General features: G+C 46.9%; 2 protein-coding genes across 2 annotated transcripts in view; both read right to left on the bottom strand.

Moving 5' to 3' along the window:
* Positions 1–127216: 127216 nt before the first annotated feature.
* Positions 127217–400800, bottom strand: EOGT (EGF domain specific O-linked N-acetylglucosamine transferase). Its single transcript, XM_086936837.1, has 18 exons — positions 400676–400800; positions 382367–382462; positions 367391–367502; positions 344939–345163; positions 319566–319666; positions 266668–266776; positions 266497–266591; positions 266309–266413; positions 254149–254255; positions 235478–235581; positions 234534–234626; positions 233562–233633; positions 218208–218294; positions 213243–213311; positions 209512–209573; positions 197754–197873; positions 158176–158278; positions 127217–127471 (listed from the first exon to the last, which is right to left on the bottom strand). Exons 4-18 carry the CDS (start codon positions 345146–345148, stop codon positions 127325–127327), a joined length of 1584 nt encoding a protein of 527 aa, XP_086792963.1. The 5' UTR covers positions 345149–345163; positions 367391–367502; positions 382367–382462; positions 400676–400800; the 3' UTR covers positions 127217–127324.
* Positions 400801–475112: 74312 nt separating this feature from the next.
* TMF1 (TATA element modulatory factor 1) overlaps positions 475113–576716 on the bottom strand; it is a 311640-nt gene continuing 210036 nt past the window's right edge. The window contains exons 11-17 of the mRNA XM_086939038.1: positions 556113–556305; positions 552969–553038; positions 552786–552878; positions 544259–544378; positions 543403–543555; positions 510056–510181; positions 475113–477249 (exon numbers count right to left, since the gene is read on the bottom strand). Of these exons, the coding sequence (XP_086795164.1) occupies positions 477106–477249; positions 510056–510181; positions 543403–543555; positions 544259–544378; positions 552786–552878; positions 552969–553038; positions 556113–556305 (899 nt within the window). The 3' untranslated portion in view covers positions 475113–477105. The remainder of the gene's footprint in view (positions 477250–510055; positions 510182–543402; positions 543556–544258; positions 544379–552785; positions 552879–552968; positions 553039–556112; positions 556306–576716) is intronic.

The following is a 576716-nucleotide window of genomic DNA, read 5'->3' as shown; positions in this document are numbered from 1 at the left end:
TCACTGTGTGTTTGCTTAAGGCACGTGTTGGTATATTTATACCTGGAAGGTGCCGTGTTTGACGTAAGGTTGGACATAAGACGTCAATAAAAGATGTCACTAAGAACTGACTGTTCCTTTAGTGCTCGCAGGAGTTCAATGACAAATCAAAACAAAGACATGGGGAATTCCCAGGTTACTGAAGGTTTGGTGTGTCGAAAGAACTCGTTGTGCTCTCTAGGAATCTAAGGAAGTAGCCTTGCCGTATTTGGGCTGCGTGGGCTATGGCTGAATATGGGTAAGATTCGTATGCCTTAATTAGGACATGATTTATCATAACCGCAGAAGGGCATGAATCAGGAATATTTAATTAGGGTCCTAGATACATTCACAACAAGCCTAGTCAATATCCCCAGCCATTGAATGGATGATCATTACCAGAAGGTGCATTGTGATCTCTGCTTCTGACCTTGACTTTCCCTGGTATATAAAAGTACCCTCCTGCTGGTGCCCACCTGAGTTGGTTAATTCGGAGGTCTACCCAGAGCCTACTAATTACCACTACTTCTCCTAAAGGAGTGTCCGGTACTTAAAAAAATGGAACTGGGATTTTATTGGATTAGTGTCTTTACTGTATCCCCATTTCTTGTTGGAGTTAGCAGTAGCAGACACCACAGATTGCAGTGATGGTGGTAGAGGGAACCATAACGTAGGTGCTGTGTGGAGAGCGGGCACTTCCCTTATGAATGCAGCTCTGCTCTACACCACTACATTCCTTGGCTCCTACTGCTTGCTTCCTGAACTAAGGCAGCCTGCTCTCCCAAATACCTCTGAAGAACAGAGCCTTTCTTTCCTCTCTGCAGTATAAAACAGAATCTAGGCATAATGTACTTCTTCCCTCTGCAAGCCCCCACAAATTCCACTCTTTTAACCTCAAGCTGATTGTTTGTGGGCTGGAGACCCTTGGTCATGAACATCAATTCATCACAAAGCCTGGGGTAGCATATGTAACCTGATGCACACTTAGACCCACAGTGACATCATTGGATTGATCCCATGTCCCAACCTTAGGCAGGGTCGGATTGGTAATGCGGGCACTCAGGAAATGGCCGATGGGCCGGTAGCCAAGTTCTAGCTGTGGGACAATTTCTTTGGTCAGCCTGGGGGCTGTCTGTGCTGTTAGGATGCAGACATCGGCCCAGTGTGTGCCTGAGTGGCCTTTCTAGAGGCAGATGGGTGGAGGTATCACTCCCTTACTCTCGCTGGGCCGGCCCATTAATGTATGCTGATTGAGCAGGGACAGGGGGCCTGAGCAGAAGTGGTCTCACTTGCATTCATGTGTGGCTCAGCAGTGTGAACTAATCTTTGCATTTGTTTTTATTTAAGTGAAGTTAATAAGACATGCACCCCCACCCACTTTCTTTTCATAAAACTTCGCTGAAGCAGTGTTTTGCGGAAAGGCAAAATGCAAATGTGGCCCATTTTCTTTTTTGGTGTGCCCAGGCCTATTTTTTTCATCCCAATCCAACCCTGACCTTAGGCCTTCCCAACCTCCTATTTGATACTGAAATGCTAGTGGGATGGCAAGAGAAGGAAACCACAGAAAGTTAACAGGTCTTCCAGCTCACTTTGTGATTCTGATGCTGCTTTTTTTTTTTACATCGGAGACTATGGGTAAAAATGCCGGGGCCAGAAGTACCAAAGGACAAACTGGTGGTAGCAGCTCCTCTTTCTAGCTACCCTAAATGTCGTCTAACCTCCGGTTTGATTTGTCTAACAACAGATGCTATTGTTTGGGACCATCCTATGCACATGAAAGCAATCAACATCAACCCAAATCTACATGGTCAAGCCAAAGAATTGTCATTAAACAGATAATGATAATTATTTGAATAATAGCTAGTTTTTGTATGCAACATTTCTGTTGCTTCTGAGCGCTAACATTAAGAGGTGAAGCTGTTGCTTAATTTAATGGTACTCATTTTTCCATCCTCAGAAGAAGAGTCGTTGGGGATGTCCTTGTGGGGATGTTTTGCCTTCCATGTGCAGATGTCAGTGATGAGCAGAACCATCTTTCAAAAATGGCATACCAAAATCCTAAAAGTTGTGGTAACACAAGAAGAAGAGAATTATCTTCCTCACAGCCATCTGTTACACCTGTTTAAAAAGCATTCTTAATATCCCACACATAGAGTGTCGGGTCAATCAATCAATCAGGGTTGGTAAAGGGCAGCTACCCACCCGCAAGGGTCTCAAGGCACTGAGGGAGGGGGGGGCAGCTCCGTTGAGTGCTGGGTCATCCAAAAAGCCAGGTCTTCAGGTTCTTCCTGAACTGGAGCAGTGTAGGGATTTGCCGGAAGTGTAGGGGGAGGTTTGCCACCTTGCTATTCGACACGCTATGTGTGGGATATTAAGAATGCTTTAAACAGGTGTAGATGGAACAGGTGACTTTGACGGAGCTATTTCTCTTCTTCTTTGCTAATGTTTGCTAATACGATCAGCACAAAATGTGCACCAGAAGAAAAGGCTTGGAATTTCCAGTGGAAATGCTCTCCACAACCTCATTGGGAAATGTTGCTCTAAAAGCAAAAAGAGGGTGGATTTTGCAGCAACATTCGAAGAGAACAAAAGAGAGGTTATCAACATTTGTTACTCGTTTGCCAAAAGATCATCTGGCACTGTGAAATTCTTGGGATTTTTACTAGCCTTCACAGGCAGCCATTTGAATATCTCCAAGTGTAATCTAGAGAAGCTGCTGAGTTAAATGTAACGTTATAACGCATTATAACGCATTTACTTCTGAGCCCTTCAAGTATTGTTTGCCTACTACCATGAAGGATCACAATCAAAGTTTTCATCCATTTCTGTGTTATATCGCTCTTAAAGGATCAAGAAAAGCCACTGACACTGAGGTGAGAACTTTCAGGCCAGCTTTCTGGGACTGCATCTGTTGGCTCCAAAATACAAAAGAACCAAACACTCGGGTCATTTTGGGGTGTTTTCTGAAATTTACTATGGAGCCTCTTGCCGGTTGCCAAGACTCCAGTGTCAAACCTGGATGTTTTGAGGTGAAGTGAGATAAAAAAAGAATTCTAATGAATTGTCTTAAAATTCCAAATTGGGAAACTCTCTCTATGAATGTCTAGCAAGAAAAAACATAACCCGCAAACCATTACCTTAAATTAATGGAGACTTTATTTCAGAGAGGGACTTGGTTAATGCAGTTTGCACTGTATATTCTTTTTAGTGAAGACGTTTCAGCAAGAGTACTCAGTGCACCCCTTGTGGTGGTTCAGTTCCTCAAGTCTGCATTCTTGGACTGTTCAATTCAAGCTTTTACCCCGCATGCCGTTAAAACGCAATTCTTTAGCCCGACTTGCTGTCAGGATTGCGCTGGATGTTGAAATAGTATAATTTACTATTCCAACTCCAGTCTGTGCAACAGTAGGGAAGGTGTTGGAGTTAAATCCAACAGCTTATACCCCCTACAGCAAGCCATTTTCATTGTAATGACATGCGGGGTAAAAGCATGTGTTGTAAAGCATGCTGAGCAACAGTTGTTTCCCTTTCTTCAAGATTTGAGCAGGACAGTGAAGTTTTAAACTTGAGTGTGAGGTTTGGAGCATTGCCTCCCTCAAACAAGCATCTCAAAAACCCAATGGTCAATGCATCCCTTAGCATTGAACCCTTTTAGCCAGCCTGTAGGTGGCAATGCAGTCTGTCACTTGGTGCCTCATTGACAGAGGGCCTCCATGCTCATGGCGAGCAGGCACCATACTTGTAGGGCAGTCTCCGCACTCGGGCAAAATCTTCGCAATGAGAGCTCCTCCGATATGGAGGAGGAGTGTAACCCCTGCCAGCAGCAGCAGCTGCAAAATCTAAAAAATAAAACAATAATAAAGCAGGTCGAAGATCATTTTATTTTTCTTTCCTGGCCAAGTCTTGGGGTGGGCCTAATCAATGATCATCATGGAAGAGGAGTAGTAGGTGTACTGCTATGAGTGCATGTGGGAGTGCGGCCGGATAAACAGACGAGGAGGCTGTATGTAGTGTGCCAGTTGGGAGCGTTTATTAACAGGTTTTAAGACAGTAGACTTAGGTATGGAGCTATTGGGTTTCCAGGCTTCCTCAGGATCTTTGGGTCTTTGCTTTCCCTCAAGGGGAGACGTCGCCTTCCGTATACTCCTCCTCAATCCGGTCTCCTTCTAGGTTAGGGCTTCTCCCACGGAGGCTCATGAGAGGAAAAGAAATAAGGAGCCGTCAGTCCTGTCTACCATCCTATGCCCATATACTAGGGCTAACCCGTCACCATGCACCGCTGTGATTCACGCTGCTTTGAAGGGGAAATTTCGTGGGGTAAGGGGTTTTTATCGTGGCTAAAGAAACGAGGTTAGGGATTAGAACCAGGCTTTTATATTGGCACCAGGTCGATGTAGACGTATACACAATAACGGAGATAACGTTTCAGATAGGAGTCGTGAAAAAAGGGGTCGTGCAAGCCAAAAGAAACACTTGTGCCCGTGCTGTCCCCACTGCATCTTTACCACCCCCTCCCTAATCACCCCACTCTCTCCCCCTCCCCTTCCCGACCAGAATGGCTCAGCGGCTCTGCCGCAACTCTCCAGAGTTGCGGCCGCTCTCCAGCCTCCTCCTGTGGGGTCCACCAATCCTCACACCATGTCTCGTCTTCTTCTCTGTCTTCTTATTTGCTTCCTCGGGGTTCCTCGATGTCCTTCAGCTCCGCGTCTTCTCATCTCTCCGTCTCTTCCGGCATCTTCCTCTTCCCTCCGGCTTCCTCGCGCCTGCTGAAAGTTGATTTGATCCTTTTCTCCGCCCACGGGTCATTCCTTCCGGGGTAACTCCCTCCTCGTCCAGTGAGGTCACGCGGAACTAGTTCCTGTGTGGGCAGAGTACGGAGGGGTGTGTTTAGCCTCCTGGAAATCGATATCTGGTCCCTAGAGTCTATAGGTAAGCGGGTTTCCTTGAAACGTGTGGGCCAAGGACGTGTCTGGTTTGGTGTCCCCTCACATCCCCTTTCCCTTGCTGTCTTTCTACCTTGAGGGTAACGGGAGAAGAAGTCCACATTAACCTGTTCAGTCCCTTTCCGATGTTTGGTCTGGAATCTGTAAGGCTGTAAAGCTAGGAACCATCGTAATACCCTCTCATTGTTTCCTTTGTTACGAGCCAACCACTCCAAGGGTGCATGATCGGTATATAGTATGAATTTGCGTCCCTCCAGATAATATTTCAGCGAGTCAATCGCCCATTTAATGGCCAGTGCTTCTTTTTCAATTACTTCGTAGTTCCGCTCTCGGGAAAAAACTTTCTACTGATATTAAATATGGGCTTTTACTCTCCCTGTCTATTTCTTTGTGAGAGCACTGCCCCTAACCCTTGTTCAGAGGCGTCCGTCTGTAGGACAAAGGGCAAGGTAAAATCAGGGCTAGCCAGTACTGTGTCAGAGGTTAAAGATGTTTTTAACAACTTAAATGCTCTAGTCACTTATGGGGCAGGTTTTTTCAGTTTCTCTTCTGATTTTACTGTCTTGTGTAGGAGATCCGTGAGAGGGGCTGCCATTTGGGAAAACTGTGGTATAAATCTGCGATAATACCCTAGCAACCCTAAAAAGGCACATAGGTCCCTTGCAGTCTGCGGAAAGGGTATTTGGGATATTGCATTCAGTTTCTTGCTTTGGGGTCGTATGACGCCTTCCACCAACAAGTAGCCTTAATACCTCACAGTTTGGGCAGCTAGATGACTCTTTGCAGGGTTGATTTTTGGACCATGCCCTCCCAAAGCTTGGATGACTTGATATAAGTGGGCAAGATGTTGTTCCCACTTCTCAATATAAATGACGATGTCATCAATATAAGCCCCAGCATACTTTTCATGGGGCCGTAAGATTATATTCATGGCCCTCTGAAAAGTAGCAGGTGCCCCATGTAACCCAAAGAGTAACACTTTAAAGTGGAACAAGCCGTCAGGATTAGAGAATGCTGTTTTTTCTTTATCCTCAGTTTTCAAGGGTATCTGCCACTAGCCATTACACAAGTCTAGGGTACTGATTTATTTAGCTCTCCCAATCCGTTCTATCATTTCATCTACCCTCGGAAGAGGGTAGGTGTCAAATTCAGAGATTTTGTTCACCTCCCTGAAATCAATTCAAAAACACACTGAAGATTCTAGTTTAGGTACCAGTACTATTGGGGAATTCCACTCATTAGTAGACGGTTCTATAATATTGTAACGGGGTGTCCCCGACCGGGCTCCCCGTTCCAGGATCTGGTCACGTACCCATGCTAGAGACTACGCCACGTACTGCCATTAATTCCTCTTCTGTCCCGCAGCAGACGGACTATCGTGGGTCAGGTGACGAGGTGACAGCGATCCAGGAGAGTGACTGTGACTGGCCATTTAATTTCCAAGGAGCGGACGAGTGGGCGGAGCTACGGAGTGACGGAACACCGACAAAAGCGGAAGTCCGGGACGAGGAGGCGTGCTTGTACACCTGGAGCGGAGATGAGGTAAAGGAACGGCGAAGGAGTGAACAGAGCGAGACGGAGGAAACATATCGTGGTGGACGAGGAGCCCCGACTGCCGAGGATACGCCTGGAGGCCAACGATTCCACGAGCCGCCCAGCCACTCACCCGGGGGAGGTGCGTGGCTTGCTCAGGTGCGTAATCGTTTCAGGGGCTGGGTGGGACGGAAGGGCGGTCCTGTAGCAAAGTAACGGACACCATAGTTCCATGCTACCCCTATCCCGAGCACAAACCCCCCCCTCACAACCCCCTCACTGAGATAGGAGGACAAGAGCACGTGTGGGTTTGTTTCCTCACTCCCTTTCCCGGAGACCGCTGTCCGAGAAGGACATCCCTCTCACGAGTGCCTTTTGTTTGTTTTCCCGCCGGTACTGGGGACGAGCTGGTGGCAAGACGGACCCCGACGACAGCACAGCCCGACGGAGCCAGTCCGGCTATCGGAGGATTCAATACTTAGATCGTCGAAGAAGAAGGTCCCGGAGCCGATCTCCCCGTAGAACCCCTGTATTAAGACAGACCTGTTCAGACCACCTATTACGGTCAATAAAACCTGTTGTAACTAAAACCCGCTTGTTGCCCTTCTCTGGTAGCATGAGGAGCCTGGAAAAGGTTACAGTGGTGGAGAATGCGGGCATAAAACCCATCTGCTCGCAGAAGATGGAAACAATTATCGAACAGTTAGCAAAAGGTCAAGCACGACTGGAATGGGTGGCTGAGCAGCAGCTCAACGCAGCACAAGCCAATAGGGATTTACTGAAGGAGGCGCTAGCCACCCGGGACCCAGCACCGTGGGTGGATCCTGTACAAACCGGAAGTGGCCCTGAGAGAAGGATCCCCCATGGTTCAGCCGCCATAGCCCTACAGAAATACCAGCCGGGAGAAGATCCAGACGCAATCCTCCTGAATTATGAACACGCCGCCCGGGCTTGTGGATGGCCGGTGGTGAAATGGCAGTTTTTCCTGGCCCCCCTCCTGGTGGGTGAAGCCCAGGCCGCTTATCAGGTGGCAAACCCCAATGGAGATACCCCTTATCAGGACGTGAAGAAAGTCATTTTGGATCATCTCGGGCTGGACGCAGAGGCGTATCGGCTACGATTTCGAAAAGAAAGGGGAGCCCCTGGGGAGAATCCTAAAACACTGTTCGTGCGGCTACGAATGGCGGCAGATAAATGGTTAACCCCTTCCATGAGCACAAATGCGGAGATAATGGACCGCATCTATCTAGAGGAATACTTGGAAGCGCTCCCCTATCCCACTCAAAGGTGGTTAAGGCAGCATCACAATCTCACTGCCGCTCAGGCCATCGAAATGGCCTCCTCATTTGCAAGGGCACAGCCTCGGAATCCGGGATGGGAACACGAGAAGACACCCCGGCCTACCCTCAAACCCGAGAAGAAAACCCTCCGTCCAGGAGAACCCCCTAAACCCCGGTCCTGGCAGCCCATGAGTCCGGGGACAGCCGGTCCTCAATGCTTTGACTGCGGGAATTGGGGGCACATCGCTACACACTGCCCAAAGAGACGACCCCAGGATGAACCAATGGAAGTTGGATATCTTCCAAAATCCGTACTCTTCTCGGCTGAGATGGGAGGCTCATACAGGGTAAGTGTCAGGGTAAACGATACCTCTATTCCTGCCTTATTAGACTCAGGGTGCAGTCAGTCCGTGATACAGACCAAACATGTCACCCTGTCCCAATACATTCCTCGACAAATGATGAGCATTCGCTGTGTACATGGGGATGTACGACCCTACCCCGTAGCCAATATTCCCATTCAACTCAGAAAAGGGGACACACAGACAGTGAGGCTGGGAGTGTTAGCATCCTTGCCCGAGGACCTTATAATAGGTACAGACAACCCCCGGTTTCTATCCATGTTTAAGACCAGTGCAGAAAGCCCAGATAGGACACCAACCCCGGTTAAGGGTACCTGTGCCCCCTGTCCCGCAATGCTCACCCCTGAACCTTGGCTATTAGACAGGAGCTTCCGTTATGCCCAGTCAAACGACCCCACTCTTTTTAATGCCTGGGAGCAGGCTCATCAAGGTCAGGGGCATAACCCGGACAGGTTTCCCCGATTTATCATTAAACAGGAGTTATTATACCGGGAAGGGAGCCCCAATGACGAAGCCCAGCTATTAGTACCAGTGTCTTTCCGCAGTCAGGTACTCTTTTTTGCCCATAGTCACTTATTAGCGGGCCACACGGGCGGCGAGAAGACTACCCAAAACATACTACGACACTTTTACTGGCCAGGGATTTATAAAGACACAGACGTGTACTGCAAGGAGTCTTGCATTTGTCAGAAAAAGAACATGACAAAACCCCCTCAAATCCCTCTACAACCTCTTCCAATCATAGGGAAACCGTTCGAAAGAGTCGGCATGGACATTATAGGCCCCCTCCCGAAGACTCGAAAAGGGTTCCAACATGTGTTGGTGATGGTCGATTACGCGACCCGATTCCCGGAGGCCTTTCCACTGACATGGGCCACTACTAAACAAGTTGCAGAACGGATGATTGAGGTATTCAGCCGAGTGGGGTTCCCAAAAGAAATCCTTACGGACCAAGGCACCCCTTTCGTATCCAAACTAATGGGGGAAGTATGTAAAAACCTAGACATACATCAGATCCGTACTTCTGTGTACCATCCGCAAACGGATGGCCTGGTGGAGAGGTACAACAGGACCCTCAAAACAACTCTTCGTAAGATGTTGGAGGTCAGCAGAGCTGAATGGAATCACCTCCTGCCCCTGGCTCTTTACGTGATCAGAGGTCAACGACAGAGCAGTTTAGGCATGTCCTCCTTTGAACTTCTATATGGGAGACAACCTCGGTCACTGATGGAGATGACGAAGGACGCCTGGGAGAATGAGTTACCCAAAGAGACGGCTTCCGCCCTCGAGTATGCCCAAAGTCTAAAGTCCAGATTGGGAAAACTGCGAGATCTAGCCTATACCCACCTGGAAACGCACCAGAGACGGCAAAAGACCTCCTATGACAAAGGGAAAAGATGGAGACGGCTGAAAGTAAATGATTGGGCTTTGGTTCTCCTTCCTTCCTCCACTCAGAAATTTCGTGCAGAATGGGTGGGACCCCATAAGGTAGTTGGTACCATCGGTAACACCAGTTACAGACTGCAGACAGGGCCCCACAAAACTCAAGTGTACCATATTAATCTGCTGAAGAAGTGGTTGGGTCCAGCACCTTCAGAAGCCCATTTAGCCACCCCAGAGTCCACGCCATCTACCCGAGAAGAGCTGCAGAATAATGAAGAGCTTACGTCAAGACAGAAAGAGGAACTAACCCGTCTCTTAATGCAGCATGACAGCCTCTTTTCTAACCTACCAGGCAAAACCTCTATGGCTGAACATTGCATCGAGACGGCCCCAGGGAAGACGGTAAAAATCAAACCATACCGAGTACCGGAATCCAGGAGAAGGGCGATACAGCTAGAAGTCGAGGACATGTTAAAACTGGGAGTTATTAGGCCCTCAAAAAGCAATTGGTCCAGTCCGATCGTCATGATCCCCAAACCCGACGGATCACGCTGATTTTGTATGGACTTCAGGGCGCTCAATGAGATCTCCTGCTTCGACGCCTATCCCCTCCCGAGAGTGGACGAATTAATTGAGAGGTTAGGGGATGCCCAGTATATCAAGACACTCGACCTCACCAAAGGATACTGGCAGGTGCCCTTAAGGGAAGAAGACCGACGGAAAACCGCCTTCAGCACACATGAGGGTCATTACGAATTCACGGTCCTTCCCTTTGGCCTGCATGGAGCCCCTGCCACCTTCCAGCGTCTCATGAACACCGTACTGAAAGACGTATCCCAGTTCGCCTCAGCATACCTCGACGACATAGTTATACACAGTCCTTCCTGGTCAACCCATTTGCAACACATACATGAGGTCTTCCTAGCCCTGGAACGAGCTGGTCTAAGGATAAATGCAAAGAAATCAAGGGTCGCCTATCAAAAGGTAAAATATCTCGGGTATGTCCTGGGTCACGGGCTCATTGAACCCCAGGTAGAGAAGATCAGGGCGATAGCGGATACCCCTTTTCCTACCAACCGAAAACAGTTAAGAGCTTTCCTAGGGTTGGTTGGGTATTACCGACGCTTCATTCCCCAGTTCTCTCACATAGCGGCACCCCTTTCTGATGCTTTACGTCATCCAGGTAAATCCTCCACGTCCCTACATCCCACAGAGGCCATGCTATCTGCATTTTCCCACCTCAAGCATATCATCACCTCCACCCCCGTGTTGCAGTCCCCCAATTTCTCTAAACCTTTCATCCTGCACACTGATGCGTCAGAGTATGGCATAGGGGCTGTGCTGTCTCAGATAGGACAGGACGGGAGGGATCATCCCCTCCTCTTCGTCAGCAGGAAACTATTTCCCTGGGAGTTACGCTATGCCACCATTGAAAAGGAGTGTTTGGCAGTTAAGTGGGCGGTGGAAAAACTGTCTTACTACTTAGAGGGGCATCCGTTTACCCTGTTCACTGACCACGCCCCCCTACTCTGGATGGCCAGAAACAAGTCCAACAATGCGCGCGTAATGCGCTGGTTTTTTTCTCTACAGCCTTACACCTTCACTGTGCGGCACCGAAAAGGGATTGGCAATGTGGGTGCCGATTTTCTGTCCCGCCATCCGCTCCCCGAACGTGAGCGTCCTAGGGGTGAGGTATGTAACGGGGTGTCCCCGCCCGGGCTCCCCGTTCCAGGATCTGGTCACGTACCCATGCTAAAGACTACGCCACGTACTGCCATTAATTCCTCTTCTGTCCCGCAGCAGACAGACTATCGTGGGTCAGGTGACGAGGTGACAGCGATCCAGGAGAGTGACTGTGACTGGCCCTTTAATTTCCAAGGAGCAGACGAGTGGGCGGAGCTACGGAGTGACGGAACACTGACAAAAGCGGAAGTCCGGGACGAGGAGGCGTGTTTGTACACCTAGAGCGGAGAGGAGGTAAAGGCACGGCGAAGGAGTGAACAGAGCGAGACGGAGGAAACATATCGTGGTGGACGAGGAGCCCCGACTGGCGAGGATACGCCTGGAGGCCAACGATTCCACGAGCCGCCCAGCCACTCACCCGGGGGAGGTGCGTGGCTTGCTCAGGTGCGTAATCGTTTCAGGGGCTGGGTGGGACGGAAGGGCAGTCCTGTAGCAAAGTAAAGGACACCATAGTTCCACGCTACCCCTATGCCGAGCACAAACCCCCCCCTCACAACCCCCTCACTGAGATAGGAGTACAAGAGCACGTGTGGGTTTGTTTCCTCACTCCCTTTCCCGGAGACCGCTGTCCGAGAAGGACATCCCTCTCACTAGTGCCTTTTATTTGTTTTCCCTCCGGTACTGGGGACGAGCTGGTGGCAAGACGGACCCCGACGACAGCACAGCCCGACGGAGCCAGTCCGGCTATCGGAGGATTCAATACTTAGATCGTCAAAGAAGAAGGTCCCGGAGCCGATCTCCCCGTAGAACCCCTGTATTAAGACAGACCTGTTCAGACCACCTATTACGGTCAATAAAACCTGTTGTAACTAAAACCCGCTTGTTGCCCTTCTCTGGTAGCACGAGGAGCCTGGAAAAGGTTACAAATATCCATTCCCAACATCTGTTGTTCTTCCTCTCTAATAGTGTTTCTACGGGCCTCAGGGATTCTGTAGGGGCGGAGTCGTACTTTCTTACCTGGAAGAGTTTTAATGGAATGTTCCAATAAAGTGGTTCTTCCGGGTGTTACAGAAAGATCTCTTGTAATGGTGATAATGCTTCGACTAACTCAGTTTTCAATGAGTTAGGTAGTTCAGGGTCAATACATTGGTCATATAAGGGTTTGTTCACCCATATGCTCCTTACGATGGTCGGAAGGGGTCCCTCCCATTTTTTAAGGAGGTTAACATGATATACTTGTGAAGTCCCTCTATCTTTGTCAAGCTCTAATCTATATGTAACAGGGGTCACTTGTTCAAGCACAATATATGGTCCTTGCCATTGTCCTAGAGGTTTGTGATCGGAGGATGCCATCATTAATAACACTGCGTCCCCCACTTCAAAAGTTCTAGGCTTGGTTTTCTTGTCATATTGGGCTCTCTGTGCCTCTTGAGCTCTCCCCATATTATTCCTGACTATGATGCGGATCTGTTCCAAGTGTGTTTTGAGATGGCTTACGTATTCTACTAGGGGTGTAGTGGTGTTCGGCTCTGTCTCCCATTTTTCATGTACCATATCCTACAAAGATCGTGGTTGATAGCCATATAAAAGCTTAAATGGGGAATACCCCGTGCTTTTCTGAGTTTTACATCGAATGGCGTACAAAGCTAAGGGCAACATGTCTTCCCATTTTTTTTATTCCAAGGCTAGGAGCATTTTTTAAAGTCAGTTTAAAAATCGCATTATAGCGTTCGACCAGACCGTCAGTCTGGGGATGGTATGCTGCAGTTCGTATCTGTTTGATACCCAGCTGGGTACATACTTGTTTCATTAATTTAGATACGAATGGAGTCCCTTGATCGGTCAGAATCTCTTTAGGGAATCCTACCCGGGAAAAGACAGTGATCATTGCTTTGGCTATGCTAGACGTATCTGGATTCCTTAAGGCAATGGCTTCCGGAAAGCGCGTAGCATAGTCCACTAGGACCAGGGCGTAATGACATCCACTTCGTGAAGGCAAAAGTGGCCCAATAATGTCCATTCCTACCCTCCTGAAGGGTTCATCTATGATAGGTAGGGGCTGGAGTGGTGCTCTAGGAGGTCTATATCGGCTATTTTTCTGGCAAATTGTGCATTCCCTACAATACCGTTTCACTTGACTGTAGATTCCTGGCCAATAGAATTGGTCTGTTATCAATTGTTCAGTTTTGTCATTACCAAAGTGGCCACCTAATAAATGACTATGAGCCATATACAGTACCTTCTCTCGAAAAGGGCCAGGATCTAACAATTGTGGGGTTTTAGTGACTTCTGATTTTCGGTATAACAGCCCATTTTTAATAAAAAAATATGGACATACATGTAATGGGTATTCAGTGGACAGGGCCTGGTTATTGGTTGCAATTTGAACCGGTAGGGCGAATATAGGTTTCCTTTTCTCTTTTCTTCACTGATTTTTAGTTTTCCTCATTTTAGAATTGAGCCATTCCGGGTCGTCATCCTGGGAGAAAGGGGCTACAGTCCACCAGTTTTCTTCTCCCTGTCCGGTTTTGTTGATCAACCGTGATAGATGGGGATAATCACTCCCCAATATGGCTTGTTCTGGCAGTTTAGGCATAAGACCAACTTTTAGTCGGGATCCGGGATCAGTAGCATGTTTTATCTGAACATGCATGGTGGGATACTGCTTGGTGTCTCCATAAACACACCGTATGTTCACGATTCCCTCTGTTTCTCCCAATTCAGTACCCAGGTCCTGGGGTCGTACCACGCTCTGTCGACAACTGGTATCAGCCAACGCAGTCACAGGTTGTCCATTTACGGTGATACCATATCGATAAGAGGGTGATTGGTTATCCTGTGACAGGCAACAATAATTTCTTGCAATCCGTACTTCCATGGGTTCTTCCTTCTGTGGACAGAACCATGCTATATGTCCCATGGTTCCACAATTAAAACATTGGGGTCCAGGAGTAGGAACTCTGATTACCGGGACACTAGGCGCTCTATACACAGGTGGTCCAGGGACAATGGTTATAGGATCGGGTTTTCTTATCAAGGATGGGCGAGGAGGTGGTCTATGTATTCTGCTGACACCGGCTTTCCAAGGGGTTTCTTCCCGTCCTTTTTGGGATTCTTGGGCTCTACTATAGGCACTTGTAATCTCTACGGCGGCCTCAAGGGTAAGGTTAGCATGTTGTCTAACCAATTTATGAATGGGTGGGCGTAGTGATGATAAGAATTGTTCTAAATACACCTTGGCCATGATCTCTTCTTTGGTGGCAGTGGTGGCTTTTAACCACCGGTCGGCCATATCTTTTACCCTAAAATACAGAGCGCAGGGAGTTTCTTGTGGACCTTCCCTGATCTATCTGAACCGCATCCTATATGTTTCTGCATCTACCCCTAACCTCTCCAGAATACATTGTTTTATCTCTGCATATGGAGAGACTCCTTGGATATTAGCTGCTTGATAAGAAGCTTGTATTTCTCCAGACAACAGGGGTCCTCAATATTGGCCCCATTTATCCATTGGCCATGCAGCTGCTAAAGCTATCCTCTCGAAATGATTAAAGAAAAAATCTGGATCTTCTCCGGTAACATATTTTTGCAAAATAACGGAGGGTAGGGTACTTGGGGTTCTTTGTTGTCCAAGGGCGTCCGTGATTTTTCCCATGGCGGTGTCCTGTGATTGGCCTTGTTCAGAGATGACCTGCTGTAACTTTCATCTGTCTTCTTCCACTAATGATAGAAATGTTTCCATTGCCTTCCCTAGGCTTTTTTGATTTTCGGCCATTTTAGCGAGCACAACCTCCATGTCTCCAGCGTATCCCACTTCTGACACCACTTGTGGGAGTGCGGGCCGGATAAACAGACGAGGAGGCAGTATGTAGTGTGCCAGTTGGGAGCATTTATTAACAGTTTTTAAGACAGTAGACTTAGGTATGGAGCTATTGGTTTTCCAGGCTTCCTCAGGATCTTCGGGTCTTTGCTTTCCCTCAAGGGGAGACGTCGCCTTCCGTATACTCCTCCTCAATCCGGTCTCCTTCTAGGTTAGGGCTTCTCCCAGGGAGGCTCATGAGAGGAAAAGAAATAAAAAGCAGTCAGTCCTGTCTACCATCCTATGCCCATATACTAGGGCTAACCTGTCACCATGCACCGCTGTGATTCACTCTGCTTTGAAGGGGATATTTCGTGGGGTAAGGGGCTTTTATCATGGCTAAAAAAACGGGGTTAGGGATTAGAGCAAGGCTTTTATATTGGCATCAGGTTGATGTAGACATATACACAAGAACGGAGATAACGTTTCAGATAGGGGTCGTGAAAAAAGGGGTCTTGCAAACCAAAAAAAAAAATTTGTGCCTGTGCTGACCCCTCTGCGTCTTTACCACCCCCTTCCTAATCACCCCTCTCCCTCCCCCTCCCCCTCCCCACCTGAATGACTCACCGGCTCTGCCACAACTCTCCAGAGTTGCGGCCGCTCTCCAGCCTCCATCTGTGGGGTCCACCAATCCTCACACCACGTCTCCTTCTCTGTCTTCTTCTTTACTTCCTCGGGGTTCCTCGATTTCCTTCAGCTCTGCGACTTCTCGTCTCTCTGTCTCTTCCGGCATCTTCCTCTTCCCTCCGGCTTCTTCGCGCCTGCTGAGAGTTGATTTGTTCCTTTTCTCCGCCCAGGGTCATTCCTTCCGGGGTAACTCCCTCCTCCTCCGGTGACGTCACGTGGAACTAGTTCCTGTGTGGGCAGAGTACGGAGGAGTATATTTAGCCTCCTGGAAATCGATATCGGGCCCTAGAGTCTATAGGTAAGCGGGTTTCCTTGAAACGTATGGGCCAGGGACGTGTCTGGTTCAGTGTCCCCTCACATCGCACCTACCCATGTGGGTTTGGTCGGCAGTCTAAGGACAGCTAAACCGGCATGCGCACTGAGCTGTCTCCAACCCGAGCAGCGTTACTGGGTTGGAGACAGCAGGCCCAGGCTTCCAGCCTCTCAAGAAGTGCAAATCGAGGGCGCTCAGGCCACTTTTGACGCTGCTCTCATGCTGCCAGCAGCATAAGAGTGGTGTTAGGATCGGCCGCAGGGGAGTCTGGAAGCCTGTGCTGCAGTGGAGCAAGAAGTGTAGCGATGGGGCCGGCGTTCAGGTACTTTTTTTTGTGTAGTTTTTTGTGCTTCCCTCAAGTCCCCCCACCGCACCACTTTGCCACAACACCAGCCGGGACTGCTAACGAGTGCGGAGACTCCCCCACGTCTGCAGTGCCTCCGCCACGAGTGCTTAGGCCTTTTGTGAATCAAGCCCTGGAGTCTATCCGGAGTGATCGTGGGCCCTAAAGGGAGCTTCACCATGTCCTTAGAGATCAAAAGATCTTTGCAGATCTTTTGAAAACTGAGCACGCATGCCTTAATTCTTTAGATTGCCTTACCTTGTCACTTCCCTCCCCTCACCGAGCCTTCACCCCTTCCACCCCAACCCTCCAGCACATACATACCTTTCCTTAGAATCAATGACTAGTAGGCACTATTGCAATGTACTTGAGGTTCTATTGCATCTCTTTCAAAGTATAACCCACTTTTCGATTTTTAGGCACCTACTCCCAGTGTAACTTTTATATGCCACTTTATAACCCTGATGAGGTCACCGGAGCTCTCAGATTTTAATTGGGCTCCTGTGCCCCTTGTTTACATATATGGTAGAAACGGTGCGTGTAGTGGCTTGCCTACGTGGGGAAAATGGAGTGCAGTTCATGAGGTTTGGAGGCAGGACAGAATTGCTGCAGTGCATGAGCCTGTGTGTTGCAAGAGTGTGAGGGTAGGGGGGGCGTGGCTAGCAGCCGAGCATGGCGGCGGCTTAGAGGACGAGCTCCGTGATTAGAGCGGCCTCTCCTCAGATCCGACCATCCATCCGTACGAACAAATGCCTCCTTCGGGGCGTACCTGAAGCCCAGGACCGGGCGGTATCGATGGCAGTGACTCCGGTGTTGATCAAGAACCGGGAGGTCGAGTAATATCCGAGGGCTCCTGAGGCCTGCGCGAAGACTTGGATCCAGGGGCTCGAGTATCCGAATACCCTGACAGGAAGTGAAGGGTGCAGGGGCTAGCCGGACCGGAAGTGCCTGGTCATCGGGAAGCGGAGCAGCACCGAGCGGAGAACCGGCCGGAGGAGAAAGCCAGATCACAGCCGGAATTCCGAAACGAGAGCGGAGTTGTACACGGAGGTGAGGACGTCATAAAGTGCGGCCGGACGGAGGGCCTAGAACATCGTAGGTGACGCCGCCATTATAAAAATCACCACCAATCTCCGGGACCGGCGATCACCGCTAAGGGCGCGCATCCCCTACACAGGGTGTCGGACAGTGGGATAACATTGTCCTTTGCAAAAGGGAAGTTGCGGCCAAATTACGTGACAGCAAGCCCCGCCGAAGAGAAGAACGAAGCCCGAAGCTGAAAGCAGCCGCAGATAGGACCTCGCGATCTCCCTGGCGCAGCAGAGGATACGGGTGGTGGGGAACACCAGGTGCTTAAGGAGGGACCTCAAATTAAACAAATTGAAGCCGAACACCCACACCGAGGCATAGCGAAGCGGGGTGGCACCAAAGTTGAGGGGATAACAAAGAAGATGGAGAAAACGTACAGTTAGCCCCAAAGACCCACTGCACAGTAAGCCTGGCAAATCGTACGATGCACCAGCCGGCATAAAGACCCCGATAGGAACTGAGATAGTCAAGTTCGCCTGAGAGACATTTGACACACTGCCTCTGAGTTAAGAGTGAAAGAGCCTTGGCGAGCACCCTCTGAGTCCCAGATAAACAGTGACCCTACACTTTGCCACAATCGTGAGCAGACGGATTGGATTATGGTGGACCAACGGCACGACCGCTATCATATACGCGGCAAAGCCGGCGTAGAGCGGACATTAAGGAGTAACGCCGGGGGAAAACACTGGACACGACCGCATCTGCAAAGACAGCCACGTGAGAAACACGCCAAACTGAACATCAAAATGTCCGGGAAGGGGAACAGGGGGGGCACGATGCAGGCCCGCCTGGAGAAATATGCATACGATAAGGGTGCGTCCTCACCACCGGAGGGAAGGCAATCCGGAGGGAAATCAACAGATGGGGCTGGCGGGGGGAAAAAAGCGACGCTGGATGATGTTATGCAAACAGTGACACAGGTGCAAACCACAGTGGGCTCAATCTCGACCGAGATTACCCTACTAAGAGCAGACCTTCATAAAATATCGGAAAACGTGGGCTCGCTGGAGGTGGTCACGAAATCGCTGGTAGAGGATGTGTCGGAGCTACAGACGGCGATGGAACGTGTGACGGCGGAGAACAAAGCACTGAAAGAAAAGTTGGATGACCAGGAAGGGCGGTCTAGGAGAAACAACGTAAGGATCCTGGGAGTTCCGGAATCGGAAGGTACTGAAGCGACAGATTTATTCGTTGAAGATCTGATCAAAACAAACTTAAAACCCAGAGGACTGTCTGCCTTCTTTTCGGTGGAAAGAGCACATAGAGTACCGGGGGGCCGACCGAAACCGGGAGCGCCTCCGAGACCCATCCTAGCACGCCTATTTAACTTTCGAGACAGGGACGCCATCTTACAGGCAGCCCGGAAGTCACCTCCAATCCAAATACAAAATGCCACACTTGCCTTTTTCCCAGACTACATGGCGGAGGTCCCCCGTCACAGAAGAACGTTCCTAGATGTCAAAAGAGAGTTGAGGACACGAGAAATTCAATACTTTATGTCTATGATCTTCCCGGCCAGGCTGCGAATAGTAGCGGAAAACAGGACTTGGTTTTTTGATACTCCTGAGATGGCGCGGGAATGGCTGGAGGGTTGGAGGCCGGCCACTCAGCACCGTAGAGCGGGCAGGACACAGGGTGAACGCAACACGAAAGGTCGCGCAGGCTCATGGACTCCAGAACACGAAGTAGGGGAGCAATCACCAGTGATCGAGAGGGTGGAGGAAGACCCTGGACTGGGACAATGACCGACCGATGGATAAAGAACAATACTTGCAAGGGATAGCTGCCTAAAGAGACTGCCATTGGACACTGGGCGGAGGGCCCCCGAGGAGAGTATGAGAGGCCGCCGATTGTGGTGCATTCCTCACCTCAACAAGCAAGTATTCTGTTTGGGATAGGGGCTAAGCACTCTGCTAAGTTGGGGGGGCGGGCAGTTGTGAGTCCGTGTGGCATGAGGGCAGGGAGGGGGGGAGTTCAGGGGGGGTGGGCATGGTAGTTTGCACCTCAATACAGGAGGTTTGGTTTGTTGACGAATTGACTCAAAGTAAAAGAACACGATGCAAGGTTGTTATGAACATAAACACTGTCCTATTTGGGCACCCGTTTGGGGATTCCCTGGCGGCGGACAAGGGTGCTCCAATCCACGATAAACATGGCACACGATGTACAGGCTGACACCCCACGGATAGGCCCCCAAATGTTACCGGTGATGCCACTGCAGCTCATGTCCTGGAATGTAAGGGGACTGGGGGATAAAATTAAGCGGGGTCTAGTGGTGCAGTGCATTAGGAGAGAGAATCCAGCCTTGGTCCTTCTCCAAGAGACACACTTAGTAGGAACTGCAAGTCAGGCGTTGAATAGGAAAGGCTACCATATGATAGTGCATTCCAACTTTACCTCGGGATCAAGGGGACCGGAAATTCTACTGCGGAAATCATCCCCGTTCTTACTTAAATCTACGAAAACAGATGAACAGGGCCGTTTTGCGGCAGCAAGAGGACAATGGGAGGGTAAGCCACTGACTATAGTATCGGTCTACATTCCTCCAGCACTGCCTTACCGGATTTGGGAAGGTTTCTATTGGAACTACCGGAGGGTGACATAGTCATAGGGGGAGATTTTAATGCAGTCATACATAACACCCAGGATAGATTCCCGGTAGGAGCACATACTCCTGCCTCCTCCCGTTTCAGTGAGTTTATAGAGGCACAGGGATTGGTGGACATATGGCGAAGCATGCACCCCAACGAGCTGCAATATACCTACTACTCAGCCACGCACAATAGTCTTTCCCGCATTGATTACTTCTTCACTCTGGGTGAGGGCCGCCTCAGCATAGATGACATACAAATTAAACCAAGGGGTATATCTGATCATTCACCAGTGACTCTTACTCTGTCATGTCCGGAAAGGGCCTATAAGAGACTGTACCAGCTGCACCCAGGCTATCTCGCGATACCAACGATCAAAAAGGAGCTGAAAAAGCGACCTGGTACTATTTTAATGAAAATATAGCATCGGTAAATGCCCCCACGACCATATGGGAAGCGTACAAAACAGTCCTGAGGGGCAAGGCCATATCGACTATAGCGGGGTACAAATGCACACAAGGGAGAGAAACCGCACAACTAGAACTTAGCCTGGCTGAGGCACACAAAGCACACATGACAGACCCGTCAGTGGACACCCTACATTCACTTCAACTAAGTCAACAACTACACGAGGACCACTTAAGAAAGTGGGCTATGGAGCATATAGCGACAGCGTCACATACAATTTATGATGCTGGGGAGAAGGCCAGCAAGCTCTTGGCCTGGTTGGAAAAGAAGGAGGGAGAAGGCAGGAGTATATTGCAACTGAAGGATGCGGGTGGGGGGACGCACACACGTCCAGCGGCAATTGTAGAACTACTGGCGGACCACTTCCAGGAGGTCTATACCCCGGAAACTGTTGTCACAGACGAAATAGCGGTGGCAGCGCTTAACGATGTACCGACACCGACCCTATCACAGGACGCAGTAGATGGCCTTGACTCAGACTTTACAATAGAAGAAGTGCAAGAGGCCATTAACAAGATACACTCCCGGAAGGCAACGGGCCCCAGCGGCATTCCGATCTAATGGTGCAAGGCGATGTCTGAAACTCTGAGCCCACACCTATTGGCTATGTACGATGATAGTTTAGCCAGAGGGATATTGCCCCTCGATCAGCGACAGGCCATCATTGTGGCAATCCCGAAGCCGGGTAAGCCACCTGAGGTATGCGGGTCCTACCGCCCGATATCACTTCTCAATGTAGAGGCTAAAATATTAGCGAAGCTACTGGCCACCAGGTTGATGCCGCATCTCACCCAATTGATTCACCCAGACCAATCGGGCTTCATGCCACACAGAAGTACAGCATTGAACCTCCGCAGAATTCATGGAGCAATAGCACGTGCTCCGATGCTGACTGAACCGACGGCCATTCTGTCCTTGGATGCCAGGATGGCATTCGACATGGTGGAATGGCGTTACCTCTTCACAGTACTGGCTCATATGGGCTTCGGCCCTAACTTCATTTCCTGGATACGGCTGTTGTATACCAATCCGGTGGCAAGAGTGACGGCCAATGGGCACATATCCCGTGAGATACCACTGAACAGAGGGACAAGGCAGGGATGCCCGCTCTCGCCGTTACTGTTTGCTTTAGTCCTGGAACCTCTGGCTGCAGTCCTTAGAACCACTCCCCTGCTCAGAGGGATTACGTGGGGAAACAAATGGGAAGACAGAGTCTCCCTGTACGCCGATGATATGCTGATATACCTCACGGACTCTGAAAAGGGCATCCCAGTACTCCTTGCATTGTGCGAGGCACACAGACAGGCGTCTGGCTATAAAATAAACTGGACTAAATCTGTCATATACGAACTGAAGGGACCCTCTCCTGCTCTACCAGATGACTGCCCACTGGAGATGGCGGACACGTCATTCAAATATCTGGGTATACACGTCACACGGGACGCCTCGGCCTTCTATGAAAGGAATCTACTGCCACCACTGAATGGACTGAAGGGGGACGTCAGACACTGGAAGACCCTTCCACGGACATTGTTAGGGAGGGCAGCATTATATAAAATGATGGCATTGCCACGATTCTTGTATGTGCTGGAGAACACTCCAAGCTTGGTGCCGCCAAGCTATTTACGGAGGGTGAATGCAGTGGTAAATAGCTTATTATGGGGCGAGCGCCCGCCTCGAATAGCACAAATGAAACTCACTAGAAGTTGGTATGAAGGTGGGATAGCCCTGCCTAATATACAACTATATTATTGGGCGGCTCAACTTAAGGTCATCAATTATTGGATACATGCCCCGCAGGAGGATCCGGCCTACTTGGCGGACAGATCGCAACTAGGCACACAGAGTTTACTTGCACCGCTATATCACAGAGGCCTGGCGGGAAAACTACTGGGACCAACCAAGCATACAGTGACACTATGGCATAATGCACAGGCGAAGCTTAAATGGAGGGGAGTTATAACAAAATTAACACCTTTATGGGACACCAGGGCACTGGGGAGCCTGCGACACACCAAAGGTTTTACCCAATGGGACAACATAGGTATTTCCACAGTGGGAGACATGTGGGCAGCAGATGGGGTAGTCCTGTTTTCTCACCTCCAACAGACTTATAACCTAGGTCCCAATGAAACGTATCGATATATTCAAATTAGGCACGCGCTCATGGCGGCAATACCAGCGGGAACTAAAGTCCCGGAGTCATCTCCGTTGGAGGACCGACTGCTGACAGATTATATGCAAACTGGCGCCACTTCCCTCACCTACCGTAAGTTACTAAACAATATGCCAGACCCCCTGGTCAAGCTACGGGAGAAATGGGTAGAAGAACTAGGGGATATGGACGAGACAGACTGGAATGCGGCACTAGCATCCCCGAGAGAGGCTGGAATCTCAGCAAGGTTTCGTCTGGTGCAGTTGAAGGTCTTACACCGCATATACTTCACAAGGACTACCCTCCATAAACTACACAGGGCGGAACATCCGAATTGCTTGAGAGGCTGTGGTGGGGAGGGTACATTCCTGCATACACTTTGGGAGTGCCCTAGGGTCTCAGAATAATAGAGACGTATATTTCCCACCATCTCGCAACACTATATACTACACTGGTACCTGACCCCGCATGGCCTTGATACATATATGGGGACCTACAGAGCTGACAGGTCAGGGTCAAGTATGGACGACTGTGGGATTCATGGTGGCTAAACGGGATATAGCTCAAAAATGGGGGCGGTGGAAACTCCAACGTTGGGTCAATGGTGTAGGAATATGGATATGATTATGGTGACAGAAAGGGCGGTGTATGAGAAGAGAGCCAACCCGTGCAAATGGAATAAAGTGTGGACACCCTGGAATAAATACCGGGGAGACATATGCCAACCGCTGGCAGAGGATGACAATGAAAGTTCAGATGAGGAGGAGGAAGAGGGATAGGATGGGTGAGCTGTGGTAACTACAGGCCTATAGGGTATTGATGGTAAGCACTACGCAACAGAGCGAGATTAGAGGGGGAGAGCTAAACAGAGACATAAAATGAGGAAGCATTGAATGAACGCCGGTAGGGTAGTATACACGGGCGGGGCAGAGACATAGGATGTTCTTCGCATCAATGAGTCAAGGAGTTGGAGTTAAGTTAAAAAAAAAAAAGTAAGAGGTAATGTGATTTACCAATAAACAAGATATGATGACTAGGCCGTTTCAACTAATTCGCTGCCGGACCGATGGTTGTCGGCTAAACAGCTGTGTACAATATAAGTATCGCATATGTTCATGAAAAGCTGCCGGCCTCAGAGTTGTAGGCACTAAGCAGTGTATTTGTGACAAAGATCAATAAAACTCCTACGAACCAAAAAAAAGCGTGTGAGGGTAAAAGCGGCAGCACATGAGTACTTACCACCTTGGTTTATTGGTTGTCATATAAAGAGGTAGTCCTTAACTGTATGTGTATAGTTCACAGGCAACTACCCTATAGTTGCCCGCGACACAAACAGGGAACCTCCAGATACTTTGGGGTGCACCCAGTGGCACTCTGGACTTGCCCACAATGGTATAGAGTCAATCAAGCAGCATTTTGATGTATGTGACAAAGGAATAGCAGCGCCCTGCTGTACTTCATAAGAAGCTAATAGTCTTTAGTCGCCGATAACAGGTGATATTATCAACCATTTCAATTGTCTCATATGATCGACCTTGGAAGGGGGAAATACTAAGTGGGCCCGCCAGGATTCGGGCGCAAGAGCTTCACGTTGCCACAGAAGTCAGCAGAGCAGGACGCATTAACCCACTGAAGCATCCTGATGGATATGAATGAAATGTAAATCACGTTTACTATGTGCACATATATTCATTTATACGCGGGACATTATTACACATGAACTATTCCCCCGTGATCACGACAGAACTTTCTGTACGTAGATGAGAAGAGAGGGCGCCAAGTGCCATAACTGCGCAGTTGACCACGGGTAATGGCGCAGGTGGCTCGCTAATGGCGCATACATTTCATTTAGAGCTTCGAGCGGAAGGCACTATAGACCGGGAGCTGAAGTGATAGTGTTACAAATAAACCCCGACTGGCCCGCAGCCAAGCCGCGCGCAGGAACACAGATTGGAAGGAAGAGGAGGTGATCAATATTATAGCGTTCAGAGCCCCCCCGCCCGCAAAGAGCTCCGGTCATAACAGCTACTTCACATTTCAGGACATCTCGGAGTCCAACTTTCCACTAGAAGTCAGTTCAAATGCCTGCTGAAAGAAACGTTTGTATCTTATGCCATCTCAGAGCCGCTCAGCGAAGGAGAACACGCCTCGCAAATTATTATAGCACCGCTTCTATTCTACAGAGCCTTTGAATTTGCAGATAAGACATTGGGAGCTGCAGTATTGGGACCATTAATAATAATCAGAAGTGTTCTACTGCCATCTAGCGTTCTGGCTATTACAGGAGATCGGCTTCAATCAAAATACTGAGAAACTAAAACTCAAAATACAGCGATTCATCAAAATTCTTTCAGACTTATCAATCAGGAAGATTGCCTATAGAGTGACGCAATATTAACTTCGCATATAGGTTGCTCCACTATTTGTTCCAAACATATCAGCAGTATGAATGGCCCTCAGAATTGGACAAAGGGGGCAGATTTACTGGGACTTTACATCTGCTTAAAATCATGCAAAGTGATGCAAATGGGCGCAAAGTCTTGGAAGGGTATTCCATTCCAGTGCAAAAGGTATTTTGAGTTGGAAATAGCCCTTTTCTCGGTGCAAATAATGTTTCTGTCTAGGGAGCATTACATGAGCCTGAAAGGACTCACTGAACGAGGACTAAAAGGGGACCCTCCTTCTAGGACAGAGAACCAGGAACAAAGAAAGTAAAGGAGGAAAAACTTACTGGAAACCCCATAGGGTTATTGAAATTGCCCTCCCCCACTAAATAGTGGTATGCTTCATCATAGGGCTGCTAACGCACCCTGGCGCAGGCAAACGCTAAATTATAATTATCATGATCAGATATATGGGAGGATCAACATCTTTATTACCCTGTCTGCATGTACCGACGGAGGGAGCAGATTGGCCACAACAGCGGCACCCCACCTTGATGAAAGTGGGACTATAAAGAGAAGTTCCCACCCACTCTGGCCCCGGGTTTGGAGCATTAATGATGATACTCGGGTACGCCTTTTGAGTGTGTCTACTAAAGGCAAGTATTGCCATATACCTATCCCTACCACTTTCCTTAAACTAGGAGGAATCAGCAAAGTTATAAGGGATGTGTATCCTGAGGAAGGCCAGTGACACAGAAGGACGTTTGGAATAGGCTGTATCATGTCGGTACATGCGGACAGGGTAATGGAGATGTTGCTCCTCCCATATACCCGGTCATTATCATTTTTAATCCTGGGGGGGGGGGGGTCTATAATAAAAGACTTGTTTAGCACAAGAAATAACGTGAAAGTAACGGGAACCAGTGCATAGCGCTACTTTGCGTTACTTAGCACCGAGGGGGCGTACCATGGGTGGGGCATGGGCATTCTCATACAACCACCCAAGGTTTCTTGCCCCAGCGGCATCACTAGGGTTGGTGTCACCCAGTGCGGTAACTCATGGTGTCACCCATGCGGTCCGCATCCCTGCATCCCCCCTAGTGACGCCACTGTACACCCTCCAGCAAACTCTACACTTGTACTGTTAGTAACCTGCACTCTCCGTACTGCACAGCCATGGTTTAAAAAGGCCATACTTAACTAACTACTACTTTGAATTGACCTGCCACTACCTGCCCAGCGCTCTTGACTAACTTTTCTGCTTATGTATTGCACAACTCCCGATGGCTTATACTGCCTTCTAGGCACACAACACCCCAGGGCACGGGCATTCTTGTAACTGTTGACCAGCAGCCAGGGGCGGATTGGCAAGGCGGGCATTCGGGAATGGGCCGAAGGGCCGGTGTCTCAGTGCCCTCTGTGGGCCGTTTTTTTTCTCCCCTGTCCCAGTCCACAGAGAGTGGACTAAGAAAGGGGAGAAAAAAAAACGGCCCACAGAGTGTACGGAGACAGAGACACAGAAAATGAAAGCAGCCTCGCTGTGCGGCCAGACAGCGATTGTCAGCTGTGGGCTCTCCTTCACCCCTACCCTGCCAAGCAATCAAGCTGAGGCTGGGCTGGGGAGGGGTGATTGTTTGCAAGAATCGGCCTCCCTGGGGGCCAGGTGTTTCTCAGGCCTTTGAGCCATTTGCACCTCGGCCCCCTGGCGCCCATGCAGCCCAGAAACGGTGTTAGTCTTAACACCTCGCCCACAGCCCTTCACATTCAGGGCATAGTGGGCGAGGAAGAATGGGTCTTGCTGTGGGGGCCTGGTGATGTTTGGAATTTTTTTGTTTTATTTATTTATTTATTTATGCGATTTTATATAGCGCAGACTTTACCCGAAGGTGTCAGAGCGCTTCACACTAGGAACTGCAATAATACATGAGGAAAAAATTATAAGTGGACAAATTACAAAAGCTAACGTTAAGGTACATGAATCAAAAGTGACAATAGTGAGCAACCAAAATACAAGAGGAGCAAACGATACATTACAGGAGGAAAAAGTGATATGTGTGCAGGTTACAAAAGCGTACAAAAGACAAGTAGAGGTATAATACTGCAATTAATGGCAGACACTCCAGCACAAGAACAAATGTTACGTAGGCAATGGTGGCACTTGTGCAAGTATCTAAAGCAAACAAAAGTGAGAGGTAGCAAACAGTGTGTTACAAAAGAAAAGTGACTTGTGCAAGTTACAAAAGGGTACCATACACAGGTACAAGGGTAATACTACAGTAAATGGTAAATACTCAAACTGCCAGAACACACTGGGAAGGTACTTCCCATGCACCAGCTTCACCTCAGCCTCCCCCCTGGCTACCTGGCTACCTTGGATGACCCAGAAAGCTGTGTTTTGTGCTCCCCTGCCAGGACATTTTCCCAAGGCCTGGAGGGTTGATTAACTTACTAATTGCAGGGGCCTTACCTCTGTTCATGTGCTCCTGAGCTGAAGGTCTGGGGAGGGCTGAGTAGGTTAGTAATAGCAGGGACTTTGCTGATTTTCAGGTGCTCCTGTGCTGGAGGGCTGGAATAATTTTGTGACAAAAAGGGGCCTTGCTATTTTTTTTAGTTGCTCAGCATGTAGGCCATTGTCACCATGGCCCTGTGTCGTGTGCAAGAACAGTATCCTCCCACTTTCATTCCTTGTCTGTGCAAACGGTGTTTCATGAAAGGGCACGCCCCTTGAATGTGGGCCACGCCCCTTAAATATGGGCCGCGCCTCTTGAATGTGGGCCACTTTTTTCGTCAGTGCCCGGGCCGAATTGTGATCCCAATCCGACCCTGCCAGCAGCCCCCACTGCACTCACCCAAACACCGCCAACTCTTCTCTCACAATGTCTCCTTCCTACAGCACTGCGAGCCTGCTCTAATGTGTTATCACCCAGCGCTGCGTGCCTGTGAGGGGTCCGCTGCACGGGGGAGTCAGGGGGTGCGTGTGAGGGTCAGCTGCACGGGGGTCTTACCTGCACGGCACGGTGATCTCGATCTTGGTGACCGGCACAATGGTGGCCACCGGGTCGAAGTCCCCTATGGATGCCATGCTGTCCCTGCCTGGGCTCTGGGTGCGGGGCTCCCCGTGCAGGCTGGTCAGCGGGCGGGGCGGGCAGACGCACACCGGGTCTGTTACACATGTATTTTTTTCTGCCTTCCATGTAACCTTCCGCTGGAAGGAAGGCCGGGAATGTCTCCCTCAGTGGTGAAGAGGGTGGCGGGTGTGTGTGGCACTGTGTAGGGGTGCGTGTAGCCCCAATCAGGGGGGTGGTACTGTCTATTCCCCTCTGTGGCCTGCTGTCTGGTTGCTAGGCCCAGAGCCTGGAGTTTTCCTTTCCAGGTCACGGGGAGGAAGGGCAAGGGAGGCAGGTAGGCAGGCAGGATGATATCCTGGCTTGAAGGGAAGTGGGCCTGTGCCGGCTGCGAGAAGCCCTCTGCCCTGCGGCCCCTGCCAAAAGGTGCGCGCGGCAGCCTCCTGGCCACAAATGTGAGGGGAGGACGCAGCTCTGATGACGAAACTAAACATGACTGAGACAAGCAGAGACGGCCGGGGGCCGTCTGCTAGGGCGCTGGGCAGTTCATATCTCTGGGGGGGGGAGTGATGGGGGTGTGTGCGTGTGAGGGGTCCACTGCAGGGGGAGTCACGGGTGCGTATGAGGGTCAGCTGCACGGGGTCTTACCTGCAGGACACGGTGATCTCGATCTTGGTGGCCGGCACGCTGGTGGTCACCGGGTGGAAGTCCCCTATGGGTGCCATGCTGTAGTGTCCCTGCCTGGGCTCTGGGCGCGGGGCTCCCTGTGCAGGCTGGTCCGCGGGCAGGGCAGGGGTCCCATTATTTTGCATTTTGTTGTCACCCCATGTGATGGTGTCACCCGGTGCGGTCCGCACCCCCTGCACCCCCTTAGTGACGCCCTGTCTTACCCTAAACCCAATTTACTAAATAAAGTAGACAGGGTCTAGCGGCAGAAAATAGTGCACCCTTCAACCAGGCGCTATGAAGGAGAAATCCTTTTTTAGGTTTCGCCTGGCGTCCACTGTGCAGCAGTGTTCGCGCAGGCGAAATCATTTGAGTTTCAGTATGGGGCTTTAACCCGCCTCTCTGTTCCATTGGCTAGCTCCATAAATGGAGGCTAGCCATTGGAACAGAGATGCGTCGGTCATTGTCCGAGCAGATTCGTGGGCGTTCTGGCAATTTTTTCACTCTCCGCCCCTTTAACAACGTCATTGCGGCGGTGGGCGGATGTTTTTTTTTGCGGGGGGGCGGCATGTTGTGTTCAGTTCACCGTGGCTTTTGCTGGAGTGGGCTGCGCGATTTATGTTGCCGGGATGTTTGCGAGCAGGTAAGCAGCATTTTCTTCTAATTTTATTTTAACTTTGTACATCTTTCCGTTTTTGTCATCTCTGTGTATTGTTGTCCGTGGCTTCTTTCCGTCTTGTTGTTTCCGTGTACCGTACTGCTTGTCTGTTGTCTTTTGTCTTGTACCGTCGTGCGTGGCTGTTGTCTTTGTGTCCTTTACCGTTGTGCGTGGCTGCTGTCTCGTCTCTGTGTATTGTTGTCCGTGGCTTCGTTGGTGATGTTTTTGGCCGCCATTTTTTCAGGGAGCTGGGGCGGGCGGGTCGCGAGTGCCTGGCGTTGCTTGTTCAGTGTGTGAATGTGCCTATTTTTCTTTGGTGACCTTCGAAATAGGATTTCAGCTAAAGTGATTAAAAGAATACTTTTGCAGTTGTGTATCTGAAAGGCTCGTTCACTAGTGAGTAAATGTAGTGTGGATGACGTTGGATTAGGAAGAATAAAACTGCCTGCCCTGGCGCGATTCCTGCCAGCAATATTCACATCCTGTTTTTCCAACACTTTCCCCGCAGCAGCTAATTCCGTAGTTTAGAATTTAAAATGGCCCCTTCTGTTTTAAACAAAACACCCTGAATCTGCATTCCTGCCTTTCACTGTCAGAGACTCGTTTCTTCCGCCCACGCTTATTTCCGGTAGTTACCGCAATGTTGCACTGTTTGTTTCCTCGATATGAAAACTGGTGATTTGGACTTATTTTCTTTCTTTTATATGATTTGGGGGGGGGGGGGTGTATTTGGAATTTTAAACTGTGCTGCCTGTAACTTTTCAGTTACTTCAGAGCGCAACATGGCTTCAGCCATTGGGAATGCAGGAGAACGGCAGAGCAGCTGCCCCTTAGAATCTCTGTTGATGAGTGCTTCAGCCGTACTGCCCTTTTACAGCTGCCAAAGTAGATGAATATTCACATCCTGTTTTTGCAACACTTTCCCCGCAGCAGCTAATTCCATAGTTTAGAATTTAAAATGGCCCCTTCTGTTGTAAACAAAACACCCTGAATCGGCATTCCTGCCTTTCACTGTCAGAGACTCGTTTCTTCCGCCCACGCTTATTTCCGGTAGTTACCGCAATGTTGCACTGTTTGTTTCCTCGATATGAAAACTCGTGATTTGGACTTATTTTCTTTCTTTCATATGATTTGGGAGGGGGCGGGGTGTATTTGGAATTTTAAACTGTGCTGCCTGTAACTTTTCAGTTACTTCAGAGCGCAACATGGCTGCAGCAATTGGGAATGCAGGAGAACAGCAGAGCAGCTGCCCCTTAGAATCTCTGTTGATGAGTGCTTTAGCCGCACTGCCCTTTTAGAGCTGCCAAAGTAGATGTGGCCATTATGAGACCCAAGTCCCTGTAGTAACTTTTAAAGTGAAGTGTAGCAAGCCTTCGAGTCTGACCATTGCAGATTGCTTGTGCAGGATATCATTATCTTGGTCTCAGGTTTTCCCCTAAAATTAAATCTTAATAAATAAAAAATATATAAACATATGTTCAAGTGTGAGTCACATTTTGTTCCTGCTCACCACAGCACACAGCATGGTTCAGTGGGTCAGCCCACTTCATTCATAACCCCTTCGATGCTCATGACGAGCTCAGCTCGTCATGAGGCACAGTGGAGCTGTGCTGATGACGAGCTGAGCTCGTCATGAAACATGGAGTAAATGAAAAGTCAGCACAGTGGGGGAAAATGCACAGCAGCGATGTGGTTAAACGGTCTTGCACCGTGGGTGAAACCAGTTTGCCTGATCACGTGTGCACAGCTTCCTGAAACGACGTGCACTTGAGTACCAGAGATATAACGTTGCTGGGCTCATGAACCATTCCTTTATTTCAACTTTACCAAAACTTCACCATTATTTTTACATACTGAAAATGTTTGCAAAAATAATATATTGCACGCCAGACGAGGCCAGAACTCAGTGAGTGAGCTTTCAGAAATCTGAACAACCCAAATTACTTCACCCTACATATCTGGGCAGAACGCTTTATTGCCCCTGCCCTCCCAGGATGAACTTGATGGTGCACACTTCCCTAAGCCTCTCAAGGACAAAGGTAAAAATTCCAGGGGAATTTACACATGTTGGAAAGAATGTATAGACACGCCATTATGACACAGTGATGCATTCACCACACTCACCTCGCTGCTAAACATGGCACTGACACACCACTGAGAGAGAGAGAGAGAGAGAGAAAAAAAAAAACACAGACCTTACGAGGGCACCATTCGCACATTACTCAGGCGCCGTGACACACGGGCACACCCCAACATGATGCCATCTGCATGAAACGCCAGCATGGCGGGGGAGATCGTGGCCTTACTACTGGCCCTGTCGGGCTGGGTGCTGGTCTGCTCCACGCTGCCCACCAACTATTGGAAGTGTGTGGCTCTGTGTGTGTGTGTGTGGCTCTGCGTGTGGCTCTGTAGGTATGTATGTGTGTGGGACTCTGTGTGTGTTTGTGTGTGGCGTTTGCGAGAGATTAAGATATTTGCATTGTAAATTACAGTGCCATTTATTTATATATTTTCAAAGCCAACACATAAATAAAAATGTTGTCATTTACAAAGCCAATAGCTCTAACTTTTTCTAAGGCAAAACCGTTGCATTGTAAATGCTTGTTTCAATTGTATTTTAAGAGTTTGCATGTGTGCTGCACTACTGCACACAAAGTGGGAAAATGTGTAAAATTAGTCTAAGCATAGTATTTTGTACTGAAAGGGTATCCTTCCAGTACAAAACCTATGCTTGACTCAAGGCAGAGAGACACCCGTGTACTATAGCGCAAAGGTGTTTCTGTGACGCACGGCAGCTAATTTCAGCGCCGGAACTTGGGTTTGAAGTGTTAGCAGCCAATCGGAGGCAAGCTTGTGCTCGTGAGAGCTCAGCCAATCAGATTGCTTAATTTTGAAATATCGATATCTTTAAATCTTTAAATATCTTAAAAACTTCTGGACTGATTTGCAGCATTTTATAAAAGCGTGCTTTCTAGACTAAGACCTACCTTCCTGCCAAATGTGGCGTAATTTCGTTCATCAGTTTTACCTGTAGCCTTGTCTAAAGTTTCCTATGTGAATTGCATGGAGAAAACACGTTTTGGAACCCCCCTTTTTTCTCAGCCTCCCATTGACCAATCACCCCCAAACTTTCAGGATAGGAGCTGATCTGAAAAGAGAAACTTTTGGGAAAATTTCGTACAGATTCTTCAAACGACGCCAAAGTTATAAGCACATCAAAAAATGTTCTTCCTATGGAAACGTGGTCCTAACTAGAACTATCTACCGCCAGTAGAATATATATATATATATATATATATATATATATATATATATATATATATATATATATATAATTTTTTTATTTTTTTTTACTTCATCGTTGGTCTGTCCAAATGGATACTTTCTATGTGTGACTGCATTTATTCCTTGCACATACATCTAAAAAAATAGTTCCCCAAAAAAGAAACATTTGGACACTTGTACTTCCCAGTGACTGCTAGTCCATGCATAGTAGGGTTTCATCAACTATTTACATAACTCTCAAAACATTTATTGTAAGTTGCTATGTTGATTCCTCATTATAAACAAGTTTTGGAATATTTATTTGTCCTACAAAAAAGGAGCACAAGTCATTACATGTGTGGCCTCTGAAGACCTCTTAGCAATAATGCTGTGTGGGACTTTTTGGAGATACCATGAGAGGTAGTGCCCCCCAAAGATGTCCTTTGGGGAAACTACCCCCCTTTTACCTCCAGTAAGTCCCACACAGAAGGATTGCTGAGACCTGGTAGGAGTCCACGCTCTCTTTCTCCACCACTCTGCAACTGCGCCTCCTGTTGCACTACTAGTAGGGGGTTGAAGTCCCCTTGGCTATTGAGTGTCCTTGAGGGCCAACTACCCATCCTGTTACCATCAGCAAGTCCCACACAGTGGGTTTGCTGAGAGGTTTTCGGTAACCACGCCCCCATTCTCTGTCACTCTGCAAACGTGCCTCCTGGTGAACTGCTGCTTGGGGACCACTTTAGTCCAGAGGCCCTCAGGAGGCAAGGGGACCTCATCCCCCACCAGCAGTACGCCGAGAGGCACGTTTGTAGAGTAGTGGAGAAAGGGTGCATGGCCTCCAACCACCTCGCCGCAATCCCACTGTGTGGGGCTTACTAGACATAACAGAAGTCCTTGTTGGCCCCTAAGAACCCAAAGCTGCCAAGAGGACTGCATTCCCCACCCAGTAGCGCACCAGAAGGTGCGTTTGCAGAGTGGTGGAGAATGGGGCGGGGCCTCCGGCGAGATGGCGGTATTTTGTAAAACTTTTTTTCTCTATTTTTTGATCTGGGGAACCCCATCCTTGGGGCGTGACCCTTTTTAAAAAAAAAAAAGGGGAGACGAGCTGCGTGTCCCCCCTGCCGGGACAATTTTGTCTCCTGGATCTCCCTCGCCAGTGCCCTGACCTTTCTTTTTTTGAAGTGTTATTTTATTTAAAGGAAGAGGGGCACACGGCACCCCTCCCGGGCCATTTTGGGCCCCGGGGACCCCACCTCCAAGGGTCCGGATTGTAGTGTTGGTTCCCTGGTCCCAACCCAGGGCATCCACTGCCAATGTTGGGGACCACCGGGGAGCCTGAAGGCTACCGTGGTCCCTGCTGGCTCCCTGCCTCCTGTGGGAGTCAGCATTGCTTTGGGGACCAGGGAGCTGCTAACATGCAGCTCCCTGGGTCCCAAAAAAATGTCTGTTTCGCTGCTCGCTACACAGTGGACGGGGAAAAAGACCTGCACTGCTTTCAAAAAGTGAGAGCATTTATGAAATCGGAGTAATTGTTTGCTATGGCTTCATAGCAAACTGCAATGTCCTGGGGCAGGCTGGAGCCGGCCCTGTGGGGTGGTGGTTCCCAGGGCCATGTAGAGCTCCTGGAGAGGGGGGTGCAGCCCCCTCCTTTGTTAACATTTGCCCTGGAGATGTAGTGGTCCCCAGGGCCGCAACAGAAGTCCCTTAATTATTGTATTTTAGCCTCAGGAGGTGGTGGTCCCATGGGCTACTGTGGAGGCCATAGCACCTCCCCTGCTTTTTTCTTGTGATAAAGGATGTGCCCCGGGGAGGTGGCAATCCCCGGGGCAGGGGGGAGACCCCACAGCCTCCCGTGAATTAATTTGACAAAAAAAGTGTGCCCTGAAGAGGTGGCAGTCCTCTGGGCAAGGAGGAACCACAAAGCCCCCACACATAATTTTAATTAGCCCCTGGGAGGTGGCGGTCCCTGGGGCAGAGGGGGTCTGCGAGGCCCCACCACATAATTGCAATTAGCCCCGGGGAGGTTGAGTCCCCGTGGCAGGCAGGTCCAATTTGGCCCATCCGCATGCACAATTAAAAGTGCCCAAGGCGGTGGCGGTCCCCGGGGCTTTGTTAAGCCCAAAGTGGGGGGCCCCTGTGCCCTCCCTCCTATATTCACCATATGTCCCCCTGGGACCTGGCCTACCGGGGGGTTTTTGTAAAGCAAGAGCGGGAGCCTGTGCTTGCTTTAAAAAAAAAAAAAAAATCCTGCAAATTTTAAACAATGCTTTTATGCCATTGTGGGGTCCCATGGGGTATTCCTAACATGACCCCTTTTCTTATTTTCACTTTTTTGGTGGGGACTTGGTATAGCCGAGTCCCAAGATGGCTGCCAACAATTCCTGGTTGAAGTGTTGGCAGGCAATTAGAGCAGTACATTTCCCTGCACAAGCTCGTTTTTTTTCGGGAAGGCTTCGCGACCAGAGATATCACTATAATTTTCAACGTAAATGTCTGAAAAGTACTAAACAGATTTACACCAAATAGCAAAAAGCACAATCTGTGTAAGATCTACCATTCTGCCAAATTTGGTGCAATTCCGTCCAGCAGTTCGGGCTGTAGGTTCAACAATGTGTTACTACGGGAATTAACATTACAAACGCACCCTTATTTTGCACCCCTATTTCTCTGTGCTCACTGCACGGATCACCCCCAAACATTTCAAGATGGGCAGAATCTAATTTGACCCTTTCATTGGAAATTTTCATAAAGATTGGTGAAATTACGCCAAAGTAATAGGCAAGTCAAAAAATGCTTTTCATATGGTAACTAGGTCCTAACCATAATACGATATATATATATATATATATATATATATATATATATATATATATATATATATATATATATATATATATATATCCAACCACGACAAACAACTCCTTCTGGATCCCAACGACCCGTGAAAGGTGGCGCACGTGTCGGCGGAGTGAAGCCGACTTGAATTAATCAATTAGAACAACAAAGTCAGTAAAGTACGCTCTCAGGGCATGAACGATATGTCCGTAGTGCTGTTTATTCCACAACGCGTTTCGCCGTGAAGACGGCTTGATCACGTGGAAAACATGTTTGAAAGACATTGGTTATATCTATTAAATCATAGACATGAAAACAGGACTTGTCAACACCACTCAGTAATAAAGTAAAAACTGATATTAGACCATGTACTGATGACTGTAAATCAAGCGTAAAAATAATGATGGAATACATGTAAACACAAATGCCGGTACATTATGTGTATGAAATACCACAAAGCCAATCCATAAATCCGTAAATCAGTTGAAGTACCTTACTTAGTAAAACATTGCATACGATAGATACACAGCTGATCAAGCCGTCTTCACGGCGAAACGCGTTGTGGAATAAACAGCACTACGGACATACCGGTGTTTGTCTCGTTCATGCCCTGAGAGCGTACTTTACTGACTTTGTTGTTCTAATATATATATATATATATATATATATATATATATATATATATATATATCCTGAAAAAACAAAGGTTAAAGTCTTATTATAGTTAGTTGTTGGGAAAAATACTTGGAAATTCACTGAAAAAAACAAAGGTCAAAGTAACATTATAGTTAGGTGAATGTGTCAGTCACAACATTAACATTTGAACTACAAAAACACAGAAATTCACCAGTATATATAAGCTATAACTGGTGAATTTCTGTGTTTTTTAAATTCAAAACGTTATTGTTGTCACTGACACATTCACCTAACTAAAATGTTACTTTGACCTTTGTTTTTTTCAGTGAATTTCTATGTTTGTTTTTAAGGGGAACAGTCGGAACAACGCAGTCTTAACCATGCATGTTTCAACTACACAAGGGCCACCATGCTTGCCTTAAGCACGCATATGCCTAAACCACGCATATGCGTGGTTAAGGCAGTGCGCTGTGTAGCTGCTGGCTAGATGGAAGACGATGAAGATGGAAGTAGGAAGACACTGCAGTGAGGCGAGTGGGGGGTCGGGGTACGTTTCAGGGCAGTGGAAGGGGTTGGGGTAGTTTAAGAAACAGCGCACGGGTGGTGGGGTCGGGGTTGTGTAGGTAAATTGTAAGTTTTAGGGCAGTGGGAGGGGAATGGGTATTCAGGTAGATTTTAGGGGTGGGATAGGTTCCAATGCAGTGGAAGGAGTTGGGGTAGTTTAAGGGACAGCACGGGGTGGGGGTAGTGTAAATAAAGGGGTAGGATTTAGGGTCTTAGGGCAGGGGAGGGAAATGGGTAGGGTCAGTGCTTTTAGTGTTAGTAAAGGGGCAGGTTTTAAGAACAGCGCAGTGTGGCGGGCCTGTCGGGGTGGTGGGGGGGGGGGCTTCGAGGTAGTGGCGAACTTAGCCACACATGGCCCTTTACCATTCATGCCTACACCACGAAATTACGTGGTAAAAGCATGCATGGTAAAGGAATGCGTTGCTAAGGCGCATTCATGGTTTGGGCTGCGTGGTAGAGACACGTGTGGTTTAACCATGCATGCTTCTATCATATAAGGTTGTTTTAAACAAAAACAGATATTTTTATCACAACTAACTATGATGTTACTTTAAACTTTGTTTTTTTAAGTGAATAAATATATATATATATATCACCTCCACAACGGTTCCTGCTCGGGATTTGCGCAGCGCTCACGCATGTGCGTTGTCCAGCGGCTGAACCACGCCGCTCAATCTCTCCACAACTTTTCCCAAACGGGAAACAACGGGTCGCACAACCAACTGGAGTTTTGACAGCAATCTCCTTTTATTTTTCAGATAAACACAGGGCAAATAGCGCATTTGATCTACGCGTTTCGGTGTGTCGCCACCTTGCTCACGATCACCGGGTTTGCCCCACCCATGTACATTTATAAACAATCTATTTCAAATTTGTGTCACTTCCTGTTCCATGGTATACTAAGGATTCTGGTCCTTGTAGTTTCTCAAGTTGTTCGAAACAAAATGCCAACTTACTAGTGCACCAAAACAAAATAATTTGAACTAATTATTACTAAACATTTTACTAGTACTCCATTCAACTGTTTATATGATGGTGTCTAGCGCCTTCCAATAGGCTGATATCTATATTGTTGTTCTACCTCCAAGTAGGCACACTTTACCATCATACTTGCAAATTAGTGTTCATTGTTCATTGTGAGTTCCATTATGCTGCTTATTAGAGGTGCACATATAATTCCTCCGATTGATTCAACCCATTTGGGTGCAGGGTCCTCAGGTTGATGATGAATCTCGATTCTGCTTGCCTTAGTTTTCTTTCTCGATCACCTCCCCGCTCACCTTTGGCGATTGTTTGTATGCCATAAAATCTCAGTTTTTGCCAATCACCCTGGTGTTCATTTTCCTGGACACTGAAATCTATATCAAGGACCAGCACATACAAACCACTCTTCACAGAAAGCTAACATCGACTAATGCGACACTTGAAGCTACCAGCTTCCACCAAAAAACATTACTGAACAGCATACCGTACGGAGAGTTCCTGAGAGTCCGGCGGATATGCAGTGAACAAGATGAGTGGGACAAGAACAGCAAAAAAACAATGGAAAGATTCATAAAAAGAAAATACCCAGCTAAAATAGTCAAAAACAGTTTGATAAAAACCAGCACAAAGACCAGAGAGGAATGCCTCAAAAGGAAAAGACCAGAGGATGACACAGAAACAGGCAAAATCCGTCTGATCATGGATTTCTCCCAAGAAAGTGAAAAAATATCCAAGATTCTAAGAAAAAATTGGAAACTACTACAGTTGGACAACACAGTAAAGGAAATTGTTGGGACTCACCCAACCATAACTTACAGACGCGCAAAAAAACTTAAAGGATCATCTGATACACTGCCATTTCCAGAAAAAACGACAGGACGATTGGCTTAAAACCAAGGGCTTCGTGAAATGTCACAGGTGCAACATGTACCAAATAGCTAAGCAAACTAAGAAAATAACTTTGGCAAACAAAAAGAAATGGCAAATCAGACAATGCATCACATGTAAAACCCCATTTACTGTTTACGTAGTAGAGTGCCCGTGCCCAATGCAATATGTGGGAAGTACGACTGTAGAACTAAAAAATCGCATTCTGCAACACATGCGTGCAACAATTCATAAGGACCGCTCAAACGCCATAGCAAAACACATGGAACAATCACACCAGGGTGATTGGCAAAAACTGAGATTTTATGGCATACAAACAATCGCCAAAGGTGAGCGGGGAGGTGATCGAGAAAGAAAACTAAGGCAAGCAGAATCGAGATTCATCATCAACCTGAGGACCCTGCACCCAAATGGGTTGAATCAATCGGAGGAATTATATGTGCACCTCTAATAAACAGCATAATGGAACTCACAATGAACAATGAACACTAATTTGCAAGTATGATAGTAAAGTGTGCCTACTTGGAGGTAGAACAACAATATAGATATCAGCCTATTGGAAGGCGCTAGACACCATCATATAAACAGTTGAATGGAGTACTAGTAAAATGTTTAGTAATAATTAGTTCAAATTATTTTGTTTTGGTGCACTAGTAAGTTGGCATTTTGTTTCGAACAACTTGAGAAACTACAAGGACCAGAATCCTTAGTATACCATGTGACAGGAAGTGACACAAATTTGAAATAGATTGTTTATAAATGTACATGGGTGGGGCAAACCCGGTGATCGTGAGCAAGGTGGCGACACACCGAAACGCGTAGATCAAATGCGCTATTTGCCCTGTGTTTATCTGAAAAATAAAAGGAGATTGCTGTCAAAACTCCAGTTGGTTGTGCGACCCGTTGTTTCCCGTTTGGGAAAAGTTGTGGAGATATATATATATATATATATATATATATATATTCCAGAACTCTATCCTTGCGAATCCACTCACCAGCCAGGACTCAGATAGACAAACGCGGACCCATTTTTTCGTGCTTCATTATTTATTAAAGGTTATTTCGCCACGCATCAGTATGCCGCCATGACGCGTTTCGGTCCGACCTGGACCTTGATCACATGACGCGTTACAACAGACCCAAGCCAAATTTAAAGTGCCAGGTAACATATAATTGCAAACAGCTGTTACATTACAAAATGAAACTGGAAGACAGACTATGTAATGAACAAATTGTTGGTAAACCAGACTGCCGATAGGGTATATCGTAGATGTCAATAAAATGTACAATTAAAACAAGCATATTTACAAGTTAATTCATAAATGTACACCTTAATATTGATAAAAAAATATATATGCAATTTATAAAAAAATATATATATATACATCTCTCAATAATTTAAGACATCTTGAGTACTACGCTCCAAAATAATATAAGAAGCATTCCTCACATAATCCCAATGTAAAACCAGCTCACTGGTCATATAATATACAAAGTTCATACGCAGTCTGCAATGTGCTGTTTGCATTAATATAGCCCAAGTGGGCAAACACTTCCACAAAAATAAGGCAAAAGGATCCTAGATTTGAAAGATCGATATTATCAGCTGCCTGAAATATGTAGGCGAGAAATTGTGTGATAACAAAAACTGTGAATCAGTGAAACAATACTAATGAAATAAAGACCAAAGTATTCCATTTGATAAAAAAAAATTTATGACCATCAGTGTGTTACGTGAATTAAAAAGACAATGCTTGAAATCCTATAAAAGCGCAGGTGTTTTACAAGAGAGACCTATATATATATAGGGCATTGCTGACTCAAATAAATGGAGATTCAGAAATGCGCCAAAAGGTAATTCATTGAATAGTAGATTAAATTTCTTAAACCAAATGAGGTCTGCCATATCATGCTAAAGTTTTTACCAGGACAATGAGACAGCATTTATATACAGGTGTACAAATCCTCTGTGGTGTTGAGACCGTTAGGAACCTTGGAATTGAATTCCAGAATGTGTCTGGTCTCTAACACTCTCAGGGCACTGTCCCTATTGCCACCCTTGCGAGTTGGAGGTATGCAGTCAATGGCATAGTACTGTAGCAGGGTATTATTGCTATTGTGCTTGGCTTCGAAATGCCGTGCTACCGGATATGTTTGATCCTTGTTATTAATGGCCCTGAGATGTTGCAGGATCCGCATGTGCACGGGTAGCTTAGTACTGCCAATATAACGCAATGCGCAAGGGCATTCCAACACGTAGACGACGTATTCAGTTTTGCACGTAATACGTCGCTTGATTTTAACAGGTTGGGGCAAAAACGGAGTACTGTACTCCTTCACGTTTTTAGCATTTTTGCAGGCCTTACATTGGGAACATTTGAAAAAACCTTTTTGCTTGGACAGCCAATTCGAGGGAGGTCTAATTTCAGGATTACATCTATCTAAGCTGTTTCCCATGGATCTGGCCTTACGGAAAGTTACTTGAGGGGTAGGGTTGTCTTTAAGCAAATCCTTGCCCAAGACATGGTCCTTCAACAACAAGTCCCAATGCCTCCTAAAGATCTTTCTGATGGCCGCCTGTTGTTTATTGTAGGTTACAATAACTCGCACCTTTTTATTTTCTTCACTGGCCATGGCAGGGTTTTTAGGGGATAGAATACTCTCACGGCTCAAAGATTCAGTTTTCTTAATCGCTTTGTCAATAATCGCCGGTTTGTATCCCCTTTGGAGAAACCGCTCTTTACAGCTTTTCTGCGCCAGTTTACACTCCTCATTATCACTGCAGATGCGTTTGATCCGCAGCATCTCCCCATATGGGATGCTGTTGATCAAATGCTGGGGATGATGGCTAGAGGCATGGAGGATAGAGTTTCCAGTCGTAGGCTTACGGTGGAGTCTTGAGCATATTTTGTTGTTGTTAACATACACCTCCACATCTAGGAAGATTACCGAATTTTTGCTCATATGGGCAGTAAACTGTAAATTCAGTAAATTGTCATTGAGCCTTTCAACGAACTCCCTAGCTCCTTCTTCTGACCCTCTCCATAAAATGAAGAGGTCGTCAATGTACCTCAGCCATAAAGGGACATGTGCTTTCAAGATGGTTTCATGCTCCCTTTTCAAGACCTGCTCCTCCCACCAGCCCATATGGAGGCAGGCGTAGCTGGGGGAGAAGCAGGCCCTTATAGCTACCCCTCTTATTTGTTGGAAAATGGTGTTGTCAAATGAAAAATAATTATGTTCTAAGCATATTTTAACCATATCTACCAACGTCTTATTATGTAGAGAGAAGCATGCAGGTCTGCGATTGAGATAGTATTCAATCGCCCTGATCCCATCCTTGTGACTAATGGAAGTGTAAAGGGATGTAACGTCCATGGTTATTAGGATTAAATCATCAGACCAATGGTTATCACTAATTTTCCTTAAGAAATCAGAGGTGTCCCTGACATATGATGGAAGTTTGAGCACCCATTCTTGTAGGAAGAAATCCACGTACTTAGAGGTGTTCTCAGTTAGACTACCTATGCCCGATATTATGGGCCTGCCAGGTGGCTTTACCATGTTCTTATGCACCTTGGGAAGGAAATATATAGATGGTACCGCAGGGTAATCATTGTACAAAAACAGATATTCATCATTACTGATTAAACCACTGCTTTTCCATGCTAATAATTTGCCATAATAGTCCAACCAAGATGACTTCATAATTTGAAGGTTGCTGCGCTTGTAACATGCAACATCATTGAGTTGGCTGTAAGCCTCTTCCATGTACATTAGTCTGGGCCAAAGGACAATGTTGCCCCCCTTGTCAGAGTGTTTTATAACAAGATCTTCTTTGGCTTGTAATTTTTTCATTAGTTCTATGTAGCACCTTTGCTTACAATTCATTTTGGCGCTACTTTGATTGGTGACTCTGTACAAATCCTTTAAATCAGAGGCCACAAGTTCATGAAACCGATCTAAATTATCATGCATCATAATAGGCAACAAAGTCGACTTAGGTTTGAATGGAGTTTTAACTGTACAACCAAAATCCATACCTTCCAACCCCAAGGCCTCAATGGGTTCAGTTTGTTCCTCCTGAAGTTGTTGTACATCAAAGAATAGATTTACGTCACCAGCAGAGATCAATGGTGGACTAGTAGCATATTGAGGGGTTTTGTCACTGTCCTTATTGCCCTTCGTTTTATGAAATTTCTTCAATTTTAATTTCCGAATGAAACGGAACACATCCATTCGGGTTTCTGAGTAATTGAAATTACTTTCAGGGCTAAAAGAGAGGCCAAGGGAAAGTATCTGACATTCTGCTTTATTCAATTCAATTTCAGACAGATTGATCACAGTATTGGCACCATTGTCGCAATTTATTTGCGGTTCCATCTGCTCTTCGTGGTTTTCTTTTTCTGAGGTTTGCTTTCGTTTGCGCTGCCTGTTGCGCTGTCTCCTGGCCCCCCGCTTGGCGTTGGTACGCTTTTTTGCTGCTGCTGTTTCTTCCGGGGTCTTAATTTGTCTCTCCAGTCCTGGCAGAGCACGTTCATTTCTTCTGCCCGAGACATAATTAAAATTCCCTCTTTTGGCTGATTAGACGGACCAGCTTCCTCCTCATTTTCGCTCCCACTGACACCACTTTGCTCCGAAGTGGAGGTGAGCGAGGGTGTGCTATCACATGTAGTACCCTGTTTTTTGCGCTGAGTGGCAATGTTGCTTTTCTTCTTTGCAGCACCATATTTTCGGGCAAATGTGAAAACGTTCCCATTTAGATAATCCAGTCTATCTCTATTGAATTTGAATGCTTTGCGCTTTTTGATTGCATCCTCGTCCTTGCGCAGTCTTGTAAGCATGTCCTCTCTCATTTTTTAAATATTTTCAGTTTCCTCAATAGCAGATATCTCCACCTGTAATGTGTCGATTTGTGCTTGCAATTTTGCTCTGTCACTTGCTGCGTATTTTACCAATATTCTGAGCAGCTTCGCCGATGATTCCAGATTGGCATCTGCCCATTCTCCAAGCATGGCAGGGTCAGGGTTCTCATAACTGGGCGCTAGGGTAATCCGCAGCCCTCTAGGAACCCTGCCCACCTCCAAGTAACGAGTTAATGATTTTTCCTCCCACCACTTGGACTGTTCGGCACGCATTAGTTTCTCCATGCGCCTAAAAAGGTCTCTCGCGCTATTGTTCACTGGGGGTGCAGTACTCTGTTCCTGCACCGTCGCAGTTGATCCCCCAGCCGGGGAATCATCAAAAATGTCGATCGCCGCCTCCTCTCGGCTACGTAACGCCTCTGCGGCCATGATGCAGTAACGGGCGATTAAATTACAAGCGGCTGGAGTTTTAAATCAAACTTGTCACTCCGCGCCTTGCACTCTCCTAACTGGATAATCCGACGTGCTCCTACCTCGCCAGATATCTTCAGGTTTTCCGGATTCAAAACACTCCGGCCACCTCGATTCCGGCACCATAGGCAGGAACTTCTCCACGGTATCCAGGGGCTTCCAAGCGGCTCGCTCTTCACTAGAGCAAATGAGTACGTCCCGCCGAAACGAGACCAGCTGCTTCCAATGCCGCCACGCCCAGAGCAAGGAGGGGTTATCCGCTCGTGTCAAAGAAAGCAAGTTGACACCAATATTCCAGAACTCTATCCTTGCGAATCCACTCACCAGCCAGGACTCAGATAGACAAACGCGGACCCATTTTTTCGTGCTTCATTATTTATTAAAGGTTATTTCGCCACGCATCAGTATGCCGCCATGACGCGTTTCGGTCCGGCCTGGACCTTGATCACATGACGCGTTACAACGGACCCAAGCCAAATTTAAAGTGCCAGGTAACATATAATTGCAAACAGCTGTTACATTACAAAATGAAACTGGAAGACAGACTATGTAATGAACAAATTGTTGGTAAACCAGACCAGATTCCTTAGTATACCATGTGACAGGAAGTGACACAAATTTGAAATAGATTGTTTATAAATGTACATGGGTGGGGCAAACCCGGTGATCGTGAGCAAGGTGGCGACACACCGAAACGCGTAGATCAAATGCGCTATTTGCCCTGTGTTTATCTGAAAAATAAAAGGAGATTGCTGTCAAAACTCCAGTTGGTTGTGCGACCCGTTGTTTCCCGTTTGGGAAAAGTTGTGGAGATATATATATATATATATATATATATATATATATATATATATATATATATACATATATATGTGTGTGTGTATATATATAAATATACATATATATGTAGGTATATATATTTGTGTGTATAGCTATGTATATGTGTGTGTGTGTATATATATATATATATATATATATATATATATATATATATATATATATATATATATATATATATATATATATTCACTGAAAAAAACTACGCTTTAGTATCGCTCATAGCGATGAAGGAAGGATTGAGTTTACATTGGATTCAACCTCTGCTCGAACCTTTACACGAAGAATACCTTTCTATCGCTGAATAGCTAAGGACCAGCTATCCCTAGATGAGAACATTGACTTTGGGGCACACGACTATTCCATACTCCCCCATGTGGCCCCAAGATCTCTTCTCATATTCAGGGTGTTAGGAAGCAGGGCTGGAGGTATTTCTTATGATTTGGAACTTGCAGATCTTGGAGGAGTGATACTCCAAACCCACTCAGCTGAATCTTTCTCAGGGATGGAGAGATTGGCTGTCCATGCAGAGTGTTGGCCACTGTCTGGACTGAGGCTTTGCATGTGCAGAGAATACACTCTGCAATAGCGTACCAACAATGAATTACATTTCCCAGCAATCCTTGAACTCTGATGTAGTTTGGAAATGTGGCGGCCATCTTTGATATCTGGGTATACTTTCCCTCATCGCCCAGGCTGCCTTTGCTAGGCAACTGTGATAAAATATTGCTGCAGCCATGACCTTTCTATGTGGACCGACGATTTCCTTTACAAAAGACCATTTGCTTCCTTTTGGATTTCTATTAAAGGATGTTGGGAATCCAGAGAAGTATTGCTGAAAGTTCTGTTGTTTGGTGAGAATAAACTTTGAACTATATGAGCATTTAGTATGAACTTTCTAAGACTGTGTCTATTGAATTTTACTTAAGGATTTTCCTGTGGTAGAATAGGAATGACTCTTAAATCACAACTATGTTGCTCACTGTAAGAAATTGGAGTTTTAGTTGACGTGGGCGAGCACCCACTCAAATAATAATCACAATCCTTGTCAGGGTGAACCACTAATATTAGTGAATGAACCTGTACTTAGCCCTTACGTAGCTTGGTAAACAAGCAGTCAGGCTTAACTTAGATAGTATAAAGTACAATCCCAAACTAATTTACAAAACTAGAGTAAATTAAAAAAAATTGAAATCAAAACAACATAAATCCAATAAATAGAACCAGTGATATGAATTTTTTAATTTTGAATTAAAAATAGGGCTAAAAAGCGCAAAGTGGCAACCATGGTTATCTGGTAACGGTAGACCGGGTCAAAGTCAAAAGTTAAGGCTGACCACAATGGAGCGCGAGTCAGAAGGGACACAGTTAATACAAGTTGAAAGTTTACCTGCTGACTTAAAAACTTTTTTTAGAGAAAAAGTGGTAATTGATGAGTCATCGGCCGGGCAAGCTGGATCTGATGCAGCCTTATATAACAGCGGTTTGCTGACAAGTGGGGTTTTGGTGTGGTCGACGAAGGGGGGAAAGCTCCAAATGTGTGAAATCTATGCCCAGAGAAGACTCAACATACACTGGTTGCTGCTTTGCTTCGGTCCCTTTACGTTCAAACTTAGAAACTTTTGTAGAAGTCAGATCTCCTTCAGTGGGGCAAACCAGCAAGCTGAGGTCAATGGGGGATTTATCGTTGATGCCTGCAGATTCACCAGCAGTACTGGTTTCCAACTGTTCTCTGAGCAGAAAGATGGCTAAGTCCCACTTCTTGCAGATGGAGGACTAAAGTAGTAGACTCTAACACCATCCAGGGCCTATGATCTGGTGGGCACCACTTGGTGGTTATCACTCACTCCAACAGAGACCAGCAACAGGGTCCACGGCAGTTCTAGTTGGTACTGGATGGCTGGGAAGATGCAACAAAAGGCCTCTGGATGTTTGTTGTGTCCTTTTAGTATTAACAGGAGGTCATTTACCAACTGGTATAGACTATACTGCTATAATATAAAATCAGACTTGACCATTAACTTCGGATTTTTAATCACTGTTAAGCACTATACATTGTTATAGTGTAGCCCAGTGTTTTCCTATCGGAGAGCCAACCATGCCACAGTGAAAAATGACTTTTTCACTGCCAGGACATGTAATATTTTAATAATAAATGTCCCACTTTTTAACTACCATGCACAGTGCCCTATAGGCATTTAGAGCTTACCTTAGGGGTGACTTTTTAAGAATGAAAATGGAGGGTTTAGCCCTGGTAACATGTTTACTTTGCCAGGTTGAAATGTCAGTTTAAAACTGTACACACAGGATGCAAGGGCAGGCCTGGAAACATGTTAAACAGTGCTACATTAGAGGGTGGCACAGTGGGTGCTGCCGCCTACTTGTAGCATTTAATGTACAGGCCCTCAGTACATGTAGTACCATATACTGTGGACCTATAAGTAAGAGCAAGGAAATGGAGACATCAGTATGATGGAGGGAAAAAAAGGCCTTTAAAGCAAGTAGATAACAATACCAGCAGGCAATCCGCAAGGCTAAATTAAAGGACTTTGTAGAGAAGATTAAACAGACTGCTAATCCTGCAAGAGAAATATATAACATCGTAAACTCGGTTTTAAAACCCACCGTGACTGGCTCTACCGTCTCGCCCTTCAGGGAGCACTGTGAAAAGCTTGCCTTCTTTTTTCTAGAGAAAGTGAACAAGATTTACAAGTCCTTTGGGGAGGCACCAATGGATTCAGACATTTCAAAATTAAGAACAAGATGAGCATCAGTGGCATTTCACGGTTTGCAAGCTCTATTAAATCAGGAACTCCATTAGACCCAGCCGAAGTCCACATCCTATTAAAAGGAGGAAATACTATACTATCTGCTTCACATGGACTATACAATACCTTCTTGAAAGAAGGTTGCATTCCGGAACCCTGGAAGCACACGATTATCATGCCACTACGAAAAAAGGCATCTTTAGACCCAGACAACTGGGAAAACTGCAGGGCCATTTCGTTATTGCCTGGAATAAGTAATATCCTGGAGAAATGGCTGAATTGCGCTCTTTCAAAATTCCTGGACAGCAATAACCTGCTACATCAAACACAAACAAGCTTTCACTCTGGGTGCAGTATGGAAGCAGCCTTATTACTGGCAACGGAAGAAATAAGAATGACTATAGATCAAGAAGGGGTGGCTGCGCTAATCCTTCAAGACTTGAGCGCAGCCTTTGACACCGCCTCCAACTCAGTCCTGAGAGAAACGATGAAAGAAATGGGGATTTCAGGGCCTGCCATAAAGTGGCCATTGGCCTTCTTAACAAATAGAAGCTATCAAGTTAGTGAAGGCACTTTTGTGCCAACTGGATGCCGGCAAGCTGCCTTAAGTTGAACGGAGACAAAACAGAGCTGTTGGTGGTGGGTAAGAACTAACCCTGGGTGGACAACTACGCTACGCTTGCATAGTTTGCATAGTTTGTGCTACTCCGCGCTATGCGAATTGCACGTAGCACAGTGCAAAAATGCGTAGGGTAGTTGGCATTTTTTGATCGCTCGCGGTCCTCAACGTCAAGTTGGCGACTGCGAGCGAGCAAAATGACATCCCGGCGAGCCTTTTTCCTGGTTCGCGATCAGCAACATCAATGCGGGATGGTCAGGTTTCTCATTGCGAGTGGTCGCGTATGCTCGCGACGTCTTGCGATGAGAAATTACCAGTCCGCGTTCAGAAAGCTGCCGCTCGAGTAAAAATCTACTTGAGCAGCAGAAAATGACAGCTCGCACTGTGCATGATGCCGTTTTCAATGATTGCCAGGTGTGGACAAGCATCCGGCGCTGTGCAATCATCGCGAACACCACACTACGTAGTTTGTGTGCGCTACGCGTATCTCGCAAAGTGCACTTCGCGTAGCTGTGCGTAGCGCTACTACGCAAACTACGCCCACTGTTAGTAAGAACTCTTCTCTCTAAGGCCAAATTGCATGGATTTCTTGGCTAGGTGGACCTCCTATGCCAAAAGACGAGGTAAAGAACCTAGGAACGATACTAGATAAAGACTTGACAATGAAGATCCCAGATCAAGAACACAGCTAGGACCCGTTACGGCCTGCTCAGATCACTGACAAAACGCTGAGATGGTTGCCATTGGAGTGTCGTCAGATGGTGGCTCAAGGATTGACACTTTCACACCTTCACTACGCAACTCCCTTTATATAGGCAGTCCAGCCTATGTCATAAAAAACTACATGTAATACCAAATGCGGCAGCTCGAGTACTCTTGAATATCCCCAAAAGAAAGTCAGAGCAATTGGCGCTTGGACAACTACACTGGTAACCCATCAAAAATGCATAGAATTCAAAACCCTATTCATTGCACATAAGCTGAAACATGCACACAGGCCTCAGGCCCTACAATATCTCATTACCCCTCACAGCACTGGAAGAGCATGGAGATCGGACAATATATCTCTCCCCTGGCAGACCCAAATATTAAGTAGGGCTAGAGGAGGTGTAAGAACATGTGCTTTCCTCATGACCAAGCTACGGAATTCCCTTCCAGCACACCTCAGGTCCTACAATAACTTGCTAAGCTTTAGGAGACAATTCAAAACACATCTCTTTAGGCAATGATCATAGCCCATGATCTTTCTTGATAAATCACCTCCTCTGTGACCCAGACAGTGCTCTAGATATCTTGGGATCATTTCAATACACCTGTTTAGGAGCTCATGTTGGTTTTGGGGTCAATCAGCACCGGGAAGGCCTGTGTGGCTAGCTGTGCGCTATATAAAGAATCATAAAAATAAATACAAATTAAAAATTAAATGTGCATATTAGGTGTCTAACAATTTACCATGTTTAAAAGGGAGATCACAGGCACTTTACCACTGATTAGCAGGAGTCCTATGGTCAACAAAAATGGGCTCAGCTAAAGAAGGCAAAACTCTGGGGAATACTGCTCAAAAGATAGTCCTTTCCAAAAATAATAAACAAAATTGTCTAGTACCTGTTAACAAATTTAAAGAATTAGAAGTTACACCAATTATGAAAATTCTTGCTTTTCGTTCAACATATATAGCTTTCACAATATTTATAAAGATAGAACCAACTTTTTGTTTTTAATGACATACTTTTAAATAAACATTTCCACTTTACATTATCAAACACTCTCTTTGCATCTAAAGCCAGAAGAACAAGCGAGAAATTATACGAATTCTTAGACACTAAAACATGACTTTTAGTCCAGTATTGTATGATGAAAGTCTCCCTTTCATAAGCCCTGGTTGATCAAGGTTATATAGTAAAAAACCTTAGAAACTATATTTGTTAATACTTCAGCATCAATGTTACAATCTTAGTTGAAGAGTGAAATGGGCCTATAGTTAGATACATAAATATTATCACGTTTCTAATTGAATTATTTTACCTCAAACAAGTATTATTTTTGTCTATAGCTTCATTGTGTTCTGTACCATAATCACCGCATACCTTTAACAGCTGTTAAGCGTCTCCTGGTGACTCGAGGACCATGGTTTTGTCTTACTGCATATTACGGTTATATGTTGTCAATCTCAGCCCGGATGTGCAAAAGCTTCGCGAATCGCAAATCAGTCACAAACTGATTTGTGGCTGCAAAAAAGAATGCTATGGTGTACAAACACCATAAACATTAATTTTCAAAATTATCAGAGCACGCCGAATGTATAATGAATCTGCAAATCGCAACAAGAACTTAATGGGCAGATTTACAAGCACCTTGCGCCTCTTTTACGCCGCCGTTGTGTCACTTTTGTGACGCAGCGGCGGCGCAAAGCCAGCGTCATGCTGTGGGGTATTTACAACATGGCACATCTGAGAGATGTGTCACGTTGTAAAGCCCTGCGCCACATGTAGGCGTTCCTGTGCAGGAGGTGGCGTTCCGGCGCAGGAACGCCTCCTAAAAGTGGCTGAGTGAAATCTACAAGAGTTCACTCAGTCACTTTTAAGGTCATGCTGGGTCAAAACCCTGCGCCTGCTTGAAGCAGGTGTAAGGTTTGACGCAGCATGTTAAGGATAGGGCACTCCCGAGCCTTGCTGGAGCTGAGTCGCGCTTGCGACGCAACTCCAGCAATGCGCCGCCTTTCCGACGGGGGATGCCACACGCATCTGCCCATCCGTGTGCCACGGTGCGCCGCATTGTAAATACCAATGTAGAATCACTAAGTAAACAGGTAAAATGTAATGAACAAAAAACTGCTTTTGACTGGGACTCAGTTGCACTTTTAAGCCGGTTACAATGGAGTAGAGGTTTTCTAAGTGAAGGAGGGTCACACTGGTGACAGTTTTTACCTTCTGGCTTAGAAGTTTTCCTGGAGCTCCACGCCCTCTAGCAAGATAGAGCACCCAAAGGTCCAAATAGGACAAAGCAGGATTTCGTATCACAGAGGTTGCTTCACCACTGGAGTGGATTTTATGCTTGCCCCCATTCAAGATTTCACAGTTAGACTTAGTCAGACTTTCAGTAGATTGCAGTGAGGTAGCTGCTCTGCTACTTACGAAACCCTGACCCAGAATTAGGTGGTCTATAAATGATTTAGTAATGGGTGCCCCACAAACATGCTGTTCACTAAGGGCGATGAGGCGGCCCCCTTCCGTCCACGCACTGGTCTCCAAGTAAGCAGCTCTGCACACCAGCCCAGAGGCCAGGTCTCCCAGGCAAATTCAGGGTCCACGGCACTGAGGTATCATTACAGTTTAGGGGGGATTCCGACTTAGGTGTGTTCAGTCATAATGCCACAGATGGTAGCTTTGCCAATTTTGCTCCTCAGCCAAATGTCCGAACCTGCAGTTCCTCTCATACTGAGTAGGACTACTGTCGCAACAACACATCATCAATCGGGTAGAACTAACCTGTCTCACAATGGTCAAATCCCAGCTCACGTCCCCTATTAGTGGGTGTACAATCCAACGCTTGTTGAATTCTGCTTCACAACGACAGGAAGAGCAGACTTTGAAAGATCAAAAAAGCGACTATGCTATGAATGCTTGGCCAACACAAGCCTGTTATACCTGTGGTAAGTTTTCTGCCACATCCTGCTTGAACCTCAAAATGTCAGAAGGATCTTGAGGCCCCCACTTTCAAGGTCTGTATTCATGCTGAAAATCAAGATCAAGTGAGCTTTTGCTCTTCTGCTCCACAAGAGGTTTCTGTCCTTCCAGAGCTCCCTTTAGGACACCTGCTTTATCGTTTGACAGGTGTACCACCCCAGTCAAACTACCCACCTGCCACTGTCCCTGGAGCGAGTAGTGCCTAGAGTCAGAAGCAGGAGCTCCACTGGGCCCATCCCTTAGACTTACTGGGTAAGTGGAAAAAGAATAATACTTAGTCACTACTTTGGTTTTCAAAATCCTCAAGAGGGGCAAGGCTGTAAGCGGTACCTGGATACGGCTCCATGAGGCAAGACATCTTTTCAACGAGGTTCCAGTGAATCATTCTTCTTTGTCACTAAAATCTACAAGCAGGATTAGCCTGGATATACTGCCCACTCAGGGTGCACCCTCCATAGGTAAGCCTCGTCACCTTATTCAGGTTCTCAAAAGGGGGAGCAATGACCAAGTCCCAGTCCATTCTAGGTGCTGCAAAAACCACTCTGGCAAATAGAGCAGCCCACAGTGCAGGCTTCTAAGGACCAGGTATTTTTCCAGCTGGGGGTTCAGTCCACATTGGTCAGCTCATCCTTCTTGGAATCAGCAACCCGTCTGCCTTTTGTGGTCCTGTTACAACAGCAGGAGGCCAACCACTTGACCCTTGAATAGCTGTTCCAGTCCCTGGGTGCCAGTGGATTCCGGTGGCCTTGAGCCTTCGTTATTGCTGCTTCCAGACTGAATCTTCTTTCTCTAGGCATTGCCATTCCTAGTTCAATAAGGAAGTGGTGGTGAGATGTTAGTATTATCCTGTGCAATTGCCAGAGATTGGAGAATGCCCTACAATCAATCTGGACAACTTTCTCATAGGATACCCACCTCTGTTTAAAGCACTTAATTTATTTACTTCAAAGTGTCTCTTCAAAAATGCCTCTAGCTATTAGATGATAGAATTGATTCCTTTATACTGGGAGTGAAGACAAGAAGTCTAGGGAGACTTAGGCCCAGATTTACAAACATTTTGTGCTGGGTTTGCATCCAAAAAGTGACACAAACCAGTGCAATTTGCTTTAATCTACTTTCCAGTACAACACTTGTTTTGACTGGAAAGATGCCTGAAAGTAACACAAAGCAGAGTTAAGCAGTGCTTTGCATTTCTCTGCATCAAGGGGGCCATGCATGGGTGGTACATGGGCATGTCCATGCAACCATCACTATGAAAGGGTTGTTCCTTCAATGGCCATACACTTCAAATATTGGTATACATCCTACTTGTTAGAACTTGGTGACAAAGTTATTCTAGACAATATTTATTTCAACATTTCTTTTATTCTCATTTCATATGATTTCTTAATATTGGATTTGTAGAAAATTATTTCATCATGAATACATTTTTTTGAAGAATATTTTTTCTTTTATAATACTGTAAACAAATATCACAAAAATAGCTATAAATATGTGCAAAAACATGTGACACAGGTTATTTAAAAAGACACCACCTGATACCATACACACAAACTCAAAATCCTACCATTCTCACACCCATACGTCATTCAAACCACACCATCAAGGAAAAAGGGGAAAGCTGAGTTACAGTTGGCAAGATCTAAATGCCAATTCTAGGGTCTCAAGATGCAATTTGAGGCCCCTTGACCTGGTGCAGGGGCCTCAAATTGCATCTTGAGACCCTAGAATTGGCATTTAGATCTTGCCAACTGTAACTCAGCTTTCCCCTTTTTCCTTGATGGTGTGGTTTGAATGAAGTATGGGTGTGAGAATGGTAGGATTTTGAGTTTGTGTGTATGGTATCAGGTGGTGTCTTTTTAAATAACCTGTGTCACATGTGTTTGTACATATTTATAGCTATTTTTGTGATATTTGTTTACATGTATTATAAAAGAAAAAATATTCTTCAAAAAAATGTATTCATGATGAAATAATTTTCTACAAATCCAATAATACGAAATCATATGAAATGAGAATAAAAGAAATGTTGAAATAAATATTGTCTAGAATAACTTTGTCACCAAGTTCTAACAAGTAGGATGTATACCAATATTTGAAGTGTATGGCCATTGAAGGAACAACACTTTCATAGTGATGTTTTTCTTCTCCCCTCTGTTCCTTGGCCACAATTAATCTTGTTGAGGGGGTCCCATTGTACATGCTGCTAGCATGTCCATGCAACCATCCATGGTTTTGATGCAAAACCCTATTTACTAACAATAGTAAACAGGGGTTGGCATCAAAAAATATTGCCACTTAGGAGCAGGCATTAAAAAGAGAAATGCTTTTATTTCTCCTAATTTTCCACCTTTGCATGTGTGTTGTAATGTACAGCATATTTACGAAATGGGAAAAGTTTTAAGGTTTATATAGGCATATTATTTTGTAGAGGAAGGGTATCCTTCCAGTACAAAACCTATGCTAGGCATGATACATACAAAGTTTGTGTGTGGCACTAGATGGCATGATTCTGCATTAGCACTAGGTAGAGAGCAGGATAGGGCATTATCTCTTAGGCTATGGTGCTTTCCTGCTCTCTTTCTGTCACTCAACTTTGGGGGCTGCACTGCATTCTGTGACATCTTTCTAAGTCTGGGCTTCTGAGTGTAAATGGTTTTAGTTCCTGACAGACCCACTCAGCATTTTTGATTCAAAGAAACGACTGTGAAATCTGCCCTTTTGAGGTGAAAACATTTCCTGCCCCCTCCTCAAATGGCTAATCCCTACCAAATGGGTCCTGCTAATATCAGGTCATTATCTTCAGTGGATGGGTCATTAACAGCCAGTCAGCCAGGGATGTGTATTTTGTTTCTGGAGCAAGATTGTGTTGCAATCTAGTTCTAAACCAGTTTACTCTCACCCAACACAACATACACTAACTAAAGTTACTTTTTGACTAAAGTTCTCAAAAATCTTCTTTTATCATTGAAAGAGACTTTTAAAACTAAGGGGCAGATTAGGATTGCGGTTTTTCCGCATCCTCCGGGCCGGTGGAAGCCACCGCCGGCCCGGAGGATGCAGAAAAACCGCAGCGGACCAACCAAACACCCACTGCCACATTAGGATGGCTGGTGGGTCCTGGTTTCTGTCCGCAGCTTTTCCGCCGCGGTTGGCTTACAACCGCGGCGGAAAAGCCCTAATATGGTGGCGGTGTGTAGCAGACACCACCAGCCATATTAGGATGCCCAAAAAGAAATGCTTTTCCACTGCAGATTTTCCACCATGGAAAAGCATACGGAGCTTCACTGCGGGGGCCCGTTGCGGGCCCCCTGGGTGAAGGGGGTGGGGGTGCACATGGGGGGTACCTATGGTACCCCCCTGCATTTGTATGCAGTAATCCGCAGGCACAGCGCGGTGCCTGCCGCTTTCTGCATACAAATGCAATGTATGCATTTTTAACATTGCGGCGGGTGCAGCTTGAAGCCGCACCCGCCACAATGTTAAATATCGAGGATGTGACTGCCAGGGTGGCGGTCACATCCTAATTGGACAGGAGGGAACTCCGCAGGCCATGCAGAGGTTCCCTCCTCCTCGATGGTCGCGGACGGACTCAAGTCCGTCCGCGATCATAATGAGCCCCTAAGTGTCAAATAACTTTGACCACTCTATAGTTTTCAAGGCCAAGATACAATAAAGGTACTTTTATGTATGACTAAACCAGCAAGTAAAAAATGTAGCTTTATCTTCACACTGAAAAAATAGCTTTTTGTAGCTGTTCACTGTGGGACATACTGTCAGGATTTCGGCATGACACAGACATTTGATCACGGTTTGAGTTGAACAAGCATGGAGATTTTGGAGAATCCACCTCTGGGTTACTGGTTTGGTTCAACACGATAGTCGATAGAGATAATAAATACGAATAATTCAACAAGGATCATATGCCTGGCTATGTACCACTAGTTGTTGTGAGGAAAACAAAAAGGAAAGGCTGGAATTTTGAATTCTCATCCACTGGTATTTACTTAGAGCCTTATACCGGCTCCATCTTATGTGCCCACCATGTCACTCCAAACAAAGACCAGGCATGGGCAAATCAATCTTGGTCCTGCTTCAATAGGAACAGCCCAGGCTCCATACATGGGATCACAAACAACCACTAGTATCGGCATACTTAGGCCTTATCAATGAGGTAAAGCTTTATTCCAATGGCACAGTGAGTACAGGAACCAGGTCCAGGCATACCAGTCGCACTTGGAGTGTCATACTGTTGCTGAGCCCAAGGAGTTAAGCATGGAGAGGGGATATCTCACCAAGAGCAACACCAGAAAGTCAGAGCTCCAAAAGTCACTGATTGCCTGGGTGGAAGTCCACCAGTCACTAGTTACAGAAACAGAAGGAGATGATGATGATGTGGAAAGGCAGGGAGAGAATTTGGATACCAGAATTGAGATGCAGCATTCAGCTGGGGAGGATGAACTGTCTTTGGAGTTGAAGCCCCCTGCCAGAGCGAGAGCAGTGTTTCTGCCCAAGGTCTGTCCCCAGAGGATCTGGCAGACAGGAAATCTGACAGGCAGTTAAGACTGCAGATAGCCAAGCTTAAGATGGAAGAAAAGAGACTGGTCACAGAGGCTAAAAGAGCCTTGGAGGAGAGGAGAATGGCCCATGGGTACACTTGCCAGGGCAACATAGCAGTTTACAACTGCGCACAAAGACACTGCAGTGACAGGTCTGAGACACATTTAGAGGGCTACTCCTGTGGGTGGAACAATCAGTGCTGCAGGCCCAATAGTAGCATTTGGATTTACAGGTCCTGGCACACTCAGTGCACTGGCCTAGAGACTTATCAGTAAATCAAACATGCCGATCAGGGATGACCAATCATAATAACAATTTAAACAGGGAGCACTTGCACTTTGACACTGATCAGCAGTGGCAGAGTGCCGAAAGCATCTAAGCCAGCAGAACGAATTCCATCACACAGTCAAAAATGCAGGATGTAGAGGCAAAAACTCTGGGGAAACCACGCCAAAGATGCCACGTCTAACAGTAACACACATGCATTGCTTTATTCATCTTTACTAGATTGTGCTGCACCGCTTTGTCGAACTGTACTTTCATGAACAATACCACATACAATACAACCGTGGTAACTGGCCAGATTAGATCTCTTAAAAGGTCATTTACAATCGAAGATATTGCGTGGAAAGAGTATCTGCCTTCAAATGACTGTTGTTAATTGTGTTAGCATCCTGAACTCCTTTCTGGTATTCCGACTGTAAGAATAAAGACCAGAAGTAGACATGGGCTCCGTAAATGACCTCTTCTTGTGGCTATATCTTATCCTCACTGAGTCTTTCCCAGCAACAAAGTCAAGCGATAGTTGCAAACATTGCATTAGCCCATCCACCTGAACTGCACACTTTGGTGCAGATGTGCTAACTATTATAGCAACGCAGTGCCGCTCCCAAATTTACTGCGCTGCATTGCCCTAGAAACGGAGAGCAGTGGAGACCTATATTTGATAAATACAGCCTGCTGCTCTTCTCTTCCCCTGTGCTGGTGCACAAACAGGCTGCATAGCACCAAACGCATTTCTTTGCACAATAGTGCAAAAGTTTGTGGGGGATATTCTCAAGAATGAGTGATATCCATTGCAAAAGTAACTTAACACAACACTCAACATCGCAGTGTATCGCGGGAAAATTATGCCGGGTTAACTAAGTATTCACAACACGAGGGTACCATGCCATAGGCTCCAGACAACGCATCAAATGACCGCGTTAAAATCAACGCCACGCTGCAAAAATGCCAAACACGAACACAAAAAAAGTTGCGATGAGGCCAATCGTGATACAAAAAGCAGCGAAAACCAGCGGCAGGCCTGCAAATCCCACGTGTCTGGCGGGAAAATGCACTATAAAAGCTACAAAAACAACACACCACAAACAATCCAAAGTGCGTAGCAACATGGATGCACCCAGACAGAGCGCAGAGGCCAACGCGAACCCCACAAGCCGCACAGACCACCAGCAAGGAACAATGGGGTCGGGGAAGGCCAAGGAAAAGAGGGAGAGGAAGACGGGGTGCAGTCCGCAGGAAAACCAGATCAGCGTCACAGAGGTGACAGAACACTACCATCAACTGACCCACAATTAGACTACAATGAATGAATGCAGTTGGAATGTCAAGGAGGCCAATGGAGGAGGCCAAGAGGTGCTGGAATGATGTGAAAACCCAAACCAGGCACAAAGCCGCTGCCAACAGGAAGGCAGCAACGGTGACGGGAGGTGGGAGTCCTGTGCCACAAGAGAACCTGGAGGAAATGGAGGCCACAGTAATCAGTGTGGAGTGGGTACAAGGAGTCGGGAGTTCGGACACTGCTCGGAAGGACCTGACACAACAGTGTGAGTAACGACTAGGGGGATGGGTGGAGATGAGCACAATGGCACACATGCACAACGATGTGTAGCACACTGCACACCCACAATGACCCAGGATCATGTCCCTGATCCCCGTGGCACACTGCAGCACACACACATAGCAATCACAGCACATCCAGATTGAGCACAATGTGATAGAATGCGCAAACCCGACACTGCAGAACAGAGGACACAACTGGCTCTGCATACGCTGAAACTGGCCAACTACATCTGGCAGAGCTGGAAACTGTGAAATGGAAATGTATGCATACAACCTCACATTCGTCAGGTAGTCCAAATGTCCACTGTCCCGCATCTAAATCCTGCACCTCCCAAACAGTCACAATGTACATTGTCAAACAGTCTGCATGCAAACAAGAACAATGCACCAACATACATGTCAACACAATGTCAACATGCATCTCCCCTTCACATTGCAGAGGGACACAACACCTCCAGCAGAGCAGAGAAGATCACTCATCAGTGATGCTGGAAAGGACCACCACACCTTTGACACCGATGCCCTACAACAGCCCATGGACATACCGCGCAACTCACCATCAGGACCAGGGCAGCCAAGGTACATAGAGGAGAACACAGCTCCTGCAACAGACCACACAGCAGGAAGCACCAGCAAGCACGGCTGGCTCCCAGCACCTCACCGACCCACAAATGGCATCCCAATACCAGGTCTCAGAACGCCAAAAGGAGGTGGCTGGACAGATGCGGGTGGGGTCCGAACCCATGGAAGCCGAACTAGATCACATACGTGGGTGTCTAATACCCTTCAGGGACCACCTACATCCCACAAAGGAGACCCACACTGCCACAGAGACACATGCAGATGTACATTCCCAGTACAGAACCACGCCCAGGGGTACGCAAATATCACTCACACATCCATGTTGCCTCTGCGTACGATGGCCCAGTCCACTCCTCTTACGTATTGAGTGGGTGACGACAAAGCTACATGTCCAAGGTCTAACCTGCTTCCTGCGGTGACATGTATGCGTCCACTGTGCACAGCACAATGTAATGTCGTAGGGCCCAGGGCCCTCGTGCATACAACAAGACCACAGGGACACATGCAGCTAATATGTGGAACTGGCTACGTGCACCCCGCCCCTTTATTGGCAGGGCCACATGTACAGTGATGCCTGTGTTGGATGTGTGTGGGGTGAGTGTAAGCCAGCCTGCACGGAGTGATTGCTGCTGGCAACAACTTGAACTGTGGACACCATTGAAACGGAAAAAGAAAACACCAGCAAAACAGAGTTAACTGATGAGCAACATGGGGGGAGCCGGAGCAAGTACAGAGGTCACCAAATATACACACAGAAGTGTCAGTGAGTTGCAGTGCACTGAGGTTGGGGCACCAGAGCTGAGCGCGCTCATGTGAAGAAAATATCTAGGACTGTGTCCCTTCAAGATATTCCTGATGCAGATGCAGTGGGGTGTGTTAGACCTGCATCATCTTCCTCATCAACTACCCAGGTCTCCCACACTGCTTGAGGTGACATTGCTGTGCAACCTCTCCACAGCACAAAACTCAATCAGTAACAGTCCATGGCTGCGGAGCACTGAGTAAGTGGCACCTGGAGTGCTGAGCAAGGGATCAGGCAGATGATGGCATCCACGACAGGTGTGAGCAACTCCGTCAGTCTGCCAGTACCACTGTATCGACTCTGGCAGATGGCGGTTGGAGGTGGTCCTGCAGATGGTGGCGTGTGCCTCCTGCGGTGATGCCACGTCTGGGCCGGTCAGGACTCAATTGGATGTGTGAGCCCTGGTGGACCGCAGTTGAGGAAGCGGACAGCGCAGGGCCACAGACATGGCGTTGACGACCCCAAGGCCATTGTCTCCGAGGCCATCCAATATTCATTCAGACATGGTCCCTGACTTGAGCTGCACAGAGTTAGAGGCCCTGGATGCACAGCGGATGGCACAGGCTCACCACCATGGGACGGTGACTTGCGGTGCACTGAGATAGGGCCACGCATAATGAGCGGGTCCTCGATGATGTCCAGGGGGCCTGTGGTGGAGGCTCACGGGGGACAGTGGAAGGTGTCCTCTAAGGCAGTGGTTCCCAAACTTTTAACACCTGAGGACCCCCATTGAGTCACCACTGGTAGCCGGGGACCCCCAAGCAAAATTTCAAATATTAAAACAGTAATTAAAAAAAACACACGTGTGCACACAAATCAAATACTCAAAGTACTAAGGATTTTGGGGCCAGATGTACGACCATTTTATTTAGCGCCTCGCAATTGGCGACCCATTGCGAGTGGCAAATTGCGAGTCGCTAAATAAAATGTACAACAGTGTGTTTAACACTGTTTGGGATTCCCAATGGGGTTGCAAATTGCGAGGCTCATTAATATTATTGAGCCTCACGCAATTTGCCAGCCCTCCCAGGGATGGTGGCCTGCTGGGCTCAGCAGACAACCATGTCTGGGACTGCTTTTAAATAAAGCAGTTTAAAAATAAAATGCAGCCCGTTTTCCATGCATTTAAAAAGAAAAAGAAAATAAAACATTTTCGTTTCATTTTTTAAGAGCAGGCAGCTTAAAAAATTATTTTGCATGCATGCATGCATTCGCAGAGGGGAAGGGGTCCCCTTCCCATTTGCGAATGCATTACTATCTACTTGAAGTAGGTGATAATTGCAAGTGCTTTGCAACCGCAATTGCAGTCGCAAAAAACATTTGTACATGGTTTTGAGACTCACTATTTGGAAGGGAATGACCCTTCCAAATAGCAAGTTGCAAAACCTATTTAGCAAGTCGCAAAAAAATTGTGACTCGCGAAATAGGCTATGTACATGGCCCAATAGGTTTTTGCATGAGCAAACGGGTATGCGAACCCGTTTGCGCATATAAAAACGGGTCGCACATCTGGACCTTAGAATTTTATATGGAAGGAATACCCCCTCTGTCACATGTATTTCCTTTGTTTTATAGCATCTCTCATACCATTGTAGGATGTCAGAGCACTTTACATCACACACATATAGAGACAATGAATCATACTTATAAATCAGTGTAGAGAAAATGTTACATAAGGCTAAGGGGACTACAAGGTGTAGGATTTCCATGTCTTTAATACTGGTAGGCATTTTTTAAAGAGTGCTTGGTCTGGAAAAGCACAAACTCAGGATTCAGAACATAACACAGTGGCTAGCACTGACTTTAACATTAAAAATGTATTTCTTCCTAAATAAATCTTTTTAGCAGCATCAGGGTAATGAATGACTGGGAAAAAATCATAAGTTACTAACTGGTACCATGCAGTTAACAAGCAGCTCCTTGATGACAGCTTATAGGTCCCTCTGCTAGATTACGATTGTCACTTATGAAGTGCACAGTAACAAAATAATCTCTGTGACAAAAGCAGTAACCACGGACCTATGCACATAAAATCTGCTTTTTAAAATGCATGTTACATGTTCTTTGCAGTAGGCACATTAACCCTCTGTGCTTCATTAGTTAAGTCAAAGCTGCCACTGAACAAAACTCTCCTCTCTCTCCGGCATGTACATTAATCACTGGCATTATCTTGACACTTTTATTGTTGCTCGAACTCTGCAAATTATACAAGAAACTTTGCTGTGCTTTTAAAACTCCTGCCTACGGACCCCCTGGGAATGTGTCACGGACCCGTGGGGGTCCACGGACCCCAGTTTGGGAAACACTGCTCTAAGGCATGATGCATAGGGCAGTAGCCGACCGGAAGCAGCAAATGGAGGAGTGGAATACTACAGCCTCGTTGCCACCACCAATTCGGTATCAGCTGCATGAGGATCAAAACTACCCCCTAGTCCATAGACTCAGACGCCACCAAAGTTCAACCAGAGAGTGTCCATGAATGTCGGGGAACAGACTTAGTGGCACTGGGGCTGAGAGGGGATGCAGTCTGCGATGATGCCGGTACAATGAAATTACCTACTGGACCGTAGTGTAGGCTGGAGGTAGCGGTCAACAGTGACCCACAGCCACGTGTCGTTGGCTCGAGATGCACAGAGTTAGTGACACCAGGGCAGTTGTCGGTAGTGTTCGATCACCACCATAACAATGATCATTTTTTCCTCCTGACTGCAAATTCCTCTTACACCTCCTATTGCGTGCAATGATATGTACTCTGCCATTGAAAAATCGATGCTCAGTTCCAATTGTGCACCTACCCGAGCGCTGTGTGGCCCGAGGGCAGTAGTACACGTGGGCCCACAGACACGTGTGGTTGTAATGCTATGCACAGACTTGGTGGCACCACAGTGAAGGGAGTATAGTGACAAACTCTGCCTTAAATATTGTTCACTGCCATGGTGTAATCAAGACTCAGTTCCAAATGTGTGACCTACTAATCCGCTGTGTCAGCCGGTAGAGTACGCCAACAAGAAAGGAGTACTGCGGGCCTTGCTCGCGGAGGCCGTGATGGTCGTAGCAGGTTGCCAGGGTCACGGGCGTGGAGCTTGCACCGGCACGTTGTGGGACCTCTTCGACACACGTCAGTGTCGGCATGTTGGCATTGAGGCCTGGGTGCGCAGGGGTAGACAAGACTGGTTCAGGGACCAACATCCCGGGGTGCAGCAGGCGCACAGGGTCGCAGGCAACACCGCTCACGGTAATGACCTCGTGGAGGGGTGACAGGCACCACCTTGGCAGACACGTTGGGCATTCCAGAAGAGGACCACGCCCAGAGTTACGTGCCTTTTATTCACACCCCTACGCTGGCCTGGCATACTGCATGCCAGCCCACTCTGCTCACGAGGGAGACATAACAAGCTGCATTTCCGTGATCTTCCCCATCGGCTGGGGTGAGATGGTTGCGTCCACTACACTCCAAACACCAGCGGTATATGTCGACATGGACATGTCCGTGGTCTGCATACTGCAGTCTGGCCCGCACATCCACGCCACACTTGGCATTGTGTGCATTCTTATTCATGGGTCACTTGCCTCCTTCGCACATGCCTGGGCCCCACCTCTTCCCACAATCTGCTATTGTGTGGCTGAGGTGCAATGTTATTGATGACTTCTGTGCATGGCTGGCCCAGGTTCCCAAAGTAAGTTGTGTATGGTGTGTGTGCATGTTGTTTAGCATGTTGTATGTGAGTTTGTGACGTGTACATCCCCAGAGTTTTGAGTTGCATGATTGTGGTGTTGAGGTGTGTGGTGTGTACATTTGGTATGTGCCAACGGGCAGTGCCTTTCCGTGGGTGCCATCCTGGTATCGCTGGTTGGTGATGGACTGTTGGAAGATATAGGGATCATGCACACTGCCTGGGTGGTTGGCGTCGACATTGGTGGAGATTCCCCGGTGGTCCGCTATTGCCTGGACATTGATGGTATACGTGTGCTTTCTGTTGCGGTTATTGTGTGCAGTGTTGCCAGGGGGCACAAGTAGGACATGTTGTTGTAATCGAATCTAGGCCCCTAGTGTAATTTTCCCGATTCATGCCCTTATATAGGTATACTTTATCATATCCTTATATAGGCATAGAAATCACTACCCTATTTGGTCTAAGCTACACAGCCCAAATACGGCATGGCTACTTCCACTAGGTTCCGAGAATTAACAACGATTTCTTGGAAAAACCTGCCTTCAGCAGCTAGGAACTTCCCCCTGCTTGAATATTAAGTTCTCCAAGAACTCCTGGAGTTTTCCAAAAATTTAGCCTTTGAGTGACGATATTAAGTCCAAACATGCGTCAAACTCAGCACCTTCAAAGTATAAATATGCCCAGGTTTGCGCAGTCAAACACACGGTGGTTTGGAGCAGATCGACTATCTACTTGCCCGACGCCCTGCAGCAGCAAGTGCTGGAGGAAGCCGACCCTCCAGCTGACGCACTGAGAGAGATGCTGTCTTTTCTCTTGCCGAGAAATCCAGCTCCAGTGTTTCCGGCTAACCCTTGCAGGTATCTGGGAAATCGAGTCCTGAGAGAGAGATACAAGACCTCCTTCATTCTAAAACCAAGGTACGGAGCTGATTAGACCTCTTAGAGAATTCTTGGAATAGATTCCTGGCAGAGAATGACTAAACTTAGGCTACTCCTCACTTACTTCCTCCCTAGTGCTAGACTTAGGTTAGGTACACCGGGGTAGGCGTATTTTAGAAGCACCAGTTGAGTACTTTTAGTCATTATTTAGTACTGTATGTATTTTATACATTTTATGCACTTTTATGGCTTAGAAACCATATCATGCTTTTACAGTACTACTGTATTATACTGTTTGTATTATATGCATTGTACTTTATAACTTTATAACCAGTAGCAGTTCATTTCCAATGCCTGAGAAAGAAGACTGTTCAATAAATACTTGTATTGAAAACGCCCCTCTCTCTATTTCTCTGCATCTCTGGTGAAACGAAGCATGCACGATTGACTGAGTAAAATAGTTATCTATTGTTTCCACGACTCTAGAGATTTGATTTTTTATTCTTGGGAAACAAAAGTTGTCGTGTTTATGCGGTTGTCAGAAACTAATCCCTTCTTGTGAATTCGAGAAAGTTTCTAGTGACCTCTGAGCTAGCTTGCACTCACTATTAAGTTTAATATATTCGGTAGAGACCTAGTAGACCTCAGTCCTACGTCTAAACTACAGTATATATTATTCCAATGCGCAGAGCCTATTGGCAATATAGGAAGTACACTACAATGTGTGCAGTCAATTGGCCCATAACACGTGCGGGTTGCCTGCTGTGGCTTAGACTCCTTGTTCGGTCTCTGGATGTTCCAGCGCAGTGTGGGGGAAGCATAGATAGTGTGGTACCAAGCTGATGGTGTCATCCATAAGCGTTGTGAGGGACTTGGATTGGGCTGGCTGTGAGACTACTCCGACTCAGGAGATTGTTTGGTGTAGGATACCAGGGGCCAACAGGTGCAGCACAGCCAGCAGCTTTGTCTAAAGTGGGATGTTGGTTGTCAGCTGTGTTGGTACCGTCAGCCTGTGGACAGTGGTGGTCAGGATGCAGAGGATGGTTGTCCTTTTGAGTCTGTGGTGGGCAATGACATTCTCTGGTGTTGGGTCTTTGAGGGTGCTGTCTTTGCGCTGCCTCTGTGTTGGTCCAGGGGGTGGGGGGTTGGGGGGGTGGCGGTAGGTGTTGTGGCCCTGTTGGGGCTCCCATCAACATGGTCAGTGGATCCATGGCATCTGTTGCCCTTCATGTGTGTCTCTGGCCTTGGCTCCCTTTTCTGGTACAGGCTGTCTTATCGCCTGTTTTGGGTTCTCATTGCCGATCTGGCTGGTTGTTGAGAATGTTGCAGAGCCTACTCTGCATCTCATTAGCGATAGTTGCGGGGTCATCTGTGGCGATGTTTTTTGCGTCTGCTATTGCGGGTAAACCGGTGCTATGTGCTGTTAGATTTATCTCAACTTTTGCTGCAATAAAGTGCAGATAACTTGGTGATAACTCCTTGAGAATATGCCCCTGTGTGTAATGTTTAGCATAGGATTTGTACTGGAAGGATATCCTTCCACAACAACATTATTTGCCTATACAAACTTTTAAACATTTCACAAATTGGATGTGTGCCCTGTAGAACAGCACACATGCAATGTGTGAAATTTTACGAGAAATAAAAATATTTCTCAAACTTTACGTACGCCTCAAGGAGGCAATATTTTTTTAATGGAAAGCCTTGTCAAACAATTTCTGTCAAAAACCATGGGTGGTTGCCCTAGAATGCCGAAGTACGACTCATGGAATGACCACTTGATGCAAAGTAACATAAAGTGCTGTTTGCACTAACAACAATTGGGGCAGTTTTCCAGTGTAAATACCCTACCAAGACTTTTCCCCAGTTTGAGTCACTTTCCAAGTCCAAAGTCTTGATAGAACTGCCCCGTTGGGACCTGATGTTTTGCTCAGGTTTGCCTCCCTGCATCGACTAAGACAGGCTTTGGGTACTGTCAAGGGAAGAGCTTGGAAGTAGCAATTAAAAAGACAGTAGCTCACCTCCTTTTCTTCTGTCTTTCTACAAATGTTGAAGGGCAAAGAGGTTAGAAATTGTGTTCTTCAGCATTGTAATATTCCTTGCTGCTCAAAGGCTTTATTTGTGTGCTACCGAACAACTCCCTTGTCTCTACAGTATGCAGTGGTCAAAAGCATGGAGAAAGAGGTGGGATCATAGGAGATTTCAAGCAACTAGTTATGAATAGATTTCCTAATTTTTTATTAACGTCTTATTTTATTTTCGATTGTAGGCACACGTACAATAAAATGAACCACGTTTTAATAAATGAGAATAAAGGTTACCACAGACAGCATCGCACCATTACTACATATGTACTTCTTTTAAAAGATTATGAGAGATATGGGACATCAGACACATTTATAAACGAGTATTCGAACATATTCTATATATTAAATACTATGCACTTTTTATTACATTCTCTAAGGTAAATGATGGGTTTTATTGTATTCCGGAATGTATGTTCCTTATTATTTATATTTAGTTATTCAGTTGTATAAATTGCATGTTTGTTTCAAATGTTTTTTTGTATTTCTGCTATAACTGTTGTCAATACAATAGTGAAAATGAAAATATATGATGCCATTTCAAATCGGTATTTTCATACATTTTATTCTCTTGGTAGTTAGGAAATGGTCACTCTGGCGAGTCTTGCTGCTGTTATACATCTTTATATCCATATACACACTGCTTATTTTTTATGTTCAATACACAATATTCAGATTTGAATACAAAAATATACAAGTTTCATCCATCTTTCGCAAGCTTTCTGTTTATGATTACATATAATATGGAATTTAAACAATGATAGAACAGTGTGTGATTATTGAAACCAAAAATAGAAAAAAAAGGTTAGAGCAAGTTTTAAAATGTGAAAACTCAAGTTACATTATGTCTGCTGTCAGCTAGAGGCTTCTCTTCAGCCGTCAAATGCGCCTTTAAACTTGCGTTATGTTTGGCAGCGCGATCTCCGCTCGTTCCTTGTGTAAGCAACAGTGACACTCAATTTTGCACTTTACGTATTCCGAGCTCCGGGTACCCTGGAGTGAGTTAGTTCGAGGTTGAATCACCTCGCATCCGCAGTGTGTATAATATCAGTAGGTCAGCAAAGGCCGTCTTCGGAGATGCATTTAGATAGGATATTTCAGCATTTCCCGGTGCCCATCTTAACGGAAACAGTGCTCATAAATAAATGCACTTTAGGTCTTGGCTAAAAACAGCTTTAGCTGTCCATTGTCTAGGACTACTGTTTCCAATACATTACATATACTGGGAGTAGGCTTTGTGTCAACCCTTTCTTCATGATTGGACACATTTGTTTTCTATCTAAGTTGTAAGAATTTCGGTTGTTGGTTGACTGGAGTGTGAGCCCTGGTCAAGCAGCAACTACATTCCTTGTCAATGTGCAGCACAACCCAACCCTACATTATCCTGTGCTCAACCCTCTGGTAGCTTGGCACAGAACAGTCAGGCTTAACTTAGAGGCAATAAAGTATTTGTGCATCACTTCAAACAGCAACACAGTATAAACACACCACAAAAGGATCCTACAACAGATTAGACAAATAGAGTAATCTTTAGTAAATAAATCAAGACCAAAACAGGCAAAAATCAAATCAGTAGTACCAGAGATATTCAATTTTAAAGATTTAAATGAAAATAGCACCAACTGTGGATTTCTGGTTGTGCCAGACCGGGACAAAGTCAGAAGTTCAGGCTGACCACATTGGAGCGTGGGCCGGGTAGAGGGTCCCAGTTAGGCCCACTAAACAGAGTACCTTAAATTCCGGTTTGCGAAGCGATACAAGGATCCAAGGCGAAAATGCGCCTTGCAGCCAAAGTGATGTGTAGGTTCTGAGATGCCATGAGGTGCGTAGTCCTGCGTCGTCGTCGAGGATCCCATCAATGAGGGATTGCAATGTGAAGTCCAGAGTCAATGATGCATCGCGCATGCAGGGCGATTCGTCAGTTCCGATAAGCAGTGAGGCTATGATGCATTGTGCAGTGGCTGTTCTAATGCGGCTATGGGCTGCGATGCTAGTCTTTGTGGTGGTTCCAATCCAAGCAGTAGCAGCAATGCAGTCATTCTGCTCGGGATGCGTCATGCAACATAGGAGATGTGTTGGTTCTGCTGGATCCACAGAGGCTGGAAGAGCATCTTAGACCCACTTCCAAGAGTGCAGGACTGGGGTGGCACCACTTGGTAGGGCGGACTCACAGATGACAAAGTCCAGGTGCAGGAACAAGGTTGTTGGAAGCCTTTTGTGTCCCTGAGACTTCATATCAGGAGGCTAGCCAACTAGACCTTGGAATCTCTCTAGGGTTCTGGGTTCCACAGATGCAAGTCCAGTCCTTCTCACCAAGGCAAGAGGGGAGAGGTCAGAACCAGAAGGCAGTAGTCCTTCAGAACAGCAGTCGAGCAGAGTGGCAGCCCATTAAGCAACACATGGGTCCTTCTTCCTGGCAGAGAATCCACAGATCCAGAAGTGTACTCAAGAGTTGCTGTCTGAGGTCCAATATTCATACCCAGTTCTGCCTTTTGAAGTAGGGGAGGAGCTTCTGGAGGCAGAGGTGCCTTGCCTCTCCTGCCCTGGCTCCAGAGTAACTACAGGGGGGGGGGGGATGCAGCCATTTTCTGGAGGCATGACACAGCCTACTCAAGTGGAAGTTGGGCTGTGCCCAGCTCCGCCATCCCATACTGCCAGTGATGGCCCATCCAGGCACACCTAATTTCTGTATTGTGTGTGGCAGTCTAGGCGGTTTACACAAAGCCCAACTGTCAACACACCCAGTCATGTGTCATGTGAATGGGTGACAGGCTACAGGCACTAAGGGCTAGATGTATGAGCCACCAATTTGCGACTTGCAAATTGTGTTGCATTTGCGACTCGCAAATTGGGATGTATAACAGTGTCTCAGACACTGTTAGGGATTCCTCATGGGGTCCCAAATTGCATGCCTCATGTATATAAATGAGGCTGTCGCAATTTGCACCCCTATTAGGAATGGCTAGCACTCCCAGGGATGGTGGCCTGCTGAGTTCAGCAGACCACCATGTCTGGGACAGCTTTTAAATAAAGCATTTTTTTTAATGCAGCCTGTTTTCCTTATAGGAAAACAGGATGCATTTAAAAAAGAGAAATTATACTTTTCAGTTTTATTTATTTAAGGGCAGGTAGTGGTCCTGGGACCACTGCTTGCTCTTAAAAATATTTTCTCACATACACACAAAGGTGAAGGGGTCCCATGGAGACCCCTTACAGTTTGCGAGTGGTTTACTACCTACTTTAAGTAGGTGGTACACTGCAAGTGTCTTGCGACAGCAAATAAGATAGCAAAACAATTATACATGGCATGGTGACTCGCTATTAGGAAGGGATGCCCCTTCCTAATAGCGGGAGTCACAAATGCTATTTTGCGAGTCAGTGACTCACAAAATAGAATTGTACATGCCATTACCCTTTTTTGCGATCGCAAAAAAGGGCGGTACATCTGGCCCTAAATGGCTAAGACAGAAAAATGCTAGCTTTCTAAAAATGGAAAGAGCAGAAAGACAGCTTTGTTGCACTCATGTAAACAAAAAAGTAACACAATGTGTACAAGAGAAACAAGTTAGATTTCTAAAGAATGCACCCGTTGAGGTGGCTCTGCCCACCCACCCTATTCAAACAGAGGGGAAGAACTAAGGCCTATGCCCTTGACACAAGGTGAACTACTGTTGTTCACTCAAAAGAGTGTCAACCAATTTATGTTCTGATAGTAAGCTAGTTTAAACAATGTGCATACAAAAACTCAGAACAAAAAGCAGTATTCTAATGTGGAATAGTCCATTAATAAATAATCTCTGGAACGCTGAGTATAATTCCTTCGCCGTCTAATATACAAACGCAGGTGCTTCATAGGAAAACCATTCCATATTAAATTAAATGATGTTTTAGCAGTTCCCGCGTAGATAACACCAGTTCCAATGCATTTCGGGCATAAACAATAGCCTTTCTTCAGGGGAATCTACAAGCAAATGATGATAAGAATAAGAATGCGTCATATTCAGCTGATCAAAACATTAGGTTCTTAATAACGGCCACTACCTTCTCTGAGGCATAAGAATTAAACATTCACAAATATCTTTCAACAAGAATAAGAAAGACAGCCCTGCTTATTAAAATTCGGAAAAGTATGAAAAAGAAAAGACTTAGGATGAAGGACCAGATGATACCCTATCTAAGTGTGTTGCCGATTAAAAATGTAATCTGTGGAAACAATGCTTTCGCACTTGGTATGTGATAAAACTAACTAATATCCCTAAACCAGTGGTTCCCAAACTTTTTTGTCCCGTGGCTCCCTTGTCCAAATTGGCAGTTGGCCGTGGCTCCCCACCATTTTTTTACCCGCGCACCGGGGTGCCGCAGCGCACACTTTGGGAACCACTGGTCTACATGAAGAATCAAGCCTAGACGTGATGAAGGATTCAGAGAGTAGCCATCACCATAAAACTTTATTTGCAATCACAAAGATCTTATAAAGTACATGTCAATGCATACAACACCATCATAGAGTAGTATAAAGCACTCCCACTAAAAGTAACCAGGCTAGAGAAAGGCTCAAGGAGTTCTGTGGCATTACAAGAAGTGTACGTGGGGTGGGCTCTGATCATGGGCGTCCGCAGAAATGTTTCCCGGGGTCGCAAATTTTTAACTTCATCACCATCCCCCTTGCACCCTTCTCCCCTCTGCCTTACACCCTTCTCGCCCTACCCCTTGCACCCTTCTCCCCCCTGCCTTGCGCCCATCTCCCCTCTGCCTTCAACCCTTCTCCCCTCCCCTTGCACCCTTCTCCGCTCTGCCTTGCACCCTTCTCCGCTCTGCCTTGCACCCTTCTCCGCTCTGCCTTGCACCCTTCTCCTCTCTGCCTTGCACCCTACTCCCCTCTGCCTTGCACCCTTCTCCCCCTCCGCCTTGCACCCTTCTCCCCTTCTCCCTTGCACCCTTCTCCGCCTTGCACCCTTCTCCCCCTTCGCCTTGCACCATTCTCCCCTCAGCCTTGCACCCTTCTCCCCTCTGCCTTGCACCTTTCTCCCCTCTGCCTTGCACCCTTCTTCCCTCTGCCTTGCACCCTTCTACTCCCTCTGCCTTGCACCCTTCTCCCCTCTGCCTTGCACCCTTCTCCCCTCTGCCTTGCACCCTTCTCCCCTCTGCCTTGCACCCTTCTCCCCTCTGCATTGCACCCTTCTACCCCCTCTGCCTTGCACCCTTCTCCCCTCTGCCTTGCACCCTTCTCTTCTCTGCCTTGCACCCTTCTCCACTCTGCCTTGCACCCTTCTCCCCCTCCGCCTTGTACCCTACTCCCCCTCCGCCTTGTACCCTTCTCTACCTTGCATCCTTCTCCCCTCTGCCTTGCACCCTTCTCCCCCACACAGGACGCACTGGCGATCCAGGGGGGGGCAACTAATCCGCCTTGCCCCCCTCTGCGGAAGCCCCTGGCTCTGATGAACTAAAGATGGCTCACCAGATCCCATCGACCCAGTGTTTTAAGTGGGCTGGGTCCCTATCAAGCTCTCCATTTTTGCCTTCAGCCTCAAGATGAAAAAAACTATCTTAACTCTGTAGCAGTCACTTCACTGCCTTTGAGGTAACACCAAAGAGACTTGTTTTAGTTATTTCAGTCTCATCATAAGGTTTCTAATAAAAAATAATAATAATAGTTTTTAAGTAAATCGTCGTGGAAGAAGAAACGATACGCCCATCTCTGAAAGAGTTGTTTGTCTTCAAGGAAAAATGTCACTTGCTGAATCCCGTTCCACCACGAATGAAGGACGTGTCTCTCAGTAAATGTATTTCTGTCAGAGACCTGCAGGTGTCTCATGGCGCTCAAAAAACAATCCTCCACTTGCGAGGGGGGGTGGGATGGGGGGATGAGCTATCCCCAAGGAAGGGCTACAATAAAATAAACTTAACACACCAGAGACCCCAGGACCCTGCCCTGCTCAACTCCCATCCTAATACTTTACACTGCCCCTGGGGGTGCTTTCTCCCACCGGAGTCTAAACATCCAGTCATAGGCTCAAGGTGGTATGACATAGCATTGAGGACCCCGAACAGTGTTGAGGGACACATGTTTCACCATCAGACATTCATTTCACGGGTCACCAGGAGAGGATGTGGCTAAACGACTAGAGCGGCCGAATTTAAAGCTGGGGAACTGGGTTCGAGTCTCGACAGGGATGCTCAACACCGTGTGATTCTGGGAAAATCACTTAATCTCCTGTGCCTAAAAATGAATGTGTCCGTCTGTAACGCAACTGGTGCTAATGTAAAGTGTTCTGATGCCTTTGGATGGAGTTAGCGCTATATAAAACTGCAAAAAAATACTTGGTAGGGTGCCTTGTGCTGCTTTTGGGGAGCATTGAATCAGATGACGTAGTAAAATTACAAAGAGCACGGCGCAAGAGGCTTTTCACATCACCATAAATTCATAAACAGCCTCTGAAGACGTTTAACCAGTAGGCGCTTTATACACCGCTATATATGAAGCTGTTTGTGTTCCGCGGTGCACATTGTGCCTACATGAAACAGTGGAGCTGGCAGAGTGCGGCTGCATCAGGGCCTAGGCCTCGTCCTGGGCCGAGCTCTAGAGGACATAAAAAGAAGCACTTCAAGAATCTGTTTGAGGTCACCTACCAAGAGTCAAAAGTCAACTGCAGCTGCGTTAGTTCAGAATCACCTCGTGTAAGGAAGGCTAAGGGACCCCTAAGCCTTATGAGTGACCACTCATCTGGGCCCATTAACAGTAATTACAGAGTCCCCCACCCCCAGACATTGCCAGCACGATGGACCTCCCTTCCTACAGATTTACGACCCCCCCCCATCAGCGCCCCCCTTTCAGGACAGAGCTAGGCTCATGTCCTCCACAGCGCCTGGATGTCCACAATTCTATTTTTTTTTACCTTTTATATTTTAAATCAAGATTCAAACTGAGGTTCACGTTCTCATGACCTGCATTGTATGCAAAACTACGTATCTGTACAATTTAATGTATTGTTTATCATTTATTGTTTAAAAGTTATTTCGATTTTACTTGAATTTTTCTGTCCCAGGAAACGAGTCGATTTACAAAAAGGGGGTGGTGATGAACAGAGTGTCTGAGTTAAACAGACCACTCTTACCCAGTCCAAAGATCAGGGCTTGATCCATCACCGTTATTTATCTCACTGCCCCATCCCAGCTCAGAACCTGGCTATATGCAAATCAGTCTGTCCCTGGCCCAGTGCATCATGGGAACAGGGCAGACTAAACTACCAAGCCAATTCTTCACCAGAAAGGAGACAAGCTACCGGGGACCGGTTTCTGGCATTTCAGCCTTCTTCGGCCCGGCTTGCTTGAATCCTGATGGAGCAGTGAGAAAGGGACTCATGTCTGAGTATACCCTGCCACACCTATAGTGGCCAAAAACGATTTACAAAAAGGGGGTGGTGATGAACAGAGTGTCTGAGTTAAACAGACCACTCTTACCCAGTCCAAAGATCAGGGCTTGATCCATCACCGTTATTTATCTCACTGCCCCATCCCAGCTCAGAACCTGGCTATATGCAAATCAGTCTGTCCCTGGCCCAGTGCATCATGGGAACAGGGCAGACTAAACTACCAAGCCAATTCTTCACCAGAAAGGAGACAAGCTACCGGGGACCGGTTTCTGGCATTTCAGCCTTCTTCGGCCCGGCTTGCTTGAATCCTGATGGAGCAGTGAGAAAGGGACTCATGTCTGAGTATACCCTGCCACACCTATAGTGGCCAAAAACGATTTACAAAAAGGGGGTGGTGATGAACAGAGTGTCTGAGTTAAACAGACCACTCTTACCCAGTCCAAAGATCAGGGCTTGATCCATCACCGTTATTTATCTCACTGCCCCATCCCAGCTCAGAACCTGGCTATATGCAAATCAGTCTGTCCCTGGCCCAGTGCATCAGGGGAACAGGGCAGACTAAACTACCAAGCCAATTCTTCACCAGAAAGGAGACAAGCTACCGGGGACCGGTTTCTGGCATTTCAGCCTTCTTCGGCCCGGCTTGCTTGAATCCTGATGGAGCAGTGAGAAAGGGACTCATGTCTGAGTATACCCTGCCACACCTATAGTGGCCAAAAACGATTTACAAAAAGGGGGTGGTGATGAACAGAGTGTCTGAGTTAAACAGACCACTCTTACCCAGTCCAAAGATCAGGGCTTGATCCGGGAGCTTGTTTCCTTCCCAGTGTAAGAATTGGCTTTTGTAGTTTGGTTTGCCCTGTTCCCATCATGCACTGGGACAGGAACAGACTAATTTGCATACAGCCAGGTTCTGAAACTGGGATGGTGCAGTGAGCTAAAAAACGGTGTTGGATCTAGCCCTGATCTCTTGACTGGGTGAGAGCTTTCTGCTTAATTCAGAGACTCTGTCCCTCACCACCCCTTTTTGTAAATATTTTTGTCCACCCTAAGCGTGGAAGGGTATTCTCAGATGTGAGACCCTTGCTCATTGCACCATCAGGATTCAAGCAAACCGGGCCGAAGACGGCTGTAATGCCAGCAACCGGTCCCCGGGAGCTTGTTTCCTTCCCAGTGTAAGAATTGGCTTTTGTAGTTTGGTTTGCCCTGTTCCCATCATGCACTGGGACAGGAACAGACTAATTTGCATACAGCCAGGTTCTGAAACTGGGATGGTGCAGTGAGCTAAAAAACGGTGTTGGATCTAGCCCTGATCTCTTGACTGGGTGAGAGCTTTCTGCTTAATTCAGAGACTCTGTCCCTCACCACCCCTTTTTGTAAATATTTTTGTCCACCCTAAGCGTGGAAGGGTATTCTCAGATGTGAGACCCTTGCTCATTGCACCATCAGGATTCAAGCAAACCGGGCCGAAGACGGCTGTAATGCCAGCAACCGGTCCCCGGGAGCTTGTTTCCTTCCCAGTGTAAGAATTGGCTTTTGTAGTTTGGTTTGCCCTGTTCCCATCATGCACTGGGACAGGAACAGACTAATTTGCATACAGCCAGGTTCTGAAACTGGGATGGTGCAGTGAGCTAAAAAACGGTGTTGGATCTAGCCCTGATCTCTTGACTGGGTGGGAGCTTTCTGCTTAATTCAGAGACTCTGTCCCTCACCACCCCTTTTTGTAAATATTTTTGTCCACCCTAAGCGTGGAAGGGTATTCTCAGATGTGAGACCCTTGCTCATTGCACCATCAGGATTCAAGCAAACCGGGCCGAAGACGGCTGTAATGCCAGAAACCGGTCCCCGGGAGCTTGTTTCCTTCCCAGTGTAAGAATTGGCTTTTGTAGTTTGGTTTGCCCTGTTCCCATCATGCACTGGGACAGGAACAGACTAATTTGCATACAGCCAGGTTCTGAAACTGGGATGGTGCAGTGAGCTAAAAAACGGTGTTGGATCTAGCCCTGATCTCTTGACTGGGTGAGAGCTTTCTGCTTAATTCAGAGACTCTGTCCCTCACCACCCCTTTTTGTAAATACCAGGAAACGAGTCAGCACAATGCTTAAACATATCTTTAAGTCTTGTCTCACAGCTTAACAAACATATTGATACTGATAATCATGCCGTCTTATGTCTTGCTCATGTACCACCATTGTTTTGATCTCTATGTCTACCTTAATCTGTAAAATTTGTGAAGCGCTCTGATGCCTTCGGGTCAAGTTTGCGCTATATAAAACTACACAAATTAGTGCGCCATATTCTCTTCGAAGACTTTCTCTCTCACACACTCCCTATTTTTGTCCTAATCTCTCTGTTTTTCTGTGTCGTTGCCTCTCTCTCTCTCTGTCACACTTACCTAGCTCTTGGTTCCTTTGTCTTTTTATTTTCCATCTCTCTCTCTCCTTCTTATGTGCGCTCACTCTCACAGTTACACGTTAAGTGTGTGTCTCACTCCTGTCCAAGCCGAGCCCGACGAATGACGGACGACTGAGGGCTGTTGGTAGCAATTTCCCACAGTGTGCCCGCGGCGCCCCAGGCACCTCATTACGGCGCACCGGGGAGCCGCGGCTCACAGTTTGGGAACCACAGCCCTAAACTAAAATGCAAACCACAGTAAACTCCCATGAGTGAGTAAGAGGCACACCAATGCAAAAGATTAATGAAGATACCTCAAAACTGCACGATCCGGGGGTGAGTGGCCGACTGAGAAATCGACAAGTGCTTTAAATCGTCTGAAACCAAAATGAGGGTGAAGTTACCCAAACGCATCCCCATAAACGCAAATTCAGCGAAAATTCTTCATAACAGAGTTGTGAGTTGCACTTATCCAACCTATGCTGCCAGCTCAAGAAGTGGAACGTAGTCAGTCCCTTACGGCATCTGCTCCAATATGTAACTGTCCCTACAGTTACGTATGGCAGGCTCCCCGGCAATACGGGGATGCACAAGCTGTAAAGTAAAAAAATGTGGACTCACTAACACACTCCCACGAGAAACATAGGTACTCAATGTGACGAGTTGAGAAAGGTGTCAACGCCACTTACCGAACCTCCGATGCAAGCTCAAAAAATGGAACGCGGTCAGCCCGTTCAGGCGCCCGCTCAATGAATTTTCCAACAAGTGCTGCAAAGTGAAAGCCTCCCCGCCACCACAGATGTTGCTCGAGCTGTAAAAAATAACACGTGGGCTCACTAACTCGCTACCACTAAAGACGTACTCTTTCCATTTTTAGTAAGCTAGCATTGTTCTGCCTTAGCCATTTAAGGCCAGATAAAAAAAAATGTAATTTAATATCCAAATTCACCATGAATTAGATTTTTCATTGCAATTCCAAAGGCACCAAACATGAAAGAGTCACCTGTTCCCATTGGGCAGTTACAGTTTATTAAACAAAATAAAGGAACTCCAATATTAGCCCATGGGAGAGGTAGGCCTTGAGGTAGTGAAAACTCAATTTAATGTGTTTTCACTACCAGGACATGAAAAACCTAAAGGTACAAGTCCTACCTTTTAAATACCTTGCACCCTGCCCCCTGCCCCCTGTGTTGTCCGGGGTCTACCCTAAAGGTGACTTTTATGTATTAAAAAGGCTTACTTTGCCAGGTTGACATGGTAGTTTAAAATTGTACATACGCAGTCTGCAATGGCAGGCCTGTGTTATGTTTGAAGTTCTACTTAAGTGGGTGGCACATTCAGTGCTGCAGGCCCATTAGTAGCATTTAATTTACAGGTCCTATGCACATGAGATACCACTGCACTACGAACTTACAAGTAAATTAAATATGCCAATTGGGGATTAGCCAATGCTATCATGTTTTAAGGAGTGAGCTTGTGCACTTTAGCAATAGTAGCAGTGGCAAGGTGCCCAGAGTGCTAAGGCCAGCAAAAACTAGATCAGTAAAATTAAGGGGAGGAAGGCCAAAGGGTTGGAGGAAGACAACCTTAACCTCATAGCTGCTATGGAACGTCCAGCTCCAGTGCTGGACGTTCCATTGCGCAGGTGAGGTTTGAGGTGCCGTCGGCCGCCGAACGTGCGCAGCACCTATGGGGCTAAGACTGACAGGTATAACAGTGGTCTACTTGATTTGATGTTCTTCGTCCCTATTCTTGAGTTTATCTCATCCAGGAGCATTTTGGTTTTACAGTTTTCTGAGTGGATGAGTTGAATCCTTTCACTGGATTCTTGAGGTGTGGCTTGACAGCAGAATTGTTGCCAGACGTAATTTGATCAACCAAATAAAAGTGCTTTCAGAAGTATTACAGAGAGGGGATTTGGCTCCTCCCACATGTTCGTAGCCAGAAGAACATGTTTTGATTGGGCCGAAGTTGCGTGCTTCCCTTCCACACAGCTGTGACTATTTTGTTTTTTTATCTGGCTGCCTGAACCAGCAGCAGTATGGCTGTCTGAGCTTGAACTTTCAAGACACACACCTGTCATTGTAATGCTCTAAAAGTGCCTTAGGTAACTAGATAATTTACAGTGTTTGTTTTTCTCTGGCTGCAGCACAGATCCCCTCATCTTCCATTATTATCTTTAGACTTCAAAGGACAATTTTTAGTTTGAGAGCAGTGTGGGATGACCAGGGCAACACTAAAGTACATGTATTTTTAGGTCTGGCTTGATAGTGCAATTGTTGCCTGACACCATGTCATCAACAAACAGCCTTTGGCAAAGCCAATAGGTTTCGCCTCTGTGATAGCTATTGGCTTTGTCAATTAAAAGAAAACAATATGATGCAGCCAGTGTTGACCGTATCATAGCGCATTTTTGCCTTTACACCATGTTGCACAGCAGCCCGTGCAGCATGTAAAAAACAGAACAGATGTTTACTGGGGCAACAAATCAGAGAGCGGGAGAAGGGCAATTAATGGTTGAAAAACAATGGAGTTATGAGGTGGGTAAAAACACAGGTGGGATGAAGGAGAGTTACTTTTTGACAGGCAATCAATAACAGTGCATGTTCAAAAGTAACTAATGAGTAACTGTAGGAGTCTGCCACCAGTGGAAGGACACTGGCAACAGGAAGCTGTAATTGGTCCGTACTTCGCAGCACCATCTAAGACTCAAAGCCCAGAAGGAAGCCAGAGGTGTAAAGGAGGCGATGACCAATTGTCAAGGAACAAGGGTGACGTGTAATTTTGCACAAATAAGCTCTTGCAAATTAGGTGGAGTAGATGAAGAATAATATTGATGCTGCAACCGTTTGATATCCAGTAAAAGAAATGGATGCTGTTTAAGAAGAGATTTATTTTTCAGAGATACAAAATCAATATTATGACCTCAAGCAGAAGCTTTAAAAAAAAACTAAGTAATTGGGGAGAAATAGGAGGGTCTGCATGAACGTCAAAGAATTCCTCAGAAAAAAAAACAAAAAAGAAGAAGAAAATCAGGGTTGATTAAAAGAGAATTATTGAATTTCCATCTATTGAACTTGGAATGCACTTGGAAACAGATCAAGATCTGTAATGACAAGGGCATGATCAGAAATTACAATTGGCTCAATAGAAGAGAGCAGTTTAGAGACAAAGATATGATCTAATCTGGATAGGGAACCATGAGGAGGGGAGAAGAAAGAAAATTCTTTACTAGAAGGATTGCAGATTCTCCATGAGTCTATCAAAAGAGGTTGAGATATAAAGGAAAGAAATTGTATATACATAGTTTGGGGAATAAACTTAACTGGGGATTGACGATCAAAAAAGGGATCCATTACTTGATTACAATCACTGTCCAAAATAAAAAACTCATCAGCATATTGCATCCATTTTTGGGAAATGTTAGGTCAAAAGGAATTATCAACTTGGGTAGGATCGTAAATATTACAAAGAGTTAAGGGGATATCATTAACAATTAAATTAACAAAAAGCCCTCAGAATCAAAGTCTTGAGAAACAGTTACAAATTTTAAATTCTTATGGCAATTTTTCTTGTTTAAGGAAGGAGAAACAAAATCAGAACCCACCTACCCTCATTTAAATTTCAAACCTTCAAGCTAAGAAAGGTGAATTTCTTGGAGGAGAACGAGGTCAGGAGAATGTTGGGTACTGTTCTGTACACGAGCTGTCACGAGCGTGGTGATTGTCTGTCACTGCTCGTGACGGTCTCGTGTTTTTGAAGAATGTTATCTTTTAAAATGGTGGAGGTTTGTGTTTGGAATGCCGTTATGTGATTTAGTCATTCCCTGACTGGACCTCTACATGAGAAGTTGTGACTAATAAACCTCGTCACTCACCTTGCTGTTTCCAGTGTTCATTCCGTCTTCCTACAGAGAATATTTAGCCTAATGAGACAGAATTCTCTGCCTCTTTATAGGGTTAATTACTCCATAACGTTCCAAGAAATAACTCTGAATGAGGTAACAAATGTAAATATATACACAAAGTCGGTCATTTAAGACAAAAAATACATCAAACACGAAAACATCAAAAAGATAACAGAAAGAAAGGAAAGAAAAAATAAATCAGAGGAAAGAAAAGGGAAGGAAAGAGAAGAGAAGATAAAATCTAAAAAGAGAGACAGTACATGTCAAAAAATGATGACTGCAAAAACATAACTGATGAGGATGAGCACCGGGGAAGAGTCGACAACAGCACTTGGTAAGATAGCACAGCAAAAGAGATGTGTTGACAAACAAATGGAACATGACAAGTTAAATGACTGGATAAAAACATCAAGGATCCTGAAAAGAAAAATAAGGTTAGTCAGTAACCACAAAGAGCATAATAGCCATAAAAGAAGCATAAAAGAGTGAGCATAAGACTGCATTAGAAAAATAACATCAAAAACTAGGATATTATGCGGGGGGCCTCCAACACAAAGAGAAATCATCTTGACGAAGAAGCAGAAGTCTCCATGGAGCTAGAAGAAAGTAGATGAAGAAATTCTCGTAGGTCTGCAGGAGCAGTGAAGGAGGAGGTTTTATTCTGAAATGTCACTTTGAAGAGCCAGGGTGAAACAAACCAAAGCGGGCACCCAAAGAGCGGAGCTGAGGACGGAGATCAAATAACTCCTTCCACCTAGTAGCTTTAGCTCTTGAGACAGTTGTGAAATAAAAATGTCACACCCCTGCCATAAAAGTTGCCTTTTTGATTTCGCTGCATTGAGGACTTCAAGTAAATCAGTAAATTCCAGAAAAAAAGACACCCTTGGGCTTGGATGAGGAGGAGGAGGATGAAAGAGGGTGACCCAGACAATGAGCTCTCTGAATATTCAAGTGTGTGGAGGAAGGTAAGTCCACCAGCTGAGGTAAAAAAGAAGTAAAAAAAGGAAATAGGTCAATTCCCTCCAATCCTTCCTGAAGAACATAGAGGCACAGGTTATTTCTTCCTATTTATATGTAGGTAAAATAATAGCGAACAATATGAAGAATAAACTTCATATTGAACATAGTTCTTGTAAAGCTATGTCCCACACTGATGGTGTGTGCACTTTTTTATAGTGCAATGAGCAGTAGGCACTTTTTCCATCTGCTGACTGTTTTTAAAGCAAAAATTCCACAAAATCTGCTCTATGCTATTGAATTAATCCCTGTGAAGTACTGGAGTTTTTTTAGATTTGATTATAGGCCAGATTTTACGCAAATTGTGCGATTTTAACACGTTAGTTTCATCAGCTGCTATTAGATTGGAATTTGGCCTGATAAGCACCTATATCCAAGGTGTTTCCAGAGTCTTAAGTTGGGGATACCAGTTAAAAAATAGCGAACCCCATTCATTAGGAGATTTCATGTCTCAGGAAATCTTTGGGGGAAATATTCCCTATATCGTGATTTCTCTTGGCACTAAAACTCTTCTGTGTACAGGAAGAATCAGTGATTACCCTCTCGCCATTAGAATTTAAATCCTTCTTAAAAAACTTAAGTGGTCGCCGTCCGCCGTGACGGGCTTTGGAGGTTGAGTGGCGGAGCCCGGTGGATCTGGTGGCATTGTAGATAGCGGCTTCCCTGGTTGGCTGGTGCCCGCAGGGCCCGGTGGCTTCGGGACAGTGACCGGGGGCCTGGTGGTGGCCGCAAGGCTGCCCTGCGGGTGGCATAGGCCTAGAGGAGGCCCTGGAGCGATGGAATCCGGCCACGCAGGTGAGGAGCGGAGTGGGCGGTGGGGCTCGTGCGGTGTCCCGTGGTCCCATCTCGGCTCTGGTGTCATCCTTGCTGAGTGTCGGGGGAGTGTGTTGTGCCTGGCGGAGATTTCGGAATAGCTGGCAGACGACAGGTGGATTGCGGGCCCTTGATCAAGGGTGCCTTCCAGTGGAGTGCGGTCAGCGCTAAACGTGGGGGTGTTTGTACTGGTGAGATCTGGTGGGACGGTATACCGGACTTGAGTTGCGTCAGTGCAGGGCCTGCTGCAGGTGGCCGTGATGCAGGACAAGGGCAATAGTGGAGCCACAAAACATGGGCCCATTGATAAATTTACCGGTCCTGGCGGCGGGGCTGGAGCAGCCGGGGGGCAGCAGGAGCCCGGTCCGGATAATGCGGCTTTGATGGTGGCGATCACTCAGTCCCGGGACATGTTGGACGCCAAGATTGGTGCAGTGGGCTCAGATGTCATGCTACTGCGTCAAGACCTACGGAACGCCATGACCCGCATTAAGGAGGCTGAGACCCGGATCTCCGGGGGCGAGGACGACGTTGCGGCACTGAATCGTCAGGTGGCAAGTATGGCCAGTGCTCAGAATGGCCTGGTGCTGTGTGCTGAGGACGCGGAGGGGCAGGCGCGGTGGAACAATTTGCGCTTTGTCGGCTTTCCAGAGGGCTACGAGAAAGGCAACATGGAGAGCTTCTTAACCAGGTGGCTGGAAAGCTGTCTCCTCCCTGATGCTATGTGCCGGTGCTTCGTGATAGAGCGAGCTCACAGAGCTCTTATTCAGAAACCTCCGGTTGGGGCCCATCCGCGGCCGGTGATCGCAAAACCTTTGAATTACCATGACCGCGATGCCATACTGAAACAGGCCAGAATCAAGGAACCCTTGCTGTATGAAAACCAGCGCATCTTGATTTTTCCAGACTACACATGCCTGGTGCAGCAGCAGCGCCAGTCGTTCATGGCCGCTAAAGCCAGTCTCAGGGATCTCAAGCTTCCTTACGCCTTGCTGTTTCCGGCCCGCCTGCGAGTGGTGTTCCAATCACACACTCATTTCTTTGATACACCGGAGGAAGTCTTCAAGTAGACGGATGGGTCCGGCAGGTGAACTCCGTCCTAGGGCAATTTTAGTGGGGGGTTGGAGCGGTGCGTGTGGCATTACGCACATGCTTCCTCTCCACGTATTGTGGAGGGTTTGCGACCTTGGACATCCTTTCCTATTACCAGGCCTCCCACCTTCTGGTCCTGAATGAGTGGTGGTATGGTGACAGGGGGTATCCGGCATACGCCATGGAACGCTATCTTATTGGATCCCATACACTTCACACAATTCTCTACACGGCGTCGGTGCGGAGTGCGTCACCAGCGGCCACTCAGCTACTGTTTCACATCTGGTGAATACCCTGACTGGATGCTCTGTTTAATTCAAATAAACAACAGAAAGAACAAAAGTTGGTCTGCGTAACGAAGCACTCTCCTCTAAATGCCACAGTCAGACAGATCATCAACTCTAACTGGCATTTACTAAATATAGAACCAACACAACCTAAACTGCCAAAACCTATGTTTGCGCACCGACGCAACAAAAACTTGAAAGATCTAGTGGTTAGATCACGCTTCAATGGAACCACTAATACTGTTCCCTTTATACAGAAATCACTGAATGGAGAAAATGCCATTAAGGGCACCTCCAGATGTGGAACATGCCAATCTTGTGACGGCATAATATCAGGTGAAACATTCACATTTAACCAAGTACGAATACAAGCTAAGGAGCTATGGACATGCAATACAACCAATATTGTATATCTGATATTGTGCCCATGTAACTTAGGTTACGTTGGAGAAACCGCAAGAACCATGAAACTCCCTCTAACGGAACATAGATCGGCAATCAAAACAAAAAAACTGACAGCACCACTGGCATCCCACTTTTCAGAATTCCATCATTCTCCATCTCAAATTCGATGGTGCATTTTGGAGAAGATTCATATAACCAATAACAATGGTGGAGATAAAATTAGGAAGAAAAGAGAGGTTTATTGGATCTTTACCCTCAATACATTTACCCATGGTTTGAATAATGATCTACCGTGGATAAATGCTATCTTATAAGATGGATATCTTTGTCTGCCAACCTCTGAAAACTGAGCAAATGACAGAAGCAGACCAACAACATTGAGTATCCCGTATAAAGAAGACCTCCTTATGCATGACCGCAGCAGCTGGCATATGCGCTTTATTTATGGTAATTATTCACTCAAAGAACAAAGCAGCGAATATACCATAAATAAACCCTAAATGAACGGTAATAGATGACAGGGTAACCTCGTGTATCCAGTGATATGTAGGCCTGTTGGTTTATGGATGTATATCACAACCGGTAAACTAGAAGGCCTGTCGCTTTAAAAATGCACGGAAAAAATTAGTTGAACCAATTAGCTGCTCTTATAAATAGACCAGTAGGAAAGCACGATACTAATTCTTTGCCCGAATATCGGAAACGCCGGGACGCCGCCTGAGCTGGTCCGCTGAAGAAAACAGGAATATAGGTAAAACATTTGTAGCCTCGAACTAAGTGCGTGTAGTTCTCCTCTAGTCTAAATAGGCGAGTCACGTTATAACGTTAGCTTTTGTTCGTCTCTATTGTTTCAGCTGTTTTGAAAGCGCCAAACAACCCCTGCGCCCGAACAGCAGACACCACTGAGACGTTGCCCCAGTCAGTTTGTTTTTTTCAAATAATACAAACACAGGTAAATCTGTAGCGGACCTACACCATATGTGTTAAGCTCTGTCCTGGTTTTAAATATGCTGGCCGGAATACAAATGCTCGTTTCTTGACGTTTCAGATTAAACAAATCAGTAGAAATACTGGGATTAATCATTGACGCATATTGCAGCAGGTCGTCCACTTTGAGAGACTATTTAGGTAAATAATGAAGTCTCCGTTGAAACCATAGTGAAATTGTAACAAACCTTAAATGTGCAATATGAATGGTGAATAAAATTTGTTTTCCCTATAGATATATGACCGCATGTACTCTTAATCATGTCGGATAAATACCGAGTAATGTATCTTGAAAACAGCGAAAACTAACGATCGTCTTACAAACACGGTAAGGAACGCTTTAAAGTTATAGCAATGACATACATATATAAACAGGAATCAGGGACCTAGGTTATGTAAACAGCAAACAAGAACCAAAGTTATACTATAAACGCTGTTTCAGATAAAGAAAATGTAGGTAGCAAAAAACCATCTCTGACCCATTAAAAGATCAACATCGGCCCCACATACTTCAATGAGAGGTATAAAAGCTAAAAAAAAATTAGTATGTGCACAGAACATGTACCGTTATTAAATACAGTTCCTAGATGATCAGTTTATAATTAGCGAATAATGTTTTCACATTACAGATTTGGCCTACAACGATACTTATATTAATCCTTGCGGTATCTTGCCATCTATCTGCTATGACAATTGATTTCTATTCGTTTCTGTCCAAATAATTGGTAAGCATATATGATATATTTTTAGACATGAATGCTGAATACAATAGGTCTATATTAGAAAGAGACTCTATATACCTTGATAGTATGCAAAAAATGTACTTAGACATAATAATTTATATATTGTGTAATGCAATTGATATTAGGCCAATGTCTCTAGACAGTAATCAAGGAAAACAAAAATAGCCAATAATCTCCAGTGAATAGCCAGTATATGAGCCAAACAAGCAACTGTATAATACAAGTTAAACACCTACTTCCGTATATATATATATATTTTCCTGTTATCTTTTTATCAACCTGGCCCCTAATCCTGATCATGTAATCCTTTTCTCTCTTTTCTTTACCCTTTTCTATTCTGGTAGAATTAGGTTATCTATATATGGATCAAAAATTACCAAATGAATTAACCAGTATGCTTCTATATAATTGTAATGAGTTGCAATTGAAGAATTGCCATCTATGTGTAAAGAAAAACTCATGTCATTTGTAGAAACCATGGCAACGTTGTATAGGATAGACACTATGATATATGTAAGCGGTAGTATCAATTTATGAAGAAACTAGTATCTAGCACATGTTGTAAAATTATAACACCATTTGTTATGTACATTGAAATATAATATTGTAAAAATATCCTTTTTATAAATGTCTTTTACAGCACGATGGTACAGTCCTGAGGAAAGCACTTTAATAGTGTCGAAACGCTTAGACAGGAGACAGGAAACCATCCAACAATTTAAAAAAAAAAAGATTACTTGTATGATTGAAGTTATGCATATGCTATAATGCTTTTTTATCTTTTGTGTAAAATGATGTATCAATTTTATCAAATGTGATTATAATATGTATTAAATCTGTATTTTGATATATACAAGCAATAGTGTAATATATTTTTTCTTCTTGTGGTTCAGCCACCCTTAATGTGCTAGCTGTTTCTAAAAATTTGCCTGGGTATTTTACTCACATATGCTTTTTGCCCTGACCCAGGAAATTGAACTGTATCAGGGGGTCCTTGTTGTCTCGCATATTGTCGGTGCGGAGTGCGTCACCAGCAGCCACTCAGCTACTGTTTCACATCTGGTGAATACCCTGACTGGAGAAACCCCCTTGTGGAACAATGGACGGTTACCCAACCTTGCGACGTTGCAGGGCTTTAGGGGATGAGACAACATAGGCATCTCGATCTTGGGAGATGTTCTGAGGGGTACGACTCTTAAGTCCTTTCAGGAACTGTGTGTAGAATTTGATATGCCTCGTTCCCAGTTCTTTAGATATCTCCAGTTTCGTCACACACTGTCCCCCAGCCTGGAGGTTCTGGAGGCCCTCCCTGAGTTTAGTCCGTTGGAAGCGAGAGTATTCATGGGGGACTTAGAGACGAAGAAAATTTCCCACATCTATCAGGCACTGGTCACACACTGTTCCCCTACACTGCAGAGGCTCCGGGAGCTATGGGAGGAAGATGTAGGCGAGTTGGACTGGAGGGAAGCTCTAGCCACCCCCAGGGGCGCGGCCATAGCAATGCGTCTCCGTCTCGTCCAATTTAAATACTAAAACAGAGTATACTTTACCAGGGTTCCGCTTTGGCGGGCTTTAGCGGGCTTTGGCGGGCGGGACTGATTGCCTCACCGGACTGCCTCCACTGTAACAGGGAGGATGGGATGTTGTTACATACAGTGTGGAGTTGTGAATCCTTGGCTCGGTTCTGGAGGGGGGTCCTGGCCTGCTTATCTGAAGTATTGGGATGGGTGCTCCCTCGTACGCCACAGTTTGCCTTGCTGCATGTTATGGAAGGGGTGGGGGGCAACCTCTACAAAAGGCACCTGATGCTACCTGCCCTTACATTGGCCAAAAGAGACGTTGCTAAAAGGTGGAAAGATTCACAGGCCCCGTCAGTTGCAGTCTGGAAGAAGGGGTTAGGTTTTTGTATGGGGTTGGAGCAGCCGATCTTCGTGGCCAGGGGGTGCCTGCGAAAACATTATAAAATCTGGAAGCGCTGGGCGGACTATAGGGGTCTGTGGCTTGAACCGCCCGTGGAGCAGGCGGATCTTCCTGGGGAGAGATGATGGGTGCGGGTGTTACTGGGCAAAGGAGTATAGGGGCCTGGGAGGCGGGTGTGCATATACTGAGGTTTTGTGTTTCCTGTGTACTCACCACTGTGTGTGGGTAGAACCTGGTGGGTTTGTGCGACTCTGGAGGAGGGAGTTGGGGGGGCAGGGGTTGTGGGGAGGCGGGGGGGGGGTTCAGTATTGTGTGGTCCTCAATTAGCCTGTTTGTGCTTGTAAAGCAAAAAGTTGATTGCCTTTTAGATGCTGTAATGTTTTTCACCTGCAGATGTTCCTGGAGTACAGGGCCCTGCATTGTATGTGCAGTCTGACAATAAAATCTGTTTAAAAAAAAAAAAACTTAAGTGGTAAGATCAGCTTTAATAAAGATATTAAGTTCTGTAACACTAAAGAGAGATTAAAGATAATAGCCAGGACAAGCTCCCCGGGAATTTCCCAGAAATAGTTATCCTGAAACCTAGAACATGGAATTCAACACTGGCTCTCTTTATTTCGCATGAATCTTTTACCTCTAAATGATTTGACAGTAAAATGGTCCCAGAACATGAAAAATGGAAGAATTTTTTTTTTGTGAACTGAGCAAAAAGAACCTGAATCATGTCATGTTTGTCTGTCCCGCTTTGGTCTTAAGTCGTCGTCACTGGCTCCGGCCGATGTTTTTGCAAAATGGTGTTAAGGATGTACCTTCAGCCCGCGATTTTCTCTTTTGCCCAAAAAACGAAGCAGTCCCTGTAAAATTATTCAACTTTTTTAAGGAGCTTATGTACATATTTTAATGTTTTACATAATCTTTAAATGGGCTGTTAGCCCTGAGCCTGTCACCCTATTATGCAGTTTTAATATTCTCTCCTTTTCCCGAATGTATTTTGCACATGTTTGGACTACTACTTAATTGCTCTTTGCACAACTGGGATATGTTTTATTTTTCGCCCACTGTCTTGTTGCAAATTTTAAAACTTGATTCTCTATTGAAGTTGGATTTTGAATTGCTTTCTGCACATGACTCTGCCGTAACACAACTTCATTTTCTGAGTTAACACTCTGCTGAAGCTGGAATTTTTTTTTGTATTTTGCACATGAACTGGCTGCTATCTAAATGCTCTTTGCACAATTCAAGATATGCTCTGCTATCTCAATCCTCTTGCTGTTAATCCCAAACGTTATTTCCCGAAACTGCTATGCATTGAAAAATTTGTACTTGGAGTTGATGTCATTAATGCATTTCTGCATGTTTTATTATATTTTATGTAATAATTTGTATGTATCCTTTTAAGTGGACCTCCTTGGAGTTCCAAATCTTTAATAAATATTGAATTGAATTGAGGTTATTTCTTCTATTCCTTTTTACCAAATCTTCAGAATGAGCCTTTAATACCGCCACCGCTTTCTCCAAAACTGCAATCTTCAAAGACTCATCATGCACATCACTGACACGTTGTTCAAGAACCGCGACTCTAGTTTCCATTTGAGACCATTTGTCATCCAAGTTCTGAATGCGCATATTGGTTTCCTCCACGAAAGGACGGAGCCCACAAATTTCCTCAAGTACCAGGTAAAGAGAAATAGGAGAAGAGGATTTCTCATGAGAGGGAGGGTCCTGTTGTGATTAGACGAGGACGCAACCAGAGCAATTCTAGCAGAAGAAGATGAGGATGACATATTGGTTGTAGATGAAGGACACCTCAATGGACAACTGGCAGGCTTTAAAAATGACAGTTTCTGTGAAGAGGAGGCTGCGTGAAGAGGAGACGCCTTAAGTTACTTCATTCTGCCCATAAAGCGTGCAAGGGAGCTTTCCCGAAGAATAGAGAGGAGAACTGGTCGGAAACAACAGACCCCTGCTTCTAATACCAGAAAAATAGAGTGTCACAGAAGGGCTAAGAGGAAAACATTTCCTCGGTGTGATGAGCCTCAAATAAGCAATGCAGAGTACAACAGGAAAAGCATAGGTGTGCATGGCATCAGAGGAAATCCATGAATATAGCATAATGCAAAGTCAATTAACTTCCTGGATAAATATAGCAGAAAAAGCAGCAGAAGAAAAACCTCTTCAGACAGAAGCTGAATGCATTTAAAGTGGCCGTTGCAATGAAGAAAATAGAGAAGGACCTAATACATGTCGCAAAAAAACCAAGAGGCCGGTTCAGCATATATAATGGCTCACCCTAAAAAGCAGACACAAGCTACTAAATTTCAAATTTTTGCTCAGAATTGACATCACCCCGGCAAAATACCACAGACTAGATCAGTCCAGACCCCACACCTGCCGCAAATTCGCGGCCCCTCAAGCCGATTTTGCACACCTTGCATGGACCTGTCCACTCTTACAGCCGTATTGGGAGGCAGTACACAAGGCACTGGGCGAAATTATCAATTTGTCCCTGGTTCCCACCCCGTAGGTGGCGCTGCTGGGCTATGTGGTAAACTTTCCCAAAAAGGTGCAAAAATTTGCAGCCCTAAGTTTGTTATTAGCAAAAAGAGAGATTGCAATTCACTGAGGCCGTAGGACAGTACCCACATTGCAGACCTGGAGAGGTAGCTTGGCATCACGCAACACGAATAGCGAGATATATTCCACTACTTTACCCTCCTCTTTTCATCCCAGAGACATTTGGGGTCCATTTAGGACATATGTTGAATCCCATCGGCGGCCCTCTACCTCGCAACTGGAGGAAGGCATAGTCCCAGCAGGGGTAGGGTAATCTGACTATTGCTTTCAAATATAATTTAATTAATGTTATAACCAATGTTTAATTGATGATGATTTATTAGCAATGTTTCAGCTCTTATGTCTACGATGCTCCAGAAGAGATTAACGCCGAACAGGCGGGCCGTGACGACACTTGCGTTAAGGTGTTTGCCGTGACTATGGGACTCAAACTTTTGCTATCAGCTGGGACTCTCCGATATCAGTATGCAAGGCATGTTTGTAAATCCTTGACTATATGTTATTCAATTGTGCGGATGGTGACAGTAAATACTTATGCTCATGTTGTTCATATGTGAAAAATCATAAATAAAGTTTTTTTTTTAAATAATGGCTTATCCTGCTTTCCAGGGTTCATAATGACAGCCTATGCAGTAAACTGATTAAATAATCTGCTCAGTTCGTCCGTCAACATGAGGCGCTCCTGAGCTAGGCGGCCATCTTGTTCGGCGGCCGCGCATGCTCCATCAAACCTTATACTTGATACAGCAGAACGGAGTCTGTCATAGTGGCGAGCCAATGATCAAGGCTGATCTGTTTACTGTGAAATGTTATAATACCAGCACTACGTCCAACATATTTATTGGGAAAAGTATGCGTTAAAGTCAATTGCCATTTAAGTGTGGATTGTTATTAATCTATATTAAAGCCTACAGATATATGTTTTGTTACTTGGAATCTCACAGATTGTCATAGTAGGTAATGGTTTTGGTGCTGGTTACCCCTCTGACAAACCGTGGGTATAGACTTGCACTGTCAGAATTCTTTTTAGGACATCTTAAGAGAAATAATATTTTGCTTTACTAACTGTAATTTTCTATACTGTGAAACCTTTTGAATATTCCTGAGGCTTGCCTTGCGGGAATGCTTAGGCTCATTACAGGGGCCATCAGTTGGTTATAGTGACAAGTCAACGACAACCACTAGAGGCCTGATTGAATGTTTATTATGATAACGGCATTAGTCCTGACATATTGTTTGTGAAAAACCATACAGTAAATTCAGTAGGTATTTAAGGATGGATTGTTATTTCTCTGTATAAAAGCCTAGAGATAGTTATTTAGTTTCATGAAATGCCACAGATGACATTTGTAAGGAAGGATTTTGGCATTGGTTACTGCTTCTGACAATCCACAGGATGGAGGTTGAGGGTAATTTGCACTGCAATAATTCTTGCTAGAAACTCTTCTTAACTGCCTGCCAGAATCTTGTAATAAAAAAGTATTAAATAATTCAGCCCCGTTCCTTGAGCCACCAAAGGTCTCGGGGAGCCCACCCCGAGGCCGACATTTGTTTATATGGGGACAGGGGCTGTGCAGCCCTCCTCTCCAAACCGTCCAAAGGCCCCAGGAATCCCACCCTGGGCTCGAAATTTGACAAAATGGGGAGGGGGCTGCATGTCCCCACTCACTGATCTCCAAATAACTCTGAGACTCCAATTTGACAAAATTAGGAGGGGGCATTCTGTCCCCTCCCAGAGCCACCAAAGGCCCAGGGGAACACACCCCAGTGCCAAACGTTTACAGAATGGGGGAGGGGGCCGCATACCCCCTCCCCGAGCCTCCAAAGGCCCCAGGGAGCCTACAAACATGCCAAAATGGGGAGGGGCCATGCTGCCCCCTTCCAAAGCAACCAAAGTTCACTGTGGCCCCCGTCCCTGAGCCATTAATGTATCCAGGGACCCCCATACCCAGGGTGGCTCAGTAGCTATGTCCTGGGGAGCCCACCCCTACGACATAGCAGTTTCCATGACCGAAGCGGTGCAGGCAGGGCTATCTCGGTTTTCTCTCACTGGGCGGGAGCATTTTTGAATTTCCTGCCAAGCAGAAGCAAACCCAAAGTCTGCTCCCAGCAAGTAGGAGCTTTCAAAATTTTCCTACCTGCTGGAAGCAGACTTTTGGTCTTTTTCCCTGCCCGCACTGAGGCGGCAAGAAAACAGATCAAAATATTGCTCTCACCTGCAGGGAGCAGCATTAGCAGCTGCTCCCTGCTGGTGGGAGAAATGCTGCCTCCCACTGCATGGAGGCAGCTGGCTGATGCCACAAGGGATTTGGGGCTGGAGGTAACAGGAGAGATAGTTGGCGCCCAAAGACGTCCTTTGGGGCCAACTACGCCCCCATTACCTCCAGTAGGCCCCCCACAGCAAGATTGATGAGAGGTGGTTGGAGGCGGCGCCCCCTTTGATTGGGACCATGGGGGGGGCCTCAAGGCCCCTGCAGTCCTTGCCGGCTTCTCACATCCTGGGGAAACAACAGGGAGCATGCTGGAAAGGCAGCTCCCTGTCTGTGAAACCAATTCTGCTTCGCTTTCACCAAGAGAAAATGCTCTCGCTTGTTGAAAGCGGAGCAGTGTTTGCTATGGCTTTCCGGGAGCAGTGCTCCTTTCAAGCCATAGCAAACTGCAATGCCCCTCATGCCACTCATTGCTGGAGCCGGTCCTAGGGTGGCGGTCCCCAGGGCCATCAAGCGCTCCACGTGGAGGGCCCCCCTCCTTTGTTTCAAATTTTACCCGGGTAGGTGGTAGTCAAAGGGTCCTGCAACGGATCACCTGCATATATATTATTTGAGCCCTGTGGAGGTGGAGGTTCCTGGGGCTGCAGGGGGTGCCTAGCAGGTCCCCCGCATTTCTGGTAATCCTTGGCCCGGAGAGGTGGGGGTCCCTGGTGCTGCATTTTTATTTATTGTCCCAGGGAGGTTGAGTCCCCTGGGCTGCGGGGGGCCTAGTGCCCCCATCATTAATACATTATTAGCCTTGGGGAGGTGGCAATCCCTTGGGCTGCGGGGGAGTAAGCATGGGCGAATTTTGCGAATCTCGCGTTCGCGAATTTTGCGGATTTGCGAACTCGCAATAAGCAAAATCCGCGAATTCTTGCGAATTTGCGGATTTTTTTTTTGTGTGTTTGCGCGGGTTTCTGCCAGTTCGCGAGGGTTTTGTACAATGTCGCAAATTGCGAACTTACCTGTCGGGTCGCAAGTTTCGCGAACTTGTTGTTTTCTACGTGTCCAGCCTGTTGGGACACTCTTCTTCATCACTGCCACTCTCTGTCACCACTGCCACTCTCTGACTACTCATGCCACCCTCTGGCCCACCCATGCCACCCTCTGTTTCATCACAGCACCCTCTGGTTGTCCAGTCAGTGTACATTATTGTGGCAACGCAAGCACACCTTCCCTGCCTCAAGTGACCTGAATTAATTTGGGGCTGATTAATGTGTCACAGAATATTTTTTTAGCTGGCACCTGCTTCCTTAGTGCTTCCTGATTAGTGATCTTTTGAACTTGCTAAGTGCTTTCATTGTTGCAAAATTAGTTACAACACCTGCCCTGCCCCAACTGACAATAATGAATTAGGGGCTGATTAATGGATTTGAACCTCCAGCCTGGCTCCTGCTTGTCTCCCTTAGCTGTAATTCAGGACCTTTGTGGCATATGTGTAACTATTCTGAGGTTCAGAGCAGGGTCACATAATAGTTGCAACTGGCAACTGAACTCTGGAGGGGCCCCTCAGGAAGCACTACAGGAAATGGCTACTAATGATGAGCCTGAACTTTTGAACCTGGTAAGTAGTTTCAGTTTTGCTAAAATCGTATTTCTGCAATTTTGCACTTATTCGCGGGGCGCGAAGTTGTACTGGGAAGACGCGAACTCACGCGAACAGTGCGAGCAGTGCGAGCAAAATCCGCTGCTCGCGGATTTGCGGATTTTGCGGGAGATTCGCGAATCTCGCGGATTGCGAATTTACCGAAAATCCGCAAAATCCGCGAGCGAAACGGATTTTCCGCCCATGCTTACGGGGGAGTCCATATAGGCCTCCCTCACAATAATTTGAATCAATAGCCCCGGGAGGTGGTGGTCCCCGGGGCTTTAGGGGGCCGTATGGGGCCACCTTCATCAGTTCGCTTATCTTTGCCCCAGGAAAGTGGTTGCCCCTGGGAGGCGGGTGATGCACAGGCACCCCCTGCAATACTATAAAAGATGCCCACAGGACCTGGTCCACCCGGGAGCTTATATTTAAGGAAGCGCAACAGCTCATGCCTTGGTTTTTTTTTTACATTTCCTGCGGAATTCGCGGATCCAGCGCGACTCTTGACTCCTGCTTGACAGATCACCCTGAAACTTTCAAGATAGCAGCTGAAGTGAGAGTCATATCAGTTTTGAAAATTTTGTGAAGATTCGTCAAACGGCGCCAAAGATATTGGTAAATGAAAAAACGTTCTTCCTATGGAAACTAGGTCCTAATTATAACTACCTACTGGCTAGTAGGTAAAATAAATATACTTCATAGAGGGCCTTTGAGTCATCTCTCTTCAGCCTGTGGTTGGTGAGGGTCATTTACATTCTGCTTCCATTCATGATAGTGTACTGCACTGGGTAAACGTTCAGTCCACATTAGTCATTGCTCTTTGAATTATGGCATTTTCGGATCATATTCGTACATCCACCTGAAAATCAGTGTGCTTCAGTCCCAGAGTTGTTTGGCCAGTCCTTTAGTTTTAAATTTTCACCTATTATAATTTCCCATTCATTTCTTTGCTTTTCCACTTTTTATTTTAATGTTTCTGAAGAGAATACTACAACTATGCATGCACTGCTAAGAAGTAGTTTGCTTGCCGATCATGTCTTCGGAAATGCACCCCATCTAACAAGGCCTCTAAACCAGGAGTGTGTGTTATGGAATGCCGTTGTCCATAGAGTAGCAATGTTTTACTATTCCAATTTTTTGTTCTAAATGTAGCATCCATGCTGGAACTTTAAAACAACAATGAACAGATTGCTCACATTCGGCCTTTTCAGGTCGCGACTATCTAAACGCAGATTCCTCACACTAGAATGGGTTCAGAAAACTTTGAAACAATACCCCTCCGCACCAGAAGGTGGTGCATGTGGCTTCACATCAGTGTCATTCTTGAAGGATATGATGTGCGCAGGCCTATATCGGCCTATATAAGCCCCACCTAGGAACACTGAAGTCAGTAGCTTTACAACTTTTCCGAACCTACAGATGCAGAGTGAAAATCAAATTGGTCACGACTAATGTGCAGATTCCTAGATTGGGATCTTTTTAGGAGAAGGAGTCCAGTTCACAGAACAGGGAGGATGGCAGGGTTGGTGAGGAATCAGCAGTTAGATACTCTCTAACAGAAAAGGCCTTTCCAAAGATAAGAAACTTGTTCTTTTGTTAGAGACTTCTAAAATGCAGATTCATCACCTTAGAATAGATACCAGAGCAGTACCTCCCAGAAGTGGGTCTGTGAACTGGCTCAAACCAAAAAGTCCTGCAGAGCCAAATGGGAAGAATGTCTGGTGCGCATGATCTGGCTGTCCATGCAGAAGTGCTTTGTCAATGTATGGAGTGACGCCCATGTTGGAGCCTGTCCGATGTCCAGGACAGGCACTCCATTTGCCGAAGCAGTAGTAGCAGTATTGGCTCCGGACAAATGAGCCTGCAAGCCCTCGGGATGCTCCTTCTTAGCTAAAACATCACAGATCCTGATGCAGAGCAGAATTCAGCAGGAGATAGTCCACTTCTGCACCGCTCTGCCCGTCTTCGCCCCCCACAAACCTGATAAAGAGCTGATCGTCCACCCAGTGTTATGTAGTATGATCAATATAGAAGGACAGTGTCCTCTTTGGGTTCAGATAATGGAACACTCCTCCTCCTTAGAGGGGTGAGGCAGAGCAAAGAATGTTGGCAGAGGGATGGTTTGACCAACGTGAAATAGCACATCCACCTCTGGCAAGAAAGAAGCATGAGTCCAGAGAACAAGCTTGTCTGGATAGAAGGTAGCGTAAGGATCGTCAAAAAACAGATCTTGAAGCTCACTCATCTCCCAGGCCAATGTTATGGCCTTCAAGCATACAGTCTTAAGGGTGAGAAACCCGCATGCACAGATGTGCATGGGTTCGTAGGGAGAACATATGAGGAAGGTCAAAACCAAATTCAAGTCCCACTGGGGCATAACTAAAAGAGAGGGGGCAGATAAATGTTGAAGCCCTTTGAGGAAACACATCACAACTAGTGATTTAAACAACAATGGATAGTCTAACATCAGCAAAAAGGGAGAAATAGTTGAAAGAGAACCCTTAACAAAGTAATTCCTTGCCAGACAAAGGATAATACAAACAAAACCACGGACAGCTTGGCATAAAGCAGGTCGATCTGTTTGGCTGCGCACCAAGCAAGAAACTTGTCCCAATGGCAGGAGTATACGGATTTGGTAGAGGGACACCTGGCTGTGACTATAACATCTACAACCTCCAGACGAAGGTCTAAAGCAATAAAAGTTCAATCTCCAAGCATAGAGGTGTAGATTTGGGTGCAAAACCCTGCCTTGCTACTGCGAAAGGGAGTCCTCCTGAATGGGCAGCCTGATCGGAGGACAGATGTTCACCCTCAGAAGGTAAGGATACCAAACTCCCCTTGCCTACTCCAGTGCCACCAGGATGATTTGGGCCTGCCTGCCTTGATCTTTTTCAGAATAGGGGGCAGGAGTGGTATACGCGGAAAGGCATATAGGAGTTCTGACTTCCACTCTTCACGGAACATGCCTCCAAGCAAGACCCTCTTTAGACACTCCAGTGCACAGAAGCGCTGACACTGCACATTCTCAGTGGTGGTAAACAGATCGAGCCAAGGCTCTCCCCAGTCACGGAAGAGACCTTGCACCCGCTCCAGATGTAACCGCCATTCCTCCGCTAGGCGTCAATGGCTAAGTTTGGCCACCCTGGCATTCGAAGATCCCTCCAGGTGATGTACCACTAGGAAAATTACCTGGTGCTCAATTAACATCCAGAGGCATAGGGCCTCCTGGCACGGGGGCCAATACCCCACCCTACTTGTTGCAGTACCACATGGCTGTGGGGTTATCTGTGAAAATTTGAACCTACCTCCATCAAATGGATGGCAGGAAAGCTTTCAACAGCAAGTGGACGGCTCGCAATTACAGTAGGATGATGTGGAATCGAGCCTCTGCTGGAGACCAGAGGCATTGATCTCCACTTCTCCCCGATGTCCGCCCCTACCCAGAAGCGATGCATTGATCACCACGGTCAGCTCTGGGTGGGGAAGGTAGAGAGCTGGTCAAGAGATTAAAGCATTGTCAGTAGTCACCTGTGCAGGTCTTTAGCAGTCCGCTCCGAAATCTGGACTAGTGTAGACAGGTCCCCTTGATATTACTGCTACTGGAACTTCCGATCCCACGGCAGAGCCCATATATACTGTCTCAGCAGGATGCAGGAGGCCATGAGCCCCACTAGCCTCAGAATCAACCTGAGTGAGTTGCCTTAGCTCTTCAGCTACTCCCAGCCAGTGCTCAGCATTTGAAAGAGGCGTGAAATTCCTCCCTTCCCAGAAGCACACAGGGGCAGATTTATGAGGCCGTTGAGCCTCTTTGCGCCGCAATTGCGTCACTTTATTTGATGAAACTGCGGTGCAAACAATGCGCCCTATTTACAACGTGACGCATCTAGGAGGCCTTTTTGCAATAAAAAAGACAAAGAGTATTGCAAAAGTAGGTAGGTCAGGGCATGAGAACCTTTACTCCATAGGTCAGAGAGGAACTAGAAGTGTCTTAGGGTGACCCCCTCCCCTCCCCCCTCCATCACAAGCTGGTGAACCCAACAAAGCTGGACCTGTAAAAGAATATTAGGTGACTGAACCTTCTGCACTTGGCATCTTTTACCTGTGAGAAAGACCTGAGGAGGCAAGACGTCATTCTACTTGAAATTCAAGGACAAAAGTATCTTGGTGGATAATAAGGCTGAATCCCTGGGTGGCTTCAAGAGCACAAAAAACTGGAGGACATTCTTTTGAAGAGTCCAGCTAACCAGTGGCAACTTGACCTGGACTGGATTTTGCTATAGTTCCCTGTTTGAGACGTTCAGAGTCTCTAGGTTCTCCCCATGATGTCCTGGGGACCAAGGAAATGTACTCTGGTGGTTGTTTGTGACAAAGACCAGCTCACAAGGGCATCCTGGTTTTGTGGGAGCAAAGATAGTTCTCTAAGTCCCTTACAGAGTGACCCCAACAGTTGCACACAAAATTAAATGTTGGAGGGAAACCTCCTATGGGAAAGTGGGATTTGGAAAACACAAAAAGGAAGATCTGGCTTGGGACCTCTATACAGCTTGTGATACTGTCTCTCAGACAGATCACTTTGATCAGAAGGGTTCTTGGATGTCTGGTTAGTTGCCTAAATAGACATAAAGTAAGAAAAAAAATCAAGTTATTTGTAAAAGGATATACTGTATCTCACTTTGCACAAACTATTGCTACCAAATGCATCAACAACAACAAACATTTATTAACCCTGCACTCACCCAAGTGCTTCCAGTGAACTGCCTTGATTCAATTTCAATTCAAATGTATTGTTTGATTACTAAAAACCATAAAAAAATGTTAAAACCATTTAGCTCATTTGTACACAGACAGTTTTAAAAGAGAGAACCCAAGTTAATACAAAAACAGTGCGGGAATCTTGCTGTAAAATGGGTTATGATTAAAAAAAAAAAATGACCGAATGTTGGGGTACTTTGCCTGTATAGTTCGTGGTCTTGGGTAACAAAACACCCTAGGCGCAGTTTTAAGAAAGTCTAAAATGGAGACGAATGCATGCAAAAAAAAATTTTTAAAGCTGAAAACAATGTTCAGGTGGGACACGCTGGATGAGCCGGAGGCTGCTAAAATTTTATTGCGAAGAGGTGACGCGACCAACTGGCAGAGGGTTTGCTGCACTATCTTTCCCCAGCGATTTAGCTGCTCTGATGACAAATTTGGTGAACCGAATGTTCAACTTTGTATTTTCTGGGTTCATAGCAGCTATTATGGCCTGACGACATGTGCGGGCACCTAGTTTGTATCACTCCTCCCGCAATAAAATCCTTCTGTCGTTGATCAGAGCGGGGCATGTGCAGGCTATATGCTCAATGATTTCGGAGTGGTAGCCGCACTCCCTGCATTTCATACGGACACTGGGGCGCCGCCATTGTGACAGATGCTTTAAAAAAGGACACTAGCCCAACCTCAGGGCCATGAACTTGACCTTCCAAAAAAGTGAGTATGTACTTGATAGATAGGATGACTCAGCCCCCGGTTTGAGAGCGGAGATCTCAGCCCAGGCGTGTTTCCCTCTAGATAGTTTTGCCCTGACGGAATAAAAAAACCAAAGCCGGACACTTCGCTTGATTATGATCTTCAATGCCTGTTGTGATGGGTTTGTTCCCCAATATTCCATAACTCTCAGTAGCTGTAGGGAGTGTGCCAGGTGATGCTGATATTTTTGCTGGTCGATATTTAATTCCAAAGTTTGGCCTCCAGACTGCCATCCCGGAGGTTGGGCAGTCTGTTGCAGTGCTTGATAAACGCGGATTCCTCAATGACGTTATGATCTAGCAGGCCAAGTTCTAGTCTGACCTGTGCTTGGGATGAGGACCTAGGCAGGCACCATGCTCGTTTGAAGATTTTGGTGGTTGATTTGTTTAATAGTATGTCTGCCTTCTCCATCAAAACGGTTAGTGTTAGTAGGTTGCTGGTTGTGCCTGAATTAGCCACAAGGCCATTCTGATTGAAGGGGAGGCGCTGTGCTGATTCGGCCCAGGTTGACAGCAATTCCAGTAAAATGCTGGCATAGTATTTAGATTCGATGTCATGGAGGGCTATCCCGGGGGCGTGGCTTGGACGCCGATTGGGATGGCGGCGTGAGCTTGCAGCTCCGCGCAGGGTCCCGCTAATTCTCCTGAAATCAGCACCCGGAGCGACCCCTGGTCGGTCTAACTGGCCTACGAAGAAGTGGGGAGCCACTGGGGAGTGGTGGAATGCACTTTTGGGGTTCGCTGGCCCCGTGGAGACATCGTAAGTCGACGGCCGAGGTGTTGCCCGGAGTGTGAAGAAAATGGCGGCGGCACGGACCGCTGGCCTCGGAAACCGAAACTGAACGGAATTGGCTTCAACTGGCGGGGTGGCCCGCTTCTACGAGATCGGAGTTGTGGGAGCTGAAGATGCGGTCCTGAAGGCGGGGAGATTGGTGCTCTGCATTTGTTCGGGGCGATTGGGGGCGACCACTCGTTTCTACTCCTTCTCCCCCTCCCCCACCCACCGGACCTGGCGGCAGTGAGGTGAACGACGCCGGTCCTCCAGCTCCCTGGAGCTGCGGGCATTGTGGTGGCACTCTGTCGAGATCATTGCTGAGACGCACGTCCCAGTGGACGGTTTTAGTGGGGATTTGGCGAGGCCCTCTGCCCTGGCAGAGGCAACGGAGCAACCTAAGATGGCGGCTGCTGGGGGAGAGACTACCGAAGAGCAGGGCCAGGAGGAGATGGCCGCACTAACCCAGGTCGGCGAGGGCCCCCCGCCTATGATGGAGCAGGAGCAGAGGCTACACCGACGCTTGGATGCCATACTAGAAGCTATCACCTCGACCAAGGAGGCATTGCAGCAGGACATTGCGCAGGTTGCTACGGGAATGGGGCTCCTGCGAGCGGATCACGCCAAGTTGGCGGATAAGGTGAAGGATCATGAACAGCTCTTATTGGACCTGAAACCGGCGGTGGTGACCGCGGAACATAAGATAACAGATATCCTGACCCGGCTGGACATGCTGGAACGACGGGCGGAGGATGCCGAAAGCCGTAACAGACGGAACAACGTGCGGGTCGTAGGCCTGCCGGAATGGATTGAGGGGGAGGACGCAGTGGCCTACATGGAGGAATGGTTCCGGACTGTGGTGGCGCCGGAGGGACTTACTTCCTTCTTTACATTGGAACGGGCTCACAGGGTGCCGGCTCGCCCGCCAGCGCGTGGCCGCCCCCCCCGGCCGATGGTGGTGAGGCTCCTTCATTATAAGGACCGGGACCTCCTAATCCAGAGAGCTCGGGCATCGGGCCCATATGAGGTGGAAAACAGCAGGGTTACGATCTTCCCGGACTACACTCAGGCGGTCCAGAAGAATAGGGCATCATTTCTGGCAGTGAAAAAGGAACTGAGGGAGGAGCACATTCAGTACTCCTTGCTCTTCCCGGCCAAGCTGCGGATAATCCTGGAGGGGGCCACGCACTTTTTTCAGACCCCGGATGAAGCGTGGCTGTGGTTGGAATCATACAGAGCTGGCACGGACAGGAGTCACAAAAGTCGGCGAGATCAACCTAAACCGCCTCGGGTCCGGCAGTCCCAAAGGATCCGCTCCCGCAATAGGCGCCAGCGAGAGAAGCGGGAGGCCCAAATGGCTGCAGACAAGAGAGAGGCGCTCGCAGCGACGGCGGCCATTACAAGATCGCAGCCGGAGAGTGAACTGGCAGCGACGGACTCTGGCGACGACGGCAGCAGGACCGGTGAGGAACTTTCGGAGGTGGAAAGCTTGAAGGGGCCGGTGGTCACCCCCCAGACATCTGATGGGATTTTTCATGGCTGATTTTTCATTGGGACTTGGACATGATTTTTGGTAGGGTGGCAATCCTGTTGGATCTGGGTGGGTTGCAGGGTAGGGTGCAGCGTTGGCAGGGCGGGATGGAGAGCGCGGGGCGCGGGCTCCGCTAGCCGGGGTCGGCGATAACTCACCCCCCCTGGGTCCTTAAGGTCTTCTGTGGTGGCGACCACAGGTTAGTCGAATGTGTGTTTGGTTTCAGGTTTGGATCGGGGCTGACACCGGGTTTGTGGGCTCTGTCCTGGGGAGTGGGGTTCGGGGAGTTTTTTTTTCAATAGTTTGTTCTGGGGGGGGGGGGCAACTGCTATGGTGTGGACATTGACCGGCTGCATTTGAACTGGATCGCTCAATGCTGGTATGGGGACGTTACCTAATTTGAAATGCCTGACGTGGAATGTCCGAGGGCTGCGAACTATGGTCAAACGCCGCAAAGTGCATGCATATTTGGCGAGGAGGGGCTTCAGGTTGCCATGCTGCAGGAGACTCATTTAACTAAACAGGAATGCACCGCACTACAGAAGAAGTGGCGGGGTCAGGTTTTTGGCACCACTTACTCAGCGTTCGCTAGAGGGGTACTGATATGGGTGAGGGCGGGGATACCGTTTCAGGTGCTGAATCAAGTGGTGGATCCCGAGGGCAGATATGTGGCGGTGGAGGGGAGGTTATATGGTCGGGATGTGGTTCTAGGCTGTGTATATGCTCCAAATGTTGATCAGGCCCGCTTTTTCGATGGTTTGTCCGGGTCCTTGGCCTCCTTCCTAGCGGGCCCTGTGATATTGGGGGGGGGGACTTTAATTCGATCACGGATGTGGCCTTAGACAGATCTCACCCTCCCTTGGTTGATTCACCGGTACGCAAGCTAGCCATGCGTAGGAAGGACTGGCAAGATAGGTGGGGGCTGTTGGATGTGTGGCGGGAACAACACGGGGATGTTAGGGACTACTCCTTTTTCTCAGCACTCCATGCTCTACATGTTAGAATTGATTCGGTATTGTGTAGCGGGTCCTTAGCCCCATTGGTCTCTCATACGGAGTATCTGGCCAGGACCATTTCGGATCACAATCCTCTGCTGGTGCATGTCCAATGGCAGCGATCCCAACATGGCGGCTCAGGCCCGACACGCTGGAGGACTCGGTGTTCAGTGACGCAGTCCAACAGGGCATTGATCAGTATTTCAGTGGGAATGAGGGCACAGCTACATGCAGGTCCACTGAGTGGGATGCGATGAAAGTGGTGGTGAGAGGTGTATGCTTGGGTAGGTTTTCAAATGCGCGATTGTCGTGTGCTGAATGCGCTTGCCAGTGCGGAAGAGAAACTGAGGGAACTGGAGCGGCGGAGGCCGACCCGACCGGAATTGCAGGCCCGGTTGATGGAGGCGAAGGAGGTGGTAGCCACCGAAACGGAACGGCTCCGGAGCTATGACTACAGGCAATATGCCATTAGAGCACATGATGAAAGGGATAAGGTGGGTACGCTCCTGGCCAGACTTGCTAATCCCGAACTCAGAGGCTGCCCGGTCCTAAGCATCAAAAATGCGCAGGGGGAAACGGTGTATTCCCAATCGGCGGTGCTGGAGTGCTTTCGGGCCTATTATGCGGAGCTGTACGAGAGTCAGCTGGGAGTAGAGGCCCACGAAATCGCGGCATATCTGGAGCCAGGGCAGCTTCCGGTCCTGGACGATGACGATGCAAAAAACTTAGGTGGGCCTATCACGCTGGCCGAGATCAGGGCGGCCATTAAGCACATGGCGCGAAATAAAACGCCTGGTGTGGATGGCCTGCCTATAGAGTTCTATCAGAAGTACGTTGATAGTTTGGCGCCCAGACTGTTGGTGGTGTACACGGAGGCTTACAGGTTGGGGGGTCTGCCCGGGTCAATGAGGGAAGCACTGATAGTGCCGTTGCTAAAGCCCGGCCATTGTCCATGCTGACGGTCGACTACAAGATATTGAGCCGGATCTTGGCCACCAGGTTGGCCCCACACATGACCGGCCTGGTGCACGGGGACCAGGCGGGGTTTATCCCCACGAGAAGCACGGCGTTAAATATTCGTCGCCTGGTCGTGATATTGGATGGTACAGTGGATACGGATGGTGCCCAGGCGGTGTTGTCTGTAGACATTGAGAAGGCTTTCGATAGTTTGGAATGGGTCTATCTGGATGAAGTGCTAGTGAGGTTTGGTATTGGTGAAGGGTTCCGCAGGTGGACGAAGGTGCTGTATTCCTCGGCAACGGCGTGAGTGCGCCTGGGCAATTTGGTGTCCGCGTCTTATCCAGTTGGTAGGGGAACGCGACAGGGGTGCTCCCTTTCCCCTCTTTTGTTTGCACTGGCGATGGAACCCTTGGCGGTGCGTGCCAGATCGGGAGACGGGTATGCAGGGATTGCAAGCGGTGGGCGGCTGCACCACATTTCGCTGTACGCGGATGACCTGCTGCTATATCTGGAGGACACGGAACGGGCTCTGGAAGGGGCGATGGGAATGCTGTCTGAGTTTGGCCGGTTGTCGGGCCTCAGGGTTAACTGGGCGAAGACCTGTGTCTTTCCGCTCCGCGCGGACACACCTTGCCCCGCACATGCCTTGGGGGTGGTCTGGGAACCATCTTGCTTTACTTATTTGGGAGTCCGTATCTATCACGAGGCCGCGGACCTGTTAGAGGGCAATATTGGGCGGTGCGTACGGGCCTGAGAGGTTGTATGTCCTTTTGGGCATCCCTCCCCCTGACGGTGTTAGGTAGGATTGCTCTGTTGAAAATGGTAGCGCTCCCACGACTCCTGTATTATTTTCGAACGCTGCCCGTTTGGATTCCTCAGAGGATCTTTTGGGACTTGCGGACGATGGTTATTGACTTCCTTTGGGGGCATGGCTGCCGTAGAGTGGCACTTAACACGTTGCTTCGCCCCAAGATTGAGGGGGGAATGGCTGTCCCTGATTTTGAGTTGTATTACCTGGCGGCGCAGCTTCAGGTTCTTACACAGCACGTGGCTAGGGTGTTCAGAGGGCCGGAGTGCGACCGAGAGTTGGGGATACAACGCCATGTCCTGGCCTATATCGTTATGCAGCAGAAATTGGAGCTGCGAGGCCTCACTATGGAGGAGCGGACGCTCAGGTCGTGCTGGCAGAGGAGTCTGAGAAGGGCGAAGGCGGCCCGACCGTATGCACCGGAGATACCGATAGGCATGTTGACTGCACTGCCGCACGGGGGCGATTGGTCCCCACTGTCGGATTGGGAAGAGTTGGGACTGCAAGTGGTGGGGGACCTGTATGTTGACAGGACCTTGGTGCCCTTCGGGGTGCTGCAGGAACAGTTTGGGTTGCCGGAGGGGAGCTTCCTCTTGCATGCGGCGGTGGTGGCGGCCGTTCAGAAGCACTGGAAAGGGGGGCTCATTGAACCAGACACGACTATGGCATGCCAGTACGTAGTGATGGCCGCTGGCACTTTTAAGGCGGTGACCTGCCTACATAATAGGATGCTGCATGATTATTATTATTATTAAAACTTTTATAGCGCGCTCTATTACCACGGGGTATCCTGGCGCGGTGAGTAATTTGACAGCAGGAGTGATGGATCAAGCCAGAACGATCTGTTAGAGTGGAGCATTAAACAGATGAGTCTTAAGTTCCTTCTTAAAAACAGTAATGGTCGGCGAGGCTCTAAGGAGCAAGGGGAGGGCATTCCAAGCAGAAGCTGCCTTAACTGAAATTGATTGACCTCCCAATCAGGCGTATTTGTATTTAGGAATGGTCAATTGGCATTGATTGGCCGATCGTAAGGCACGGTTGGGAGTATAAAATGAAAACCTTTTCTGCAAATATGTCGGTCCCTGGCCATGAACTGCTCTGAATGCCAACACAAGAATTTTAAACAAAATTCGGTGTGGCACTGGGAGCCAATGCAGACTTCGTAAGTGGCTTCGCACACTCGACCTCCTGGGGAGAGAGAAAAGCAGACGTACTGCAGCGTTTTGTATCACCTGAAGGCGATGAACCATGTACGCAGGTAGGCCACTAAATAAGGCATTAGCGTAGTCGAGCCGAGATAAGATCAGGGCTCGAAGAACAGTCTCCTTGGCTGCCCTGGGAAGAAGAGGGAAAAATCTTCTCAAGGCTCGCAAGGTACGAAAGCAAATGCCGGTCAATTTTTTTATATGATCCGAGAACTTCAGATCCTGACCGAACCAGACCCCCAAATTCTTGGCTGGGCCTCCCATCACACTAGGGCAGGGCAGGTCCGGGGGCCAAATCTGATCCTTGAAGTTGTCAGGAAAAGAGCCAAAGAACAGGACCTCGGACTTGTCTTCGTTGCACTTAAGTTGGACTTGTGCAAGCCACCGAAATACTTCCGACAGACAATACTGGACTGCTGATGGATCAGACACACCCTTAGCCAGGTGAATAACAACTGAGTGTCATCTGCGTAAGCTATTATCTTGGCTCCCAGCTGTTCCGCCAGATAAAGTAGAGGGGTCATATAGACGTTAAACAATAGAGGGCTTAACGTAGAACCCTGCGGAACTCCAGTTGTCAGTCTCTTCGGGGCCGAAGAGTAGGGGGGCATCCAGACCTGCTGAGTTCTATCGCTCAAAAACGATGACAACCAATCAAGGGCCAACCCTGAAATGCCGACGGCTCGCAGTCTTTCAATAAGCAAGGCAAGGGGGCACCGTATCGAAGGCGGCAGAGAGGTCCAATAAAATCAGGACAGCTCTGCCACCCCCGTCCAAGCACTCTCGAACTGCCTCCGAGACCTCAACTAGTGCTGTCTCGGTGCTGTAAGCCGCTCTGAACCCTGACTGGGCAGGGTGTAAGGCGTGGGAGGACTCAATGAAGCTATCCAGCTGTTTAAAAGCCACCTTCTCGCACACCTTCGCCAGAGCTGGCAACAGTGAGATGGGCCGATAGCTTGATGGCATTGCTGCGTCTAAACCAGCCTTTTTTAACAGAGGGAGCAGTTTTGCCTCCTTCCAACTTCTCGGAATCAAGGCCGTAGAAAGGGAGAGGTTAATGATTTGAGTCACCTCTTGATTAATAATATCCGCTATCCCTCCCAAAACCCTGGCTGGGCAAGGGTCTGAAGGAGATCCGGACTTTAATGCTGCCAGGATTTGTCGTATGTCCGATTCCGAGGCCGGCAGGAAAGCAACAAACTGATCCTCTAAACATCGTCTATCCGATAATAAAAGGGCAGATGGAATCAAAGAGGACTTTTGAGCCACTTCTAAGTCCAATTGAATTTTTGCAATTTTGTCCGTAAAGTAGCAAGACAATTCTTCACACCATTGAGCGGAAGAGGGGAGCCGGGGTTGGGCAGCACAAGGAGATAGAAAATTTTGGACGATTGAGAAGATCTCTTTGCTGTTGTTATCCGCCTTCTCGATTCTGTCCGAATAATACCTGCTTTTGGCTGTCTTAATCGCAGCGTAATAGACATTTTGAGCTGCGCGTAAGGACTTCTTTTCGGCTGGCAGATAAGCTTGTCTCCAGACTCGCTCTAATTTCTTACAGAGCAGCTTCTGTTCCCTCAGATCATGCGTAAACCATGGTTGTGAGGGTCTTGATCGCATCCGACGGACACCCCCCACATTAGTGGAGGCAGCGGCACCATTCGCTATCCAAAGATTGAATGCGTCAACAGTCGCTTCCAACTCTATCGTTGGAACCGGACGGGTGTCGGAAAGGGACTCAGATAGGGACACCAGATTGATCCGTGGGCGATGTACCAGAGAAGGAATTTTCCTGAGATCCTCATCTAACTGCCAAGTGAACTTAATCAGGCAGTGGTCGGACCACAACATAGGCATCGGGGGGGACAGACTGATGTCAAAGTTGGTACATATCAAGTCAAGAACGTGACCTCCCGCATGTGTGGGAGCATCCACCCATTGAGAGAGGTGAGCCATGCTAAAAGTCTCACTGAGACGAGTAGCTTCAGTGGTATTCTCAGAATCCACATGAATGTTAAAATCGCCCAACAGTAGATAACGGGAGAACCGTAAAGCTCGTGGCACGATAACCTCCTCCAGGGATCCGATAAAATTTCTAACATAGCCTGGGGGGCGGTACACTAACGTGCTACCTAAGGTAAAATGCGGACTAAGCTCCAAGCAAAAATGAAGAAGTTCTGCCTCTTTCATGTCATCCAGACGTTCGCAGGTAAGAGTCCAGTGATCCCGATAGATCACGGCGACCCCTCCACCTCTTCCCACATCTGCTCTGCGATCTGCTCTGCAGATCCTAAAACCACGGGGGATAGCTAACTCGACTACCGGTGAACAGGAGTCGGTCATCCAGGTCTCGGTGACAAAGAGTAGATCAAAATCATTTTCTGCTAATAGGTCAAAGACCTCAGCCGTATGGCACACCAGTGATCTAGCGTTGATCAGGCCCACCTGAATGATCTTAATTTCATTACAGGGTTGAGTAGGTGGGGGTACAGGACTATTAAGTTGAAAATTACAAAAAGGGCAAGATCTAAACCGACTGTCAGTGACCACCCAGGAATGCGCAGCCTCACAAGAGGGGACATTTAGAGTCCTAAGATCTGCAGATGTATACCTAAGTGTTACCGGAGGGACAGAATTGGAAGACAAACGGCCAGGAGTCATGGCCCTGTGCCCGGCCAGAGCATGGACGGGCACAGACGGGCCCTCCTTTGGCGCTCCTTCGGCGCGCAGACGGCGCGCCCGCTGCGCGTGTCCGCTGCGCGCACGCCTCATCACGGCGTTTAATACGGGCGGGCGGACAAAAGGCTAGAGCGTCAACCCCGGTGCAATGCGGCCCGCCTCACTTCCGGTGACCGCTGGGGCCGAACGCTAAGGGCACATAACTAGAATCCTAACAATGTAAGTCAAGAAAATGCTCACACAATGTCAGCGCTATGATTTTAAAAATATTGCACAAACGAATTTAATAAAAAGCGGCAAATTATATTTAAAAGAGCTAGATCAGAGCTATAAGCCAGCGCAGTTTCAAACAGGACTAGGAGCAAGATCGTGCGTCAGATACTCACATACAGCTGCGCTCGCCTCCCAGCTCCAAATTAATACGGGCGGGCGAGCAAAAGGCTAGAGCGTCAACCCCGGTGCAATGCGGCCCCGCCTCACTTCCGGTGACCGCTGGGGCCGAACGCTAAGGGCACATAACTAGAATCCTAACAATGTAAGCATGAGGGGCTGGAGCCGCTCCTGGGGCTGAAAGCGAAATGGGAGGCGAGCGTAGGTAGGCCCATTCCGGACACGGTGTGAAGCCATATTCTTAGGCGCACGTGGAAGGGCACGAGGAACGCGCGCTTCCAGCAGGTGCACTTCTTTGTATTACATAGGGCCTACTTGACTCCGGAGAAGATCAAACGGTACTTCCAGGTGCAGGAAGCGCGGTACCCGAGGTGTTTGGCGCCGGAGGCGGATATGGATCACCTGCTCTGGGGCTGCCCGAAACTAGACGCTTACTGGGCGGAGGTAGGAGAACTTCTCAATGCAGTGACCGATAGGGAGGTGGAGTTTGATATGGCGGCGTGTTTGTTGCTCTGGTTCCCACACACCAAACACACTAAGGTGACAAGCACGTTTATTGACCTAGGGCTAATACTGGCGCAGCGAGAGATTACGTGGCACTGGAAGTCCAGGGAGGGACCGTCTGTGAGGAGGTGGACGAATGACTTGTTGAGGTGGTCCGAGTGCGAGAGTGTGCTCCGAATGAGGCAGGCTGTCAAGCTTGATAATGAAAAGGCCTTGGAATCGGCGCGTGCATGGGAATTGATAGTGCAGGCCTTGCGTGATTCATTGGTGGAGGAGGAGGACTGAATGGATAGGACTCAAGGACACCGCGAGGCTTACGGGCACGGAGGTATCATCGGATCTGTAGTGAGACCCAAGCAATAGTCAGGAACATGGCACACACCATTAGCGGTTGCAGGCGGGGTGGGACTAGGGGTTGTTTAGGGGTTGTAGAGGGGTGGGCTAGGAGCCGGGAGGCAGATTGGATACGGCAACGATTCTGGATTGGGACTGCTCACTGGGCCTGTGGAGAGTGGGGGGATAGCGGGGGGCAGCAGGGGAGCATGAGACAGACGTGACGAGGCCCTTGTAGGGAACGGGGAACGGGACTGCAGCGGCTCCGTAGCACTGAACTGGTGGACTAGGATGGCTGATGTTGGGGATAGGTTAGGGGTTGGGGGGGTAAAATGCAGATACGTAAAGCGATTTCGACCATTGTCCCTCAGGGACGCTCACCATGATGTCTTGCTACTAACTAGGACACTGTGCCGCCCGGCCTCCGGGATGCGGGCTGAATATGATCTAAGCTCTTATGATTGATGTGGGGGGGCACCGTGGGTGTACTGGTTGTGCAATTGTATGCAATGGTTTCTAATTCTGCAATAAAAACATATTTAAAAAAAAAATAAAAAATGGAGGGCTATCCCTCTATAATTTTTCGGGTTGTTTCTTTTACCGCTCTGGTCGATGGGGTGGATGATAGCACCTTTACAGGAATCCGGGATGTGGTGGTTGTGCATGCAATGTAAAAACAGGGGTCCGAGGAGACCTGACCATGACGCTACTTCTGACTTGAAAAAGGCATGGGGTAGTCCATTGGGGCCAGGAGCTCCGTCTGACCTACCTTTCCTGATTATCCGAGCGATGGTGTTTCTTATAACTCCCGGTGTCGTCAGCTCCTCAGGATCATTTCGTGCCTCCATTCTCTTGATTATTGTTTCATCCAGGGTTTCTTCGTCTGGGGTGATAGACCCGGTTTTACCTGTGAAGCGGGCTTCAGTGAGAGCTTGCCTTGAAGAAGCGTCCTTCCTTAATGCAGGGCTTCATACAGTCTCCAGGAAATTCAACAACGGTACCCTGATAACTTCTCAAGGACCCATAATGTAAGCTCACATTTCCTTAGTGTCGATTTATGTTAATTAAATCATGACAGCACCTTTATAAGAAGTCTGTAACCATCCTTTAGCAGGAGAGATATCCAATAGTAATGTACTCTTGGCTCAGTGCACTGATCTTTATAGTTGGATATGTTATTCACTTCAATAGGTATCCATAGCCATAACCATCTACTTTGTCCCTAGTCAATTAGGGCCCATAAACGCCAGACACAGCCACCAGCGTCAGAACAGATGAGCTGCCATAGACACAGGTAAGGAGATTGGGGCGTGTGCTGGTGAGACCGCGTTCACACGCAGGAGTGAGGAGCGTGGGGACAGGAGAGCCAGCCTGCACATGCAGGTGAGAGAAGTGTGACAACAGGAGAGGCAGACTACACATGCAGGGCTGAAGAGTTTGGGGCTGGAGAGGCAGACTTAAAAAACAAGAGAGGGAGTGGGCTAATGTCCAGAAAAGGACCTGGCTAGTCAGCTCAAGCGGGGAGCAGGAGGATGAAAGTGGAGAAAATGCACAGGAAAACAAGGGAACAGCCGCAGCAGTAAGCCAAGCGACGTTCAAGGTAATGGGTGTGGTCTTTGTAGACTGCGTCCACAGGTTACTCCAAAACAGAGTGCCAGTTTGAGCACAAAAAATAAAAATAAAATTCCCCAGAAATGTTGTTCTTGAGCTTAAAGGGACTGAGCACCAAAAGTATCCAACTGGTAGTTCCACCACGTCTGACTGAATTTGAGATCTGGCCTGCTCGGAGAAGAGTTTGTCTTCAGAAAAAACTACAAAGTCTCTTTTCAGATTGGGGCTTAATTTTTTTCCGAACTTCCCTACGTACAGGCAGTAGCAAGATCATCTTTTTGGTATATCCAACTCGCATTCCATCGCGATCGGCCTCAAATTGCACCAAGGTCCTGGTCTACTGTGATTGTTGACTACCATTGGAAGGTGGAGATTTTTGGCACTATTTTCTTAAATCTTAAAAAATTCATATCTTCAGTTCCTCCTACTTGGATTTTTGTAATTTTGGCGTCATGTTGTTTAATAAAAACGCTGTTTAACTAAATTGGAGTGGGATTTTATTGTGTTGTGTTTTTGGCTGTTTAGGTACTCATTAATGGTTTACACATTTTATCTAAATTAAAACGGCCTGCTCTGTGTCACAGGTGCCAGCGGCTAAGTGTAGGTTTAAATAACTGAAATCTTTGACTTGGCCTAACAAGATAGTGGCTTTATTACTTGCGGTGGTCCCCAACACCCCTGCTACTGACAGCCTCCCTCCCAACTAATAAAACACTTTGTCGCACCATTAAAGTCTAATAATTTGGATTGCCTCTTGTTGTGCATGTAGGCATGTACATAATGTATTATGGGTAGGAAGATGTCCAGTTCAGAAGCTGCAGAGCATCTGTATATCTGTATTCCTTTATTGTCATCGTATCGTAAATTCTCATATCTGTCTGCTGTGCTCAAGTGATGACCAAAGGCTGCAGTTTCACCCATGGTATACAGAGGTCATTACCCTCAGTGACACCATGAACGCAGGCTGCAATCCTGCTGACACAAGTCAAACTATGATTTTATTGGCAGAGAGGCAAGTCCGATTACGAACTAATGTGACGTTTTCTTGTACAAAAGAAAATTCCATGAGGAGAATTAAACTCTATTACAGTACCTGCTTCAAACTGCCCTCTGTTTCACCCAGATTATCTTACTATGCTTTATAGTGAATATAAGTGTATCATTTCCTCAGGGTGTATAAAAATACAACTAAACTGTTCCTAATGGAACAGGACCAAGATTGATTTGCACATAGCAGGTCTCTGTCTAGAGTGGCTTAATGGGTAAAAAACGATGGTCTGGAATGTTAGTGGCAATCGGCTTTCAGTTAGATAAATCAAACATATGAGACTTTTTAGTAAACAACAGAAGAAATGATGGCAAGATACAAGCACATACTTAGAGTGGGCTTGTTATGATTGGATTGCTATGTTTCCCATCTCAGTTATTTGCGCTTGAGTTCATGGTTTCCTCCCTATTCTTTTGTTTATCCCACCCAGGAGTAACAATTTGTCAAAAGGTTCTGATTTAATTCGTTGCATCCTTCCCCTGCATACTGGAGATGACTTTTTAGGTCAAGCACTCGAGACCTCTTGTACATACTTTAGTATATATACTTTAAGTAATATACCTAAATGTGTATGCACTTTGTGGGCTCTGGAGATCAGCACTAGGACTTGTCTGCTTCCGCTTAGGGATTTTTTTCTGTTCAACATCCTCCATTTAACTGTCTTGATAGAAAACGACCAGCAGAGGTCAGTAAAATACCAGACTTGCTTTCTGCTGACGGACTTTCTTTTTTTATTTTTCTGGCAACTGCCTCTATTTAACGTTCTTGATAGAAAACGACCAGCAGAGGTCAGTAAAATACCAGAATCACTTTAGCATTCTCTAGATTCCAGTCCATAGAAATTGTCTTCCTCAAACACCCGTAGACAATAATATTTTTTTCAAATCCTGTATTTTCAGATATATGACCACCGAAGACCCTGCTTTTATATTAAAAACAGAGCTTTGGACTATACAATTTCCGGCTGAAAGGCAATATTTCTCTCCATGTGTTCCCAAACTTGGCGTGCCATGCATTTTGGTGCATACTTTCCCACCATGTTAAGAAACAGTAGATGTTTCAGCACCCAGGCTAATGTGCTGCATAGCTAAATACATATAAGGTCCTAAAGGCGAAACCAATTGCATTGCAAAAGCTTGTTTTATTTACTACTAAGCACTCCATGGGAGTGCGTGTTTCCTCTATCTCTCATATTTTGTTGTTTTTATTCCGCCTCCCCGTGTGCTCTTTTTTCACTCCCGCCTTCCCCAACAAGTTCCTCATGTTAATTTGTAAACATTATTTATTCTGTGAGGGCAGGACTGCACGCTTCCTTTTTTACCTGCACTTCTTTTGATTTTCTTTTTAACATTTTATATGACTGCCTTCTTAGAATATAAATTAAAAAAAGGATGCCAGGTGTCATGATGCAAGAAGATTTCAATTGGCGTGCGTGCAAGCTTCACAAGACTGCCGGCCAAGTGTGTCCGCGTGTCTTAACACATATATTCACTTACATTATTGTATGGCTTTGTTTATGTTTTTGCTAACACTCAATAAAAATTTCTTAAACAAAAAAAAAAAAAAAAGAAAAGCCAACAGCTCCGCCTTTTACGGCCTAGATATTTGGCTTTGCCAGTGCTTGTTTTCCTATGTTATTTTTACATTAACAAGTATATTTAGCTGCCAAGGCCATTTTATCTTCAAGCGAAGAGTTCACAAAAGCAGATATCACACAAGCGGTACTTTGACGAAATGTCTCTTTGTGTAGTTGAGAACCTGTCCCAGTTCAACAAAGTCTGCAAAAAATCAACCTTATGACATTTTCTCAAACGCAGCATTACCATTATGTTTTTTTATTATCACTATGTACCATTGTATAAAAAACAGAAGATATAAAAAAAAATCTCGAACAAGAAAAAAATGTATGCTTTGGAGAACCATTAAGATGAATGATGGAAATAAACGCCAGTGGAAAAATGTATGGAAATAGAAATTTTAATGTTATTTTAAATAATGCGTTTCATGGTTATAGATATTAACAATTCAGATAATTGTCTGTGTTTATTTCTGAGAAACAGAGGAACATTTAACCATAGCACATCAGAGTTCACAGACGATTGCCACTTCGTCCCCACCACTCATCCCTAATCCTTTCGCCATTAAAGTGACAAGATCCTTGAACTGAGCATGCAGTTGCCTGCATAACAGTTAGTTCCTAACATTTAGTTCATCCGTTCATTTTATTCCAGCTACTTCCTAGGGACTGTGGCAATGGTAGTTCCGAATAGCTCCGGAATTTGGCAGCCAGGGCCAGATTTAGCACTGGTGGCACCCAGTGCGACTACCATATCTGGCACCCCAACACCCGATAACCACCTCCTCGTATTCTCTCACTACCACCTGGCAAAAGTGCCCCTCCTCTCTCCAATCATAAGTTATTGCTAAACACAGCGCCTCCATGAGGTCAGCACCCACCTCCACAGGTCAGCACCCAGTGCAGCTGCACCAGTCACACTGCCCTAAAGCGGCCCTGGTGGCAGCATGCTTAACAAAGGAGTCTCTTCACAGTTACATCTAAGGCCAGTGATGAGTGCAACTACCGCTGAGTTAAGATTTTTTTCTCAAGGAAAATGTGAGGGCAGAAATTGAGAGCCCGATAGGGACCCGTCTCAGCTCCTCCTTTTGAAAACTGCAGGTGCTGAGCACCGGCTGGACCCGGCCCACTTACAGCCCTGGCTCTATTCAACAATAGCACAATTTCAGTTTTGAGCATACCAAGGCCCTGATCCTCCCTAAATGAACTGTTCTACTCTCACCAATATTTAGCAGTCAATTTCACTAAATGAACCTATTGCTCCTCCTCCCAATCTAGAAAGGGTGAGGTGAAAAGAGGGTGAATCAAACTGTTCTTCAGCAGGTGGGTGCTGGACATTGTTCAACAGAGATACTTACATCAGAGTTCAAGAGACCCTCTCGGGACTTAGGCTATCAGCAAGGCAGCATGGTCCAAACAGTAACTGGAAATGCTGGTACCTCTGAGAAGCATCCAGGAACTTCTTGCAAATGAGTTCATCTTCCCCATTCCTCCCCAAAAAACTGTGTACCTGAACCTTTCCTTCCAATTTTTTTTGTGTTTAGTCCTAAAACCATATAGGGACTAGAAACCTGTCATTGATTTAAAATGGGTAACAAAAGGCATCCAGACCACGTCCAGTCAAATGGATACATTAAATTGCATGCTCCCTCTGGTTTCCTTATAGGCTTTCATTTCATCCAATGTTTTTCTTGCTGCAAACCACGGTTAAAGGTGGTCAGCTCAACATTCCAAACTGAAACAAATTTAAACAATTAAAGTGCACTTAAAATACACTATTTGAGACCAGAGACGGACTGCGCGTCCTATCGTCCAATCTCTCTGATAAATGCAGAACCCAAGATCCTTGCCAAACTACTAGCGTTGCGGCTGACCCCTCACCTCTCCTCCTTAGTGCACCTGGACCAGTCTGGATGTATGCCGCACCGAAGCACGGCGCTAAATTTACGAAGGCTTTATGCGGTCCTGGCACGCGCTCCGTCTATTCGGGAACCTGCAGTCATTCTCTCCTTAGACTCCACTATGGCATTTGATACCGTGGAATGGCCATACCTGTTTGCGGTACTCCGCCACATGGGCTTTGGCCCGAAATTCTGCACTTGGGCTCGCCTCCTTTACAACAAGCCCCTGGCTCACGTGGCAGCTAATGGACATGTTTCCCGAGACTTCCCACTGGGTCGAGGTACGCGGCAGGGATGTCCGCTATCCCCGTTACTCTTCGCGCTTATCCTAGAGCCGCTTGCAATCTGGATCAGATGGGAACCCTCCATTAAGGGACTTTCTTGGACTAATACATGGGAGGACCGCATATCCCTATATGCGGATGATATCCTGCTATATCTTACCTCCCCTAAGAAATCCATCCTAGAATTGCTAAACGTCTGTGAAAAGTTTGGAAGGGTGTCAGGCTATAGAATAAACTGGTCCAAGTCCGTTCTACATGTACTGACCGGCCCTCCTCCTCTTCTACCCGTGAGTTGCCCCTTACGCATTACTGAGACGGCATTTAAATGCCTGGGTATTTATATTACATCTGACCCTACGAATTTTCGGCTTTGAATCTTACTCCACATCTAGAGCGCTTTAAGCGTGACGTCAAGGTATGGCGGACTCTCCCGCTTATACTTCTGGGTAAGGCGGCTTTATACAAAATGATGGCGCTCCTACGATTTTTATATGTCCTCGAGAATACACCATTTATGGTTCCTGATTCCTACTTCAAGACTTTTGCTGCAGCTGTTTCAAACCTCTTGTGGGGTGGGAAACCACCTCGCATCGCGCAGGCTAAGCTAACAAAGAGTTGGTATGATGGGGGAATAGCACTTCCTGATATGGAATTATATTACTGGGCGGCCCATCTTAAGCAGATAAATTATTGGTTACATGCCCGCTGGCTGGACCGACATATCTAGCTGATAGACAATGCTTGGAGAGCAACAGGCTGTTGGGTAACCTCTACAGCCGCCGCATGCCCTCAGACCTACTCGGGCCCACGCGCCACTCTGTTCAACTTTGGTATAAGGCGAATAGACGTCTTAAATGCGCTGGGACGATCACACAAATTACACCACTTTGGGACTACTTCAAGTTGGGCTCCCTCCGCAACAGTACGGGGTTCCGGAACTGGGATAATATAGGCATCTCAGTGGTAGGTGATCTTTGGAAGGGAGGAAGGGTGGTGGACTTCTCACATCTCCAAACGCATTACGAAATGACGCAGACAGAAACGTTCAGGTACCTACAAATCAGACATGCACTCCAATCAGTCATACCTGCAAACGCCGAGCTACAGGACTCCTCCCCTCTAGAAGATAGGCTTCTGACAGAACATATGACAGATAGGGCCACTTCATTGACCTACCGGAAATTGATAAACAATCTTCCTGACGTGTCGTCCACATTAAGGCAGAACTGGTCCAGAGAAGTGGGCGATTTTGATGAATCTGAATGGCAGGAGGCCCTTTCCTCCCCCCGAGAAACGGCCATACCCTCAAGACTCAAGCTGGTTCAGCTTAAAATATTACACCGTACATATTACGCTAGAACGACATTATTTAAGATAGGGTCAACCTCACATAAATATTGCTTACGACATTGTGGAGATGAGGGGACATTCTACCATACCATATGGGATTGTAAACACGTAGCAACATATTGGACGGCAGTCATGCGTACAATTTCTCAACCTATAGATATCTCCCTGGTGCCTGAGCCCCGTCGTTGTTTGTTAAATGTATGGGAGCCGAACGACTTGAATCACCGCCAGCAGGATTGGGTAATGTTAGGTATGATGGTGCCAAAACATAACATCGCCTTATTGTGGGGCTCCGAGGCGTTACCTTCCCTCCGTAAGTGGTGCAAAGACATGGATGAAATGATGATGGCAGAGAAGTCAGTGTTTATACACCGTGGGTGCCCCAAGAAATGGGAGAAAATTTGGGGAGCTTGGAATAAGTTCCGTGGTGACATTTGTGATCCCCCAAACTTTACGGACGATGACAGTGCCTCAGAATAGTATAGATTGTACAAGTACAGATTGGTAATAATGATGTCTCAATGCCAATGTTTTTCATGTACACCTGTAACAGTGATCAAGGCTGCTTTGTTCTCATGATCCACACAATGCATATTATTTCAGCTGCATGTATCATTGCCCTGTTTGTTCTTTTATTAAAAATAAAATAAAAATAGACTATTTGATGGATACCAAGGTATGGTTGAATACCTGAAATACTGTTCACACCAGTAACCTAAGAATGCTAGACATTCAAGTGCAAGTGAAACTAAACACTGCATTAATGTTGTTGATAACTTATGACATAAAAATGCTATTTGCACCCCGGTCAACAGTGTCAGCTGATCTATCAATTTCCCATGTTTATTGTCTTCCATTTGGATATGAACCCAGGTCAACGCTGCTGAAATTTACTTGTTACATTTCAGGATATCATCAGCATTGAAAAATATGGTAAATGCTCTAGAGCAGTGGATCTTAACCTTTTGACTTCTGTCGACCCTCACTTAGGTGCTCATTAGGATAGCGGACGGACCTGCGTCCGTCCGCCACCCCAGAGTAGGAGGGACCGTCCGCAGGGGCAGCGGCGGTCCCTCCGTGCAGATTAGGATGTGACTGCCACCCTGGAGGTCACATCCTCAATATTTAGCATTGCGGCGGGTGCTGCTTGAAGCAGGCCCCCAAAGAAATCTCTGTATGCCTTTCCACGGCGGAGAAGCCGCCGCGGAAAGGCATCAGTTTTCCCACATCCTAATATGGCTGGCAGTGTCTGTTAGACACCGCCTCCATATTAGAGCTTTTCCGCCGCTGTCTTAAGGCGACCGCGGCGGAAAAGCGGCGGACGGTCTTCCTGACCCCCCAGCCATCCTAATCTGGCGGGGGGTTTTTGAAGTGTCCGCAGCGGTTTTTCCGCATCCTCCGGGCCGGCGGACACTTCCGCCGGACCGGAGGATGAGGAAAAACCGCAATCCTAATGAGGGCCTTAATCATTACAAAAATTTGGGGACCCCCACTGAATCATTATTGGAATCTGGGGACCCCCACTGAGTCATTACTAGAAGCTGGGGACCCTGGCAAAGAAATTTCTATGATTTGAACTGCGAAACAATACACACACAAAACAGACGACTGATGACATATTTTATTTAATTTGCAACTAAATATAAAAAATTCTAAATTGTAATTTTAATGGGAAGGTTGGAGTTTTTCTACATTCAGCTGAGGCCTCCAAATTCACATTCCTTCACACTAAGAGAACGTTTTAAAGTTTTTACATTTTACTTCTTATTTACATAACTTTATTAATCTGTTTATATTATAACATTTTGTAAGCAGTAGGGGACCTGCTTAGTATGCTTTGCGTACCCCCCCGGGGACCACAAACCACAGATTAATAATCACTGCTCCAGAGGTGAGAGCTGCAGATGCAAGTTTTACAGGGCAGATCTTTATGGATTTTGCAGCTGAGGCTGCTTAGTTGCTCTAAGACTGTTGCTGGTTGATCCCAGAAGTTCAGAAAACTGGGTCATAGGTGACTTTTTCATAATTTCAATCGTTTAGTTGTATTGTAAAGCCCTACATTCACTCCAGAAGGGTATCATGGTGCTAAGAAAATAACTCAGACCTCGAAACACAGTACACGCAAAAGGAAACCATAAAAGAACACCTAGAAATTACATCTAAACAACAATATCCTCAGCTCATTCCAAAATTTATGGAGGTCCACAATATGATTAAGTTTGTGCAAGGAATCCCACTCAGTTGCTAAAACAGAAAAAGCATGTCACATCCCCAAATGTTGGCAGTGAACCTTCGAAACCATGAGTAATTTGTACTGTGACCGTAACAATCTAGCTAGCTGATAAAGACTAAATAGGGGGCTCAAAATAGAGCCCCAGGCATAGAATTGAAGAGGGTGCTACACTGTCTCTCATCTTTAATCTATGCAGCAGGTTAGCTACATTATTTGAATGCATTGAAGCTTGTGCATACTCTGGGAGACCAAGGTCGGTCGAATTACAATAATGAAGACACAATGAAAGTAAGGCATTGGTAATTTTGAGAGAAAATTAAAAACGATATAAGATATGCTCCAAAGAGTGCAACTGAAAGTAACATCTTTCAGAAGGGAGCTCAGTCAATTTTTACATACCAATTTCTTCTTTTTTTTATGCAGGTGAACAATGCTGGTTTCGAACCAAAGGAGGGTGTCCAGAAAAGGATGGAAGAGCTGAACACAGTATCTCAGTCATGTCCCCATTCTACATGAGATGAATAGAGCTCATTAATCCTTCAACCTTCAACCTGCAATAAGTAATCATAAAAAGCAGGTGCTGTCTTGTAAAAAATCTTGGATACTTTCAGTACAATCTGAGGGTTGTCAGCATTTAAAAATAGGTTAAAATCATAGGCGTGTCTCCGGTTGGCTAAAGTGACCAGGTAGAGATTGAATAGAAGGATAAACAAGATCCCTGAGGGAATCAACCATTTAAGGTTCTGACTGATAAACTAAATGGTGCCTCTCACCATTACAATTCGGTACTAAGCAGTTGAGTGAGCTCTTGGAATGGTCCATTTGCACCAGATCTTCACTCCATCAACTTTGGTTGATGCAAGAAATAACATGAGTGTCCTTTCCAGCAGTCAATGCTCAGCTGCCCAGTTCTGCTCACTCAGTCGTGTGTCAGTCTGTGGGTGACGGGAGCAGGTAGTAAATCTGATGATTCAGCGGCAGTCAACAAACACATTAAAATCAAGTGGACGATTATCAGAAGGCAGCGCACACATTTGGTGTTTGTTCGCATGATGCCTCGGCCAACATATACAGCATTTGGAGTGTGTTAGACCTGTATTCTTTAGGATGGTATTCTCATAACGATTTTGCCTTCCTCCTCCATTTTTGCTGATCTCGTTTTGCTGGCCTTAGGACTCTGCACACTTTACCACTGCTAACCAGTGCTAAAGTGCATGTGCTCACTCTTTAAAACTTGGTAACATTAACTTGCACCTACTTGGCATATTTGATTTACTTCCAAGTCCCTAGTAAAGAGCACTACATGTACCCAGGGCCTGTAAATTAAATGCTACTAGTGGGCCTGCAGCACTGATAGTGCAACTCATTTAAGTAGCCCTTTCAAACATGGCTTAGGCCTACCATTGAAGCCTGTGTGAGTAGTTTTGAACTGCAATTTCGACCTGGCTAAATAACCTCTTGCCAGGCCAAAACCTTCCTTTTTAACACACATAAAAGTCACCTCTATTGCAGGCCCTGGACAGTCTATAGGTTAGGGTGTGGTGTATTTAAAAAGTTGGACATGTACCTTTAAGTTTTACATGTCCTAGTAGTGAAAATCTCTCCAATTCGGGTTTCACTACTGCAAGGCATACCTCTCACATTGGATAAAATTAGAGCATTCGGTCTTTAAGGGTCTAAATAGTACATGGAACCATCCTCAGGATGAAGTGTCGAATTCTATATAGACCTTTATAAAATAAACAACCCTGAAATTAAATCACTGCAATGAGCACATAATCCACAGCACTAATGCAGTGAATCTTTGAAAGGAGTATGCTACCAAGGAAAGCAAGAAGTGGATCAAAATTGCGAATAAAGCCAAACAAAGAGAAGCACCTGTGAGGAAAGACAAATGCAACCACTGACACCAAAATCATTACTACGTACTCACACAAAATGTAAAAAATGGGGGCAATGGTCAATCTCTAACCTCCATCAGTATCAATTCTCAAAATCGATATAACAAAGAACCTAAAAAATGGAACAATAAAGATTACTCTCTATTTAAAGCAAATGCTAGTACAACAATAAATGTTTTCAAAACATTTTTGATAAAACACAGGCTAGTGCAACATAATACTAAGCCAGGTAAGGAGGACGAAATGCACCAAACCAACACCAAAATCATCCATGAAGTACTCACTTAAAGTATGCAAAACGGGGGGTAAAAATAATTCTCAATCCTCCATCCATATCGATTCTCAAAGTAGAAAAACCTAACAATGGAACACACAACAATTATTCTCTATTTCAAACCAATAATCGTACCATGACAAGGGATATCAACATATTTAAAACATGACTACGGATGTATCAATCAAGTTAATATCACCTCATCTGTTAGTGAATCCAAAGATCCCTACTGTAAACAATACCAATACGACCAGGTATCCACACATAGTGCTTTGTGCTTTTAAGCACTGCTTCTACGGAAATCTTCAAATTTGCATATCTCTGGTTACACCGATTGGATTTTAGTGGTTTTTATCTTGTTTTATTTATGTTTACTATACTTTAGGTCGAGCCTAGAGTCCGCGCGCAAGCGCTGCTCTAGGGAAGATCTGGGGTAGTTCAGTACGGGAGAGAAGCCCGCCCATACTTTTCATTGGCTTGTGTCTTTGTCCTTCGTAACGCTGGCCTCTGATTGATTAGGTTTTTTAGTCCCTCTTAGTACAGCTGTCATCATTTCTATCCTCCCATGCCTACTGGCTTCTTTACTTGGTTGTTACACGGTGTGTACTATTTATTTATTGAGTTTTTTTCTAGTTAGGCAGGATGTGCTTTGCTTTTTTAGTCCCTCCTTAGTACAGCTGTGTCATCATTTCTATCCTCCCATGGCTACTGGCTTCTTTACTTGGTTGTTACACGGTGTGTACTATTTATTTATTGAGTTTTTTTCTAGTTAGGCAGGACGTGCTTTGCTTACATTTAGCAGGCCACGCACGCTTCCACTTTCAAAGCAGGAAGCTGCCCAGACAATGTTGGCTTTGGCATGGCGGGATGCAGGGCTGCTAGGATCCTGCCCGCTCCCTGCATTTATGACCACAGGAGCACCATAAAAGCGGCAAGCCCACGAGCATCTCTGGGCGACACTGGATGAGGAGATAAGAGACGGGACATTAACGATAGATATGCAAGTTTGGCTCATACTCTTGGCTGTACTAGCCCGCTGCACAATGTAACTGAGTAAGCCCTAAGTCTTGTCTTTGCTCCTCGAGGTTCATGTGTGCACGTTAACGTTTAGCCTCCATAAAGTTAAAAGAAACTGAACGTTGCACAGTAAAATCCGCTATGTGTTCTGCACACACACCTTTGCTGTTGGCTCATGTAGCCTTTGTGTTATTGTTTGAATAAATTCGTGTTTTTGAAAAGTGTCATTCAACTACATTTTAATGGGAGGTTTTTGTCTTTAAATCTTAGTCCTCTGTTCCTCGTTTGAGGTGCTGGTTATGGGATGCGTTGGTTGCATGGCTCACTGCTTACATCTGTGCCACGCTTCGATAACCTGGAGAAAGGAAACCTATCAAATTGTGAGCCAGGCGGTGACAGTTAATTCAAGATCAATACATGTTACATTTTGGAGAAAAGCAGTCGAAAAAGTGAGTCACAATAAATAAGTAGAAAGCTAATTACATGTTGCAGATCGAACATTTTGTATTGCTTGAGTCGCAACAGCTTTGTTGTCTTACCCCTACGTTCAACATAACTTACAATACTGTATGTAAAAGATAACGATTGCTGCGTTGGTTAACAGTAACATGCTTCTGCAGGGATTGCGCAGTCTCAGGGATAAAATATTATCGAGAGATTATTTCACGCCATGTTTCATTTGGTTTTGTTTCAGTAAATGCAGGTCACACAGCTTTACTATATGTTTCTATTACGTAATAATTTCAGCACATATGTTCTCTTGTTTGAAGTCCGAAAGGCCGGAGTAGAAGTATCCATAACATGGACCAGTTCACAATAGCATCAAGAGGGTGTAAACACGCGTGATACCCGTTTTGTGTGTTTATTTTCTTCACTTTTGTGTGAAATTGTTCCACCTAAAAGGGACACATGTTGTTACGTGCCAGCAACTCCATAGATTGTTAGTAATTACATGGGAGTTGTCTTTCCTTGGTAATGTACATTGCTGTAAACGTGTTTTGTAATTGATGCGGGAAGAATGGCATTTTCTGAGTATCCCTACTCAGATCAAAGCATTATCAAGTTCTAAAATATATTACCAGCATCTGGATTAGTTAAGCTAGGATTTCGCCTAGAATTATCGTATTGAAGTGCATTGCCAATGTTGGCAAAATATCACTGGGGCTTTATGTTGTTGAAAATTCTAGCGCTGTCCTTCAAAGCCTGTTTTATTTTGAGGGGGGACGGGGCAAGAATATATTAACCAGAACCTTGCATCCCTGCAGATATTTTCGGGACACTGAAATATACATTGGCTATGGCCTGTTAAACAATGGGAACGCATTTTGCTTTTAACATGCTACAACGGGATTTCAGTCTGATTTGAATAGGCAGTGTTTTGGGCAATCCTTCAAATAGTATATATAAATAGTTCTGCAAACTTTGTCAGAATGACCCTCGTCGGTTTCTTGACTATGTCTTCATATATATCAAAACAAAGAGAGAGAGAGAGGGAATTGTTACTCCACTCTTATTCCCCAAGGGTAAACAAACAACAAAAGACTGAAGCCGAGTTGAAGAAAGGCTAAGACGTGGAATCACTCACGTTTTTAAGAAGGGTCCTCACTCACCAACCTAGTTGGTGACATGCTTCATCATAGGAACCCCCACCAGAGAGGCCGAGTGCCTCCCCGGTGTGCTACGATGCCTGGTTACAGCGGAGCAGGATTTTGTGAGTATTGGGTGCAAGTGCTGGTGCAATAAGTGATGTTAAAATAGCATATACTACTCCTTCAACATTTTTTAATAATAGGGTAGTATGACTAGAGTAAAAAATAATGCATGGTGGACGTTATAACTGATTAGATTGGTCAGTTACATCCGTATTCATAAAGCAATGGGTGAACATGTTTCAGCCTCTGTATGGAATTGGCGAGGCTTTCCTCATGACCGCGGACCATGGCGGTATACGCATGCTAAGGCGCATCCTGACCTATGGGCCAAATTAGAACTGGTCTACTCACGGTTCTCACACTAAAGCCCCTTCAGTGCTTCTGAAAGCGCAATCAATATGTAAAGGGAGGCGGACATACCGCAAAGGTCCTGGCGGGGGACGCAGACCAAACAACACTTGTGTTTTAGAGTCAACCGTCCGCTACGCCTATGTGAAGCCCGTCTCCAGAACCCGTCGCTCATTAGAGTTGGCTCCCAATCATCTCTCCCTCTCTGTCTCACACACACCTCTCTCTTGCTGTCTCACGCACTCCTCCCACCTCTCTGGTATGGTTCACTTCAGGTCTTCAAGCAGTTTCTTTCCCATGCCTTTTCAAGACTTCCATTGCTGAAACCCACGCTCTCCTTCTCTTCTTAAGGTGTCTTTTGTATACACATAAGCTATATCTTTATGCATCTATAGCCTACTCTCCCCTTCTTTCGCTCATCTTTCTGCTTCTTTGTCTGGAGTTCATTCACCACTTCGTGCTCAAATTACCTATCCTTCTGTATCTTACTTTCTGTCTATTCTGTGCAGCTCTCACCCCATCTATCCACCATGCCACATAATTGCACTACATAAATGCACTACACACCACACAATTCAACAACTAACAATTACAATTCAACCCACATAAATCCACTTCACGTCACATACACCCACTCAAAAAAAAAAAGGGGCAAAAGACAATGTTGTTTACAAAGCCAATAGCTCAAACTCTTGTAAATGCAAGACCTATTGCATTTCAAATGTTTGTTCTAATTTGGTGTGGGATCCCTTATTGTGGTGTGTTTTCATGTTATTACTGTTTGAAGTGTTGCACAAACGCTCCGCAGGTTACCTCAGAGTGAAGCCTGACTGTGATTTGCCAAACTACTTGAGAGTTGAGCGCAGGCTAATTTAAGGTTGCTTGTGACTACACCCTCACAAGGCTTGTGGTTCCTGCTAGAGTACGGTTTCACCCCATTCAATCAGGTATTCAATTTGTATCAGAGTGCATGCATAGTGGAGAGCTTTTGAAGTCAGCTACCTTCTCTTTACTCCATTTTTTTTTTAAGTTGAATAAACTTTAAAAAATTCCCTATGGTTTACTATAGGGAGATCTACACTTACCTGATGTAGAGATATCCACCCCCATTGGAAAAAGTAGAAAAGTGTATTCATCTTAAACATAAAATAGCGTACTTATTTATGTTAAATATAATTGTAATGTCAATTAATAGTATTCTTCTGAAGTTTAAAATAAAGTCCACAACTAGTTTAAATTAAAATCCACAACTAAAGTAAAACAAATATAGCTTTTTCACGCATTAAAAATTATTTAAATTGATGTATAGAGTTAAAAGTAATGAATAATATTAAATAAAGATGTTACATTAACTCTGAATTAAAAAAAGTTAGCATTTTAAAATAAAATAAATGTTATTTTTAGAAATATATTTTTCAATAAATTAAATGTGTTTATATTTTAACTTTTTTAAATAACAATTGAACATTCTTTCCTATGAGGGTTTATTTTATGATCTTATCGAAATTATTTACTAAGAGAAGGTGTTGAAATATCAGTGGTTAGCCATGTGTGGTGCTGGGCGTACGCAATCTCCGAGATGGAGTACATTTACATTTGTTTTGGGGTCCTTTTTGACTGTAGTAACTTTAGAAGTGGTGTATGTGAATTGCAATAGGCTTACTCTTTTGTGGGTGGGTCCCTGCCTAAACCCATCACTAACTCTCTCTAAACCCCTCTTTGCTTCACCCTAAAATACTTCCATTTAGAAGTAAGCATGTCTCTTTTTTGATAGACACTCCCCATGGCCCATCCCATAATTACTACTAAGTAGAAAACCTACATGTGTGATGATCGATCCAGAGGAAAGATAGGAGAAGTGGAGATTCACAGTCATCAGCTTGCGCGTGAGGTTTTTGCTGGCAATCTCTGTAATCAACCTGACTGCAGTTGGGAAAATCTCATTAGTATACAATGCATACAACTTTTTCATAAGAGAAGCGACATCTTCTTGAAAGGATATAATCTGTGAATGAACACAATCAAAATGCATGTTGTGAAACAACATTTTAAGACACTGTTGCCTGAGTTACTTCCACATCTGAAGTATCACAGATAGGGACATCTGTTTGTATGTATGTAGCGAGCAAAATATCCGGACTGCTTTCCACCACTTCCTAGAATCAGCTGTGTGATGCAAGCGATCTTTCAATCTCTCATACATGTTAAACATGCCAATTCGAACTCCCTACACATTAAGGGTGCGATTGACAGATGGGTAGCAATAGAAAATCCCCCGGTTTGTGGAAGATGTGCTATATACCCAGAGGAAAATCCCATAGCAGGATTTACAGCAATGAATGAGTAATATCCACCAATGGATTTTGTTCTGGATTCAGCATTCTCCCACAAATCGAAATCAGTTCCAAGTGCCCTTTCCATTTCTGTGGCCTCTTATCTATACTGCGTACATGTGTTATCAGACCTACTTTCCTCGGTCGGTAGCATAAAACTCGAATTTTCCTGTTGCATGGCGACTGGCATTTAGCTTTTTTTTTCTGTCGAAATTACTATTTCATTACGGTTTAATGTTGCACTGTTGGTTCCACTGCTTAAACTATTCGCAGCGCCCCTTTTTATAAAACAAAGTTGACAAATGACCTCACTCAACAACACCGAAAAAACATACAATAAAGAAATCATAAAATATAACACACAATGAAAAAAACACAAAATAAACGCAGTGGTGGTCTATAAATAAATATTTTATGTAAATGATAAATTTAAAGGAAAGTGTCTGCAGAGCCAGTCTACATCAGGGCTTTTCACAAAAAGCCGCCTTATTTCAACACAATTCATAGTTCATCACGATTTGTCCTGCATGGCCACTTCGGATGCTTCGATACATGATCTGCTGCCAGAAGTACAAGATTCATAAATTCTTCGACATCAAAAGAGTAATTTGTAAATTTAGGGTGTTCTCCTAGTGTAGGATGATGACCCTGCAAAATGAAAACATCACTGTAATTAAGGAGGGCATTTGCTGTAATACAAGTATGCACGTCATATATGCTCTGATAAAAACATAAGTAAAAACTATTTATGGCACTGCCAGTACAATAACCTTTTCAGTTAAAATGACAATTTAATTTGCCAAGTCATGTAAATGTTCACTAGTTTCATGCTTCCTAACAACGGGTATTTCTGCAAAGTAACTCCTTCAAAAAAACATAGCAACTATGAAAACTATGCCATGAATTTGCATATACATGTATACGGCATATGCATGTCTATATGTTGAATGCAATATTTTGGGAGACTTTACTATCTACATTACATTAGGTACACCTAAATTCCTGGTCTCTGACAACCACAGCTACATGCAAAGTGGGCGGCATTTCTATGTTGAGGTATACCTCATGTGGACTAGACATGCTGACAGTTGTGGCTAATTGTATAGTTGCATATATGTCTAAAACCTCTAGTGTCTGTAAAAGAAAATGCATAAAATATTGAGCCACTACATGTTTGCCAAGAATCCTTTGAAATGCTATAACAGTAAACAAGCATTAAACCAGGGTTAGGCACTCTTTCGCCAAGTAATCACAATAAGTCAAGCAGCCACACCATTGTTGCAGAGCAAGCATACGCATGAGCGGGTACCCCACAATGACCAGAAAGCCCACCATCTGATGAGAATGTATATTTGGGTTTGCCTAGCCACTCATTATTCCTCAATGCATATTCATCTTGGATGCGTGTTCAGATTTGCATTTAGAAAATGTGAGAATTAAGCAAGAGCTGGTCCATTACTGAGAAGACATGGCTCCATGAGCCCATTTGCACCATCGCTCAATCAAAAGCCTGCATGTTCTCATTAGCACCATCACTCAATGATAAGACTGCAGTTCTCATTTGCACCATCACTCGATGATAAGACTGCAGTTCTCATTTGCACCATCACACAGTAATCTTTAGTGTATGTTGAGATGTTCACCATACCTCGCTAATCCTCACACCATACCCATAGCGAACCCCATTACCCAGTAATACTGCCATACTCCATCAACAAATACATCCCATTTGTTAATATTACAATAAGCTATTTTCATATGGCAATGACCTAATGGTTATGCTGCAGACACTGCACCCATCCCCCCACCAGTGATTTGCTTAGTTGCCTTGTCCTCCATATGCTTTTTTGTGCTGCAAGGGTGCAGCACCCCATGTCACTACTAGAGGTCTCTCTGAAGTCGGCGACGGGGTGAAGTGCGTCCGGTCCATACTAGATGTTTCTCCGAAGTCATAATGAAGGGAGCAGTACATCAGTTACTAACTAGATGTCCCACTAAATTCAGCAAAGGGTATAGGTATAGCATATATTATGAGGGAGGCACGCTCGCGAGAATACTATCTTCCATCTAAGTTAGGGATCATGACAAAAAGACGAGGGAAGGGGTCTCTAATAAAGGTTATGGGCAAATATATTCTTAAGAAAGGCTGCTCTGTAAGGGTCTGATTATGATCTTGGTGGATGAAATACTCGTCACAAACGTGACGGATATCCCATCCATAATATAACAAGTTCCCTGGATATAATGGAATTGGAATTTGGCGGATAGGATATCCATCGCATCTATGATGGAGTAACCCTGTCTGTCAAGATCATAATCAGGCCTGAAGTCACTGACCGTATTTCAAATAGGATTTTTGGTTGTAGACTGAAGTTCCAGCAATTCTCAAATGTTTTAAAAAGTAAGCAGTGAATAAAAAGGAAAACTGCATCCCAAATCGCTGCACGTTTTAAAATGGCAACTATTACTAATGTTAATTTGCTAATCAGACTGATTTTTATACATTAATTTATACTGTAACTTTATTTGGGACATGTTCATCTAGTTTTCAGAGACTTACGTGAGTGCCCACTACAGTGTTACATGTTGCCTCAGCTCATACTAAGATCTAATAAAAAGGATTTACTAGCTTTTCAAGAAGGACCACTACTAAGCCAAATGTGAGAGGTGTATTGCACTTTCAGGGTGTAGCTGCAGGAATAGTAATGTTGGATTGGCTCTAATGATCCTGTAGCATCTACCCCTTGAGAGAACGTATCTTGAGCCATCTGTCCATTGTCGGCACCTATGGCAAGCCCGCAGGGTCGATCTGAGTAGCTCCAGCAAACCAGGAAGTACTGTACAAAAAAAAGCTTCTATGAATATGTTTATTCAGGAGCCCTGGGGAAGGTTAAGTCTGTCTTTTCTCAAGTTTAAGACAGCTGCTCATAAGGTACGAGAAGTAGAATCCAAATGTCATGATCATTTTATCCGAATTATTAAATAGACCCCACCAATCTAAAATTAAGGTAGTCAATCCTAACACCTGCTGTAAATTCTGTTGCTCTCAAGAGTAGACAATAAGCATCCTAGGCAGAGGTCGATGCAAATACTTATGAACCAGACAAGAGCAAAATTATATCCAACTGTACATTCAACTAGATTGCTTTTTTTCAAACTGAAACTTCATTTGAAATAGACTACAACCACATTCTGACTGGTCTAACCTCCTTGCTAAGTCTTCTGTAAAACAAAAATAATAATAAGGATTGAATAAGAAGGTGATGTTCGTATCATAGCCAGATACCATACTACACTAAAAGAACGGCTTTATGACCTATCAACGCATGCCTTTACCATGCATCTATTACCACGCAATGCTTTTACAAAGCATTGTCTTTAACACACATATGCCTTCACAACCCAAGGTAAGTATATGGTAAGGTGAGTGAAAATCCATATTAAATATATATATATATAACTTTTTTTATGGGGGTAAACCGCAATTTTTTTAAATTATCTTTACCACCCTATACCCCTACCCACTCCTAAACCCTAGGAACACCCTTAAAATAACCCATCCCTAAACCCCGAAAACACCCTTACACCAACCAAAAACATTACTTCCCCTAATCCCTGAAAACACCCTTACACCAGCTAATAACCTTACCCTCGCCTACACCACAAAAACACCGTTACCACCCTATATCCTTACCCACCCCTAAAACACCCTTCTCACCCTATATCCTACCCACCCCTAAAACACCCGTCTCACCCAATACCCTTATCTACCCCTAAACGCACCCACTTGCCATATATATATTTACTAAAACAGCCAAAGGGTGCAGGGACGTTATGGTTAGACTCACATTTTACTCGTACAAAACCTGTGAAATTCAACAGTTATAGTTACCTGAGTTAACTATAACTTGCGCCCCCGCAATGAACTGCTTATGACCTCACATATTACATCACTCACGACATGATCGGTGACATCACTCATGACATTTCAAATGACACAGTTGATGACATCATCTCATATGCACCCACTCACACCCCTCTAGAATCTTTTATACACCCACTGCCACACAACCATTCACAAACCCATTGCAGAGCAATACCAGTACCCACACAACCACTCACTAATTCATAGATCTACACACACATCCACTTGCTCACCCATACTGCCACTCATACACCTGCTGAGTCACCAATAAAAACATTGACACTGGGGATCTGCAAGATGGCCGACATGTGAGGAGCTCCTGCCGGGTACTCCCGGCTAGGGATTGCTCTTTTGGCTTGAGTCCCTGGATTTCTACCTCCTCCTTGGACCCTCTTTCTCACCTGAGGTCTTTTTTGTCTGCGGTCCTTGTTGATCCGGACTCCCGCTTGTGGGCTCGACATTTCTGGAGATGGACGGGTTCGATGCTTTCTTCTGCGGAGACCGAGTGTTCATGGCTGATGCACGGTAGAACTGTCCAGACAGCGTCCGTTACCTACCCAGCCGGACATCGGGCACAGCTCTCCTCGCCTCTCCGCTGTGTCTCCCTCTTCCCTCGCCTACCTGGCGAGGCAATGATGAGTGTTTCCTTCTTCCTAGGTGGCTGCTGGGTAGCTGCCTGCCTTCCGGACCTGAGATGTGGTTGCCTGAAATCCTGCTGCGTGGGATTGAGAAGCTACAAGAGTGCTACAGGAAAAACTGTGCATTGCTGCTGCCCTGCACCACTGAGCTTGCTTTCCTTTTTTTCGGAGTTGCTCGCCTTCCTGACTCCGCAGCTGCCTTCCTCTTCCTAGGACTGCTTCCTGGGCGACAGCGCTGACCCCCCCTTGTCGTGGACTGCCCGGGAGAGATCAGCGAACTTCGGCCTTGCCTCCCTTCGGAACCATCTGCTGACTTCCCCCATTCGGCTATGCTTTTGGGGTAGGTTTTGAATGTTGGCTTTTTCTTGATCGGATTTTCTGTTTGCCTGCATTTCGCGCCATCTTGTTTGCTTGGCTCTTGAGGTCCGTGTCTCCCCGTGCTGACTCCCCTGTCGTGGATTGCCCGGGAGAGATCAGTGACCTTCGGCCTTGCCTCCCTTCGGAACCATCTGCTGCCTTCCCCATTCGCATACAATAACAAGGGGAGCTCAGAGGGAAAAACGGGTACCACAGGGATAGCCCTCCATTCAAAGCAATTCAAACACAAAATCCCTGTACCCGGGACTTTAGTTAGCAATCATCTAACAGGCATGAGAACATCCCATACTGGAATCCTCTATCGTAAAATTCAGGATTTACCCCCTCTCACTTCTATGGTTGGGTGTATATTCTCTAATGCCCTACTGTCCATGCCAAACCACTGTTTGTGACACTAATAGGAAGTTCAAGTGTGTATTCAACTCAACATAACCTATGATGTCTGCCCTGCTGGGACAATACATCCATCCACACAAAGACAGTCAAAAAACGAAAAAATGTGTGGCGGAGAGGAAGGCACCTCACGGGCGAACACCCTCGGGGAAATTGGCAGATGTTACCAATGCTTTACCCCTTTCTCATCATTGGTTGCCATTCCTTTTCCAGAAGACAATGGTGTCACAACACAAAACAGTGTGAAACAAAAAATGTGAGACAAAAGGTGCTAAAAACGGAGCTCAGAGCATAGCTCCCTAACGTGACAAACAATACAGAGTGAAAGTAAAATCAGCATACACACCAACCATACCACTTTATTACTGAATAAGGTATGCACTGCTAAGTTAAAAAGGCTGGTAGCTTACTGTCGCATACCACTACCTGTAACCAACATGTTTCACTGCCCAATAAGTTTTATGGCAGATTCATCAGGGTTAACACTCTGCACCAGCGTTGGACATCTTTAAATCAGGAAACCTCAACCAGCCATGTCCACTCGTACCAGCCGGTCAGGCAATTCTCCACCCTACTGTCGATTGTGGTATCAATCGTACAGATATCGTAACGGGACCTTAAATCATCCCAAGAGGGATGATTTAAGGTCCCGGTATGATATCTGTAAAAAAATTTACAAGGTAAAAACGAGTGACACAGAGGGCAGAAGGGCACAAAAAACGAGTGGGAAAGTGGGCAGAAAGGCACAAAAAACGAGGGAAAAATGGGTGGAACAGAGGGCAGAAAGGCACAAAAAACAAGGGAAAATCGGATGGAACAGAGGGGAGAAAACGAGGCACAATAGGGGGAGACAGTGGCACAGAGCAGATATGAGGCATAAGACCGGGAGACAGTGGCACAGAAGCAAAAGGGACCGAGGACACTTACCAGCGGCAGTGGCAGCGGCAGCAGGAGCACACAGTCGGAGATGCGTGGAGGGGGGCGACCTACCAGGAGGGTCAGCGTTCGCTCACCTCACCGCGCAGCGTCAGGCATATATGGGGAGGTGGGAGGGAGGAGCAGCTGGGAGGCGGGAGCAGCGATTGGGCAGTGGGCAGTCAGGGGGGCAGGGCTGTAGGGGGTGTAGTGTAGTTCCTAGTTTCCCACTAGGCCCTGCGCATTGGAATAACATAAACAGTAGTATCGACGTGGAACTGCAGATATTCCAGGCCTCCACTGACTATGCTAAACTTAATTGGGTGTGTTACCAACTAGCTCAGAGGTCACTGGAAACTTTCTTCTCTGCATGGGAAGTGATCAGCTTCCCTGGCACAGACAAGAAGGGATTCAGCTTTCCAACAACCGTGCAACATGACAACTTTGCTCCTCAGATCAAGAGTCAATCTCTAGGGTCGTGTGAAACAATAGACATGTATTCACTCAGTCAGTTTAGTGCAGTTTACTTTCACGAGATGTAGAGAATAGAGAGACGGGCGTTTGTCAATAAAGGGTTAACATTTATTGAACAGTCTTTCTTCTCGTACAAGAGAAATGTATTGCCACAATTGCAAGACTTGTTATTATAAAAAGTACGTACAGTGAGATAAGGATTGCGAAATAGAACTGTAAAAGCATTGATATGGTTTCTTAGCCATACAATGGTTTTAAAAGTAATAAAACATATATACAGTCATATTATACATTAGGCTAAAATACTCAACTGGTGCTTCTAACTAAGCCTACCCCAGTGTGCCTGACCTAAGCCTAACACGTGGAAGGGGAGTAAGTAAGTAGCTTTAAGTTAAGTTGGTTTTGCCAAGGTTTGCTTCAAGAATTCTCTTCTAAGGGTTTAGTCGACACCATACCTCTGAATAGAATGATGGAAGTCTGGTATTTCCTTCAGGGGGCACTCGATATCCCAGTCACCCGCGAGGGCAGACCGGAAACGCTGGAGCTGGATTTCTCTGCAGGAGAAAGGCAGCGGCTCTCTTCTCAGCGCCTCGGGAGGAGGAGGCGGGGGACAGCGTCCGCGGCAGCTGGAATCTGCTGGGCTTCTTTCGCAGAGGGACGACTGTTCAGCTCCTAAGCATACCGCACCATCGTTTGCGCTTTAGCAGCGGTAATGGTATCAGTAGCTTCACCACCAAGGGACAGCAGGAGCGTACTGCCTGCAGCAGCAATGGGATGCACAACAGGGTGCACGGCAGCATACAACAGCACGACAGCTCTCATTGCTTAAGGCAACGTTGGTAATATTTATACCTGACAGGTGCCGGGTTTGACGCAAGTTTGCTGGACATAAGACGTCAATTAAAGATGTCACTAGGAAGTGATAGTTATCAGTTGCTCATTAGAGTTCCATTACTAATCAAAACACAGCAAGCAGGGATTTCCAGGTTTGCTGAGTTTTTATCTTGTTGAAGAACTCGGAGTGTTAATCTAGGAATATCAGATAGTGACTTCTGCTCTGTCATTGCACTAATTGGTTGCAAAGGAAGTGGCAGAGAACTATGCTGGAATGTGGCTCTGTTCGTGTGAGGCCAGAGATGACTTTTCTGAAAATCGCACTAGAATGGTTATGCCAATATAGGGAATAAATGGATTTATAGCCGAATAGGGGCATAAGGTCACAGTATCGATTAGGAACCTAGATAAACACGCAACACCCACTCCACGTTTTCATGTCCATCAAATTACTAAAACTAGAGCAATTAAATGCATGTGTAACATTGCCCACCCCAAAATACATAAATGCATTCGAAATAGGCGTATATTGTAATACGTGAAATTTAGGTACTGTACGTTTTTGAAGCATAGAAATCATTCAAAAATTATTGCATATGAAATCAATGAACGATTATGCAGAAAGAATTACACATGAAGTATCTCTGACAGAAGAAGGGCGAGATAAATCATCACATATAAATGCATTGTAATAACATGTGCTAGAGGCTGATGTAATGTTGTTATGTCTCTAGATGTGATTTTAGAAATAGAAGTTTGAAGCTTCTGTTCTCTAAGAATAGTTTTTACGTTAAGCAAAGTATTGTTCGTGCCAAAAAAGGTCAATATTAAAAATGTCCAATTCAAAAGAATTAATGCTTGAACGGGGAAAAATAGAGTTCCAACGCTTTTAGCAGTTTTTGTTGATCAAAACTGAAGGCCGAATTCAGAGTTCTTGGGAACGCTGTGTGTCGGAAAGCTTTTCCAAAGTTATTTTTTCTGTACGGGTGAGAACATCGTATCAGACAGGCTCTCAAAGAATTGGTCTACAAAATCAGGTGACAGTTCAACCAAATTCGATAGCGCTGTAACTTGGCAGGTGTGAGAATGATTGCTGTCATCGTAGTCAGGAGCAGCAATGCTCACAGATGGTCGTACCTGGGTGATGTTGCTTTTGTCACTCGCTCCACTGTTACCACCTAGTCGTAGTACAGGTGTCTCAACGAATGCCGTCATCAGGATTGGTAGCCGCTGGGGACAACACAATGCGTGAGCCGTTATTGGACTGAGCAAAGTATCGACGTCCATTGGTACTGCTGATGGAAGTGAAAGACAGATGTCCAACACGCATTCATCGCCGCAAAGCATACATCTTAGTACCGGTAAGATACAGTTCTGCCATATAGGTCTGAATGAAAGGAACCAGGTCATGTTTAGATCTCTCAGCCTGGCCAATCCAAGGACGTTAGTTATCCTGTCCCGGTAGCGCATTGCTAGGATTGTCTCTTCCATTCCCATGGGAGCTATGTCTGAGTTTCGGCTTGCCATAACGAAGCAGGAGGGTCAAAAATAAAATCCCTGCTACAAGTCCCAAAAATAATGGTATTCCGCCAAAAACAGAGTGAACAAAATTAGGAATGATTCCCAAAATTGCCTGGAAAGGTGTTAGCAGTCCCGTAAAGACTGTTGTAAATATGCCTGGGATGCTTGTGGCACTAGACATATTAAGGAGTTGGCTCAACATTTCTACGAAATGCACGGGGCAATTTGTTGATAAAAGGTCATGAACTTCAGTAGCTGTCCTTGCAACTAGAAGATCATACGTCTCTTTTGATGACGTTATAGGCACTGTTGTCTGTAAAAGTACAGATTTCATTTTGCTTAATGTATCAATTCGTATAGAATAGAGATTCAGACGGGGCCAGATGGGAGTCACTGTGTCTGCAGGCCCATTCGGGACAATGCTTGCATACAGCATTTGACCATGGATGTTACTCTTACTAGATAACTTTTCCCTGGCACAAGGCCACAACATCTGTGATCCTTTCTAAGAATGTAACTCCCGTTTGAAAGTTGCATAAAGAAGGGCTCTATCTGAGTTGCAGGTGTGACTAGCTGGTGGCATGAAAGGTTGTTTGAATTTCCATCACATGCTCCGTGTAAATTAATACCTTGACACAAAAGTATACCGCTTAGTGAATGTTTACAGTTCTCACCACTAAGAAATACATTTTTGTCGCTGTCACTATAGCAAGAATGTGTGTATGGTAATTTCCATTCAGATTTTACATATCCTTTACCCAATTGTTCATACTGGCCAGCAGGTATGTACTCAAGGCACTTTTTAAATCGGAAAGTTGTTATCGGAATTGTGATAATCCCGTGTATTATCCATTCAATGACAGGACTCTCTGACATTGTCAATGGTAATCTCTCAAGTTTTTCGATGCTCAGGATTGTATAGTCTGCTCCTTTCTGTGCCAAACTGATCTGTTTATCAGTAAGGTTAAAAATGGAAAATAATGACGTTGTGTTGATTAAACGCCAAGGCACATAGCCTGAACGAAGATTTTGCAGCGTCCAGCCTAATTCTATAATAGAGCGTAATTGAGACTGGCCATGTTGTAACATTAGCAAGTCTCTGTCTATCACATCAAAGGCAGAGGATACAATATTGTCCAACGAATATATTCTGGAAGACAGAGTCATTAACCCATTGTCTACTACAGAAAGTGATTTCTCCAGATTAATACGATCAATTTCTCGTATTTTTTCAGCTGTTTCAATTTGTTTGACTTTCCAAGCCTCGTTGTAAGCAGCATAGATACTGGTCGCTATGAAACGCTTTTGACGCTGTTTGCGTGGTCCAAGAATGAAATCGCGCAAATCAGCACCATCTTTTAGTAAAGACAAGTGTTGCTTAATTTCAGCCAGTGTGGATGTTGTTAGCCATTCAAGGCAGAGTTTCCCTACACTGTATGTTGTTATTATCCCTGGATGTTGTCTCTGGGAATATCTCGAGTCTAATCTGGTCATTTTTAACCCCTGTGTTTTATTCAGGAATCTATCTTGACAGCTGTTTGTGTCTGTAGGCCAGATTAACCACTTTTTCCAATCAGGATGTGTTCTGTTCAAATGTAAAATTTGTGATACGTCTAACTCAATATCTGCAGTTATATTTTCTGGTATTGGCTTTGGTATAGACGGTGTTTTAAGGTCTTTGATCTTAGCTAGGCCAAGACAGGATGTTTGGTGTATTGTGTCATTTAAAAACAACATTTGTTCTGGTATCATGCAGGTTCTAAATAGTGCTTCAATGCCTTGTACCTGCCAATCTTTTGTACCCCAAATTGTTTTCGTTTCAATGTTATTCTTCCAATAATCAAAACCAAATGTCATCATTTTGTCATAAAATGCTTCTGAATATATCAATTTAGAATTTGTCAGCATTGTTTTCATTCCTGTTTTATCTAACAGTTTGTAATAAAACGTTTCTGTATTACTGGTGTTAAACCCTGAGAAGTACTTGAATTTTTTAAAAAATGCTTTAGAACTGCTTTTAGGTGGTGTAGCACAATGTTCCCATTGATTATACATAAAAACATTTCTAGGCTGTGCATATTTATGCAAGTAATGATCACCATAGTGTGTGTAACAGAATAACTGCTCATAACTAGATGAACCTTGTAAATAATCATGATCTGTGAATCTAGCTGACATTACTAAATCAGACATCATGCCATTAATACTGTTAAAGTCCCAATCATCAGAGAATGTACTAGGTGTTACAAAGTCACTTAAGGAAACCTTTAGTTGATGAGGATACTTCAGGATTTCGACCGGACCATATATCTCATAGTCTGTTTTCTCCCATACTACCCCACCAGGTATTGGAATTGCTGTGACATTTACTGTTGACAGTTCTCTTTTCTTCACGTGGGATGATCTGTGTGGTTTCAGGACTAGGTTGATGTTCTGACTTGCTGTGTCCATTGTAATATATTTTCCCTCAAAGAATTTTCCCAAGCAAAGTACCATGATGAGCCAAAGCAGGAGGAAAAATACACCTAGACCGAACCAGAACTCTAACCAAGGGGAAATAAGGTAGATTTCCTTCAGTTGATGAAAGAGTTCTGTTGCCTTTTCTTTAAAAGTCTTTTTTGTTTTTGGCATCACTTCGGGGTCGATTTGATCTTCAGAGAAGTTGTCGAAGTTGATGAAATAACCAGAGGCAGTTCTGTCAATTGATGGGATTGTTCTTTCAATCTGTCTCTCGGTAGCACTTTCTGATGCCACATCATTGTAGACTGGTGTTGTTTCTTGACGAACTGTTTCAATCTGTGTCTCAAGAGGCACGAGTTCCATGGCATTATTGCATAGTCCTTCATTGTGCACTGCAGGCTGATCGAATGTGATTAGTCTTTCAGTTTGAACCTCTTGGATTGTTGCAAGTTTGGGTATTCTGTTGTTTCTTGGGAGTCCACTGGGCCTACTGTTGATTATAGGCCACATGCTTGTGGTTTTACCAGGTCGATGGACACGACTCTGTTCTCCTTTTTACCAGCAAGGGGCGGTAGCACAACTGATCTTGTTCCGGTGACTGCCAAGACAGGTACTGCTTTTCTGTAAGAAGGCCCAAATTCCTTCTTAACCGCGATCTTTTCTCTGACTAGATCCCCAATCTTTGGAATCCAGACAGGCCTTGCTGAGGCTGTTGCTGGTGGTGCCTCGTCAGTGGTACTTGGCTGTTGCTTTAATTTTATGTTGCTTAAGGATTTTCTTGTTTCATTTAGTTCCTGTAAAACAGCCAAACGATCTTTGATGTCAAAGTTTGTTGTTTTCTCTTGTACCACTGACATCTGACTATCGAGGTCCTGAATACGCATTCTAATTCCGAACAATAGTTCGTATGGGCTGAAACCTTTTAGAGAATTTCTTGGCATGTTGTTAAGACTAGTCTGGACACTTATTAAATGTTTGACCCACCCAGCGCCTGAACCTAATACCTTCGCTGTTATAGATTGCTTTATGTCACGGTTTTTTCTTTCTACCACACTGTTCCCTTCGGGGTGCGACGGACAAGAATACCGCAACCCAATTCCCATGCTGGCCATGGCCTCCTTATAAGCTCGAGAGCTGAAAGCAGGACCCTGATCAGAATGGAACGTGGTAATTGCGTATTTGCCGATAAAGACTCGCAAATCTTTTATAACCGTTCTAGCGTCAGCCGAGCGCTGGTGGCCTCATTTTTTAAGTGTGTTTAGCCTTAACTATTAATAGGACGCAGGATGGGGTGTAGGCAGCGTTACGCTTTTTCTGATTGGTAGCCGGTAGCATGGTTCACTACTGCGATCCCTGTTGCAGTTTTCACAGTTGTTTGCATATATTTGGTGTTCTACACTCATTCCCGGCCACCAGTACACTGATTGTAGTTCAGTCAGTGATTCCTTGATCTCTCTGTGCCTAGGACCCAAACCCATGTGTGCGTCCGCTATTAAAAATATTCTCCTGTTCATGTTTGGAATTACTCTGTCCCCCACTCCAGGGATTCGAGCAAAAGGAACGGAGTTTGCATCGATTATGTATGCATAATTGAGTGGATATTTTACGGGTAGTGCTGCACAGTCGCCTTTTACGGTCGTTTTTACTGCCAGCATGGTTTCCCCGTCTATGTATTTATCTGTACGCTTTTTTGTGGCTACGGAAGCCGCGTTAGTTGCTTCCGCTTTGGCTGTATTAGCCAATGAATTCCCTGCAACGTGAACGCCATCACGTTGAAGACTCTGTGCGTGAATCACGTGAGTCTTTTGTAGTTCTTTGTGTAAAAGAGCTACCTCGTTCCAGAGCAATTTATGCTTTATTGTGGCACCTGTGTCATCTTTGTAGTCGTTTTCAATTCAACTCTGCAGTTTATTGTTGTAAGAGTTGACGCAAAAATGAGAATCGCACACTATAAGTGTCGGGAATTCACGTTCTGCATTTTCGAGCGCCATCTTTAAAGATCTGATTTCAGTTCTCTGAACCGAACAGTTTCTTACAGATTCAGTTTTTGTTACTTTCGGTCTGAATTTACTGCACAGCCAACGACCTTTAATGATCGCACATGCTGCATTGTAGGATTTGCTCTCTACATTGAAATGCTGTAAAAAACTATCTGTGTAGATTATACAGGCGTATTGTGGGAGAGGCAGAACTTCGATTGGCAGAGGATATTCTTCTTCATATTCTAAATCATTCAGTTCTTTAAATTGTGGGGCGAAATAGTATTTCACGTCTTCCGCTCCTAGAGAATCTATGCACTGTATCCATTTCGGATCCAGTGACACTGTAGGCAGGTTTACTGGGCTGAATAGCGCCTCGAAGGCGGATTCCGCTGTGAGGATGTTAATCCTTTTACCATGTGCTAGATCTCGTTCATTTGCTAATGCGATTTGCACTGCTTTCACAGTTCTTTCTGTGTGACTGAATGTTTTTTCTACTTGTGTGTACAAGTGGGATTTGATTGAAATTGGTACCTTTTCTCCCTCATTAGAGGTCAGGTATGTGAATCCGCATCTTCCTGGGATGACTCGGATTACAAGATCGATCGTGTTGTCACGTGTATCTAATTTTGTTTTAGCTAACATGTCTGTTTGCAGTGATCTCAAAATTTGTGTGTGTTTTTGAGTCCAATTGATTTGTTTAAAATCAGGTTTTATTAGTTCGTAGAGCGGTTTAACCCTCTCTGCGTAATTTAGAATGTATGTTCTTCCGAAATTCAGGAAACCTAGTATGGATTGTAAATTCTTCAGCGTTTTTGGAGCTTGGAGTACAGCGCACTTCTCTAAGAAGTTGTCCGCTAGGCTTTTCCCTTCACTTGATAATTCGTACCCTAAAAATAGTACCGTCAGATGGGCAATTCGAGACTTTTTAAAGTTGAATTTGTAACCCTCTGCTGCGAACCCAAGTATAATGGTGTTCACTCTTTTCATGTGAGTATCCAAGTCGTCGTCTGTGAGATAGATATCATCTACGTAAGATAATGCCTCATCATCATAGATTTGTAGTAACTCTGTTACTCTAGCTGAGAATAGTCCTGGCCTGTTCTTGAACCCCTGTGGGAGTCAACAGAATTTTTTCTGCGACCCAAATGCAGGGAAAGCGGTCAAATATCTGCTTTCCGGTGCAATGTTTTGACAAAAGAAACCATTAGATATGTCTAATGTCGTTTTATATTTTTTCCTAACTATGTTATTCATTAGGGCTGCACTATGCGAGTTTTGTACTGCAAAAGTTTTGCAACATGTATTAAGATGTCTGTAGTCCAACACTAGACAATATGAATTGTCTGGCTTGGAGACAGGAAACAAAGGATTGTTCATTTGAGAGGTGCATGTTTCAATCACCCCCTGGTATTCAAGTTGATCTAAGATCTCCCTGACTTGTTTTTTAGCTTCTTGCTTAATGGGATACTGCCGTTGGGCAGTTGGTTCACTTTTTAATTGGATTTTGTGAGGAGGAGAGTCCTCATCCCATCCTACATGATTTTTATATAATGCAGGTGCCTGGGCTACTGCCCATTTCCTTGCATATGTATATTTTTTGTGAATCGGAATGTGATTCGAGAAGGCAGGCATAATCACTTCTTCGCCACGAGGGCACTCCCTGACAAACTCTGGGGGCCAATCTTTTTCAGCTAACAGAATATCATAGCCTTTTGAGAGCTTATCCCAAAATAGACCTCTTATTTTCCTAGACTTATCACCCTCTATACGCAATGTTATTTCGTATATTTTATGGGGCTCGCTAAGTCTGGTGTCGGCAGTTTCAACCTGAATGTATTCATTCGTGTCCACTGTCTCCAGATGACTCATCAAGATCTTGCGCGCTATACTGATTTCTGCTGCACTGTCCAACATTGTCAATGCCCACTCCCCGTTTTTCAACTGTGTCCTCAGTATTCTCGGGATGGTTGATTACTCTAATACTAGCTACCTTCTTTTTCTGAAATTGAGATTTTTTATTTTGAGCAGGTTCCTTGTCTTTGGACTTGGTGTGCTCTCCTGGGTCTGACCGTCCTCTTCTTTCCGAATTCTGTGGAAAATATCGAGAGGGACGTGTATCAATGCTTTGATATCTATCAGGTTTTTTCAGATTATCCCTATTTCTAAGGTTATATCTTTTCTCAGAGGGCTCCCTCTGGGGAGACTGGCGTTCTCGAGTCGGAGTTCTTTCCCTCCGTCGAGGAGACCTTCCTCTGGACTGGAAAACTTTTTCCTTGGGAGTGGATTGTTTATTTCCATCCCAGCTCTTTTTAGGAGTGTTTGAATTATTTTTAATAAATAATTTTTCAGGATTTTCGAGCAGTTGGGGCTTTACTGGTTTCCCACCCAAGCTGTCTCTACCTAATTCTTCATAGCATTTTTCTATGATTTTTGCAAGCTCAACAGGATCTTCTATAACTGTTTCCTTCAACTTCTGGCGAATCGCCACAGATGCTGCTTCTCCTTTTATATTGGCTAATAATATAGCCGAGACCTGCTTGAAGTCTTTCAGTAATTTCATACCTAGATTTAAAGCGGGCTCTGGACCGTATTCATTTTGAATCTGTTTTAGCACTTCTGGTATTACCGCCATAGACGGAACACCGTGTGTTTTTGTGTAAATGGAAGCAAAGACTGTACCCCAAGTGTCGCAGTCCTCCACGTGTGGTGCGATTCCCATAGGAAGGCAGATAGTCAAGATTCTGTGTTTCTCAATAGGGGTAGTATCAGGAAATACTGCCTCTATTTGAGTGATTTTCTGTGCTAACCAGAAAGGAATTTGTTCCCGTTTTACGGGTGTTTTACCAAGACATGACTGTATGTTCTGTGGTGTAATTTTATTAGTGTTCCCCTGATGAGGGGTCAGCTGTGGTACATTAACAGCTGGCTGGACTGTTGCAGTCCGCATTACATATTGGACTAATTGCCTATGTATTTTAATTAATGTTTTTAGCTGTACTAACAGCTCTTCTTTAGACATTTTTACAATGTCAGGATGTGGTGTGTAGCTGGCTAGAACCGGCCACGTTGCTCCTGGTCTACCTAGTGGACCGAGCCTGGTAATGTGATCATTGTGTTTTAGGGCGCCATTAAACCAGAGCAGGTGCTCTTGAAATTTAAGTGGAATTTCAATCTCCTCGAAAGCAGCGTACTCTTCCGGGGGTTTCTCTATTTTGTAATAGTGAAACTCTTTTGTTATAGCGTTTACCGCTGGAAAGTTTATCCATGAATAGAATACCTCTGTCTGCCGATATTCGTGAGCCTCTATCACGAAAATTACTGTACCACCTTGAGGTGTCAGTCCGTTTTCTATAAGTTTTAATGTTATAGATCTTCTTAAATGGACCGGGATGATAATTGCATCCGGTACCATATCGTCGGAATCCTGCTGAGTTGCATTTACTGCGGCCCCAGTGGTTCCGTTATTTTCTCCTGGCATTGTTAAAATGCAAGGTTTGCAGAGTAGGTCTCCAAGGAGACAAAGATTAGGTGCACAATATTTTGGAACACTGTATCCTTCAACGTTGAATAAACCAGAGCTTTACATAGGAATCTCTTCCTACTAAGGTCGGGCGGATTTTAACCTTTCACCCACTCCAGACGTCTATTGGAGTATTTACGGGAGAAAGGGGTCTGTGTGAAATATGCACGACTGAGTTACTCTAACGTCTTGCATTAGTTTATCGCCTTACCAAACGTTTGGGCGCCATGTAGTGTAGTTCCTAGTTTCCCACTAGGCCCTGCGCATTGGAATAACATAAACAGTAGTATCGACGTGGAATGCAAATGCTACTTACCAGTATGCATCTGTTCTTGGCATGTAGGGCTGCTGACATTCATATCTGTGCATAGATCGCCGCCTAGTGTTGGGTCCGGATGATTGCACATTGTTGTCCTGGAAGAGTCTTCGAAGTATCACGAGATAGGTGGCTCCTCCCCTGGACTACAGTGCGCATGTGCATCGCCTCCATCCCCAGATTGTTTTTAGCCATTGGCAGAGATGGAGTGAACTATGTGAGTGATGACCATGCTATGAGCATATATATATATGAATACTGCAGCTGCTACAGGCGCTGGGGAGGAGGGCGGGCGATATGAATGTCAGCAGCCCTACATGCCAAGAACAGATGCATACTGGTAAGTAGCATTTGCAGTTCGAGGCATGTGGGCTGCTGAATTCATATCTGTGCATAGAATACATAGCAGTCGCCCTCTTATTGGCGGCCGCCCGTGCCAGCTGCAGCAGTTTGAAAAAGTGTTCTGAGAACAGCCTGACCAACAGCTGCCTGCTGTTTAGAGTGAACGTCTACACAGTAATGTTTAGTAAAAGTGTGTGTGGTAGACCATGTGGCTGCTCTACAAATATCCTCTAAGGGAATATTCCCAAGGAAAGCCATAGAGGCCCCCAACTTTCTGGTGGAGTGGGCTCTTGGTGGAATAGTGAGAGTGCGTTTAGCCTTAGCGTAACAGATCTGAATACATTTCACGATCCACCGAGCGATACCAGCTTTGGAAATAGCATTACCCTTGTGGTGTGAGGCAAATGCAACGAAAAGTTGCTTGGTCTTTCGAAAATCTTTTGTCCTGTCAATGTAGTACATTAAGGCTCTTTTAACATCAAGGGTGTGGAGCATCCGCTCCGCCAGCGACTCAGGGTTTTGAAAAAACACTGGCAACTCAATTGTCTGGTTTATGTGGAATTGAGATACAACCTTGGGTAGAAATTTAGGGTTAGTGCGGAGCACTACCCTGTTAGCATGCACTTGGAAAAATGGTTCTTGGATGGTGAGTGCCTGCAACTCACTAACCCTCCGTAGCGATGTAATTGCTACTAAGAAAGCCACCTTCCAAGTTAGAAACTGAAGCTCACAAGAGTGCAGTGGCTCAAAAGGAGGACCCATTAGCCTTGTAAGAACCACATTGAGGTTCCACTCAGGTGCTGGTGGTGTCCGTGGTAGAATGACCCTTTTGAGTCCTTCCAGAAATGCCTTGATAGCAGGAACCTTGAAAAGCGAAAGGTGTTGCCTATTCTGGAGGTATGCGGCCATAGCAGACAGGTGAATGCGGATGGAAGAATACGCCAAATTGCATTGGTACAGATGGAACAGGTAACAAATGATGTTCTGAATGGAAGCATCTAGCGGGTCAATGTCGTGGTTTACACAGTAAACGACAAACCGCTTCCATTTAGCCGCATAACATGCTCTAGTAGTGGGCTTCCTTGCCTCCCGAATGATGTCCATGCGATCGGGGGGAAGATTGAGGTAGCCAAACTCTAGGACTTCAGGAGCCAGATCGCCAGGTTGAGCTGTTGCGGATCTGGGTGCTGAATGTCGCCATGGCTCTGCGTCAGAAGGCTGGGTGTGAGATGAAGCCTTTGATGCGGTACCACGGAAAGTTCCAGAAACGTGGTATACCATGGTTGGCGAGCCCACGTTGGAGCAACCAGGATGAGAGTCATCGAGTGCTGCCTGAGTTTGCGCGCCACCAGCGGTATCAGAGGTGCTGGGGGAAAAGCGTACGCAAATCTGCCTGACCAGTTCATCCATATCGCATTGCCCTGCGATTGCGGGTGTGGGAACCTGGCGGCGAAGCTTTGGCATTTTGCGTTCTCCCTTGTGGCGAACAGGTCTATCTCTGGATGACCCCACCTTTGGAAGTACGGTTGGAGTACTGATGGATGTATCTCCCACTCGTGCATTTGGTGGCTGTGCCTGCTGAGCAGGTCCGCCATCTGATGGTCCTTGCCTGGGAGATACTCCGCCATGAGGAATATGTTCCTCTGAATGGCCCACTTCCACATGCTCTGAGCCAGATGAGACAGCTGCGGAGAGTGTGTGCCTCCCTGCTTCTGAATGTAGTACATGGCCGTCATGTTGTCCGTCCGGATCAACACGACCTTGTTGCACAGATGTACTTTGAATGCCTTTAAGGCCATGAAGATCGCCATCAGTTCCAGTACATTGATGTGCATCTTCCTTTGCTGTAGTGTCCATAGTCCCTGCACTGTGTAGTGGAGTACATGCGCTCCCCATCCCTGGAGAGAAGCGTCCGTCGTTAGGATAATCTGTGGCACAGGCTCTTGGAACGGTCGGCCCTTGCAAAGGTTTTGTGGATTCCACCAATGCAGAGAGTTGTATGCCCGACCGCTCACCAACACTAGGTCTGTTAGTTGCCCGTGAGCCTGAGTCCACTGACGTGCTAGGCACTCCTGAAGCGGACGCATATGCAACCTCGCGTGCGGGACGATGGAGATGCAGGAGGCCATCATGCCTATCAACTGCATGAACACCTTCGCTGGAAGCGAGTGCTGAGGTCTGAACCGTTGGATCAGCGTCTGGATACTGGCGATTCTCACTGAATTTGGCTGCGCAGTGGCTGCCAGAGTGTCTATTGTCGCGCCCAGATACTGCCGTATATGGGCGGGTTGGTGATGGGATTTTGGGTAATTCAGTGAGAATCCTAGATCGTGCAGGAGATGAATGGTGCGGGACACGTGGTCGGCGCACTGCTGTTCCGACTTTGCCTGAATGAGCCAGTCGTCTAGATAAGAATAGACGTGGATGTTTTGGCGTCTTAGATGAGCCGCCACAGTTGCCAAGCACTTTGTAAAAACTCTTGGCGCTGTGGTGACCCCGAAAGGCAGAACCCTGAACTGGTAGTGCTGGTCTTGAATTGTGAATCTGAGGTACTTCCTGTGTGAAGGATGCAGGGGAATGTGAAAGTATGCATCCTTGAGATCTAGCGTAGCCAGGAAGTCCCCCTGCCGAAGCAGAGGGAGAACCTGCTGCAACGTGAGCATATGGAAGTGTTCTGACAGAATGTACCAGTTGAGGGGCCTGAGGTCCAGGATGGGCCTGAGGGATCCGTCCTTTTTGGGGATTAGAAAGTACAGAGAGTAAACTCCTGATCCCCTTTCTTGCACCGGCACGAGCTCTATTGCCCCTTTTTGCAGCATGGCTTTGACCTCCTGCTGCAACAAGTGCAAGTGCTCGCCGGACATAGGACGGTTTCTTGGAGGTATGTTTGGTGGAGTGGAAGTAAGTTCCAGACAGTAACCGTACTGGATAAGAGATTTGACCCACCTGTCCGTGGTGATGGATTTCCACGCGGGCAGGAACTGCTGGAGTCTCCCCCCGACCGGTGTTGTGTGGTCGGGGGGCAGTGACAAGGCGTCACTGTTTGTTGGTGGTGGAGGACCTGGAGCTGTTGTTTCCACGTCCCCTGCCTTTGACGTTGTTGCCCCTGTAACCACCTCTACCCTTGTTGGTGTATGAGGTCTGTGCGTTGCTCTTATAGTACTGCGTGGATTGCGATGCCTGACCCCTTGAGGTGCCCCTGTTATTGGAGCGGCGAAAGGAACCACCCCGAAACTGCTGGGACTGGAGAGCCCCCATAGACTTGGCAGTGTCCGTGTCTTTTTTCATCTTTTCAAGGGTTGCATCCACTTCAGGGCCAAACAGGTGGTCTGGATTAACTGTTTGATTTAAGATGGTTGTCTGAACGTCTGGTTTGAAGCCTGATATTCTAAGCCATGCATGCCTACGCAGTAACACGCTAGTGTTTATAGCCCTGGAGGCGGTATCAGCCACGTCCAGCGCACACTTAATGGAAGCATTAGTGATTAGCTTCCCCTCCTGAATTAACATTTCTGCTGCCTCTTTGTACTGATCAGGTAAGTGCTGTAGAAGTGTTTCTAAGGTGTCATAATGTGCCCTATCGTAGCGTGCGAGTAGGGCTTGCGTGTTTGAAATGCGCCAAATATTAGCTGCCTGCGCAGCAATACGTTTCCCTGAGGCTTCAAAGATTTTTGATTCTTTGTCTGGGGGAGGAGCATCACCCGTGGTCTGCGAGTTTGCCCGCTTGCGTGCGTTGGATACAACCAAAGAATCCAGTGGCAAGTGTCCCTTGATGTACGTTGGATCAGTGGGCGCTGCCTTGTATTTTTTGTCAATCCGAGGATTGATGACTCGCGCCCGAGTGGGCTCCCTGAAGACCTCTGGCGCGTGCTTTAGCACTCCCTTGAGCATGGGCAATGTCTTGACTGACTTTTCAGCCACCGAGAAAGTGTCAAACAGAAAATCGACATCCACTGGATCCGCATGGAGGTCGACATCATGATTGGCCGCAGCTCTCTCAATTAGGGCGTTGAAGGCTGCAGAGTCCTCTGTTGGAGAAGTTTTTGCAGCAAAGAGCTGCGGCTCAGGGCCTGACTGAGGGTCCTCAGGGTCGCCTCCAGCAGACCATGGCTCATTGACCTCCTCTGGATCCGAGTACGCTGGATAATTGTACTCGTCCTCCTCATCCATATCACCTTCCCCAGCGTTGGAATGAGTTGGTGAGAGTCCCAGATTTTGTGGGGATGCAGGCTCGATAGGGGCAGAAGTACCCGCAGAGTCCAACTTCTTTTTGAGTGGAATACGATAATGTTCCAACACTGGCTCCGGTGTAATTTTTCTCTTCAGGAGAGAGAGTTTGCCCGTGTTGGAGTCGATGACAACCTCTCGACGCTCCTCGTCCGGGAGTGGCTGGAGCTGAGGCTTTGGCACAACCAAGGACGCTTTTGGTGTCGACACCATCTTCGAGGGCGCCCCGAGCCCTTGTTTTGGAGCGAAAGCCTTCGGTGTCGTCTTCGGCGGCAGCGTGAAATGGATCTGCGCCTGCGCCTTTGCCGGTTTCTGTGGAGGCTTCGGAACCACATCCTTCGGTCCGGGAGCCAAGGTGTCCTTCCGAATACGTTGAAGGGACTCCGTGACCTTCCTGGTCAAGGACGGTGAGGGCTGGACCGGCTCAAGCGATTCCCCCGAGTCCGGAGTCGGGTCGGCGATCAAAGGCACGGTCTTCGGAGCCGACACATCACCACTCTTGGTCTTGTCGACCTGAACGGCGCAGCCAGAGCTTCGGGGTCGTCTTGACGAGTCTTCGAGGCTCTCTTCGGGTCGTCGACCTTCTTCGGCCGCGTCGGTCGTCTTCGCCTTCGACACCGGGGTCTTCGGGTCGGCCATCTTAGCACGGCTCTTGATGTCGGCAGCCATTTTGGAAGTCTTAGGCGCCGAGGCCTTTGGAGCCTTTCACTTTCGTTTTCGACACTGCTGGTGTGGACCCAGATGGTTTCACTTTCGGTTTCTGTACCGGGAGTGGCGCATCACCAATGTCCGTGGCCGGGCCCGTAGGCGAGGCCGTGGGACGCGTAGTAAGGTCTTGGGTAAGGCCCGAAGGCGATCCCTCGACCTGGGCCGTATAATGGGGATTGACCCCCGAATCAGTCTGAGGATGCTCCTCCTCCGAGCTATCCTCCACGGTGGCAATGGCCCCGTCGTCGTCCCCTACCTCACCGACGACTTCCTCAAATTCCTCGTCCCCGCGTCGTAGTTGTCATCCTCCGACGCCGGGCTGGAGTCAGAAACTTGTAGGACGGTGTCGTCATCAACGTCTTCTTCAAAGATGTTGTCAGGCGGGGGTGCCGATAACTGGGCCTGGAGCCTAGCGGCTCTACGAAGCTTGAGAGTTTTCTTGCACCGGAACTTGGAGCAGGCCATACACCTGGCCTCATCGTGGTCCGGCGACAAACATTTGTTGCACACTGGGTGCACGTCGAGGTGTGAATATTTTGAGGTGCACACCGGGCACCTTTTAAATGGAGTTCGTTCCATGTTGAGTAGTCTGGAGCGTCGTGTAGGCCCGTCCGCGCCGACAGCACGCGGAAGGGCAGCAAGTGTTCGGAGCCGATGAATCAACAAACCCGAACGAATGACAATACCGACGCGAATCCTAAAGACCTTTTGGTCTCAAGTTAGAAAAGTTAAACAACTATCGATTCCGACAGAGGGAACCGAAACACATCCGAACCCAATGGCGGAAAAAAACAATCTGGGGATGGAGGCGATGCCCATGCGCACTGTAGTCCAGGGGAGGAGCCACCTATCTCGTGATACTTCGAAGACTCTTCCAGGACAACAATGTGCAATCATCCGGACCCAACACTAGGCGGCGATCTATGCACAGATATGAATTCAGCAGCCCACATGCCTCGAACCTGCAGATATTCCAGGCCTCCACTGACTATGCTAAACTTAATTGGGTGTGTTACCAACTAGCTCAGAGGTCACTGGAAACTTTCTTCTCTGCATGGGAAGTGATCAGCTTCCCTGGCACAGACAAGAAGGGATTCAGCTTTCCAACAACCGTGCAACATGACAACTTTGCTCCTCAGATCAAGAGTCAATCTCTAGGGTCGTGTGAAACAATAGACATGTATTCACTCAGTCAGTTTAGTGCAGTTTACTTTCACGAGATGTAGAGAATAGAGAGACGGGCGTTTGTCAATAAAGGGTTAACATTTATTGAACAGTCTTTCTTCTCGTACAAGAGAAATGTATTGCCACAATTGCAAGACTTGTTATTATAAAAAGTACGTACAGTGAGATAAGGATTGCGAAATAGAACTGTAAAAGCATTGATATGGTTTCTTAGCCATACAATGGTTTTAAAAGTAATAAAACATATATACAGTCATATTATACATTAGGCTAAAATACTCAACTGGTGCTTCTAACTAAGCCTACCCCAGTGTGCCTGACCTAAGCCTAACACGTGGAAGGGGAGTAAGTAAGTAGCTTTAAGTTAAGTTGGTTTTGCCAAGGTTTGCTTCAAGAATTCTCTTCTAAGGGTTTAGTCAACACCATACCTCTGAATAGAATGATGGAAGTCTGGTATTTCCTTCAGGGGGCACTCGATATCCCAGTCACCCGCGAGGGCAGACCGGAAACGCTGGAGCTGGATTTCTCTGCAGGAGAAAGGCAGCGGCTCTCTTCTCAGCGCGTCGGGAGGAGGAGGCGGGGGACAGCGTCCGCGGCAGCTGGAATCTGCTGGGCTTCTTTCGCAGAGGGACGACTGTTCAGCTCCTAAGCATACCGCACCATCGTTCGCGCTTTAGCAGCGGTAATGGTATCAGTAGCTTCACCACCAAGGGACAGCAGGAGCGTACTGCCTGCAGCAGCAATGGGATGCACAACAGGGTGCACGGCAGCATACAACAGCACGACAGCTCTCATTGCTTAAGGCAACGTTGGTAATATTTATACCTGACAGGTGCCGGGTTTGACGCAAGTTTGCTGGACATAAGACGTCAATTAAAGATGTCACTAGAAAGTGATAGTTATCAGTTGCTCATTAGAGTTCCATTACTAATCAAAACACAGCAAGCGGGGATTTCCAGGTTTGCTGAGTTTTTATCTTGTTGAAGAACTCGGAGTGTTAATCTAGGAATATCAGATAGTGACTTCTGCTCTGTCATTGCACTAATTGGTTGCAAAGGAAGTGGCAGAGAACTATGCTGGAATGTGGCTCTGTTCGTGTGAGGCCAGAGATGACTTTTCTGAAAATCGCACTTGAACGGTTATGCCAATATAGGGAATAAATGGATTTATAGCCGAATAGGGGCATAAGGTCACAGTATCGATCAGGAACCTAGATAAACACGCAACAGGGGCACAGTGGAGGGGAAACGAGTGCAACAGAAGACAAGAGGGGCACAAAAAAACGAGTGAAACCGGGCAGAAGGGCACAAAAAACGAGGTAAAAAGGAGTGGCACAGAGTGAAGAAGGGCCCAAAAAACGAGTGGGACAGTGGGCAGAAAGGCACAAAAAACAAGGGAAAAACAAGTGGAACAGAGGGCAGAAACGCACAAAAAATGAGGGAAAACAGGTAGCACAGAGGGCAGAAATGCACAAAAAACAAAGGAAAAACGGATGGAACAGAGGGCAGAAAGGCACAAAAAATGAGGGAAAACGGGTGGAAGAGAGGGCAGAAAGGCACAAAAAACGAGGGAAAAACGGGTGGAACAGAGGGCAGAAAACGAGGCACAATAGGGGGAGACCGTGGCCCAGAGCAAAAAACGAGGCACAAGAGGGGGAGACAGTGGCACAGAAGCAAAAGGGACGGAGGACACTTACCAGCGGCTACCCGGCAGCGGCAGCAGGAGCACACAGTCGGAGCTGCATGGAGGGGGAGCGACCTACCAGGATGGTCAGGGGTCGCTCGTTTCTACTCCGCTATGGTTCGCCTCTTCAATGTCCTCCTTTCCCCATTAGGGGTTGTCTCTCTCTCTTCTTTATGATGACACTGTAGTACCTTTGGCTAAGTCAGGTGTAGAGCATGGGCAAGCTGGGCACCCACTCTAGGGTGTCATGGCATAGAAGGTGCACAGAGCACAAGATGCAGTAGTCTATCATGGGCACCGCTTGCCGCACAACTGATTTTGTTCAACATAGTTTCCCAGACGAAGGCCACTATCAAATACTTATGATTTAAGGTACAGCGTCGTCCGTTACACGTGACAGTCCTTTCGCATTCAAAGTATATAAGACTTGAAGAGCAGTGTCGCAACTGCCCCATTAAAAGTACATTATCCCTTTGAGCGAAGCTAGCGCTTACTCATACTTCCTGATGGCATTCCCTACTACACTCGTTCAAAAGGGTAAAAATGGAGTTCTGTCTCGAATGTCATTTCTTCCATGGTCCACCAGCAATTGAAAGTACCATTTTCAGAGATTCCACCTTATGGAACGTGCTGAGCAATATCGTCAAACCTACCTCACCAGTATTTTTTTACATATAAAAAAGGCAAAGCAACTGCTTTTGTCAGTGTTTAGGAAATAGTGCAGCTTAAATCATATAAATCCGTATCTTGGGTTCAAGTCAAATAAATAAAAAAATAAAAAATATAAATATATATATATTTTTTTGTCACAAAAGGAGCGGTACAACCAGATTCCTTATTGAAGCCTTTTAATCAGAGCTTTACCCCACCAACGCGTTTCAGCCACACAAGGCTTTGATCACGGTCAGTTAGTCCTTCTACCATTTTCCTTTAAATACTAGCCCATCTTAGCCTTAGGTGGCATTATGGGATATGTAGTTCGGAAACAAATTTATACAAAATTTCAAACAATAAAAGAAAGACTGGTGTGTTATAACATTTGTGCTATCATTAGTACATTTCGCTACATGTTAAGTCACATGGGCAGAATGATTCATTATAGTTCATAATTGGAATAGTTCCCAGTTACTGTTAATTTACTTGACGGGTATAGTCCATTCGGTGATGTTAAAGGGGAATACTATTTTGTATACGTAACCGGCCTCTCTCTTTTAAGTATAAGGAAGAGTCTTTTGTCAGACCTAAATTTCACATGCACAGAAAACTACAATTACATACAAGTTTGCAATTGTTATTATTATCCCGCCTTTTTTGCCAGTGACGCCTTAGCGTGCGTCACTGATAAGGTGAGGATCTGTCTTGGTCCTGATGAATGCTGAGCTGAATTTTGGCTCAAGATAGCAGAAACACGTCGACCTATTTTTGTATATTTATTTGTATAGGACATTTTGGTTCAAACTAACTTCCTTCATGTCCGTCTTTCTTCACTGTTTTTAACAGAGTCAGAGCTACCCCTTCATTAAAAGGGTTTGGGGAGTAGCCCGCACTCCTTTTAAATCACTTTCTTATCACTGTTGGATACACTTTTCCAAATAAGAACCCAATGAAGACAACTGGCAATCGACTTTCAGTTGGTGCCTGAGGGTTCTTTTTTTCTACACTGCGCATGTATAACCCACTTCAGTACTGTCCTTTTGGGTCTGTCACTCGGGCCTAGCTGGTAGTAATCTCTTTAATTCATGATTTCACTACCTTTTACCTGTCCCTTTTTTTGTATTTTGACCTTTCTAGTCACTCTTTTGTTGATTTGCATAGTGCCACATCCTCTCCCCCACTAAAGACCGTACTGACCCACTGAGAAAAACTCCCACTGTTTTCAACTACAACCCAATTGTTGCCCGCTATAAACACCTGGATGCGCAATTTAAATTACGCACTAGACAAGATCAATATGCAGCCTACAAAAAAAAGGAACAACATCCTAGAAGAAGCAAACACTTATAGGGAATGCAACATTGAGCAAACCATGGGAAATGTAATCAGGAACAACATGGTTACCTTAATGCTTGTACACTCACTATTCAGAAACCAGTGGGTGCTTTTGCATGAAAAGTTAAGGACACGACTACAGGGCCCTGAATGGACCCATTTCAATGGCCATTGCTTATATCCTTACAAAACGTAAGCAGTATGGTAAAAAGACCACATCCCTGGAAGCAGAGCCGCAGCACACATTTTGTTTTCCAATCCACACATTTTGGTACCTCCAGGATTGGTGCACTAGTTCCAAGTCCAGGGAAAACAAAGACAAGAAAACAAAAATAGCACTTCACTGGCAAACTCTGTAAAAGTGGCGCTAATGTGTTTCAGTGTAAATAAAATCAGTTTGGCCAGTTTGCTACCACTGTCTTACTTTATTTAGTTATTTATCTATTTTTCATATTTTTAGCCTTTTATTCCCAATGCTGCACTTTGGAATTACAATGTCAGAAAAATACATTTCCAGCAAAAGCGTCTTTCTTTTTTGGCTCCATTTCACAGGGAAGCAAATAAAAGAAAGGAGAGGAAAGAGAGTGAGAACCCCTTTTTTGAAGTCACGGTTTTCATGGGCATCCGCAGGGGGGCAAGGAGGGTCGCTCCAGGGGGGGCAAGCGCCCCTCCTTGCCCCCCCCCCTGCGGACGCCCATGTCCCCGCCGCTGTGCCCCCTGCGGCCCGCCCCCTGCCCACTCGCTGCTCCCGCCTCCCAGCTGCTCCTCCCTTCCACCTCCCCATATATGCCGGACGCTGCACAGCCACGCAGCGTACGTACAGCAGGCGTGCCGCTGGCACACCGAAGGCGCGCCTAAGGCAAGCCCGTCTGCGCCCAGCGCCAGAACCCCTGGACCCCGCGAACGCCATGACACCAGAATCCACTACGACGCCAGCACCCTCCACGCACTACATCCTCCTCGGGGACCTGCTCTTCCACCTCGAGAACAACAACAACGCCAACTCCGCCACCCTGATCGACAACCTCGCCAACCTTGGCCTCAGACAACTCGGCACCGCACCCACCCACACAGCCGGCCACACGCTGGACCCCTTCTTCACCACAGGCACCCATGTCGCCTTCAACCACACCACCGGACTCCACAGGACCGACCACCGCTGCATCCATTTCACCTTCAAGAAACCAACCACGCACCACCGCACCCAACAGCTGCCTCGCCGCTGCTGGAGCAAAGTCACCGAAGACCAGCTTATCACCACCCTCGCCCAGAACCCACCCACCGACCCCACCAACCTAGACGCCACAGCCTGCAACCTCAGACAGTGGATCGACTACTGCGCCAACACCCTTGCCCCGTTCAAGAAACCCTCCAACAGCCACACCAGCAAGAGAGCCACCTGGTTCACCTACGAGCTCCAGACCTCCAAACGCGCATGCTGGAAACTGGAGAAGATATGGCTCCACGAACGCACACTGACAACGACGCAGCCCACAAGGGCGCCACCCGCAGACATCACCACCTCATCAGATTAGCCAAGAGATCCTCCATCAAAGACCGCTTGGATAACAACGCACATGACAGCAAGGAGCTCTTCAGGATCGTAAAGGAACTCTCCAACCCCAGCTTCAACCCCAACGACATCCCGCCCTCACAAGAACTGTGCGACTCACTAGCCATCTTCTTCCACCGCATTTTTGCTGACATCCACGACAGCTTCAACACCACAACCACCCCGACTACGCCAGACTCCACCTCCCCTGTAAACACTACCAGCACCTACCGCCTGATCTCCTGGTCCAACGTCAACGACGTCAAGACACGCAAGGTCATGAACTCCATCCACTCAGGATCTCCGTCAGACCCGTGCCCACACCACGTATTCAACAAAGCAGACGCAGCCATCGCACCCCAACTACGGAAGGTCATCAAAATCTCCTTTGAACCAGCGACATTCCCGGAAAGCTGGAAAGACGCCTAAATCACTGCCCTCCTCAAGAAGCCCAAGGCGGACCCCAAGGACCTCAAGAACTTCCGGCCCATCTCCCTGCTCCTGTTCCCGGCAAAGGTAATTGAGAAAATCATCAACATGCAATTGGCCCGCCACCTGGGAGACAACAACATCTTGGACCGGTCCCAGTCAGGATTCAGACGAAACCACTGCACCGAGACAGCCCTCATCGCCGCCACAGACGACATCAGGCACCAACTAGACAACGGCGAAACATCAGCCCTCATCCTCCTGGACCTGTCAGCCGCCTTCGACACGGTCTGCCATTGCACTCTAAAGACACGCCTCCTAGAAGCTGGAATCCAAGAGAAGGCCCTTGACTGGACCACGTCCTTCCTCTCTGGCAGAACCCAGAGCGTCCGCCTCCCACCCTTCCGATTCGAAGCCACCGACATCATCTGCTGCGTCCCCCAGGGCTCATCTCTCAGCCCGACGCTGATCAACATCTACATTGCCCCCCTCGCACAAGTGGCCTGCCATCACAACCTCAACATTATCTCCTACGCCGACGACACCCAGCTCATCCTCTCTCTCACCAAGGACCCACACACCGCCAAAACTAACCTCCACGAGGGAATGAAGGCCGTCGCCGACTGGATGAGGAGCAGCCGTCTGAAGCTGAACTCGGACAAGACGGAGGTCCTCATCCTCGGACCCACCCCCTCAGCCTGGGATGACTCCTGGTGGCCGACCACACTGGGAACAGCACCAACACCCACTGACCATGCACGCAACCTAGGATTCATCCTCAACTCCTCCCTCTCCATGTCTAAGCAGGTCAACGCATCTCCTCCTCCTGCTACAACAACCTCTGCATGCCCCGCTGGATCTACAAGTGGATCCCGACCGAAACAAGAAGAACGGTGACACAGGCCCTCGTGAGCACAAGACTGGACTACGGCAACGCACTCTACGCAGGAATCCCAGCCAAACACCTACGACGACTACAACGCATCTAAAACGCCTCCGCCCGACTGATCGTCAACGTCCCCCGCCGCAGTCACACCACCCCCCACCTGAGAGACCTACACTGGCTCCCCGTCGACAAGAGGATCACCTTCAAGCTCCTCACCCACGCACACAAAGCACTCCACAACGCCGGACCATCCTATCTGAACAGCAGACTCAGCTTCTACACCACCACCCGCCAGCTCCGCTATGCCAGCCTCGCCCTCGCCGCTGTCCCCCGCATCCAACTAACGACCACCGGCGGCAGATCCTTCTCCTACCTCGCTGCCAAGACCTGGAACACCCTCCCTACCCACATACGGCAGATCCAATACCTACTCGCCTTCAGAAGACTCCTCAAGACCTGGCTCTTCGAGCATAGCAGAACCCCCCTCCCCATAGCGCCTTGAGACACTCAGGGGTAAGTAGCGCGCTTTTCTGGTATTCTGATTGATTGATTGATTGATTGATTGATTGCAATGACCTAAGAAACAATGCAACTGACAAATTGTCCTAAGAATAAAACGGGCTCTACAAATTCATTTATGACTTAACAAAAGTGGGAATATGTTTTTACTATTTACATAAATGTTTGGTTTTATGTTGGCGAACTAAAATGCATCACCTTGGCTCAACAGATGAGATTGTGCTAACAACGTAAATCAGTTGTAGGTCAAATTAGTAGGGTACGTGTTATCGCACTGTGTAGCACTTTTTTCTTTCCATCACACAGCAAATTTGTTAATGAATCCCACCACAAAATAATGAGTAAAACGCACTATTAGACACCATCTAAAATGCTGCAATAGCCTTGTGAACGCACATACGCATTCCATATGAAGCCAATCACACTGCGAAGAGCTATACAAAGTTGTGACGTAGAGGTCGATGCTGGCACTTTACCTTGTCTTGAGGGAAGACTTTCCTCTTGTTTCGCCAGGTCATGTAATGTACTCCTCTCAGCCTGGCAAGGTCGGAGTAGCAGCGCTCATCGTCACAGTTGTACCTACGAGAAGAACCACAAAGTTGCTGCAGGGTTGCACAGTCAGAGAAGGAGATGGGAATCCGCAAAATGTACCAATTGAACCCTCAAATACATTATAATGCACGAGATTCACAAACAAAAATCTCATTTCTAGCCATTTATCCTATGAGCTCTGCATGGTTGCCAGGAATATAAATTACTTTTTGTGTATTCAGAGTGATGGTTTTTATGTCGCTTCGTCCTTCCTTTCTGACTGCTTCAGCCACGGGTCTCCTAACTGGCACATAACCGGACGGCTCATTAGCAGGCAGGATGTCCTGTCTGCTGGCCAAGATTGCTATTTTCAAACAATATTTTCATCCTATTCCTGTTTGTTACTTTGCCCCTGGGTTTATAAGCAGCTGCAAACAAATGCAGTATGAGGCAATCAGAAACAGAAAATGACATACAAGAAAAAACAAATGTACATTTTAAAACTAGCCACACACATCTCCCTCACCCGTCTTGTCAGTCTGTGTGAATCTACCTGTTTTTATTAGCTTGACTTTTCAATATTTTGCAGACATAACATGCCTGGTATCACGTTTACCCTCACCAATGCTTATAGGCTGAGAGTAAGGCTAAGTGGGGAGTGGGAGGAGAGGAGTGTTGTGCCAGTGTGTGCGTAAAGGTCTGCATGTTGGGTGGATGCGGCGGGGGGATAAAGAATTCTCAAAAAACTCTGTACAATTAATTCTAAGTGGAAATAAGTTGTAAGCACTAACCTGGCTTACTTTTTCTTAAATATATCTTATTAGATTCGCATAATGCACCGATTTCAGATCAGTGTATTTGCCTTCTTTAGGACAAACAATGCCATGGTACAGGTTTAGCAGTAACCAGTCTTTTGCCAAAAAAAACAACAAAAAACATTTCTGACAAAAATGTGAAAGTCGCCAAACACAGTTTGTGTCATCTAATGGCCCTCTCCAATATCTGATTTGTGTTTGCAAATACAAGAAATTAGGTCTGCATGGAGATCGACAAAGTTCTTATAGGAATGACACGTCAGAATTACCTTAAAGATGTTTGCACGCTTCCGCCAGTTCTGAACAACTTAATACCAAACAATGTTATAGGTTACATCCTTAAGATAAGATAGGAAGAGACAGTCTGAGATAGAGGTAGACAGAGAGAGGGGATTACTTGAAATAGAGGAGATATGGATAAAACACTTTCCCAGGGCGCCACCGGCAAAAGCCCACTTTGGCCTATGCGTCAAAATGTCTCTATGATACACAATCAAAGCTAAGCAATCGTCACACCCTCTCAATGTACATGCGCGACCTATCACACATAGTACACTGTGCATAGGTCTGAATGTTCCAGCTGACCACACCTACCAGCCTTTAAGAGCCAGAATGAGCCCATGCCACACCATGGCTGAGGCTGGTTCAAGCATTCCACCTCTAACGTTTGATTTCCTCAGTGCGACAGAAGACCTGCTAAGTTACTCGGTGCCACCGTGTGACACACTATATCGGCTCCCTTCACACGGTCACACGGTGAGGAGCAGATATAACACAGTGGCAAGGAAAACAAGCTGAAAACCACTGAAAACTGCTGATGTACATTATGTTATGTTATATAAACTTATAACGCGCTCACCTACTCCGAAGAGTGTCACAGCGCAAGGAAGAATGTCCGTGGGCGAGGAAGAGTGATCCGGCGCAAGGAAGAGTGTCCCGGCGCGTGTGTGGAAACACCACAGGACATCGGCAACAGCCTCAAAAAGCTTTTTTTGGGGGGCGGAGGGGCTCTGTAGTTGGGGTGGGGTAAAAATGCCTCTTATGTACTTCTCGGGACGAGGCCCCCCCCCCACGTCCCGCTCAGGGGCGGTGGGTAACATTTGAAAGTGGTGGGGGGCAAAGTGATTTGCATCCAGCCCCGTAGCGAGCGAGCGCAGCGAGCGCGCCCGAACCCCAAAAGGGGGTTTTCGGGGGATTACACCCCCCGAGAAAATTTTGAAAAAAAAGAAGAAAAATCGTGCATTTTCAAACAAATTTGAGAAAGCAGGACGGTTAATAAAGAAATTGTGAAAGTGCAGTTATTACATTAATAGATGGCATAACATAGGTAGCTGCTTATTCAGTATAACCACAGAGTGTTGCATAGGAAGGCCTGCAGAACTCACCCTTCAGACGGTCTCACTCAAACATATATTCCCCCCAGTCACCATCATCAGTCATGGCTTTCACCCTTCCACCGCTCCCTCCACTGTGTCACCCTCATCTCAGGTGAATGAAAGAGGGACGTTAGTCTCTGAGCACAATCCATCCTTCACCGCTGGCATGATGTGCAGTCGATGGAGGGTGGATGGAGTGTGTCGAGTGGTCCCAACCTTTATAACTGACCAAAGGATTCTGCACATAATTCGTTTTTACAAAATGTTAATTTTGTCATATGTGTATAAGAGTCTACAGTGAATAGTGAAGTGAGGGAAACCTATGGTTTCCATGAAGAAGGAGGTGGGGGTCACCCGTGGGCGGTAGAAGATCCTGAACCATGGGCAGGAGGATCCACCCCAGACGGGGACAGAAGTGATCATATTTGTCATTCCTACTACACAGTGCAGTCCACAGGCTGAACTGAGAGCTGAGCACCCAGCCCACGGGCGCTCACGGCACCAGCCTCGGACAGGAAGCAAAGGAGCAACAACACACACAGTTGTTTGCAAATCAAAAAAAAAGCGTTGTCCTTTTTGCCATCCTGAATAAATCAAATAAAATACCCAACTTGCAATTTTTGCTTTTCGACCATCGGATCGTCAGTAGAAGGATGAGCAGATAAATACAACCAATATCTAATATTCTTCGAGGCAAAGTGAACGAAAGGGCGAATATTCATATTTTTTTAACTTAGATGATTCGTCCATTATTTCATCATTTTTCAATTGTTTTAAAAGGTATTTGTTTGGGAGAAAACAGAACTACCAGCAAACGAGACCACCCATTTAAAGATCTGCTGTAATTAGGTCTTTACATATACGTAGCATATAAATAGCAGAAAAAAACACCAAGAAAGCTAAGGAATGGCAAGAGAAATCCCTGAAAAGGAAAATAAAAGGCAAACAAAGGGACATCCTGTTGTATGTTCTCACTCGATGGGAAGAGTTAAAGCAGGCCTCAAAGACCTCTAGAACTGTAGACTGAATACAGCGACCATAAAACCGTGATCCAGGGCTGCGTTCTAAAACTCCAAGGGCATCTCGTGATTCGGACGGTAAACCTCAAGCCACCAATCTTCGACACACTAGCTTCTTATGCCACATAGAAAAGGTTTATTAACATATGCAGTGGGTAAATGTAAAAGCAGAATTATTAATATAATAACACCAACAATCACAGCGACAGAGCCAGGGGGACTGCTAAGCAGTTATCATGAAGGGATTTCCTGGCAATGCAGTTTATTTTTGGGAGTTATCTACATTCGTTTTGCAAATTAATGTGCTCTGTTCGTGGCCATGCATTAAAAATCATTACCATAAATATCGGGGGAGAATGCAGCGTCCCACAGACTCTGGCACAGCTTGTTAAGTGCTAATTATTTCTAGCTTTATCTATGGCATGGGTACTCACTAACTTTCTGTCGGGGGCCAAATTTACAGTGTGTTTTGTGTCCGAGGGCCGCACCGGTGGGGGCGGGGTCAGTGGGGGAGGGGCGGACTAGATCAACAAAAAAAACTATGACCATGAGGTTGATCACAGGTCCCTGCTGCAGCTGCTGCACATGCCTTCATCTACTGAGCCACCAGACCCGGCATACACACATCTCCCTCCCTCCCCCTCTCACTCCCTCTCTCACTCCCTCTCTCACTCACTCCCTCTCTCACTCACTGCCTCTCTCACTCACTCCCTCTCTCACTCACTCCCTCTCTCACTCTCTCACTCCCTCCCTCTCTCACTCCCTCCCTCTCTCACTCCCTCCCTCTCTCACTCCCTCCCTCTCACTCACTCCCTCTCTCACTCACTCCCTCTCTCACTCACTCACTCCCTCTCTCACTCACTCACTCCCTCCCTCACTCCCTCCCTCCATCTCTCACTCCCTCTCTCACTCCCTCCCTTGTTCCCTCTCTCCCTCTCTCTTTCACTCTCTCCCTCCCTCTCCCTCCCTCCCTCTCCCTCCCTCCTTCTCACTCCCTCCCTTGTTCCCTCTCCCTCCCTCGCTCCTTCCCTCTCTCTCTGTCTGTCTCTCTCACTCCCTCTCTCACCCTCTCTCTCTCTCTTGCACCCTCTCTCCCTCTCTCTCACTCCCTCTCTTGCTCCCTCTTGCTCCCTCTCTTGCTCCCTCCCACTCTCCCTCTCCCTCCCTCTCTCCCGCTCCCTCTCTCCCTCTCTCACTCCCTCTCCCTCTCTCCCTCCCTCGCTCCCTCCCTCTCTCCATCCCTCCCTCTGTCTGTCTCTCTCTGTCTCCTTCCCTGTCTGTCTCTCTCTCACTCCCCCCTCTCACTCTCACTCCTTATATCACTCTCCCCTCCCTCACTCTCCTCCTCCCTCTCTCTCTCCCCCTCCCTCCCTCTGTCACCCTCTGTCATCTCACCCTTTCTGCGTGTTAGCTGGGGCTGAGACAGCTTCCAGGTGCACACCCACAAAAACACACACACACACAGCCGCACCCAAGCACTTCACAGGTCGTTAAAGGCCATTGACATGCTAATGAGGCTTTGTTGTATTTCACCTCATCTTAGGCCCCTGTAGCTCCACTCTGGCTATGTGAGTATCGCCTGGCCCCCACAGAGCAGCAGACACTCTCTGAGTCGCGCTGCAGCAGACACTCTAAAAAAAAAAAATAATAATAATACATGGGTACTGATGTTTGCAAGGTCCGCGGGCCGCCGAGGAAGGCTTGCCGGGCCGCCACTGGCCCGCGGTACTATGAGTACCCATGATCTATGGGAACAGATAAGACGTTCATTAAGAAAGCGAGGGCTGTTATGTTTACAAATTTACCATTTTTAACGTGAATGACTTTTAATTGTAAAAAATAAATGTGGTCGCATTTGTGAATTTCATAGTCCCATCTAGGTAGGTATATGTTGACCTAGCCTTGATTCACAACTTCAGTTCAGGTGTCTGTTACTAACACAACATGTATGAATACATTACCATTATATAAAATGAATGCTCAGTCAAGGGGTCGCTTGACTAAACTAAAGTGTACATGGTAAGTAGAGGATCTCCTGTGCGTCTTTACCTGGTATGTCGCAGACCCAACATTGGTGCTCTATGATGAGATAATATTTAATGCGCCATTCCACAGAACCGCGGGTCTCCCATCTATGCAGTGTGCAGAAACAATAGTGCAGGATGCCTGCAGCCTAGCGGTGCACCTGCCCATCACATGTGTGGTCCGGGGGCGAGACAACCAAAGAAAGTGGCGAAGAAATGTTAAACTCCACATAGAAGCATTTACTTCGCCACTGCAAAGCTTGTAACTGTTGTACAATCAATATGCGAAGTGGATGCATAAAAGCGGAAGCTGAGAGCAGTGTTGCTGAGAGTGACCAAAGGTGACGTCATTGAGGAATATGTAGCATACAATGCTGGAATGTACTGGTTTGTTGATATTTAACGCCTGTATGCGCAGCTACCAAATACTCTGCCTTAGAAATAGCGGAAAGAGGGTTGCCTGACAGAAATATGCATAGACAAGACCGCAATGCTCCCAAAGTCTGTTGTAATGATTATTATCAAATGTATATGTATTTCCTAATTAATGAAACCAAAATGCCAATCTGGGGACCTTAGCGGACAAATAGTCATTCCACTGTAGTTCGGGAATTAAGAGCTCATTATAAACAAAGCTATGTTGCTCCAGAATGTTTCTGCTTGAATATTGGAGATAGCTGTGGCTGTTTCTCGGTTGTGTTAATTACTGAAACATGTGCACTTTCCAATCCTGAAATTTGCTCAAGTGACCTGGGTCAAAAATGAAGCATGCAGCGCAGGCCATTGGGCGCCATAGTTAGGAATGTGCAGTCATGACGAGGCATTGCAAAGATGTAACAGAGTTCTGTGACTCACATCAGCCATTCAAATTCTAAGCATGGCCTACTGGGCCCCTCCGCGGCCTCCCCCCTCCTTCACTCGGACTCTGCTCTGTCCGCCCTCATATGCTGGCCTGGCCTGCCCTGCCCATGCCCACAAGCGACCTGCACCTACTATCGAATCTTCTGTGACTTCTGTCTATCTCGAATCGATCCCTGTCTCTCTACTCGAGTCTACAAGTGCAGGTAGTGTCGTCGGACCGTGGACGGGCGTCTGCTGCTGCTGCCTGTGGCGACTGGCGACGACAGACAACCCCCACCCCCTACACTAGAAACTACAGCAGCATGAGCGTCCCGAATGGCCAATCACTGCTTGGCTTCACATGCTGAAGTCACACAGTGATTGGCCATGATTGATCCAGTGTGCCACCCACGCGCGGCATCCAATAATGGATTGCCATCCCTTCAGCGTGGTGGACCAGCCAATCCTGGCGCTGCATGTAGCGCTAGGATTGGCTAGGGGGGCACACTGACTCATCGCCCTGGCACCTTTCATACCACAGGGCCCGGCTAAAGCAGCACCCTTCGTTCTGTCTAGGCAGTTTCAGTCTCTAACGCGCATGCTCGGGCTTGTTGCAGCCCTAAATTCCTCATGCGCAGAGACATGCTGTGCTGGCCTGCTGCAGTCTGCAAACTGTCACTCAGCAGACCAGCCAGCCAGCCCCACCCCCTGCGCACTCCCTATTCAATCGGGTGTGTCCCGGAACACGGAAGCGCTGCCCTAATGAAAATGAATTCCCTTTAAAGTATGCTGCTCTTGTCGGGTGCGTCCATCCAGGCTCAGTGGGGCTACGCCCCTACGCCCCAATGGACGCACCGCGGCTGGTCCCGCTCCCTTCTCACACAGTGCATTTTTTGTTGCAGTTGGCAGGTCTGCGACAGGTATACTCAGACATGGGTCATAATGCTAACTGTGCCACAGCACTTAAGCTGCATCTCACTGAGGAGGCCCTTGTTAGGCTGAAACAGGTCCGGGTCAGGCGCACAACACCCATTGGAAGCAAAGGGCTTCCGCCCCCCGCCCCCCCCCCCCCCCCGTCGTGTGTGGCAGCCCAGGCTCAGACAGCTCCCGGGCACACACGCAGCCGCACCCGAGCACTTCACAGGTCTTTAAAAGACTGTGTGCATGTAAAGAGGCTTTTTTGATGTTTCACCCCTTCTCAGAGCCCCTGTAGCGCCACTCTACCTACTGCTTAAAGTTTCAGCCCCCCCCCCGAAATTTTTTCTTAGCCATCCCGCCCCCCCCCCCCCCCCCCCCCCCCCCCCCAAATGTGGCTCTAGTTGCGCCTCTGGTCCGGTTGTGTTCCCCTTGACAGGGTTTATGGCTGGGCAGTTAGGGCCTGACTGTTCCTACTGGAGCAAGATCAATGCTGATTTGCACATGGCAGGTTTCTTTCTGAGGTGACTTGGTGGATAAAAAAAGATGAAGAATACAGTCCCAAGCAATTACCAGTGGATGAGACTCATTCAAGCAATTCACCCTTTATTTGTCTGTCTCTTGGAGGATATCATTGCCATGCTCAGTAGGAGTTCCCTATCGCTACTCACATATATTGATCTAACACAGCAACCTCCTGGACTGAACAACAGGCAACAAGTGCCTCAGACCTATGCTTCAACTGATTTAATTATTAATTTGGCAAAGTAGTGGGAAAAGGGGTTTAAGCACAATTGCACCTATCCTGTATAATGCCCAGTTTTTTTGTATGGTGCCACGGATCGGAGATTCTTTTCCCTAGATCTCCCAAAACAAGAAACTTGTTCTAGCAAACAATTTTTCAACAAATGATCCAGCACACATGTCAATGTATTAGAAATCTATACAATAATGGTAATTGCACATAGGTCAGAAAAGCTAAAAAACTTCAGTAGCAGAGTCTTCTGATGTTTTTTTTTTAAGTATAATCTTTATTTATTTCTTCAATCCTGTAGCCAACGCGTTTCGTCCTCCACGGACTTCTTCAGGGCTACAAACAATATATATACAGATATACACACAATTAAAATGTGTACCATAAGTACAATGCAAAACATTATTTTCCACATTTCAAATACTGACAACATGTTAAACAGAACTATAGCCTAAATCTAGTGGTGGTTTCTAAAAAAGTGTACTAAATCCTATTGAGGTACAGTTTCTTACATTTCATCTATTTGCACAGTCTTTATACATATTTACAAATTTACAAAAGACACATATATAAAGCATTATTGCACATTCAACCTCTGCTACCTACTTAATTATATAACCTGGATAGTCAAGACAGAGAAGGGCCTATCGACCTCATAATTCATGAGAGTTAAGGTGGGTGGATATTATGTTTGCTACATAATGAATGACAATCCTAAAGTCAGGAATAGATTAATTTAAGACAGTACATAGGAACAATTTATGATTCTTAATGTTGATTGAATAACTGTAATTCTAACAGTAATATGTGCAGTTTGTATTTATGTTTGTTCTAAAGCAAATTAATTTAAAGCTTCTATATACTAAATGAAAACCCTAAAGTTAGGAAGGATTGGATTGGGAAAAACCATGAGAACAATTTACGATTGTACAACCTATCGGGTTCGCTTACCGATTGGGGTGAACTCTTCTTAATGCTGATTAAATAGCTGTAATTCCGACAGGACAAGTAACTGAAATGTGTATTTACATTTGTTCTAAAAAAAAGGGAGATTTAAAGCCACATTAGTATTTCTCAGAATGTGTGTCCAGCGATGTCTTTATTATCACCTCAATTTTATATGCCTACCGTTTATTTGGTAAAGAAACATTCAAATTCCATATGGTTTAGAGGATTAGGGTCAGATAGCCCAGTGTGGCAAGAATCTGGAAAAGCAAAAATAAGAGTGCTTAGAGCCTATATCTATAGCTGCAGCTATGGTAGGAAGGAAGTAAGGCTTTCTTCTAACAAAAGTGCCATGCTCACCCCCATGTTATTAGGCACCTGGAAGTATTTCAGAAAAGAAATAGTGGCCCAGATGTAGCAGACCTGCATTTTTCTTGGATGGAATGGTATTCTGGTGTATTGCTGTGAAAGACAATACTTAGCAACCAGAGCCTACGGGTTTGTTATGTTACCAAAGTTACAGGTGTCTCATTCAAGAGCCATAATAATAATTCGCTCTAATTAACAGCCACCCGAGTGGAAGTAAATCTGTGTTCTTAGTCAACTAGGAATACAATTGCTGTATTGGGAACAGGGGCCGCCATATTGTAAAATTGCATTCCCCATAAGCTTGTTAGCCTCAGCCCCTTTAAATAGATACTACTATGTCTAAGTTAAGAGCAAAATTATCACCAAAAAATCTAATGACAGAGATCAATTAAATGGTAAGGAAATAACAACAAGATTCCTAATGGGGCATCTATCTGATTACAAGGCTATACTAGCAGGGTTTGGCTTACTTATAAGTCTGGATCAGGCCGGCTCCATTCGCGTGGCGTCTTCTCTTGTGATGTGCAGATCACCAAGAAAAGCGAGCCTTTATATAGTAGTTTAAATTGATAGATTACTATCACCTTTAAATGATTTGCGCTGACGACATCAAGCATCAGGTAATTCTTATGCTAAACGGGCGCCATCTTAAGCGTCCCGAATATACCTGTTATAAGTCTATCTGTTTCAAAAACCCGGACTCGAAACCAAATTAGAAATGTTTATGTAGGAAGATCGTTGCATGAATTTTAATATGACTCGAGCCATTTTACCACCTATGCTTTATATAGATAAAAGAAAAATTAATTTATGAGCGGCAGCTCGTATTTGAGCGCCATAGCGGTTTGGGATCGTATTAGCCTAAGCAGCAAAAATGGCAGAAGCTTTAAATTAATTTGCTTTAGAACAAATATAAATACAAACTGCACATATTACTGTTAGAATTACAGTTATTCAATCAACATTAAGAATCATAAATTGTTCCTATGTACTTTCTTAAATTAATCTATTCCTGACTTTAGGATTGTCATTCATTATGCAGCAAATATAATATCCACCCACCTTAACTCTCATGAATTATGAGGTCGATAGGCCCTTCTCTGTCTTGACTATCCAGGTTATATAATTAAGTAGGGTGCAGAGGTTGAATGTGCAATAATGCTTTATATATGTGTCTTTTGTAAATTTGTAAATATGTATAAAGACTGTGTAAATAGATGAAATGTAAGAAACTGTACCTCAATAGGATTTAGTTCACTTTTTTAGAAACCACCACTAGATTTAGGCTATAGTTCTTTTTAACATGTTGTCAGTATTTGAAATGTGAAAAATAATGTTTTGCATTGTACTTATGGTACACATTTTAATCGTGTGTATATCTGTATATATATTGTTTGTAGCCCTGAAGAAGTCCGTGGAGGACGAAACGCGTTGGCTACAGGATTGAAGAAATAAATAAAGATTATACTTAAAAAAAAAACATCAGAAGACTCTGCTACTGAAGTTTTTTTAGCTTTTCTGACCTATGTGCAATTACCATTATTGTATAGATTTCTAATACATTGACATGTGTGCTGGATCGTTTGTTGAAAAAAAATGATTTAATTATTATTCTGCAAGTAAGACTAATTTGTGAAAATTGCAAACATCGATGTACACCAGGTCACTACTCGAATGTAATGTCCCACAAGTTCATATTTCCCTTACAAAATGTCATGCAGCCTCTCCCTTTGAACTGGATAAGAAAACAACGCTATCGTTCCTGTTATGTGGGTCACATGCAAATCTCACCACATGCCTCATGAGTAAACTCCTTTAGAAAGCTTTCCTTGTCTGGATCTTCTGTAGGGATGGATGTCCAAAGTGGAAATTTAAAATTGAAGCCTGGATTATTGGCTCTGAACTTCTGCTCATCTCGCTGTAATTTTTGGACCAGACTGCACCACCTTTGCCAAGTATACGCTGTTGCCCTCCATTTTTGTTGCTGCCCTAGAGTGAACTGCAGTCTTGGGCACTCGTGTTCCCAGCAGTGGCAGGCTTAGCAACTCCCTCAGCTGCAGTATCACTTCCGGCTATTCCTCTCTTCTCTTAACTTATCTTTCACATAACGGGGAAGAATGGATACCTGGAAGCCCAAACTATGGGCCCAATTTAGCGCTTGGCGGCCACAACTGTGGCGAATATCCAGTCTGCAGAAATATAAATCCTGTAGGATATGAAGGAATTTATATTTTGGTGGAAGGGATCTCCATCACCATTGTGACAGAGTAACCCTTCCACCAAGATCTAGATCAGGCCCTATGCACTTAAGGGTTTCTTGTAGGCATCCTTGCACATAACACCCCCCTCCTAAGAGCTATGTTAAATCAATCTGAACACCATCATTAGGATGTGGAAGCATGTTGGGCCTATCACTACTAGGGGGCTCCTTTGGCCCGAGTATACTGAGTACTTGTTCCTCCTGCTGTTGCAAATGTTCATGAATCCTGCTGACCAGTGACTAGTGAAATGTGTGTATGTGATCTGTCCTGTTCTCTAGCCATTCATGTCACAATCAGATTTCGCCTTACATTGTGCCAGACTATACAGTTCTGTGTTTAACTTAACTATTAATTTCCTTAATTTGAACTCTTCTCCTATACCTTTCAAAGTTCTTTATTTTTGTATGATTAGTCAGTCATTCCAAACCATTGGTTAAAAACTGTGCAAATGCGATAAAATGTTACAAAAAAATATATACAATCTGACGGCAATAACCAGTTAAAAATTATACTAAGCATGTAAAAAAGGACAAAGTGTGGGGGTATGCAGTACTAACATAGACCCAATCTCACCTTAATTTGCTTAAACAAAACGAGGCTCGGATACAAGTATAAGGGCGGCACAGAAAAGGAGCAGAAAGTTAACAACCAATTGAAGTTCAATTGAATTACAACTAAAAGATACAAATTGCAGTAAGTTCACAACCATTTGAGACTCAACCGAATTAGAACCGAAAGATATAAAGAGCAAAAAGTCCACATCATAAGCATGTCAAGTGCAAGTGCTATTTAATATCAAGAGCAACAAAAAAGAAAACCTCGACCTATTCAGATCAAGTTCTTCAGATAGTGAACTGGTACAATGTGTATAAAAGCTGCAATAATGCTACTGATGGAGTAGGGGAGAAACAAAAAAGTTTGTACCCCCTACAAAGTTATCTCCTCATAACTTTAATAATATTAATGGTGTGAAGCATGTAAACGAATCAACAAAATGCATATTCACTACATGTGGGAAACTAACTGCTATTTGCAAAAATCTAATTTATTAATAAAACATGAGTCGAACTAATATAGAACTGTGATAACTGAGACATAAAAGTAAATGCATGTATTTGTGCATATTGTAGAATTGTATTGTGGCAAAAGAGTGCAGATGGTACGATTCGCTACGTAACACCTAACACGGGTGATTAGAATGGTGGGAGGTAAACAGAAGGGCTTATTTACTATATCTAATTTCTGTTCTGTTTGTTTTCATGTTAGTTCCCATTATGGCCTGATCGGCTTAGTCTGAAAATCGGCTGCTACGAAAACGCGATGGTGATATTGAAATTAAAGATGGCCCCCGCACATGCGCAAAGAATGGATGCTCAGTTGTGAGAGAATGGAAAGGGGAGACCACTCGGTCCCCCCGAACGTATGGATGGGTGCCCCGATCCCCCGGGAAACCATTGTGGGCGGGGGGCGTGTCCCGGCTGGTATGCCCGAAGCGGCGTAGCCTGAGCACGCCCCTCCCGCCCAGAAGAGGTTGGTCTAGACAACCGCCCGGAAGTCCGTGCACGGATGGGCGTACCTGAGGCGGGCCCCCGCCCTCCCGCAGATGGATAAATAGCGCGGGAATCCAACGAAGCTTCCTCTTGTTCCTGTGCTCTGAAGGCTGCACCACTCGTCGCTCGTGAGCCCTCTGGGGAACAAGCTGCACTTTTTTGAAAACTTGTAGTCTTTGTCTTTCTCTTTCAGTATCAGGCGTGTGGAAGATCGAGTCACCTTTGCGAGTCAAGTCGGACGGAGTGATCGAAGTCATGCCTGGCAAGAAATCTGGAAAGAGCTCCGAGATGGAAAGAATGCTGCGCACATTGGTGAACCAAGTGGCGTTGACGGACCGAAAGTTGGGTAAAGTTGACTAGCTCGGTCGTGGCTTAGCGGCCGTCAGGAAGTAGATGGAGGCCCAGAATGCTCCCTCGGGGCGGCCTAAAAGGGTCATAGGACCGGCTTTGCCAAACGTCGCCCCGGGGGATAAGGGTATGAAAAAGAAGGGGAGGGCAGGTCCTAGTGAGGTCCCAGTCCCAGTAGTAACTCCACCGAGTCCCGGCGCGGACATTCCCGTCGCGCCGGCGGCCAGCCCGGTACCAGGACCGGATGGGGGTTTGCCAATTCCCGTGGTGATCACGCTACTGGGGGATGACCAGATGCTCCCAGAATTAGCACTTCAGTTAGCAGCGGTATTACCATGGCTAAAGAAGGGAGCAGGGGGATCAGCGGCTGCGGGAGACCCGGCTGAAGAAGCCAGATTAATTATTGAGCAGTTGCGGCAGTCAAGGGATGCCGGGACAGCGAATGTACCTTCTATTTCCCCGCAGATGGCGACGGGGGTCACGGCTGACGGTCGGGTGAAGACAACGGACTCAGCGGGGAGTTCGGCTGAAGCCGTTAAGAGAGCGTTGCCATTGGTGGGGGAGGGCCCAGTACCCTCAAGGCGGGAAAGTTTGTCGCAACATATTCCCATGGTTACAAAAGAAATGGTGTGGGGAGACAAGTATATTAACATGTTTTCGCTTTTGACTGACCATCGTGAGTTAGAATACGCAAAGACCCAGAAAGATCTATGGCACCCCAGCATATGGCGGGCCAAGATGGCGGAATTCAGGGTCGATGAGACCATGGTGAACTGGGTCAGGGCCTTTTCTATTTTCACGGCAATTATCGGGGAGCGTAAACCAGAAGTGTTGACTGACTTAGCATGTTATCAGAACAGGATCATGAATTTCCATGCGATGTATGGGGGAAATGAATGGAAGGGTTACGATGTTGCCTTTAGGAAAGCAAAGGAGTTTAATCAGGCCTTGACATGGGATTGTTTGGATACAGTGTCATGGCATGCTCAGCTCTTGCCGGGACCGGCGGCACGTCGGTACCAAGCACGAGTGGCCCTGGGGCATTCCATCAGAAGCCGTCACAGCCCTTTCGGGCAAGCGCCGGGGGGGATTCCCAGCCCAGGTCGGGCGGGAATGGAGGCAAGCGAGGGGTTTGTTGGGGATTTAACAAGGGAACCTGTACCAGGCTGCAGGGAACGTGTAGGTTTCGGCACGCATGTTCGGGCTGTGGGAATTCCTCACACCCGGAAACCAGTTGCCAATCGAAAGCCAATAGCGCGGGAGGAAAGGGGGAATCCAAGCAGGATTGATGCGGTGCCTCGGAATCAAACATCTTCGCCCGTTGATATCTTGGCTTTGACCCCTTGGCTGAACCGATACCCTGATCATGCGTCCGCCGGGACTTTGAGGGATGGCTTTTTATATGGCTTCAGGATCCCGGCGGGCAATTTTCGGGGGAGCCCTTCCTGTAAAAACCAGCTGTCTATTCAGCACAACCCTGCGGTGGCCGCCAGAAAGATAGCGAAAGAAGTTAGCTTGGGGCGAGTCGCAGGTCCATTTGGCGGCCCACCAGTTGCGGAATTTGTGTGTTCTCCTTTAGGAGTGGTTCAGAAGAAAGACCCGGGGGAGTATAGACTTATCCACAATCTATCGGCCCCTAGGGGGGCCTCGGTGAATGAAGCTATTGACCCCGACGTATGTTCAGTGAGGTATGCATCGTTCGATGACGCAGTTGTACTGTTGAATCGCCTGGGCCCCGGTGCATTGTTGGCTAAATCAGACATTGAATCTGCATTCAGGTTACTCCCGGTACACCCTCAAGACCAGCGCCTGCTGGGATTCACGTTTCAGGGGAAATTCTACATGGATAAATGCATGCCCATGGGTTGTTCGATTTCATGTGCCTATTTTGAAATGTTTCGCTCCTTTTTGGAATGGGTGTTCACCGAGGCCACAGGGCATAGACAGGTGATGCACTATTTGGATGATTTCCTCTTCCTGGGCCCAGCGGGCTCTCAGGACTGTGCGCAGGCGTTGCAGGACTTCTGCACGCTCATGCAGGGTTTTGGGGTCCCATTGGCGCCAGGTAAGACGGTGGGGCCATCTACCTCACTCGAGTTTCTGGGCATTGAACTAGACTCGTAGGAGGGGTGTTTCCGTCTGCCGGTGGAGAAGGTGGCCAAGTTTAGGGCTTCCATGGTACAATGTCTCCGAAAAGAAAAGGTGACCCTACACCAGTTGCAACAGACAGTGGGTCAGCTTAATTTTGCCTTAAGAGTGATGCAGATGGCTCGCCCTTTCTCGCGTTCCATAGCACAGGCTATGGTGGGCCTTAAAGAAGGACACCACCGCACTAGACTGTCGGCAGAGGTTCGCCAGGACATGCTCATTTGGTTGGCATTTCTGGCGGATTTCAACGGTCGAGTAGTGTGGAACAAACCCCCAGCCTCGTCGGACGAACTAGGATTGTGGACCGACTCGGCGGGGAGCGCGGGATTTGGCGCAATCTTTGGAAACCGGTGGTCGGCGCAAACATGGCCGGCGTGGTGGCACACAAGCGGCCTAACAGGTAACATTGGATTCTTGGAGCTATTCCCCATTTGGGTGGCTCTGATGGCATGGCCAGAGGACTTTAAGGACCGCTCAGTGGTGTTTTGGTCAGATAACATGACAGTGGTCGAGTGCATTAATCACCAGGCTGCACGCTGCAAATGGATCTTAAGACTGTTGAAAGAAATTGTATTGCGATGCATGAGATTGAATGTACAATTCAGGGCAAGGCATGTGCCGGGTGTACTGAATAATGCAGCTGATGCACTCTCTCGTTCAAACATGCAGGCTTTCAGGGGTTATCTACCCACAGCGGAACTAGTGGCGGCACCTTTCCCTGAAGCACTATGGCAGATCGGTGCCCCGGACTACAAGACCTCGTGGCAGCCAGTTTAGCGCCCAGGACGAGGAAAGCTTATGAAGGAGCGTTCCGTTCATACTGCGCCTTTTTGGGGCCGGTAGGGGAGCATAGCTGGGGGCGGGAAGAGTCCTTGCTCCAATTTCTGGTGGCACTTCATAAGGAAGGCCGGTCGGCGGAAACCACCAACAGGTATAGGGCTGCCATATCATTTATGGCACAGCTCCACGGGATTCGGGACCAGACAAACTCCTTCTTAGTCAGGAAGGCTCTCCGCGCCTGGCAGCGCCTGGAGGGTCGCAGACAGGATAGAAGGCACCCGATTGGGTTAGACAGATTGTCCACATTACTAGCGAAGCTCGATGAGACATGCTCCTCGCCCAGTGAAGTAATACTGTTCCGAGCGGCTTTCGCATTGGCATTCTATGGGGCCATGCGGGTAAGTGAACTAGTGGCAAAGAATAAGAAGGATGTGGGGGGAGGTCTATGCAGGGATCACGTCCAAGTAAGGGGCGATTCTCTGCTGATCTCGATAGCCAGGTCAAAAACAGACCTGGAGGCGTTGGGGAGTAGTGTGGTGCTGCAGCGCGCCCGGGGGAACCCCGGTTGTCCGGTACGGTATTTGGAGGCCTACATGAAACAGAGGTTGACAACATGGGGGGGGGAACCTGTTTAGACACAAGGACGGCACCCCGTTTACAAGATTTCAATTTCGGAGGGTGCTGGCAATTACGATTGCAGCGGCGGGCTTGAACCCGTGTGATTTTGGGACCCACTCATTCAGAATAGGGGCCACTACAGAGGCTACGGCTCGGGGTCTGCATACAGAGGAGGTGAAACAGTTAGGCCGTTGGTCCTCAAATTGTTTCAAGAGGTATGTGCGTCTGCACATGTTGTAAAAGACTGATGAAATGCACTCACGCTTGCTGTCTTTTGTTTGGATTACAGTTTCGCGAGCCTGTAACGCGGGGCGGAAATTGGGATCGGCCCAACACCAGCTAACTAGCGGGAAGGAATCACCGACTGGAGATCAAGTGGTCTGGGTCGTGGGCCACTCAAACGTGAGACGTGCTGGGGACATATTCAAGGCAGGTGACGCGATTCACGCATCTGAGGAATACGGGTTCAGGGTGACCTTCCATGGGAAGGGAGGCCTCTGTATTGACCAATTGCAAAATTTTGTGGAGGAACTCTTAGGGCGGCACAGGTCACCACCATCTGTAATCATAGTGCATGTGGGAGGCAATGACTTGGTGAGACTGGGAAGACGGGTGTTAGTTGAGCACATATTGTCAGCAGTCAGTTGGTTGGCCAAGAGGCTCCCTGGGTGTACGATCGCCTGGTTCCACATGATTCCCAGAAGAATATGGCGGGGGGGTTTGTCTGTGTCAGCATTGAACCACTCGGTAAAGAGGGTCAACAACAAGATTGAGAAACTGTTTCGCTCCGCTCATCTCCAAAGCATTCCTCATGGGTGTATTCGGGGGGATCACTATTATTTGAATGATAGGGTGCATCTGTCCAGGCCTGGGAATGACTTACTCATGGGAGACTTCGTAGCGTGGCTAGTGGGATTGAGGAGACATGACCTTTAGGAGGTGTGGGGGGCCGGATAGTCGGTCAACTATCCGGCCTGTGGCGGTAAGATCATGATCGGTGAGCAGTGATTTCAAGGGATTGGTGTCAGTACAACGCGATCTATTACAACGCGTTCCGTTACAACGCGATTTTTACAACGCAAAAACCATTACAATGCATGCCATTACAACGCATGGCATTACATAGCAGATACTTTTACAACGCATGGCATTACATCGTAAGTATAGGTAAGTATATCTTTTTTAAAAAAAATGTAATAAAGTTAATTAAATTAATTTAAAATAATAAAAATAATATAACATTTTTAAAACAGTAATTAATTTAATTATAGTAATTTAATTAATATTAAAATTGATATTAATTTAATATATTTAAAATAATATAATTAATGAAATATAAAAAATTTATAAATAGTAAATAATATAATGTAATTAATTACAATAAAGATAATTATAATTTAATTAAATTATAAATAATACATACTATAATTATATTTAATATAATTAAAAGAATTTAATTAATTAAACATTTTTAAATAATATAATTTAATTATAATCGTTTATTAATACAATTAAATTAATAATTGTAAATATAGTTATTAATGTAATTAAATTAAATAAAATTAATTTAATTAATTTAATTTATATAAAGTCGTAATACCCCTGTACCCCCAAAAACAAACCCAGCCCTAAAACCTAAAAACACCCCTGTACCCCAAAACCCAAACCCTACCCTAAAACCTAAAAACACCCCTGTACCCCAAAACCCAAACCCTGCCCTAAAACCTAAAAACACCCCTGTACCCCAAAACCCAAACCCTGCCCTAAAACCTAAAAACACCCCTGTACCCCAAAACCCAAACACTGCCCTAAAACCTAAAAACACCCCTGTACCCCAAAACCCAAACACTGCCCTAAAACCTAAAAACACCCCTGTACCCCAAAACCCAAACACTGCCCTAAAACCTAAAAACACCCCTGTACCCCAAAACCCAAACCCTGCCCTAAAACCTAAAAACACCCCTGTACCCCAAAACCCAAACCCTGCCCTAAAACCTAAAAACACCCCTGTACCCCAAAACCCAAACCCTGCCCTAAAACCTAAAAACACCCCTGTACCCCAAAACCCAAACCCTACCCTAAAACCTAAAAACACCCCTGTACCCCAAAACCCAAACACTGCCCTAAAACCTAAAAACACCCCTGTACCCCAAAACCCAAACACTGCCCTAAAACCTAAAAACACCCCTGTACCCCAAAACCCAAACACTGCCCTAATACCTAAAAATACCCCTGTACCCCAAAACCCAAACACTGCCCTAAAACCTAAAAATACCCAAACACCCCAAAACATATACATCAGTACCCCAAAACATATACTCCTATACTCATACTTATTTTAAAAAATACTTAAATTAATATATTTAATTTATAATATTTAAAAACGAAATAAATATTTTTTTATAATTAATAATAATTAAATCAATTATAAAATATTAAATAAAATAAAAAAAAATTAAATACTTACCAATACTTACGATGTAATGGTATGCGTTGTAATAGCATCTGCTATGTAATGCTATGCGTTGTAATGGCATGCATTGTAATGGTATTTGCGATGTAATAGCTGCGTTGTAACAGCATTACGTTGTAAAAGATGCGTTGTAGCAGTAACACACCATTTCAAGGTCCCTAGGGGGGCCGCCACCCATTATGGATGGGTCGCCCAGGGGGAGACGGCCATAGGCCCCTCCCAGGGCGAGACGGCTATATGCCCCTCCCACGAATTTCCCGGGGGCCGGATATCCGCTCCGGCGGAAGAGAGTGTGGGGATGGGGGGGGGAGTCCACGCTGTCCTTCTTACGGATACCTCGCACGGGAACTCGGACGACCTTAAGATGGCGTTGAGTGAAAGGGGGCCCCCACGACAAGGGAAGTTACAGTTGGCTGCGAGGGTAAAGTCCTCTGCGCATGCGCCACTCACACCGTGAGGGCGGGAAATTGGTAATAGGGATCTGACACCGGTTAAGACCTTGCCGTTGGCCCTTAATGCTAGGTTGTACAAATTCAGAATGTTATGCATTTTCAGGATGCTAGACTCGGCTAGGAAACCTTTGTATTAGAGATTTGTTAAGGTTAGCCTAAAAACTTGTCTTCATCAAAATGTAATTGTAGTTGAATTTGTACATGATTCATGAAACGTTTTAATTTAAAGTTTTAAATTTTGTTTCATATTTTAATAAATACGGCCGGGGGGGTCGTGAGGCCCCCCCGCCTTCCAAAAGTTTAAACCTGTGTCTGTCTCCTCCCATGGGGAATTGGTGTTGGGAGGGGTGGCGGGCATCCCGGCCCATATGGAAAGGGGAGACCACTCGGTCCCCCCGAACGTATGGATGGGTGCCCCGATCCCCCGGGAAACCATTGTGGGCGGGGGGCGTGTCCCGGCTGGTATGCCCGAAGCGGCGTAGCCTGAGTATGCCCCTCCCGCCCAGAAGAGGTTGGCCTAGACACCCGCCCGGAAGTCCGTGCACGGATGGGCGTACCTGAGGCGGGCCCCCGCCCTCCCGCAGATGGATAAATAGCGTGGGAATCAACGAAGCTTCCTCTTGTTCCTGTGCTCTGAAGGCTGCACCACTCGTCGCTCGTGAGCCCTCTGGGGAACAAGCTGCACTTTTTTGACCCACCCACCAGCCCCTGGTTGCAAAGTTTGTGGAATAAAGTAATTCTCTCGTTGATTATTTGAATGTAATAAAGATAGTCAATTTTGCATCGTGAATGTATGCCTTTGATTGAATACTTGCTTGTAGGCCTTTTTTCCTCTGTAGAATCGTATAGGAATGGATTCAATAAAATGGTGTTTTGTGCTTTAGGACTTTTTTCCCTTCGTAGTAATGTCAAAGTCGGTGAATTGTCAATCTGTTACAAATTTAGGCAGAATTTTCTTACCTTAGTAGGTAAAACAACTGTCGTATTTATTTTTTGGTCGGGCGGTAAGGTCATGATCGGTGAGCAGTGATTTCAAGGTCCCTAGGGGGGGCGCCACCCATTATGGATGGGAGCGCCCGGGGGGAGGCGGCCATTGGCCCCTCCCACGGGGGGGCGGCACCCACTACGGATGGGTCGCCCAGGGGGAGACGGCCATAGGCCCCTCCCAGGGGGAGACGGCTATATGCCCCTCCCACGAATTTCCCGGGGGCCGGATATCCGCTCCGGCGGAAGAGAGTGTGGGGAAGGGGGGGTGGGGTGGGGGGGGGGGGGGGAGTCCACGCTGTCCTTCTTACGGATACCTCGCACAGGAACTCGGACGACCTTAAGATGGCGTCGAGTGAAAGGGGGCCCCCACGACAAGGGGAGTTACAGTTGGCTGCGAGGGTAAAGTCCTCTGCGCATGCGCCACTCACACCGTGAGGGCGGGAATTTGGTAATAGGGATCTGACACCGGTTAAGACCTTGCCGTTGGCCCTTAATGCTAGGTTGTACAAATTCAGAATGTGATGCATTTTCAGGATGCTAGACTCGGCTAGGAAACCTTTGTATTAGAGATTTGTTAAGGTTAGCCTAAAAACTTGTCTTCATCAAAATGTAATTGAAGTTGAATTTGTACATGATTCATGAAACGTTTTAATTTAAAGTTTTAAATTTTGTTTCATATTTTAATAAATAAGGCCGGGGGGGTCGTGAGGCCCCCCCGCCTTCCAAAAGTTTAAACCTGTGTCTGTCTCCTCCCATGGGAGTGAGAGATGTCAAGGCCAGCCTGGCCTGCAGCGGGAGTTGTGCCAAACTCAACTATATTAAAAAGCCTGGGAAACAGATGAGCATTGAAACCTGGATATGGGGAACTGTTGCAAATTGTTGAACAAGTACAAATGTGAACATTTGATGAAGTCATGTGAACCCCTGTTATGAACTTGCACTTTTGAGAACTGGTTTGAGCAAGGAGGACATGAGGTGATCATCGCCACCCCTTCAATGGAACAATGAGAAATGAGTGTAGCCCCTAAAAGTTTCAATTTTGGGTTTAGTAAGCTAGTGAATGGGTATAAAAGAGCCTGTGGTAAATGATAAGTGTGGCTTTTATTTTTCGCACCTTTACTCAGCATGACATGCTGTCGGGTGGGACGATTTTTCTTTATGGCGCAAGAGACTTTTGTAAATTTTGGACTTCGAACTTTGATGGGAAGAAGGAACGAGATCTGTTGCGGAAATTCTATGTCGGGAGGGAGACATCGAGGAGGTTAGAGAGACAGTCAGCTTGGGAACCTGTCCTATGTTCTGTGGTTCTATCATCGGTCTATGGCCAAGGGGTAATGAGTGCTTTTCATTTATCTTTGCTTAAATGTATTGAATAGTGTTTAGAATGTACTTGTTTAATAAATCTTTTGCAATATAAAATTCTCTCTTAATGAATCTAGATAAAATTCTATAAAATATCAACTTGAGTCTGTGGTTACTAAATAAAAGTCTGACGTTTAATGTTGAAGGTTTTAAGAACTTGTGATTGAGCTGGACTTAATCGACATCAACTGATTCCTACTAGTTGGTCAATCGACCAAATAGCGGAGTACCTTGATGTTGTTTTTATGACTGTTAGGCATTAAAATTTCTAATGTATAAAGTCCCTGTATAGGTAAATAAGGTACCCAGCATGTCTTGCAGCTCGTCTACTTATCACTGATTCAGGGGCTCTGTGGTTGAGAGTGAGTGTGTGACTCGCGGTGTTATGGGTCCCACCGATGAGTAAAACCAAAAGAGGTTGCTCCTGGATTGGTGATATAGGTGGAGGGTTTTATATTAGATAGCACTGCATCACTACTTTAGTGCTAATTTAAAAAGTGCTTCTTATAATGCTTATTAAAAATTAAATAGTAATTTGCTACATAAAACCTCAACATTCAAATGTACAGGAGTGCAAATGCTACTTACCAGTATGCATCTGTTCTTGGCATGTAGGGCTGCTGACATTCATATCTGTGCATAGATCGCCGCCTAGTGTTGGGTCCGGATGATTGCACATTGTTGTCCTGGAAGAGTCTTCGAAGTATCACGAGATAGGTGGCTCCTCCCCTGGACTACAGTGCGCATGGGCATCGCCTCCATCCCCAGATTGTTTTTAGCCATTGGCAGAGATGGAGTGAAGTATGTGAGTGATGACCATGCTATGAGCATATATATGTATGAGTACTGCAGCTGCTACAGGCGCCGGGGAGGAGGGTGGGCGATATGAATGTCAGCAGCCCTACATGCCAAGAACAGATGCATACTGGTAAGTAGCATTTGCAGTTCGAGGCATGTGGGCTGCTGAATTCATATCTGTGCATAGAATACATAGCAGTCCCTCCATTAGCGGCGGCCGCCCGTGCCAGCTGCAGCAGTCTGAAAAAGTGTTTTGAAAACAGCCTGACCAACAGCTGCCTGCTGTTTGGAGTGCACGTCTACACAGTAATGTTTAGTGAAAGTATGTGTGGTAGACCATGTGGCTGCTCTACAAATATCTTCTAAGGGAATGTTACCTAGGAAAGCCATAGAGGCCCCCAACTTCCTGGTGGAGTGGGCTCTTGGTGGGATAGTGAGAGTGCGTTTAGCTTTAGCGTAACAGATTTGAATGCATTTCACAATCCACCTAGCGATCCCAGCTTTGGAGATAGCGTTTCCCTTGTGGTGTGAGGCAAAAGCAACGAAAAGCTGCTTGGTTTTGCGAAAATCTTTTGTCCTGACCACATAGTACATCAAGGCTCTTTTAACGTCAAGGGTGTGGAGCATTCGCTCCGCCAGCGTCTCTGGGTTTTGGAAAAACACTGGCAACTCAATTGTCTGGTTCATATGGAATTGAGACACAACCTTGGGTAAGAATTTATGGTTAGTGCGGAGCACAACCCTGTTAGCATGCACTTGGAAGAAAGGTTCCTGGATGGTGAGCGCCTGCAACTCGCTAACCCTCCGTAGCGATGTAATTGCTACTAAGAAAGCAACCTTCCAAGTCAGAAATTGAAGCTCACAAGAGTGCAGTGGTTCGAAGGGAGGACCCATCAGTCTTGTAAGAACCACATTGAGGTTCCATTCTGGAGCTGGTGGGGTCCTTGGCGGAATGACTCTCTTGAGTCCTTCCAGAAAAGCCTTGATAGCAGGGACCTTAAAAAGTGACAGGTGTTGTCTGTTCTGGAGTTATGCTGCCATAGCAGACAGGTGAATGCGGATGGAAGAGTAAGCCAAATTGCATTGATAGAGGTGGAACAGATAACAAATGATGTTCTGAATTGAAGCATCTAGCGGGTCAATATTGTGGTTAATACAGTAAATGACAAATCTCTTCCATTTAGCCGCATAACAAGCTCTAGTAGTGGGCTTCCTTGCCTCCCAAATGATGTTCATGCAATCGGGAGGAAGACTGAGGTAGCCAAACTCTAGGACTTCAGGAGCCAGATCGCCAGGTTGAGCTGTTGCGGATCTGGGTGCTGAATGTCGCCATGGCTCTGCGTCAGAAGGCTGGGAGTGAGATGAAGCCTTTGATGCGGTACCACGGAGAGTTCCAGAAACGTGGTGTACCACGGCTGGCGAGCCCACGTTGGAGCAACCAGGATGAGAGTCATCGAGTGCTGCCTGAGCTTGCGTGCCACCAGCGGTATCAGAGGTGCTGGGGGAAAAGCATACGCAAATCTGCCTGACCAGTTCATCCACATCGCATTGCCCTGTGATTGCGGGTGTGGGAACCTGGCGGCGAAGCTTTGGCATTTTGCGTTCTCCTTTGTGGCGAACAGGTCTATCTCTGGATGACCCCACCTTTGGAAGTACGGTTGGAGTACTGATGGATGTATCTCCCACTCATGCATTTGATGACTGTGCCTGCTGAGCAGGTCCGCCATCTGGTTGTCTTTGCCCGGGAGATGCTCCGCCATGAGGAAGATGTTCCTCTGAATGGCCCACTTCCACATGCTCTGAGCCAGATGAGACAGCTGCGGAGAGTGTGTGCCTCCCTGCTTCTGAATGTAGTACATGGCTGTCATGTTGTCCGTCCGGATCAACACGACCTTGTTGCACAGATGTACTTTGAACGCCTTTAAGGCCATGAAGATTGCCATCAGTTCCAACACATTGATGTGCATCTTCCTTTGCTGTAGTGTCCATAGTCCCTGCACCGTGTACTGGAGTACATGCGCTCCCCATCCCTGGAGAGAAGCGTCCGTCGTCAGGATAATCTGCGGCACAGGCTCCTGGAACGGTCGGCCCTTGCAAAGGTTTTGTGGATTCCACCAATGCAGAGAGTTGTATGTCCGACCGCTCACCAACACTAGGTCTGTCAGTTGCCCATGAGCCTGAGTCCACTGACGTGCCAGGCACTCCTGAAGCGGACGCATATGTAGTCTCGCGTGCGGGACAATGGAGATGCAGGAGGCCATCATGCCTATCAACTGCATGAACACCTTCGCTGGAAGCGAGTGTTGAGGTCTGAATCGTTGGATCAGCATTTGGATACTGGCGATTCTCACTGAATTCGGCTGCGCAGTGGCTGCCAGAGTGTTTATTGTCGCGCCCAGATACTGTCGTACATGGGCGGGCTGGAGATGGGATTTCGGGTAGTTCAGAGAGAATCCCAGATCGTGCAGGAGATGAATGGTGCGGGACACGTGGTCGGCGCACTGTTGTTCTGTTTTTGCTTGAATGAGCCAGTCGTCCAGGTAAGGGTAGACGTGGACGTTCTGGCGTTGCAGATGAGCCGCCACAGTCGCCAGGCACTTCGTAAAGACCCTTGGCGCTGTGGTGACCCCGAACGGCAGAACCCTGAACTGGTAGTGCTGGTCTTGTATCGTGAATCTGAGATACTTTCTGTGGGAAGGATGCAGGGGGATATGAAAGTATGCATCTTTTAGATCCAACGTGGCCAGGAAGTCCCCCTGCTGAAGCAGAGGGAGTACCTGCTGCAACGTGAGCATATGGAAATGCTCCGAGAGAATGTACCAGTTGAGGGGCCTGAGGTCCAGAATGGGCCGCAGGGAACCGTCCTTTTTGGGGATTAGAAAGTACAGAGAGTAAACCCCTGTACCCCTTTCCTGCAGTGGGACGAGCTCTATTGCTCCTTTTTGCAGCATGACCTGAACCTCCTGCTGCAACAAGAGCAAGTGCTCGCCGGACATAGGACGGTTTCTTGGGGGTATGTTCGGTGGAGTGGATGTAAGTTCCAGACAGTAACCGTACTGGATAAGAGACTTGACCCACCTGTCCGTGGTGATGGATTTCCACGCGGGCAGGAACTGCTGGAGTCTCCCCCCGACCGGTGTTGTGTGGTCGGGGGGCAGTGACAAGGCGTCACTGCTTGTTGGCGGCAGTGGACCTGGAGCTGTTGTTTCCACGTCCCCTGCCCTTGATGTTGTTGCCTCTGTAGCCACCTCTACCCTTATTGGTGTATGAGGTTTGGGAATTGCTCTTGTAGTACTGGGTGGATTGCGATGCCTGACCCCTTGAGGTGCCTCTGGTATTGGAGCGGCGAAAGGAACCGCCCCGAAACTGCTGAGACTGGAGGGCCCCCATAGACTTAGCAGTGTCTGTATCTTTTTTCATTTTCTCAAGCGTCGCATCCACTTCAGGGCCAAACAAATGGTCAGGATTAACCGTCTGGTTCAGGATGGTCGTTTGTATATCAGGTTTAAACCCTGAAATCCTAAGCCATGCGTGCCTTCTGAGCAACACACTAGTGTTGATTGCCCTGGAGGCCGTATCAGCCACATCTAGCGCACATTTGATGGAAGCGTTTGTGATGAGCTTCCCCTCTTGAATTAACATTTCCCCTGCCTCCTTGTACTGGTCAGGCAAGTGCTGCAGCAGTGCTTCTAAGGTGTCATAATGAGCCCTATCGTAGCGTGCGAGTAGGGCCTGCGTGTTCGAGATGCGCCAAATGTTAGCAGCCTGTGCAGCAATCCTTTTCCCTGAGGCCTCAAATATTTTTGACTCTTTGTCTGGGGGAGGAGCGTCACCAGTGGTCTGTGAGTTCGCCCTCTTGCGAGCGTTGGACACAACCAAAGAGTCCAGTGGCAAGTGTCCCTTGATATATGTTGGATCCGAGAGCGCTGCCTTATATTTTTTATCAATGCGTGGATTGATGGCACGCGCCCGAGTGGGCTCCTTGAAGACCTCCTGCGCGTGCTTGAGCACTCCCTTGAGCATTGGTAAAGTTTTGATTGACTTTTCGGCTACAGAGAAAGTGTCAAATAAGAAATCCACAGGGTCGGAGTGCAGCTCGACATCGTGGTTAGCCGCAGCTCTCTCGATCAACGCGTTGAAGGCAGCAGAGTCCTCCGTTGGCGAAGTCTTCGCCGCAAAGAGTTGCGGTTCCTGACCTGACTGCGGGTCGTCAGGGTCGCCTCCGGCAGACCAAGGCTCATGTTCCTCCTCCGGATCCGAGTACGCCGGATAATTGTACTCGACCTCCTCCTCGTCGCCATCCCCCGCGTTGGAGTGAGTCGGGGAACGCGGCAGGTCACTCGGAGACGGCGGCGCCAAAGGTGCTAAAGTCCCCGCAGAGTCCTTCTTGTTCTTGAGAGGAATGCGATAGTGTTCTAACACCGGCTCCGTTGTGATTTTCCTTTTGAGGAGGGACAGTTTCCCGGTATTGGCGTCGATGATGACTTCACGACGTTCTTCCTCCGCGAGCGTCTGGAGCCGAGGCTTAGCCACCACCGGAGACAGTTTGGGCGTCGACACCTCCTTGGAGGGCACTCCAGGTACCTGCTTCGAAGCGAAGGCCTTCGGCGTTGACTTCGGCGGCAGGGTGAAGCGGATAGGCGCTTGTGCCTTCGGCGGCTTCTGCGTGGGCTTCGACCCGCCAGCTTCAGGGTCGGGAAGCTCCGCGACCTTCCGAATCCGCTGCAGGGACTCGTCGACTTTCTTCGAAAGGGCTGGAGAGGGAGCGACCGCCTCTCGCGATTTCCCTGACTTGGGAGTAGTGTCGGCGAGAGGCACCGTCTTCGGAGTCGACGCGGTACCGTCCTTGGCTCCGACGGCCGGAGCCGGGGAAGCCAGAGCTTTGGGATCGCCTTGACGCTTCTTTGAAGCCTTCTTCGGGTCATCGACCGCGACCATCTTCGGCGCCGACGCAGCCGCGTCGGACGACTTCGCCTTCGGCACCGACCCTGAGGCCTTTGGGTCGGCCATCTTGGCTGGACTGTCCATGTCGGCCATTTTGAATTTCTTTGCTTTTGACGCCTCTAGAGCCTTCAGCACTGCTTTCACTTTCGGTTTCGAAACCGGAGGCGTTGAACCCGAGGGCTTCACTTTTGTTTTTTGAAATGTGAGTGGCACCTCCAAAATGTCCGTGGCCAGGCCCGTAGGCGGGGCAGCTGGACTAATAACCTGGTCCTGGGTAAGGCCCGAAGGCGATCCCTCGACCTGGGCCGCAGGAAGGGGGTCGGCCCCCGAGTCAGTCCGGGGATGCTCCTCCTCCGAGCTATCCCCCACGGTGGCAATGGCCGTATCGTCGTCCCCTACCTCGTCGCCGGCTTCGTCAAACTCCTCGTCTCCTGCGTCGTAGGCCTCCCCCTTGGACGCAGGGCTAGAGTCCGAAACCTGTTGGACATTGTCGCTTCCGACGTCTTCTTCGAAGATGTCCTCCGGCGGGGGCGCAGACAGTTTGGCCTGGAGTCTCGCAGCCCGACGAATCTTGAGGGTCTTCTTGCACCGGAACTTCGAGCAGGCCATACACCTGGCCTCGTCGTGGTCCGGAGACAGACAAGTGTTGCACACTGGGTGCACGTCGAGGTGCGAGTATTTCTGGTTACAAACCGGGCACCGTTTAAACGGAGTCCATTCCATGTCTGGAGCGTTGTGTAGGCCCGTCCGCGCCGACAGCACGCGGAAGGGCAGCGAGAGTTCGGAGCTGAAGAAAACAGTAACCCGAACGAAAACGATACCGGCGCCAAGCCTAGAGACCTTTTGGCCTCGAGTTAAGAGAGTTAACAACTAACGGTTCCGACAGAGGGAACCGACACACATCCGAACCCAATGGCGGAAAAAAACAATCTGGGGATGGAGGCGATGCCCATGCGCACTGTAGTCCAGGGGAGGAGCCACCTATCTCATGATACTTCGAAGACTCTTCCAGGACAACAATGTGCAATCATCCGGACCCAACACTAGGCGGCGATCTATGCACAGATATGAATTCAGCAGCCCACATGCCTCGAACACTTCATAAATCTTGCGGATAATTAGCACAAGTCCCCTTTTAAGATTTTGTCTACTGCAGTTTTACAGGATCTGGTGTTCAGTTGTCTAAAAATTGGTACAAACCAATAGTGCCTCAGACTGGAAAGGTAAGTGCACAAACATGGAATGAGCAAGCATCTCTGACGTGGATCGGCATCACTTCCACAAGATCACCTGACAAACGGCCATACTTGTATGCTCTCAGCGAGATCCAGTCATAGGCGGAGTAATTGAGTTCTGAGAAAGTTTGGATGGGCGAGATAGGTATAATGCCAGGGTTAATGGCTGGTAAAGGTACATGGTTAGTTTAGCGTGAGCCTTGGTACAGATGACTTGCTGATCGTCATGAGCTGACAGAAGCCTTGCTTGTTTCGTAAAAAATGTTGCTAACTTTTTTGGTGGGAGAGGGATTTTCATAAGATCTTTAGCTGTAAGTGCGTCAATTGCAGCCTGGTAATAATTGTGCATTTCTTCTCTTGAATAATGCTCAAGGGAGGTGCTTGATGGACCGCAGCTGGGCTGATTTCAATTTAACAGTAGTGGAAAGAAAACAAGCATTGAGTGAATAGTCTTGGCGGACTACACCTTTACCTAGTAGGGTGGAGTGAAGTGGGGAGGGGTGAGATGGAATGGGGTGGTATCAGGCGGGCTGCTAGACAAGGTTCACTGAGAAAGTGCCTCCTGCTCACCTCCACCTCCCAAAAACAAAACAAGTCTAATCAGCTTGATCCAAAAATTATCCTTCGCTTAACACCGGAAGTCTGACTCCAGGACTCAGAACTGAATGATTTTTTAGTATAGTTTTCTAAAAGCAAAAGAAATTAAACCTGGCATTTCAAAACCTATAGTACGGTTTCAATGTGCAAACGCATGAAAACAAAGGCATGCACAAATGTGGTTTGCACACATTAGCAAATTAAAGTCAGACGTATAGACATTACCAATGCTTGTTTATATACAAGAGTATATGAGATTGGTGCCTGCTCCTTCTAACCCCAGAAGTTATCCTTGCAATTCTCTCCTATTGTTCAGCATGTCTAGGCTGACCTGACACGGTATTATTATATTTCTGAATTTTTAAAATATACTTAAAGAGGAAACAGTACTGACTGCTCCATGCAGGAAATCTTCATCTTTGATAGATTGCTAGATCGACTGCTAAACGACAGAATCAATACATTTCTGACAATCTGTTGTGTAATACATCTATTTGTACAAGTACTTTTATGTATACATCTATTTGTACATGTACTGTTATGTAATACATCTATTTGTACATGTACTTTTATATATACATCTATTTGTACATGTACTGTTATGTAATACATCTATTTGTACATGTACTGTTATGTAATACATCTATTTGTACATGTACTGTTATGTAATGCATCTATTTGTACATGTACTGTTATGTAATGCATCTATTTGTACATGTACTTTTATGTGATACATCCATTTGTACATGCCGTTTTTTTCACTATTTTCTACGTGGAGGGGCAGTTCAAATTCAGTAGTATTTGAAAATCTGTCCCTAACTTGAGATATGTGACCAGGAGCATAAACCACATTTCAGGCATCAGATAAGTAGTGCATCACATATGTTTTAATGGCCTGTTATCTACAGTTATCTTGCGGTCGTTTTTAGGTCTAGCTTGACAGTGTGCTAATTGAAATACTTTTCATTACCAATTCCTTCAAAAATACACAGAGAGATTGGACTTCAGCTCCACCCTGAGGAGTATTTCTCTCTCACATTGTGCTATTGGATGTTTGGTCTATGGTTCTCCCTCTTTGGAACGCTTGCATTGCAATGCAAGAGGAACTCATGTATATCTCAAAAGTACACTGAATATATTTATTATTTTCTCATTGTATATACAAAAAAATCATTTGTTTTTTTAAATGCAGATTTTTAAAATATTTTAATTAGTACTCAAAATGCAAATCAGATCTATTGGCTTTTAGGTGTCTGTTGTCGGAGAACAATGCTACTATTTAAAGTGGGCTTTGGGTCAGTCCATTACGCAGCATTATTTGTTTTTGCTATTCTCATTTGCTTGCTTCTTATTTTCTGACTTTTCTTCCTACTCTTGTATTCGTACATCTAGCACAGTACAGGTTCCTTACCATCCTTCTGGCCGGATGACCTGTATCCTTCCACAGCTCCACATGGGGGAAATACTTTTTCTTTCTATTTCAACACTCTAGGGGAGTACATGTGTTTTCTTGCTCTATCCCCGAGTGGTACTACCCCAGCACTTTCCATGTTGCTCCCCCACCCCCGCATTTAAGCCAGTCTGTTGCTTCTTAGGTCCCTCCCCATCATGCTCAGTTTTTCTGTGGACTTTTTTGTATTTATAATTGTAAATTTCTTATCCTCACCAGCTGCTCCCACTGCTCAGCACCATTAACGCACTTACCACTCCAACCCGCTCCACCGTTACACCCCGAAATCCCACACTCTTCCTGTCGCATTCAATTCAGCAACGTGGAGCAGCCAAGCTGAAGAAGGCTGATAGCCAGAAACCGGTCCTTGGATGCTTGATTCCGGTCTAGGAAAGACATGGCTTGGTAGTTCGGGCTGGACTGTTCCCATGAGGCACAGGGTCAAGGCTGATTTGCATATAGCCATTGTCTGACCTAGGGTGGTTTGGAGTGCAAAAAAACGATGGATTTAGGCCCAGATCTTTGTACTGGGGTGAATGTAAGACATTGTTCTGCATTCTGTCCATCAACTGTGTTTTTTGCAGGTGAATACCTCAGCAGCAGCTCTGTGGCAGATGCACAACAGGCTGCTGGGTGCGCGGAATGTTCACCAGTGGCCAATGGCAGCAATACAGGAGCATCCGGGCATGCTCAATGAGCCAGGAGCGGCCCAGTGGCGGCTTAAGAGTGGACTGGGAGCGCTCTGAATTTGACAGGAGCAAACAAGTAGGATGGCCACTGAATCGTGACATTGATGCAGCAGATATCTATTACTTTGGCCCAATCACCAAACAGAAATCTACAGAAAAAAACACCCATCAGCGAAATGCAATAGACTTATCCCATATATCTTGGGCAACGCTGTGAGCAAATGACCTGATGGGGCTCACTCAAACACGTCAGTGCCAAAAGGGATCTGCAGTGCCAGGCAGAGTGGATAGGAGCAGAGACGTTTAAACGAATGGGCAAGGTGGGCTCTGCCCCCCCCCTGATAGAGCCGGCTCTGTTCTGCAGAGAGTCTTGCCCTGATGACATTAAATATTTGATGTGTGAGAGTCTATTGCAGTAAATTTGCAGAGAAAGTGTATGTTTCCTACAACATCCATAAAAAAGATTCTTTTAGATCAAAACAGTTCTTACAAATGAGAAATGGGAGGGTGCCACAGAGATTTTTTGCAGTAATATTAGTGAGCTGCTGCAGTGCTACAATATTAAAAACAGACATCACTCACTATTCCTGAATATTAGATAAAAACCCATTTAGAATTTGGATGAGTGAGCCCGTTTATTGTCTCTGACCTGGCCAAGGAGGGCATAAAAAGAACTGAAATGGTATCATAAATTTGAGGAACCCTGTTCTGAACAAGGGTCTCCAAAATATGTTTGGCCCAGGGCCACTAAAATCCTTAAGATGTCCCTGGATAGGAGCCGACACTCCCCCCCCCCCCACATCACCGGTGCCATTGGTTCAACCTGTGTCGTCATGTCTACTACAAATAAAGGACACACACAAGCATGGTGCAGTCCGTGCCCTGTTAGTGACCGGATATGCATGTTCACCTGGCCTCTGCCTGAAGGTATGCATGAAGGCCTTACCTCTACACAACAAAGCTGCGACAAGCATTAGGACCCTCTGACCATGTCTGCTGAAGACCGCCTGGACCGCTGGCATCCCGTGTATCTCGCTGCTTCGGTGTGAGTCTATGGGCATCTGCAGCCGATGCTCAAGAACTAAAAGCAGAACGCAGGCAAGTGCACTGGCATAAAAGGAGAGCATGAGCATGCTCCAGTGATATTCAATAGACAAAAGTGGCAGGAAGCATAGGTGATCATGCTGGAGACCTGCTCATTGGGCACATATAGAGAGAACTAATTCCTGCTGCTGGTGTGAATGTGATGCAGCACACCTCTCATACTGCTGGCTGGCCCTCTAGCAGCATGAACTCATTCTCCTTCCATAAAGTGGCCTGCTGTAAAATCCAGAAATTCCTCAGGCTAGTATTTTTATGCGTCCAGCTCTGCTTTGTTTGTCACGCCTGCAGGTCTTTTGGTGCTGCACCTCAATGACTGCCCGAATTGTCCTTAGACCACACTGCTTACTCTTGCCATGGTGAAATATTCATCAAATGCCATCCAAAGCTTTGATAGGTTGTCTATGGTGGCCAGGTGGAAGACTTGGATCACAAGATTTGAGAACTATTTATCTGCCACAAAAGAGACTGACCCTGAAACAAAGAGATCTATTCTGCTATAGCGGGTGGCGAAAGAGGTGCACAAAATGTTCCTCCCTCTCCCAGACATTGGCCAAGACAATAACTATGCCCCAGTCTTGACCACACTGAAAATGTAATTCAGCACACAGGCAAACCCAGACTATGGCAGCTTTGGTCTAAAAATAGCCAAACAGAGGTCCAATGCGCCCACAGATGCATTCTATGCTCAGCTACTTGGTGTGGCGAGTATGCGTAAACTCCTTAATGTTGATGAACAGCATGCCCAAATCATTCAAGTTTGCCACTCATCTTACCTATGAAAAGAAATTCTGAGAACCACGAAGATGCCTCTAGCCACCATGTTTTCCCATGGATGATCTCATAAACTTGCAAATGCAAGCGCTGCACACATTGAATCATCATAAATGGCTAAAACCATCAAGACTGAATAGAGTGAACCCCGTGGAGAAACCCATTGTGCTGATGCTAGTAGACTTTGCGGATGTGGTCTGTGGCCTTGTAACAAGGGGAAGACAGTGAAATTATATAGTGATCCCAGGATCCTGCCCGAGTTCCCCGCCCTCGAAGAATCCCAGACCATGTACATGTCCAAGAGGAACAGGAGCTGAAAAAATTGGAAGCTGCGGGGATTATTGAAAGTGCAGAAGGACCCACTACATGGGTCTCCTCCCTCGTCTTGGCTAGAAATCCAACACAGCCTAGTGCTATCCTCACTTGTGCCAAAATAAAGATGCCAAACAAGGCCATAAGGTGGGAACGCAACCTGACACCTCCATGGATGATGTTATTACAGAAATAAATGGAGCCAACTAGTTCTCAAAAATAGACCAGTCAGGTTACCACCAAACCCATCTAAGCTAAGAGTTAAGGTACATAACATTTTCCACACAGACGTTGCAGACGTTTTTCAGATCTATATTAAAGATTTGTTGTAAGATCTGCAAGCTATACTCAATGTCAACTATTACATTTTGTAAGTGCTGTTTGAGAGGATGAGAGACAGCAGTCTGACTCTCCAATGGGAGAAATATGAGTAGCTTTTGAACAACACTGAGTTCTTTCTGCACAGTTTCTCTGAAAAGGGCATCTCCCCTGATCCTAAGAAAGTCTAAGAGGTCCAACTAGCAGGCCCTCTGACCAATGTGTGCAAAGTGAGGAGTTATTTGTCTATGACAAAGTGAATACTACATGCAAGGAAAGCCAACAACAAGCATTTTACAACACTTAGCCCTGTCGGAAGAAACTACCTTAAAATGCTATAATCCCACTAAAAAAGAAACTGAGTTGATCATTGATGTCAGCTTGATGTTAATATAGAAGCAACTCCATGGTATCTGGGTGCCTGTAGCATTTGAAAACAAAGCTCTGATGGAAAAGGACTAAAGATATTCTCAAATAGAAGCAGAAGCGACTGCGGTGCTGTGTGGCTGCAGACATTTCCACCTGTATCTCTATGAAAGGACATTCTGAGTGGGCACAGACCATATAGGTCTGGTGCCCCTCGTTTAAGGATCAACGTTCGAATTGCGACCTCAGATTGTGGGTGTTCCAACTCTAAGAGAATTCCTTTGAAGTAGTATACCGGCCAGTGCAGGATGATCCTGTTGACCACTTGTCCCGCCACTACAGAGCTGCAACTAGAGCCGAACAAGAACAGGCCATCGACACAAAGGAATATGTCTGGTTGGTGATCAAAAGCTCCCGCCCCAAGCTGTTCACAATTGAAGAAACTGGTCAAGCCTCCCAGAAAAATGAGCATTTCCAAAATGCAAGAAGGTCCCTTGAGATAAACAACTGGTGGTCCCCCATGAAAGAACAGGCAAATAGACCCCTGAAGCTTCTCTCCAAATTAAAGCAATGTACAATATCTGACAATTTATTAGTAGCTGAGGATGGTCTGCTTCTTTGAAGTAACCTACAGTAATACCATGTCTTCTACATCAGATGAGTCTCCGAGAGAAGGTCCGGTTGCCCGACTGTGACCCCCATGATGAGAGGACAGTCACTGAATGCTTGTCATGTCAGGTGGTAGGGCAGCAAGATGCTCCAGCGCCTGTCATGTCTGCAGATGCTTTTATGATGCTGTAGATCCAGCTAAGTGACAGTTTTGCCACACTACCAGTTAATCACCATTTGCTGGTGGTAATGGACAACTGTATCAAGTATCCTGAAGCGAAACAGATCAGCTGAATACGCAATACCGAAATTAGAGAAAATATTTGCCACACATGGCTGTCCACATGAGGTTCGAACCAACAGTGGACCCCTTTTTCAAGGTCACAAACTGTCTGCGTACTTCTGTTCTTTGAAGCATAGAAAAATAACACCAAGGTAGCCCAAAGCGAAAAGGGAAGCCAAAGGATTTATGAGGGACCCTTCATAAAGTAAATAGGACTACTGAACTAGAAAATGACCATATCAAGTGAGCCATCCACAAGTTTCTCTTAGATTATCACAACACCCAACATGCCTGTACAAAGGTGTCTCCTGTTACTATGATCAGTGGGTGCAGACAAAAGGCCATCCTGAGCTATTGTTCATGGGTTCCTTTTGTTGCCAATAGAGATAATTTCTGTGACTGACAGCAGGAGAACAATGATGTTATGAGCTGTCGGATGAACGCAAGATGGCGAACGCTCACAGTTTGTTGCTGTGCTCCTGGAGGGGCAAAGTTTAGATGACTGGTTTGAGGCCCAACAGTGTCTCAAGTTTTAAGGCACAATGGTAACTGATGTTACTAGGGAGGTGAGCATTACCCGAAAAATCTTGCATTTTGAAAAATCTCAGAACAGGTAGCGGAGCAAAGCGCAAGAGTCAGTGACCGTGATGAGACACTTTTGTATCCCTGCTTACTCCATGCAATGGAAGTGTCGGCCCATCTGAATAAATGCTGCGGTGGCCTCCTGCATCATGTGTGACAGCTAACATTCCCCCCAGGTGCGTCTCTGCAGACTTGTGCTCCGCCAACAATTCCAGAGTGGTCTGCATCAGCACACCCCGAGACCCAACCCAACGCCACCTCAGCGTTACAAAGACTATGAACTGTAATCGGGGAAATGGCTGTGGATGGCTTAAATGTTCAGGTCTAGGTACTGTAGCATGCTAAGGGACATTATGGTTGACATCTGTCCCTCTCATTGGCATTGACTAAATCTAAAGGTTGGCGGGAATCTAGTGTCAGAGTGGATAGCAGTTAACACTTCACACTCAATCAGCACCTGTGGTTCACCCTGTGTCATCATGTATACTACGAATAAAGGAGTAGCGCCGTGTGAGTGACTGAATATATGTGTTTGCCTGATCTCTTTCTGAAGGCATGCATGAGGGCCTTGCAGCGACACAACAGAGAACAGTCCCAACACGTCTCTCTGCATGTTGTTAATTATGTTCAGATTGGCTCTAGCACATAGCTAGCCAGACCTAATAAGATGGACTTTCCAGGCAGGTCAGACTGGCAGAGGGGAGCATCTACCCTTCATTGAAAACAACCCAAAGGGTGGAATATACAAACATCCAATGACTGGAAAAAACATTCACAAGTAAGATGGGCTTTTAGAATTCGTTTTAAAATGGAATATTCTTTTCATAGCGAAAAGGTATTTGCTTCTACACATAATGTAGTTAATTTGGCATGCACAAGCTATGTTTTAGAGATAAGCATGGTCTTTTATAATACTCGTGGTCAGGAATCTCGATCGGAGAGTCACAAGGCAGACAGGGAATACTGGGCCCTAACTGTAATAAACGAGTCATTCGCCACTCGAGCTCCCATACTTCCGAGCTCTTTACTGGGAACACACTACCCCTTTTTAGCACTTGACTTTCAGGATAGGAAGGCAAAGCAGTCCAGGGCTCAAGAAACAAAGGTTCTTTCACCCAAGAGCCCTAAAGGCTAAAAGCCCTACCTTGGGAGTGCTTGAAATTCCAACCAAACTTTAAGGCCACAGGAGCTTTCGCTCAGTCAATCAAAACCAGCAAGGCATCCTGTGGTTTCCACCTGGTATCCTGGCTTGACAGGAGCTCATTCCAGCGCACTCAGTCATTACGATGAATAAGACATTCATTGTCCATCTATTTATTGTTGTTGGCGTACTAAATTCAATATACTTCAACCTCCCTATCTACCCTGCTGTTACTTTCTCCTTAGCAAAAGCTGCGCGCCCAATTCCTAAATGTGGCTGAGGTTGTATGTGGAAGTCTCCAGATAGCACCACCTGAGACAAACCCACCTAGAGAGACAGTGGATCCAATCCCAGTTTTATCTAACCACTTCCCTTTTTTTTCCCTAGATTCCTCTAATAGGCATATCAGTTTGACTGGTACCCCATGCAAGGATTTAGGGATATAAGAGGCTTTCTGCAAGTCTGAACTCTTGCCATATGAGGCGGGCTTTTGCCCGCAGAAGATAACTTCCATTCAACCATAAACTGCAAAAAGGATTTAGCTTTTTATTTTACTAAATAAGTGGATTTTCGGGGCAAACTTTACAATTTTTGTTCTGGATGCTCTTGCACCTCCTGTGGGACATCTGAGTTGTGAAAGCAAGGGCTGCACCTGTGCCAAACCACGCACAACACGGTCAGCTCCACGTCTGGCCAGTAGAACTCCGTGTGCAGGCACTGGAGCGGGCACTCTTCACTCCCCCACCTGCCTTGGGTCGGGGAAGGTATCCAGTTGTGCTCCCCACAGGAAAAGGGAGCTGCGGGGAGGGCACACCACAGTGCCCCCGGGGATCTGGCACTCCTTAAAAGCTTGAGAAAAGGGGGAATGCAACACTCGGAAGTATCCATGGAGCCCTGACCCTTCTCTGGGACCATAAGTTGTCAGGGAGAGCTTGGTGCTTCGATCACTACTTTGACCCCTGGGATCCTAGCACAACAGCGGTCTTTTGGCAAAGCGGCAATTGGGTGCCACGCACACTGCTCTTCACGGTGATCCATGGGGTGCACTGGCCTTTCCCATATCATACTTGAAAACTCACAAAGCGCAGTTGAAAGATTTGAAGGTCTGTCGGCGCTGTGGGTCCCACAAAGCAGTTTCCTCAATGGGGGAAGTAAAAAAGGCTGTTTTCTCTGGCTCTACTCGGATAATTTTGAATTGTTTTGCTCCTGGTAGTATGATCTATCCGCCAGGGGTATTTATTCCTGCCCACTAAAATGTTGCACCTTTTCACAAGCTTGATTTTCAAATGCTCTCCCTCCAGTGAGGGAGAGCTTTGGGCCTTTCCCTCCTGTCCTTAAATTCCAAATAGCCCGCTTGAGTCCCACTGCACAGCTCCCGCACCCAGCTGCCTCCCTCCAGCAGAAGAGACTGTGCTGGAACAAGGAGCTTCTCCTCTGTCTGACTCTGGGCTTCTAAAACTTCTTCTTGGCCCAGGGCATTCCTCAGCAGCACCCTGCTCTAGTCAAGGAACATTACCCTCGCTGCATAAACTCCCCAGTCCCCATGGCCTCCTGGCCACATGCAGGACACCAGAGTGCCCAGCAGGAATTTAAACTTTTGTTATTCAGATCTTCCATTAAGATCTTGAATTACTGCTACTCGATTAAATCACGAGTGGGGTTCGAGCATCAGCAACAATGATCCTAAAGGTATTCTGAAAATGCTACATGATAACATTGAAACACTCCACGGCAATAGTGGAACCAGCCTGGATGTTTCACCAACATTTGCTTCCCTAGCAAAAACGCAGAGCTAATCCACATTTATTTATCCCTTGCGAGACACCACTGGAGCAAGGAACATCTCACTCAGCAGCGGAATGAGACAAGCAAGAACATTGGCACCAGGAAAACCACAATTTAAACATTTATAAATCATGAATTACTTTAATAGACCAAAGGGTTTTTAATGATGTGTTTTGAATGGTCACTTAAACATACCAGGTTAAACATAAAGGAATGTGAGACATTTTTGATGACCTTTTTGTGCTGGATCCAGAGTAATGCAAAATGAACCCACCACATAATAGTGATAACGAGCCACAACATGCATTAAGGCTATATTTACATTACAAATTGAACCTCAATCGCAAATTTGGGTAATTATCTCTGACATCATACACCAAGGCTTGGGTCCCTTGTAAACATCTTTCTGAAAGGGTATGGATTAGAATAGTAAAGACTGAGGCATATATTTAAGAGTTAATACAGTAATCATAAACATGCAAACAAATCTTTACATAACTTACAGCTCAAAGACAACTGCCCAGTCCGGTAGGAAGAGTAAGTGCGTGAGTCCAGCTCCATGAATTCCAATAAATATATCCGAGTTATGAGTTACTCTCAGCTGGTCTACGAAACCAAGCTCCCTGAAGACCAGACAGGAGAGATAAGCATACCTTGTGAGTACAAGATCTATATTTCAATTAGCAATTAAGTGTTTAACAGCATCTGTACTTCAGGAATATCGAAAAAATAAGTGTTCTTTTTTCATGGCTCTTTCCATAACTATTCTTACCATCAAAACCACCTTACTTTTTCACACCAGATTCTGGGCCAGATGTACAGGTGTGTACTCACTTCTGTATTGTGTTGAGGTTCTACTCACAGCAATTGCTTATGCGGCAGTCCCTGGCTTTCATTAGTGATTGAGCGTTTAGTGCCGCTGCAGCAGGCGGGGGCGAAGCTCCCTCTGCCCTGTTGACTTGTATAGTCAACAGGGCGGGGGAGGGTCGCCCCGCCTGCTGCAGCGGCGCTAAATGTGTATAATAGTGCGCAGCAGCTGCCAGTCTGCCTCCAGCTGGGAGAAATGGGGGTGTGTCTTCCACTGCTGCCCAATGGCAGCAAAGGAGGACTGAAGCAGAGCTGACTGGATGCTCCAAATTGAGCTTGTCACTTTGGCCGGCTGTTCTGTGCCGGCCAAAGTGCCATGCACACTTTGAAGCTCTCCACCCAGCTATCTTAGAGAGCTGGGTGGAGACCAAGCACAGGCCTGAAGGATGCTCCATCTAATCCTGGTGCTGCTCTCGTGTTGGCGAGAGTAGCGCCAGGATTGATTAGTGAAATGTCCTGGAGACTGGACGTGGAGCCAACATAAGAGGGACCATGGAGGACGTCGGACGCGCAGCAGGCAAGGTAAGTGACTTTCTTTTTTATTATTTGCCACTTGCCTTGCCTGCATGTACGCACCTACGCACCCACCCACCCACCACTTAGTTGCCCGCATCATCTATGTATAAACTTGCCAGCCACCCCTGTATACAGATCCAAAGAGCAAAAACAACAGTTGATGGACAGAATGCAGAACAATGTCATACTTTCACCCCAGTACAGAGATCTAGGCCTAAATCCATCGTTTTTTTTGCACTCCACACCACCCCAGTTCAGACATGGCCATATGCAAATCAGCCTTGACCCTGTGCCTCATGGGAACAGTCCAGACCAAACTGCCAAGCAGATCCAAAGAGAGCTCTCGCCAATTAAGATTTACGGTGACTCCTTAACAATGTATATCATAGTAGAGGGCAAGAGCAATGAAAATGTGCTCAGCCTCTAATTTACAGTGCTCGTTAGAAAATATGTGTACATAAATACTGAACAGAATTTACAAAATGGCTCAGCAGTGTAATCCTTTTTCTACAGTTGTTAAGTGGACACCTTTGAAACACAAAAGCATAATTTTCCTGTAAATCATGTGTTTGTGTGAGAACTATCTGGAGTTACTGCAATGGTCCTGATCAAAGGCGGAACGTGGGGCGGGACAGCAGGATGCATGGTGGAAATCATGTTACACAAATATGCGCTTTTCATGTATAATACTTGTATAACAATACTCTGGCACCCCTCCTCTTTATCTCAGCCAGCACTAGATTTGGAGCATAAACAATGCACTACATTTCATGTGTCCCGCCTTCCCAGGATAACACTGAGGCTAGACCTTTTCCCTTCCGGTTCAAGTGCTTCGTCTCCAAAAGGTTAGATTGTTCAGCAGAGCTCAGGCTTCACAATGTGGCAACTACCTATGAGTTTTAGAAACCCTGACGTTCAAAATAATGTAGAGTCACAGGGTGGGATTGGCCTATAGAGCAATCTGGCAGTTCCCGAAGAGGTAGTCTGACAGGTCAATGTGTGGGCGACCTTTTTGGCTGTTTGCCACATCCTTTGGAGCCTATTTCAATAGAGGAATTTAAATTTTGTTTAATTGAAAACCTACCTTTTGTAGAAATTATCTTAGTTTGTTGCTGGGGGATTTGGAAGCCTAATTATGCAGAGAAACATTTTTACTCACGAGGCACTGGTGATGCACGACATCTCTTTTGTTAGCACAAGTTCTTATGCTCCTTCACCCAGGAGATTGTGCTGCCAACTTTAAGTGAAGGGTCAGTGTCACATCATGCTTAGCTTCAGTGGTTGAACGGTCAAAGGGCTCTATTCTTTTATTTTTAAGGAACTGTTAGAAATTGAGTTTCTGGTTGGAAGAGATATGTGCTGTTCAAGCAGGAACCACAATCCTAGTCAGGGTAAATCACAACACATCCTAAATTATGCTGTGCTGACCCTCTGGTAGCTTTTCACAGAGCATTCAGGCTTAAATTAAGAGGCAATGTATAAAGTATTTGTTCAGTACTTCAAACAGTAACACAGTGAAAACACCACAAAGAGACTCCACAGAAGCTGAGATTTTTTTTTTATAAATAAGACAAGACAAAAATGACAAAAATCCAAAAAGCAGAAGTTGATATATGCATGTTTACAGAATAAAGATAAAATAGCGTTAGATGCAACTGGCGCTTAAGTGGAATATCTGTTAGCGTTGGACTGAGAGAAAGTCGAAAGTTCAGGCTGACCGCGATAAAGCATGGGCCCGTTGAAATAAAGTCCCCTGATCCAGAATGTGTCGTTGTCAGCAAAGATGCGCGGTACAGCCAAAGCAATCCGTCGATGTCGAGCCACGCAGTGGATGAGATGCGTCGATCTTCTCCATCCAACAGAGGCGGAGTATCGGTTACGAGCCGGGATTAGCTCACGCACCTACCTAGAATAATCAGACAACCATCTATTTTATCCTGTTGAGCCAGCGTCTACGTAAACCCATGGCTACGTAGAGCTCCATCAGAGTGAAATCGATCATGCAGGCCTGTTGCTGGGCCTAAAGACCACAGCGGGAAGTCGTCACACTCTCTGCCTCTCTGCCCCCTCGGACTGTCAAATGGTGAGGAACAATACAGACTCCTGAGGAGAATAAAATGGGCGCAGATCACCATTAATACATTAGATTCATGGAAATCAACATGGACTGGCTGGCCGACTGGGCCCAAGAAGCCGGTCATTATAGGTGAGTGGGAAAATCTCACATTAGATCTGGGCACGCTGCTCCGAGGAAGCACCCCCCACAGCAAAACTACCAGGACAACTTTCACCGTAGGCTCAGTTCCACAGATCAGGATAAGCGCACAGCAACTAAATATAAAACAAAAGCCTTACAAAAAACAGAAGAAACGACGCCTGCAAAAAGCAGCCGAAGTCAGCAGCAAAGACACATACGCAACCGGTCTGGAAATTCAAACGAGACGCCACTGAGGAGAAATGTATAGAGAATTTCGAATTGCTGGCACTGAGCAAGACACAACAATTTTGGCAATACTTAAATAACCTAATTCATTGGTCCTCCAACAGAGGGAACTCGGTCACAGAGGAAACCTGGGTAGTGCAATGAAGTCACTATACACCAGCGATCAGAAGTCTATCTGCATAAATGGACATGTCCCACGCAGCAAATCAGTGAACATCAGAGCTGAGCTTGCTAGATCCCCTGCGGAACCCTCAAATCCAGGCTTGGCAGTAGTACACACGGTCTTAAACAGGATCTGGAAAAATGGAGGCCCAGGCCCTAACGGCTTGCACGGCTCCCTCTTAAGGGAGGTTACATACATTTTTGGTCTTCTAACCTTTCAACACTGTACGCGGAATGTAGGCTTCTGGAGGATGTTCCAGACTCTTGAAGGGGCTCATTGCTTCAACCAATTTTTTAAAAAGGCACAAACACTGACCCAATGAACTACCAGATGATTGCTGTGTTAGATATTGAGGGAAAGGCCTATGCTATAACACTGCTGCAGGAATTAGCGGACTGGGCTCAAACCGAAGGTCTTCTGCCATTTTATCAGACTGGGTTCAGACCAGGGGGCTCAACTGTTGAGAACATCACAGTCCGGTCATACCTAGCCCAACAAGCAGTAGCTCGCCGATCCCCCCTGTTCTCGCCTGCTTCATCGATTACGCAGCAGACGTTGATGGGGTAGTCCGTCACATCCTTTGGCGAAAACTGGTTGGGTGGAACATCTGCCCAAAACTACTGGGTGCCATCAGATTCTTGTATTCAAGAACATGGGTAAGGATCAAACTCTCCAAAGAGTCTGTCACAAAAATAATCACCAAAGATCGGGGGCTAAAGCAGGGCTGTGTCCTGGCACCGTTATTATTTAACTTGTACACTGCTAACCTTGACTCTGCACTGCAGGGGGCCTCCCTCACCACCCCAAAAATTGGAAACAAAATAATTCACCTGATGCAGTATGCCGCCGAAGACCTTGTACTTCTGGACCACACAAAACAGGCCTCCAAAAAGACCTCAATGCCCAGTCTGAATATAATGCCTAGAACGAGCTGGCAGCCAACACAGGCAAATCTAAAATTGTGATCTTCAGTAGCCCCCCAAAGAAAAAGCTCATTAAGTGGTGCCTGGGTACCCTGACCTTGGACTGTGTACAAAGTTACAACTATCTTGGTGCTTGGCTAAAAGAGACTGGCCGCCCCTCACTTCATTTACACAAAATGCGGATGAAAGGGAAGATCGTCACACCCACCCTTTGCAAGCTATATGCTACCTTAGATAGCCCAACAACTACGGCAATTAGAGGTACTTCGGGCCAAACTATTACCATCATTCAACTAGGCGCAACAGGCATTCTGGGGAATGCTTGCGGAAGACTTGAAAAAATACATTGCCCAGCGTACAAACAATATTTAATTTGCCAGCCTGCACAAGAAATGACTTGATTCGCCTCAAAGAAGGGTTGTCTGCCTAAGCAAAATACTTCTACTTGGCAACAGCGGCCCCTGACAATTCCATGAAAGCTCTCATAAAAATAATCTTTGCAAAACCAAACAATCCTTGGTATGCACAACATTCAATAGCAAAGGAACTACTGCAACTAGCCACCGAGAATTGGGATCCAAGTATAATTGAGAACGCAACCATCAAATCATCAATAAAAAAGCAATTGCATTTCCATTCTCGTACTTTAGACATGGAATCCCGTGCAGTCATGGACTTTCATCAAACTTTATGTCTTCCACAAATTTCACAAATACCTAAGCCCCACCTCAAGCAGGAGACAGGCACTAAACCAGATCTTAGCCACACATCCACTTCCCATAAAAGAACTACATCCAACCTGGAAAGCCCTCACAGACATCACAGAGTGTCGCTTATGCAACTACAAAAGGGAGTCCTTGGCACACATACTGTTATGCTGCCCAGCTTTGCAACAAGCCAGCTGACTCCACCTTAGACCTATACTTCTTCAACTGAGCACATGCACAGCGAAGGATGCCGTCTGCTAGCTCTACACCCTGTCCACAGTGAAAAATATGGCCTATTTTAGCAAAGTTACACACCAAACGCACACACTTCTAAAAGACAAAATGGTTCAGGCAGAGATTGACTAACAGCCTGATGAGTCCCACGACATTAGGAACAGCAGCTCCAGAGGACTACCTTTTCCTAGAGTATCCAACACTACTAATGAGCAGTAATGATTTGTATTCTTCATTTATGTTTTTTTAATCATAATGTCAGTACTGGCCGTTTACATATCCTCCCGCCGGCATGATTTTAAGTTTGGCTCAGCTCTAATTCGATCTTAAACTTGACCATCATCTTGCACTATATGTTTTTTAAATTGTAGATTGTAATGGTTTTAAGTAATCACACAATAAATTCAAATTCAGTGAATGAGATGCATCAATTTTCTCCATGCAACAGCGGCAATGCGTTGGTTCAAAGTGCAACGTGCTGGTTCCGAATGCGATGCGCGGCTGCTGCTCCTGCAGAAGGCGATGCGTCAATTCCAAAGACAATTCTCCAATCCCAAAGGCAATGTGCAGAGTCTTCTCGAAGTACTGATGAGGATGCGCTGAATCAGACTCCCACAAAGGGGACTATGCGTTGGCTCTGATGAAGATGTATGGGTTCTGGTTGAACCCACTTCCAAGTGCCCAGGACTGGGTTAGTACCACTTGGCCTGGCAAGACTTGTAGCAAGCAAAGTCCAGGTGTTGTAGCAGGATGTTTTGAAGTCTCTGATGTTACTGAGATTTTGAACAGGAGGCAAGACCTTGGAATCACTTTGGTTTCAAGTGATGAAGGTGCAGTTCTTCTCACCCAGGCAGGAGAACAGCCGGCAGGAGAACAGCAAGCGGCAGGGCAGCTCACTGAGTCAAGAGTCAAACAAAGGAGCAGTCCAGCAGTGTCAGTCCTTTCAGCAACACAGCATATCCACTTCCTGGCAGAGTCTTCACAGGCCCAAAAGTGTACTAAAGATATGGTGTGCGAGGTACAGTACTTAAACCCAGTTGTGACTTAGAAGTAGGGGAGACTTCAAAGAAGGCTTTGAAGTGCACAGAGGTCCTCCCTTCCTGCCCTGGCTCCAGACTCACTACGGGGGGTGAGGGGGGTATGCCGCTTTTTGTGTGTGGACAGGACACAGCCTATTCATGTGTAAGTCCGAGACGGTGCCCAGCTTCTCCCTCCTATCCTCCCAGGAAGACCCATCAAGGTACACCTAAATTCCCTTTGTGTGTGACTGTCTAGAGGGAATACACAAAGCGCAGCTGTAACCGAACCCAGACTGAAAAGAGGCAGCAGGCACCAAATGGCTAAAGTAAGTAAATGCCACCTTTCTAAAAGTGACATTTGCAAAATGTAATTTAAAATCCAATTTCACCATAAGTAGTGATTTTAAATTGTGCGTCCAGTGACTTCAAACTTGAAAAGTCTATCTTTTCACAATTGGGAAACATACTTTTAAGATGCAACAAGGTAATCCCAGTGTTAACATATGGGAGAGATAGGCCTTGCAATAGTGAAAAACGAATTTGGGAATGTTTCAATACCAGGACATGTAAAACTTACAAGTTCATGTTCTGTCTTTTACATATATTGAACTCTGCCCTGTGAGTTAGACAGGGCCTACCATGGGGTGACTTTAGATGTACTAAAAGAGAAGGTTTAGGACTGGCAAGAGGTTTATATTGTCAGGTCGACTGCACATACAGACTCTGCAATGGCAAGCCTAAGCCATGGTTTGAGGGCTACTAAAGTGGGTGGCACATTGAGTGCTGCAGACCCACTAGTAGCATTTACTTTACATGCCCTGGGCACATGTAATGCACATTGGTAGGGAATTATAAGTAAATTAAATATGCCAATTGTGGATACACCAATGTTACCATGATTAGGGGAGAGAGCACAAGCCTTTAGCACTGGTTAACAGGGGCACAGAATCCTAAAGCCAGCAATAACAAAGTCATGAGGAGGAAGGCAAAATGTTTGGGGTGATCCTACAGAAGGCTATTTTCATATACAACATAACCCCCTCAACCTAAAGTCAGGGTAGAATAATCAATACCTTGATGGACTTCCATGCTTAGGGCCTAGAACATGGATAAGGGCCCCCTTCTGCAGGGGCACTTACCAGTTCTATGCCTCTCTGAACCCAGTTGGATCTCTCCGTCTATACTCTCAGGGACCACTAAGCTGACCCCCTATGGACCCCATCTGTGCAACAACTAACTTTAACTTGCTCACAGATGTATACCAGTAGGCAGACAGTACTACCATGGCCGAGAAAGTAATGTGGCCCATTCCACCCCTTGGACCAGACTTCTGTCTCCAACCCAAGGAGAATTATGTCCATAGGGGCAACAACCAACAGAGGTCCGTGACAGCTGTCAGGGTCAACAGCCAGGTCCCAGGCCATCCACTGCCAGGTGGAGGTCCTTTGCAGGGCCGTTGGGTAAGCCTCACTTCCAGCCTTAGGGCTGGTAAGGGGTTCCCTATGGGCTCCAGAGGGTTCCCTGACCTCTAAGGTTTCTTAGTCTGGGGGCAGTGGCACCAGGTGTTGTGCACCCTTTCCCCACTCTTCCTCCCACCAGTGCTGGGGTGATAGTCTGAAACTGGACTTCAACTCAAGGTCAGTACCCTTACGCTGAAAATGTGCCTGGCAAGCCAGGACTTCCAGGGCGGTACAACCACCCCCATCGAAAGTGACACACTCTGTCTGTGTCATGCAAGAGTTTGCCTGGTGCAGATCCGTAGCCCTCTGTCCCTGTGACAGTTTATGGAGCCTCCCTTGGTCAGAAATTACCTCACCAGAATCAGTCTTGGGGGGCTCTGTTCTTAGAGCCGGCAGCCACTGACCCTCCCACTGTGGACTTTTTCAACCTCCTGCCCCTCCAACTGGGCCTCTGTACCTTCAGCTGTGAAGTGGTATCCCCAGCAAATAGAATTGGTACGATGCCTGTAGCTGCGGCCCCACCCTGCTCTCCTGAAGCTCCCACCAGTGGATGGTATCTTGGTACAGATCAGGACATTTTGCTTGTGCCCCCTTTGGGAACAATCCTAGCTCTGGGGCTGCAGATAGGGCCCCCGTGGACACCAAACCCTCCCTTCCTAAGCTTAGAAGGGACATGGGAGCCCTCCTCCCCTCGCTATATTGGGACCGGTCTGGGTCACTGCGTACCTCTCCCTCACACTGATGGGGAACCTGAGTTAACCCTCTAAAGATCACTCCCCAAAGCCCTTTCAGATACTCTGGTACTCAACCAGTGGTCTGCCTTCTTTGCAAGCTCAACCAGGTGTTGGCGTAGCTCAAAACCAATGCTAAACATGTGCTCTCTGGCGACCGAATTTGTACAGCCGCTCATAGCTGTTTATCCTACAATCGTTCACCAAACCAGCCATTGCCTTGACAAAGTAACCCACAAAATCCCACCAGGACTGGTAAGACAGTTTTAGACTGCCCCTGAATTTCAACCTGTACTCTTCTGGTATGAATTCATATTTTTCAACAAGGGTCTCCTTCATGGTGGGATACATCAGCCTGTCTGCCCCCATCTACGGGCAGCAGTGTATCCCTCTAGTCACCAGGAAAATGACTCCAAAGGCCAGTTCCCCAATCCCCCTCGGTTATCCTGTGTACCTCTAGAGCTACTTCCTATGCTTGAAACCACCTGTCAATATCATCACCCTCCTTGAAGTGAGGCACCAAGTCTCTGGGTAAGTAGACTCTTCCCTCAGTGCTGGACACTGTAATTTTGCTGCCACCAATGTTGCTAAACTCTAACAGCTGTTGGGCCTTCAAGTCCAGCTCTTTAAGACTCAGTTCATGAACCAACAAGTTCTTACTTCCTAGGCTCTACCTCAGATCTCCTGTCCTCTGCCAAGGCTTTGTCAGCCTCAGCTCTTCTCTCCTCTGAAGTCAGTTGGGCCAGCTGCCGAATCAGATCACTCTCAGCTTGTCTGTCCTTCAATTCCCCAGTGGCCCAGTTTTGGGAGGAAACACTGCTTCCTGCATATAATGCAGGAGGGGACTGCCTCTCTTTGGGCTCCCCTCGCCACTGCTAAGTCATTTTCCTCCTTTACATCTTCCTCATTATCCTTCTGCGGGTCATCAGCCTCTTAGTCCTCTGCTGCAGTCTTCAGCCAACGCGCTTCCTCAAAAGCATATAGGGCATCCTGGAGGTCCAGGCTGGGGGACCCCATTTTCACAGCCAACCCTCTATCTTTACAGAACTTCCTCAGCTTAGCCTTGCCGAGGGCTTCAATGAGGAGGAGGTCCATCTCATTGTCGTCTGCTAGAACGTTGGAATCCATTTTCAATCCGTTAAGGTATCAAAGGTCAAACAACAAAAAAAGAGTCCCACGTTTATAAAGGTGAGGAATCACATTTGGAAAAGTGACCAATGGAGAGAAAAAAAGTCGAATATCAAATTGGTCTTAAGTATGGAATGGTAGTGTACACCAATCAGTTTAGGGCACTGAACAAACACAAGTCATATCCCAACACTGCTACCAATATTAGAAATTGGATTTCTGGTTGGCAGAGGAATGCATTGTCCAAGCAGAAATCAATCCTAGTCAGGGTAAGTCACAACATACCCTGTATTATCCTGTGCTCACCCACTGGTAGCTTGGCACAGAGCAATCAGGCTTAATTTAAGAGCCAATGTGTAAAGTATTTGTGCAACAGTACCAATTATAAATAAAACAAGACCAAAACAACTAAATTCTAACAACTAGAAGTCAAGATGTGAATTTTTAAAGAATAAAGATACATTAGTGCTAAGAGGCAATACACGCTTAAATGGGATATCTGGTCGCGTTGGACCAGGCAAAAGTAAAAATCTCTGCCTCACCTTGATGGAGCTCGGGCTGGATTAAGGGAACTACTAGGGCCTGCTGACCCAAAGTACCTTGATCCAGAATTCATCGGCGAAGATGCGCAGTGCACCTAAAGCAATGCATCGATGTCGAGCCACGCAGTAGATGAGATGCATCTATTTTCTCCATGCAACAGTGGCGGTGCGGTGGTTCCGAGTGTGAAGCACTGGCTCCGATTGCGATGCGCGGCTCCTATTAATGCAGTAAATGATGCGTCAATTCCAAAGACAATGCGCTGATCCCGAAGGCAATGTGCCAGGTCTGCTCTACGTAACGATGAGGATGCGCTGGTTCCGATTCACGCAAAGGCAAAGATGCACCAGTTCCAATGAGGATGCATGGATTCTGGTTGAAGCAGCACTTTATACCCACTTCCAAGTGCCCAGGGCTGGGTTAACACCTCTTAGCAGGCCACACTTGTAGCAAGCAAAGTCCAGGTGCTGTAGAAGGAGGAGTTGAAGTTTATGAGAGGATTGAAGGAAGTCCTCCCCTCCAGGCCAGGCTCAAGACTCACTACAGGATGGTATGCAGACCTATGTGTGTGATTTTATTAAAGATAAAATAGTGCTTAAAAGCAATAAGTGCTGAAATTTGATATCTGGTCGTGTTGGACCAGGACAAAGTCAAAAGTTCAGGCTGACCACAATGGAGCGCGGGCCGGATAAAGGGATCCACTTGTCCCCACTGAACCAAAGTACCTTGATCTGGAATGCATCGTTGTCACCGAAGATGCAATATTCAGCCGAATCGATGCCTCGGTGTTGGGCCACGCAGTGGATGCGATCCATCGATTTTCTCCACGCTACTACGGCGATGCATCGTTTCCAAATGTGACGCGCTAGTACCAAATGAGAAGCGAGGCTGCCGCTCCCACAGTACGCGATGCGTAGATTCCGAAGACAATGTGCTGATCCTGAAGGGGATGCGCCAGATCCGCTCTACAGATCGATGAGTATGCACTGGTTTTGACTCGCGCAAAGGCGAAGATGTGCCGGTTCCGTTGGGAAGTGTGGGTCCTGGTTAAGTCAGCACTTTATACCCACTTCCAAGGGGCAAGGACTGGGTTGACACCACTTGGCATGGCAAAACTTGCAGCAAGCGAAGTCCACCTGCTGTAGCAGGAGGAGCTGCAGTTTATGAGAAGACAGAAGAAGGTTCTCCCTTCCTGCCCTAGCCCAAGGCTCGCTACAGGGTGTTATGCAGCCCTTTGTGTGTAGACAGGACACAGCCTATTCATGTGAAAGTGTGAGGCTGTGACCAGTGCCCCCGGTGAATGTCTTATTTATCCCAGGCATACAGCTAATGAACTGGCAGACTTCTTCCCGTCAGCATTATTCATCAGTAGTGTATACTCTAGCAGTAGCCCTTGTGACCACCAGAATATAAATCCAAGTTTGGTCGCATTTTCAAACGTTATCCTATGATGTCAGATAACATTACAATAATGAATATGTACAGATATATATATAGTACATTGAAACGTTTAAGGGAACATTTACTTACTTGTATTTAAAATCAACTACTTTGACGTGAAATGTAAGCACAGTTTTCAAAGCGTTTCTCAGCTAAGAAAAAAACAAATAATTTTTAGTTAAGCTACTTCTCACTCAATAAACACTTGAGCTACTTCTCACTCAATAAACACTAGTTAAGAAATGGTATATTACTCATGCAAGTACATCAATTATATGTGCAGATTATTTACATGTAAATGACGCATTGACAAAGCCAATGGGCCACGTTTCTTTATAAATAACACAATCACATTTCCTTAAACACCTTCCATCAGCACATTTCCCAGGCAGGCTACAGTAACTCAAGGCATCACTAGAGGTCCATCAAGTCAGACAAGTCCTGTCTGTAGCAGGCTGTTACTAGAGCTGCTTTGGGTTAAAGACACATATTCTTGCTGTAACAGGCTAGTCCTTAAGCCATTAACTGAGTCACTAGAAAACAGTAAAATAAAGGTGAAAAACAAGAAAAGGGGGCAGGGTAGAAACACCTTTAAAGGTGCCAAACAATTACTCAAGCCTATCTACAAGCAAATGGTAACCCCTACTTCCAAGATCCTGTGTGATGAATTAGTAGATTATTTCTCCACCCAAATCCAAAATATATATAATTAATTCTCATTGGCTGAACCTGAAGATCCACTTAATGACGGCATTACAGTAAGTGCACCCCTTAATACTGAAATAACTATGTCTGCTTACACTCCTTTAAATACTGCTCTCTATTACCTAAAATCCCTGTCATCAAATCAAGTTTCCTGCTTGATCCCTGTCCTATCAAAGACATTCCAAATCTTTCAAGATCTCTTAGTACTTATCATACTGAACTACTCCCTCAACACTGGCCTAGTCCCTCCTATTGCACCGAATCAAAATATTGAAACCCCACTATTGACAAAACCCACAACAGATCCTTTCTTCCTTACGCCCCTATTTTTCAAAGTTTACAGAGTCACTGATCAATGAACAGTTTTCATAATTTCTCGAAAATCACGGACATCTAGATCAGCGATTTCCAGACTGTGGTCCGTGGACCCCAGGAGTCCACTGTCCGTGACACATTCCCAGTGGTTTGCAGGCAGTTATTTGTATGACCAACTGTTTTCGGGCAACAATAAAAGTGTCAAGATAACTCCGGTGACGAATGTACCTGCTGGAGTGAGATGAGAGTTTTTTCTAGTGGCAGCTTAGACTCATCTATGGTAGCACAGATGGTTAATATGCCTGTTGCAAAGATTGAGTACCATGCATTTTAAAGAACAGTATTTTATGTGCATTGCTGAGAGTGGGTTACTACTTTTGCCACAGAGATTCTTTTGTTACTGTGCCGTTCATAAGTTACAATCCTAATCTAGCGCAGTGAACTATGAACTGCCATTAAAGAGGTGCATGAAATCTGCATAGTACAAGTAAGTTGTGATTTTTCCCAGTCTTTTAATATCCTGATGCTGCTAAAAAAGTTTTATTAGGGTAGAAATAAATTCTTATTATTAAAGTCAATGCTAACCGCTGTGTTATGTTGTGAATTCTGAGTTTGTGCTTCTCCAGATCAAGCAATAAAAAATACCTACCAGTATGGATGACATGTGAATTCTACACCTTGTAGTCCCCTTTGCCTTATGTAACATTTTCTGTTCACTGATTTACACACATATGAATCATTGTTTCTGTATGTCACTGATGTAAATTGCTCCGATAGAGGTGCTATAAAACAAATTAAATACATGTGACAAAAGGACTATAGAGAGATGAGAAGCAGTGTTGGGAGGGTGATTGTGGGGGAATCATTGAAGAGCCCCAACAAAGTTTGCTGTATCCTGGTGCACAGTAAGGTCATCATTTACTAAGCTTTAAGGGCTAATACAATGAATATATAATGACAAGTGTTGTAGAATGCACCATTTTTTCTCACATTTTCGTGGGCGAAGAGCTCCCTAAAGCCCGCCTTTTGCATCTTTTTTTCAATGTAAAATAATAATATTATTAGAGTATTTGTTTGGTCTGTACTTGTTTGAGTATTTTTTGCTAAGCACTGTTTTAATGTTTTAAATTAAAATTTTACAAATTGCTTGGGGGGTTCCCTCAGGAGTCAAAAGGTTGGGAACACTGATCTAGATGAAGCACAAGCCAACTCCAGACCTTTCACTAAACAAGGTAATTTGAGCTTGCTGCACTCAACGATCTCTGTAGCATGCTTGACAAAGGCGAATCAGGGGCAATTGTACTCCTTAAAACTCACCTCCTAATATGACTTCAGGGGACGGGGTGAGACGTACACCTGCTTGGAATAGTTTCCTTCCTTTGTTGGAGGATTTTCCCAAGAAGCAGCAAGTTCATCATATCAATCCTCCTTTCACCCAGTACTTTGTAGCATTTCGCAGAGCTCCGCCTGTAGCCGTAAACTATTTAACCTCTACGTAGGCACACTTGCAAACTTCTTGGAAATTATGGAGTAGGCTTTTAATGCTTTGCTAATGGCACTTACTTTATTTCTCTTTTGGTACAAATACCAACACACAGTTTTTACGCAATCGTTTGAGAGGCTCTGACACCAATTCTAGGCTCAGCACCAATCAACGTAAACTCAATCCTACTAAAACAAAAGTTATCTATCTAGGGAATTCCCCTGCTAATATTGAGACCCGGCAGCATTCATGTAACAATGATGCCCCTACTCCAGTTTCTCATGCTGTTCAATCAGCATTTGAGCTTGCTTCAACAAATTTTGAAATTACTGGCTGTGTGTTTATTGCTTTTGCATTTCGTAAGCAAAATAATTCCCCGTCTTCCTCTGACTTGCCAGAAGCGGGTAGTCTTGGCACTCATTTCCTCCAGAGTTGACTACTGTAAAGCTGTCTACCTAGGGCTTGCCCCCTAATTGACAAATCTCAGAACACTGCAATACACCTTAGTAGCACGCCTTATTTTAAGTCTTTCTTGATCTAATCACCCATTGCATTATCTCCACTCTCTTCACTGGTTTCCTATACATAGATGCAATATCTTCAATATCATATGCATCTTTCACATGGCGTTGCACAACATCGGATCTCAATTTATCAACAAGCAACTGGAAAACTATGAACCAATGTGCACCCACCGATCTGCAAATGGCAATCTTTGGACAATATAGCAAATTAAAAGATTCATATGTGGTGGAATATCGTTCAGCTTTATAGCTCCTAAAATCTGGAACTCCTTACTGATTTTTATTCAGTAACCCAAATGTCATCTTGTGTTCAGGAAAGCTATTAAAACATGGTTATTCATCTCCTTCACCAAATATAAGCTGACTCCACAAGCAATTGAATAGGAACTGGGATACCTCAGAGGTCATGTACATCAAATTGTATAATCCATTTATTCTTCAAAGTCTACAAAGGCATCATCCCTGAGCACAGAGTGATTTTGGGCTTATAACTTTCAAGACCTTCTACAAGGAGTAGCTTTTTGTACAAATCAATCCCAATTAAAAATGGCATTGTTGTTAATTTCTAGGTTCTGCTGCAGACTTCTCACAGGACAGAAAGTTGTGTTTTGATGCCACAAGTCTCCCCAAGAAAAGGGTGACTAAGCCACATGGATTTTTCAGGATCATGCAAGTTATGCCACAGGTCTCCCCAAAAACAATGCAAATATTTTACAGTAACCTGGTCTGAAGACTGAAAACTATGAGGTGAAGCAAAATTATAAAACTATACACGTGAAGAAAAGTAAGCTCACCTCAGGTAGATTCAATATTCTTCGGTAGTCCGTACTACGTATTAAAATGGTGACCCGAATTTTGCCATCCTAAATTTAGAAAACAAATGTTTAGCAAATTTGTTTGGTTTCCATCTTGCATGTTGAATGCAAATTCACTCTGTTGGTCAAAAATTGAGATAAAATGGATAACACCAGTTTACAAGATAGCTCTGCACGCATGAGAAATTCATCTACCCTACATTTATGGGACTCACAGCAAATAAGCAAAAAAGTGTGATAAGCCACATGTATTTTTCAGGATCATGCATCAGGATCATGCAAGTTATCTGACTATTGATATTAACAAGACAAGAAAGCATAGGATAGGAATATGTGTATGTAAAGATATGGGATCTATATATAGTGTCAAAATGTATATGTAAAACTAAAATGCAACGGCAAGAATATATTGGTCACACAAAGGGTGAGATCTCTTCTTTAAGGTGATAAAGTGAATGTAAGAAATTGGGTTTAGGATTGAGGGGTAAGCCACAAAATTAACCTGTGCTTAACCCTCGGGTAGCTTGGCACAAAAACAGTCAGGCATAACTTAGAGGAGCTGCGTTAAGTATTTATGCAGGACACACCCAGTAATACAACACAAGATATCTCAAACCAATTTACAAAAGTAGAGAACAATGTAATACATAAAATGAAACCAAAAGAACAAAAATCCAATCACGAGAACTGGAGATATGCAATTTTAAAGGTTTAAGTAAAAACAGCAGCAAGAAACAGAAAGCACTAACTATGAGTATCTGGTCACCCTAAGACCAGGACGAAGTCAGGAAATGCAGGCGGATTGCAATTCAGTGTGGGGCAAAAACAGGGAACAGGTCAGTCCAGCTGAAAAAGTTACCTTCTCAAAGTATGTATGTATGTATGTATGTATGTGTGTTCTTATATAGCGCTCGATTTTAACCCTGGGCATCTCGGCGCTTGCCTTGGGAACCCGTCCTGGTTTTTCCCTGTGAGATCACCCGTGCTGGGCATCCCCAAGGTGAAAGCCAGGCATCCCGCCGCGGGGGCCGTTGTGGAGATTAAGCAAGTTTGTTGCCCAGAGCTGCATAGTGTGAACTCGTGCTTAGAGTGGGCACCGAAGCGAGAATTATCGAGTCCGTGGACAATTGGGTTCAGGACCCTGCCGCGTCGGGAATCGAACCCTGGTCCCGGGTCTGACCTCAGCTTCAGGGTATGCCTCCTCTAACAAGTGAGCCACACTTCTCCACAAAGTCTGGCCCGCAGAGTTCAAAACTTCAGGATTTCATATGAGAAGCTCAACTGATGCCAGCCCTGGGTCTAGGACCTGGAGAGGCACATTTTGCGGATCAGGAACTCACACCAGCAGAGGCTAGCAGGGCACAGGCATATCTTTTTTGCAGGTCCAGGCAGATCCAATTGGAGCAGGTCAGTTGGACTGCTGAGGGGAGGACCCTAGAGCTTGTTGTGTCCATGGAGGTTACAACAGGAAGTCAGTCAACAGACCCTTGGAGTCATCCTGGAAGTCCTGGGTTCAAGGAGATTGTCTCCTCTCCTTCAAGATGCAAAGCTAGCCTCAAACAACAGGCAGTCCCTTTTAGGAGCAAGGCAGTCCTCTGAGAAAGAAGGCAGGCCTCAAGCAGAAGGGCAGTCCTCTGAAGAAGAATGCAGTCCTTCTGAAGTCTTCCACAGGTCAAGGGGTGTACTGATGAGTGGATTAGGAGGTCCAATACTTATACCTAGTGACACCCTCTAAAGTGGGGGAAACTTCTAGTCCACCCCCACATCTGGTTCTGGAAATGTCCTTCCTTCCCCTGCCCAGCCTCCAAAAGGGTCCAAGGTGACAAAAGGCTGGTGCCAAGTTCCTCTGATGAAGGCAGCCTTTGAAATGCAGGTGGGACAGGGAGCAGCTTTGTTGTCTCGCCCCAAAAGGATGGCTCTCTTGCAGCTGACACCCAGGTCCTATTGTTCACTATCTGAGCCCAAAACACATTTGTAATGGAGGAACTATTAGCAGGTCCAGACAGCTGGAAACTCCTAGAAGGCCTTAGAAAGTTTAGGGCAGAAAAATGTCAACTTTCTTTTTAGAGGCATTTCCAAAATTTGAATCTAAAGTCCGACCGTAGAGGATTTTAAATCCCAATTCATTTGAGTCAAATCCTGACATTCATTTCTAACCCCTTCCAAACAAAAGTTAGCACTTAATAAATGTAATAAGGTAACTACCTGTTATCGTAAGGGAGAGGTAAGTTTTGCAGTAATAAAAAACAAATTTAGGAGTTTTTCCATACCAGGACAAGTAAAACTTAAAAACACATGCCATACTATTTAAATACAATGCACCCTGCCCTATGGGTTGTTTAGAGCTGACTTTAGAGCTGGCTTATATGTATTAAAAAGTGATATTTAGGCCTCGCAAAAGGTTTATTTTGTAAACACAACAAGATGATGGACTGAGTGCTGAAAAGTTTCAACCACTCACCCTCAGTCAGGAGATCTGGGTTGAATCCATGGTTTTTTTTGTTCATTATGCCACCCCAGTTTGGAACCAGCCATGTGCAAATCAGCCTTGACCCTGCTCCTCATGGAACAGTCCAGCCCGAACTGCCAGGCAAGGTCCTCCCTGGACCGGAAACAAGCATCCTGGGATCGGTTTCAGGGTATCAGGGGGATGAGTGGCGTGCAGACCCTCGCAAAAAAAGGATTAAAAAAAACTAAAATCTCACAGAAAGAGATGTGGGGACTGGGTAGCATCATGGAATGACTGGAGGGTATGGGTAAATGAAAAAAGCTCACAGGGGAAGACAAACAATGGATGGAGCGGCCCAGCAGCAGCACCTAGCAGCTGCCCGTACCTTGTAATAAAATATTAACAAAAAATAAATACATGAGTCACCAGGACTGGAATGGGGAGTGGGGTGGAGGGACCCCAGAGTGGCAAAAGGGAGTATGAAAGAAAAGCAGGGGCTGAGGAAAAAACAGGAAAGAGAGTAAAAAAACACATATACTCCAATGTTTTCGCGGAATATAAAACAGAATAAGTCACCTCAAGAATGCAGTGGAAGGTTCTCATCAGAACACCGCGAGACGAAAATGCTCTTGGATGGGACAAATACAAGAAAATGGTGAAAAGCCATCGATCAAAGAGCAGTTAACTGAGACAGACAACTAATCCATCTAACTATGAGCAAGAGCTGTTCCAAAATCTACTCTAAGTTTATTAAGCACTAGAAAAACCAGGTCTGCAAAGCGACAGCTAAACCGGTTTACAGCTGAGACCTAAAAAGTGGTCTTTGGTGTATGAATTCACCAAAATATCAATTCAATGTGAACTCAGCGAGTTCAAAGAATGGAAAATGTGGACGTTATTGGAAAACGTAATGCAGTCAGGAATTGCTGGATTCAAAACCTAAGCTCAGAAGGTGGACAGCCTAATTTGTTGACTTAAATATAAACACATGAGGGAGGCAAAAGGATAATAGTTGGCAATATCATCTTTCTATCTTAACATCTACAAATACTATGAACCAACAGAGTGAGGTGTAAGTGAATTGGACACTCTGGTCCAAATAGCAGACAACCCTACTAGAGCCAACTATGTTGCTGTAAAAGGAATCTCAGTCACATATTCCTTGTGGCATGCTTCATCGTGGAGTTGTTCATCCAGAATGCCCCTGCATCTGAAAGGGCTTAACCTATAAGGAAGCACTTGATAATATAAATCTAAAGATCACGTGAAGAAGCTGTGGTTAAAATTACCTAGTAGGCTACCCTGGAGATAATTATATTAGTAGGTCCTCTGGTAAGGTTAAAAATGGAATTACCTAAAGAGATAAGGAATACTCAGTGCCATATCTCTGTACATATTGAGGCAGATTTTAGTTGCTTAGAGGGTCCAATGGCCTTTGTCAGGACCAAAGATCACCCAAATTCAATGTATTGTGAACCAACGTGTAAATCACTTGTGTGAAAAAAAGCACTAATTCATAGGTCTGTTCTCCAGATTGAATAAGCCAGGCTAACTTTCCTGGTAGGGTTTTAGTAAAGCCCCAAAGGGATTGAGGAAGTATGCTGTCTTTATAATGACACTGTCATCAAAGGATGCAGCCCACTGGTAACACCTTGCCTGTGCCCATCCAAGATTTAACTTTAATGCCATGATGACAAGTGAACATTTGGTGCGAAAAAACACCCTATACCTTTATATTTGCAAGGAATATAAAGAATGTCTTTATCTAACGGGTGGACATGTTTAAAGCACATTTCCACTATACTTACCCTCTGATTGTTCAACCAATAATTTACAGAAGTGGAAGTAATCAGGAACTCTGTAAATTGACTTAATTTCTATAGGCACTAGAGGGCATTTTTACAAATCCACTAAAAGGATAAATACACTCAAACCACAGTCCAAACCTACAAGTTATTTTTTCACTTGTAACTTTGTCAATTAGCACACAGGACTTTTTAAGTGTTTGCAGATATCTCATAAGTGGCTATGTGGTCATAATAATCATTATTTTACATCTCTGAACATTAATCCTTTTGCCTACATGATTTTGGATTTTCATGAGAATTCCTATACATTCAGGTTGATGACAATGACTTGATAGTTTCATTCTAACAGGCAGCACTGTATAGACAATGATGTGTTTCTTACAAAAATGTAAACTGCATATTTATAAGCATAGCATGTGAAGGTTAATTTAAAGGTAGGATAACTTAAAAAGAAGCCTTCATTTCTAATCACTACAAGTAACTCAATTTCTTAACTATGCCTTTGCACTTTGTAATACTCATCCAGTCTGTGGAGCAAAGTGAGACATTCAAAAATAGGAGTCATTTTATTGAACCTTTGCTGAAGTCTTAGAAATCAAATCTATAAAAGATGTATAAGAAGTCATTTTTTGTAATAAAAAGAAACTGGAGGCAAAAGGACAATTAGAATTCAAATATATGTCTTACCTTACACCCTTCTTGCGTAATATTTAAACGATGTAATACATGCTGAGAAAATGCTCTAAAGAGTCCTGTGCTGTAACAACCCGATATCTGAAAAAAACAATAATTTGTGAAAATGACTACATATCCAATGTAACAATATCATAGGTCTCGCAATTTTTTATTGGTTTCATGAGCTGGAAATGAGGTAAGTGCATCAATTACTATCTTTAAAATCCTTGTTCCGTGTCTGTCAGGGGGTCCCCTGCTCGGCCCAAGCTGAGCTAACAGACTCTCCGTCTCACCAACAGGTGGACTGCTACGGGCCCTTTAAGAACAGCCCTTGTTTTCATGAGGAAGGCCTCGCCCCTGGACCACCTGACTTTGTGGGCCTATCAGGATCTGCCTCTCGTCATATGAGGGAAGACCCGGAAGACGCCGTGTCTCGTGTAGCCCAGAAGGACTCGTCGTGGGAGGAGGACGTGAAGTGCCAGGAAAACAACGCGAGCTAGACCGAGGAAGTCGAGACCAACACGACGGGATCGGGAGTCAAGACCAAGGCAGCGGAGCCCTTCGCGAGAACCGACACCGGGTGTGGCGAAGGTGCCAGGACGGGACCGGAGGAGAAGCAGACGCTGACAGCTGAACAGCCAGGAGGCCAACGATACCGTGAATCGCCCTGCCACGCGAAGGAGGACGCGTGGCTTCTCCAGGTGCGTGCTCGTTTGGGTTCACTGTTGCAATTTAAGAGGGGAGGGACCGGGTAGGAGATAAGAGGGAGCGTCTGGGCACCGCGTATCTTGTGCACGGTACACGAGTCTCTGTTACTGTTGGTGGTGGTTCTGGCTATTCCCTCACACTCCCCTTCCTTGCAACTCTCTAAGAAGTGACCAGCCCACTAAAAGCCTCTTTGTTTTCTTTTCTTTCATGCGCTGGACAACCCGGACCTCCGCCCAAGGGACTGACCTGAGAACCCAAAAGAAGGATCCTGGACCCTTGCTATTTTTCTGTTACTAAGAACGTTTTTGATTTGGAAACTCAATAAAAAAGAGTTAAAACGTCGCCCTCCAGTGTTGGCTCCTTCCATTCTTGTGACCCAAAGGTGACAAGTGGCAAGCCAGATAGGAGCTTTCCATCTGACAGTACAAGATGGAGGCCTTGTTGAATCAAATGAGTGAAGGGCAGTCCAAACTGGAGTGGGCAATTGGGCGATCTAACGAGCAAGCAAACAGTGATACAGCTACGTTCACTGCAGCTATACAACAGCAGTCTGATCACCTCACTAAACTTGCAGAAGGGCAAACGCAATTGCTGACTGCTTTAGGACAAAGTTGAGCCGCGCACCCTCCTGGAGCAGTAGTACCCCTCCAGAAGTATGTTGCAGGAGATGACCCTGTTTCCTTCTTTTTGAATTTTGAAAGGGCGGCTAGGGCTAGCGCCTGGCCAGGTGAGAGATGGCCCTTCTACTTGGCACCTCTCCTAACTGGGGAAGCACAGGCCGCATACCAGTTGGCCAATAAGGATGGAACAGCCGCTTATGGACATGTGAAGCAAATAGTGCTAGATAGACTGGGGGTAGATGATGAGACTCACAGAAAACGATTCAGACATGAAAGAGGAACCCCAAATGACGCTCCTAAGACTCTTTTTTACAAGTTGAAAGATGCAGCAGACAGGTGGTTAAAACCACAAGAGGGTAATATGGACAACGTCATGAACAAAATCTACCTGGAACAGTTTCTTGAGGCACTGCCCTATGGTACTCAGCGGTGGCTCAGACAGCATGCAGGGTTGACTTTAGATCATGCCATTGAAATGGCTAATTCATACGCTCAAGCTCAAACCAGGCCTGTTTTCCGAGAACCAGAAAAGCCTGTTACCAACAAAAATCTCATAAAAACTGACAAAAAGCTGTATAATACTCAAAGCGAACCCCCTCCTGTTAAGCCTAGACCCTTGAAGGTACAGCCGCGAGTCTTTACGGGTCCACAATGTTATGAGTGCGGTGAATGGGGACATATTGCAAGGTACTGCCGCAAAAAGAAAGAAAAAGAAGAAGAACCCATGGAGGTCGGGTATGCTCCTTGTGCCATCCTGTATGCCCAAGAGACAGGACCAGCATTTTATGTAAGTGTCCTAATAGACAATAAGAAAACCCGTGCATTGTTGGACTCCGGTTTTCGCCATTCCGTGGTAAAGAAAAGTACACTGTCCGCTTCTTCTGTACTCCTGGACCGTACTGTCCGGATTAAATGTGTACACGGGGATGTGCGTACTTACCCTCTAGCCAGGTCACCTTAACAATAGTAAAGGGTACCCAATTGCAATGTGAGTTAGGAGTTCTCCCAGAGCTACCTGAACCCCTTATTATAGGGACTGACAATAAGTGGTTCTCCACTCTGATGTCGGAAGTCTTAGGAAAGCAGTGTAATAATGGGGTCTGGGAGGGACTGTTAACTGAAGAGCCATGGTCCACCGATTCTAACTTCAGGGCGGCTCAGCTAAACGATGCTTCCTTGGCAACGGCTTGGCAGAATGCACAGGATAACAAAGGTTAGAATCAACTAACCTATCCCTGTTTTATTGAACAAAACGGCCTCTTATATCGAGTAGGAGAAGACCAGGCCACTCCCCAGTTAATAGTGCCAACCATGTTTCACGAACAAGTAATGTTTTATGCTCACGCTCACCTTTTGGCAGGTCATTCTGATGCAGAGAAGACTACTAATTCCATCATAGAGCATTTCTATTGGCCAGGGGTGTATGCTCAAGTTAAGAAATACTGTCAGGAATGCCAGATTTGTCAGAAAAGAAATCCTAACATTCCTCCTGAAGTTCCTCTTGTCCCTCTTCCAATCATAGGGAAGCCTTTTGAAAGAATAGGCGTAGACTTCATAGGGCCTTTACCAAAGTCACACAGAGGGTATCAATACGTCATGGTGTTCGTTGACTATGCGACGCGTTACCCCGAGGCGTTTCCTTTGAGGGCAGCTACTAACAGTGCCATTTCTCAAAAGCTGGTTGAATTGTTTGCTAGAATGGGATTCCCCAAGGATCTTATCACAGACCAGGGGACACCGTTCGTGTCTCGTCTCATGAAGCAAGTATGCGCTCTACTAAACGTAAAACATATACGCACTTCGGTATATCACCCACAAACCGATGGCCTGGTAGAACGATACAACGGTTTGATAAAGACCACCTTAAAAAAACTGTTGTCCGGAGATGGCAAACAGTGGGATCAACTGCTTCCGTTGGCCCTTTATGTACTAAGAAGCCAGTACCAAAGTAGTCTAGGAACTTCACCTTTCGAGTTACTGTTTGGAAGGAAACCCCGTACGCTGTTAGAAATAACCAGAGAGAGTTGGGAGAAGACAGGGTCCCAAGACGCTGAAGAGTTGTTAGACTACTCCCAGCAGTTGAAGACCAGGTTACACAAGTTATGGACCTTGTCCTATGAAACGCTAGAGAAAGCACAAGGAAAACAAAAGACCTTTTATGATAAAGGCAAGAAGTGGAGAGAGTTAAACCTGGGCGACTGGGCTCTTGTTCTTCTTCCTACATCTACACACAAACTCCGCAAGGAGTGGCAAGGCCTGTTTCAGGTAGTGAGGAAAATAGGTAGGACTACTTATGCCCTGAAGTTGTCTCCTTCCCGAACCCAGATTTACCACATTAATATATTAAAGAAATGGTTGGGTCCCCCTCCTAAAACCCCTGTATCAGTGTCCTTAGCTACAACTCCTACACATACTATCGACCATACGGTCGTGAATCCTGACCTTCCCGAACCCAGGAAGAAAGAACTGAAGGACTTGCTGTTGAAACATCAGTCCATTTTTTCAGATCAGCCAGGTCAAACCACCTTAGCTGAACACCACATTCCGACCATTCCAGGGGTGACTATAAAACAAAAACCCTATTGAGTCCCAGAAGCCCGACGGGCATTGATAAAAGAGGAGGTACAGAAAATGTTAGAGGCAGGGATCATAGTGCCTTCTAAGAGCAACTGGTCTTCTCCAGTGGTACTAGTACCAAAACCAGATGGAAGTAAGAGGTTTTGTATCGACTTCAGAGCAGTGAACAAGGTCTCTAAACAAGATGGGTATCCTTTACCAAGAGTTGATGAAATGATAGAGCGCCTTGGTGAGGCTCAATATATAACAACCATTGACCTCACCAAAGGATACTGGCAGGTGCCCCTTTCCCCACAGGATCAGGAAAAGACAGCATTCACCACACCAGACGGTCTCTTTCATTTTACAGTCTTACCCTTTGGCCTACATGGGGCTCCTGCTACTTTCCAACGTCTTATGGACACAGTGTTAGCCCCATACCGCCACTTTTCTGCGGCCTACTTGGACGATATAGTCATTCATAGTCCGCACTGGCAGACCCATCTACAACACTTGGGACAGATCCTAGAGGCATTGGAAAAGGCGGGTCTACACATAAATTCTAAAAAGTCGCGCCTAGCCTTTTCTCAAGTTAAATACCTGGGATAAATATTGGGTAACGGTCAGTTGTATCCCCAACAAGAGAAGGTAAAAGCCATTCAATGCCAGAGTTTTTCCAATAACAGGCGGGATCTCCGGGCCTTTCTTGGCTTGGTTGGTTATTACCGACGTTTCATCCCTCACTTTGCGTCTCTCTCAGCTCCTTTGACAGATCTATTGAAGAAAACAGCTACTTCCGTTCAGTTTAAACAACCCTCTTCCCAAGCCCAGGCTGCTTTTCAGGCCCTAAAAGATGTTCTCTCCTCGTCCCCAGTCCTAATAACACCCGACTTTGACAAACCTTTCTATTTACAGACCGATGCTTCAGGGGTTGGGCTGGGCGCTGTTTTGTCACAGCATGATCAGGAAGGGAGGGAAAGACCCATCCTGTATTTGAGCAGGAAACTTTTCCCTAGGGAGACAGTTTATCCCATGATAGAAAAGGAATGCCTGGCTGTGAAATGGAGCATCGAAAAGCTTCGCTATTACCTAGATGGTCGGCATTTTACACTGTTTTCGGACCATGCCCCTTTACAGTGGCTACAGCGGAATAAAGGCCGAAATGATCGCATCCTCCGGTGGTTCTTATCTTTACAACCCTACGATTTTGAAGTGTGTCACCGAAAGGGCTCTGCTCAAACAAATGCTGACTACTTGTCCCGTTATCCACTTTCCCCCGAACGGGAAAAGTCTGGGGGGGGGATGTGTCAGGGGGTCCCCTGCTCGGCCCAAGCTGAGCTAACAGACTCTCCGTCTCACCAACAGGCGGACTGCTACGGGCCCTTTAAGAACAGCCCTTGTTTTCATGAGGAAGGCCTCGCCCCTGGACCACCTGACTTTGTGGGCCTATCAGGATCAGCCTCTCGTCATATGAGGGAAAACCCGGAAGACGCCGTGTCTCGTGTGGCCCAGAAGGACTCGTCGTGGGAGGAGGACGTGAAGCGCCAGGAAAACAACGCGAGCTGGACAGAGGAAGTCGAGACCAACACGACGGGACCGGGAGTCAAGACCAAGGCTGCGGAGCCCTTCGCGAGAACCGACACCGGGTGTGGCGAAGGTGCCAAGACGGGACCGGAGGAGAAGCAGACGCTGACAGCTGAACAGCCAGGAGGCCAACGATACCGCGAATCGCCCAGCCACGCGAAGGAGGACGCGTGGCTTCTCCAGGTGCGTGCTCGTTTGGGTTCACTGTTGCAATTTAAGAGGGGAGGGACCGGGTAGGAGATAAGAGGGAGCGCCTGGGCACCGCGTATCTTGTGCACGGTACACGAGTCTCTGTTACTGTTGGTGGTGGTTCTGGCTATTCCCTCACACTCCCCTTCCTTGCAACTCTCTAAGAAGTGACCAGCCCACTAAAAGCCTCGTTGTTTTCTTTTCTTTCATGCGCTGGACAACCCGGACCTCCGCCCAAGGGACTGACCTGAGAACCCAAAAGAAGGATCCTGGACCCTTGTTATTTTTCTGTTACTAAGAACGTTTTTGATTTGGAAACTCAATAAAAAAGAGTTAAAACGTCGCCCTCCAGTGTTGGCTCCTTCCATTCTTGTGACCCAAAGGTGACAGTGTCCGAGTTTGGACAATTGCCATGAGATATCATGAGTGATGTACTAACCAATGATAATCCCTTCCCTCTGAGATGCTTAGTGTACATTCACAACCTCCTTAGTAGTTTAATCGTTCTTCTGACATAGGTCCATCAGGACCTCCCTAATAAAAATAAACAAACTCTGTCAATTACCTAAAGTCTGGATTTTGAGTCTGCACAACCAAGAAGCTAGGTTGCTTGATGTACTACTATCTGTAAGTGAAGCAAGCATTGGGCAAGACAATTGCTACACCCTCAACCTACAGAACACTATCTAAAAATGAGCCATTATTTCGCAGCTATGGCAGCTCCAACAAAATTGGGAAATAGTGTTTTACGTGTTCACTCAAATCTATTTGAAAGGGCATGTCAGAGAAAGATGTAATGTTCCTCCTATTCCTATGTCCTTTAGGGAAAACCAAATGGGCAAAGCCCCTATCCAAAGATAATGGCATTAAATAACATTTTACCCTCACGAGTGTCTTCAATGTCTTTTCATTTTGTAAGAAAAGAGCATATTGATTCTCTGAGCAACCCAAATACAAAAAAATTACACTGTATTGTGTCTATTATATTTCTATGACAGCCATTCGTAAAATACTGTATGAAGTTGGTCCTGGTACCCGAAGAGAAAAAGAACTGGAAATAGTTTGTGATCACTGACCAATGCAAACTTTGAGGATATCGTGTAGCCTGTGGATAAGGGACCTTCCAACAATTCTTCCACTATGAAGCAATTATGTATACAATGGTAAGGCCCAAACACTGCTCTTCGTAGTCATAGTGACAAATCTATTTTTGTGTGAAAATATACATTTTTTTATTGAAGCATATATACTTGCTGCAATAACAAATGACTAACAATTATTAATTCCATGACATTTGCCACACCCCATTCCACAACAGATGCCGGAAAGAAAAAAGATCGATTCAGCCTTTATACAGAAAGAGGTGAGCATGTTTTACATGCAAATCTTTCGAATACGTTTTAAAAAGCATATTGGTCGAATGTCCAAATTATTTATAACACCTTAGTCCAATTAAAATTCGATCAACAATACTCAAAACATGATACACTTCACCCTTAAAATGGAACGTCCTAGGGTATTTCGCTTTTTACAATGGGGTCACATTAGGCAACCAGCACTAAACCACAGGTATTGCGGAATCTGCTTTCTGTAAGGTTCTGCATCAGTTCCAGCACCATTTGCTGGTGTGCATAACATTTCCAGCAATATGAGGTGAACTTTGGCTGGTTTACTACTGGGGATGGGTAGACTGACTATGCCCAGAGCCCCCACAAGCTGTGAGACAAGCATTCCGAAACCTGAAACCTACATACTTGATGTTCAAATGACTTGTGACTCGGATCTGCTACTCATCTGTGTGAATGCCAAGTTTCCAAGATATGCTTATTATCTTTTCTTTCTGTGCTCCACCAATGACCATACGAACACCAACAAAACAGAAGGCGTGTACAAAATATGTGATTTTCTTATTTACAAATCAGAACTGAAATGTGTTCGCACTGTGCTGACATGGCCTGACAATAAATCTGTAAGTGACAATGGAGAATTGTAAAAAATTGAATAAGCTGCTGATGTAAATTCTACATCTGCAAAGCAATACTGAAAATAAGTAGGAGTTGGCCCGTATTGCAAACACAATCAATGACAACTTTATACTACTAAAATGTAGATTCTGTGGCAGTCACATTTTCGGTGGGGTTTTGTTATATAGTCTGCAGAGGATTGGTCTTTGCATAGATATGCCTAAAGCTGGCTGTTATGCCCCTCTGACAGTAATTACTAAACAGACACAACATAAACAAACTATATTCAACAGATAAAGCTTCTCAAATACAATAGTCCAGATATGGCATGTACTAGCCTTTCACAGGTTCGAAGAGTTCCACCTCAGGCACATCACCCAAAAGTCATCCAGCACCAGGCAGGAAACCTCAGATATATTCCACACTGTTGAGATCATGCACATAGTTGACTATCAACAACACAAGTAACTCAAAAGACCTAAAAGTACTCATTAGACCGAAGCCCTCACATGAGCCCAAAACAGCCCACAAATGCCGTATACCTGGCTATCAGATGGAGCCGAAGTCGCCCAGCGCCTTACGTTGCTACCATTGGAAGCTGACAACCCAAGTTTGACTCAAAGACTGTGCAGCGTGACTCACCTTTGTGCGATTCTGGGAAAATCACTTACTCGCCCTATGCCTAAAAATGCATGTAAAATGTCTTTGTGTAATTCCCACTTGGTGTACACGATGCTGTGCATAGACTCACAGCACCTCATGTAATTTAGAGGGATCAGTTGCTACACACCTAGGTTTACACAATATATATATAACCAAAACATACATACATCACTAGTAATTTCTTTAAGTTGTATAGATACCTATACCAAGAGGAAATCCTCTTGAACTAGTAGACCTACCAGAGAGCAGCCCACGGAGCCAGCAAGCCACGTTTTCTGTGATACCAATATGAGACACCCAGACCCCAATGATTTAAAATCACCTCTAAACTCTTCAACAAGACTGAAGATCCGCCCATACGTATCAGCTCATTGATCAATATTACTTCAAACAAGCCATACCACGCAACACCAAATATACGCCAGAACACCCTCAACATATCACAGGAACAGTCAGACTCCGGTCTACAATCTAAATGTTGGAATATCATGGACAGCTTCCCAGAGCACCGATGAGGCCATTTAAAGGCAGGCTGCACATTATGTTACTGTCCACAACATAATGACGTTGAAAGGAGTGATATGTTATATGCTAAATAACAGTGTTGTAAGAATGTCTTCCCAATGAGGAGCAAGAATAGGTTTATGCAGAATTGAAGGCAATGGTGGTTCAAGAAGTCGAACCTGGGAGAAGACAAGTGTACTTTTAAAGCGTAAATTTTACCAGGAGGGTATCCTGGTGCTGTCCTGGCTGGGGTCTATGTGAACAGCCACGTTTTCATTTTGTTCATGAATTCAAGGACTTAGCTGGTAGTCCATAAGTGAAGGGAGAGTTCTTTCTAGGCTTTAGGCGCCAAGTGCTATCTCTGGCTTTTTGGATGAGGAGGACAGCAGCCATCAGGAGGCTGGATAAACAGAGGGGTCTGGTGGAGTTTGGAAGCTGATGTGGATGGTCAGGGAAGTGTGGCCTACATTTTGCAGTGCTTTGTATACGTGTGAGTAATTTCAAACGTGTATGGGGAGCCAGTAGAGGTCTTTGTGGTGAGTGGAAATCTGGCTGCATTGAGAGAGGTAGCCAGAGTCTAGTTAGTTCATTCGGAATGGTTTGGAGCTACTTGGTGAGCTGGACAGAGATTCCGATGTGGTGTGTGTTTACGCAGTCTAGCTTGCTAGTGAAGAGTGCCTGGGGGATTGTTTGGTGGGTGTTGAGAGGAAGCCACCTGAAAACTTTAATGAGGCTCCTTAGGGTGTGAAAGCACAAAGAGGTAATCAAGTTAACTTGGGTGGAAAGCAATAGTTCTTTGTTGACCATGACACACAGGTTCCTTGCTTGGCTGGACAGGGTGGATGGGGGTCCGAGTTCCAATGACCACCAGGCCGACAACCAGAGTGATGAGTCCTTCCTGAAAAGTACTATCTCAGAGCTGTTTGAGCGGAGTTTAACGAAGTTGAACTTCTTCCAGTGGGCGACTTCTGACATGCACTCTGTGAATATTGAACAGAAGGGGTATGGCTGGGTGACAATTACGCACAGTTGTGAAACAGTAAAGTAAATCCAAGTAACTGTAGCTCAAAGGATAAGGTGACAGCCATCCACCGCTCACCAGATGGTATAGAAAACCATACCAATTTAAGCACAACAAACAATATATCCTGAACTATTATCCAAAACCAAAGTCCTCAGACACAAGATGATCTTCTCAGTCTTCTTTTTATTTTCAACACTTCTTCAATGCAAAGGTCTAGCTGCCAACACGTGTTTCGTCTTAAGTGGCGTAAGCCAAAGACTTTCTTAGGGCTAATTATCATATAAAACTTCTCAAATGACCAGCAATATAAAGCAGGAGTAATTCAGTGTATATAACAAGTGCCCAAAGTATGTCAATTCCCAATTCGAGTAAGGTATCAAACAGCCTCTCCAAATTTATCGTCTGATCACAGTTACTCCTCAGTAATTCAAAGTAAACAGCATATCGGCGAGGTGGCGTCTAGCCAAGATGGCACGAGCACGAGCGTCGCTTGGCATGAGCAGACAGGCTTATCCCAACGTGTAAAGTATTTGTACTCAAAACACACGGTGATACAGTGATACCACCACAAATGGACACCACATCAGTTTAGAAAAATAAATCTTTATCTAAACTCAACAAGACCAAAACGACAAAAACCCAACGTACATGTAATAAGAATATGACTTTTAAAAGGTTTCATGCAACTTGGTCCATAAAAAACTATGGGTGCATGATGCTACATAAAGTACTTGTAGATACATCAAAATTCACAAGGCCAAACAGCCGAAGAGAAGGGAAGCGTTGAGAAAGAAAGAGATGCGTCAGTTCCTGAATCCTTAGGGAGGCGATGTGATAGTTCTGCTACAAGCAAGAGAAATTATGCATTGAATCTGGACTGTAGGGGGAAGTAATGCATCGACTCCAAGATAGTTCTGGTCTGTGGGTGATGCGTCTGGAAAACTTGCCGCACAGATGTGATGCGTGGAAATCGGGGATGCATTGCCGATCGATGCGGCAAGCGGTGCTGCGTCAGTTTCTTCAGCCGCGATCCCAAGATGTGTCGGTTCTTGCGGCCGCGAAAGGCGCTACGTTGTCTCTGCAGCGGCGCTGCGGTGCGTGGAGATTCTTCTTGCACAGCTGCAAGAAGGGCGATGCTTCGATTTTCTTTCAGCCCTCAACAGCAGGAACAACCTGCAGAGGCCCAAAACTGGAAAAGGCACCTCCTGGCAGGTCAGAACTCTCAGCAGCAGAGTTCAGGAGAGCTAGGGGCAACGTCTCTGTGTCCCTGAGACTTCAGAACAGGGGGCAAACACACACAAGCCCTTGGAGATTCTTCTTCAAGCAGGTTCCCAGTAAAGTTTCAGTCTTTGTCCTTTCCTTGGCAGAAGCAGCAACTGCAGGCCAACCCCACACAGCAGTACTCCTCCTCACAGTTCTCCAGCTCATCTCCTAGGTAAAGGTTTCTCTTGAGTCCAGGAGTGAGCTAAAGTTCTGGGGGTTAAGGTCTACTACTTATACCCCATTTTTCTCTTTTTTCTCTTTGGGTAAGGGTCTCAGAGTTCAGTCCAAACCAGTTCTGTCCTCACTGATGCAGTATGAACACAGGGTGTGTGGAGACAGCACTGCAAAGAAGACCGGTCCTATTCAGGTGCAAGGAAACCTCCTCCCGCTACTCTAAATGCAGCCAAGGTTTATTCAATTCAGCTCCGAGTCATCCAGGAAGGGACAGTCACACCTCAACACCCCAAGTGGCTGTTTAGAGTGAATTCTCATCCCCAACCCCTGTCACTTCCAAACCAGACAGTCAATACACAAACTGGCAGAGGCAACCAGAATGGTTAGACAAGAAAATGCCAATTTTCCAGAAGTGGCATTTTCAAACACACAATTTAAAAAACATATTTACTAAAAGACGTGTTATTAAATTCTGAGTTCAGAGAGCCAACCGTCTATTTCTCTATTCTGTCCCAATGGGAAGTTATATTTGTAAGATATTACAAATTAACTCCCATGTTATCCTATGGGGGTACAGATAGCCTTTCAATAGTGAAATCCGAAATTGGCAGTATTTCACTATCAGGATATGTCACACACATCAGTACATGTCCCACCTTTCACATACACTGCACCCTGCCCATGGGGGTACCTTGGGCCTACCATAGGGGTGCTTCACATGTAAGAAAAGGGAAGGTTAGGGCCTGGCAAGTGGGTGCACTTGCCAGGTCGACATGGCAGTTTAAAACTGTGTGCAGACACTGCAGTGGTAGATCTGAGATACCTATTCAGGCCTACGCATGTGGGTGGGACAATCAGCGCTGCAGACCCACTAGTAGCAGTTGATTTACCGGCCCTGGCACACTCAGTGCACTTTACTAGGGACATACCAGTAAAACAAATATGTCAATCAGGGAGAACAAAGTGTAATAACAATTTACACAGGGAGCAGTTGTACGTTGATACGGATCCCCTATTCAGGCCTACGCATGTGGGTGGGACAATCAGCGCTGCAGACCCACTAGTAGCAGTTGATTTACCGGCCCTGGCACACTCAGTGCACTTTACTAGGGACTTACCAGTAAAACAAATATGTCAATCAGGGAGAACAAAGTGTAATAACAATTTACACAGGGAGCAGTTGTACGTTGATACTGATCAGTAGTGGCAAAGTGTCCAAAGCATCTAAGCCAGCAAAAACGAAATCCAGCACAGCATCAAAAATACAGGAGGTAGAGGCAAAAAGTCAGGAGAAACCACGCCAAAGATGCCTAGTCTAACAGAGGTGAAGTTGGGGAAGAGGGGAGTAAAGGATAGGTAGCAGTGTGGGTGGGGACCTTCATCCATGGGATGAGTGTGAGTGTGCTCATGTTGTCCAGGAGGTTGGTTGTGTTTGGGTTGGTGAGGCCCTCAAGGTGGAAATTAAGGTTTCTGAGCAAGACGAAGGAGCTAGAGTAGAGAAGGAGAAGTGGGGCTGATGATGTCTGTGATGGAAGTTTTAATTCTGCTCTTGGCTCTGGTGGTCGGTACAGCAGGGCTCCTTCTAGGGTGGTGTTGGTCGAGATGAGCAGAATGAATACCAAATGTTCAGATCTGTTGCAGGAGTCTGCTTTAGCGAGAATGCAACAAATGTGTTCCTTGTTGATGACGATTCCTCCTCCGGGTTTGCTGGTCCTGTCCTGTCCAGTGATCTTGTATCCCAGGGTAGAAGGTAGTTGTGATGTCAGGGGCTGATGCAGTGGCGTAACGAATGTTGAGGGAAATCCCACTGCAAGGTACACGAAGTGGCCCCTTCTCCAGATTTAACCTGTAGCTCTCAGAACTGAGTACTGTGCTGAGGGGACCTCCTGCAGCTCAACTGCCCCCTGCTCCGCAGGGGCAGTGGGGGCCTGTGTTATGCCCCAGGGCTGATGCAGGTTTGAGTCAGGTCTCTGTGAGGAACAGTATGTTGTGGGAGTGGTCTTGTAGGAGGTCCCACATTTCAACGGGGTGTTTTGCGAGAGAGAGGGCGCTCAGTAGGATGCAGATCTGTGGGGGGTGGGTGTGGTGTGTGTCAGTAATAATGGGTGTGGGAGTTTAAGTGTAGTAAGGGAGTAGGGGTGCTGACGGGGTCATAGGTGAAGTGGCAGGCAGTGCAGGAGACTGCACCTTGGCTGTTGATTGGAGGTGTCCGACAGCCCTGTGGAGAAGCGTCCCAGGTTCGGGAATGAAGAGATGAAGTAAGGCATGAAGAGATGAGGTAAGGCAGTGTTGTGGACTATGGTGGGATGGTACTGGACCAGATATCTTGGCACCTAAAAAAGACGGTTGCAAATGGGCTTGACTTGTGTAAGCCTTCGCCACTCCAGGGAAGCCTGCTGCTGCTGCCATTAAGATGGTGTGGGAACAGGAGAAGATCCTGGGGTCAGTGGGTCATGGTTGGAGGACCTTAGGCAAGAAGTGGGAGAGGTGCGGGAGGCGATGGCGGAAAGGAACAGGTGAGAGCATTGTACACAGGGGCACCAAGGAAGGAAAGCAGAAAAAAAAGCCAGAGGCTGCAAAATGGAAAAAAACACACAGAAAAAGTGGCAAAAGCTGGCTGGCACAATGCAGCATAGGAAAAAAGTGGGGAAAAAAAGAGCCCAAAGTGTACAGAGTGCAAGAGTGGACACAGTGAGAAAACCGGAGCAAAAACAAAGGGGCATTTGTATCAAGCCATTTACCCGTTCGCAAACGGGCCGATTCTCAGAATCGGCCCGTTTGCGAATGGGAAAACACCTTTTGGGATGCATCATCCCAAAACGGCATCGCAATTTAGAGAATCACAAAATTTGTGAGTCTCTATTTTGTGATTGCATTTAAGGAATCGCAAATTGCGATTCCTTAAATGCTATGAAGAAAGCATCTTAGTTGTGCGAATTTGGAATAAGAAATCGCAAATTACCACCAACTGACAGTTTGTGGTAATTTGCAAATTATTTGAAAAAAGCACTTTTTTGCTTTTTTCAAAGTGCCATGTGGCACACATACATGTCCTTAGGGCATGTATGTACGCCACTTGTGCACACATGCTCATTTCAGAGATGCACCAGGGTGTTCTTATGACACCCTTGCAACCTTGAAATTGCAATCTCAATTTGCGGTTCTCTAATTGCGAATCGCAAATTGAGAATGTCTTCCCATTCATTCCTATGAGCCTCTACACCCATAGGAATGAATGGAAAGGTATTCCTTAATTGCGAATCACGATTTGCAATTGAGGAATATTAAGGAATCCCAATTATTATTATTGCGATTCCTACATACATAGCATTTTGCGATTCCTTAATAGCAATTCGCTAAAAATCGCTATTAAGGAATCGCAAAAGGGCTTGTTCATACATATGCCCCAAAGTCACAAAGAAAAAGCAGGAAAACTTGACAAAAAAAAAGAAGCAAAAGTTGCGAGAGAAAGAGAGTGACTAAAAAATTAGGCAGTGTGAGCTTGGCCCCAGGAGGAGCAGCAGCACAGCAGAGGTGCAGGGTCCGAAAGGGCCGTGCATAGCCACCGGGCTATGGCAATCAGGTAATGGTATTTAGTTCTTGCTCTTTCTAATGTCGCAGAGTCTTGTGTCCATTTCAGGAAATTACACACTTTAATTTCCCAGGTCATTGCTGTTTTTTTCTAAACAAAAAATACAGTGGCCCTGACATGTCAGCTAAAATATGCACTCCAAAAACTTTAGCATTTGTTTCCGAATAATAGCCGCACTTTAAATATAATTATCTTCAAGGAAGCGAAACAGTAAAAACTATTTCTGTCAAATTATTTCACATCTTCTGACACTGAGAAGTAGAGAGGTCTAAAAAGCCACCTGTGCTTGATGTTAAAAGCGGTCTCAAAACCCCATATGGCATCAAACAAACAATATTACAGAACGCCTGTTGTTAGAAATTGACAGAAAGGCAAGACTAGGCGAAGAGAGTTGTTTAAGTACATTTGGGTAAACTTGTTCCTGGGCTTTTACAACTCACAATCGTATCAAAGAGGACACTCTTCAGTTTAGTCACAAAAGGCACTTCAGTGTTTTTAATCTCCAAGTCTTTACAAAATACTCACCAGTGGTGTGTTATAAAATAAGCCAAATCTCATGCGCGGAAGTAACGAAAACATGGCATCTTTAAAGCACACCTGAAAAAACAATATTAAGAGCATTAAAGTGAGAAGAAACAACTCACCAGTTGAGTCAACATCTTTGTAGGAATGAGAGACATGGTATAAGAGCATTTTTGTATTAGTGATAGAAAACTAAGCTACGGTTTTGGGAATAGGCCATCTGCCTTAAAAATCGAAGATTGCTCCCAAAAAACAAAATAAGGAGTCAGAAGTAGGAGGCAACACTTTTCTCTAATCCTACACCTCTTGAAATTTGGCCGGTGTGCTCTCCAGTAATACAGAGGGACTCTACAGTTTATGGCTTCTAGTCCTGTCCATTTTGCCAGATATGGTGAAAAGAAGAGTTAGGACAATGACCTGCAAAAAACTGTGATGGGTTTTGCCATATCTGACATCGACTCATCCACAAAAATATCCCTTGCCTTCAGCGATTTTAAAGAAAAACAAATACCCTGGTGGCACAGGAGAAAGATGAGATGATAACCTAAAAATCTAATCTGAAGACGTTGAAGACACCCATTTCTCCTAAAGTCAACTGGATAACTATTCAACTCTCCTGTGACAATATTGAGAAAAGACTTTATAGATTACAAAGTAACCTATCACAATATGAAGAAATTCTGGCTAAATTTGAGAACTGCGATAGTTTCTACATTAACAATCAGCTTTGCCAACCTATCAGAAGAAATAATTTGTGCAATGTAACTGCTTTAATGCCATATTATATCCCCCCCCGCCCGGTCATCTTTTTTTCACCCCTTTTCTTATACATAATGTTACGGTTAGTGAGATTCATATTTCACTTAGGTTTTAGTACTTTATTTCATTAATTACTGTAAAAGACAAATGATACATAACAGAATACAAAAGGATTTGCTTTTCATTTGATCATGCATTTCTACTTTTTCTCCATACCTTTTTGTAATCATATGTTTTCAAATGTTTAATCTCGTGGTCAGTGAATGCTTTCCATGTTTCACTGAATAAGTCACCATACCCAAGAGAGCTCTGAAAAGGTACACAAAGGAGAATTTCCATATTAAAGGCATCAGGCACATCAGATCACAATACATTTGCAAAGGTATGCTCACTTTATTTTTATTTGCAAATAACCACCAACACTGAACATAATCCTATCTCCGATGTTAAAACCCTTCAACATTTATACTTAGGTTTGATTACCATTTTTTTTTAACTACAAACAGGGAATTACCATATGCAAATCCGTCTTGGCCACATCCCAAAGAGGTGTTCTAACCTGAATGGGATCTTACACCATCCAAGAACCGTTTTATCTGATTGGGCCTGACCAATAAGGTGCAGCTTGAGCACTATAGAACAGGGAACACTGGACCTATGTTTGTCTACACCCCTCCCACTGAGGAGACTCTTCGTGGAAGAGTATATGGTCCAAGAAGTTCATAAAGCATAAGGTTTTTAAAACATCCGGCAGACCTTAAGAAGAGTGAATGAACCTATGAATAAAGGGCTTGCTAGCTACAGGTCAATGTCAGGTGACAGGCTACTAAAAGGGATACCGAGGTCCAAATTCATTTCAGTGAATGCATGACGTTGAAGTCTTTAAATGAAATCAAATTAATTATTTCTCCTGGTATTGTGCACAAATATTGTCTGATTTTCTAAGGCTCTTTGAAACAGGTGGGTGTATGTCATGGAAGTGATGGGGTAGATGTCGGTTTAAGCAAGAGCAGGACGTGTATATGACTCGATAAATGAGGAGCCCTACAGTTGCAATTCAGCAATGTGTCACTTTATACAAATCATCTACAGTTTAATTTGAAAAAAGTATGCACTGCACAAATCACCATATTAAGTACATTCAATTGAGTATTACTTACAGTGTCCCACATGACAATGTTGACGTCAGTGCTAAATGAATTGTTAATATGTTGCGTAATGTAAAGATTGACAAAATCACAGAAATGATGGTACATATTGACACCTAATAGGAGAGAGAATAACTGGTTAATGAATAATAATAATAATTTTAAAAAAACAGGAGAAATGCAACTACAGATCTTGTTAGATATACTGAGAAATGTCCACAAATTATAAAGTTCTAGAAACATTCTAAAGATCGAAAGGGTTCAAATGTGCGATTTACAAATTCTGCAAGAAATATACAATGAGGCAAATACACGCGAATCTTAGAATTAACTTCCCTAAAAGGTGTTCATATCAGAACGTGATCCTCAAGCTCAAACACGGTTACTGTTGTGCCCTAAGTATCTCACAGACCTAGGACTTGGATTAATATTTCCTCTTGGAGGAAATATTCAATCCAAATCGAAGAGCATCTTTAGATATTCAGAACGGTATGCATGTAGTCTGCCTGCATGAGTTTTAATGATGTTTGTTCCTTTTCTGAATAATAAAAATATATGTATTTATACACCCACGGATTGAATGGAATAGGTTTCAAATACACTAAGGGATGCCCGCACCTACCAATTTCGAGAGAATGTTGCTAGCCATATTGCTATTTAATTTTTATAAAAAAATAACACTGGGTCTACAAGAGTCTTTAATATGGCAGGGGCGTACCAATGTCCCCTTTGTAGAATTAATTCATAGCTGCATTAGAAAAACAACTACTGTTGATCTTTCTATGGGTGACTTCAAATAAAAGCAATGGTTAGGCGGACTGGAGGAGAGGAGACCTACCAATCTTACTGTTAGACCTGGCTTTTTCAGCAGGTTTATCCCAAGACTTTTTGCTTTTGGGCCTCGTATTTTTGACCCTGTTTTTGTTGTATTTAGGACTCTGGGCACTTTACCACTGCTAATTAGTGCTGAAGTGCATATGCACTCTGTATAAATTGTTCATATGGATTGGTGTTTCCATGATTGGCTTATTTGACTTAGTACTAAGTCCCTAGTGCAGTCCACTGTGTGTGCCCAGGGCATATGAGTCAAATGCTGCTAGTGGGCCTGCAGCACTGATTGTGTCACCCACACAAGTAGCCTTTCAAAGGGTTCTCAGACCTGCCACTGCAGTGTCTGCACGCAGTTTCTACTGCCATGTCGACCTGGCAAGTGCACCCACTTGCCAGGCCCTAACCTTCCCTTTTATTACATGTGATTCAGCCTGAAGGTAGGTCCAAGGTATAGGCAGGGTAAGGTGTATGTGAAAGGTAGGACATGTACTGATGTGTGTGGCATGTCCTGATAGTGAACTACTGTATATTTCGTTTTTCACTATTGAAAGGCTATTTGTCCCATAGGATAGAATGGGAGTTTATTTATAACATCTAATAAGTGTAATTTCCCATTGGGACAAAATGGAAAGATTTATTTATTTATTCATTTATTTTTGAAACTTGTAAAGTGTGCAAATGCCCAAGGGTGTCTCGGCGCTACAGACGTGGCAGAAAGAGACAGAATTATTGATTAAACAGCCATGTCTTTATTTTTCTTCTAGAGGCCAGCAGTCTTTGGCATGATCTGATCTCCAACAGGAGAGAATTCCACAATTTTGCAACCGAGACAACAAAGCGCCAATCGCCCCAATAGGCAGTTTTGGTCCGCGGCACTGACAGGAAGTATGCATTGGAAGATCGGAGTGGCCTGTTGGGGGTATGGATGGCTAGAGAGTTTAGTAGGAACTGAGGACCTAGATTTCGAGAGGCTTTGTAGGCAATAAACAGTGCCTTAAACTTTATTCGTTTCCTCACAAAGGGCCAGTGGTAACTATTGATTACATGTGCAATGGGTTTGAATTTGGGGGTTCCTGACAGCATTCTGGCTGCTGCATTCTACACAGATTGCAGTTTTTGGATATCCTTTTTTGTGCATTAGAAAATAGTCTGTTACAGTAGTCCAAGGAGGACATCATTAAAGCAGCGACTAGTGTCCTTCCTGAATTGGGAGGAAGGTAGGGAAGGATCGTTTTAATTATTCTAAGTTTGTGAAAGGACGCTCAGACGATTGCATTCGCGTGAGATGCGAAGGTCAGTTTGTCTCCGAATTCTTGACTTTAGAGACAAGATTTGGTGGAGGGACGAGATCGGACGGCCACCAGGAACTAGACCAGATGGGAGAGCTTACTAAAAATCATAACCTCAGTTTTATCAGGGTTAAGTTTGAGACAATTGCTGGCCATCCAACTACTGATGGCCAACATGCCTTTTTGGAAGCTGGCTGCCATCTTTTCTCCATTGTTCTTTATAGCGAGCACCAGCTGTGTATCATCAGCGTACGATGTTAGGCCCATCCCATGTGCCTTGATGACTCTGGCTAAGTCAGATACATAGATATTAAAAAGCGTCGGACTTAGGGATGAGCCCTGTGGAACACCGCACAGTAATGTCATCTGGGCAGAATGGAAGTTGCCCAGTGTTACAGTCTGGGTCCGGTTGGAGAGAAAGGAGGACAGTAGGCCTCTTGCTTTGTCCTGGATGCCCATTGCAGTGACACAGTCGATCAGGATGTTATGATCGACCGTGTCGAATGCAGCAGAGAGGTCTAACAGGATGAGAATTGCTGTCCCTCCCTGGTCAAGGATATATCTTATTTCCTCTGACACCTTGATCAGTGCAGTCTCGGTACTGTGACTTTTACGAAATCCAAATTGGGTATCATCTAGTCTATGAACTTGGAGATTTGATTGTTCATTAATTTTTCAACCACTTTGGCCGGGAATGGCAGACTATCAATGGGCCCTTTCGTTTTTGGTGTCCTCGGGGTCCAGATAGGACTTTTTCAGGAGGGGTTTAAGTATGGTGTTTTTCCAAATGGTCGGATATGTACCAGAGAAAAACATTGAGTTACATATCTCTGTCAGTAAGGGGAATATGATTTCGGTAACTGGGGCAAGAACAGCTGGTGGACATGGATCATTGGCTGAGCCGGATTTAATGGAGGTCATAGTATTAGTGACTTGAGCTATGCTAACTTTTTGAAATTGTACTAAAAGAGGCTCAGGAGTGTTTGCAAATGAGAATTGAGCAGACACATTTCTTTGAACAGTTGGAGTAGATGTTATTAACTTTGTCATAGAAATAGTCTGTTAGGGTATTGCACAGTGCTTGTGAGGGTGCCGGGGTGGTTTGCGACACTTGTTGTGAAATCTTATTTACTACTTGAAAAAGTTGTTTGTTTGAATTTTTGGCAAGTTCGATCGGCACGGTGAAATATATATTTTTTTCTTGAGTTATCATTACCTTCCTACTGTTTGCTGGATATTCTGGGCATCTCGACTGAGGAGAAACCACGGGGCTGAACTGACCTTTTGCTGCCCGGTGTAAAGCGCCTGCCTGTATCTTCACCTCTCGCGTTTCCCGCCTCGCGGGAAACGCTCGCAGCTGGAGTGACGCGGAGCTAGGGGAGGCATAGAACACCATCGCCCATAACACACCTGGGCCTGAAACCGCCTCCCCGTCACGCCCCCCCACAGGTGGGATAAAGGCGAGTCTTGAACGGCGCATCGCGGGAGACCTTCCTACTGTTTGCTGGATATTCTGGGCATCTCGACTGAGGAGAAACCACGGGGCTGAACTGACCTTTTCCTGCCCGGTGTAAAGCACCTGCCTGTATCTTCACCTCTCGCGTTTCCCGCTTCACGGGAAACGCTCGCAGCTGGTGTGACGCGGAGCTAGAGGAGGCATAGAACACCATCGCCCATAACACACCTGGGCCTGAAACCGCCTCCCCGTCACGCCCCCCACAGGTCGGATAAAGGCGAGTCCTGAACCACGCATCGCGGTACGCGCGCAGTCGGAGCCGGGAGAAGCCCGGGACAAGGGCGGGACAGTCTTAGACAGTCCAAGACTGGCCGGGACTGGACTGGGCCGGCCACTCTGTCCGTGTTACAACCAAAGCAAGCTGTCTGAAGTAAGATCATACCACCCATTATATAAATACTGTTACCCTGAGATTGCATGTAGCGCGCACCTATCTGGTTGTGACTAGTCTGTGTTGTTTTGTAGCGCTTAAATTAACTTGAGAAGATGCCAAAGAAAAATGTTAATGCAGCTCCAGAGACACTTAACACCATGGACAATTATATGGTCCAGGTAGTAAATAAAATTAACAGCGAAAGAAGGCAATCGTTGGGTTTGAGTCAATCCCCTGTCCTTCTTCCAGCGAGCCCCTCCACTAGCGTGCAAATGTCGGATATACCATTGCAAGACCTTAGCACGAATACTCCAGATACCAACCTCCTTGACATTGGAATTCATGATCAAAGTGTTGAATTGTTGGTTGACGCGGATGCAAATGCAGAGTCTGACCACGAGCCTCAGCCGGAATTTATAGCAGAAGAATCTTCACCCTCAGCGCCAGTGACCAGGGCGATGAGAAACTGTAGGAAAATTCAGCCTAAAAGAGGGGGCCACGTACAGGGAGCAAAAGGACAGTTTCTCCTCCAAAGTCTAAGGGAAAAAAACCGGAACAAGAGGAAGATAACCTTAGACAAATCATAGACAATGACCTTTTCAACAGGATTGCGGACATGATAGATCAAAAGATAAAGACCATCATTAAGCCACTGATCGGGAAAATCGACAAGCTTACTGCTGAAGTGAAAAGGATGGGAGGGGCGCAATGTAAGGTAGTAGAAGAACTAGAGAATATAGTAACTATTGTTTCTAAACCAGTAGATACTATGACAGAAAAAAATGGGGGCGCAATAGTAGCAGAGGAAGGGCTGTCAGAGACCATCCCGCCTGGACAGGTACCAACAGCTGCACTCACCCAAGAAGTTGCGAGTGAGGCTCCCATACTTCCACCCACTGTACCAACACCGCCATCCCTAGGGGATGACCCTTCACAATTTATAATGGAAGCTTCACCTCTGGTACTGGTACTAGCTAACGTACCCACCTTACCCCCTGGACAGACAGAATCTATTTCATCCCTGACAAGTAAGGCGTTACACTGGTTGACAAGTAACATGAAGATGACACATTATGGGAAAGAACAGTTGGCAGGGGAAATTGTAATGGCAAGGAGGTTGACATGGATAGGGAACAGACAAAAAAAGTTTAAGGGGGATTGCGTAGTGTTAAATTTTTCAAACGCAGATGTGCTCCCAAATGTCCTGTCAAATATTCCCCCCCCCAACGAAGAAGTGGCTCTATAATCCCTCTTACCCTTAAATTCTTTTATAGTGAACAGCAAAACGCGATTCAGCCAAATGTCCCAAGATCAGGGTGGTCCATAAGAAACAACAGATGGGGTGGGGGCCTTAGACCCACGCATGATGACTATGGTATTGGCCCAGTAAATAGATTTGGCACAGGGCCAGGTGACCACCAGAATGTGTTATTTGCCAGGTCCCCTAGATTACACTGGAATACAATGAACAGGTGGGGGTCGGGTGCCCAGGTAAATGACCGTGGGAATTGTGGAAATGGGTTTGGAGCTTGGTTGGCCGACGAGCAGTTCCCAATGCGCCCCAAAACACCGCTACCTGGGTGGAACGCAGTAACAAATGGATGGGGATTAGGGGCACCAGCCCACGATTGGGGGTTTGGCACAGCGAATAGGTTTGGGGTCTTGGTGTATTTAAATGATTGCGATTGACGCACGGGCGGCCCAAACACGACATCAAATGGAACATGGGTCCCATGTATAACAAGTAACCCCAAAGACAGGGGCAGAGGACTTAGTAATGGTCTAAAAAGGAATGAGGATATAAGGTTGGAAGGCCGTAAAATGCAAGCCGCCACTGAAAGGGAAATCTTTCCTGACCAAACTCTGGCCGAGGTCGTTGGTGGCCCCCTTAATAAGAATATTAGTATTCCCCACGATCAGATAAACATCGTTGAGACAGTGGGTAAACCATTGGTTGTTGGAAGCCCGCATCTACGAGTAGTGGAGGGGGTACCCTCGACCGTACATGTGGCGAAGAAAATTGTTGAAACCTGCAAGATACTAAGTTGGAATGTAGCGGGTCTCAATTCCAAACGCAATGATAAGGAGTGGTCAAGTTTTGTTGCAAGACATAATATTATCGCTCTCCAGGAAACCTGGGACACTACTACTAATTTCTGGTGGGATGGTTTCACCAGCTTTGCCAAGGCAGCTATCTCTAGCCGCGCTGGCAGAGCTAAGGGAGGCCTGTTAATGCTATTTTCCCTAGATCTGAAGGGCTCCTTAAAACAGATCAGTACAGACTCGCACAATATCCTCATAGTAGAGAGAGAGATCAACCCCACTAGGAGGTCTCTATACATCAATTTTTATAATTCAGGGAATAGGGACAATAATGTTAGTAATATTGCCACCTTAGACATTATACTAAGATCAGGCAGTCAGAACATACAGCTTAACACAGAGTATATTTTACTAGGCGATTTTAACATTCATCCCTGCACGCTAGTATGCAGTTTAAATAATAAGGAATGGGGTGAAGGTTTAGAAGGACCTCACTTCGACCACACCATAGAAGGAGAGGAGCTAGAAGATCTTCTGGCAAATTTAGATTTGTATGAACCAGAGGGCGGATCAAGAATGGCAACATTCACTGGCACCAGCCCAGGAACCATAATTGACTATATCTTCATAACGCAAGGTATTTTAAATCAGGTGATCCCCTATCGTACCGTGCCATCTCACCACAGTGACCACAATCCTGTCTTACTTGAGGTGTCTTGGGGAGATTATATGGGGCCTAACCCGGGGAAAGCGAGATTGGATCACACTTTGCGCACCACCGATCAGGGTAGGGGGGTTAAGTGGGCTAAGGTGGTCCCAGATAACTTCTATGCGGGGGGTTTTCCGAAAATTAAGGAACAGGTTGAGGTGTGTCAGAACCCTCGTGCCCCGGGTTGTGAGATTATAGGGGTCTTTGAGTCAATTTGTGGTCAGGTGGCGCTGGATCTCATGGCTAAGCCAATGAAAGGAGTACCGAATAAGAAGCGCTGGTTTGACACCGCATGCTCTAATGCACACAGGTCGCTGATGGTAGCCTTGAAAAAAGTACCAAGGGTAAAGGGCGAGATTGCTAGACTGAGGAAAATCTACAAGTCAGCTTTTAAAACTAGAAAAGACAGTATCAGACGGGAAGCTTGGGAAAATCTCCTATCTACGGCTATCCTGAAGGACAGTCGGAAATTCTGGGAGATAACCATTCTTTTCCGAACAAAGCAATGAGGCCACGGACTGTGTCATCCCAGATGACAAGTGGTTGTCTCATTTTAAAAATGTGTATGGGGATAATGACCAGGTAACTCAAGATGCCTCGCTGGCCTCCTTAGACGCCACTCCAATACATTTTCTTAGCACAGAAGTGGAGAAAGCTATTCTGGCCACAACTAAGCATAAGGCCCCGGGCCCCGACGGGGTGCCAGCTGACTTTTTCTTACATTCCCCAAAGCTGTGGGCAGAGGTATTGGCCAATGTTTTTACTGCCGTTAATAGCAACCCTACACCATCCTCTTGGACATTTCAACCATTGTCCCTATTTTTAAAAAGGGTCAGCGGGACGATCCCGGGTGTTATAGGCCCATATCCCTCTTGGACTCCTCAGTGAAGATTTTAGGTAGAGTCCTTTTGTCCAGGCTGAGGAATAATGTAGAGAGCTGTGGAGGGTTGTCAGAGATCCAGTATGGGTTTAGAGAAAGGAAAGGCTCAATTGAACAATGCTCTAACTTACACCTGCTCATATCAAAGTACAGGGTGGCCAAGGAGGGGTCCTTATTTCTAGCATTTATGGACCTCTCCTCGGCCTTCGATTTGGTGAATAGGGCTAAGCTATGGACGACCTTGCTGAGGATGGGGATCGACGAGGCATTGGTAAGATTCATGGCTTCCCTACATCAGGAGCTTTTTGCGGCCGTACGGGTCACAAACGAGGGTAGGTGCACGGCCCTTTTCAAATCCCTTCAGGGGGTTAGGCAGGCCTGTATCTTGGCCCCCTTACTCTTTACCATCTACATCAACGGCTTGGGTGCACACCTGGAGGAGGAGGAAGTAGATGTTCCGCGTGCAGGAGCAGCTAAGATCCCAGCGCTCCTGTACGCAGACGACGCCGTGCTAATCGCGCGCACGGGTGTCGGCCTTCAACGCCTCCTAAATGCTTTTGGCACATTTATGGAACAGCTCGACTTAAAAATAAATGCTAGCAAGTCGCATACCATGGTGGTGGGACGAGAAAGTAGTAAGAGGAGATCAAAAACCTTTACGTGCAGAGGGGATATGGTTTCCAGAGTCCCAACGTTCCCCTACCTGGGGGTCCTTTTTGACCAGAGAGGAACTTGGGGCCCCCAAGTGAGGGCGAAGAGGTTGGCGGTTATTAGATCATCGTCTGCCCTCTTGGGCTTTGCGGGCAGGTTGGGGGCTAGGCCAATGGAAGCATTGTTAAAAATCTACAAGAGTAAAACGGTCGCCAATTCTTCATATGGTTCCCCACTCTGGGGCTATGTAAATGTGGACCCAATCCAGAGAGCGGAGAACAGGTTTATCCGGTCACTCCTCTCTGTGCCGCAGTCAACACCAACCTACTCTATACATATGGAGGTGGGTTTAGACTTTCTAACCGATGGGTTGAACATGGCTCCCCTGATCTTTTGGTTAAAGACGTGGCTCAACGAAGATCTCCCGCTGAATCATAAGATTATGTTTGATGTCTTGTCCCTAGACCATTTCAAAAAGATACCCTGGTTGGCCTACCTGCAGAAGGCATTTTCAGATTTGGGGCGTCCAGAGCTCTTCATCGCCCCCCAAGATATTAAGGCCCAAGACATTGATTTTGTTAAAAAGAACTTTATGGGGAGGGCACGAGCATCCCGTGAGGAAAGGGAGTTAGTGAAACCATCAGTAAGGGGTCATTATCTACTTGTTAACTCACTCCCTTTAGCTCCTTATCTTGGTTTTGTTACAATCCCATTCCATAGGTTTCTTTTAACTAAGTTTAGGTTTAATTTGTTACATCTTTATTTAGGCTCTTTTAAAACATGGGAAAAACCGGAACTAGCTCCTCCCTGCAGCTGTGATCATTTACCAGACCAAGATACTATGCGTTTTGTGGGTTTTATTTAGAGCCAAGAAAAAAATACCTGGTACCAGTCCTGAAGGAGGCAGGCTTCACACAAGTGAGACCGGCCTTGCTCTTTTTACAATCATTGACTAACCCGCGCATTACCTTCTGTATAGCTAATTTCTTGGTAGCTGCAGCTAGGATGAAAAAACATATTAATTAGATCCATTGTTATTCCTTTTAACTTTTGTACGCCTGCATTTGTTTTTATTGACGTATTTTAATATGTATGAAATGTAATTGATTTTTACCGTCATATTTCAACATGTATGAATTGTTCCTAAAAATTCCCTGTATGAAATGTTTTTAATCTCTTTGTATGACTTTTAATTAAGTCGAATAAAGATAAATTGAATTGAATTGAATACTTTATATTTTGCTAGTTCGTTTTTATAGAGAAGTTTTTCTCAAGTGTCTTTATTGATTTCCGCATTTTTGCTTTTGTTCTCTAAGTGCATTAGTGAACCAGGGGGCAGATGGATAGCTGCGATTTTTAGACATCAGTTTAGTTGGCACTAGCTCATTCATGGCATTAGAGAGCCAGTTAGTATAGGCTGTTGGAGCTATATTTGAGTCATCCGAATGGAGATGGAGTTTAGCATGCCTGAACTCAGCTCAGAATATAGAAATGCATCTTTTAGTAAAGATTAATTTTATATTGTGCGTTTGAAAATACCACTTTTAGAAAGTGGGTATTTGCTTTCTTTTCCATCCTGTGTGCCTCTGCTCGTTTTTGTGGATTGACTGTCTGGCTTTGGAGCGACAGGAATTTTGAAGTTGCATTCACTGTAGACAGCCACGGGGGGGGGGGGTGGGGGGGGGGGGGAGTGGGGTTGATGTGTGTACTGCCATTCCTGAATGAGTCAGGGATGGGCTGAATAGACCCAGGCTGCATTTCGAGTAGCGGGAAAAGAATTCCTTGCAACTGAATGGGCCTGGTCAGCCTTACACAATGCTGTCTCCACCTTCTGCCAGGAAGCTGGGCCAGAGAGGACAGACTGGTTTCGACTAAGCACAGAGACTCTCTGGCACAAGGGAACAAAGAGATTACTTCTGGTCTCATGAGGAACCTCTGCCAAGGAGAAGAGCTGGGAAAGCTGAAGGAGAAGTACTGCCCCTTTGCCGTGTGCTGTCTGGGGTTGGCCCGCAGTGGCTGTGGTTCTGCCAAGGAGAGGACAAAGACTCTGCGGTGTGCTGTGTATCCTGCTTGTCGAAGATCTCCAAGGGCTTGAAGTAGAGTTTGCCTCCTGTTAAGAAGTCTCAGGGACACACAAGACTTCCTGCAACTCTGCTGGTGCTGCTGGACTTTGCCATCTGCCAATAAGGAGCCAATACATCACCTCCCCTGTGTGGCAGTAAGGAACCGACTCATCACCTCCCCTAGAGCAAGGAACCGAAGCATCACCTCTGCATATAAGGAACTGACGCATCACCTTCTCTATGGCTGTTTTTGCTTATGATTTTGACACATCCAAGGTAATTTGTGTTGAAAGTGTTGCATCCATAGTTTTCTATGGACAGAATTGTTTTTACCTTCTAAAAGTCATATTTGGATAACTGGATGTTGGTTTTTTATTCTTTTGGTCTTGTTTGGTTTAGATAAAGATTACTTATTTTTCTAAACTGGTGTGGTGTCCTTTTGTAGTGTTTTCACTGTATACTGTATGGGTGCACAAATGCTTTACACACTGCCTCTGAGATAAGCCTGTCTGCTTGTGCCAAGTTACCAAGGGGGTGAGTAGGGGTTTTCTAAGTGCGTAACTCCCTTACCGTGACTAGAAGCAAGGGTCCCTACTTGGACAAAGGTACATATCTCTGCCTACTAGAGACACCCATTTCTAACACTTACCATCTCAGCTACTCAGAAACATATAAATAAATATTACCTGCTAAATATATTGCATGCTATCACTCGAAAATATAGGTATACTGTTAGCATCCATACAGTTTTTTTTTTCATGACCGGTCTGACATGTCTGCCTAGTTCACAAAACTGTGACTTGCTTTGCTTAGTGATGAGGGAACACTAGATCCATTTTAGACCTTATTCTTTTCCTGCTACTATAGCCCAAACTTCCTCATCAACAAAACAGAATCAAGATGCGTGCATTTGTTGAGAATCCGTCAAACGTGGATTTAAGATACTCCTGACGTTCTAATAATTGCTCCTTAGAAAAAAAATATTTCCTTACAAACAATTCTAGAACCCGGGGAAAAATACTCTTCCCTGACTATCAATACTCTACTGTTAAAACTGCAACCGCAAAGAACAGTAAGATAAAAATTAGGAGACATGAGCATTTGTTTTATTTTATGTTTCAAATATTGAAGCTGTTAATGACATATTTCAACTGAATATAAAACAAAATAACACACTTATAGTTGGGAACCAGCCTGCTATCACATTGCTTTTGAAATCTAATTGTGATATTTTCATTTAAGATAAAGTCAGGAACTGTCAGCTGTAGAGCAGAAGAAATGCCTCATTCTCCATGCCCATGTGATCTGGGAGGTGATACCTCCCCCTGTATATAATGATATCCCCATCAGTTGTATTTAACAGGGTTGTTCCCACCTTCCTGCACCTCAGAATGAGGTATATAATGTGACAATGCAATTATATTTCCCTGTTCTAAGATGCAAAACTTCTAAAGTGCAGATTTCCCCAGACAAATCCAGCCAGATTTTGCCTGGCAAAACGTCTGCAGTATTACCAGGCCGACTGTAATGTCAATTTGGGCGCAAACTTTAATTTGTTTCTTCATTGAGATTACCAGCCCTCTCAAAATGAAAGCCTGAGGTTTGACAAATAATATCATATTGGCACCAGAGAGCTGACATTAGTACAGCTGAATGTAAATATTTTAAGTGAAAATGTAACCTCTTACATCACAAAAGTTTAAACAAAATGCTCCTTAATGTTAACGAGTTACAAAGCCCTGTCAGCCTGGAGATGATGTGTTACGTAAGACATTTCACAATCAGTACCAAGCAAGTGCAAAGTCTTGGGTGAAATATATGGCTATTTGTGATTCTGTTCTCCTCCTTTGAGATAGTAGTTGGAGATTGGAGTGTTGCTTATACTCTATCAGAGCTACATTAAAAACTAAAGTGAATTATAAAATGGAGTAAGTACCTTTATACTCTACACATGCAATGTAAGTCAGGCATGGAAGAAGCAGGGACATGGGTAGGTAATTTGAAAGGAAAACAGACAAAGAAGGCTAAGAACAAGGAGAGGCAACAAACTCAGAGGAGTGAAGACTATAGGGCTTGACTTTTTTAGGGCGCGATACAGCAAAAACTGTTGAACGGAATTACAAACTGATTTTGACAAGAAACTACATCTTGGTCCAGAAAGTGTGCTTTTTGTGATTTAGTGTAAATCTGTTCAGTAGTTCTTGAGAAATTAAGGATCAAAAATATTTGCATATCTGGACGGTTTGGTTCGAGAAAACTCTAGCAAGAGTCCCTTGAGAACCAACTTTTTTTAAAAAAAAAGGAAAATGGTGCTTTCTGATCGGCCTAGGGGGCTTTCTTCCCCACTTGGGCCTTCTCGCTCCCGCAGGAAAAAATGCTCCATAGCCCTTGTTTGGGGTCAAAATAAAAACAAAATGTTAATGGCATGAGCCCATGGGAGCCCATTCCCTTGGACCGAATGCCAATTTAAGAGGAGGGGGCATGCATCTTCCATCTCCGAGTCACAGTTGGGTCCCAGGTACCCCATCACAAAAAGGGGAGGTAGGCCGTGCACCCCCATCACTGTGCAGGTATCTGCTGGGGGACCCCATCCCCTGGGGCGTGATACTTCATAGTGTCCCTGGGAGCCTATCTCCGGAACATTGTTGTTTCCTGCCTGGAAGAGTTTTGGCATACCTTGCCAGCATTTACCCAGGCAAGGAATTCAACTTTGCTTCTGCACAGCGGAAGTAGTGAAAAAACGCTGCTCCTGCCGAGCGGGAGAAAAGCAAAGGTGACACTCCCACCAGCACCCAGTATGGTGCTGGCTGGGAAGTCTTGAGGCTCTCCCCGTGGCCCCCAACCCTGTGGGTAATCTAGTACCAAGGCATCCACCTACAACACAAAAATGACTGGCTCCCACAGGGAGCCGTTTGAGGGTGAGGGGCACTAGGGCATCCCCAGGGCCCCCAATCACCTCCTACATTGTAGGTACACTGGGTGGACACCAGGACATCCACTTTAAAAAACAAAAATGGCTGGTTCCCACGAGGGGAGCTGTCTGGACCTCTGCCCCCCCCAACCTCGCAGCCCCCACACAAACAAATAGAAAAGGAGTTATGGGCGCCACTGATGTATACTGAGCCACCCATAAAATGTTTTCTAAAATTAATAATAAACGAGCAGCAGGAGCCACTCATTTATTTATTATTCACTGCTCCCTGAAGGATACCCCGTAAGGCCAGAGAGGACTATTTTTATATTTTTTTACCTTTGCGGTGTCCTTACAAGGGGCAGAAGCAACACATAGCATTTTATTGTAATGTTGTGGGGTGCTGCAGGGAATGTAGCAGCCCCCAGTCACTTTAAAAAAACAACTGGCAGTTTCATGTTTCATTAAATTCATACCCGAGGAGAACTTACCATATATTTCTAGGGCACTCCTAGCTGGATCTCCACACTCCTCAGCTGGAGTGCAAGGCCCTCAAGTTGTTGTTTTTATTACTGTATTTTATAGGCTAAAAACGTTTAAAAGAAAGACTCAGCAACATGTTGATTTATTTATACAAGAAATTTATATATTTCCGTGTCTTTCACCATTTCCCAAAATACAATATTAAAAAATATGTCAAAAGAAAGACCTACAGTTTTTTTTTATTAAACATTTTATAATAATCACTATTATAAAACATTGTATAGTGTGAATTATTGATACACATTAGATAAAAAATATGGGGAATTTAGGAGAAAAATTATAGGTCTTCTTTATCTGTATTGATATGATCAACCCTTGATAAAGCCTATAGGTCCACTTTTACTATTTTGGTGTTCTGACTCTTTGGCAAAGTCAGTAAGTATCCCTGAGTTCAGCCAGGTCCTGCAAGACCAAACACACGCTGTACGTGCCGGAAGGCTGTACGTGGCGTGGGTTGCTTGCCTGTGAGGGGTTGAATGCAGTGCCTGTGGCCAGACCCTGCAGTGAACCCCACGCTGCACATGACCAAAGGTTATGCACGTATGGTAATAAAATATAACTTTTGTACGCGGAAGAGCTACCGCTTTCATCAAGACCCCGCGATATCTGGGAACCACTGAAACAATACCTTTTAACGCTACAGGAGGATGAGTAATATATGTTATTGGATGACAATGTACAATATAGATGATGCTCTGTTATAACTTTTTCTCCCTTTTGCAATTCAGGAGAAGATGGAAGGATTCATGTCTCAACTTCATATGTGATGTAGTATAGTATATTTTGCTGCCAGATGTGCTGTAAGCCTAGGATAATAAGTGTTTTTATTGCCGTAATATGATGTGATGAGAAGTCCACTGTCAGCTACGCCTATATGGATTGATAATATTCGTCACTGTAAACTAAAAGCCTACATATGTTATGATGAGTACCTGGTAAATGAAAATGCCACAGTATGTGTAAATTGTAATGCTGACCAGACGAAATAAATACAATTATATATATATATATATATATATATATATATATATATATATATATATATATATATATATATATATATATATATATATGTATATATAAATAACTTTACACTGAAAAAAAAACTAGATATTCACTGAAAAAAAAATCAAAGGTTAATGTGATGGTATAGTTAGTTGACAATTTCAGTGACAACTTAACGTTTTAAACTAAAAAAAACACCCAAATCAATTTGTTATAGTTATCTCAAGTAACTATAATTCATACCCTCAAGTAACAATAACTCACGCCATTGCCATGCACAGCGAATCACCCCAAATATCACATCACTTATCACACATTCTATAACGCATTGATAACATCCCTGCAACACTTGAAATATCATTATCAATGACAAAACTGTGAATGGCTGAGTCACAAGTTATGGGTACTTTAGAGGTCAAGTTCTAGTTACTTGAGATATAACTGGTGAATATCAGTGGCTTTTTTAATTTAAAATATTTGTCACTGAAATTTCCACCTAACTATAATGTCACTATTGCCACCTTATTGAAATAAAATGGAATTATCTCCAGTTATGAGTGGAACTCTTATATTACATGGAATAACATTGTTTGCATGAGCTAAATAGATATTAATTTTCCCAAACAGAAATTGTACAGCGGTGCTGCAAAAAAAACTGACTAGATTCACACCACATTTGGCAGAAAGGTAGATCTTGGGTCCAGAAAGCGTGCTTTTTGTGATTTTGTGTAAATCCGTTCAGTAGTTTTAGAGAAATTGAGGTTTAAAATGTATGTATATATCACGCAGCAGAGGATCTGTGGAGCCAACAGATCTTGAGGTAAAATCGGATTGGCTTCCACCACATCAACAAAGATGCGATGGAAACCATTTTAGGACTCTGGGACTCAGTGCCCGGTCATGAAAATAAGTTTTAAACAAGCATTTACAATGCAATAGGTCTCGCACCTGCGAGTTTTGGAGCTATTGGCTTTGTAAATGGCAATGCTTTTTTAAAAATGCACGAAAATAGTCTTTCGTTTCCGGAGATGTGCCTGCAGCATGCGTCCCCTTCCTGTGAGCCATTTTACTGATATTGACATCCAACAGCGCCACCCTGCTTTACATTAAAACATGCTAGTATGCACGGAATGTTCTATGGCGCGGGTGTTTGATCTTCAGAAATCAATAAGCTGTCATCCTTCCTGGTCATCGTTTTGGGTGGCCATAAATATTTGCAGAAGGTGCGCATTTCCAGATGAGGTTTATTATTCAAAATGCAAGCCTTTCTTGGGGATGTTTGAGTAAGTTTAGTTTGCGTGTGCAGTCAACCATGGCGTGTAAGTAACTTCAGCTTTTCTAACTAAAAGATGTGTGAATTCTTATTCACAAAATGTGCCCCCTACCCCACCCTGGTGGCTTTGCGGCAGCTGCGTGCTTCTAGTCTGCATCGTACGTCCCTGTAGCCGGTTTCACGCTTACCTCACTGTGCCCAGACCAGACCCTGCCCACACAGTGCACAAGGTGCGGGTGCAGTCATCCTGCACGCCCCCTTCAACATCGACCTCTCTGTGTGACGCTACTGACTTCCGGCACCACCTCCCGGCCGTGCTAGTTCTCAGCTGAATGCGCTCTTGGGCAGACACAACAGACATGCAGCAAATCCTGTTGTTCTCTATAGGAGGCCATGCGGTGTGAACGAAGCTTGTTCTGCCATGGCGTTAAATCGTATGTTACTGGGTCAATCAATGTACACATCATGTAAAGGGAAAAATTGCCCCTCCCCAGAACACAGATCATTCAATACAGTAATGGAGACTTGCACCGCTCCGAGAAGCCAGGGTCATCGATTACACCTCTGTGATGTATGTAATGAAAAGGCGAGACAAGAACAGCAATTAGTAGTTAAACTATGTTGGCTTCAGTTTAGGGCTGGGGTGTGGCAGACCCTGAACAGTTCTCTAATCATCTGCACATACAGGATTCACCCAAGAGCTGAGCCTTTTGCAGGTAGTGAAAAACGTCCACCCAAGCCCTGCACTGAGGTCTTGTAGCAGAACAAAGGGACTTAGAATGCATGGGAGGGAGCAGGGGCTTAGCATCCCTCGCATTACACCGGCACATTCATGAACGAAGCTGGGGTGGAGAGAGGCTTTAACTATTTCGTGGAGTGGATCGATGGGCCACAGTGAACACTGCGGGTGGTCCAATACACAGGGTCGACTTTTACAATCAGGAGGTAGCCTATACCATAGCATCTCTTAGCAGTGCGAATTGAATTAGCTGTTGCCAAAATGACGGGCGGGGAAGGTGGTTCTGCTGAATTTGCACCTCCTGCCAGCATGATGTGCCTTGAATTATCTGCATTGAAAGTAAACACAGTGCTTACAGACAAGTTAAAGGAGACCGCGCAAGTCCGGATGGGCGGAGTCAAAAGGAGACAGGGCGGTCACCAAAAAGCCTCACTTTCAATCGGAGGCCAGCGTTTACCATTAACGATGAGGCGTGCCAATCAAAAGCATGGACGGAGCTTCCACTCCACTGCCGAAATCGACTTCACGACAATAGATCTCGCAGAGCGAGCAGCGCATGCGCTGCGACGCTAGGCGAGACCTAAAAATATATGGGGGGAGGGGAGGGTCCCTTGGTATTCACTGCTAATTACTTCACATAGCATCAAGATTAACATTGAAGGCTTCTCGCCAAGCTGCACCCCACCTAAAAGCATTTTGCTAAAGGAGGAAAAGCCTATACTTTTTTAGGGGATATAGCTATTTCAAATGTGAACACTGTGGTACATTATTATAAGAAGTCCGTAATGTGTTGTGGATTTTGCTAATCCTTTCCATAAGCATCAAATGAAACAGTTGAATTGTTTGGTTACTGGCTGAAGTTCCTGACCCATGGCTTAACTTGGTAGAGACACTTATTCTGCAAGGGGAGCACTGCAGTGAGAAGTAAACCCAGTAATTAATTATATGGTCATAGGTGAGCTCCAAGGTTCCTAATAAATGACCCTGACAGTATGAAATCCTGCATACTGACTAAGGACTGACAGCAGTTAGAACTGATGTGATGCAGAGTGAATGGTTGAGTGAACGCAAGGAGCTTGATAACATTAATTTCTAACTACAGTGCTAGGCTGGGACACTATTTAGTTTCCCAAAATTCCTTCAATGAACATGAGGTACTTACAAAGCAAAAAGGCTAATTTATTACTGTTATTACTTTACAAGGTTAACTGACTCCACCGACAGAGCTGTGGGGCTTTAACTTGGCTGCTTGCGATGAGCTTCTGCTGTGCTGGGCCATATTGTTAATGGGTGTGGTCATGACGAGCTCAGCTCGTCATGAGCACACGAGCACCGTGCCTCATGACGAGCTGAGCTCGTCATGAGCACGGAAGGGGTTAAGTGGAAATGGGCACCAGCATGTCACTGGCCCAGCAGAATCCTCACACACTAAGTAACACATATCTTGCAGAGTTGTTACTCTGGCCCGACCTAAGGGAATAGGATTCATCAACATATTCCTGGAGTAATTATAATGTTGATAACAATGAAAAATCAACCCAAGATAAGTGGAACTACCGGTGAGAATATCTGATTACTACAATTTTCATGGAAAAGTCACGACTTTCATAACTAAATATGGTTTAGAAAGTTCTACTATTAGCAACATACTAAACAAGAACATAGGGTATTTTAGAGATACAGGGCCCTCTTTAAATTATCTTGTTAGGATCTTCCTTAAAACTATCTATCCATTTGATACTTAAGGATTATTTACTTTTACGTTTCCTGGTGCTGTTTTTTAATATAGAAGAAATGTGCCTGTAGATAAAATTCAGTCCAATTTTACTATATATGAGACATAAATATATTGCTTACCTGCATCTAACTTCATAAAAATTGTTGGCTTTTCAACAATGAGGTCACATTTTCCATCTTCTATGGGTGTAAAGTTCAGGGACGTATATGCCTGAAGCTCTGCAAACCTGCAATATTTAATTACATCAAGGTGTTATTATTAAAAGAGTGAGACTGGATTTAAGTATCTTGTTACTTTGCTAGAAGCCTCCTCACAACCACAAAACAAAAGCAACTGAAGTGCTTTTATATTGGTTTAGACACCTTCTGAAACAGTTCAACATGCAATACATTCACCAGTTAAGCATAAAGATTAGATCAAAAGCTTGATTGACTCAGGAGAAGAACAAAAGTTAAAAGAGATGGGAGACATTCTGCAAAATCCATGGGAGGACAATTTTGAAAATGTGTGCCTGTTCTTCATAAAGATGATTGTTTAGAACTCACCAGACCCATAATGTCTTACTGACTCTGATTCTTTACAAAATCCTCTGCTTCATATGCAAAGCTAGGTGAAACATGTTCCAGTTTCCACCCAAAATCGGGCATCTTTCAGGACACAGAGATCATAAAAAAGCATGCTATTTTCCTTCACAAAACAAGATGGAAGTAATACGAAGGAAAAAATAGTCAAGACCTAGGAGAACAAACTCTGTAACAAGCTTGGTCATCTAGTCTAGAGCTCAACCTTTTTATTACAGATTCAGATATGACTTGAAAGCAGATATGACAGAGCAAACGCCACCACTCCAAATTACCCGCTCATTCAAAACCCCCTGCAAAGAACTTGCATCAATTTTAGTCCCCCGTATAGGTGGCCTGAACCACATTTAAAGGACTCTACACTAATAATTACAATAAGAGAAACTCCCTTCCATTAGGAGGCCAGACATTACTTAAGTTTCAGCCAAACTTCAACCCAGGCCATGAGATCAAAGAATAGTCATCCAATCACTTGTCTGACATAGTTGGCAGACATGGTTACGAGGCAAACCTATGACCAATCCCTTACTTAATAAAAAGAATATGATTAGCCAGTTTGGATGTACTATGTACACTATTACCACAATCATGACCTTTCATACAATAATTTGCAACAATTGCTAAAAATGTTCAGTTCCAGTAAAAAGTGTCTCAAAACACTTAGGCCTTGGGGGCGTGGCTAAGATGGCGGCCCTTACTGCCTATTCAATAGCGGGTAATGTCCCCCTTTCCCCTGCTGATCAACGCCGCGGTGACAGCTTAACGCCCGGCGCCGCCGAGGAGTTGATTTGGGGGGCGCTGCCAGCGGGGAACGGCACGGCCGAGCTCAGGCCTCCATCGGCGCGAAACTGCAAAAGGACGGCGGCGGGAGCCCGGCGCCTGGGGTGCTCTCCTGGCTCAGACGAACAGGGAGGCGTGACGCACAAAGCTTGACGGCCGGAGATGGCAGATGATCGGCGACGGCCCCCAGAACTGAGGCCGAACGAGTGCTGAGCCGAGCGACTGCGGTGCGGCCTAGATGGGTCACAGCGGCGACCCGGGAGAGAAGGCGGGCTACCGCAGCACCTGAGCCCCCGGGCTTCGGGCCTAGTCCCGGACCCGGGGCAAAAGAACGAGCGCACGCCGAGTACACGGATCGGCGACGGAGACACAAGAGGAGACCCCCTGCAGCCAGCAGCCCCTCTGGTAAGGAGCGGAGGGAGGCACAACGAGTCGGCGGAGGAGCAGGCGAGGAGGCAGTGCTAGATCAAGAGGCCCCCCGATGTGCGCAGGGCGCAACGCATGGGACACAGCAGCCGGAGGTAACACATTACCGGCGATAGCCCCGCGATAGCCCCCGGTAGCTCGGCGCTACCCTGGGGGTAGCGCTGAGCGTCAGCGACGCGGCCTTGCTGGGTCGCGGCAACGGCCGGAGGGGACCGGCGGGCGGCCATAGCACCTGACTCCCCGGCTTCGGGGAAGCGGACCTACGGCGTAGGCAACCGACAAGAACCCCTACGGACAACAGCCCCACTGGTGTAGAGCGAAGGGAGGCACAGCAGCTCAACGGAGGAGCAGGGGGCGGGGGCGAGCTCGATGGAAAAGCCCCGCCGCCCGTGTAGACCAGGGGACCCCCCCCTCTGAGGCCCACGAAGGTCGGGCCCAGCGCCGCGAGACCACGTGCTGCGGACAATGACCCCAGGTGTTGGTGAGGAAGACAGTGTGGAGTGCTGAAACCTACGGGGGGACTGCAAACATACCGCTCGGCGGGGCCCCGGCGCCCGACGGACAACAGGAGGGCTCCCGGACTGTGCATCGTTAGGATTCCCCCCCTTGGACTGCGCTCCCGGAGGCGCCTAGGATGGGCCAGTATCAGACTGCCTGTGGACCTACCAGCCTGTGCCGACAGAGACCATTATAGCGACGACTACCAAGGTCCAGAGAGTACATCGGAGACCCCCACTGAGTGTGCCCCCCCTGGGGTGGACGGCTCTGCTGGACAGGGGGCCCCCGCGGCTCTTCGCCGCAGAGAAGCAAAGGCCCCGGACCCCCGAGCCTCGACGCCCGACACAGAGCACGGAATTGACTCCCTTCCCAACGCTACCTCCGGCCAGTCGACACCATGGCCAACGCGGGACGCAAAGGCAACCGCAACATAGCGGACTTGCTCCACAAAACCGCTGCGAAGACGGAGAAGACTTCAGCGCAGTCGCCCCCCAAGACACCGGTTGCCGCCACGGGCACGGACGACGAATCTGTGCCCATTACGAAAGCCTTCCTGGCCTCCCTCTTCAACACCCTGAGAGATGACTTTCAAACCTTGAAGCAGGAGCTTGCAGGTGAGCAGCGGGAACTACGCAGGGACGTGGATGGCCTGGGGGAGCCAGTGGCAGCGGTGGAGAAGGCAGACCAGACCCGCAGCATGGAAGTGGAACGGCTCCAGCAGGAAATTCTCTGCCTACAGGACCAGCAGGTGGATCTCCAAGCTCACTCGAAAGATCTCGAGAACCGTTCCCGGCGGAACAACATTAGGGTCCGAGGAGTTCCATTGAAAATTTAAGGGAATAGCGTCACAACATACCTACAAGACCTTTTCCGGGAGATCATTGGGGAACCAAGTGGATTTGACATCCAAATTGACCGCGCTCACAGAGTCGGCCCGGCGCGCCGGACGCAAGCCCCCCCTCCAGATATACTGGCCTTTCTCCAGGACTTCCCTCTGAAAGAACACATCCTGAGAGAGGCCCGAGTGCGACAGCCGAGGGGACCAGGTGGCCCTTTTTCAAGATCTCTCTGCCATCACCTTGCAAAAAAGACGATCCTTCAAGGTGGCTACTGACTTCCTGAGAGACAAAGGCGTGCCCTACACGTGGGGCCACCCGTTTCGTCTCATCTTCAAATGGAAGGGGTCTTTACACCAGCTTAGATCCCTTCAGGACACATGTGCAATGCTAGACATCGACCCACCGGAGGGCACGGTCACAGGTGGGACCACTCCGCACGGATCTGCGGACGGAGCAAGCCGGCGATCCAGGGACAGCTGGCAGACCATGCGGAGGCGACGCTCCCCTAAGTCCTTCCAGAAGCCGGACCCTCTATTGGCAGCCCAAGAACGAGAGGCGGCGGTGCAGGAGGTGGCAGACAACACGGCAGCTAAACTGTAAGGTGCCCGAAACAGGGGCTTGCCCTCACTAGCCTCCCTCATTGGGGGAGTGGGGTCGAGGGGCCGAAGAGTCGGCCGCCACCATGTCCTCACTTTCTATGACAATCTACGGACCTGGACTCTGTCCCGATAGGCCCGAGACTATGGGAGAAGTTCTGGGGCATGGGTCGGGGGGGGGGTTGCGGGGTGGGTGTGGGAGTTGGGGAACTTAGGACTACGGAAAAGGGAGGGAGTTGAGGGGAAGGAAGTTGGGGAAGTTGGGATCGGGGGTGGAGGGGGATGAGGACCCTCCCGGTGTGGTACATTAGAGTCAGAACGAGCCGACCCAGGGAGCTGGCAGGCCCCTAGCAAACTGAGCGTGCTGTGCGACCCTCACATCTCCCATACATGGCGAGCTCTGCGTTGAAGATTCTCACCTTGAACGTAAAGGGGCTTAACAACCCCGTTAAACGCAGGGCTGTCCTGTCCTTCTTAGAAAACTCGGGCGGAAATTTGCCTGCTCCAAGAAACTCATTTGCTCTCCAAAGACTGGCACAGAATGCGCTCAAAGGCCTTTCCACTCCAACACTACTCCTCAACCCTAGAGAAGAAAGCGGGGGTGGCCTTACTGGTGGCACGTCACTTCAGGGGGACAGTTGGGGACAGGGTGGCTGTAATTAAGGGGAGGTTCCTAGCCTACAACATCCGTATCGGTGGGTTAAACATGGTTGTGGGCTCCCTTTATGCTCCGAACTCCAAGCAAGAACCATTCCTCAAAGGAGCACTGGCGGATGCGCTGCAGCCTAACACGAAGGCAGTGCTGGTGGGCGGTGACACAAACCTTGTAATGGACCCCAATGCTGACAGATCAGGCCATCACCAAGAGTTTGCCGGGGCGATCACACCGGAGGGGAGCCAGTGGTTGTTAGACAGGGGGTTCGTGGACCTGTGGCGAAAACATCATCCTGTCACCCCGGGATTCACTTTTTACTCTCACGTACACCACACCTACGCACGCATTGACCACTTTTTCGGTAACGCTGACATGACTGCCCTGGTAGATGACGTGGAGGTACTCCCAGCGGCACTATCTGATCACGATGCGCTCATGCTACACATGCAAACCCCTAGGGTCACACAGCGGAAGGGTAGATGGCGCCTCAATGATGCACTCCTGCAGCCCAAGGGGGCGACGCAGCGACTCCAAGACCGCATCACAGAATATCTGCAGACGAACGATACCCCGGAGGTCTCCCTGACAGCGGTGTGGGGGCGCTTAAGGCGGTGGTGGTGGTGAGGGGGGAACTAATCTCTATAGCCGCGGCGGAAGCCAAAGAACGGAGGGATAAACTGCACTCTCTGTCCACACAAGTGCTCAAACTAGAGCAAGCTCACAGCCGAACCGGAGCTCCCAGGATTTGGCGCCAGCTCAAGGCGGTCAGGGCCCAACTCGCAGGCTTAGATCTGGATAGGGCGGAGTATGCAGCCCTGAGACTGCGCCACACTTACTACGTAGGTGGCGATAAGACGGGGCGCTTGCTGACGAGCTGCCTCAAAGCAAAGACCCTGCGAGCGAGGGTCCCCTCCATTCACACCCAGGATGGGCAGGTCGTCTGTGAGGATGACCAAATTGCGGAGGCCTTCCAGACGTTTTATGCCTCTCTGTACACGGCGGAACCACCTGCCGGACAGATTACGGCAGAATCTTATCTCCGTGACACAGAGATAACGCCCCTAGATGAACCCACTAGGGCCTCCCTCGAAGTACCCATCAGAATTGAGGAGGTCATCTCCGCGATCGCGCGCCTCAAACCTCTAAAGGCCCCGGGCCCGGATGGCTTTTCAGCGAGCTTTTACAAGGCTTTCTGCCCCCAAATTGCGCCGGTATTAACCAGACTTTTTAATTCCTTCCAGGGCAGGGGCTCCATCCTTCAGGACATGTTGGAGGCTGACATCGTGCAAAGCTTATAGACCCATCTCACTACTTAACCTCGACCTGAAACTGTTTACGGGCATGTTGGCGGCGCGACTGGGCCCGTGTCTACCGGGAATCATTGAACCGGACCAGGCAGGATTTATCCCGAGCAGGCAGTGCGCAGACAACACCAAGCGCCTGCTTCATGTCATTGATAAAGCCCACTACAATGACTCTGACGCGGTCCTTCTGTCAGTAGATGCCGAAAAGGCGTTCGACGGAGTGGATTGGGGATACCTAGACGCACTTCGGGTTCGGAGACCGGTTCCGCACATGGGTCGCTAGTTGTTATGCCGCCCCACAGGCCAAGATCACAGTCAACGGGGTACGCTCAAAGCCTCTAGACATCCGAAGGGGCACCCGACAGGGATGTCCTCTATCGCCCCTGCTATTTGCTTTGTATATCGAACCATTGGCAAAACGGGTCCGAGACAACAGGTCCAGGCGTTCGGTTTGGCGGGGAACCGCAGACCATAAGTCTGTACGCAGACGACGTCCTGGCGGCTCTAGAGAACCCCTCGACATTGGTGCCGGCCTTCCTCTCGGAAATGGAGAACTTCGGGAGCGAATTGGGGTTCAAGATGAATGTAGAGAAATCACTAATCTTGCCCCTAGGGCGGAACGCAAGAGCTGCAAGACGTGGCCACCGGCCATACGGGGGTCTTCAAACTCAGATGTCAATGCCCTATGTGGGCATCTCCCTAACCCCGAACACGGCCCAAACGGTTGAACAAAATTACACGGATCTACTAGCTGCCCTGCAGGGGGACCTCGCGAAATGGCGTCGCCAACCGCTTTCATGGTTGGGACGTGTGGCTGCAATAAAAATGACTCTCTTGCCGAAGGTCTTGTACTTGTTTCAGACCATTCCGGTAACTCCTCCAATAGGCATGCTCAAACAAATGCAGGACTGCATCACACACTTTGTATGGGCCGGTAAGCGCCCGCGTCTGCGCAGGGACCTGAACACGCGGGCTACGGCGGAGGGCGGCCTTGGGGTCCCTGACCTGCTCCGCTACTTCCACGCAACGCAGCTTCGTTACCTATTAGAATGGAACAGACCCGAATCGGAGAAGCTGTGGTTATTTCAAGACCGGGCTATGGGTCAGATGTCCCTATGGAAGGTCCCGTTCTTGGGGCGAAAAGAAAGGCCCTCGTATCTAAAGAAATCGCTCTTCACGAGAACGGTAATGCAGGTATGGGACAAGGTGGCGATCCCGAAAGGCATCACCACATTTCCATCCCCAATGTCCCCTCTGTTTGGGAACCCGGCGTTCCCTCCGGGAATGAACCCCGGGTCGTTTCCACAGGGGCGAGAGTCGGAGTGCAGGGCGGCTGGCGACCTCTTCAATCCCGCGGGCTTCATGCAGATGCGCACCTTGCAGGAATACTACACACTCCCACAGATCCACCGTTTTCAGTACTTCCAGATCAGACACTGGCTCACGGAGAAAGAAGTGCTGCCCCACCTGAGCAGACCCCTAACAAACTACTAGAAGTGGCTACACACGAAAACAACAGATAAACACGCGATCACAGACCTTTACATGATGCTCAGTCCACCCCCCCCCCTGCTACGCGGTCGGCGGGTCAGAATCGATGGGAGCGCGAACTAGGACGCTCCTTCACAGACAAGGAACTAGGACGCTCCTTCACAGGCAGGACATATATTTCAGGACCCACCATACTGCCCGCAATGTGGCCAGCAAAGAGGCGGCGGTGAAAATAGCATACTACTGGCACCTTACACCGGCACGACTGCATCAGAGCAATCCACGCAGGGACCCTGGGTGCTGGAGGGGTTGCGGCCAACAGGGGACACTCACTCATATCCTGTGGGAGTGCACAGAGGTCCAGGGGTATTGGGAAGAGGTGCTGGTCCAGGGGTATTGGGAAGAGGTGCTAAAGAGCTTTGACACACACTTTGAAACAGAGATTCCCCGATTTCCGGCGTACACGCTCCTCGGTCTCCCCAACGCCATCACATTCCCTCTCAAATCGATCAGGGGGAGGCAGATGGGGCTAGCGATGGGGGCGACCACTCAACACATCCTATCTCTTTGGGGCACTCCGAGGAAGCCTACCCATACGGGAAGGCTCCACCGCCTGTGGTATATAATGGGGATAGAGAAGATACAGGCCTCCCTCACCCAAACACGTGACACATTCCTCGACACATGGCAACCCCTAGTCTCTCTCCTGTCAGAGGAATTCACTGAGATCACCTGCCCAAAATACCTCAGGGTGCTCCGGCTCCCAGACGACTTCTGGAGGGAGCCCCGATCTCCCGCTTGAACGACGCATCTCCTGCAGGCCCTGCGATGTCTGGCATCAGCGCACTTACCACACCGGGAAAAGGGAACGAGGGTGGGATACGGGTGGGGGAAGGGAGGGTGAGGGATTGTTGGTTGTTAATGGGAACGGGTCAGAGTTTTGCTTATCCCCCTGGGCCTCACTAGCATTCAAGGACACACTCTATGCTGCACCAGTGAGTCCCGTCCCGTTGGAGGGGGGAGGTAGATGTTACTCGCGGGGCGATCGCATGCACGCCCGTACTGTCCTTTTGTCCTATGTTTGTCTTGTCAGAATCTCAATAAAAAGATTTAAACAAAAAAAAAACACTTAGGCCTTAACATCTTTCAGGTCAGCTTGTGTGATGAGCTCTGTGATGCAAGCTCACTTCCATCAGTGCACTTCCATCAGTGCATCTATACCCAGGCAGTGAGACTGGGTACCTTTACAGCCCCTAAAATTAAAAATGAATGCGGAGTCCCCCAGGGATCGTCCTTGTCCCCACTTTTATTTAATTTGTATCTACGGCCCCTGTTGTATTCGTTAAGAAAGTTTAAAGCTTTAATTTTTAGCTACGCTGATGACCTGCAATTGATTTTCCGCCTGGATTCCCCTGGCGCTGCCACCGAATTTCGGGAGGCCATGGTTCACATCCAGAGATGGATGAGTCTTAATCATCTAAAACTAAACCCAGGCAAAACTGAATTGATTTTGCCTGGGAAGAGTGAACTTCACTGGGGGCCACATTTTTGGCCTCCAGAAATGGGAAATCCCCCGGCCAAGTCTCATACAGTGAAAAGCCTAGGGGTTACTTTTAATGAAGATCTCTCTCTTAAAAGTCAGGTAGGGACGGTGGTATCCTCATGCTTTTTTCAACTCCGTAAGATCAGGAAAATTGCCCACCTGTTAACTTACTCTGCTCTGATCCAAGTTGTGATCGCTCTCGTGCTGTCCCGACTGGACTACTCCAATAGCTTGTATTTGGGTCTTCCAGTCGGGCAGCTCAAGAGACTACAGCTGGTTCAGAACCAAGCGGCCAGGCTGATCTGCAAGCTACCCAAATGGCAGTCCATCAGGCCGGGTCTTGCTAGTCTCCACTGGTTGCCAGTAGCGCAGAGAGCAACCTTTAAAGCTGGATGCATTATCTTTAGAGCTCTACAAGGTAAGGGCCCCGGATTTATTAGCAGCCTGCTTGTTAGGTATACCCCCTCACGTGCCCTTCGCTCGGGTCACAAGAGCTTGTTAGTGGTGCCTCGCATTAAGAAACAAAGTCAGGGAGGCAGCTCTTTTCACCTTCTAGCTGCCTCCCTGTGGAACTCTCTGCCACTGACACTGAGACTCCATGAAGACATTCTGGCTTTTAGACAAGCCTTTAAAACTTGGCTTTTTAGGCAAGCTTATCCATAGTTAATTCTGTCTTTTCTTTTGTTGTGTTATGTCTCTGCAAATCTTCCAATAGCGCCATGAAGCCTACGGGCGTACGTGCGCTCAATAAATTTTATTTAACTTAACATAACATAACATATACCTTCAAGATAATCAGTTTTATACACTGTTAAATAGATACTAACCACAAATAGAGAGCATCAAGACTTAAATTAGCCTCACACTCCCCCTTTCCTCTTTGATTATAAAGTGGAAAAAGTCAAGCAAATGTTATCATAGGCTGGTACAAGGTCACAACAATGAAGTAAACCTTACTAAAATTCATGATTGCCCATCTAAAAGTTCATCAAATCAATTCAATGCACATTGTCATTTAAATGGAAAGCACTTTCTTATCTCGTCTTCACACAGAAAAGTAAGAAGCATGACTGATTTCAGTAACTGAGACCAATGGGAGGTAGTCTATGGAAATTGTAATGTACATAAGTTCATGGGAGTATATTCTGCCACGGGTGTTCACTGAACATACCCTGCTTCAAAAGACTCACATAAAATTTCAGTGTGCATTTCTAAATGACAATAATTATCTTAACTAGGTCTAAAACTGATTAATGTATTGAAGTAGACAGAGCATTTGTTTTAAAGTATTTATTACAGGTTGTGATGTGTGGTAGACGTTTATGGTCTTGCAATCTAGTGTAAAAATATATTTCTGTACTCACGTTCTGTAAAAGTTCTTTGCTTCACTGGATCTGGATGTTTTGGTGAACCCAAAGTCTCTACTGGAAGTTTATCTCAATATTTCAGACGCACACGTACTCTATCATTAACTGATGTGTGGCTTTGAAAATATCACTATTAGGACAGGTCTAGCAGGAGAAACTATAACCCAGTCCGGAAAGAACCCTTCACTATTTCTTTCTCAATTAGGTTTACATCTTTGAAATGGACAGCCTTTCCCTGGAGGGTTCCTTTCCATATCACCGGTTTCTGCGTCATTGACTTTTAGCTGAAATTTGGAGAAAGGGCAACCTTTCAAGATGATATAGGAGCGACACAGTGCAGAAGTACCGAGTAAAAAAGGTTAAAGGTGGAGAACACCAAGTAGGGTTTATCACGATCATGATAGAAAGAGGCAGATTGCATGGGACTCTGTGTTCCATTATGTTGCCAGATAGATTAAAACAGCAACAGTTAAATTGGGGGTCAGATTTAATGTAAATATTACAGATAAAGTCTTACTTGGCACTGTATGATGAATTGATTCCGGCAAGACTCCTCCGGTTTGTCATTGGAGGGGATTTTTTTTTACAGTCCATAGGATGCAGTGTAGAGGGTAATTCCTTTAAATGGCAGTGTTGTGTATTTAGCGCCCCTAGTGTCTATCAAAAGTTATATCTAAGTGTCCCTAGGTGTCACACCCGTGTTACACTTTATTGTCTCTGCATGTAATTTATTGTGATGGTTTAGTGACCCTAGAGGTCAGTGTAGTGAGTAAGAATTCTTAGGATGCAGATTCGGGGGCTAATGCCTTTAAATGACAATATACTTTGCAGTGACTCATTGTACATAGAATGCAGTGGAGTGTGAAGGTTCAGTCAGTGGGTTGTAGTGCAGTATTGTGGAGTACAGTAACTAGGATGCAGTACCATGTTGTGGGCTACTCTATGGGATGCAGGTCCAGGCGGTGGCTTGCAGTTCTTGGGATATATTGCAATATGGTGGATTTGTCTCTAGAGAATCGTATGCAGTGTGACGTGTGTCTCTAACACGTAGTGCAATGTGGTGGTTAGAACTTTTGGATGTAGTCCATTAATGTTGACTTCAAGGCCTACAATGCAATGCGGTGAGATAGATTAGTATTTTTAAGATGCAGTGCGTCACACTGGTATCCCTACAAAGAAGTGCAGTGGCTAAGGACAGTGCACTGTAGGTAGTTTGATGTCCACAGAATGCAGCACGGAGTACTACTAGGTGACTTACAGAAGGCTCAGGAAAAAATGATGGTATCTATGGCGGAGACAAGCAGAGGGGTTAACAGATTCGAAATGACAGCAGAGTGGGTCTCCGTGTAGGTAGTGTGAGGCTTAGGGTCAAATGAGGATGAATGAGAGCCAATTGAGGATACAAGTTCCAAGTAAGGGTTTCAGGTTATTTGTCCATGAAGACTGCCTGAGGGTGTTTAGGGACTAAAAAGATATCTCAGGTTGGCTGACGAATAGCTTAGTGTTGGCTGATGGTCTATCAGGGCTGGCGGAGGTAATATGAATGCTAGCTAAGGGATCCTGAGGCATCCACATGATGGGCGATGACAAGCTGATAGTCATCCTAACGTCCAGCTGAGGGTAACCGAGTGCCAGCTGAAAGCCATACAGTGGTCGGGAGAGGGGTCCAGTGGGTTACCTGAAGAGGGTATGGAAGGCCTGCACAAAGGCTCTTAGGGTTGGCAGTGGTGTTTTGAAGGATAACAGAGGCAGCAGCAGCAAGACCCTGCCAACACCCTCCATACTTCATATATTGTTGGCGTTAGCAGAACCCCAGAGAAGGCCAACATTCTCAGCCTCTTTCAAGAATACACTGTTAATGGTTCCAGGGCTCCTCAGCAACACACACTGCTGCTATCTCTGCTGTACAACTACTGTGTTTAATAGAAAAATAACACTAATGCTGCCTGTGTGGATGAAGATTGTAGTGCTACTACCTTTGATGTATACAATATATACTGTTGAGCTAACTATACATCATTTACTGTTTGGATGGCAAGGGCGTGTATCACTGAATTTCACACAGGAAGAGTAAGTCACATTTTGTTCCGCCAAAGTGGGATTGGCATACAAGTGTTTGAACACATTTATATTCAACCTCTTCTAGTTTACAATCATAAGAAGGGTTAAGAGCTTCAGTTTTAGAAAATGAAACCGTACCAAGATTGCAGAGGGCTTTTACGCTGATTTTGATCCATCAGCCCTTGAACATCAAGGTTGCAGTGCCCACCAATTTCACCACTTCGGAAAAAATCTTCTTTAAATCTAAAATAAAAAAAATATGCATTGATCCATATTGCAGGGATGAATTGAAAAAAAATTGTATGCAAACTGAATGCTGATTTAACCTTTCGCTGCTTCGTTTTGGAGATCTTAAATCCAAGTACAAGTTTGTTGCTCTGCAATTCTGAAGGTTGCTTGAACAAGATAGCATAGAATCCGCCTGAAAAAAAAAATATTTTTAAAATGATAAAAGTTCTGTCAATCAAAGATTACAATTAAGCATATTGTTTACCTACACTTGACATAGGTTTGCACAGAATCTGCATTTCATCCAATCTTGCTTTCACATAGCCAAAATCAGCTTGTTTCCAGAACACTTGTCGAGCAGACTCAATGTCATTAGCCCTATAACAGGAAAAATAACTATTAACTACTAGAAACTACAGAATAAGCATAAACGGACTACATAATAGCCATGACATCCAAACCAAAATACATAGGAAAAAAATAAATGTATTGATACACACATCGAAGGAATAAATTAAAAAATATTTTATGCAAACTAAATCCGGATTTAACCTTTTGCTGCTTCTTTTTGGGGGTCTTAGAACCAAGTACAAGTTTGTTGCTCTTCAATTCTGAAGTTTGCTTGAACAAGACAGCACTGTCATTAGTCATATAACAGGAAAAATAACTATTAAGTTCTGGGAACTACAGATAAGTATAAACTGACTATATAAACAGATGCATAGCCATGAAATCCAAACCAAATGATTGAAAACCACACTCAATAAATCATTGTCCCGATTTTCTTAATAAAAGCTCACACCTCTAGCAAGTCCTGAACCCCAAGATCACAGTACCCTCACATATACTAGATACAATACAAGGAGTGTCATTTTCGAAAGGCAGGCCTACTGGCTTTGTCAGGGTGTCCCCAAATTAATAAAACGCAGAAATTGATCATATAAAACGAATGCAACGCCATTAAAATCACTATGGATGAAACCCTCTTACAATAACCTTCATGAACCATAAAACATTTCAATAATAGTTTTATCATGGTTAATAAAGCATTTTGCTATAAAAAACAAGGGGGGGGAGAGAGAGAGAGGTAGGGGTGGATTCCTTCTCCCAGATAGTATAAACAAACAACAAGAATCCACCAGATTGGGTGATGTGTTCCCTACAATGGTGGGGAGCACACAGTGTTTTTAAAATACCCCTCACACACCAAAAGGACCCTTGGTGTCATGCTTCATCATTGGGGTCTTCGCACCCCTCTACGGGATGCGGCGTGCTGCGGCCTACGACTACGCGGGAGCACTGATATTAGACTGTGTGTGGTGTATGTGAGGGTTGGTTGTGAGTATGTGGTGAGGAAATGTGAGTAAGTGAATGTTTAAAAAGTGCCTGGCTCGTGGGGTAGGTCAGAACTAATTTAATGAGCCCCCGGGCAGGCAATATTAAAATGGGGGCAGAATGCGGTAAATATGTGATATTAGGCACAGTACCTCTTTGGGTGCGTCGACATGTTTCGGAGATCAACTCCTTCTTCAGGACAGGGTGCACCACACCCCACCTTACTCACGTTTTTTTTTAAAGTAAAAAAGTGTATTATACAAAAAAGTGAAGTTGTAGTACTACCAGGAACAGCTTATTGAGGTTTGACAGTTTCCATTCTCGCCACCTACGAACAAATCTACCATATGGCCAATTCCTCCGCCTCAGGCGTAATTGCACTGATGTTGCCCAGTTCAAAACACAAGCAAAGGACCTCAAAACAAAATTACAGCACAGGCAATATCCAGACCGCATAATTGACACGGCAATGAAACGGGTAAGGAACAATTACCGGATGCTCTCCTTGAAGACAAGATAAAAACAGATAGTGACCAAAAAAGACAAGTATGTGTGACAAATGAGGTCACGAAAATCATTAACAAGAACAGGCGAATTCCTGAACTGTGGCCAACTAACTTTTGAAAAACCTATGTTCGCCCACAAACATGGGAGAAATCTCAAAGACATTTTGGTCCACACTCGCCCAAAAGAGTGCCAACCATCTACAAACTCAATACATGGAATACATGGACATTTCCCATGTGGGAATTGTAGCAGTTGCCACCTCACAAGCAAGAGCAAACACCTAACCTAAACGGCACAACATGGGAACAAAGAAGTTTTACCACCTGCAACAGCAGAAATGTAATTTACATGATTAAAGCAGAACAGATAGTGGCTGGGTAGCTCTTGCGCAACAACAACTAAATTAATATTCTCCTAATAAGATGGCTCAAGGGAACAGGGGAAAGCAGCCACTTGCGTCCCCAAAGGAGTCCTCTGAAAACAGAGAATTCAATGACAAAAGATAAATTGTCCCCGAGCACATATATGCAAGTTCTTATATTGTTCCAAGAGAAAAGATAACCACAATCAAATGAATGTTCTTTCAAGGTTCATCGAATCAAATTTCTTTAATTTCCATTTCTTTTCTCTTCATACATCAAATTTCTTCACAGTCTTCATCAAGTTCATACAGAATGTAGCCAATAGATCAAAAGGACCAGTGCCAACACGTGTTTCGTCAGAGGGTACAATCACCCAAGTGACTTCTTCAGGGCAGAAATTCAATCCAAATACCAAATTATATAGGCCAATTCCAGAAGACAGTTGTTCCAATAACAGTTATTGAAAACGGAATCTCTTCTGACGACGTGAGGAGTACTCTCCTTGATCTAAACCACATATTATCCTATATGAAGAACTCTGAGATAGAAAATGGATTGAGTTCTAATTTATAATTGAGGAACAACTGTCTTCTGGAATTGGCCTATATAATTGGGTATTTGGATTGAATTTCTGCCCTGAAGAAGTCACTTGGGTGATTGTACCCTCTGACGAAACACGTGTTGGCACTGGTCCTTTTGATCTATTGGCTACATTCTGTATGAACTTGATGAAGACTGTGAAGAAATTTGATGTATGAAGAGAAAAGAAAAGGAAATTAAAGGAATTTGATTCGATGAACCTTGAAAGAACATTCATTTGATTGTGGTTATCTTTTCTCTTGGAACAATATAAGAACTTGCATATATGTGCTCGGGGACAATTTATCTTTTGTAATTTACATGATTACATGCTCTTGTACATTGGAGTACGTGGGAATGACATCAAGAGCAATCAAAACGCGTATAAATGAGCATAAGAGCAATATCAGGTGTAAAAAAAGTACTACAAAAATGGCAACGCATTTTTTAGAAGCACAACACTGTGTCAATGACATAAAATGGACAGAGATTGAACTATTACCAACAGATAAGGGCCTGTTCCAAAAGGAACAATGTTGGGTTTTCCGTCTGGGAACACATACTGACGGAATCAATGATGACATCCCTTGGGGCCAGGTCACCTGAATCACCATCCATAATCAGACTAGTGGTCTATTCACTTCGTCTTTCTGCTTCCTAAAAGAATAATTGAATTCCAGAAACTGAACTGTACAGCTCCCTAAATGAGAAGTCTACCATCTTCTGTCTGAGTTTAACTATATGGGTTATAGGTCTCCCCATAATTACTTTATCTCATCCTCCTCTTCGAAGCAGATATCATGCATTAAATATATGGAGTATTGGTCTCCATAACTACTTTATCTCACCCCCCATTTCGGAGCAGATAACATATCTTTCTGCACCCGGGACCTTCATTTAGGATCCAAATCCTATACGGGAAATACTATAGCTGGGCGGACCTCTGGTTTTGCTCTGTACACCCGCTACGCTCTTTTCATTGGACCTAACCGCTGGGCATTCCTCAGGCCGGGCTTAAACCAAGGGAAACTAGTGAAACCTCTCGATCTTGCGCATGGGCGGTTCCTAATGCGCCACCGCACATGCGCACAACAAAGACACCGCTAGGCGATCATCGCGCATGAGCCTTGCTGATCCTTGGGTCACAGCGCAAGTATCGGGCTAATGGAATACCCTTATTAGGCCTTTCCGCCAATTAACTTACCAATTAACCTAACAAACGGGATCTTCAATCACTGTAAATACGGCATCCAGAGCGCTCTACCGCATTCACCGGGTAGCCGCGTTCGGGGGAACAAGGACATTACCATTGCTGTAATTCGTGAGTAAAATCTTGTTGAAACGGTGGGGCCATTCTTTCTCCAACCTGTAAGTACTAACAACTGCTATACTCTGTATTGTTTTACAGGAGCCATTGGGCCAGAGCAACCCCCAACGTTATGGAGGCTCATGGGGCATTGTACCTAGGACAAGAAGTATGCCTCTTTTTTATCCTCTAAAAATCTACTTTTTCACCCTATAAAGTTATGTCCTATAGGCGGAAGGAATCTAACGCCCTAGAGTGTGTGTTTTCTGTTTTGTGTATGTTTGTATTGTATTTTGTCCCTTTTTTCAACAGGGTCACCTGCACTAGTAGCATGACATCAATTTTGTCTAGTGACCCTCACCATTTATTTTTTACAGGTCACTGTACCTTGTGTAAATATTAAGGAGTTGATTTCTACAATCGTGGTCTTCTTTTTCCTTCTAGGTTACTTGCATATTGGCATAACTTCATTCTAATTGTAGGAACATTATAGTACTACAACTTCACTTTTTTGTATAATACACTTTTTTACTTTAAAAAAACGTGAGTAAGGTGGGGTGTGGTGCACCCTGTCCTGAAGAAGGAGTTGATCTCCGAAACATGTTGACACACCCAAAGAGGTACTGTGCTTAATATCACATAATTACCTCATTCTGCACCCATTTTAATAGTGCCAGTCCGGGGGCTCATTAAATTAGTTCTGACCTACCCCACGAGCCAGGCACTTTTTAAACATTCACTAACTCACATATCTCACCACATACTCACACCCAACCCTCACATACACCACGCATAGTCTAATATCAGTGCTCCCGCGTAGTCGTAGGTCGCAGCACATCGCATTCCCGTAGAGGGGTGCGAAGACCCCAATGATGAAGCATGACACCAAGGGTCCTTTTGGTGTGTGAGGGGTATTTTAAAAACACTATGTGCTCCCCACCATTGTAGGGAACACATCACCCAATCTGGTGGATTCTTGTTGTTTATTTATAATAAATCATTTTGCACATATATTAAAAGTATAAGTCATTCTCTTATTTCCAACTTGCTACTACAGCAGCTTTATGACCGACCAACAGAGGCCCCCTCACTCCAGAGCCTATGTACAAATGTACAAGCTTTAAGGGTGCTTGGAAACATCTGAAACTTCTCCTGGGGGCATATACCCTCCGACAAGAGTTAGGACAACCCTCAATGTGAACATCTTCTGGAGGGGCTGCTGCATTTCCTGTAGCCCTCAAACAGCATTTAAAAATGTTGGTGATGGGGCATGGCTACGACAGCCGGCATGGCGGACGCGGCTTAGTGGAGCTCCGTCCCGCCGCAACTCTCCTGGCCATATTATCCTGCCTCCCCCCCTTACCTGACCCCCTTCCCCAGCGACAGACTAAGTGGCGGAAGGCACCCGACGGCCGCCCTGACAGTCCTGGCGGCATCGGAGGCAGTGTGGCGGCGCGGCGAGCCCCGGAGGTGGTGAGGCCTACTCTGCACGCTGAAGCCGGGACCTCGATTTTTGAGGCGCCCCGGGGACACGGCGAGCACAGGCGGCCGCTGGGCTGGGTGAAGGTGCGGCCTGCCTCTACCTCCGGGATAGTGGGAGACTCGCTGGAACTAGTGGCAAGCCCGGACGACCCTGGCACAGCGCCTGGGGCCTAGGATGAGGCCCGGGGGCTGGGACCGGCTGGACCGGGGCTGGGCGGAGGACCCACGCAACAGGTCTCCCCGAGACAAGGTAGCCTGCTCCCATATTTGTGCTATTGGTGTGGTGCAGCTAGTCCAGAGGGCTCGGCGGTCAGGTCGGGCCGCGGTGGGGTGGGCCGTTGCGGCGCAGGTGACCGGTCCCCCTCATTGCACGGGCAGATCCATACAGGGCCTCGGTGGTCGGGTCGGGCCACGGCGTGCTTGTCTGGGGGAGGCCCCCCTGCCTGTGCTGCGGAACGGGCACAACGCCCCCTTATCCCTGAGCGGAGTGTACTGGGGAAGCGAGGGGACTCCGGCCTGGGGGGCTGCTCCGGCCTTTACTCTGCGCGGCCTGGAGTGTGCCGCGGATCGCGCCCAAGGGTGTGGAGAGACTGCACAGGTGCAGCGGCGGCTAGGGGATTGCGTGGACGATCTGCCGGTACTTCTGAACCTGGTGTGCCGGGGCCTAGGCGCGGCGACTGGAGGAGGGAGGCCCAACCCTTGAGTGGAGGAAGTGTTGCGGTGGGCCCACGAGGCAGTGCCTTCGTAACTTTGCCCCAACCGGTCGTCAGCCATGACCAGAGGCGGCAGCGGGGCCTCAAAACAGGCTACTCTGGACAAATTCACCGGCGCAGGGGGAGCGGCTGGTGCCTCAGGGGGCCCCCCATCCCAGGGGCCAGATAATGCGACGCTCTTGGTGGCCATTACCCAGTCCAGGGACACTCTCGACGCAAAGATTGGGGCTGCTGGTGCGGACGTGACTCTGTTGCGCCAAGGCTTACGCAATGCGGTGGCCCGAATCACGGAGGCTGAGACGCGGATCACCGGAGTGGAGGAAGATGTCGTGACCCTTAAAAAGAAGGTAGCAGCCATGGAGGGTATTCAGAAGGGCCTAGCGCTCCGAGTGGAGGATGCAGAGGGGCGGGCTAGGCGCAATAACCTCCGTTTTGTTGGCTAACCAGAGGATTGCGAAAAAGGAGATATGGAGGCCTTTCTCACACGCTGGCTAGAGAGCTGGCTGCCACCGGAGTCCCTCTCCCGCTGCTTCGTTATCGAGAGAGCCCATAGGGCGTTGGCCCCTAAACCGCCAGTCGGGGAGCGACCGCGAGCGGTGATTGCCAAGTTACTCAACTATCACGACCGGGACACTATCCTGAAACAGGCCCGATTGAAAGAACCGCTCATGTGTGAGAACCAACGGATCCTAATATTCCCGGACTACACAAAGCTGGTACAGCGCCAAAGACAATCCTTCGCGGATGCCAAGGCCCGCCTGAGAGGCCTCAAGATCCAGTATGCCCTGCTCTATCCAGCCCGACTGCGGGTGATCTATCAGTCCCGCACTCTCTTCTTGAACTCTCCGGAGGAGGTATTCAACTGGACGGATGAGACGGTTCGGGTCCGGTCGCACACTCCGCCGGCTCGGGATTCAGACTCATCCTCTTCGACAGCGCCAAAGCATACACATAGACGGTCTCGGAGTAGAAGCAATTGGAGGTCCCGCTCTTCTAAACGCTCCCCTGCCAAGAAAACTGCTGCGGAAGGGACCGCTTTCTCGGACACTCAGACTGTGGATCCGTGAATGGGGGCTCACCGCTCTTTGGTGCAATGAGGTGAGATCGGCGGGTGGCCCAGAGTCGCCCAGCGGGGATTGCTGGTGTCCCCGAAACACACAGACATTATTGGACAAAGATATAGATTTTGATATGTGATGTTGGGTGAGGGGGGGGGTGGAATGTAGGGCGGACATTTGCCTCAGGGTACTAGTCGCCTGGCTTTCCACGGGTGGTAATCGACCCTTTAAGGGTCTAGTTAGAGGTTGTGGGGTTGGGTTATGGGGATCCATTGGAGCGGGTGGCCACTGACCTCCCGTTGGGGGCGGTGGCTCGCCCACACCGTGACAGATACTTCAATGTTGCTGAGGTATAGGGGGGGGGGGGGTTTGGAGTAGTTGAGTTTGGCCCAGGTTTGGGGTGGGGCTTTGGGAGACAGTGGTTGTTTGGGGTACTCAGGGAATGTTTTTTGCTACACGATGGTCCAGCAGGTTCGATTACTAGATTGTAGGCAGACTCACCTCCATATGCTCAGGCGAATATACATGAGCTCGAATGATGGCAGATAGAGGCCCAGTTCCGGAGCTCCCCAGGGTAGCACTACGGGTCATGAGCTGGAATGTTCGGGGCATGCTCGATAAAATTAAGAGGGGTGCTGTGCTAAAGCAGCGGAAGAGGCAGAAAGCAGATGTCCTCTTGTTACAAGAAACCCATCTCTTGGGAACCAAGACTCCTAGTCTACAGCGATTTGGCTATCAGCAGGTGTACCACGCAGGGTTTGTCCGAGGGTCCCGGGGTGTTGCAGTATTGATACATCGGAGGGTGTCGTATATACACTCCACACAGTGGGTAGACGCCCAGGATATATATGTGTTTGTTCGGGGAACGATTGATGGGGAGCCTGTTGTTTTTGGAAGTGTGTATGCCCCCCCCCCCGCTGCACTGGTCCCTGGTGGAGAAACTGTTCGCTGTGTGGTCTGAGATCCCGGATGCCCTGGTGGCGGTTGGAGGAGACTGGAACGATGTGATGGATGGTGCGTTGGACCGCTTTCGACCGGGTGGTGGGTTGCCACTGGCTGCGTCTACAAAGTTGTGTGATATGGTGCGGCGCTTGGGTTGGACGGATGCCTGGCGCTATCAACACCCAAATAGTAGGGAATACACCTATGTCTCGGGGGTGCATGGCTCCTTCTCACGGTTGGATTACCTGTTTGTTACCTGCTTAATGATAGGAAGGATAGAATCGACGGCCGTATTGCCGCGGGGGCTCTCCGACCATTCCCCAATAACTATGGATATCCGCCTAGATCAGAGACGGCAGCCGTTTCGATGGCGCCTCTCCACCTGGCACCTTCAGCAAGAGGAGTATCAGCTGGGTCTACCTGCAGGCACTCCTATCGCGGCTGAATCTTGGGTCTCACTTTCTTTCCTACGTTCGGCTATTGTATACCGATTTGACGGCGTCGGTTCGGGTGGCCGGGGCTATCTCGGAGGTCTTCCCTATAGGACGGGGTACCCGCCAGGGCTGCCCTCTCTCGCCATATTTATTTGCTCTCGCCATGGAGCCCCTAGCGGCGTGGGTCCACATGGACGCGCAGATGAGGGGGTTCGAGTGGGACTCCGGGCCATCGTTTAGGATTGCTCTTTATGCGGACGATGTGCTGTTCTATCTAACTGACCTTAATAGGTCGGGCCCGAGAGTTCTGGAAATGATGAAGATCTTTGGTGAAGTTTCGGGGCTCTATCTTAATATTCAGAAATCTATACTATGGACTATAGGCGATGGTGCGGCGCTTGGCGATTGGGCGTCGGCCCTCCGGGTGACAGCTGGGGGCATTAAATATCTCGGGGTATTTCTGTCGGATATACCGGGAGTTTCGTGGGAACGCAATATCGTACCGGTGTGGGACAAAGTTCGTTCTGATATGAAGACATGGTCCCGCATGCCCCTCAATATCTATGGCCGTTCCGCAATATTTAAGATGGTAGCCCTCCCGCGCCTACTGTATCAGCTACAAAATCATCCATACCCTGTTGCGCCACAATGGTTCCGTCAGGTCAACTCGGCGCTAGGTCGCTTTCTCTGGGCTGGGGGTGCGGTCCGGGTGGCACTTCGCACCTGCTTCTTGTCCACATATTGTGGCGGCCTGGCATCATCTGATATTTTGTATTATTACCAAGCGTCTCACCTGTTGGTGTTAAACGAATGGTGGTACGGTGACCGCAGCGACCCGGCGTATGCCCTGGAGCGGTACCTGATGGATCCTAATATCCTGCATGAGCTCCTCTACTCGGCGGCCAAAAGAAAGAACCTTCCGATGGTCACACAGGTGGCGTTTCAGGTGTGGCGGAGGGCGCTGGGCCGTATGGGGTGGTGGAATACACGGACGCAGGAGACTCCCCTGTGGCACAATGGCTGTTTGCCGGCTCTAGCGGCGTTGCGGGGATTCAAAGGCTGGGACGCCATAGGGATCTCGACGCTGGGACATGTTATGAGGGGAACGACTCTTAAGTCGTTCCAGGCTCTGAGGGACGAATATGATATGCCGCACTCCCAATTCTTTCAATATCTGCAGTTTAGACACGCTCTCTCCCCTGCCCTGGAGGGACTGGAATCCTTGCCAGAATTCAGCCCCTTGGAAGCCAAGCTGTTCATGGGGGAACTGGAAGATAAAAAAAATCCTGTATCTACCAATCCCTCGTCACCCACTGCTCCTCCTCCCTGGACAGACAGATCTATATGGCAAAGAGATGTAGGGGAATTAGATGAGGAAAGCTGGAGAGAGGCCCTGGAAGCCCCAAGGGAGACGGCTATTGCAGTGCGATTACGCTTCATTCAGTTTAAATACCTGCATAGGGCCTACTACACAAGAGAGCGACTGCATAGAGCTGGTCTGATTGCTTCCCCTGACTGCTTGCGGTGTGGCCATGAGGTGGGCACATTTGTGCATACGGTGTGGTCTTGCAGGGCATTAGAGGGGTTTTGGAGGCGGGTCTGGGATTGTCTGGATGAGGTGCTGGGTTGGTCACTCTCCCGTACGTCACAGCTAGGTCTCTTACATGTTCTGGAGCAGGTGGGAGGCAACATCTATAAAAGACACTTGTTACTCCTAGGCCTGGTAGTGGCCAAAAGAGATGTGGCCCGTGCCTGGAAAAATACTCGAGCTACCCCGATAGAGGCTTGGAAGCAGGGGTTGGACTACTACATGAGTTTGGAACGCCCGGTGTTCGTGGCACGAGGCTGCCCTAAGAAACATTTCAAAATCTGGAAGAGGTGGGCGGACTATAGAGGACTGTGGCTGGAGCTGCCGGCACAACAAGATGCTGTCAGTGAGCAGCTGTAGGATGGACCTGGGCGAGGGTAGGAGGGTACTGCCAAATGTATATAGACTGTATAATCGAGTACGGACCGACATCGTGTTTGGGGCTAGGGGGGGACCCGGGTGGAGGGTAGTTTCTGTGGGGGGGGGTGGGTTTGGGGGGTTCTTCGACAAAACTGATTTCCGTTGTATTCTGCACTGATTGCTAATCTCTATACCTAGATTTTCTGCTCATGGCTCCTCCGGGGTTCGGAGTACTGTGAAATGTTTGTGCAATCTTTCCTGATATGACAATAAAGCTTGTTCTGGAAAAAAAAAATGTTGGTGATGCCCCTGCTCACTTTATGGGCACCATGGAACCCCAGTGCAAATTTCTTAGAGCCCCAGATGCCACTCTTTTCCCCAAAGCTGTGCTTACTGCCTTGCAACTGGTACATGAGGGGGGGCTAGACTGCCAGCAAAAATGGAGGAAGACATATGGTACAATCCCCATATTCTGGTACTCCGAGCTGAACCTAGGGTAGAACACTACTCTGGAAAACTATAAGAGGAAGAATCAAGTTGAGAAAATTTCTTAAGTACAGTGAAAAGGCAACAACAGATTGTCTGTCTTAAAACAGATGCCTTCTTTGAGCAACTTAACTAATGCAATATGCTTAAAGACATCTCTATAATGTTTTCATAACAGTCTTGTTTTGACATCACGGGTCATTTGTAATAAGAAAACAAAATAGCTATTCTACTACACTAGCTTATTGCAGTTGAGCTATGACTTCAAAATATTTGCATTGAGACACCATGAAAGCAGGTAACAACAGAGTTGCAGCTGCTAACAATGAAGACAATCTTTTCCCTCAAAGGACCAGTAATTTGCCGATTGGAGAAATGTATAGCTGCATACTTTGCACAGATTTCATTTCGTGAAACCAGGACTGTCTCTGCAAGTTATACTACAGACATAAACTATACCTGTTATTTTAAATTGACTTACGTTAACCTGTGCGTAATATGTTTAGACAAATTTCTAGCTGCATTTTGGTATTTTTATATTCACACTACATTTTCTACATTTATTTTACATGCATCAACCCTAATATCTACTTCATATGAAGGCACATGAGATGAAGGATCTAAGATTTTAGGTTTAAGATTGACAATGAGGGTCGTGGACCAGGGTCAAACGGACTCGATAATTCTCGCCTCGGTGCCTACTCTAACCAGGGAACACACTCGGCAACTCTGGGCATTAAGCTTGCCTCATCTCTACAACGGCCCCCCACAGACGCTGGGATGCCTGGTTTCACCTTGGAGATACCCAGAAAGGGACCATCTCACAAGGAAAACCAGGACGGGTTCCCCAGCGGTCTTCAGCGCCAGGATACTCCTTGGAGTCACAGTGCGCTTTACAAGTACACCTACATTTACATTTACAATGTATTATAAGAAAAAAAATATCCCATCTCATTTGTTCAAAGGATAGTGCAAGACACTTCAGAATTCCATGAACTCTTAAAGGTACTTAGGCTTCATTACCCTATGACTTTAAAAATCCTTATTAGGTGTGGTAGAGTGTACTCAAAAATATTTCTGACCCTGTAGCATTTGAGTCACATAAGCTTCATCTTAGGTACAGTACCAGACATTGACTTTGGGTGTTCTGTGGGCATAGTACACCAGAATGTTTTAGGAAGTGTCTTATTAGTAACAATGAGGGGGATATAAAAAATCCAGAAACTCCTTTATATTCCTCTTATCTGTCCCCTGAAGAGGGCCCTGTAGTTTTCTCTGTCTCAATGGAAATGTTTCTCCAGATCAGAAATTCTATTTGTGCTACTTCACTGTTGGCTGTAGATCCTTGATGGTGGTCAAGTGCTCTGTTACTGTCCCCCACAGTCTGAGAGTTACGAAAGATCTATAATGACAGTTTATCTCCCTTTATCTGCTAGTGGAGTGGTGACTCGAGATGCCCATGATATTGAATTTGTGTTCCAGTGTACTGCTCTGGCACACATTTCATCAATGATCTTAGCATCTATATTATTAGTCTTCTCTGCTCTCTATTGTCTGCTAGACATCTGCAGACAGAACTCTCAATTCTCACTTGCTTGGCTATGCACACTGCTTTCAGCCTGACCATGTGCCCAGTTCCCCCGCCCCAGAACACATTTTGCTATTTGACTGTGCTTACAGAGTTCAGGTGACAGGAGTAGCCTTCAGGTATGATCTTTGCCCAATCCTTCTTCAGCCAGAGTCCACTGGGCATGGAGGTTTGCTGTACCAACTACGCACTTTTCCTTGGCCATGCCTTTTGCCCCAGGTCTGTGCACCAAAGCCCACTATCAAGAGTCTCTGGCATGAAAAACAGTTGTTTACTGTTACCCAACTTAAGAGCACTCACTTAATTGAGGAGGATGAAAGGCTGAATATACCCGCAAGAACTCAAATCTGTAATCATGAGGTCAAACACAGATTCTTGCAGTGGATGCATTAGTCCTCTGAGCCATCAGATTCAGGCAAGTGTAGCTCTGGAAATAAAACCTGCACTTCTACTAATGTGGAAAAGAGCCATAACGAGCAGTTTTTGTAGTGTCATAGATGTCAATGGTGATACAATTTTAGATGTCATCTGTGTTACTAGGTAATAAAGGCTATTGCAATTACATGCAATAACAATATCTGAAAGGACAGTAATAGTAGTTGAAAGGCTCCAGAACTAGTTTTTTTAGGTCGAGCCTGGAATAAGCATCCGAAGGACGCGTCCAGGCGGAGACTTATAGCTGCCTGTCTCGGGGGAATGAGGGACAAGAGGGTGTTACGAGCTTTTGCTGCCAGGTTTGGGTGCGCAAACGCGCACGTTCTGTCCCGCGTCTTGCACATGCGCACGCATATACACAGACAGACAGACACTCGCTCACACACACCCCCTCCCCCCCACAGTCACACACACACGCAGACTCCAAGACACATACACACATGCACGCACGCACGCTCACACACATACACAGCCCTCCCCCGCCGCCGCACGCGCACACACACATGCCCCCCGCCCTCGCAGCTCAGCAACAAGGCGAAGCCCCACTCACCGGCTTCCTTGGTGCGGCGGCGGCTCTCCTATCATCGGCAGCTGCAGGGCCCGGCACCAGGACTCTTCCTCCCTCCTTCTGCACCGGGGCGCAGGGTAGGCTCCTGCCTGCTCCGGTGCTCAAAACAGCCTGCGGCTCTTCCGTGGGAGGCGGGGTAGGCTCCTGCCCTCCTACTTCCTGTTTCCGGTTGTCCCGCCCGGCCTGACTTCCTGGTCGCAGGCCGGCGGCGATGTTCGGTTTGTACCGGACCGCGGGCACCTGGACAGGTATTAAAAGGAGTGGGGGTCTCTCCTCCCCCCCCTCCCCACTGCCCCGGACTACTTCTTCCCTCGGACTCCAGCATCGACGCGCGGAAGCAAACTTCTCCCTGGTCTGGAACACTCGCTCCTCTGGGAGGGCGGCGGCCCCAGGTAAGGGCAGAGGGCCGGGGAGAGGGTCAGAGGGGGCCGGGGAGAGGGGTGCAGGGAGCCTTGCGAGCTCTCACAGGGGGAGGGAGGGCTTCTATGGCAGAGGCTCGCGAGTTATCTAACGCTGCTGAATGAAGCGCACGTGACAGGCGGCTCCCACGTGCTGATACATCTCTGCACCTACCATGCTCTATCTGTCCGTCTGTCCTTTGCTCATGAGCAGCGCCCGCCCTACATACCTTCATAACCGGGTCACCTGCCCTTCTGTCCTTTGTCTACCTGGCTACGTATGTACAGACTGTGAACTCACCCCAAGAGCCCCGTCAGCGCCCCTTGTCACAGTCTGCACATCGCTGCCCCCCTGGCTTTTTCACTTATTTCGCCCTTTGTCCTGCCGTCTGTCCATCCGTCCACTCAATCATACGGATGCAGCTACCCATCCGTCCACCTCCCTGTCCGTCTGTCAGCCCGTTCTCTCTTCCAGCTGTCCCTTCTTCTGTCCGTCCATCCTTGTGCAACTCTCCACCCAACCATGTGTCTGTACATCTATCCGTCTATCTGCCTGTCTGCCTTTCTCTCTTTCCATTGATTCATCCACCTGTCTGTCCATCTTAAGTTTTCTCGCCTGTCCCGGTCAGTGTACACCTGTCGATCGGCGGTCCATGTGTACTCTCTCTACGTTGTCAGCTCGTTCTATATGTATATCTATACTTCTCCGTTCTGCAGCCCCCCCTTTCCTGATGTGCAATCGCTCTTCGTTATTTCTCCGGCTCTCCTCTTCCTCAGTCCCTCTCCCTGACATGTCTGACTACATGCCCCCCCCCCCCTCGCCCCCCTCCCGGCCCCCTCCTCAGCGTCTGTTGCCTGTCCAGGTCACTCTCTTGCAGCGCCTGCACCAATAGTTGCTTGCACATATAGCGCTATATGATGTCTGTGCACCTCTCAGCACGCCAGCATGCCTTCCAGCCTTTCACCACCCCACCCGCTGTCTCTTTAAATGCTCCTCTCTTGTCCTCGCAGCGCTCACCCTCTCCACTCACGAGCCAGCGCATCTCTTTCGTTTTCACACTCCTCTAAGAGGGCTCGCATCTCACAGCACACCTGCCTTTCGTGTTTACTAAAACGTCTGCTGTCCCTTTGACTGACACCCAGCAGCCTGGACAGAGGTCTGCCGTAGGGGTAGCTCACTCGTGGCATGAGCACCCAGCAGCCCAATTGCAGTGCGAGTCACCGACGTGCCAATCACGCTTCTGGGTGAAAACCATCACTGTAAGTAGACAGTAGTTTCAGCCACTTACCACCCTGTTTGTCGGTGTTAACCACCAGTATCACACACTTCGCAGATTGGACTCAGATAGACAGAATGACGCCGGGCGGCATGTTTGTTTTTCATTGCAGCGCCGCCATCCGCAGTCTTTGTGCCATCTGACCCGACCCTTACAGTGTTGTGGGGAGGGTCATGGTGGAGGGTATTGGTTTGCAGCCTGCTGGGCCCATGCCTTCCTAAGCCCCCACAGATTTACCTCAGATTGTTGTAAAAAAACGCTTCACAACTCTTGCCCTCCGATCACATATTGTTTCAGGAACGGGGGCACAGCGTTTGTTTATTCTCCCGATCCCGGGCCTTTTTCGGTTAGCAGACAGTACAAGCGTTTAAGTGTGACCTTGACCAGCCCAAGCTGTCAACAGCCCCAGTCGAGGCTTGTGACATATGTACTGTAGAACCTGGGAGACAATACAACCCAGCGTGTGGCCAGCCAGCAGCAACAATTTGGTTGGGAGCAGTGATAAATGTGCAGCGTGCTCACTGGCAGATGGCAGCTAAGTTTTTCAGAGATCGCAAAACTGCTGTCATTAATTTAGGTAATGGGTATCAATTGTGAAACTGAATTGAAATACCAAACTAGTGTAACATTTTTTTACAACAAAATGTATTTCTAACTTACAGATCAAAAGGGTATATACAGGCCGACACTGAGATAAGACAGCGGTTATTTGGTATAGATTACCAGCTGAATTTTATTAGATGCTACTAAAAGATTTTACAGGAAGTTATGGTATGGTATGGTTGGAAAGGGTCAGGGCAACTTCACAAATCACGTCAGGTGTGAGTGGTTTATTTAATCCAGGTACCACACTGCACTTACTAAAAAAATGTTTTTTCGTTTTGTACCATACATTTTCTTAAACCACTGCTCTTTATAAGGTATCACTAAAGGTGTTGCACAGGATATGTGAAAATCACTTATACCTGTCTTGAAAACATAGAACTGTTACTTGTGTGTACTAAAAACTTGGCAGCTATGTTTGGGCCGCGCTGGTGATAGTCGGGTGACACTAGTCAGTGGGGACGGAGATAGTGTCACTCACAGTCATTGAAATGTCACTCTTAATTACACTGAAATTATGAATATGTCACACATAGCAATCTGAAACCTTGGCAGCTATGGCGCTAGGCAGGTGAATACAGCGCTCCCAGCGCTATAAAACTTGTCGCTTCAGAGCCCCCACATCCTAAAAATCTCACCACACACTGGAAGGGAGCAGGCTCTGGGGTCATCGGTCTAAAGCACTTTTCTAGTAAAAAGATTATTCCACACAAACTATCATCCAGAGACCCAGTACCCCTGATACTCTCCTGCAGCACTCTCACCACAGTGAGAATCGTGTGAAACCAATGACGTGTCAGAGGGAGAATGACACCAAAGGATGAAAGGTAGAGGCTACCCAGCAGAGATGTGAACCTATAATCTGCAGAGAAACACACATACATACATACACACATACATACACACACATACATACACAAACACATACGTACATACAAACACCCACAAACAAACCCAAACACATAAACACACGCACACACACATACATATATGCACACGCACGCATGCACACAAAGTCACTGAAAAAAAGGACAAATTAACACTAGGTATCAATTACATTAAACAATGTTCCATGTGTAGCGCTTAACACAAAAACGAATGAATAGCCCCTGACAACTATCCAACACTGCCAGCTCTTTCCTGTATACCCGAGCATATTGTATAATGCTATTAAAACAGAGACTTTTTAGGTCGATCCTGAGCAGCGCATGTGCTGCTCTTCCAAGCACGCTGTATTCAGGTATGGACTTGCTAAGATAAGCTTGCAGTTTTGTCCTATCGCTGAAGGTTGGTAGGTTGGGGAAGAAGTGTCTGGGGCGTCCTTTAAACAAGCATTTGCAATGCAATAGGTCTCACTTTTGCAAAAGTTTAAGCTATTAGCATTGTAAATGACAATGCCTTTTATTTATGTTTTAAAAGCAAAAACATAAATAAAAGGCATTGCCATTTACAAAGCCAATAGCTCTAACTTTAATAATGCGAGACCTATTGCATTGCAAATGCTTGTATATACATGTGCTGGATACTGGTAAAAACGACTTTCCCAGCGACATGAAGGCTTCACTGAAAGTTATGGTGTTTGGTATCAAACACCTTGTATTAAAAAAAAAAACACGGATTCCAGTGGTGGGTGTATTGATACATGCACCCCGAGGGCACCTTAGATGTGCCCCTGAAAACCTGCTAGCCTCTAGTGTGCTGGCTGACCAGTGTCGGCCAGCTTGCCAACACAGACAGGTTTATGACCCAATGCATATGAGAACCTACAATCTCTGAGGCCAGAAAATTGCCTACTCTGGCCGACTGTGTTGCCACCTCTTCCAAGCAGGATGGCTAAGTAACCACCATATCAAGGCCGGAGGCTGCCGACTTTGATATGTGGCCACGGCTTCCCCAGATTGGGAAATGCCAACCCCCTTGGCTTATCTGGCACCAGGACAGGTGGGAAATTAAATATGCAGGAAAGCGTGGTGTACTACCAGTAAATCCACTAAGATGAGCTGCCTGATGTGCCCCCCTTTAGGAAAATTCCGCCATCTAAGTAATGGTAGAATTAGGCACTCTGGGACAAGGTTATGCCCACGTCCCATAGGAAATGGTCATATAGGGGGTGTGGTGACCCCAAGGGTAAGTGGCCCATTTCCATGTAGGGGAAATTGTAATGTGTACATGTTTTCCTGTATGAGTGAAGATTGCAACACTGCTACTCATTTTGTAAAAGAGATTTGGGTGTGACTAAGTTTAACAATTTTTTCAGGTAAAAGAGCACTAGCAATTTTTTTAGTTTTGAACCTGGTAGCCAGAGACTGCTAGTTAAATATTTATTCATTGAAATTCCTCAGTATTGTTTTTGGCATGGCGAATGTATCTGTTTGCATTAATAAATTTTTAGAGATAATTTAGACCGCTCTAAATTACTTCAGTCAAGAGGATGGAGGTCCTAACAAAGGTGACGCCTTGGGAAGAAGTGGCACCAAGAAAGCAGGCACTCCAAGTAGTGTCAAGTCAAGTCAAGTCAAAAAAACTTTATTCGATTGTTCATAGTAACAACCATAAAAGCACATTTCAGTAAACATACATTGACACATAAAATCCAAGCATTGTTAAAAACGACATAGAATAGAGAATCACAAGCAGAATATACAATAAAAAATCTATACTACTATTATAAAGAGAGAACTTGCACCTTTTGGCCAGGTAAACTCGGGAACCACAGCGCCAATCTACACACCCAATACATCTATGAAAATGTCAGGGTGTGTAGATGGACATAGGCTATATAAATTTTTTTTTAAAAAGTAAATTAAAAAAATTACGTTTGTAAACAAAGTAGTCCCCTGAAAGTAGCGCCAGCCGGGACCTAGCGCTGGCCGCTACGTGACGTGCGTGATGACGAAGGAGGAGGGCGGTGCAGTGACGAGTGACTGTGCAGTGAGGAGCGGCGGCACAGGTAAGGAAGGGTAAGGAAAGGGAAAGTGAGACTGTGCGATGCAAATGTCGGAGCGTGAGTGAGTCGGGGCGGGCGCGATTGAGTCGGGGCGGGAGGGGGGCGCGAGTGAGTCGGGCGGGAGTGGGGCGCGAGTGAGTCGGGGCAGGAGGGGGCGCGAGTGAGTCGGGGCGGGAGGGGGGCGCGAGTGAGTCGGGCGGGAGGGAGTCGGTGCGGGAGGGGGTCGGGGCGGGAGCGGGTGTACTGCCCCTAGCCCCTTTCTGCCCCAGGCAATGCTGGGGCGGGCTGCTAGTATAAATATAAATGATTATGTTAGTTAAAATATATCTATCAGCAACACAATTACCCCTACATGCTTTTCCTAAATTTAATTGCTAGTTTTAAAAAGCTGCATACAAATAAAGTGCAATCACAGCTTAGAAGTTGGAGATAATAAAGTGCTGGTCTGATTTGTGCAAAGTTCATTTGTTTGAGGCATGGTTTTAAATATAGCTTCCGTGGTACAGTATAGAAGGGGCTGATGAATAGAAAGTGTGCCAGATCTTGCGGAGACTTTTCGTCGCAGCCGCAAGCTGGCAACACTTGGCCTCGATGGGCCCCCCTCGGTACGGCCAGTAATAGATGGAATATGTCTAAGCGAAACCTCGTCAGCAGAAAGCGATCATAACTTGACAAGGGCCATGACAGGTACGGTTCCATGCGCAAAGAGGTTTTTAGTAGCACATGTTTCCGAACACTATCTTTCTTTAGTTCGACCTCCTCCCGAGCTAAATACCTAGATGCAATGAAGGTCTTCTTCACAAAGATAACATCAGATTTAGTGATAAACTCTGGGGTTGCAAAAAGATCGGGACGCCCTAGTTCAGAAAAACAGTTACTGATATATTTAATCCAAGGGACTTTGAACCCGTTTTCCCATGTTAATGCTTCTTCAGGATTTGTTGGGTAAGGGGTATGTCAGTATTTAGCCAACAGTTTAGCCAACAAACTAAGGGATTTAAGGCTATCCTATCGCATAAATAGGGCATGCCCAACTCTTCATGGGCAGAAAAGTTTGCTGTTCCCCTTGAAACCCTCAAAACCCGTTTTAAAAAACTATTTTCTGCAACCTCCAGGCCTCTAGAGGAGGCGTACCCCCATAGCTCACTTCCATAGCATGCAATAGCAGTGCTCTTAGCTTGATAGAGTTGGAGCAATGCGGCCACCGGACTATTACCCATTTTTCTTGTGAAGTCAAGTATTGCTGCATTGGCTCTAGTTACCTCTCCCATTTTTCTCAGTACTGCGGGTCCCCAATTTAGTTGATGATCAAAGAGGACACCGAGGTAGGAAAATGTTTTAGCTACAGAAATTTTTTCCCCATTAACGTTAAAGGAGTTTGGCTTTTTTTCCCCTAGGCCTACCTTCATGACGTAAGATTTTGAGTTATTGATACTCAGGTCCCGGGACTTCATAAAAGCATGGAAAAAATTTAGCAGGCTTGTAGGCCAATTGCAGTCCTGGAAATCAGGACTGCGTCATCCGCGTAGAGCAGAACCGGCAAGCCTTTCCGGCCGACATAGGGGTAATCTACTCCTGTACTTAAAAGATGCTCTTCCAGGTCATTGATGTACAGGTTGAGGAGGAATGGGGCTAGAATACACCCTTGGAAGACGCCCCGATGTATTCCAAAGTCCCTCGTTACTTTTAAGTCTTGTGAATAACGGACATTTGCTCTTGTATCGGAGTGCATGTCGGCTAGTAAATTAATCAGGTTCTGCTCTACACCCATTTTTGCCATGGCGTCCCATAGCCTACCTCGGTCTACGCAGTCGAAAGCCGACGATAGGTCCATGAATGCCATGTGAATTGTACCTTGTTGGGCCATGGTGTATTTTCCTATAATCATGTACAGGTTCAAACACTGAGTAACCGATGAGTGACCAATCCTGAAGCCGTATTGAATTCGGGAAATTACGTTATTTTCATCTGCCCATGCTACTAACCTGTTTAAAATTACACCCCCCACTACTTTCACTACAGAGTTAATTAAAGATATTGGCCTGTAGCAGAGTGGGCTACTGCGGTCTCCTTTTTTAAATACGGGTACTATGGTGGAGATCCCCCACGACTTTGGGCAACCAGAAGCCGCTGCTGCATTAACTACAGCGGTAAGAACAGGGGCCCATAGTGATGGGCAAGATTTAAAAAGATCTGGAGGAAGGCCGTCAGGCCCTGGGGCCTTATTGCAGGTTAGGCCTTGAATTCCTTTTTCAACCTCGTTAATTGAAAAATGCAGAAGATTCTCCATAGGAGTAATAGGACTATACTCAGCTTTGTGGCTCGTTACTTTTAAAAATAGTACTGAAATGGGTGACCCACTCTTCCTCTGGGATATTTGTGCCAAGAACAGTGTTACTTGGATGATCAAACAGAGGTTTATTAATGATTTCCCAGAACTTGGCACTGTTAACTAAAATTTTAGGATCTAAAAGGGACTCCCAGGTACTTGCCTTTACCTCTTTTTTTCGTGTCGCAAGGGATTTATTATAGTTGGCGCGCATAACCTTAATACGTGCCAAGTTTCTGGGTCTAGCTTTTAAGGTCTCGGCTGGCTTTGGAGCAGGAATGGTCAAACCATTTTGGGTTATTGCCGGCGTGCCCATTTGCTGGCACCATCAACAAGGACCCTACTGTTGATACGACCCCCTCAAATGCAGACAAGGTTTGTCCAGGAGATGATGTAGGTGACACACAAATTGAAAGTTCGGAACAACATAGATTATTAATTGAGATATACAGGTTATCACAATTCACCATTGTCCATTTCAAGCGGCGCTTTCCGTTTGTGCACTTTAAGGTTCCCCGGCCTTCACAGCGCTTTCGCAGTTCAAAGATACCTCCACCCAATTTGATGGAGATGGGGTTATGATCACTATGAACGTTCATTTGGATGCGAAAATCTGAGGCAAAGTTGGCAAGGTCCTCAGATAATAGGATATGGTCTATTTATGTTCCGTTTGAGTTGCCTTTATATGTGGGTACATGGAAAAGTGTGTGCTCCGCCGTCTCAGACATAGCTGCAACTAAGTTGTTTTCATTCATCAAAATTTTAAGTTGGGTTCCACGCCGAGAATGATCAAAGTGAAAGCCTTTCAGGCTATTACACCCCAAATGTCCCATGGGCGTCACTCCTGGATTCCCACAGGGATGGGTATTAAAATCACCAGCACTCAGTAATTGGCGTGACAAATTCCCCACATTGTCTCTCAGAAAATCACACAGCTGCAGTAAATTACATTCTCCATATTGGTTTACTGCATTATAAAAATTGATCAGGGTCAAGGTATGTTTACCCCTCTTTAGCTATAGGACTTGGATATTCCTATTGCCTGAGTGACGAATGTTTATATGACAGATAAGAGCCAGATTAATGTAAATTACCAGGCCCCCCTTTGCCCTTCCACTGCTCGATGGTTCGGCTGGGATGAAGAAGCTTTGATATCCCTCGATGTGAACGTATTTTTTTTCTGCCAGCCATGTTTCTTGGAGGCATATCACCGGGTATTGCTTGACAAAAGACAGCCAAGTGGGATCGCAAGCTTTATCAGCCAAGCCCGCCGTGTTCCAGGAGACCAGGCTTGTGCTACATGATGGTGTTATGTCTACTTCTGTGACTGTATCTGTGTTTACATTGTTAGATATATTTGGGTCAATAAACTCTGTTCGTGTGACTACCTGTTCTTCCATGGTGTTGTGATTGTGTTTTATGTAGGTTAGGTCGGGGCTAAAGGCCTCTAAATAGTCTGTGAATGAACTTGACCGATTTTGTAAAAACAAACTCTCTGGTGAGGTTCTTGTTTCTGGGCCTGTCTGGTCAGTTATTATTAGTTTCTCGGCAATGGTGAATTCATTCAGTCCCTTTGTATCAGCGTCTTTGCCAGATGTTATATCATGGTTTGCGTAATCATTATGTACAGGGGGGATTTGTGTTACGGGTAGTCAGTCGACCCCCACCAGGCCACACTGTTCATAGAAGGCATTTTAACGTAACTTAACGTAACGTAACGTAACGTAACGGCATTAAACCTGTTTGAAATAGGAACGTTGTACTGATTATTCAGATAGGTTGAGTAGGGATATTCGTGTTGGAGTACTTGGTGTGATCCTTCCCTCCTCTCTGGGTACATTGCAAAGTGATTTGTAATTCTGTAGTCCCTGGGTATGGCCCGACTTGAATATAATGGGTCATCTGGGGTATAATTGCCATAATTCCTTATAGTATTCCAGTTTTGGTGTTGGTTAGCAAAGGTATGAGATCTCCTCTGTTCCGGTAGGAAATGTAGGTGCATGTTGTTTGACCCGGAATCGTTTGAGGGATAAAAGTAGCTAAGGTCCATAGTGCGAATCAGACTGTTAGTGGGGCCATTCCTCCATCTACTGATATGGCTTGCCACGCAGATATCTCTAAAAGTTGCACTCACCCTCAGTAGACTTAAATCTATGACCCACCCAATCTACCCTCCTGACATGGGATATTTGCCCATTGAAGTGTGAAGGAAGCGGTCTATGTGTAGTTAGCCAGTGGCTCACTTTGTTTTTTAGTTCCCCATATGTTTATGTTTTCCCCTCACCCAATTTCGGGACGCCTATCATTACTATTGTGTAGGGGTGAGACTCGGGGGGAAAGTTGATGTAGATTGGCTTTTTAGCTGGTATCCGGTTTGAGGGTTTCTCAGGGCGATCATTTTTGGGCATATTTTGAGATACTGTGGGCCTTAGAGGTCCGGGCTGGTTGTTTTGTTTATCAGTACATAGACCCTCTGCCGCCCATTCGCTCTCAATATTTTCAGTTGTAGGGGGCTCAGAAGCTATATTGGGGTCTGGGACCACTACTAGTGCAGTATTTTCACGAGCGCTGGAGTTTTTGTTTGTGACATTTGGGGCTAATGCTGCAGATAGAGGGGTCAGTGTCTGTTTGATGTTGCCGCTGTGTGATGGATTCTTTGATCGTACGGTCTTAATATTAGTCGGTTTTGATGAACATTTAGCCGACGTGGGGTTCTCTTTGGATGGCGGTGATCTGAGTAATTTTAACATTGTTGCCGTATTTTTATTTTGTGTAACTTCAAATTTCTCGACGGTTTCCTCCAGCTTAATAATTCTTTCACGTATGGGCAACAGGAGGGACCTTATTAAATGTTCCAGTTGGGTCAGAAATGTGTTATCACTTAAATTTAATGAATCAGTCTGACATGACTGGTCTGTACTAGCTGTTACGTTTTCTACCAGTAGCTCTTTTGGCTGTCGGGATGCCACCAGACTAGATGGTAGTGGTATCTGGTGGTTAGGTATATTATTTATCAGTTTGGCCAATCTAAAGTTGGACCAAACGTCCTTCGCTAAGAGCTTGTGTTTACAAAGGGGTCGGGAGATTATCCTCGCTATTGATTTTGATTTTTTCCTATTCCGCCTTTTGGGCTTAGTTATCGGACTGCCTTTATCGGGGGGGGGGGGTTATTTCTAGATGGTGGTCTCCCCGGGTATTCGCCACCTACAAGTGGTGAAGCTAAAGACATGGCTCTAGAAGGAAGAGGGCCCGATTTATCCTGTGGGCTACAAGTCGGCAGAGGACTGCTTTCCCTGCTGTTACAATTTAATGGTGTACTTGTATCTGGTAATGAATTTTCTCTGACTTGAGTGTTAGGCAACCCTGTAAAGGATTGCATTAAAAGTGATTCCTGAGAATTTATAGTAATATCAGAAGTATTAATAGTAGTGGTGTTATGTAGTGAAGGATTAGGGAAACACAAATTTGGAGTTAGAGAAAGACGCCTCTCTGTATTTTGGATAGTGTCTGCCACAACGCCTATAGTTTTCTGTAGCATTATGTCAATAGCGGTGAGGCTAGGAAGAGGTGTAGTAGGGGCCACTTTATTCCTAGTGGAGGATCTTGTGGCGATGAGTGTTTTTTTTTACTTTCATCATGTTATAGTGTTAGACGTTAATTATTGGGTTCTGTATACTTTAATACAGTTGCCTCTACTTAGGTTCGTAAATATTGAGTACAGTTTTAATACTACTATTCATTCAACCAAAAAGAGAGACGTTAGTTTTTTTGTGTACAGTCACCTTATGCCGTAGAATCACATAGCTGGTTGAAAGGGAGATGGCCCGTCCCGTCCTCCTTGGGCCTCTGAGAGCCACAGAGGGCCAGCCCTTTGCCCGGGCTTAGCCCCGGGCGCTCCCGCGTCGCGGGGCTGACGCGACCTTTATGCGCCGCCTGGCGCGATCTTCGTAGCGTCTCCCGCCGCTATGCAGGGCGGGAAACGTAGTCCAGAGCCCCCCTCCGCTCGGCGGCCACTGTCGATGTCGGTTGCGGCGGCGGGAGGGGGACTGAGGCAGGCACCAGGCTCCAGGGGCAAAGAGAGTGTCAAGCGGCTGTTATAAGCAGGTCCTGGGAATTGCAGCAAAAGTTTTTAAACGGCGTCACCCGCTCCACCGGGGTGACGCGACCTTTATGCGCCGCCTGGCGCTATCTTCGTAGCGTCTCCCGCCACTATGCAGGGCGGGAAACGTAGTCCAGAGCCCCCCTCCGCTCGGCAGCCACTGTCGATGTCGGTTGCGGTGGCGGGAGGGGGACTGAGGCAGGCACAAGGCTCCAGGGCAAGTATCTTGAATCCTTCTCCATGGGCCTGCAGTACTGGTTGTGTGTCCACTGAGGTAGCTGGTCGATTGTACCACAGGTTTGCCCTGGTGGGGCCTGCGTGCACAGGTTACTGTTTCTTGGGTTGGCATTTAAAAAGCTACGTGCCAGGGTTCTGCATGTCTCTTGCTGTATCTGAGTTTTCCCTGGGTACAGGGTGCGTTGTTGGAAAGGGTGTAGTGCGTGTGAGTGATATATGCAAAGCTTGTGAATGGCACCAGGTACGATGGGACTTCTTCTCACATTGGATTAGCATGTGGGAATGTACAGAAAGGCTATTAAGCAGCATTTCCTACAGGCAGAGTAGTAGCAGTATTGTGTTTGATATCGATTAGTTCTTAATGGTGAATCCTCTCTGGTAGAGCAAGTGAATCTGACATAACTTGCATGGAAATGTCACTTTTGGGAAAGTGGGGATTTCGATGCTCATGGCTCTGTGTGCCTGTCTCTCAATTCACATCTGGGTGCTAGAGGGACAGCTACATCTGTGCATTCCTGATTAAAGGCCATTACCTAGGGGCTCAAGGGAAACTGTGGACCTCTGACCTGCCTTTCTAGTGTGGTTATGTGGGGGTGGAATTGGCACCGGCATTCTGAGGGACAGGATTAGGATGGCAGACAGGACGGAATTTAGAGTGGGCCTGTTTATTTCAAAGGTGGCCTCTTGAACGGATTCAATCTTCAAAGGCCATCGTGGGTTATAACTACTGGGGCTCTGGCCTCAGCAGTTAGAGACGCTTTTGGATTTGGAACCATACTACACTAGTAATATGTTGGTTTGACACTGGTACATCGACACAAGGGATTCTTTAGGCACGAGGGACTGCAACTGGATTATCCGCAGACTTGTGGTCGCCTGGGCTGGTCGTGCTCCAGGAAGGGGAATATCTTTTGGTGGATTTTGCTTGGACGTTGCTGGCCTGCAGCTTAGCGACAACTGTTGTGGCATGGGTCCCTAAGTACTCTCCATATTGAGTGGGATGGTACCAGCGACCTGGAAACATGCAATGGAGCGGGCCCTATTAAAAAAACCTTCCCTCGACCCAGCTAACCCAGGCAACTACCGCCCAATTTCTCTGCTCCCATGGGCATCTAAGATCCTGGAGAAGCACGTCAATACCACTCTGACGAAATTCTTCGAGGAAAACCATCTCCTCGATGCCTCCCAGACGGGCTTTCGCCCAAAACATGGGACAGAGACCGCTCTACTGGCCATAATTGAGGAGGCGAGACGGATCTTGTATCGGGGGGGGGGGTCAGTGGCAGTGATCCTCCTCGATCTGAGTGCCGCGTTTGACACGGTACATCATAAAATTCTGTTGAACTGTCTCGCCGACCTAGGAGTGTCCGGAGATGCCCTGGTCTGGTTCAAGTCTTTCCTATCGGACAGAACCTTCCAGGTCTTTGACGGCACATCCAGATCATCTAGTAGGCCTTTGGGGTGCGGAGTCACGCAGGGTTCATCCTTGAGCCCTACGCTCTTCAACGCATACATGAGGCCGCTGGCTGGGATTGTTCGTCCGCATGGTGTCAATATCATCTCCTATGCGGACGACACCCAGCTGGTGGTCTCCCTTGCACAGAAGAGCGGCCTCCAATCACCGCCCAATCTAGCGGCATGCCTGGAGGATGTAAAGAGCTGGATGATGAGCTCATGTCTGAAGCTCAACGACGACAAAACCGAGCTCATGCTCCTGGGCCCGGCGGCCCCCTCTACTTTGGAGCTGATATGGCCCACAAGCATGGGTGCGGCCCCACCCCCGAGAGATAACATCAAAAGTCTGGGAGTATGGCTCGATAAATCGCTGAGCCTTAATACACAGGCCACCAAGGTGTCGGCCACTTGTTTCGGCCTCCTTAGGGTGATCAAAAAATTCTTCCCCTTCTCCCATTTGAGGCCAGACAAATAATCATACAGGGCCTTGTCCAATCCCGTCTGGATTTTAATAATGCCCACTATCTTGGAGCACCAGACTACACTCTACAAAAACGTCAGCGCACTCAAAATTGTGTTGCCCGTGCGCTATTGGGAGTCCCACGGAGGACCTCAATAAAAACTGGCCTAAGAACTTTACACTGGCTACCTGTTAGGGACAGAGTGAAGTTTAAAGCTCTATGCATTGCCCACCAGACCTTCTGGAAAATGGGTCCAGAAATCAACTGCTCCCTGATTTCTCCATATCTGCCCAACAAGGCACTTCGTTCCTCAACCGCATCACTAGCCAAAATCCCCAGAATCTTTAGAGCCAGAGCAGGAGGACGTTCGTTCTCGTACAATGTTTCTAAACTGTTGAACACCCTCCCTCTGCAGATGCAAGATAATTCCAACCTAACTAGTTTCCGGAAACAGCTCAAAACCTTTTTGTTCAGTAAGTAGTAACCTCCTGAGGGCATCTTCTGTTTTAGTTTCAGCGCCTGGACGTCTCAGGGCAACTGTAGCGCTCTATAAATCCCATTTTCATTTCATTTCATTTCAAGGGCCGGTTAGCAGACCTCATGTTCATGAGATCCCAGGACACACAGGATCTTACTGTTTCCACAAGACCGTAAGGGCACTACTGGCTGTGGCGGAAACGGGTGGAAGTGATTGTTGGTTGGGACAAGGAGCGTCCTGACATACACCATCATCAAGCTGTGCAGAAGAGTGTGTTTGTAAAGATCAGTAGCCACTTGAGGTGATAAGACGTGAGGAGTGCGGGGGAAGCTGGCAGAGTCTGGGGGACCTGTGCTAGCTTGTGCTACATCAATTGGAAACATGAAGTTTTTACCAATTGCAAGACAAGGAATGTCGTGTATGCCATAATGTGTCCTTGCCCAATGTTATACATAGGGAAAACAACTCAGGAAGTCAGACAACGCATTACTCAGCACAAGTCAAGAGTACGCAGAGAAGTTGAAAATGCACCCTTAGTGAACCATTGGTTGGCTAAGAATCACGACAAAACTAAACTAAGGTGGACTGTCCTATCCAAAATTGAAAACGATCCAAGAGGCGGCAACCTGGAGACCCGACTAAGCCAAAGAGAAGCACTGTTAATAATGAAATTTGACACAGCAGTCAACGGATTGAATGAAATCTCTGAAATCTACAAATCAAACATGTAAACTTTCTCAGAACTATTTACATGCCACCACCTATGACACTACATCTCCCACAATCCCGAGAGTGCAGCCACACCCACAGTCAATAACTTAGTTTGTGCTCATTCACTCGCTGGAGACTGAAGGAGAAGGAGTGGGAGAGAACGAATTGCAGCTGACTTCGAAAAGCGGCGGGGCACACAGCCACGGTAAGAATGGCTTAATGGTTTTTAGCGGACATAACAATCTACCGCTACAGACGCGCTAGACAACTAGCGGTAACACGCGTCTCCTTTTGATTTTTTCAGCGTTCCAACGTGGAAACATTACAACAGAGTCCGATTCATTGGGGACATATTCCTTTGTAATCACGCGCACCCGCACAGGTAGGCGCAATGCTTGACACCGAATGAGTGACGAGAGGACGGACATGTGTGATAACTGCACTGGCAGTACTTAAAACTTAGCGCACTTGTTGTTTTTTTTCTCTTGTGTTCTAGCACCTCCCTCTCCCCTTCATTTGGAATACAATTGTCTTGGTTTTACGGCTGGAGCCATGACCCAGGAATAGAGGTAGGCTGAGGGAAGCTAGATAGCGAACAAGGCTCTTCTCTTATTGATTTTTTAAAACATAAGATTTATGATCGTTTCCTTTTCTTTGTAGTTATTTTTGGTCCTGAGGAGAACCCTGGCAATAACAGGGTTTGAAACGCGTCGACCGAACCGGTCCCGGGTCATCCCTCTGAATTTATATTGAAATTTTCACGTCAATCTACAGAAAGACTGTTTGCTTTTCTTTCAATTTTACAAACAATTGCAAAAAACGACTAAAAAGCTGGAGACTTTTCAAGCTTTGTGTATATAGGTTCTTTGACACCGGGACCAGTATGGATGTGGAGTAGTATGAATGGATGGCCAAGAGTGTGTCTTTTGTGAGTCTGTTTGATTTATTGTACATACCCATTTGCATTGTTCATGTTTGTATATAAATGTATATAGACCTTTTTTGTATTCCCATGCACAAAACAAAATTGACTAAAAACTTAAATAATCTTCAAAAGAAAATTAAAAGCAAAAGTTGCAATTCAAAAAGCAAGTGTCCATGTTATATTCATGCATGCTGTTTTCTATAAGTTGATTTGAAAAGTAAGTTCCTCAGCACTGGCAAGTGTATTGTTTCTTTAGCTTGTGCTCCAGAGCATGTGGTGTTTGAGGGGTGTTGGGGGAATTTGAGCCGGGAGCCGAGACTGTCTACGACTTCCAGATCGGCACAACAGTGACTGACATCGCAGGCATTGTCCGAGGTCATTCGCTTCTTCCCCCTGGATCCACACATCAAGGTATTTAGTTGTGGAGAACATTGTGACAAAGCCTGAGGGGTTTTGTGTGCCTTGCAGGCACCTACAGTTGACTCTCGGGGGCTACTGCAGTTCACACCTCCGCCTGAGGTGAAACATTTCTCCAGACTTGGATGCGCGCCAACTTCCTGGGTCACAACCTATTGTCTACGGGGGATCACAATCCTGTACTCGTGCAGGTGCCTTTGGGTGCCTGGAGGTCTAATCCGGATGGACGGAAATAAGTAACCGTTTCTTTACGTGTTAAGTGGTTCCGACTGTTTAGTCAATGGGGCGCCAGCAGGGGCAGCGTGTAAAGTTGTCTGGTGTAATTGAATGACTGAGGGACTGGGTCACGAGGCGTAGTCAAGGGCCTGAGACTGTTTGACTTTTCTGCGAATGGGAAAGTCCGACAATGACATATAACTGCTAAGTGTATCTTATTTTGATTTCAATGGTGAAGTTTGACAATTACATATATTTGTAAAGTATATGTACGTGTGTATGTATATATATAACAAATGCGTTGCTCATACAATTGAAGCGCACACTCGACGTTCACGTTTTCATCTCGTTTATTTCAGCAGACAGCAGCGCAAATTGGCGCACAGTGGAAGCACAGTTTCTTTAGCCTTTCGCCTGATGCGTTTGTGGATACAGTTCATCCCTTCTTCAAATCGGATACGTGTATAGTACTTATCCTATCTAGAGCGGTGGATTCTGACTGGCTTTGATGGAACCCTGCCAGACGGAAACCACTGGGTTTAAGTATAACGTATGCAGGTCATCCCATAGCCTACGGAGAGGGAACAATACTACATTTCTTCTTTGTAAAGTGGTATACTTTGTACATAGCAGTAAAATCGCAAGAACAAAGGCACTTCTCACAAAATGTCAGACAAAATCATGGATCATCTTAGGTTAACATGCAGATTGTAAGTCCACTGGAAAAAACATAAAGCAGGTAAGGAGTATGTCTAGCAGAGCAGTACAAACTTTTCAAGCCTTGCTGGGACATCTGTTTATCAAAGGTGTGCATTTCAGCCCTCGCATTACCTACTCAGACAAATCTCAGCATAACCCTTCCTTGTCATGGATGGAGTATGGCTAATGTTTTCACAGGAGTGAAACCAGTGTTTCTATTAAGGATGGAAGCAATGACACTTGTTTTTTTTTTTTTAATACGCCTGCACAGAACTATTTTAGGTAACTTGGCAGAAGCTTCTTAAGCCACTGCAAACCTTAAGGTAATCGAGAAATACTTCTTTCGATGAAGCAACATGAACGGAACAAATATTTTACTATTCCACACAAACGTTCTGTTACCATACACAAAACCAGAAAACGCACATTAATTAATGCCTAAACCTCCGGCATAGAACACTTATGCTAAGACACCATTCATCCTGTTCCATCAAATACTCAAACATAGCTAGTGTGCATCAAAGCTTATAATGCCTATTAGCTTTAAAAAACATATAGAAGAAGCTCACTCACGTTCAAGGTTAGTCCAAGTGCGGTTTCTTTACTAGCTTCACATTTGTGGCTAGGAAGGCCATCGGTTCATCTGAGGTCAAGCCGGCTGGGTAGATTATCTTACTAGGAGTGAACTAGAAGCATGTAACTTGAAAGGTCCTGCAATGGAAAAGATTTGCCAAGTTCTCAATTCTCCCATTTCCTTATATTCAGTATTCTTGTCAGTCGGATGACTCCATGGGAGCTTTCCCCATGTTACATAGCGGCTTATAGTTAGGGTTTGGTAGTTTGAAACTTCCTCCTTTTGTAATCTATGCTCCTTTCTTCTGGTTAACTGTTTTCAGGACAATAGTATTGGGTCTTTCCCCAGCTTTGTTGCCTACGTTCTCCAACCACTGATCATGTTTCTCTGGAGTTCCTGGTGTCCTCTCCTATCCTTCGACTTGGGCCACATTGGGCTTACGAAGTGATAGCTGCAGTGATCGGCCCTCTCTTTCTCCCAGTAGTCACCTGACTCTTCATGTCCTCCAAGTGGAATCACTGTATTGGATGGCCTTTGCAGTTATTCTTTTGTTTTGGATCAGCATCCTACATCTCTCCTCATGAAACTTTCCCCTTCAGGCTCCCTCCTTTCCTCATTGACACTGGTTTTTAATCTTTCTTCACAAGCTAATTAGCCCTCCCCTATCTTTGGCAGACCACAGCTACTACATCTGCTTACTGAAATCCTCAGAGGTGGTTTTGGTTTCTGTAGGAAGCTGGCTCTGTATGTGGTGTATCAAAAATCTGATATACAGTGTAAAGATTCCAGGGGTTCCCTTATAAGTGGACATGGGCTTGCTATGCAATCCCAATGTGCTCTATTAGGGGGGTTAGTGTGGTTGAGCAGCCTTAGGCACACAGAGGAGTGCAAGACATTTGCAAAATTCACAAAATGATTAATAAATGACAACACGACTCAAGAAGGAGATCCACACCAATCTATGACAAGCATTTGCAATGCAATAGGTCTTTCATTTCTGAAGGTTTGAGCTATTGGCGTTGATAATAATAATGCAATGCCAATAGCTTAAACTTTCAGTAATGCGAGAACTACTGCATTGCAAATGCCTTTTTTTTAGGTCTTGCCTGTCAATGCGCTTGCGAGAATATAGGGGCTTATCCAGAGCTTATTCATCAGGCGATTCCATGCAGTGCCCGTGATAAGCAAGCTCAATGTGCAAGCGCATTGACATAAAATGCGCGTGCACATCAAAGCCAGCCATCTGCCGCCAGCAGCTTCACCGCCCCCTGCTTTTATCAAAGGTTTTTCGGCCGTGTCGCATTTCTCCTCCCCCCCACTCCCCTCCCCACAGCAATGCCAAGAGCTTTCACTTTCACGGCCGCCAGGCCGTGTCTCTCGTTTCTCCTCCCCCACTCGCTCATCAAAGGCTCCTCACTCTCCTTCTCCCCCGCCCCCCACCCCATCCGACTTGTTTTTCTTTCATTTCACGGCCGATTTTGCATCACACTCGCGTTTTTTTCCTGTTTTTTTAGAATTATTATTTCGCTGACTATTTTCGTTTCACGGCCGCCAATGCTTGTTCTGTTAGCTCCTTGTTCGCCACTGACTGTATATTTTCATCTGTAAGAAACTATTTTGGCATATTTACAGAAGATCGGCGGTGCCTGCAGCCGCCTCCCACCAGAGCCAGCCCAAGCGCTATCGGCAATGCCTATAGACGCCTCCCGCCTCCCACCACAGCCTGCCCCAGTGCCATCGGCAGTGCCTGCATACCCCTCCCGTCTCCCACCACAGCCTGCCCCAGCACCATCGGCATTGCCTGCATACCCCTCCCGCCTCCCACCACAGCGCCATCGGCAGTGCCTGCATACCCCTCCTGCCTCCCACCACAGCCTGCTCCAGCGAGATGCGTGAGGTTTGGTACCTCACGCGAGATGCGTGAGGTTTGGCAGCTCATGCGAGATGCGTGAGGTTTGGCACCTCGTGCGAGATGCGTGAGGTTTGGCACCTCACGCGAGATGAGTGAGGTTTGGCGCCTCACGCGAGATGCGTGAGGTTCGGCACCTCACGCATCTCGCATGAGGTGCCAAATCTCACGCATCTCGCACGAGGTGCCAAACCTCACGCATCTCGCGTGAGCTGCCAAACCTCACGCATATCGCGGGAGGTGCCAAACCTCACTCATCTCGCGTGATGTTTCAAACCTCACTCATCTCGCGTGAGGTGCCAAGCCTCACGCATCTTGCGTGAGGTACCAAACCTCACGCATCTCGCGTGAGGTGCCAACCCTCACTCATCTCGCTAATTGAAAAATGCAGAAGATTCTCCATAGGAGTAATAGGACTATACTCAGCTTTGTGGCTCGTTACTTTTAAAAATAGTACTGAAATGGGTGACCCACTCTTCCTCTGGGATATTTGTGCCAAGAACAGTGTTACTTGGATGATCAAACAGAGGTTTATTAATGATTTCCCAGAACTTGGCACTGTTAACTAAAATTTTAGGATCTAAAAGGGACTCCCAGGTACTTGCCTTTACCTCTTTTTTTCGTGTCGCAAGGGATTTATTATAGTTGGCGCGCATAACCTTAATACGTGCCAAGTTTCTGGGTCTAGCTTTTAAGGTCTCGGCTGGCTTTGGAGCAGGAATGGTCAAACCATTTTGGGTTATTGCCGGCGTGCCCATTTGCTGGCACCATCAACAAGGACCCTACTGTTGATACGACCCCCTCAAATGCAGACAAGGTTTGTCCAGGAGATGATGTAGGTGACACACAAATTGAAAGTTCGGAACAACATAGATTATTAATTGAGATATACAGGTTATCACAATTCACCATTGTCCATTTCAAGCGGCGCTTTCCGTTTGTGCACTTTAAGGTTCCCCGGCCTTCACAGCGCTTTCGCAGTTCAAAGATACCTCCACCCAATTTGATGGAGATGGGGTTATGATCACTATGAACGTTCATTTGGATGCGAAAATCTGAGGCAAAGTTGGCAAGGTCCTCAGATAATAGGATATGGTCTATTTATGTTCCGTTTGAGTTGCCTTTATATGTGGGTACATGGAAAAGTGTGTGCTCCGCCGTCTCAGACATAGCTGCAACTAAGTTGTTTTCATTCATCAAAATTTTAAGTTGGGTTCCACGCCGAGAATGATCAAAGTGAAAGCCTTTCAGGCTATTACACCCCAAATGTCCCATGGGCGTCACTCCTGGATTCCCACAGGGATGGGTATTAAAATCACCAGCACTCAGTAATTGGCGTGACAAATTCCCCACATTGTCTCTCAGAAAATCACACAGCTGCAGTAAATTACATTCTCCATATTGGTTTACTGCATTATAAAAATTGATCAGGGTCAAGGTATGTTTACCCCTCTTTAGCTATAGGACTTGGATATTCCTATTGCCTGAGTGACGAATGTTTATATGACAGATAAGAGCCAGATTAATGTAAATTACCAGGCCCCCCTTTGCCCTTCCACTGCTCGATGGTTCGGCTGGGATGAAGAAGCTTTGATATCCCTCGATGTGAACGTATTTTTTTTCTGCCAGCCATGTTTCTTGGAGGCATATCACCGGGTATTGCTTGACAAAAGACAGCCAAGTGGGATCGCAAGCTTTATCAGCCAAGCCCGCCGTGTTCCAGGAGACCAGGCTTGTGCTACATGATGGTGTTATGTCTACTTCTGTGACTGTATCTGTGTTTACATTGTTAGATATATTTGGGTCAATAAACTCTGTTCGTGTGACTACCTGTTCTTCCATGGTGTTGTGATTGTGTTTTATGTAGGTTAGGTCGGGGCTAAAGGCCTCTAAATAGTCTGTGAATGAACTTGACCGATTTTGTAAAAACAAACTCTCTGGTGAGGTTCTTGTTTCTGGGCCTGTCTGGTCAGTTATTATTAGTTTCTCGGCAATGGTGAATTCATTCAGTCCCTTTGTATCAGCGTCTTTGCCAGATGTTATATCATGGTTTGCGTAATCATTATGTACAGGGGGGATTTGTGTTACGGGTAGTCAGTCGACCCCCACCAGGCCACACTGTTCATAGAAGGCATTTTAACGTAACTTAACGTAACGTAACGTAACGTAACGGCATTAAACCTGTTTGAAATAGGAACGTTGTACTGATTATTCAGATAGGTTGAGTAGGGATATTCGTGTTGGAGTACTTGGTGTGATCCTTCCCTCCTCTCTGGGTACATTGCAAAGTGATTTGTAATTCTGTAGTCCCTGGGTATGGCCCGACTTGAATATAATGGGTCATCTGGGGTATAATTGCCATAATTCCTTATAGTATTCCAGTTTTGGTGTTGGTTAGCAAAGGTATGAGATCTCCTCTGTTCCGGTAGGAAATGTAGGTGCATGTTGTTTGACCCGGAATCGTTTGAGGGATAAAAGTAGCTAAGGTCCATAGTGCGAATCAGACTGTTAGTGGGGCCATTCCTCCATCTACTGATATGGCTTGCCACGCAGATATCTCTAAAAGTTGCACTCACCCTCAGTAGACTTAAATCTATGACCCACCCAATCTACCCTCCTGACATGGGATATTTGCCCATTGAAGTGTGAAGGAAGCGGTCTATGTGTAGTTAGCCAGTGGCTCACTTTGTTTTTTAGTTCCCCATATGTTTATGTTTTCCCCTCACCCAATTTCGGGACGCCTATCATTACTATTGTGTAGGGGTGAGACTCGGGGGGAAAGTTGATGTAGATTGGCTTTTTAGCTGGTATCCGGTTTGAGGGTTTCTCAGGGCGATCATTTTTGGGCATATTTTGAGATACTGTGGGCCTTAGAGGTCCGGGCTGGTTGTTTTGTTTATCAGTACATAGACCCTCTGCCGCCCATTCGCTCTCAATATTTTCAGTTGTAGGGGGCTCAGAAGCTATATTGGGGTCTGGGACCACTACTAGTGCAGTATTTTCACGAGCGCTGGAGTTTTTGTTTGTGACATTTGGGGCTAATGCTGCAGATAGAGGGGTCAGTGTCTGTTTGATGTTGCCGCTGTGTGATGGATTCTTTGATCGTACGGTCTTAATATTAGTCGGTTTTGATGAACATTTAGCCGACGTGGGGTTCTCTTTGGATGGCGGTGATCTGAGTAATTTTAACATTGTTGCCGTATTTTTATTTTGTGTAACTTCAAATTTCTCGACGGTTTCCTCCAGCTTAATAATTCTTTCACGTATGGGCAACAGGAGGGACCTTATTAAATGTTCCAGTTGGGTCAGAAATGTGTTATCACTTAAATTTAATGAATCAGTCTGACATGACTGGTCTGTACTAGCTGTTACGTTTTCTACCAGTAGCTCTTTTGGCTGTCGGGATGCCACCAGACTAGATGGTAGTGGTATCTGGTGGTTAGGTATATTATTTATCAGTTTGGCCAATCTAAAGTTGGACCAAACGTCCTTCGCTAAGAGCTTGTGTTTACAAAGGGGTCGGGAGATTATCCTCGCTATTGATTTTGATTTTTTCCTATTCCGCCTTTTGGGCTTAGTTATCGGACTGCCTTTATCGGGGGGGGGGGGGTTATTTCTAGATGGTGGTCTCCCCGGGTATTCGCCACCTACAAGTGGTGAAGCTAAAGACATGGCTCTAGAAGGAAGAGGGCCCGATTTATCCTGTGGGCTACAAGTCGGCAGAGGACTGCTTTCCCTGCTGTTACAATTTAATGGTGTACTTGTATCTGGTAATGAATTTTCTCTGACTTGAGTGTTAGGCAACCCTGTAAAGGATTGCATTAAAAGTGATTCCTGAGAATTTATAGTAATATCAGAAGTATTAATAGTAGTGGTGTTATGTAGTGAAGGATTAGGGAAACACAAATTTGGAGTTAGAGAAAGACGCCTCTCTGTATTTTGGATAGTGTCTGCCACAACGCCTATAGTTTTCTGTAGCATTATGTCAATAGCGGTGAGGCTAGGAAGAGGTGTAGTAGGGGCCACTTTATTCCTAGTGGAGGATCTTGTGGCGATGAGTGTTTTTTTTTACTTTCATCATGTTATAGTGTTAGACGTTAATTATTGGGTTCTGTATACTTTAATACAGTTGCCTCTACTTAGGTTCGTAAATATTGAGTACAGTTTTAATACTACTATTCATTCAACCAAAAAGAGAGACGTTAGTTTTTTTGTGTACAGTCACCTTATGCCGTAGAATCACATAGCTGGTTGAAAGGGAGATGGCCCGTCCCGTCCTCCTTGGGCCTCTGAGAGCCACAGAGGGCCAGCCCTTTGCCCGGGCTTAGCCCCGGGCGCTCCCGCGTCGCGGGGCTGACGCGACCTTTATGCGCCGCCTGGCGCGATCTTCGTAGCGTCTCCCGCCGCTATGCAGGGCGGGAAACGTAGTCCAGAGCCCCCCTCCGCTCGGCGGCCACTGTCGATGTCGGTTGCGGCGGCGGGAGGGGGACTGAGGCAGGCACCAGGCTCCAGGGGCAAAGAGAGTGTCAAGCGGCTGTTATAAGCAGGTCCTGGGAATTGCAGCAAAAGTTTTTAAACGGCGTCACCCGCTCCACCGGGGTGACGCGACCTTTATGCGCCGCCTGGCGCTATCTTCGTAGCGTCTCCCGCCACTATGCAGGGCGGGAAACGTAGTCCAGAGCCCCCCTCCGCTCGGCAGCCACTGTCGATGTCGGTTGCGGTGGCGGGAGGGGGACTGAGGCAGGCACAAGGCTCCAGGGCAAGTATCTTGAATCCTTCTCCATGGGCCTGCAGTACTGGTTGTGTGTCCACTGAGGTAGCTGGTCGATTGTACCACAGGTTTGCCCTGGTGGGGCCTGCGTGCACAGGTTACTGTTTCTTGGGTTGGCATTTAAAAAGCTACGTGCCAGGGTTCTGCATGTCTCTTGCTGTATCTGAGTTTTCCCTGGGTACAGGGTGCGTTGTTGGAAAGGGTGTAGTGCGTGTGAGTGATATATGCAAAGCTTGTGAATGGCACCAGGTACGATGGGACTTCTTCTCACATTGGATTAGCATGTGGGAATGTACAGAAAGGCTATTAAGCAGCATTTCCTACAGGCAGAGTAGTAGCAGTATTGTGTTTGATATCGATTAGTTCTTAATGGTGAATCCTCTCTGGTAGAGCAAGTGAATCTGACATAACTTGCATGGAAATGTCACTTTTGGGAAAGTGGGGATTTCGATGCTCATGGCTCTGTGTGCCTGTCTCTCAATTCACATCTGGGTGCTAGAGGGACAGCTACATCTGTGCATTCCTGATTAAAGGCCATTACCTAGGGGCTCAAGGGAAACTGTGGACCTCTGACCTGCCTTTCTAGTGTGGTTATGTGGGGGTGGAATTGGCACCGGCATTCTGAGGGACAGGATTAGGATGGCAGACAGGACGGAATTTAGAGTGGGCCTGTTTATTTCAAAGGTGGCCTCTTGAACGGATTCAATCTTCAAAGGCCATCGTGGGTTATAACTACTGGGGCTCTGGCCTCAGCAGTTAGAGACGCTTTTGGATTTGGAACCATACTACACTAGTAATATGTTGGTTTGACACTGGTACATCGACACAAGGGATTCTTTAGGCACGAGGGACTGCAACTGGATTATCCGCAGACTTGTGGTCGCCTGGGCTGGTCGTGCTCCAGGAAGGGGAATATCTTTTGGTGGATTTTGCTTGGACGTTGCTGGCCTGCAGCTTAGCGACAACTGTTGTGGCATGGGTCCCTAAGTACTCTCCATATTGAGTGGGATGGTACCAGCGACCTGGAAACATGCAATGGAGCGGGCCCTATTAAAAAAACCTTCCCTCGACCCAGCTAACCCAGGCAACTACCGCCCAATTTCTCTGCTCCCATGGGCATCTAAGATCCTGGAGAAGCACGTCAATACCACTCTGACGAAATTCTTCGAGGAAAACCATCTCCTCGATGCCTCCCAGACGGGCTTTCGCCCAAAACATGGGACAGAGACCGCTCTACTGGCCATAATTGAGGAGGCGAGACGGATCTTGTATCGGGGGGGGGGGTCAGTGGCAGTGATCCTCCTCGATCTGAGTGCCGCGTTTGACACGGTACATCATAAAATTCTGTTGAACTGTCTCGCCGACCTAGGAGTGTCCGGAGATGCCCTGGTCTGGTTCAAGTCTTTCCTATCGGACAGAACCTTCCAGGTCTTTGACGGCACATCCAGATCATCTAGTAGGCCTTTGGGGTGCGGAGTCACGCAGGGTTCATCCTTGAGCCCTACGCTCTTCAACGCATACATGAGGCCGCTGGCTGGGATTGTTCGTCCGCATGGTGTCAATATCATCTCCTATGCGGACGACACCCAGCTGGTGGTCTCCCTTGCACAGAAGAGCGGCCTCCAATCACCGCCCAATCTAGCGGCATGCCTGGAGGATGTAAAGAGCTGGATGATGAGCTCATGTCTGAAGCTCAACGACGACAAAACCGAGCTCATGCTCCTGGGCCCGGCGGCCCCCTCTACTTTGGAGCTGATATGGCCCACAAGCATGGGTGCGGCCCCACCCCCGAGAGATAACATCAAAAGTCTGGGAGTATGGCTCGATAAATCGCTGAGCCTTAATACACAGGCCACCAAGGTGTCGGCCACTTGTTTCGGCCTCCTTAGGGTGATCAAAAAATTCTTCCCCTTCTCCCATTTGAGGCCAGACAAATAATCATACAGGGCCTTGTCCAATCCCGTCTGGATTTTAATAATGCCCACTATCTTGGAGCACCAGACTACACTCTACAAAAACGTCAGCGCACTCAAAATTGTGTTGCCCGTGCGCTATTGGGAGTCCCACGGAGGACCTCAATAAAAACTGGCCTAAGAACTTTACACTGGCTACCTGTTAGGGACAGAGTGAAGTTTAAAGCTCTATGCATTGCCCACCAGACCTTCTGGAAAATGGGTCCAGAAATCAACTGCTCCCTGATTTCTCCATATCTGCCCAACAAGGCACTTCGTTCCTCAACCGCATCACTAGCCAAAATCCCCAGAATCTTTAGAGCCAGAGCAGGAGGACGTTCGTTCTCGTACAATGTTTCTAAACTGTTGAACACCCTCCCTCTGCAGATGCAAGATAATTCCAACCTAACTAGTTTCCGGAAACAGCTCAAAACCTTTTTGTTCAGTAAGTAGTAACCTCCTGAGGGCATCTTCTGTTTTAGTTTCAGCGCCTGGACGTCTCAGGGCAACTGTAGCGCTCTATAAATCCCATTTTCATTTCATTTCATTTCAAGGGCCGGTTAGCAGACCTCATGTTCATGAGATCCCAGGACACACAGGATCTTACTGTTTCCACAAGACCGTAAGGGCACTACTGGCTGTGGCGGAAACGGGTGGAAGTGATTGTTGGTTGGGACAAGGAGCGTCCTGACATACACCATCATCAAGCTGTGCAGAAGAGTGTGTTTGTAAAGATCAGTAGCCACTTGAGGTGATAAGACGTGAGGAGTGCGGGGGAAGCTGGCAGAGTCTGGGGGACCTGTGCTAGCTTGTGCTACATCAATTGGAAACATGAAGTTTTTACCAATTGCAAGACAAGGAATGTCGTGTATGCCATAATGTGTCCTTGCCCAATGTTATACATAGGGAAAACAACTCAGGAAGTCAGACAACGCATTACTCAGCACAAGTCAAGAGTACGCAGAGAAGTTGAAAATGCACCCTTAGTGAACCATTGGTTGGCTAAGAATCACGACAAAACTAAACTAAGGTGGACTGTCCTATCCAAAATTGAAAACGATCCAAGAGGCGGCAACCTGGAGACCCGACTAAGCCAAAGAGAAGCACTGTTAATAATGAAATTTGACACAGCAGTCAACGGATTGAATGAAATCTCTGAAATCTACAAATCAAACATGTAAACTTTCTCAGAACTATTTACATGCCACCACCTATGACACTACATCTCCCACAATCCCGAGAGTGCAGCCACACCCACAGTCAATAACTTAGTTTGTGCTCATTCACTCGCTGGAGACTGAAGGAGAAGGAGTGGGAGAGAACGAATTGCAGCTGACTTCGAAAAGCGGCGGGGCACACAGCCACGGTAAGAATGGCTTAATGGTTTTTAGCGGACATAACAATCTACCGCTACAGACGCGCTAGACAACTAGCGGTAACACGCGTCTCCTTTTGATTTTTTCAGCGTTCCAACGTGGAAACATTACAACAGAGTCCGATTCATTGGGGACATATTCCTTTGTAATCACGCGCACCCGCACAGGTAGGCGCAATGCTTGACACCGAATGAGTGACGAGAGGACGGACATGTGTGATAACTGCACTGGCAGTACTTAAAACTTAGCGCACTTGTTGTTTTTTTTCTCTTGTGTTCTAGCACCTCCCTCTCCCCTTCATTTGGAATACAATTGTCTTGGTTTTACGGCTGGAGCCATGACCCAGGAATAGAGGTAGGCTGAGGGAAGCTAGATAGCGAACAAGGCTCTTCTCTTATTGATTTTTTAAAACATAAGATTTATGATCGTTTCCTTTTCTTTGTAGTTATTTTTGGTCCTGAGGAGAACCCTGGCAATAACAGGGTTTGAAACGCGTCGACCGAACCGGTCCCGGGTCATCCCTCTGAATTTATATTGAAATTTTCACGTCAATCTACAGAAAGACTGTTTGCTTTTCTTTCAATTTTACAAACAATTGCAAAAAACGACTAAAAAGCTGGAGACTTTTCAAGCTTTGTGTATATAGGTTCTTTGACACCGGGACCAGTATGGATGTGGAGTAGTATGAATGGATGGCCAAGAGTGTGTCTTTTGTGAGTCTGTTTGATTTATTGTACATACCCATTTGCATTGTTCATGTTTGTATATAAATGTATATAGACCTTTTTTGTATTCCCATGCACAAAACAAAATTGACTAAAAACTTAAATAATCTTCAAAAGAAAATTAAAAGCAAAAGTTGCAATTCAAAAAGCAAGTGTCCATGTTATATTCATGCATGCTGTTTTCTATAAGTTGATTTGAAAAGTAAGTTCCTCAGCACTGGCAAGTGTATTGTTTCTTTAGCTTGTGCTCCAGAGCATGTGGTGTTTGAGGGGTGTTGGGGGAATTTGAGCCGGGAGCCGAGACTGTCTACGACTTCCAGATCGGCACAACAGTGACTGACATCGCAGGCATTGTCCGAGGTCATTCGCTTCTTCCCCCTGGATCCACACATCAAGGTATTTAGTTGTGGAGAACATTGTGACAAAGCCTGAGGGGTTTTGTGTGCCTTGCAGGCACCTACAGTTGACTCTCGGGGGCTACTGCAGTTCACACCTCCGCCTGAGGTGAAACATTTCTCCAGACTTGGATGCGCGCCAACTTCCTGGGTCACAACCTATTGTCTACGGGGGATCACAATCCTGTACTCGTGCAGGTGCCTTTGGGTGCCTGGAGGTCTAATCCGGATGGACGGAAATAAGTAACCGTTTCTTTACGTGTTAAGTGGTTCCGACTGTTTAGTCAATGGGGCGCCAGCAGGGGCAGCGTGTAAAGTTGTCTGGTGTAATTGAATGACTGAGGGACTGGGTCACGAGGCGTAGTCAAGGGCCTGAGACTGTTTGACTTTTCTGCGAATGGGAAAGTCCGACAATGACATATAACTGCTAAGTGTATCTTATTTTGATTTCAATGGTGAAGTTTGACAATTACATATATTTGTAAAGTATATGTACGTGTGTATGTATATATATAACAAATGCGTTGCTCATACAATTGAAGCGCACACTCGACGTTCACGTTTTCATCTCGTTTATTTCAGCAGACAGCAGCGCAAATTGGCGCACAGTGGAAGCACAGTTTCTTTAGCCTTTCGCCTGATGCGTTTGTGGATACAGTTCATCCCTTCTTCAAATCGGATACGTGTATAGTACTTATCCTATCTAGAGCGGTGGATTCTGACTGGCTTTGATGGAACCCTGCCAGACGGAAACCACTGGGTTTAAGTATAACGTATGCAGGTCATCCCATAGCCTACGGAGAGGGAACAATACTACATTTCTTCTTTGTAAAGTGGTATACTTTGTACATAGCAGTAAAATCGCAAGAACAAAGGCACTTCTCACAAAATGTCAGACAAAATCATGGATCATCTTAGGTTAACATGCAGATTGTAAGTCCACTGGAAAAAACATAAAGCAGGTAAGGAGTATGTCTAGCAGAGCAGTACAAACTTTTCAAGCCTTGCTGGGACATCTGTTTATCAAAGGTGTGCATTTCAGCCCTCGCATTACCTACTCAGACAAATCTCAGCATAACCCTTCCTTGTCATGGATGGAGTATGGCTAATGTTTTCACAGGAGTGAAACCAGTGTTTCTATTAAGGATGGAAGCAATGACACTTGTTTTTTTTTTTTTAATACGCCTGCACAGAACTATTTTAGGTAACTTGGCAGAAGCTTCTTAAGCCACTGCAAACCTTAAGGTAATCGAGAAATACTTCTTTCGATGAAGCAACATGAACGGAACAAATATTTTACTATTCCACACAAACGTTCTGTTACCATACACAAAACCAGAAAACGCACATTAATTAATGCCTAAACCTCCGGCATAGAACACTTATGCTAAGACACCATTCATCCTGTTCCATCAAATACTCAAACATAGCTAGTGTGCATCAAAGCTTATAATGCCTATTAGCTTTAAAAAACATATAGAAGAAGCTCACTCACGTTCAAGGTTAGTCCAAGTGCGGTTTCTTTACTAGCTTCACATTTGTGGCTAGGAAGGCCATCGGTTCATCTGAGGTCAAGCCGGCTGGGTAGATTATCTTACTAGGAGTGAACTAGAAGCATGTAACTTGAAAGGTCCTGCAATGGAAAAGATTTGCCAAGTTCTCAATTCTCCCATTTCCTTATATTCAGTATTCTTGTCAGTCGGATGACTCCATGGGAGCTTTCCCCATGTTACATAGCGGCTTATAGTTAGGGTTTGGTAGTTTGAAACTTCCTCCTTTTGTAATCTATGCTCCTTTCTTCTGGTTAACTGTTTTCAGGACAATAGTATTGGGTCTTTCCCCAGCTTTGTTGCCTACGTTCTCCAACCACTGATCATGTTTCTCTGGAGTTCCTGGTGTCCTCTCCTATCCTTCGACTTGGGCCACATTGGGCTTACGAAGTGATAGCTGCAGTGATCGGCCCTCTCTTTCTCCCAGTAGTCACCTGACTCTTCATGTCCTCCAAGTGGAATCACTGTATTGGATGGCCTTTGCAGTTATTCTTTTGTTTTGGATCAGCATCCTACATCTCTCCTCATGAAACTTTCCCCTTCAGGCTCCCTCCTTTCCTCATTGACACTGGTTTTTAATCTTTCTTCACAAGCTAATTAGCCCTCCCCTATCTTTGGCAGACCACAGCTACTACATCTGCTTACTGAAATCCTCAGAGGTGGTTTTGGTTTCTGTAGGAAGCTGGCTCTGTATGTGGTGTATCAAAAATCTGATATACAGTGTAAAGATTCCAGGGGTTCCCTTATAAGTGGACATGGGCTTGCTATGCAATCCCAATGTGCTCTATTAGGGGGGTTAGTGTGGTTGAGCAGCCTTAGGCACACAGAGGAGTGCAAGACATTTGCAAAATTCACAAAATGATTAATAAATGACAACACGACTCAAGAAGGAGATCCACACCAATCTATGACAAGCATTTGCAATGCAATAGGTCTTTCATTTCTGAAGGTTTGAGCTATTGGCGTTGATAATAATAATGCAATGCCAATAGCTTAAACTTTCAGTAATGCGAGAACTACTGCATTGCAAATGCCTTTTTTTTAGGTCTTGCCTGTCAATGCGCTTGCGAGAATATAGGGGCTTATCCAGAGCTTATTCATCAGGCGATTCCATGCAGTGCCCGTGATAAGCAAGCTCAATGTGCAAGCGCATTGACATAAAATGCGCGTGCACATCAAAGCCAGCCATCTGCCGCCAGCAGCTTCACCGCCCCCTGCTTTTATCAAAGGTTTTTCGGCCGTGTCGCATTTCTCCTCCCCCCCACTCCCCTCCCCACAGCAATGCCAAGAGCTTTCACTTTCACGGCCGCCAGGCCGTGTCTCTCGTTTCTCCTCCCCCACTCGCTCATCAAAGGCTCCTCACTCTCCTTCTCCCCCGCCCCCCACCCCATCCGACTTGTTTTTCTTTCATTTCACGGCCGATTTTGCATCACACTCGCGTTTTTTTCCTGTTTTTTTAGAATTATTATTTCGCTGACTATTTTCGTTTCACGGCCGCCAATGCTTGTTCTGTTAGCTCCTTGTTCGCCACTGACTGTATATTTTCATCTGTAAGAAACTATTTTGGCATATTTACAGAAGATCGGCGGTGCCTGCAGCCGCCTCCCACCAGAGCCAGCCCAAGCGCTATCGGCAATGCCTATAGACGCCTCCCGCCTCCCACCACAGCCTGCCCCAGTGCCATCGGCAGTGCCTGCATACCCCTCCCGTCTCCCACCACAGCCTGCCCCAGCACCATCGGCATTGCCTGCATACCCCTCCCGCCTCCCACCACAGCGCCATCGGCAGTGCCTGCATACCCCTCCTGCCTCCCACCACAGCCTGCTCCAGCGAGATGCGTGAGGTTTGGTACCTCACGCGAGATGCGTGAGGTTTGGCAGCTCATGCGAGATGCGTGAGGTTTGGCACCTCGTGCGAGATGCGTGAGGTTTGGCACCTCACGCGAGATGAGTGAGGTTTGGCGCCTCACGCGAGATGCGTGAGGTTCGGCACCTCACGCATCTCGCATGAGGTGCCAAATCTCACGCATCTCGCACGAGGTGCCAAACCTCACGCATCTCGCGTGAGCTGCCAAACCTCACGCATATCGCGGGAGGTGCCAAACCTCACTCATCTCGCGTGATGTTTCAAACCTCACTCATCTCGCGTGAGGTGCCAAGCCTCACGCATCTTGCGTGAGGTACCAAACCTCACGCATCTCGCGTGAGGTGCCAACCCTCACTCATCTCGCGTGAGGTGCCAAACCTCACGCATTTTGAGTGAGGACCCAAACCTCACTCATCTCGCGTGAGGTGCCAAACCTCACGCATCTCGCGTGAGGTACCAAACCTCACGCATCTCGCGTGAGGTACTAAACCTCACGCATTTCGCGTGAGGTACTAAACCTCATGCATTTCGCGTGAGGTGCCAAACCTCACGCAACTCGCGTGAGCTGCCAAACCTCACGCATCTTGTGTGAGGTGCCAAACCTCACGCATTTGGCGTGAGGTACCAAACCTCACGCATCTTGCGTGAGGTGCCGAACCTCACGCATTTTGAGTGAGGACCCAAACCTCACTCATCTCGCGTGAGGTGCCAAACCTCACTCATCTCGCGTGAGGTGCCAAACCTCATGCATCTCGCGTGAGGTACCAAACCTCACGCATCTCGCGTGAGGTACTAAACCTCACGCATTTCGCGTGAGGTACTAAACCTCACGCATTTCGCGTGAGGTGCCAAACCTCACGCAACTCGCGTGAGCTGCCAAACCTCACGCATCTTGTGTGAGGTGCCAAACCTCACGCATTTGGCGTGAGGTACCAAACCTCACGCATCTCGCTGGAGCAGGCTGTGGTGGGAGGCAGGAGGGGTATGCAGGGACTGCCGATGGCGCTGGGGCAGGCTGTGGCGGGAGGCGTCTGTAGGCATTGCCGATGGCGCTGGGGCAGGCTGTGGTGGGAGACGGGAGGGGTATGCAGGCACTGCCAATGGCGCTGGAGCAGGCTGTGGTGGGAGGCGGGAGGGGTATGCAGGCACTGCCGATGGCACTGGGGCAGGCTGTGGCGGGAGGCGTCTGTAGGCATTGCCGATGGCGCTGGGGCAGGCTGTGGTGGGAGGCGGGAGGGGTATGCAGACACTGCCAATGGCGCTGGAGCAGGCTGTGGTGGGCGGCGGGAGGGGTATGCAGGCACTGCCGATGGCGCTGGGGCAGGCTGTGGCGGGAGGCGTCTGTAGGCATTGCCGATGGCGCTGGGGCAGGCTGTGGTGGGAGACGGGAGGGGTATGCAGGCACTGCCAATGGCGCTGGAGCAGGCTGTGGTGGGAGGCGGGAGGGGTATGCAGGCACTGCCGATGGCACTGGGGCAGGCTGTGGCGGGAGGCGTCTGTAGGCATTGCCGATGGCGCTGGGGCAGGCTGTGGTGGGAGTCGGGATGGGTATGCAGGCACTGCCAATGGCGCTGGAGCAGGCTGTGGTGGGAGGCAGGAGGGGTATGCAGGCACCCCCGATGGCGCTGGGGCAGGCTGTGGTGGGAGGCAGGAGGGGTATGCAGGCACTGCCGATGGCGCTGGGGCAGGCTGTGGTGGGAGGTGGGAGGGGTATGCAGGCACTGCCGATGGCGCTGGGGCAGGCTGTAGCGGGAGGCGTCTGTAGGCATTGCCGATGGCGCTGGGACAGGCTGTGGTGGGAGACGGGAGGGGTATGCAGGTACTGCCAATGGCGCTGGAGCAGGCTGTGGTGGGAGGCGGGAGGGGTATGCAGGCACTGCCGATGGCGCTGGGGCAGGCTGTGGTGGGAGGCGGGAGGCGTCTGTAGGCACTGCCGATGGCTCTGGGGCAGGCTGTGGTGGGAGGCGGGAGGGGTATGCAGGCACTGCCGATGGCGCTGTGGTGGGAGGCGGGAGGGGTATGCAGGCACTGCCGATGGCGCTGTGGTGGGAGGCGGGAGGGGTATGCAGGCAATGCCGATGATGCTGGGGCAGGCTGTGGTGGGAGACGGGAGGGGTATGCAGGCACTGCCGATGGCACTGGGGCAGGCTGTGGTGGTAGGCGGGAGGCGTCTGTAGGCATTGCCGATAGCGCTTGGGCTGGCTGTGGTGGGAGGCGTCTGCAGGCACCGCCGATCTTCTGTAAATATGCCAAAATAGTTTCCTACAGATGAAAATATACAGTCAGTGGCGAACAAGGAGCTAACAGAACAAGCATTGGCGGCCGTGAAATGAAAATAGTCAGCGAAATAATAATTCTAAAAAAACCGGGAAAAAAACGCGAGTGTGATGCAAAATCGGCCGTGAAATGAAAGAAAAACAAGTCGGATGGGGGGCGGGGGAGAAGGAGAGTGAGCAGCCTTTGATGAGCGAGTGGGGGAGGAGAAACGAGAGACACGGCCTGGCGGCCGTGAAAGTGAAAGCTCTTGGCATTGCTGTGGGAAGGGGGTGGGGGGGGGAGGAGAAATGCGACACGGCCGAAAAACCTTTGATAAAAGCAGGGGGCGGTGAAGCTGCTGGCGGCAGATGGCTGGCTTTCATGTGCACGCGCATTTTATGTCAATGCGCTTGCACATTGAGCTTGCTTATCACGGGCACTGCATGGAATCGCCTGATGGATAAGCTCTGGATAAGCCCCTATATTCTCGCAAGCGCATTGACAGGCGAGACCTAAAAAAAAGGCATTTGCAATGCAGTAGTTCTCGCATTACTGAAAGTTTAAGCTATTGGTATTGCATTATTATTAGCAACGCCAATAGCTCAAACTTTCAGAAATGAAAGACCTATTGCATTGCAAATGCTTGTCATAGATTGGTGTGGATCTCCTTCTTGAGTCGTGTTGTCATTTATTAATCATTTTGTGAATTTTGCAAATGTCTTGCACTCCTCTGTGTGCCTAAGGCTGCTCAACCACACTAATCCCCCTAATAGAGCACATTGGGATTGCATAGCAAGCCCATGTCCACTTATAAGGGAACCCCTGGAATCTTTACACTGTATATCAGATTTTTGATACACCACATCCAGAGCCAGCTTCCTACAGAAACCAAAACCACCTCTGAGGATTTCAGTAAGCAGATGTAGTAGCTGTGGTCTGCCAAAGATAGGGGAGCGCTAATTAGCTTGTGAAGAAAGATTAAAAACCAGTGTCAATGAGGAAAGGAGGGAGCCTGAAGGGGAAAGTTTCATGAGGAGAGATGTAGGATGCTGATCCAAAACAAAAGAATAACTGCAAAGGCCATCCAATACAGTGATTCCACTTGGGGGACATGAAGAGTCAGGTGACTACTGGGAGAAAGAGAGGGCCTATCACTGCAGCTAGCACTTCGTAAGCCCAATGTGGCCCAAGTCGAAGGATAGGAGAGGACACCAGGAACTCCAGAGAAACATGATCAGTGGTTGGAGAACGTAGACAACAAAGCTGCGGAAAGACCCAATACTATTGTCCTGAAAACAGTTAACCAGAAGAAAGGAGCGTAGATTACAAAAGGAGGAAGTTTCAAACTACCAAACCCTAACTATAAGCCGCTATGTAACATGGGGAAAGCTCCCATGGAGTCATCCGACTGACAAGAATACTGAATATAAGGAAATGGGAGAGGTGAGAACTTGGCAAATCGTTTCCATTGCAGGACCTTTCAAGTTACATGCTTCTAGTTCACTCTTAGTAAGATAATCTACCCAGCCGGCTTGACCTCAGATGAACCGACGGCCTTCCTAGCCACAAATGTGAAGCTAGTAAAGAAACCGCACTTGGACTAACGTTGAACGTGAGTGAGCTTCTTCTATGTGTTTTTTAAAGCTAATAGGCATTATAAGCTATGATGCACACTAGCTATGTTTGAGCATTTGATGGAACAGGATGAATGGTGTCTTAGCATAAGTGTTTTATGCCGGAGGTTTAGGCATTAATTAATGTGCGTTTTGTGTATGGCAACAGAACGTTTGTGTGGAATAGTAAAATATTTGTTCCGTTCATGTTGCTTCATCGAAAGAAGTATTTCTCCTTTACCTTAAGGTTTGCAGTGGCTTAAGAAGCTTCTGCCAAGTTACCTAAAATAGTTCTGTGCAGGCGTATTAAAAAAAACAACAAGTGTCATTGCTTCCATCCTTAATAGAAACACTGGTTTCACTCCTGTGAAAAGATTAGCCATACTCCATACATGACAAGGAAGGGTTATGCTGAGATTTGTCTGAGTAGGTAATACGAGGGCTGAAATGCACACCTTTGATAAACAGATGTCCCAGCCAGGCTTGGAAAGGTTGTACTGCTCTGCTAGACATACTCCTTACCTGCTTTATGTTTTTTCCAGTGGACTTACAATCTGCATGTTAACCTAAGATGATCCATGATTTTGTCTGACATTTTGTGAGAAGTGCCTTTGTTCTTGCGATTTTACTGCTATGCACAAAGTATACCACTTTACAAAGAAGAAATGTAGTATTGTTCTCTCTCAGTAGGCTATGGGATGACCTGCATACGTTATACTTAAACCCAGTGGTTTCCGTCTGGCAGGGTCGCATCAAAGCCAGTCAGAATCCACCGCTCTAGATAGGATAAGTACTATACACGTATCCGATAACCTGTGCTCTCCCTTAGCTTGGCAGCAAGCAGTCAGGCTTATCCTCGGGCCCAAGTGTAAACTATTGGCTCACCACTCTCGCAACACACTGCATAATCACAAAAAGACTCCACACAGTATGTATAAAACACTTGTCTTTGTATTTACACACACACTGAAATCAAAACGAGAATACACATTATATATATATATATATATATACATATATATATATATATATATATATATATAAAAAATGCGTTGCTCATACAGTTGAAGCGCCCACTCGACGTTCAAGTTTTCACCTCGTTTATTTCAGCAGACAGCAGCGCAAACCGGCGCACAGTGGAAGCACAGTTTCTTTAGCCTGACGCGTTTCTGGATACAGTTCATCCCTTCTTCAAAGGCATGCCATGGGGGAAGTAATGGCAGTTCTTGTTAAATACTACCTTTGATTGATCAGAGTCCCGCCCACTTGGGCGTGAGCGCCGCATTGCATTCTGGTTCTTGTATTCTTTATAGGTAAAAACCGTAGTGGTAGCAACTGCCACTCCCTTCCTAATAATAATATTCCTTTGGGTTCCAATAACAATGTTGCGTTGTTCTCGCTGCTTATCTTGTGTCAAACTGAAGAGGCAACTTCGTTCCTACAAGGTGTTATCATCTTCAAACACCAGACCTGCACAGTCAGCAGGGGAGCTGCTTCGTGGCCAAGAGCGGACCACTAAACATCAAAAATGCGTTGCTCATACAATTGAAGCGCCCACTCGACGTTCAGGTTTTGGCCTCGTTTATTTCAGCAGACAGCAGCGCAAACCGGCGCACAGTGGAAGCACAGTTTCTTTAGCCTTTCGCCTGACGCGTTTCTGGATACAGGTCATCCCTTCTTCAAAGGCAGGCCATGGGGGAAGTAACGCGAGACGCGTGAGGTTCGGCACCTCACGCGCGACGCGCGAGGGTCGGCACCCCCACGCGCGAGGGTCAGCACCCCCACGCGCGAGGGTCGGCACCCCCGCGCGCGAGGGTCGGCACCCCCACGCGAGATACATACACACGGATGTGGGATGTTCTTAACTAAACTGCAACTAACAATCGTTTTTCAGTTTGTTTTAATAACATTATTTTTGTACCTTACAAGTTACGGGAATGGAGGTGTTTTGTTTGGGTGCAATCACTAGCGCGCTAATGCTGCTAGAGTTAAAACGTGGGCGCTGAAACTGCATGCAAGCATCACGTTCTCAAGACGAATGGAAACGGAAGTGTGCGGCCGATCCCTGCACCCAGCCCATGTGTTTGAACCACAGCACGGTGTAAGGTGCAACACCCATTCTTTTACTCGTTATAGAAAGTACGTAGCTGAATTTGAACAGACTCGTTCTTTTATTAGATGAATACATCTAAGTCACGTGCATACAAAACATGTTGCATTACAAATGCTATAGGTGTCACATTTGAAAAAGTTTAAAGTATTGGCATTGTAAATGACAGCTATTAATTTGGCTATTTTCAAGACCAACACATTAAAAAAAATTGTCATTTACAAAACCAATAGCTCCAACTTTTCTAATGCGAGACCTATTGCATTTCCAATGCTTGTTTAACTTGCACTTTGTGCAATATGCCCAACATCTTCTAAGACCAATCTTAGATGCATGCACACTGTTTCTGGAATAGTCTGTGTAGTTTTATCTAGCAGGCTTATGTAAATTCATTGTTTCTGTTAAATTAGGATTCAGTGTAAGGACATCCTTACACCTCATCCTTCATTTCTAATATACCACTCTTAGTCCATTATTCCTCAATACATTTTTGTTTCCAAAATTGTATGAATTCATGTTTCATTTCCATTCCAATGTCTTGTTTGGGTAAGAATTCAAGCATGAAGCATACTTTCCAGTGATTTTCTTTATAGTTAGAATGTGCACTTTTCGCCGTCACAAATGGGTGTTAGGGGATGTGTTTAAAGCCCCCATTTGAGAGTACACCAATTATCTTTAAACTTATTATGTGAGATCTGCTGGTCAATCATTAAGAACTGGTTTAATCGGGGAAATATCTTATGATGCCATGGGTACATAATTGTTTTTTGATCTGGCTTAAACATGTCTAACTAACAAAATCAGATATTTGGTCATTAACTTGGTTCAGCATAGTTACTAAAAAAAATGAAATTGCAGGTGGAAAGCCAGCCAAATTACAGAGGGGGAGAGAAAATGTACCCAAAATCATTCTCTGGTGCAGATAGGATTGAATTAAGAAAGATTTCCCCAAACCCAAAATCTTGTTCAGTGAGTGAACAAGCTCATCTTCTATTTGTCAGTAGCCATTCATTTTCATCAACTACAACCACGTACACAACAACTTTCATTATGAATTTTAGAAATTAGAACTTACCATCCAGAGTCTAAGCGAGTACACACAGGGTAACTAAACTGGTGTTGTGCATTGCAAGACTTCTCGTAACCCCAGCAAGACTTGAGGCTCTTCAGCTGATCCTAGAAAACAATAAACACAGCTGAGAATTACTGAAAAGAAAACGTTTTCTTAAATATTCTGATATGTGTCTGCTGTTTCTGACACAGTAGCAGTTCCTCCTTGATACATTTTTTGCTATCATGATTCTTCCTGCATTACAGAGTTCCTTTCCTGGCATACTGTGGCATTCTTGACCACTTTAGGGATTTCCCTCGCATAATAAACATTCCTCTTTGACACTATGTGGCATTCTGGGATATGTTCTGACTATCACGCTAAAAAAGTGACCTATCAGTGACATATTGGGAGCATTCTTAAGAATTTTCAGCCATTGCAGGAATAATAGTGGAACATCAATGTCTTAGTGCCATTGAACAAGTTCCTTACCTTCGGTAACAATGTATCTGGTAGAGAGATATGTTAGTTGGAGATTCCTTACATTAGAATTTCCCCCAGGTGTCAGTCTGGATCTGGAGAATTTTTCTTCAGCAATAACCCTGCATGTCGGTAGGTGGCGTCGGTCGACTCTGCGTCTGTTGTCGAGGTCGCCAGGATGACGTTGCAGTGCTTACTTAGATGCCGCCACTGCTCGCTAACATCAGTTCTGAAACGACTTTCCATCCCAGAAGCGAAGAGCCATGAAAGACACAGACCACTGGTGCGCCGCAACTAGGGCCCTGTAAAAAGGCCCTATCCCTAGAAATCAGCTTGCACAGCTGGGAGGATGGGTGGGGCGCTAAGGAATCTACAACTAACATGTCTCTATCAGATACATCGTTACCAAAAGTAAGTAACTTGTTCATCCGATAGAGACTGTTAGTTGTAGATTCCTTACCTTAGAATTGATACCCCAGCAATACCATCCCCGGAGGAGGGTCTGCGAACCAAGTTCACCCGAGAAAGTCCTGGAGGACCGAACGGGCAAAATAGCCGTCCATTCAGACTTGATTGTCCAGACAATAGTGTCTGGTAAACGTGTGCAGAGAAGCCCATGTTGGCGCCTGCCTGATATCAAGGAGTGGAACTTCGCGTGCCAACGCAGTGGTTGCTGCCGTAGCTCTAGTGGAGTGAGCATGCAACCCCACAGGAGGATCCTTTTTCACTAAAGCACAGCAGATCTTAATGCAAAGGACAACCCATCAAGAGATGGTACGTTTTTGAACAGCCCGGCCTCTCGGCACCCACATAGCCAACAAAGAGTTGATCATACACTCGGAAGACTTTGGAGCGGCAAGATAAAATGACAACTCATGTTTAGGGTCCAGACGGTGGAGTCTCTCTTCTTTCTTGGAAGGGTGTGGAGTTGGGAAAAAGTTGGGCAAGGTGATGGATTGTCCTACATGAAATGGTGTATCCACTTTAGGAAGGAACAAAGGCCTCATTCTAAGCATCACTTACTCGGAATTCACAGAGAAGAAAGGGGGCTTGGAAGATAGAGCCTGAAGTTCACTCACCCTGTGACCAGAGGTGATGGCAACAAGGAAGGCAGTCTTGAGAGTGAGGATCCGGAGAGGAGAGTTATAAAGAGCCTCGAATGGAGCACAAATAAGAAATGTGAGAACAAGATTCAAGTCCCACTTGGGCATTATGAAGGTAGATGGAGGAAACAGATGAGTTATACCCTTAAAGAATATGTTAATAATAGGAGCCTTCAACAAGGATGGTTGATCTCGCAGCTGAAGAAAAGCAGAGAAAAAAGCAGAGCCCAGAGCAGAGCCCTTCTGGGCCAAATAAAGTATATACAAAGGTACCACTGAAAGATGGGCAGAAAGGCGAACCACAGCCTTTGCTGTGCACCATGCCACAAACTTGTTCCATCTACAGGCGAATATTAATTAAGTGGAGGGACGCCTGGCTGTCAAGATGACATCACAGACTCCGGGCTTGAGCTTTTTGAGCACTCGGGGCAGAAGTGGTACAGGCGGAAAGGTGCCAACGGCTGAGTTAGTCAGCCCTGGCATTCTGAAAACTCGCCAGGTGTTGAACCACCAGGGTTATACCATGATGTTCCAGCCATGCCCAGAGGCAGAGAGCCTCCTGACAAAGAGTCACAACCCCACCCCGTCCTGTTTGTTGCAGTGCCACATGGCAGTGGTGTTGTCTGTGAACACCTGTACCACTTTCCCTTTGAGAGAGGGAAGAAATGCCTTCAGTCAATATGGAGCCCGGACTCTGCTGGAGGCCAGATGCCTCTGATCTCCGTCTACCCCAGATGGCTGCCCATCCCAGGAGTGACGCATACCTCACTGCCGTTAGATCTGGTCGGGGAAGGGAGCGGGATCTGCCTCTGACCAAATCTTGGTTTGTTAACCACCACTGCAGCACTGATAAAGTGATACAGTCCCCTATGAGATCTGGACATAGTAGGAAAGATTCTCCTGATGCTGCGCCCACTGGAACTATAGGTCCCATTGCAGAGCCCACATATACAACTTGACAGGATCCACCAGCAGGATGCAGGAGGCCATGAGGCCCAGCAGCCTCAGATTCATTCTCACTGAAACCCAGGATAGAGGCTGAAACATCTGTATCACAGCCCGAATATTGCTGTTTGGGAGGACAGGCCCGAAACTGCACTGTATTCAGAACCGCTCCTATGAAAGGGAGCATCTGAGAGGGAGTCACATGTGACTTAGACACGTTTATAGTGAACCCAGCGAATGCAGGAGGTCTGCAGGAATTTGGAGGTGGGGAGCGACGGCCTGGGGCGAGCCCGCCTTCAACAGCCCATCGTCAAGATAGGGGAAGACTGGAACCCCTGATCTGCGCAGATGAGCTGCGACGACAGCCATCACCCCTACCTTTGTGAACACCCAAGGGGCACTAGTAAGGTCAAAGTGGAGCACTGTGAACTGAAAGTGCTAGTGGTCCACTATGAACCGTAGATAGCGTCTGTGGGCTGGCAGGACAGGAATGTGGAAATAAGCACCCTGCAGGTCCAACGCCACCATCCAGTCTCCCAGGTCGAGAGCAGAACGGACTTGCGCTAACGTGAGCATCTTGAACTTCTCCTTCTGGAGGAAGCGGTTGAGGGCCCGTAGGTCTAGAATAGGAAACAGGCCTTTGTCCTTCTTGGGCACCAGAAAGTAGCAGGAATAGCAACCACGATCTACTTCTGGCGCAAGGACCCTCTCTATAACTCCCTTGGCCAAAAGAGCTGAGACTTCCTGGTAGAGAAGTGCCAAATGATCCTCCGACATGCAATCGGAAGGCGGTGGCATGGAGGGAGGGGTAGCTTTGAAGGGGAGGGAATAGCCTCTTCAGGCGATTTGCAGAACCCACCTGTCCGACGTGATGGATTGCCAGTGGATGAGGTGATGGTGAATCCTGCCTCCACCTAGCTGATGATGAGCCTGGAATGTGGGACTAGGAAAAATTGGAGGCAGTGAGAGGGGGGGAATGGTGGACTGGCCTGCCCCCTGCCTCCCAGATATGCAAGGAAACTGGGTCCCACGTCCGCGGAACCGGTGGCTAGACTAGACCGGACCTGGTTGGGCACCCTTTCCAGAGCCAAGAAAGGGACAAAAAGCAGACTGCAGTGGACGGGAAAGGGCAGTGAGGTCCAAAGATCTGGCCGTAGCTTGAGAGTACTTAAAGGGCTGAAGCGCCGAATCTGCTTTGTCGCTAAAAAGACGACGGCCATCGAAGGGCATGCCCATCAAGGTTGACTGGACATCCCCCGAACAGCCATATGTCCTCAACAGGCATAGCGTCTAAGGGCTACCAACAGGGCAATCATTCTGCCCAGTGAGTCGATGGTATACAGTCCACATCGAAGGGTGAATTTGGCTGTGTCTTTCCTATTCGCAACTGCCTGGGAGAGAACAGCCCGGGCCTCCTCTGGGCACTGAGGCAGCATCTGCGCGATAGTATCCCAGATGGTATGGGAGTAGCGACCCAAGAGGCACTCGGTATCCACCGACCGCAGTGCCAGGCCAGAGGAAGATAACATTCGCTTCCCAAGAGGGTCCAGCTTCTTGTATTCCTTATCTGGATAGGCAGAAGAAAAAGCGCCCTTAGATGAAGAGGCTTGAACCACAAAGTTCTCAGGTGAAGGGTGTTGGGTCAGGAACACTGGGTCGCCCGGGGCTGTGCGGTGGCGGCAGGCAAGTGTCCTCTCAACAGGAGCACCTGTGCTGGGCTTGAACCAAGTGCCCAGAAGGACAGCAGTAAGAGCTTCATTGAATGGCAATAGGGGTTCAAAGGAATAAGCTGCAGTCTGAATCAACTTTTTCAGGAGGTTAGTCCTGACTGCCAATGAATGGAGCTCATCGTCAAGGACCAAGTCACTCATCTCACCACCACAGCATAAGACACTGCCTCCTCCGTAGCCACTGTAGGGGGAGAAAGCAAACCAATGCCTGGAGAGGTGTCCAGGCCACTGGCATCACCAGGTCCTCTCACATGTCCGGTTCTTCCAGCTGATGGTTAAAGGGTCCAGCGAACCCTCCTAGTCCTCCTCACCACCCTCTGGTCGATAGGGAACACCAGGGATGAACAGGGGAACAAAGGTTCCCTTCGGCGTCGGTTCCGACGTCGGCCCGCCTCTGTGTCCAACTCAGGAACGGCGTTAGCCGATGGCACTGCCAGCGCCAGGGGCATCGTCAACATTGGTGCCAGGGAAGGTTGAGTGAGATTGATCGGCGTCGATCCGGATCCAGTCCTGGGTCTGCGATGGCTCTCCGGCGCCAAGGCCGGACCCGGCAGCATCGAAGGCTCAGGACCCCCGACCTGCTTCGCAGGGCCCGAAGGAGCACCATAGACGATGTGTAAGGCCTCGTAAAACTGTCTGAGCTGGACAGGGGATGCTCCAGGTCCCGGAATGGGTGGGAGGCACGGAGTCGTCCCTGAAGGAGGCATCAGAGATGGAGCGTTCGAGCGACGATACTCCAAGTCGTGCGTTGCGTCACTACAAATGGACACCACACCAGTTTAGAAAAATAAGTAACCTTTATCCTGCTCAAAACAAGACCAAATGACAAAAATCCACAATACGGTTATCAAGATATCCTCAAAAATATATAATTCACTCAAATAAAGCTTGTAGCTTCAAATAGTTCCACCTGGAGTTATAGAAACATTGTGACAGATGAGAATCGCAAAGTACTGTGTCTGTATAACTCCAGGTGGAGTTATTTGCTGCTACAAGCTTTATTTAGAGTGAATTATCTATTTTTAAGGATATCTCGATAACTGTCTTGTGGATTTTTGTTCTTTGGTCTTGTTTTGATTTAGATAAAGATTACTTATTTTTCTAAACGGGTGTGGTGTCCATTTGTAGTGTTTTCACTGTATTAATGTATGTGTTCACAAATGCTCTACACACTGCCTCTCAGATAAGCGTGTCTACTCGTGCCAAGCTACCAAGGGGGTGAGCAGTGGTTATTGTAGGAGTGTATCCCCCTAAACCCTGACGGGAAGCAAGGGTCCCTATTTGGACAAAGGTACCTACCTCTGCTAACTAGAGACCCCCATTTGTGACTTGCATACAGTGATTGGTGTACACTACAAGGATAGTGCAGACCATTACGCAACCACATACATTTGGAAGAGGTTTTTTCCAGGGAATTTTTTACATCTTGAGAACTGCCAATTTTCACTATGAGTAAACCAGCTCCATTGCATCTGTGGATATTGAATTTGAAGAAGAGAGGGTTGATACGTACACTGTGCCACAGCTCAAAGCTGTCTGCAAAAAAATTAAAATCTCTGTGAGAGGCCTCATCAGAAAGGAGGAATACCAAAAAAGCGCTGAGGGCCTGGTTGGAATCTAGGAATGCAAGTGAGCATCCTGAAGAGCCTATGGTGCAGGGAGAGAATTTAGATGGGCAGCAGGAGGGGCTATTGGGCCTGACTGGGGGAAAGTGCCTTCCAGAGTGGACAGCAGTCGTCTTCAAAGGGTCTGTCTCCAGAGGAGTTGGAGGACAGGGAGAGAAGCAGAGAGCATGAATTGGAGCTTGCTTAGCTCAAGCTGGGGAGTCAGGTTGACTTAGAGAATAAGAGGTTGGAGTTGGAGAGCAAGACATTGCCCATGGAGGAAAGGAGATGCTTTTAGAGCATGAGAGAAGGTTGAGGGAGTTGGATCTAAAAGCGAAGAGTTTAGAGATCAATCCCTCAGGTGACAGGACACCATCAGTGCCTGGGGAAGGAAAGGTATACATTCCTAAAGATATTATCAAAGATTTCATGAAGAATGAGGACATTGGGCAGTGGTTTAAGGCCTATGAAGCAGCGATGAGGTCCCACCGGGTCCCTGAGAGAGATTGAGGAGCGGGATAGTGGGGCCGCTTCATCAGTGAAGGAAGGGAGACATTGCTAGCTTTGCGGGAGACATTGCTAGCTTTGCCCACTGAGTGTCAGATATCCTATGACCCCATGAAGGACGCCTTGATAGCCAGGTATGGGTTGACCCCAGAGCTTTATAGGCAGAAATTTAGGAACTGCAAGAAGCTAGAGTCAAGTACTTGGGTGGAGTACGTGTCCTACTTTTGCAGAGCACTGGATGGTTGGTTGAAGGGTAGCAAGGTGAATGATTTGCAGGGGCTTTATGATTTGGTTGCATGGGAGCACTTGTCAGATAATTGTTTTCCAGAACTACACCAGCACTTGATTGACAGTAAGCTGACTGATCCCAGAAAGCTTGCTGTGGAGGCGGACCGCTGGGTCAGCACCAGGGTCCAAAAGGGTTGTGTGGGAGACTCCGCCAAAGGTGGGAATGGGTCCCCAGAAGAAGAGTGTGGGGACATGGGTAAACAGAAGGAGTTCTAAAAAGGGCCCCAAAGTAATCATCAAGGGAACCAAGGTAAGGGTTCCCAGCCTCCGACTGAGCAGAAACCATGGGTCTCAACAGGTAAGCCTGTTCACAAGTGTCCCAAGACATGTTTTAGTTGTGGTCAGGTGGGAAGCCTAAGTGTCCCAAGGCAGTGGGTGACCATCAATGGCCGTAGTGTGGAGGCTCGGAGAGACACCGGAGCCAGTGTGACAGCTGTCAGTTGTCAGCTGGTGTCTGAAGAGCAGGTGGTCCCCAACTCATTCTACCCAGTAGTTGCCGCTGCGAATTCAGAGTGGTTCTGCAACGTGGCACAGGTTCTCTTTCAGTGGGGGGGTCTCAGGTACCTTGAAAGTAGCTGTGAGGCCAGCCATGCCTGTTGACTGTCTGCTAGGCAATGATTTGGAGAGCTCGCCTTGGGCGAAGGAGGAGAGGAGGTCTCATTTTGAGATGTTGAGTCTTCCTGAGTGGGCGAGTGTAACCACTCGGTGCATGGCGGCCCGTAAGGGCCTTCAAGAGGACCTGGAGCCTGAAAGAGTGGCCCAGGTGCCTGCCAGAAAGAGAAGAAGCAGAGGCGTGGGAAACCGAACCCGAAGTTCCCACGGTCCAGGAGGAAGCAAACTTTGAGGGGGATGCCCTGGAACCTATAGGGAAACAAGTGGTTGAACTGGGGGACCTGCCTGCGCTGACCCATTGGTAGCAGGAAGGAGGCCCCACCAGGGAGGAGTTCTGCCAGGAGCAGCAGAAATGCCCTGCTCTTGTTGGTTTGCGGCAACAGGCTGCAACCTAAGCAGCAGGTGATCAGTCTGGATCACATTGGATATACTGGGAGAATGGTCTCCTGTATAGCGAGCCTAAGATTGCTGAGCCTGGGTCAGCCTGTGTGCTGGTGGTACCCTAGCACTTCATATCCTTCCGTCTGGGTCTGGCTCATGTTGTGCCTTTGGCAGGACATTTGGGGCAAGACAAGACCTTTGAAAGGCTTGTCACCTACTTTTACTGACCCCAGATGTACAAGCACTCCGATACTCATTGTAGGTCTTGCCAGACTTGCCAGGCAAGTGGCAAGAGTGGGTGAAGTGTAAAGCTCCTCTCGAACTTTTCCCTTTGGTCAGCATCCCCTTTGAAAGGGTGGGTATTGACATTGTGGGGCCCATGGATCCCCAGACAGCCATGGACAACAGATTAATCCTGTTCTTGGAGAACCATGCCACCTGGTACCCAGAAGCCATCCCTCTCCGGACTGTGGCAGCCCGCGTGGTGAGTCGTGCGTGGATGGGGATTTTCTCTCGTATGGGGTTCCCCAGCGAGGTGGTGTCAAACCGTGGTACCAACTTCATATCTAAGTATATGAAGTCCCTGTGGCAGGAGTGCGGTATTGCGTACATGTTCACCTCTCCTTACCACCCCAAGGAAATGGGCTGGTTGAGAGATTCAATCGGACCCTGAAGGGCATGATTATGGGCCTTAGTGAGCCCATGAGGCGTAAGTGGGACGTCCTCTTACCGTGCCTTTTGCAGAGAGGTACACCAGAAGTCCTTAGGGTTCAGTCCCTTTGAGCTGCTGTACGGCCATCCTGTAAGAGGACCTCCGAGTCCCACCCACTCCGCCAGACACACGCTCGACCCCATCTTGTCCACCAGCAACCACTTCACCTTCAGCCACTCCACCGAACTCCACTGGACCGATCACCGCTGTATCCACTTCACCTTTGAGAAACCCCCCACGCACCACCACCCACAACAGACCCCTGCTGCAGCTGGAACAAGGTCACCGAAGACCAGCTAATTGCCACCCTCGCCCAAAACCCACCAACTGACACCGCTGACACCGACACTGCCGCCTGCAACCTCAGGCAATGGAACGACGACTGCGCCAACACCCTCGCCCCAATCAAGAAAACCTCAAACAGAAGCACTGTCCGAAAAGCCATCTGGTTCACCACCGACCTCCAGCCATCCAAGCAGACCTGCTGAAAACTCGAGAAGAAGTGGCACCACGAACAGATATCAGACAACAACGCAGCCCACATGAACGCCATCCGCAGGCACCACCAACTCATCTCAACCATCAAAAGGACCTCCTTGAAGGAACGCATTGACAACAATGCACACAACAGCAAAGAGCTCTTCAACATCGTGAAGGAACTCTCCAACCCCAGCTCCAACTCTAACGACATCCTGAAGTTGCAAGACCTCTGTGACTCCCTAGCCACCTTCTGCAAGATAGCAGACACCCACAACAGCTTCAACAACCAGTCCCCCCCCCCCCCCCGACAGCTGCCGACACCCAGACTCTCCTGCCCCCAGCCACACCGACCTCCTGCTCTCCTGGACCCACGTCAATGACGACAACACCATTAAAGTCATGAACACCATCCACTCCGGCTCACCGTCCGACCCCTGCCCGCACAACATTTTCAACAAAGCAAGCTCCATTATCGCACCTCATCTCTGGAAGATCATCAACAACTCCTTTGAGACCGCCACCTTCCTGGAGAGCTGGAAGCACGCCGAGATCAACGCCTTATTCAAGAAACCCAATACAGATCCAAAGGATCTCAAGAACTTAAGGCCCATCTCTCTGCTCCCAGCGAAAGTCATCCAGAAGATCGTCAACAGGCAACTGACAAGCTTCCTCAAGGAGAACAACGCTCTGGACTCATCCCAATCTGGATTTCGCAGCAATCACAGCACCGAAACTGCCCTCATCGCTGCCACGGACGACATCAGGATTCTGCAGGACAACAGCGAAACCGCAATCTCATCCTCCTGGACCGCTCGGCCGCCTTTGACACCGTCTGTCACCACACCCTACGCACACGCCTCCACAACGCAGGGATCCACGACAAAGCCATGGAATGGACCACCTACTTCCTCACCGGCAGAACCCTGAGTGTCCGCCTCCCTCCATTTCGATCTGAAGCCACCAAGATCATCTGCGGCGTACTCAAAGGATCATCCCTCAGCCCGACCCTTTTCAACGTGTACATGGCACCGCTCGCCAACATCGTCTGATTGCACGACCTCAACATCCTATCATACGCCGACGACACCCAGCTGATCCTCTCCCTCACCAAGGACCCCACCACCGCCAAAGTCAAGCTCCACGAAGGAATGAAGGCTGTTGCCGAATGGATGAAGAACAGCCGCCTGAAACTGAACTCTAACAAGACAGAGGTCCTCATCCTCGGGTCCACCCCCTCCGCCTGGGACGACTCCTGGTGGCAGGCCACACTGGGAGCTGCAACGACACCCACCTACCACGCACGCAACCTAGACTCATCGCTATCAATGACCCAGCAAGTCAACGCCATCTCCTCCTCCTGCTTCAACACCCTCCGCATGATCTACAGATGGATCCCCACCGGAACCAGAAGGAAGGTCACCCAGGCCCTCGTCAGCAGCAGACTGGACTACGGCAACCCCCTCTACGCGGGAACCACGGCCAAACCCCAGAAACAACTTCATTGCATACAGAACGCCTCGGCACGCCTCATCCTTGATATCCCCGCCACAGCCAGATCACAGCCCACCTGAGTCAAGTCAAGTCAAGTCAAGTTTAAATTTGTATAGCGCACTACTCACTCAGAGGGTCTCAAGGCGCTTGAGGGAGGGGGGGAGCATTACAAATATCCAAGTTTTTAGTTGTTTTCTGAAGGAGAGGTGGTTCTGTGTGAGGCAGAGGTGGGTGGGGAGGGAATTCCAGGTCTTTGCCGCTAAGTAGGAGAAGGATCTTCCTCCCATGGTGGCTCTTTGGATGCGTGGAATTGCGGCGAGGGCTTGATTGGACGATCGAAGTTGGCGGGTGGGGGTGTAGAAGGACAGGCGCATGTTGAGGTATTCGGTCCTAGGTCGTAGAGGGCTTTGTGTGCGTGGGTGAGGAGGCGGAATGTTATTCTCTTGTTGACGGGGAGTCAGTGGAGGTCTTTCAGGTGACCGGAAATGTGAGCTTGGCGGGGGATGTCTAGGATGAGTCTGGCTGAGGCGTTTTGGATGCGTTGGAGTTTTTTCTGTAGTTTGGCTGTGGTTCCGGCGTAGAGGGTGTTTCCGTAGTCTAGTCGGCTTGTAACCAGTGCATGGGTGACCGTTTTTCTTGTTTCGGTGGGGATCCAACGGAAGATTTTGTTGAGCATACGTAGGATATTGAAGCATGATGATGAAACGGCGTTGACTTGTCTGGTCATCGAGAGGGAGGAGTCCAGGATGAAGCCCAGGTTACGTGCGTGGTCCGTTGGTATGGGTGCGGTTCCCCGGGCCGGTGGCCACCATGAGTCGTCCCAGGCGGAGGGGGATGATCCTAAGATGAGGACTTCCATTTTGTCCGAGTTTAGTTTTAAACGGCTGTTCTTCATCCACTCGGCTACTTCTATCATCCCTTCGTGTAGGTTGGTTTTGGTGGTGTTTGGGTCTTTGGTGAGGGATAGGATCAGCTGAGTGTCGTCTGCGTAGGAGATAATGTTGAGGTTGTGTTGGCGCGCAATGGATGCGAGGGAACTCATGTATACGTTGAAGAGGGTGGGACTGAGTGAAGATCCTTGGGGTACGCCGCAGATGACTTCGGTGACCTCTGATCTAAAAGGGGGAGGCGGACTCTCTGGGTTCTTCCGGCGAGGAACGAGATTATCCAGTCCAATGCTTTTCCTTGTATTCCGACGTTGCTGAGGCGTTGTATAAGGGTGTTATGACAGACCGTGTCAAAGGCTGCGGAGAGGTCGAGTAGGATGAGGGCAGCAGTTTCTCCGTTGTCCAGTAGAGTTCGAATGTCGTCTGTTGCTGCGATGAGGGCGGTCTCGGCTCTGTGTTTGGCTCGGAAGCTGGATTGTGAAGGGTCGAGGGATTTGTTGGATTCGAGGAAGGAGGCGAGTTGATTGTTGACGGATTTCTCAATGACTTTGGCAGGGAATGGGAGGAGCGAAATGGGGCAGTAGTTCTTAAGTTCAGTGGGGTGTGCTGTAGGTTTCTTCAAGAGGGCGCGGAGTTCGGCGTGTTTCCAGGTTTCCGGGAAGGTGGAGGAGTTGAGGGAGCAGTTGATGACGTCTCGGAGATGGGGTGCGATAATGGAGTCTGGTTTGTTGAAAATGTGGTGGGGACATGGGTCGGTTGGCGATCCTGAGTGAATGGTGTTCATCAGGCGGATGGTGTCTTTAGTGGTGATTGGGTTCCAGGCGTAAAGGTTGTTGGAGGGGGGTTTTAGTTCGGAGATAGGAGGGGTGGGCTGGTTTCCAAAGCTGTTATGTATGTCAGCGATTTTGTTGTGGAAGAACGAGGCTAGAGAGTTGCAGAGGTCTTGGGATGGAGTGATGTCGTTGGTGCCGGCGGTGGGGTTGGTAAATTCTTTGACGATGTTGAATAGTTCTTTGCTGTTGTGAGCGTTGTTGTCGAGTCGATCCTTGAATGCTGATTTCTTGGTGGATCGGATCAGTTGGTGGTGTTTGCGGGTGGCGTTCTTGAAGGTGGTCAGGTTGTCAGTGTTTGGTTTTTTTCGCCAGGCTTTCTCGAGGGTGCAACAGATCTTCTTGGATTTCTTAAGGTCATCATTAAACCAGGGGGCTTTTTTGCTGCTTTGCTTGGTTTGATGGTTTTTCAAGGGTGCTAATTCGTCAGCGCTGTGGGTGATCCATTGTGTGAGGTTGGTGGCTGCTTGGTTTGGGTCCGATGATTTTGCAGGAGGGTTTTGGTGAAGCGATGTGAAGAGCTGGTCGGTGGTGATTTTATTCCAGTTTCTCTGAGGAATTGGTTGTGGGTCGTAGTCTTTTTGTAGTTGAAGTGAACGCAGCTGTGGTCCGTCCAATGAAGAGCTGTGGTGTGATTAAATGAGATGTGCTTGCTGGAGGTGAAGATTGGGTCGAGCGTGTGCCCGGCACAGTGGGTGGGGGTGTCAACAAGTTGTGTGAGTCCGAGATTGGCGAGGTTGTTCAAAAGTGTGGTGGTGTTGCTGTCGTTGTTGTTTTCCAGGTGGAAGTTGAGGTCTCCCAGTAGGATGTAGTCCTCGGAGGGGAGGGCGTGAGGGCTGATGAAGTCAGTGATGTCTTCGCTGAATTGTGTGCGGGGTCCGGGTGGTCTGTAGATGAGGGTGCCTCTGAGTGTGGTCTTAGGGTCGGTGTGAATCTGGAAGTGAAGGTGTTTGGCGGTTGCAAGGTTGTCATCGGAACTGGTTGTGATGCGGATGGTGTTCTTATGTACGATGGCGATTCCTCCTCCTGTTTGGTTGATGCGGTCCTTTCGGATGATCTTGTAGCCGTCCGGGATGGCTATGGCGATGTCGGGCGCTGATGAGGCGTTCATCCAGGTTTCTGTAAGAAAGGCGACGTCCTACGATGTGGTGTCGAGTAGGTTCCAAAGTTCAATGGCGTGTCTGTGGACCGAGCGGGTGTTGAGTAGGATGCATTTCAGGTGGTTAGTGTCTGTGCTCTGATTGGAGTCTGTGGATTTTGTGTGGGTTCTGATGCAGTAGCAGCAGCACCCCTTCTTCCACCCTCCTCCCCCCCCGCCCCGCCTTGAGACCCTTACGGGTGAGTAGTGCGCTTTACAAATGATTTATTGAATTGGATTCAGTCTGGTGATAGAAGGCTGGGAGAAAGCTCCGGGTAAACCTCCCAAGGCTGTATATAGCTACATGCTGGCCTTCAGAAACCAGACTAAGCGCTTCAGACAACTCGCTCAGGCGAATCTGGAAGCCAGCCAGTAGGAGATGAAACAATGGTAGGATCAGATTGCCACTCTGATCAAGTTTCAGCCTAGACAAAAAGTAGGGGTCATGGCCCAAGTGGAGCCTTGTGCGCTCCACGATAAGTGGACCGGACCATTTGAGGTGGTGGAGCGCAAGAGCAACGTCACCTACTTGGTGGACTTGCAGTCTCACAGGAACCCTTTGCGGGTCCTGCATGTGAACTGCCTGACGGCCCACGTGGAGAGGTCCGAAGTGTGCATGCTCCTAGCAGCAGATGCTGGAATAGAAGAGGAGACTGAGCCTCTTCCTGACCTCCTGTTTGCAAAGGAGCAAGATGGGTCAGTGGACGTGTGAATCTCTCTCCTTCCCCGACTCCTGAACAGCAGCGTGACTGCCGCTAACTGTTGGGACAGTTTTCTGATCTGTTCTCCCTGACCCCCGGTGCCACTCAGTGGTGCGTCCATGATGTGAACCTCCAGTAAAACATAAGATTTACAGAGTGACTGACAGGGTCAGAGCCTGCATCAAGGAGGTCTCCAAGATGTTAGCGCTAGGGGTGATTGAGCCCTCAAGCAGCCCTTGGTCCAGCCCTGTGGGCTTATTCCAGAAGGCTGCCGCACCCGGTGCCACCCCAGAACTTCGGTTCTGTGTGGACTACCGAGGGCTCAATTCAGTCACCAGAGCTGATAAGCTCATCGAGCGGTTGGGGGCTGCCCGGTACCTCAGTACGTTTGACTTAACGTCTGGGTACTGGAGGATTTCAGTGCCGCCTATCTGGGAGGAACATTTGCACCACCTCTGGGAAGTGTTGAAGGCTCTGCAGAGGTCAGGCATCACGTTCAAGGCGAGTAACTGCCAGATCGGGCAGGGTTCTGTAGTGTACTTGGAACACCAGGTGGGGAGCGGCCAGGTGGCGCGCCTACAGCTTACGATTGATACCCACCAAGACCCAGACAGAGGTGAGAGCCTTTTAGGACTCACAGGGGATTTACAGGAGATTTGTCAAGGGCTATGGCACCATTGCTGCCCCCTCGACAGAGCTGACTTCCAGGAAGCAGCTCAAGAAAGTGAACTAGACTGATGCCTGCCAGAAAGCTTTTGATACCCTGAAATCTGTCATGTGCACGGCGCCCATGCTTCAGGCGTCCAACTTCTCAAGGGAATTCATTGTGCAGACAGATGCTTCACAGCATGGTGTGAGGGCTGTGCTCTCACAGCTGAATAAAGAGGGCCTAGACCAACCTGTTGCCTTCATTAGTAGGAGTTTACTCCCACAGTAAGAGAGGTGGAGTGCGATTGAGCGTGAGGCATTTGCTGTGGTCTAGGCACTGAAGAAGCTGAGGCCATACTTGTTTTGGACTCACTTCCGAGTTTAGATAGACCACAAGCTTCTCAGATGGCAAATGCAAATGAGGGGTGAGAATCCATAGATGTTGAAGTGGTCCATTTCCCTACAGGGATGGACTTCACAGGAGAACACCACCCTGGTAGAGAACACGCCAATGCTGATGGTCTGTCCAGATTTTTCCACTTTAGTGAAGGTAACTCCCAAGAGGGTGGGTAGTTCTTCCCACATTTCAGCTGGAAGGGACACATGTTAGACCTGGCACCATTGATGTGGGTCTCCCTTCCATTTTTTGCTATTGCCTCCTGTGTTTTTACAGTGTGTTGGACTCCCTTTTGCTGGTCTAGATGCTTTGGGCACTTTGCCATTGCTGTTCAGTGCCAAAGCGCAAGCGCTCCCTTTGTAAATTGTTGTTATGGATTAGTGATTCCATGATTGGCATATGATTTACTTGTCAGACCCTAGTATAGTGCACTGTGTGTGCCCAGGGCCTGTAAATCAAATGCTGCTAGTGGGCTGCAGCACTGATTGTGCCACCCACAGAAGCAGCCTGTAAAATGTAACTCTAGCCTGCCATTGCAGAGCCCGTGTGCAGTCTGGACTGCCATGTCGTCTTGGTAAGTGTACCCACATGCCAGTCCCTAAACTTTCCCTTTTCTACATATTAGTCACCCTTAAGGTAGGCCCAAAGTACCCCTGTGGGCAGGGTGCATTGTAAGTGAAATGTTGGACATGCCCTGATGTGTGTGGCATGTCCTGATAGTGAAATACTACCAATTTCATTTTTAGGTCTCGCCTGAGCCAGCGCATGCGCAGCTATGCAAGACATTTAGTAAGTGGGTTTTCAAAGTGCTACCACATGCTTTTGCTAGCCTCAAGCTTGTGGTTATGCATGTGTGACCATGCACAGCCGCCATCTGGCTTTCTGTAATGGCTCATTAAGCCTTACAGCGCGTGAATCATGCTCCTCCATCCCCTCGCTGTCTGCTCTCACTACCCCTCCCTTTTTCCCCTCCCTCCTCGTCAGCTTCACGGCAGCATGTGAATCATGCTCCTCCACCCCTTACTGTCTGCTCTCACTACCCCCGCCCTTCTTATGGTATGAAAGAAATTGCTCCACATTGTTGCAAGCAGAGTAGAGTATCCGTCCTCCCCACTTTGGCTAGTAATACCCTAGTGAAATATGTCCTGTAGAGCACTTTGAGTTGCACCAGTTGTAGTTTTGACGGTATGGTCACCTCCCGTGGAGACTCCAGTGCTTCCTACCAATCCGTGTCATGTAGCTCCCCTATGTCTGAATGCCATCTCTCACGGAGACTCTGTGTGGGGTCAGCCTGATTGTTGATTTTTTTTCTATATGTTTGCGATATGGTGCTTTTTCCAATATGCTCTATGAATAGGCGGTCCTCCAGTGGAGAGGCCTCTGGGAGGACTGTGCCTGGTGGAATGACGGCTGCAAGTGCATGTGTGATTTGAAGGTAGCGGAACAGTTCTGTGGGCACCATCTCATATTTATCTTGTAACTGTGAAAATATAATAACTCTCCCCTTGCTCCATAAGTCCCCCACCTTTGAAATACCGATTAGGTCACACTGTTTAAATCCCTTGCAACCACTTAGTCCACCTTGTTTTTGGGTCTGCCAGAGAGGGGTTGACTGCATTATCTTGTTATGCCACCCAATTTTTTGTGCGCAGTAGGGCCTATGAGGTCTGTACTGCGGGTCTAACTTTAGAATGCCCGGGGACCCCTCCCTCTCCCAAAGTGTGTCTATCCAAGTAGAATGCTGGTTCAGTCTGGGGACAGTGAAGCCACTGGTTAAGCACGATAAGCTGTGAAGGACAGTAATATGTCTGTATGTTTGAGATTGCTATGCCGCCATCATACCATCCTTTGAGGCCACGAGGTGGATGAGAGCGGACGCGTGAGCACAGAGCTCCGGCCCGCCCCTGCCGCTTATCCTGAGAAGGGGCACAGAGCAAAGCCCCCGAATTCCTAGGGTGAGAGGAGAGTGCCAGGAGGACTCGGTAGTCTAGGAACTGGACTTGGCAGCGGCGGAATAAGGTGAAAGGCAGACTGGAGGGGAACCGCACTGCGGCTTCGAGATGGCGGCGCCGGTGCTCGGCGAACCTGATGGCCGGAACGATGGCTTGGACTGGAGTGCTTAACGGGGACTGCCGGAGTGGCAGTAATCCACACAGGGACCCGTCACGACTACTGGGGAGCGTAGCGAGAGCTCTCCACCACCCGTGAGCCTGGTTCCCAGCAAAACCCGCCAGCCGTGGGATCGCAAGATGGCGGCGTGAGAGACAAGAGCTGTAGCAGCGGCGAGCTGGAGCCGCAGGCGGGTCCAGGAAGTCTGCACCGCCATCGGGAGACTGGCACGATTGGTGGTTCTACGCGGGAGGAACTCGGTCCTGCTGCGGCGAAAGACGAGACACAAATAGAGGTCCAGAGAGCAGAATCGGCGGCCCCCAGGAGACCGGACTGTAGCGCAGGAGCAGCTGAGTCAACGAGGTTACCTGGAAGGACAGAGCCGGCCCCAAGGAAGGGAAGAAGCAAGGTAGTGGTGCTGTCTGGGGCCGCACACCGGAGCCTGTGGCGCGCTGGTGCACAGGAGCTGCTGGATGGGGAAATCTGCTAGAGGCACACAGTGGCGGTCCATCTGTTCCCAGGCACAAGGTGAGGCTGCAATTGTGACGACTGGAAGGAGTCAGAGGAGCTGCATGGAACTTGGTTCCCTGGGGCTGTGCAGGCCTTGGAAGTTGGCAGAGGAAAGTGGCTGCAAAGCACTGGAATACACGACGGCCCAGGAAGTGACCGATATTGAGGGCACCGGCATCACAGTGTGGAAGCTGAGATAAATGGACGGCCTGCTTCTGAACATTAACCTGGGGATTGGGAAGGCCCAGAGACTAGTAAGGTCCCAGTGAGGAGGATTACCCGGCGGCTGGACATTGGTTACAGGGTGCGGCTGTGCAAGCATAGGGGGTGACTCCCCCCATCTTGAAGATCTGACGGTGGGTGTAACTGGGCCGCTTGGATCAAGGAAGCGGCAACACCTAAGAAGTTGGTAGGGCTTGGCAGGGTGGAGAGACCACGAGGAGCTGGTGCAGAGACATCTGGAGATGCTGGAGAGGGACCTCAGCGGGGGACGGCCGAGGCAATGACAATGTGAGGCGGCGGGCTGGTGAAATCGGCAGGAGAAACACCCACCCAGCTGGCACAGCTGCGGGGCTGCGCCGCGCACTTAGCGGGAGAAAGCAAAGCAATGGCGGAGTGGTCTAGTATGACAATTGGGACGTCGCAGTTGGAGATTGCCGGACAAGAGTGGGTCCCACTGCTGGCATGGAGAGCCTTTGGTACCCGGATTGAGAGCGGTCCACCTGGAGGGGTGAGGTTGCGAGGAGCAGGACTGGACCAGGTGTAAGAGACGACCTTGACAGGCCCTGTTGGAGTACGGTCCTCCTGTTGGGTTGAGACCGCAGCATGAAAGGGCGTGACCGGGCTTGGAAGAGGACCTCGACGGGGTGAGTGATTCCGGAGGAGAGCAAAGAACGGCGCAGTGGGGGCTGCTAGTCCGTTTGAAGCACAGAAACACAGCGGGCGGCTGCGGAGAGGAGGCGAATCACAGGGAGAGCCCAGCGATCTACAGGTTCCTGTGCTCTGAGAGAACATGGGGAAGCCTTGAAGGAAGCAAGTGGGGGCACCGGCGGAACAGGAGGAAGACACTCCCGCCACAGATGCGCAAGAGGGATCGCAACACCGCCCAGAGGGGATGCTCCAGCAACAGGTCAATCAAATACTGCAGGCCATAACTGACACTAGGGAAGCCTTGCATAAGGACATCAGACATGTTGCGCAGGGTCTGTGGCTGCTCCGGGTGGACCATGCCAAATTGGCCGACAGGGTGAAACAAACAGAAGTAGCCATAGAAGCCCTGGAACTGGCTCAAAAGTCGATGGTGGCGCAGATGACCGACTTTCAGGATAGACTACGGACACTGGAGAGGTGCGCGGAGGATACAGAAGGGAGGAATCGAAGAAACAACATCCGGGTGGTTGGCCTTCCTGAAGGGGTGGAAGGTTCCAACATGGTGAAATACCTGGAGGAGTGGCTGAAGGTGACCGTCGCACCAGTGGGACTGACATCCTTCTTCACTTTGGAGAGAGCTCACAGAGTGCCTGCCAGACCATTGGACCCTGGGAGACAGCCGAGGCTGGTGGTGGCCAGGCTGCTTCACTACAAGGACAGAAGTTTCCTGCTGAACCAGGCCAGGATGGCGGGCCCTTACACAGTGGACAACAGCATGGTGACATTATTCCCAGATTACACGCTTGAGGTCCAGCGCCGCAGAGTATCATTCGTGGCAGTCAAAAGGGCACTTCGAAAAGAGGGCATTCAATACTCGTTGATGTTTTACGGCGCGCCTGAAGATAACTATGGACGACAAGTCGTTGTTCCACGACAGCCCTGAGGAGGCCTGGGACTGGCTAGAGATATATAAAGCAGGAATTGGAGAGGCGGGGAGTGGTGTGAATGCAGACAAGACGGGCCCCGGTCGTGCAGACTGAGGCGGAGCCGGCGACGTAACCCAGCAGCCCAGAGACCGACGGACACGCAAACGAAGAAGGAGTGCACGGCCGCCTTGCAAGCCGTCACAGCCATCTCGCGAGAGGGAGGGGACCCACAACCAGAAGGGACGGACTTAGAAGGGGGATCCTTGGAAGAGGATAATGACCAGTCAGATTCTGGAAGCCAGAAGCTCCCCAATGTGACAGCAGGGACTGCAGATGAGATCGTCAATGGGTGATGCAGACACTGGCTGGACATGAATAGAGTGATGGGTGGGGGGGGGGCTGGTTGTGGACTTGGTTGGCTGGTACCTGACTATTCAGAGATAAGGAGTGGATGTGGGCTGTGGAACATATGCAGCAGAGGCCTTGCAGATATACGGCCCCGGAAGGGGCTGGTTCAGTAATAAGGGTTGAACGCAGGAAGGCGGACAACTGGGTGTCTGACTCTCGGAAGCTTAGGGCTTACCTCCCATAGGTTTGGGTGGGTGGGTGTAGCTCCTTAGGAACGTAGTGGGTGCATTTGAGCGATAGTTTGGATGGGTTCTAATGTTGTAGTGCCTGTTCTGGGGGGGAGGGAGTTGGGGAGGGCTTGGGAGTAGGGGACACCAGTGTGCTATTAGGTATGGGGTGGGTGCGAAGGAGGAAAGCTTTGTCCAATGGGGACCTTACATGATTGGAAGTGTATTACCTGGAATGTGCGGGGGCTTCATACAATGCAAAGGCAGCACAAGGTGCATGCTTACCTGGTGACACAAGGGGTGCAGACTGCACCTTAACCGAGCTGAAGGAGTGGCCCTGAAAAAAAGATGGAGGGGGCAATTGTTTTACACGACTTACTCAGTGTTTGCTAGGAGCGCTTTGGTGTGTGTTAGAGCGGGGGTCCCTTTCCAGCCAGTGCAGCACTTGGCTGACCCAGAGGGACGATTCATAGCGGTGTTGGGGCGGCTTGGTGGAGAGGACGTAGCCTTATGCAGTGTGTATGCCCCCAATGTAGACAACCCTCCTTTTTTGAGAAACTGTTGGGGAGCCTAGTGCCCTATCTAACTACTGCAACAATAATGGGGGGAGATTTTAATTCCATAACAGACGTGGAGCGAGAGAGGTCCCATCCCCCGTTATCTGGAGCCTCAGTGCATAGGATTTCCAGGCGAGGAGCACCTGGCAGACAAATTGGGGGCTGGTTGACACGTGGCGCGCCCAGCATTTGGAAGAGAGGGATTATTCTTATTACTCAGGCCTCCACGATCTACATGTGCGGTTAGATGCAATATTATACGCCCCTGTTGTTCACTCCAAGGTGATGGGTAGCAAGTATCTGGCGAGAACGTTATCAGACCACAACCCGTTGCTCAGACCGGAGGCACTGGAAGACCCGGTTTTTGGTGAGGAGCTGGGGACGGGCATTGAACAATACTTGAACAATACTTTGAGGAGAACGAGGTGACAGCGACGTCAACGGCAATTGAGAGGGACGCGTTTAAGGTTGTAATCAGGGGTATATGTATTAGCAAGATGACGGGAGTAAGGAAAACGATTTTAACTGACCTAGAAAAAGCGGAAGACCGTCTGCGCGGCGCGGAGAAGGACCGACCGGGGAACCTGGGGGCACAGGCTGAGGTTTCAGAAGCTAGAGAGGCAGTAGCGGTTCTGGCGGAGAGGCTGCGCTCCTTTGATTATAAGACTTACTGGGCAAGGATGCACGCAGTGGGGACAAATCAAGCACACTGCTGGCATGGTTGGCTAATCCAACCCCCCCGGGGGGAACCAATATTGCGCCTGGTAGCTCCCACAGGGGAGGTGGTGTACACACAATCGGGGATAAACAGATTGTTCCTAGAGTATTATACTGAGCTTTACAGTAGCCAGCTGACCCTGGGGTCCGGTGATACAAGGGAATATCTGGAGGAGGTGGCCTTGCCGAGATTGAGCAAGGAGCAGGGGATCTCCTGGGTAGTGAGATTACGGTGGGAGAGATTCGGAGTGCAATTAAACATATGCCCATAACAAGACGCCCGGGGTGTACGGCCTCCCTAGTGAATTCTATTCCAAATATGCAGATTGCTTGGTTCCGCGATTGCATATATCGGGAAGCGCATAAAGCAGGGAGGTTGCCTCAGACCACTAGGGAGGCTATTATTCCCCTCCTGAAGCCTGGGAGGGAGGCTACGGATAGGAAGGCATATCGACCGCTGTCAATGTTAACAGCCGACTACAACATTTTGAGCAGGATCTTAGCGTCCCATCTACTCCCATATATGACGCAATTAATACACTGAGATCAATCGGATTTCATACCTAAGGGTAACACGTCTATAAATGTGAGACGGCTGCTGCGAATTCTGGAGCATTGCCGGGACCTGGTACTGTCCGCCTTGATTCTCTCGGTGGACACAGAGAAGGCATTTGATAGCCTGGAATGGTCATTTCTCTTTCAGGTTATGCGCAAGATGGGACTGGGGGAGGAGTTTGTGAAATGGATGCAAATACTATATAACTCAGCGATGGCCCGGGTGAGAACGGGGGGACGGTGTCAGCACCCTGCGCGGTGGGACGAGTGACGCAACAGGGTTGTTCGCTTTCTCCGCTGCTGTTCGCGCTGGCGATTGAGCCCCTGGCGGTGCGAGCTAGATCAGGGAGGCATTATACTGGGCTGCAGATGCGAGGAGACACGCATTATATATCGCTCTATGCGGATGACCTGCTGATGTTTCTAGCGGGCCCTGGCGAGGACTTAACGGGAGCGACTGCGTTGTTGCGGGCGTTTGGGGCAGCGTCGGGCCGTGCGGCATTCGCCCGTATGCACCGGAAATACCCCTTGGAATGTGTACGGCCCTTCTGCACACGGGAGACTGGTCAGCAATGGCAGAGTGGGAGGGGCTGGGGTTGCAGATGGTCGGTGACCTATATGAGGAAGAAGCTCTCTTGCCTTACCAGACACTACAGGATAGATACGGCTTGCCCAGAGGTGACTTCCTGTTGCACGCCGCACTGGTAGGGGTGATTCAGAAGCACTGGGGGAACCCGCTGCTGGAACCACAAACATCCTTGACATGCCAATACGTAGTAATGGCAGCAGAGACGGTAAAGGCTGTAACGTGCCTGTATAGGCGAATGGTAAAGGAGGGGCTTCAGCCACTGACTCAGCTGAGAGGAAAATGGGAGGTGGACCTGGGCAAGGATATACCTGAATCGACTTGGGCTAAACTAGTGGAACGCGAAATGCTAGATTCAAACTTATTCATTTCTACTTCATACACAGAGCGTTCTTAACCCCAACGCAGATAAATACATACTTTAATGTGGAATCGGCATGCTGCCCTAGATGTCAGGTGAATGCTGCAGATTTCCAGCACATGCTGTGGAGTTGCCCGCAACTCAGAAAGTACTGGGAGGAGGTGGTTGAGGTCCTATGCGGGGTGAAGGATAGGCAGATAGAACCCAGCATGGGAGCATGCATACTGCATTGGTTTCCTCATACGGAGCGAACTAAGGTAATGAGCAAATTCATTGATCTGGGGTTGCTGTTGGCCAAACGGGAACTTACGAGAAAATGGAAATCCAAGTAAGGCCCTAGCATAGAGCGATGGAAGGCGGAATTCACGGTCTGGGCGGCTAGTGTGAGTATGGTCAGGTTCCAACAGGCCAGAAGAGAGAATAATGAAAAGGCAATGGAAACTGCGCAGGCATGGGAAGCCCTGGTGGTGCTGCTGACATTGCCAGAATCGGACTCTGACTCTTTAGAGACGTCTCAGGAAAATGCTGAATTACTCAGCATGTAGGCAGGCTTGTGGTGGCTGTTGGGGAAAGGTGGCAAGGTAGGATGGGGCAGGAACTGGGAAGCAACCTAAACGCATTAGGATACTGGCACACTTTACACGATGATGTTGAATGAAAGTCCTAGTTTGGAACACACAGAGCACACCGGTGAAAGAGGGTAAGTGGGAGCAGGGGAGGGAGGCAAACGATCGCGGGAGCATCAAGCTGGGCTTCCACTGTATTGATGGGTGTATTGGAGGCATGTAATGATGTTCATATTGGCCAAAAGAAACAAGGCTGGGTAGACTATTGGAATACTGATTCTGATATGAAAATGAGCTTAACTCTTGAAAATGACTTTTTACAATGTATCCAGTACAATGCTCCTATTGCTGATGAGCCTTGTATAGGGGGTGGTGGGTGGGTGGGGGGGGGGGGGGTTATGTTTAGGTTGAAAATTAATAAAAATATATATATATTTTTAAATCATACCATCCTTTGACTAGTTTGTTCATAGCTATCCGGGGTGGTTTCCCGTCCCACAGGAGGCTGCGCACTTCTGCCTCTATCTCCCTGAAATACGACTCTGGTACAGGGAAAGGGGTATTTTGCAGGGAGTAAAGAAATTTGGGCAATGCCATCATTTTAAAAAGGGCAGCTCTACCCAGCAGGGTCAACGGAAGCGACTATCAGTGTTCAGTATCTTGACGCAGGCGCTTCAGAGGTTCCTGGAGGTTTTTAGTCATAAATTCAACAGGGTCTACTATTATGTAGATCCAGAGATATCGAAAGCCATTTTCTACTACTCTGAGCTCCCAGCCCCTGGGCAAGCCTGCTGGGGGGCTACTCAGCACATGGTATTATGTGGTATTGGTGAATTATGAAAGTACTTCAAGGGCATTTATTAACCTGTTCTGTTTATAGAGCACAGTCCTAGCCTCAATGACAGCTGAGTGCTTTGCAAAGAGTACATCTTGGTTACAATAGTTTTAAGGAAAGAAATTATAATAAATTGTGATCACTAGTATTGAATGAGCAAACAGTGATAACAGAAAGTTGAAAATAAGTGGAAGGTAGAAGATGGAGCATGAAGCGATCATTTTAAGTGTTTATTTAAAGAGGGGATTTAATCTTATGTTTTCAGGAATCTGTTTCCACAGCCTGGCCACGTATGTGGTCAGCTTTCCTGTGCCTTTGAGATCAAGAACATGATGTGATTTGGCTCTCGCTAGTCTTTCGCTTCCAGTGGTGTGTAGTTTGTCTTTGAAGTAAGGCAGTAGGCCACAGTGCAGAGCCTTTTGAGAAATACAGGCTAACTTGAAGTTGTTACTTGCTTCAAACCGTAATGATTAGAGGTATTTTTGAATTAGGCAATGTGACTTTTTGGCAGTGGAAACCAGTTGCATACCAGCATACAGGACTGCTTTGAGAGACATTTTGTGAATCTGGAGAGCCAAGCAAGTAGGGGATTGGCCACATCTAGGTGAGAAAGCACAATGTCTTCAATTGCTGATTTAAAGTCTGTGGGAGGAATAGTGTTCAATTTTCTCCTGAAGGTGGAACTGGTATGCCAGTGTTTTCACTAGTTTATCAACTTTCTCAATCAGGTTGAGATTCAGATCTATGGTGAAGCTGAGAGCTTTGGCAAAAGGAGTTGACAGCGAGATACCAGCAGGAAGAGGATGTCAAGCCATTTTTTAAATGGTCCAGGAGGGTAAATTGGTGAAGTAAAGAAGTAAGAATTCTATCTTGCTGGGTTTCAGTTTTAGAAAACAGTCAAACATCTTCTTCAGAAAGTTTTTAAGTTTGTTAAATTAGATGGGTTGGCCACTGAGACAAAGTATAAAAGACATCAATCATCTCTCTGCACTACAATGTACATGTGAAGTAGCTGTATAGCTCTTGTGAATTATGAAATAAATAATATTCACAAAAAAATGATTCCCTTGGACACTTTATTAGGTAAACATGTGGCAATGCCATCCTATGCTATGTCTGAAGTGTAGAGTACACACTAACAGAGAACACAGAAATCATACAATACTGAGTGAGAAAGATATACACATTCTGAATGCAACTTGCAAGGGTGTACAAAGTACTTCAATTCTGCTAACCACTTTATAAAGGTGGAAAAAAAGGGAAATAGAGAATATGAAGTTATGAACTCATACCTACCTTAAATGGACATTGAACATCTTGCTTGCATATGGTGGCAATATGCCTATTGTTATGCAAGAAATAGGGAATGTGCTCCTCTGGCAGATTAACAACTGTGTAGTCATAGCTTCGTACTTGGGCGAATTCTTCAGTTTCAGGATTCCGTCCACTCCGGGCACTAGCTAGTGATTCCTGAATCAAAACTCCAAACGCCAACAGCATCAGCATGACAATCCACAAATCCTAAGGAGAGGAATCGGACAAATTACTAAAATACAAATTACAGATTCTCGTTATATTAATATTTAATTGCATTGTGAATATTTCTTTGATAGAACTGCATTGCTTAATTTGTGTCATTTTAATGAGTTATCTTCATGAGGATAAGTCATGAGAGGCAAAGCAGAAAACAAGTTACAGATCTCCAAACTTGTATTTGATGCATGGTCCATTGTTTAGACCTTGAATATAAATCTACACAGGAAAAAAGTAAGGAAAAGCATGTTTGTTGTCCACATTTTACTAAACTGTGACGGCAGCACCATTATAGTCACAGGCAGCTAGTGTGCATCACTATTGCATCCAGGGCACCACCATCCTGCTGCCCCAGAGCATTTCCCAGTAGTTCCAATTACTTTGTTCAATGCTGAATAAAAAGAAAGAATTTATCACCTGGTTGGACCACGACATACAACAAATGATGCAGCAATCCAATCTCTCATTGCATTAGCATAGGGCCCTAAAGCCTAACACTGGAAAGATCCTAAAACAAAGACATGCTGCATAGTTACTCTGCAAAACCAGAACCCTGCTCTTGCCTACATACAATCACAGCAGTACTAATGGCAGTATTTCATATCCCGTTATCTGTTCCTTGGTCTCTCAAGTTCATTTAACTGTTGCTAAGGATGCTCACTTGGCCCCTCATTGCCTGTTCACTTGTTTTTTCTTATTAAAGTGGTGTCTATTTTAAGAAAAGTTCTCATTCCAGAAGGTGTACTTTTTGGGGTTGCTAGCGAACATGTGCAGTAGCCCATTCCCTCCTATTAACAAGGATGTGGTGTTTAGGTGCTACATGTGCACCCTGGCTCACCAAAGGCACACAAAAGGCAAGTCATCCAGAGCCCATGCCTGAACAATGCCTAGTGCCAGTGATGCTTCTTGTTTGATATCAGCTGTATCACACAGGCAGTATCCCTCCCACAAGAAATCCTAAATCTTATTTTGATACATCAGGTCAGATTATGCTCTAAACAATATAACAGATATTGATTGGCAGCAACATTCTCTCAAAATCGTTAAGAAACAGCATGCCTTATGAGAACAACTCTTGCATCTCTTACTATTTCAACTGCTCCTAGAAAGACAAAATATTGATTACAGAGCACAACCCCAAATTAGTTAGTCAACTGACCTTGTTGTCAGTTGGTTTTAATAAACACAGCACCATGCAATATATACAATAGAATGAGCAACCATCGGAGTACAAAAGGCAAAAACACAAATAATCTTGGTCGTGTTGACGCGAAGTAAGTAGCGTTGATGCAGACAGCCGACGTGTAAGGGTGATGTTGAGTCCATGGATGTGTGCAATGTCTGCTGGTGGAGTCATGTAGGTGTTAAATAGGGTGTGGCTGAGGGAGTAACCTTGAGGAACGCCGCATGCAATGATTTTGGGTGCGGAGGAGAAGGGAGGCAGATGGATCCTCTGGAAGGAGGAGATCCAATTGAGAACGTTGTCTTGGATGTCAATATGGTGGAGTCTGGAGATGAGGGTGTGGTGGGAGACAGTGTCTAAGACTGCCGAGAGGTCCAGGAGAATAAGGGCAGCTTATTCTCCTTGGTCGTGGAGGCGCCTGATCCAAGGTTTCCTAGGTCGAGGAAGCGTATGATCTAAGGCAGCCTTCCTTGGATAATATTCTATATGCAGGGAGCAGAGCTGACTGGCATGTCCATGCCATGAGAAGTGAAAGGCCGTAGAGAGGTTCCCACAAGCAGAGAAGAGTTAATTGTTTGAGGCTTGATATCACGAGCAGACAGGGGCACAACAGAGGCCCTCGCAGCCCCCATGGTGCAGGGGGGGCCTAAGGTTTCTTATTTTGGATGGGGCCCACTCACCCTCTAAGCCATGCCATTGTATGCCTTGTAGAATATGTGCAATAGCATGGAATAAGATCTAGTGAAATGCTCGGGAAAGCCACTCTGCTTTCCCAAGCAGGCCCCTGGAGCGTAAGAGGGCCCTAACCGTTCAGGGGGGGGGTCACATTGAGCCCAGGACCAACGAATTTCAGTGCTATCTAGGAGACACCAGGGTCCCTCATCCCATTCTGAAGAGTGGTCCCATCATTTTGCGTTATGCCACTTCCAGCAGAAACAGGTGCTAGTGTTGCGTGTTTATCTAGATTCCCGATCGATACTGTGACCTTATGCCCCTATTCGGCTATAAATCCATTTATTCCCTATATTGGCATAACCGTTCAAGTGCGATATTCAGAAAGTCATCTCTGGCCTCACACGAACAGAGCCACATTCCAGCATAGTTCTCTGCCACTTCCTTTGCAACCAATTAGTGCAATGACAGAGCAGAAGTCACTATCTGATATTCCTAGATTAACACTCCGAGTTCTTCAACAAGATAAAAACTCAGCAAACCTGGAAATCCCCGCTTGCTGTGTTTTGATTAGTAATGGAACTCTAATGAGCAACTGATAGCTATCACTTCCTAGTGACATCTTTAATTGACGTCTTATGTCCAGCAAACTTGCGTCAAACCAGGCACCTGTCAGGTATAAATACTACCAACGTTGCCTTAAGCAATTGCTGGTGTCCCATTGCTGTTGTATGCTGTATGCAGTACGCTGATGCTGCTGCTGTCCCTTTGGTGGTGAAGCTACTGATACCATTATCGCTGCTAAAGCGCGAACGATGGTGTGGTGAGCTTAGGAGCTGAACAGCCGTCCCTCTGCGAAGAGCCCAGCAGATGCCAAGCTGCCCGCGGACGCTGTCCCCCCTCCTTCCTCGACGCGCTGAAGAGAGACGCTGCATTTCTTCTGCTGAGAAATCCAGCTCCAGCGTTTCTAGTCTGCCCTCGCGGGTGACTGGGATACCGAGTGCCTCCTGAAGGAGATACCAGACCTCCATCATTCTATTCAGAGGTATGGTGTTGACTAAACCCTTAGAAGAGAATTCTTGAAGCAAACCTTGGCAAAACCAACTTAACTTAAAGCTACTTACTTACTCCCCTTCCACGTGTTAGGCTTAGGTCAGGCACACTGGGGTAGGCTTAGTTAGAAGCACCAGTTGAGTATTTTAGCCTAATGTATATATGACTGTATATATGTTTTATTTCTTTTAAACCATTGTATGGCTAAGAAACCATATCAATGCTTTTACAGTATTATTTCGCAATACTTATCTTACTGTACGTACTTTTTATAATAACAAGTCTTGCAATTGTGGCAATACATTTCTCTTGTACGAGAAGAAAGACTGTTCAATAAATGTTAACCCTTTATTGACAAACGCCCGTCTCTCTATTCTCTACATATTGTAAAAGTAAACTGCACTAACCTGACTGAGTGAAATACATGTCTATTGTTTCACACGACCCTAGAGATTGACTCTTAATCTGAGGAGCAAAGTTGTCATGTTGCACGGTTGTTGGAAAGCTGAATCCCTTCTTGTCTGTGCCAGGGAAGCTGAACACTTCCCATGCAGAGAAGAAAGTTTCCAGTGACCTCTGAGCTAGTTGGTAACAAACCCAATTAAGTTTAGCATAGTCAGTAGAGGCCTGGAAGATCCGCACTTCTACGTCAATACTACTGTTTATGTTATTCCAATGCGCAGGGCCTAGTGGGAAACTAGGAACACTACATGGCGCCCAAACGTTTGGTAAGGCGATAAACTAACGCAAGACGTTAGAGTAACTCAGTCGTGCATATTTCACACAGACCCCCTTCTCCCGTAAATACTCCAATAGACGTCTGGAGTGGGTGAAAGGTTAAAATCCGCCCGACCTTAGTAGGAAGAGATTCCTATGTAAAGCTCTGGTTTATTCAACGTTGAAGGATACAGTGTTCCAAAATATTGTGCACCTAATCTTTTGTCTCCTTGGAGACCAACTCTGCAAACCTTGCATTTAAACAATGCCAGGAGAAAACGGAACAACTGGGGCCGCAGCAGATGCGACTCAGCAAGGTCCCGAACACACAGACCCGGGTGCAATTATCATCCCGGTCCACTTAAGAAAATCTATAACTTTAAAACTTATAGAAAACGGACTGACACCACAAGGTGGTACAGTCATTTTCGTGATAGAGGCTCACGAATATCGGCAGACAGAGGTATTCTATTCATGGATAAATTTTCCAGCGGCAAACGCTACAACAAAAGAGTTTCACTATTACAAAATAGAGGAACCTCCGGAAGAGTACGCTCCTTTCGAGGAGATTGAAATTCCACTTAAATTTCAAGAGCACCTGCTCTGGTTTAATGGCGCCCTAAAACACAATGATCACATTACCAGGCTCGGTCCACTAGGTAGACCAGGAGCAACGTGGCCGGTTCTAGCCAGCTACACACCACATCCGGACATTGTAAAAATGTCAAAGGAAGAGCTGTTAGTACAGCTAAAAACATTAATTAAAATACATAGGCAATTAGTCCAATATGTAATGCGGACTGCAACAGTCCAGCCAGCTGTTAATGTACCACAGCTGACCCCTCATCAGGGGAACACTAATAAAATCACACCACAGAACATACAGTCATGTCTTGGTAAAACACCCGTAAAATGGGAACAAATTCCTTTCTGGTTAGCACAGAAAATCACTCAAATAGAGGCAGTATTTCCTGATACTACCCCTATTGAGAAACACAGAATCTTGACCATCTGCCTTCCTATGGGAATCGCACCACACGTGGAGGACTGCGACACTTGGGGTACAGTCTTTGCTTCCATTTACACAAAAACACACGGTGTTCCGTCTATAGCGGTAATACCAGAAGTGCTAAAACAGATTCAAAATGAATACGGTCCAGAGCCCGCTTTAAATCTAGGTATGAAATTACTGAAAGACTTCAAGCAGGTCTCGGCTATATTACTAGCCAACATTAAAGGAGAAGCAGCATCTGTGGCGATCCGCCAGAAGTTGAAGGAAACAGATATAACAGAGCAGCCAGTTGAGCTTGCCAGAATCATAGAAAAATGCTATGAAGAATTAGGTAGAAACAGCTTGGGTGGGAAACCAGTAAAGCCCCAACTGCTTGAAAATCCTGAAAAATTATTTATTAAAAATAATTCAAACACTCCTCAAAAGAGCTGGGATGGAAATAAACAATCCACTCCCAAGGAAAAAGTTTTCCAGTCCAGAGGAAGGTCTCCTCGACGGAGGGAAAGAACTCCGACTCGAGAACACCAGTCTCCCCAGAGGGAGCCCTCTGAGAAAAGATATAACCTTAGAAATAGGGATAATCTGAAAAAACCTGATAGATATCAAAGTATTGATACACGTCCCTCTCGATCTTTTCCACAGAAATCGGAAAGAAGAGTACGGTCAGACCCAGGAGAGCACACCAAGTCCAAAGACAAGGAACCTGCTCAGAGTAAAAAATCTCAATTTCAGAAAAAGAAGGTAGCCAGTATTAGAGTAATCAACCATGCCGAGAATACTGAGGACACAGTTGAAAAACGGGGAGTGGGCATTGACAATGTTGGACAGTGCAGCAGAAATCAGTATAGCGCGCAAGATCTTGATGAGTCATCTGGAGACAGTGGACACGAATGAATACATTCAGGTTGAAACTGCCGACACCAGGCTTAGCGAGCCCCATAAAATATACGAAATAACATTGCGTATGGAGGGTGATAAGACTAGGAAAATTAGAGGTCTATTTTGGGATAAACTCTCAAAAGGCTATGATATTCTGTTAGCTGAAAAAGATTGGCCCCCAGAGTTTGTCAGGGAGTGCCCTCGTGGCGAAGAAGTGATTATGCCTGCCTTCTCGAATCACATTCCGATTCACAAAAAATATACATATGCAAGGAAATGGGCAGTAGCCCAGGCTCCGGCATTGTATAAAAATCATGTAGGATGGGATGAGGACTCAACTCCTCACAAAATCCAATTAAAAAGTGAACCAACTTCCCAACGGCAGTATCCCATTAAACAAGAAGCTAAAAAACAGGTCAGGGAGATCTTAGATCAACTTGAATACCAGGGGGTGATTGAAACATGCACCTCTCAAATGAACAATCCTTTGTTTCCTGTCTCCAAGCCAGACAATTCATATCGTCTAGTTTTGGACTACAGACACCTTAATACATGTTGTAAAACTTTTGCAGTACAAAACTCGCATAGTGCAGCCCTAATGAATAACATAGTTAGGAAAAAATATAAAACGACATTAGACATATCTAATGGTTTCTTTTGTCAAAACATTGCACCAGAAAGCAGATATTTGACCGCTTTCTCTGCATTTGGGTCACAGAAAAAATTCTGTCGACTCCCACAGGGGTTCAAGAACAGCCCAGGACTATTCTCAGCTAGGGTAACAGAGTTACTACAAATCTATGATGATGAGGCATTATCTTACGTAGATGATATCTATCTCACAGACGACGACTTGGATACTCACTTGAAAAGAGTGAACACCATTATACTTGGGTTCGCAGCAGAGGGTTACAAATTCAACTTTAAAAAGTCCCGAATTGCCCATCTGACAGTACTATTTTTAGGGTACGAATTATCAAGTGAAGGGAAAAGCCTAGCGGACAACTTCTTAGAGAAGTGCGCTGTACTCCAAGCTCCAAAAACGCTGAAGAATTTACAATCCATTCTAGGTTTTCTGAATTTCGGAAGAACTTACATCCTAAATTACGCAGAGAGGGCTAAACCTCTCTACGAACTAATTAAACCTGATTTTAAACAAATCAATTGGACTCAAAAACACACAGAAATTTTGAGATCACTGCAAACAGACATGTTAGCAAAAAGAAAATTAGATACACGTGACAACACACGAGATCTTGTAATCCGAGTCATCCCAGGAAGATGCGGATTCACGTACCTAACCTCTAATGAGGGAGAAAAGGTACCAATAGCTTACAAATCACATTGTACACAAAGGCTGAAATAAAATTCAGTTCAACGGAGAAAATTCTAACTGCGGTTCAGACTGCTGTAGCAAAAGAAAGGCCCCTTGCACAAGGTAAACGAATAATAATCGTAACACCTATACTGGCTTTAGAAGCGGTAACTAAAGCAAGCATTCCTAATGCTAAGGCTTTGCATCCGAGATGGATCCAGTGGGTTAATTCTCTTGCTGCAACAGACGTAGTTTACGAATTTGATCCTAACTTAAAAACACAGGAATTTTTACAATATGAATATGAATGTCCTCTGCCAATTGAAATCCTGCCTCTCGAAGAATACGGAAGTATTATATATACTGACGGATCAGCACAACCCGCAGTTGGGGGTAAGCAAGCTTACAGTGCTGCGTGCACGATTGTTAAAGGTCGCTGGCACAAAGGTAAATTTAGACCAATGGTCACCAAAACACAATCTCTAGGAGATTGCTCGGCTCAACGAGCTGAATTAGTAGCATTTAAGATGGCGCTAGAAAATACCGATCGCGAATTCCCCACACTAATAGTGTGCGATTCTTTTTATTGCGTACAATCTTATAATGAATACTTGCAGAATTGGATGGAAAACGGTTTCAAAGATGCAAAAGGTGGCACAATAAAGCATAAAATGCTTTGGGAACAGGTAGTTCTTTTGCAAAAAGAACTACAAAAGACTCACGTGATACACACTCTGAGTCATCAACGTGATGGCGTTCACGTTGCAGGGAATTCATTGGCTGATGAAGCCGCGAAGGCAGCTGTGCAAACGGCTTCCGTAGCTGCGATAACTCGGTCACAAACAAAAATAGACAGCGATATTCTACAAGCTGTCAGTGCGTCAGTAAAAAATGATAAGAAAACACTCCCAAAAGGCTTTCCTGAAAAGTACTTGTACTTAACAGATACGAATAATGTTCCTTTTGCTCGAATCCCTGGAGTGGGGGATAGAGTAATTCCAAACAGGGAACACAGGTTAGGACCAATCAAAGCGGCACACGAATGTAAATGTAAATGTAAATGTATTGGCATTTATATAGCGCACTACTTACCCGTAGGGTCCCAAGGCGCTTCGACCGCTGCGAAACCCTTCCTGTACATATAAAAGGGGTCCCCGTAAGGGAAGTGTATTGTAAAAGACATACACTAAAGTGAAATTACCAAAGAATCATTTAGATAAACATAGACAATCATTTTGAAATTGGTATATATGATTTATTACCAAGAACACAGCGTAAATGCTGACAAATTAATGAATTAATTTATGCAAAATGACAAGCCCCAAGAGAAGGAAGGGAAGGTAGTGCTCTGGGAAGTGAAAAAGGAGTAAGAAATATTGACACAGTGTTGAGAAGGTTAACATCCAAATTCAGTAACAGTACAGAATAATTACAATACAAGTGCCCAAATAAAATTTTTAAGGCGAATTTCACACATAGTCAATAAATCATATTCAACGGTCACAACTAATTGCTTGACAAGTTGGGGGTGTGCCGGAATCTCAAGGAAGAAAAAAGTTGACGTTTCGACCCCTATTGGTAGGCTAGTTAAAGTCCTTAAGCGGGGTCTTCATCAGGACATCATACTGAAGAAGGGGGGGGGGGGGCAGATCTGTGTGAGGAATAATTAGATTTTAGTACACAATGAGGACGACAGTTGTTCATCCTATCTATTAGAGAGAAACTAAAATAGGTTTACCATGGGGTACGGCCCAGCCGGGCTCTGTACAGGGTATGGCCGCCACACCAGGAAGTAGTGGTCAGTCCAACGAAGTGGGAACCTCAGCTACAGAGGAGACAAACATAACTATAAGAAGATTGGCTATTCTAATAAAAAATGTAAATAAAATACTTCTGTCTTAAGGGGTTGTACCCAGAATCATAAGGTAAACTAGGGAGTGTTGAATTTCACAGCGGGACAAAAATTGTCCTGATAATTACCTACAAGTGCTGTGCTCCTGCCTGTCAACCAGGTCTACGTTTGATGCAGGGAAAAAAAGTAGCGCTGCTCCAATATTCAACTGGAAAGAGAGAATACTAGGTGTGGTAAGCATACATGGTAGACGCTACAGGTATGCAGCCAAAAAAGTCTCGTGGTTAAACAAATTGAATGACTAATACTCACTAGAAATTGAGGCGTAGGGCCTCAATGAGACTTTAATCAATCTCCGTCATAATAGAAGAGCGGAGTAGTAAAACACATGGACTGAATTATAGGCGGGTTGCACCTCCGGCGCTCGCGTATATATTCTGAAAATAAGTAATATATTTGTATCGTTTTAAAAAAACAATTGGCGAGTCGCGTGCATTACCGACACTGATAATAGCATTTACTCACATAAAAAGTGAAGCGGGCAGCGCTGTTTAAAAAGCGTGCTTTAGACTCCAGTGCTTGCGTGTGAATCCTAAGAGGCAAGGGCACAGTTGTGTCATTACGGTACAAAAGTCACTAATTACGGCATTACTGGAAACCCTTCCTGGCTTCCCTGAGAGATGGTCCCTTAATGGGTATCTCCAGGGTGAGACCAGGCATCCCCGGCGGTCTGGTGGGGCCGTTAGTGAAGATGAGGCAAGCTAATGCCCAGAGTTGCCGAGTGTGATCGCTGATCAGAGTGGGCACCGAGGCGAGAGAATTATCGAGTCCGCTGACCCTGGTCCAGAAACCTGCCGCGCCGGGAATCGAACCCTGGTCCCGGGCCGTCCTCTGCTCTCGGGTCTGCCGCCTCTAACCAGTGAGCCACACGAAGGGCTTGCTTCTGCACACGCTGGCGTTTCCGCAACAATATCACTATTAAAACAGAGATATTGGTGGCCTCGCTTGAGAATACAAACTAAAAAGTATGTATTAGAATGCGAAATATGCCAAAGGATAAAAGTATCAACAGTAAAACGACCAGCGCAGACACCCCTTCTTATCTCGGATAAACCATTTGCATGTGTTTACCTGGACCACTGTGGTCCCCTAGAAAGGGACAGCAACTATAGATATATCATGGTAGCAGTGGATTCCTGTACGAGGTTCATATGGATGTGGCCCCAGCGCTCGGCTGACGCTAGAACGGTTATAAAAGATTTGTGAGTCTTTATCGGCACATACGCAATTACCACGTTCCATTCTGACCAGGGTCCTGCTTTCAGCTCTCGAGCTTATAAGGAGGCCATGGCTAGCATGGGAATTGGGTTGCGGTATTCTTGTCCGTCGCACCCCGAAGGGAATAGTGTGGTTGAAAGAAAAAACCGGGACATAAAGCGATCTATAACAGCGAAGGTATTAGGTTCAGGCGCTGGGTGGGTCAAACATCTAATAAGTGTCCAGTCCAGTCTTAATAAATTGCCAAGAAATTCTCTAAAAGGTTTCAGCCCATATGAACTATTGTTCGGAATTAGAATGAACATTCAGGACCTCGATAGTCAGATGTCAGTGGTACAAGAAAAAACAACAGACTTTGACATCAAAGATCGTTTGGCTGTTTTACAGGAACTGAATGAAACAAGAAAATCCTTAAGCAACATAAAGTTAAAGCAACAGCCAGATACCACTGACGAGGCACCACAAGCAACAGCCCCAGCAAGGCCTGTCTGGATTCCAAAGATTGGGGATCTAGTCAGAGAAAAGATCGCGGTGAAGAAGGAATTTGGGCCTTCTAACAGAAAAGCAGTACCTGTCTTGGCAGTCACCGGAACAAGATCAGTAGTACTACCGCCCCTTGCTGGTAAAAAGGAGAACAGAGTCGTGTCTATCGACCTGGTAAAACCACAAGCATGTGGCCTATAATCAACAGTAGGCCTAGTGGACTCCCAAGAAACAACAGAATACCCAAACTTGCAACAATCCAAGAGGTTCAAACTGAAAGACTAATCACATTCGATCAGCCTGCAGTGCACAATGAAGGACTATGCAATAATGCCATGGAACTCGTGCCTCTTGAGACACAGATTGAAACAGTTCGTCAAGAAACAACACCAGTCTACACTAATGTGGCATCAGAAAGTGCTACCGAAAGACAGATTGAAAGAACAATCCCAACAATTGACAGAACTGCCTCTGGTTATTTCATCAACTTCGACAACTTCTCTGAAGATCAAAACGACCCCGAAGTGATGCCAGAAACAAAAAAGACTTTTAAAGAAAAAGCAACGGAACTCTTTCATCAACTGAAGGAAATCTACCTTATTTCACCTTGGTTAGAGTTCTGGTTCGGTCTAGGTTCGGTCTAGGTGTATTTTTCCTCCTGCTTTGGCTCATCATGGTACTTTGTTTGGGAAAATTCATTGAGGGAAAATATAGTACAATGGACACAGCAAGTCAGAACATCAACCTAGTCCTGAAACCACACAGATCATCACACATGAAGAAAAGAGAACTGTCAACAGTAAATGTCACAGCAATTCCAATACCTGGTGGGGTAGTATGGGAGAAAACAGACTATGAGATATATGGTCCGGTCGAAATCCTGAAGTATCCTCATCAACTGAAGGCTTCCTTAAGTGACTTTGTAACACCTAGTACATTCTCTGATGATTGGGACTTTAACAGTATTAATGACATGATGTCAGATTTAGTAATGTCAGCTAGATTCACAGATCATGATTATTTACAAGGTTCATCTAGTTATGAGCAGTTATTCTGTTACACACATTATGGTGATCATTACTTGCATAAATCTGCACAGCCTAGAAATGTTTTTATGTATAATCAATGGGAACATTGTGCTACACCACCTAAAAGCAGTTCTAAAGCATTTTTTGAGAAATTCAAATACTTCTCAGGGTTTAACACCAGTGATGCAGAAACGTTTTATTACAAACTGTTAGATAAAACAGGAATGAAAACAATGCTGACAAATTCTAAATTGATATATTCAGAAGCATTTTATGATAAAATGATGACATTTGGTTTTGATTATTGGAAAGATAACATTGAAACGAAAACAATTTGGGGTACAAAAGATTGGCAGGTACAAGGCATTGAAGCACTATTCAGAACCTGCATGATACCAGAACAAATGTTGTTTTTAAATGACACAATACACCAAACATCCTGTCTTGGCCTAGCTAAGATCAAAGAGCTTAAAACACCGTCTATTCCAAAGCCAATACCTGAAAATGCAACTACAGATATTGAGTTAGACGTGTCACAAATTTTACATTTTAACGGAACACATCCTGATTGGAAAAAGTGGTTAATCTGGCCTACTGACACAAACAGCTGTCAAGATAGATTCCTGAATAAAACACAGGGGTTAAAAATGACCAGACTAGACCGGAGATACTCCCAGAGACAACATCCAGGGATAATAACAACATACAGTGTAGGGAAACTCTGCCGTGAATGGCTAACATCATCCACACTGGCTGAAATTAAGCAACACTTGTCTTTACTAAAAGATGGTGCTGATTTGCGCGATTTCATTCTTGGACCACGCAAACAGCGTCAAAAGCGTTTCATAGCGACCAGTATCTATGCTGCTTACAACGAGGCTTGGAAAGTCAAACAAATTGAAACAGCTGAAAAAATACGAGAAATTGATCGTATTAGTTTGGAGAAATCACTTTCTATAGTAGACAATGGGTTAATGGCTCTGTCTTCCAGAATATATTCGTTAGACAATATTGTATCCTCTGCCTTTGATGTGATAGATAGAGACTTGCTAATGTTACAACATGGCAAATCTCAATTACGTTCTATTATACAATTAGGCTGGACGCTGCAAAATCTTCGTTCAGGCTATGTGCCTTGGCGTTTAATCAACACAACGTCATTATTTTCCATTTTTAACCTTACTGATAAACAGATCAGTTTGGCACAGAAAGGAGCAGACTATACAATCCTGAGCATCGAAAAACTTGAGAGATTACCATTGAATGGATAATACACGGAATTATCACCATTCCGATAGCAACTTTCCGATTTAAAAAGTGCCTTGAATACATACCTACTGGCCAGTATGAACAATTGGGTAAAGGATATGTAAAATCTGAATGGAAATTACCATACACACATTCTTGCTATAGTGACAGCGACAAAAATGTATTTCTTAGTGGTGACAACTGTAAACATTCACTAAGCGGTATACTTTTGTGTCAGGGTATTAATTTACACGGAGCATGTGATGGAAATTCTAACAACCTTTCATGCCACCAGTTTGTCACACCTGCAACTCAGATAGAGCCCTTCTTTATGCAACTGGCAAACGGGAGTTACATTCTTAGAACGGATCACAGATGTTGTGGCCTTGTGCCAGGGAAAAGTTATTTAGTAAGTGTAACATCCATGGTCAAATGCTGTATGCAAGCATTGATCCCGAGTGGGCCTGCAGACACAGTGACTCCCATCTGGCCTCGTCTGAATCTCTATTCTATACGAATTGATACTTTAAGCAAAATGAAGTCTGTGCTTTTGCAGACAACAGTGCCTATAACGTCATCAAAAGAGACGTATGATCTTCTAGTTGCAAGGACAGCTACTGAAGTTCATGAACTTTTATCAACAAATTGCCCCGTGCATTTCGTAGAAATGCTTAGCCAACTCCTTAACATGTCTAGTGCCACGAGCATCCCAGGCATATTTAAGACGATTTTTACGGGACTGCTAACACCCTTTCAAGCAATTTTGGGAATCGTTCCTAATTTTGTTCACTCTGTTTTTGGCGGCATACCACTATTTTTGGGACTCGTTGCAGGGATTTTATTTTTGTCCCTCCTGCTTCGTTATGGCAAGCCGAAACTCAGACATAGCTCCCATGGGAATGGAAGAGACAATCCTAGCAATGCGCTACCGGGACAGGATAACTAACGTCCTTGGATTGGCCAGGCTGAGAGATCTAAACATGACCTGGTTCCTTTCATTCAGACCTATATGGCAGAACTGTATCTTACCGGTACTTCGATGTATGCTATGCGGAGATGAGTGCGTGTTGGACATCTGTCTTTCACTTCCATCAGCAGTACCAATGGACGTCGATACTTTGCTCAGTCCAATAACGGCTAACGCATTGTGTTGTCCCCAGTGGCTACCAATCCTGATGACGGCATTCGTTGAGACTCCTGTACTACGACTAGGTGGTAAGAGTGGAGCGAGTGACAAAAGCAGCATCACCCAGGTACGACCTTCTGTGAGCATTGCTGAACCCGACTATGATGACAGCAATCATTCTCACACCTGCCAAGTTACAGCACTATCGAATTTGGTTGAACTGTCACCTGATTTTGTAGACCAATTCTTTGAGAGCCTGTCTGATACGATGTTCTCACCCGTACAGAAATAATAACTTTTGAGAAGCTTTCCGACACACAGCGTTCCCATGAACTCTGAATTCGGCCTTCAGTTTTGATCAACAAAAACTGCAAAAAGCGTTGGAACTCTATTTCCCCGTTCAAGCAATAATTCTTTTGAATTGGATATTTTTTAATATTGACCCTTTTTTGGCACGAACAATTCTTTGCTTGACGTAAAAACTATTCTTAGAGAACAGAAGCTTCAAACTTCTATTTCTGAACACACCTAGAGACATAACAACTTACATCAGCCTCTAGCACACATTTATTGCAATGCATTTATATGTGATGATTTATCTCGCCCTTCTTCTGTTTCAGAGATATTTCATGTGTAATTCTTTTTGCATAATCGTTCATTGATTTCATATGCAATAATTTTTGAATGATTTCTATGCTTAAAAACGTACAGTACCTAAATTTTCACGTATGACAAATACGCCTATTTCAAATGCATTTTTGTATTTTGGGGTGGGCAATGTTACACATGCATCTTAGTGCTCTAGTTTTAGTGATTTGATGGACATGAAAACGTGGAGTGGGTGTTGCGTGTTTATCTAGGTTCCTGATCGATACTGTGACCTTATGCCCTATTCGGCTATAAATCCATTTATTCCCTATATTGGCATAACCGTTCAAGAGCGATATTCAGAAAGTCATCTCTGGCCTCACACGAACAGAGCCACATTCCAGCATAGTTCTCTGCCACTTCCTTTGCAACCAATTAGTGCAATGACAGAGCAGAAGTCACTATCTGATATTCCTAGATTAACACTCCGAGTTCTTCAACAAGATAAAAACTCAGCAAACCTGGAAATCCCCGCTTGCTGTGTTTTGATTAGTAATGGAACTCTAATGAGCAACTGATAGCTATCACTTCCTAGTGACATCTTTAATTGACGTATTATGTCCAGCAAACTTGCGTCAAACCAGGCACCTGTCGGGTATAAATACTACCAACGTTGCCTTAAGCAATTGCTGGTGTCCCATTGCTGTTGTATGCTGTATGCAGTACGCTGATGCTGCTGCTGTCCCTTTGGTGGTGAAGCTACTGATACCATTATCGCTGCTAAAGCGCGAACGATGGTGTGGTGAGCTTAGGAGCTGAACAGCCGTCCCTCTGCGAAGAGCCCAGCAGATGCCAAGCTGCCCGCGGACGCTGTCCCCCCTCCTTCCTCGACGCGCTGAAGAGAGACGCTGCATTTCTTCTGCTGAGAAATCCAGCTCCAGCGTTTCTAGTCTGCCCTCGCGGGTGACTGGGATACCGAGTGCCTCCTGAAGGAGATACCAGACCTCCATCATTCTATTCAGAGGTATGGTGTTGACTAAACCCTTAGAAGAGAATTCTTGAAGCAAACCTTGGCAAAACCAACTTAACTTAAAGCTACTTACTTACTCCCCTTCCACGTGTTAGGCTTAGGTCAGGCACACTGGGGTAGGCTTAGTTAGAAGCACCAGTTGAGTATTTTAGCCTAATGTATATATGACTGTATATATGTTTTATTTCTTTTAAACCATTGTATGGCTAAGAAACCATATCAATGCTTTTACAGTATTATTTCGCAATACTTATCTTACTGGAAGTACTTTTTATAATAACAAGTCTTGCAATTGTGGCAATACATTTCTCTTGTACGAGAAGAAAGACTGTTCAATAAATGTTAACCCTTTATTGACAAACGCCCGTCTCTCTATTCTCTACATATTGTGAAAGTAAACTGCACTAACCTGACTGAGTGAAATACAGGTCTATTGTTTCACACAACCCTAGAGATTGACTCTTAATCTGAGGAGCAAAGTTGTCATGTTGCACGGTTGTTGGAAAGCTGAATCCCTTCTTGTCTGTGCCAGGGAAGCTGATCACTTCCCATGCAGAGAAGAAAGTTTCCAGTGACCTCTGAGCTAGTTGGTAACAAACCCAATTAAGTTTAGCATAGTCAGTAGAGGCCTGGAAGATCCGCACTTCTACGTCGATACTACTGTTTATGTTATTCCAATGCGCAGGGCCTAGTGGGAAACTAGGAACTACACTACACTAGTGGTAGACAGGATATGAAGGCAAATCTGCCTGGTAGAGGCAGCCAAGGCTTTCGTAGGCATAAGACATAAGAGTCAGAGGGTGAGGATTCCGTATGCAGAATAGCGGGACAGCGAAAGAACAGAATCTAGGATTACAAAACTTTCAAGATGATACAGGCAGAGCTAAGCATTGAGTGAAGCGAATAAAGGCTGCTTTTATAAGCCTGTCGGGAAATAGGGAGGCGCACATCAGCTGCAGCTGACACCCTTGTGGCACAGGCATGCATTAAAGCGACTTCTACACATGCTGACCTATAAAAGTGGTTGTGGGCACGCATGTATTGTGAGACACAGTATACCAAGCTAGCAAGGCAGCAGCCACTTCCAATGGAGGGGAGTCCAGGCATTTCTTAAAGACTCCTTGAAGCATGCCACATATTATAAGCACACGGGAGCAGGAAGTGTTACGATGGTTAGAGGGAGCTGAAAGAGCACATGAGTAGAAAGCAGGATGGTAACTTACCAGGCAGCAATTACAGTGCTGGGCATGAGCTCCTTTTTTCCTCTATCAACCAAATTTTGCAGTAAGGATGAAGAGGGGAAGTCATACCCAACAAGAGCAGAGTGAAAAAGTTAGCAGCAAAATTAAAAGGTGGTTTCCATAGCCTGAATTATTTAAAAAAAAATAAAAAAAATAGAGTATTTGGGTATTTCACCGAACAGAATGCCTCAGGAGGAGCATGAAAGACACTTACGTAGCACATAATGTCAGAGTACAGAATCTTCCAGAACGTTCTGTATTTATAATTGAGCAGGGTAGGGTCAGGTGAAATTGAAATCATAATCCTAGATTTCTCTTGTACCCAAGATAACCCTAACTTCAAATGAGGCCTCTGTATCCAATCTCAGTGCACCCAGAGAACCATGCTGTATTTGAAGGCACCGGTCTTTACCAAGCCTCAGAAATCAAACAACTCAACTCAGAAAATTAAGAATATTGGAAACTACAAACACAATAATTGTGCATGTCTACTGTTTCTACCAGCAGTCTTTGTAACACATCGCAAAATGGATGAAGACCAGCCATCTGAAACTGAACTCTGACAAGACGGAAGTCCTCATCCTCGGCTCCACCCTCTCCGCATGGGATGACTCCTGGTAGCCGGCCACACTGGGAGTTGCACCAACACCCACCGACCATGCACACAACCTGGAGTTGCTCCTAGACTCAATGCTCTCCATGACCCAGCAAGTCAGCGCTGTCTACTCCTCCTGCTTCAACACCCTCTGCATGCTCCGCAAGATATACAGATGGATCCCCACGGAAACCAGAAGAACGGTCACCCAAGCCCTCATCAGCAGCAGGCTGGACTACGGCAACGCCCTCTACGCGGGAACCACAGCCAAACCCCAAAAACGACTCCAGCGCATACAAAACACCTCCGCACGACTCATGCTCAGAATTACTCGCAACAACCACATCACCGCCCACCTGAGAGACCTGAACTGGCTCCCAGTGAACAAGAGGATCACCTTCAAGCTCCTCACCCATGCTCACAAAGCGCTACACGACGGACCAGCATACCTCAACGAACAACTCACCTTCTACACCTCGAACCGCCAACTCCGTTCGCTGACCGCACCCTCGCCACCGTCCCACACATACGCCGAACGACCACCGGCGGAAGATCATTCTCCCACCTCGCCGCCAAGACATGGATCACCCTACCCATCCACCTACGTCAAACCCAGGACCTCCTGACCTTCAGGAGACTGCTCATGACCTGGCTTTTTATTCAATAGCTGCCTCCCCCTAGCACCTTGAGACCCTCACGGGTCAGTAGCGTGCTCTACAAATGTACGGATTGATTGATCAGGCACCACAATTAAAATGATATTGTGATATTATTGTTCACAATACTAAATGCTTCAAGGCTAACTTTTGATTTTTTGAATTTCAAGGTAAACAAAACTATGGCTTCTTAACTTCATCTTCAAGTTCACAATAGTTAAACACGGTAATGTGACCAGTGGAGATCAGTGTATAGGAATGAAAGGTGATACCATACTACCTCAGTGTGTTATTTACCAACATGATGCACTTATGTTAACTTATTCACCAGAGTAAATAAAAAGCCATACTTTACTGTAGAAGGGAGCTTGATCATGCATTGGTTCCCATTACCATCAATATCTAATCAATACCTCACTTACCTGCCGAAAAGAGAGTGACATTTAGGCGAGTTTGCTCTGAAAAATATCTGTTGATTAACACACCATTTGACTACAATACTCAAGCCAAATTCTTTATTGTTTGCGATGACATACCAATTTAGAGAAAAAATAAAGCAAAATAAAACTCAAATCAGAACAGTAAGCTACACGCAAGTAGAGCTGTCCTCATGAGCCTATAGCTAACATCACAACATTCTAGAATTGTGGTGCACTTATATTTGTGCACTGAGTGATCTTTAATCAGAATGTCCAACAGTTTCCACACTTTACAGTTATTTAAAGTCGTCAACTATTCAGGCTCTACACCAAAATGATGTTCTCTTTAGTCACACTTACTTTAACTGCTTATTTCTATACTAACTCCTCAAAGCTATTCTCTTGTTCATTATATTACTTAGGGCTTGAGTTGAATCACCTTTTAACATTTGTTTGCTTTCACATTTGATCAACTCTTGGATACAAGCATTGGGAATGCAATAGGTCTTGTCTTAAAAGAATGCTATATGGTAAAGTTAAGCATTACAAGTAAATAGCAAAGGAATGAAGGTGTATTTGTGTGGAAGCAAATAACTAATATTGGTGTACTTTAAAAGGTCAGGTGACAGTTACACTGTCAAGTCAGACCCACAAAAACCATAAATGTTAATGACTGCCCTCCTCCCATCCCTGCCTCAGCGAGAGGAAAACAAAATAAATTATCCAGTTTTCTAAGACAATTTAATAGCATTACCATGTCATGTGTATGCCCCTGAAAGTCCAACACAGGATATTGAATAAATATGCATTGGCAAAGACAATAGGCCTCGCCTTAGCAAGAGCTATTGGCTTTGCCAATGTGGTTTAGCCATATTGTACACCAGCGTGGCTGCTGTTCAGCATAGAAGAGAGTGGCTTGGAGTGTCGTAGAGTGGTACTGAGAAGAGTGGAGCAGAGTGTTGTAGAGTGGAGTAGCACAGTGTTGTGTATTGGAGTGGCATTGAGTGGAGTGGCGTACAGTAGAGTGGAGTGGAATGGTGTTGGGTGCAGTGGTGTAGAGTGGCACAGAGTGCCGTGGCGAAACGTGGTGCAGAGAAAAGTGGCATGCAGTAGTGCAGAGTAGAGTATAGTCTTGCAGAGTGCAGTGGCATATCAATCAATCAGTAGTTTGTTAAAGCGCGACTACTCACCCGTAAGGGTCTCAAGGCGCTAGGGGTGGTGGGGGTGTGGTGCAGGTTCCATTCCATCAAGGAGGGGGTCTGTCGAAGAGCCAGGTTTTGAGGTTTCTTGCGAAGATGGGGAGCGATGTTGTCTGTCTGAGGTGGAGCGGAAGGGCGTTCCATGCTTTGGCCGCGAGGAAGGAGAAGGAGCGGCCCCCCGATCTGGTCTTTCTGGTGCGAGGGACCACGGCGTAGGAAAGCTGGGCTGATCGTAGGGTCCTTTTGGGTGCGTGGAATTTGAGTTGGCTGTTCAGTTATGCTGGTCCGGTGTCGTGGAGGGCCTTGTGTGCGTGGATGAGCGTCTTGAAGGTGACTCTACCCTCAATGGGGAGCCATTGGAGTGTGCGCAGGTGCTGGGAGATGTGGCAGTGTTTTGGCAGGTTGAGGACCAGTCTTGCGGCGGCGTTCTGGATGTTCTGTAGCTTGCGGATGAGGTTTTTGTTTATTCCGGCGTAGAGTGTGTTGCCGTAGTCGAGTCTGCTGGTGACCAGGGCGTGAGTGACTGTCTTTCGGTGTTCGAGGGGGATCCATTTGAAGGTCTTACGAAGGAGGCGGAGGGTGTGGAAGCAGGAAGATGAGACAGAGTTGATCTGGAGGTCCATTTTGAGCTCGGAGTCCAGGATGATTCCCAGGTTGCGTGCGAGGTCTGTGGGGGTTGGCGGGTTTCCGAGGGCGGTGGGCCACCAGGTGTCGCTCCAGGCGTCGGGGTTTGGGCCCATGATGAGTACTTCTGTTTTGTTGGTGTTTAGTTGTAGGCAGCTGTTTTTCATCCATTTGGCGACGGCGTCCATGCCTTCTCGAAAGTTGCGTCTGGCAGTGTTGGGCTCGTTGGAGAGGATGAGCTGGGTGTCGTCTGCATATGACACGATGTTGAGTCCGTAGGTTCTGACGATGGGGGCAAGTGGAGCCATGTAGACGTTGAAGAGCGTCGGGCTGAGGGAGGAGCCCTGGGGGACTCCGCAGGTGGTAGGTGTGGGGTCCGAGAGGAAAGGGGGGAGTCTGACCCGCTGCGTCCTGCCGGAGAGGAAGGGGCAGATCCAGTCGAGGGCCTTGTCCTGGATTCTTGCATCGTAGAGTCTGCGTATTAGGGTGCGGTGGGAGTCTGTGTCGAACGCCGCTGATAGGTCGAGGAGGATGAGGGCTACTGTTTCTCCTTTGTCCAGTAAGGTGCGGATGTCGTCTGTTGCGGCGAGGAGGGCGGTTTCCGTACTGTGGTTTTTTCTGAAGCCGGATTGAGAGGAGTCGAGGATGTTGTGTCCTTCAATGAATGTGGCGAGTTGGCTGTTGATGGCTTTCTCGATGACTTTAGCTGGGAACGGGAGCAGGGAGATGGGCCTGTAGTTTTTGAGGTCGGTGGCATAGAGTGCAAAGGTGTAGAGTGGAGTGCTGCAGAGTGCAGTGGCATAGAGAGGAGTAATCCAAAGTACGGTGGCATAGAGTGCAGAGGCAAAGAGTGTATTAGCATAGAATGCAGCAATGCAGAGTAGAGTGTCGTGGAATGCAGTAGCATAGAGTATTGAGTAGAGTGGTGCGGAGTGGAGTGGTGCATAGTGGAGTGGTGCGGAGTGGAGTGGTGCGGAGTGGTGCAGAGTGGTGTGGTGCAAAGTGGAGTGGTAGAGAGTAGAGTGACAGAGTGCAGTGGTGCAGAGTGCAGTGATGCAGAGTAGAGTGGCGGAGAGTGCAGTGTTGCAGAATAGAGTGGCGTAGAGTGCAGTAGTGTTGAGTAGATTGTTTCAGAATAAGAGTGAAGTGGCTTAGAGTGGAGTGGTGCAGGTTAGAGTGCAGTGGCATACAGTGCAGTGGCATAGAGCACAGTAGTACAGAGTAGATCAAAATGGCGTAAAGTGCATTAGCCTAGAGTGCAGCATTGCAGTGTGGTGTTGTACAGAGAAGAGAGGAGTGGCCTAGCTTGGAGTGGTGTAGAGTGCACTGGCATAGAGTAGAGTGGTGCAGAGTAGAGTGAAATGGCAATAGTGCAGTGGTGAAGAGTAGACTGCACTGCCACAGAGTGGGGTGACATAGAGTGGAGTGTGATCGCACATTGCCACAACAAACAACACATTTTGAATTGAAATTACCATTACATTTCCATAGACACAGTTTTACTAATAAACCTATAGAGCACACAAACGATAATGTGTGGAAATGGCATCACCTAGTGAATTGATTTGTCTTGATCATATTAAAGTATTTGTTTCCATCACACTTCAGAATTACCAAAAAATATGCGTCATTTGTGCATTCCAAATTCATAAATATTCAGAATTACTTGCACAGTTCATTTAAATGTTGTGTACAAGAAAAGCACCAATTCCTACCCCCAGTATCCAGCAAGGTTGTCACATAAATTCTCTCACTTTGAAGACAGAAAAAAAAAGTAAACACCAAGCTCCTGTCAAAGACAGAGCCTAACATTTGACCTCTGTCTTTGAATGCACAGCAAATGTGGCAAGATAACAACCAGATGTAGAGGCCTGTTTATAGAAAAGCGCACTCGTGGAAGAATACAAGGAGAAGTAGTGTGAGAAGGCGTTGCTGCTTGGAAGGGACAAACTCACAATGGACAGTTTAAAAGAAATAAAGGAAGCCAATAGAAAGCCAGAAAATTTGAGTTACAAACCTCAAAGCCAATGGTAAGCAACAGGCTGAATGCATTCCCAGGGAAGCTTTTCTGAATGGTCCCAAGATGTCTTCAGCAAACCAGACACCTGCACTGTCTGGTTGGGTTCGACCTTATAAAAACAATGATCACAGCAGTTTAGAATGCAAGCACTTTTTTGTGGAAGCACACAACTTCTGCACAATCAAAATATATACTCCTGGCTCCCATGTGGGTGGAGAGAAAGCCCCTCCCATGTAATGCTCACATAATTGTCTGGCGCCAGCTGCTCTGTTAAGCCAGACCATAAAAACGTACACAAAGTATACGTACGTACGTATTATATGCCTAATGCAGCACTGGATTTTGTTTGTATTACTCTATATTCTATTTAATTATTTCTTTTCTTTCTTAAAATTTAATAAATTTATTGAACAAAAAAAAAACGTACAGTGAAAATCAAAGCATTTTACTGGATCAACGGAGTCACCAAGCTCTAATGGGGGTTTGTGAATCAGAAGCCACATTAAAAGAATAAAAAAACGTGATAGGTTGGGATCGTAAGGAAATAAAACTCTACAGTAGTAATCTACGAAATGAAAAGTATAAAAACGCCATTCTAGTTACATTGGAATAAACAGGCAGCATTTCAGGAAGGGATACAAGGTTCCTTCTTAGTCTGTATTACATTATAGAAGCAACAGGTTGCTTTCTCAAAGCATTCTTGCTCCTGGTATTACACAGACCACTTTCCCCAAAAATAGGTTACTATATGTTCCCACAGTAGCACGAAGCATCTCAAACCTAAGAATGAAAGTTATTCGCCAGAAGAGTATTGGAAACCAACATTTTGGACAGCGGTTACATAGAACCACGGATCTCTTGATGAATACGAAATTACAAGACATTACAAGCTATTGTTGCAGTTACTGCAAACATTACCGTTCAAACTTCAAGGAATGAGTGTGCTGGGCATAATGACCACCTTCTCAACGTGTTTTTCGCAGAGGTTTTATATAGCGCGAACTTGACCCGAAGGTATCGGGTATCAGAGCGCTTTACATTAGCACCAGTTGCCTAACACAAGGACACATACATTTTTGTTTTGATACGGGGAGAATAAGTGATATGCCCAGAATCACCGGATGTTGAGCGTCATTGCCGAGACTCGAACTCGGTTCCCCAGATTTTGAAGTCACCCGCTCTATGCTAGACCGCATCCTCTCTCAGCTCCACCTTTCCAGATGCTTCTGGTCCACACAGCAGATGTCATTAGCGTGACATGTGCTCATACGCACAGGGCATAGGAGCGGCACAAAGTTATTTTTTCTGTTTTGCATATTTCATGTCACTCTGTTTTTGGGGCCATCTTGCTACTCACAGCTTTTCCCACAACTTTTAAAGCGCTGAACCAGGTTTTGTTTCTGTGGGGGATATCCCAAATAAAATCACCTTAGCATGGAAAGACTTTGCCATGAGTTCTGAATATATTTCTATAACCATACACAGTAGAACAGAGGGCAGAGGCTAATAAAATCCGCACCCAACAAATGAAAAGTGTCCCCTTGTTTAGTTGAAGGTGCAGGAAACCAGGGAGTACTTCCCTCTCTACTCACCACAATGTAGGAAAAAAGCAACAAATTCAATATAGCAACAAAGTGGTTTCAGCACTCTATACACAGTATTAATAAAACTTGATATCACATTCCACTTCAAATAACTTGAAAGAAAAATTTCACATAGGGGGAAAAAAAGGGTATTCAGATTCAGTAGATGTGTTTCTTGTTCCCAAAAATTATTTTTATTATTCACAGAACCGAAAATTCTTCCATAGACGAATTCATCATAGCCATAGCCAGCGCGTTTCGTCTCACTAGGAGACTTCTTCAGGGCTTCAAATCCATAGTCAAGGTTATGTTCCTCAAGCAACACGGAATATTTCAAAAAGGCAGTATAAGTGGAACACTCGATAACATGTTCATATAGTCTAAAAAAGGCATAATACCCGCACACAACCCGGTCCGTAGGTAGGTAGGTGAAACCTACCTACGGACCGGGTTGTGTTTTGGAGTGATGTTGATCGTTTTGAATTGGAGTGGGGCAGATTGTTTTGGGGTGGATTGGATTGATGTGGGGGGAGAGTACATTGGATTGCAGTTGGGGGCATTGGATTGAGTGGAAAGGATTGGTTTGGGGTGAACTCGATTGAGGTGGAGTGGATTAAATTGAGGTGGATTGGTATAGGTGGTTTGGGTTGGGATGGGTGGTGTGGGGTGGATTGGATTGGGGAAATTAGATTGGAGTGGGGTGGATTGGTGTGGGGGTATTGGAATGGGGAAGATTGTTTTGGATTGGAGTGGGGAAGATTGTTTTGGATTGGAGTGGGGAAGATTGTTTTGGATTTGGGAAGATTGTTTTGGATTAAAGTGGGGCAAATTGTTTTGGATTGGAGTGGGGTGGATTGGAGTGGTTTGGGGTGGATTGGAGTGGGGTGGTTTAAAGTGGGGTGGGGTGGACTGGGGTGGGATGGGAAGGATTTGGGTAAAGTGGATTAGATTGGAGTAGGGTAGATTGGATTGGTGCAGGTGTATTGCAATGGGGTGGATTGAGATGATAGGAGTGGGGCAAATTGGGATGGAGTGGGTGGACAGGGGTGAGGTGGATTGGATTGGAGTGGGGCAGATCAGAGAGGGGCGGATATAGGGCAGATTGTTTTGGATTGGGGTGAGGAAGATTGAAATGGGATAGATTGGGTGGGGCTGATTGTTTTGGATTGGAGCAGACTGTAGTGGGCAGATTGTTTTGGATTAGAGTGGGGAAGATTAGAGTGCGAAGAATGGAGTGGGGTTAGATTGTTTTGGATTGGGGTGAGGCAGATTGTTTTGGATTGGAGTTTGATGTATTGGAGTGGAGCAGGGTGGGTTGGGAGGATTGTTGTGGTGGATTGGGGTGAATGGTGTGGATTGGAGTGGGGTGGATTGGTTGGTCTGGTCTGGGTGCATTGGATTGAGATGAGTGTTCTACACAATTATGAATTAAAGCATCATTTCAGACATTACAAGTAAGAAAGAAAAATGTCTCTTTGCAATAAAATAATCCTCGTCTTTTGAGAACTGTGCCCACAAGCAAAAATAAAAGAAAGCATGAATGCAAAGTGAGAAAACAAGACTTGGCAAAATAAAAGAAAGTTAACTATAGAAAATAAATCTGTGTAATATTGTTTGTCCTGCTGGTCACGTTTTTACCAGTCACACGCCTTCTGCTTGCAGGACACTAAAGGTTAAACAGAACAATCACGTCGGGGGCAGGGGACGAGCATTGATTAAGCTGAATCAATGAGTGCTTGATCCCTACTCAAGAGAGGAACGGAAATGATGTTCTGCCTGCCAAGACAAATTACGAGGCTGCAAAGAAGAGTCACTCGCAAGCCAACAAATGGTAAGCAACGCGTGGGCTCCAAGTCCTCTTTTTGATAACAGTATCTCGCAAGCTAGTGCATGCTCTCGCTGTTTAAATCCTAAAAAGTAGAGATGATAGTGGGCAGGAACCACAGGCCCTGCAGCCAGCAACTGACAAAATTTCAGCAGGAGCCGATGGGAGACGGCAGGTTGAACGCGAGCAGACTCACTCTGTGATGGTGGCTCCAGTGCCCTAATAACCCCCTTAGTGTTTTCTCGCCCACCTCATGATTTGCGGTGTTGCACCCTCCCTTCTGCTGGAGATAGAAAGCAGGCCGACCGACAAAGTGCTGCACCAGAGACCATGCAGGACATTAGAGTGGGAAGATGGCCTCAAGTGTATACACTCACTAGTGATGCAGTTGGAGTGTGTGCTGCTCGAGGGGGGAGAGGCTCAGGCCAGGACTTCAACTCTGTTCCACTGCTCCATGATTAATAGAGGTGGAGACACAATACCATCCAAAGCCCTTTGCGACAAGGTTGGCCAGCATTTGGGACTGTGATCCAGGGCTTGCTGGAGCTCTGACCCATGCCAGGGGACCTATTACACAAGTGCCCCAGGGGCGCAAAGGGCATTTACACCCGCTTTCTGCACCCCGGGGCACTTTGGCATTACAGAAGGGGCTGAAAATGCTTGTACGGCTCCTTCGGTAATAGAGATAGTGCTGGATCATCTATAGCGCCAGCGTACCATTAGAGGGCGTTCCCTCTTTTGTATGAGGGGCCCGCACCATGCAATTGAGGGAATCACTTTGCCTCTGCGCCTGTGCCATATTACCGACGTGGGTGCAGAGGCAAACATGCCTTTAGAAGATGCACTATTAATGCTCCACAAAAAGGTGGTTCACTTTCAGTGCGTCTTGTAAATGCAGCCCTTTCAAGGAATAAATGTCTCTTGGACCCCCTCCCCGACATGCCCTTGCAGGCAGGCGCAGCCAATCACTGCACCCGCCTGCAAGGGGATCTCTAATCCTTTTTAAAAGTGCATGCAGGTTGTCGACTGCACAGAGAAACTCGGAGCAGCTATAAAACAGCTGAAGGCAGCAAATTCTTCCTGATAGGGCACACTTTCCTTGTTTGCACTAGACGCACCTGCTTTATGGTGTGCCATGGCGCAAACTTGGAAAGTGCGCCATATCTGTATTACGAGCCCAGGTTGGAGCTCCTTAACCCGGAGAAGCAAGGGAAGCCTCCCTGGGGACTGCAGAACCCTTCTTTGCAACAGAGTGGTCAGAGAAGGGAACACAGAACCAGGAACTCGCACCCCCGGGCCTGCTGGAGCTTTAATCTGGGCCCGGTTGGAGTTTCGTCACCCAGTGAAGAAGGGGAGGCTTCCTGGGACTTGCGGAAACCCATGCTGGGTACGTAGTTACAGAGCAACCTGGCAATGGAGCCCAGAAGATTGGAAGCTGTACCCTCTGGCCAACTGGAGCTCTGATCCAGGGCCCAGTCACAGAGCTTTACATCCCAGCAAAGTAGGGAGGTCTTCAGTGAGCCTGCACAATCCAGTCCTGGGCACTTTGCAACACAGCAGCCCAGCAGATGGAACCCCGGCCCATGGGGACCACGCCCCGGGGCCTGCTGGACCTCTGCTAAGGGGACTGCCAGAGCTTTCCACCTCACTAGAATAGAGACTGGTTATCTGGTTGCTTGCTTATAAAACCATCCCAAAAGCCATGTACCATCCAGGGAGCACAACCAGATGAAATTCAGTTAACCCATATCCTGTCCCTACTACTCCAGAGGAAGGCAATTAGCTTTTCTTGTAATCTGCGCACACTGGTTGGTGTTCGAGTGAATGTATCCGACCTCATGGAGCCCTGGTTGGGCTTGAATCTTCAAATAAGCCCTCGTCAGGACTTCCAGGGCAGCTCAGAATTCTGAACACTGAATCAAATTTCTTGTTTGCTTGTTTACTTACGTGTTTGTTTCAGTTTCTTTTTTTATTTTCCATGCACAACATCAACAGTGATGTTGGCAATACACATTTCGCACACACCTAGGCATGATAAACATGGTACATGCATAATTTTGCACACGCCTAAGTTGAACCACAGCCCAAATAGCACTTAGCGAGCTAGTGATGCAACTGAGCACGGCATCCATTCAAGGCATTGCTCCACCTGAAGAAATTCTGAAATCGTGAAACTTAATTTCTTGCTTCTCTCCTTTGTTCTTTCTGTGTATTGGCCTTACTTACTTTCTTCTACCAATCCTTCTTTTCATCTTTTTATCATCATGAGTTCCTTTAATCTTTTCTGTACTTTCACAATCATCCATCCATCATTCTTGTTATTCATCCATCCATACAATAATCCATCCTTCTCTCATCCTTCCTTAATTTTTCATCCACCCTTTCTTCTCGCCATCCATCTTCCTTCTCCTATCCATCCATTTTTCCTTCCTTCATTTTTTCCATATATCATTCCATTCATTCTTTTCTAGATCCATCCTTCTTTCTCTCCATCGATCTCTTCATCCGTCCTTTTCTCTATACATCCTTCGCTCCGCCTATCCTTAACTCATCCATCCATCTCTTCATTACTCTCCCTCCCTTCCATTGCAAGAGGTGGTATTTAAATACCTTCCATCATGTCAAAAGGAGCCATAAACAAATATTCAATGGTTCACATTATTCATGGCATGCTCAACCCAGTGCCCTCCAGTCAAGCTGCTAGAGGGGGAGTCATGATATCCATACATGTCCAGAATCCCAACAATTTCAAACCTGTGAATCACATACTTCTCGTTTTTCTCTTATTTACTTTCTCAAACCAGATACTGTTTGGGAAAGCTGCTTGTGTGTTGAACTAAAACAAGTACTAAATTAAAAAAACAAATAGGGTGGGAAATGGACTGCCAGTAGGGAACCATGATGCCAAAGTAATCACAAATCTCATTTCTACTCATATAATTGTCTATTCCATCGAGCATTGCCCAACTGGATGTGTGCCTGAATCAACTTCTGAAAATGAAGGTTTTCTCTAAGGACTAAGCATTGTTGGCAGTCATCAGGTCTTTTTACAGGATGAGTCACTAAACACAGAAAGAATGTATGGGAAGTGTACAGGCCCAATAGCGTGCGTATCAAGGAAGCCGGGGGTGCAATGAAAACGTAATTCTGGTTTTCAGCAGTACTGGTGATATGTTATGTTATGTTATGTTATTTATTCTTTTATATAGCGCTCGGCTACTCAAAAAGAGTGTCCCGGCGCTTTATTGGAGAAAGGAAAAACTGCGACAGAATAACATAACACCAGATAAAAAATAAAAAAAACGGAGTGCCAGACAAAAACTCGCAGTAAACAGGCTACTGAGTAAACAGCCAAGTGATATTCAAACATTACAATGAAAACATCCAATACAATCTGATACTTTAGTTATGTTTCACTCATGTAACCCTGGGGTTTTGTCATAGTGTCATTCTTTGCTTAATATCTCTTTAATTTTACACAATACCTCTTGTACTAAGGTTGTGCCTGTGGTTCTATCATGCTCATATTTTTTATTTTCCAGCAGAAAAGTCTACATCTTAGGCTGAATATCACACTTTTATAGTCGTTCATGACTTCTTGCAGCAGTCTGGTTCAGAGTATTGAAGCTTCAGTTCCTTGTGTTCATGTCTTACTCTTGCTTGTTGAGCAGATCCATATTGTGGTTTTAAGAAGAGCAGTCACTGAGTACGATAGGCACAAAGATTGTCGTAATGTTGTAAATGTAGGTTTCAGCAGTGGGTAAACTGGCATCTCCAGAGAATGAGGGAAAATCCGAACTCAGAAAATAAGTGAAGGTGTAAGCAGCTTTTAGTATTAGCGGAATCTTACTAAACATCACCTTGAGGCTAAATAAACTCTATTCAAGCCCAGAAACCAATTTTTGAAACCCCTGATTATATTAATAGTTACTAGTGTGTGAATTCAAAGACACTCCTTTCTAAGCAAAGTCATCTCTTTCTGTTATAAAACGTATATCTTCCAATGCAGAGACCCCTTTAATTTCAACATGGAAACTTGTTATTGAACATGCAACAAGTGAGGAACTGAGATTCCATCAAATGCACATTTTAGCATATTATTCTGTTCTGTAAATGTGTCATGAAGTTATGATAAGCAAGCTCATGCAAAAACACACCCAGTGATTGTTTAGTTTCATTCCATGGAGGTCATGATTGTTCCCCTTCACAATTAAATATTGTATTTATTTTAATCACATCCTTTTAAGCTTCTTTATTTTAGTTTTAGTAGAAAGTTGAAGAGTTTTAAACACATGCAGGACAGGTTACATTTTAGCTGCAATTTCCATTTTAGTTAGCCTGTCTGTGAGAAAAGAGGGCCCTGTTAGGGGCCCCCAAAGTCGCTTTCTGACAGGCTTTACATGTCAGAAAGCCCGACATGGAAAGCCTGACGGAAACTAACATCATAATCCCGACAGGGGAAACTCTGTTTTAGGGATTATGTGGTGGTTCCAACTGGCCGATGGGCTCCTTGAACCCGTCGGAAGCCAGTCTGATGGATCGGCCAGTTCTTTGTAATAAGGGGGTCGGAGTTTAAACGAAGGAGGCTGGTTGGTAAGCCTCCGACAAGGAGTTGGAGGCTTACCAACCGACATCCTAATAGGCCTCTTAGTGTCTTAAAATCCCCATTTGATTCTGCAATGCAGGTTAAAAGCCAGTGGTCAAATCCTATATACCCCCAGAACGGACAACTGAACAGAGTGAAATTTAACCCAGAGCGCAGAGCCAGGTGACGTGGCACCAGATTTAATATTAACCGAAGAAGATAGCAGCGAGGTTCAAGATGCACTAAATGGTGCCAGGGCAATGTTTGGCCATGAATAAACACAATGTACTTGCCCTCAAAAGAGGCTGGCACACAATTCCAGACAGCCAATAAAACTTGTCCCAGGTATGCATATCCCTCTAAAACTCTAGAAACAGACTTATTATTTATTCAGCCGCTAGAACTAGCACATCGCCTCGAGATAGCACAAGGAGGGTGTTAAGGGCTACAAACTGTGAAAGTGTTACAGTTTTTTCCTGTTATTTTCACTGTTTGTGAAACGCTTAGCTGCTTCTAACCCCTTAAGTGCTTCGAACGTTCGGCGGCCGACGGCACCACTACCTCGGGAGTGCTGCCGTCGGCCGTTGAACGTTCGAACTGCATCTGCGCAATGGAACGTCCAGCACTGGAGCTGGACGTTCCATAACTGCTAAGGTGCTAATTTTGTATTCTGTGATGTTACTAAACAACACTGCATGCAGTAGATTCAAGTTTTAAAATAACTATTTTAAAATACATTTTTTAGAATTTGAATTTTAAAATATTTATTAAGCGCACTTATACCGGGACGGTTTCATGGCGCTAGACGGCGGTGAACCAGTAGAAGCAGAGAGGGAAGGTAGACTGCTGGGGATCTGGAGAACAGGAAGGTCTTGAGGTGTTTACGGAATTCCAGATAGGAGGTTGAAGCTCTGAGGGCAAGAGGAAGCGAGTTCCAAAAAGATGGAGCTAGAACCGCAAATCTCGCCCCACCGGACTTCTGCTTCCTGAAGCGGGGGACTGACAAGAGCTCCTGGTGAGAGGAGCGGAGCTCTCTGGCCGGAAGATAAGATGAAATAGCTTCACAAAGGAAGGCGGGGGCAGTCCCCGACCTAGCCTGATAAGTGATGCAGCCCAACTTGAAAAGAGCCCTCTCCTTCACCGGTAACCAGTGCAGAGACTGCAACAGAGGGGTGGCATGGTAAAATTTGGGGAGACCATAAATCAGGCGGGCAGCCTGATTTTGTATCAGTTGAAGACGGCGGATCAGGTAGTCTGGGGCGCCATTATAGACCACATTCCGATAGCACCATGGCCATGAGAATGAGCTTAAGGGCGGGAGCAGAAAAAAAACGGGAAACCTTACGAATGGTGCGGAGGGAAAAGAAACAGGAAGACACCACTGAGTTAACCTGCGTGTGAAGGGAAAGCTGGGAGTTGATAAAGATGCCCAGGGTTTTGACCTTAGGAACCGGGAGGGGAGTGGGACCAAGTGAGTGGGGCCAGAAGGAAGGGGACCAAGGACTGCAACCACCCCCAGTCAAAACCAGTTCGGTTTTGTCGGGGTTCAGTTTGAGGTGGTTGCAGTTCATCCAATCTTGGATGAAAAGCATCACCTTCTGGAAATTCTGGGCAGAGGTGGGGGAGTGGGAAAGGTTGAAGATAAGTTGGAGGTCGTCGGCGTAATTGAACACCGAGACCTCCATCTGCTGTAAAGAAAAAATGAGGGGTGAGATGTATAAATTAAATAACAGGGGAGACAAGGAGGAGCCCTGGGGAACGCCGCAAGTCACTCTCCGAGGAGGGGCAGCAAAGTCGGCCAGATGGACGGCCTGCTCCCTGTCCGTTAAAAAGGACCGGAGCCAGGCATGGGCCGTACCCCCAATGCCCGCCGCCTCGACACGGGTCAACAGAATGTCATGATCCACTGTGTCGAACGCAGCGGACAGGTCTAACAGGACCAGGGCCTGGGGGAGGCAGATGGCAATGCCCTCCCTCAGTTTGTCCATCACCGAAACTACCACCTTCTCGGTTGAGTGCAGTGGGCGAAAGCCCGCCTGACGAGAGGAAAGGCGGCCAGTGGACTCCACAAAGGAGCTCAGAGTCCCGGTAACATAAGCCTCTGAGACCTTCGCCAGGTAAGGGAGAAGGGAAATGGGACAGTAGTTAGCCGGCAGGGATGGATCGGCGCCTGCCTTTTTCAGGATCGGAATAATAACTGCTGATTTGTGGGCGTTCGGGACAATGCCAGTTTTGAGGGAATGATTGATTAATGTGAGTGGAGGGGAGTAGCAGTTAGAAAAGATCTCTTTCAGGGCAAATGCCGGGCCGATGTCCTGAGGTGAACCCGATTTTACCCGGGCCAGTAAGGGGAGGAGGGTTTCTTGTGTCAAGGGGGAAGCTGAGTGAGGAGTGGAGCAGAGGGGAGCGGGTGAACAGTGGTCGATGTTGGGAGTGAAGGAGGGATGTTGGCCTTAATGAGAGCTACCTTCTCAATAAAGAAGGAGTTAAGGGAGTTACAGAGTGATTGAGACGGGGGATTTTAGAAATCACTCTGTCAGAAGCAGCGAGCTCGTGTACTGTAGCGAATATTTCCTTGGATTGATTTTCCGCTGCCAGGATTCTACCAGAGAAATACTCAGTTTTTGCTTTTAATATGTCCCTTTTGTATTCATTGAGTACCAGGCAATAATTTGCTTTAAGGAGGGGGCAGTAGGTGCGCCGCCACGCTCGTTCTGCTCTGCGCGCCGCCAACTTCTTGTTAAATATATATCCAGTATCTAGCAATCATTCATCATTCATCTTATTAATTAAAGATCATTTGGATTACCACTGCATCCCTTTGCACTTTAAGGTTAGTAACCCAAGAAGCACGGACATCACTCCAACAGGCATGCTTAATGAGTTGTGTGGGGCTACAGTAACATGATCTACCCTGCTCAAGCAATGGTGCACTGAACGTATTCCCTGCACATGTAGGTAGGGAACTCAAGCATTGAGGACCTAGGTTAAGGAGGTAAGTTACAAAACACTTATTGGAACCCGTTGCATAATTTTTGCATGCACCACTGTTGGAAATGACCATTGTTTGTGTGGCATTCCCCCAGATATTTGGCTTCTTTTGTCGCTTTTGTTGACCGTAGGACTCTGCGCACTTTACTTCTCCTAACCAGTAGTAGAGTGATAGTTTCCTCCCTGCTAAACATGGGGGAAAAAGGGGCATATATCTAAATGGCACATTTAATTTAGTTGCAAGTTCCTAGTATAAGGTACAATATGGACCCAGGGCCTGTAATTTGAAAGCTAGTAGTGGGTAGCATCGCTCAATGTGCCACCCACTAAAGTAGAACTCTAAAACATACCTCCAAGCCTGCCATTTGCAGCATGATTGTGCAGTTTTTAACCGCCATTTTGACTTGGCAAAATAATTCTTTTGACCAGCCTAAACCTTCCTTATCAATACTTCTAAGTCCCCCCTAGAGTAGGCCTAAAAGAACATAGATCAGGCTTCATAGTATTAAAACGTGTTACTGTGTCCTGGCAGTAAAAAAACTTTAAATGCATTTTTCACAGTGGAAAAACTAGCTATCCCATAGGTTAACACTGGTTTACACCATTATATGTAATAAGTGCAAAATTCAGTTTGGAAGAGGGTAGTAAATTGGTTAAAGGATTCATTGCATTAGTAATTTAAACTTCAACTTAATAGTCAAGAAGGGGAGACAGATGCATGCCCTCCACCCACACTGGCACTGGGCATAAAAGTGGAACCCACAGACCTCTCCGCAGAACACTCTTGGACCAGGGAAGACACAAAAGAATAGCCCAGCTGTCTGCAGACCCTGAAGGAAGACTGGGCCTGCTTGCTTGAATCCAGGATCCCAAATGTGACTCCAAGGGTCAGTTGAGTGACCTCCTGTTTGAGCTATAGGTATACAACAAGCTTACAGGTGCCTTTTCCTGCACAGCTGACCACTTACAACTAGACCTGTGCTGGACCCTGCTGCTTGCCTCTTCTAGAGACCACTAAACCCCCAGTGGTGTCCATCAGGTGCTGGGCCCTTGGTGTTACAGTACACTTCTCCCTTCTTCAAACTGCAAGGGCTGGGACTTTAAAACTTTTAGCAAACGTTCTGCCTGGAAAATGAGAGGAGACAAGGGTAGCTGTCTAAGACGCAGCTGGCAACTTTGAATCGGCGTTCAGCCTCAGCTTGTTGGTTTGCCCTGCTGAATGAGATCTGTCTTCCAGAAAGTTTTTAAGTCCGAACATAGAAGACTTGATCAGGACCGATACAGTGCAGCAATTCGTCAACATAGAGGCCATCTTAGGGCCACACTTTGCCCACTATGAACTCTACTGCTTTCATCATTGACCACACAGGGACCACGCTCCCAGAAATCTGCCACTGTCGAGCCCTGCTTAGGATTCAGCTTGCCCAGACATATCATCGACCACTTTTCCTGCAAAAAAGTTTCCATTTCAGAAGGCAAACTTGCCTCTGGTACAAACCTGGTTGCCGTTTCCAACCATGCTCCACTGTGGTTGGCCTGAACGTTTGCTTTTAACCTGATCTAGTGCAACCAAATAGCTGCAGTTGCTCTCTGTGTTTTTTAGTTCTATATCTACTTCAAAACTTTCAAAATCCATAGGTCCGGTTCAGTTCTACTTACTGGATTTTTGCTGCACTGATGTAATTTTACTTAATGAAACATACTCTATTTTTCTAAATTGGTTTGGGGGTTTTCTTGTGTTGATTTTCACTCCATTGCTGTTTGAATACTGCATACATTCTTTACATATTGTCTCTAAATTAAGCCTGGCTGCTTTGTGCCAAGAGCCCACAGGATTAAGCACAGGTTTAGTGAGTGGCTTTAGCATTTCCTCTTGAAAAGGATTATTATTATTACTAGCAGCCCGTCCCGACGTTGTCTGGTAATGATTTGCTGCCTGCCAGTAGTAAATTGTTTTGTAGGATTTCGTTTTCATAGCATTTCTTATCTGTGACAGGCCTGTGAAATGCTCCGATTCACAGTGCACTGCTGATGCACTTAAGAGTGCGCGTTCAGTAGTGTGTGAACTCGAGCTTCCCTACTTTATTTTTCCTTGCAATATTATATAGTGCGAACTCGACAACATGGCATGAGCACAATTTACATTACAGAAGAACACATTCATTTGTGGTAGGCACGGGGAGACAAAGCGATTTGCCTGGAATCACAGGATGTTGAGCTGATGCCGAGATTCGAACGTAGCTCCCCAGCTCTAAAGTTCGCAATTCTAGAACTTGAGGCGGGAGGTGTGTCTAAAAGTGTATGTCGGTGCTGGCCATCAATGAGAGAGACCTGTGCATTTTTGAAAAGGGTGGTGAAAAAATATGAGTATGTTGCTGGAGATATGGGCCGCCGTGCCAGCAATATACTTACCGGGGGAGGGTAAACACCCATTATTCCGCAACTTTCTTTCCACATACCATCACTCCGCATACTTTCATTACGAAAGTACCATGACTTCGCAATGCCATTATAACGTATGGCATTACATTTTATATGCTTTTACCACGCATACATTTACAACGAAATTCGTTGTAAATGCATGAATGGTAAAAGCATGTTTTTTTTAAATGTTTGGAAAAGGTAAGTATGGGTATAGGGGTATATGTTTTGGGGTAGTGAGGTATATGTTTTGGAGTGTTTGGGTATTTTAAGGGTTCAGAAATAGTTTTGGGTTTTGGGGTACAGGGGTATTTTAATGGTTCAGGGCTAGGTTTGGGTTTTGGGGTACAGGGGTATTTTTAGGGTTCATGGCTAGGTTTGGGTTTTGGCGTACAGGGGTATTTTAGGGTTCAGGTGTAGGTTTGGATTTTGGGGTACAGGGTTATTTTTAGGGTTTAGGGCTAGGTATGGGTTTTGGAGTACAGGGGTATTTTTAGGGTTGAGGGCTAGGTTTGGGTTTTGGGGTATAGGGGTATTTTAGGGTTCAGGGGTAGGTTTGGGTTTTGGGGTACAGTGGTATTTTTAGGGTTCAGGGCGGGTTTTGGGGTACAGGGATATTTTTAGGGTTCAGGGGTAGGTTTGGGTTTTGAGGTACAGGGGTATTTATAGGGTTCAGGGCTAGGTTTGGGTTTTGAGGTACAGGGGTATTTTTAGGGTTTAGGGATAGGTTTGGGTTTTGGGGTGCAGGGTATATTTATAGGGATAAGATGGGTTAGTGTTTAAGGGTGTTGGGGTATTTTAAGGAGTAAGGGTCGGTTATGATTATGGGGTGCAGGGGTATTTAAAGGGAGCAGGGTGGGATTAGCACACGATATGAGACATGGCATGAAGGGCGGAACGTACCACACGCCCCCAGTGTTTGTCACGCCCCCAGCACAACGCAGACACGCCCACAAGGGACTACTTTGCTGGCACGGTTCTTTTACCTTTTAAATGTATATGGTGGGCGTCTGCATAGCCTATGTCCTTCTGCTGCAACTGCCCTTTACAACGCTGTATTGGGTGTTGTGATTGGTGCTGTGGTCCCTGAGATTACCCGCCTCAAAGGTTTGGGCTCTCTCTTTATTATATTAGTATGGATTACTTCAGGTGGGTTCTCACCCCGTTCAACTAGTACCCCAATTTCTTACAGCTGCTGTATAACCTGGGCAGGATAAATACTACAGAGATGAGAATGTTTAATAAATGGTGGAAAGGCTCACAGATGCAGCATGTACAAGCTGCAGCAATGTTTACTGAAGATAATAGGGAGTGGAAGCAATGGTTGGACGGGACTCTAACGCCCTGGTCAAGGAACCACACTTATAGTGGAGAAAGATTTCAATAGTATGCAACTAAAAGAAACCAAGAGGTCTGCAAATAGAGGTTTGCAAACTATTATTTGGTATCAAAGGAGTGTAAAGAGAGGCACAGAGCTCCAGGTCACAGGGGAACATTGTTGAATAGTCTTCCAGAATACAAAGCAACCTCAAACTGTAGGGTAGATCAGAATGAGATTAAAAACCTACCTTTCAGACATGGTGCAAGTCTTTCAACAGATAGCTGCATGCACCGTTGTATCTTTTGATTTCGGTGCAATCCAAATCTTCAGACTGGAACTGCAACTGAACAGTGGGAGAGAGAAACAAATAGTACATGAAACATTAAAATGTTGACTTGGGAATACATGAGCGCAGAGCATAACCAATGTCACATTTGCCTATAACTTCTACTGTTCAGCACTGGAATTAATGATTGTGGTAGACCAATGACAGCAGTCCATATCATCCAAACATGCAAGAAGGGTAAATTATGGTACAAAACATACTTGTTATCAAAGTTGCATTTACGTGCGCTTTTGGTTATCAGTGTAACACCCTCGTCTGTGTCAGTATTTGTTTTCCTTTGTCCTTTTTAGGTCGAGCCTGGGCAGCGCATGCGCTGCTGTGAGGAATGCAAAATTGGAGTATGGCTTTGAAGCCCCGCCAACTGTCCGCCCATATTTGTAATTGGCTTGTGTCATTGTCCTTCGTAAACGCTGGGTTGCGAGTCGTAATTAGGCTTGTTAGTCCCTCCTTGGTACCGCCTTTTCTGCATTTGTAACCTCCCATGGCGACTGGCCCTTTTACTTCTGTTGCGGCATGGTATGTCTGTAAGCACTTTTTTCTTTAATGGGTTTCTCCAACGGCAGGCACGACGTGCTTTCCTCCCCAAGCACGCTTTCACTTTCAAGCAGCCCCCAGACAATGGCGGCCGCATTTACAAGAGTTTGAGCTATTGCTATTGTAGATGACAATAGCTTAAACTCCCATAAATGCAAATGCTTGTTCTAAGCTTCATAGAATGATTGTACCCCGGCACTCTCAATATTTTTATCTCTCATTCTTAATCATATTCAAGACATGAATCCCATGTACATTTGTGGTAACACCACTCACAGGAAACACCAGTCTACGGGATTATACTGAAATTTCCATTCAATTTAATAGTTTGTGACAGTGTTTCACTTTATACAATGTAATCAATCTGGCTTTTAGTATAAACATGCATCTGTTGACCAAATTCGAACATTTATATGTTATACAATTAGTAAATGATCGTCCAATTCTTGAAACATCATTGATGGTAAAGGAACATGGCAGCCTACATGTGTTTCATTACAACCGTAACTTCTTCAAGGCTTGAATCTATGGAGGTAGCGTAGTTTGCCAGAAACTCAAATATATTAGTGGTTGTCATAGAAATGAGAGGTGAAATCCGGAAGGTCCTTGTGATTGCGGATATCCACGTTGGATATCTGTTAAGGAGCTTAAATCGCGGCGGACCGGTTCCAATGATAAGCGTGCAAAATGACCGTACAATGGAAGAGTTCTCTCATATAAAATGCTATGCTGAAGTAACGTATCTATCTTAAAAATACAATGCAGACAGTGGACTCTTCTAATACGTAGTTTTAAGCTCTAAAGCGGGGCTATAGTATGTCCCTTTAATCTGTAGGGCATTAATGTGCTTGGGCTATGATATGCCCTTAATCTGGAGGCGTTAATATGCTTGGGCTATGATATGCCCCGGTTCCATTTAGTCAGCATAGCGAGTTACATAGTCCATTCCGGTCTGGGATTAGGAGCTGCTTTAAGTACAGAGTGCTTGCTTCAAATGGAATCATTTCGTTCAAGAACTGTTGTATGAATGTTGTTTTGTTGGTGTTGGGTAGTTCAACGGATAAGGATATTGAGTCCAAAGGACAAGATGCTGGTTCGGTGATGTAATTGGTGTCATGCCTTCCTGTCCCAAAAAGGCCCTGTTCTCTGTGGCACATATGCAGTGCCTAAAACGTTAATACTGTTCCCCAGCTCAGCTCTGAGAAGACTTTGCAACTTTTAAGAAAACTAACAGGGATAGCTGCAGTCAAATATTAAATGGCTGTACGTGAACCTAGAATGACATTCACCACAGTGGTAGCTTGTGCATGGGATAGGGGCCCTATGCTTTACAGAACTCCAAAGCTGCCTAGTCCCATGCACAAGTAGATCATCCAGTCCAAAATATTTTCTTTGATTCTGTATCTATTAATCTTGGAGTCATAATTTGATCAACAGCACAATAAAGTAACAAAATGCTTTTATAACTCCGGACGGGATGAGCTAGTTGTGCAGGGGTTGGTGAAACTTGAGGGCTTTGGGCACCCAGGTCAGGCCAAGATCACAAGGCAGTTCTCAGCATTCATCGCAAAGTTCAGCAAGGATCTTTGTCTGGAAACATTCACAGTACTGCACAGAGTGTAAAAGTCCTTCATTAATTTCCAGTTTGTTACAAAGCAGTACCATGGCAACTCTAAAATGAAAAGTGTGATGTATGTATCAATTACCTCTTGTTTTGTGTCCTCCTAGGCTGGCCTGTGGAGTTTCCCCTTTGTCGCAATATCCTTTTGTCCATTTATGAATGCTGTGTCATCAGATGATATCCACTTGATAATCCCGCAGTAGGGATCCAACACAATGAGCCTTTCGTGAGACCGTCTTGCTCTATATCTGGATTTTGTAATGTTAGGGATTTGACTTATTCTACTATGGCGAATTTCAAAAATAAATGATTGTGTGCTTTTGCTACTTCTTGAGCGCACTTAACCCTATTGTGTTGTGGTGCTACAAGAATGAAGACTGCTTGCTGCATAGCCAGTGTACACAAAGGTTTAAATCCACTAAGACTGCAGCGGGGGCATGTTTAATATCTGGTGAAGAGGCTCAAAAAGACTATGTGCGAGCAGCAGCACAGCTCACTGAACATAATGGGGAGTGGAAGCAAAGGTTGGGTGGAGCACTAACGCCCTCGTCAACCTTACTTTGAGACCAGGTGGAAATGGTTCAACAGACAGCTGCATGCACCTTTATATCTTCTGATTTTGATGCAATACAAATGTTCTGGACTGGGGCAGAGCCGTGGTGGCCAAGATTGCGGACGCTCACCTTTGAGCTGCCACTCAGGCTACAGCTGATTCTTGGTGTTACCGGTACTGGCGTGCCGCCTTCGCCGCAACCGAGCTCCTGAGGTGAGCCAGGGATGAATGAAGCCCATGACAAACCGCCAAAAGAAAGGCATGCAGAGGCTAGAGCGACCGCCCCAAATTTAAGCACGCGCCAGCTGGGCCACGGGTAGACGCTTTGAGGTATTTGCCCGTCCCCAAGAGGCTGTCTACCTGCTGCAGCCCGATCCCCAGGACAAAAGTGCAGGGGTTGAATCCCACCCCATCACTTCCTTCTGCAGCCATGATGGGGGGGGGGGGGGGGGGGGGGGGGGGGACAGTGGGGAGAAACGGGCAGCCTCCCATTATGGGGCACACAATCGCAGTCCCAACAGGCCTACAGTGCAACCATTGGAGCAACTGGGTCCCAGGAGGCCACAAGTAGACGGAGTTGCACCTAGGCATCTCTCCAGGCCCGTACAAGAACTGCCTGGCGTGGGCCCGCACTGGCCTGGAGAGTGGAGTCCTAGTCCGGGGCACTGCCTGTAACCTGTGGTGAGTCTGGCTGGGATGGCGTGGCAGGATCAGGTGTGCAGTGGACCCTCCCTCACTTAACTTGTGACAGATTTCATCAGGGGGGTCGCCAGGTTCTGAAGATTCCCTCTGCTGACTGAGTTGTGGACACTGAGGTGGGCGCAGGTATGGTCAGCGCCCCATCTGACAGAATACAGGGCACCCGTCAGGGGCCCACTCGCAGCACTGGAGGGAGCCTGCGAGCTGTCCTGGAACGCCAGAACGCCATCTTCGCCGAAGCGAGACGGACACGGAGACTGCCGCTCCCACCCACCGTACTCGCTAAGGAAACCTGCAAAGGAACATACGGACCTAAGAAACCAAGGACTCATCGGAGCATGAGAGGTACGAGGCTGTAGCGGGCCACCACTCTCAAACCGTCTGCTGGTCCGACTGTGGCTGTTAGCCCGACCGCGACTGGACCGTCATGCCGCACGGTACGGTGACACAGTGTTACGGTGATCTGCGAACAGGGGGAGGAGCTGGGTGCGGCGGAGCAGTGGGCAGGCGGGCAGACGTGAGCAGGTGTGAGCGCTGCCCAAGCGCTGAGCCAACTACACCTCCACTGCCTCCGCCACCGCCCCTGCTACCGCCCCTGCGAGCCTGCGTCCCTGCGAGTCGCGAGAGAGGAGCAAGGGTTAAGGTGCTGCAAGGCGCTGCTGGCTGCTGGCAGGTGTGAGCGCTGCATTAAGCGCTGTGACAACAACACCGCCAAGCAGGTGGGGGGGAGCCTGTCATCTTGGCCCCCTCGCTGCCCCCCTCACCGCCCCCGTGTGCTGTTGTGCTGTTGTGCCGTAGGCAGGTGTGAGCGCTGTGTCTCAAGCTCCGAGCGCTATGATAACAACACCGCCACCGCCACAGCTTGCCGCGTTTTGCCCCCTGAGCAGCTCAGTGACCGAGAAGCCTTGAGCCAAAAGCAAAGAAGGGCAGCGAATTGAAGAAAAGAGAACCGGCCTACCTCCGGGGAGAGCGAGGAACTGGTGCAGGTGCCGGAGGTCAAGAGGTCTCGGGTGCCAGTGAGCCAATACCAAGGGTGTAAGGCAGCAATCTACAGCTGGGGGCTGGGGGGGGGGGGGGGGGGGGGGGGGGGTGCACATGCAGAGCAAGAGCAAAGCCAGATTTTAAACACCAGGCCATCTTATTGGGACAGAGGTAGCGGGACTTGTTCACTACGGCGTCCCCTCCACATTGGGGAACACGCTGCCCGCGGCTGCCCCTACACTACCCCTCTCCCCGCCGCTCCATCATTGCAGCGAGCATAACGCACCAGGAAAAGACAAGACAACAGGGAAAAACAGGGAAAAACAATGAGGACTAGAAACTTGACCTTACTACAGGCACAGGAAAAGCCTCGCCCCCATAGATCTGCCAGGAGACGGAAGGCAAAACTTTTCTACCCCCCGGGAGCGGGGGGCTTCTCCCATGGGCAGGGGCTCTTGGAGGGGGGACTCCCAGGAACACCTGGCGCCACCGGAGCAACGCCAACGTCCCCAGGTCTACCCACCGCGTTCCCAGCACTGACATCGATCCCATCATCGTCGCAACCCAGTCAACCTTACTCCCTGCTCGGGCGCCAACGCAGCCACTACTTGCCCCCTAGGAAACCGAGACATAAGAAGCTTCTTGTGCCCCCTGGTAACAAGTTCAGCTGAACCGTCTAGGCCTCCAAGCTGCTCACCGTCCACTGAAACATCCGAGGACGGTCAAAACCCTAGCCCCTCCGCCACCCGGGCACCAGGATTACCCCTATCACCAATAATAACTACGCTCCAGGGTGGAAAACCCATCAAGTTAGAGGCATCAGACATGGTCGCACCGAGGTTCGATCACATCAGGGCAACAACTCCGACCCACCAACCACCAGAAGACCCTCAACCGAATACGATCCCAAACGGGGCCCTCGCGGCTGACACACCCGACAGCATAAGCAGCAAGGCCTCGGAAAATGGAGAGCACATGCTTGATGCGCCCAGCAGCACCCAGGAAACCAATGAAGGATTAGGAATCCCACAATTACTGGCCCGGCACACCCAGTCCCCGAACCCTTCGATCTGGAGCCCCCCGGAACAAGACAAAATGGCCCAGCTATCAACGCCAGCGTGCAGAAGCTCGGACAGGGGGGAGAGCCCCCCAGCGATTGTAGACCATCTAACTCTGATCAACGAGACACTCATCTCTATGACAGGCGCCGCAATATTGCACGCCGACAAGCTCGATGCCCAGATAAATATACTACAAACAGTCGCAAACCTAATCTCTGGGATCGACTCCAAATTGGACCACCTGAATTCCCTGATTCGTAGAGCACAGGATAGCACACACTTTAAGCCTGTGTCATGTAGTTGCAGCCCAATTCTGAACAACCTAGAAAAACTCCTGCACGTCATGACCACACTAATAGAGGAGCTCAAGAAAGAAACTGGCAAGATAAAGGATCCAACCGCACAGGCCCCAGCTCTGGACTCCCTAAAAATAGAAGGCTCAAAAAACTCGCCAAATCACAGTATAGAAACTCATAAAGAAGATAAAATCGCCTGGGAGGCGACTTCGTCTACGATTAGCACAAGCAGAACAAACGTCACCCCGACCAATACTAAAAATCAGGACCGTCAGCATCCCACCACATCGACCAGCCTAGACATTCAAAATTTATCCAGGAATAATAAGAAAAAACTAAAAAAATTCAACAAGGCGAACAAAAACAAATCTCTTGCTCCCATATCCATCCGGGAATGGCTACGGCCCAGCAACCAGACACCAGGCCACACAGAGACGCTGGAAACAACCCAATTAGTCGCAATCACCAAAACATCAGAAATAACTGAGCCAATGCTTGAAGTTCCTCACTTTACCAACGCAGCAATAACTCCGGGGTTGTTTGCCCCTCTCACGGCCCCCAGCCAGCCCCAACAGCACCAACAAAAAAATCAAGCAAACGACCCACAAGGACAAAGCTTCGCGGAAGCGACTCAAGCCCCTGCAAGCGAATATGTCCCCCGCCCAAACAACTCTCAGGTCGTCGTCCCATCAACGCTGACGACGCACCGTGCGTCCCAAGGTTCACTGGCCGCTCTAGATCCCAAGGGCACCGAAAACACGCCGCCTAATAATAGCCCACCCAGCTTACCATTCACAGTGGCCCTTCAGCGGTCAATGGGATTAAACAGGCGGGCAAACGCCTTTCCACCTAGCGTTGTACAGTCATCACAAACAACAAACAGGCGGCCAGGCTGTAGTCTCCGTCTGCCAATCAAACCTCTCCCAATCCCAGGATCGGAAAATAATGCTGTACCCCGATTATGCTTCTCAGGGGAGGTGGGACATTCTCAACCGCAGTAATCTTCTAATACTTTGTGCAAACATTCCAGGGCTGGAGGGAATAAAAACTACAGACATTGAAACCATCTCCTTCCTGCCACAAGATGCGAAGGAGAAAAATGAAACCACGGAGCTAACTTTCACGAGCCCGGACATGGCCGAGGCACTGAAAAGCCAGCATAAGCTATTGGAAAGCTGGGGTATAAAATTAAAATCCAAGAGTGCACAAAAATACCCCCTAATCTTAAAAATACACTCTGCACATTCCCAGACGGGAAACGCGGTACAACCAGCCGGAGAGAACTTACGCTCGGATGCTGCCCCCACCCACGTGCCACATATGGTGCCCATTCTTCAGGGGTCCAAAGGTGGCACAAACACAGGTCAAACCTTCAGAACCCCAATCACGATAACAACCAACCCGATGCATGGCACACGCATATGTGCAACATCGGGATGCGCGAGCAAAGACTGGTCTTGGCTGCCGCTAGAACTAAATCCCAGATCCTAACTGTTACAGCCCTAACGTCTCAGGCCCACCCCACCGAAGCATGACCAACGCGCACCCAAAGCCCTCGGTCAGGGATCGGCCTTCGCCCAGTTTGAAAATCATGTCCTGGAATGTCGCTGGGCTCAAGAGGTTGCTTCTCAACCAAACCGCGGCGACATTCATGGAGGATGCGGACATAATCTGCATACAAGAATCCTGGCAGATCCACCCTCTCTCATTAAGAGGATATGCAGAATATGGAAAACCAGCAAAAAAGCTCAACATATTCGGAAGACCATCGGGAGGGATAGGTGTCTACATAAAACATTCACTTAAACTGGAATTTGCGGAAATACCTAATCTTCCGGACACCCTCCAGGCTGGCATCCTGAAAGGCGGTCGCCCGACAAATGGAAACTTTTCACTTTTATTAATCAACCTCTATCACAACCCCCACGGGTCCCCATCCAACTTAGCCACTCTGATAAACCACCTAGAGTCCTTATTGCTTCAATTCCCGGCTTTAGAATGCATTATCCTTGGCGATTTTAACACTCACAAAATAGGGGTACCAACCACATGAGGTCACCTGCCTGGGGCCTCTAATGCACTGAACAACCTGTTAAAATCCTATAAGCGGGCGACAGCGCACTCAGTCCTCCTAAAGAATAGCCCTGGGTGCTTTGTCGGTCCCACATTCAACAACCAAACAACGATCGACTACATCATGCTAAGCGATAAACTGCAACCCCTAATGTTAAACTTTTCAGTTCACCCGCGTAGTGACAGCGATCATGCCGCCTTAACTATTACACTGAACCTCACAGTGGACACAGGCCATAGGCTCGAATACATCGGAGCAGCCGACGGCGAAGAATTAATAAAGCTCCCCAGAAGAATCAAATGGGAACAGACCACAATCGCCACATTTAACTGGGCAAACCAGTGGACAGGCTGCCCACCGAGCGAACAGAAAAGGGTGCAATAGCAACCTGGAACGCCTTAACAGGGACCCTGGCGGTGATTCCTCGCGGCAATTCAAACAGTACAACTCATAGGCATCCTCTATCCACATATGGTCACAACGCAGAAATTAAAATAAGCGCCAAACAACTGAACAAGAAACGCAAACTCTTTCGCAAAATTGGCACAAGCCCTAACAAGAAACAATTACAAGAGGCCAAAAAAAGTAATTCAAAAAAGGTTTGAGCAGCAAAACGAGACTTTTGCGAAGCACAATGGCTGAAAATTTTTGATTTGCTGAGCCCAGGAAAATCGCAAGAGTTTTGGCACTATTTAAGCAACCTGGGACGAGGCTCAAACCATAGAGAAAACTCTCTTGAAGCCTCCATCTGGGTCGCCCATGTAAAAGCACTCAACACCGAAGACGGCCCTGTAAACAAGCAAAACAAAACATCCAACGCAGGAGTCGATCTAGACCCAATCACCGAGAAGAAAGCCCCGTCGGGAAAATTGTTAGTGTCCAAAATTCTAAAAAACATCAGACAAAACGGTGCCCTGGGCCCTAATGGCCTCCCGGGACACTTATTCAAAGCAAACATCGACTTTTGGTCCAAAGACCTGACTCACCTGTATACTGAATGTTGGCTCCAGGGGGATGTACCAGACTCATGGAGAGGCTCGCTCTTACAGCCAATCCACAAAAAAGGCCCCAAAACTGAACCATCAAATTACCGCATGATCGCCCTTTTGGACATCGAGGGAAAAGCTTACGCTAGTGCCATTTTGAGGGACCTCGCAGACTGGACGAGCGCAGAAGGTCTTCTTCCACTCTGCCAAACCGGATTTAGACCTGGGTCGGCCACAGTCGATAATATCATCGCACTTTCTTTTTTGGTCCACCACGCGCGGACACGCAAAAGCCCCCCCCTATTCGCCTGCTTTACTGACTACTCGGCGGCGTTCGATGGGGTAGATCGTGCAATTCTGTGGAGAAAGCTGGTTCAATGGAACATCAATCCATCCCTGTTAAGAGAAATCCAGTCCCTGTACCAAAAAACATGGGGGAGAATTAAACTCTCGAGGGACCACGCATCCGTGAAGATCGACACAGATCGAGGCCTTAAACAAGGGTGTGTGGCAGCCCCACTGTTGTTCAACTTATATACAGCGGACATGGAGAGGGCCTTGACCGGGGCAGCCTTGGCAACCCCAAAGATCGGTGGGACCAAAATTCAATTCATGCAATATGCTGATGATCTGGTACTCTTGGACCATACGAAAATTGGACTACAAAAGGTGCTGATGGCACTTGCTGCATACAATGATAAAAACAGGCTTGTAGCAAATCCATCCAAGTCAAAAGTAATTATTTTTGGACATTAGCCAAAGAAAAAATCATTAAAATGGAGGCTGGGCCATCTCTTGCTGGAAAGCACACAGCGGTACACCTATTTGGGCATCTGCTTCCAGGAGTCGGGGCTTTCAAGCGCCCACCTAAAGACCATCCAAGGCAAAGGAAAAACCATCACCTACGCCATCTGCAAGCCTCCTTATATAGCCCGTCCACAATGGCCATCCAAAGAGTTCTCAAAGCCAAGGTAATGCCAGCCCTCAATTACGCTCTACAGGCATTCCCGGGCAAACTGAACAAAGAAGTAGAAAAAATCCATTGTAGAGCCTACAAGAGACTATTCCACCTACCAAGGTGCACCAGAAACACCCTTGTCCGCCTGGAGTTTTCACTCAACCAGCAAAATCTGGAAGAGATGGCCGCCCTAAGCAAATATTACTTTCTAACAACGGCGGCACAGGATAACACACTCAAGGCAGCCCTGAAATGTATCTTCAGAGAACCTGGGAATCCCTGGTTGCTCACTCTTAACCCGGCAAAGGATCATCTCAACCTTGCCATTGAGTCTTGGAACCCCGAACTCGTCAATTACACCGCCATCAAAAAACTCGATCAAAAAAACAAGTACGCACGCGGTCACGGGAACTGGATCTGGAGTCTCTGGTAAGAAAAAACTTTCATGAGTCCCTGTGCCTACCGCACATCCTGCAAAATCCTGCAAAATCCTAAACATTATCTCACGCAGGCCGCGCAGCCCTACACAAGATCTTAGCCTACAGACTACATCCGTTGCCCCTCAAAGAATTATATGCCTTCGGTCAGGTTGGCTCAGAAGTCCGGGAATGTAGGCTTTGCAGGTATAAACGTGAGTCACTAGCCCATCTTCTATTCTGCTGCCCGACACTGCGCATGGCCCGCAGTCTTTATCTCAGGCCAATCCTAAGACAAGCAGGGTCACGTACCGCAAAGGAGGGGATCATCCATCTCTACACCCTGACTATGGTAAAGCACATGGCCTCTTTTGGAAAGTTTATCCAGCAGACACGGTCACTGCTGATGGCTTCTGAGGGTACGAACATATAGAGACTTAGCAGGTCCATGTCTTACTACGAACTCTACCTATCGTATTCCCAGTGCTTAGGGAGCCACCATATATACTGATCTCTCGAAACTCTCCTGGTTTTAATTTTTATAATTTTGTACTTTAGTTTTAATGTAATGGTTTTGAGTAACCAAACAATAAAGTATTCATTCATTCATTCACTCGCAGCCACAGGGGCCTGGACAGTGGGAGAGTCCAGGCGAGGGTGGTGAGGACGGAAGAGAGAGGGGGGAGCTATCGGCCCTAGCCTGCACACCAGAACCTGGTCCGGTAGACCCCAGCTGGTCGTGCTGCCTGCGCCTGATGCAGGGCTGGAAGGCAGGCACATTACCATGGCTACCTACAATTCAACTGTATGACATTCCGAGATGAACCTCCTATTGATGGCGGTCCCATTGAAAATTAAATGTACACCTCCCATGGGTAGACACAAGACCCAGGGTAGAGGAGACACTACAGTCATCCTACATGCGATCCAGGACTTACCCTTGAATCTAAGATAGGAGAGATTCGGGTGATTGTGGTCCTCCTGCACCAAGATCTACACAACACCACCGTAAGGGTTTCTGAAATTTAGGGGCACATTTTGGAACAGAAGGAAGGTGTCCGCGAGCTCCGCACAGAGGTGATCCGCCTATCGGAGGCATCAGTGACCCTCAGTGTAGATTGGAGGATGCCATAAATAGAAGCAGCAGGTGCAACCTCCACTTCATTTGATTCCCCGAGGGAGGGAAGGGACTGGATGGAGGCTTTCCTAGAACAATGGCTTATATCCTGGATCGATCCTGGCAGTCTGTTGAAATGCTTCATAGTTGAACTAGCCCATAGGTCCCTCGCACAGAGGCCTCCTCTGGGAGCCCCCCTTGCAACCAATGGTCACCAATATTTTTAATTATCGCACTAGAGAAATAATCCTGCGAGAGGCGAGGGTTAAGGTTCAACTTGCATACCAATCCAAACAAATAATGGTGTTCCCGTACTACACCTGACAGGTTCAGTCCTAGAACAAGTCCATGGCATTACAATACACGCTTCTCTTTCCTGTGCGCCAGCGGGTCCTCTTCAAGGGCAAATCCTACTTCTTCGATTCTCTGGAGGACACCTGGAAATGGTTAACAGAGCAATAACCATTGCAGCCGGGCCCTACGCCGCCGTGGTCTGACCGGCCCGCTCATGAGGCCCCAGTGAAGGAGGGAGTGGAGCACAAGGGGCCCGGCGCAGAGTCAGTTGAGACCGCTGAGACGCCTCAGCCACTTCAAATACAGACAGGGAGGGAGACTCCACCCCACCTATGATGGAGGACATTCATGCTGAACTGCCCTCTTTTTCCCCAGGGGATGCCCATGACTGACCCCAATAACCGGCATACATGGCCTTCCTCTGTCCTTTTTCTGCAAAGGCATGCCAGCACCACTATATCCTTTTCACGTCCTTAAAGCTGGGAGCCTCAATGGGAGGACCAGAAGTCTGGTTTCTTTCGCCTCTTACAGCTGTTATAGGAATTGTTTGGGCAACAGGTGCTTCTGCTGGGGTGAAGTATAAGGAGGGGAGTTGGGGGATTTGGGTTTTGGTTTTCTTGTTATGTTGTTGCGTTTGTTATTTCCACAGTCACTACACTCAGCAGCTGCGCTCCCTGACACCACATGTCCCACAGCTCCGCTGAGGCCTGTGCCTGGGTGGCGGGTGAAGTGGGGGGTTCGCTAACTGCCCTCTACAATCCTGTTGTACCCCACCTGCAGCAAACACTGACCCTTTTTGACCCACCATGACAGTGCACATGGTCTGGACGGCCTCAATGCTTGGCTTCTCAGTGACGAGCAAACCATCCTGGCCCTGGTAACAGACCTGGAAGTCTTCCTTGACACTAACCAGATGAGGGTCTTCTCACCCAGGGTGCTATAGGGGGCCTGCAAAGCCATTATGCACAGGAACACCCGCTTCCACATTCAGGGCCAGGCCAGTGAGACTCAGACTTGCATTTCCCAACTGGAGACTTCAATCCTCCAGCATAAAACTAGGAAGGGGGACAATTTAAGAGAGCACTTGAGTCACTGTCTGGCGTTGGAGAGGGTGGATCTGCAACAGTTATGTTTGGGAGAAGCCCACAAGTACTGGGAAGCCACTATAAGCAGAACATACAAATGGGGGGACAAGTCAGGCAGGCTTCTCCACTGGCTAATTACGAAAAACCTAGCGTTGAGGATAGTGCCCACTATTATTGACCCAGACGGTGAGCAAGCAGAAAACGGACCCGCTGAGTCCAATGCATTTGCAGCCTACTACAAATCCCTTTCTGCCGCAAAGATGTGATCCCTATGGAAGACACGTCACCCACTGCTCAGGGACATCCCTATACCCTCCCCCAGCCCCCACCGAGCGGGAGGCCCTTGACCAACCCCTAACCATGAAGCAGCTTGGTGATGTCCTCTCGGAGCTCTGCCCGTGGAAAACTGCAGGTCCTAATAGACTACTTCAAATTGCATCATTTTATCCTGCATCCTATTCCGAGTATGAGCCTCAAATCGGCTGACCAAGGCCATTTCCTATCGGAGATAGATCTGGCCACCATAGTGGTATGCTGAAGCCCAGCAAGCCTCTAGGCTAATGTGTCTTGTAACAGCACATCTTCCCCTTTAATACTATAGTCAAACTCTATGCTAAATTACTGGCTCAGTGCCTCCTTCATGTCCTTGACGGCCTGGTCCACCAGGAGCAGTGTGGCTTTATCCCCTGCCTTAGTTCCAGACACTGCACTTGCAGAGTCCACCTGGCCCTGGGCAGTTTTACAAAGTTACAATGCTCTACGTCATTGATGCTTCTCGACTCTGAGAAGGCCTTGGATTCCCGTCAATGGAACTTACAATGGGAGGTGTTGATCAAACTCGGCTTGGGGCCTAGGTTCTGTGCCTGTGCCCAAGTAGAGACACAGGCGCAGGTATGAGTGAAAGGTGTGGTATCCCCAGGTTTTTCCATTCATCAGTACACCTGAAAGGGATGCCCCCTCTCCTTTTAGCCCTGGCTGTGGAACCACTGGCACTGTGATACCCTGTGATGCCCAGGTGTAAGGGATCAACTGGGGGATGGCACTGGGGTACAGCATAGCACTCTATGCAGACGTCCTCCTCTTCATGGCCCATCTGGCATAGACAGACCCTGTCTCATCTCAATCCTCAATGTGTTTGGGGAGGCATCGGGCTCGAGGGCCAAGTGGTCCAAATCGCTCTTGATCCGACTAAGAGGGGATGGGTATGATGAGACCTGGCATCCTGCCCTGCCGATTTGCCTCCTCATCTTCCAGTACTCAATATGATCTGGGAGCTGGACCTGGCCTGAAGCCTTAACCGCGGACCCCTTACCCGCACAATTCAGGCTGATCTTGATAGGTGGGCAAAACTGATCCTCAATATACTGGGCAGCGTGGCCCTATATGAAATGAACGTCATCCCACGGCTCCTGTACGTTCTCTAAAATATTCCCTTCCCCCTCCCCAGCCGGTGGTTTGCCACTCCCACTTACCGGGCCCAGAATATCCTCTCCTATGAGAGATGCACCCAATTCACATACAACGGAGATCTAGCCATGGCCAACATCCGCTAGTATTACTGGGCAGGAAAGATCCTATTGGTGAACAACTGCCTTAACAGGGGGTCGGCAGACCCTGCATTCACAATGCAGTTTTTAATGACCAGCCTTGATAACCTCATTAATATGTTGTACGGTGCCCTGCTCCCTCACTTACTTTCATAGAGTACCAAATCCGTCCTCCTGGCCTGGAGGGCAGTGCAGTGATGTTCTGGGAGGGATCAGCCGGCGATGCTGGAGACTGACCTATGGGTGGGCAGTGGCCGGGCTGTGTGGCAGATATGGAGGGATTGCAAGGATGGGACGGGATTGGCATCTAAAGGCTGGGTGACGTTTGGGAGGGGGACTACATGGAAAGTTTACAGACCCTCCAGTTCACAATTTTTCCAGTACCTTCAACTACAGCATGGAATTTCGAGCCACCGGGAGGCGCTAGCGAACCTCCTTGAGTTCAATCCTTTGGAAGCTCAAATACTTATGGGTCCAATGATCAGGGCTGGTCTCTATCACATCTATAAAGCCTTGGTCAACCATTCACCATGTACACTAGCGCTTTTGAGGTGAGGATCGGAGGGGTAGGTGGTTCAGTTAGAAACGGCAGAGTGGCGAGAGGCGTGCATGGCACAACATCCCCTTGCCATTTCAGCCCAATGATACGTGGTCCAACTGAATTATCCATACTGTGCTTACTTCCCCCCGAGAGACTGTGGAAAGCTTGTAGATTATCAGATCCTGTCTGCAGATGAAGCCTGGGGAAGGTTGGGGATTTTTACCACATGGTCTGGAGGTGGCCCACTATTAAGCAATACTGGCAATCCACATTTAAGACCCTGTTAGCAGTGTTAGGTGTGGCTCTAGAAGCCTCCCCCAAAGTTGTGCCACATTGGCCTCGTGGGTGAGCTGGGTGGACCAAGAGGAAACTGTATTATGGTGAGCTTTGGCATATAGAACTCACAAGAGGATCCACCACTGAGGTAATAAAAATCAGGCATGGACCGTTCTGCGAAATTGGAGGAACCTATTTAGGTTGCCTGTGGATGCCCCAAAAAACATTAGAAGATATGGGGGAAAACGATAGGCATACTACAGACTGTGCACTTCGACTATACACAACCAAGGGGATGGGATGGATTGGGGGAGGGAGACTACAGCTGTAAATACTGGGGCCCACTTTACAAAGCGACAATGTCCGATATTGCTTTGTGTCTTATAAAACGAATAAAGTGTTGTTATATAAAATTTTAAATCTCTGAAACTCCAACCAAGCAGAGAGAGAAGTTTCCGAACAGTACAAAAAAGATTAAAACACTGCACTAGAAATACCTCCGGCAGAGCATAGCCATTGTCACAGTTGCCTGTAACTTCTGGTGTTCACTTTTGGAATGAATAATTGTAGTAGTTTTTTTTTCTACAAGAGTCTATCATCCTAACTTGCAAGAAGGCCAGGGTAGCATAGGAAATTTGTTATCAATGTTGCATTTCCACTATGCTTATGTTAATAGTGTAACGCTTGTCTGTGTCAGTATTTGGCGTCCTTTGCCTAAGAGGCTTCAATTACAGAAGACTTGTGTTTGATGAAAATGTTTCCTCTAAAGACTGTTGTATGAATGCTCTTTTGTTGGTGTTGGGTGGTTCAATTTTGTATTCTCTGTTCCTCTCCCTTGTCCCTGCTGGGGATCCCTAAAGCTTGACTTCCTCAAATGGGTGGTCCTGCCTTTTCTATAAAATGAGTACTGCGTGGAACAGTTTGCCTCTTTCAATCAATTCAATAGGGAAACGTCTGCAATTTTGAAAACCTTTCTGTACACTGGCTGTGCAGCCAATAGCCTTCAAACTGTTCAAGTAGCACCAAAACACGTTTGGTGAAGTAGGCTCTCGTAATGGTAAAGCCCATTAATCATTTATTTCCAAAGTTGGCTATGGTAGTAAGATTCGCCTCAAAGTTTTTTAAAAATCTAGATTTTGCTTCACTAACAAGACATGTAACAGCACTAGGGTATCCCTGCTTATTATTGTTGCATAGGGCAGGGGTAACGAGCAAAATCAACACATCAAAAAAATGCCCCTGTACATAACACAGTCATTCATGAGTTATGCAATCCTACTTATATTTCTGCAAACAATTTACAAAAAGGTTAAAAAAAAAAAAAGATTGAAGAGAGCAGCTAGATACAGAAAATCTTATTTTCTACATTCAAAGGAAACAATATCCAAATAATACAGACAACCCCCCATAAAGGGAGTCACACAAACCCCATCATACATCCCATCTGAAACACACAAATACATTCAGCCCATCTCAAATTTTCAAAAAGGAAAAACGATTTCACTAACAAGACAGACTCACAAAAAAAGCTTTGTTGGTCAGTGGTGCGATTTGGACTTGTGTTTGCGCAGTGCCACAGCGACAGCTGGCTACATTACAAAAACTCTGCAATTTTTTTTCAGATAGTCACATGTTTGGGATTATTGTTTTTGATTTTTGTTTTTCATCAAGAGTGTCATTTTCAAATGTGTTTCTACGCTTTATTTTTAGTTGCAGATGAGAGAAAGTGCCAGGGCGGGACGCCAGTAGAGGGGGAGGTTCCCATAGCTTAGGAATCAGGTCGAGTTTGAGCTATATAATACTTTTTAAAAAAATTAAAGCTGCAGAAACAGATACTCTTAAAAATTACTGTCCTTCCGTTCAACATTATGCCTCCAAAGAGATACAGCTGCTGCTAAATAAGTAGAGCATGTGCAATACAGGCAGGTCTTATGAGTTAATTAATATAAGTTTGAAATGGGAGAACAGACGTAGAGATACTGTGCCAGGACATCCTCCTTTCGCTAAAGGCATACACTGCTAGCGAAATAGGGGTTAACTTTACTGACAAAAACGCATTTCAAATCTCTGAAAAATTAATGTAAAACATGTAAGGTAATCCATGGCAGGAATTTAGTTCCTATTTATATTTCACGTTTTACTTAACCTTGCCTTCCCCAGGTGTGTTTGCTATTTCTAGAATGTTGTGTTTCTGTATTTTCTTTCTCTGTGCAGCATATTACTCTTGGATAATGCATACTGTGAGCTGAGCTGCCTCCAGGTGCTCCTATTGACGGATCTGAAGTTGAGGCTGAAGGCAGTGCCAGTTTCTCACACAGTGCTTTTAAGAGAGTCCAAAGGGTGTTCCAAATACATGGTCATCCAATCCTTGGCCTCTCTGCAGAGCGCACAGAGTAATTGGTCACGTGTTCCAGTTGCAATTGAGATTCTGTGCAAATGGGTTTACAGTGAATGTGCAGTTGACAAAATACTGACAAGGTGAAAGTAAAAGAAAATGCAGTGTTTTCAGATGAGTGGGTGTGAGAAAAGGAACAACATTAAGGAGAGAGTGGTAAGAACGTGCTAAAAGAAAAAAAAAGATGCAATTAGTCTTGACCTGCGCATCACTTTAGGGGTGTATGATTGTCAGCTGTAGTGTTATATATATGGATGCAATTATATAGACCTCAGAGAGCAACCAAATTACTTACGTCATGTATAGGAATGATCACATAAACTTAGTTTATGTATTTAAGCCACGCCCCTAGGTACATTGGTGGTCACCCCCACCCCCGTCTATTTTCATCCAACTTAAAACCGCTTGTCAAATACTGAGTGGGAGAGCATCTCCTTCAGGGCTAGCCCTTGCTCGCGCTATCACATATACGGCCAGTTCCCACGAAGTTGGAATCTGTCGGTGTGAACATGTTGAGAAAGTATCACTTATCCGTAACTACATCCTCCCATCAACAATGACATTTTAAAAGCATGTTTCCGCCCTCCCTCCCGTGTAGCTCCTCCGGATCCGGCTCCCGCTGCTGCGCGCGCTCTGCCGCCTCTCTCCCTCCTCCACCCCGCCTCGGGTACCGCCTGTGCCTGCCCAGGGATGACCAAGTCTCGCGGGCGAAACCTGCTTCCCTGGGGCAGGCAGAGGGCGGTACCTAAAAGACTTCTGTGCCGCCGCGCACCCACCTGATGCAGCTGCAGCGCCGCCAGCCCCGGCTATCTGCCACCCGCCGGGAGAAGAGGGAGGAGCCAGGCGTCACAACCGGCCTCCCGGCCCACCGGAAACGGAGCCTGCCGGGCCCGCAGAGCGGAGTGGTGGGATGGGCGGACAAACCGTGGGAAAGGGCGCATCAGTTCTCTGAAGACAAGTATATGGGAGAAGAGATGTAAAGACGTGTCAAAGAGCCCAGACCTCGGCGGCGCAGCAGCTCCTCGTGGGCGATAGGCAGGAAATGGGGATTGATTATGCAGCCTCCAGACACCAAGTTCAGAGACCACACGAATTGATTGCGAACTAAAGGGTTATACAGAGTACAGACCCCTGATTCCTTTTAGTAGCGTAGCAGGGATGCCATGGGCCCTGGTGCATGCAAGACCAAGCATTGGAAATGCAATCGGTCTCACATTTGTTTTCAGTTAGAGCTATTGGCATTGTAAATGGCAATGTCTTTCACCCATATGGCATGGAGTGTATGTATGTATGTGGGGTGTCGTGGAATTATGTAGGTTGGATAGGATTAATTAGTTTTGGATTTTATGTGGTGGAATTTTTGTGGCAAATGCGTGCTGTGGAATTATGTGGATAGTAATTATGTGGTATTGAGTGTACTGGAATTATGTGGAGTGGGATTGTGTGTTATGGAGTGAAATTATGTTGAATGTTGTTTTGTGTTGTGGAGTGGTATTTAATGGAGTTTAATTATGTGGTGCTTTTTAGAATGCTGCGGCATGATGTGGAATTGTGTGGTGTGGATTGAATGTATGTGGCGTGTTGCGTAATATGTTGTGTTGTATTATGTGTTGTGGTGGCAAATTATGTGTTGATTAGAAATGTGGAGTTGAATTGTGTGGATAGCTTGGCCTATTTGGTGACAAAATAAATATGTAGGAGCTAAGCCCCAGATTTGTGTGTTTGGTTGTTTAAAAAAAAAAAAAGAATAGAGAGTTAGAGCTATGTTATGTTATGTAACTCAGACAAGTCTGAAATTTTATTTTTTGGCTGCTCTCCTGATACTCAATGGAAATCTTGGTGGCCGGCAGATATGCATCCTCCTTCGTCCCCTACTACGGTCGCCAAGAATCTGGGTGTCAAAATTGACAATGGTCTCACCTTTAAACCTCAGATCCTTACTTTAGTCGGCCAATGTTTTGGGCTACTACGCACGCTCAGGAAATTTCTTCCACTATTGTCGCACTGTCATAGGAGAATTACTGTGCAAGCAATGATTGGATCCAGGCTCGATTACCCCAATGTGCTCTATTTAAGTCTCCCAGAGAACTCTGCCGCGAGGGCCATTTTTGGCCTGAGCCGCAGGTCCCATACCTCGACCCTCCTTGATTCACTCCACTGGCTCCCGGTAAGGAAGCGTATCATCTTCAAGACTTTGACCATGACTTTCAAATCCTTGCATGGTACTGGGGCAGTCTATCTTAGGAAACATGTCCAGTTCTATCATCCTTCTAGATCTCTACGCTCGGCCACACAAGCCCTGGCTGTCGTCCCAGCAGTAAAGCATGCACGTATTGGAGGTCGCTCTTACAGGGCTCGTGCTCCGCAGCTTTGGAATAAACTCCCCCTTTCACTGAGAAGAACAGACAATCTCCTGTCTTTCAGGAAAAGCCTTAAGACCTGGATTTTTGGCCTTTAGTGTGTTTTGGTGTGCTCTGACTCCCTCTACAGATCTGTACAGCGCTGGGACACTCTGCCCGAGTAGCCGTGCGCTATATAAATCGCCACCATACCATAACATAACATAGAGCTATTAGCAGGGCACAAGTTGTAAAAAAAGAAGTGGGGGGATGCTGACACCGGAAGTGACGTCACAACAGGAAGTGACGCCGCGAAAGGTGCAGAGCTCCTCGTCCCAGAGAGGCAAAAGAGCGAAGTCCAGCTGTTTGGCAGGGGGGATGGGGTCCCCCCTCTAAAATAAGCGAGGGGACGCCGTCCACCCGCGTGGTACCCCGACTCGAGCCCTGGCTATTAGCGTTGTAAATGTCTTTTACCTATGTGTTATGGAGTGCAGTGGATGTATGTGGTGGGTGTGTAGTGGAATTATGTGGGTTGGATTGGGTGGGCTTGGTCATTAAAGAAAGCTTGAGGTCACTCCTTTAGGGCTGTGTTGAATGAGACATGGATTGTCTCAGGATGTTCCATTGGGAAAGTAACATTTCCTTGCCCTTCTTTGTTTATACAGGGCTTAAGAAGCAGTGGTGCAAGCTCTCAAGAGCCCACCCTGCCTTTGTTTCTGCTGCCTTTGGTGACCTATTAACTTCGTGCGGCCTCGCAGGGTTGATGCTGGGGAAGGGTAAGCAGTGTTGTGGGAGGAGCAAAGGGGTGGGTGGGATGGCACAGAGAGAGTAAGTAATGGGCGAAACTGATGGCGATCAGAAACAAAAAAAATCAAGTCCCTTCATGGCAACTGGCGTCCATGTAAAGTGCTCTGATACCTATTTCACGCTATACCAATCTACATTAAAAAAGCAGCGACCTTGGAGGGGTGGAGGTGGGGGCGGGAAAGCAGTGTTGTGGAAGCGGTTACGGGTGAATGGGGCGGCAAGGGGAGAGTAAGTGAGGGCTAAGCTGAAGTCAATCGGACATAAAGCAGATGCATGCTACGCCAGGACCACAATGTTGACTAGTGTTGCATTTAAAAACAAGCAACAATGTGGGCCGGACTAATATAATTGTTTTAGCAGATGCCGATGCAGAGTACGAAATTACACCAAAGTCGGCCACCTCACCTAACCAAAAAAAGCACTTCATCTCCCTGTGTGTACAAAATAAATATGACTGTGTGTAATGCAACTGGTATTCATGTAAAGCACTCCCATGCCAGCTTCGCACTTTACCAATGTACATTAAAACAAGCATCTACCTCGGAGGGGTGGTTGTGGGGGTGAGTAATCTGTGTTGTGGTAGGGGTGGGTGTATGGCATGGGGAGAGTAAGTGACAGGTGAAGCTGAAGCCGATCAGAAAAAACAAGCACTTCATGAATGCGTACAGGATCAGATAAAAAAAAAGTGCCAACAAACCAGGAACATACAAAAGAGTAGGGGGACATGTAATAGGCTAGTACTCCAGGGGAGGAGCAACACATGCGAAGGTGGGACATATAACCACAAGAAACCATAGAGAAAAAAGCTTTTCAGAACAACACACACTTTAACGAATTGGCAGCGAGGTCGTGGCCAAAGCCCATAGACTGAATACAGCATGTCTCAAAGTAGTGCATGTGCACTGCCTAGGCTCAATGTAAAATAATGGCCCAACTAATGTTGGAGCAGTAAATTAAAGTAATTATTAGGCTTCAATGGGCCCTGGTCCCATTGCACCTGCTGCACCAATGGTAGCTACGTCTCATAAGTCATATCACTCTCATTTGGCCTTTCTCACTCTTGATTTACTCAGACTCACACTCCTTACAAACAAAATGTCTCCATAGACCTCTTTTGAAACCAATATCAACCTGCAAAAAACTTTGCTTTCCATTTACCTTATTGGAATCATCCTCTTAAACATCTGATTTTACCCTCATTTTAGAGTCAAAAGATTGACAGGTATGTCAACATGGTTGTTGGGCAATCACCGTTTACTGTACAGTAGTTGGATTTGTTTAGTACTTTATTTTACCTCTGGTGTCCCTGGGCTTGAAGTAGTGTTGCACTACAATTAGGTAACCAAGGTCCTAAAGTAAGAAGTGATATAGCGGTCGCAAAGCCTATGATTTGCATGAGCACTGTTTGCAAGTGTGAAAAATCTTTGCAACTCACAAAACGGTTTGTGCACCCCATTCGGGTGTGTAATTCAGGGCCGATGACTCCTTTTTGTGAGTTGCGATATCTCCATGGTTTTAGATCTCAAATGTGGTTTCAAGCCATTGAGAGGTTACCGGAACACGCCCCGCCAACAAATTTGCAAAGTGGAAGCTTTACCTGTGGGTTAGCTTAAACTTTGTGAATGCTAGTAGGCAGCCTTGGGACAGCCGGCAGCAGTCCAGGGGAGCACTGCACACCCTCCCCCTATGTTATGCCTTATATGTGACCATGTAAAGATGGAGATCTTGCCTCCATCCCAGCTTTAGCAGTAGTCACAGGAAGTTGGAAAATGCCATTTGATTCATAAATATTATTCCGTAAATGTACATTTTGCGAAGTGACTTTTGTATCAGTCACATCACAAAGATGGTAGAGGAGCCAATGATCAAATTATTTACTAGTCATTTTCATTCTTACACCTACTCTCCCTCATCCCAGTCCTCTTCCCTATCTATCTTCCTATTATGGAGTGCAGGATGAAAAACAGTCGATGTGCAAAATACACCACCTGGTTTATGACCCCAGCTTATTACATCTTCCCCCAGTAACGCCCTTCATTCACATGACTGCAAGGGTAGCCAGTGAAGCATTTTTCCACGACTGATATGTTCTTTCCCATACAATGTAAATAGTGCTCAACCACATATTGGTGATCTTGGAACAATGACCTGGATCCAGCCCTTGGTGGTGGTAGAGTGTCCTTCTCGACACGGGCGGACATTTTTTTCAATCCTGCCATTTCGTGAGACAACCTAATGTTTTCTGGGTGTTGTAGACTTTGTTTGCTTAGGTTGACCCAATGAAGTTAGCACACCTGGTTACAATAATTTGTAGCTTAAAAGACCAGACTGGAAACTGTATCCAGGATGAGCTGGAGTGATGTGGCTATACTAGGTAGAAAGTTTAGACATGGTATAACACAAGTAATTACACTCAATGAGCACCATGCCCAGACGGAATTAAATGTTTGAAAACAAGAATGTGTATTTTCTGCATGTCGAGAAGTAGGGGAGGTTAAAATAAAGATACACATTAAAAATAGTTGTGGCACCTTCTGGACCTGAAAAATAATCCCAGACATTATTAAGTGTCTACCTGCTAAGCACTAAAAATAAAAAAAACACAATGTTAGCCGTGAGCAATTGAGCAGGCTGTAATTCCTTACGCAAAGAGTCAGTCCGGCTGCAAAGTTTTACTGGAAAACCTGTGTTTACAAATATCGCTAAAAAGGCAGCAGTGCAGGATAGAAAGATAGAATGTATCCAGATGAATATGGTATGTATGCCCTCACTTTAGTTTCACAATACATCCAACCTATGCGTTCTGGGTGACCTGAACATTTGGTTTGAAAAAACCCAATATTACCCATCCAAAAACAATAATCACTGGCCAAGACGCACTGAACCTGCATCAGATTTTCCACAAACCCACACACATAGCTGGACATATCCTAGATGTAATTTTCGCTAATTCAGAACTAGTTATCTTTCAAACTATAACTCCAGTCACATGGACAGACCACCACTTTCTTGCTTTCCAACATAAAACACTAAGCAACTCACCTAAAACTACAGTACCTCCACCCACCTATCGGCCGTGAAACAAACTCAACTTGGAACACTTAGAAACACAACTAACATCCAGTACAAATCTGGAAACAATAAATTCTGTTAAAAATCTATATGAGTGGCTACAGGAAGCTTTTGATATCCTGATACTACTCAAAACCATACAACAGAACAAAAGAAAAAAAGCGCCTTGGAGAAACATAAAAATAAAAGACATAAAACAATAAATTAAAAAGCTGCAACATACCTGGCTCAATACAAACGCCAAACAAGACAAACTTCAGCTACAGAAAATTAACAGATTATACAAGTCAGCTATCAAAAAAGGTAAGAAAATGTACTAGTCAGACAGAATTCAAAAAGCTAAACGTGTAAACAAAGAATTCTATAAAATATTAAATGAATTTTGCAAACCAAATTGCCTAGAAGGAAACAGACACACTGGCAAATCATTACACGGACAAAGCAGACACTTTGGACTTGTACTTAAAACAGAAACAAAGCACCAGCATTAACCCTTGTACAAAACAACAATCCAAGAATACTCTAACCTAGCCTCTCCGTTCCTTCCAACACATCTCACAAGATGAATTTATGGACCATGTCAATGTAAGCAGGCCTGCCAGCAGTCCTTATTATTATTATTATAAGATTTGTAATGCTCATAGCGGGGCGTCCCAGCACAACCAAAGACCAGTGAGTATAGAAGCTGAAGAGGAATTATAACGGCCAGGTCTTTATGGCTTTGTGAAAGGCAAGATGATTCTGGATCCCTCTGATGGAGGCTGGGAGAGAGTTCCAGAGTCTGGCCGAAGAGTTCTAAAGGAGCGGCCTCCAGCGCTGTCTCTTAAGACTCGGGCAATTCAAGCCAACCCTTGGTCAGCTGAACGTAGAGTGCACCGAGGAACATAGAAGGCTAGCAGATCTGCCAATCCCGGCGGTGCATGTGGAGTCAGAATTTTGTGAGCCACACATAGCGTTTTAAACTGAATTGTTTTTTCTACTGGCAGTCAATGTAATTTAGGTAAAAACGTAGACACTGAGTAAGAAGAGTGCGGGCTGCTGCATTCTGTATTCTCTGCAGACGCCGGATACTGGACTTATTGGCGCCCAAGTAGAGAGAATAGCCCAAGTCTAGTCTAGATAAAATTGTGGCCTGAACAATGGTCAAACGGATTTTTGAATCGAAGAACCCAAGTAGAAGTTTTAATCCTCGCAGGAGCCCAAAGCAGGACCCAGCTACTGATTTGGATTGAATAGCAAAGGAGAGACCACTATCAATCCAAACGCATAGATTCTGAACTGCCTCTTTAGGCAGGGGTGCTGGTTTTAGTCGGTCTGGCCAATATTGATCTGACCACAAGTCACGGTCTCTCCCGAACAGCAGAATTTCTGACTTACTGGCATTCAACTGCAGGCAGTACGAAGCCATACAGTCCGCGATCACCAATAAGTCCTTGAATTTCACATGGTTGTGGTTACATTTCTTAGAAAAGGCAATAACCAATTGGGTGTCGTCAGCGTACGACGACAACCCTCTACTTTTAACCACAACCGCTAAGGGTTGAACATAAATGTTAAAAAGTAAGGGGCTCAATATTAAGCCTTGTGGCACCCCCTGTTGCAGAGCGTACTCCCGAGAGTGAAAAGATGGCACCAGGACCTGGAAAGATATGCCCTCCAAAAAAGAACAAAGTCAGGCCAGAGACGATCCCCTAATTCCTATCTCCTGAAGATGATTTAAAAGTATCACATGGGAGACAGTGTCAAAGCGGCACTTAAATCCAAAAGAACTATGGCCGCAGAATTTCTGACATCAAGGCTACCATGGATTTCTTCTGTCACTGCCAATAAAGCTGATTCCTGCTGTGGCAAGATCTGAAACCGTTTTGCAAGGGATCTAAGATTTCATTTCGCTCGATAAACTCTGTGAGAATGGTATTTACATGAGATTCTAGCGTCTTTGCCAGAAATGGCAGCTCGACTATAGGACAGTAATTACCCGGCTCAGATGGATCCGGTGACAGGTTCTTCAGGAGAGGTATAACTTTAGCGTGCTTCCACGCAGATGGTACGGGCGCTGCGGTTAAAGATAGAATGACCAAAACCCTACTCACTGGCATAATAAGGGTATGAAACTGACGAAAGTGGACAGGTTTCAAAGGGTCGGCTGGGAGCTTGATTTAATTTTCAAACTGAGGGACTCAAATTCAGTGGAAACAGCGGGGGAAAAGACGAGAGTACTTTACCCACAGTAGATTCAATATCCCAATGCCTTTCCACAAGGTCAGTGGTGACAGTGGGAGGTGGGAGTCTCTTACCTTCTGACCCCTGTCCACCAGAAACTTTCAAGACATTTCTTTTAACAACCTCTGCTGCCAATCCAGTAAGAAGAATCCTCAACGATTCCTTAACTACCAGAATATTTCCAGAAGAACTAAAAAAGTCACACATACGCCCGTTACTGAAGAAAACAAACTTGGACCTGCTGAACCCTGACAACTACAGAACCATTACAAATGGACTTTTTTTGGGCAAACTGATAGAAAGAGCAGCGTTCGGACAGATGTCACAATTCATTGAGGAGAATGACATACTATAAACTTCCAAACAGGATTCCGTCCGGAAAGAGGCACTGAATCTGCCCTCCTTGCCATCTGGGATGACTTGAAGAATACAGTAGACCCCAACAGGGTTGCTGCCCTACTCCTCTTGGCCCTCTCGGCTGCTTTTGATACGGTTGACCATCACACTCTGAAACAAAGAATCTATGACGCCAGCATAGAGGGAACTGCTCTAGACTGGATTGCGTCCTACCTTCGAAACAGAAATAATGTCATCCATACCCCACCACTAATCCTTTATGGGTTCCAGAGTAGCGTGCTACTCACAAATAAGGCATTACAAGTGCTATATAAATGCAAACCTTTTTCCCTTTTCCACCCCCCACCCCCCAACCCTTCTCGATCCAAATAACTGGCTAACATATCCACCACTCAAATTCATTTCATGTTTCATCATACTATATCAACACTAATCCTTAACGGTTCCAGAGTAGTGAGCTACTCGCCAAAAAAAAAGATTCAAAACCCCATCAGGGGTAGCAAGTGCTATATAAATACAAACCTCTTTCCCTCTTCTATCCCGCCACCTACCCTTCTCTATCCAAATAACTGAATAACATATCCACCATTCAAAGTGATTCATATTTCACTATACAAATTTTCAACACTAATACTTTATGGGTTCTGGAGTAGTGTGCTATTCACCAGAAAAGCGCTTCAACACCTGTCAAGGGTAACAGGTGCTATATGAATGCAAACCTTTCTTCCCCTTCTAACCCTCCGCTATCCTTCTCATTCCAATAACTTACTAATATCCACCACTCAAATTACTTTCATATTTCACCATACTAATTCACCACTACTCCTTTATGGGTTTCCGGAGTAGCTTGCTTCAACACCCCATCAGTGGTAACCAGGACTATATAGAGCCCAGAAAAGGTGATGAATGCTGTAGATGACTTGGGTTCTTAATTACTTCAACTGTACATATGAGGAAGATCAAGTGTGGAAAGCACAGTGGCTCAAGTCAGAAGGAAAATCGATATGTTTTTTTTAGGCAGTGGATGTTTGTCAATAACAGCAGTTTAAGGCTCTCAGATTTACAAGAACTCATTTTCCATTGCTCTTCTTCACTACAACCATGTGAAATATATTATGAGAATTCAATTACTCAGTGAGAACTTTTTCCCATAGATCATCTAATAAATCTTGTTGGTCCTTGCGCACACACATTGGCACTCCCCTTAAGTTTTGCTTAAAGGACCTTGTATTATCCTCAAGCTTTATGTGGTGGGTAAAGCCCTTATGTTTTCCCAAACCATTGGGAAAACATGCAGGATGTTGGACCCTAAATCATGTTCACTTGAAGTCAGAACTGAGTTAAGTGCACAGCAGTTAAAAACAATCCTCAAAAGTATTTGATCTATCCAACCAAGACCACACACACACTTGCGTGCCACATACATTTTGATTCTGGCAGATCTTTCTTTGAACACAGTGGTAAAGCAGCCAGTGAAATCTATTTCATAACTGCGAAAGGAAATAGCCTTCAAATCGGACACTGAGAAACTTAAGTCTCAACAGTGAATCAAATAAGGCCTGGGTAATGATAGTATAATGGGAATCTGAGTATGCCACGACATTCAGGTATTCCCACACCACAGACAGCACACAAATTGGAGGTATATGAACTCCTTCATCCCCAACAAAGTTTTTTTCTGAATCATGCAGACCATATTACCTAACTACAGCTCCTGGTCTTCTATGCATTCTTTGTCAGGCAAACATGAATTAGACAGTTGGGCAAGTGTGTGCCTAATGATGCACTTGTCTTCTGTTCAAACTCTTGCTAAATGTCCTATTCACCCACAAACATTGCACTCTTTGCTTGTTGCCAGACATCCTCCAAATAATGCTACTGAAGCAGCACTTCCACAGTGATAACACACTATTTTAAGCTCATCCTTTCTAGACTTCAAAGGTTCATACTTGGTCTGTCTGACACTGATACCTCATTTATTTGACAGTCATTCTATTCTCATTGACTTCCTTGACCTAAGGCATAGACTGCTCTGGGGCCAAGGCTATTTTCACCATTTCCTTCTAAATGGGATTCCCAATCACCAAATGCCTTTATTGAATTATTTCGCTGTTCGTTTTTATCATTAGTTGATCTCTAATCATTTAGTCTGTCGTGTTACTGAATTTGTACGTTTTTGATAGACCCCTAAATGCAGGTAAACCTCAAAGGTGTTTTAGCCTCCTCTGGGGAAAATTAGATCTCTCTAGCATGATGTTTATAGAAGGCTGGACATCATCTTCTAGTCTAATCATAGCTTCCTCGTTTTCGTTATACTCTTCCTCTCCCTTAACCGTAGGCAAAGTCCTGAAAACTGGGTCCTTCATAACCAAGGCGATAGAGAATTCCCTGTCCGCGCTCTGCAGGCATTTTAGAAGCATCAATGGCAAGAAGATATGTTTGAGATTTCTCTTTCCTTCCGATTTAAGGAACAGGAGGATCACCCTTATTTTGTAAAAATGTTTGTAGATGTTCTAATTGCATAGCTTCAGAAGACTAAAAGGAGGACACATAAAACTAGATCAGGTGAAAAAAGCTCTCAAGGTAGGAGCTAATTTCAAATGACGAACAGGACTCAGGAAAAGTAACTGATGGAATACAAAGATGAACTGATGGAGCAAGCAAGTGGTACTGTTGAGATGTTGCAACATATTATATATCCATACTAATATAGTAAAGAGAGAGCCCAAACCTTTGAGGCAGGTAATGTCAGGAACCACAGCACCAATCGCAACACCCAATACAGCATTGGAAAGGGCAGTTGCAGCAGAAGGACATGGGCTATGCAGACGCCCACCATATACATTTAAGAGGTAAAAGAACCGTGCCAGAAAAGTAGTCCCTTGTGGGCGTGTCTGCATTGTGCTGTGGGCGTGTGCTGGGGGCGTGACAAACGCTGGGGGCGTGTTGTACTTTCCGCCCTTCATACCATGTCTCATATCGTGTGCTAATCCCACCCTGCTCCCTTTAAATACCCCTGCAGGCCATAATCATAACCCACCATTACTCCTTAAAATACCCCAACACCCTTAAAAACTAACCCATCTTAACCCTATACATACCCTGTACTCCATAACCCAAACCTATCCCTAAACCCTAAAAATACCCCTGTACCCCAAAACCCAAACCTAGCCCTGAACCCTATAAATACCCCTGTACCTCAAAACTCAAACCTACCCCTGAACCCTAAAAATACCCCTGTACCCCAAAACCCAAACCCAGCCCTGAACACTAAAAATACCCTGTACCCCAAAACCCAAACCTACCTCTGAACCCTAAAATACCCCTGTACCCCAAAACCCAAACCTAGCCCTGAACCCTTAAAATACACCTGTACCCCAAAACCCAAACCTACCCCTGAACCCTAAAAATACCCCTGTACCCCAAAACCCAAACATAGCCCTGAACCCTAAAAATAATCCTGTACTCCAAAACCCAAATCTACCCCTGAACCCTAAAAATACCCCTATACCCCAAAACTCTAACCTAGCCCTGAACCCTAAAAATACTCCTGTACCCCAAAACCCATACCTATCCCTAAACTCTAAAACTACCCTTGTACCCCATAACCCAAAACTATATCTGAACCCTTAAAATACCCAAACACCCCAAAACATATACCTCAGTACCCCAAAACATATACCCCTTTACCCATACTTACCTTATCCAAACATTAAAAAAACATGCTTTTACCATTCATGCATTTACAACGAATTTCGTTGTAAATGTATGCGTGGTAAAAGCATATAGAATTTAATGCCATGTGTTATAAAGGCATTGCAGAGTCATGGTACTTTCGTAATGAAAGTATGTGGAGTGATGGTATGCGGAAAGAAAGTTGCAGAATAATGGGTGTTTACCCTCCCCGGTAAGTACATTGGTGGCACGGCGGCCCACATCTCCAGCATCATACTCATATTTTTTCACCACCCATTTGAAAAATGCACAGGTCTCTCTCATTGATGGCCAGCACCGACATACACTTTTAGACACACCTCCCGCCACAAGTTCTAGAATTGCGAACTTTACAGCTGGGGAGCTACGTTCGAATCTCGGCATCAGCTCAACATCCTGTGATTCCAGGCAAATCGCTTTGTCTCCCCGTGCCTACCACAAATTAATGTGTTCTTCTGTAATGTAAATTGTGCTCATGCCATGTTGTCGAGTTCGCGCTATATAATATTGCAAGGAAAAATAAAGTAGGGAAACTCCAGTTCACACACTACTGAACGCGCACTCTTAAGTGCATCAGCAGTGCACTGTGAATAGGAGCGTTTCACAGGCCTGTCACAGATAAGAAATGCTACCAAAACGAAATCCTACAAAACAATATACTACTGGCTGGCAGCAATTCATACCCGGACAACGTCGGGACGGGCTGCTAGAATATATATGTTTATATATATATATATATATATATATATATATATATATATATATATATATATATATATATATATATATATATATATATATATATATATACACACATATATATATATACACACATATATATATATACACACATATATATATATATACACACATATATATATATATATATATATATATTTAATTGTGTAAGGGGAAAAAGTCACTGAAGGCAGTCTGGCTTTCTACTTTATTGCCAGATATGCAGTGGAGTGCATTAGACACATTAGACTGAATAGCAATCACAAAACGGGGTAAGCACGAAAGAGACATTTGGAACACAGTGAAATAGGCATTTATTCAGCATGCCTAATGACAAAGCATGGAGAAGATCCACCCAGGTATGGTTCACCACACCCACACGAGGAGGGGCAACATGCCTATGAAATCAATGCAAGGCGAGTCGTGGAGGTGAGCATGCAGCAGCATTGCACTCACCAACAAGAATTTGCTAGAAATGTATGCAGCTCACAGAGGTAGAAGAGTTGAGGAGGAATAAGCACAATTGGTGGTGTCTGCTATCAGATTGCAAGGTTGCCAGCACAGTGAATTAGAAAAGTAGTGCCGCCTCAATGTCACCCTTAGCCAGGGTCAGACTGGCTTATAGTGAAATCATGCTGTGCCAAATGGGCTGGTATGACAGTGTGAGGGATGTTTTTTTAGGGTGTTTGTGGGACTGTTTTATGGTCGGCTGGGTCTGTTTTTACTGTTGATTTCTCTGATATTAAAACAAACATTGCTTGCGGTAAGCTAAAACTTATGCTCAATATAAGAAACCTTGCAAAATACTTACACTGCGTGTCTTTAACAAGTCAAAACATCCCGAATTTATAACTGGACCACTTTTTTAGCTATCTAACTTTCTAAAGGAGACAATTTTATTTTGTTGACCCAGCATATTTTTCCGTCCCAGTCCGAACATGCCCGTAGTACAAGGATACACTGTATTCAACCATGGATGGTCCCTTCCTCATCGCCAGGAAATTGGTGTAATGAGTTTGACAAAGTAAGTTTAAATGCACTTTTAGTGAGGGATATATGAAGGAGATGAATGATAGAGCCGCACACCTCAAAATAGAACGGCAAACCTGTTAATTGTTATGTTAGAACCTTGGGGAAGAGGGGAGCAGCGCAGACCTCTGACACCAAGTTTTGTGTGAAAAAAGCTGCTTTATTGAAACAGGTGCACATCACAGAAACAACCTTGGCCTCTGCCTTACAAAACTACAACCTCACTATAGATAGTTACTCACCTATGTTTAGCTAGTCCCAACACCTAAAATATCCCTCCCCTCCCCCACAACTTAATTCATCAACATTGTTCTTGCTTGAGAGCTGTTCAACTGCAACTTAGACCTTTTAAAATCCCTTCCCTCTTTACAACTTCTATTAACATCTCAACCAATTAAACTTCCTAGATAACTTTAAACTTCCTGGCTCGTCTAGGCGTGAAATTGCCAACCCTTTCTCTTTCCGCTTGAATTGCTGCAGACAACAACAATAAACTTTGGTAAACCATGGCAACTTTACTGCGGGCCGTCTATGCAGCTGCTTCAAAGCGACAACCCTAATAACATAACCCCCTTTGCACTCCTGTCTGCAACACAGCTTGTCCAACATGAATGACGGAAGTGAACAGGAAACCCTACCCAAGAAACCTAAGTGTAGGAACTGGAGGGTCTGGCAAAATTGCCATCTACTAGGTACCTGCCACTGTGTCACCAAGACAAATTGGTGGACGGTGCCTCACAATGGCAGTATATATACCCCATGGCTACATAATTAGCCAAAAAAGCCCAGACTCCTAGCATTCATTTAATTGCTCCACTTCCCAAAAATACCCAGGGGGCAGACCTCACTAAGGGTTGCCTGCCCCGCAAGCCCCCCTTGGGGAAGATGGGAGCAGTGCAGACCAGGACACCAGGTTTGTGTGAAAAAGGCTGCTTTATTGATACCGGTGCACATCACAAAATAACCTTGGCCTTTGCCTTAAAAAACTACAACCTCACTATACAACTTACTCACCTATGTTAAGCTACCTCCACCCCTAAAATAGCCCCCCCCCTCCACAACAACTTAATTCAGCAATATCATGCTTGCTTCAGAGATGGTCAACTGCAACTGAGACCTTTGAAATCCCTTCCCTCTTAACAAATTAAACTTCCTAAATAACATTAAACTCCCTGGCTCTTCCAGGTGTGAGCTTGCCTACCCATTTCCTTTCAGCCTGAGTTACGGCTGACAAAAACAATACACTTCGGTATACCATTGCAACTTCTCAGCCAACACCACCCAGGCAAGGGGGGGGCACAGGTGAACCCCTTTTTCTGCCACCCACCCCCTCCATTCTGTCCCCTAGTGAAAATAATTTCTGACTAATGGATGTTAAGCACCTTAGCGAACACCAACTATAACAAGTAAAGTTCCATGCCCATGAAGGAAAAATGCACCCCATCTCCTTGGAAAAATTGTACACCCTCATAATGCAGATCTGAATGCTCAACTCTGCCCAGGCTAAGGTCCGTGCTAAACAAGTGCACTTCCTTCTTCTGCTTCCTCCGGGTCCTGTCTATGGCTGCTGGCTTGACGGCCTGCGCTAAACCCTTCTTGGCACAAACTCAGTCCATAGTACATGGCACCCAGCCCACAACCTTTTAATCTCTCTCAAGTCCTCCTTCATTGATTTAATCAATGCAAAACCCCTCTATAGCACTTAATCCTTCTCAGCTAAGTGTCTATGCAGTTTATCAGGACAGCTACTACCTATCATTAGTCTATTCAAACAGGGCTGGAACTCCCTCCATCTCATCCTCCATTTCCCATAACAACTGATTGAATATATAGAAACATTAAAACCCAAATTCACCTGGTGGCTGCTAGACCTCACGTCGTTCTGTCCATTTAAAAAATGAGTGGCCCACAATCCATAACTTCAAACGTGCAGCCTGCGGTCCGGGAACAGTACCTGTAACAGAAACACAAGTTGACAACCTGCACAATTATTCAGCAAGACCCACCCCCCCTAACATAGCACTGGAAACAAATGAATGACCATCTACCCAGATACATTCTAGACCCCCGACCACAACCCGCCTACCCGCTTCTGTAGCCAAACCTATTTGAAAAGAGTGAGTTCCAAAATCGTGTGCGTCCAAATCAATAAGAGCAAGCGTCTTGTGCATTATTGCCAACAATTGAAAAGATGTAACTAGTTTCCTGTCCTCATGCTGAAAACACTGTCCCCCTCCCCCCCAAAGCACTAACTGAGGCTGCAGTGTCGCCCCCCCAGCGAACGGGGCAAAGTCTGGCTAAAGGATATACCTGGCCGAGTATGCTCCTGTCCTCACTCCTTTGCTCTGTTTTGGATTGGTGTAGCCAGACCATCATGCCTTTCTCATACCAGCCAACCTCCTCCCAGAGAATGCCCCTATTCCCTCCACCCACCCCCCAAATAGCTCTGAGACCCACCGTCTCACCTTCCCCTCAAAAATTCTTGGGAAGAATCCTAAGCATTTCATGTCCGGTGTCAAAGGCCTCCTCTTAGGAACACAGCAACCAACTTACCTGGAGCATCCTTCCAAAATTCTTTTCTTGAGCTCAGTTGTGGAGAGGGCATTACCACACTGAAGCTTAACCATGAAGACAATACCTGACAGTTTGCCAGAAATGGTCACCCTCTCTGGCCATTTTCTAGGTGACCCATTATGAATTTAATGACATCCTCTGTCCTACCCCATTCCTTTGACCTCCTCCTAGCCCACCTGCCAAACATTCGGGCCACGCCTGGGTGTAAGCTGCCCTCGTAGAGATTGCTAGAAAATCTGCTACCAGCTGAAGCATCCTTTCTCTCCTGATGACATCTGGATCCTGACTCTATCCACCTCTGAGGCCAGCCAATGGAACTTCTCCCACTGTGAACGAGACAAGCATTGATAATGTCATTGTCCACACCTGGTACATGCCTGGCTTTAAATCTGAAGTTGCAGGCATTTTAGAACAAAAACCCTCAGCAACTTCAACAGGTGTAGGTCCCTTGCTGACTGCCTATTAACCACCTGCAGCACCAGCATGTGTTCAACTCTAAAGAGCTCTCTCCTGTGGAACAACTGCCCACCCCATAAGTCCACTGCTACCACCAAAGGAAACAAGCATTGGAAATGCAATAGGTCTCGCAGCATTAGAGTTAGTGCTTTTAGAATTGTTTATGGGTTTTTTTTGTAAATCTTTAGCATTTTTGTTTCCTGTAGCCAATGCTAAAGAATTACAAATAAAAAAAGCCATAAACAATTCTAAAAGCTCTAACTCAAATGCTCCGAGACCTATTGCACTGTGTGAGGGTGAGGGGTTGAGGGTGAGTGAGGGTGAGGGTGGGTGAGGGTGAGTGAGGGTGAGGGGTTGAGGGTGAGTGAGGGTGAGTGAGGGTGAGTGAGGGTGAGGGGTTGAGGGTGAGTGAGAGTGAGGGTGGGTGAGGGTGAGTGAGGGTGAGGGTGAGGGGTTGAGGTTGAGGGTGAGGTGTTGAGGGTGAGGGTGAGTGAGGGTGAGGGTGAGTGAGGTGTTGAGGGTGAGTGAGGGTGAGGGTGAGTTAGGGTGAGGGGTTGAGGGTGAGTGAGAGTAGTTGAGGCTGAGTGAGGGTGAGTGAGAGTGAGGGTGAGTGAGGGGTTGAGGGTGAAGGTTTGAGGGTGAGGGTGAGGGGTTGAGGGTGAGTGAGGGTGAGGGGTTGAGGGAGGGTGGGTGAGGGTGAGTGAGTGAGGGTGAGTGAGGATGAGGAGTTGAGGGTGAGTGAGGGTGAGGAGTTGAGGGTGAGTGAGTGTGAGGGGTTGAGGGTGAGTGAGGGTGAGGCTGGGGTGAGGGGTTGAGGGTGAGTGAGAGGTTGAAGGTGAAGGGTTGAGGGTGTGAGGGTGAGGGGTTGAGGGTGAGTGAGGGTGAGGGTGGGGGGGTGAGGGGGTGAGGGTGTGGGGTGAGAGTGAGGGGGTGAGGGTTAGGGGGTGATTGTTAGGGGGTGTGAGCGTTAGGGGGTGTGAGCGTTAGGCGGTGTGCGGGTTAGGGGGTGTGAGGGTGAGTGTGAGTGAGGGGGTGTGAGGCTTCGGGTGTGTGACGTTGCGTGAGTGTGAGTGTGTTTTTCTTGTGATGTCCCACTCTATTTTGATTCATTCTCCACTAAGTTCGGTGATTCATTGGGGGTGCGTGGCTAGCCGAGCTGCGAGATGGCCGCCATGTGAGCGAGCTCCGCCGACCGGGGGATTAATCCTCTTAATTTATCCTGCAATACAAGCTGTAACTGGCGTGCTGTTCACTCTACACGGTGGGGTAAGCTTTTGTGGCCCCTCGAACAAAAAACAACGTAGCGAAAAGTGTCCCGCTGGGCGAGATCCGGAGGAAGGTGGGACCCGATTGGGAGACACTGAACCAGCCGCAGGCGAGCACCATTATCTCGCTGCTAAAATCGAGCCCGAGGCGGAAAGCGAGACTGAAGGCCGCAGCTGTGGGAAACTGCGGAGAACGAACCAAAGCACGCAAAGGTGCCTGGGGCTGGCGGACCGCGCTGCCTCGAGCGCCAGATCTACACATTGCATGCATCAGCAGATTGCTCTCCTGAAGCTGGCTGCCTGAGCCTTTACCCTATACAAAATGGCGGCACCCTGCAGATTGCTCTCCTGAAGCTGGCTGCCTGATGGAGTGGAGAGCGGGCGGGCAGAGAGAGTGAGGGGGCGGAGCGGGGGTGTGGGAGGAGTGCGGCTGGCTGCCTGATAGAGTGGAGAGCGGGCGGGCAGAGAGAGTGAGGGGGCAGAGCGGGGGTGTGGGAGGAGTGCGGGAACAGACGGGAGGGGAGGAGAGTAGGAGGAGGAGTAGGGGAGGCACGGCCTAGCGGCCGTGCAATCAAGAAGTGAGGGGGCGGGAGAGTAGGCAAGGCAGGCGGCTGGGGCCATGTGCACGCGCTTTTAAGCTCAAAAGTCACGGGCACTGCAAGGAATCGCCACTATTCCTTGCAAGTTGGGGAAAGAGTGGATAAGTCCCAATACTCTCGCTTGCTCGATGCGCATGCGCATCGACAGGCGAGACCTAAAAACTCCAGAGAGGCAATACTGTGGCCGCCCACTTCCACTCCGCGGCTAATCCTCGGCACACCAATGTCCTTGCCAGTAAAGCCCAAAACCAGAACCCCCGCCGCATCTGAAAAGATTTGAGCGTCCCAATCCATATCCGTCAGTGCTGATAGGGGAATCCCGTTAAAGGATTGGATAAAAACGTATCACATCCTCAAGTCCTCTTTGACACCTGTGGGCAGCCTGATATGATGGTGTGGTAAGGACAACTCTGAGAGTGACAATCCCAACCTCCTACAAAATGTCCTCCTCGCTCTCACCACTCTGTGTACAAAGTTCTAGTGTCTCAACAGGACCTGCACCTTTTCCACAATGACTTTTTTTGTTTCCAACATTGCATCCAGAAGCCTCCACATTGTAACTTTACCTTTGGTAATCAGGCTTCCATTGTCCTTGAATCAATCTCAATAGCAAGAAAAGACAAGACTGTGCAGGGTCCCACCATCTTCTCAGGTGCCAAAGGCACTCCTAGGTCACCCATGAGCTTCTTGAAACATACCAGCAGGCGCTGGATGTCCACAGGACCAGGTTTCCCCACAAAAATGAAGTCGTCCAGTTAATGCGTTATGTACTCGTGCCCATTGTACCTTGTGAATAGCCATTGCAAAAATCATGCTGAAGCACTTAAAAGAGGGCACGTGAAATGGAGCAACCCATTGGAAGTTCTTTGTCCACATACCATCTGTCCCCCAATTATATACCTAACAAGGGAAAGCCTTCAGGGTGTACCGGCAACAAATGGTAAGCCGACTTAATGTCGCGCTTAGCCATATACACCCCCTGTCCCACTCGTTCCACTTAAGATAGTGCAACGTCTACTGATGAGTAGGTCACAGAAACGTGATTGTCAGGTATGAAGTCATTGACTGACTCTCTTTCTGGCCAAGACAGATGCTGAATCAACCTAAACTGACCTTGTATTTTTTTGGGAACCACTCCAATCAGAGACACTATGAGGTGTCCCATAGGTCAATCTTCAAAAAGGCCTGCTATCCTGCCCTCCTCAATCTGCTTGCCAATTCTTTTCTTACTACTGGTTTGTGCTCGTTGGCTGATTTCAAATTAGTCAAATTGGCGCACTATAGGGCATTTACAGCCCAGTTTGAATCCCCAAGCAACGCCTTTTAACAGTAGCCTAGTGTCTACCTGCCCGTCATAATGAAAAAGCCAAAATTCCAATCTATCCAACTTAATAGGCATACTAGGCCTTCCTCCAGATACTTGCCCGCCCCTCCCCGTCCAGTACCCAGTTGCCTGTCCCTGCTGCTGCCCTCCTGTTGCCCTCTGCTGCTGTCCAGGTCCCGCTGAGTAAGTGGATGGAACGCCCGCCCTGAAGCAGTTGAAAGCATGCCTGCCTGCGCATTTGGAGCATTCATGCCGTAACTCACAAGTTACTACTTGTGTAACAATATATCTGTAAGAGACATTAGTTAGTGATAGATTCCATACCTTAGAATATCCCCAGATTTCAGACTGGATCCGTAAAGTTTTTGTCAGCAGTACCCCTGCGCATCGGAAGGTGGCGTTGTGCGACTCCGTGTCCGTCGCTGGCGTCATAGGCACCGAGATGACGTCACGGAGACTACTTAGGCGCCACCCATGCGCACTGACGTCAGTTCTGTACACAACTTTCTGCGCCAGAAACACAGAGCCATGCAAGAAATTGACCACTAGTGTCATGAAACTAGGGCCCTAAAAGGGATAACCTTAACCCTAGAAATCAGTTCGCAGAATGGGGAGGATGGCTGGGCGGTAAAGAATCTATCACTAACTAATGCCTCTTACAGATATATCATTACATAAGTAGTAACTTGTGCAACTGAAAGAGACACGTTATTGATAGATTCCTTACCTTAGAATAGATATCCCAGCAATACCAACCCCGGTGGTGGGTCTGCGAACAAGATTACACCAGAAAGTCACGGAGAACAGAACTGCCTAAGAAGCCGTCTCTCCTGACTTGACTGTCAAGGCAATAATGCTTGGTAAACGTGTACAGCGAGGCCCACGTAGCTGCCTGACAAATGTCCTGCAAGGGAACGCCGCCTCCCAAGGCATTAGTGGCTGCTGTTGCCCTGGTAGAATGGGCACGTAGCCCTGCAGTAGGCTCCTTCTTAGCCAATGAGTAACATGCTTCGATGCACAGAATGACCCACTGAGAGATGGTACGTTTGTGCACGGCCCGACTTTTTTTGGCACCCACGTAGCCAACAAAAAGTTTGTCATCCACCGGAACTGTTACGTGCGCTTCTGAAAGAATGAGAGCGCACATTTTGGGTCTAGATGGTGGAGCCTCTCTCCCTCTTTTGAAGGATGCAGAGGTGGAAAGAAGGTGGGCAAAGTGATGGTCTGCCCAGTGTGGAAGGGCAAGACAACCTTTGGCAAGAGAGAAGGACAAGTCCGTAAAACCACCTTGTCGGGATGAACAGAAAGAAAAGGAGGTTTAGAAGAAAGAGCCTGGAGGTTACTCACTCTCCTGGCAGAGGTGATACCTACCAGGAAAGCCGTCTTTAGAATGAGAAGACGTAAGGGACAGTTATGAACGGGCTCAAAGGGTGCACATATCAGATAGATCAAGACAAGATTTAAGTCCTATTGAGGCATTATGAAAGGCATGGGTGGAAACGTGTGCGTAATGCCTTTGAGGAAACGATTAACAACCGGGGACTTAAAAAGAGAAGGCTGATCTGGAAGCCATAGAAAAGCGGAGATGGCCGAAAGGTAACCTTTGATAGTGCCCAGAGCAGAGCCCTGCTGGGCCAAAGAGAGAATGAACAGAAGGACCTCGGACAGAGGTGCAGAAAGGGGATCCACAGCCTTCGCTGTGCACCATGCCACAAACTTGTTTCACCTACAGGTGTATAGTCTTAGTGGAGGAACGCCTGACTGCCAGAATGACATCACAGACTTCGAGAGGAAGGTCAAAAGCTGTCAACTGTCGCCGCTCAATCTTCCCGCATGGAGGTGTAGGCTGGACAGGTTCGGGTGGAGGACCGTCCCCAGCTGCTGTGACAGAAGATCCTCCCAAAGAGGCAGTCGGATCGGGGGATCGATCGCCATGCTGAGTAGCTCGGGATACCAGTATCTTCGTGCCCAATCCGGAGCCACAAGGATGACTTGGGCCCGGTCGCCGAATCTTCTTCAACACTCGGGGCAGAAGTGGTATAGGTGGAAAGGCGTACAACAGACCGCAGCTCCACTCGTGACGAAAAGCGTCGCTGAGCTAGTGCCGCTTTGGAAATTCCAACGTGCAGAACTGATGACATTGCGCATTCTCTTTGGTGACAAATAGATCTAACCAAGGCTCTCTCTACTGCAGAAAGAGACCTTGCCCCACGTTCAAGTTCAGACACCATTCGTGATCCATCATACACTGGCGGCTGAGTTCGTCCACCCTGATGTTCAGAGAACCTGCCAGGTGTTGAACATCAAGGTAATGCCTTGATGTTCCAGCCATGCTCAGAGGCGGAGAGCCTCCTGACGTAGGGTCCACGACCCCACCCCGCCCTGTTTGTTGCAGTACCACATGGCGGTGGTGTTGTCCGTGAACACCTGCACTACACTTCGCGGGACAGAGGGAAGGAATGCTTTCAGTGCAAGTCGGATCGCCCGAAGCTCCAAAAGGTTGATATGGAGCCGGGACTCTGCCGGAGACCAGAAGCCTCTGATCTCTGCCTCTCCTATGTGGCCGCCCCATCCCGGAAGGGATGCATTCATCACCACTGTGTGCTCCAGTTAGGGAAGGGAGACGGATCTGCCATTGACCCAATCACGATTTGTGAGCCACTACTGCAATTGTCGTGCAGTGCCCTCCGAGATCTGGACGTGATCAGACAGGTTGCCCTGATGCTGTGCCCGCTGGAACTTCAGGTCCTACTGCAGAGCCCGCATATGCCATCTGGCATGTTGCACCAGCAGGATGCAGGAGGCCATCATACCCAGGAGTTGGAGGGTCATCCTGACTGAAACCCAGGATAGAGGCAGAAAGATCGGAATCATAGCCTGAATATCCCGGACCCGCTGCTCTGGAGGATAAACCCGAAACTGCGTTGAATCCAGAACCGCTCCGATGAAGAGGAGCTTCTTAGAGGGAATCAGGTGCGACTTCGGCACATTGTTGGAGAACCCCAGCAAATTCAGGAGGTCGGCCGTAGTCTAGAGGTGGGAGACAACTGCCTGGGCGAGCCCCCATCAACAACCAGTCGTCGAGATAGGGGAAGACTGGAACCCCTGATCTGCGACCACCGCCATGACTTTAGTGAACACCCGAGGGGCACTGGTAAGGCCAAAGGGGAGCACGGCAAACTGAAAATGCTCCTGGCCTACCGTGAACCGGAGGTAAATTCGGTGGGCCGGCAGGACGGGGATATGAAAATAAGCGTCCTGCAAGTCCAACGCTACCATCCAGTCTCCAGGGTCGAGGGCAGCAAAGACCTGAGCCACAGTTAACATCTTGAACTTCTCCTTCCGGAGGTCCACGATGGGGCGCAGGTCCCCTTTGTCCATCTTGGGGACCAGAAAGTAGTGGGAATAACAACCACGTCCTACTTCTGGCCCAGAAATGCGCTAAATAGCCCCCTTGACCAAGAGGGCCGTGACTTCCTGCAGGAGTAGCGCAAAATGGTTCAACAACATGCGGTGGAACTGAGATAGCATGGCTGGAGGGGCAGTCTCAAAGGGGAGGGAGTAGCCCCTTCGGACGATTTGCAGCACCCACCTGTCTGAGGAAACAGAACGCCAGTGGAGAAGGTGATGGCGAATCCTGCCACCCATCGGTGTGGGGTGTGCCCCAAAGCTCGGACTATGAAGGCTTTGAGGCGGATGCTGTAGGAGCGGGGGTGGACTGACCCGCACGTTGGCCCCCTGCCCGACGCGGCGGACACTACGTCCGCGGACGCGCTGACGTTGGATCTGCGCAGGCTTCGGCTAAACGAACGTGCCGGGGCGCCTCTTCCGTGGCCACGAAAGGAACAAAAAGTAGACGTGGCCGGGCGCGTGGTAGATAGACCCAAGGACTTGGCCATAGCCCAGGAGTCCTTAAAACGCTCCAGCGCACTATCTGCCTTATCGCCAAACAGGCGAGCACCATTAAAGGGCATGTTCATAAGAGAACTTTGAACATCCCCTGAAAATCCAGTGGACCGCAACCAGGCATTGTCGACGGAGGGCCACTGTCGCTGAAATCGCCCTACCCAGCGAGTCTCCAATGTCTAGTCCACACCGTATATCGAACTTTGCTGCATCTTTCCAGCTTCTTGGATTCCTAATCCGGCAGAGAAGTAGGGAATGCGCTTTGGGAAGTGGAGGCTTGGATGACCAGGCTCTCCGGCGTAGGGTGGGGTGTCAAAAAAGCAGGGTCACTCGGGGCCAGGCAATGACGCCGGGCTACGTTTTTATCCACTGGAACCCCAGTGGCTGGTCTAGACCAGGCGCCCATCAGTACCTCAGTCAACGCCTCATTGAAGGTTAGCAGGGGCTCCATAGAGCTTGCTGCCGGCTGAAGTACTTTAGTGAGAAGATTACTTTTGAGGGTCACCGTAGGCAGGTCAAGGTCAAAAGCCTCAGCTGCTCTACGGAGCACCACAGTGTATGTGGCGCCCTCCTCCATAGCCACAGGAGGAGGAGAAAGAAAACCAAAGTCAGAGGAGAGGTCAAGGCCACCCGCATTCTCCAACTCGTCCGCTCATTCCTGTTCCGACCCGCACTGCCTTGCGAGAGGGTCCTCAGACCCCTCCCAGTCGTCCCCTTCCTCCACTGCCCATGGAACAGGCAACGGCGGTGGGGGAAGGACAGGGAAATATAAAGGGTCGAACAGCGCCGGTCGGCACCAGTCTGGCTCTGCGTCCCAATTAGGGTCCAAACCAGGGGCAAAATTGTCCAGGAACCTGGGCAAAGGCGCTGGTGGAACGAACAGAACACATTGCGGCGCCAGGGATGGAGCCGCGGGCGGCGCCGGGGTCGGAGCCACCGGCGGAGGACCTTGTGGCACCGGAGCCACCGGCGCAAGACCTTTCCGGCTCCGGGGCTGGCAACGGAGCCGCGGTAAAGAAGGGCCCTCAGCTGGGACAGCGGGACCCGAAGGCCTGCCGGCGGGAGCCCGAGGCCTGAAAAGGCGGTCCATGGCAACAAGAAAATCTTGCACCTGGGCAGGAGTCGGCGACGGACCCGGATAAAGGGGGTAGGCAGCGGGACTCACAGGCTCCAAAGGAGCCGCAGGGGTGGTACCCCCGGCCCCCTCGTCAGCATCCAGAGACCGACGAGGGGATGTCAGAGAGCGTAAATGCTTCTTCAACTTCTTATGACGTCTCTTACCTGATTCGAAGTGTGAAGACTTCGACCCTGAGGAGCGATGATGATGGCTCAGCGGATGGTCCCTCGAACGGCGCGGAGGCGACTGCCAGGCCTCCAGCAACTTACGGGACCGCTCCCGTAAGGTGTTCGGAGCCATGGCCAGACAGTCAGAACATGACCTGGAGTCATGGTCTCCTCTCTAGACAGTAGAGACAGATGCCATGGGGGGTCGGCTACTGACATCGTACAGCGACAGGCCCCGCAGGATTTAAACCCAGGCATCCCTACGTGGCACCAGGAGTCAAAGACTCAAAAATAGAAGACAAAATGTCTCAAAAGTTTAGTCAAAAAGTGACTAGGGTACACGCTCTAACCCGATCTGCGCTTGCTGGCACAGAAAAATAAAGAACTGACGTCAGCCCGCATAGGTGGCGCCTAAGTAGTCTCCATAACGTCATCTCAGCGCCTATGACGCCAGCGACCGACGCCACCTTCTGACGCGCAAGGGTACTGCTGACGTGAACTTTCCGTATCCAGTCTGGGGATATTCTAAGGTAAGGATTCTATCACTTACGTGTCTCTTTCAGATTTACAGAACTCCCTCATGCAGAGAATCTTATTGAAGTCCCAGCAAGCTCCAAGCTGACTAGCCTGTCCTTTGCCCCAGATTCCCACCCCTCCTTGGGTGGGGTGCCCTTGACAGGGCCAATATATAATCAGTAACACGCCCTCTGTAAAAATCGTTTTCCCGAAACTTAAGTGGGCCCATAGTGTACTGTCATAAGTCAGTATCAAGCTCACCCCATTATGCTTCCGGATCTACTGCCATACGGCCCAGGAACTTCTTATCATATTTGGCCCAGGCATACCCCATTGTACTTTAAGTGGGCTTTTCTGATGACGTCTATGTATTTGAATAGTGCGACCATACTTTTTACACTACACACTTGCATATATAAGAAATACTGCTGTCCAGTTCTTCCAAATCTTCCCTTTCGTTGCCAGCATGAGATGAGCCCCTAAAGGTTTTTATGTCCCCACATAAAGCAACTTTGTGAGTTTCACCACCTTACTCTCCAATTTTTCAGGCTTCCCTGACATAATCACAGTATCCCCTTGTGTCTCCCCCCTCAGACCCTGAACCTGTACCCTTGTCTGCGACTTTGCTGGATGATCCAGATTGTTCTTTGCCAAGATCCCCTTTCCCTGTGTACTCTTGTTTGTTGACCCCTGTCCCAGGAGTGCAAATCCTGTGCCCAAGTTGTGTTCCTCCGCACCAATAACAGTGTCCCTTACATAAAGACCTTTCCTTTGGCGGGCCTCCCCATTCTCATGAGGCTCCATCGCCTTAACCCCCACAGTCATGTGTGAAATGTATGCCTCTCCTTGTAGTACCTTACCTGGCACCAAGGTTGGTGTTTGCTTGGGGGCCCACTGTGTTGCCATCTTTACCTGCTGCCAGGTTCCGCCCATCTGCCTTGTTGCTGCCAACCACCTGGGTCATGAAAAATACTAGAGGCATACGTGTTAGAGGACACCACCCCCCCACCCCAAACCCTCCTGCCACCATCCAGCTTCTCCAGACTGAACCTCCTCATCATCCTGCAACTCAACTTCCTCCAAGCTCTCCTCCTCACAAGAATTGATACATCCGCCACATTTGTTTCCACCACTCGCTGAGCATCCCCTTCCGCCCAGCCTTGTGTATGTCTGTCACCTTGCACCATTGTTTCACAAACCATCTTCTGCGGGGGGGGCTGTACCTTGCCCTCTCTACTGCTCCACTTATGCGGGATGGATCATCTTGTGCGCTCTCCCGCTAGGGGTTGTACCGAACCCTCCTGCATGTTGCACCACTGAGGCCACACCAGACCTTCTTGGGGCAGGGATTCTGTTGTCCAGCGATGCCATCCAGCCAGCGGCCCAGCGAGCCACACAAAGCTCTCACAAGTCCACCATTACCCCTTCATTGATGTCCTACAATAAAGAAAAATAAGACTACGCCACCCAGGAACCTGACACCTCATACTAGTCACCCACCTCCACACACACTTATGCCCCCAGTGCAGGCTGAGTGTACACCATATATCTTAAACTATTCACTGACGAGGACTGACGTGGCGGGAATTCAGCCCCGCTCCCTTAAATGAAGCCTGCTGAGGCTCCCCCTGACCTGCCGTTTAAAGGGGGTCTCCTTTTGGGACCGGAGAACCCAGCACTCCCCTTAGGCTTACAAGACTCAACTGTGCCCCTCTCTTGATCAGCTTCAGCATTCCAAGCTAGATTGGCAAATGCCAGTCATCTGGAACCGGACTACCCAGGAAGCCAGACCCGCCCATCCCTTGCCTGTGCACCAACACCAGTGACTCTCCTCTCCTGCCTAGTCTCCCCTTCCTGGCGCTCAATGGCCACTGAGCTTTTACCCTCTCCGGTGCCCTCTATGAGGTCCCACTGCTCCTTGTCCATGCAGCTGGGGCCCCCCGCTGTCATACTCAACTGGCCTGCCTAACCCGCTCCTTCTTGACACCTCCAGGGATATGTAGCGCTATATAAATCCTTCATTACATTTCCTTATTCCACTCCTGGTTGATGGCCACAAAATCCACCCTTGCTCCACTGCAGGGTCATAACTAGCCTCTCCTCCTTCCCACCCAGCTCCATAACTGCCCTAATGCTGGTTGCCATGGGCCCCTCACCCGTCTGAAATGAGGAGCCACTTACCCTCCCTTTCCACATATCCATGACGGCCCCACCCACTTTCCAATATTTCAGGGCCTCTCCCAAAGGCTGAGAGGCCTCGTGCTCACCCTGTGCACCTCCAGCAGCCCACCTACTTTCTGCAGATTTGAGGCCTCTCCTATCTGTCGAGAGGCCTCGTGTTCACCCTGTGGAGCTCCCAAATTAGCACGTACATTCATGCACCGGCCCGCCTGCCTATGGGAGCCACAAGCGGCCCGAGTCCAGAAGCCGTCCCAAGGCCCACTACAGCTCTCACAGGGGCTGCATTTTGCATACGGAAGTGACCCCACATTCCTACCTCACTTGCTGCAGTTGAAGGGGTCTGGTGCAGTGGTGAGCAGGCCCACGCTGCAGCCGCAACCCTCTAAGTAAGCATGGGCGAATTTAGCGAATCTCGCGTTCGTGAATTTTGCGGATTTGCGAATTCGCAATCCGCAAAATCCGCGAATTCTCACGAATTTGCGGATTTTTTTTTTTGGTGTTCGCAAGTGTTTCTGCCAGTTCGCGAGGATTTGGTACTAGTTCGCAATTGCGAACTTACTTGTCGGCTCGCAACGGTCGCGACTATGTTGTTTCTACGTCTGGTTCATCATCACAGCCTCCCAGCACCCTCTGTTTCACCACTGGCACCCTCTCTTTGACCCATGCCACCCTCTGTTACATCAATGCCACCCTCTGGTTCATCATCACTGTAGAAGATGGGGGGGAAAAGCAAGCCCACCTGCCCTGCTTGAACTGACATGAATTAATTTGGGGTTAGTTTATTAACAACACCTGCCCTGCCCCAACTGACCATAATGAATTAGGGGCTAATTAATGTGTCACTGAAAGAATTTGAAGTTCCAGCCTGGCACCTGCTTGTCTGCTCCTTTAGCTGTAAATCAGGACCTTTGTGGCATACAGTTAAGGTCAGAGCAGGGTCACACAATAGTTGCAAGCAGGCAACCGAATTCTGGAGGGCCCCCTCAGGAAGCACTACAGGGAATTGTTACAAATCATGAGGTTGACCTTTTGCACCTGCTCATTGCTTTTGCTTTTGCAAAAATCGTTTTTCGGTTTTTTCGCGCTATTCGCGGGGCACGGCGTCGTGCGAAACCGACCGCGGAAGCCGCCAATTCGTGCGAATTAGCTTTTTATTTTTTTGCGGCTTGTTGTTTCGCGAGTTTTTTTGCAGTATTCGTGAGCCGCTTGCAGCGCAACACGCGAATTTACCCCAAGGTCGAGTACGGGCGCGGCCATTTTGTTTGCGTGACGTATTTCCGTTTACACCCGCTATGTATAATCTCGTGCAGTAAGCGCATTGCGAGTAGAGGTTCGCACGAGATCGCGAGGAAAATTTCGCGCTCGTGAACGGGCGCCGGCCATCTTGTTTTTCATTCATTTCCTGTGTCTGGGCATGGTGTTTAATCCTCTTGCTATCTTTGCCATCCTTTGCTTGTTTTCAGTTTTTTTTTTACGATTTTGCTTCTTATCTATCCCTCTCTTTTCCTAGCTGTATATTTTTGTCTTTTCTGCTATTTTTCTTTACTTTTAAACTACTTTTTTAAACTCTTTTCTTTTCTTCTTCCCTATCCTATTCCTTCCTAATTTTCTACTTCCTACCTTACCTGCCCAGACCATGGTGAAGCCAGGCGCCGTGAAGCTGCCCAGGCACTTGAGGGCGGCAGCGGCGGCGGGGAGGAGGAGTCCTGGACCCCGTGCCAGGACACCATGCGGTCGATTGAGGGGGGAGCAGGTGATGCGACGGGAGATCTTCAGCCCGGAGGAAGTGGGCGCGCTGGTCTACTTCGTCCAGCGCCGCCTGCCCAGGACCATCGCGGGAGGCGGCAGGATCGCGGCCGGCGGCTACAACATGCGGGAGCGCCGGAAGCAGTGGGAGAAGATGTGCTGGGCCATATCCCACCTCTACGGGGTCCAGCGCACCTACAGCCAGGTCACCCATCGCTGGACGGACCTCCTGGACCGGGAGCGCGACCTGCTGGACCAGCTCGGCTTGGAGATCCCCGGGCTTGGTGAGTAGTAGTAGCCATTTCATCACTCACTACTATGATGTTTTCTCCTGCTCTGTGTTGTTGTATTGCAAATATTTGTTTTTTACATGGAGCAAGCCAATAATGCCGCTGATGACGATTACATTGTAGTCAAATTATATTTCAAAATCTTCTGTGCATTTCAGGTGCACTGCTCTCCTTCTCAGTGGCGTTGCTACTATGCTTATTTGTTTTCTATTTTGTGGTCTCATTGGCCTGAGTAACTATTATGTATGAGTGTACTTTACAGAACTGCGTAATGCTAGACACTAGGGGGCAGATTACATTTACAAGCCCCTTGCGCCACGTTTACGTTGCCTTGCGTGACGCAACAGCGGCGTAAACGTGCCGCATCCCTGCGAGTCATTTACAGCATGACGCATCTAGGGAGATGCGTCACGTTATACAGCCATGGGCCTGCACCACAATGGGTGCGTTCCTAGTACGCAGGGTGGGCGGTCCGGCGGCTGTGCGCCTCGCAAAATTGCCTGCGTGAAATCTACAAGATTTAACGCAGGCACTTCTGCGACGCTGCTACGTCAATTCAATTCCTTATGCCTGCTTGAAGCAGGCGAAAGGACTGACACAGCATATTAAGTATTGGGTGGCCCTGAGCATTACTGGAGTTGCATTGCGTTGGCGACGTGACTCCAGCGATGCGCCGCTCTTACGTGACGAGATGCGTCACGCAAGTGCCTACCCTTGCGCCAGGGCGCGCCGCATTGTAAATGAGGCGCATCTGCCGTGTCGCAAGGGTAGTTTTGCGTGACGCATTTGATCTGGCGCATCTCTGGAGATGCGCCAGAACGCGTAAGTAAGTATGCCCCTAAGGGGCAGAATTGCAATTACCGTCGCATCCCTGCAAAGTAGCAGGGATGCGCCATTAATTGTGCGGCCCGCTACCACCACCAAACATGGTGCGCCGTATTTGCAATGCGGCGCACCATGGGCCCAAAACGTCACCAAAGCTTTACTGCTGGAGTTGCGTTGCAACGATGGCGCAGCTCCAGCAATGCTCTGGGGTACCCTATCTCCCCAATGCTGGGTCAAGCCGTACGTCTGCTTCAAGCAGGTGCAGGGTTTGTGTGACGCATCATTGTCCTAAAGGTGACTGATTGAAATTTTGTAGATTTCCCTCAGCCACTTTTAGGATGTGTTCCAGCGCAGGAATGCCCTCCCTTGCGCCGGAACGCCCCCTCATGGCGCAGGGCTTTATAACGGGATGCATCTCCCAAATGCGTCACGTTGTTATAATATTATACGCCACACCATGGCACCCTTTTTTGTTTAGCTGCTGCGTCACAAAAGTCACGCAAGAACGGAGCAAAAGAGCCGCAAGGGGCTTAAATCTGCCCCTTCCTTTGTACCCCTGACAATAAGAAAAATAGTGGCGGTGGATTGATAGTTTGACTATTTAAATGACTGGTAATGTAGCAGGCAACTGTTAGTGTTGTCACTGATCTGACTGAAATCACAATGGAGTTTGTCTGTCACTTTGCGTCTTGCCTGCGGACTGCTGCCTGCCATTCGTAGGTGAACCTTTCAGTACTTTGTTTAGTGATTTACGTGACTTTTGAAGTCATAGGTTCGCAAATAAATGAAAAGTAACCCTAATCAATATAATTTTGCGGAAATATTTTGTTATTGTTCTTTTGAAATGTTTGATTTGGTTGACATTGACAAGCAACAATCATCCATGTTTTCTGTTCTTTCTTTCATGTTGTACGTCAGCTCCCCCCAGGGGCGAGGGGAGGACACAGGAGCAGCAGGCGGCGGATGCTGTTCAACAGGGCCAGGATCGGGCAGGCGAGGGCTCCTTTGCTGGCCCCAGTAAGTTTTCATTTTAGACTAGTACCTATTTTTCCTAGCGTTCCTCATTTGATTTTTTCAAAATCGTCTTTGATCTTCTTGTAGACTGTATCTAAATTCTTATCCTGCCTCTTCTATGACTCCCTGTGGTATTACTAGATTATTCTTATTAGTCTGTCTGTGTAGCTAACTAAGATTGCACGGTTGGAGAAACTCCCATTCTAGTCAGCAATAGCTCTATCAACTTAGTGCAGTCCTCTGGGATTGTCCATAATGTCTTTTGAAGTGTTCTATCTGCTTTGAAAATTCCCAACTATAAAATGTGAATGACCACCAAGAAATAATAAGATACTACCTTTTGGTTTGGATAGGAGAACAATCCATACCACTACAGTGGCGCGGACAATTCTTATGCAGAAACAGAACTATGGACAATAAATAGTGCATTGCTTATGAATTATAATAGGCGCTGTTAGAGTTTCCACATACCTCTGTGATAACAGACTTTGAACCCCCAATGTCCTTACTGACTGACTACTACATAGTGTGGCACAGTCATTTACCTCCCGAATTCATCGATCATTGATCCCCAATGATGATTATTATCCAACGTAGCTGAAGAGTCAGAGTCAAGAAGTGTCAGAGGCACGGACTCATGCTTGCAAAAATTGCAAAACCTTTCGCTCAGTCACTGTAGTCACTCTGGACCAAAAAACACAGAGTCTCTCTAAGTTTAAAAGCTTTATTAAAAGTAAACACATTTATTAAAATGAAGCCATAATAAAAAAACGAAACGTTTAACTGAGAATGTAAAAGTGGTTAGTGCTGACGATTAATTGAAGACATTTCTTGTGGTCGAGCCGAGCTCTCACCTTGTTTCAACTTGATCTTGTTGTTAGAAGTCCATCTTCTGTCTGTGTGGAAAAAAATGGTGCGTGTTAAAAAGCCAGCCTTCATCAGTTGTGCCAAAAAGTGCTGCATTACATTGTTTTCACATGTCTTCATTCCTTGACCAAATACTAGTGAGTGGTTTATTCTAACATTCTTAAATGTACTTTGTAGGTGGAACATCTGGTGGCGGGGCCAACGCGGAGGTGGTGGTGGTGCTCGACACGGAGGCGGAGGGCAATTCCTCAGGGGAGGATGCGGCGGTTCCAGTGCCGGCTGTGAGAGTTCAGACGGTGGTGATGGCGGGCAGAGGTAAGCTCTTATATATTCCTTACTTATTGAGATTGAAGACGTGGCTGGGAAGGAAAGAATATGAAATGCATGGCTGGGTGAATGATGAAGCAATGATTGGTGGAAGGACAACAGCCTGGGTGGGTGACACAGAAACTGTATGTGTCCATATACCTGGATCATGCTACTATCTAACTCTTAGATAGCATATGTGTATCTAGAGCAGGGGTACTCATAGTACGGCCCGCGGGCCGGTGGCGGCCCGGCAAGCCTTCCTTGGCGGTGTGCAGACCTTGCAGACAATCACTGCTCCCCCGGCCCCCACAGAGCAGAGTGGAGATGCAGGGCCACAAAGAGGTGAAATAGAACAAAGCCTCTGCTCTGTGGGGCCGGGCAAGCAGTGATTGTCAGGGTGGAGATGCAGGGGCGCTACAACAAACAAAGCCTCAATAATATGTTAATGGTCTTTTAAAGACCTGTTAAGTACTTTGGTGTGGCTGTCTGTGTGTGTGCGTTGAGGAAGCTGTCTCACTCTCAGCCCGGGCTGAAGGCTGACACAGACAGACACACACACACAGTGAGATGACAGAGGGGGAGGGAGAGGGAGGGCAGGAGGGAGAGAGAGATGGAGAGGCAGGGCAGGAGGGAGAGCATGAGTGAGAGAGATGTATGTAAATGCTGGGTCTGGTGGCTCAGTGGATGAAGGCATCTGCTGCAGGGACCTGTGTGCAACCTCATGGTCACAAGTTTTCGTTTTGCTTTAGCCCCGCCCCCTCTGACTCCGCCCCCACCAGTGCAGCCCTCGGCCACAAACTACACTGTAAATTTAGCCCCTGAGAGAAAGTTTGTGAGTACCCATGATCTAGAGAGAGTAGACGGTCAGTGGATGAACTAAGTGTAACTTTGAAGAGCATGTAACACTGCACCCGCACGTCCGTTCCAGTGTAGGAAAGGCAAGGAAAAGAAGTTTTAATGTTGTCCAAATACTACCATCAATAGTAGCAGTAGTTTGTATTGCAAGCACAGCATAGATCCGGTTATTAGGGTGGCCACTCCCTACCTCTCTTAATAGGTTTAGTAGTACTCAGTCATTCATGTGTGGATGTATCACTGGTCACTCAATAAAAAGCAAAGCACCTAAAGTCATCCCATATATAAGCAAAAACATCCCATGTGAAGTGATAGATAATCCGATTATTTATCTTCTTCAATTTTCCATTTCTAGTACTCATTTCCACTGTAGGGTGAAAGTTAAATTAATTAAGCAGTAGCCCTTGAGTTGTAACAGAGTATTCTCAGTGCCACCCGTAATAGAAAAGTAAGAGCTTCACCACCTGCATGTACTGGACGGGTACAGTAACGCAACGCAAGTCTAGGTCACTCCTCATGGCGTGCGTCTCTTTTTCTCGGGTGCAAGTTTACTGCGCTGGCATTATGCCGGCTTGCAGAAGATAACGTACCAATTTTCCTAAACAAGAGACAAGAAGAAGAATAAGACTGGTGTACTTTCATAGTCGACTCCAATGGAAGTCCATAGTGCTCGTAGAATTTGTTCCTTAAACTCCCACTAATGTTAGAGCAAGGATGAAGAAGTGTGAGGTTAGATAGATACTGGCCTCAATAGTTATGTAATGCGCTTGCAAGTTTCTAGTTGTAGTGCAACACAAATTTCTGCTGAATGATTGAGTTAATCTTAAAGAGCATTGGTTACAGACTATGTCTTTCTTTCTTCATATAGGTTCTCCTTCCAAACGAACAAGGAGGAAGGAGCTGGCTAGAGCGGCCCGGCAACGGAGGATCGATGCCACTGTGGCCGAATATCGGCGGCTGGTGGCCCTGGAGGACGAAGAAAGTGTGCAGTCGACCACAACAACTACGTCGTCTGCATCGGCCTCCGTGCCCCCACGGGCTGCCACCCAGCACAGTGGTCCACCCAGACTGAGCTGGGCTGCCAAAGCCAAACGCCACCGCCGAGTAGCAAGGACAACAGCTTCCTCTCACAGACGTTGCACCTGCAAGGCATTGAAGGCACGCCTGCGCCGCAGTACCCTGATGGTGTCCCGCCTCCAGCAGGAGCTCCACTACTTTTCAAACGAGTTGGAGGGGCTCCGCGTAGAGCACGCCTTGCTCCGCCAGGAGCATGATGCCCTGGCCCAAAAAGTAGACAGCATCCACCCATAGTGTCCCTTGCCCCTTTTTTAGAGACTTTTGGGGGGTGGGAATAGGGAGTTGGGTTTTTGGGGACATTTGAAGGACAATCGTTGGGGTTAGGGAGGGTCTTGCGGGAGATTATTTTGTTAGGGATATAAATATACTTTTTCAAACTTTATCTGAGCATACCCGTTTCTTACTGCTTGCCTGGTGGGTGGGGGTTTAACAGTGACTTTGTTTTCCTGAAAGTTTAGTTCCATTTTCTTCCTTTAAGTGTAAATGCCCAAATGTTTTCAACACTAAGTGCCTCTCACAGAGTAAGTGAATCCAAGAGTCCTAGGACTTTAGTAGTACTACCGTCAGTCTCTCGTCTCTCCTACTAATACTCCATTATACCCCCAAACCACCAAACGCTTATCTTACCTGTAATTTGTGTTTGAAAGTAGGGCTAGACCCAGGGCTGGCTCCACGGGAAACAGCGAATAAGGTTGGCAATCTTGGTCGGATAAAATTTCCTCATAGCGGTGGTACTAGTGGTGTGACACAGTGGCAGTTGCATGCCTATGAAAAAAAAGAAAATTAAATCTGGTTTGTCCTCCTGAGCAATTCAACGGTACAACTGAGAATATAGCAGGTGACAGAAGTACACTAGAACAGTGCCACATTGTAGCCTAACAAATGGTAAAGTATAACTACTAATTCGGTTGAAGTTCTTTGACATTAGCCATGGGTCTTTGTCAAGCAGAGTAAGAATATATCCTCGGATTTCTTCACCAGCCTGTTGCTATCACCTTATCCTCCCCAGAAAGTGTGTGGATTTATTGCTGTAATTTAGTCACACATCAATCAAAACCACACAGCCCGGGGGAAGAGGGTTAGGGTTTGAAAAATGGATGGGTACGGGGGTTTTTGGGAAAGGTTTTGGGAGACAAGAAAAAATAGCACAGCATGGACAAACAATTGTGAACATAAACAAATCTTTGGGTACAAACCTATCCATCAATCTTTGAAAGTGCATGCACTACTGCATGCATGTCAGTTAAAAGTAAGTAGTACTTTCGACAACTGTGGAAGAAAGAATGCGACAGTATAGGGCGTGGGTGGAAATATTGATAACTATATTCAACATAAGGTCTCTGTAGCCAGATACCCGAGAGCCTTGCTGGTCACTATAAATCCATTCACAACAACACTCAATGGGGTTGGTCTGGAAGGTATAGTAGATAGAAAAGGAGAAATTGCTCTTTTTCTAGGTGTCCCCTCACTCACCAGGGTTGCCCCTTGGTGACATGCTTCATCATTGGGGCCATCCCAGTCCTCTACGGGCTGGGGCGTGCTGCGACTTGCGAATTACGTAGGAGCACTTACAAATGACTATGTGTGGTGCAGATGTGATAGTGGAGTGGACTAAGTGATGTGTTAAGGGATCAATTTAGAAGCAGAGAGAGATCCAAGAAATGCAGTCACAGTCAGAGAAAAAGGCAAGGGATACTGTATCTATGTTGTTGTAGTTGTCCTGTTGGAAGTGGTAAGTAAGTTGCCTGCAGAAAAAAAATCCTCTTATTAGCGGCACTCCTCCATTGCAGCCGACGCTTCGTCCATCGATGTTGGTCACCAGAAGACACCCTGTAAAAAAAGCACAGCATAGACAAACAATTGAACATAAACAATTCTTTGGGTACAAACCTATCCATCAATCTTTGAAAGTGCATGCACTACTGCATGCATGTCAGTGAAAAGTAAGTAGTACTTTCGACAACTGTGAAAGAAAGAATGCGACAGTACAGGGCGTGTGTGGAATTATTGATAACTATATTCAACATAAGGTCTCTGTAGCCAGATACCTGAGAGCCTTGCTGGTCACTATAAATCCATTCACAACAACACTCAATGGGGTTGGTCTGGAAGGTATAGTAGATAGAAAAGGAGAAATTGCTCTTTTTCTAGGTGTCCCCTCACTCACCAGGGTTGCCCCTTGGTGACATGCTTCATCATTGGGGCCATCCCAGTCCTCTACGGGCTGGGGCGTGCTGCGACTTGCGAATTACGTAGGAGCACTTACAAATGACTATGTATGGTGCAGATGTGATAGTGGAGTGGACTAAGTGATGTGTTAAGGGATCAATTTAGAAGCAGAGAGAGATCCAAGAAATGCAGTCACAGTCAGAGAAAAAGGCAAGGGATACTGTATCTATGTTGTTGTAGTTGTCCTGTTGGAAGTGGTAAGTAAGTTGCCTGCAGAAAAAAAATCCTCTTATTAGCGGCACTCCTCCATTGCAGCCGACGCTTCGTCCATCGATGTTGGTCACCAGAAGACACCCTGTCCACTGCCTGCCTGATGCTGAATTGTGGCTCGCTAATGTGAAGCCTGACTCCATCCCTTTTTTCCCCATTGCAGAGACTGAAACCCGGCCTGTAATTATTCAACGAAAAACAGGAAGTGATATAATATTACAACACCACTGATAAATAAATATAAGGTATGTAGGCTGTGGAGTGCAAAAAGTCACAATTTGATTTTCCTAGTAGACAGTACAATATTTTTGAAAGTGCGTACTCTGTCTGAGTCACCTTTTGAAGGATAAATAAGTAGGGGCAAATTAATGTAGCGGATCTTTCCCCTCAAGCTAGGTGTACTGTAAACTGTGTTTTAGAACAAAATTAGATCTTCCTAGCAGTGCTCCCACCCAGACCCTTACTAAAGCCAGTCGCAAAAATGTAGAAGACCCCCAATCAAATCTCAAAAAACGAGGCCTAGCAGAAAACTGGTGACAAAACTTACTTTGAAAGTAAAAGTAGGCCGAAGAACCCCCTTTCTAATTACCCCTTACCCACCGTGGATTGCATTCAAACCACTTGCAAGCAACCAAGCAAAAGTATCCATAGCCAGCATCGCTCCAAGACTCGAAATCCCCCCCACTCAAACACATGCAATAGAAATACTGCTAACCCTAACGAACCCTAAGTTAAGAATAGTGGCAAAGGCTTTCTTTAACTATGCCAAATCCCCCCTTTCCCACCATGGATTTTCTTCAAATGACTTGCAACCAAAATTACACATTCTCACGAGTGCTCTAAGACCCCAGAACTCAGTTGCAAAAATCTAGAACACCCCGAAACACATGCAATCCTGCTGCTAGGGCTAACCCTAACGAACCCTAGGTTACAAAAAGTGCCAAAAGGCTTTTCCGCAAGGATTTTGTCCCAACCACTTCTACCCGGTATTAGACCTTCCCAGGAATGCCCCAAGACCCGCCAACCCACCCGCCAAGAAGCATAACACCCCCAAACAGGCCAAAAGCAAAATCTCATACTTGCAATATTTCTCGGCCTTCGGTCCAAACGCGCTGCGTAGCTAGGCCATAAGTCGGGGTTGCCACAACGGATTTCCTGAAAAGCAAATGCAATCAAGATTAGAGTGTCCCAGCAGTGCTCCCAGACCACGAAACTCACCCACAAACAGACGGAACCCCCCCTAAGAGCACCTCAAAGGCAAGCAAGTCATCAAAAACACAAAAAAGTTTCCGCCTGGGATTTGGTCCAAACCACTTTTACCCGGTATTAGAGCTTCCCAGCAATGGCCCCAGAGCCGTCAACCCAGGAGAAAACAAGTAGAAGACCCCCAAACAGCCGAAGAGCAAAAGTACAAAAATGGGGACTTAGTCAATTTTTCACAAATTTCCCAAATCACTCCGCGCGCGCTCTGCAGCTAGGCCCTAACTCCCCTCTGCCACCATGGATTTGCTTCAAACCTCTTGCAAAGTAAAGTATATATAGCCAGCAGTGCGCCCAGACCCCGAAACCCACCCACAAACACCAGGAAGCCCCACAAACAGGCCCCCGAAAACGCTACATTGAGCAAAATGTCAGAAATAGCCAAAAAAAAAATCGGCCTGGATTTTGTCCCAACCACTTCTACCCGGTATTAGACCTTCCCAGGAATGCCCCAAGACACGCCAACCCACCCGCCAAGAAGCATAACACCCCCAAACAGGCCAAAAGCAAAATCTCATACTTGCAATATTTCTCGGCCTTCGGTCCAAACGCGCTGCGTAGCTAGGCCATAAGTCGGGGTTGCCACGACGGATTTCCTGAAAAGCAAATGCAATCAAGATTAGAGTGTCCCAGCAGTGCTCCCAGACCCCGAAACTCACCCACAAACACCAGGAAGCCCCCCAAACAGGCCCCCGAAAACGCTACATTGAGCAAAATGTCAGAAATAGCCAAAAAAAAATCGGCCTGGATTTTGTCCCAACCACTTCTACCCGGTATTAGACCTTCCCAGGAATGCCCCAAGACCCACCAACCCACCCGCCAAGAAGCATAACACCCCCAAACAGGCCAAAAGCAAAATCTCATACTTGCAATATTTCTCGGCCTTCGGTCCAAACGCGCTGCGTAGCTAGGCCATAAGTCGGGGTTGCCACTACGGATTTCCTGAAAAGCAAATGCAATCAAGATTAGAGTGTCCCAGCAGTGCTCCCAGACCACGAAACTCACCCACAAACAGACGGAACCCCCCCTAAGAGCACCTCAAAGGCAAGCAAGTCATCAAAAACACAAAAAAAATTCCGCCTGGGATTTGGTCCAAACCACTTTTATCCGGTATTAGAGCTTCCCAGCAATGGCCCCAGAGCCGTCAACCCAGGAGAAAACGAGTAGAAGACCCCCAAACAGCCGAAGAGCAAAAGTACAAAAATGGGGACTTAGTCAATTTTTCACAAATTTCCCAAATCACTCCGCGCGCGCTCTGCAGCTAGGCCCTAACTCCCCTCTGCCACCATGGATTTGCTTCAAACCTCTTGCAAAGTAAAGTATATATAGCCAGCAGTGCGCCCAGACCCCGAAACCCACCCACAAACACCAGGAAGCCCCACAAACAGGCCCCCGAAAACGCTACATTGAGCAAAATGTCAGAAATAGCCAAAAAAAAATCGGCCTGGATTTTGTCCCAACCACTTCTACCCGGTATTAGACCTTCCCAGGAATGCCCCAAGACACGCCAACCCACCCGCCAAGAAGCATAACACCCCCAAACAGGCCAAAAGCAAAATCTCATACTTGCAATATTTCTCGGCCTTCGGTCCAAACGCGCTGCGTAGCTAGGCCATAAGTCGGGGTTGCCACGACGGATTTCCTGAAAAGCAAATGCAATCAAGATTAGAGTGTCCCAGCAGTGCTCCCAGACCCCGAAACTCACCCACAAACACCAGGAAGCCCCCCAAACAGGCCCCCGAAAACGCTACATTGAGCAAAATGTCAGAAATAGCCAAAAAAAATCGGCCTGGATTTTGTCCCAACCACTTCTACCCGGTATTAGACCTTCCCAGGAATGCCCCAAGACCCACCAACCCACCCGCCAAGAAGCATAACACCCCCAAACAGGCCAAAAGCAAAATCTCATACTTGCAATATTTCTCGGCCTTCGGTCCAAACGCGCTGCGTAGCTAGGCCATAAGTCGGGGTTGCCACTACGGATTTCCTGAAAAGCAAATGCAATCAAGATTAGAGTGTCCCAGCAGTGCTCCCAGACCACGAAACTCACCCACAAACAGACGGAACCCCCCCTAAGAGCACCTCAAAGGCAAGCAAGTCATCAAAAACACAAAAAAAATTCCGCCTGGGATTTGGTCCAAACCACTTTTATCCGGTATTAGAGCTTCCCAGCAATGGCCCCAGAGCCGTCAACCCAGGAGAAAACGAGTAGAAGACCCCCAAACAGCCGAAGAGCAAAAGTACAAAAATGGGGACTTAGTCAATTTTTCACAAATTTCCCAAATCACTCCGCGCGCGCTCTGCAGCTAGGCCCTAACTCCCCTCTGCCACCATGGATTTGCTTCAAACCTCTTGCAAAGTAAAGTATATATAGCCAGCAGTGCGCCCAGACCCCGAAACCCACCCACAAACACCAGGAAGCCCCACAAACAGGCCCCCGAAAACGCTACATTGAGCAAAATGTCAGAAATAGCCAAAAAAAAATCGGCCTGGATTTTGTCCCAACCACTTCTACCCGGTATTAGACCTTCCCAGGAATGCCCCAAGACCCGCCAGCCCACCCACCAAGAAGCATAACACCCCCAAACAGGCCAAAAGCAAAATCTCATACTTGCAATATTTCTCGGCCTTCGGTCCAAACGCGCTGCGTAGCTAGGCCATAAGTCGAGGTTGCCACGACGGATTTCCTGAAAAGCAAATGCAATCAAGATTAGAGTGTCCCAGCAGTGCTCCCAGACCCCGAAACTCACCCACAAACACCAGGAAGCCCCCCAAACAGGCCCCCGAAAACACTACATTGAGCAAAATGTCAGAAATAGCCACAAAAAAATCGGCCTGGATTTTGTCCCAACCACTTCTACCCGGTATTAGACCTTCCCAGGAATGCCCCAAGACCCGCCAACCCACCCGCCAAGAAGCATAACACCCCCAAACAGGCCAAAAGCAAAATCTCATACTTGCAATATTTCTCGGCCTTCGGTCCAAACGCGCTGCGTAGCTAGGCCATAAGTCGGGGTTGCCACAACGGATTTCCTGAAAAGCAAATGCAATCAAGATTAGAGTGTCCCAGCAGTGCTCCCAGACCACGAAACTCACCCACAAACAGACGGAACCCCCCCTAAGAGCACCTCAAAGGCATGCAAGTCATCAAAAACACAAAAAAATTTCCGCCTGGGATTTGGTCCAAACCACTTTTATCTGGTATTAGAGCTTCCCAGCAATGGCCCCAGAGCCGTCAACTCAGGAGAAAACGAGTAGAAGACCCCCAAACAGCCAAAGAGCAAAAGTACAAAAATGGGGACTTAGTCAATTTTTCACAAATTTCCCAAATCACTCCGCGCGCGCTCTGCAGCTAGGCCCTAACTCCCCTCTGCCACCATGGATTTGCTTCAAACCTCTTGCAAAGTAAAGTATATATAGCCAGTAGTGCGCCCAGACCCCGAAACCCACCCACAAACACCAGGAAGCCCCACAAACAGGCCCCCGAAAACGCTACATTGAGCAAAATGTCAGAAATAGCCAAAAAAAATCGGCCTGGATTTTGTCCCAACCACTTCTACCCGGTATTAGACCTTCCCAGGAATGCCCCAAGACCCGCCAGCCCACCCGCCAAGAAGCATAACACCCCCAAACGGGCCAAAAGCAAAATCTCATACTTGCAATATTTCTCGGCCTTCGGTCCAAACGCGCTGCGTAGCTAGGCCATAAGTCGGGGTTGCCACAACGGATTTCCTGAAAAGCAAATGCAATCAAGATTAGAGTGTCCCAGCAGTGCTCCCAGACCACGAAACTCACCCACAAACAGACGGAACTCCCCCTAAGAGCACCTCAAAGGCAAGCAAGTCATCAAAAACACAAAAAAATTTCCGCCTGGGATTTGGTCCAAACCACTTTTATCCGGTATTAGAGCTTTCCAACAATGGTCCCAGAGCCGTCAACTCACCTGCAAAGAGGTACAACAACACCCCCACAAGTGCTGAGTCTTTCTTCATTGGGCGTAAACCAGCCCTCTGCTTTGATGGAAATAGGAGTCTGGAGGAGGAGGATAGAGGAGCATGTTCTTCTGAACTTGTGAACCTGAGGAATGCAGACTGCGGCAACTTCAAATCAATTAGCAAACCAGTGAAGACAGTTCTGCTGATGGGCTTGATTTTGTGATTATCTGATTAAAGTTTGAAATATATTAACTGTGCACAACAAAGAAAGACAGACACACAGGAATAAAAGTGAATAGGGACGAAAAAGAAAGTTATTGATTCGTTGTCTCATTTTCAGGGCTCGGTATCACGGTCCAGGAATAAGAATAAGGCTTCGTCATCATACTCTGCGAATTCAGGCAGGGTGAGCTCAGTGTCACCTGACAGAGTAGAAATTCCCTCATCTATGTTGCTGGCCACCTCCTCTTCATCCGGCACGCTTTCTCGTACTCTGAAATCTGGTGGTATGAGGTGCTGATTCATCTTGATCATTGTTAACCTCTCCACATTTTTGGGCGAGAGGCGGCTCCGTTTGGGAGTTACAATGCCACCAGCAGCACTGAAAACCCGTTCAGAAGACACGCTTGCGAGTGGGCAAGACAAGTAGTTTAAAGCCAGGTTGGTGAGCTGTGGCCACAATTCTTTTTTCCCATGCCAATACGCCAATGGGTCAGAATTAACATAGACCTCTGTTGAGTCATTCAGATAGTCCTTCACCATCGACTCAAGGTCCTCATCCAAGGTTCCTCCACTTTGCTTAGCTCTTGCTGTGCCTCTGACCTTTTGAGAACCAAACCCACGCAGAGCTAGCCAATCCTCTTCAGCCTCCAATGTTTCTGTTGTGTCTCGTGCAGATGATCCGGTTGCCGGTGTCTTTAACGGCTGAGAGGTCACTTGTGCCACAGCCACAGGTGCAGAAGTGGATTGTTTTGACTGGGGATGGCCTGCTGATGTACTGCCATTTCCTTCAATTTTCAGCCGTTCTCTTTCAAACCTCTTGGCTGACAAGGCTAGCCAACGTTTGTACTTTGGAACATGTTGATCATCAAAAGGAAATAATGCTTGGCCTGCCAGCGCCTTTTTGTAGCGTGGATCCAGAATAGTAGCACAAATTTAATGCTCTTCTGAGTGGATCTTTTTTTTTTTTTAATTTTTGAAAACCTTTATTCGTGCATATAAAAAAGAACAAATACGGGCCTACAACCGTCAGGCTGGCCACGACACGGTTAAGCACTGATACAAACATTACGCCCCCTCAGCATCAACGGTCAACAATAGCAACGATTTATGGATATTACACCGGAGAGACCAGTGACACCAGGGGATAGGAGAAATGAAGGTTAATTTTAAAGTTTTTATGTAGTTTCATCAGGGAAAAAGTCAGTGAAGAATAAGAACCAAGGAGATTCGAGTCCGCACGGTATCTTCACATCACGGGAGAGCGGCAACATTATTTAACAACAATGGAAAATAAAATCCCAGGCAGTGAGGCGGTGCAATTCAACAACAGGATAGTCACATCAGCAATTACGCACCCCTTCAGTGCCGCCCCCACTCTGTCAACCCCACACCCGGACCCAGAATCGAAGCAAGTACAGCGCAGAAACATAAAAGGAGAGAAAGGCCCATAGAACTAATTAGAAATAGTAAATTACCCCCCCACCCTACACCAATGCGGAGGCTACGGCCTGCCCCCCCCCCAGCATAGTGCCTGTCGCCCTTTAAAACCCGAAATATAGAAAAGAGAGGAGAACGAGAGTAGAATAAAGAGAAGATAGAAAAATGTTTAAAGATTGTAAAGAAAATTTTCACACTTGAGACATAGGGAGTGAGAAAAGAACAAGCTAATCTACTTCTCCCAGGAAGAGCGCGAGGAGGGCCAATTCTACACGCTCCCGGTCCCACCAGCCACCAATATACCTTCCTCCTACAAAACATCAGTACATTAGCAAATGGCAATACAAATACAGTTGGAGAAAGTCATTACACGGTGTGCGCACGAAGCATATACAGTACTGTTCCAACCCCGACCCCGCCAGCCCGTGAGTCGATGGCAAACAAAAGCAGCCTAGCCCTGACCCGATCGTGGAGGCAACCCTGCATACACTCCCCTGGGAAACCCCATCTCCTCAGACATAAAGAAACAAAATGGCCGCATGGAAGAAGGAAGACTACCAGGAGCGCAAAATGGCCGTCTATAGTCACCACAAAGTCCTTTGTCCACATGGCATAGGTCCGCCGGGGTATCTGGAGAAGATTGGTGCCACAGGGAAAGAAGCGAAGGCCACGGTGAAGAAGCCATGGAGGGGGCCAGAGGTTGCGTTGTCGGTTCCCGAGTCAATAGCGATGGCGAAGGCAACAATGAGTCAGGCTCCGGAGGAGGGAGAAACAAAGTAGCACAAGCGGGTCTGGCGGGCGGCCGGCCGCGGGCGCCGATGGAATTAGTAGCAAGCACACAGTCACTGCAATCACAGGGAAACACTGTATCGCCGCAAGACGGCAGGGGCAAATCCAATCCTGTCTGGAAGCAGACATCGCACTCCTGTCCCGGACGGGACACCATTTTATCAAGTTGTGCACCCAATACTTGGAGACTACTGCGCATAGCTAGGCGAAAGTCACACAGGGCGGCCAGAATGGACTCACATGACGGTGGTGGCTGCAGCTCCTCTGTCTCCGCATCCCAATAAGGTGCATGCAAGCTTGTACACGGCGCAGGCAGGGTGGCACAGTCCGTGGGCAGTAATGGGTGTCCTCCATTGTGCCACGGGTCTTTCAACAAAGCCATGGGTCCGATGATCCGGTACAGGAGACGGGGCATATGCGGCACAGGCGAGCGCCAGTCCAGGTCTCCGATGCCACCAGGGTTGCGTTCAATCAAATGCCTGTCGCCTGGAGCCGTCTCGTGTCAGGCTGGACGCTGGGACAGGGAGGCAGGCAGCTTGCATCGGGTCCGGCTGCTGAGCGACCCACGTAGCACACACTCGGCTCTGCATAAAGGGTCCGCACCTCCGAAGCATCGCGCCCCAGCGAGCACGTTCCAAGCTCAGCTTACGATAGATCGCGGCAGGCAGAACAGTCAGGACCGCGTCTCATGGAAACGGCACCGCTTTCAAGTCCTCGGCGCTACACGGGTAACCCGGCCGCCATTACTCCACCGAGGTCCGGTGACGAGCGGCAGTGCAGACGAGGGTCCGGGGCCGCCAACAGCCCTGCAAGTATCTCCGACCCCCGGGCAGGCTGAGAGCTCGGGGAAACACGGGCGGAATCAGCGCATCTTCCCAAACGTTCCGCCGCCAGAATCAATCAGGATAGTAAACAGGATGACGGTGCGGGGCTCAAGGGCTGGTGGAGCCGGGAGCCTACACGTCTGCTCCAGTCGCCATCTTGGCTCCTCCCTGAGTGGATCTTTTTAAGACGTTCATCACCTTGTAGGAGCTCTAATAATTTCTCAGCCAGAAGCAAAGAGTCTTGGTTTTTGTCATCTTTTTCAAACACAGAACACACCTCCTTCAGTTGGTCCTCCAGCATGTACAACAATGGGATAGCTTTTCCCAAATTAGAGTCCTCCTTGCTGACTGCAAGCGTGAAGAACTCAAAAGGACGAAGCATGCGTGTCAGGCTTTGAACTATGTTCCATTGCGCCCCACCCATCCTCAGCTCCTCTGTAAGGAAATATTGATCGAGTTCCTTATACTGCTCATACAGACGCTCAAGCATGTAGAAGGTTGAGTTCCAACGTGTTACCACCTCCTGGATGAGTGCTTTCACTGGCATTTGACGTTGATATAGCAGGCTCCTCAGCTGCTTCCGGGCCTTAAAAGAATGGCTGAAATGCTTGCACATTTTTCGGCAGGTGTCCAATACACTGTACGCTGCACTGCCTTTATTACCCAAGAATTTTTGGACAACCAGGTTTATAAAGTGCGCCAAACACGGCACTCTGAAATAGTCACCGTCCCTCATGGCCTTAACTATATTGGCGCCATTGTCCGTGGAAACATAACCAACCTGGCGTTTTATGAGGACAGGCAGTTAAGGACCTTTGTGTTAAAGACATCCAAAATGTTTTCTGCTGTGTGACGTTTCTCCAAACCAAACATGGCTAGTGTTGCATGTTTCCGAGCAGCTTTAAAAACAATGTCCGCGTCAACACCTGCGTTTAGCTTTGCTTTAGCCCCTGAAAAAGAGACCCAGTGTGCAGTGATGCACATGTAATCAGCGCCTGCGCCACTGGTCCACATGTCTGTTGTCAGATGTATAGTGTGAACAGCACTCTTCTGCAAAGCTGCCCCAATCACCTTCAGAACATCTTCATGTAGTGCTGGAACCGCAACTCGGGCAAAATAGAACCGGCTAGGAGCCTTCCATTTAGGGCAGAGCGCTGCCACTAATTCTAGAAAACCAACCCCTTCTACAAAAGAAAAAGGGAGAAGGTCCAGAGCTAGCATTTTAGCCAGCTTAGTGTTATACAGACGCGTCAGTGGGTGGTTGCGTTCATATTGCGCTTCTGTAAACAACATCTTTTTAATGTTGCCCTGGACCAAAGATTTACGGGATGATGATGATATCTTCGACCCAGTTACGCTCGCTGATGAACTTTTCCGCATTGATGTCTCACTCTCTCCCACACTCTTAGTGTGCCTCACATGGGGTGTGCTGCTGACAGGGGTACTGGGTGTAAGTGAAGTGTTTGAATCGTCTTCTTCCTCCTCGTCATCATCAGATGAAAAAGCAACGTTTTCATTACGTGCAATTCCGGCTTGCTTAAACGCCTCTAGGTGCGGAAACCATTGGACAGGGTGCGCTCTCTTAAGATGACCTCTCTGGCCTCCGGTACCATAGTTAGAACCAAGCTTACCACGACCAACTCGAAGCTTACAAATGCTACAAATGGCTACGTTTTCCATTTTTGGGCAAACACTAAAGAAGTCCCAAACTGGAGACTTGAAATGTCTTTGGGGGCCGGAGGAGGCGGCGATACTGGTGGTGGTGGTCCTGCTGCTAATGCCAGATGAAGTGGAGGATGTGGATTGCCGAACTTCAGTACGTTTTGCACTTTCACCACCACGATTTGAGGTCGAGGTGGGTACCTTCTTGCGAGGAAGAAATATGGAAGCGGTAGGTTTTGGTGTACTACTTAACTCCAAATCTAATGATTCCATTTCCATTGCCTCCTCGTCGACATCATCATCACGCTCAGCAGCTTCTCGGGATAGGGTCAAAATGTCTCTTTGCTGCATGCCCGGTGGGGCTGCAGTGACCTTTGTGATGACTGGCTCGTCGTCATCGTGAGAGGCTTCATCACCAGCAGTATCTGTCACTTCTTGTTGAGCCTCATCACACTCCATAGGTATGAGTTTTTCGACGACCTTCTTTTTACGCTTAGGTACCTTTGTCAGATCATGGTGTGCCTCACTCTCAGGCTGCGGTGATGGTGCCCAATCGTCATCCAGATCATCAGTAGGAGGTGGGCTTGAAGAAGATGTAGACACCCCCCTTGATCTTTTCCTTGCTGGGGATGTGGAAGACAGTGAATGATCATCAGGAGGAGTGGCTTCCAATGATACCTCGGCTTCATTGTCGATTTCCTGATGTGCCCCTACTTCGGGAGGAACAACTATTGTGGGCACTTGTGAACCTCCATGCACCTTTGCTTGCGCATCTCCTTTTGCTGCCTCTCCTTCCACATGTACTTGGGCGTGTACTTGCACATGGTGTTGTTGTTGCGGCTGTGGTTGTTCAACACTTGTCAGATGAGTTACAACAACCTGTGTTGATTCAGGGACATTGCTGCTACTTTCTTGCGATGAGCCAACATCACTGGTCGATGGTGATTGGAGAAGTACACTGACTGCCTCTGAAGCACTCAAGGGCTTTGACTTAAGTTGGCGTGGTGGTGGAGGCACTGAACCCAATGGAGCAGGGGTGCTGCTCCCAGCTTGGTCCCCAGCAGATCCTGCTGCTGCAGGCGTACTTTTTTTTTTGCTCCCAAAAAACGTGGCAGGTGGCACACCAGCCTCCTTGGTAATCAGCACAATCCCATTCCATCCATGGCCTCCATGATGTTTAAGTTCAAGACAGCCCACAGAAAGACTAGGCCCATGCTAGACTCAAATACCCTGCCCTGGTGAAAAGGCCACAAGTACAGGCCCAAAAAACGAAAATCACTGAAAAATCAGCACAATCCCAATCCATCCATGCCCTCCATGATGTTTAAGTTCAAGACAGCCCACAGAAAGACTAGGCCCATGCTAGACTCAAATACCCCTGGTGAAAAGGCCACAAGTACAGGCCCAAAAAACGAAAATCACTGAAAAATCAGCACAATCCCAATCCATCCATGCCCTCCATGATGTTTAAGTTCAAGACAGCCCACAGAAAGACTAGGCCCATGCTAGACTCAAATACCCTGCCCTGGTGAAAAGGCCACAAGTACAGGCCCAAAAAACGAAAATCACTGAAAAATCAGCACAATCCCAATCCATCCATGCCCTCCATGATGTTTAAGTTCAAGACAGCCCACAGAAAGACTAGGCCCATGCTAGACTCAAATACCCCTGGTGAAAAGGCCACAAGTACAGGCCCAAAAAACGAAAATCACTGAAAAATCAGCACAATCCCAATCCATCCATGCCCTCCATGATGTTTAAATTCAAGACAACCCACATAAAGACTAGGCCCATGCAAGACTCACTACCCTGGCCTGGGCATAAAGGTTGAAAAGTAGGCAAAATGGTTGCAGGCCTAACAACAAAGCCTGCATTCAAAATGGCCACTTGCCTCTCCCAGCACATGGCCAGTGCCTGTAGCAGCACTCAAAATGGCCACCAGCCACATGGCCTGTCCCTCCCCATGAACACCCCCAAAAATCGAAAAACACTGCAAAATCAGCACAATCCCATTCCATCCATGGCCTCCATGATGTTTAAGTTCAAGACAGCCCACAGAAAGACTAGGCCCATGCTAGACTCAAATACCCTGCCCTGGTGAAAAGGCCACAAGTACAGGCCCAAAAAACGAAAATCACTGAAAAATCAGCACAATCCCAATCCATCCATGCCCTCCATGATGTTTAAGTTCAAGACAGCCCACAGAAAGACTAGGCCCATGCTAGACTCAAATACCCCTGGTGAAAAGGCCACAAGTACAGGCCCAAAAAACGAAAATCACTGAAAAATCAGCACAATCCAAATCCATCCATGCCCTCCATGATGTTTAAATTCAAGACAACCCACAGAAAGACTAGGCCCATGCAAGACTCACTACCCTGGCCTGGGCATAAAGGTTGAAAAGTAGGCAAAATGGTTGCAGGCCTAACAACAAAGCCTGCATTCAAAATGGCCACTTGCCTCTCCCAGCACATGGCCAGTGCCTGTAGCAGCACTCAAAATGGCCACCAGCCACATGGCCTGTCCCTCCCCATGAACACCCCCAAAAATCGAAAAACACTGCAAAATCAGCACAATCCCATTCCATCCATGGCCTCCATGATGTTTAAGTTCAAGACAGCCCACAGAAAGACTAGGCCCATGCTAGACTCAAATACCCTGCCCTGGTGAAAAGGCCACAAGTACAGGCCCTAAAAACGAAAATCACTGAAAAATCAGCACAATCCCAATCCATCCATGCCCTTCATGATGTTTAAGTTCGAGACAACCCACAGAAAGACTCGGTCCACCCACCACTGAGTACCCCTGGGCAAAAGGCCCCAAAACAACCCAAAAATCGAAAATTCCAAAATTTTAGTTGCAGCAACTGTAATGCCCCAAACAAACTTACTTGTAAAATTTCTAATCCAACAATGATCCAAAGAAAGTCAAAAAGGCCTCAAATCCAAATATCCAGCAGCATCCACAAAAAGTAATCCTTCCAGCTCCAGATCCAAATGAAAAGTGACCAGGAGATGGACAAAGCACTGGGAGGAGCCTGCTGGACAGGAACAGGAAGTTGAAGACTGTGGGGCACTTCCTTCCTCCCCCTCCCTCCCCCCCTCCCCAAAATGGACTCCTCGCTAAAAAAGTGCAGGCAAATGTCAACCTAAGGAGTTATTCAGATAAAAATCATCATTTCAAGAAGGTTTATGCTGCTTGCTGGTGGATTTCTTGTGCAGAATTGCATATTTGATATTTTCGCTTCTGCGAGATTGTTGCTGCTCGCCGCATCTCAAATCTCGCAATTGCGAAGTACCGCGAGACGTGATCTCGCCGTACTCGCGTTGACAAAGTCTCGCTGTGCAAGTTGGCAAGCCGCGATGACGTAATCGCTCTCGCCAAATTCCCGCGGGATCACACAGCAAGATCCAAAATGGCGCAGCACTTGCAAAATATCGAGAAAAACAACTCGGCAAACGATGATAAACGCCGCGCGCCGCAAAAAAAATCCGCTGCGTGCGAATTTGCGGATTTTGCGGGAAATTCGCAAATCTCGCGGATTGCGAATTTCCCAAAAATCCGCAAAATCCGCGAGCGTAACGGATTTTCCGCCCATGCTTACCTCTAAGCCCCTTTTCTACAAGGGGTGCCTGCCATGAGACAGCTCTCCCTCCACCATCACCAAATCGAGGCGACCCTCCTCCACCAGCAGGCGCATTGCTTGAACCAACTTGTCCTCACTGGACACGCCAGACACTACCATTCCAACCGAAGTAAGAAGATTGACAATGGGGGCATATTAAACTGCTTGAGGGTACTATCCCGCACTAGCCTTATAAAGACACAGAACGTCAGCAACAAACTGACCATACCGCTACCTGACACAAACACAACATTTTTAACTACCAAGAACCAGCCACTGTGCCACCAAGAAAAAATTGTGCTGGTACCTCAAAATGGCAGTATATATACACCCCATGGTTTCATAAGTAACCCCAAAACAGCCCATACCCAGAGCAGTTGTCTGGCAGCTCCACTTCCCCAAAATTCCTGGGGGGGGACCTCCATATGGTTGGCTGCCCCCCAAATCCACCTTAAAACCGCTACGTACCAACGACGAAAGAACAAAGGCAGAGAAAACGGGGCTGTGCACGGGACAGAAAAAAAGCAGGGAATATAAGCAACCCTTCAAACATTTGGCACCGGTCGTCAACGTATCCAGAAATGAAATTAACTATGTTATCCTAGAGTTTTCAAATGATTATGCACGAATTCACGTTCATTGATTGATTGATTTAAATGTATAAAGCGCAACAAATGCCCGGTGGCGTCTTGGCGCTAAGGACTCAGAGGGACGTGTATTAGAAGGGTGTGCAGGATTTGTTTATAGGTCTGTTGAAAATAGCCATGTTTTTAAAGATTTCCTGAATAATTTAAGGTTCGGGCTGTTTTTAATTGTTAGTGGAGAAGGAGAATCCAGGTTTTTGCAGCTCCTAGCAGGAAACTCCTGCCTCCCCAGCGTGCTTGTCTGTACCTGGGGACTTGCAGCAGTTTTAGCTGGGCGGATCTCCGGTACATAGATTTTTTTTTAAAACAATTTTTATTGAACATTTTGCATGGCATTGCATAAAGTACATGTCTGCATGGCATCCATTTAAACATTTCAAAATTCTGTTTACTCTCTGTTAACAATATTTTCAAAAATAAAGTACTGGGCATTAATATCCGTCTGTGCGCCCCTTGCTCTTGACAACAATCCTTTCGGCACGTACCTACTGAGCTCTCCTGGTCATATGCTGGCATCTGAACTAGTTACGCGACCCCCAGCCACTTGCACACTCACTTGTCACTGATTGTATATAGCACCTGCACCAAGTGTCACCGGGTTGTCACAAGATCCACTCTGTACAGTGCTGCTTTAACTGTATTGACCCTTGAAAAGTTTTTTTCTTATCACTTATGAAAATAAGACTACCCTCTCTGGAAATTCCTTGACTCCTTGGTTTTCCTTTCTTTGTAATGCATATTGCATACGTTTTCAAAATTGTCTCCGCATAATACCTGTTGGGAACTGTTTTTACTCACATGATACACCGATCCCAACGTGGTTTATGGGTCCTCTCCTGTTGTTTTCATACAGGCATCTGAGGTGGATCACATATTCGCCTCTATAGCTATTCCAACCTCCCAAGACCTTTGCCCATTTTTTTGGACATCCTCGATGGATATATACTGATTTTTCCGCCATCATTGCCATGTCCATATCCTTACACCATTGTTTAAGGGTACGGCTAACTCTGGATCCCCAGCGTTGCGCGATGTTGCGCTTTGGCACATAGAATTTTATGCGAGAACTCCGGTATAAAGGGCCCCTGCCTTGGAGTGCCTTAAACGTAATACACAGTGACTTGAATATTATTCTTTTCCTTACAGGCAGCCAGTGCAAAACTCCTAGTTGTTGGGATACCGATTCATATTTGGGAATGTCTAGAATCAGTCTGGCTGCTGCATTCTGCAGCTGTTGCAGTTCATTTAAAAAGAAAATGAAGCAAGCATAAATGTTTCTTAAAATAAGCGAAAGGCAGTGTCAAAAAATAGGACACGAGTGAATAGTAGTACTTCTTTGTCAGGCATTGTCAGGCGCAGGTTCACTTTAGTGCAGCCTCGGCTCTCATAAGCATGGGTATCTTTATTTCCCAGGTAAACAATCTCTCTCTTTACCAACGACCATGTAGAAAAGGAACGTATTTCACAGCAAGCTATAGCAGCACTGTCAAAATAGGAAGGGGCCTGTAAAACCCTGTTACACAGGCTGCACATTAGCTGCGACATAAAATGAATGATTCAGAAAAACAATGCGCTCAAGCATACTTAAAATACACGCAGTACAAATTGAACCAATTTTCCAGATAGCCGAAGGAAGGACTTCTCTTGGGATTTGGCAGGCACCAGGCGTGTGTTCTTTCCTATGCTTGCCCTCTACTTCCAGGAGTCCATAGATATCCCACAGAAACAGACGGAAGTTGCTGCTGTCCGCCTGGTCCACAGAGGTTCTGTCCAATCAAAAGTCAGGAGGGAAGGAGCGGGACTTGGCCGGGTTCAAGATGGCTGCTTGAAGGCTGGGCTCAGAGAAGGGCAAGATCTTAAGAGGCTGCGGTTCTTCTAATTTCTTGTGCATAGCTGCCAAGGTTTCAGATTGCGATGTGTGACATTCTCATAATTTCCCTGTAATTAAGAGTGACATTTCTACAACTATGAGTGACACTTTCTCCCGAGCAAAATCAAATAATGAAGACGAGGGAAACATATAATGATCAGAGATGACACCTATTTGAGCAACAAGAAACTCTAAGATGATATTAGAACTGATGCAAAGCACCAGAAATTGAAGGGCACTAACCTGGTGGTACTATAACAGAGCTGGCAACATGGGGATGCCCGGTGCTAGCCCATGTTATCGTATAGCCCCCCTGAACACTTATAGAAGTCTCTAAACGAAGGAGACTACTATAGGGACATATAAGATTGCACTTACATGTCCACACCTTTAATATAATGCTCCCTCCCTATTGGGCTCAGGTGTCTAACCTTAGGGGTGACTGACATAAATTAAAAATAGTGCTGTGACTTTGCCACTCATGGTGAGGGCAAAGTTGAGTTTGAGGAGTTTGCACTGCTTCTGCAGTCTGCAATGGCAGACATCTCTTTACTTTGGTCACTCAGGGTGGCACATACAGTGCTGTAGGCCCAGGTGACCCCTTCAACTCCTATGCCCTCGGTATCACTGGTACCCCTTATCAGGGACTTATAAGGGGGTTAATGTCCCTACCATCTGGGGTTACCAATTCACATTCATCATATTTTAGGGAGACAGCACTTTGAGTCAAAACCATCAGCATTGGAGAAAAAAGTGTGGGGGGGTCTATACAAAATGGGGACTTTCTTACAATTCCTTACCTTAGAATAGATACCTGTTAAAAATGGGGGTCTCTAGTTGGCAGAGGTAGGTACTTTTGTCCAAATAGAGACCCTGGCTTCTAGTCAGGGTAAGGGGGATACACACTTTAGATAACCCCTGCTCACCCCCTTGGTAGCTTGGCATGAGCAGAAAGGCTTATCCCAAAGGCAATGTGTAAAGTATTTGCACCAACACTCACAGTAACACAGTGAAAACACCACAAAAGGACACCACATCGATTCCGATCTGTAGGGGGAGTGATGCATCGGTTCTTCGTGCCGGTTCTGGTTCACGGATAATGCTTCGGGGAAGAGTGTCGCATAGGTACGATGCATGGATCTGCGGGATGAGGTGCTGAGTCGGTCCTCTGCAGCTGCGATCCCTCAATGCGTCAATTCTTGCTGCGACGACAGGCGCTGCAACAGCTTTCTCAGCGGCACAGCAATGCATGGAAATTCTTCTTGCGCTGTGAAGATGCGTTGGAAAACAGCAGCAAGAATAGCGATGCGTTGATTTCTGTAGTTCTTTGAGTTTCTTCTCTCTTCCAGCTCCCAAACAGCCGCAACAACCTCCAGAGGCCCAAAACTTGCACAGGCAACCCAACGGCAGGTCAGAACTCACAACAGCAGAGTTCAGGGGACCTGGGGGTGAAGTCTTTGTGTCCCTGAGACTTCTGAACAGGAGGCCAGCTCACTTCAGGCCCTAGGAGATCTCCTTCAAGCAGGGGACACAGCACACAGCAAAGTCCTTCGCCTTTCTTTGGCAGAAACAGCAACTGCATGCCAACCCCAGACACACAGCAAAGCCAGTAAGTCTCCTCAGTCTCTCCAGCTCTTCCTCTTGGGCAAAGGTTCCTCTTGAATTCCAGAAATGATCTAAAGTTCAGGGGTTTTAGGTCTGATACTTATACCCCAAAATGTCAATGTTCTCTTTGTGCACTGTGCTCTGAGCCCAGTTCAAACCAGTTCCGGGGGCCCTCTGCCAGTGCACTACAAAATCCTTTGTTAGTGTGAGCCTTGCCTCCAGACACACCACAGTGGGGCGGAGTCAGCATTGTGGAAGGCAGGCACAGCCCTATCCAGGTACATGTGCTACTCCTCCCACCACTCCAAATGCAGCTCAGGCCTATTCAGCCTAGTGCTGACTCCCCCAGACTCCTGAAGCCACCCCAGCTCTTGTCACTCCAAAGCCAGACAGTCAATCCACAAACGGGCAGAGGCACACAGAAAGGTTGAACAAGAAAATAGCCACTTTCTAATAGTGCCATTTTCAAACACCAAATTTGAAAACCATCTTTACTAAAAAATGTGTTATTAAATTCTGAGGGGTGATACCGCGAACGCTGAGGGGAGCAACAGCCTGACGCCGCCGTGAGGGAAACGGCCCCAGGTCAGCTAGTGCCCTACACAGCACGGAGCAGTCCCGTCCAGCGGACTACAGCTCCCAGCAGGCTAAGGGAGGAGGTGACGCCACAGTACGCGCCCGGAGGCGCCATAAGCACAGGGAGCGCCGAACGCTCTTGGGGGTGATACCGCGAACGCGGAGGAGAGCAACAGCCTGACGCCGCCGTGAGGGAAACGGCCCCAGGTCAGCCAGTGCCCTACACCGCACGGAGCAGTCCCGTCCAGCGGACTACAGCTCCCAGCGGGCTAAGGGAGGAGGTGACGCCACAGCACGCGCCCGGAGGCGCCATAAGCACAGGGAGCGCCGAGCGCTCTTGGGGGTGATACCGCGAACGCTGAGGAAAGCAACAGCCTGACGCCGCCGTGAGGGAAACGGCCCCAGGTCAGCCAGTGCCCTACACCGCACGGAGCAGTCCCGTCCAGCGGACTACAGCTCCCAGCGGGCTAAGGGAGGAGGTGACGCCATAGCACTCGCCCGGAGGCGCCATAAGCACAGTGAACGCCTCTCGCCTTGCGAGTCGCACGCGGGAGACGCCTGGGACAAGGGCGGGACAGTCTATGACAGTCATAGACAGGAAGATCCTGCATAACTCCCCTCGGACTGCTGAAAACTAGTAAAGTCGGTAAAGTGTTCTCCGATTATTGGATTTTTAGTCTTGGATGCTCTGCACTGCTCTTGGTTGATTGTGGGTGCTGTAATACTAGGTTTAGGACTGATCATGCCAAGTAACAAAGAGAAAATTACATCTGGGTCGGGGCCAATTGATAATTACCTGGTAAAAATGGTTAGCAAAATTAATAGTGACAGAAGGGCCTCCTTGGGTAGGGATACTCTTTTAAACAGTTTACAAGTTCCCCCAAATCCCGCAGAGAACACCCCAGAGTAGGTCACCACAGACTCGGATACTATAATGCTCACTACAGTCACTGCCCAGGTTCACGGGGCTCCACTAGAGGTAGAAAGACCTAGCGAAAGTGAAGAAAGTGAGGAAGTACTGCCGGTCGCCAGACCAGTACGTAAATGCAGGAAACACCTAATTAAAAGGGGAGGTAAGCACATTAAAAAAAAAGTAGATATCCCCCCTCAACCGCGACCGCAGTCCAACTCTGAAGTGCTCAGAAATGAGCGGGTAGAAAGTTCTGACCTCAATGGCTCCCTAAGTCCTGACCAATTTTCCCATTTGCTTCACTCCCTGGAAACACTGCTCGAAGTTAAACTTGATCAGCTTGTCCAACCTCTATTGCGAAAGCTTGACAGTGTTTCTGCTGAAGTTAAGAGGATGGGAGGGCTGCTCGCCAAGCACTTGTCAGGGGCTGATAGTCCCAAAGAGGTGTCGAAGGCTCTAGGAGGGGCTAAGCAGAAAGCCAGAGGGGTAATCCAGCAGCAAGATAAAGAGCACCCTATCAATACTGACCTTTTAGTAATAGCTCCTAGTATAGCAGCCAGGGGAGTTGGTGAAACAACAACAGGTCCTGCTAGCTCATCCAGTAACAGCTCGGTTAAGAGAAGTTTAACAATGAACCTTCCCCCAGCATGTGCCCCTTATGTGGTAGTGTTAACAAATGTACCACCGCTGGATATACAATTACCACTCTCTTATGAGGAATCGCATGAAACACTTAAAAATAAGACCATGTCTTGGTTAACCAGGAACTGTGGTTTCCCCAGTAAATTTGCCCAGGATATTCTATCTACGAGAAGGGCAAATTGGATAGGGTCTTCCAAGAAGACCTGTAAAGGGGAGTGTATAATTATTAATTTTAGACACCCACAACACGCAGCCACAGTTCTACTAAGGGCCGCCTCTTTGTCGCAAGATGCCAACAGTATCTGGGTGCGTCCTCTAGGGTTCTTCTACAATCATCTAGCGGGTAATCCGCCACCTAGGGCAGGAAGGCGCCCTTACACTCCGGTTATGGCTCAGACATTGTATTCTGCTCCGGGTTTCCGTGGTCAGAACTTATTTAACCCAGGCATGGGAAGGAATCCCTGTACTCCCGCTTTGGCACAGACACCAGTTTTATTTCAGGGCTCTGGTGGGGAAAATTATTTTAACTATGGGCCTAACATTCCTACCCATAATAGATTTGAATTGCTTTCATCTTTGGAGTTATGCGATTGACGGGAGGTTGAATTGGAAGGTGTGGAAGAGCCATATATAGCCCCTGCCCCTTTAGCACAGGACCACCCTGGTTTGACCCCTCCGCTATTCACTGTAATCCTGTGTTGCCAAGTAATGCGAAAGGGGTAACGGTAAAGTTGCTAAGTTGGAACATTGCCGGCCTGCGTTCAAAGAGAGATGATGTCAACTGGTTAAATTTAGTGAAACAGTATGACATTGTGGCTCTCCAAGAGACCTGGGACAGAGATTGTGATTTCTGGGTGGATGGTTTTACCTCTTACTTTGTCCCGGCAGTAAAATCATTGGCGGGGAGAGACAAAGGGGGACCTATCTTATTGGTTTCTGTGAATGTGAGAGGATCAGTCAGTATGTTAGACTGTGTATCTAATAATAACTTTTTGATTCTGGAATTGAAACTTACCAATAACACTAAAGTAATCCTAGTAAATTGCTATAACTCCCAATGTGCGGACCTCCCAAATGTTCATTTGTTATGGCTGTCAGAATTTTTAAATGTTTATAATGCAAAGCAAACCACTTTATGCCAACTTATTCTGTTGGGTGATTTTAATGTCCACTTATTTAATCAAAATTGTTCATTAGATGATATCGATGGACCAGATTTCACAACCCCTCAACATTTTGAGCACTCTAACAAGGGGGAAGCACTAGAGAAACTCTTAATAAACCATGACCTGTTTGAAGCAGAGTTTTTTTTATAAAAATTCACGTATCCCCACATACACAGGGAGGGACTGTGAAACCATAATTGATTATATCTTTCTTTCTTCTGGACTTTTAAAGTATGTTGTTTTTTATAATGCCATACCTTCCTGTTTTAGTGATCATAACCCGGTAGTAAATGGTTTTTCGCTTCTGAACGTAACCACCCCAACTGTGGTGGTGGCAGAAGTAAAAGCAAAAGACCAGGGAAGGAGGTTAAAATGGAGTAAGGTGGTGCCTGAGGAGTTCTTTAATAGCATTACTGCGAAGGCCGCTCAGGATTTAATCATTTGTGGAGATCCCCAGTCAAGGGGGGAGCAAGTAATTTCTTCCTATGAAGTTATTTGCTCCTTAGTGGCCAAAGAACTCACCTCCAAAAGTCGTCCAGCTAAAACTAAAGAGGATGCAGGTTGGTTTGACCATTCATGCACTAAATCCCACAGTCGATTGAAAAAAGCTCTCCAGGAGCGACCTAGAAATAAAGCTTTGGTGGCCCAGCTTAGAAGCGAGTATTCTAGAGTGGTACTGGAAAGGAAAAACAAAATTAAACATGATGCGTGGGTGGAACTTATGGACTCAGCAACCTTAAAAGACAGTGCTAAATTTTGGTCCATTATTAACAAGCCCGTGTTTTCAGATAGTAAAAATGAAGCTCTAGAAGTAAACATTGCTGAGGAGGATTGGTTGAGCCATTTTGAGCAAATCTATGGCAGTCATCTGGATTTAGAAATTTTTGTGGCCCCAGACTCAGATCCTTCTATTTTGCCAGTGAGGTTTTTCGTGTATGAAGTTGTAAAGGCAATCGAAGAATCTGCAAGTCGAAAAGCCCCGGGGCCAGATGGAGTTCCCTCAGACATGTACAAAGCAAACCCACTGTACTGGGCTAACATCCTGACCAACGTTTTTAATACTTCGGCCCAGGTTGGTTCTCCCAAATCTTGGTCCCGATCAACAATAATCCCAGTTTTTAAGAAGGGCCAAAGGTCTGACCCTAGATGCTACAGGCCTATTTCCTTGCTAGATTCCTCAATTAAAATTCTTGGGAAGGTAATTCTGGCAAGGATAACAGGGTGGGCCTCACAAAATAACATTCTGTCTGACGCCCAATATGGCTTTAGAGCTGGGAGGGGCACGGAGGATCAATGTTTAAATTTACATTTAATCACAGCTAAGTACACCAAGGCTGCTAGGGGCTCCATCTATCTGGGTTTTATGGACTTGTCCACAGCTTTTGACCTAGTTAATAGGTCAAAGCTGTGGACTTTGCTCCTGGAACTAGGACTTGATCGCTCCCTTGTGTACTTTTTGGCCGAGATGCACAGGGATCTTAACGCCTCAATAAGGATGACTACGGAGGGGAAATGTACGTCCAGTTTTAAATCGGGCAGAGGGGTGCGGCAGGGCTGCATTTGGCCCCCATGTTATTTACACTGTACATAAATGCTCTGGAGGTAAACCTGTCTATTGCGACCCCTGATATCCCGCGTATGGGAGGGATACCGGTTCCGGTACTCCTATACGCTGACGATGCCGTATTGATAGCCAGGACCCAATTGGGCCTGCACAGACTACTGGACTCATTTGGAGCCTTTATGAAAAATCTGGACCTGGTAGTTAACAACGGCAAATTGCACGTCATGTCTCTGGGGCCTCTGAAGAACAAAGTTAAGACCTTCTTTTGTGGGGGAGAGGAAAACTCCAGAGTGAAGGTATTTACCTACCTGGGAGTGGTCTTCGATGATAAGGGCTCTTGGTCCCCTCAACTCTCATTGAAGGTAAATTCAGTGAGAAACTCTGGAGTGGCAGTGTTAGGCTTTGCTAAAAGGCTGGGGGGGAAACCTTGTGAGGCAATTTTAAAAATCTACAAAGCCAAGACGATCTCCATCGCTAGGTATGGGGCTTCAATTTGGGGTTATACCACACCTGAAGCTATACAAATTGAAGAAAATACATTTTTAAGGTCTCTCCTTGGCCTCCCTCAATCCACGGCCACCCACTCTGTTCACTTAGAACTGGGGATTGGTTATTTAGCAGACATAATTAAACTTGCCCCAATGCTGCTATGGATCAAAATCTGGCTAAACCCAAACCTCTCCCTAAATCACAAGATTTTAAAGGACTGCATTAAGCTCGATAACATGTATAAAATCCAGTGGTTATCATATATAAAGAAGGTAGCAAGGTCGGTGGGGCGACCAGAGATCTTTTTCCATCCGGAATCTCTTTGTAAAGCAGACCTTGAGTGGGTAAAAACCAACTTCATAAAATTAAGGGAGGCAGAACGGGAAGGGGTAGAATTGTGTAAACCTCTGGTTAGGGGCCATGTTTTGGTTACCCAGTCAACAGCAATGCCACTGTATTTGTCTATTGTGACAAACTCTTTTCATAGATGGCTATTGACGAAACTTCGGTTTAACCAGATACACACTTTACTCTGGGATGTGGAGGGATGGAGTAGACCTGAAGACGCTGCCCCATGTAAATGTGATGAATTTTCCCAGCAAGACACTATGCACTTTATGATTTTCTGCCCCCTGTACCAAGACGCCAGGAAAAAGTTTATTCTTCCATTGCTGAAAAATATGAATTTTATACAGTGTAAACCTGCCTTATTGTTTTTAAAATTGCTAGAATCCCCTCTAACTATGTTTTGTGTTGCCAGCTCTCTTGCAGCCTCGGTTAGAAGCAAGAGAGCTAGACTGAAAGTTACTCCAGACCCTGATCCCTTTTAATACCCAGTCAATGTATTTTTATTAATTCTGCCTGATTATGGGAATGTTGATGAATGTTTTAATGTATTTTTGTATTATATTTTGTAAATAATGTAAATAATGTATTTTGAATGTTTTGGCATTTGTATAGCATACTTTTATGATTTTAAGTAATCGAATAAAGTGGTTTTGACTGACTGACTGAAATTCTGAGTTCAGGGGTACTAAACTCCATTTTTCTAACTCAGCCCTATAGGAAGATATTCTTGTAAAAGTTTACAAAGCATTCCCCATTCTGTCCCATGGGCAAGATAGCCTTTCAATAGTAAAAAACGAAATTAGCAGAATTTCACGATCAGGACATGTTACACACACCAGTACATGTCCTACCTTTCACATACACTGCACCCTGCCCAGGGGGGTATACCTTGGGCCTACCATAGGGATGTCCTATGTGTAAGAGAGTTGAGGCCTGGCAAGTGGGTGCACTGGCCAGGTCGATATGGCAGTTTACAAACTGTGCGCAGGCACTGCGGTGGCATGCCTGAGACATCTTTTCAGGGCTACTCATGTGGCTGGCACAATAAGTGCTGCAAGCCCTCTAGTAGCATTTGATTTACCCGCCCTGGCACACTTAGTGAACTTTACTAGGGACCTACTGGTAAAACAAATATGCCAATCAGGTAGAACCAATCACAATATCAATTTATACAGGGAGCACTTGCACTTTGACACAGGTGCTTTGGGCACTTCGACACTGCGGATCAAAGCCAGCAAAAACTAAATCCAGCACAGCATCAAAAACACAGGAGGTAGAGGAAAAAAAGTCAGGAGAAAACCACGCCATGGATGCCAGGTCTAACAATACCCAAATATTACATCTCAGAAGGAGAGTCTGCAAAACTATTTCATACAATAAATTTCTGCAGGACCGAGCGGGCAAAGTGCCCGTCCCTACAGACCTGACTGTCCAGGCAGAAGTGCGTGGTAAACGTGCAGAAATGCCCACATTGCTGCCTGGTAGATGTTCAAGACAAGGACTTGGTGTGCTAACACAGTGGTTGCAGCCTTTGCCCTGGTGGAATGAGCACATAAAACCTCAGGGGTTGCTTCTTGGGCAATGTGTATTAGATTTTGGTAAGAGCATGATCCATCAGGAGATAGTCCATTTCTGTACCGCGTTTCCTTTCTGGGCCTAGACATAGCCCACGAAGAGTTGGTCATCAACCTGGAACTCTTCTGTGCAGTCACAGTAGATTGCAATGCTCTTTTTGGATCCAGTCGCTGGAGTCGCTCCTCTTCCTTAGAAGGATGAGGCGGAGCTTAAAAGGTAGGCAGGGTGATGGACGGTCCTACATGAAAGTGAGTGACCACCTAAGGAGGGAAGGTAGCTCTAGTGAGAAGCTTGTCTGGGAAGATGCTGAGGTACAAAGGTTTAGAGGACAGAGCCAGGAGCTCATTGACCCCCCAGGCAGATCTTCTTGCCACTAGAAATGCAGTCTTGATAGTAAGGAGCCTGAAAGGACAGTTGTGTAGCAGCTTGAAAGGAGAGCACATCAGAAACGTCAGGACACAATTTAGGTCCCACTGAGGCATGATGAAGGTGGGAACAATGTTGGAGACCTTTCAGAAAGCTATAAACAATGGGTGACTTGAAAAGGGAGGGCTGATCTTGGAATCGCAGAAATGCCAAAATGGTAGAAATAAATCATTTGAGGGTGTCCAAAGCACGGCCCTGAGAAAGGAGAGCAGAAGGGGGGGGTCAACCTGTTTTTCTGCACACCATGCTACAAACTTGTCCCAAAGGCAGGCATATACAGTCTTGGTGGAGAGAAGCCTGGTGCCAAGATGAAATTACAGACTTCAAGTGGAAGGTTTGGAAGGTCTAATGTGGTCAACTGCTGTCACTCAATCTCCACGTATGATGGGGGAGCATTAACAGGTTTGAGTGGAGAACCCTCCCCTGCTGCTCTGACAGAAGATCCTCCCAAAGGGGAAACCGGATCAGAGGTCCAATGGCCATGAAAAACAGCTCGGGATACCAGAACCTCCGAGCCTAGTTCAGAGCCAAAGGAGGACTTGGGCCCGGTGGATCCTGATCTTTTCGAGAACACTGGGCAGGTGTGGTATGGGTGGGAAGGCGTAAGGAAAACTGAGCTCCACTCGAGACAAAAAGAGTCTCTGAGCAAGAGATTCCACCTACGGAACTGCTGATATTGCGCATTCTCTGAGGTGGCGAACAGATCCAACCAAGGTTCTCCCCACTGCTGAAAAAGACCTTGCTTCACCTCCGGATGGAGACACCATTCGTGATCTGCTAAGCATTTTCATCTGTTTGTCCGCTGTGGCGTTCAGCGATCCTGCCTAGTTTAACAGCCAAGGAAGTGCCTCGACATTACAGCCAGGTTCAGAGATGACAAAGGTCCACAACCCCACCCGCCCTATTTGTTGCTGTACCAAGGCCTCCTCTCCATGAAGAGAAGATGGGTGGTGCTACAGGTTCATCCATCAGCAGCTGTCACTGGGTGCAAGGCACCAGGCTGCACCAAGGAGGGAAGGCAACCAGGGAGGGGGAAGGGATTTTTTTTTCAGAGACAATGTGGCAAGAGATCCTGGACGACGCCATCTTGAACAAACCCAGAGGTTGGACAAGGAGGAGGGAGCAGGGAAGTGATGTGTCGCAGTTTGATAGGATCAACAGAGACTTCCTGCAAGCCCCCTACTCAGCTTAGAAAAAGTGCTTGCACAGGAAGAGCAGCTCTCTCTGGGATGTGGTCTGCTGAGGCGGAAGGTGCTGGAGCCTGGCAATGGGCTGTTGGAAGGAGGAACCCCCTGGCTGCCCCAAGAGCCCTAACAGCACCAGAAGAAGAGCCCAGGACCGGTGCGCAGAAGCAGGGGCCTTTGAGCAGGGAGAAGAGAGGCCCAGGAGGAGAGCCAGGCGAAAAGGCTGGCGCAGGGAGCCAATGATGACCACTCCCTGCAGAATGCACCCTCTTGGAGAACCGGAGGGCGAATGAGAGTGCTCCCAGTTGCTGGGGTGAGCCACCAAGAGCAAGAAGACAAAGAAATGGGGCAGATCGGACCTCCAGGGGCTGAGATATGGCCCTCAGAAGGTAGGCAACCTTTGACCCCTAAGAAGACCGACAACGAAGCGCGTGGGGCTCTGCCGCCGGTTTCAGAGATGCCCCAGAGTGAGTCAAGTCCCGGGGGCTGCCCCAGGTGAAAGCAAAGTTGGGGGGCGCCGACGCGCCCCCCTTGAAGCTGTTCCAGACGGGGCCAGGAGCCCACCCTGGCCCCTGGTGATGTGGAAGCAGGGGGCGGGGAAGCGCCGTCGCACCCCCACAAAAATGTGCCCAGGGGCCCAGGATCCCATCCCTGGACCCCAAAGAAGTACAGTCGGAGGGAGCGCCGTCGCGCTCCCCGTGAAGATGCGGGTGGCGGGGATGCCAGAAGGCCACCCTGGCCCCTGGTGACCAAGTGAAGAAGGGGAGCGCAGGCGCGCTCCCCGCAAAGAGGAGGCGGGAGCCCAGGACCCCATCCCCGAAGTAACAGAGGGGGCCCGGGACTCCATCCCCGGGCCCCAAAGCTGGATGGAGGCGGGGGAGTGCCGTCGCACTCCCCAGAGGTCCGCCGGACTAGCGAGAACCTCCGTGTCTGCCCGCCGGAGTGGGCAGACCAGAATGAATGCGCCGCCTCCCGCGGCCGCAGATGGAGGAGCAGGGCGGAGCAGCCAGGGGGTGGGGTCCCCGGTCTGCTACTCTGCACGGGGGCATTGCGGGAGGTCCGGACCTCCCTGAACAGAGAGAAGCACTCACCAACAGGAACAGCAGGAGGTGGGCTCCCCGAACTGCAATGAATCCCCTGGGGGTCCGGGTGGGACCGGGCACCCTTACCTACGAGCAGGATGTGGCGAAACCACCAGCGGGATCGCAGCTCCCCAGACACAGCGGGGGAGCCGCTACTTCAAAATGCAAACCTTCCCATAATGCCTTGCCGGCCAGGACCGGCCTGCAAGGGCAAAAAGTGGGTTTCTCTGCTTGTGGTGGCCCCAGGAGGACGGGGTCACCACCTCATGAATGCAAAGGTGCCAGGGGAGCTGCTTGAGAAGCTCGGTCTCCCCCAGCACGAATAGAAAAGTCCCACCTTAAGTGTTTTGGGGACTTAAAAGAAACAACCCCTCAAGGGCTCAGCCAGCAGTTAACACCTTCTGGGCTGGAAATGTTGTTCTACAGCAGAGGGTGTATTGCAAAGTGCATCATGGAGTGAAGGGCTGAGTTGGGGATGTCTGGTGAAGGGTATCCCTGGTGGTGAATAGCTGTAATTGCACCGAAATGCATTTATCAATGGTTATTTCTTTTAGGGGGACTGATGTTCACCTGTTTAATGTGAAGTACAGGATAAACGTGATGTCATAAGCAAAGTGGGGTTATGTTGCCAGACATTCCTGCTAGGGTGTCTGGCTGTATATGCGTAATCCTGTGATTTCATCTGTGATGCCTTTAGGGGCTGTAATTGCCATGCATTCTAATGATCCACAAATGTGATGAGTACTGTCATTCTAAAGTGATGCTTAAACGTGTATTATTGCTGCTGCTGTTAGGTCAGGAACAACCCAGACTGTTAGCCCTTAAGATGTAGAGGTGCATACTTTATGGTCAGTAGGAGATGCTCAGTCAGGGTTATGTGTCACCAAGGCAGGTGTACCCATTGTTAATGCTGGTGAAGGTAATGGGGTGAGTCGCCACTGGAAAGGTGCCAGTGCACAGGGCCCACGCTCGAGGTTATGATCAACTAACTGCATTGGGGACAAGATGATGTGCATACATGGGAGTAGTGGTACTAGACCCCACCCCCTCTGGAGGAGGGGTGGAGATGTTATGCAATGTCACAAAGTAATTACAACAGCTTATGCATATTTGTAAATTGGTGCAAGGTATTGAGTAGTGTGTGTGTTTAATAAATGTACTCTTACTTTTATAAAGCAAAGTACAGACTGGACAATCAATTATTGAGTGTTATTTTTGCGCACCTACAAAAGGTGATTTCTAGCCCACACCACCTCCCTTGAGTAAGCCTCAGACTGCTCTGCAATGCTACCCAGTCAGCGCTACAATTGGGTGTTTGGTTCCAGTGAAGGACAAATGTAGTTATGTTATTTGTGCAGGCCTCACAGATGCTGCCTCGTTTTCCAACAACCAGGATAAGACAAATGCCTCTGTCCTTCTTGGGCACCAGAAGTAGAGGGAATAGCAAACACACCATACTTCTGATGCCGGCACCCTCTCTAAGGCACCTTTGGCCAAGAGAGCCACCATGGTTCTCCGCCAGCCTGTTGCAAGCGGGTGGCATGGGTGGAGGAGCAGTTTAGAGGGGGAGGGATTAGCCCCTTGGGACAATCTGGAGAACCCAGTGGCAGGATGTTTTCAACCTCCAGTGGTGCAGGTGATGGCCCATCCTGCCTCCCATGATTGTTAGAGGGCAAGCTAAAAATACTTGAAAGCTGCAAGTGAGTGGTGGACTGGCCAGAACTCTGGCTAGCTGACCAACGAAGCCTGTGGGTACCACATCCTCACCACACAGAGGCTGGGGAATTTTGTGTGCCTTAGTGGTTGGGCAGGTAGAAACACGTCTGGAAGACCCTTCTGTGGCCACAAAAGGAGTGAAAGGTGGACTGGGGTTGTGGTGGGTGCCATGCAAAGGCTGAAGGACCTGGCTGTAGCTCTAACGCTACGTCTGTCTTGTCTCTGAAAAAATGGGTGAGGTCTGGATATCCCCTGAAAAGCCAGAGGTTCTCGTCCAGGCATGGCGCCTAAGGGCCACCAATGAAGAAACTGCTCTGCCTAGTGAGTTTGTCGTATCCTGCTCACAGCGTATGGGGAACTTCGCTGCATCCCTTCCGTCAGCAATAGCTTGGGAGAGTGTAGCCCAAGCTTCCTCCAAGACCATAGGCAGCACCTGCGCAACCAAGTCCCAGAGCGAGTGGGAGTGTCGCCCAAAAGGCACACGTGTTCACCGACCGCTGTGCCAGCCTGGAGGAAGAAAACATCTTCTTTCCTAATGTACACAGCCTCTTGGTAACCTGTCCAATGGAGTGGTAGGTAATGCACCAGAATCTAATTTAATTTGGAAGTGGAGGCTTGGATAACAAAGCACTCAAGGGTGGGGTGTATGGTGGCAGACAAGTGTCCTACTCACAGGGGGCCAGGTGCACGGCTTGGACCAGGCCCAGAGTAGGATGTTCGTGAGAGCTTCATTAAAAGGGAGAAGCAGTTCGGAAGGGGTGACTACTGGCTGAAGCAACTCTGTCAAGACAGCCATAGAGGGTAGCTGAGGTCCAGGACCTCAGCCATTGTCCTTACAACCATTGCAAATAAGCTCCCTTCTCCAAAGCTATGGTAGGAGGAGAGAACAAGCCAGTATCTGGGCAGGTGTCCGGTCCACTGGCATCCACAAAGTGCTCACATCAGTTGTCCTCATTGGGGTCTAGAAGCTGGTATTCATGAGGGTCCAGTGACCCCTACCAATCTTCCCCAAGCCCTAGCCATAAGAATACGGCTCAGGCTCCGGCCTGGATTGAATGCCTCCAGTTGCTGTAGGACGACACCCATCCGTCTCCGTGTCGGAGTTGGGGATAAGAATGGGGGCGGCACTGGGGACATCAGCAATGGGACTGCCGCAGGAGAAGGTTGAGGTGGCTTGACAGGCATTGGTCCAGTTCCTTGCTTGGATCAGTGACTCAACTGGGCCGGGGGCAAATCTTTGGGAGGAAAACTTTAGGGGCACCTCCCGACCCCACTGGGCATGAGGGAGCACCAGCAGGGATGGGCCACCCAGATAGGAGATGCATGACCTCATAAAACCCATGTAGTTCAATGGGGGTCTCTACAGCTCCAGGAAACTTGGGGAGGCAAAGAGATGGCCCAGGCTCAACCCCGGAGCCAGGCCTTCAATGTTGAAGTTCCCTCATCTCATCGGATGACTTCGACGGACAGGGCGAAGTCGAAGACCTCTTCAACTTCTTATTTTTCTTCATTTTGTGGGACTTACCCAAACGGCAGATGACTTCACCTGCAATGAAGATTGACAGCTCCGCAACAGATCCTGGGACCTTCCTCTTGACCAGGATCAAGACCGTTACAGCGTCGCACGTCTAGCAGCAAGGAGCTTGAGGGACCACTCCCCTCAAGGCTTTGGGGTGCACAGCAGGACAATCAGTGAGTGTCTTAGCGTCATGGTCGCGCTCGAGATACCAGAGGCAGACAAGGTGTGGGTCTTTCACCGACATCTGCCGGTGACAGGTTCCAGAGGGCTTAAAACCAGCCTTCTTCACAGACATTCCTGCCACAGCAGGAGACAAGGTCTCAAAAACTCTTCGACAAAAGGTAAAAGGAAAGGTCAGTCAAAAAGTGACTGGGTACATCTCTTCTTCAAATCTGCGCTGACTGGTGAAAAGAAACTGACGTCGTCAGCGTGCTGGGGTTGAGTCTATACAGGTATCATGCACGTCACTTATGGCATGGGTGATGGGTCCAAAGAGTTGGTCCTTTTCTTTTCCTGAAGGCTTGCACCAATTCCCACCCAAATATTTCATATTCAAGTAGAATTCATATCTCTTCAGTTCTGGACTGTTTTTATTACCTTTATAAATTATTCTTCCACCTATTTTTGTTTTCCATTGTTCTTCATTAACATTTCAATTCACATGCCAATGTCTTTCTGTTGTCATTGTTCATCATTTCTTGAAGGTCATATTATCAAAACTGTTATCATTGCCATGGAGACTATTTTGTTGTATATATTTTCTAATTTATTAATACTTGGGATTGCTACATGGAATGTGAATGGCACTAACTCCATCGAAAGACAAAGAACCGTTTTTCCCTTGACTAGGTTAGGTGCTACGATTGCTCTACTTCAAGAAATTCATATTTTGAATTCAGAGGCTAGTAAATAAGAGTAAATCTTGGTTGGTGGGGTCTTCTGCTTCCCAGCCAAAGGCAACAAGAATGGGTTAGTAATTCTCTGTCACAAATCTCTTACTTTTCAAGTAACTTGCCAATGAACGCGACACAGAGTGTAGATGCTTTTTAGATTGCTTAGTAGATGTTGTATCCTAAACCCTGTTAAATTTTTAAGATCTTAATAATTCAGATATTATTTGTGGGAATAATAGTAAAGAAAAGATGCCTTAACATGAGGCAGATTTGATTGTAGGTAGGGATTTTAACCAGCTTTCTTGATAGGAAATCTTCTAGATTGGTGCCAAATACAATACACAAAGCCTTCAAATAATACTATCCCTCATGCTAATCTATCAGATGTTTGGAGACTCTTATCCAGATGACAAATTCTTCCCAATCTTAATCTTACTAATAATTTATTCAAATCTGAAATTGGTTCCATTCTCAATTCAGAACATGCACCTGCTTTTTCTGATTTCTATTTTTCCCCTCACAGGGTTGCTTTAGACAGATGGAGGCTGAATTTAGACTTATTAAATGATTTAGTTTTCCTGAAAGAATTTTAGTTGTTCACTGATGAATTCATGATTTTGAATTCATCTTGTTACACATCCACCCAGAATAAATGAGATTGTTTTAAAGTGACCACTCATGATGTCATTATTGATGAAACCACAAAAAAGAAAAGAGTTGTAAACTATAGGGAAACATTAAATCATATTAAAAACTAGGAACATAATATCATTCAAATCAGAGACTTCACGTATTGACCTTATTAAAGCTAAAACAAAATTAATAAATATAAAAGTCTGGATGGATGTTGGTTTGGGATACAATTAATTGGATCCTACAAACCTAAATTCCATTTGATATTGCTATTATTCTTAAGGGTAGTCATGTGAATGACTGAACTTAGTTACTATCTAAAGTGTAGATCTTTTTGTTGCAATTACCATTCAGAAAATAGCAAAAAACTGAAACCATGATTAAATTACCATCTGATGCAAGTTGGAATGGCATTTGTACCAACCACAAAGCTGGCAGTAAGCAGATCTATCTACATGATCCGTTACATAAACATGCAATCAATCGTATGGCCTCCTTCTAGGAGTATCTTGGAAAAAGTGGTTTATAGCTCCAAAATGTATCTGTTAATATGGAGGTTTTTAAACCTCTATGACTTACTTTTGATTATGTTTCTGATTAGTTCTTTTTTCTTGTTACATCTAAACTATTACTTCTGGTTGGTTATTATAATTAAGATATTAGTACATTTATATGTATATAATTTGATATTGATACTTAGAATTATTTTTCGTTGTGTTCTTTATCATTATTTCTAATTGTTAAAGTTAAAATCAAATGCATGATATTTATCTTTAATTGCTCATCATTATTGAACAAGTTACTTACCTTCGGTAACGATATATCTGTAAGAAACATTAGTTAGTGTTAGATTCCTTACCTTAGAATATCCCCAGGCGTCAGTCTGGATCCGGAAACTTTTGCGTAGCAGTACCCCTGCGCGTCGGTAGGCGTCGTCTGCAGGCGTCCCCTGCGGCTCCGCGTCCGTCGTCGGCGTCGTGTGCCGTGATGACGTCGCTGGAGTATATAGACGCCGCCTCCGCGCGCTGACGTCAGTTCTTTGTACACAGCTGTTCCGCGCCAGGAGACGCAGAGCCATGAGAGAACCAACACTGGTGCCATGTAAAAACTAGGGCCCTGAAAGGGATGTCCTTAACCCCAGGTATCAGTTCGCAGAACGGGGAGGATGGGTGGGTTCGGTAAGGAATCTAACACTAACTAATGTTTCTTACAGATATATCGTTACCGAAGGTAAGTAACTTGTTCATCTGAAAGAAACACGTTAGTGTTAGATTCCTTACCTTAGAATACATACCCCAGCAATACCAACCCCGGTGGTGGGTCTGCGAACCAATACAATACTACACCAGAAAGTCCTGGAGGACAGAACGGCCAAAGAAGCCATCCCTCCGGACTTGACTGTCCAGGCAGTAGTGCCTCGCAAAGGTGTGCAGCGAGGCCCACGTAGCCGCTTGGCAAATGTCCTGCAAGGGGACTCCCCGGCCCAGGGCAGTGGTAGCCGCCGTGGCCCGAGTGGAATGGGCCCTCAGCCCAACTGGAGGCTCCTTCCGAGCCAAAGAGTAGCACGCTTTGATGCAGAGAACGACCCATCGAGAGATGGTCCGTTTACATTGCGCCACGTCCCTTCTTCGCACCCACGTAGCCAACAAACAGTTGGTCATCCACCCGGAACTGGCGTGTGCGATCCATGTAAAATGAAAGCGCACGTTTTGGGTCCAGACGATGGAGCCGCTCTTCATCCTTTGAAGGATGCGGAGGCGGGAAGAAGGAAGGGAGGGTGATGGACTGCCCGATGTGAAAGGCCGAAACAACCTTGGGCAGGAAAGAAGGTCTAGTCCTCAGAACCACCTTGTCAGGATGAATGGACAGGAAAGGAGGTTGGACAGAAAGAGCCTGGAGCTCACTCACTCTCCTGGCAGAGGTGATGGCAACCAGGAAAGCCGTCTTTAAAGTCAGGAGACGGAGAGGGCAAGAATGAAGGGGCTCAAAGGGAGCACACATCAGAAAAGTTAGAACCAGGTTCAAATCCCACTGAGGCATCACAAACGGAACAGGTGGAAACATGTGAGTGATGCCTTTCAAGAACCGAGTTACAATCGGGGATTTGAACAAAGAAGGCTGATCAGGAAGCCTCAAAAAGGCTGAAAGGGCAGAAAGGTAGCCCTTGATAGTGCCCAGAGCAGAGCCCTGCTGGGCAAGAGAAAGAAGAAACAGAAGAACCTCCGAAAGAGGGGCAGAAAGAGGATCCACAGCCTTTGCTGTGCACCATGCCACAAATCTGTTCCACCGACAGGCGTATACCGACTTAGTGGAGGGACGCCTGGCTGCCAGAATAACATCACAGACTTCAGGAGGCAAGTCAAATGGCCTCAACTGCCGCCGCTCAATCTCCAAGCATGGAGGTGGAGACTGGACAGGTTCGGGTGGAGGACCGTCCCCTGCTGCTGCGACAGAAGGTCCTCCTGAAGGGGCAGGCGGATCGGGGGACCGACTGACATGCTGAGTAGCTCGGGATACAAGTATCTTCGAGCCCAGTCCGGAGCCACAAGGATAACTTGGGCCCGGTCGCGCCTGATCTTCTTCAGCACTCTGGGCAGAAGTGGTATAGGCGGAAAGGCGTATAACAGACCGCAACTCCACTCGCGCCGAAAGGCGTCGCCGTGCGAGTGCCGTCTTGGAAACTCCAACGCGCAGAACTGATGACATTGCGCGTTCTCTTCGGTGGCGAATAGATCTAACCAAGGCTCTCCCCATTGCAGAAAGATGCCTTGCGCCACGTCCGAGTTCAGACGCCATTCGTGATCCATCGAGCACCGACGGCTGAGTTCGTCCGCCCTGGCGTTCAGAGAACCTGCCAGGTGTTGAACCGTCAGAGTCACGCCTCTTTACGTTCCAGCCATTGCCAGAGGCGCAGAGCCTCCTGGCAAAGGGTCCACGACCCCACACCGCCCTGTTTGTTGCAGTACCACATGGCGGTGGTGTTGTCGGTGAACACCTGCACTACACTCCCGTTGACAAAGGGGAGGAATGCCTTCAGTGCCAGACGAATCGCCCGCAGCTCCAACAGATTGATATGGACCCGGGACTCCGCCGGAGACCAGATGCCTCTGATCCTGGCCACCTCCCCTGATGGCCAGGACGCCGGCCAGGAGTACCGACGGTTAGAGCGGTGCTTCATTCTTCCCCTGAGCCACAGCCAGGTGGGGTGAGGCCATCTTACCTTACATGTCTAGTGTGTACAGACTGTAAGGACACCCTGAACATCCAGGTGACTGATTGCACTTGGTGTGTGTTCTTCTGGGTGTCACTTGTTTTACCTACTTATTTCTTTCACATGGTGTAGTAGCTTGTTTTGATTTTCGGTCCTGATGAAAGCAATTGACAAAATCAGTCGCTAAATTGCTGAAACTAGTAGACCACACTGCCCTGAGGCTGTCCACATCATTGGTCAGTGAGCAGGCGTATCGTTTTTAACATTGGTACGGTGAGCACGTTTGGAATAAAATCTTTGTTGAGTGCTTAGCCCTAACCAATTTTAAACCCACTTCTTTTGGTTTTTTTGTTCCTTCACATCTTTTTGTGCACTACACACCCCAGTCCCATTTTGTTTACCACTTACTAACATCAAGTGGTACACCACACGTTCGTCCTCTTATTCTAGCGAGGCTACCCCCTACCACCGGGTTGACCTCCTAAGAGAGTATCGTTAAATCTCTGACGGGTGGTTCGGACAAAATTCCCAAATGATGAAGGGCGGATCCGAATGGTGACTGATGGGTACTTGTCCTCATCCACGGAGAGCTCTCTGTGTCATTACTTGGTTTTAGGGGTGAGTCCCGGTTTGGTTTCTTGTACATGGGCACACCTACCTTAGACCCTCTGGTACCTTTGGTATGTACAAGTAAAAGTCCATACTTCAGCACTATTGAGATGCTGTGGCAGTTCTAAAGATAGCTGTGGATAAACAACGCTCTTAAACATCACCAAGCTTTAGCAGTTTTGTTCTCTGGGATAGGCCAGAATTTATTTTTAGGGGGGTGGGGGCAGGATGTGTTACACCTGGTGAAAATTAGAGCAAGTTGCACAAAAACAAGTCTGTGCCCTGAAGCTTCCAAGATTAAGAGCTAGTTTAGGAACAAATTATTATGCTAGTTAAATTAAAAAAAATCAGACTGACGTTTGGGCAACTTAGAAGACAAAATGTGGGTACAGCCCAAAGGAGGGGTACTAACTTATAAATGTACGATTGCCCTTAAGAAATATGGCTGCAGAGGGGATACTACCTGGCAGTAGAAGAAATGTCACCATAGCAGCGTGAGTCACACAAGTGTGATAAAGCATTGTAGGCAAATTACAAGAGCATTTCTTTCGAATCCAGTAGTTGCACAGTGCAGATATGTTGTTAACAAAAGACAAAACCAGAGTGGCTTTTTGACTAATGCAATAAACCGGATATGTAGTGATGGCAATGACAGTTACTGTATAAATAAGAGATCTTGTGTTCACAGACAGCCCACTTGTGTAGTGTAGTGTAATGCATTCTAGGAGGAGCTGACTATATACTCTTGGGGCGTATACTTAAAACCTATATGACTGCTAAAGAACACAAAAAGCAGATTTGCAGACTATGAACCAAATGCTGTATGAATACACATATACAAATGATGCAAGCAGCCTTGTATACAGAAAACTGCCTCATCCCTCACAACATGAATGAAAATAATGTGATGCATATCAGTATGCCATACATATCATATTATTGAAATTAAATAACTAAGATTGTCTTACACATCAAAACACTCACAAAATTATTATTTTAGAATATTTATTCTTGCCAATATGGCAAAAATAAAGAACATGCCCTTCATCAGCCGCCATATGGAGTACAGCACAGCATTTCAGACACAAGATGTTGCCAAATTATTTACACTTCCAAAGATTCTTCTGAAATACAAAAACCTAAATAGCCATTTTACAATCCAGGTAAACACGGAGGACCACACATTTTAGGTGGTCAAAGCAAAATAAAATAAAGGTGCCTGCTAATATGTTATATGGTTTTCATATGCACAAGTTCTAAGTGCCTTTCAATATGAGGTAAAAAAAAAAATCGACCTCAGTTATTCATAAAACTTGCAAATGATAGCACGGTAAATGGATACCTTTCCTATACTTACAATGCCAAAACACTCATGTTTAGTGCTAGGCCTTTACATGGCGAGTATCTTAGTTTGGGGGGCACAGTTTACATTCGAGCAGATTTTGGGAAATTTCAGTAACAGTTAAGTTGGCTATGCATGCAACTGATTTTGTGGATTTTAGTTCGTCAGGTCTGACATTTCTTGTGCTACATACTGAAGTTTAGACAGATATCAATGTACCCAGATAGCACCATCACGGCTCCACCCAGAACTACAACGTTAGATCTCCCTCATTTCAACTTTAAAATAAAGGGAACCATATATTTGAGCACTCTCTTTAGCTGGAAAGCAGACACCTGGTAGAGTCAACTTTATATTTTAAAAAGTTTAAAGAAGGACCTGAACTTGTATGAGGAAAATATTTAGACTGGAACAGCGGTGCAGAAAGGTTACCTAGCATAACCAACAAAGCAACTATGTGCAGTGAGCCATGTGTGGCTTAATGCCAGAATTATGCACAACATCATTTTGGCTTCTCTCATCTTCTGAAACATAGCTTTTTCAACATTGCTTCAAAGTGATTGGGATTTTCAATATATTCAACATGTACATTTGTCTTGAAGTACTTTCAAAATACATGTCGTTCTAACAAAGTATGTTAGAAAATGTTGTTAAATAGTACTGCATTTAAAGTAATTCATAAAAGTAATAATGTGGTAGAGGGGTGTTTAAGAAGAACGGAAAATTCCTAAACCTTAACGGATAATTTGGCTGAAGACAAATAAAACATTCCTTTTATGCCCAATACTTTGTGTATTAATTGTACATCAAGTAAGTCGACACAGTAATGTTACTTTTTTTGTCATTCGTAAAATCAAGTAAAATGACTTTTAAAGATCAGGAAAAAAAGGACATTTAGAATATAGCAATTAGAAACTGTCAGGAAGAAGACTAACATGACAAATGCCCAGTTATCGAACAATCTGTGCCTAAAATACCATTTTAAACTCAACCATTGTGTGCAGTGATATGATAAAACCGATCTGGATCATGCCCTTCCACAACCCCCAAGTACCAGCTACAAAAAGGGATGTCTGTGAAAAGGTTCTTCGATCCTGCATCACTGGTAAAATAAACGAAGAGTGTGTGCAACCTATATTAAATATAAGGTACATAGCAGAAGCAAATATAAATATATTTACTCCAAATAGCATACTTTTTGATTGAAGTACATTTGATCAATTTTGCGCTAAGTCAACGTGAAACAATAAGCCAATATTAAAACCATGAGATAAGACAAAAACAGCCCACTGTAGTTAGGGATTACTGATGAGTGCTAATCAATCAATGTGGTACAATATAATGGACACATTGAAGCTGCCCTCTTTCAGATGACCCAGGGTGAGAGAAGAGGAATCAAGTTTCTTTTCCAAAAATATTGCACAGAATAATTTAAAGGATGGCAGCTACTAAACCATCTTTTACATGAATTATAATTATTATGGGAACATATGCATTCTTAAATAAAAATCATTTTCTAATGTACACTAATAGATTTTTTCTATACAAGATATTTCTGAACTCTCCATTTACATACTAAACAATTTACATTTTACAGTTTTTATTAACCATGAACGCAAATGAAATGAGTGCATAGGAGGAACTAGTGGAGTCTTTGTTTTAAAAGTTCATCAATCTGAGTCTTGTACATGTTTTTCACATCCTCGAGATCCAGGCGAAGTTCCTCCGCTTCTTCTGCTTTTTCTCCGTACATTTGTAGGATGGTATTATAACGCTGATCCAGATCCTACAAAACAAGCATGAGGACTCTGTAAGAACCCATATCGTCAGTCTAGTATGAGTGCAATGCTGCACACAACTTTTACACTACTGGCAGTATAGAGCTTTTTATCCTTTCACAAAGGCAAACACTTTCTGATCTTGATGTAAACAGTCACCATATTGATATACACCATGATGAATTAACTATGAGAATACCACATCTAAGTGGTTCATTCTAAAGAGTGGCATGAGGAAAAAAGCTGGACCTCTCAGTTAAAATGAGGTCATGATGGCGGATTCTTTTTTAATTTTTTGAGGAGGTTCTGATGAAAAACAAGCAGTTAAAACTTGCTTTTCCATTCAAGTATCCTACTGAACAGTGTGCTGTGGCTAAACTTCAAGCACAGATTATTAGGACAGTTTCACTTTTGGGCCAGTGAGCAAATACGGTATATTTATTTTTTTAAATAAAATATTATTAGTTACAATAGTCATTAAACATTTAAATGGAGATTACAAATTAAATGCCTGTAAATAATCTATGAAACCATTTCCCCACCGCTACAGGACTAGTAAGACACATTCATATATCAAACAATACAAAACAAATACAACTATTCATGGTCTGGTGATATTTTAAAATACACAAAAACTACAGATGAAAAATGTATTTAGTCAACCAACTTAGGCTGCATTTTATTAACAGATAAAAATGTTCAAATTCCTTGAAAACACAGAACAGACAAGTTACTTACCTTTGGTAATGCTCTTTATGGTGGATACTCCATACAACTGCAGAACCCTCACATTTTAAAATGTCTCGTGGCATCAGACTGAATTCAGAAATTTTCAGTCAGAATTCCTGCGTGCCAGTAGGTGGCGTGGTGAGAAATTGTGTTACTGGTTGAGGTGGGTGAAACCCTACTCTAGCAGCAACCACAATCCCCGCCAGGGTGAGGCACAATCAAACCTCAAATTAACCTGTCCTCAACCTTCTGGGAGCTTGACACAGAGCAGTTAGGCTTAACTGAGAGGCAATGTGTAAAGTATTAATGCAGCATTTCAAACAGTAATAAAAGGAATCACAACAAAAGAAAAACCCTACACCAATTTGGAAAAATAGAGCAAAATGTAATAAATAAATCAAGACCACAACAACAAAAATCCAATCAGTAGAACAGAAGGATATACAATTTAAAGATTTAAGTGAAAATAGCGCTACAAAGCCCAAAGCGGAGGAGATTGCCTGGGTCAGATGCTGAAGTGGTAGGCTACTGCCATTGTCCCTTCATTTTTGGGTTGGGGGCCTGGATGCCTCAAAAGTCAAATCCTCCTTGAATGTGAGCTTGTGCTTTTGGGACATGCATGTGGAGGTTCGCTTGGAGGTACCTTGGTGGCTCTTGCAGGTGTCCATATGAATGCACTGAGTTGTCTGCTTGAGGTTGGGTACCTCAAGCAAAGGTAGAACGATGGAAGCCTCAATAGTGTTCACCCTCAGAGTTGAAGGCAGTTTCATAATCAGTCCAGCAGCTGCCTTCAGCATTGATCTCAGCTCTGAAGAAGGCTTGGCAATGCCTTGGAGTGAGATTGGAGTTACCTCCTAGAGTGGTTCAACACGTTCGGGGAACGGTTCAGTGAGTGTCAAGAGCTGCAGACTGTCTCAACCAGCAAAGGGTGTCAAAGCTGGTCATGAAGGTCATTGCCTCTTAAGGCTTGGCTGGGGGTTTGAAGCCCGGTTCTACTGGAAGAAGTACTCTGCCTCGGTATGGGCACAACTTTGGAGTTGAGGCTTCACCTTTGGGCATTGAAGCAGCAGACCTAGTTGTGTGTGGTCATGGTGCGAGCTCTGGAAGGTTTTGGCTTACTCGTGCTCCTCTTCAGAGGTGTTGAAGGAAACGGTTTAGGAGTTGTACATGCCTCTGCACCGCTGGAAGGCCAACGGGGCCTGCTTCTTCCTCCTCAGCATGGAGAGAGTCTTATGGGCTACAGATGTTGGGAGTCTCGGGAAAAGATTGTTGTTGCATTTTATGACGCAACTAGCATCTCTCTCGGTTGTACTGCAGTATTTTCTTGCACTAGAATGAGAGGCAGAAGTCACAGGAAGTGTTGTGTCAATCAGGGGAGTGACAAAGGTTACAAACGCAACGCTGGCCAGACGAAGAGTATTTGGTGTTGCACCTAGGGCAGAAGCGGAAAAACGTCCATTCCATATCCTCCCAAAGGAATTCTCCGCCAATACGACCTGTATTTTGTCGAAGTTCGGATCATGAGACGAGGAAGGTTGTAGACCGCGAGTTGCAAAGGAAGAGGTTGTGCGGAGGAAAGTTGGTCTTGAAAATTGGGCGAAAAAGCGTTTGTCTCAAAGCTTGTGCTTAAATGTTTGAACCAGATGGTGGAAAAATAAACAATCTCAGGTGGAGCCTGTGCCTTTGTGCACTATGGAAGGGGCAGATCTTATGACTGAGTTCTTTGAGCAAGACAAGTTGCAACATCCAACCCCAAAACAGGAAAGAAGGACTATGCAGACCATGTGGATCTTCCGCCACACAAGCTTTGAAATGTCACTTATCTTTAAAACAAGATTTCTGGTTGAAACTATATGTTCCTATAAATTCCTCAGCTTATGAATGCTCACCAGGTTGCCAGAATTTGTTTCCATGGCAATAGCTCTCCAGCACTGCCAGGTGGCACCATGCAGCCTCACATGCGAGTTCACCCACCCAGGATGAGGTAACGTCTAAGTACAAAAAGTGCACTTGTGCCAGTACCTGGTATTTTTTCTGTGCACTATTGAGGACTGCAAACAGAAATTACATTAGTATCAATGACAACGACAATATAGCATTTGGTAAGTTTGCACACATTTGAATCTCCTAAATCACTGTACTCGCTCAAAGACTAGGGAGGCTGGTAAGGAATCCTTAGGAAGGAATAGTATCCACCAGAAAAAAAATGTTACTTACCCTGTAAGCATTTGTTTGTAATGTGTAGTACTGTAGATTCACATACTTGGCATTCTCCTCCTGCCATCTAGTGTTGCGCTTGGACATTAGAAATAGTTATCCTTCGAAGAAGCTTTGAGTCACTGGGTACTGTGTGACTCCTTAGTCTACAATGTGCTTGGAGACCGACACCACTTTTAGATTCTTGTTTTTCGCACAGCGAGTGAAAGGTGAGAGTGAAGAATAGAGGAAAAGCAAGCGTATGTTCTCTGTGCATTGTAATTAGTTAATCAATGTATATTGAATCAAAAGAACATGTGCAATCACCTCCAGCATATGAGAAGGAGGTGATGGTGTATTTAAATCTATAGCAGTACATGCTACAAACAGATGCTTACTGAGTATGAAACATTTTTCGGTTCAGAGCATGTGTAGCTATAGATACACATGCTTTACATCGACTGTAAAGCAGTTTCTGCACAGCAGTGGCTGGCGTGCAGATGTTTGAAACAAAGTCTTTAGCACAGTTTGATAAGCTGTCGTTGTCCATGCATTAATGGTTTGTGAGCATGTGTGGTGTTGACCAACTTGGTGCCTAGCAGCTATCCGCTAAAGAGATGTTGTCTAAAAAAGCCATGGTGGCACCCTTTGCATATGTAAAGTGTGCTCTAGTAGATGGTGAGAGCACGCATTTAACATTGGCATACCAAGTCTGGATATATAGAACAATCCACCTTGCAATGTCTGATTTAGAAATTGTGCGACCCTTGTATGGGTCAGTACAAGCAACAAAAAAGTTGGTTAGTCTTACAGAAAAGCTTAGTCCTGTTAATATAGTATATTAGTGCCCATTTAACATCTAGCATGCGTTAGGTGTCTTAGCAACATTATCAGGATGTAGGGGAAAAAACGAAACGGCAACCCAATAGTCTGTGTGAAATGGAAAAGTGAGATTTCTTTGGGTAAGAATGTAGGATTGTTTGTAAGGACCTGAATAGTCAGTGCTTTTAACCTGCTACACCGTCTGAAGGAACTTATAGCTACAAATAAGTAATCTTCCATGAAAGGCAATGGAACTGGCATGAATAGAGAGGCTCAAAAGGTGGTCCCATAAGCATAGTAAGAGCTATATTGAGGTTACAAACCAGTAATGGAGGTGTTATTGGGTGCATCAAGCTTTTAAGACCCTCCAGAATACCTTGGCTATAAGAATCCAAAAACGTGATGAAAGTTCTCTGTTCGGCAAGTATGTGGCTGCAGCCTCTAAACAGAGACGTATGGAAGCATATGCTAGACCTGCCTTTTGGGAACATAAAACGTGGGAAAGGATAACCTGCTCCCTAACATTGAAGGGGTCTAGAGATGTAGTAGTGGACAAAAGGTTGCCATTTTGTTGTGCAGCATGCATGAGGGATTGGTGTCACTACAACGCATGCTTTTACATCGCATGCCTTTACAACGCGGTTTTTACCACGCAGTCCATTACAACGCATAATGCTTTTAGGCGCTGGATAGTGAATTATTTAATTTACTATTCCAACTCCAGTCATCGTGGATAGCAGGGAAGGTGTTGGATAGTAAATTAAATATATTCCCTATCCTAGAGCGCCCCCCAGCGCAATGCGTTGTAATGGTATGTGTTGTAATGGTTGCGATGTAATGGTAGTGCGTTGTAAAAAATGCGTTGTAAGTGATGTTCCCCTGCATGAGTGGTAAGTCCACGTGCCTCCTGCAAGATTGCCACACACTCTTGTGGAAAGTGTAGATTTCCAAACTCAAGAACTCGGGTGCCAGATTGCTAGAGTCTGGGTGCATGATTATACTGTCCTGATGAGTGAGAAGATCCAGCTTGAGGGGAAGCTTCTCATGGGGGCTGATGAACATTTCTGGTAGCATTGAATACCACGGTTGTTTAGCCCATGTTGGTGCTACCAGGATGATGGTCATGGAGACCAGCCTCACCACATGTAGAAATTAGTGGGAGAGGCAGAAAAGTATAGGGAAATATCTCTGACCAGTTAATCATTACTGCATTGCCCATGGACTGTGGGTACCTGGAGGCAAAGCTTGGGCATTTAGCATTTTCTGGAGTATTTGAAAAAGGTTGATGGCTGGGTTCCCTTGGGAAGTCAAGTTTTAGGACTTGCGAGGGGGGTCCCCACTCATGAACTTGTTAATGCATCCTGTTAAGCAGGGCCGAAAAGTTGTCAACCCTGGAAGGTGTTCCGTCAGAAGGTGGATGTTGTGATGGATTGCCAAGTGCCAAATCCAATAAATAACAGCAAGCAGCAGAGGAAAATGTGTGCCCTCTCGCTTTTTTATGTAATACATCACTGCCATGTTGTCCGCCTTTAGTAGTGCTACCTTGCCATGAGAAAGTCAATATAAGGATTTGAGGGCTAGGTGAATAGCTACTAGTTCCAGGAACCTGAAGTGCCTCTCTGTTGAAGAGGAGTCTACATGCATTAGACAGGCATGTCATCAAAATGTGCACCCCAACCTATAAGTGATGAGTCGGTGGTAACTGTCCACTGCGGAAGAGGGTCCAAAAAAAGGCCTACCCAGCAAGAGATTATTTGTTCCACCACTGTAGGGAGCTCTGACTGCTACCCCTTCATCAACACTGGATTTTCCCATTGACCCTTGTTTGAAACAATTTGATTGTGAGGCACTGTTAAAGTGTTAAGATGCCATCAAACCCAGCAGCTTCATTACAGCTCTTATAGAAAATGGATGAGTAAACTGCAAAAGAGGCAGCAGCCATCGAACTGAAAACATCCTCTGCTGTTTTGGATATGCTTTCTTCCTGACAGCGTTTAAAATTAATCCACAAATGGTTGGATCTGTAGAGGTTGTAGGTGGGATTTCTTTGTGTTTATAGTAAACCCTAAGCTGTATAGATGGGTTAGAGATGCCTGAATGAATGCTAGACATTGCTGTTCGCTTCTGCTCTTGATCAGCCAGTCATTGAGACAGGGGAAGACATAGAAACCTGCACTTCACAGATCAGCAGCCACCACCGCCAGACTCTTGGTGAAGGCCATTGGGACCTTTGGGACCCTGAAGGGTAGTCATTTGAACTGGTAGTGCCGTCCACTTATAAAGAACTGGAGGCACTGGTGATGAGCAGGATGGCTGAGTATGAGAAAGTAGGCATACTTGAGGTTGAATGCCAGCATGAAGTCACCCTGTAGACAAAAAGTGAGGAAGTCTCAAAGGTAGTCATATGAAGGTTCCCCAACAGTATAAATTGATTGAGCTGAGCGGCCTAAGGTCTAGAATAATCAGTGGGGTACCATCCTTCTTTGGAATAAGGAAGCACACTGAAGGAGTGTTTGTACTTCCGCTTGTAAGACTGCGAGCTGAAGATGGCCTAGGGCACGTTGCTGTGGTTGTATGTTGGGCTGGTGGTGTAAAAGTTTAGACAGACTACCTCTAGCCACTGACTGGAAGTGATTTCGATTCAGAAAAGGGGGTGGTGATGGACAGAGTATCTGAATCAAGCAGAACAATCCCACCCAGTCAACAGATCAGGGCCTGATCCATCACCGTTTTTTAGCTCACTGCACCATCCCAGCTCAGAACCTGGCTACATGCAAATTAGTCTGTCCCTGGCCCAGTGCATCATGGGAACAGGGCAGACCAAACTACCAAGCCAATTCTTTTACTGGAAAGGAAACTAGCTCCGAGCTAAAAAACGGTGATGGATCAAGCCCTGATCTGTTGACTGGGTACGAGTGTTCTGCTTAATTCAGATACTCTGTCTATCACCACCCCCTTTTCTGAATGGAAGTGATTTCGGCTATATGAGAGTAGTAGAATGGGTGAATCGGTGTTTGGGAGCAGAAGCACCTTTTTTGAAGTAACCACAACCCTTGACATTGCTGCCTCTGTGATTCCCTCTTGGGTATTCCTACCAGACTGGGAGTCATGAAAAGGGCCAGTACATTGTGTTCAGTCTTGGAGAGGGTCTACACCAAAAATAAGTCCTCATACTCTATGACGTGCATGGCAATTTCATAGTGCAGAGCCAATCTCTGGATGACAGTATGGTATCCGGCAGGAATGGCTCCAGGACTTGGTCCTCAAGAGAGTGGGTCGACATTATAGTTATCCCAAGGGTTATCTCTGCCCCCTGCACCAGTGAGCTGGTCATATGGAGCCCTTTCCTCCATAAGGTCTGTCTGGGTCTGAAAAGAATTATACTGACCCTTCTGAGGATTGAGGATTGAAGTGGTAGCAGTGGTGAACCTGGCCTTGGCAGTGGAGGGAGTGGTGGGGAATGTGGCTGTGGTGGTGGAGGAGGAGGTGGTGGTGGTGGTGGTGGTGAGTGCGAACATGGTAGGGCAATTGGTGCATACTTGGGTGTGAGAGGTCGTTGAGGAGGATTGCTGCCTAGTCCTTGAGCTACACGAGAGCGGAGCATTGAGGTATCACGAAGGCAAGTTATTCCTGGAAACTCAGCCTCCTCTTGAAATGGTGGGCAATGTGGAAAGCGGCTTTGGTTGAGGTGGCAGTGGATTCACTCTTCCAATTTGGATGAATGAGATTGTGCAAAGAACGTCAGCAGGCTAATAGACTGCCCAATGTGGAAAAGCAACTTTTAGGAGGAACAGTGCCATAGTCCAAGCACCAGCGCCTCTGGGAACAATGTGGTGTACTGTAGTTGGACAGAAAGTGTTTTCAGCTCACTCATGTAACAAGCTGATGTGATTGCTATGAGGAACACTGTCTTTAATATGACCAATCTCAGTGGGCAACTGTGCATAAGCTCGAATAGGGTGCACATCAAGACTATGTAAACCAGATTAAGGTCCCACTGGGTCATCAGATAAAGTTTCGGGAGGAAAATACGGGGCAGCCTTCGCTGAAAACACAACATAACAGGTGATTTAAACAGAGACGGCTGATCAGCCAATCATTAAAAGGCTCAGAAATCATATTCAACTGATGCAACAGCTGAGCTAATGATAAAGATACAGGGAACTGCTACTTAGGCTGTAAGCGTCTTTGTGGCATGTAGTGCTATAGATTCACTTGCTGTGCATACTCTTGCCGCAAGCGACTGGAGAGGAGGGTAGGCTCATGAGAATCTACAGCACTATATGCTACAAACAGATGTTTACAGGTAAGTAACATTTGCCATTTGTGACGTGTAGCCGGGTCTGGTGGCTCAGTGGACTAATGCATCCACCTCAGGGGCCTGTGTTCGACTTCATGGTCACAGGTTCAAATCCCGGCAGGTCCACTCAGTCTTTCATCCATTTGAGGTCAATAAAATGAGTACCATTGAGTTGGGTAACAATATACATCTGTTATTTCAGCGCCAAGATGCCCCGTTGCTGGGGTGAACGTGCCCTTTACAAATATACCTGTTATGTGTTATGTTAGATACACATGCCCAGCAGTTCTCCTACAAGTGGTGGCTTAGCCTGAGGATGTGGCAAAAGACTGGAAAAGTGCACATAGAACAGCCTGGCCAACCTTAGCTTGCTGTCTGGCCACGACATACACACAGTAGTGTTTGGTAAAGGTATGAGGGGTGGACCAAGTAGCTGATTTACAGAAGTCAGCTAGTGGTATGTAACCAAAGAAAGCTATGGAAGCCCCTTTCTTTTGAGTGGAATGAGGTCTTGAGGGGGAGGAGGGGGGTGACAGGCAAGGTTATTTTATCTTTAGCATAACAAGTCTGTATGCAATTGACCAGTAAACGTGCAACACCTGTCTTGAAAATGGCACGCTCTTCTGTGGCTTGGAGTGGGACAGAAATAGCTGTGGTGTCTTAGATAAGGGTTTTGCCTTTCAATATAGTACATTAGTGCTCTCTTGACATATAAAGAGTGCGGAGCATGTTCCACTACAGTCTCTGGGTGAATAAAACTGGGAGCTCGATTATCTGATTAAGGTGAAAACTGGAGACTACCTCTAGTGAGGAATTTGGGACTGGTTCTGAAAACCACCCTATCATGATGGAATTGGAAGAAAGGCTCTTCCAAGGTAAGAGCGTGTATCTAACTGAATCGCATGAGGCAAGTGATGTCTACAAGGAAGGCCACCTAGTGGGCAAGAGTGTAGTTGTTCAAAAGGAGGGTCCATGAGCCTTGTGAGAACGATCTCAAAATTCCACGCAGGAGGAGTCCAGGGTGGGATAATCAATTTGAGGCCTTCCATGAAAGCCTTAATAACGGGTATTCTGAACAATAAGAACAATTGTTACTTACCTGTAAACAGGCGGTTCTCCAGTATTGGTGTCTTTCATAGATTCACATGCTTGAATATTCCCCGTCGTCGAAGTGGGAGTCCCACGGTACATAAAATAGCAATAAATGCTAAAATATATATAAATGTGAGAACATAACATAAGAAAAACTAGAAGTAAATACACAACTGAACCTCTAAAACAATTCCTCCATAGGAATGCATGGTAGAGAAAGAAAACACTAGTAACATATCACTGTCATTATGTTAGTCCAAACTACAGCCAATCAGGCGCCAGCACCATCTAGAACCTTCTCCTCAGAAGCTCAAGCCCTCAGATTTTCGTAGCACCAAAGAGACCCAGAGTGCATGAGGAGAAGAGAGCCTCTGAGGGGAGGAGGGTGGGTCGCATGTGAATCTATGAAAGACACCAATACTGGAGAACCACCTGGTTACAGGTAAGTAACAATTGTTCTTCTCCAGTATTAGGGGTGTCTTTCATGGATTCACATGCTTGAATAGAATAGAGAGCAGTAACCATAGATATATATGTATATATAAAGGAGGAGGGAACAGAGGCTCACCTTATTTGAAAAGATGACAAAGTACTGCCTGTCCCACTGCGGTATCCGCCTCCTTGATGGCGTCCAAGCAGTAATGCTTGGTGAAGGTGTGCCTGCTGGACCATGTCGCTGAACGGCAGATCTGATGGAGTGGCACACCAGCAAACAGGAAAACAAGACATAGCCCTCGTAGAATGAGCCCTCACCGAAGACTGCAAAGGCTTGCCAGCCTGTTGATGGCAGAAAGTAATGGCCGAAGAGATCCAATGGGAAATCGTTGGTTTGGAGACTGGGTGCCCCTGATGCAGTCGTCCATAAGCAATGAATAGTTGGTCGGATCTGCTAATGTAAAATTTAAGGCATCGTTTGATGTCCAAGGAATGTAATCGCTGCTCAGCCCGAGACTTCGGCTCAGCGAAGAAAGTTTTCAAGAATACAGGTTTGTTTAAAAGAAAGTCCGTAGGCACCTTGGGTAGGAAGGATGGGTTGGTGCGAAGCACCACGCCGTCAGGTTTGAATTGAAGAGAAGGCGGTTTGATAGTAAAGGCGTGGAGGTCACTCACACGCCGAGATGAAGTCAGAGCAAGAAGAAGAGCAACCTTCCAGGTAAGGAACTTAATGTCCGCCCTATGGATGGGCTCAAATGGTGAGTTCATAAGTTGCGACAGAACAACATTGAGTTGCCACAATGGAGGAGGGCGTCGAATAGGCGGAAACGTTCGGAAAAGCCCTTTGAAAAACTGGCGGATAATCCTGGACGAGCAGAGGGAGGAGGAGCCATCCTGCCGGAAGCGAGAGATTGCAGCTAGGAAAACCCTCAAGGTAGCATGAGAGAGTCCAGATTGAGCGAGACTCAAAAAGAATGGAAGAAGCTGCTCCGGAGTAGAGTGAATTGGATGGATATATGCTGTCAGGCACCAATGACAAAACGTTTTCCACTTGAGTTTGTATGTTTTGATGGTAGACGGAGCCCTAGCATGAGCAAGGATCTCTCTGCAGTCTTGTTAGATATTTAAGTTGGTGAACTCAAGGTGCTCAGGTTCCATGCCGACAATTGTAGAGTCGAAGGATCCGGATGGCAAACCTGGCCCTTGTCCATCTTCAGGATGTTTGGACAAGGACGAAGAGGGATGGGCTCGCACTGGGACAGAAGGAGCAACTCAGAGAACCACGCCTGTCTGGGCCATCGAGGGGCGATCAATAGAATGTGGCAGGGCTGCCTCCGCATCTTCCAGAGCACCCGTGGTACCAACGGGATCGCCGGAAAGGCGTAAGCGAATAGATCGCACCAGTCGATCAAAAGGGCATTCCCACACGATCCGGGGTGGGGATGCCAACTTGCGTAAGACGGGCATTTCCGATTTTCTGGTGTCGCAAAGAGGTCTAGCGGTGGGCGACTCCATCGATGAAATACAAGATCCAGAGTCGGCTGAAGCAGCTCCCATTCATGTGTCGATGATGTGGACCTGCTGAGGGAGTCTGCCAGGATGTTTGAAACGCCCGGCAGGTGCACTGCCATCAAAGTGATCTAATGACGTAGAGCCCAATCCCAAATCGACTGAGACAGGCGAGGCAAGCGTTGAGACTTGGTCCCTCCCTGCTTGTTCACGTAGTGCATGCTGGTTGTATTGTCCGTTTGAATAAGCACTGACTCCCCTTGAATTACAGGAAGGAACAACTTGAGTCCCAGAAAGATCGCCATCAGCTCTTGCCTGTTGATATGCCAAGAGCCTTGGGGTGGAGACCATTTGCCCGTGATGGAAAGACCGTGAAGATGAGCACCCCAGCCGTCCAGAGAGGCGTCCGTTGTGAGCGTGAGATCTGGCACGTTGACGAGAAAGGATGTTCCAGTCGCCAGGTTGGTCGACTGTGCCCACCAGTACAGGCCCTTTCTCATGCGAGCTGTAACAGCCACCTGGTCGTTGAAAGATCCGGAGACCTGACGGCACTGTAAGTCCAGTTCCTCTTGAATGGGACGGGTCCGCAGTCTGCAATGTTGGATCAGTGCAATACAAGATGATGCCATCCCCAGAATTGACTTTAACGTCAGGACAGAAACGGACTGCTTTGATTGAATGAGACACTAGGCGGAGGATTTTCTGTTGTCGTTCGTGGGAAACGAACGTCCTTGAAATCATAGTGTCCAAGATCGCTCCCAAGAAAATCCTGGTCTGCGCTGGTGCAAACTGTGACTTGTCGACATTGATTGTCAAGCAGAGAGATTGAAACACTTCCTTACAAAGATGAGTGTCTTGGCTTAGTTGATGGCGTGATTGAGACTTGAGGAGGCAATCGTCCAAGTATGGAAAAATTTGGACGCCTTGGAGGCGTAGGTGAGCCACCACAGGAGCCAACACCTTCGTGAACACACGAGGGGCGGAGCGGAGTCAGAAAGGCAACACCGTGAACTGATAATGTGTCTGCCCCACCTTGAAGCGCATGTACCTGCGATGCTGTTGGGGAATTGGGACATGAAAATATGCGTCTTGACGGTGGTCATAAAACCCCCGCTGGCCAGAAGATGCAGAATATCCAGTAGTGTCAGCATGAGGAAAGATTGACTATTTAGGTATCTGTTTAGAGCTTTCAAATCCAGAATTGGGCACCAATCTCCAGTCTTCTTGAGTGTAGGAGAGTAGGGTCTGCAATCCTATGATCACCCAGATTTTTTGCTTTTGTTTCACTGGTTTACAACTTTCTCTGGCTGTGGGCCTGCTAATCAGACCCACAGCCTGGCTGTTCTCTCTCTAAATTACAACGTGTACCCTAGGTGCATTTACCAATTGGTACTGGGCCACCTTATCAGCCCCTGTAACTCAGGGCATAGGTGTACCCAGGGCCTACCAGGGGCTGAAGCATGTATTATGCCACCCCTGGCTGGCCTCCTAAATTTGACACAACTGGCTGCATGACAGCTGGGGCAAAGTTGTGTAATCACCCTTTGCTGTAGATATAGTATACCTATATCTAACCCTAAAAATGGACACACTCCTATGGCAGGCCTTAACAATCCTGAAGGCAGAGTGCTTGGAATCGTGTGAGATGGTGCTCTGGCATGAGCTGAGCCTGTCTGCAGCTTGCGGAACCAAGTCCTAATAGCTGTTCCATGATATCGCATACCATATACTCTTAAGTGCATTATAATCCTCGCAGGTTAAATGCTATCTTTGGTATTGCTTTATCAAAACATGTCGAGTAAGGTGTCATACGAATTGGAATACTAACCCCTCGCCAATTCTGGCGACGGGGTTAGCATTCCACCCTTCTAGAGGGACACGACATGTATGTAACTGTGAACCCCGGTTAAAGTTAACTGAAGCCTCAGCTCCACAAAATGGATGCTGCCACCACAGACACGAGTCTGACCCCCTGCAGCTGGGAGTCCTTCCAGCAAGGGGAGCCTGGACAAAGGGTTTCCTGTCGAGGGCGGTGCTAGCACCGTCCCAGACAGGGTTTTGTGTATCCTGGGTAGGCAGGGCTTTACAGGAAGGTGACTGCTGAGTGGCACCCCGGTGCTCACTACGCATAGGCCGGTCAGAACCAGTTCCAGGGGCACACCAGCCCCTGGCCTGGGGGAAGTCCGGCATGGGAGAGGGGTGTAACCACCCCCCTCCTAGTCCCACCCATAGGCAGGACCTAGTCACCGGGTCAGCCCCCTTTTTTAGTATAAAGATAGGAGCGGGCCCCCTGTTCAAATTAGATCATCTTTGGAATCAAGACACGACTTTCTGCGAAAGGACATCAAGATTTCTTCTTCAAGATTCTCCCTTGTGGCTAAGGAGTAGTCACCCTGCATCAGCGGGCACCATCCTAAGAACACTGCGGTCTGCTGCAAGTCCTTCCTCAGGAATCCGACGACACAGCTCGACGAGACCCGGCTTCCCTGGCACCTCTGTCCTCTACTCACCTCTACAGCCAAGCTGAGAACCGTGAGTGCGACGAGACCTCGAGGGACCGACGATCGCCAAGACTGCACGACTTCTTTGCAACAAGCCCACCGAGTCTTCCACTGGTGAGTGCTTTGGGGTCCGAGAAGCCCCAACCCTGAGCAGCTCCAGCACCGAAGATCAGCCCTCCAGCATCTCCACGATCTGTGTGGGGCCCTTCTGCTTTTTGCTGCTCACCGCGTTGTTTGGCTACTAGCCGGCTGGCTTGTGGCCTTCTTAACGACGCCCGACGACATCACTGCTGCTGGTCTGGTTGCTCCAGACTGGCCCTTGCTTCCTTCTTCAAGAGAAGCACCCCGGACCCTCCTGGTCCACTCCAGACGCCATTTTGAGTCCACCGCGTGGGCTTGAATTTGCCAAGGCTTTGTTGCCCAATCCTGGGTCCAGCGACGCCGACAGCTTCATCCATCGTGGGACAGCTCGCTCCTCCATCCTGGTCGCCGACAACGCCTCCTGGTCCGTGAGATCTGCAGAGCACAGCGTCACCCACTCACCTAGTCGAGGTGACTACCATCCGGTGCCCTCCTGGTGCCACCTGACTACTGGCTAGTAGTCACGAACTTGGTCCCCTCTGCTTTCAGGTGTCATCCATCTTCAAGATCCAGGCTTGGATCACTTCGAACTCTCTTCACTGGTCGCCTGCCAGCATCTTTCTTCCAGGCTCCTGGTCCGTCTACGAGGATTCCCGACGTCTTTTGAGACATATGCAGCTGCAGCCCCTGGGCTAGGTAACTTTGGCATTTCGGTGCCCCAGCATAGCCTCACTATCCAAGGGTCAGGATCCACTTTCGTTTTCCTCCCACCAGGTCGGGTTCGCCCGAGAACACTAACTTTCTGAAATCTAGCTACCATAGACTTTGTCCCGCATCCCGCGTGAGAGTGCACACTCTGCACCCGAGTCCCCTGGGTCTCCTAGAAGTAATCTAACGATTCTATAGTCAAGATCTAGCGATTCCAAAGCCTATTAGTACTGTACTTACCTGCTAGTAATTTCGCATTCCACTTTCAGAGTATATGGTTTTCCGTGCCCCTCGGGCATTTGTATATACTGTGCTAACTTAAGTATTTTCGTAAGAGTTTTGTTTTGTGCTTAGTACCCTGTCCTCATAAAGAGTACAGGGCTGTTGTGATTTTAATAAATACACTGTTTATTTTCATAACACTTGTGTGGTGTCCTTTCACTGGGTGTTCAAGGGGTACATGTGTGGTATAACAGCTGGCTTAACACGCCCTCTCGAGTCTTTAGCCTTAGACTGCTCGTATCCATGCTACTAGGATAGCTGGTCTATAAGGTTGACTTACAACCAATCATCAATAAGGGTTGTTTGGACTGATACAAAGTGTTCACTAGAATAGTGAACATTATATATCAGGCCAACTTCTCACATTAGTATGAGGAAGACTCAAGAGTAAAAACCCTCCCCTCTCTGAGACACTGGAACCACTTCGACTGCACCCTTCTGAACAAGAAGACGGACTTGATGGTAAAGCTCCGCGAGATGGGGAGGAGGCGGGCCAGACGGTGGGGTATGAGGAGGAATCTTGACGAACTCTAAGGTATGACCTTTCATCACAATGTCCAAAACCCAGTGGTCTGTGGTGATGGAGGACCACTGAGAATAAAACAGAGAGATTCGACCTCCAACACTTTGGGGATGGCAAAAGTCATTGGCGTTTGGGGGTTGATCCTCGATAGGATGACTTTCCCCTATAAGGCTATGAGGACTGCTGTCGATTGGATTGCTGTTGATTGGAAGAGTAACGTTGGTTGCTATGATTGTAGGAGCGATACTGAGATTGTCCTCCTCGAAAAGTTGAAGTGCTGCGCCGCGTGCTCTTCCAAAGGACTGTTTTCGAAACTGTAAAGTGCCCAGTGATTTAGTCTTATCAGTGTCCTTTTTAATGGACTCCAAAGCGTCGTCAATGTGGGAAACAAAGAGCGATTCCCCATCATAAGGCATGTCCAGGATCTTGGACTGGACTTCCTGCCGGAAAGAGGTGGACTTCAACCAACCCTGGCGTCGTATGGCAGCCGCACTAGCAAGCTGGCGGAAACCAGTGCCCGCAATATCGACAGCGCAGTCAATCATCTCTTCAGATGCGCTCTCTCCGTCCTGGATGAGCTGCAGAGCGTCAGCCTTGGAAGCGTCCGGAATGAGGTTGACTAGGGCAGATATGTCCGACCACATCTGCCGGTCGTAGCGGCCCAAGATGACTAAGGCATTCGCCGCCCGCACTGTAGTGGAAGCCATGGCCGAGAATTTCCGTCCAATGGCGTCTAGGCGCCGACCCTCTCTATCTGGAGGAGCGGTGATTGGAGACGCTGGATTACGGGCCCGGCGCTGTGCCGCTTGAGTCACAACCAAATCCGGCTTAGGATGAGAGACCAGGCATGCTGGTGAACCAGTTGGGGCCTTATATTTCTTTTCAAGGCGCGATATGTGGGCAGGTAACGAGTTCGGAGCCTGCATGAGTATAACTCCCTCCTTCCATATGAAATTGATTATTGGAATCGTGTGGACTTGTTTGAAAGGCTGATTTTTGAAGTCGTAGAGGAAACAGTCCTCCTCTCTCTGTGTCCTCGGCAATTTAAAGCGCTGAGCCGCTCGATCCATCAAAATGTTGTCCATTCACCACAAACTGCAGGTATTTTCGATACGCTATGTGTGTATGGGTATGTTGATGTAGGCATCTTTCAGATTTAGGGAAACCGTGAAGTCGCCCTGCTGCAACAGTCGTATGACGTCTTATAGAGTCACCATATGAAAATACTCCACCAGAATGTTGGTTTGTTGAGGGGTCAAGTATGGATCTGAGGGAACTTTCCTTTTGGGGAATAAGAAAGTATATGAAATACACCCTTTTTGCACAGTCTTGTGCTGTAACTCGTTCTATGGCTCCATTGGTTGAGGAAAACATGTACTGCCTCCTGAAGGAGATGCAGATGGTCTGAAAGGGAAAGGAATGTTTGGTGGTGTATGTGTGTGTTCTAAACAGTATCCATCCCATATGATGCCCAGAACCCTTTGACGGAGGTGATTTCTGTCCGGTGCAGCAGAAACCCCTGTAACCTTCCCCAGATAGGTGTTGTGTGGTCAAAGACAAGGAGGAGAGAGTCACTGTTTTGTAGAGGCAGCCCCCTTGGGGAGTGTACCCTTTCCTCTACTTTGCCATAGCTGTGCCTTTCCCCTGTAGCCGTCACTGCAGTAGCCCGTGAAGGTGACTGCTGGGTGCACCTGGGGAAGATGGAAGAGGGTTCTGGTGTGGGAGCTTTGACTGAACTTCAGTACTGTGAGTGACGAAAAAAGCCACTGGAAGGAGGGGTCTGGAAGGCGCCCATAGCTTTAGCTGTGTCAGTATGCTTCTTAATCTTTTTGAGCATCTTGTCGACCTGAGGGCGAAGAGATGCTGGCCATCAAAGGTTACATTTAGGAGGTTTTTACTAAGCTTCTGGCTTAAAGCCAGAAACACTTACCCATGCATGAGGGCGTGAAAGGATGCTGGTGTTTATGCTGCAAGCAGCTGTGTCGGTAGCATCTTTCTTGCCGTGGCATCGATTTTCGTGCTCTCCCGGTCTGGAGGGAGAGAGTCACCTGTGCCTTGCTTGTTAGTGAGTTTCCTAGCTGTGTGGACACCTATGGAGTCAGGAAACAGGAGACAGCGGCCCCTTATGTATGGGGTGGTTGGGGGATAGTCCTTGAATATTTGGGGAAACTTAGGTGTGACCACCCTCACCTTGACTGGCTCTTTAGAAATGTCAGTGGCTGGTCTGAAGACCCCTTGTGCATTTGGAGGTACTGTAGGAAGCATTGGGAGAAGGAAAGAGTCTCCATAAGAAAGTCGTCCTCCTCATGCATCTCCAGTTCATGAAAGGTAGCTGCTCTATGTAAGACCTCGTGGTACAAGGTGACGAAATCTGGGGGTGAGGGTTTAGTGGGGTACATATCTGGATCTGTGTTCGCTGGAGGCTCTGTATCAGTCATCCAAGGGGTCTGGGATCTGTGGGTGATCATAGGGATCAAAAGGTAACCTTGGACTACCCCCCGCCCCCAACCCCAGAGTGTTAGGAACCCTGTAGTAAGTGGTGTAGAGATTCTACAGGCAGCAAAGGAGAGGTAGGGACAGGTACAGAAGGAGGGGGATGGTGAATTGGAGAGTTGGCCCGGTTGTGTTTTAGGCCTTTTAGGTATGGGTTCCAAAGGAGGCTTGAGGGCTTCTTCAACAGTCAATTTCTTCTTGTGAGGAATCGAGTCCTTTGGCTGATTTGGAGGCTTTAGCCAGGATCCAACCAGTGCCCGGCTTGATAAGGATCTGTTGCTGCTTGGCATAGAGTTGATCTTGCAGCCATTGAAGGATTGGTTGGTCGAAATTCTTGGAAGCGGCGGAGGACGCAACCGTAGAAGGTGGTCTGGAAGGAGCCGAAAAGGGTGGACGTCCAGACCATGTCGAGCTCAATCTTGGCTCAGAGTGCTTTGAGTCCAAAGTTTCGAGTACAAAAGCTTTGGATCCGACAGTGGTCGGGCATTCGTATTCAGATCCAGACCTGAAGAAGCGGTCAACTTCAATGCTCGAGGCTTTGAGGAGTACTTTGGTGCAGAGTGTGAAACGGGCATCATGTCTGGCTCGGAATGTGTCGACCATGGCCGGAAGGCAGAGGAACATCAGAGACCTCAGGAATGCCATGGAAATTCGAAGCTTATGCCTCTCTTTGGTGAGGAGGAGGTTGAGGATGGTGCTCAAGGCGGTCTCAAACTGGCGCTCGGCCGACCGTCTACTTTGACGTACGCGTCAGGTCACCTCAACTTCGGTGCCACAAGCATCCAGTTGTTGTATAGCTGCTTCCTCCTCTTGCTCCCTAAAGAGATCCAAGCTATCTTCTCTCTCTTGCGTGTGCGCCATGAAGTGAGTCATCAAGCTCAACGCTTTCAAAGGGTCTCTTTGTTGCGGAAAGCGATACACGCCGAACAAGATTACGGTGGTCGGGGACAAGCACAACTTGCAGATTTTGTGGAGGTCTGATCTTGGTCACTTGGCGTGGCAAGTAGGACAGAACCGGAATAGAGTCTTTTCCATCAAGGAAATATTCTCGATCAAAATGATGGTATTCCAAGATGTCTTCTGTCATAACGGAGCTAAGCAGTACACAACGGTGGAAACAGACTAGTAAGCACAATTGTTTCTTTCGGCGAGGAATGGATACAATGGCCCAGTGAGAACACCAGGCGGCACCGAACCGAATCTAACCTTGCCACATTTGACTCAGACAGCAGGGGGAGAAAAAAAATCTAATTATGGAGCCCATGCACATGACCACTCATAGGTGCAGTCACTTAACTTGAAAAGTCCTTCTTCAGAGAAAAGCAAGTTGCACACGTCTGAGCCCAACATTTGATCGCAGGAATATGCAAAGCATGTGTATCTACAGCTACACATGCCACGAACAGTAAGTTATCAGACAACTAAGCTTAGAATGGTAGGATATGTCAAACAAACGTTTCCCTGCGTCCCCCAGAAATGTTTTCATATAGAGGGCTCCCTGGATGGTAAAATGACATTTACTACTTAGATAGGCGATCGAAGCAGTCAATGGTCACCGTTCAATCTCTACACATTCAGGTATACGTCATGCTACAAGGCTTTAGGTGTTGGTTGCTGCAGTTGGAAAGATGGGTTGTCCACCCCCCCCACCCCCACCCCCCCAGAGGGATCCTCAGGGGTACCAAGCATCCGCAGCATATCTTCATTGAAGGCTTAAATATGTTGCAGCATCAACGATCACCCGGGTAACTCTGGCTGTATCGCAACTAGGGCCAGGATCAGTCCTAAAGTGTAGGACAGAGACCTGGAGGTACCCTGATGTTTGTGACACTTCTGATGAGAGGCAAGAAGAGGAGGAGCCATATTCTGCCTTATTGCATTTCTTCTTATTTGACTTACCTGAAGACTTGGAGTGGGATGACGACCTCTCTTGAGACAGGACTTTTAACTGAGAAAGCATCTGTTTCATTGACTTTATGTCCAGGCCTTCCAAGCTTTTTCACCACGAGTGTCCTTTCTTCCTCCCTCAATCTATACTATACTCTGTCTATTGTGTAGAGTGTTTGTTAAAATTTGTGCCTAATCTTATGTTTCTGCAGTTTGTGGTCAGCCATGGTAGGATTCAAGCTTCCTCATCAAGGAAACAAATCCCCAGAAACTAACAATCCCAGACGAACAACTGCCAAAGGAATTGAAGATAAAAGACACACAATTGATGTTCGGAATGCAGAACAAATCAAAACATTCACCCCCATTCAAGAGATCTGGGTTAAATCCATCATTCTTTTGCTCACCATGCCACCCCAGTTTAGACCTGGCCATATGCAAATCAGTCTTGACCCTGTGCCTCATGGGGACATTCCAGCCCGAATTGCCAAGCCAGGTCCTCCCTGGACCGGAAACAAGCATCCTAGGACCGGTTTCCCATGCTCTCCATGCCACTGAAGTCAAGCTATCCTGGCTGATGAGGGCTGAAAACCCGAAACCGGTCATAGGATGCTTGTTTCCAGTCTAGGGAGGACCTGGCCTGGCAGTTCGGGCTGGACTGTTCCCTTTGGGTGCAGGGTCAAGACTGATTTGCATATGGTTGGGTCCAAGCTGCAATGGCATGGTGAGCAAAAAAATATGGATTTTGGCCCAGATCTATGTACTGGTGTGAATGTATGATATTGTTCTGCATTCTGTCCATCAGTTGTTCTTTTTGCATTTGTCACACCGAGTGGGACGGGTATGCTCATCGTGAGTCCAGTGTTCTCCATGCCACTGGAGTCAAGCTATCCTGACTGATGAGGGCTGAAAGCCCGAAATCGGTCCTAGGATGCTTGTTTCAAGTCCAGGGATGATCTGGCCTCGCAGTTCGGGCTGGACTGTTCCCTTTGGGTGCAGGGTCAAGACTGATTTGCATATGACTGGGTCCAAGCTGGAATGGCATGGTGAGCAAAAAAACGATGGATTTAGATCCAGATCTCTGTACTGGGGTGAATGTATGATATTGTTCTGCATTTTGTCCATCAATTGTTCTTTTTGCAAAAGAATTGAAGATGGCAGGGAAGCCAAAAAAGGAAAAAGCTACTTACCAGTATGAATCTGTTCTTGGCATGTAGAGCTGCAGAGTTGTACACTATGCATAGATCGCCATCTGGTGTTGGGCTTGGATGCTTGCACTTTGTTGTTGTCTTGGAAGAGTCTTTTGTAGTCACGCAATAGGTGACTCCTCCATTGGAAGATATTGAGCATGGGCATCGACTGCATCCTTAGATTGTTTTTCACCATAATGGGAAATTATGGAGTAAGTAAGAAGTAAGAGATGTCCATGTGAATGTATCTAATTAAGATAATACTGGAACAGATACAGGTTCCGGGGAGGCTGGTGGGCGTGTTCAACTCTGCAGCTCTATATGCCAAGAACAGATGCATACTGGTAAGTAGCATTTTCTGTTCGAGGCATATGAGCTGCAGATCGTACACTATGCATAGACTGTACAGCAGTGTCTCCCTTAGCGGTGGTCACCTGTATCTGTTGCAGTGGTTTGAAACAGTGTTTTAAGAACAGCCTGGCCTACAGAAGCTTGTTGCTTAGCCTACAAGTCAACACAATAGTGTTTCGGAAAGGTGTGTGGTGTAGACCATGTTGCTGCTTTACATATGTCATCTAAAGGAATGTTCCCTAAGAATGCCATGGAAGCCCAGAGTTTGCGTGTGGAATGTGCTCTAGGGGAAATTGTTAAGGTGCGTTTAGCCTTTTGGTAGAATATTTGAAGGCCTTTTACTATCCACCTCACAATCCCAGCTTTAAAGATGGGGTTACCTTTATGAGGAAGGGAGAAGGCTACTAAGGGTTGTTGTTCTTTTTTGAAAGAGTTTAGTCCCGTCAATTTAATAAAGTAGTGCTCTTTTGATGTCTAGTGTGTGAAGAGCTCTCTCTGCCACAGAGTCTGGGTTTTGGAAAAACAATGGTAACTCAACTGATTGGTTAAGATGAAAAGCAGAGATGACTTTTAGAAGAAATTTTGGATTTGTTCTGAGAACCACTTTGTTACGATGTATTTGTGATAATGGTTCTTGTACGGTTAAAGCCTGGATCTCACTTACCCTTCTGAGAGAGGTAATTGCGACAAGGAGAGCTACTTTCCATGTGAGGAACTGAAGTTGACATTTATGCGGAGGCTCAAATGGGGGACCCATGAGCCTGGTAAGAACAATGTTTAAATTCCACACCGGAGAGGGTGGCAGTCTGGGAGGAATTATTCTTTTAAGGCCTTCCATAAAGTCTTTAATTGCAGGTACTTTAAATAGTGACAAGTGTTGTCTGTTTTGTAAATAAGCAGCAAGTGCTGCTAGATGTAATCGTATGGATGAATATGCTAGATTACATATTTGCAAGAGTAGCAAGTAGCAAATGATGTCCTGGATGAAAGCATCCAGTGGATCAATATGATTGATGTTGCAATAGATGACAAATCTTTTCCATTTTGCTGCATAGCAAGCTCTAGTAGTAGGTTGTCTGGCTTTTTTAATGATGTTCATACAGTCCGGTGGAAGGTTAAGATAACCGAACTCTAGGACTTCAGGAGCCAGATCGCTAGATTTAGTTGACCTGGATCAGGGTGCCTTATCTCTCCATGGATATGTGTTAGCAATGTTGGGGAGAGGCGTAGCTTTTAGTGCAGGACTACTGAGAGTTCCAGTAGTGTTGTGAACCACGGTTGGCGTGCCCATTTGGGAGCCACCAGGGTCATTTTGAGAGACTGTTGTCTGTGCTTGCGTACTACTAGGGGAATCAATGGGACTGGCGGCAAAGCGTACGCAAATCTGCCTGACCAGTTCATCCATACTGCATTGCCTTTGGACAACGGGTGTGGAAACCTGGCGGCGAAGGTTGGGCATTTTGAGTTTGCGTGTGTGGCAAACAGATCTATGTCTGGTTGACTTCACATTTGGAAAAATGGTTGAAGAACTTGGGGATGAAGTTCCCAATCGTGTATCTGCGGACTTCGGAGATCCGAAATCTGGTTATGAACTACTTGACGATACTCTGCCATGAGGTATATGTTTTGTGGAATGGCCCATCTCCAAATGTTTTGTGCGAGCTGGGACAGCTGCAAAGAATGTGTGCCTCCTTGTTTCTGTATGTAATACATGGCTGTCATGTTGTCCGTCCGGACTAGGACAGTCTTGTGCTATAAATGTAGTTGTAATGACTTTAATGCTAGAAATATTGCCAGTAATTCTAGGCGATTGATATGGAGCACTTTCTGTTGAGTGGTCTATTTGCCTTGAATTGTATGGTTTAGGAGATGGGCCCCCAACCGGTGAGTGATAAGTCTGGTTAGAACTATCTGTGAAACTGGCTCGAGGAACGGCCGCCCTTTGGACAGGTTTTGTGTGTTCCACCACTGCAGAGAGTGATGTGTGCGGATGTCCACCAACACCAGATCTGTAAGTTGTCCTTGAGCCTGGTTCCACTGACGTGGGGCGCATTTGAAGTCTTGCATGAGGTACGATAAAGATGCAAGAGGCCATCATTCCTATGAGTTGCATGAATGCCCTTGCTGGGAGGGGGTGTTGTGGTTGAAATTTGGTGATTAGGGCTTGTATACTGGCTATCCTGGCTGGATTGGGATATGCCAGAGCTCTACAGGTGTTTAATGTGGCCCCTAGATACTGATGTATGTGGGAGGGCTGAAGATTTGACTTGGGGTAGTTTACTGTGAATCCCAAGTTGTCTAGCAGCTGGATGGTTTGATGGGTGTGATGAACACACTGGTTGAATGACTTGGCTTTTATTAGCATGTCGTCAAGATATGGAAAGACATGATTTGTGGTCTTCTAAGGGTGCTGCAACCACTGCAAGTCACTTTGTGAACACTCTGGGTGCGGTGGTGACCCCGAATGGAAAGACTTTGAACTGATAGTGTTGTCCGTCCACTATGAACCTTAGATACTTCCTGTGAGCAGGGTGTATGGGAATGTGGAAGTAGGCGTCCTTGAGATCTAGTGTGGCAAGGAAGTCGACTTGTTGTAGCAGTGGGAGAACCTGTTTGAGAGTGATCATATGAAAATGATCTGACTGTACATACAGATTGAGGGGTCTGAGGTCGAGTATTGGCCTTAGGGTCCCGTCTTTATTGGGGATTAGGATTAGGAAATACAGCTAGTAAACCCCTGTTCCTTGATGCTGTAAGAGAACTGGTTCTATTGCGTGCTTTTGAAGCAGTGAGAGAACCTCTTGTTTCAAGAGTGTGAGGTGTTCGTTGGATATTGGACGCCGTTTGGGTGGTATGGTGGGCGGGGTTGCTTTAAGTTCCAGGCAGTAACCATACTGGATAATTTGTTTAATCCACTTGTCTGTCGTGATGGAATCCCAGACAGGTAGGAACTGTGAGAGTCTCCCCCCAACCGGAGTGGAATAATGTGGAGGGGAGTCACTGTTTATTAGTGGTGGAGGCGCGAGTGTCTGCCTTTGTTGTTATTTTCCCTGTATCCACCTCTGAAATATCCTCTGTTGGGGGATGTTTGCCTGGTGTTTTTGTAAGAAGAGGAGGCAGTCTCGGTTCCAAGGTTTTTGGATGCTCCTCTATAGAAGGAGCGACGAAAGGACCCATGTGTGGATGGAGACTGTAATGCTCCCATGGATTTATCAGTCTCCATGTCCTTTTTAATCTTATCTAGAGTGGGGTCTACAGCTGGCCCAAAAAGTTGTTCCTGATTGAACGGCTGGTTAAGGATAGTTGTTTGTACCTCTTGTTTAAAGCCTGAAATACGTAACCAGGCATGTCGTCTGAGTAGCACAGTAGTGTAATGGACCTAGAGGTTGTGTCTGCTGCATCAAGGCCAAACTTGATTGATGCGTTGGTTATTAATTTGCCCTCTTGCATTCAATAATTTGCCTGGGTTTTGTATTGATCAGGTAAATGTTGTAATAGGGTTTCTAATTGGTCATAGTGAGCCCTATCGTACCTAGTAATGCGTGGGTGTTGGCTAAGCGCCAGTGGTTAGCTGCTTGGGCAGCAACTCTCTTGCCAGAGGCATCTAACAGTTTAGATTCTTTATCCGGAGGTGGTGCGTCACCGGAGGTTTGAGAGTTGTCGTGCTTTCCAGCGTTAGTTACCACTAGTGAGTCTAAGGGTAGCTGCCCTTTGATGTAGGTGGGATCATCTGGGGCAGGTTTATATTTTTTGTCAATCCTGTGATTGAGAATTCTAATTCTCACCAGGTCTTTGAAAATGTCGGGGCATGTTTAATGACCCCTTTTAGCATTGGCAGGGTTTGGACAGTTTTTTGAGACTGTCAAAGGTGTCTAGAAGGAAGTCCCCGCCTACAGGGTCTGAATGCAAGGGAACACAATGGTAGACAGCAGCTCTATTTCGAAGCTGACCAAAACAAATATTGTCATCTGGGGGAGATGGTTTTGTTGGGTATGGCTGGGGATCAGGGAGGTCTAGGGGATCTATTGGGTCATCATAACCATCCCAATTGACCTGTGGTGTGTCTGTGTTATCATCAGGGTCAGTGAAAGGGTCATTGTTGCCTCCCCCACCCCCTAAATTATTATCATCATCATCCTGTGATGGTGGTGAATGAGGTGGGAGTTTTGGAGGCTGTGGAGGTAGAGAAGGGCTTAAGAGGAAAAACAGGCTCAGGAGGAAGGACAGGCTTAGGAGGAAGAACCAGAGAAAAGGGTCTTATAGGAGAAGTGGCACAGTCTTTTTTTCTTTACAGGCACACTGCAGGAGTGTCTGGTGTGTCCAGCTTCCTCTTTTTGTGTGGAACAGGAACAGTAGCCACATGTCCTGTTTTGGGGTCTATACAGAGTTTTTCTGCTTGGGATCGACAGGATCCGGTCGAAAAAGTTCTTCCTCTTTGATAACCGCTTTCGGTACCGACTTCTTGGGGTCAGAGCGGGGTTTGGATTTGTGCTCTGAGGCCTTAGGAAGTGGTTTGGGGTCCTTTGGCTTGGCTATGGAGACAGGAATCTTTTTTGGTTCCGAAGGCTTTGGCTTTTGATCCAATGGTTTTTGTTTCAACGTAGAGGTGGTCGGTGCCGACTTCTTTTTCGGAGTAGGTTGCTCTCCCATCTTTGGTTCTGAAGGCGCCTGCAGGACACGGATAAGCTGTTCGCTCGGTCCCCAGCTACCGGAAGGCTTGTCCTTTATCTTCGGAGCCGGGTCCAAGAGCGGGCTTCTGAAGCTTGTTTTCGGTCGAGACTGGGGCCAGGAGGCAAAGTCTTGACCAGGGCCTTCTTTTTTTCGGGTGGAGTTTGGCTAGGGGCTGTTGTACTCACTCGTTGACCAGGAGTGATGTGGTCGTCTTATTCTGAGTCGTCTGCTTCGGACACGATTTCCAGGTCCTCAGAATCCTCCTCTGGGACATTGGGCCTTCATTGAAGATGTCCACTGGTGCCAGAGCTGCTCGCTGCGCCATGATGTGTCGTCAGGCCCGGCGATCACGGATGGTTTTCTTGGATCGAAAAGAGGCGCAGGCTTGGCAATTGTTCTCGTCGTGCTCGGGTGAGAGACACAGGTTACAGACCTTGTGATGGTCACTGTGTGGGAATTTCGCTACACACTGAGACATTTTTTGAATGGAGTCCTTTCCATGAGCTGAAGGCCCGAACAGCGTTGATAGGCCCAGCGGCCCGCGTCGACGACCGGAATAGAGTATTTGAGATGAGCGTCGAAGATCACACAATGGCAAACAATACTGTTGAGTTGTAGATAGTTTGCTCGTCGAAAAGGTTTTGAAAAAAACGGTGCCGAACCGGAGCGCAAAAGTTACATCCGAACCCAATGGCGGAAAAAAACAATCTAAGGATGAAGTCGATACCCATGCGCACTATCTTCCAAGGGAGAAGTCACCTATCTTGTGAATACAAAAGACTCTTCCAAGACAACAAAAAAGTGCAAGCATCCGAGCCAGACACCAGATGGCGATCTATTCATAGTGTACAATCTGAAGCTCATATGCCTCGAACAGAAGGTTTTCAGTCAGAATAAATGGATAGATAATGGTCACCTCTGGGAAGAGTGGGGTATAGCGCACCTCCACGTCATTGGCTGGAGTAAAACATGTTTTAGCTTGTTTCTATAGTTTGTTGGTGGCTAGCACTGTAGGTTGTACATACACTTCCTTAGTGACAAAGTCAATACCGAAGTGGGATATGGTCACCCCTTGATATACATCTATTCCATAACTGATTTGGAGGGACCTTGTGTTAATGGTGACACATGGGGTAGAGGCATGCATCGGATGACTAGTTCCCACTATGGAGACTCAGGGGGGATGGCAGTTTACTACTCAAACAGCTAGTGACAAGACACATATGGACTAGAACTGCAGATGAAATCTTTAGTTTATGTTACCTGATCAGAAATACAAAAAAGCAACACATTTTAAGAAACATTGTTTGCACATACCAGAATCGCTAAGCATTAAAGAAGCATGCACCATTTCACAACGCTGGTCAAAAAAGGAAAATATTAAGTGTGCAGCCCGAACAGGCGATAAGGGATGCAAGCATAAGTGATGCATGCCTGTGTGCAGGGTAACAGGCATGCAAGAACAAGGGTAACTGTTATGAGAATCGTATTTCATCCGGTCACTAAGTGGCACAGTACCTACAAGTTGAGAGCTAAAGTGATCCAGGACATTGCAGTAATGAGGGAAATTGGTAACAATGGAAAGGGTACTAACGCACAAGTTACTTACCTTCGGTAACAATATATCTGTAAGAAACAGTAGTTAGTGTTGGATTCCTTACCTTAGAATATCCCCAGGCATCATGCTGGATCGGGAACATTTTCGTCAGCAGTACCCTTGCGCGTCGGTAGGCGTCGTCTGCGGCTCCGCGTCCGTTGCCGTGATCGCCGGAATGACGTCAGAGTACTTAGACGCTGCCCTCGCGCGCTAATGTCAGTTCTGTACATAGCTTTCCGCGCCAGGAACGCAGAGCCATGATAGAAACCGACACTGGTGCCATAAAATTAGGGTGCTGAAAGGGATGTCCTTACCCTAGATATCAGTTCGCAGAACGGGGAGGATGGGTGCGGCGGTAAGAAATCTAACACTAACTAATGTTTCTTACAGATATATCGTTACCGAAGGTAAGTAACTTGTGCATCTGAAAGAAACAGGTTAGTGTTAGATTCCTTACCTCAGAATAGATACCCCATCAATACCAATCCCGGTGGTGGGTCTGCGAACCAAGATCACACCAGAAAGTCCTGGAGAACGGAATGGCCGAAAAAGCCATCTCTCTGGACTTGGCTGTCCAGGCAGTAGTGCTCAGCAAAAGCGTGCAGCGAGGCCCAGGTAGCTGCCTGACAGATGTCCTGCAAGGGGACTCCCCGACTCAGGGCAGTAGTAGCCGCCGTGGCCCGAGTGGAATGGGCGCATAGCCCCACAGGAGGCTCCTCTTCGCCAAGGAGTAGCAAACATTGATGCACAAAACGACCCACCGAGAGATGGTCCGCTTGTGCACCGCCGGTCCCTTCTTAGCGCCCACGTAACCAACAAAGAGCTGGTCGTCCACCCGGAACTGGCGTGTGCGGTCTAGATAGAAGGAGAGCGCACGTTTTGGGTCCAGATGGTGGAGCCTCTCCTCCTCTTTCGAGGGATGCGGAGGCGGAAAGAAGGTGGGCAAGGTGATGGACTGCCCGATATGAAAGGTTGTAACCACCTTGGGCAGGAAAGAAGGACGAGTCTTCAGAACAACCTTGTCCGGATGGACAGAGAGGAAAGGAGGTTTAGAAGATAGAGCCTGGAGCTCACTAACTCTTCTGGCAGAGGTGATGGCAACCAGGAATGCAGTTTTAAGAGTTAGAAGGCGTAGAGGACAGTTATGAAGTGGCTCAAAGGGAGCGCACGTCAGAAAAGTCAGTATAAGGTTCAAGTCCCACTGAGGCATCACGAAAGGAACAGGAGGAAACGTGTGTGATGCCTTTCAAGAACATATTTACAGGGGACTTGAAAAGAGAAGGCTGATCAGGAAGCCTCAAGAAGGTTGAAGTGGCCGAAAGGTAGCCTTTGATAGTGCCCAGAGCAGAGCCCTGCTGGGCAAGAGAAAGAAGTAAGAGGAGAACCTCTGAAAGGGGGGAAGAGAGTGGATCCACAGCCTTTGCTGGCTGCCAGAATCACATCACAGACTTCAGGAGGCAATTCAAATGGCCTCAACTGTCGCCGCTCAATCTCCACGCATGTAGGTGGAGACTGGACAGGTTCGGGTGAAGGACCGTCCCCTGCTGCTGCGACAGAAGGTCCTCCTGAAGAGGCAGACGAATCGGGGGATCGACTGACATGCTGAGTAGCTCGGGATACCAGTATCTTCATGCCCAGTCCGGAGCCACAAGATTGACTTGGGCCCGGTCTCGCCTGATCTTCTTCACCACTCTGGGCAGAAGTGGTATAGGCGGAAAGGCGTACAACAGACTGCAGCTCCACTCGCGACGAAAAGCGTCTCCTAGCGAATGCTGCCTTGGAAACTCCAACATGCAGAACTGATGACATTGCGCGTTCTCTTCGGTGGCGAATAGATCTAACCAAGGCTCTCCTCACTGCCGAAAGAGACCTTGTGCCACGCCCGAGTTCAGACGCCATTCGTGATCCATTATGCTCCGGCGGCTGAGTTTGTCCGCCCTGGCATTCAGGGAACCTGCCAGGTGTTGAACCACCAGGGTGACGCCCTGGTGTTCCAGCCATGTCGAGGCGCAGAGCCTCCTGACAAAGGGTCCACGACCCCACCCCCCCCTTGTTTGTTGCAGTACCACAGGGCGGTGGTGTTGTCCGTGAGCACCTGCACTACACTTCCCCAGACAGAGGGAAGGAATGCCTTCAGTGCAAGACGGATCGCCCACAGCTCCAGAAGGTTGATATGGAGCTGGGACTCCGCTGGAGACCACAGGCCTCTGATCTCCGCCTCTCCCATGTGGCCCCCTCATCCCAGGAGGGATGCATCCGTCACTACTACGTGCTCCGGTTGTGGTAGGGAGAGGGATCTGCTGCTGACCCAATCGCGGTTCGTGAACCACCACTGCAACTGACTCGCAGTGCCCTCCGAGATCAGGACATGGTCGGACAGGTTGCCCTGATGTTGTGCCCACTGAAACTTCAGGTCCCACTGCAGAGCCCGCATCCGACACCTGGAGTGATGCACCAGAATGATGCAGGAGGCCATCAGCCCCAGGAGCCGCAGCGTCAACCTGACCGAAACTCAGGATAAAGGCTGAAAGATCGGAATCAGAGCCTGAATGTCCAGAACCGCTCCAATGAAAAGGAGCTTCTGAGAGCAACTTCGGCACGATGATGGAGAACCCCTGCGAGTGCAGGAGGTCGGCCGTAGTCTGGAGGTGGGAGACGACTGTCTGGGGCGAGCCCTCCTCCAACAACCAGTCGCAGAGATAGGGGAAGACTGAAACCCCTGATCTGAGCCGATGAGCTGCGACCACCGCCATCACTTTCGTGAACATCCGAGGGGCGCTGGTAAGGCCGAAGGGGAGCAGCGTAAACTGAAAGTGCTTGTGGCCTACTGTGAACTCCAGGTAGCGCCAGTGGGCCAGCCGGACGGGGATGTGGAAACATGCGTCTTGCAAGTCCTACTCTGCCAGCCAGTCTCCAGGGTCTAGGGCAGCTAGGACCTGAGCTAAAGTCAGCATCTTGAACTTCTCCTTCCGGAGGAAGCGGTTGACGCTCCGGAGGTCCAAGATAGGGCTTAGGCCTCCTTTGCCCTTCTTGGGTACCAGAAAGTAGTGGGAGTAGCAACCACATCCTACTTCTGGCCCAGGAACGCGCTTGATGGCCCCCTTGGCCAAGAGAGCCATAACTTCCTCCTGCAGAAGTTGCAAGTGATCCCCCGACATGCGGTGGTACTGCGGTGGCATGGCTGGAGGGGTCCCCTCGAAGGGGATGGAGTAGCCCCTTCGGAGGATTTGCAGCACCCACCTGTCCGATATGATGGAGCGCCAGTGAAGGAGGTGATGGCGGACCTTGCTGTTGTGCCCCGGCACCGCCACAGCAGTTACCACGTCTGCGGCCGCGTTGAGGCTGGTTCTGCGGCCTGTGGCTGGCAGGACGTGTGGGGGCGCCCCTTCCTTGGCCACGAAAGGGGCGAAGAGCAGAAGTTTGCTGGCGCTGGCCCGACAAGCCCAAGGACTTGGCCGTAGCCCTGGAGTCCTTGAAACGCTCAAGCGCACTGTCTGCTTTGTCTCCAAAGAGACGACGGCCATCGAAGGGCATTCCCATGAGCGTGGCCTGGACATCGCAGAGAAATTGGCGGACCTCAGCCAGGCGTGGCTGCGAACCACCACCGTCGTGGAAATCACCCTTCCCAGCAAGTCTGTGGTATCCAGTCCACACCTGATGGAATAACGCGCCGCATCCCGCCCCTCCGCAAGGGCTTGGGCGAGCCGGGCCCGGGCCTCCTCCGGGCACTGGGGCAGCACATCCGGAACTGTCCCACAAAGAGTGGGTATAACGGCCCAAAAGGCAAGTGGTGTTGATAGACCGCAACCCCAAACTCAATGAGGAGAACAGTTTCTTCCCAAACTGATCAAACCTTTTGGATTCCCGATCCAGGGGAGTGGTCGGGAATGCGGTCTGGGACGTAGATACCTGGATCACCAGGCTCTCGGGGGTAGGATGCACGCACAGAAAGCTAGGGTCGCCCGGAGCCGGGCAGTGGTGTCGGGCCACGTTCCGATCCACAGGCACTGTGGAGGGCTTGGACCAGGTGCCCATCAGAACGTCCGTGAGGGCCTCATTGAACGGCAGTAGAGGCTCCAAGGAGCTAACTGGCTACTGAAGCACCTCAGTGAGGAGGTTAGTCCTCACGGCCGCAGCAGGGAGCTCAAGAGTTAAGGAATTGGCTGCCCTGCGCAACACCACACCATATGTAGCACCCTCCTCCGTAGCCACGGAGGGGGGAGAGATTAATCCAGTGTCGGGCGATGTGTCCAAACCACTAGCCTCCCCTAACTCATCTGCCCAGTCCTGGCTCAACTGGCACTGCTGTGCCAGATGGTCCTCAGACCCCTCTCAGTCCTCCCCTTCATCCGTGCCCTGGTAAACAGGCTGGAATGACGGAGCCGGGTCGTAGGTGAAGGCCTCACCCATCGCGCCGGAGACGGCGCCGTTCCGACGCCGGACCCGCACAGGGGCTGAAACTGGGGCTGGGAGCTACACAATTGGGGTCGGCGCCAGTGGAGGAGTCGTAAGGTCAACTGGCGTCGACCGGGATCCAGGCACAGATCCCACAGGGGCCGGCGGCGTCGGGACCGAAGTCGACGACGGCGCCGGGGCCGAAGCACCCGACGGTGCTGGGGCTGGAGCCACAGGCCTGCCAAGGCCCCCAGTCGGGTCTGCGGGCCCGAAGGCACGCCGGCAGGCCTCAACGGAGGGAAGTGAGTCCTCCTGGCAATGTGGAAATCACGAATCTCCTCTGGCGTCGTGTGGACCTGGAGGCGGCGCCTGCGGCTCCGACGGAGCCGCTCGGGCGGTGTCGCCCGAACCCTCAGCCGCGTCGTGTGAGCGGTGAGTTAAGTCTGAAGAGCGATGTTGCCTCTTCAACTTCTTCTTTGAATGCCTCGACTTACCGGAGGACTTTAAGCCCGACGAGTGATGGTGATGACTCGACGAGCGATGACTGCGGCTCCGTGACCGGTCCCTCGACTTCCTCCTCGACCGGGACCTCGAGCGGCGCGGAGCCGACTGTCGGATCTCGAGTAGCTTGTGGGACCGGTCCCGCCTAGCTTTCGAGGTCAAGGCCCAGGGCACGACTTGTCGTTGTGGTCGGCCCGAGGCAGTAGACTCGAAAAAAGAGATCCAAAATAGACCAAAAAGTTAGTCAAAAAATGACTAGAGTACTGCTCTTCCCGAATCTGCGCTAGCTGGCGTGGAAAAAAGAAGAACTGACGTCGGAGTACGAGGGCGGCGTCTAAGTACTCCGGCGACGCCATTCCGGCGATCATGACGCCGATGACGGACACAGAGCCGCAGACGACGACTACCGACGCGCAAGGGTACTGCTGACGAAAACTTTCCGGATCCAGCCTGGGGATATTCTAAGGTAAGGGATCTAACACTAACCTGTTTCTTTCAAATAAAGCTTTTAAACATTTAGAAAAAAATTTAATAAATTGCAAAACACTTACCCTCAACTGTACCCGCAATTTTGGTATCTCTTGTACTTTCTCATCAAGCTCATCATTAAGATTGGTCAACTTTACAAGCTCCTCCGCCATTATTGCTCTTGTTTTTTCCAAGCTTGCAATTTCTAGCTGTTGTAATCCAGAAATAAATATTCCTATTCAAATCCATTTGTTTTCAATTTTGAATGCAAACAAGATGTAGAAGAACATTGCACAGCATTTCACAACAAATATATAGGATACATTTTAACATTAATTAATCAATCACAATTGAACTCAAAGAAGTAACCTACAAGAATGACAAAAAAGCATTACAAGAGAACAGTTTGCAATTCCTGAAGGGGTAATATGACTGCCTCTTTGTAAATTACTGTGATAAGTAAAATCATGGGTGAAGGTTTTGGTATCAAAACAGTTTTAACAAACCAACTAAGACAGGTATTTCACAGTAAACATTTGAAAGTTCTGATATTTGTTATTAAAGACGTTAGTGTCTTCAAAGTAAGAACAGAAATAATATTTATTCATACATGTGGTATTTTATTGGACAAAATAAAAGTGTATAGAATGTGTGCCTTCCATAGAGGTGCTCCTATAATCTATTTTCACCCTGATGGTATCTAGCTGAAGAAACCACCTCTTATAATTTTCTATAAGTATCAATAGTCCTGTAACTCCCTTGGTGTATCAAGCACTATTCACCTAGTGTAATTGTATATTAGTTATTCAATTACTTGAGAAAGGCTGCTTTCAGATGTAACGAATACTACTTATGGTTACACTAGTGAATCAATCTTTTTTTCTTCATTATTATTAGGGTACTACGGCTGACTGGGGTTATCTGTTTTTCTTTTCAGTGTCTGGATGTCTTTCTGATTATAGAAGTATTGTATTCTACAATCATTAAGTCAATGGATTGCAAATGCAGACAAACTGAATGTTGAATTTGAGAGAAAACCTACTTAACATAATTAAACAATGATCAGACCACTCACTTCTAATAGAGGATTTCACAAACAGATGTAACATTCTAAGGGGATAAAAACATTCAATCAATATTTGATAAATACTGAAACACAATAGATGATTTACAGTTCGTATTATCCCAACCAATATCAACACCGTAAAAATGTGTGAATCTCATTCCGAATAATAGTCAAATGAAATTATAATATGCATATTTAATGAGCACAAAATCAATAACAGTACAATCAGTAAATCACACCACTCCAAGACATTCAGTAATAAAAAATGGTTAACTTGGAGGAACAAACAGTAACATATCCGTAATCAGAGTCCACCATGTGTAATATCTTGACCCGAAACCTTATAATAGTTTTAGCTAAGAAGCAAAGACGTAAAAAAACAAGCATTTGCAATGCAATAGGTCTCCCTTTTACGCAAGTTTAAGCTATTGGCATTGTAAATGACAGTGCCTTTTATTTATGTTTTAAAAACAAAAATAAAAGGCATAGTTATTTGCAATGTTAACAGCTCAAAATCGCATAAATGCGAGACCTATTGCATTGCGCCCAAAACGCTGATCTGCATCCAGGAGCTGTGGGAGAACCTTCGGAGCTGCCCTGCCTGCCCTTTCCTTCAGGAGACCGCCACTTACCTCAGCTGCTCGCCGCACCCGCTTCGCAAGTGCCGCTTCGCGGTCAGTGGCGAGGGGCGAAAGCTGTTTGGGTGGTCTGAATCGCTGCGAGGAGGATTGGTCCAGCTTCAGAGGGCGTGTGCAAGCAGGGACTCTGAAGACCAGGAGTCCCTGCGCTGCCCAGGTGTGCACGGCCGCGCCCCCAGTGAGACACCCCCCCGCCTGCAACGGTAACCATTTAACAGCTTGTCTGGCTTTCAGCGGGACGCGAGCGGGACGCCGAGCGAAGCCCGGGCAAAGGGCGGGCAGTCTGTGGCAGTCTGAGGCTGGGCTGGGCCACCCCGCTGACATCTGCGATCTCCTGTGTTAAAGTTAGTAGTTTCCTTGGGGGTTTAGTCGCCTAAATGTCTACCCGTTTTGGGAAAGCATTGAGGGGTGGGGGAGAGGGTGTTGCGGGGAGCTCTATGATAGGCACAATGGACAAATTCATCACAAGAGTAGCTGCTGTTATTGAAAAGGAGATTGTGATGACGGAGCGCCGCCTCTCACAAGATTCTTTTCCGGCTAGACGCTCCTCGCTAGGAGCAGTGGCGCAGGCCCTGTCTCCAACTTCTACCCATTCTTCTACCCATCCTACCTCCCCTCTTCCCGGGATCATGTCCGAGCAGCCACGGATTGCAGCAATAGGGGCAAGCATTGATAGGTTGGAAAGTTTGGTAGCACAATCCTTGCCCCTTAGCTCTAGTCCAGTGGTCACGGGACTTCGATCTGTTGCACCTCCAAGCCCTTCCATCGGCCAGGTCTGCCAATTGCCCCTTCAAGATCCTCCCCCGGCCTTGAACCTGTCGTGCTTGGCACATGACTCCTTGGTCCGTATTAAAAGGAAAAGGGTTGCTAGTACGCGGAAGGGTAGCTTTACATCACTCAACAAGTGCCCGAGGAAGCATGTCCCAAGAAGCACCGGCCCACCAAACAGCCGTGGTCCTGCTACACTGACCCCTGAGCCAATGGGAGGAAATGCTCCGTTGGTAGCTGCGGCTAAAGCAGTACAGCCAAACCCTATCGCCCCTGCTCTACCAGCAGCATCACATGAATTGCCTTCCACTAAGTTTATTGAGAACCTGGTTAAGTCACTATTGGCCCCGCTCATCGATCAAGTTAAGGGTTTGGGGGATAGGTTAGATAGGTTTGAACAGACTACAACTTCTTTTCCCTGAAAACCCTTATCAAACTCCAGTCTAAATCTAGGGAGGACAATATGGGTGGGAATGACGGAAAGGGGGTTTTAAGGGGCCCAATTCAGGCAACACTCCCGTCAACGTCTGTAACCACTTCAGCAGTAGGGAAGGACTTGACAATTGTCTCTGAGACCCCTTCTACTGTAAAACCGGGAACTATCACTCATACTGCCCAGGTCCATGTTAGTACCCCCCTGATAGCGAAGAATGCAAAGTCCAAACCAGACCAAAAGAAGTTGCAAGTGGGAGGGGCCCCACTAAGCCAAAACGACCGGCTCAGCCAACTGTTGATGCCAGGGGAGTTGCCCCAGCCGCAGAAGCAGCTACGAGCCATCTTGGAGCCCCTTCTCCAGCGGTCATACCGCAGAAGGCGGTTCCAAAACGTCCGCCAGTTAATCTCCCCCCAGAGTGCCATCCATACGTTGCTGTCCTTATTAATGTTCCCATTCTGAAGGATGCTCAGTCGAAAACCCACCAGGCACTGAAGAATAAAACCATGCACTGGCTAAAAGCCAACAAACCCCTACCCAGGGTTGTGGATGGGTTGATTCTTGGAGTGCGTAGGGTAGGATGGATTGGACAGGGAAAGAAACCATTCGAAGGCGACTGCGTGGTAGTCAACTTTCAAGACATGAGAGTTGCCCACGCAATCTGCCAGGCATTGACGTGGTCGACTTAACATACTTCTACCCGCGGCCAGTTATGAAATGCCCTGGCCCACCCCCTGTGGACACATACCAAAATATTACTGGTAGTCGATGGTATCCTGCAATACCCCGGTTCCAGCCGCATGCAGTATGGCCACGGTCGTGTTGGGGTCCTAGGGGGTACTGACTTAATGATTCCTTCGGGGAGGCTCGGGGGGATTCTACATCTGGTGGAGCTCTCCACCTGTCCCTAACGCTAACTGGTCCACTTACCCCTACAGGGAAGCAGTTAGCCCCGATGGTTAGATGGGAATCAGGTGTGGGGCGGGAGACGAATGAGGATGATATTGACTCCCCCATTCCGCCCGGGGTAGGTTCGGTTGACACTGTCGCGTCCAGTAGCGCTGCAGCTGTGACAACCCACCTATTAGGGTTTTCAGCTGGAACGTGGCTGGACTAGATAGGAAGTTGGCTTTGCCTGACTGGAATTCCCTTGTGGAGGAGTATTCCACCTGTGTGTTCCAGGAGACATGGAGTAGGGAGCCCTCACACAAGGCGGGCTATTCATCCCATTATATGCCTGCTGTCTACCCGGATTCAGGCAGGGGACGTCCCTCGGGAGGCCTCCTCATTTGGGTAGCCTCTTCCCTTAACTGCAGGGTAGAGGAGCACCAAACGAACTGCCCGGATCTCCTCAACATTACTTAAAAAAATTCCAGGGGCTGTGTCATTCTTAACATCTACAATATTTATGCTCGGGGCACAAAGGGAGGCAGACAATCACCCACAATAGCTCTTTTAGAGAGATTGCTTAGGTCTTCCCCTTACAAACTATGTACCCTGGTCGCGGGTGACTTTAACTGCACGTTCGAGCCTCTTGGCTCGGAAGTCACCCAAGACCAGGAGGAGGAAGAGCAAAGGAGGGGGATACCGGCTCTAGAGCTAAGCCCAATCAAGAGATGGACGGAAGTGGCACTCCAGGTTAATTCTCTCACTATGGAGTTTGACCTGAGGGCCCTTAATGGTAGGACTAGATCTGACAAAGCGGGAGCCCATACGTTTAATAGGCCAAACCACACGTCAAGAATTGATTACATTCTGCTTGACGTCCACCTATGGAGCGCGGTGAGAGATATGGAAATTATATCGTCCGTCGAGAGCGATCACAATCTGCTCTCCCTTGCCTTGTCTCCCTGGTGGTTAGAGGGCATAGGGGGCCCGCCTTTACGTACTACTGTTCCCGGTGATACAGTTGTCTCGAACTGTGGCAGACGGCTGAAGTGGGCTAAGCTCACGCTCTCGGTTGAGAAGGTGACCATCATAACGCAGCTCCTAGCCACAGCTCTAGACAATCTGGATTCTCTTGAGGGTGGGCCGGTGGAGGTGTTTGATCAGTTCTGCGATCTAACCCTGGCCATAAGCAACTTGTTTATTGTCCCAGTTAGACACAATGGGGCAAAGACACGCCCCGGGAAAAGACAGGGTTGATTCAACCACAAGTGTAGGGAATCCAAGACACTGCTTATTGAAGCAGTGAAATCTAAGTCCCAAACAAGGACTGAGGGGGGGCCAGGAAGTTATATTCACATTGCTTGAAAATTGCAAAAAAAGAATGGGAGGATAACTTTTGGCAGGATCTCCTGGCCGCTAGTCGAGGGAGAGACGCTAAGGGATTCTGGGACTTGGTGGGCAGTAGGAACCGTCCTGACGACACCCTGAGGACTTGTACGATCCCAGCCCAGACGTGGTTTAACCACTTCAAGGCCCTCTACTCAGCAGTAGAAGGGCCACTTGACGAGCCATTCTCCCTTCCCCCATTTTCACTGGATAGAGCCACCGTCCCCTTCACCGCACGGGAGGTTACGAACATTATTAAATCCTTGGTACCCCTGAAAGCAGCTGGCCCTGATGGGCTTCCAGGGGATCTACTTCGAGCCTATGCGGGTGAATGGGGCACACTGGTTTCTGCTCTTCTGAACGCCATCTTAGAGGGAGGTCCTGTCTCTGAGTCTTGGAAAGGGGCAGAGGTTGTTCCAATATTTAAAAAAGGCTGTCGGGACCAACCGGGGAACTACAGGCCAATAAGCCTCATAGACTCAACCCAGAAGGTGGCGGGAAAGGCGATCCTGGGGAGGATTCTTCATTGGGTGAACGAAAACCACATATTGTCTGACTTACAGGCAGGCTTTCGTTCCGGTACAGGAACTATTGAGCAAGTGTTCAGACTGATGCTTCTATATTGGAAGGTGGTGGAACTGGGCAAAGGCAGTCTCTACTTGGCCTTCATAGATTTAAAGACTGCCTTTGACCTGGTTCCTAGGGAGGAACTTTGGAGGGTCCTGCAGGGTCTCGGGCTGCCCCCTTATATTCTGTAGCTCCTCATCAAATTACATAACGACAACTATGCACAGGTGCGATGGGGACAGAATGGGGAAAAGACCAATAGGATCCCGGTCAACAGGGGCGTCCGACAGGGATGTGTATTAGCTCCCACACTATTTTCCCTGTATGTGAATGGTGTGGTAGAGCACCTGCTTGACGAACCAGCAGACGCACCCTCCCTGGGGGGCGTGAGGATTCCAACCCTATTGTTTGCCGACGACACCCTCCTCATCTCAAAGACCCCCAGGGCCTTCAGAAGCTTCTGAACCGCTTCCAGGATTTTTGCTCAAAAGGAGGGCTGGTCATTAATGTGGACAAAACGAAATACCTGATCATGCACCCTCCACGTAAACTTGGTTGTCCACCAGTCCTGAATTCTGTTCCCCTTGAGAGAGTCTCTGAATTTGATTATTTGGGGATTCGCATGAGCGATGTCATGAGCTGGACACCCCATATCAATAAAATGATTCTTAGCCACAAAAGGGTGGGGGGAGCATTGTTAAGGGAGTATCGTAACTCATCTAAGCAATGTGTAGCTCCAGTAATTGACATCTACAAAGCCAGAGCTGTCACGGCATCTCTTTACGGGGCTTATTAACCCCTTCCTTGCTCATGACGAGCTCACACTGGAGCTGTGCTTATGACGAGCTGAGCTCGTCATGAATAAAGTAGATCAACAATTTCCAGCACAGGAGGGGAATTGCCTTAGCAGCCAAGGTGTTAACTGACACTTCCTCCCCCATAGTCTGTGGCGTTTCTAAATTTTTAAATTGGGCATGGTTGATCCGCTTAAAAAGACTGTCTATATCAATTTAATTCCTTTTTAATTAATTTATTTGTTGTACAAACAGAACTCTTTTATCTCACTTGTTCTTAACCTGTAACAGTTTTTCTACGATGTGCTGTTTTATATATTTTTGTAATGCTTTTATGATATCTGCATATCGAAATAAAGCTATCAACCAGCAACCAGCATCTGCGGCCAAACGCAGCCTGTGGATGTCTGGATGATACTGCAACCAGCATTGCAAATGCTTGTTAATATTGTAATGCAGCAGCAGTAGGCTAGCGTTAGGGCAAATATTCACTGACAACCTCCCATTTCTCCTATGAGAAGCCCTGTTTTAATGTCAAAGAATTTTTTTTATGGATGTTGCACGAAACAAACAATATTTCCCTGCAAAATGTCCACAATACACTCCCACATCACCCACATTAAAAATAAATAAAGGTAAAACGGTATTTCAAACCATTTATTGTCAGGGTAAGCCTCTGTGCAGAACAGAGATGGCTCTTCTATCAGAGGCCCCCTGAAAGGTAGGGGCCCCAGGCCAGAGCCCACTTTGCCCAATGCCTTAAGGCGTCTCTGGTGGCTGCCATAAACTGAGCTCACATTCAGTAAACTCAGCTGGTCTCCACCCTCCAAAACCCGGGCACCTGATAATATACAATTAAGGAGTGCCCAGGAAGGAAAGGGCACAGAAGGAAGCGCTCTGCTCTCCTGCACCCCTGCTGCCTTTTCAGCCTCTGCAGCACCCACACGGCCTGTGGAGGAAACACTGCAATGTGTCAGCATCGCTGCTTCCATCCATGCAGGCGTCTGTTCACCCAACATGACCCTCTTGTGCCAGCCTTCCCCACAGTAGGGGGCACGGAGTGAGTGTATGACATGGGTAGTGACACACTTCATACACCATCAAAAATACCATTGAAGGTATACAGTATTTAATGTACTGAAAGCTTTAAAGACAGACGGGGCACATGCAAGGGACCTAAGAAATTAGTGTATTCAATGAGATCGAACAGTTGGTTTTCAGATTTATCTTAAACGATGTACAGTAGGTTCTCACAGAGCCGAAGTTTTCCAAATGGTTTGAACTAGCAATTGCTGCGAGCGAGGGTTGTGTCTCCTCAGATTACGTGGTGTCTTTACCTGGACATGTTGTAGTGAGTAAAGAGGGGGGTTCTGCTGTGACCAGGCCGATTTTACTCAGGGGATAAAAGCAATGACCAGCTCCAAGTGCAAGGGGTTCAGAAAAGGGCCCTTAATTGAGAAGCATTTCTAAGAATGTGTGCAAGAAGCCCCTTCACATCCAGGGAGGTTCTATGAATGCAGGGTCGGAAAAAGTGGTGAGAAGAGAGGCGAGTGCAGCTGTGAGTGTGGGTGAAAGGTCATCTAGGATTTAGTTGGGGCGGAAGAAACACCAAAGCAGAATGTGCGGTGGTTCAGTGCTCCCTCTGCGAGGTTGCTCTGTCCCTGAAACAGCCCACAAGCTTTGCATCGGGAATAAATCTGCTTGTGTGTAACTTCCAACAGAGGTCCATTAGACAGGTCGAGTCTATGGCGGGGGGCAAATAGAAGAGAGGTAACCACACCATCAGAAGTGTGTTCTTTCATCTCCTAAAAAACACATCTTAGAGTCACAAAGTGTATGGCAGGTCAGACCTTCACATACCTGAAGCCACCGGGATGTAAGTGGCCTCGGCTGTACGTTCCAAAACTTTGGATGAGGCACCTGGATATCCCAGCTCAATGGGGAACACTTCTGTGATGAGCACAAACACACCCAATGCATGAATGGCACAGACTAGACTCCTATGACACAGTGCGACACTCACTAGCACTTACATTCAGCGCCTTCATGACGTGCCAGTCTTTTTTTCTCGCCCCAAACCCCCCCCGTCCCTCTCCAGACTTGGGTGTAGCCCAATACAATACTGGGATTTTGGGCGGGGTGGGGGGGCTCCCCGTTTTTTGTAAACGTACAGTTGTCCTTTTTTACAACATCCTGTGATTCTGGGCAAATCACGTAACCCGATGTCTTGGGTCTAGTTTGCGCAATATAAATTTCTAATTTTTTTGTGTGAAAAATACGTGTTCATCTGTGTAATTACAATTTGCACGGTAGTAGACTGTTATTTGAAAATGGTAATAAAAATGATTTTAAAAATACAAATTTCAGGATTTCTGTTCCCTGTCTTTATCAGGTTCGCCTTGTACACATGGACCTCTGAGCAAACCCTAGGTTTCCCTTCTCATTTCTGTCCAGTGGAACTACATTTTTCAAATCAATTTTGCTGTGTTCAACTCAGTTCACTTATAAATATGGAAAGCCCGTCCTAATTATGTGACGTGCAACTTACTGAGCATATGTTTGTACTTTCTCTTCCATTTCGACCAGTTTATGTTTATTTTCAGTCACATTCTTCACTGTTCCTCCTGGTGTCACCAATTGGCCATCCTGAGGAACAGGGCATCCCAGCAAACTATGTCAGCATCCCTTCCCCTGTGACCCGGCAGCAGACGTTACTGCTATACCTCACCTTGGACCACATCCCAGATCTGCCCATGAGAGACCCTAAACTCTGGCTTAACGTTTATCCAATCATACTGTGATTACTTCTCTGGTACCAATATTGTAACCTAGTTCCAAACCGTGTTACATTCCATTGCACCTTCTACTGTTTGAATTGTTTCAAATTTGGGGCTGTATTTCCTTTAAAAAGATACAATCCTAAGCGGCCTTTCCCAGTCCTACAACCCTAGTAAAGATCTATTGTGTATTTTGCGAATGAGCAGAAGTTGTATAAAGGTTTGTGAACATTGTTCCAAAATAAAATGTGTGCTTGGTCAATCGTGCACAGTATTGTTCTACATAAGAGCTTCAGATAGAACACATCTTGGCGTCCAGCTGCATCTTCCATATGGAGTAGGTGGAATCGGCTCTTCTACTCCTCCCCAGACAGCCCACTGCATTCAACTTGGAGTGGGAGGTCTGGACACCTGAAGAGGTTGAGCAGGGAATCAAAGAAAGAATGGTGGAAGCAGATCTAATCTAAAGAGTATATAAGGTGGGACAGAACAAGTGAAGCCTCTTTTCAAAGCCTGATCACAGACTGCAGAGGAGACGGATGTGAAACTGGGACAAAGGGAGACACGGGGGCCACGTCTTCAGATAAACTTTCAACTGAGAGATCTCACAACCCAAGAAGGCTCAACTCAGCCACTCTCAGGAGACACATACGTGGACATTAGTGCTGAAGGCACAGACGTTACATCCGAAGGCACCTCTCGCACTATCTAGCCTTTCCTTCAACTGCACATGGTAGCAGAGGCATGAACACTGATGGAAGAGCGAGTTTGCTGCAGTACTTGGATCAGGTGCAAGCCCAGAGTCTGACGGAATCGCTTGTCCTCCCCGTGACCCCGTGCACCTCTGTGATCCATGCCTGCTTCACAGCTGTAGTGAAGACTTTTCTTATCTGCTTGTTAAACAAACACGGTACAAAAGGGGGTGGTAATGGACGGAGCACCTGAACCAATCAAACACTCACACCCAGTCAAAAGATCTGGCTTGGCAGTTCGGGCTGGACTGTTCCCATGAGGCACAGGGTCAGACTGATTTGCATATAGACATGTTTGAACTGGGGTGGCAGAGCGGGCTAAAGAACGGTGATGGATTAAACCCAGATCTTTTGACTGGGTGTGAGTGTTTGATTGGTTCAGATGCTCCCACCCCCTTTTGTAACCCCCCTTTTGTACCGTGTTAAACAAACAAGCAGATAAGAAAAGTCTTCAGGACAGCCATGAAGTAGGCAATCCAGTCCGGACGGGCCAGACCAAAAAGCCAAAGGGAGGCAACCCAGATAGCTCATTTCCAATGGCAGACCACAGTTTAGCATAAACGGTGATGCCAGCCAATGGAAATGAGGGGTGGGGCTTAAAGCCCTTCTCTGAAACTACTCTTTTACAATAAATCTAACGAGGCGACCAGCGCATGCGCTGCCACGCCACGTGATACCTAAAAACCATAGCCCCAGGGCCTGTAAGAATGACGGTCCTTAGGAAGGCAGCACTCATTGCTTTTTACAATTCTAATTCTCCATCAGTTTTTGATATTAAAGTCAAACACTGAATAGCTTCACTCCGGTGCAGGATCCCGGATCATTTAATAGAAACCTAGTTAAAAAAAAATCTCACATTGCCTTTCCCAAGGCAACATTTCCTGTTTTTTTAAACTTTTAATGGTTTAAAAATGCGTTTAAATTCTATCCATTTTCAAAGGCAGTCATGAATGAAATGTGGTAAAATAGAGAGAGAGAGAATGAGAGAAGTGTGACACTTTTTAACATCAGCAAGTACTGCAGTATCCTTGATGGGTGAGCAATCAGGCTTGGTATTTCAACAGGAAGGTGAGAGAGAGAAAAGAAAGAGGTAGGTAATTCACTATGTTCTCTACTTGCTATAACAGGAGGGTAAATGGACAGATAATTGATTCAATTAACATATCCATGAAGGAGAGTTGGGACTCTAGGTAAGTAGGTTTTCATTCTCCATCAGGAGATTTTCACTAACTACTATTCAGAATATGAAACGCTGGCCCCACGAGGAGCTAAGCCCTATGATGAAGCATGACACCCATGTGGGTGTGTGAGGGCTCAATCTTCAATTAAGGGAGGCCCTACCCTTAACGGAGGAATTTTCGCCTACACTTCTCATTAGACTTTCTAACTTTCTATAGGAACAACTACCTTTTGTATTTATACATTGCTTTATGGCAGCTTGGGTTGTGGACCTTGATCTTGCTCTTAGTTCATACCTCTCATTTTGATGCACAGTATAAGTGTTCAAATTTAAAATACAAAGGATGCCATAGCTATTCCCAGAGGATGTGCTAGTGTCTAAATAAAAAAAAACGTTGAACAAGGCTACAGAATTAAATACTATCAAACCTTAAATAATAGCACTACAGAAAAAAACCCATTATCTGAATCTCTTTGGGCCTGTTAAGTAACGTTCCAAATATTTTAACCAAACAGGAGAGCTTCAGCCACACAGAAAACATTAATGAGGAGGGGCAGAGCAGCACAATGTTGCCACCTCTTTCAGACAGAAAACTCAATCATGCATTAAATGCAAGATGCATTTTTCTGTGAAAAGCAAAACAGAGCTGGCCTCTGTGTTTGTGAGACCAGCTCAATGTATCCAAAGCAACCATATTCCTTACATTCACTCAGCTAGAAAATTATGTGAACTAGAAATTGGGAGAAATACCCACTTCATAAAAAATACTTATCAGCAGCCCTTGCTGCTGGTGACTTGTAATCTGTTTTAACCCCCAAGCTCCACTTATTCCTTTAAAATGCAAAATGGTATAACATGGGGTCTCAACTTTCCAGCCTTAAAAATGGTTGAAAAGCTATCATTCTTCACAACAGTGTATAACGAAAGTGGCTATAGTATAGAGGGAAGCAGATGAAGATCTGACTGACCTGAACTGAAATCAGACAAATAAGGCACACACTTGAAACCTTTTTGTCTGTGACAACCATTCCTGGAGGCACAGAGTAGCACAGACTGTGGCATCTGTTAAGGAGAAATTGTTGTCACTGGCAGGAGTTTGGTACAAGAATGAAGGTCAGGGACTGCTGAATGAGAAACTTAAATCAGATAAGAACACCAGATAATGCTGATGTCTTATCTTTCTTTTAAAGTCTGAGTAACTGGCTAATTCTCTAATGGTTCGTCCACCAGAGGTATTCAGTGGTCCTGCAGAGGACTTAATCTCCTTTTTTCATAACAGTAGTCTGAGAAAAGACATGATGGCAAAGCTGCTCTCACATGTTTATATGACCTGGGGCTGTCTCTCAAAGACACACAACATGGATTACAAGACTAGTCCTCTGTGTGATACAGAGCATCCTATTGGTTTGCCTGATTTCATTTTCTACAAGACACAACAGTTTGTATCGACAAAATAACTGAAAGTCACACCGATGTACCTTCTGTATTACATTGGCATTGTTACTGTATTTCCTTGTCAGCTTTACTGGAATCCACAATACCACTTAGCTTCGATACTACAGTCATACAGGGCAGGAAGCAGGAGAGGGAAGATTCTCCAAAGCAAGGAATGAAGCTGCTCAGCACAGCCACCCACAAGACCAGATCACAGAACATAGAGAGTTATTGGAGTGGCAGGTGGTACAATATGTAACATGGTAAGGTGGATAAGGAAAATGCTACATACCAGTATGCATCTGTTCTTGGCATGTATAGCTGCAGAATCGTACACTTAGCAATAGATCGCCACCTGGTGTTGGGCTCGGATGATTGCAGGTTCTTCTTGGAAGAAGTGTTTGTAGTCACGAGATAGGTGACTCCTCCCTAGGACAATACTGCGCATGGTCATCGACTCCATCCTCAGATTGTTTTTCGCCATGATGGGAAATGATGGAGTTAGTAGAAGTAAAGAAAAAAAGGATGTCCATGCGTGTGCATCTAAGTAAGATGAGTACTGGAACGGATACAAGTCCCGGGGAGGCGGGAGGGCGTGCACGATTCTGCAGCTCTACATGCCAAGAACAGATGCATACTGGTAAGTAGCATTTTCCGTTCGAGGCATATGAGCTGCAGATCGTACACTTAGCAACGATTGTGCAGCAGTGTCTCCCCTAGCGGTGCTCGCTTGTATCCGTTGCAGCATACTGAAATAATGTTTTAAGGACAGCTTGGCCTACTGCTGCTTGTTGCTTGGCTTGCACATCAACACAATAGTGTTTAGTGATCATGTCGCTGCCTTGCATATATCCTCTAGTGGTATGTTTCCTAAGAAAGCCATAGAGGCTCCTAGTTTGCGAGTGGAGTGCGCTCTAGGAGGAACCGGGAGTGTACGTTTAGCTTTTTGATAGCATATTTGAATACACTTTACTATCCATCTGGCAATTCCTCCTTTAGAGATGGGATTGCCTTTGTGTGGGGAGAGAAAGATTCAAATAGTTGTTTTGTCTTTCTGAACGATTTAGTCCTGTCTGTATAGTATAACAGAGCTCTTCTAACATCTACGGTGTGTAAAACCCTTTCTGCAACAGACTCAGGTTTTTGAAAAAACACTGGTAACTCTACTGATTGGTTAGGTGAAAAGCAGTAATAACTTTTGGTAGGAATTTAGGATTGGGCCTAAGAACCACTTTGTTAGGATGTATCTGAAAAAATGGTTCTTCTATTGTGAATGCTTGTATTTCACTAACTCTTCTGAGAGAGGTGATGGCAACAAGGAAAGTAGTTTTCCATGTTAGGAATTGCAATTCACACTTATGTAAAGGCTCGAAAGGGGGCCCCATAAGTCTTGTAAGGACCACATTTAGGTTCCATACTGGAGCAGGCGGTAACCTAGGTGGGATTATTCGTTTTAATCCTTCCATAAATGCTTCAATTGCAGGTACTCTAAAAAGAGATAGATGTTGTCTATTCTGCAAATAGGCTGCAATTGCTGCCAGATGCAGGAGTATGGAAGAATAAGCCAAATTGGACCTTTGTAAGTGTAGAAGGTAACAAATAATATTATGGATGGTAACATCTAGTGGATCAATATGATTGTTGTTACAATATATTGCAAATCTTTTCCACTTAGCCGCATAACATGCTCTGGTAGTGGGTCTTCTAGCCTCTTTGGAACAACGGAGCAAGCCCTTAATCTGTCACTAATGGTAGGGAAATATGTCTCGGCAAAGCAGGGCAGGCTGTATATGGTCTACGTCGACCTGTCGGCAGCGTTTGATTGTGTTTCTCATTCAAAACTATGGTCCATCCTTATTGAGATGGGGATAGACCAGGCCCTCGTAACCTTTCTTAGAGAGCTTTACTCAAATGCCTCTGCTAGAGTGCGTTTTGGAGTGAACGGTGAATTAACTGACTCATTCCCGGTGGAGCGTGGAGTCAGGCAGGGTTGTGTCCTGGCTCCCTTTCTTTTCTCTCTCTATACAAATGGTCTTGAGGTTGAGATGTTGAGAGGGGGCCAGGACCTTCCTCAAGTAAAACATCGCCTGATTCCCGCTTTATTATACGCGGACGACGCCGTGATTCTCGCACGGACTCCGCGTGATTTACAGAAGGCACTAGACAGGTACGCGAGGTTTATGGGCAGTCTGGATCTGCGCATAAACGTAAAAAAGACCTACGTTATGGTGGCAGGTAGAAAGAAGAAAGGGGAAAAGGGTATATTCCTTGACAACAAAAGGATCGAAACAACTGCCCAGTACCCATATCTTGGAATCATGATGGACGAAAGGTTAAATTGGAAACCAGCTATAGAAGCACGAAAGCATCAGTTGCTGAGAGCAACTGCTGCTCTCAAAAACTTCTCGCAAAAACTAGGAAAGAGACCGCCAGTAGAATTGCTCCATATCTACAAAGCAAAATGTCAATCCACCGCACTTTATGGGGCAGGTCTTTGGGGACATAAAAACACTAAATCCCTACAGGTGGTACAGAATACCTTCCTAAGATTTCTGCTGGCAACCCCCAATGTGCATCCATCTATGCCTGCCATATGGAGTTAGGTGTTCTACACATAACGGATTTGGCTAAGATACAGCCGCTCTTGCTTTGGCGACGCATCTGGACTGCGACGAAAAACACCCTATCTAAACAGATAGTTACAGACAGCATGTCATTGGACCACGTGGAAAAGATCGAGTGGCTCATGTACATAAAGAATTTTCTCACAGACCTAGGGCTTAGTAATTACTATTTCACACCTGAACGAATTGGTGAAATAACCAGAAAAGATCTAAAAAAAAAGGGCCTGGAGTCATGTGGAAGAGATGCGACTCTGCACAGTGGCAAGAAAACCTTCAACCCAACACTCCTTGGCAGTTATGACCACCCTAGAGATCGAACCGTACCTGACATATGTTCAGTCACATTTTGAACGTTTCCTACTGACAAGGTTCAGAATTAACATTTTTCATAGACTGGTGGCCTTTCCGATAAAAAACAGTTGGGAAGAGTGTTTAACAGTGTGCCCATGTGACAATACATCAGAACAATCCACCATCCACACTGTTCTGTTTTGCAAATTCTACTCTGTACACCGTAAACTCTGGCTAATCCCTCTCCAAAAAAAAATGGATGTGAGAAGATGTCGTCCTGCCATGATGCGCTTACAATTCATAGAAACTGAAGTAGTCTGTAAATGCATAGTGACTTTTTTAAAATGTATTTTTAAACATAGGGTAAATCTTTGACTAAAATCCACTTGTATATGTTAGAAAATGTGAGATATCAGAAACGACTAGGGGAAAGATTATCCCTTTTATGCTGTAAAATTAATAACTTGTTAAATGTGTATATTATGATATGCTTGTTGAAATTCTTTTATGGTTTTTATCTAACTTGAAAATCGAATAAAGAAAGATTTACTTACTTACTAGTGGGTCTTCTAGCCTCTTTAATTATGTTCATACGGTCTGGTGGTAGGTTTAAATAACCGAACTCTAAGACTTCAGGAGCCAGATCGCCAAATTCAGTTGGCTTGGCTCTGGGTGTCTTATTTCTCCATGGTTCTGTGTTAACAGGGATGGCGTGAGCCGTAACTTTTGATGTGGAACCAGTGAGAGATCTAGTAGTGTGGAGAACCACGGTTGACGTGCCCATGTGGGAGCAACTAGTATTAGTTTGAGAGACTGTTGTCTGAGCTTGCGTACTACTAGTGGAATGAGTGGGAGAGGGGGAAAAGCGTACGCAAATCTGCCTGACCAGTTCATCCATATTGCATTCCCCTCCGATCATGGGTGTGGAAACCTGGCGGCGAAGGTTGGGCATTTTGCATTCTCGTGGATGGCAAACCGATCTATCTGTGGATGCCCCCACATTTGGAAGAATGGTTGAAGAACTTGTGGGTGTAGCTCCCCATTCGTGAATCTGTTGTGATGACGACTCAACACATCTGCTGTCTGATTGTGAATTCCTGGAAGGTGTTCTACTGTCAGGTGTATGTTTTGAGGAATGGCCCATCTCCAAATGATCTGTGCAAGCTGGGACAGTTGCAGAGAGTGTGTCCCCCCCTGTTTTTGTACAGAATACTTATCTGTCATATTGTCCGTCCGGATTAGAACAGCTTTGTTTTTTATTTGTACCTGAAACGTTTTGAGTGCCAGAAAAATTGCTAACAGCTCTAGATGGTTGATATGGAACTGTCGTTGTTGGTTGTTCCATTGGCCTTGTGTGGTATAATGTAAGAGATGGGCTCCCCATCCTGTGAGGGATGCATCTGTCGTGAGCACTATCTGTGGAACAGGATCTGGGAACGGCCGTCCCTTTGTCAAGTTTTTGGTGTTCCACCATTGCGGAGAGCGATATGTACGGCTGTCTAAGAACACCAGGTCTGTGAGCTGACCTTGAGCCTGATTCCACTGTTGTGCTAGACATTCTTGCAATGGGAGCATTTGCAGTCTGGCGTGAGGAACTATGAAGATGCAAGACGCCATCATGCCTATTAATCTGATGAACACTCTGGCTTGGAGAGAGTGCTGATGTTGAAAAAGGGAGACTAAGGTCTGAATGCTCTGTATCCTAGCTTGACTGGGATACGCTAGAGCTGTAGATGTGTCTATGGTAGCTCCTAGATATTGATGAAAGTGCGAAGGCTCTAGGTGCGACTTGGTGTAGTTTATTGTAAACCCTAAGTGGTGCAATGTTTGAATTGTTTGTTTTGTGTGTTGTACACACTGGTTGAACGATTTTGCTTTTATGAGCCAATCGTCTAGGTAAGGGAAGACATGTATCTGTTGTCTTCTGAGATGTGCTGCTAGTACTGCTAAGCACTTTGTAAACACTTGTGGTGCTGTTGTGACCCCGAATGGAAGGACTTTGAACTGATAGTGCTGTCATTGTATGACACACCTTAGATACTTCCTGTGCGCAGGATGTATGGGAATGTGAAAGTAGGCGTCCTTTAGATCTAGTGTTGAAAGAAAGTCCCCCTGTTGTAATAGTGGGAGTACTCGTTGTAAAGTGACAATGTAAAAATGATCAGATTGTATGTAATAGTTGAGAGGCCTGAGATCGAGAATTGGTCTTAATGTCCCGCCCTTTTTGGGAATTAGGAAGTACAGGGAGTAAATTCCTGTTCCCCTTTCCTCTAAAGGAACTAATTGAATAGCATCTTTTTGTAGAAGTGCTAGAACTTCTCGTTGAAGCAGAGTAGTATGTTCTGTGGACATTGGATGCTGCCTGGGTGGTATGTTTGGAGGGGTTGCCGTGAGTTCTAGGCAGTAGCCACGTTGGATAATCTGTCTTACCCACCTGTCTGTTGTGATGGAATTCCAGACAGGTAGGAACTGTGATAATTTGCCCCCCACAGGAGTGCAATGCTGTAGGGGAGGCAGAGGGAAGTCACTGTTTGGGAGTGGAAGAGGAGCGGTTGTTGTTATTACCTCTACCTCTTCCCTTATTATTGTTGTCTCTGTATCCTCCTCTAAAATAGCCTTTGTTAGAGGAGGTCTGTGTGTGTGTCTTAAAAGATGATGTTGTATCTGCGCCGGTCTGCTTGGAGCCTCCTCGATAAAAGGGGCGGCGAAAATAACTTCTAGTCTACGTGGATTGTAATGCACCCATAGACTTAGCTGTGTCCATGTCTTTATTCATCTTTTCTAGTGTGTTGTCTACTTCCGGCCAGAACAACTGGTTTTGATTGAAGGGCTGGTTTAAGATGGTAGTCTGTACTTCTTGTTTAAAACCTGAAATGCGTAACCACGCATGTCGTCTCAGTATGACACTAGTATTGACTGCTCTGGATGCTGTGTCAGCTACATCTAGTGCACATTTAATTGAGGCATTGGCTATTAATTTGCCTTCTTGTAAGAGCTCTGCTGCCTGATCCTTATATTGATCTGGGAGGCGCTCCATTAATTTTTCTAGCTGATCGTAGTGAGCCCTGTTATAGCGTGAGTGTAAGGCTTTGTGAGTGTAAGGCTTGTGTGTTTGCTATGCGCCATATACTTGTGGCCTGCGCAGAAATCCGTTTCCCTGACGCATCAATGATTTTAGATTCTTTGTCAGGCGGAGCGTATCACCAGAGTCTTGGGAATTGGCTCTTTTACGTGCATTAGACACAACCAAAGAGTCTAGTGGCAGATGTCCCTTAATATAGACTGGGTCAGATGGTGCTGGTCTATACTTTTTCTCTATTCTGGGGTTTAACACCCTACATCGTACCGGGTCTTTAAATATGTCTGGAGTATGTTTAATGACTCCTTTGATCATAGGTAGTATTTGTGTAGCCCTTTGTGACTGCTCAAAAGTGTCTAGTAATAAATCCTCCTCAATGGCATCAGAGTGCATTGAGACCCCATGGTAAAGGGCAGCTCTATTTAAAAGATGATTAAACCCAATACTATCTTCTGGAGGGGAAGGTTTTGTTGGGTAGTACTGAGGATCAGGAATGTCCGGCACGTTATATGGTGGAAAATTGTACATGTCATCCTTAGGATATTCTGGATTGACATCCTCATCTAAAGGGTATGCATGTGGCTCTGGAACGTCATTCCCCCCACCTACATTATACTCCTCGTCAGTGTGGTGTGATGATGCAGGAGATTGAACAGGAGAAGTTATAGGTTCAATATAAGGAGGGATAGGAGAGGAAAAAGGTGAAGGAGAGTAAGGATGCATTGGAGAAGTTGCACAATCCTTCTTCTTGGCAGGAACCACAGGTGGAAGTGGTGTGTCTGCTGGTCTTTTCTTGTGAGGAATTGCTTCCACATGTCCAGTCTTTGGATTAATATAGACCTTTTTACGGGCTCGGCGACGTCACCACTTCGTCAGAAGTGGAGAGGAGCTGCGAGCCGTATTGTAACGGGCTTTCTGGCTCGTGCTGGAAAAATTCCTCTGTGCTCGTACTTTTGCAGTGCTTTATTTTGTAATCTGAATGGTGATTGGTCCTCGCCGTGCTGTCTTTTTAGTAGTCTTGATAGGATAGGGCATATGTTTTTTTTCCCGCCATTTTTGGCATTTTCTGTGCGGTTTCGCGCACGGCAGTCCATTAATTTTCATTAGGAGCTGTCAGGGTGCCGCGATAATGTAATGCAGATGTTGTGGGCGCGTTCACCAGTCTGCAGTGAATGGCGCGCGTTCTTGCTTTTACTGTGTTCTCTTTTTATGCTGGGTTACATTTTATTTCCATACAACAAGTCAGTGCTAAATGTCCTGTGAAACTTTTTTTTTCCTATTTATTAAGCTTCTCTGGGCATGAACGTTTCAGGCCGTGTTTACACTGTGTGGGATCGTTCGTCATCGTGTTAAAGGCCAGGCGTGGTGTTAGCCCAGCCCAGTGCGCGGAGGCTCGGTAGGCCTTGCGGAAGTCCTGTCGCCTTTCAGGTGCCGCTCCTGAGAATGCGAGCACCGTTCATCGTGAATGCCAGCTAGGGGCAGCGGCGTACCCCCAACTCCGGTCATAGCCCTGTACCTTGTCGAAAGTGGAAATGGACGGCTGCTCCTTCATAGCCCCTGACGGCTGGAATCTTGGGAAACACGTCTTTCGGGGAAAGGGGGTGTCAAGGAAAGAAAGGAGGGGTAGTTTCGCAGCATCGTCGGTAAGTCTAGCAACCCTAACTGTGAGCTCCTTAAAAAACATATGGTATGTTCTGAATAATGAATGCGCAAAGAAAGCAACAGGTATAGATGAGTTTCAATGTAAATGTAAAAATAAAACGAAACAAAGTATTTTTTCTGGTTGTCAAAGAAGATCAAAATAAGTTTAAAAATCTTTTTAGAAGACGGCTAACTAGCCCTGTTAAACTTAGATTTTTAAAATATCTGCAGAACACATCGCTAGCAAACACGCTTTATGCACATTAATAGCTACGCAAAACATTATTTTTTTTAATGATTTGTCAAAGCTGAATAAGAAGTAATTTGTATTTAGAAATATTATTGTTCGGTTCTTAAAATACATTTTTTTTGTTTTACTATGATGGTATTTTTGTCTGTGTGCTTTTGCTGGTCCTTCACAAATACATTGCGTGGCTGTCGAGTCCTCTAGCAGTGTTCACACTTGCTGACCTGTCTACACCGCGTGCGTCATTTCCTGCATTAATTAGAATAAATATAAAACGCATTTGTTCCTTAAGGTTCTGTGTCAGGGTCCCAAAGACGGACTGACTGGTAGCAGGAAGCCACTGATTGGATGGCACAGCGGGAGGTCGCTGTATCAACACTGATGGTGTCATTACGTTGGGACCAATCGGGTTACTGTTTAGTGTAGTTTTGTTCTCATGCAGTGCGAAGAGTGCCTGGTGACCGTATACCAGGTCTTTTCAGCACAATATTAACAGGCATTCAACATAATTCAATGGGAAATGCCTCTCATTGCGTTCTCCACATTAGGTGTTAATCAAGTAGCAATAGTTTAGGTCAGTGGTTTTTTTTCATTTCTTCTCACTTAGGTTATCAAATTTCATATTTTATTTGCACTTGGATAGTTCTTTGCATACACAAGACTTAAATTGGTTAAGCTGAATAAAATGTCGAAGGAATTGATTGCAAACAAGTAGCAGGATGTTAAGACTAGAATTAGAAAAGCAAGAGAAACGAGGAGAGAAAGCCCAACGAAAAGAGCAAGACGCTTATCCAGGTGACTCGCATTGTTCAAGAGTGATGGGGCACTTTTGGGTCAATGGAGGTGTGTGCCACAATTAATATTAGTCACAGGTCCAGACATTTTAAACTTCTGGAATACCCTTGTCCATGGACTATAAAAAAAAACATAATGCGAATGCAGTGGGGTCGAAGAAAGAAGGAATGGATGCCTCTATGGTCACATCAAAAGAGAATCAAAAATTCCCTAAAAATATCGGGGGGCTACTGCTTGTATCAGTCTCAGCCATTGATAATCACACTGGGCACTTTTCGTACTTTTGGTGTTTAGCGCCACTGTGTCAACACACACATAAAACAGCCATACAAATACCACCCATTGCCACACCCGAAAGGAATAGTCCGGCCTACACTGCTAGGCCACGCCCCTTGGGCTTCAGACTGATTCAAGCGTTTCGATCCTAAGTCGCGATATGTGTCATAATATGGCATTTTTCTATCTGGGTCTTGCACTCTCTCTGGTAAAAGGACTCAATCAGAGGTCCTCTGAGTCAGGAACATATCTAACGTTGCTTGTGTTGTGCTTCAGAAGAGATTTGGGTGGCTCATACAGACTGTATTCTTGCTTCTCGAACAGGGTCAAGAAGGGTCACGCATGGTTGGTCCTACTCTGTATGTACACAAACCATACAATGCAATGACTTACCAGTGGTTGAGATTGAGTACAAGTAATTTTGTAGATATTTGGCTGGCTCACTCACGGCACCAGCAATGTTAGCATGTGAAATCCTTGCCAATGGCTCTTATTTTATAACTTGGGGTTATCCGATGACCCCTGCATACAACAATGTTCCAGCCCCTTCTTGTCTCCACTCATACATGTCTTTTTGTCTGCTACCTCTGAAACACTTCTAGTGGTTTCTTACCGAAGAGTGGACAGTGAGTGTAGACTGAGTGCAGAGTGACAGTGAGTGCAGAGTGACAGTGAGTGCAGAGTGACAGTGAGTGCAGACTGAGTGCAGAGTGACAGTGAGTGCAGAGTGACAGTGAGTGCAGAGTGACAGTGAGTGCAGAGTGACAGTGAGTGCAGACTGAGTGCAGAGTGACAGTGAGTGCAGAGTGACAGTGAGTGCAGAGTGACAGTGAGTGCAGAGTGACAGTGAGTGCAGACTGAGTGCAGAGTGACAGTGAGTGCAGACTGAGTGCAGAGTGACAGTGAGTGCAGAGTGACAGTGAGTGCAGAGTGACGGTGAGTGCAGAATGACAGTGAGTGCAGAGTGACAGAGTGCAGAGTGACAGAGTGCAGAGTGACAGAGTGCAGAGTGACAGTGAGTGCAGACTGAGTGCAGAGTGACAGTGAGTGCAGAGTGACAGTGAGTGCAGAGTGACAGTGAGTGCAGAGTGACAGTGAGTGCAGAGTAAGTGCGAGAGTGACAGTGAGAGTGCAGAGTGACAGTGAGAGTGCAGAGTGACAGTGAGTGCAGAGTGACAGTGAGTGCAGAGTGAGTGAGAGTGCAGTGACAGTGAGAGTGCAGAGTGTCAGTGAGTGCAGAGTGACAGTGAGTGCAGAGTGACAGTGAGTGCAGAGTGACAGTGAGTGCAGAGTGACAGTGAGTGCAGAGTGACAGTGAGTGCAGAGTGACAGTGAGTGCAGAGTGACGGTGAGTGCAGAGTGACGGTGAGTGCAGAGTGACGGTGAGTGCAGAGTGACGGTGAGTGCAGAGTGACAGTGAGTGTAGAGTGACAGTGAGTGCAGAGTGACAGTGAGTGCAGACTGAGTGCAGAGTGACAGTGAGTGCAGAGTGACAGTGAGTGCAGAGTGACAGTGAGTGCAGAGTGACAGTGAGTGCAGAGTGACAGTGAGTGCAGAGTGACAGTGAGTGCAGAGTGACAGAGTGCAGAGTGACAGTGAGTGCAGAGTGACAGTGAGTGCAGAGTGACAGTGAATGCAGAGTAAGTGCGAGAGTGATAGTGAGAGTGCAGAGTGACAGTGAGAGTGCAGAGTGACAGTGAGTGCAGTGCCAGTGAGTGCAGAGTGCCAGTGAGTGCAGAGTGCCAGTGAGTGCAGAGTGACGGTGAGTGCAGAGTGACAGTGAGTGCAGAGTGACAGTGAGTGCAGAGTGACAGTGAGTGCAGAGTGACAGTGAGTGCAGAGTGACAGTAGTGCAGAGTGACAGTAGTGCAGAGTGACAGTGAGTGCAGAGTGACAGTGAGTGCAGAGTGACAGTGAGTGCAGAGTGACAGTGAGTGCAGAGTGACAGTGAGTGCAGAGTGACAGTGAGTGCAGAGTGACAGTAGTGCAGAGTGACAGTGAGTGCAGAGTGACAGTGAGTGCAGAGTGACAGTAGTGCAGAGTGACAGTAGTGCAGAGTGACAGTGAGTGCAGAGTGACAGTGAGTGCAGAGTGACAGTGAGTGCAGAGTGACAGTAGTGCAGAGTGACAGTGAGTGCAGAGTGACAGTGAGTGCAGAGTGACAGTAGTGCAGAGTGACAGTGAGTGCAGAGTGACAGTGAGTGCAGAGTGACAGTGAGTGCAGAGTGACAGTGAGTGCAGAGTGACAGTGAGTGCAGAGTGACAGTGAGTGCAGAGTGACAGTAGTGCAGAGTGACAGTAGTGCAGAGTGACAGTGAGTGCAGAGTGACAGTGAGTGCAGAGTGACAGTGAGTGCAGAGTGACAGTGAGTGCAGAGTGACAGTGAGTGCAGAGTGACAGTGAGTGCAGAGTGACAGTGAGTGCAGAGTGACAGTGAGTGCAGACTGAGTGCAGAGTGACAGTGAGTGCAGAGTGACAGTGAGTGCAGAGTGACAGTGAGTGCAGAGTGACAGTGAGTGCAGAGTAAGTGCGAGAGTGACAGTGAGAGTGCAGAGTGACAGTGAGAGTGCAGAGTGACAGTGAGAGTGCAGAGTGACAGTGAGAGTGCAGAGTGACAGTGAGTGCAGAGTGACAGTGAGTGCAGAGTGACAGTGAGTGCAGAGTGACAGTGAGTGCAGAGTGACAGTGAGTGCAGAGTGACAGTGAGTGCAGAGTGACGGTGAGTGCAGAGTGACGGTGAGTGCAGAGTGACGGTGAGTGCAGAGTGACGGTGAGTGCAGAGTGACGGTGAGTGCAGAGTGAGTGCGAGAGCGACAGAGTGCAGATTGACAGTGAGTGCAGATTGACAGTGAGTGCAGAGTAGCAGTGAGTGCAGAGTAGCAGTGAGTGCAGAGTAGCAGTGAGTGCAGAGTAGCAGTGAGTGCAGAGTAGCAGTGAGTGCAGAGTAGCAGTGAGTGCAGAGTAGCAGTGAGTGCAGAGTAGCAGTGAGTGCAGAGTGAGTGTGACTGCAGAGTGAGTGTGACTGCAGTGTGTGAGTGTGCAGGGTGAACAGTGTGTGAGTGTGCAGGGTGCACATTGTGTGAGTGTGCAGGGTGAGCAGTGCGAGTGTGCAGGGTGAGCAGTGTGTGAATGTGTAGGGGCAGTGTGTGAGTGTGCAGGAAACAAACACTCAAACTAAGTCCACCACACACATACATAACACCACACCACACACATAAGACCACACACACACCATACACACACATACACCACACACACACACACCATATACAGATACCACACACACACACCACTGTCAGGACCACACACTCAACACCACTCACCACAACACACTCACTACCACACACACACCCCCACAGACTCACCCCCCACAGACTCACTACCACAGACTCACCACCACAGACTCACCACTACACACACAACCACACACCACCAGCTGTCAGTGCACGCTTTCACCAGGGCCAAACACCACCAGCCATCAATGCACGCTTTCACCAAACACACACACCATCAGCCATCTGTGCACGCTTTTACCAAGCACACACCCACCAGCCGTCAGTGCACCCTTCCACCAGGCACACACACCTCCAGCCGGCAGAGCACTCTTTCACCAAGCACACACACCACCAGCCATCAGTGCACGCATCAATTGTTAACGCATCCACAATTAACTATTGTAGCAATCGCAGTATGGTACACTTTACTTTTAAACATATTCATCTAAAGCACAGCATGCCACCATTGCTAAAATTACAATCCAACCCACATAATTCCACTACACACCACATGCACGCACTCCATAACACATGGCGAAAAGACATTGCCATTTACAATGCCATTAGCTCAAACTCAAATAAATCCGAGCCCGATTGCATTTCTAATGCTTGTTCTGTTTAGGATCTGGTCTAAACAGTTCTTCCTCATGTACAATCTTTTTCGGCGTCGATTTCTTCGGTGCCGGTAGAGGTTGTTTAGTGTTTTTTGCTTTAGGAGGAGTTACCGAGTCCTGTGGCAAAATCTTCGGTGCCGAAGGTGGTTTTGGCTTGGTAGGCTTGTCAGAGGGTTTAGGCGTGTCTGTATCAGGCCTTGGAGTCTTCGGTACCGATTTAGGCGTGGAGACAGGTTTCGTTGGGCCTGCGGCGCCGGAATCTGTCTTTCAATCCTTATTTTCGAGACCGGAAGGTATCGGAGTCGAAGCTTTCGAGTCCGGTACAGTCTTTGGCTTCGGCACCGATGGTTCAGAAGGGTCTTTGTCTTTGGGCACCAAAGGGTGTTTTGGCTTCGGTGTCGAAGAGTCCTTCGGGGTCGAAGGATGTTTCGGTGCCAATGGAGGAGGTGGAATTGGCACATGTGGCTTTTTCGGTGCCGAAGCACCAGAAGGGGTAGTCTTTTTCCTCGGAGCCGAGCCCGAAGGCGGGGCTTCGGAGGGTAATTTTCGGTCTCGACTGGGCCCCATGGGCGGAGTGCCGACCGCTGCCTTTGTTTTGGGTAGTGTATGTAGTACAGGGGCAGGGGTACTCACGGGTTGTCGAGATGGGATCGAATCATCGGAGTCCTCTGCCACCGATATGATCTGGAGATCATGCGAGCCTTCCTCGGCGATGAGTGGAGCCTCGTCCTCGGATACATCTTCGAGTGGATCTTCTTCTCCGGAGTCGTCCTCTCCGACGATCTCCCCCTCAAAGATGGCCTCCGGTGCTGGCGCTGATCTCCTCATTTCGTGTCGACGCGCCCTCCGATCCCGAATGGTCTTTTTCGATCGGAAGGAGGCACAGGCTGTGCAAGTTGACTCGTCGTGTTCCGGCGATAGACAGAGGTTGCAAACCTAGTGATGGTCGCTATGAGGGAATTTCGCTCGACATACCGGGCATCTCTTGAATAGTTTTCTTTCCATGAGGCGTAGGCCGCATGGCGCCGATAGGCCCAACGGCCCGCGTCGACGCACCGGGAAGTAGCTGGTGATGTAGAAAAGTCTATTCGATGTCGAAAAATGTTTTTATAAAGTTTCACGCTTCGAAGTTGCTGAAAAGTCTTTTCTAGCCGGAGCGGAAAACTTTCATCCGAACCCAGTAGCGGAAAAAAACAATCTGAGGATGGAGTTGATGACCATGCGCAGTATTGTCCAAGGGAGGAGTCACCTATCTCGTGACTACAAAGACTTCTTCCAAGAAGACAACAACCAGCAATCATCCGAGCCCAACACCAGGTGGCGATCTATTGCTAAGTGTACGATCTGCAGCTCATATGCCTCGAACACATTCTTAGCATGAAAGCTTACAGGGTAACAGGGAATTCAACTTTCAAGGATGAAGTTGAAACATATATGAAATGACAAGAGTCAAGTAGGCACTGCAATAGCGCCCACCAAACCATCTGGTGCGAGTGCCAATATGGACACCTGTAGCAACAGAAGTCAGCAACACTGTTTGAGCACGTGCTAACATGGGCACAGAAGAAGACGAAACATGCTGAGGTGAAGGAACCAGAAAGGACTATGTCGGCTGCGGGGGTAGTGTTAGATTCAGAGCTCTGTGGCACATTTACTCCTCAGGTTTACAGCATATGGGAAACAATAGACTAGCCCAAATTTGGGATAGAAGGCTTAAGCTGACCTGCTTATTTGTGCATCAGTGGGTTACAAAGAGGAAAAAGATGGTAGCGACAGGAAATCTTAACAGACTAGGGTTTGTACCTTTATGACCAGCCACCCAAGCAAGAGGTGCATGCTCATTGGCCATTCCGGTGTTCTTTTAAGACACAGTAGGCATAGGTTGTATAGAGCCTAACTGCAGGTAAACATTCTTTTGTAACTCTCCAATATGATGTTAAGACAGGTTCTTTGCACAGTGCTTCCATTCGATCCTTTAAGACCTGGTTAGTGGGCTCAGTTCAATATGTCTGGTTATTTCATTTTCAGTAGATGTGAGAAGAAAAGCTCCAGTGGACATCTGGGGTTTAAATCTCAAATGATAACCCTGAAAAAGTATTCTTGGTTCTTAGTAGTGAAATGTTGGATTGCCCCCACTTTATGCTGTTATTTTGAGGTGTGTGTGTTTGATTGGTTCAGATGCTCCGCCCATCACCACCCTCTTTTGTACCGCTTTGTTCGCCATAAGTTGGCAGGGTATGCTCAGACGTGAGTCCGTTGCTCACTTTGCCACTGGATTCAAGCAAGCCTGGCTGAAGACGGCTGTAATGCCAGAAACCGGTCCTAGGAAGCTTGTTTCCGGTCCAGGGAAGGCATGGCTTGGCAGTTCAGGCTGGACTGTTCCCATGAGGCACAGGGTCAGACTGATTTGCATATGGCCATGTCTGAACTGGGGTGGCAGAGTGGGCTAAAGAACGGTGATGGATTAAACCCAGATCTCTTGACTGGGTGTGAGTGTTTGATTGGTTCAGATGCTCAGTCCATCACCACCACCCCCTTTTTTACCACAACAGCATCACTCAGCGCCACCACAGCATCACTCAGCGCCACCACAGCATCACTCAGCACCACCACAGCATCACTCAGCGCCACAACAGCATCACTCAGCGCCACAACAACAGCATCACTCAGCGCCACAACAACAGCATCACTCAGCGCCACAACAACAGCATCACTCAGCGCCACAACAACAGCATCACTCAGCGCCACAACAACAGCATCACTCAGCGCCACAACAACAGCATCACTCAGCGCCACAACAACAGCATCACTCAGCGCCACAACAACAGCATCACTCAGCGCCACCACAACGTCACTCAGCGCCACCACAACGTCACTCAGCGCCACCACAGCGTCACTCAGCGCCACCACAGCGTCACTCAGCACCACCACACCGTCACTCAGCACCACCACAGCGCCACTCAGCATCACCACAGCGTCACTCAGCACCACCACAGCGTCACTCAGCACCACCACAGCGTCACTCAGCACCACCACAGCGTCACTCAGCACCACCACAGCGACACTCAGCACCACCACAGCGACACTCAGCACCACCACAGCGACACTCAGCACCACCACAGCGACACTCAGCACCACCACAGTGTCACTCAGCACCACAAAAGCGTCACTCAGCACCACCACAGCGTCACTCAGCACCACCACAGCGTCACTCAGCATCACCACAGCGTCACTCGGGACAACCACAGCATCACTCGGGACCACCACAGCATCACTCGGGACCACCACAGCATCACTCGGGACCACCACAGCATCACTCGGGACCACCACAGCATCACTCGGGATCACCACAGCATCACTCGGGACCACCACAGCATCACTCGGGACCACCACAGCATCACTCGGGACCACCACAGCATCACTCGGGACCACCACAGCATCACTCGGGATCACCACAGCATCACTCGGGACCACCACAGCATCACTCGGGACCACCACAGCATCACTCGGGACCACCACAGCATCACTCGGGACCACCACAGCATCTCTCGGGACCACCACAGCATCTCTCGGGACCACCACAGCATCACTCAGGACCACCACAGCATCACTCAGGACCACCACAGCATCACTCAGGACCACCACAGCATCACTCAGGACCACCACAGCATCACTCAGGACCACCACAGCATCACTCAGGACCACTGCAGCATCCCCAGCACCACTGCATCAGTCAGCACCACTGCAGCATCAGTCAGCACCACCACATCATCACTCTGCACCACCACAGCATCACTCAGGGCCACCACAGAATCACTCACCTTCACCACAGCATTACTCAGCACCACCACAGCATCACTTAGAAACTCAACAGCATCAGTCAGTACCACCACAGCATCACTATGCGCTACCACAGCATCCCTCTACAGCGCCACAGAATCAATCAGCATCACCACAGCATAACTCAGGGCCAGCACAACATCACTCAGGGCCAGCACAGCATCACTCAGGGCCAGCACAGCATCACTCAGGGCCAGCACAGCATCACTCAGGGTCAGCACAGCATCACTCAACACCACCGCTGCATAACTCAGGGCCAGGACAGCATCACTCAACGACACCACAGCATCACTCAGTGCTTCTTACACTTTTTATTTACATCTTTTCAGCATGCTGCACAGCAGCCACACATCTCTACAGCACAGCTTAGAAACATTGGCAACGTCAATAGCTCTACCTAAAAACTTATAAGGCCCCCCAATGCAAAGCCAATAGGTCTCGCCTTTGGGACATTTCAAGTGTTTAGTTATCCACCACAATATCCTTCATTAAACAACATGAAGTGTTGCATGGCTAATCACTTATAAGGTCCCAAAAGCGAGACCTATTGGCTATACCAATGCTTGTTGACATGGCCACCGACACTTTCTGCCCACACTTTCTGCCTGGTAAATGACATGATTTTGACTGAAAGTGCATTTGGTTCATGCTAATAAGGTTCCCACTGCTGGAACTCTTTCCCAAGACTTGTTCCCCAATTGGCAAAACTTTGCTACCCACTGTAAGTCCCTAGTAAATGTTACCCTGGTACCTAGGGCCTGATGTACTAAATAAACAAGGCTCCTAAGGGCTGCGGCATGAATTGTACTATCCTAAAGGACCCCTCACCAAGTACCTGCAAGACTGCCATTATTGCAGGCTGTGTATCTAGGTGCAAACAAAAGTGAAAACATGACATGTAACACTTCCCTGGGTGCTACGTCTCCTACCACACATGTGATACTACTAAGTCGCCTCTACAGCTGGCCTGACAGCCCTAAGGCAGGGTTATTAGTACAAGTGAGGGCATACTTGCATAAGCAGATATGCCCATGTTCTGGTCAGTTCCATTACAGCCAGTATAAGTGACCAGAGAAGCCATTTTAGAACATGTGCTGGACACTGGTGAAAACTAGTTCCCCAGCTACATGATGGCTTCACTAAAAATATGGATGTTTTGTATCAAACATCTCGTATTGGCAAACACACATGGATGCAAGTGTCAGATTGACCAATACATGCACTCTAGAGAGCACCTTAGAGCCTCTGTATCCTGGTCTACTGGTTTCTGCCAGCCTGCTACCAAGATGCTGTCTTACCCCCTAGAGTGAGAGCCTTTTGCTCTTAGGAGAACCAGAACAAAAGCCTTTCAGGGAAGAGGTTGTAACACCCCCTGCCACAGGATAACCTTCTGATTAGGATTCCTTAGGTGGCAAGCCTCAAAGGGCTGCTGGCTTTGAAATGCAAATGTGGCTCCCCTTCACAAGAGAGGAAGCCAACCCCTTTGTCCAGGAACCCCTTGGCACCTGGACAGGCGAGAAAATTAGCTAGTCAGGTAAGCGTGCCACCTCCAGCTAGTACCACCCCTAAGGTGGGTTACTGTGAGGTGGACTCAATTTTTCAGAAGTAGTCATCTTTGTGATGGGCAACTTAGGAATTTTGAGACAGGGTTATGCCCACTTCCCATGGGAAGTGGTCATATAGGGCGCATAGTGACCCCAAAGGTCAGCCGCCCATTGGCTACTTCTACAGTCCCTAACGCTCCTAAATTTAGTATGCAGTGGAGTCCCTAGCACCAGAGAAGCAGATCCTGACGGCCTACGGAGAAGGCACAAAGAGCCTCAAAAGCAGACGACTGAAGAGAGCACCTGACTTGGCACTAGCCCTGCTGTGTATGCCGTTCTCTGTTGACTCTGAGCCAAAGATGGCTCGTCCTGCAGCTGAGTGCCTCCAAAACCTGGGAGGACTGTCTGCCTTCAATAAAGACCAAGATATTCTGTGAACAGTGGACCTGTTCCAAAGAATTCCAAAGAAGAAAACTCTGAAGCCTTCGGAACTGCCAAAAGCCGACACCCTAAGAAAACGCTGCTCCCTTCGCCTCTGGCCCGAGTCCAAGTGGGCCAATGGTGCCAACAAAGTTCCCCAGCCCTCCAGAGCCTGAGTCCATTGTGGTTTCAACCCTAATGGACTAACAGACGTCGCCTGCAGCCTCAGCAAGTAGGCCCCCTCGACCACGACTGCTCCCAGTAAGAGAAACCTGACGCCTAAAGACACCCCTGCACCCCTGACACCAGGTGTCCCGATGTCCCTGAGCATTCCAAGCCTTGAACCCCTCTGTTGGTTCAACCTGACTGTCTTACTAGCAAGAACCTGCAGCCTCTTTTTACAGTGACCAATCCCCATTGAAACCCATTAGACTCCCAACGCTTATTTGCACCCTGTCGCTCTCGTGCCCCTGCCTTGGTCCTTACCCACCACTCACCTTAACTCAAGGAGATTAGTCCGGTAGGAAGATGTACTGTACCTGTTTATAGAATTTCGTCTTACTGCCATAGGAAAACATTGCAGAACTCAAAACTTGCATTGTGTCCACTTTCTGAACTGAAAAGAATTTATATTTAAAAACCTACTTACCTGAACTGAACGATTTTCTCTGAGTAGACATATATAAAGATACTTTCCATTTTTATAAATTGGTGTGGATCTCCTTCTTGAGTTGTGACGTGACTTATTGATCATTGTGTGTATTTGCAAATGTCTTGCACTCCTTGGTGTTAAGCCTAAGGCTGCTTGACCACAGTACCCCCTAATAGACCACTTTGGGATTGCATAGCAAGCCGCTGTCCACTCATAAGGGAATCCCTGGAGTCTTTACACGGTACATCAACTTATTGATGTATCACATAAAGAGCCAGCTTCCCCCAACTTTGGATTGCTTTAAGGTAGTTCAGAAGTAGGGATAGACTCTGGTCGATGTTTGGAACCAGATGGAAGAATCTCACAATTTTGGAAACTCTAGCTGTTTCACTGAAGAGGCACTGCCCATCAAAGGGCATGTCAATCAGACTTCACTGATTGTTTTCTGAACTTTCAGTGGGGCTTATGCAGTCGTAGCGATGAAAACCAACACCTAACGCAGAGGCCATGCCACAGTATCTGCTGCATCTACTCAGGTGTGCCTAACCTACACGTTTCCCATCATTACAGAAAGAGCTCCAAAAAAGCCTTTACAAGTGCTGCAGTAAAGATGGAGTAGCAATTTGAGTCATTTTCCTTAAAGCAACACACAGACAGACATGTGTTATAGGCTTTGAGTGCTACACCTTGGGACATTTCAGGGAACAACACACCAAGCTTCTTCGACTCGATCTGGTGGAGGAGATGCAAGCGTGTCAGGGTTCAGTTTGACAGACTAAGCCTGAACAGCCAGGCTCTCTGGCAAACATGTAAAAAATGACAGTGGGATCTGACAGGACTAGTTTCAGCTTCCTGGCTACATGTCTACCAACTGCAGGAGAGGAATAAGGCTTATCCTTGAAGCATATAAAATGGTCAACAACGCTTCTCTGAAAGGAAAACATAATCTTGTAGTCCTGTGTGGCAATATGAAGCTTTGTAGATTTAGTCTATGTTGTGGGGAGGGAAATATTGAGACGTACAGCACTTTTTAAATAATGGACGCTTAAGAAGACTGGGAAAGAGAGGTCTAACTCACTGACAGTCTGCAGGTTCAAAACCCTAACCCAGAAAACTCGGATGGGGGCAATTATCTGCTTCACTTTCAGCCTTGAAAAATGAAGCTCACCAGAGTCTGAACCTAACAGGTGAACCAACCTGCAACAGGCTCACATCTAGTTTTTATTTTCATGTTGGGCATCTCTTTTCAAAGATACAGCCATTTTTATTTCTTTCTGTTGGAAATGAATTATGTATAACTCAATATAAATAAATATAAAACATAAAATATCAAAAAGAAGCATGGGATGAAACAAACAGATCTGCTGGTTGTTCTTGTAGTTATAAAATTAAATAAAGTGAGGTAGAAAGAGTTATAAAATCTATGCATGATGAAGTGGATTATCCTACCTGCAGCTGAACAATTTCGCCTTCCCTTAGTTTTAACTGTGACTGTAGATTTTCAATAATGCTAGAGCCAGACCCCATTCTTACGGCTTCATAAAGATTGCTCCCACTAGCAGACATGGTCATTGGGCCAAGTGAATGTTCATGAGGATCATCCTGAAATAAATTATAGGAGACACAGAATATTGATTGCGGGAAAGGAACGTCAGGACTGTTTTCAATAAAGATATTCACTGATTTTAGTCATCACAAAAAAGCGTGATCATTGTTATCAACATAAAGCTCCTCAAAATGTGTAAACTATAAAGAGCCCATTGGTTCAACCTGTCAAACTAATCTTGATTGCAAATAGACCACATACGGTATGTAGTACACAATACATTTCTAAATTGATTTTATCATTATAAATAAAACCCACCTATTTAGCTGTGTCAGGCCTTCCAGAGCCCATAGCTAAATGTTATTCATTTCTGGAAACTAACTGGATCAGCTACATAATATAGATAATATTACTGAAACCTCAACACACATTTTGGTAGGAAATGTCAAATAGATGGTGAAGCATATTTGTGGGTCCTTGACTCTGCCTGAGGGTGTGGGGACCAAGTTGGGAAATAGGAACACTTGTAAAAGAAATGAAGATTTGAATATGGATACTACATAGAGGTAATATGGCAGCTCTAAGTGCTGCTGAACATTAGGCTCACAGAGCTACAATACGGATTACTGTAAAGAATAATTGATGAAACTATCCTCAGTGCTCTGGTTATTGTTATCTAAATGGAAGCTGATCAACTTACAATTATCATGTAGACAAAAAACGATTAAACAGTGTTTATGTACAGTTGAATGGAAGTACCTGAGAAAGGAAGGATGATTGAAGGCCTGCCATATCCACTCCACTTACTGAACTGGAACGAGACAACGATGGAGTACTTGGAGAAGGTTCGACATTTGAAAAAGAATATGTTTTACGCTCCTAAAAAATAAACAAAGATGATGTTTGTGCAAACCTGGGCATCAAAAGATTAGAACACACTGTTTTTTGTAAGCACGATTCTACCAGACCTTTCTTCTCGAAATGGATTATAAATCTGTGAGACATTATCTATGCCACGGTTAAGAACTATAACCTATATGTTCTGCTAACAAATGACAGTCTCCAAAAGATTGTTTACAATACATTTCTTCTCACATCAGTTTAATAAAAGGAAAACTCTATTTACCCTTTAACCAGTTGTTCGGAGAATGTAGTGCGGTTAATTCACATGCTTAGCATACTTCTGCCATCTAGTCCTGGGCTTGGAAGTTTGCAAGTTGTTTTTCTTCTATGAGGTCTCTCAAGTCATGAGATGTAGTGCGACTCCTCTCCTTGGTGTACATTGCTTATGTAAGATTGTTTTAGTATAGCGGATGAGAGTATGTATGGAGTAGGTAAAGTGCATGAAGAGCAATGTGCAGTGAAAAGGCAGTAATTGATATGCAAAAGAGACAGACTTCTGGGGAGGAGGGTGGGCAACTGTGAATCTACAGCACTACAAACTACAAACAGATGCTTACAGGATAAGTAGCATTTTCAGTTCCTAGCGTGTGAGGTTGTGGATACACTTGCTTGGCGTAGACTGGATCCTCAATGCCGGATTACCTGCACTTCACAACCTCACAGACTTGATTGATCGGTCCTCCATGTGGGATCATGCATCTCGGACCTGCCTCGCATCAGCTGTGATATTTTGGGCAGGTCACAGTAGTATTCACACATCTATTGCTCTCGCAGATTCGAGTGGGGCACTCTACATTCCAATTTGACCGGACTGGTTTCTTCTCATTCACATCTTGATGCACCTGCATCCCCTTGCTGAGAATATTGTATATACTTTGATAGGATTGTACTCTTCACTGGCCTGGGCGGGTTTTGATTCAAGTCCTGATGATGATCCCTTTATGCAAGTGTATCAAAACACAATCAACCATACTTTGACTGTTTTGCTGCATCAAGTCCGTCTAAGATCAGTTGCTGTAAGGATAGATGGATGCCGTCTCGGACAGCCTGCAAGATGCCCACAACTTTGTACAACAGTGCATGTGAATATCTGCCCAGGAAACATGTGGTACTTACAGACCTGAGGACAAGAATGACAGAGAAGAACTTGTGTTTAGAGAATGTCTAGTCTATATCCTCTTACATTAGGATTCAAGAGACTAGTGGATGCTTGGGCCACTAGTGTAGAAAATTGCCTCTTTTTTACATGGTCACCCCCACCTTGCGCTGCCTCTGCTGTGGACGATCGTGCGGTTAGACTTGCTTGCTGTTATTGCTACAAAATCCAACATTGTAAATTACTTGGCGTAAAAAAAAAACATACAAAGGAAAAACGAAAAAATACCCTATATACGGGCCGCCGATTATTCTCATATTTTTTACAGATTGACTGGTCACAAATACGGTCAAATTGGTCATATGAAAGTGCATCATAAAAACACATTGGGAGCGCTGAAGAAGTCCGTTTGACGACGAAACGCGTTGGCGGTTGCAAAACATTTAAAAAAAATGAAAAATAAAGGATGAAGTTCAATAAGAAAAACATAACATAATCTGATAATTGTTTGACTTTCTAAAAAGTGTGCTGGGCTAACTGTTTTGCATTTGCTTTGGGTAAGCCAGTGGGGTAACTGTTGCCTTTACCAATTTGTGAGGTATAGGGGACTGTGCCTCACGCCCTTTGCACCTTTGAATTAGACAACTAGGGATGTCAGGTCTAGTGCGGGAACCAATGCTTTGAGCCCCAAAAACCGTTGCCAAAATTCACCCCCACCTTTTGCCTGGTATTTGATGTGATATTGACTGGAAGTGCACTGGGTCCCGGCTCATCAGGTCCCCAGTACCAGATCTCTTTCCCAAAACTGTACAATTGTTTCCTGGCAATACCTTTAGCACTCTCTGTAATTCCCTATCAAATGGTACCCCTTGTGCCTAGGGCATGAGGCACTAAAGAAGGTTTTCTCAGGACTGCAGCACAAATTGTGTCACCCTAAGACGCCCCTCACCAAACATGCACGACTCCTATTGCAGTCTGCGTGTTTCGGGGCAGACTACAGTAAAAACACAACATGCCACACATCCTCGTGTGGCATGGCCTCTAACACTGCGTGTAACATTTGTAAGTCAACCCTACAGCAGGCCTTACAGCCCTAAGGCAGGGTGCTTAATATTACATGTAATGGCATACACTGCATGAGAAGATATGCCCCTGTGCTGGTCAGTTCCATTACTGTGAACAGGGAAGCCATTTTACAACATGTACTGGACACTGGTGAAAACGAGCTCCCTGGGTACATGATGGCTTCGAAGAAGAGTGGGATGTTTGGTATAATACATCTTGTATTAACCCCTTCGCTGCTGGCCCGTTTCCGCCGCTGTGCGGTAAACAAACGAACAGGGCGGGGCCGTGATGAACCCAAGCCGTCATCAGCACATGAGCACCGCGGAGCGTGACGGCTGGGGTTCGTCACCAGCATACAAGGGGTTAATAAACACACAGCCATTCCAGAGTTGGATTTATAAATGCATGCAACCAAACGGGACCTTAGAAGTGCCCCTGAAAACCCACTAGCCCCTGCTTTGTTGGCCGACTAGATTCTGCCAGCTTGCCACCAGAGACGAGTTTCTCAGCCCCAAGGGAAAGAGCCTTTGCTCACAGGAGGTAAGAAACAAAGCCTGCTCTGGAGGAGGGTGTTCACACCCCCCTCTCACAGGATGGCCTGCTGATTAGCATTCCAAGGCAGGGGAGCTTCGAAGAAGCTACCGCCTTTGAAATAAGAGACTGGCTTTCCTCACAGTGTGTTCAGAGTCCTTTGGCACCTGGACAGGCAGGAGAATTAGCTAGTCAGGTAGGCGTTTCCACCCCAAAGGTGGCCTAATCTGAAGTGGACACAGAGTTATTGATCTTTGTATTGGCAAACATAGGAACTCTGGGATAAGGGTTATGCCCACTTCCCACAGGAAGTGGTCATATAGAGCGTGCAGTAACCCCAAGGGTCAGTAGCCCATTGGGTACTACCCTGCAGCCCCCCAAATTCAATATTTAGGGGAGCCCCTAGCACCATAAAATCATATCCTGCCGACCTGAAAGAAGAAGATGGACCTGAAGAGTTACAAAGAGCAAGAACTGAAGACCCAGTACTGACTCGGAAATACCCCTGTCGTCCTGCCGGATGATTTCGGCAATTGTGCAAAAAGACAACTTGGCCTGTAGCTGCTGAGTGCCCAAAGACCAGGAGACCTGCCAGTGTTTCACCCAGGGACCAAGATCTCCTGTGAAAAGATCCGAGAGGACTTCACAACCACCTAAACATGACATCTAAGGACATATAACTGCACCTGTCGCTCCAAGTTTGAGTTGCAGGGGGCCAAGGGTTGCCTGCAGCCTCTAAACGCGGGCCCCATCCACCACGACTGCTTCCGGTAAGGAAAAACCCGACGCCTAAAGACACCTCTGCACCCATCGCCCGTGGGGAGTAGAGGACCAAAGGTGTCCCTACGTCCCTGAGCATCGTGAGGCTTGAGCCCCCCTGTTGGATCAGCCCAACTGGTCCTCCCATTCAAAGCCTGCAGCCTCTTTACGTGAAGACCGTTCTCGATAGACTTGCATTCGGCGCCAGTTGCTGTTTTGCACCCCTGCACCTGACTGCTCTAGTGCCACTGGTGGTGTTTTGCTGGTGCTGCCTTGGACCTTGCCCACCACTCACCTCAACTCCTGGAGACTGGTCCGATAAGTCGGTGTATTGTACCTGAATGCCGTAATTGTTTTTCCTACCATAGGAGAACATTGCAGCTTCTAAAATTGCATTAAGTGTCGACTTTTTAAATACAAAAGAATTTCATTTGCAAAACATACTTACCTGATCTAATTGGTTCTGGTGCCTGAATATATATAAAGATATGTGTTATTTTTTTATAAATGGGTGTGGATCTCCATCTTGAGTTGTGTGTGTCATTTATTGACTACTGTGTGTATTTACAGATGCCAAACACTCCGCTCTGATAAACCTAAGGTTGCTTGGCCCCACTACCGTGTAGAAGTGAACTTTGAGATTGCTAGAGCAAGCCCCTGTGCACTCGTAAGTGAACCCCGGGACTCTTTGCACGATATATCGAATTTTGCTATATCATATAAAGAGCCAGCCTTCTACAACAAGGATCTCCTGAGTGCCATGTTGCAGCAGGATGTCTGGGTCTCCAGGAGCAAGCCTGTGCCATCTTGCCACCTTACGATTAACTGGAGGGAAAGATCGTGGCTTTGCCCTGGTGCCTACCAGCATATCTGTCAGGGCCTCATTAAACAGGAGAGGTTTTTGGCCAACTGAGCAGGATTGAGGGCCTCCATAGTACACTAGTCTTGACTTCTTAAGTGGGTAAAGTAAGGTCACTGCTCTCCAAATAACTTTTGAAAAGGAGGGAAACTACTCAATAGTAAGTGCTGGATTTGGTGTGGAGAGTCCAATGTCTGGGGCAGTGTCTAGGCCTCACGGAGGTCATGGAAAAGACTACTGTTGTTTAATGGTCATCATCATTATTGCCCCTGTCATTGTCCTCAGCATCATAACTTACGGCGCATGAGTGGGCATACCATTGAGTTCTGGGCGGCGGAGCATGGATCGCTGAGTCCGATAAAACTATTGGCTCTGATGACGTAGGTATCGGCATTGACCATCCAGCTGGTGGCTTTGCTTGTGGGGCGAGAGGTGTTGAGTGTGGCACTGACTGAGAGATTGTGCATGTCGATTGGGGTTTGGAGCCAGCCACCTGAAGCCAGGGAAGAGGTTAGCTTCTTACTGAGGTCAAAGAGCGCAGTTAGGGTCAAGGACGGATACACCGATGATGAACCAACAGGAGGCCCCTCCCCTTCTGATGCATTGGGCCCAAAGGCACTCTAGAGGGATCCGGTGAGGCACCGAAAATTTGGTCTAAATGTAAATGTAAATGTAAATGTAAATGTAAGGTGTTTTATAGCGCGCTCAATTACTACCGGAGTATCCTGGCGCGAATGACCGCTGGGGAACCCGTCCTGGCTTTCCCTGTGAGATGGTCCCATGCTGGGTATCTCCAAGGTGAAGCCAGGCATCCCCGGCGTCTGTGGGGGGCCGTTGTAGAGATGAGGCAAGCTTAATGCCCAGAGTTACCGAGTGTGATCACTGACCAAAGTGGGCACCGAGGCGAGAATTATCAGTCCGCTGACCCTGGTCCTCGACCCTGCCGCGTCGGGAATCGAACCCTGGTCCCGGGCCGTTCTCAGCCTCCGGGTCTGCCGCCTCTAACCAGTGAGCCACACCTCTCTACTAAGGCCACCTTTAGCTTCTGGAGCTGTTGCAATGTCACTGACCATTCGCCATGGAGTCTAATCAGGACTAGCGTCAAAATCGCTTTTGAGTGGGGTAGGGGGCGATAGGGTGGGGAAACGACTGCGTGGTCTAGAAGCGGCTGGACCACCCGTAACAACGAAGAACAGGAGTGTCAGAACAAGGGAGGCCCATCTCATGACTTTTTGGGCATTTTATGGGACTTCTTGGACTTCAGCTCCATGAACTTGATGATGATCCGTTGCGGTTTTGGGAGAAAAAGCGGGAGTGTGCCCATGCCTTCGACCAGGACCGCTTCTTTGACTTACATAGTTAGGCAACTGTGAGTTAAGCCTTCCAGTCGCAGATGGCTATCCTTTTCATCTTGCCATAGCACTGACATGATACAGAGTTGGGCTTGGATCCAAGTGTAGATATAGTGTCCCCAACATCACATCCGGGGCAGGGAAGACCAGATGCAGAGCCACACTACGCCACCTGCCGATGCACAGGGAATTGCTATGAAAGTTTCCAGATCCAGCCTGGGGAAATTCACAAGGTAAGTAATCTGTGGTTTTCATCAGAAATAAATAAACATGTAATATTCAGAGTTTAAAAGGTGCAGAATGCAGGCCAACACTGCTACTTCCTGGAATGTGATTCACCAGTATTCACCAATGACTGCAAAGGAAATTGTATGTACTGGGACTGGTTCAGTCTCCGCGTTGCCCATGATAATTAGGACAAGAGGGAGAGATGGGGGTGCAGGAGAGGGAGAGATGGGGGTGCAGGAAAGGGAGGCACAAGGATAGGAAGAAAAATGCCAGGAGAGAGCAACTTAAGTAAACGCTGATGACAATAAATAGCGCTTAGGTTTGCGACATTAAATGTAGGTGGATTACAAAATGCTTGAAAAGGAAGCTCAGCATTTTCTTATTTCAGGGCCACAAATTTTAATCATGCAAAAAACACATCTAATCCAGGAAAAAAAGCTGAAGTAAATTAGAAACTAAAATACAGTTGGATCCAGGAGATTATATTTGCAAGTGCCACTACATCCCATAGAGGTATGGCTATACTGATTTGATACCTACAAGTTTGCTAGATAGCTAAGAACAAGTACAATATGAAAGGAAGATGGGTGATCACACTTCTACAAAAGGCAAAACCGTCCATGTACGTCAGTCTATTATTACAGACCAATCATGAACGACCCCCAAGCACTGGAAGATTTAAAAATACTATTAACTACATACCCGAACACAATAATTATGGGAAGGGGTTTCTATAGAAATAGAACCCTTGGACAAATTTACTTCTTGAATAGATGACAATGGGACAACAGAAAATAAAAGGCATAGGAAAACAAAGTAAAACAAGCCTAAAAGTAGACAGATATGTGAAGGGAATTGCACCTTGACATTAGGCAACAGATTTATACTAGCTCTGAATATACTATTTCTGACATGCTTCACAACATAGTCTAAGACTTTTTGGAAAAACCCAGCTAACCATTCAGTAGTCATGAATGAGTGTGCTACTGGATGTGATCAAACAGGTTTCATACCACCACAATAGTTGGCAGCACAGACACAATTCCTGTTAGAAGCATTTTCCTATCTGTCCCAACAAAACCACACTGCGCTGACCAGTTTTTTATGAGCTGAAAAAGCATTCAACCTAGTGAACCTTAATGAGAATGAATATAACCCACCATTTCATTAGGACAATATCGAATACATATCAAGGAATGCAGACACCATTTAAAATGAACGGAAAATTTGAACATCCATTCAAAGTCAGCCGTGGGACTAGAAAGGCCTGTCTTATGTCCATTATTAGTTGCCTTATACATATAACCAATTGCCATTAAAATGAGAAATGATTATGCTGTGCTAATCTGCCTTTCAAGTGTTAAGACAACCAAACTATATACTGACTTTGCTGTACGGTATCTAAAACAAGAACCAACAAATTTAGAACATTTTGGATTATCCAACAATTCTCGCAGGTGTGTGGGTATAAGATTGATCCATCAAAGCAGAATTACTACAATATGGCTCAAACATTACCAAACTAACACCGCCACTTAATATAACCGTGATACATAAAGTAGTTTGATACCTTGGGATATTTCTACAAACAAAACTATACCACTTATGTAAAATATAACAGACTGCAGGAGTGGGATCAGGAAAGACTTTCAACACAAGACACAAGTTTGACCACAGCTTCAGTAAAAACACCTCACCATGGGAATCCAACTGGTGGCTGGCCGAACTTGGACCCACATCCACACCTAGCACCAACGCCAGGAACCTCTGAATCATCATGGATAGCAAACTTGACATGACCACTAAAGTCAACGTTGTCACAGCATCCTGCTTATACACCCTGAAGATGCTCATGAAAATCTTCAAATGTCGCCCAAGAAACACTAGAAAAACCATCACTCACACCCTAGTCACGAGCAACATTGACTCAAGGAACACACACACTCTGCCGGGATCACCAAGCAAATGCAAAAAGACCAAACGATGGACAGAATACTGAACAAATCAAACATTCACCATCAGTCACAGATCTGTATCCAGCCATATGGAAATCAGCCTTCACCCTGCTCCCCATGGGAACAGTCCAGCCCGAACTGCCAGGCCAGATCCTCCCACCTGGGACCTTTTTCCGGTTATCGCCCTTCATCAGCAAGGCTAGCTTAAAATCCAGTGGTATAGCAAGAAAAAGACTGACGTCTGGGCATATCCTTCCTACTTATGGTGACAAATGCAAAAAGATCAGATGATTGAGTAGTAGTACAGCACGAAAAGTAGGTTAAATGCATCCATGCAGGCCGGAGCTGCAGACTCTACATCCCAACATCTATAAACAGAGAGACCAGAATACAAACAAAACAGTCACAACAGGTGAATGACTGCTGAAATACACATATATTGGAGAACACAGATGATAGAAGAAAATGCCTCCTGTAGTCTAAAGGAAAACTTTGTTTAGGCGTGAACTTCTTAAGCTGTCCCTACAAGGTGTTTTACCTTTTCCTTAGCTGCGTCCAGGGCAAGTATTGCCTTCTTTTTTTCTTGTTCAACCCTCATTTTCTCCATTTCTAGTTGGCTGGTTAACAGTGTCTACAAAAAAAGGTTCAGATATAATTCTCCAGATATCTCAAAATCTACCTACATTCTTATTGGTTTGCAATTATGGAATTGAGTTGTTACCTTTTCTCTCTTAGCATCTTCACAGGTTTTTACATAATCAGACCTTAAGTTTTCCAGTTCGACCTGATACCTGCGTTGGTTAAAACAAAATCATAAACCGCTTTCAGTATCATTATCATCATCCGTCAAAATCCACCAGTAAAAGGCAAAAAAGAAAGTCATTTTGAGTTACAAATATGAACTTAGTGAAATTTTTACAATTCTCAAAGAGAAATAAATGTCTCCAGTAATTACTATCCTCTGTGAACACAAGAAAGATGTGAAAATGGGCTGTAGTTAGCAACATTAGGACGCGTAGCAAAAACAGTGTCAAGTAAACTACAAATGCCTGGATAGAAGAGCACCATGAACCCAGGGGAAAAGTTCAATTTTGAATGTGTGCAATGAGCTTCTGGCCTTCAAGACAGTGCACCTAAAAGCTTTCACTAAGAGGATACCAGTATTGCCACAAATAACACATTTTTTAAATTTATATGGAGCAAGGGCTCAATAAAATAATAATAAATACGTTTTGAGGGGATATGTGTTACATCGGAGAATCTGCACAAGCATATGAACCTAAGCAGAACCTATGACTAAATTCAGGACACTAGAAGAGCTTTGCTGCAGGAAGGTTTCTCAGTATGTTCTACACTGTAAATAGAGTCCACGGAACAGATGGTAAATAATTCATGGAATGATAAAACTGGCACAGGTTCCAACTAGCCTCCAAACTGCCAGGTAAATGCAGCTCACCTTTTAACCCCTGCACCGAAAGCATCAAAGAATTAACTCTACTCTGACATTTTTCAGACTCTCTATGTAAAGAAAGAATACACATTTAACTTAAATTGTATGCAAAGATAGTTCAGCTGATGAAAACTACTTGAGAGTGTTGAAAGCTGGAAGGTAAAACAGTTACCAGCGTGAAAATCATCTTATGCAGAAAATAAGGTTTGTGAAAGCAATTACATGTTAATGTGAAACAAAAGTGCATACACCTTATCTGCCCGACAGGAAAGTGCACTTAACTGATTTTATGTGAAGATGTATGAATGGGGGGGGAAAGAAACACTCACTGGTCAATAGCGCACCACTGCACAACCTCGAACGTTTCCCTTTAAGCCAATTTGAAAACATGAGGATTTTCACAATCAATCTGTTACGTCTATAGGTTTTGAAAATTTCACAATGTAAAATGAAACCTCTGCCTTTGTCACCCAATGTAAAAATCAATAAGACTATTGGCTTTAGCACGAACATATACATGATCCATCAAACATTTTAGACAGGCACAGAATATACACTAACATGAACATAAAGTCCAAATCTAGAACGCAAGCACTTACAGAGGGCACATAAAAAGGAACCTACAAACCCCATCAGATTGCATATATGAGAGTGTTTACAATGTAAAATATCTTGCTGTTGCTTTTGTCAAGTAGTTCACTATGTAAAGCCCCTGTCTATGTGGTAAAGAATGTTTATTTGGTTTGACATTTGAGGTGAGCGAGGTGTGACTTTAGTACATTAATAGTGAACCCCAGTGAAAGAAGGAGATTTGTCATAGTATGGAGGTGGGGGAGGAGAGTCTAGGGAGCGTCTAGGGAGAGATCGCCTTCAACAGCCAGTCATCGAGATAGGGGAAGAGTGATATTGCAGATCCCTGGCTTTGATGATGGAAAATAGTGGCTTAATAAAAACAAATTTGGGCTATGGGGAGGCTTGAGGCATCTCATACTCGACACTTCGGACGACTAGAAAAAGTCAATTTTTTACACTCAGAATAAGGCCAAATGTGGAGAATTTGAGCTGTCTAAATGCAGCTTTTGACACAGTGGTGGGGAGATCCAAGCTTTTGCAGCAGGAGGTCAAAGTCCACCATGTCAAAAGTCTCAGACATATCAAGGCAGATAGAGTTTTCCTGGCCCCAAACTCTGACCGAGGTATTTACCAGCAGCTGTAATCCTATGGTGAATGAACTGGAGTTTGGCTATGGTGCAGGGTGGACCATTGCACACTGTTCCAAATAAGTGTGAATGTTTCCTGATATCATTACCCATATACCCCAATCCAAGATGTCCGTCAAGGTACCAGGGTATTGTGCATGTGAGGGCTTCAGAGATTTGTCCCCATTCAAGGAGGCTGCTGAATGTAATAATCATAATCATGCAATCATGTAAGCCTCACTCAGCTGATCAATATGAAGATGGTTGTACACAACTGCGCTCACTGCAGTGACTCACTTCAAGCCTTCACCCTCATCAGGAGAACCTACTGGTATGCCGCATTGGAGTGTGCCTCTGCTCCACCAGTGAGAGTTCTGGTAGCAACCAGAAAGATAGAACACACAAATACAGACACTTCCCACACACCAGACCTGCATCAAGGTAATACATATTGTGTTCCCTGCCCAAGTGGCAAGCCTAGCCTGGGTTAAGAAAAGGTATCTTCACCGACACGTCCCGAGGAAAACTTCAAGGTTGTCTAGGTAGAAGCATGTTCTCCTCAATCCGACTGACTACTCAAAAGAGTACCCTGAGCCTCGGATTTTGCAAAACAGAAGATGTGGTATTCAGGGTAGCACTGCTTTAAACATCTTACCACACGACTGGGGGTTCCTTCAAAATTGATATCAACAAACTTGCGTGAAGGCTAGCATATTCATGTAAGGAATGGAACGAGGATGGACATGTAGAAGGAATTATAATGAAGCAGAAAATATTTAATATGGAGACTAAAGCCCTCGTTACAAGTGCCTGACTATTTCAATGGGTCTGGCTTCATTCCTGGGCTCACCAGAAATAGGAAATCCACAGAAACACCACAGACCAGCCTTGTAGCCCCTGGAACTGTCAACTTTTCAAAACAGTAGAAAAGAATGGGGGAAATTACAGGAAAGAAGAGGGAACTATTGGGTTGATTGAGTGCATAATTAATGACTGATACACCAAGTATCAGAGGACATTCGAGGCTCCACTCAGAATACCCGCTAACTCCACCTGCCCAAAGTTAACGGGACACCTGATACTGTTCCAGGCGCAGGACCCACCCAACCTAACTATGGGCCTAAATATAGTTGAAGGAGAGCCCAATAAAGGGGGTACATGGGCCCTGTGGTAATTATCTGCTCATTAATATTTATGCATTCACAAGAATACCAACCTGCTATGCTCCTCTTCTACTTTACTGAGCCTGGTTTTTTCCACTTCAAGTTGAGCTTGCAGTCGGCTCTTTTCTTGTCTCAGTAGACTAATCTGTGATTCAGCTGAAGAGATTTGAGTTTTGAATAAAAGAAGTTCTTCAGTAGAAGCACGCTCCTTTTCTACTGCTGCTGCAAGTAAGGTCTGGGCTTCAGCTGCTCAACAAAACAAAGTATAGGATTTCAAATCTTTGTTCATAAAGTACAAATGAACCCAACAGCTAAACATTTGTCAGAAATGCAGATCATTATTTGCAAGCACTGGCATGTAATAATAAACTCAAAGCCTCCCCTTTTAAAAGAAAGTGGCTGTACTATCAGATTTAATAGAAATTATAAATCATTAGGTGTCAGACGTACAAAGCCTTTAAGTGGTCGTAAAGTACGAGTCACTTACCTTCGGTAACGGTGTATCTGGTAGAGATGTATGTAGCCGCAGATTCCTTAACATAGAATATTCCCCAGGTGTGAGATAGGACCCGGAAAACTTTCTTGCCCAGCATTCCTGCCGCTGGGAAGGGGGGGGGGGGCGGTCCCAAGCAACTCCGCCCGATGTCCTCCGCGGGCGTGATCAGCGAGGTCATATAAGCCCCTCCCCGGCGCGCTGATGTCAGTTTGCTTCAGAGAACTTTTCCGCGCCACAACGCGGAGCCCTCACAACAAAACTTAGGAGAGCATGGAAACAGTGTGCGAAAAAACCAGCTGGACAAAATAGAGAGAAACAAAGGTGAGAAACACCGCTAGGAGGCACCAAGGCACCGGAAGGCGACAACAGCAGGCCAGAGCAGGAAAGAGCAGAGCACCACTCTGAGGAACAACTGGTGCAAACCAAGGCGAAAGCACCAAGAGGCAGTAAAGCACTAGCAGGCCAGAGGGCCGGAGCCCCAGCAAGAAAAGGTTAAGCACCATTCCGTGGAACCACCTTGCAAGCCAAGGCGAGAACCACCCTGGAGACACAAGCATGAGAAAGCATCGAGACAGAAAGAAAGAAAGTCTGCAACCACAAGGGAAAGGGCCACAAGCCAGGAGAGAGGAGCAAAAGTAATCCATCTCCAGAATATACCGCCAAGAATGGCCATACCTCCTGAAAGGAGGAAGAGGTGAAGAACAGGCAAAGAAACCCCCAACGAAGAAGACCAGGATGGGATCAGAACTCTAACAACAGAGAGAAAGAGCCAAAGTAGGCCCTCACGCTGGAGGGAAACCAACCTGATGGATGCCTGACCAGAGGAAAAGGAGATGACACCTTTAGATGACAAGACACCCAAAGGGAGGCTACTGCCCAAAGATCAAGCAGAGGGTCCTCGCAGAGCCAGGTGGAAGGGTGAGTCGTGAAGGAATCTGCGGCTAGAATGGTCTCTACCAGATACACCATTACCAAAGGTAAGTAACTCGTACATCTGACAGAGACTACGAGCCGCAGATTCCTTGACGTAGAATAGATACCATAACCATACCCAAAGGGGAGGAGGGTCTGCGAGAGGACCTCTCCAGCTTCAGACTAGCACAAGACCCCCAACAGGGGACAGGGAAAAAATAGCACGTCCACCGCAACAGGGGATGAGTCACTGACCCTGAGCTAAAGAGAACCTCAGAATTGTGGAGGAACACCAGCCCCACAGGGGATGAGTCATAACGACAAAGAGACAATCCAGCCTCCACCACAGGAGAAGCAAGGGTAAAACGAAGGAGTTCAGACCACCTCAAGCCCAGTCAACGTACCAGGGACCTCCACCGGAAGCTCCAAGGTACAGACAACGCAGAGGAAGAAGAGCCACCTACAGACTCCAAGGAGAAGGGGCAGAAGTACAACCTAGTGAAGAGGGCCGCCGAACCCCTCACAGCTCGAAGTAAAGACAGAACAACGCCACAGCAAGAAGGCATGAGGAAGAAGAAAAAACAAAACTTCCAACGGCCCAGGCCAAGCCAAGGTTGCCGGCCACAGAACAGAAGAACAGGCAGGTAGCCAGCTGCTGACAACGCCACGGAACTAAATGCCCGGACTACGCCAGGCTCAGAACAAGGGGCAGGACTAGTAAACCGTCCCGAACGACTCCAAAGGGGGACCACCTTGGACGGGTCCAACCCACTAAGTAGTGGAACCCCAGCCTCAAGCAGCGGACAAGAGGAGATCGCACCCGCGACATACCGTGACTCCATGGAGAGCAGAGGCCCAAAGGACGACCACGCCTCCCCGACACATGATAGGGCTATATATTAGCTACCACTTCCCCACATAGAGCACGTTACCTCCCAAGAGCATGGGAACCCTCTTAGGATAAAATATCCGCAGCAGAGGACAACAAAGAAGACTCGCGGAAGAACCGCAGATGGCTTGCCAATCAGCCAAAAAAAATACACAGAAGGCCCAGTCTTAGGGCCCACACGGCTGACCAACAGCCAAAACTACAATCCAAAAAGAGGGCCGGGCCAGCAGCCAACAACACCAAAGTCCAACAAAAGGACCGGAAGGCGCAATAATCCCACAGAACACACACAACCGGGGCTACCCGCAACAAGGCCCCAGAACACAATATAAGAACACCTCTAGAAACCTAGAATGACTCACCGGTCACTGAGGGAGGGAAGGAGGAGGAGGCGGACTAAGTCCCGCCAGAAACCTCTGAATCGCAGAGTCCGCAGTGACATGGAACTAAAAAGGGCCATCAAAGGGAAGGTCCACCAACCGTTCACGAACGTTCTCCAGGGGACACACTATCCCGGAGCCAGGCATGTCGGCGAAGGGCCACAGAAGAAGCCATGTTACGACCAAGCAACTCCGAAATGTCCAGAGTGGAGCAAAGGATGAAAGACGCCAGCTCCCGGCCATCCAACACATGGTGCCGCAGATCAACACAGGCACCCTCCCGAGAAACAGCAGACAGAAGGGACTCAGCCGAGTCCCACAAGCAAGAGTGGCCCTAGCCAGGACACACAGAGTGTTAAGGGCCCGCAAGGCCGTGCTGGTAGAGGCGAAAATATTGCGCCCCCAGGAGTCTAACCGGCGGGCCTCCCGTGACGGGGAGACAACACCGATGGCAGGAAGGGAAAGGCAGTCTGTAGAAGAGGACCCCTGGTAGAAGGGTGAAGGAAAAGACAGACAGGGTCAAGCAGCGCAGGGCGGTGTCGGTGCAGAAGTTGTTGGGGCACTGTGTCCCCCGTGGCTGGCCCCCCCCAAACCCCCAAAAGTGAAGAGGGGAGCGAAGCCTCAAAGTGTAGAAGTAGCTCCAGACCACCAGAGCCCTGATGGAGGACCTCCAGAAGATGATCCGTGGGGAAATGGGCAGCTGGATCGCTCATGCGCAGGATGCCCGCAGCGGTAGAAACAGCCCGAGCGAAAGCAGCACCCGCCTCCAGCGGTGGGGAAAGAAGTTCCTCTGTGGGCGACGGCTGCAAGCTAAGGCAGCCGTCCCCCAGCCCCACCGGAAGAAGGAAAGGCCAAGTGCGAAAAGGGGGGAATGAGGCAGAGGAACGGGGGACCTGAGGCTTCTCCAGCGAAGACTGCGGACGCGGGGACGGCAAGGAGCAGTCCTTAGACAACGCCGGGGAAAAAGCCATGACACAGCGACATGTCTCCGAGAAGACGAAACCATCAACCGCCGAACCTCCGGGGAGGAGGGGGCGTCCGAAGACGAATCGGCAACCCAACGCTGATCAGGCGCCATAGAGTCCGCGACCGGGGGCAGGTCAACGTCGACCGGCACCGCAGGAGATGCCGGAACAACCTTCGCTCCAACACGCGGCGCAGGAGACCACGGCTGGGCCGGAGTCAGGGCGGCTAATGAATGGCCCCGAAAAGGCATAGACTCGACCCCCAACGAGGCAGCCGCCTGCGAGGAGGAACGATGGCGGCTGGAGGACACGCCCGACCCCTAGCCGGTCCCTGCGGAGCCGCCAGGGGCAGCAACCGCCGACGCCTGAGCGGCATCACCTCGGCCAAGGCCGCAGCCTGCCTAGAGGACCGAGGGGGACTCGCCCCGAGCCCTGGCAAACTCCAGCGACACCACAGGGAACCCGCGAGGGTTTGCGGCGAGGCAGACGTCCCGTGATCCAAAGGAGGGAACCCCGAAGGGTCGCACCCCGACAGCACCACATCCTAAAAACCTGGACACTAACCTTTCGGCGCCGGAGCCACCGGCGATGCTGCAGAAGTCCCAGCGCGCTGCAAGGGATCTGCAGACGTCCCAGGAGGAGAAGAAGAAGCCAGCGAGGCCTGCAAGGCCACCACATAAGCCTCCATCTGGGCTCTGGTCGCCCGAGCCGGAAAACGGCGGATATGGTGACAACGCGGGGCCGCACCACCCGCGGAGAACCCACGCCCCCAACAGACCGAGGACCGGCCCTCGGGGACAAACTGCGACACTTACCAACAGGTGAGTGACGCTCCTGCGGCCTGGGAGAGGGACGATGTCGGAGACGCAGGCGGCGGTTCTTGAAATCGTCCACGGGGGACAGACGCAGTGACGATGCCGAGTTGGTAATGCGTGCCGAGAGGAGTTTCATCCAGCGCTCCCACCGGGACTTTGGTTTCAGGTGCTGACACGCCTCACAGTCTGTGGAGTCATGGTGCTCTCCCAAACACCACATGCAGATGAAGTGAGAGTCCGTCACCGACATCCGACGCACGCAAGATGAGCACGTTTTGAAGCCCGAAGGCATTTGCACACTGTTTTCAAGACAAAAACGTCAAGGTGAAAAAAGGAAGGCCTGAAAACAGGCCAGGAGTACACGATCCCGGTCCGCATTGCACGCGGAAAAGAAGGACGTCGGGCGGAGTCGCGTGGCACCGCCCCCTCGCCCCCTGATTCAGTATTTGGAAGGGGTGTATTTAGGCGTCCCTTCCAAATACTGAATCAGATTGGTATACATTAATGTTCTGAAAGTAAATCTTATAGCAAAACATGAATCTTTTACCATCGCCTCAAAAGAGATGGTAAGCCATTCACAAATGGGAAGAAGTCTCCAAGGGACCCTTCTCCTTTGTGAATGTTGGCAAAAACATGTTTTAAGACTAGGGAGTGGTCTCATGGACCAATGCCTACTCTTTAAACAAGCATTAGAAATGTTATGGGTCTTGCGTTTGCTTGAATTAGAGAGATTAGGATTGTAAATGGCAATGTCTTTAACCACGTGACCGGACGTTCACTGATTTATGAGCCTTTGCAACATTTGTGTCTAATTGTGTAGGAGGGTTATGATAGCGAAACCTCGGAACCCTAAAGCAACCACATGAAGCGCGTAAAAGAGTGTAGCTACACAACATGTGTTTGTGTGAAAAAAAGCTAGCATTGAAAAAGTGGTCTTTGTTTCTATTTACCCTGTACTTGGCTATTTTTAAAGCTTTGGCGATTTTAGTGTAAGTGGAGATTACTGACGTAACCCTTATGTAAATAGAAACCAAAAGATGTGATGAGCCGTGGGGGACGCACAGCATGCCAGGCAAAGTGAAGGCTGCAGCGCTAGGCGGGAGATATTAAAGGCAGCCTCTTGTTTATATGTGCATGGAGCGCAATGCAAAAATAAACACATGCCGCTATTGCCAAAGCCCTTAATAGGGGAAAAAAGTGCTTACACAAGTAAACAAAGGAGGCAGTATCATGCCGCCAGTAAATGATCCAGTCCGGGTGGGCGGGGCCAAACGTGGACATGATGGTAACAAGGAAGGACTAACAGGCCTCCTTTTCAATTAGAAGCCAGCGTTTTGCATGTAGGATGACGCTACCCAATCAAAAAGATGGGCGGGCTTCAAGTCCCCTTTTCAAACTGTATGAATAACAATAAGCCCCGCAGAGCGAGGAGCGCATGCGTGCTCTAGCGCTAGGTCAGAGAGACCTAAAAATGAAAGTAATTTTTTTCCAAACACATCCTGTTTTCCTTTACGGAAAACCGGTTCCAGTAAAAAAAAAAAAAATGTAAAAAACTTTATTTAAAAGCCATCACAGACATGGTCTGCTGTCCCAAGCATGCCATCATCGCTGTGATGGCTACGATTCCTAGTGGGTCCCAATTTTCAACCTATATCATTGATATTCATGAGGTAGGGCAAATTGCAACCCACTACAAAGCTGTCATTAGTACATAGGTCGGTTCACAAATTACCACATAGGCTGCAAAAATACTGGTCCCAATTTTTGCTCTGCTCCGGTCCCTCAAAAAGTCTTCTTCCTGCAACCATTCGAGACTATGAAGACTGGTCCATGCCTTAATTAGTTCTGGGCTGGGCTACGCCAATGTCCTATATTTGGGCCTTCCAGAGAAACTGATCAAACGCTTGCAGGCTGTCAAGAATGCTGCTGCACACTTGCTATTGAAGAGTCCTCATTGGGACCACATCTTGCACAATCTTAGCGACCTGCATTTATTGCTGGTTCAAAAATCTGATCCTATTGAAAGCTCTTGTTATGGCCTATAGGGCTTTCTACTCTATGGGCTCTAAGTTTATACCGAAAAGGATCATTCATTATTCTCCCTCAAGAAGGCTACAATCTTCATATGCTTTTTTCGAGGAATATAGAGGTTCACATGTGTCAGGAAGGGAGCCCACTTCTTTTTTGCTGCACAAGCTTGGAACTGACTGCCGGCTAGTCTCTGAAGCATCTGTAATGAGTTGCATTTCTGTAAGTGTCTAAGAACCTGGCTGTTCTCCTCATCATAATCAGCAGCAGCATTTAAGGTTACCGGGTTTCCCTGTAACGCAGGGACGCTCCGAGGACCAGCTGATCGTTTTACAAAACTAGTTCATTTATATATTCAGCCATGTTTAAGTCATCTGTTTGCAGAATAAATAGTGCCATAGCAGAGGGGCTTCAGCAAGGGGGCTAAACACATTTTTTAATTTTACTTAGTATTTTCCAATTATCAAGAACTTTCAAACGTCTCATGTTAAACCAGGATTCACAAAGGTTTGTAACAGTAACAAGTGTTTTCGTGCCCGTTGAGTACATGTTCCATATACATATGCCATTACATGTCCACAAAGTCCTAAAATGTGTAGCTTCAACTTTAGCGCAATTCCAAAAGTGGCTATAACATTTTCAATATCTATTTGCACATGCATTATCGAATTTTGAAAACTTATATCATGCATTTGCCCTATACTATGCAAAAGTGGGAACATTGACAGCTACATGCTTTTCCCTAGATCAGCAAAGTACTGCACAACGAACCTCATATACCCTGATGAAAGTGATGTAGAATGTTGGAGCGAAAAGGGAAAGTTACTTACCTTCTGTAATGCTATATCTGGTAGAGACACAGTCTAGCTGTAGATTCCTTAAAGTTGAATTTCCCCCAGGCGCCAGTCTGGATCCGGAGATTTTCAGCAGTACCTCTGCGCGCCAGGGGAGAGGGGTAGGGAAGGGGGTGACACAGACGTAGTGACATCATCCTCGGATATGATGTCAGTGGAGCCATATAAGTCCCCTCCGGAGCACTGACGTCAGTTTTCTACTGTGAAACATTTCCGCGCCAGAACGTGGAGCCACCACAAGAACTGGTTGTGGAAACAGTGTTCCAAAAAGATTCATAGAAAAATTCTTTGAAACAACGTTCAAAGCAAACAACAAATGGTATGAAAACACCAGACATGGATTTTAGAAAAAATACCCAATACAATACATTTTAACATAGGGCCACAAGAAACTGTGCGCCCTAGAGAATAACCTATAACAACACAACTGTTTGCTAAGTCACACCAGTACATGATCTATTGACATCACCAGTGTCAAAGTGTAATGGTACCAAGAAGAAATGCATTAAAACTGCTAACTGGTGCATAAACCAGGGTGCAAAAGAAGTACACACATACTTTACCAATCAAACCCATTCGAAAAATGGGTGGCAAACAGAACATTTAAACAAAAGCTAAATGACCAGGTCAAGGAGTTTGTTTTGAGTAAGCTAGTGATCGCTGGCACATAAAGCCAGCATTGAAAGGGTTTAACCCCTATCTCAAAAGACCTTTGCAGAGCGGGAAGGATGGGTGGGGCCTTAAGGAATCTGCCGCTAAACTTTGTCTCTACCAGATATAGAATTACTGAAGGTAAGTAACTTTTCCATCTGATAGAGACACCTAGCCGAAGATTCCTTAACTTTTAATTAAATACTATAGCTATACCCCACTTGAGGAGGGTATGCAAACTAATCCCACAAAAATTCTCAAAGAGAAGTAGCCAGTTGACTAATACCTGACCAAGTAAATGTGGGAATACTAAAACAAGAGCTGGCTCTTGATAGAAACTATGACCTCTGTCATAGAGAATTATAAATAAAAGCAATCTTACAGGATTGAGAAAATCGGTACTTGAAGGAAAAGAATTAAAAACCTTTAAGAATCTCCCGTCAGAAAACAGACATGAACCCTTAACCCTCAAAAAAGGGAAAGGGAGACTGGATGACCAACGAGATCAAATGCATGAAAAAATTCATATAATCTGTATATTTGCTGACACTAAAGAATCATAAAAGGAGCCGTCTTGCGAAATCCTAATAGGACCCATTTCCCCAAGGGAAAGATGAAGAATACCCTGTGTTGTGATTAATTTAATGTGGATACAAGTAGCATCCACAATAATTTCATGCTACATATATATATATATATATATATATATATATATATATATATATATACACACACACACACATATATATATATATATATAGCAACACAATTCGACTATGAAATTGAAGAAACGGCAAGCACGTTGGTATCCGGATTTTCAGTATTTTAATGCAGACCCCCTCACCCCAGACAGACGCGTTTCGCTAATCTAGCTTCGTAAAAAAAAAAAAAATATATATATATATATATATATATATGCATACACACATACATACATACATACATACATACACTCCTTTGAAGAAAAACAACTTTCAAACATCCTGTGCCCACACTAAATGGCAGGAGCATGCAATCATGTGCATCCACAGCACACATGCCTCGAACATATACACAAACGGATCACTTGATACTCCTATTGGCCCAACCATTCACAGAATTGTACTTCCAATGAATACTGCCAAAACTCAGGGACCTATAAAACTTGTCCACTTTCAGTATCAAAGTCCGAGAGACGGAACAGAAATTTGGGTCCCAATAAGCTCAAAATACCAGGGCAAGAAAGAAAGAAACTTCTCTCCTTTTTAAATTAAAAAAAATATATATAATAAATAAAAATGTGAAACACATAAAAGAAGTAGAAAAGAGGGGGCGGCCGCACATAAAAGTGCAGTTCAAGATAAAAGTACAGCCCTGCCAACAGGTACATAGGACACCTGTGGCACAAGTTACTACTTGTGTAACGATATATCTGTAAGAGACATTAGTTAGTGATAGATTCCTTACCTTAGAATATCCCCAGGCGTCAGACTGGATCCGGAAAGTTTTGCGTAGCAGTACCCTTGCGCGTCGGTAGGCGTCGTCTGCGGCTCCGCGTCCGTCGTCGGCGTCGTGGGCGCCGTGATGACGTCGTCGGAGTACTTAGACGCCGCCTCCGCGTGCTGACGTCAGTTCTTAGCCACAGCTTTTCCGCGCCAGAAGCGCAGAGCCATGACAAAAACCGACACTGGTGCCAAGAAACTAGGGCCCTGAAAGGGGATGACCTTAACCCTAGATATCGGTTCGCAGAACGGGGAGGATGGGTGGGTCGGTAAGGAATCTATCACTAACTAATGTCTCTTACAGATATATCGTTACACAAGTAGTAACTTGTGCATCTGAAAGAGACACGTTAGTGATAGATTCCTTACCTTAGAATAGATACCCCAGCAATACCATCCCCGTGGTGGTGGGTCTGCGAACCAATATTTACACCAGAAAGTCCTGGAGAACGGAGCGGCCAAAGTAGCCGTCTCTCCGGACTTGACTATCCAGGCAGTAGTGCCTAGCAAACGTGTGCAACGAGGCCCACGTAGCTGCCTGGCAAATGTCCTGCAAGGGCACACCTCGGCCCAAGGCAGTCGTAGTGGCCGTGGCTCGAGTGGAATGAGCCCGCAGCCCAACAGGTGGTTCCTTCTTAGCCAAGGAGTAACACGCCTGGATGCACATGATAATCCATCGAGAAATGGTCCTCTTGTGCACCGCTTTCCCTTTCTTAGCGCCCGCGTACCCAACAAAGAGCTGATCATCCACCCGGAACTGGCGTGTGCGATCCAGATAGAACGAGAGCGCATGTTTTGGGTCCAGACGGTGGAGCCTCTCCTCCTCTCTCTCGAGGGGTGCGGAGGCGGAAAGAAGGTGGGCAATGTGATGGACTGCCCAATGTGGAAGGCCGTGACCACCTTTGGCAAGAAGGAGGGCCTAGTCCTCAAAACAACCTTGTCCGGATGGACTGAAAGGTAAGGAGGCTTACAAGAGAGGGCCTGGAGCTCACTCACTCTCCTGGCAGAGGTGATGGCTACCAGGAAGGCAGTCTTCAAAGAAAGAAGGCGAAGCGGACAGTTATGAAGTGGCTCAAAGGGAGCGCACATCAGAAAGGTCAGAACCAGGTTCAAGTCCCACTGAGGCATCACGAAAGGAACAGGAGGAAAGGTATGAGTGATGCCCTTCAGAAATCTGTTAACTATGGGGGACTTGAACAAAGAAGGTTGGTCAGGCAGCCCCAGAAAGGCTGAAAGAGCCGAAAGATAGCCCTTGATAGTGCCCAGAGCAGAGCCCTGCTGGGCAAGAGAAAGAAGGAAGAGAAGAATCTCAGAGAGAGGGGCATTGAGAGGATCCACAGCCTTTGCTGTGCACCATGCCACAAATTTGTTCCACCTGCAGGCGTATACCGTTTTCGTGGAGGGACGCCTGGCTGCCAGAATGATGTTGCAAACTTCAGGAGGCAAACCAAATGGCCTCAACTGTCGCCGCTCAATCTCCAAGCATGGAGGTGGAGACTGGACAGGTTCGGGTGGAGGACCGTCCCCTGCTGCTGCGACAGAAGGTCCTCCCGAAGAGGCAGACGAACCGGGGGATCGACTGACATACTGAGTAGCTCGGGATACCAGTACCTTCGTGCCCAGTCCGGAGCCACAAGGATGACTTGTGCTCAGTCGCGCTTGATCTTCTTCAGCACTCTGGGCAGAAGAGGTATAGGCGGAAAGGCGTACAACAGACCGCAGCTCCACTCGCGACGAAAAGCGTAGCCGAGCGAGTGCCGCCTTGGAAATTCCAACGCGCAGAACTGATGACATTGCGCGTTCTCTTCGGTGGCGAATAGATCTAACCGAGGCTCTCCCCAACGCAGAAAGAGGCCTTGCGCCACGTCCGAGTTCAGACGCCATTCGTGATCCATCGAGCACCGACGGCTGAGTTCGTCCGCCCTGGCGTTCAGAGAACCTGCCAGGTGTTGAACCACCAGAGTCACGCCCTGATGTTCCAGCCATTGCCAGAGGCGCAGAGCCTCCTGGCATAGGGTCCACGACCCCACCCCGCCTTGTTTGCTGCAGTACCACATGGCGGTGATGTTGTCCGTGAACACCTGCACTGCACCTCCTCGGACAGACGGGAGGAATGCTTTCAGTGCCAGACGAATCGCCCGCAGCTCCAACAGATTGATAGGGAGCCGGGACTCCGCCGGAGACCAGAGGCCTCTGATCTCCGCCTCTCCCAAGTGGCCACCCCAGCCCTGGAGGGACGCGTCCGTCACAACTACGTGCTCCGGTTGGGGAAGGGAGAGGGATCTGCCGTTGACCCAATCGCGGTCCGTGAGCCACCACTGCAGCTGTCTCGCAGTGCCCTCCGAGATCAGGACATGGTCGGAAAGGTTGCCCCGGTGCTGGGCCCACTGAAACTTCAGGTCCCACTGCAGAGCTCGCATCCGCCACCGTGCGTGATGCACCAGAAGGATGCAGGAGGCCATCAGCCCCAGAAGCCGCAGCGTCAGCCTGACCGAAATCCGGAATAACGGCCTGAAGATCGGGATCAGGGCCTGAATATCCCGGACTCGCTGTTCGGGCGGGTAAACCCGAAACTGCGCCGAGTCGAGAACCGCTCCGATGAAAAGGAGCTTCTGAGAGGGGCACAGGTGTGACTTCGGCACATTGATGGAAAATCCCAGCCTGTGCAGGAGATCCGCCGTAGTCTGGAGGTGGTTGACGACTGCCTGGGGCGAGCCCGCCTTCAACAACCAGTCGTCTAGGTAGGGGAAGACTGAAACCCCCAACCTGCGCAGGTGAGCTGCGACCACCGCCATCACCTTCGTGAACACCCGTGGGGCGCTGGTAAGGCCGAAGGGGAGCACGGTAAACTGAAAGTGCTCGAGGCCTACCGTGAACCGCAGGTAGCGCCGGTGGGCCGGCAGGACGGGGATGTGGAAATACGCATCCTGCAAGTCCAACGCTACCATCCAGTCTCCTGGGTCTAGGGTAGCTAAGACCTGAGCCAGTGTCAGCATTTTGAACTTCTCCTTCCGGAGGAAGCCGTTGACGTTCCTCAGATCCAAGATAGGGCGTAGGCCCCCTTTGCCCTTCTTGGGTACCAGGAAGTAGTGGGAGTAGCAACCACGACCTACTTCTGGCCCAGGAACGCGCTCGATGGCCCCCTTGGCCAAGAGGGCCGAAACTTCCTCCTGCAGGAGCCGCAAATGATCCCCCGATACGCGGTGGTTTTGCGGTGGCATGGCTTGAGGGGTCGTCTCGAAGGGGAGGGAGTAGCCCCTTCTGACGATCTGCAGCACCCACCTGTCCGAAGTGACTGTGCGCCAGTGAGAGTGGTGATGGCGAACCCTGCCCCCCACTGGCGTCACATGGGCCGAAAAGCACGGACTAGGAGGGTTTAGAGGCGGATGCTGCGGGGGCAGGTGTGGACTGGCTCCGCTTGCCTCCCCGACTGCCTCCACGGCGGTTTCCACGGCCGCCGCCGCGCTGGACGACAGTTTGCGGCGAGTGGCTGGCAGCACGTGTGGGGACGCCCCTTCCTTGGCCACGAAAGGAGCGAAAAGCAGCCACTTGCTGGCGCGGGGCCGAGAGGCCCAAGGACTTGGCCGTAGCCCTGAAGTCCTTAAAGCGCTCAAGCGCGTGGTCTGCCTTGTCGCCAAAGAGGCGACGGCCATCGAACGGCATGTCCATGAGGGTATTCTGGACATCAGCCGAGAAGTTGGCGGATCTGAGCCAGGCGTGGCGTCGAATCGCCACCGTCGTAGCCATCGCTCTGCCCAGCGAATCAGTTGTGCCCAGTCCGCACCTGATCGAATATTTCGCTGCGTCCCGGCCCTCCACCAGGGCTTGGCCGAGTTTGGCCCGTACCTCCAACGGACACTCTGGCAGCAATTCCGCCACCGTTTCCCATATAGAATGGGTGTAACGGCCCAAGAGGCATGCGGTGGAAGACCGCAGTCCACAGCTAAGGGACGAGAAGACCTTCTTGCCAAAGGCCTCGTACCTCTTGGATTCCCGATCAGGGGGAGCCGACGGGAAGGCGGTCTGGGAGTTAGAGGCCTGGATAACCAGACTCTCGGGGGTGGGGTGGGTGGACAGGAAACATGGGTCGCCCGGAGCCGGGCGGTGGCGTCTGGCCACGTTCCTATCTACAGGCGAACCTGTAGCGGGCCTGGACCAAGTGCCCAAAAGAACGTCCGACAAGGCCTCATTAAACGGCAGCATAGGCTCCATGGAGCTTGACTGCGGCTTAAGGACCTCAGTGAGGAGGTTAGTCCTCACGGCCGCGACGGGGAGCTCAAGGCCCAATGCCTTAGCAGCCCTCATCAACACCACACTATATGTCGCGTCCTCCTCCGAAGCCACGGAAGGAGGAGAGACGAATCCAGTGTCTGGAGAGGTGTCCAGGCCACTGGCCTCCCCAAGGTCTCCTGTCCAGTCCATGCTAGACTGACATTCCCTTGTCAGAGGGTCCTCAGACCCCTCCCAATCCTCCTCGTCCCCCATCTCCTGAGACTCAGGGTCGTTAGTGAATGAGGATGGTTCATAGGGATAGAAATCCCCGAACGGCGTCGGGATCGGCGCCGACGGGCGCCGTCCCGACGTCGAGACCCATAGAGAGGAGGTATTGGGGACGGCGTCGGCCGGGACCGACGCCGGAGGGGACACCACACGGACCGACCCATCGCCCGACGAGGGTCGAACGGCACCCTGCGGCGTCGGACCCGAAGGCACCGACGACGCCGGGACCGCCGAACCCTGCGGCGCCGAGCCCGAGGGCAGCGGCGGCGTCGGGATCGCGGAGCCCTGCGGCCGAAGCACCCGACGGCGTCGGGGTGGAACCCGACCCACTAGGGCCCCCAGACGGGTTCGCTGGGCCCGAAGGCGCCGCGGAACCCGTCGGAGAAGAAAGGGACCTCATGGCCATGAGGAAGCGCTCTATCTCCTCCGGCGTCGCGTTCAGCCCAGGGACCGGGGGGTATGGAGCCGAACGCGGCGCCCGCGACTCCTGAGGAGCCGCGTGGGCGGTGTCACCCGAACCCCCGGCCGCATCGCGCGAGCGTCGGGGGGAGTCGGAAGAGCGATGATGTCTCTTCGACTTCTTATGCTTCTTACCTGACGACTTGGACCCGGAGGAGTGGCGCCGACTCCCGGAGCTGTGACGGCTCCGTCCCCGCGACCTGTCCTTGGACCTCCCGTGGGACCGGGACCGGGACCTCACACGGCGCGGGGCCGACTGGCGGATCTCGAGTCGCCTGCGGGACCGCTCCCGCCTGGCCTTCCTCGAGAGGGCCCGACAGTCGGAGCAGGCCTCGTCGTCATGGTCGACGCCCAAACACGTCAGACACAGTCGGTGCGGATCCGTAACCGACATGAGTCGCTCGCAACCGCTGCAGTGCTTGAAGCCGGGCATCCCTAACGGCACCGTCGGAGTCGTGAAGACTTCGAAAGAGATCAAAAGATCCAAAAAGTTAGTCAAAAAATGACTAGGGAACTGCTTTTTCCAGATCTGCGCTGGCTGGCGCGGAAAAAAGAAGAACTGACGTCAGCACGCGGAGGCGGCGTCTAAGTACTCCGACTACGTCATCACGGCGCCCACGACGCCGACGACGGACGCGGAGCCGCAGACGACGCCTACCGACGCGCAAGGGTACTGCTACGCAAAACTTTCCGGATCCAGTCTGACGCCTGGGGATATTGTAAGGTAAGGAATCTATCACTAACGTGTCTCTCTCAGATATACAGGACAATATAATAAACCCTGCAGCACATATTAACATATACACTCCGTATATCACCATGTATACCATCTCTGAAATGAGGGATTTGGTAAAAAATGTATACTGCCCCCAGCAAAAAGGGGAAGGTCCTACACCACAACACTGTAGGTGGTTGTCATAAGAAAATTGCTGTCTTTCAATTGGTATAACTGAAAACAAGAACAGGCAGTCCTAAATCCTCACTAGAAACGCTGAAAGAAGTAAGTACATCCCCTCCAGAAGATAGGGAATGTAGATCAGACAGAACTACATATATCAAGAACATTCAAAAACGAAAGAATAGGGAGTCTATCCAGACTCAATTACTTTCTAGTACCTGCATCTCAAATTGCCCATGTCCAGGAGATAAAACATCTAGCTAGGGGCATCCCAGATCACTTGCCGGTGTGGCTCCAGGTGACGTTCAGTTACCAACAAGTGGGGCGAGTGGCCCCCCATCAATCTGTGGTATCTTCGTGATCCTCATATCCCTCGAGAGCTCCTTAAGGCCATTGATAACTTCTTTAATAAAATGAAGGCTCGGTGGAATCCCCGCAGGTGCTTTGGGAGGCATTTAAGACCGTGATAAAGGGCCAGGCCCTTTCCTTAATTTCCGGGAAAATGAAGGAACAGCGCAAAGAGTTGGTGGCGTTGGAGTCGGAGGCGGGGAGACTGAAAGCAGATCTAGAAATAGAGGTCACACCCGACAAGCTCCACCTTCTCAAACTCAAACAACAGGACTACAGGGCACTAGCGACAGACCAGGCAAAGACCATAGGGAGAGCGGTTCAGGGACGGTTGTATGAGGTGGGCGACAAGGCCAGGAAACTCTTGGCCTGGTTGGATAAGCGAGAGTGTGCAAGCAGGCTAGTACCTGAACTTCGAGGACAAGAGGGTAATTCCCTGTCGGACCCGCAAGCTATTGGGGACTATTTCGTGGCCCACTTCAAGGATGTTCATACCTCAGCAGCCCCCTACCCTATAGAGGATTCCCGCCAGATGCTTACCGATATAGCTCTACCCAAAATGTTGGTGGTCGATCATGACTTCATGGACAGCGACATGTCCAACGACTAAATAGCGGCAGCCATACGGTCGCTCAAGTCTGGTAAAGCCACTGGCCCTAACGAGCTACCAATTTAGTTGTACAAGCTCAAACCAGACAAATTGGCCCCGTATTGGAGGGCCATGTATGAGGAATGGGGTGCTTTGGTAAGCAAAATAACGATGGATTAAACCCATATCTGTGACTGGAGGTGAATGTTTTGCCATTGTGCAACATTCCGTCCATCATATTGTGTGTTTTGCTGTTCACCCTAAGTGGGAAGGGTATGCCCAGATGTGGGTCCCGTGCTCACTACGCCACTGGAGTCAAGCTATCCTGGCTGAAGACTGCCGATAGCCAGAAACCGGTCCTAGGATGCTTGTTTCCGGTCCAGGAAAGACATGGCATGGCAGTTCAGTCTGGACTGTTCCCATGAGGCACAGGGTCAAGACTGATTTGCCTATTGCCATGTCTGAACTTGGGTGGCTTGGTGAGCAAAATAACAATGGATTAAACCAAGATCTGTGACTGGGGGTGAATGTTTTGCCATTGTGCAACATTCCGTCCATCATATTGTGTGTTTTGCTGTTCACCCTATGTGGGAAGGGTATGCCCAGACGTGGGTCCTGTGCTCACTACGCCACTGGAGTCAAGCTATCCTGGCTGAAGACGGCTGATAGCCAGAAACCGGTCCTAGGATGCTTGTTTCCGGTCCAGGAAAGACATGGCTTGGCAGTTCGGTCTGGACTGTTCCCATGAGGTACAGGGTCAAGACTGATTTGCATATGGCCATGTCTGAACTGGGGTGGCTTGGTGAGCAAAATAACAATGGATTAAACCCAGATCTGTGACTGGGGGTGAATGTTTTGCCATTGTGCAACATTCCGTCCATCATATTGTGTGTTTTGCTGTTCACCCTATGTGGGAAAGGTATGCCCAGATGTGGGTCCCGTGCTCACTACGCCACTGGAGTCAAGCTATCCTGGCTGAAGACGGCTGATAGCCAGAAACCGGTTCTAGGATGCTTGTTTCCGGTCCAGGAAAGGCATGGCTTGGCAGTTCAGTCTGGACTGTTCCCATGAGGCACAGGGTCAAGACTGATTTGCCTATTGCCATGTCTGAACTGGGGTGGCTTGGTGAGCAAAATAACAATGGATTAAACCCAGATCTGTGACTGGGGGTGAATGTTTTGCCATTGTGCAACATTCCGTCCATCATATTGTGTGTTTTACTGAGGACTCGAGGCAAGCGGGAATCTTGCCAATAGACCAACGTACTGCCACAATAGTTACTATTCACAAAGATGGGAAGCCCAGGACCGAATTTGGTTCCTACCGACTGTTATTCCTGTTGAACGCTGAGCCCAAGATCTTGGCTAAGCTCCTTGCAACTCGGCTCTTGACAGCGATTGGGACCCTGGTCCACGCGGACCAATCTGGTTTCATACCCCACCGTAACACGGCGCTGAACCTACGTAGAGTTCACAGGGTTCTGGGCAGGGCAGCTTCTATATTGAACCGGCGGTTATAGTTTCCTTGGACGCAGCCAAGGCCTTTCACACCATCGAATGGTCATACCTGTGGGCGGTGCTGGAGAAACTTGGATTTGGCCCTAAATACATACAATGGGTACAGTTACTGTATTCCCAACCTATGGCCCAAGTGGTGGTAAACAACAAGAAGTCGGCCGCCTTCGAGCTGGGCAGAGGGACCCGTCAGGGCTGCCCCCTGTCCCCATTGCTGTTTGCCTTAGCGTTGAAGCCGCTGGCAGCGTGGATACATCAGGACCTGATGATCAGGGGTATGCGTTGGTCTTCAGACTGGGAACGGATGGCACTTTACGCGGACTACATCCTTCTGTACTTGTCCTCCCCTAGGAGATCTTTGATAGTGGTCTTGGATATTTTTACGATCTTTGGATGGTACTCCGGTTATTCCATAAACTGGAGCAAATCCCTCCTGTTCGTGGTGGCGGGTGAGCCCCCAATTCCGCTGCGTGTGTGCCCACTACAAACTTGTACCAAAGGGTTTACTTATCTAGGTATCTTCCTTTCTCTAGACTCCTCCCTTCGCTATTCCAGCAACCTCCAGCCCCCGCTGCTTCAGCTGCGCAAAGACATTGCCAGGTGGAAGTCGCTCCCCCTCTCCCTGCTAGGTAAGGCCGCCCTTTTTAAGATGATGACCCTGTCCCGATTCCTGTATGCCTTTCAGAATTCCATGGATCTGATACCCACGTCCTATTTTCGAGAGGTCGAGAGCCTCCAACGGGACCTACTGTGGGACGGTAAACCTCACATCGGTCTCAGCAAACTCTCCCTAAACTGTTATGACTGAGGCATCAGCCTCCCAGACATACAATTGTACTATTGGGCGTCTCATCTGTCCTCCATCTACCATTGCACCTATGCCAAGCCTTGTGACCCCGATATAACATGGATAGGTGGCTCCTTTCTGGGAGGACCTTTAGTAGAGTCCTTTATTCTAGGCCTTTGTAATGCCTCGATTCTCGAGCCATTCCCCTCTCCTATATAAACAGCAATATTGCCTGTGCACGTTGCTTAGCGTTCTAGATCCTAGCCCCGGTTCCGTCCTATTGTGTCTTTGCCTGATTTCCGCTTTCATCATTTCCTGTGGTTTGGGCGTTCTCCGTGTGTGGACGTTGTCCTCCGTACGCTCTGTATTGTGCTGAGGTGTGCCGGTGTCTGGTACTTGCCTCAAATTCCCTTCCCTGGTGCTCCGCTGTCGGGTTTGAGCTCCTCTCGACCCCGCAGCCGGGCGCTGCCTTGCTCATATCCATTTTCCTTCCCTGGTGCTCCGCTGTCGGGTTGGAGCTTCTCTCGACCCATCAGCCGGGCGCTGCCTTGCACACATCCATTTCCCTTCCCTGGTGCTCCGCTGTCCGGTTGGAGTACTCCCGCCACGCAGCCGGGCACTGTTGTCATATTGCCCTGTTCTCTGCCTGGTGCTTTGTTGGGTGGCCGGATTTTGTCCCGTTGCCCAGCGGGTGTTGCCTACCATTTTATTACTTTTGAGTTTCGGTCCCCATTGTTCCGTGGAGTAACCAGAATAGTTCCTGCTGCTTGGCTTGGCATTACAAGGTATTCACTTTGGCGGCTGAAGTCGCTCCTCGGCTATACTCTGATTCCTGAGAATATTGTACCTGGGAGAATTTGCGTGGACCACACCCCGGTGCAGTGTGTATTTACTACTCTTATCTTCTGAATCACGGTAACAGTGTGTTTACGCTATTTTTGATTACTTTTCAATTGTGTTGGTTATTTTCCAATAAATTACAGTCTGACAATATTCCTAACACGAGTGCTACACACACCTCAGGAACAAACAGATACGTATGAAGAAAAGATCCTATAACCTGTAGACTACTTGCCCTTCCTGGTGGCTCTCGCAGACCCTATTGGTGAGCCTGTTAATTCCTCATTCAGAATTGTGAGTAAATAGGTTGGAATAGATATATATGCTTTGTCTGTTATACAGGTGTTACAAGAAACCTTCCTATTACACTGACATATAGAAGCCAAGTAGTACTACTCTGCATGCATCCCTCTACGTTGGCTACTAGCCGAGTATATCAAAGTGGTAGGTTAAATGTTGGTACTGCCATCATATGTTTTATAGAGTTAAGTCGCTAGGGCAGAAATAATCGTGTCCTTTCTTTACAGCCTGTTCAACTCACAAAGATCCATTACTGTGGTGCCATCGTCCGAGAACTGTTTTATCTTACCCCCACCTTTCCTTGTTTTGTTTGCCTGTTTTCCCTGGGCGTGCCACTCAATGCTCTAGAGTCTGATAGAGTGGAGAGGTCGTAGGGGAAGGCTGAGGACTATTCATCTGATTCCGGACGCTCCTGTGGAACGATCCAGCAAACCATTACAGCCTTGGCGCTATCCACTTACGGGCCCCACCAAACATGCAGAACACGTCTGGCATGCAGCCACCAATCTCCTAGGCTGGAGACGAAAGCTGACGCTTGCAACACAGTTATGGGACTCTGAGAAATTGGGTGACCTGTGGAAGAGTAAGGGATTCGACAAATGGGATCTCATAGGTTTTGCATACATAAGGCATTTGTGGGACAAATCTGATATTAAGTCTTTCGCAGCAGCAATATAACTGGGCAGAATCAGAGCGCTTCCGATACAAAAAAGTTTGGCACGCACTTCACACACACTTACAGCCTGGGATCACACTGCCAGAATCATCCCCACTGGAAGATAGGGTGCTGGATGGTCATCTCCCTGACAGCACCATTTCCCTGATATATAAAAAAAAGGTCAACAGCATCTCGGATCCTCTCCAGGCTCTCCGAGAAAGTTGGACTAGGGATGGCATAGAAATGGATGACGAGGAATGGCAGGAGGCAGTCTCCTCTCCCAGAGTTGTAGC

This window comes from Lissotriton vulgaris, chromosome 9, assembly GCF_964263255.1.
Source record: "Lissotriton vulgaris chromosome 9, aLisVul1.2, whole genome shotgun sequence".
In the NCBI taxonomy this organism is placed as follows: Eukaryota; Metazoa; Chordata; class Amphibia; order Caudata; family Salamandridae; genus Lissotriton; species Lissotriton vulgaris.
The sequence above is the reverse complement of the archived record's forward strand: the minus strand, read 5'-3'. Positions and strand labels throughout refer to the sequence as shown.

Bases quoted from the DNA above. Each gene is read 5' to 3' on its own strand.
- EOGT (XM_086936837.1), bottom strand. From the start codon at position 345,148: ATGCTGATGCTGTTGGCGTTTGGAGTTTTGATTCAGGAATCACTAGCT. The intron at 319,667-344,938 runs GTAGGTATGAGT...ATTGTTTTCTAG, and splicing joins ATGTTCAATGTCCATTTAAG to GATCAGCTGAAGAGCCTCAA. The intron at 233,634-234,533 runs GTATGGAGAAAA...TTGTTTTTTCAG, and splicing joins AAACATATGATTACAAAAAG to GTGTGCTTTAAAGATGCCAT.